Source organism: Drosophila navojoa, chromosome 3 (genome assembly GCF_054131105.1).
Source record: "Drosophila navojoa isolate 15081-1374.11 chromosome 3, UAZ_NAV_1.0, whole genome shotgun sequence".
NCBI lineage: Eukaryota > Metazoa > Arthropoda > Insecta > Diptera > Drosophilidae > Drosophila > Drosophila navojoa.
In genome coordinates, this window is record NC_142891.1 from 15,101,901 (window position 1) to 15,540,592 (window position 438,692).

Genomic DNA, 438,692 nt, shown 5'->3' on the forward strand with positions numbered 1-438,692 from the left:
ATGAATTTAAAATGATGTTTTGAAATATATATAGTAAAACAAAAAATAAAACAATCAAAGAATTCTGTATTGCAATGCTCCGTTAGACGACAATCAGAGCTCTGTTCAATTTTTGTTTAAGGAGAATATATGGTAAAGAAGCAGAAGAAGAATGTATATTAAACAAATTGATTTCATACATAAATATTAAATTAACTTTTTAGTGTAGTATATCATGTCAGAAAATTAGCAAAAATTTATAAAGATATATGTTGATCTCATATAGAAATATTAAATTTATAATTCGGATATGTATATATATCAAAAGTCAGTTCGATTTCAGCACATATTTCCCATATCAGACTCTAGCATCGCATTAGTAAGCCGTTCTGCTGGCCCCTAAAAAAATTGCCCACCTGGATAGCATACATATGTATATGTATGCCCACCTGGTGGGCCTTGCCCTTGTCTCTGTCGTGCTGCCCTATCAAATGTTCCATCTCTATATTTAGCTATTGCTTTGCCTGCGGCAATCACTCGATCTCGATGCGAGCCAAGTGAGATTATGACAACTTAATAGCTACAAAATCTCGAAAACAAATAGAGCAGGCACACGCACTCACACGCACACACACACATATATATATATATATATATATATAGAGATGCGCTGCAACAACATCAAGTGAACGCTTGGGCCGCCAAAAGTCAAACAGAGAAGAGCATAAATGATAGACGCGCTTGTAAGCACAACAACAACAACAACAACAGCACCACTAAGCTAAAAACAATTGAAGTTGGCTGGCGAACGATGATGATGATGATGATGTTGCTGATGCTGATGATGATGATGATGATGAGATCGCAATGATTTGGATCTCGAAGTCGATGCGCTGATGACTGGAGAGATCTAAAGAACTCAAACTCAAACACCTTTCAAGCGTGCAGAGCGCGTAACCACACAAGTTGCCAACAGACAACAACAGCAAACACCACCACCACTAACAACAACAAGAGCAGCAGCAGCAGCAACAACAATATTAAATACCAACAACAACAAACACGGGGAGTTTTGGTTAAGCGGAAAATAGCCGAGGCCGATATGACGATGATGCTGCCGATGTGGCCAACTCGTTCGACACTTTTTGGTTTTTGAAGTTGAAGTTTGCCTGCCAGCAACAACAGCAGCAGCAGCAGCAGCCCGAGCAGCAGCAGCAGTCTGAGCAGCCGTTGGCAGCATGCAGCAACGCCAGCAGCGCAGCTGTCGGCAACTTGAAACAACTAAACAACTTCAGTCTGCCTCAGTCCCAGATCCCAGTCCAGGCAACTCACAACTGGCAACTGGCAACAGGCAACACTTGGCCGCGACGTATCTTTATTTTGCTTTCACACAGCCAGAAGAAGCGACTCCAAGTGTGCCCCTATTGCAGTTTGTTCTTGTTGTTGTTGCTGTTGTTGCTGTTGCTGTTGCTTGTGCTGCTGTTGTTGGTGTCGTTATAGGCCTCAATGGATTTTCAGTGATTTTTTTCTTTGATCAAAGTGCCCGGTTTGATGGTAGCCACTGACAAGTGGTTGAAATTTCCCATACCCAACCCAGAGCCACGCCAATCTCAGCCATAGTCCAGTGCTCTCAGCTGTGCGATACACTAAAATTCGAGAATGCTAGACTATAGGATTCTGTTTGTTAGAAATGTTAGATATACATATAGAGATTTATAAATTAATTTTATTCCAATATGGGCAAGAGAACAAAGAACTATTTTAATCCTAATATTAATCATTATTTTTTGATATAAATTAAAATAAGATCATATAAATAACTATAAGCTATTATTTATATACATTTTTTTTATTATTATTTATATTTATATTTTTAAATTTTTTCTATTATTATTTTTTATTTGTATATGTATATATTTTTTCTTTCTATAATTATACTTTTAGAATATTTTTATTATTAATATTTATATTTATTTATTTTTTGAAGAGGGCAGTTGAATTCAATTGTTCAATTTCTATTTGTTAATTAAATATTTTCGTTCTATAAAGTTAATTATATTTTAAATAATTTTATAATTTAATTGAGAATATAAAAAAATATTTTAAATTTTTTATAAATGCTTATATAGTAATTTTAAAATATTTATAAATATTTTAATTAAATTACCAAAGCAGGTAAATTTCATTTATACAACTTTCATATAGATTTCTTTCTAATTGGATAGAGTATTTGAAATTCGTCAACTCTTCGATTGGAATACCTTTCCCTCTTGTTTTCTATGTAAATAGACATTCACAATGGATGCAACTGCGTTTGATTGACTCATTTTCGTGAGTCGCCGTCAGTTCCCAGTTGCCCCCCTGCAGCGGGCCGGGGGCCGTTGCGAGGTGCCACTGACTGCGCCGAGTGCGTTGCTGTGTAAACAAATCAACGACTTAAACCACTTGTCAACATGCGAGTGGCAAAGTATTTAAACAAAGCGTTGACAACTGAATGAATGGCCGTTCGCTCGCTCAGTTGGTCAACAGATCGCGTTTGGGCCGCGTCTTTCGGGCCGCGCTGGCCAGTCCCAGTGCCAGTGCCAGTGCCAGTGCCACTGCCAAGTCAAGTGCTGTTGTGGCTGGTCAGTTTTCAATTTACGCGCACAAATATTTGTCCACAGAATGCCTCAGCGCAAGTGCTGATCTCTTGTGCACACAGCCGGACAAAGGGGTAGCCGCTGCAGCAGCGGCTGGAGCTGCTGCGGCTGGGGTTGGCAGCGTTTGATGTGGGCGGCGGCGTTGACAATTGATTAGCCAGCCAGTCAGCCGGTCTAAGGCAGGCAGCCGGCGGCGGCAAATGCCACCAAAAAGGTGTTGGCATGAGCTAGAGCCAGCCCAGATCTGGTCTGGTCTGGTGGGTGCGGTTCGACTCGAGTTCGTGCTTGTGCCTGTGCTTGAGCTCAACGTGGGCGGGCGCCGCATGCTGCTTTTTGGCACCTTCTTTATATTTATTTTCCGTTTGTCATTTCACAATTAGCAAATTAACATGCACCACTGTGCGCAGGCGCCGCCTTTTAGCAAAAAAAAAAACACACACACACACACCCATAAAATATCATTTGAGCTCTTGGAATAATCATCTGCCGTTGGAATGCGCTGTTCGGCGTTCGTTCCCAGGCTCTGGGGCATGCGCATGTCCAATTGCCGGCAGGCTGGCTAATAATTCAGGCATATTTACTATTTGACAGCCATTTAACCAGCTAAAAGCCCTGGGAGCCACGACCTGCCGTCCACAAAGACAAAGGCGACATCAATCTCTTGGTGCTTGCGACAGCGTTTAACTTAATTACGGCTCAAATAGGCGTTGCCACTCGGACGCGCACATGACCATGTCCATGTCGAGGAGCAGGCTTCAGCTTTGCTAAATCACGTGCCCAGGCTGTGGCTAAAATGGACTCGACTGTGAAAAGTCCGAGTCTGCTTAGAGCTATGCCACAAATTTATGTGACATTAGATGAACATGTTTTGAAGCCAATTTAAGTGTGTGTGAGTGTGTGTAAATGTGGCCATAACTACAATTTAATAGGGTATGTGTTGTTGCCACCAGTCGGGAGCTTGTCAGCATGTAAATGCTCGAAAGTCTATAATTTTTGGTTAATTCGTCATAAATCCTTCTAATGCAGCAACGAAAAACATCTCGATGAGTATTAAATGTATGCCAGAAAGAAATCTAATATTAAATATTAATCTAATATTAAAATCCAACAATAAAATAGTCTAGTACTAGCTAGCATCTAAAGGGCATACAGCAGTCGACCAAAGTATCAGCTCAATCACTTTGTTTAGAATCTGAGCTGAGCTTTATTACATTTTACTCATAGAGCGTACTCAACGCAAAGGTTCCATGAACTCGCTTTGATTATCTCAGCTGACATCCCCATCAAATCACTCAAATCTGTGAGCTCTATTGGATGACAAGAACATTTGCTAGTTAACTTGGCCCAGGCACAGTGAGAGAGAGAGAGAGCCAGGGACGGTGCCCGGGACAGGGCCAGGGTCTAGGGCCTCTCTTGTCAGTCCTTCAACTTGACCCATGTCTGTTTTGTCGCATTTCGCTTTGTCTTTCGGTTCTTTTCTTTTGTCCGCGGTCATGCGTTTTAATTATGATGCAGCGTTCGAGGCACGCATCTGTCAACGTGACAGAGGCGCAAAGACAAATTAACAAAATAAACAAATTGCATGAGTTTTAATTAAAAAGCAAGCAGAAGAAGCGGCCCGCGCCCGTGCCAAATGCGACGAGCACTCGGCTCGGGTAACTAGCTCGAGTGATCCCAGCGTATCTCTCATCTCGATCGCATCTCACTTGGCAAGTGCCGAAAGCTGTGACCAGCCGCCCGCCCACTCTTCCCTCCCATCGGGATGCCAGAGTCTTTCATAATCAAGTCGTCTGCATTAAATTTTGGCAATTGGCCGAGTTGTACGCTCGTTAGCCAGCGGCTAACTTAATCACATATTGGGGCTGTTGTATGTGGGAGGCATATACTTATACTTAATCTAGTCTAAGTGCTCTGGCCATCTCAGCAAGTGTGCCAATTTTCGATGGCTTTGCTCCACTGACACGGAGCACGCGGCGTATGCGCAATGTTGTTGATGCCGCCTCCCAGAGCGACGATGTTGGAGCAACAAACGCAGCCAACACACAGCTTGAGACTAAGTGCCCACTGCCACACACTGAATGATCTGCATGCGTGTGTGTGTGTGCTGTTTAACCCATTAAAGCCCTGGCGGGTTTTAATAGCCATTTCGCATGCTGTGAGTGCCAAAAACCGACTATGAATGAACCCTCTGAATGAATGAGTATTCAATTCAAATCAAGTATGTACATGTGTATGCGTGTGTGTGTGTGTGTCTTATTGAATGAATGAATGAATAGCAGGAAACTAGCAACCAAAAATAGACCGAACCAATACCCGAATGCAAATGTCAAGCGAATCAAGTGAACGGAAATGAGCTCATTTTATTCGAAATCAAATTGTTATTCATAAATTATGAGATTTTCATCATTTTGCAGCTCTGTTTTTAATTAAATTCCAGACAGCATTCAGCTGCGAATTTGCTGTAAGTTCGCTGTAATTGGTTTCGGCTGCTGTGGCCAATGGAATTTCCATTCATTTAACGCCACATCGTGCTGCACGTCTGCCCCACTCATCGATTATCATCTGAATGATCGTTTGATTTAGTGCATTTGGCTGGAAAATAACGCATACAAAACATCTAAGCAGCCGAGTAGATCTTTCGGTCTATAAAACCAGACACAGAGAGAGAGAGAGAGAGAGAGGGAGGTAGAGGGAGAGAGAATAGGTGAAGAGAGAGAGAGAGAGAGAGAACGAATTGCAAAAATTGCAAAATTTACAGATTTCTATGGATCAATGTAAACAACGATAATTATCCTTATCGAAGACTGTGTTTTTATTGAATGTCAGGGTTATTTTATGAGAATTCCAAAGAAATTTCTTTATAAAGTACATGTACATAGTACACATTAATACAATATAATAGTGTTATACTAAATTAAACAAACCAAATGCGTATGTTAAAGACTTAAACCTACGCTTCATTTATATGTTAGTATTTCTTTGGAATCCATATAATCCAGAATTTAATATTCTCTTGATAGCCGACCAGCCTCTTATGCTCATAATCTTTCCTTTAAACTTATGGCTCGACAAATTCGCATTCGACATTTTTGTACGTTAACAGCAATGTCATTATGATCTTCGTCATAATCATCATCTTCATCATTATCAACATGAACGAGATCAAACGTCTGAGCTTGAGCTCTAATTATTTAATTAATTTATTGCGATAGCTCTCAATTGAATCGAATGGATCTATATAGGCACAGTTGTCCACCCGCCACGCCCACAGCCCCCGCCTCCAGCCCTAGCGTTAACGCTTTAATGTTGCAGGTGGCCTCTTTTGGCGGTGGCGGCTGCTGCGCCCAGTTGCACACAACTCAAATAAAATGAATGAGCGGACTCTCGCGATCGTCATGCAGTCTACGCCACGCGACGCCCACGCCGCCCAGCCCAGTGCCCCTGTCACGCCCCCCAACAGAGATCGCCCGACTGTGTACATGGCATGACAAATGCCTGCGCCAAAAGTCGAGGCATTGCGATCGTCGCTGCCGCTGACAGCGACAATTTTTCTACCCCTGCGGGCAGCAGATTTCGATTCATTGATGCCACTTTGCTGGCAAACACTTTTTGGCAAAGTGGCATAGCCTATGCACCGGCCTAGCCTTTCTGCCCCACCGCCCATCGTCCATCTGTGCTGGCTTTGCTGTGCGACACTTTTCATTCTATTTGATGTCTGCTCCCATCATGCTATTCATTTATTTTGTCTCATTTTATTTATCTTGGCCTGTAATTTCGCGCATAAATTCAAATGCTGCCCGGCTCGAGGTGTCACTCGGGGCGGGGGGGTGTTTCTTTTTTATTTATTTTGGCTGCACTTTTAGCTCTTTCACTACCCTCGGCACATAAAACGTTGTAAAAGGGGTATAATTGGATAACTGTGTCTTATTGGATTCCAATTGGATTCGAATGCATTTACATATATGATATATGAAATGACTATAATGTTAGTTCGTTTAAATAGTTATATGATTGTACTTAAGTATTTGAGTAGATTAACAATAAGAAAATATTGTCATATTCTAGTTTTTCTTCGTATTGCTATAGCTCTGCAATATTATATATCTATTATCTATCTATCAATTTCTGAAATATATCATATTGCACATCTATCTAGACAACTATATAATAATCTCTTTAAACTCTGCCTAATATATCTAATTCGAATGTAAATTCGAACTAACCGAATAATCAATAATAATATCGATTTAAATTGCTTCTACTAAATTAAAATATTGCCATCTGCTCAAAATAATTGATATCTCCTAGTGCATCACTCCCTTTAGGACAGTTTTACTTGTTTACGGTGAAAAAAAAAAATTGCCATGTAATTAAATCTAAATCAAACGTCACATTTTGAAGGTCCCTCGCTGGCAACATCGTTCGCTCGCTCGCTCGATTGGCTCTGGCCGAATTTTCGCTTTTGGCTTTGGCTTTGACTCACCTCAAAGCGCGTAGCGCTCATGTCGCATGCAATTTCTACCTATTTCGATTCACTTTTTGTTGTCGTCAGCAAACGGCGACAGCAGCAGCAGCAGCAGCAGCAGCAGCAGCATATGTACGCCAAATACCCCCGCCCTATGCCCCAATGGCCCGATAGCCCGATAGCTATACGGCCATACCCAATACCGGAAACGGTTACGCCAATCTCTCGAGCTTATGTATTGATGAGATCTGACACAGTGAAGATCAGCGTTTGTAATGGGGCTTTTGGCATTGAATTTGACGCAACTGAAACATATATTTTGCTTCAATGGGTTTGCCACTGGCAGTTGCTATATATATACATTTATAAATACGTACATAAATGCACATATGCATGTGTTTATATAATATTATATATATACAATACCATGTTGATCTCAGTTTGAACGATCAGCGATAGCAGTTTCAAGTAATTATAAAATAATAATAATAAAACTGTTTGTTTAGAGACCTATCCCTCCCATAAGTACAATAAAATAGCAATACATTGGTATATATTTCTATTATTATGGTTTCCATTATTATGAGTTAGTGGCGTTTGGAATAATTCAAGCTAAAAGTGCATCAAATCTCTTTTTTAGGCATATGATAAGATCAATAAAACCTTTTCATAGAGCCGGCTACTATATCTCAAGATTGCTTCTTAATCTCGCATTTACCGCCGAGATATAGCGTCTCGAGCTTGTGAAACAGCTGTTTCATATCAGCCCCTCAGCCCCGTACCCGCATTCCATTGCCAATCTCTCTTTTTCATTAGATAGAACTATTCTGGACTCAGATTCAGATTCTGTATTATAGTTACGATAGTTCATTATTTAAATTTAAAAAAATATAAAAAAAGCATTAGAAATAATACGAAAGTAAGAGCATAAAATAAAATAAAATAAAATAAAATAAAATAAAATAAAATAAAATAAAATAAAATAAAATAAAATAGAATAAAATAAAATAAAATAGAATAAAATAAAATAAAATAAATACATAAAAAAAATGCAATAAATTTATTTAATCAACAAATAACAAAATCAAACCATAAACAAAAATAAAAAACAAATTTGTTTGAATAAGACTTTTACTATAAAATGTGGATTTAATTGCACCAAGAAACTTTAAAATAAAGCCGCAAATCTGTTTTGTACTTTTTTTTGCTCTTAACGATATGTTAAGCACTTAATATAGGAAATTTAACTTGTTGTTGTTGTTGTTTTAGTAGATTCTAAGTGGAGAACTCACCAGCCGAATCCCGTCATTGGCATTGCAAATATTAAAATTGCAATTACCATGAATAACCGCATATCGCTCCGAAGCCGCAATAGCGGCAACAACAAATGTGGCCCAGTCTCGAGTGTTGTTGTTGGTTAATGTTGTTGCTGTTGTTGTTGTTGTTGTTGTTTCAGTGTTTGGGCAGGTAGTTAAAGGTATTTTTTATTGCGGCCGCGATGAATGCGAGTGCGAGTGCGAGTGCGAGTACGAATGCGAGTACGAGATGTGTTTTTATTTGAATATTTCGCAAAACGAGCCAGCACAACAAATGCAAAAACAAAACTAAATGAAATGAAGTTTCAGCTTTGCCGACGAGCGAATTAATCAAGCGTCAAGCGCTCAGATACTTTCAGTTCAGACGTGGCGCAAACTCAGGCCGGAGGCACTTGACGAACTCCAATGCCTGAGCACAGGCGACAAAAACGTGGCGGCGCGAAAATCGATCAGAGATCGGGCGATCCACGATCGACGATCCACGATCAACGATCGACGATCCGCAATCAGCGATCAGCGTTTGGGGATCACAAAGAGCTCAAGATCATCATTATGATGTTGCTGATGATGATCTGTTGAGTGTTACAACTTTTGGTTACTTCAGGTTTTATTTTGAACGCAGGCGCAGCTGCTGCGCTGTTTGGTACGCACACGGAGAAAGCTGCCGGCGTACTGAGCAGCGCCCAAGGAGCCAGCCAGCGCAGGAGTCGACGACGATGTTCTGCCTGTTGCTGTTGTTGTTGTTTTGTTGTTGTTGTTGTCGTGTCCAGGCCAGTTGGCTAGTTGGCCAGGGCCCCAAATGTGAACAGCGAATCAAAGCACAAAATGTTGAAAAATAGTTGGAAGGGTGGAGCCGCACCAAAAAAACAACAACAACAACAACCAAAACTCTTCTTCTTCTTCTCGTTGGAGTAGCGTAAAAAATGAAATTAAACGCGCGCTTTAATCAAAGCGCAGTGCCTCGGCTAAGAGAGCTGAAGCTCAGCTTCCAGTTTCAGTTTCAGTTTCAGTTTTTCGTTTTTCGTTTTTGGTTTCTGTATTTTTGTATGTTTGTTGTTATTCTGTTGGTTCTTCTTCTTCTTCTTCTCCTTCAGCTGGCTGTTCTGTTCCCGATGATTGCCTGTGCGTTGCCGTATCCTTAGCCAGTTTTTCCCATGCTCTTCGGCCCTGGGAACCCGATCGACAAAAAATGCACAAATAAAACACAAAAACTCGCGACGTTGAACGAACTCTCACAAGACACACTCGCGATATTGTTGTTGTTGTTATTGTTGTTGTATGTTTCGTTTGGTGTTGGTGCTGCGAATTTTGGGTGCGCTGACTTTTATCGGGACTCGCTGATTCTGTTCCGTTGCCGGCCACAGCTCGCGACGCTCTGCGGGATTTGAAAATAGTGGCGCACACTTTTCGTGTTTGTTTGGCGAAAAGCGCTTCGCGATCAACTACTACGGCATCGCCGTCATACGTCTCTTTGCGTCTACGTCCGGACACTGCGAATGCGACTGCGATCGACGCGGGCTCCGCTCTGACTCTTGACTGATCTGCGTCTGCGTTTGGCATCGGGAGCACAAATGCCGGCATATAGCCTATGAATGGTTCTTCTGCTGCTGCTGCTGCTGCTTCTTCTTCTTCTGATTGTTGTTGTTGTTGTTGTTGTCACAGTCAAAAAGTCTCTTCTGTTGCCGTTGCTCTGTTTAGAAGCGTGAAAATGTATTTCACTCATGCGCGTTCTGTACGCTCAACAACAACAACAACAGCAGCAGCAACATTCACAACAGCAACAACAACAACAACAGCAACGCTGACGCCGCTGCTCGCTGCTCGCTGTCTCCGTCGACGTCGCTGTTATTTTGTTGATTTTTTGAGATATTTTCTAATGTATCTGTAGATATGTGAATGTACTGCGCGTACGACTGTGTGCTTTGCCCACTGCCCCTACAGTTGCCGCCAATTGTGTGTGCACCAAGTGTGCACAGCTTTAGCTACAAGTAGTGCCTAGTTGTGGTTTCTAGTATCAGATCTATTAACTTTTTGCTTAGGCGAATTTAGAGTTCTATGAATTTCTTAAAGAAGAAGCTGAATTTGTAAACGAATTTGATTTTTTTTTCCGTTTTCTTTTAGTCAGAATAATATGAAATTATTTTTTTCTTCTATTTTATTTATATATATTAAGTAGTTCTATGATTCTTAAATATCTTAGAAGATTAAATTAATTATTTAAAGCCTCAATTGTAATTATAATTATATATTTCTATATTTTTTTTATGTATGACAAAGAAGAATAGATTTATGCCCCGAAATGTCTATGAAATGTAACCTCATCTATGTAAATTCCAAACTTTATATCAAATACAGGATTCCATATATAACTAGAAATTAATTAAAAATAATACAATTAATAAAAATAAAAAACAAAAAATTTAAATACACATAGAAGAGCATTTTATTCTCTCCTTAAATTCTCTTATGCCTACCTCAACATCTTGTGTGCATAGAATATTAGCGCCAACTGTTAACGCCTACACCGCCTACCAAGTAAAGGCATTATTTCTCTTGATATCCGTTTCTACTGATATCGCAATGCTCCACAACAGCCTCGCTCGCTCTCTATCTCTCCCTCTCTAGCGCTCTCTTTCTCTGTGTCTCTCACCACCCGCGCCGCCTTTTTTGGACAACCGCAAATTGTTTACACGCGACAAACTTGTCATCTGTGTGTTGTGTTCTTCTTCTTCTTATTTTGTTGTTTTTTATGTGTTTCTCTGGCCCAGCGATAAAACCCCAAAAAAGGTTAGCGACTTTGTCTCGCTGGCCATGCTCTGCTTGCTTGTTGGGCTAGGCCACAACGGGCCTCCGCGGGCCACACGGGCCACGGGCCACGGGCCACGGGCAGGGCAGGTAACAAACTGTCGACCCAAAAGTCGCAGGCTCGTAAAAACTGTGCCACTTTATATAGCGCAGAGTTTCACAGTGGCTCGGTTGCTCAGTTGATCGTGTCATCTGGCTTTGCATACTGAGTCCGTTCCGGGGGCTCACATCTTCAGCTCCATCTTCACGTTCGCGTAATAACGCCTCGTCTGCGTATCTAGCCGGCTAATCATTCTCAAATACAATAAAACAGATTTCATTTCACAGCGCTCTGTCGACTCGCAGCAGCAGCAGAAGCAGCAGAAGCAGTGGCAGCATTTGCTACCAAAAGCTTAGTCAGTCAACAGTCAGCAGAATTTAGAGCATGGCGTGTTAATCTCGTGCTGCTGGCGATCGCTCGGACGGCGCCTCGGCTGCCAAGCAAACGCCCTCACACACAACCCACAAACGTATCTCAGCATGTGACAAGGTTGAGCTTCTCTTCAGCCGATAACGAAGTTTGTATACCCTTTCAATTGCCCATAGGAGAATGAATCATGAAAAAATATTAATGCATTTTTGTTATTTCTTATGATTAAAGAAAATTACAAAATTCATTAAAATAAATTACAGGATGACAAAAAAAAAAAAAAAAAAAAATATTAAAAATGTATACAAAAAATATATTAAAATTACATGCTAAAAAATATATCTAAGTAAATCTAAATACTGTTTGAAATATACATTTAATGCCATTTAACATAAATAAAGTAGTAGTTCCTCAATACTGGTTGAGCTCATCAATCTTGAGTATTTATTTAAATTTCTTATCATATCTGCTATGTACTAAAATCTTTTTGAATAAATATTTAGTTATTTTTATTTATATTATTTAAATATTATATTAACAAACAGTAAATTAAAATAATTTATGAAGACATAAATAACAATATTTTTTTTTTTCAATATTAAAGGAAAATTAAAATTTCATAAAATATAATATGTATTCATTTATAATATAATTCTTAACTAATTATAAAACGGACTTGAACTCTTTCGGCTTCTACTGCTTAAAGCGAATATTTTAATAGACTTATCAAGAAATCATTTGAATATCCCACTGGCAGGCAGTTTAGCTTTTTAGCGCTCCAGTTCCTCTGCTCTCTGGTGTTACGTATGTGGACTAATCGCTGCTTGGCACTTTATTTATTTTTGTTTGTTTATAAAACATTTCAGAGTTATTTTGCGTTAAGTTCTCTGAGTGGCTGCAGAGATTTCGGCATAATTTTGTGAATGTGCTTGGATTGATTTTTATGGTTTATGCGGACCACTGTGCGAAGTTGTTTCTCTTTTCTGACTGGCGTCCTAAAGTTCACGAGTTGTCAAAATGTTTGCGCACCAGTCTCCGACTTATCTGCTCTGTTAACACATTACCAACACTGACGTGGACGTGGAAGTGGATGTGCATGTGAATGTGAATGTGGACGAGGAGAATACGTGGATGTGGCTGCGCGTATTGTTGTTATGGGTTTGACGGCGCTGATTCAACAAATAAACAAAGCGCAAAACTTTCCGAGGCAAGCAAATATGTCTATTAAATGAAAATAGAAGCTGACGGACTTAAAAACAGAACAAAAAGGGAGAGAGAGAGAGAGAGAGAAAGAGAGATGAGAAGAAAATGAAAATGAGAAAAGCTGAAAGTGCTGCCTCTCGTTGGGTTGCTTAAAAAACAATAAAAATCGGCTAGGCATCGGCGCAGTTTCCAGTCATGATTAATGGATGCCAAACGATGCTTGCGAAATGCCATAAACAATCTGCTCAGCCGAAGATCGTGGGGCCAGTCAGTCAGTTAGCCAGCCAGCCAGCCAATTGCACTTGGCTTCAATCAAATTCAAAATCAACTGTCAAACTTGCTTCACCTGATTCACCTGCTTCACCTGCGCCGCACGGCACAAGGTGGGCGGCCGCAAGGGCGGACATGCGAGCGGGCTGAAGGTGGGTGGGTTTTTTGTTATGCCTCTCCAGATTCGTTCGCACTATCAATGGGTCATAAAATTTTTATGGACCAGACATACGCGCAGCATACGCAGCAACAATTCATTTAAGTGCCTTCATCGTAATTCTTCATAAACTTAAAGTCAGCTAAAATAAGCCACAAGCAATCCACACAGATCCATGACGGAGATCTGTTCCTGTGTGTGCGTGTGTACTGTGTGTACTCTGGGGGTGTCTGTGTGGGCAATGCTGTTGTGTTGTGTATTCGGGGAAACGATTTCGTACCACACAGCTCCTCAAAAGAAGACAACAACAACAACAAACAAAAACGTCATGTTATGAACAATTAACGTAATTAGAAAATGGCATTGAGCCTAAGTGGAGCGCACTGAAGTTGCCCTACATCTGATTCTACTAATTCTTCTTCTTCTCTCCAACTGTCCGGGGCAGGGCACAGTAATAGAAACATAGAACATTAAGTGCTCACACAACAAACTAACAGCATATCTATACTTTAACTGATTCATATTTGACTTTTCCGCCTAAAGAACGAATATGATTCAGTTGAACTGCAGATATGATGTTAGCTCATTATTAAAATTAATTACAATGATAAGCTGAAAAAACAGTCAAGTCTATCGGAATTTTCTTATAGAGTTTCAATAATAAATATACTATTGCGATGAATTTCAAGCTGAAAGAGCAGATTCCCGTTAAATTGGCAATGAGCAAAGCAAATGCTAAGTTTTCGCAATTCTTAGATTTCCATGAATTTTGGAAATTTCGGAAGAATCAATTTTTCGCTCTTGAAATAAGGAAAACTAATATTTACTCCAAAAGAATCATAAAAAAAATTGTGAGAAAATTTTTAAATGGCTTTGATTCAAATCAGTTTGAAATTGAATAAAAGAAATTTCTATTTTAACTACCCAATTTATGGTAAACAAAAATTGTATATTAAAAGGCAGAATCATATATTTTTCTTAATAAAAGAAACTTGAAATAAAGAAAAAAGTGTGGCCTTTGAGATTTTAATATATTCATGGAAATCTTGCATAACATATTCTTCTAAAGATAATATACTAAAAAATACATATTTATGTATTTATAAATAAATTTATAAATATAAATTTCCTTTGGCAACTTAAACTAAACAGAAATTTTTAGATATATGTATTTTTCAATAAGAATACTGAGCCCCATAGTTGGGGATTAACTTTAACTATTACAGTACAACTTCTAGATGATATTTTGTAGTCGGGTATTGTAGATTTTTTGGATTGTATTGTTTGAGTTTTATCCTAGTTCTAGAGGTGGAGCTGCAGTTCCTAGGTATCTATCTTCAACAGTTCTATGATGCGATTTGCAATTTTTAAGCGCGCTCTCTCTCTCTCTCCCCCATGAGATCACCGGTGCCCCAAGACAGCCTAGAGATATGCAACAATTTTGAAGCTTGGCAATATCGGTGCATTGGATATAATTATACGATTACAATTTCACTCTTTATAAGCTCCCAAGATATTACAACGAAAGAAAGCCCAGTTTGTCAACTTTCATTTACTAATTAAAATTCGTTCTTGGGTGCAATTAAAGACGCATCAAATCGCAAGTCGAGAGATATTTTGGGAAATTTGTACATATTTTTGGCCACTTTTAATTGTGGTTCACGCAATGTTCTGTTCATAATTCAATTGTTTTTATGGCACAATAAAGTCTTATTAATTTAATTGGATTTTTACTCACCTGGTCTATTTGGTTTTGTGTGTGCGCGAGTAGAAAGTGCACAGGAAATTATATGGTAAAAATACAAAATAAAAACTTAGTTTATATATTATGCCGAGTTTATATTCTTATTTATTTAGCTTTTTTTAGCACCCATTGTTGTTTAAACAATTAAAAATAAAAAACAAAAACATAGTCAGCAGCAACCACAACTACAACAACAACAACAACAAGAGCAAGAGCCAACATTCAAGACAACTGCGCGACTTTTTACGAGCGATTGAGTTGATTTACTAGGCAGCCCCCGTCAGAGGCCACTTCGGCTGCCCCTCAAGATCACTGAGAGTGCGTAAGTGTGTGTGTGTGTGTGTGTGTGTGTGTGTGTTGACAGGCGTGTTGAAATGGACAGTCAACGGCGGCGTGCTAAAAGAGATTTATGCTCATTTTGTCAGCTGCGCGGCTGCTCACTCGCAGCTCAAATACAAATCGAAAGGCAGAGAGAGAGAGAGAGAGAATTATTGAAGCTCTCGCTGGGTCTCAGTCGCCACTCTATGAAATGGCATTTCGACATAATTCTCACTGGCCACAATAAATTAACGCAACTCTCTTGCGCAGGCTGCCGAAAACAGAACAGAAAACAAACCCAGCCATCGCGCGGCGGCTGACGAAAAGTGTTAAAGTTTAATTAAGCCGAGCCAATTCGTATATTCGCAAGTTCTGCGGCTCACAGCTCATCATAAATTGGCCTTAGTGCTCGGCTCGATGGCTGCTGGCGATCAAAAACAAAAGGCCGCTGCTCTCGCTCAGACTCTGTCTCTGGCTCTGACTCTGTCTCTTGCTCTTCCTCTGGCACGCTGGCAGGACCACCAGAGAATCCGGATTTCATTCGGCTCGGTTCGCTGGGGGGCTGCGTCTTTTAATTTGCCAAACAGGTTTGCCGCTGGCGGATTAAGCGATTAAACAAATTAAAACAAATTACTTTTTTGCACCCACCACAGCGTCGCTCAGCATAAAATTCATAAAAATTTGCCAGCCTTGGCGTCAGCCTTAAATATGTCACTGGCATTAAGTCCTCATTTAATTACTGCAACTTATCCCAGTGAAATCAAAGAGCAGGCAGTTCATTTTATTTACAACTTAATTTCATTGGAAATATTTTATTTTTGCTTTCTTGCTTGTGCGAACAATTGCAATCATTTGTTATTTGGGCAATTTTTGGTAAATCATTTTTAATTCGATTTAATTGTATTTTAATTCTTATATTGTGTAGGAAAATATGTCATTTATTTTATTTTGGTTTTGAATTGATTTTTGTTTTTAAATTTTTACTTTAACTATATAATAAAAAATAATAATATATATAAAAATTTATATATGCAAATTTATGAAGATTTTTTATATTTTTATTAAATGAATTTTAATGTAGATCAATTTCTAGTGCGCCTGTGAGTTGATTGTTATGCAAACATTTTCGTCGCTCATTGCCTCAGATGGAAGTCTACATATTTCCATACCGCCACCAATACCACTTCCCAATATTCTCTCCGGAAATACTGCAAACTCTAAGATCAATTGAAAATTCTCTCGAGCAACTCAATTATTGATTCTTTTTCTATGCGAAACTCAGTTCTATTAATTTTTAGCAAACATTTTGACCTATGATACAATCTTACATGTATAATATCCAATAATGGCCTTCCTTCCGCATTGAAAACTATTCTCATGACTGTCAATATCCATCAGTTTGAACTAACAGAAATGAATTTTTAAATATGCAAAAACTCTTTTGTTTGGCAAAAATTATGATATGATTTGATTAGAATGAAAGAAAAGAATATTATACAATGTTAACATAAAAAGCTGGAGTCGGCTAATGACCCTTTACATAAACGTGATCTAACCTGTTTTGAATCAATGAATTTAAGTTTAGTTAAGTATGTATTTTTTACATTTATTAAATTTATTAATATATATTTTTCATAACCATTTAAAGGTATTACCGTCTTCTACTCATAAATTCTGCCTGCAGTTGCGAAAAATTCAAATTGAAATGCTAATTCTAATGCTAATATCTATTTATGATCGTGTAAAAACTTCAGCTTTGTGGAAATTTCCAGGTTTTTCCAATTATTTCCATCCGTGTGTAGATATTTTCGAGAATTTCGATTAAATATGAATATATGATTCCATTAATTTTTTTCTCGACTCTTTGCTGCCGCCTTCTCCTCCCCAGACTTTCTTCTTCTTACGGTAGGGTGTTTCCAGCGGCACGTTGCTCTGTTTATGTTTTGTCAGCTCATAATTTGTTTTCCTACAATTTTGTATTTTTTTGGCTGCGGTTTTCCTGCCTGGCGCGCCCACAAATTATGATGCCCAAATGGTAATTATAATTATTGTTAACGATTTGTTTATCCAGTATTAGTTGGCTGTTTAGTTGGTATGGGCAATGCCGAGAATTTATTTTAATATTTATGCAGCGAAGTTCATTAAAACGCAAATTTACGGCCCGCCTCGAGGCTGAGGTTGCAATTCGATTCGGCATTTCAAAAGCAAAACTTACAAATTTATAGCAACTTTGCAACTTGGCAATTGTTAACAAATTTATGTGTACCTCAAGTTGATATTGCGTATGCGCCATGTCTCTGGGTGTGTGTGTGTGTGTGTGTGTGTGTGTAGTTTGTTCCCAAAAATATTACGCATACGCCGCGTGGTTAGCGAACTGTTGCCAGGTATGCGGATTTGCCTAATCACTGATACTAATTAGGAATTCACAAGGTTTCTTCTTATAAACTTTAAGGCGAAAGTTATGAGTTCTTTGAGTGTGTATGTGCTTGGATTCATTCAGGTGATTGGCGCTTTATGGCGCTGCTAATTAAGACACCAAAAACTTCAAAATCTTGTATGAATGGATTTGATTTTAGACTTTTCGTACGTTTATAACATTACTAATGAAAACATTCTTATAAAATGTGTCACGTGACTCCATTGGGCAGTCGGTGAGCAGTTCATTAATTTCGCTTGCTAATTAATTAACGACCTGAATGAGCCTAATCGATGGGACTGTTATTTGAGTTGCGAATTCAAATAAAATATCAAAACTTATGAGTTGATGAAGCCAACTTATGGGAACTTGAGCGAAGGTGAATTGTATTATATTTAGAAAATAATGAAAATAAAGAAATACAAACTTAGATTAGAAAGCGATTTATAGAGAGTATATATACATTTATATATATACTTTATATATACTTATGGGAAATATAGTTTATTGCAAAAACGATGCTATGGATCGGAGGAGAGCATAAATGTTCCTTTCCTTTTTTTTTTTAAATTTGTGAACACAGAATAAATGTGAACGAAATATAAAATATTCTACTCTAACAATTTGAAAAAGCTTAGCTTCTACATATAAAGGGTAGAAGAGACTGATCATTCCAAAATGATCAGTCCCATCTCTGAAGAGCCAAAATGAACTGTACTTCTTATGTCTTTTGTTTGGGAATGATTTCAATGATAATGACACAGATCAGAATAATGATCAAGATGATAGGTCAAGATAATGATTTAGATTATGATTAGAATGGTGATCAGAATGCTGATCAGGCTAATAAAATTCTGATAATAATGATGAACATGATGATAATGATCTCTATAAAGATAATCTAATTGATTAAAATGAAAATGACGTTGATCAGAGATTGTCATCAGCACAAGATCATTATCATCATACTGAACTAGCTCAACGTAGGCATCTTCTCAGTCTGGCAGTTTCTAGGCTGAAGCATTTTGTGCTGCTATGAGTCATACGGTTCAAAGACCCAGCGCCACCATCTCGAAAGCTAGGTATTACTTAACCAAATCATCGACTCTGAAGCCCCTTTTAAGCTGTAATTATTTGTTAATAAATGCGTAATTAATTAACAATTAAGTGACCTGATTTAACAGCAGAGTGACTAAAAACCAACCTCGGGTTGTTTGCGGCGGTTTCAGCTGGCCCATTTCGTTGATGTTGTTGTTGTTGTTCTTGTTGTTGTTACTTCTGCTCGCTGTCAATGGCACTCAGTCGCCGAATGCAGGGCATGTGCTGCATGCATTTAACTTTAACATGACAAACCGCAAACTCATAATACAACATTGGCGACATACACAACAGCAACAACAACAACCGGAGCAACAACAACGCGCAACAGGTTTCAAGTTAAGCAACCACAAAGTCACAAGCCACACGAAGGGAGTGGGGCTGTCCGTTGATGGGGAGAGAGCGGCGGTAGAGTTGAAGAGTTGAAGATGGAGCCGCCACAGGCCGCCAACCGCAGTTGGCGCAGTTCACGTGCTGTTGCTGTTGTTGTTGCTGTTGTTGTTGCTGTTGTTGTTGCTGTTGTTGTTGCGAGTACGCAACCCTCCCTCACGCTCATCTGGAAATCTGTCGCCAGCTGGCCAAGCGATTCATAATATCATATTTCACTTCCTTCAGGATATCATAAAACTTGGCGCATTGCATTTGCCGTAGCCGGTTGTCAACATTTATTGAAAAGTCGTGCCGATTTTATAGCCATTTTCACTGTGAAGCTTGTCGGCACAAATAGCTTGGCATTGCCCTGGCATGGGGAATGGAATGGAGCGCCAGTCCCTCTCTGCCACTCATCCACCTCTCTCTCTCTCTCTCTCTCTGCTAGTTGGCTTGGCTTAGTTTTTTATGGATTCTTATTTCGCAGCTATTTATCTCGCTTAGTTGGTATTTTGGCGTAGATTAAGTGCACTAAATACCCATTGCCAGCAGCAGCAGCAACAGTTGCAGCAGCAGCAGCAGCAGCAGCAGCAGCAGCAACAGCAACAGCAACAGCATCCACTAGAGCAAACTCTGCGCCACAGACAGGCCACAGACAGTTGACTCGGACTCGGAGCTGGAGTCGACTACGCAAATACTTGCTCCGAGCATAAGGAGTTGCATTCGTTTATTTATGAGTTAATATACATGAATTATGACATCAAAGGCCCCACAGCAGACTGAAATCGAAAACGAAATGGACTTGCGCCGCATACCTGAATCCCAACCAAATTCGCTGTAGTTCCAATTGGACATTCGCTGATTCGTATTGGATATTTTTGTATACTTTTTATTGTTTTTGTCTTTTTATTTATTATTTGTTGTTTTCATTTCTGTTGTTGGGGCCAATATTTGGCAAAACGTTTGTTTTGACACGCCGCGTGTCTAACGGAGCGACTTAATTGAGTTTCTGGCCGGGAGCCGTTAGCTGGGCAGCTCGTCTGTCCGGCTGCCGTGCTGCGGCCTGAGACCGGGCGTAGACCACACGCAAGCCGGAAACTCCAGCCAGCTCGCTGGCTCAGCTCAGCTCAGCTGGCGGTTGCCGAAGGTTGTGTGAAAAGCGTCGAGTTGAAGCGCAGTTGGAACCTGGCCTGCCGGCCATTTATTTTCAAATAAAATGGAATATTTTATGACTAAACGTCAGCGTGCGCAGGCAACAATAGCGAACACCAACAACACCAACAGCAACTACAACAAACTATTACCAAAAATATTTTCGAGCTTCTGTTGTGGCTTTGCGGTCGGTCCAGCTTGGCTTCCAGTGAAGATCTTTGCCAGCCTTTGCCTTTTTTAGCTTTAGCGACGCGTCTCGACTTGATCTTGAATTGGACTTGAATTCAAAGACGCACAGTTGTTGTTGTTGCTGCTGCTGCTGCTGCTGCTGTTGCTGGTGGTGCGTGTGGCATGTTGCCATTTGAGTTGTACATGTGTTAGCGGCTCTCTTCAAAGCTAGTCGCAGCTTTGTAGCTTCTTGTTTTTGTTTTACTTTCAGTTTTTTTTTTTTCTCTCTTTTATTTTGGAAGCTGCTCTACTTCGAGCCGCAATTAGTTACAGCTGCCGCAGCGGAAGGAAGTATTAGTCAGAAGTTCGATTTTCAGCTCAAGGGCAACGGCACGTGCAAGGCTCTTAGGAATTTCGTGAATTTTTGAAATCCAATTGGGAAATGTGTCATCGATTTCATCGATGATGACGTCGACATTCTTCACGCACTGTGACGCATGCGCTGAAAGGACAAAACTGTGAAGGGAAGCTATATAGATGGGTGCTCTGTTTTACCATTCTTAAAATAAATAAAAGGTGGGCGATTTTTAGCAATATTTTAGCAATATTTTTTAATTTTGATTTATTTTTCATATATAAATTTAAATATGTATGCAGAAAAGTCGTAAACAAATCAAGTGGGTAAATAAGTTGAAGTATATACTGTAGTCAATAAATATAAATAAACATCAAGTACAAATATTAAGTATTAATACACAATATATCTACAAAATATAAATATAATATCTTAATTTTAATTATAGTAACTTGCTAAAATCTTATATAGATCTTATGAAGACTGTTGCAATAAAAAACTTTTTAAATTGAGTTTTATTAAATGTATTATTCATTTCAACTCTTTTAATTTAAAATAAATAAGACAAATAAAATATATACAATAAATTAAAGAGGTAACGTATATAACGAAAAATAAAAACAAAACAAATAAAATAAACAAAATGAATAAAAAAAACTTTAAGTTTCATTTCAATTTAATGAAATGCGATTTTATTTATTATATTTATTTGCCTGCACATTTTATTCATTTTAAACTTTCGCGGCTTTCAAGCCTTCCGCTATATCTTTAGCACTTAGCCTATATAATTATTGATGCGTGTTTATGTTTGCTGGCACGACGATAATTTCAACATTCGATTTGTTGTCGTTTCAGCGATTGCATTTGTCAGTCCAGATTTGGGCTGAAATAACCGCAAAACCGTCAACGTTAGGACAAAATGCAATGAGAGGTTTCTGCGGTCTTCGCCCGCCAAGATTGGGTTACAATTTCCCCATAAAAATGTCGAAAAAATGCGCAGATGAACCCTCGAACTGAGACTTGGACAGAGATTAGATCTGCCATGCGCAAAAAAAATATTATGATGCGGCGACCGCAAACAAACAAAGCCAAAGTCCACATATCAAAAGGGCAACACACGCACACACACACACACACACGCATAAACCAAAACTGAAACTGGATGGATGGCTACCAAATCTGGCTGCTGAATCATAGAAACATAAGCGATTATAAGCGATCGTCGAGATAGCCCATAAACTCCACTGGAATATAATAAAAAAGCCAAAAACTTGAACCCAAGCGACAGTTGGGCAGTTGATTTCATACCCTCGACGTCGAAGAAAAGGGTATGCCAATATTTTCTGCAAATATCGACAGTCAATAAGAAGAAATAATAGATCGAAAATAATAGAATTAAATTCTTCAATTTTTACATTTTATATGCTCTCTATTAATTATTATATATAAATGTAATTAAATATAATCTTATTTTATATTATATTAGCTGCTCTGTAAGCAGCCTGGAAAAATAAATAGAAAATTAAGATTGGTTCAGGGTATCATCTAGCCTGGCATTCTATACTAGAGATGTATATTTTTTTCTGCTAATTTGTGCAGGGCGGCTGCCAGTAGGCATTAATGTCGCTCAACTGTCGTCAGGGGCTGGCGGACTACGCCGAGGCCCATGGGTCTAGGGCGATCCAGCGTTCGATCCCCTCGAACTACATGCGAAATCGGTTGACAAAGCGTTTTGCAACTGGAACTGGAATTGGAATTGGAACTGGAAGCTGATGTGTAGTAGGTAGGGGTTGGGGACCGGGACGGGGACGGGGGTTGCTGATCGTCTGGCAGATGACTTCATTCGCATTTTGTGTGCGTTTTGTATGCCGCCAGATCGCAGTGCCAATTTATCGATCAACACGCTTAAGCGCATTTCTCGGCCAGTCGACAACGATGACGATCACAAGCGATGCTGACATTGAGGGTTTTATATATACATACATACATATATATGGATATGTATATAGAGGTATATGTATAACCCTCGTCGGCGTAGCTGGGCTGCTGAGCTTGATAAGCTTTATTGATGCGATTAGCGAAATGAGCTTTGCCAGCCGCGCATCAACGCATCCCTGTTCGTCCTGTCTGCCCTCGACTCGCCCAGAGCTGAAATCCTAAAACTGACAACTGACATTTCTCATTAACAGATTTCTCTTCGGCTTTGCTCGACTATTGACTGTGTTGCATTTTGTCAATCGGCCGAATGAAGTCATCTATGGAATTACCTTGACATGGGCATCGGCCACTTGTGGTAGCCCAAATTGTGACCAGCCACTGAAGAGGAAGAGGCCCAGAGGAAGCTGCCTCTTGACAGTCTTTCATTAAGCGCATTACAAGCGAATTTACTCGAGGTCTGACCAAGAGCCAATCGACTTTAGTTAGTGTACAAATATCGCTGTGATATAATTACAATTCTTTCCATTATAACTACATAAAATTTTATATTTGGTTATTAAGGTAGGTTTTCCAGACAAAGGATAAGATAAGAACTATTGAAATATATATATGTATGCTATATGTCTTCGGCTATTTTAATAAATGTAGGTCAGTAAATAAAAGTAATAAGAACATTTCAGCTCTGAGAGACAATTAGCGGAACTCACCTAATATATATAAATCTACAATCTATTATTATATAAATTTTTTTCCAATTGAAAATATATAATAATAAAGTATATTATATAGTTTCTAATATTTGTTATTTAATTAAATTTAATTGGTTTTATTTTTATTTTTGTTATTTAAAATATAATATAACCTCTTTCAATAAACTTAGTTATAAATGATAACAGAAAACTTTTTTATTTAAATATTTATATTTTTTAGCCCGCAGTCTTTACTCAATTCACTCACTCAATTTTTCGAATTAAATGATCTTAATTGGCAGCTCAACAACAATTTATATTAGTAAGGAATTTATGGCCATTATATAAAATCCTCATTCCTCACTTTCCGTTCTTGCTGTGTTTCCAAAGCTTTTCGCTTATGCGTTGATCATAAATACCGGCATTAATTTCAATATTTGGCCGCAAATCGCAAAGTGTCACTAATAAACATTAGTGCTGCTGCGAATGCTGGATCCAGGAAGCAGGCGGGCAGAGCCAGATCGCAGGCCTGGCACAACAACAAAGGCCAGCGCCAGATTACTTAATTCCCAAATTGGGCCTAATTCACGCGCCAAACTGTGTTAAATTGAGCACTGCGATCGAGTGTGGAGCTGGAGCTGGTGGCGAAGCGGGGGCGGTGATGATGCCTGCGCTGCAGATGCCACCCGTGACTGGCCGTGAGTGCCCGTGACTACCTGGAGCCGGATGGCCAAACGCAGAGACTGCTTCTTTTGCATGGCCAATCAACGCCCAGGGCGTTCTATCTATATCTCTTGTTGTTCGTCTGTCTGGCACTCTCTCTGTATGTGTGTGTGTTGATGACTACTATCTGAACTGAGACTGGAACTGGACTGCACTTGGGCTGGCCTGGCCTGGCCCGGCCTAACTTAGCCTGGCCTGGACGCATCCGGAGGTCTGCAGGTCGCCAGCGAATGAAGACGTTTCGTGACTGTGTCGGCATTTGGTGTCCAGCCTCGGCTCTGCTCTTCATGCTTATTATTGAAACTCAATTTTGTCGGCGCGTGTAATTTGCCATTGCCTTGAATTTGGCATACGAATTTGTTGCGCCGCCGCCAAGCAAATATTTGCCAACTCCACAAAAGCTGCCCTAGATGACCATGATGATGCTACCGACGACGATGATGATGATGATGCTGACGATGCTGATGATGAGCAGTTTGATAATGATGTTGCTGCACACAGCCAGCTCGGGCACTTCCTTCCTTCAGCAACTTACAACTTGTAGCTTCATGTGCGTTCATCGAACGGGTATCGAATAACCCAACTGCAGGGCCGTGTCCGAGAGCGGGGCATACAACATAATTAATAAATACCATCAACATTGATTAACTCAACTAAGCTAATAAAATCATTTGTCATACGACAGAGCCTTCGACTAGTTAACCAGATACCAGTTGCCTTGGCCTGCCTCTGCCCGCCTCGGCTCCTGCAATACAGCGCTGGAGTACATAAAAATCGCGTGACTAATTTTGAAAATTAAAGCCTCAACCCAGTCCAGAGTAAAGCAGAGCAGAGCCAGAACCAGAGCAGAGCTAAGCAACTGAAGCTGCACCAGCTGCCCAACGAGCGTGTAAATAGCGCAAAAATTAATCAGTGCTGAGGTGGAGAGAGTTGGCTTGCGAGGGGGCAGGAGTGAGGCCTAAAGGAGTAGCTAGTCAGACAGGAGTCAGGAGTTTCGACTGCGCCGTAGCCATGGCTACAACAACTAGTTGCAAACACGACTTGAGAAGCAGAAAGTGTAACCAGATAGTATATACCCTATAAAATATGAAATGATAATGAGAAAATATAAAGTGCAATATATAAAACAAAAAATATTGAATAGTAAAAAATTACAACATAAAAAATATAAAATAAAAAATATAAAATTTAAAATATAAAGTCTCAAATATAAAATAAAAAATAAAAAATAAATAATATAAAATATAAAATATAAAATATAAAATATAAAATATAAAATATAAAATTTAAAATTTAAAATATAAAATACAATATAAATATGATAAGATATAAATATAAATATAAAATAAAATAAAAAAAATAGAAATATAAATATAAAAGATAAAATATAAATATAAAATATAAAATATAAAATATAAAATATAAAATATAAAATATAAAATATAAAATATAATATATAATATTTCTACGTCTATTCTAGTCTTTTTACATTCATTTGCCCAACTACTATACACTCTTCTCTTTCTAGTTTACATATTTGTATGTTACAGGGTATAATGAAAAATGAAAAATCTGAAAACACGCACTAACAAAGCAACAAATTGAAACTAAATACTTGCAACTTGCTGCTCAGTTCGAGTCACAGGCCGAGCTCGAGCTTGGCGGGGCAGGCGTTGCCTAGTCGGGCAGAGATAGCTGATCGTTTGGCTCTGTTCATTTAGCTTGAAATTGTTGCAATCAGTGCAGCGGCTGCTTTAATTGCCGCATGCGGCACAGGAGCGAGCGAGACGGGGCATGCGAGAGCGAAAGAGAGAGGGCACAGCTGCAACACAGCTGCGACACAAAAAGCTGCGACAGGCCAAATGCCAGAGATGCCGCTGCGCCGGAGACAACGCGACGACGACGACGACGGTGACTTTTGTCTCATGCGGAAATCGCGGCCTGGCCCCCAGTTGTGTCCCATTGTCCGGACTGGACTAGCGTTGCGGCAAAGGAAATGCCTTAAATCAATTAGTTGAGCACTAATTGCCCCAATACCTTGTGGCATAGTTTGCCATTTGCTCAGCACCTGTTCGAGCTCCACAAGCCCAGCCCAGTCCCGTCCAGTCCAATCCAGTGCCGGCCAAGCCAAACCTCTCAAGCTCGCCTCGTCCTCAGTTGCGTCTCGCGTTTCGCTCTGGCCATAACCGGGCTTAATCTCTGCGCGCAAATTCCTGCGGCCTTCTCATTGTTTGACGTTCTCGTTGCTGTTGTTGTTTTTGTTGTTGTTGTCTCCTCGCGTTGTTGTTATCTTTCTCACAATCAAGGTGCACCGAGCGGCAGAATATGTGGACACCACCGACACCACCAGCACCACCACCACCGCCGCCACCATCGAGTTACTTTTTTGTGTGCGCCCAACAAGTGCAAAAAACTGTCTCAAGTGCCTCGGAGCAGAGTGCCCCAAGCGAAAGGAAAGGAAGTCGTCGAATGGATCTGGCAAGTGCCCGATATGAGAGCTTTTTGTTTGAGATATGTAAAACTTCCTGTAGTCAAGTTGAAGTTTATCTTCGTTTTCTGTGTCTTTATTTTTTTTATTTTTTTCAGTTTTTGTTTTTGGGGCGTGTCTCCCAAAGAGATCGTTATCTGCTCCGTCAAGCCAAGTATGTGCACATACGTATGCATGCACATATTGTATGTCCGCTGAAAGCATTATAAACTCGATTTTATGGCAACCATAAAGACGCGTCGGTCTTAGGTAAATAAAAGTGCGCTATGCTTAAAGATGGGTTCGTGTTCAATTACACATATTACTTGACAGCAAACCTTCAAATCGGATTCCTCGTTTAGTAAAATCTGAATTGAATGCGTCTATAACTTACGTTTGATTAAAGCCCTTTTTGCAATACCTTATTTGCTTAAAGTTTACAATATGTATTTATTTTTTAAGAGCTACTTGGGCCCTGATAACGGGATCCTTCATGCTATATATGTATATATTATTATATTTTCATTTAAATGAAATATTTAATTATTTTGTGTTTTATATTTTTTTAAATATTACATAATATAACTTAATATAATTCTATTTAAAATCTCATACAAAATTTCTATATTATTCTTTTATTAGCTCAAGTTATATTAGGTATATATATTTTGTTAATTACAAAGTAATTAACATGGGCTATAGAAGTGATTTATAATGAGATTCATAATGTGCTCAGTCATCATCTAACACCCCAGATATTTTATTAATACTAATTATGATAATTACGCGTAGCCCACCCAACAGTCTCTTTAATATATTTCTATATTTATATATTGTTAATGCTAATTATGATTATTACGCTAAACATCTGTCTCACTCTGATATATTTTATATATATGATTAAATTTTATTTATAATGAGTGCAGGATAATTTTTTTTATTAATAAGAAGTATGTTTCATAAAGATTAATAATGATTTACAATTCATTAAATTAAAATTAATCAAGAGATTGTTAAATTATTTAAAAGTATTTGCCAAATGAAAATTAATTGCAAGTAATTTACAAACTTAGTGTCCTTTAAAGTAAAATATAAAAAATAAAAACCTTTAATTGACTATGACTAAGAATTTTTTTTTGCTCTAAATATTAACGACTTTACTTTAACCTCAGTACTTAATAGTAAATAAATATTTTCTAATTTTCAAGTATTTTATTTTAATTGAATTGTCTTTAATATATTCAAATATTTTATTCATTTATCATTTCCTTCAATTTGCATTCATTTTATTCATATTTAATTTCCTTTCATTTTCGACTATTTTATTCAAAGCGATTGCAGCACAAATGACATTGTGAAACCATAATTGACCTCTGGTCTTGAATATTCGCTGCTTGTCTTGCTCTGTCTTGTTGTCTGCTTTTATTATTTGTTTATTTTATTTGGCAAGGCCACGAAAACCCACAAAATGCTACAACAACAACAGCAGCAGCAACAGCAGCAGCAGACAATAAGGCAAAGTTAAACAAAGTTGGCGCACAGGCAACAGGCAACGGGCAACAGGCAGCAGCAACATCGTCCACAAAAACAACTAAAAATGTGAAGGGCCATGGGGAGGGGATCAGGGCAGCGCGGGGCAGGGCGCAACGGGTTCAGCTAAAGGGCCAGCCTAACAAAGGACGGCGTTGATGTCGTTGCGGCGGAGCTGAGGACGCGTCATGGATACAAAAGCGCCCCGATGAGATGATCGCTGCCCAGTCAGAGTCTCATCCTCAGTGGCTGCTCTCAAAAGTGCGCTGAATGAGCAGCAACAACAACAACAACAACAACTAAAGATATTCGCATCCGTTGCGCTGCGAATTTTCGTAGTCGGCACCCAGGCGCTGGCTACTCCCCGCACCGCACCCGCTCGCCTGAGCCAACGCAAACCTCTGGAATTCGGTGGCCGCGCAACGCTGCATAATGAAAGCCAAATGATGGGAAACCTTTTTATATGCAGCCACAAAAAAAAAAGCTTAAAAAAAGCTATATATATATACAGATAAAAAAGTAAAAGTAAGACAAAGAGCAAAACTAATTAGTCATAAGAGGCTAAATGAAAGCCGAGCAGGCACTTGCTACGATTTGACTTTGAACTCGATTGTAACTCAATTATGAGCTAGCTGGGTGGCCGCAGCCCCCCTCACTGCGGTGCCGGGGCCACCGACAGCTGTCGCGTCTTTAGCCAAAAATGGTAATGTTTACATGCGTGTCCATGGCTACGGGCCCCCCCTATTCGATGTGCCAATGTCCATGTATGTGTTGGCAACACTTTTTGCGTGCCGTTAATTACATGGCCAGGTCGGCTGGCCGGCTGGTCTAGTCTCTCGGTCTCTCTCTGTGGTCTCTGAGGGTCTTTGCGTCTCGCGCCTGGTGGTCTCTGCTTGGTCATTGCTTCCTGGTAGTTCAACTTGTCGCCAGTTGTAAACAGTTAACAGCAGCAGCAGCAGCAACAGCAGCGGCGGCGGCAGTCGGGCAAAGCTGCTGATGATTGATAGCCATAGCCACATCATGGCCAATGGGGTAGGGAGTGAGGCCAGCCTAAAGCTGTCTATTTGTCTAATCCATTAAATTCTCACGGTTCACGCCTGAAGCATAACAATTGCCACTTAATTAACACCAAACCGAACAAGCAGCGTCGTTTCGCCAATGTGTCGAAAATATTTCGGCCCTTTTGGCCGCTCGGGCCGCAGGTGAAGTGCAGGTGAAGGGAGCTGGCGCTGCTCTCGCTCTCGCTCTGACAGTTTTGTCATGCCAACTCTGGCGCGTGAGTCGCATGAGAAGTGATCGCTGAACAATCTTCAAGTTGGCTCGATATCCATGTCGAACCGTTGCATTTGCCAAATCAAACAGCGGCTGCAAACGTGTGGCGTCTGCAATTACAACACAAAGCGGCGAGGCGAGGCGAGTCGAGTCGAGTCGAGTGGAGTGAAGTGGAGTCGAGTCGAATGGAGCTACATGCTCCAAACATGACGAACAACAACTGTCATTGTCACATCCAGCAAGCAGCAAGCAGCAGCAGCAGCAGCAGCATCAGCCGCACCACAGATGAGCTGACTGCATTTTGATTTCGTTGCACGTTGCACGTTCCACGTTGCCCATTGCCAGTTGCCAGTTGCAATTCATTAGGCCGCCAGACCATTTTGGGATGCGCGTGCGCCGCTTTTGGCCGTCGCTGTGGGCCGTCTCTGTAGTGCAACATAATCTTAATCCGCTCGTTAGTTTTATTGATTAGGACGAATGTCTGCAGTGCGACTGCGCAGCGCGACTCTTCGGAGACAACAATTGTCGCCTCGCTGTGCCATATTTGCGACGGCCACTGAGACAATGCCAGAGAGCAGCCGCATCCAGCTACCGGGGCCCACAATATGCCCCCGTGGGGTTATAATGCCAATAGTAATGGCATTGCTATTGCCTAACGACAACACCTCACCTGTACCAGTGTCTGTCTGTCTGTGTATGTCTGTGTGTGTGTGCCATTGTTGTGGGCTTCAGGTGAATCATTTGCCAGGCACTTGAAGCTGTTCTCTAATCGTAAATGGCATAATGTGCGGAAAGCGTACCAAACGAACATTAGCAACGGGCTTTTCAAATTAATTGATTGGCTTACTTTTCATTATATTGTGCAAATGCCTTTGAAGTGAAGCTGGAATTCTATATACATTCAGTTTGGCATTGTGTGTATAAGTATGAGAATTTAGCTAAACTTTTATTCCAAATCATTAAGAGCTGAGTTGCTGTTCAAGTTTATTGATTTGATTTACATTGTATTACTGTTTTAAATCTATTTAACTGCAGCCGAAATTGAGTCAGCTTTAAGAAAATTCTATACTATATAGCGGCATAGTTTTGTAGACCCAAAGACTAGTAAAATTAGTTAGCTTAAATAACTTAAAGAAATTGACAAACACTTATAAACTTTGAATTGCTCATTTAAGTCATAAAACCAGCTTCTTAGGTAAATTAGAAAAGTTTTCAATTTATATTAAAACTAAATATATTTTAGAAAGAAACAGCAGTAAAAAAGGGCTTCCTCACAAAGATTTCATTTTCTCAAGAAACAAAATCAGTTTTGCATTATTTATTTATTATTCTATTTTTGATTTATTTATTTATTATTATTATTACAAGTTTTTTCTTTTTTTTTATAACAGACAGACAAAATAGAAAAAATATTTAGCAAAGTAACTATATAATTAATGAAATACTACAAACATTTATAAAAATAAATTGGAACAATATAAGTCGAGTCCCGATAATTTGAAATGGCAAGGAAATCCGATTTTTTCGATCTGCACATAAATTCAAATTGTTGAGAATTAGAAAACAGATAGCATTTTTTTTCGATATATCGAGATTCCACTGTATATATGTATATACATTACAAAAATTACTTAAAAAATAGCGCATACAAAAAAAAAAAATAATAATAATAATAATTTAAAATTAAATAAAGAAAAATAAATACACATAATAAAATAATTTTAAAACAAAATAAATAAATAAATAACTTTTTCATCTTCCAACTTGTCTATCACTGTATGTTTAAATTTGTTATAATTTGCCTGTACTTTTTCCAGCGTATTGCTGACAAAATAAAAACTATCACCAAAAATGTTAAATACTGTTTAGCAATCAATCAATATTTATTAAATAATTAATACGCTTTCAATAGTCATAGATTATTCTTATATATAGACTATATTCTTTCCCACATAATTAATTAATAATATTATATACTATATTACATATTCTTTAATTATTATTATATATATTATATAAAACACACCTTAAAAAATATTCCCTATAGTAAAATAAAATAAAACACAAAGAAAATCTTTTTTTAATTGCTTTATTTAGTTATCGCCTGAAACATTTTAATTGTTGCGCTATCGCCATGCATCGCCAGTCCCAGAAATAGACCATATATCAAGACATTTGAGTGGTTGCCGCTAATCAGAAATCTGTGACTGCGACTTCCTCAACAACAACAACAAGAGCAACAACAACAGCATCGAATTGCATTGTGGATGGGTTTTTGGAGTTCCCACCCGTTTAATGATTGGGAATTGCAGCAGCGTGGCCGAGAGCGAAACAAAACTGTCAACTGCGCTGGACACATGTAGCACGATCACTTTTTGCACACATACGACTGGCGGCCGGCAGATCAGTAGCTGGAATCAGGATCAATGTAAGCCGGGCCACATCAGCGGCGGCTAACCGGGCTAAGCAGCCCTGGCTGGGCATCTGGGCATCTGGACAGCTGGGTAGCTGGCCAGATTGTACCCCCGATGCCGATACCGATTCCAGCCGCCTCGTCTAGATCTGTCGCTGTCAGTTGCATAGTTGCCTCGGCAATTGCATGTCCAAGATCTGCTGCGCCAGTGCCTGTGACTCTGCCTGCTCCTCCTGCTCCTCCTGCTGATTGTCGCTGAAAGTTGAAAGCCGTTCGGCGCTGGACGCTGACAGCGCGGAATTGTCGTTCGCATTGTCAGGGGCCCAGCAGAGATCGAAGCAGAAGCTGAAGCAGAAGAGACGCCGACGATATACAAAAGATGCAACTGTCGTTGCTCGTTCGTTACTTGTTGTTGTTACTGTAGTTGCTGTTGCTGTTGTTGCTGTTGTTGCTGTTGTTGCTGTTGCTGTTGCTGTTGCTGCTGCCCAGGCTGACAGGCAGCAACACAAAAAATGCGCTTGGGAAACTGCCACCGAGCTGCTTAAATCAAATATTGAAATACCTCGCACAGACCATGACCCAAACGGCCTCCTGCTGCCCCGCCTCCTGCTCCCCATCCCCTGGCGGACCCTCTCGCCGACTGGCTGGCTAATTGCCGCACACTTGAACCAAATAATTGCTCAACAAAATAAATTCCACATTGTATTTGTTGAGTGTAGTTTTTTTCCATATAAATTTTCGTAGATTTTGATTTTGTTTGTTTTGTTGTTTTATTGATTTGTGCATTGCATTCGCAATTTTTTTGTTTTGTTTTTTTTTTTTTTTTTTCTCATTATGTTTTTAATACTTTACAATATTGAATGTTGTCTATGCTCTAATATAAATTAATTAAATATACTTGAATTAGGCGTCTAATTAATCATTAAGCTATCAATTAATTAATTATTAGTAATACCTAGAACGCACAACCGGAAAGGCAACATAATTTATGGATAAATTAAATTTTGCATGGGGGCGGATTAAAAAAAAAGACACATATTAAATGTTCCTTTGTTTTTTTTAGTTAAATAAAATATGGTTAGTAATAAAGGATTTCGTTACTTTTGTGCAAAATTTCATAAATTCCATAGCAGAAATAACCGAGTACAAAATTAATGGTTTATGTGGCGCCATCTAGCGTGCATTTGCTGTACTTACTTAGAGATAACGAACTTATAATGAAATTAAATTAGCTTAATTATGTACACAAAATGTATGAAAGACGCAGACATGGAGAGCTGCTGCAAATAGTGCGTAGTTTATATGAGCTGGTTCATATGTGGGAACTAGTTCCTTTCTGCTGCCAAACGTACACGCGTCGTATGCTTAACATGCGCTTTGCAACTGGGCAAAGCGGGAATGCAAGCAGCGCTGCCAGCGTCAACGTCAGCGTCGCTGTTAACTAGACAACAACAATGCTGTTACTGTTGCTGTTAGAGAGAGAGGGCGAGAGAACAGAGGAAGAGAGAGAGAGAAGAAGAAGAAGAGAGAGTTTCAGCTGCGCGCAATTGAATTTCAGTCTTGTTTTCAATAATTTCGTAAAATATTTTTCGTTGATTAAATGAATGGGGTCGAAGGAGATGCTTAAACGCGCTTTTGTTTTTGTTTTCCTTTTCTTTTTTCTCTTTTTCAATTATGAAATCTATAGCTAAATTAAGACTATAATTTAGAACATACTTTATACTTTTATGGGCCTTGCAGAACAGCAACGAAATTTACAAAAAAAAAAAAAAATGATTTGCTGCTAGGATCGCGTGTTGCTTATAAAACTAAAAACTGGGCAAAACGAAGTTGTATACTCTACTTTTGTCGTGTCTATGGACTGTCTATATAAATATATATATATATATGTGTGTGTGTTTATATATACGATTATATGTATATGTACGTAATACTGCTAAGAAGTCAGAGTGGGCTGTTATGTGCGCGTAAATTAGGGGCGGTTCATGGACTTTAACTAGGCTTTAGTCTAGGCTCTTAATGTCTAATAACAAAGGCTAAGCGTAGACAAATACATAACACATACACAAAGTGGGCATTAGGGGGCGGATGGGCTAGTGGGCAAGAGGGCGGGCCGAGGCTGGGCGCGGCCGGAGAGGGAGGCCTACGGGCTTACAGACACGTGTGTATGATCTTCTTGGTTCGACACAGCTTGCACTTGACCTCGCAGCACCAGTGGAAGGTGCAGGCGCAGCGCTCCACAACGACGACCTCCTGCGTGCGATAGCCACGCCCACAGCACATCAGGTCACAGCCGTCGACGCCCAGCGAGGTGTCGTTGCACTGCCGTCCGTGTGTGCCCAGAATGCCCTGCCTCAGGTTCTTCTCGCAGAAGCTGGGCGATGACTCCAGATAGACAATGTCCTTGGGACCTGGCGGCTTGTGCTCCGGATTGTGCGGATTCAGCTGGAAGTGATATCTGCAAAGAGGAGTAAGAAGAAGAAATGGGGATTGAGTAATGTATAGAATATATAGAATATAGAATATAGAATATAGAATATAGAATATAGAATATAGAATATAGAATATAGAATATAGAATATAGAATATAGAATATAGAATATAGAATATAGAATATAGAATATAGAATATAGAATATAGAATATATATATATATAATATATATGTCGCTTCTTACCTGTTGTGCTTGCGACCCAGGCGACCCCGTCCGTGTCCGCGTGACCTGGAGCCCGCCACGGGCAGACTGTTGGGCGAGGGCATGTTGGGATGGTGCTGTTTGCTATTGGGATGACTGTTCTCCAGCAGCAGATCGGGCATGTGGTCGTTGAGCATGCGCTCCTCGTCGTCGTAGCCGCTGACCGAGGGCGGCAGCCCGTTGCCGCCGACGCCAACGCCGGCCACCACGACGCTGTTGGGCCCGGCCGCATTGGGGTTGACGACGGGGACGGCGTTGCTGCTCTGGCGCAGACTGTTGCTGACCTGGACGCGGGTGGCGCCGTCGAAGCGGGCCTTCAGATTGTCGCCTATGACACGGAAGTTGGCCAGACGCATCCAGCAGGTTTTCACCGTACACGAGCCGGACATGCCGTGGCATTTGCACTCCTGCCGCATCTCCGCCTGAACGTGCTGCAATGAGAGTAAGCATGGGGTAGACGGGGGCTTCATTAGTATGACTTTATTAGGCTGTTGAGATGTTGGGATGTTGGGATGTTGAGATGATGCTGCAGCTCCTCCAATATCTTTTTCACTTAATTATTTTGCCGTTTTTTGCTCGATTCGATTGGCGGCCCGCCTGCCACGTTGTTGCAGTTATTAAAAATCAATAAATGTTGTTGCAACTTGCTGTGCGCATGTTGCATGTTATTGCTGCTGCTGCTGCTGCTGTTGCCCCTGCCTCAGTTGCTGCTGCTGCTGCTGTTGTTGTAATTGGCCTGACCAAAAGTAAGAAATCAACGCAGTTGGGGGGCCCTCGCAGCCAGCAAGGCGCACAGCAAACCACATGATCATGATCATCATCGATGGAGCCCATAACAAGTAATAAAATAATAACACAGATGGTGGCCCCAAAGCTCTGGCGCTCCATCGCTGCACAGCTCCAGCTTTGTTAGCGCTGAGCACCACTCGGCGGTGTGCCACTTTCTATGGCACCACCAAGAGCTAGGCAAGAGCTAGGCAACGGCAGGCAGGCCACACTGTACTGTCTGTACAGTGGTCGCTCGCAAATGAGCTAATTGCGAAAATTACTTTTGAAAATTTAAAGCTGATCAGAGCTGATAGATCTTTTTGAAAGTTATCAATATGTTGATCGATAAATTGATATTGATTTATTATGAATATCGTTGAAAATTTGCTTACGAAATTCGACTATAATTGATCAACTTCTTTTCATTTGTAATTTGTTATATTATATAAATCGATTACAAATAACAAAAATTTAATTTGAAGCGATAGCAAAGCAGCTTTTCATTTCTTTAATTGATTTGAAGTCGCAGTCAGCTCAGATCCATAAATCGATAGCAAATTGAAAAGCCTTTCTATTTGGCTAGAGCTGAGATCTGAGAGGCGAAATCTCATTTGCTTGATAAATGATCTGCTGATGAGATGAGCTGCATCCACTGTGCAATTGCATCCAGCTGCTGCGGACTACATTTGCGCTGTTTGTTGTTGTTGTTGCCTAGAGGACTCTAGGCTGTCAACGATTTTAAAATACGAGCTACATGCGCGCAAACGAGTGCACGAGAGACAGGGGGTAGTGGCTGTAGCCGCAGTCTGGCTAGCTGGCTCCACGAGTTGGCCAAGTCGCCAATTGGGGCGGAAATCGGCAAAGCACTCGCTGCATTTTATTAGGCAAGTCGTAAATTGTGGGCCAGTCGAGGCGACAGCCATTTGAATTGTAATGGAGGATCGACTAAATGGCTCGTTAGATCGAACTGGACTGGACTCAAGTGGATGCGATTGGTGGTTACTTACCGCTCGGCCCGCCTCATTGTTGTGCAGATTCATCTTCTCGCGCAGATTGCGTCCGCGCTCGCCGGTGTCCACGAATTCGCGCGAGAACTTGAAGCCGAACCCGATGTTGTCCGAGCAGCCGCCCCACTCCCAGTCACGGACGCCGGCAACGCTGCCCGCCTGATGATTGGCCTGCGGAGAGCGCGTCTGGTGGCTGTAGTCGCAGGTGCAGGACTCGATGGTGCCCTCGCTGCAGGCTCGCGCTATCGAATGGGTCACAGCGGCGCTGGTGATGGCATAGATGAAGCCCGTCTCACGGCAGCCTGCAAACAGAGATAGAGAGAGAGAGAGAAGGGGATATTTGAGCAACTGTTTTCGATTTCTGCACAACATTTTATAGAGTCGACTGTACGTTTGTGTTGTGCCTTCTGGGTGTTCCACTTGGACACGACCCCCCAAGACAAGACAAGATCTCAATCTTGCTCAAGTGCGATTGCGACGTGGGCAACAGTTAAATTCCTGCCCATGAATAATGGCACTTGTCTTCCAAAGTCTGGTCAATTATGACACTTCAAGCTATCTGCCGCCCCAGCTGCAAGCTGACGCACCAAACTGACACAGATTAAACGCTCAACTATAAATTCCAACTTAACACTTTGCCCCATCTACAGCAGACCAAAACGGCAGTCCTCCACTGAAGGGCCCTTGTAGAAAACTTTACAATATTTTCATATACCTATACATTGTATATACATAAATATATCGTTTCTGCTTCTGCTTCTTCTTCTCCTTCATCATCATCATCATCATTATTTGTTGTTTTTGTATTTTTAGTAACTGCCTCTGTTTTGGCCTGCTCTATGGCAGCGAGTGAGAGACCATCACAGATAAAGAACAATGAAAATTGAATTTACATGTTGCAGATAATTTTTCAAGTGCCTCTGCCACAGCTCAAGAGTCACAGATACATAAATTCCTCAAGCTATGTGTGTGTGTGTGTGCGTATGACACATGAGCGCATTCAGGTAGCCCTGTACACACTCATACATACATATATAATATATGTGTTTCGACTACAACTGTTTGGCATCTCAAACTAAATTACTTAACAGCTACTGAATTGCTGGAGAATAATTTCTATACCTTAAGGGGAGATGCTGGAGTTTTGGGGATTGAATTTAGAATTAAGATAAAATTTGCCTTGAGCGGATTTATAGCTGCATTTTATATATTAACCCTTTTTATTAAATTATTAAATATTTATATAATAAAGTTTGTTAGCTACAAAAATTTGTGAACTTTTTGTCAATAATTTCCATTAAAATAATTTTACTATTAAATATATACAAAATTGACATATTCGTATTTATATATATATTTTTTTATTTTAATTTTGTATTTATTTATTTATTTTTATTTTTATTTAAAGCTGATAATAAAATATATTTATAAAATATTTTTTAATGAATTATATTTTACGTCAATATTGAATATTGCACATTAAATTCAATGAAAATATTGCATAACTGTCACGCTCCTTATCTGGCCATAAATTTCCCATTAAATCTAGAGTCAAATAAAAGCTAGTTTTATCTTTCCCATAAACTACTCCGTGTATATTTCAGCGCTCTGCGGCTCAGTTCGACCGACTGCTGATTGATGCGGCTGTGATTGACTGTCGAGCGAGGTGTTGATTGAGAACGTCAGCTGGTGAGCAATGCGCTGTGACTCTATCAACTTCCGCCTTCAAAAATTGCCGCTTTGAATGCTACGATTTCCCGGAATTGTGCCACAACAATTTTTTTTATTTTATTTTTTTGTTCAATTCCCGGTTAATGTTTGTTTGTTTCTAGCCTGTGTGTGTGTGTGTGTGTGTGTGTTGCATGGTTTCATTTTCATCTTAGTTTTTTTTTTTTTGGTTTTGTTTTCTTTAAATAATTTCACGTAAAAGGTAAATATGTGCGATGTTTGATCTCTGATAAGCTGAAGGCGGCAGTTGGCGGCCGGCGCATGCGCAAACGTCGTCATCAACAACAACAGCAACAACAACGAGAGCAACAACAAATTGACTCTGACTTTTTGGTGATTAGCTTAGCAAGAATTCGCGTTACATTGCGTGGCAACTGAAGCATTGTGTGTGTGTGAGTGTGTGTGTGTGTGTGTGATGTTCTCTTTTGTGGATATTTCTCTTTTGACGCTGTGTAAATAGCTTGGCAAATGTTTCGCCGAACAAAAGACAATAAAACAGCGAACATTGAGCAATTAAGCGGCGAAAGAAATGAGTGGCTCATGAGTGGACTCATTCAGATTGCATGAGAATGGGTGTGGCGCAGGTACTCTTTAATTTGCCAAGGCAAACATTCAAATGTGAGTGAGTGTGTGTGTGTGTGTGTGTGTGTGTGTGTGGGGCAACAATAGCGAACAACGCCCACCAAATGTATTACGCATGTAATTTGAGTAGCTATAGGCCCCCGTCCCCTTCTCCCCTTTAACTGCTGCAGGACTTTTTTTTAACTATGCTTTTCCTCTTTCAATTCGTTCTCTTCTCTTTTTTTTTTTGGCTAATTGCTAAACGGATTTCCGCTGCTGCTGGGCGTGGCAAGCAGACTGATGAAATTGAGAGCATAAAAGTGGCGAGCTCAGGTAGCTCAGCAGCGCAGTTTAAGCAGCTTAGCAAGGATAGCCAGAGAGTGAGAGAGTGTGCGTATCTTTGGCTCTGGTCCTAACTATTCCAGGAATAGTTTAGACATTGATATAAAAGCCACAGGCAGCCACCGGCAGCCGCTTGGGGTGGCTGCCATTCGTCATCCTTCATGATTAGAATGCGCAAAAACCAAATCCAGAAGAAGAAGAGGAGAGAAAAAAGAAAAGGTAAGCGTAAGACTCTGAGCTCGAGAGCACATAATACCCTAGGCAACTAATCGAGTCAGCCGTGTTAAAGCGTGTGGCGTGCCAAATTGACAAGGTGTCACCAATTAGAAAACAAGTTAGTTGAGCTCCGTTCAGTTCAGTTGAGTTGAGTTGTCTCATTTGTGCCCCGCTGGCTGGATGACTGGATGACTGGATGACATGGCAGGAGGGTAAGGGCCTGCTGCTGTCTCCAGGGTATTAACGCACAGTTTGAGAGCCACTGTGCGGTGCAACCCCAAAGTGTTAATGGCCTAGGTGTTAATTAGGGCCAAGGGCACATAAAAAAAAAACAATATATATAGATATATGTATGTTGGGAAGGGAAATAGCAGTGCGATGAAAGTGCTGCGATAAAAAGCTGTCACCAGACCAATATAATCCACCATCGACAATCGAGAAATCCATAAAATGTCAAGAGAGTGCAACTCATAAAAAAAGGATGTGCTGGCCCCGTCCGTTGATAAGGTCAAGAGCCCGCGCTCTAATAAAACTCAGCTGCTGATGAGTGAAAGGCTGACGCCGCTAACGCAACGCACGCGACCCTCTGCGCACGCCCACGTTTAGCACGGCGAGGGCGTGGCGTTTATGGTGCATTGGCAGCACAGGTAGCCCAGGACAGTAGCTATAATAAAACGGCACGACACTTTTTGCAATTCATAAGAAACGGCGGGATCGCAGCGAGCTGCCTGTTTACATTTATATGAAAATGATTGTTGACAACGGGCCCAGACGAACGACAACGGGGAGCAACGGGCAAAAAGTGTTGGGCCGAGATGGCCGAGATGGCTCAGATGGTCGCCTGGGACAGCTCCTGGCCAACTGTCACAGCGGGCGAACAAACAAGCACATTTGATTGATTTGAATGCACAGCTCAGGCTCAGCTCAGACTCTGACTCTGACTCTGGCTATGACTCGGCAGGCTAATTCTGAGACAGCAGCATTTGGTGCTGCCAACCTGCGGCAATTAGCATAAACATGCTGAAACGCCAAATGGAGCAAGTGCAGCGGCGCGCAGACAAGCCCAGACAAGGCGATGCCATTGTTTCGACGCGGCGACAGCGACAGCGAAAGTGGCCCAACAACATGTGGCAAAGTCTCCAAGCGGCAAGTGCCAGATCGTATTACAGCAACAACAAACATGCAACCCACACACACACACACACACGCACACACTCGCGCACACAAAGTGACATTCAACAACATAAATAAGAACAACAAAACTGAAACCAAATCAATTTGTGTATTTGCTAGTAGCAGCGCCAAGAGGCGTTGACAACAAATACTCCAGAAACAGATCACGGATCGCAGATCGCACAGATCACGGATCATTCACATCACAATTCACAGATCATATTTCACAACGCTCACCCAAGGACTACACAAACTGATTCAGTTTTACAGTTAGCGTTGAGTAGAACTGAGCTAAATGAATAAGTTAAGGCGAAGCTGATGTTTAGCTAATAGAACTAAGGAAATATCGAATGCTTAACAAGTGTTTACATTTTGAAAGAGTATAAATGACTTGCATAGGTAATTAATTTAATGTTTTAATAATTAATAGATGGCCTTTACTTTAGCTTTATATATATGAACATATTTTTCAATTGCCTTAAACATTTTAAAATATTTTTTGGTATTTAAATATCAGCTCGAGCCAATGCAATTTTCTTATTTTCGTCATTATTTTCATTTTGATTTTATTATGTTTGTTTCACTTTTATTATTTTAAAATATTTTTGTCATTCTTTTTTTTTTTTTCATTTAGTAAGTATTTTATTTTTGTTTGTTTTTGTTTTTCATTATTTTTTACAAATATTTTTTATGCTTTTACTATCTGTAAAATATTTTTGATATTTGATAAATAGATGATAGCTCAATTAAAAATGTATAAAATTCATTTTTTTATTTGTATTAATATATTTTTAATATTTAATAATTATTTTTTAATAGTTAAGAAAGTTGGCTAGCCTATATTAAAAATATTTTTCATTTTGATTCCTACCTACAATTTTCACTTCTTTTTCTATTCACTATTCAGTTACTTTGCTAAGTTTTATTAAATTACAGATTAAACTTCAATTCTGCAAATTTTCCTATTTTTCCGTTCATCGATATAGTCAAACTCTTATTCCTTTTTTATTCAGTTATTTTCCCAAATTTGTTATATGAAATCGTGACATTCTCTACTCACCTCGATCGACGATCTTGCCAAAGAGATTCTTGCCGCGCAGAAAGTTGCGCGTGGAGCAGTTCCAGCGACGATTGCGGAACTGATGCTGGCACTCGCTGATGGCCAGATTGGCGCCCTTGACCAGGGCGCCCAGGACGCCAGGATTGTCGCGGACGAGCCGGCGCTGCTTGCGGCGCAGTGTCGAGTGAATGGCGGGATCCATGTACATGATGCTGGTGCTGATGGGTGAAATGTTGTTCGGTTCGCCGACCTTGGCAATGCCCCTAAAGCAGGTGAAAGAAAGTGAACATCAATATTAATACAGAACTCACACATAGAAAAATGAAGAGGGAGAGGGAGAGGGCAGTTTGGGGGCGTGTCACGCACTATTTAATGCTTCACTTGCTTTTTGCGCCTAATTACAAGCGGAAATCTCGAGCACCTGGACACGCAAGGCAGCCGAAAAAAGGCCGCAAAGACGACGGCTCAATATATTTTTCATTATGTTTCTATTTGTATGCGTATTTGTTTTTCTACCATATAAATGTGTGTTTGTATGTATGTGTGTCTGTGTGTGTTTTTTTTTTGGCATTATGTTTATTTCCACTTGACTTGAGTTAAGTTGTTGTTATTATTCTTGGTTTTTCACTTGCGGCTTTTCCTTTTTGTTAAGCACGTCAATTGCCGGCGTTACTCATGCATGCACCACACACACACACACACACACACATGCACACACAAAAACCCCATACACTGACAAATATTTGATGACACTTGTCGGCACTCGCTTCCATTTGCTGTCATCTTTATTTTGTATTTTGTATTTGGTATTTTTATTTATTTTTTATTATTTTGTATTTATTTTGTATTTTGCTATTCAAATGGCCTTGCCTACATTGGGCAACTGGCAGGCAGTTGCAGTATATACTTTAGTATATTTGCTGCTGCTCTCGTTACAAATGACGTGCTCAACAATAACAACAATAAATAAATATAAACAAATGTTTATTGACGGCGGCGCGTATGCAAATTAATTGCCAATTCAATTGCCCGTTGATTGCGGTGGGAAAGTTCATATATTGTTTCTTTTTTTTTTTTTGTATTTATATGTATATATTTTATTTGTTGGCAATTGCATAACAACAAAACGAAAGTGTAACAAAAAAATAAAATGAAAAAAAGAAAACAAAACAGAACTCGCTTTAAACAAAAGCGACGGCAAAGCGCAATCGCTGCGATTCCCAGGCGGATTAAAATCAATGGGCAAACGATTTATGCGTTCGCCGCAAAAAAAAAAAAAACAAGCAGCATTTCTTATACATTCATTTATTTTTTCTTCGATTTTTTGTTCTGTTTAGCAAAATTGATGCCGTTATAAAAAATGATTACCGCATGAAATGTTTTGAACTCGAATTGAACTCAAATCGAAAGACTTAGGCAGCGAACTTGATGTAGTGGCTGCAGCTGCAGTTGACCATTAATAAAATGTATTCTTAGCACACTTTGTTCAAGTCTTGGCATTAAGTGTGTCACCAATACACACACACTGACTAACACACACACTTACACACACACAATTCATGCCGCATCTGTTTTTCCCCCAGAGGTAAAAGTTGAATGCGCGCTTAGAATTTTTAATTGCTTTCATCAGACAAAAAAGCTGCGGTTGCTGCTGCTGCTGCTGCTGCATTTTGTGGCTTCCGCATTGTGCGTGCTGCTGCAGCACCACAAACAACAACAACAACAGTCGAGGTTGCCACGAGATTTGGTCATTTAAAGAGCAAGACCTTTTGGCATCTTTTGACTTAAGCTTGGGAAACTTTTGTTCGTTCAACTTTTGCGTTAATTTTCGTGGCTTTCTTAACGGTTGCTGCAACGGCTGCAACAGTTGCTGGCGCGTGCCTCAAAACTTTTGTTTGGCTTTGACATTTTTGGCTTTTGGCTCACGCAACAGTCGCTCTGTCCCGCTGCCTGTTTGCGCTTGTTCTTCTCGCCCGCTCGCTAATTGCCCGAACTGATGTTTGTCTCCCCCCGCTGCCGCCCGCAGACGAAATTTGTTTGTTGATCTATGCAAATGTTGCGTGGGCGTCAGTTTCAATGCCAGCGATGTGCACATCCCCCCCCTCTCTCTGTGTGTGTGTGTGTGTGTGTGTGTGTGTGTTTCCCTTGGATTTTCTAGCTACTTACCACCACATGGAGCCTCGGCCTCTGCCCGACTTCTGTTTGCTTGCGGCGTCGGCGCTGTAGAGCGCCAGCAGGCAGACGATAAATATGTAACTTAAATCCATGGCAATGTTTTTTTATTTCACAATTATTTAGATTTATATATATATAGAAATATATATATATACAATTCTGATTGTGGGTTCACTGTGACTGACCAGCCAGTAGTCAGTTTTGTATTTGCTTTCGATTTTTGTTGTTGTTGTTGTTATACTCTTAGATTCGCTTGTCTAAATAATTTCTTTTTTATGGCAATTTCACGTTCAATTAGCGCACTATAACTGAGGCATAATCATCATCAGCATGCGCACAGTTATTGATTTTGATATTTTGTGCATCGTATATTGATGATGTTGACTTATGTATTATGTAGCTTGATCACACGACTCGGCACTTGATTTGTTTTTAATTATTTCGTACTTTGATGTGTTTTGTTTCACTTGTAAAAAACTTGAAACAGTTTTTCTTTTTGGGATATTATTCTTTTTTATGAATGAAGACGATCTCTTAAACACTTTCCATTTGCTCTACATAGTAGGTGAATGGACGTCGCGTAAGTATTTTGTACGAATTGTCGGTGCCGGAGCGGAGGAGTGAAAGATTGTTACCCGGTTCAGTGCCAACGCTTAACTGAAACACACGGCGCGTTCTTTTACCTGGACCGATCGAGTCTCGACTCAGCTCGACTCGACAAATAGATTTTTGAAACCTGTTCAGCTGGCGTTGCCGTTGCCGTTGCCGTTGCGTGCGCGTGTGTTGACGACAGCGAATACGAGAGGCGAATGAGCGACTGACGGACGAGAGTCACAGCCAGCAAACAGATCGAAGACAGCCAACCAGAGACTCGAAATTATTGAGGATCGAGCCACCACATAACAGTCGCAGTCGTCGGCGTCGTCGTCGTCGCTGTCGTCGTCGTCGTGGCACGAATTGCCGAGCACTCGCTTCGTGTGCTCATGTAAAATGCTCTGTAACCCAACAGGAAATGTTCGCAATAGCTATTCCATTGGAATGGAATAGAATAAGAACTGCTTGACTGATAACTTAACTTAATCATATACTATTTATTGTATAAATAAGCAATAATTTTGTTTTATAGCATCAACATTATTGTAATTAATAATTTTAATGGTATGATAATATATCAATTTCTGAGTATGTAACAAGACTGCAAATGGCTGAAAATAATTTTCAAATATAAATTTTATATTTTATATATAATTATTTAAAATAATTATCTTATATATGACATTTAAAATAAAACCATTTTATTTCCTGCACCTCTACCAGTTATCTAGCAATAGCAGCGTTTTCACTAGGTTTTCACTATGTTTTTCATGCCTACATTTCCAGCTGGTGCTGCTGTTGCTGTTGCTCTGCCGTCCGTCTCACGATCGACGAACGTGTGGAGGAGGAGCAATTCGGTGATTGTAGAGCGCAGACCAGCCGCAGCGTGCGTGTGAAGAGTGCAGCTAGTGTTGCAGCACATATTACGAGAGACGAACGCTTGGAGCTATTGTCGTGCGTATGTGTGCGCCAGTGTGTGTATGCGCTGTGCATTGGTATTGTGTATGTGTTGTATATATACGGCCTGCGCCCAATAAGAAATGGCGGAAATATTGGAAATTATTGCCAGTGCATTTTTCGGTATCAGAGTCAGGCAATCGCCTTGGCCAGATTGATGGAATTATTTTTGTGGTTTAGTTGGCGATTTATGGGTGCGCTAACTGCATTTAATTACACTTATTTGCCACAATTTGATACAAATATCAATAACGGTAAATTAGCATATCAACAGCTTTGGGCAACACTTAGTTTTTATGGCATGCAAAGAGCCTGAGTGTGTGTGTGCATTTTGTAATATTTTTGAATGTTTATTGCTATTCAAATTGTTATTAATGACTTTTATTATCGGTTGTAGTTGGCTGAAATTATCTATAAAATTGGAAAATTCATGTGTGGGCAGTTTAGTACACTTTTTCATTAATGAAATAAAATAGCTATATGATTGTATGCCATTCACTTGGTATTTCTTAAATATTTACTATTTAAATATATATAATAAATTGTGTTCCCAATAATCATAAAACATATTGAAAGTTTTATAAATATTATCATATTAAATAATATTTAATCAATTATATTTTATTCACATTTGTTGCTCTAATACCATATTATTTTCTATACAAATTTTAATTTTGCTTTTCTATTTCATTCCATTTATATATTTCACACTAGAATTCTCTACGTGCATTGCTATTCGGAGTAAATATATTTTCGGAGTGAGCGCTGCTTATGTACGCACACAGCCGAGCACATACTCACGCTCTTCGCTCAAACTCACACACACACTATCTCTCTCTCGCTCTCTCTCTCTCCCTCTCCCACACACAGTCGTATTGCCGTTTACCTTTTGCTCTTGCGCTTGTCGAGCTTCTACTAGTTTGGCTGCGCCAACTAATTGGACAGTCAACTGCATTTTGGGCATGCGCGCGCCCGCTTGCACCTACAGCAGATGTGCAGATCCGCTTCGGCTTGTACATTTCCCATATAGCCATTGCATTCGCGCGCGCGCAATGAGTGTTGTTGCTGCTGCTGCTGTTGCTGCTGTTGTTGTCGTGCGCATCCGCAATGAATTAAATGTATTTTTAATGATTATGTCAAGCTATTAATGGGCTATTATTTGCGGGCTTAGCAACAACACAAACACACACACACATAGACACAGAGCAGCAGCAACTCGATCCTCGAGCGATCGTAAATGTCATTAAAGCGCACAAAATGGCGGACCGATGGCGACACAGCCTGCGCAAATATTGGCACAGACTGGCACTGGTTTAGGGGCAAAAGAGTTAGATGAGTGAGTGCGATCTATTTGCTTAGGCCACATCGTAGGCAGGCGGGCGGCTGGTGACGGGGCCGGAGCTGCAAAATTAGCGCGTTCTTATTAATTTTATTGCTGCGGAAAATCCAAATGATGAGAACAGAAACTGAGACGGAAACGAAGACAGAGACTGAGACTGAGACGGAGGAAGACACAGAGACTTGAAAAACACGCTGCAACACTCACTGCACAAACGCAGCCGTGTAAACAAATCATAAAATCCACTGTAGGTAGTCCGCTATACGGTATATGCTATATGCCTATATGCCTACATATATAGCATATATGGTGGTAACCTCTGCTCGCGAGGCTCATAAAGGCGCGCTATTTGGCTGGTGAGTAATGGCCGATGAGCTGTTTTAATTTGGCCATAATGAAGGCTATATAAATTGGTATTACCATGCGATATGGTTAGCCGCAGACGAGACGTAGCGAATGCGATTTCGCCCGTATTGGCCTTCAGCAGGCGGGCAGCAATCCATCAAATTTCTAAGGTCAGCAGCAGCAGCGGCAGCAGCAGCAGCAGCAGCAGCTGGTGTTGGTGTAACCAAAGCAACGCCACAACAAGCAAAACACACAACCACACAGCGCCCACAAACCCCCCGAGGCTCAGGTCAGCTCGGTGCGGCCCTGAAGGTCAACCAAACGGCAGCGTTGACCTTGAGCCGTATTTCTATTTCTATATATTCTTTTTTTCTCTTTTTGGGCAAGGTCAAGTCTTGGTTGCGGCCCAGTTAGAAGGTGTTTATGAAACAAGTCAGAAAGTCAACTGTCACAAGGCATTGGAAAATTCGTACCGCATGCCCATGGAGGTGGGCGTTGGGTGTTGGCGTGGGTGTGGGCGTGGCCCAGCATCAGTTGAGCTAAGCTGCAAAATTTCGGGCTCATAATTGCAAATAATCGCTGGGTAAGCGCAACTAAGACGCTGACTTTGACTTCGACTTGCTGCCACGCCTCTGTCCCGCTGGGGCGGGAGCGTTGCACGTAGCACGTAGCACGTTACACGTTACACGTTGCACATTTACCTGGCTGCCTAATCGTCGACAATCGAAATTTATATGGTCTGCAATCATTTGGCATCATTTGGCAGCTCTGGCTGACGAACGCTCCATGAAGTTGTCAACAGTTGGATTCGACACGCTGTGTCCTGTCAGCGCATGTCCTGCCGGGGTCAGTTGCCCGGCCCGCCTGTTGTCCTCTCGTGCAGCTCGCCGCGCCGTTTGCGCAGGGTGTGAAAATTGCTTCCAAATAAAAATTTGCAACACTTCGATACCCTGTTGGGCCATAATGTTTGTTATGCTTGACTCTATTTGTTGTTGTTGCTTGTGTTGCTGTTGTCGTTTCTGGCTGCTAATTCGCCGTGCAAAAATGCAGCTAGTTCCGCTACGCTTCGAGTCGAACCCAAAGCAGTATACGAATTCCGAGTCTCCTTCCCGCTGCTGCGCACAACCGCTGAGCGCTGCATTCAGCGCGATCATCGCAACGATCATGCGCAGCTCGCGTCCTCCTCGGCTGCAGTTCGCCCGGGTTCCTCCAGTCAGCCAGTTGGGCACTTGCTGAGCGCGCCGACTCTCTGCACATTTTATTGCACTCGATTTTACGCTCAGCTCAACTGTCAGCCAGATCTGCGTGCAGCAGTGGAGCGAGCTCGAGTTCGAGCTCGATCGCTGGCAGCTGATCGATCGGGCAGCATCAGCAACTGCGGCTTGCGGAGTGGGCGAATGCCAGCCCTAATGGGCATGACATGAGCCGATTATCCTGGCATATTGTTGATGCCTGTTCGATTATGCCCCGATCATGAATAGATCAGCACGTTCACTAGGCAGCTGAGCAGCAATTTTATGATGCTTAGCTGCTCTTGAATAATCGTGTTCGGCATGATTTGTCATTGCTCGATTATCCTATATCTAATTGATAAATATCTGATATTGTTTTGATAAGTATCTGCTTAAATAGTAACATTCGATAATTATGTGACTTGTGTGAATAATCTATTCAATATACATATTATTTTATTTCGATTATCAAATCGAAATTTTTATTTTCATCTATATGAACATAAAATGCCAGTGGAAAGTTAATAATTTTTTGCATTATACATGATATTTATGTATATTATATTATATATTATTTTTTATTATATTTAGGAACTACAAAAAATTATATTTCAATATTGCGATATATATTTTTGTTGGCTGAGCAATTTTTCTTACAGAATTAAATTGTAAACAAAATTGATTTCATAATTTTGTGAAATAATACTTATTATGCCAGTAAATATATGAATATATAAAAATAAAATTGTTTTATATGTGTTTATTATTAAGATACGCTACATTTAAAAAAATAAATATATTAATAATAATATTATATATATTTATTTATATATATTTTATATATGTTTATATCATTATATTATTATATATTATATATATATTTATATCAATCATTATTTCCAATATATATATTGTTATTAAATATATTTTTGTATTTTTATTTTCTATATGTATTTAATTTTCTTTCTTTCTTTCAAGGAAGTGAAATGTTAGAGCTTGTAATTGTCTTTTAAATACAGAACAAAGTAAAAGAGTAAATCTGAGTATTTGTTCGCTCAGTGCGCAGAGTATAATCAAGCAGAATCTAATAAATTTTTATGTATGCCACTTTACGTGGCTCAAAATGCCCGACATTAACTTCTCGCTGAAGCCATCTTCGATCTGCCGAGGCAGCAGGCGGCAGGCAGCGTAATCTGGAAAATCTTTGAAATTGCTGAGCTAGCAAGCTAAGATAGACACCCACTTGGCCCTGTTCGCTCCGTTCGCTCTGCTCTCATTCCGATTGCGAGATGCTTTTGCAGATGCTGAGGCTGTTCGCTGTTCGCTGTTCGCTGTTCGCTGCTCGCTGTTGGCTGCTGCCATTGATGACTCCACATAATTTGCTCTGGCCACTTCCAAGAAGTAGAAAGGAGGTATGAAAAGAGATTTGAAAATAAGCCATAATCAACGCCATCATCATCAGCAGCAGCAAAGGCAGAGGCAGAGGCAGCAGGGGCAGAGGCAGCAGCAGCGAAACCCTCTGTCGATGATGGTGGTCGACTTGGCCAATAAGGTAAGAGGTTTGGCTCTGCTTCTACCCAAAATAACAGTTACCACTGATCAACTGCTGTTGTTGTTGCTGTTGCTGTTGCTGCTGTTGTAGCTTGCTCGAGGCGTTAATATTTTGTGCCTGTGTCTGCCTCGCCGAATGTTGCGTGTCTCGAAACTGGGACTCATGGGGAGGTCCATTTTGTTGTTAACTTCGCTGCTCTAGACAATAAATTTTGTTGCTCGGCCACTTTTTCGACATGGTTCACGCACTTTAGGCCAAAATATGCCACTAATAACTACCGAAAATGGACGCGGCTCGACTTGGCTCGAACTCAAACTCAAACTCAACTTCGGATCGCAGCTGAGAAAAATGGGCGTTTAGTTACGCTTTGATGACAGTGTAGAATTTCTTTTTTTTTTTTTTTTGTTGGCTACCCCTAACCCCTCGCTCCCTAGCCCACCGCCGACAATTTATATTTCCTATACGTTCCAAAATTATGAGCGCGCATATTTTCTCTTTCTCTTTTTTCTGCTTTTTTGTTTTTGGCTAGTTTTTGTCTCTTTTGGAGCTGTTAAGTGCCTTTAAAATGTCTAAAATTATCTTCGCATGCTTGGCTACGTTTTGTGATCGGGGGTGAAACGCTGCGACGAGGCAGCCATAGCTGAGGTGAGGCTAGAGGTGTTAAAGTTCTCTTTATCTCTCGCTGCTGCTGCTGCTGCTGCGTACTTAAAGTGCTTTTCTTTTCGGCTTTTACATTTCTAATAACAATTAAAAAATGTAAAAAACCTGCCAGCCGGAATGCATAATGCATTATCATCAACGCTGGCGGTCGGCCGAGCCGAGATCTGGCTACCGGAAGTGCGAGCTCTCGGCCGGGCCAGCAGCAGGCCTGGCCAGGCTGAATGGAAACATGGCGAACGGAGCTGACGGGGCAGCGGAGCGTGTGTCGGTGGTGGTTGCTGGAGAAAGCCATTTTGTTGGTGGTGACACTTTTTTTGTTTTGTATAGTCTGGCGGAAGTTTCTAGTAAAAGAATAGAACAGCTGCTAAAGTGTCGAAATGGAAGTTATTATTAGTAACTAGTTCAAGATGCTGATGATAAGAACTACATTTTTTCTAAAGGATTTATATGACTTCGATAAGCCTTTGAATAATACGTATTTGCTAAGCACACTTCAAAAGATTTTTAAATTATTTTGTTAACAATTTCAGTTGAATATTTAAGATTTAAAAAAATGTATTTAAAACTTATGGCCTTAAGCATTTAAAAAAATATATTTTACTTTAGACACATGCAAAAATAAATATTATATTTGTTAACTATAATACAGGTAAAAATATTTGTTAAAAAATTATATATTATAAAGTTTTTAAAAATTAATAAAATTTAATAAATAATAATCTATAATAAATATATTTTAAAGCTTTACATTTTCATTCATTATATTATTTTTAAAATATAATTTATTTTCACTTTATAATAAAATTAGTTTTATTAAAGAACTAAAATTTCAATTTTTGTGTTTTATAAAATAAATTAAAATAAAGTCTTAAATAAAAATAAAATTGTATTTTGTACTGCATTGACAAATATCGTATAACCTTTCCTATACTACGAAATATAAATAATAATATACAACATACCTGAAGTGTTTAAATACATTTTATATAATTAATATTAATTTTTTAATTATAAATAAAATATATAAGTAAATAAATGTTATATATGTAGTTTATATATTATTTTAATTATATTTATTAGTATTTTATATAAATATATCTACATACATAAATATTTCTTTTAAATATTGTTTAGCCCATACTTAATGGTGACCTAAGTTTATTTATGCATATATTTTTTCGCCTCTGTAACCCGATGCCAGAGTCAACTACTTTCGCCTGCCATTGAGAGCCTTGCAGCACTTGGCCAGAGAGCAGAAAATCATTTTCAAACTCAAACTCCGGCTGGGATGCTGGGACTCCGATGCAAGTCGTCCGCCACACTTGGGCACTTGAGCTGCTGGCGAAGACGCAGCAAAGCTGCATGCGAACAGGGGCTTAGTGAAGAGCCCTACTTAAGAGACGAATGTTGTTTGGAATAACAGTGGCAGGCAAAAGTCAATGCAGCGCCGGAACCGGATCCTTGGCCAGGGGTTGAGGGCACGTGTGGTCTCAGTTATTTTCCGCGCTGCCGCCACTTAAGCGTGTAGAATTTCCAGATGCTCGAGCAGAGGAAAAGTAATGAAAACATATTCAACAAACACTTGCATAAAATGTGGAAACTTATTAACTGATCAACGAAATCTGTGGCCAGGTTGTCGCCGGTCGGAAAAAACGCGAACGTGTGAAAAACCTGTGCGGCAACAAATTGAAACAACAACAATAACAATAATAGTGCTATATACATATATAGGGACAAGTCTCTCGAGGATTTGGCGAGACCAAAAAGAAAAACAACCAAAAATAGTTGAGAAAAAGTCATCAATGAAGACAGAGTGTGCGCGCGTGTGTGTGTGTGTTTGTTTGTTGTATATACATATAGCTGATTGTTGCTCTTGTTGTTGTTGTTATTGTTATTGTTGTCCTCTAATAATTTAAATGACTTAATTATTGCGTCAGACTACAAACTACAAACGGCGGCGGCGGCCTCAACTTGGGCGCCACCTTTGGATCTCTGTTTGTGAGTGTGTGTGTGTGCGCGTGTGTGGCTGCATTTCCTGCACTCATTAATATTTTTTCGGGTGAGGGGGCTGATGGGCCAACCCACACATTAAATGCAACACTTTATGGAGTGCGAATCGCTGGCCTCTTTTCACCTTCTCTCTTCTTTTTGGCGCCAAGCATTCGACGCGACTCGTTGACGCCGAGCGTTTGTCCCATCAACATCAGCTGCCCGACCTTTGACCCGGGCCGCCAACACCGAACACAATGCCAGCCACGTACGAGGTCGCTCGATCAAAATTGTGAATCTGGGCAAACGCCACATTCGTTGCGCCTCTGAAGGATACGAAAATCGATTTCAAGTGGACAGCTGCTCCCTCTTCTAGTTCTAGTTCTCCCTCTCACGCTCTCTCTCCCTCTCCCTCTTGTTGTTGTTGTTGTTTGACTTGTGCCGACAAAAGCCGTGAAAAATAATGAGTCCGAAAACAACTTAATTATTTGTCTGTGTGTGCGTGTGAGTTTTGTTTTGTGATCTTCCTGGAAATGCTCGGTAGCGCAACAATTGTGCCAAAATGCGGCCACATATTAATTAGCCATGGCTGTATCTGGAGCGCATTGATCGTGGAATTCCTGGAAGTCAAAAGCCCCTTTGGGTGGTCTATTATCACTCACAGTCTTTTCCACTCACCCTCTCTCTCTCTCTCTCTCTGTTTCAATCTCTCTCCGTTTTGCTCTCTTTCGCTCGCCTGAATTTTTCTTTTGATTCATTAGAGTGTGTGATCGATTCGTATCTCGTGACGATCGTGAGGCGCGTCTAGCTTTGTTAGCTTTTCCCACACTTATTGACAGGCCGCACAGCTTAAGGCCATAAACAAATAGACAAACAGTCGCTGCCAACTCTGTCGACTCTGAGTGGCTTTTGGCCAACGCCAGCAAACTTGTCCCTGTTGTTGTTGCGTTGGCTCTTTTCATACGCCCAAAGAGTTGCTGGAATTTCACACGCAGTTTGCAAAGAAAAATCATTTTATTGGGCCTCTTTGAGTATGCGCGAAAAGCTTAGCTATATTTGGGATTCAAGTGGGAATAATTATAAAATTATGAATTAATGTTTTTATGATTATCCTTTTTTATAATTATTATTATATTATATTATATTATATTAATAAATATCAAATATTTAATAGTTGTAATTTTAGTTTATTATTGTATATTATATTTATAAATAGATTAGACAATATTAAAAATGTTTTTTTTTTTTTAATTTATTTTGCATTATTTCTTATATTGGAATTATTTAAACTTTATATTATATTATATTAAAATTATTAAATCATTGTGTCATATAAGATGAACTGTGTAATTATATAAATTATTTCAAATTGGATTTAATCTGCACTCAGCCTTATAATTTTACAGATCCAAGATCAACTGAATTCCATTAAATGTATGAAAAAGAAATGCTCTAAGAATTTATATATAAATATGCCCCACTTTCTTTATGTGAATAGAAAGAGTATATTGTTTTCGACTTTACAACATTCACATACAAATTTTGTTTTATTTGTGTATTTTTTTTTGGCTGATGCTACTGCTACTAAGTCGGTACTTGGCCGTGTCTATAAGCCTTTTGTGTGCTTTCGGCGTGCCAAGGCGTCAGCAGCAGCCGCAACTTGTCTTTAACTGTTGTTTAAGCAGCAAACAATAAAGATGAGGCGCTGACTAAGGAGGAGGCTGCCGTTGGCTACCGACCGACGACAGCTTTGTCATTGTGCAATTAACGCGCAGAAAAATTTAAATTAATTGCCCTCAAAATGGCGCCAATAACAACAAAAAAGGAAAAAAATTAAAAAAAAAAAAAATAAATAAATAAAAAAAAACAAAACGATGATGATGAGTGACACGCCCATGCTTGACGTTCGAGAGATGACAGACAACCAGAAGCTGGTGCCAAGCCCCAGAGCGAGATCTCTGTGGTCAGCAGATGACATACTACTGCTAGTATGGCAATCAAGTGGGCGTGGCACATGCTAAAGATTAAAAAAAAGACAGCAACTAGTCAGCGGTCAAAAGGGCTGAAACTGAATATTGAAAGTCGTAACATGTTGAGCAAGCCCACTTTTCGTTTTTTTTTTTTTTTTTTGCAAAAAGTTTGTTAAAACTGTGTCAAACTTGTAATTTTTTATTAAATTGAAATATCCAAGAATAATAAAAATTTATGATAATAATAATAATAATAATAAAGGGTTGTTTTAAAAAAATCATATAAAATAAATATATATAAAATAATTATGGTTTTGCGTTTGTTTAAAACAAAAAATTAATAAATATAGTTTACATTTTGAATATAATTTCTTTTTTAAAGTTAAGTGATTTGAAATAAATATATTAAATATAAACACTTTAGAACTGATACAGTTATATTATTATTATATTTTTATTAATTTTTAATGTTTATTTTTGTTCAACAGTAAAGTATAATTATATTTATATTTATTTTTAAAATTTAAATTTTTCTATTTTATTAATGTAAGGTATATTGTATTTATTATGCATATTGCTTTAAAACATAGTCCCAAAATATTCCCATAGTCCGAATAAACACCATTTAGAACCGCAGCCTTAAATGTGCCCAATCCCAGACCCTTAATTCCATGGGAGCAAACGCACATTTCTTTCCCATTTGCACAATCGCAAATCGAATCCCTTAAGATAGTTCCCCTGCCTGATTAGTTTCAGTTGTTGTTGTTGTGGCTGTTGCTGGTCTTTTCTCTTGAATGAAAGTAAGGCGACAGCACTTTCTCTGCGTTATCTGTGCCCCATTGGCTGTCGGCGCAACTTATGAAGATGCTCATCACTTTTGGGTGGCATTTCGTGGAAAGATAAGGAGAGGCAACCACTACTACCTATATATGAATATGTGCGGCTACACCTGGTCACATGGGCCGCTCTAGTCCGACCAACCCATTCGAGATGCACTAAACAAAAATTAAGACATAAAGCGTCACAAATTGAAAATTTCGACCGGCAGCAACGCCAACAGCGACGGCGACGGCGACGCCGACGCCGGCAGATGCGCAGCGTCGATAAGCGGCCTATCCAATATACACAGGTGATAATTATATAATTTGTGACGGATGGACAAGCGCGCACATAAAAATGTTTCATTTGGCTACAGAATTTTATAGTTTCTTTTCTCGATCTTTTGTCTCCGGCTCTTTGTTTTTGTTGTCTTCGCTGTGTGTTTGCCTCTTGAGAAAAGAGATGAGCAAGCAGAGGAAAACTATCAGGCAACGGCAACGGGGTGTGGCTGGGAAAGTGTTGGAAAGAGTGAAAATTGTAGCACTGGGTGGGCCCGTGGGAGTTTCTTCGCTCTCTCTCTCTCGCATTCCCTCCCTTTCTGTTGAATTCCTTTTTAGCCTTTGGCCAGGCTTCGTGCTTAATTGTCGTCTTGCAGAATTGTGAAACGTCGCGGATTCCGTAAATTTCCCATTCGTTCCGACGGCCAATGGGCTATTCGTCATTCGCTTGTCTTGCCTAACAGCGATCATCATCATCATTGTCGTCATCATCATCATCATCGGCAACGTGATCATAATCATGGCGATCGTCATTATCTGCGTTCTTTTTTCTGTTTTCAGCGAGATTTTAACAAAAATTGCTTTTTTGCTGTGGCCGTTGGGTTTGGGATTCGCTTTGCGTTCTTTTCACAGCATTTCACAGTTTTTGCTTCCAATATTAATTTCGAAAACGTTTTAAATGGCCGTGGCTAAGACGCAGTCCAAGTTCAAGACCAACTTCAACTCAAGCCCAAGTCCAACTCCAACTTCAACTCCAACTCAAGTCCAAGTCCAAGTCCAGGTCCGACTTTGTGGCTTCAGCTATGGCCGCGGCCATAATTTTAAATATGCGCTGGGCGCAAAAAGCGCACAAGGCCCAAACCAAATCCTTCTTCTTGTGACAGTTGGCAAAAAAGTTAAATAAAAAAAAATAAAATTTATATATGAAGGAAAAAATTGAGCGCAGACGGCGAAAAAAAATCATCACAGGAGGAGGAGCAGGAGGAAAAAAAATGTTGCTGCTGGCATTTTTGTGTACGCATTTCGTTAGTGGGCATAGTTTTTGTCGCCGCATCGTATCTGAAGGATCTGAAGCGTGCAATTCTCCGGAGACAGAGGCTACGAGGCAAAAAACTAGAACGCTTTCCGAGATTTATTTCTTTCGTTAAGGATTTCGCTTGGCATTTTCGGAGTTTTGCATTGCAGATCCTGCCAAAAATGCTGGCCTTACTCATGCCAGCTCGTCATTGTCATTGTCATTGTCATTATCAGCGGATCGCATTGACTGGCTGACTGATGGACAGATGGACGGACTGATGGACTGACGGACTAACTGTCAGCTCTGCTTTTGCAGTCAGCTCTCGTCATGGCATCGTGGCAAATGTTTAACATTTGTACGCCTGTTTTTTTGTGTTTCAGCTTCTTCCTCTTCTTTGTTTGCGTGGCTTTTTTTTTTGCGCTATAATAAAGAAATATTTTTAATAAGCTTTCATTCATTTTTAACGAGGGTTCCACATTCTACAGCGACATTCTCTTGTTGCGATTGTTGTGGCTATTATTTTGCTGAGAAATCACCGCATTGATTCATCTAATGGATTTGACCGGCTGATCGAAAAGCCACTCCTGGGAGCAACTACCATTTGGTGATGGGTAAATTGAATTAACTTCAATCAACACACAATATTCGCATAGATATACGAATATCAATTGTTGGCAATATTGCGTGTTATATTTATATGTAGTAAGAATTTTAGATTTGTTGAGTATAGTTAGATTTAGATTGTAGTTTTTCTATTCACAGATTTTTTTCTGTAATAAATTTCGTTGGATTCACGAACATCCAGACAAACATTACTGGATCATGCCCAATTCTGCCCGTTACTTACATTGACTATATCTAAAAAACCATCCACATTCCCTTTTCTATGGTTATAAGCAATAATGCTCTGTCTTATCATGTTCGGAAAGAAGCTTTTGACTGATTAATATTCAATTGCAAATTTCGGGAGCAAAATCCATTGGCTTCAGCTCCCATCTGCGCTGCTGAATAGCTACTCAACTCACAATGTATTCATATCTATTTGGAAAATTATCTTGTACTTCGATTCGCTTTGCGTTTGCGTTTGCCAATCGAATCGAGTGCTCACTTTTGCTCACTTCATTTCACCGCAGAGGCACATTTCATTTTGCAATTCAAAGTGGATATTAGCCGGTATCTGGTTTCTGGGCCATGGCAACAACCGACCCCCACATTTGATGATGTTGGGGGCACAGCGAACAACAACAAAATTGCAGACATTGCGGCAGACACACGCGCCATTAGCTGCCGTAATCAATTGCCAGACAACGGGCCCACTTTGCTCTACCAGCAGCCGAATGCGATTTATATGCCATATCCAGACATTTGCCAAGGCGCTTTCAATCCGAAATAAGAATTGACATTGAAATCGTGGGGCGTACGGAACGTGGGCCATGTGGTCCAGCCAACTCCAATTGTGGCATCTGCTAGGCTAATGGACATAGGGAATATGCAAAAGACATAGACTAGAATTGCTTCGGCAGGCAGAACTTGACCAAGAGATACCCTAACCAAAAATTGAAGACTATAATAATGTGCCACCATTAGCTTTAAGGCATACCAAGTCGCTTTTTAAGAGCTGCTATCCATAAATCAATTTAACAACTGATTCTAAGAACTTTCTTTAAGGCATATACAAGACGATTTGCTCGCCAGCTTTACCTGATCTCACCGAATCCTTCCATGAGAACTAATATACCCCTTATTCACATTCCCAATAAGTCAAGACTATCAAATGCGAGCTGAAAACATGCGCAGATAATGAAGTACTTTTTGATCTGGTATTGAATGAGGATATAGCTGCTAATAAGAGCGCAAATATGAATGTAAGAATATGAAAGACAAACAGGCAGCATGGGAAAATCTGGGCAAATCGAGTTGATTTGGCCACTTGTGGTGCAAGACGTAGTTATTGTTGGCATTTGGCAATTGGCATTTGGCAATTGAGCTGCTGGGCCACCCTCATTGCAGTAAGAGGCATATAAAGGATGTGCCGACACGAATCACCGACAAAGGAACTAACTGTGCATCGCACACGTTGCAGATGAAGACAGGACCGCAGGCAGAGGCTCAGCTGACAGCTAAAGAATGGCCACAGAAGCAGCTACAACAGCGTCTGTGTGTGTCCCTGTGTGTGTGTCTGTGTGTGTGAAAGTATCTAAAGGAAAGTAAAATGCCTGTCAGCTGCGACAGGAAACAGCAACAACAGAGGTAACAACGCAATGATAGGGCTCGGCTCACAGTTGAACCAAAATACAAGTTAATAATGTCTTCATTATTGTTCAAGCATAACTAACACGGTTTACACATATTAGCCCAGAGCCCAGAGCCCATAGCCGAGGGCAGAAGGCAGCGTTGAAAATTGCTGCCAAGCTGGGCCCACCAAAATCGTTTGAGGGTCCACAGCTCGAATCACGCTGATAAGACAACAACTGCTGCTGCTGCTGCCGTTGCTGCCGCTGCTGCTGCTGCGTTGACATGACACAATTTTTATTCAGAGAGCAGCGTTGAAAATTGCAGCCGAGCTGAGCGGACCAACAGCGACTGTCAGTCCGCAGCTCGAACCACAATTGTCTGGCAGCCGCTGATAAGGCAAGAGAGCGAGGCAGGCAGGCCACTGGACTGCCTCTGCCACCAACTCTGATGCTGCTGCTGCATTGACATGACACAATTTTTATTCAAATGCCGCAACATGAGGCTGCATATTAACATTATCGGAGGTCCACACGGTGGGAATGTCGCACAAGACGTTGTGATCGTTGGGATCCCCTGGCGTGCGCAGCTTTATCACTTCATTTGCTGCCGGTGCTGCTACCGCTGCCTCTGCCACTGCTTCTACCTCCGCCACCGCCTCTGCTGCTTCTGCTGCAATTTGACCAGCACTTCTTTGACGACCGCATGCCGCGTGTGGCAGTAGCTAAAGATTGAGAGCGAGAGCTCATCATCAACATATGCAGTGGGCTTCTCTCTCGTTCGCCCTGTCTCCCTCTCACTCGCTCTTGATATACACACATATATGTAGGACCAACCGCACAGCAGCGCAACAAACAGGCCGACAGGCCGACCACCCAGCACCGGCTGCAGAACCAGACCAGACCCAAGCGACTGCCCGTTGCGTATGGCATTCTTTGAGCTGTCGTCGCTTCGAGACTAGATAAATGGACCTGAACCCATCGGTCCCATCGCTCGATGGGTAATCGCAAATTGCCAGCTGCTCGTCAAGTGCCAGTGCTTCCGTTTGCATCCAAGTTCCGGCGCCGCATATGCCACATCAGAATGCCATCGACTTGGTAGAGTCAGTCGCCAGGCCGAAAGTGTTTGACTGTCACATACTTCGTATTCCATTAGTCTTATTCCATTTCACATATTAAAACAGCCAAATTTATTTAAAAGAACTGTTATGAACGGGACTGGTATACAAATTTCTGAGCTGAGACCTTACATCGAAATAATTTTCTTAAAATTTTTTAATTTTTGTATACATTCTATATTAAAAAGCAACATAATAAATAAAATGTAACTTATAAGCTTTTCATACAAAATAACAAAAACCAAAATCATTTTAAATGCATACAAAATTAATAAAATATTATTTTATTCAAAAATATATTAGACTTCGCTTAAGTGATTTTTTATTTATAAACAAATTAATATTTATATAGAAAAAAATCAAAAAATAAGTTTTGTCAACATTTATAGGTTAATATAAATAAATGTGAATTTATCTTTGCTTTTCTTGCATATGCATATTAAATAAAATAGAAAGTAAAAAAGAAAAATAACCATAAAAAATAATTTTTTTTAAATACAAGCATTTACTATTGTTTACTGTTCCATTACTATAATTATATTTGATTTAATTTATATTATTATAATTTTAGAAAGCTTTTAATTTCTATTGTTTTACTTTAAATAATAAATACTGATATAATAATTAAAGGCCTTATTACACCCAAGTGCAATAATTACATTTTGTCTTAAGCTAAAACTCCAATAATTTGATAGATTTGTCAATGTCAATAATGTCGGACAGCATAAATTGGTCTATCGGCTTTGTCGATCAGTCTGATCCCTGATCATACATATATACGCAGGCGAGCACTTTATAACTCCGAGAACAACTTTATTATACGCCAGTTAAACTCACATTTAATGGGTACAGGGTATTAAAAACTAAATGACTGCGACTTTAACTGATACGCGATATTCGGTACTATGTAGGCCTCTATATGAGTATGCAATGCGGAACAGTTGCGGCAGCTGCTGCTGCCAGAGAGAGAGCGAATAATGCGGCATAAGTCGGGCATATTTAGTGGGTTTTATGCTTTCGGGCAAAGATATGGGTTAGGAGAGCGTGAGTGTGAGTGTGAGAGAGGACTAAAAGGCTCTGGGTTGTCCACTTGGCCAGATAAGATTAAAAACAATTTTATTGCAGCTCTTTAGTTGCGAGCAGCTTGCCAGCCTGCGATCCTCGCTCCTCGCCCGCTGGCCCTTGCCCTTTAATTTAATTCATTTAATTTTTATTCAAAAAGAAAACAAAAAGGAAGGAAAATAACAACAACAACAAAAAATGGCTTTTGATAAACGCTGACGCCAACAACTAAGTAAGTTACGGGTTGGGGCTCCCACATTCCAATCGGGATTTGGGCGCTACGCTGGGCGAAAGAGAGGGATGGGGTAGGATGATTGTGGCTTAAATCGATTAATGCGCCTAATCAGCGCCTACCATCTACCAGCTACATTGTGCAGCGATCTTGGTTCGAGCCGGATCAGCATGGAGCTGGAGTCTGCTCTCCATTCAGACTTCATTGATTCATTAAAGATTTTTATTAAAAGGTTTTAATACTCGCATTAACTCCACACGATCTCACAACTGATCACACGATCATCGTTTCCCTCTCGCAGCTTACCTGTTCATTGGTCAGCTGAAAAGAACAGAGGAGAGCAGAGCAGAGCGGAGCAGAACAAAACCGAATTGTAGTGAACGATCTGAACTGACTGAGTTTTAATGCCTGATCTCTCTCGATCGCTTGATCGCTGATCTGGTGCTGCCCTGGCGCTTCTTTTTGCTTGTCATCGTGTCATGTTTTGTGTGCTGAATGCTTTTTCATGCCGCTTTTTTCCATCATTGTGCTTCATTTCGACTCTGCCTCTCTCTATCTCTCCCGCTGTCTCTCTCTCTCGTTTTCTCTTTCTCTGTCACTCTTCCATTTCGTTTTTTTTTTCTCTCCATCTCCATCTCCATCTTCTTCTTTTTCTTGTTTTTGTGGAAAGTGTGAGAAAGGAAATATCTTCATCGTGCGATCGACGATCAGCGATCAACGATCAGCGATCAACGAACAGCGACGAAGTGCAGCCCCGTATTAATAAATCTACAAATGCATTAATTGCACCGCTGAATGGACAAAAGATCAACAAGTCAGCGGGCGTTGATGTTGATTGGCTTCATTAGGCTGTGTCCAACATAACACATAGCAGACAACCACAAGGCGATCACGATCGACAGCAGATCCACATAATCCGGCCCGGCCTGGCCCGGTCGGTCCGGCCACAAGAATGCAACGGACGGACAGACAACATGAAATTTTGGGCTAATTTTTGTAACATTTCTTTAGCTTGAAATTTTTCTTAATTTGTTTGGCCGCACGCTCCTAAGAGGTTCTAATTGAGTCGATCTTCGCTGTCGGCTGCGTCTTCGTCTTCTGGTTTTTTTTTTTTCGAATCTCCTAGGCTTTAATTGAATTGACAACCCAAAAACTAAACGGCAGCTGCTGTTGGCGTCGGTGTAGCGCCAACAACAACAACAGCAACAACAACAGCAGCAGCAGCAATGAAGGAGTGGCCTTTTGCGGTCTTGAGCGCCTCGATCCATGGCTATTAAAAATCGAGGCCCATGCCCAAAACTCGAACCGAACCTGGGCGCTGCAACACGGAAAAAAGGTTAAAAGGTTCCAAATATCATTATTGCTGTGGTTGTTGTTGTTGCCAATGGCAGGGTGTCGTTGCTATTGAATTAATTTTTTATTGTTATTGTTTTTTGTTATTTTTGTTTCTGGGCTGTGAACTCAATTAAATGAAACGCCAGGCAGCAGGCGGCAGGCGGCAGGCGACGAGCAGCCAGTGCCAAAGATGTCATCAACACAGCGTTTACATGAAAAGGCAGCGGGTGCGTAGGGGTGCTGTAGCAGCTGGTGGCGCCTAAAGCGAAGCGGAATCCTCGTTGCTGGTGTGACATGTGGCGACAAATTGAGGTTATGTATATGAGAAGACCTGCGACACGAGCGGGGCCAGACGAAACGAGCCCATGCTGCGCCTTAGAGTGAAGAGTGGAGAGTCGAGAGTGTGGAGAGCAGCCAGATCGTTAATTAATCAGATTGCAAGAATTGTTGGGCAAGGTTGAAATGGATATGTTTTTAGTTTGGAGTCGATTCTCGCGTGGGGTCAACAACTTTGCCAAAAATAAAAAAAAAAAACATCATTTGCCTGCGTTGGCGTGCTTCAGGTCTCAAGCCTCCAGCTGTGGAGCTTGAAGAAATGTTTGAGTAAAGAAAAAAGTTGTTGAAAATAAGTTGATTGATATATGAAGGCGATAGAGAGAGAGAGAGAGAGAGGGAGAGCTGGGTATATAGAAAAAGAAAATAGTTGATTCGTATTTATATAATACTATCTAAAAATACTATCATTAATAATACTAAACATGTATTATTTTATAGAAATCAACTTTTATTTATAATTTGATTAATATTTAAATAATATTAATAAACTAACTACGTTAATTCAGTTAATCAATTTATATAGCAGACATTTGGGTAATTAATATTTTAAATTATGCAAACATAATGATAGTAATTAATAATACCAAATATGTATATATCTGAAATAGTTTTATTTCATTTTGCTACATTTTTACAAGTTTCATAATTTGCTTAATATTTATAAAATACTCCTATAATAATAATACTAAATTATTTATAATATTATACATTATAAAAGTAATAATAATAATTAATATTTACTGTAATTTACTATAAGTATTATTCCTGGCTATGCCAGCCCATATTGGCATCCTAATTGATGACTAGCTAAGTGCTCCAATCGCTCACAACTCAATTCATAGCCTGGGTCAACATCGACAGCAGCAGCAAGTGCAACAGCATCCATTGCAGCAGCAGCCAAGCAGCAAACCAAACCAAAGCAAACCAAGCTCAAGCAAATATCAAATCGATGCGAACCGAACCGAACCGAATCAATCAAGCGATAAAACATCCAAAACTATGCAAACAAAGAGAGAGAGAGAGAGAGTTTGTCGGGGACTATACCAAGGCACAGGTCGGATGCGCAAGATGTGACTAGAGGAGTGAGTGAGCAGGAGGCGGCAGAGGAAGAGGGAGCTGGAGGAACGGGTTGAGAGTCGGGTCGATCGGTAAATTTGAAAGAGAATTAAATCCGTAAATGAGGAAATCAAATATCGTAAAGTGTGTTGGTGGCAAGTGGATTGGGCTGCTCGAGGATCGAATGGGATGCTCAATGGGCCATGCGAACGCCGACGAAGACTCGTCGCTCGGGACGAGGGACTTGGGACTGTCGTCGGCACTTGCTGCCATATTCCCATGAATGTGGGCAAACAGAGCCAAAGATTTTTAGCGTTTTGCCGCCTTGAGCCGAAGTTCGAAGTTCGATTTGTTTGCCGAACACATTTCTCAATTCCAATTCGCTGATGCATTTTATGAACGCGTGCAGCGCAATGCAAACAAAGGCCCAAATGCATTCTTAACCTTTTTCCCTCTGTCCGTTCGCTGCCACCTGAGCGATTACCTGGCCCAGACCTAAGCCCTAAGCCCTAGAATAGGGTTAAGATCTGAGTTGGCGCGCGCGCTCGCTCGTGAGTTTCTCAAATTGACACCCAGCAAACATTGGGCCGTAGCTACAGCTACATAAGTAGGAAAATATTGGAAATCTTCCTCGATGCATATATGCATTTTGGTTGGGAATTCGTTAAAACAACAAATGCATTTTGGTTAAATGGCTTAATTAGGCATCCCTTAGGCTGCCCTTGGCTGGCTGGCCCCGCTGACAAAATATTTGCCTGCCCTATTGACAGCTGTCAAGTGGCCAACCGAAACGTAGCATTTCATTTGGCGGGGACTACTTAGACATTCCCGCTATATACATATACATGTATATATGAAATCTCTCCTTTCTTGCCCTATGCAAATTTGTCTAAGCATTTCACGTGTGGCAGGAAATACGTTTGTATATGTTGGGGAGAGGGAAGGGGCTGGCACATAGGGCTGCTCTCATTGCTCTTACTCTCTCTCTCTCTCACAAATTCCTATGTAAATGTATTCTGCTGGAATAAACACACACATACACACATACATAGATCTATATATATTTCAAATAATGCTTGAGAGCACTTGAAAGATGTTTTTGTACTTGAGCCGAGCCAAATGAAATTTGCACTAATCTCTGCGCATATGTGAGAGGCTGCCGTTAGAGAAGATGAGCAGGAAGTGATTTTCCAATGATTAACTTGGCTGAAAGAGATTTCCACAGTCGAGATTGATAGCCGAACACACACGCTGCCATTTAGCTCACTCTCTCACTCTCCTCCTCTCTCTCTTCCTCTCTCTCTCGCTCTCTCGTTGTCGATCTCCCTCGCAATTTTTGCGCTGCTTAAATCATGCCCTGGCTTATCTCTAAGCACCGATCGCCGCCGTTTCGATCTTCTTTATATTTTTATTTATATACACTTTTTCTTTTCGGGCCGCTGCTCATTCATAAAAATGGCCAGCGGCTGAGTTGACAATGTTGCTCAACTACAGATTGAGATGCATAAAGATAAGCAAGATATTAGATATAATGAGTTGGAGTGGCACTGGCGAGCTGCCTCCGTTTAGCCAATGACATACGTGGAACGAGTTCCAGCCTGTCTCCGTTGTTTCGTCTGCCTAGGCAAAAGTATCGATTGCACTTGGTAAGACTCAGAGTCGGCTCAGAAACTGGTACCGGAGCCCGGCTTGGCATCTTGCATTTTATTTATTTTTTTCACACGCGGCAGGTACAACAGCAAAAGAAGAAGATCATCAGAAGAAGAAGATGAAGCAGCAGCAGCGGCAGCGGCGGCAGCAACTTTGGCGGTCCTTTTCCAGGAAGTTGCGCCTGGCGTGCGCGCGCGAGCCGCAGCTGCCAGTCGCTCATTCACGCGACGAGCATTCGCAGCGAGCATCTGAAGTTTTATGCAAATTAAGCGAGCATCGAGCAACGGGCAACGGACAGCGGACAACGGACAGCGGACAGCGGCTAGCGGGCAACGGGCAGCATCCAAGTGGGTTTTAGCCTACTTTATGGTCATCGCTCAGACTCAGTTGAGACTCAGTTCAGTTGCACAGGCCGAGCACTTGTTGAGCTGTCCGGCAACTGTTGTAGGTACTTGTTCTGCGGCACTTAAGTAAGCGCTTCCCAGTTTGCAGCATCGAACTGTATCTGCATCTGTAGCTCTATCTGCAAATCTATCTATCTATATAGTGTACCTTTTTGTTGTCTATTAGCGGCACTCGCACACACACACACACGCTTGAGCGGCTTTAGCTTAATTTAAATCCAAATCTGTGTACGTTGCGCTCATTGTTGTAGCCCTCCTCTGCCTCTCGACCTCTGCTCGCATTGTGCCCTAAATCAGGTGCGCCCTATTTAGTTTTGTTTAGCACCAGTTCGGGCCGCTTCTTAAGGCTTGAGGCTCTCGAAATTGGACTATGCCGTAAGCATAAGCCGTAGGCGATCCTCGAAATGTTTGCAGGTTGCCAAACGCCAGAAACTTGACATTTTCCTAACTACTTTTTCGCCTTAAAAGTGTTGAATGGAAGAAAATACTCTGAAACTCTAAAGCAAATGCGAGCTGAAATGATTATTTTGCTTGGTATATACGCAATGCTAAAGCTGGATAGATTTCATTATAAAGAAGTCTCTAAACGTTTTGCTGTTAAGCTTTATATGCATATGTATGCACTTTAAATCAATTTTGGGTTCAGCTGAACATGCATATATATAGTTTTATAATTAATTCATTATGACATACAAAGAAAATTAATAATAAATTTTCATTGAAACTATATAAACTATATACATATATGCTAGATGGTTTAAAAGCCTAATTCATTTTAAAGCTTTTCATTAGCAGAGCTCAAATGGTCTAATAAATGCTGGCTAATTTACATAAATTATCATATGATGCCCTAGATTAGTTTGCCTACTTCATTAATTTCCCATCAATTTAATATTTGGAAACTCAACAAATTTGTTGTTCCAATAGACATAGAAAATTAATTTGGAAATGTTTATTTTTATAATAAATTGTACATTTTATATATTATTCAAATTAATATTGAAATATAATAATAATAAAATATTGAATTTATTTCGATTTATAATTGAATTTAAATGTAGCTATTTTTCTAATAAATTAGATAGCAAAGAATAATTAAAAATTCTGAATAAATTGATTAAGTATATTTTGTATGGAATCCCATCAATAAAAATTATATACTAGATACTAAAAAAGTTAATAAAATAAAAATATATTCAATTTAAAATTATTGAAATGACTACTGCAAAATTTGTATATATATATATGAATTTATTTAAAATATTTCCAATTGCTTAAAATAAAATAAATCAATGTAATTATTTAATAAAAAATAAATTTCTATAATAATAAAATGTTCAATTTACAAAATTAATACTAATTAATTGATAATAATAGGGAAGCTATATTTATCTACTATAAATTTACAATAAATAAATAAAAAGAAATTAAATTGAAAATAATTTAATATATTGCAAAACTTATGTATATGTACCTGATATTTACAAATATTTGTATCGCATTCATTAGCAATATAGATAGAGCTGTATGTAATCTTCTCTGTAAACTCACTTAGTAGTTCCCAGGCAGCAGCTATTTGGTTAAGTGGATTTTTACAATGTGACAACATGCAAATGATTGGCAAATCTAAATATTATCTTTTCCCACTGGCCTGTCGCAATCGCAGCGAGCAATTAGTCATTTATGGCACTAGCAGCTCAGTTGGCCTCTTACAACAACAGCCCGAAGAGACAAAAAAACAAAAACAAAAAGGAAAACAATCGGCAATAATGGTTATTAATAAAGACATGTGTACTCGCTCGTAAAACTCGTCGAAATGCAAGCATCTATAAAAGGCAGAGATAGCGCCCAGATACTGTGGATGTGTGTTCAGATAACTGGCGACGCACACAAGAGCCGTATGGGGCTGGGCTGTAAGCGGAATGCGCCATTGCGGAGAACACACCCACCTTCAAGACAAAGAAGAGCCACGCCGTGCCCGAACCGGGCCAAGAACATGTGCTCCCCACCTAAGTGCGAAAGCGGGATACCATTCGCTGCTATCAGTCAGCCAGCCAGCCAGTCTGTCAGTTTGTTCGGTTTGGTATCACAATTCAATTAAGATTTATATTTTGTTGTTAAACAATTTGTTGTTATTGTTTGCCAGCATATTTATGTATTTTCTCTATATTTATTTCCCATTGGGAACGAACTGCCGCGAAAGGAGACATTCTCTATTGACTTTTTCTCTTGCAAGCCACGAGCTGAATTCCTGGAAAGCGTTGCGGCAAACCCTCCAGTATCTTTTCAACTGCACAAATGTTTAATGACAATTACTCGGTATCTGTAGCTGTAGCCCTTGGCTATAGCTGCAGCTGTGGAGCGTGGGAGACTCCTTATCGCAGCGTGGGAGTTGAGGCATATGTATGTCTACTCTACTACTCGGCTGGTATTTATGACTGTGATTATTTAATTAGCGCATGCTAATTGCTTGCCAGACTCCAAATTGACAACTGCTTAATCGAAATGTGCAAAATAATTAATCGACGACTAATTTCGCAGCTCAATTGAACAAAGTTTTTACATTAAACAAAAGATAAGAGCAGCAGCAGCAACAGCAACAACGGCCATCGAAATGATGTTCGTTTCAGTTCGTTTTGTTGTTGCGCAATAAAAATTCATTTCAATTCGTTTACGCGTAATGAAATCGAAGTCGTATAAACGTAGCAGCTCCCCTCGGCTGACGGGACAGTTATTGAATGTATATGCGTACTATATACATACATACATATGTATGTATTGTATATCTGGCCAAGTTGTGTCCAGCTCGAAGCCAGACAAAGTTGTTCCTGTCCAGCTGCTGCTGCTGCTGCCGCTGCTGCCGTGCAAGGGCAGGGTGGAGGGCTGCCGCATCAAATCACATTATTACGAGCAGCAGCAGCAGCAGCTTCTTCTGCCTCGACATTGCCATCTTTGCATTTGATTGTTTTTGCTTCTGCGTTTCAATTTGCATGCTTTTTGTTTTGTTTTTCTTCTTTTCAGTTTTGCGCTTCTTTGTTGATTTTGGTTTTTGCCTGGTGAATTTGTTTTTAGCCACCCCTCGAGTCCCCATCCGAATTGTTTATCTGGCATTGTGCAGGCACTAAAGGCAAATATTGTATGCCCCCGCCAATACACACATAGCCCCCCCTCCACCAGACACCTCTCTGTATGAGATGAGTGTGGTAAAGAGAGAAGCTTTAATGGAATCTCGTCATAAATTCAAATTTTATTACTGCTCATATTACTGCCGTGCTCACAGAGTCAGACGCAGCAACTCCCTGACAACAAACTTATATGGCAATACAAAGCAAGTTCATGCAGGCATACATATACACATACATATATGTATGTATATATAGCGAGTGTATTGAGAAAGGGGGGTCAGGGAGCACAGTGGTTGCCGAATTGACCAAGTGAGAGAGAAAGTGCTTTAAAAATAGCGGAAAATGGAACGCTGATGCAACTGGGAAGTAAAAACAGAGATACAGCCTGATTAGTATTGAAATTGTTTGCTAAGTTCTCTAATTGGAATTTCTGGTTTGTGTTTGCTAATTAGATTTTATAACAAGTTTATTAGATTTCAGCTTGAAAGTGAGTTTGACAGTTAATTATGCTGGACCTGCATTTAGCTAATTGAAATTGACTTTTGTTTATTGTTATTATTATTATTATTCTGCTCTTGGGTAAAGCATTTTAAGATGTTTTGTGTAACAACTTGACTAAACAAGTTTTTATAGTTCAGCATGAACAGAATAGAAAGAAGTTGTGGAAGATCATAATCATCATCAACAGATCTTCACTTTCCAGCATTGAGCATTAAATTGGAATATCTTTGAAGTCATTATTATACAAACTGAAACATGTATGATCTTCTGTGAAATGCAAGAGTCTAAAAGCTGTAGTAAATACAGATAAATGGACTATACATTGAATGAAAAAGGATATTAAAATATATTTATTATTGTATTTATTTTAATAATATATTTTAAGGAAAGAATTCTATTAAAATCCATTTATTTTTTTATTTGACTGATAATAATCATTCATAAACCTTAACTAAAATTATTTTTAAAAATATATTTAATAACCCTCATAATAACTATATTAAAAAAGTCCCATAGCATTTAGCTTTTTGTTGCTGTTCCCCATATAAATAGCTTTGTGCCACTGTGCAACAAAACAAGCAGCGCGCTTCAATCACGCGCAATTAATTTGCTCAAAATCCTTTTATAGATAATCACACACAATCTGAGACACACACATACAATCACAGTCACACACACACACACACACGCATGGACACACCAACACTCACTGACTGAATATCCTGTGCAGTTTTACGACAATTGTTATTGTTATTGAGGCATTTTCGAAATGAACAATTTCAACGCTGACGATGACGCTGAATGACAACAACAGAGCGACAACAGCAACAGCAACAACAACAACAACAACAACAGTAACAACAGCGAAGAGGTTGGGGCACGAGCACAAGGTGCATGTCAATGGCTATGAGACGTCGAGGATGACGACGTCGCCGCCGCATGCATCATAATAATAAAACACACACAGACAGGCGGACAGACGGACGGATGGACGGACGGGCGGAGCGAGCGACAGATAGACAGGCAGACACTTGGACATGCCGAGGACAACATCGTGGAATGCAACGCGGAAGGATGAGCTGAGCAGTTCAGGGAGTGGATTGGAGTGGAAGAAGTGGAGTGGAGTGGAGAGGAGTGGAGAGGAGTGGAGAGGAGAGGAGGCTACTCAGCCTGAGCGATGATGAGCTGAAGTTGTGGAGCGCCCCGGGCGGTTCTAAAAGCGTCAACGCAAATTAGCAGCAAAGTGTAAATTGGAAATGCTTTTTTTGGTGCAAGCCACACAGACGCAGATGCAGGAATAGCCGGCGACTGGAGACGGAAGGCAGGAGCAGCAGTTGGACAGGGGCACACAGATAGAGCACCATCAGTTGGGGCAGGACAGACGCTGGCTTTTAGGGCTTTTAATTAAGTTGTTATTGGGCCGGCTGATTAGAGGCAACAGTTTTTCTGGCTTACGATACGCCGTTTTTATACCGAAACGGGGGGTTTCGGTTGAGGTATTCAAATAGAGAAGAAATGTTGAAGGACGAATGTGTTTCTTATAAAGGTATTTGAGTTAAGTCTTTTGAGTTAAGTCTGTTGTTCTGCATATACAAATATTTTATTTCTGCAGGCTTTAATTTTCATGCATGGCTTATCATTTCATTTCACCTAACTTGAGTTATTCATATTCTTAATATTCATTTATATTCCTATTAAAATATTTATAGCCATTTATATATTTCAAGCACCTTTTAGCCTCTACTTCAGCTCCATTGCAAGCGAGCATAGCGCAGTCGTTGACACCCGATTGCACCCGTTTCCGATTTGATTTTTTAGTGCAACGAAATTGTTAGCGGCTGATCAATGGGCCGCTATCCTTTCGCGCCCATAGCCCGATCGCAGCCACGCTCGGGGCAGCTCGTAACGCCAGGGCAGCTGTAAAAATGTCAAATTTGTATAAGTTACAGCTCCACGGCACCGAACGGAACGGAATGGAACGGCACGGCACGGCTCTAGTCGCGGCGGCAGTCAACCAATTTTATGATCTACAAATTGCTGCAGCGTTTTTTTCTGCTCCTCTGCTTGGTTTTCCAAGCAGCCACAGCTCGATAAATTTCCAAGTTGCCAATAATAAATTAATTGCCCAAAGCAAAAAGCAAAAAATAACGATAAATGTGAAGAAAAAACTCGATGTGTGTGCGTGTGGTCTCTGCTCGGTGGCAGAGGTCTATGCGGATTGCTCTATCATCTGGTTGGGCCTCTGTTTGTTTTTTTTTCTTCAGCATTTGCGTCGTCGTTGAAACTATGACAAATATATTTCAAGTCTGGTTGGAGATTCCGCTCTTTATTTATTTCTCTATCGTCCCCTCTGTCTGTCTGTCTGCCTGTCTGTTTGTGTTTCTATTTCTTCATTAAGTTTTCATCAGTGATATTAATTATTCATGTCTTAATATCTTCATATCGTATATATTTATTTGCTGTCGATTTGTTTCTTGTTTTTTTGTTTTTGTGTCTTTGAGCTTTGCTTCGTTTCGTTTCTATGTCATTTAATATTTATAATTTAATCTTTCGGGGTCTATGTGTTGATATCTCACGAGTTAATAACTTGATTAAACCAAACGTAGTATTTATATTGTTCCATGTCTTAGCTACTCCATCTCTCTCTATATCTCTCTCTTTCGTTTTGGCACAAACGCTGTGTGTGGGAACTGATGCGAATAGAAATGTAAAATTTCCATAAAATTCATTAAGCTCAAATGGCAATGCTATCAAATTGGATTCAAACAAACTATTGTGACGTAAATCTATATACAAAATCGAGTTAGCTTATTCTAAGCTCTTAACGAGACTACGCAAGCAGAACTTTTTCGACAATGTCTCATGCTCTTACTCAGTTCTTGGCAAACAAGGATTTCCCATTATCAAACATTAAATTTGTATATCTGAAATATGCATTTTATTGATGTAACTTAAGTTTCTTTTATATATTTTTGAGATTATTCTAATATTATTTTTTACAAATCATTTTTTGTTAATTTTTAAAATACTATTAAATAAATAAAAAAGAATACATTACTTGAACATTAAAATGCAATTGACAGCAAATTGATGCTCCAGAGCGAATTATAACTAAACCGTATAATAATTACTCTCTTATATTGTGGTAATCAAAATCACTCATCCGCACAGTTGGCCTTAAAATATTTTAAAAAGACCATTCTCACAAGTAAAATCTCTAATAATTAAGCCATAAAAACTATACAAATTGATTCATAAAATCACAAAGCGAAAAGAGAAAGAGTAAAAAATACCACAAATTCAATAGGTCGATGAGGGAGAGAGAGAGAGAAAGAGAGAGAGAGAGAGAGAGAGTAATGAAATGCATACAACTTAATAAGCTGAAATCAAATAAAATGCCAAATGTTTTTATTTCAACAGCTACGCTCATTTTGTGGCTACTTCTTGGCTTGGAGGCCCACAAAATATATGCAAACCATTTATATTAACGAGCCCACACAAATGCACGAACAGGCCAATGCGAGACTCCGATGAAGAGATACAAATTTAGCTTCATTTTTGCATATTCATTAGATGTAAATGCCAAAAACTCTTAGCCGCGTTTATCGTCTTTCGTTGGTGGCCCAAAGCATTTATTTCATATTAATAAGCAATCTTTTAGAGTCTGCTCGCAATGTTATGAAGCTGACGATTAACTGAAGACCATAATCGTTAGCATATCTTTGAAATGGGCTTAGGAAATCTGGCCTAAGCCACACACAACTGCCTAATGCCCTTTACTATAAATAACTCATGGTGCTGCATTTGTTTAGTTATAAATTGATGTTTAATAGGGGTAGCTAAAACAAACTTATATGATGAAATAGTAGATGATAAGGTGAATCAATGATGATGAATCAATATAGCTGATAATGAAGGCTGCAACGTATGGCTGCTGAGCTTCGCTCAATTTTAATTATTAAAATCTTTCCCAGTTTTCATTTAACAATTTTATTTAATAATTCTTAAGCCTAGTTTGATTTTGCTTTGTTCTTGAGTTTGGTTCAGGTTAAGCAAAATGTTTCACAATCTGCGGGAGATAACTTGCTTTTTGATATTAGCTGCTAGGATTTGAGTAATTTACGTTAGCAATAATACATATAGGAATGTAAATGTCAATTCTAAATTTAATTGTTTGAGTATATACTACTTTTCTTATATTACTTTCCAAGGCTTCGCGAATACAAAGAAAATAATGTAATGTAATATAATGTAAGTATTTTCTGTTTTTAATATTATACAAAAATGTCTAAAAATTATGAATTTTTAATTATGATATCCCATTTATGATATCCCTCCTCACTCAAAATCAAAGAATATATCTAAGTTTGTATAGAATTCCTTACTTTAAACATAAAATATTCTTCGCTATTCATTGCCGTGAAATCCGCCCAGCAGCAGGTGACCTTATTCTTATCAGTTTGGTATCAAATTAGTTCTATATATTGATAAGCTTTGCTGAAATATGTAGCAACCACCACAACGTCAGCAAGAAGAAGCAGAACAACCTTTGTGGGCACACCTTGAGGCGTCGTCGTCTGTGTCGTCTGTATCGTCTGAGTGGCCTCTCCCAGCGCCTCGACATCTTCAGTTTGCTTATTTATTTATTTGGTTGAATTGCATATTTTATTTCGATTATTTTTCATATGATAGCGAGCTCACTGGGCGCTTGGGCTGCTAATTAAAAAATGTTGCTTGACAGTTATTGTTATTTAGCCATATATCATGGCATTTCATTGGGAATTCCATGGCTCCGAGTGCCCACCAGTTGCGTTTTATGCTTAATTGAGTTATTTAAATATATTATTTGGCCAAAAGAAAAAAAAAAACGACAAAAAATACGGAGGCAATCTGAACAATCTGAGCAGCCATCGAGGGGCCCATTTCGAATTAATATCGCGTTGTCACACAAAAGTCAAACGTCATTTAACAAATGTTGATATGTTAATACAACTGCCACCCGAGAGAATGCAAATCTCGCTATGAGCGAGGGCAGCTACTACAGTAATGGAGATATTTGTTAACAAGTGAAAGACTGATAGGTAACTGCAGAGAGATAAAATATTCTCTGTCTAAACCAGCTATATAGTTATTAGGGTTATTCAATTAAAAATATTTGTTCTATTGCTGCCAAATCAATTGACATACTACAGAAAAATTAAAGAAAAAAATTATTAATAAAAAAATATATATATATATATTTTTTTTTCAAATTATATATATGTACAATTTTGTAAGATTTTCTTATTTTCTAAAATATTAATTGATGTAAATGAATTTTTTATAATATTATTATTATTTTCTTCACAACAAATCAAAGCCAAATGAAATTAATTGAAGGTCTAAAATCATCACAATTGCAATTTATTTAATTTATATAAAAATAGGCCTTTTAGACTTGGAAAGTTTTGATTTTGCTCAACTATTTAAACACACCCCATGCATATGTAGAGCTAGATGCTCGCACTGGGCTTTCAATTTTTGGATTTTGTGAAAAAAAAAAAAAGCAACAGCAACAAAAAGAAGATGAGAAAGAGACCTAAACAATGGTCCGCTATCGTTTAACAAATGTGTGCGATGTGTGTGTGCGCGTCATGTTGCTGTTCTTGTTGTTGTTGTTGCTGCTGCTGCTGTTGTTGCTGCTGCTGTTGTTGTTAACTGCATTTTAGTTTCAGTTTCAATTTTAAAGCGATTATGTTAATGCTGGAAACGAGTTTCCAATCAGCCATTACCATTAGCGCTGAGTTGCTGCGTTGCTCACAGAAAATTTATGGCGCTGCCTCCGGAATGGGCCCAGTTTTCAATTACCGCATCTCGACCCCGGCGCGTCGGTGCTGGCCTCGACCGCCTCCCCCTACCCCTACCGTCGACCCCCATTGGGTGGGGGCATTGCAGTTGAACTGAATTTGAATTGAGAATCGGCATCCGAATACCAAATTCTGAAACTGAAGCGAATCCAAATTAATTTTCCGCTTTTGCTCGAACAACATAATTGGCAATATGCGAGCCAATTAATGGGCCAAAAGGGAAGTGCACAAAACGCTTGAGGCGAACACTCAACAACGGCTTCGGACTGAGAACGAACTGGCAAAAGTTACACTTGCCTCTAGTTGGCAGAAATCAGCAAACAGCAAACAGCAAAAAAGGAAAAACAGAAAAGAAAAAAGACCAACTAGGCGTATGCGCAACGCAACTGGACCTGGACGCCAGTTTCTAATTTAGGCAAAACATCACGTAAACAATTGAGCAACAAACTGAGTGGGCTGCGGGGCCAAGGGTTGATTGTGCAAACAATGCGAGAGCAGGCATCGCCGACCTGGACAACTCATCAGCCACAGCGCGGCCTTGAGGGCAACGCACAAAATGCACTACAAGCAGCCGCAGCAGCAGCAGCACCCCCTCTCCTCACACTCTGAGCTGTGGCTGTGGCTGTGGCTGTGCCACGTAAGAAGGAGGAAAAAACGCAGCTAATTGTTTTGATATGTAAACCGAAAGCAGAACCAAAAATCAACACGCAGCGCTGCTGGTCGTGGCAAAAGGGGGAACGGGACAGCCGGTGGGGGCCGTTGCTCAAGTGCAGCAGATTGCTGGGCCTGCTGCGCCCGTTCCCGCCCCGTCCTCCGCCTCCCTCAAGCCCGACCCAACCCAATGCTGCACTCTCCCCTGGCAAGAGGCGCAGCTCGTTGAGCATACGACGCGTGTTGCACGCCCTCGCCGGGGCATTGTTTGTGTCGTCTCCCAGTTGCTGCCCTGCCTCATTGAGCATGGTTATTGCCAAGCTTTTTGTGCTAATTAGCCACGCTGCTTCATGGTTATTAAGATTGCGTCAAGTGTACCGGGGCACAGTCAGCGCTGCATTCGCCTACCCTACTGCCAGCCTACTCATTCACCCTCACTACCTCTGCCTCCATCTCTCTCTCTCTCTCTCTCTATCGCTGTGTCCGTATTGGCAGTGCTGGCTGCATTGGTAGGGCCTGCAGGCAGTTCGCATGTAGCATCCACAAGGACACACACACACACACACACACACACACGGAATCACATTGGATGTGACTGTGGCTTATTATGGCGCACGCATCCTTCAACTTCAGCTGCCATCCTCATCATCATTATCATCTTGATCATCATCAGCATCATCGTCATTGTTATGTGGCACCCAAGTACGCTTGAAATGGTTGCTGTTTCCACGAACAGATTGTCGGGCAACCACAGGTGCAGCTGCAACATTGCAGTTGCAATTTGCAAGTTGACTCAAGCAGCAAAAATCTTTTAAGCTCTGCTTTAAATGCCCAAAATAACTTAAATGAAAATGCAGTATAGAAAAATTGTTGCTTATGACAGTAATGTAAATCAAATAATATTGTACAATTGTGAAACACAATTATAGATAAATTTCAATATATTATACAAATAAATATATTACAAATTTATTAAATTTTATTATTATATTTTAATTAAAGCGCACATTCTCATTTTTTTATATTTACTATTTTATTAGAGTTTTAGGAATTTTTTTTTTGCTTTTCATTTCAGCACTTTCTATTTTATTTAACAAATTTTCATTATCCAAACGAATTTTTGTGAGCGCCATCTATTGTGGGCTATTTATTCAAGAATTCTATGCTAACAGTGTACTTCGCTCTGTTAAATGTACCATCATTCTGTCCGTTAAACTACAATAACATTTATTTTAGCAGAGACGCAAACCGATACTGTTAACGTTGCTCAATATTTGCTTTAGTTGCTGGCGCCATCTATAGAAACCCTGAGGTACCTAACAAGATTGATTATTCAGCCTAAATGTATGTTTTATATTTAAATGTCTAATTACGTTAGGGGCTCTTTATAAAAAAAACAAACCTTAGAGGCAGGCTGCCTTTTATTAAAACAGACAAATATTTAAACAAAACAAAATAAAAAATCCTAATGCAAAAGCGTAGAATACCCGAAAAATTAGGATAGTTTGAAAATTTTAATACAGAATAAGATTCGGCTTATGGCGACTAAGCTTTTACCTTTATTTTCCTCCTCCTGTCTCTCTCTCACATCTCTGTCCATTTTTGTGTATTCATCTTTCCTTATCCTCGTTTTTCATTCCGTCTTTTTTATGCCCCTCACATCTCATTTTCAGCATTCTCTCTCTCCCTTTTTTTTAAATAAAAATTAAGATTACAAAATCATAGTTATATGAATTTGTGTTTTCCAGCTTCAATCAATTCGATATACATTCTGCCAATGGGTTCGCAATTGAATTGAATGCAGGTCGCTTGTCTTTTGAGGAGCGACCATAATATAGCTTCCATTACGCCGTTAACCCTTCTTAATGGAGTGCTGCTCGCGCCAGCCCATTCCATCTGTAACCTGGGGCCTTTTGTTTCGGCCCGCTGATTCGACTCACTCTCAAATTTACTGTGCTTCTGGCTGTGCTAATTAAGCGTAGCCCTGGTACTTGAAATCCGCTTTAATTGAATCAAATTCCAACAACATTTAAACAATATTACGGCGGACGCATTACAAATTCCGTTGGCATCGGGCGGGCAATGAGGCAAAAGTAGCTGAGCAAATTTTTCGCTTGCGCCACATTAAGCACAAACTGATGAGTGGCTAGAGTGAGCAGGAGTGAGAAGGAGCGAGCAGGAGCGAGCAGGAGTGGGAGCAGGCAGGAGTATGGAGTCGGAGGGAAGCATAGAGGGCCAGCCATTTGACAACATCATTGGCAGCAGTCGCACTCTCTCTCTCTCTCTCTCTCTCCCTCCCGCCTTACCCCTCTCTAGCCCTCTCTCGCTCTCTGCTCAGGCTGATTAAATTGCCAACTGTATTCGCCTTTTGTGCTTGCCTTTGTTCCCGGCCAAGAGGCTGAGAGAGTTCTTCGTGAAACTTTTCGCCCAAATGTGTCTAGCTGCCTTCCTGCCACGTTCCGTTGTTACCTTAAGTGGACCTGCCTGTGCCGGGCCTTATCCTTATGTGTACCTGCACTTATCCGTGGCGACGCACTTACGACTCGACGAGCGTAAAACTATTTATGGATATTTGGCGCATAAACAAGCTGACCTTTGGGTATGAGCCGGGTAACGGTAACGGTAACAGCGAAGGTATCCGGCAACAGCAGCCACAGCGGCCGGAGTCAGCGGGGGCAGGGCAGCGCAAGGATTTAAGAAATGCCTGCGTTTATTGAAAAGCACTTTTTCGGCATTGCTGGAAAGTTCCCTAAGCATTTCGCACACGCAACTTGTAGATGGACTCGTGCCCAGAAATGTCTCCCGTGTCCTGTTCGATATCGAGGTTAACCTGGTGAACCAGGCTGTGAAACTGTCTCCCTTTTAAGTGCACAAATTAGTTCTAGACTTGTGTAAGACACGCTAAAAAATCCTTTTGGCTGTTTTGTATCAGGTTTTGCTCTTAGAATCGTAATTTGAGAAATATATATACATATATGGTATATGTTATTAGTATATGTTTTACTACTACTACGTCCCAAATTTCAACAGCTTCTCTAAAATGTAACTGGCAAACAGAAATAACTAGCAGAGTTAAAATGATAAAAAAATAGAGCAGGTCCGGCTAATTCACTCTTCGTTAACAGAGCGTTAACAGTGCACAAATTTTGTAGAGGCTTCACAACATTTCTGATGGTCGACGACCAAAGTTTCAGTTGAAGTAAAAATTGTTAGTTTTAGCAGGGCGTTAACATTTCACTGTTAAACTTTTGCTAGTTAGCACACTATGTTAAATCACACCCAAAAACATTTCTCACCAGCCAACTAGAATTTGTCACTCCACTGATAATTTTTGTTCACCTGGCCCCTTTTTATTTATTTTCTGTTAAGCTAAACCTGAAACGTAAATAAGACTCAAGAGACAGAATATAATAAAATAAATAAATTTGTATTAATAAAAAAAGATATATATATTATTTTCCATTAGAATGATTATCAATGCCATCGGAATGCCTCGTGCTTTAGCTGCCATCTCGAAAGGAAAGTGTTTGAGTAGGTGAAAATTCTGAGCATAACTTACAGGATGTTCTCTAAGCAGCTTAAAGCGCTTCACAGCTTATCGCCTGCTTAGCACATGCAAGCCCACTCACACACACAGGCACACACACTGAGAGAGAAACTTTCACGGTTTACTTGAGCCCCACAGCAAATGCTTCGCACTGGCGAGTGGCCTCTGCCTCGGCATTGTGGCACAATTAAGCCGCAGTTGGAGTAGAAGATCATTTTCAACTGTTCGAATGATGAGTGCGATTCAGGGCTTTATTTATGCTGCTGCCGCTCATAACTTGTCATAAATTTGACAGGCGTCGTCGGGCCTGTTGTATGCGGGTTCATTATATTGGAAAGGGAAGGAGACGTGGATGTGAATGTGGTTGGGTATGGGTATGGGTCTGGGTATGGTAATGGGAATTGGCGTTACGAACTGAGCTGAGCATATTCCCACATAGTTTTGGATTGCAAATATAAATGACGCACTAATTGCAGCGAATGCTTCGAAATTTTTTTATTTGATGCGTTTCCCAATTGAGTACGGAGTACGGGCCATAAAAACGAAAATATCTTCAAAATGGCTTGGGGCAGCCGCAGGGCAGGCGGAGGAGTCGGGGAAGCCATAAGAACCTGGCGGGCATTTAATGGCATTTTATGGCGCACAAAGCAATTGGCTATGAAATTAATTTCGAGAGCAAAAACCAAACTATAAGCAGCAGCAGTAGCAGCAGCAGGAACTGAAGTTAATGTCGCATGCAATGCGACGACCCGCAACAGCAACAACAGCAACAACAGCAGCACCAGCACCAGCACCAGCCTCAAACCTGTGTGTGGCATAGAAACTGAGCAAGTACTCACTATTTATTCACTAACTCATTAAAGTGAACTCCTCAGGCGATATGAGTGCACTCGAGTGCTGTCTACCTGTGCCTCCTTTGAAGTTGATCGCTGCGATTTAGGTGGCTTCTTCGCTTTTGATGTGACTGCGCCGCCAACGCAGACTGCTGCAGATGATCAAAATAAAAAGATGGCATCAGCAGCAGCGGCAGCAGCAGCAACTTGAGGAGCATCATAATGGGGCATCAGGAGGCGCCTAGTCGCCAATTAAGCGCTAAGAATAAACGTTGACCACTTCACATGATTGAGCGATTCAGGCCAACAACATCAACGTGCAACTAGCTGAAAGCAACCAAAGGGAGCAGGGGAAATATGTTTCCCGTTGATTAACTGAAAGATTTCCTTGGAATATCTATTGCAATCGTTTTTGAGTCGAAACTAATTTGTGAGTCGAGATTTTATAGACATTTGTGAATAAAGATTCAGGTTTATTTTATTTGTAATTTATTTTAAACATATTTTATACAATTATTTATTTAGTTATAAGTATGCATAAGTAAGCATTTATTCTTTATTTATTATATATATATATAATTTAAATAAAATTTGACATATCCATAAAGTTTCATTGTTAATTTTTTTTTATTAATTTAATATATTTTATTATTTTACATTTTATCAATTTATGAATTTGTAACGCAATATTAACTACATTTATTAATACACCCGTTCTTCTTAGTAGCTGAGCATACCTCATTCAAACTTCGCTTTACAGGTCATAATAAGAACCGACAGCCGACAGCCAACAGCAAAACAAGACGTCATTAGTGGCAGGTGTCTGTAAAAATGTTTAGACTTGGGCCGTGTTCGATTTGTGTTGCTTTTTCAGCATCTCAGGCTGAAAAAGAAAATTTTTTAACCGAAAATTGCTTTTTCATAAACAATGTGAAAACTTTGGATGTTTGCATTCCGCTTTAAGAGAGAGGCCAGAGCCAGAGCCGTTGGCAAACACAGGAAATGTGCTGCAACATTTCCATCGCTTCCATTGCAAGTGGACATATTTCCCAAAGGGGAACTCACTTCACCCAGGAGGAGGGGGACAACTGACTGACTTCAAAGCCTTACAAGCAGTTGGCGACAATTAGCCGAAAAGTTGACGGCTAATGGACTCTGGCATGCCATCGACGCATTAGATGTGGCTTTACTGGAATGGGGCCGAGCAATACCAGAGGCGTGATTTGAATGACAACGAATTTTGACATTGCAATTTCACGCTACATTTAACATTAACCACTTCCGAGTGGCAGTGACCCTCCGAAAAGGGCCAGGGCATTGACACGATTGCAGTTGCATTTGCATTGAGAGCTTAGCCAATAAGTATTTGACAAATGTTTTCTTTTACAGGGTTTATTTGATTAATGTCATAACAATTAAAGACTTGCGTCGAACAATAAAATTACTAAACTATTGTTTTATTTATTGAAAGAAATAGTGCTAGAGCGGAAAATGTTTTATTTTCATCCTTTCTACATAAGAAAAATAATGTACTTTTTTAAAAGGACAAAAATTTATTAAAATATCGTATGCCTATATAATTTTTAAAATTATATCTAAAACTTATCAATAGGTTTTTCATTGTGGTTGTAAGATATTTGAAATGTAATTTTTATGTAGCATACTTATTGACCGCTTAAATAATTTTTTTTATTTTTAAATAAGCCTAAATTAATAATAATTGTTAACAAAAGTAGGTAGAAAATATATCAAATTCGAAAAAAATATTTAAAAAATAAACTATTTTATGTATACTAAAAATGAATTTGTTAAGTTGATTCGTAATTAATTTAAATTTTATTATAAATGTATTTATTCTTATTTTTTTATTTTGTGTAATTTTTATTATTATAATTTTGTATCTTTATTTATTATTTGAAATGGAGAAGCTGTACTTAAATTTTGTTAAAATCGTCCAGCTTGAGTTCGTAAGTACTTAATAATGAAATGTTTGCAAAGATATAATAACAAGTAATAAATAATTTAATCAGAAAGATTTCTTCAAGCTGAGTATAAATATTCATTGATTTGAGATAAAGAAAGGTAACAACGACTGCTGCTGCTTCCAACGGCTTGAGGCGCTTAGAGAGCCAAGTTCTGGGTACTTATTGCCATTTATGACGAACTCAACTGAATGCGTCATTTGTCTATTAGCTGTGCAGACTTTCAGCTCATTGAAAATCATTATGGAGACTCATTGTATGCCCGCTGGGCACAGCTCAGCGACGGCGTCTCAAACTACTTGAAGAACATTCACAATTTACCTTTGCACTACACAGAGAACGAGAGAGAGAGAGAGAGCGCTATAAAAGAGGGCAAGACAAATAGATAGAGATAGAGACACGAGCCCATTGTCAAGCCAATAAAAGCAGAGCAAAGCCGTGTGGCATTAGCAGTTAGAGTCGCATTCCCATGCCCCCTGCCCATCTGCAGATATACATATATACATATATACGTGTGTCTTTTTTATCAGCTGGCAAGCGGGCGCCCAGCAGTCGTCATATCCGTGTAGTTGGCGCTGTAAGTAAAAGTAAATTAGATAAACGCCAAAGAACGCACAATCATGGCGTGTATTGTGCTGCATGTATCTGAGTGCCATATGATATCAACGTTAAAGTGAATCTAAATTGAGCCGAAACTGAAGCCAAAGTCGCCGTCGCCGTCGCCGTCACCGTCGCTGTCCATGTCGATGTCGATCAAAGCGTGTGCCGACTCTGCGCTCTGAGCTCTCGCTCTGGCGATCGCCCCCATGAGGAAATGTGCCTGGTCAGAGCTCAATGAAATTGACAAATGTTTGGACAAATAAACAAGCCGAATGATCGACAACGCCGACGACCAGCAATGTATATTATTTCTTGTTGTTTTTGTAATTACCTTGAGCAAATATTGAATGGAACTGCGGAGAGCGGGACAGCGAAACAGCGAGACAGCGAGACAGCATTTCGTGTCGTTTACGGTTTTGGGTCAAAAGTTGTAACTGCAATTTTTGCCTCATTTGCAGGCCCATAAAACGTCATGGAGATACCAGGCTAGCCGGCAATCGGTGTCTGGTGGCTCAGTGGTGCAGCGGTGCAGCGGTGCAGTGCGGTGCGGAGTGCCTTGCCCTTTTGGGAATGTGTTGACGCAGCAGACGGACAGGAGAAAGAAGGTAAACAGCAAACAGCTCAAGTTTTTAGACAACAACAAGTGGAAATGCAGTCGCTGAGTCGTCGGATGGATATGGGTTTGCCTAAGGAGAAAAGTGTGTAACCAACAGATTGGCTGACTGATGGATGGATGGACGCATGGATGAGCCAAGCAAACAACAACAATCAACACACACACACACACACACACATAAGCAGAAAACTATGCGTTTATCTATAGATAAACAGATGCATCCCAGTGCCACGCACAGGGGTTGTGCAGTAGCTCAGATGGAATCACACCAGCAGATACGAATTACAAATATTTTCGGTCAATTAGCTGCGCAATAAAATAAATAAATTAAAAATCAAAATCTTGTTTTTTGTTCCCTGAAGATTACCAATTGATAAGCAATGCGCCATAGATGATCGATCATAGTGTGAATTCTTTGGGAATGCACGAAAAGTTGAAGCAGCTCAAATACATATAATTAAGTAATCTGTATTGAGCAAAAAATATTATATATGTAAAAATTATATCAATTATAATTAATCAACAGAAATACACAATATAATTCGTATGATAGACGCTTAGGCAGCTCATGGATGTGAATTATATTTTAGATATTATTATATTATAATATACTTCAGCTTTAGAAATTACCTATTACATATATAAAATATATACATATGAATGAATATTATTTCATTTCATTAAATTACAATATATTACAATAATCAGCGTTATACATATTTATAATTACGCTAAAACTGTTAACTGCACAATTAACAGAATTTACTCTGTAAAATATGTAGAGTATTAATTTACTTTAATTTACAAACAATATTTTTAAAATATTTTATTTTGATCTTACAATTTAAAAATAAATCTCCTAGTCATACGCAATGTGTAAGCAAAGACACAAACCTTAAAAATATATACAAAAAATAAAAGATTCTAGATTTTGCATCAATAAAGACTAAGATAAGACAAAGACTAACTGCATATCAACAATGTAAATAAAAATATGAATATTCATAATAATATATTGTTCTTTTATTATCTAAGATGTTTACAGGCCCTTCCTTGTCTAATTTCTAATAACATTTCTAATATCATTCTGTAAATGATATAACACTTATTAACTGAAACAAAAATAATACAAACATATTATTTGGAGAAAAAAACCTGACAAATACGTAAAGTCAATAAATAAATATTAGTAATTTGATAAATCAACTCAAATGCCTGAAGTCTTTTAAAACGAACTAATCGAGTCTAATAAGAATTCATAATGAGAATGTAAATGAATGAATGATTTTAGAATTTATTTAAGTCTTTTATTTCCATATGAAAAACTCTGCCATAATAATATAAAATAAATATACCAACGCATTAAATTTTAAATTAAACGCCAATGTTTATATTGCATAAACTAAAACAATCTTCACTCGCACCCAAAGCTCAACGGCAAATGGCATGCAATTCGAGGCAGTTGCATTTGAGACTGCATTGCTCGGCGCTCAGTTTGCCATGGAATGCCGGACCACCCAGCCAGAGCCCAATATTGTTGTATCAACAAATTGCAATCAGTGGAGTGCGCACCTCTGGCTGGCTGGCGTTGAGCGTGTTATGTTAGCTGCAGAGAGTTAACAGCTTGGGCTTAACATGAGCGCTGATTAACAACGATTAGTTGGTTAGTCAAAGCGCAGCTGCATTGACAAGTTGTCGTGCGATTATTAACGAACGAGCCCACTGCCGGCAGATACAATTGTATCTCTTGCGGGGCACACACGGTGCTGACAGCTACCACTGGCTCTAGCTGCGCAGCAGCGAGTTTCCTCACCATGCGCAACAACAACGCCAGCAGCATCAGTCGCAGCAGCAGCAGCAGCAACAGCAGCAGCGACTGCGACAGCAACAACAAGCGCAGTTTATATGTGCCTATCAGAGGCGGGCAACGACGACGCTGGTGAATCCAAAAGATACACGAGACGAGAGCACACGAAGCAGCCGCCAGCCGTCAGCTAGTCGCAGTCGTCGCCAGTCGAGCCAGTCGTCAGTCGAGTGCCGAACGAGCTGTGGAACGCACGTGTGTGCCGCACACAGTCCAAGTCAGTTCAAGCAGGAAACCTAAGCGAATCCGTGCGTAAGCGTGAAGCGTGAGACGTGAAAGTGAGTCGAATACCGCTCGGCCAGAGGCAAGCGAGTCAATCATATCCGCTGCAATCTGACCACGGGACACTGAACTTCCGTGCGATCGAGTCCGGAACAAGAGCGCGCGCGTGTTTGATTTTTTTGGGAGACGTGGCCGGCCGGCCGGCCCCCAATCGCGCATTACATTGAAGACGCAGTCGGCGCCTTTTTATCTGGCTTCAGAAATATACGAAAACAAAAAAGCTGAAAACAAAATAAACGAGAGAGACCTTTAAGCCTGTTTAGATGGATGGATCGGCGTGAGGCATTGAGGCGGACGCGGCGCGTCGTCTGTTCAAACGGGTTTCGTTGCGCCCGATCGGTGGATCTGTCTGGAATTGTTGGTCTTTTGATGTTGCGCCCTCGGCAGCGCAGCTCTAAACGTTTCCAGGAAGCCAACTGGATCGGCCAGGAGGCGGCGGCTGCCGCTGCTCTAAACCAAATAAATCAACAATTGATAATGTGAAAATAAAGAAAACACGCATAAACGAAAACCGTTTGAAGTGCTCACGTGAAAATCGAAAATCGAAAAACCAGAAAAAAGTGTTTTTGATTTGAATCATGCAAATGGTGAACTGAAACAGAAAAAATGTTTGTAAAAAACAAAATGTAGCCAGCCAAGAAAAACAAAGCGCGCAAATCAAACGAAAAGTATTAAGAAGTCCAAAAACGAAAAAGAGTTCAGGAAAAACAAATCCAATCGGAAACCAGATCACATATGCCCATTTATATATAAATATATATTAACATACATATATATATCTATCAAAGTTACATAATCTCAATATAGGGACCCCCTGACGAAATCAAATATAATCCAACTAGAAATTTGAAATCAATTTTTTGATACATCACTCAAAGGAAACATTTTTTGCATTTAAAATATAATTAAAATAATTAATTCAATATAAACCACATTTTTTATTAAGTAGTAACTAGCATTTAGTAATTTATTAACTACAAAGTACTTAACTTACGACAACACGCATTCAAAAAACACGCCAAAAAGTAGACTTTAGACCGCAACCAAAACGATAAATAACAACAACAGCAACAACATCATCAATACATTATTGATATCAAGCAACAACAACAAGAACAACAACAACATCAATATGCATACAACATTTCTTAGCCTTCTGCTGTTGCTGCACCTACTCGGCCGGCTGGGACGCTGCCAGGAGCAGCAACTGTTGCTGCCAAGCATCGAGAGCAATGTCAACATGCAGCAGCAACATCAACATCAACAGCAACTGCAACATCAGCAGCAGCAGCAGCAACAACAACAGCTGCACAGCAGCAACATCAACAGCAACCAGCAGCAGCAGCAACAGCAACATCAGCAGCAGCAACAACTCTTAGGCAAGCCCAGCCCGAACAGCACGCTGCTCAACACGCTGCTCGGCGCGGGCGCTGGCCAATTGGGCGGCGCCGGTGGTGCTGCGATGCCGCTGCCCGCCGGTGGTGCGGCCATCAATCAGCTGGGCGGACTGGCCGGCCTGGGCAGCAGCACGGCGAGCGCGCCGGCAGCAGGCAATGGCATCGGGATGGGCATGGGCATGGGACATGGCATGGGACATGGCATGGGACATGGCATGGGTCACGGCATGGCGCACGGCATGGGACACGGCATGGGACATGGCGCCGGACAAGGACACGCACTTGGACATCAGCTGGCGGGTCTGGCTAATTTGGGCATCATTGTGGGCGCCAAAGGCATGCCGGGCATGCAGGGCAGCCTAGGCGGCTACGGAGGCACCATGCTCAACTCTGGCGCCGCAGGAGGCGCGGGCGCTGGCGGAGCAGGAGCTGCAGCAGGAGGCGCAGTCGCCAACGGCGGAGGCGGCGGCGGCGGCGGCATGGATATGCAGAACCAATAGTGAGTAATTTAACAGTTATTGCAGCACACGCTTAATTGGACGAGGCGAACACAAGTGAAATCTTATCATCAATTGATGAAGATGCTCAACTTGAGGCGCTGCTCGTCAAAATTCTTTGCTTTTGTCCTATTAATGTGGCCCGAGCAGCCGGGGGCATCCCATGCGTTATTACTCTTCTTCTCTTCTCTTTTTTTATGGCATTCTCTGGCCCGAGGCCAATTGCCATTGACATCGCCTGCCGATCTCCTCCCTGACCCCACAATCCACAGATTGAGCCATTTACAAATCAACGTTTACTTTCAACCCGCAATTATAGCGACTGGTTGTACATCTCTTTCCGGGCATTAAAATTGAGTCTTGAGCCTCGCTTAACCCTGAAATGAACTGCAAATCGTTAGTGACCCTCGCCCATCATAAAAAAAATCTAAACAAGACTTAGATTAGGTTGCATAGAAGTTGGGGACTTTATACAGGCACTTTGAAACTTGTTGACAACCCATGAAATGTCTATAAAAAATGTTCTTGATATGGAAAATATTTACTTCTTACATCAATGTTAATTGACAATTATTTTATCAGCCAAAAGACATACACACTTGTATATTATATATGTATACATTTTATTGAGCCACACATAACTGCATACAATTTTAGAGAACAGCTAGAGTTATATATGTACATACATACATATATGCATATATACAAGTACATCACATAACATTTTATTTTGAAATTTTATTTACTATTTTATATTGCTTATTATTGAGATTATTGAAACATTTTAACTTTTAATTCCAACATTTTATTGTATATTTCATACAAATATAGAAGTTTCACTGGTTTAACAATCGTATGAAATTTTATAATCAAAATTTCTTAGCTTTCATGTTTGTCATGAAATTATAATTAAATTATAATTTATACTTTAAAAATTTTGTTTAATATGAATTTATTAATTTTATTTTATTTTATTTTTTTCTATACAATTAAATTTCCCATGAATATAAATCCAGACAAAAACTTTAATATGATATTTTTCTATGGATTCCCCTATTCTTTGCTTATTTTTCTTAAAGTACAATTCGGAAAAAAATATATATATAAATAAAGTGTTTCTATGACTTCAGAAAGTGTTTACCCAAATAATTTGGATTCCTTTTAAAAAGCTTGCGCTTTGATGTCTGCCATGAAACTAATTGCTCAAAAATGGTCGCATTTATTTGTTTACATTTAAGCCAAGCTAAGTCAAGTCAAGCCCAGCCAAGCCAGGCAGCAGCTGCAGCAGTCAATCAGAAAGATCTCGAGCTCGCAAGCAGTTAAATAAATAAGTATGGGGAATTTGCAGTAGCCGGAGGACCACCCGAAGCTCTGCTGACAAATGCAACATAAATCTACCGAGACAGTAGTCGAGAAAGAGGCGTTTAGACAATAAAGTAAAATTATTTATATTTGCTTCGCTTTTTGCGCCTGTCAGCTAAAAAAAAAAACAAAACAAAACAAAACGAGGAAAGCAAAGTAAAAACATACAACAGTTTTAACTGCATTGCAAGGATTGGGCACTGGGGGCGTGGCTGCGTCGCGATCCAGGCAGCAGCCAGTTGTCAAAATGTGCGAGCCGAGCCGTTTTTTATGATTATTAGCAAACAGCGAAGTCCAGCGTAAATTTTACTTACACTTCACATTAATTTGCCCACTGACAACGGCAGCAACAGCGACAACAACAGCGACCATAAAGGGCTGAAGCGGCTGTGGCATGAGTTGGACAGGCTGTTGGGGAAGTTGGGGCCGTTGGCAGCTCCGGGCAACGGTTATTATTTGTCATTACAAAACCAAAGCAACAACAACAACAGCAACGACTGCAAGCCCAACTCGAACTCCAACGGCTGCTCGTCCTTCGTGTTGGCCAGCTGGGAAATTTTTATTACACAATAGCCAAACGGGCGCAATATCGTACTCGCCTGATGCCTGGCTAATTTGATTTCTTTACGCTCCTCGCAATGGGGTAGAAAGTGTTTTAGTTGCTCAAACGTTGACCCAGCCGTCAGGCCAGACTAATCGATAGCCAGCAACAAGCCATTAGACAGGCTGTCCGCTGTCCACTTTCCACTGTCCACAGTTGCACCCGCTTGATTACAATTAATCGGCTTATTTACCGGCGTCCATTTGCCCATTTGGCCATTTGCCATTTGATGAGCCACTCTGCTTAGCCGGCGCACTTTTTGCCTGCCGCAGCTAAGTCAGGTGCACTGCAACGAGCCATTTTATTGATTTTAAGCGCCGTCTTTAAAACTCGGAGAATTCTATAAAGACAACACGAGCTCAGTCTTAGCCTGAAGTCATTTGCATTAGCCATACAGCCATAAGTCAAGCTGAAGCACTCAATTGTGACTTATCAGCATAATGAATAAATCATGGATAAAGAATAAGTCATTAGGCAGAATAAATGCAAACGCCAAAATTATGCAGCAAATATGCTGATTATATAAAAATATATATAGCTATGCAAATTCGTTTTTATAATTTTTTTTTGTAGATATAAATACTTTTTCTAATAATAAATATTTAATTGTACATGAATATTTCCTTTAAAAGTATAAAATAAAAATTATAATAATCAAGCTGAAAGTCTCTACACTAAGCTTTTAATTAGGCTTTAATTTTATATTAGCTCAATTTAAAAAAAAATAAATTAATGAAAATAATAATTTATAGTAAAAATAAAAAACTAAAAATATATAATATATTTGATCCAAAAAAATATTCAAAAATATATATATTTGTTAAATTTAATTTATATATATATATATGTAAGTGTGGTTGGGCTTTTCGGCTTAAAGAGAAGTACAAATAGAATTTAAATTCATTATTTATTTTTATTTTTATCCAATATATTTGGACTGCCACGGCAGCCGTCTACTTGGATTTCATATAAGTAACATGTGCAGCAACTGAAGTATATTTTATATTCCAATATTACATTCATTCAGGCCACATCAATATTCTTAAGTATTCATATCAGCTCTATATACGCATATTCAATTGATAGATTGAATTCTACAAATTCTACAAGCACATCCGTCATATTTGCATGCTCCATAGGCCCGCTTGATGTTAAGTGCCCCGCCCAGCTGGGTGTGGACTACTTCAACACCTGCTTAAACAATTCACTACTCGAATCGCATTCCCGGCCGATGTCAGCGGCTGACCGGCATATGCAAATACAACTGCGGACAAGAGCCAGAGCCTGTTTACAGGAATCAATATGCAGAAAAGCTGATTAGGGGATGTAATGAAAATGTAATAATTGCCAGCCGGGCGGGCACTCGATGCGATGCGTCGCCAGTCGCCGCCTTTACCCTGTCGCCAGGCGCAATTAATCTTTGCAGGGTTGCGTATTGTTGGTAATTCAAGAAGAGCTAGAAGAGGAAGCAGCAGCAGCAGCAGTAGCAGGAGTAGCAGGAGTAGCTGCCAGTTATATAGCAACTCAGCAGCCAAGTCAAATAAAACCGAAAAACACAAAATAGCTGGAAGAAAAAAATCAAGCGTAAATTTGACTGGCAAGGGGCCCAGAGGCGGGGGGTCAGAGTTGGGCAGGGTTGGTTTCAATTTCACCCAAAAGCAAAAGGCAAATAATGTAATAATGTTTAACAGTCTCGCTCACCGTCTCGCTCCGAGTCTGGCGTCTCGCTCAGTGACGTCTGTTGTTTTGTTAACAGACATTTATGACATTATACGGCGCAAAATGATGTTGTTACAGGGTGTAACAAAGCCAACCGCCACCCCAGTTTCCGGGGCCCAACCCCAAAGGAACTCAACTCCTCAATCCTTTTTGCCTGCTGTGATTTCATTTGCTTTACAAGCGGCAAAAATCTGCTTAATTGTGCGTAAGCATGTCCCCGGCCTCTCTCCCCTGCCCTATGCGACTCTCATACCCCTGGTTAAATATTTGTCAAACAGTAATTAAAACTTACTTACTTTACCGTTGCCCTGGTTGCCTTTGCCTTTGCCTTTGCCTTTTCCTTTGGCTTTTCCTTTGGACTGGGTTTGCGAGAACAAAAGCACAACTTAATGTTAACTATGCGAGTTCTTTGAGTTTCAGAAAAGTTGAACTCTTTCTTGTTATATCTGGGGTACTTGTAGCGCTATGCTTCTTCCAATCTCTATAGTGTCTGGCATCCTGGCGGAAACATAAAAATGTTAATTTCCACGCAAAAGAAAAGCCAGAGAACGGCTTTTGTTGCTGCTGCAAGCACAGGCCGCAAATTACGAGTCTGGCTTTCTCCCTGGTACATGCCAGATGATATTTCTTCCAGGGCTGGGCCCAGCGCAATTTGACGATAACGATTATGTGCAAAACTTTTGGTTTTGTTTTCTGTTTTCATGTTCTATTTTTTTTTTTTTTTTTTTTGCCACCAAATTAAAAATATCCCCGCTAAAGAAGTGCGGCAATTCTTTGGCTGCCGCCGCCGCTGCTGCTGCTGCTGCTGCAGTCAATGCCATGTGGCACCACCGAAAATAAAACGAATTTATTTGTCTCAATATCCCAGCGACGACAATGAAGACGACTCTGGGGAGGAACAACTACTCCATTTCTAGACCACGGACTCTGCCGGCCCTTCTTGGTCTTCTGCTGAATATTATGGCCTTGCAGAATGTAATTGCAGGCATAAACTTTTTCCTTTTCCCTCTATTATTGTGGTCTTTTATTTAATTTGCTTTTGTCTTCGAATCTCACGATTAAGGGCATTTCGAGTTAGTCAATCGATTGGTGACGCATAAGCCAAAAATATGATAAGGAACTGTTGCACTGCTAAGTCACAAAAGTTAGTTAAAATAATAAAAAATAATGCAGAGTAGACAAATTAAATTGATCAAAAATTTATTTTTAACTGTCGTTGAAAATTCTTCATATAATTATTTAATATATATATTCTTTCACGAACTATTTAAAGTTTAATTTTAAAATATGAATTATTTTTTATATTTACGCTGAAGCTATAAAAACAAATATTTCATGAATACAATTTTATTTAATTTTATTTTATTAAATATATTTCCGAAATATTTATCTCTGCCAAAAAATATTAACTAATAAATATTATATATATATAAATATATATATATTTTTTTCACTTGAATATATTTTCATAAAAATATTCATTTCAAGGTTAAGCATTTGACTTAGTAATTTTCTTTTATTTAATTTCAATAATATTTCGGTCCCAAATTAATATTTATACACTAATTTTCTAGACAATTTAAAGTGGAAGATATATTTATTTTTACCAGCATTATCATATGAGTTGTTAAGCTTATATACACCTCTTATCATATGCCAAAAGTTCATTCAAATTTCGGTGCTTTCTTGCTTAGCAGAGATGATTTGCTTTTCTAGCCGTTTTGCGGCCAACAATTTGCCTGCCATTTGCCATTTGAACTTTTAATTTTGTCGTTTTGATGGCTGCGTTTTATGATGCCGTTGCCTTTATTTCCAACTGTCCTCTCCCTCTGGCCCCTCTCTCTCTCTCCTTCCCCACCATTGCCCTGCAGCTGCTGTTGCTCGTAGACGCAGACGTTTCCGTTCGCTCGTGGTTTTTGTCTTAATGATAAACTCGGAGGTTTTCAGTTTTTCCAGCTCGGTTTAAACTCCCAGCATCAGCAGCATCCTTTGTTGTGACTTGGCCAAAGCTGCGCCATAAAAAAATAAATAAAAGTAAAATCAGTGAATAGAAAATAGCAGCTGGATGCCCGAAAGAAATCGCCCCATAAATTGGCCATATAATGAATCTATCTAATAAAACTGAAAACTCAAACCGAGCTCGAGTCCGACTCCGCGTCCGAGGCTGAGGCTGAGTCTGCGACTGAGTCATACAGACGCTGCGAGGGTTGCAGGCAGCCTGCAGTCAATAACAATGGAAATGGAAAATCGTTGATTGTTCCCGTGACGTTAAATGCATTTTCATGTAATTAATGTGCCTAAAAACCTAAAAATGACTTAAGCAAATCAAACGAATTGAGTTGTGGCTGAGTCTGAGATTCAGGCGCTGCAGGCATCAGAAAAGTGAAATGGGAATTCCATTTTTTGTGTCTGATTGGGTATAGTGAAGATTTTAATACTCTAATAAACAATAGTTACTTTTTATTGTAGTCTATTTATTGATACTTTGTGGAATAGATAATTGAAAACTTTTTAATATGTGCGTAAATAAAAAATTAAATTTAAAATAATAACTAATAATATTATAATATAAAATAAATTATTTTATACATTTTTAATAATAGTTAGACCAAATAAATGGATAGATACTGACTGAAAACTTTATTAGGCCACATATAGTAATGCCTTAAAAATATGAATATAATTATTAAAAATATATGCATATGAAATAAATATTTAAAACTAAAATTTTTAATATTTATTTTATATGAAAATAAAAATATTATAAAATATGATTATATATATTTTCATATTTTTAAATACATATTTATTTCCTAAAGATTAAATTTTTTAGTTGTGGACAGATATTGAAAATAAGGACATACTAAACTATTTTTTTGATTCGAGCTAAAGATATTGAACCTGACTTGTGATTAGGATTTTGCTCGACTTAAGAGAATTATCAATATATATTTTTATTTGATAAGTTAAATGTTTTTCGATTATTATAAACACTTTATATGATGTAGATATCTGAAATAGTAAACTTGCATCAGCCAATTGAAGACAAAATCATGCGACTCTCAGGGAAGAGTATGAACACATCTCTAAAGGTGTCAAAATTAAAACAAATTAAATCCAATCAGGCAAGCAGCCTGTGTAGGAGTTAATGAATTTAGCTGATGTGCATGCTGATGCTCAAGCAATAACTGTTGCCGCTGCTGCTTTCATTGCTGATGCTGGCTGATGCTGCTGATGCTGCTGATGCTGATGGCTTTCTCGTAGTTGCCTTTGATCTTGTGCAATGTCTTAGCTGTGGCCAAAGTTGTGTCTGTTTGGCAGCGCATTGAGGAAGTTGCATCAAAGGCAAACAGTGCCACATACTCAAACACACACACACACACACATACAGAAGGGCACAGACACACGCACATGTGGCACATAGCAGTGGGACCTTGAAGTTCTAGCGGACCTTGAGGCGCTCTCCACGCACACATCAAAGAGATCAAAGCGGGCGAGTCTAGCGTGCAGCGGGCGGACGGTCGGGCGGGCGGGTTGGCTCTGCTGCGGGCCTGGGGCACGGAAGGAGTTTAGTGAGCCGCAAAGCATTTGCCACACGCAGTTAACAGTTAAATTGCAGTCACATCCTGTTAAACGGTTTAACCTATAAAGAACAAGAAAAAAGAGTAAGAAGAAGCAGCTGAAACCTCGGCTCTTGGCCAGGCAACTCTCTTTTGCCGTGGCAACTGTTGCTTTGTCGGCAGCAGCACTCGGCGCAGGCTCCGGCACCTAGCGTCGAGCTTTGATGTTGCGCCTGTTGCGGTTGCTGTTGACATAATTGGACTTTTGGCTGCCACGCTGTATAAGTGTGTGTGTTGTTGTTGTTGTTCTGTTGTTTTGTTGTTCTGCTGTCACGGCCCGACACTCACTTAGCGGTACTTTAAGAGGCTCGCACATAATTTGCGCAAATTGGCGACAAGAGTCAAGACGCGCCGCATTCGACAGATCTTTAAGCCTAATTGTTGCTTAAAGCGTTAGCCGTTAGTCGTTAGTCGCTCGACTAGATTTACTTGCATTTCTCCAGCTTTGAGTGTAGGTGTTTGAATTTCTCTCTGTCTGGGGCTGTGCGTGCTGCATGGGGGCGTGGCCAAAGTCTCGGCGGCCGATCAATATAAATTGGCAATTTGACCCTGAAAAGGCAGCCGGCGACAATGGAAATGATGACAACAACTGACGGCGGCGGCGGCGGCGACACAAAGCCAAGCAGCTCACAATCAGACAACAAAACAACAATTATGGAAATGAGCGACAACGAAAAGGGGGGAGCCACAGAGCTAAGATGAGAAAAACAGCTGCCGACACCACCGAAAAAAGCAAAATAAAATCAAGCCAGAGTAAAGAAATCAAGTATGTTTGGTATTTTAATTCAATTTGCTGTCGAGGCGGAGAAAGATGAAATGGATAACAGCAATTGATTACAAACGGATGCCGTGAGATAGTTTGCTTTATTCGATTGTCGACTGCGAGCATTGCATGAGCATTGAAATGATTCAGCTTAGTCAACATGCAATCGATGGGGAGTCGTCGGAAGTCTTCAAACAGTGCATCTTGTAAGTCAACTAAATGAAAGTCTTGCAAAATCCGCATAGTTGCTGTTGCTGCGGGCGGAGATCAAATGGGGAATAGATGCAGCGATTAGAAACTCGAGATCTATAAAAGCAAATTATGTGAGAATAGGGCTTATAAAGAATGAATCAATCGAAAAGTATTTCTATTTTTATTCATTTATTTTTTTAATATTAATGCATAAATATTAATGGTGTTAATTATATTGTTTGATTCTATTCTTCAATATTTGTTTTTCATTTTCCTTTACTGTTTTTCCTATTTTATCTTCATTCAAAGTTTTATGCCACAATTAAAGCATATATATTTGAATATGAATATGATCTACATATAGAGAATCTCTCATGTTGCCGAAGTGATCATCGCTGAAGCCACTTGAGTTTTATAATTATAAATGATGTGAAAATGGTGTTTATAAAAATTTAATCGTTACTTTGCATTGACCTTATTTCTAATGCATCAACTCAAACAATGCAGCTGAGCTAAGACTTGTAAATGATATATCGGGCAGACCTAAAATAACTCTTTTATTTATTTTAATATATTCGTATTATTATATAATGTGAATATTTTTTACAATTTTTATGTGGTTCTCTAAGAAGCGGAACTCTGCATAATTAGGCTGAAAATCTCCTATATAAATAGTTCCATTTGCATGCACTTCATATGTTGGCCTGAGTGAGTTTTAGAGTCCCACACACACACCCACACCCACTTCACTCCAGTGCTCAGGCCAAACAAGTGCCATTTTGTGTAGATCAGCCACAACACGAATATGCACTTGAAAAGACGATCTTCTTCGGCTGCCAGGCCTGTCACACTCTCTCTCTATGTCTGATCGGGCGAATTTCAAGAGCAAAACTTTGCTATGATTGGCGCCACATGATCAACGAGCAGAACCAGAAACAGAAACAGAACGAGTGCCAGACCAGAGTGAACAGAGCGATGGAAATGGACCTTGGGGCTGCTGCAGCACAAGCATGAAAATGCCACAGCGATAGCATGATACCCCCAGAGCGCCCCTTGCTAACCTCCTCCAGCTGCTGCTGATTGACAAATGCAGTGAAGCGTCCGCTGTCGGAGCAAGCGCGCGTGTTGATGGATGGACACGAGCACGGACGAGTTGCTTTTGCAGTTGTCTCTGCCACTGCTGCTGCCCCTGCTGCTGCCCCTGCTACTGCTGTTGTGCCGGGCACACAGACAAAGCGTATCCCTCCCCAAATTAACTGAAATTAACACGCGTTTAATGTCAGGCAAGCAGCTCACCTGCCACCCGCATGGCACCGACCACATCCCCGACAGCCGTCACCCAGTGCGGCTACCAGTACCGTCCCCATTCCCATGCCCATTCCGATTTCCAACTCCCAGCTGCGGATCGTGCCGAGTCTTGTGTTTACTTAATGACGTTTATGTGTCTTGTGTGTCATTTGTCGGCATATCTGAGCTGTCATAAAGCGATTTGATTAAAGTGAAAAAAGCCGCCAGCGAACTCACAAGCCAAGCAACTGCAACTGGCTCTCACTCCCTCTTGTTGTCTGTCTCTCTCTCTCTCTCTCTCTCTCTCTCTCTCTCTCTTCGCTCTCTCTCTGCTCTCTGGCTGCTGGCCTGGACAAACTCTTTTCCAATTAAACTGCAGTCAGAGTCGCAAACGCTGCTCCTCATCCTGCACCGCCCCACATTTATTTTCGGAAATCGAAATAAGAATCAAGAGGGGCCAGTCCACAACAGCAGCGCGAACACAAAAGTGAGAGTGAACCAGAGCACAGCAGAGAAAATAAATACGAGCTAACTACTCGACTAGCTTAATCTCAAAGTATTTAAATACTCTTAAAAGAGGAGAGAGATAGCTTAGAGTAGTGATATTAAATATATATTTTTAGCTAAGTTGGTTTATTTTTTCACGAATTTTGTCTCGCTATTAATTTGTCTCATTAATCATAAATTTTAATTTACTAGTTATATACTATATGTATTACATAATATTGAAGTATAAAGGGCTCAAATTAATCCACATTATTAACAGTAAATTGTAGCATTGAAAATAGTGGAACAAATATATATATTTTTCATATGTAAACTTTTATAGCCATATAAAATTGATGCGCATTAATTTAAGTATATTAAATATTATTTCCATTTTTTTGCTGTTCCAGCTCATAGCTCTCTCAATTAGATGAAAGTGTTAATTTTGAGCTCGTTAAAAATTTGCAAGTCATTCGTACAAGCTGATGTTGCCGCAGAGCAAGTGTATGCAGCCATACAGAGGAGTTGGAAAATAAAAGAAAAAGTGGCAAACGTCGGCGGCACAAATTCTTTGTAATTAGTATTAAAATGTTTTCCGCTACATTTTCACTTGATTTTGCTGCTGCCAGTCGACAAGGCGCGCATTCGAGTGCCAGTGCCAGTGCCATGCCCAGTCCCTGTCCTCTGACTGTGCCCCATCACGGTTCGAGTTTGCAGGCCTCAGTCAGTTAGTCAGTTAGTCAATTTGTCTATGTGGCACTGGCTCTGACTGATTCTGACTGTGGCTCCTGCCCCGCCTTCACTGTCTCTGGCTCTGCCTGCCCCCATGCAACATGCATCTCTGACCTGGGCCTGTGGCTGTAGCTGCGGCTGCTTCGCGCATGATTGAAGGCAACATGTGTTTCGGAAATTATGCAAAATTGCCTGCCGACTGTTCGACGGGGCAGCCCAGTCGCATGGATGTGCGGCGGCCGCCACATGCTGCTGCTGCCACGCCGTGGCATCCATCCACAGTCCACAGATCTCTCGCTAGTTCTGGCCGCAGCGTTGCTTAGCCAGCGTTTGCATATTTCGCTGCTCATTATCATTTGTTTAGTGGCCGGCGCAGTTCATTTCATAAACAATTAATAATGCTTAAGCGCATCTTGGCGTTGACAGGCGCAGCAAATATGCCGGCCGAGCCACCTACCAGAGTCGACCACACTCTGTGGCAGCTGTGGCAGCTCGCCATTCGTCTCGACAAATATCTACATGTGCTTGCCCCTAGGCAATGCTGCAACCAAATTGGATTGCATTTTTCGGTTGTTTGGCCATTTGTTTGGCTTAAATTGGTTGGAGTGTCGAAATGCGGCATACAACAAACGGAAGTTGCCAACGGTTTCGACTGCCAACACACACACACACATACACTCACACACACAGTCACTCAGCCATCTCCCAGCTGCGTCGAGCACTCAATGCTGAGTTATGAACTTATGATATTTGGCCAAGCGGATTGCGGAAGCCTCCAGCAGATCTCACTAATTGGCGTGACATTCTACAACTGCGGATTAGCCAAACAGAAACGCGCCAAGTCAAATAAACTATGGGAACTTGAGTAGATTAACAGTCGAGAGTCACATGAGATGGAAATGTGGCTAATTGAAAGGCAATAAATGTCCATTGAAAAAGTTTCCAAATCTTATAAATGAAGTTGACGATATTTTTTTGTATGCATATGTACGTAAAATATTATATATGTACATATTTATATATTATGTAAAAACTAGGTCATCAAAAAATGTTTTTAAATTACAAAAAAAAAATTAATATTCTATTATAAATTTTTTTTATAACAAAATATAGTTTAAAAAAAATTAAAAGCTTGGTAATGTAATTTTATGAGTGAAAAAAAAAAAATAAATAAAAAATATTTAATTACAAATTAATAATAAAAAAATAATTACAAAAATTTTTCATATAAAAAACATTTTAAATTTTAATAAAGTTACAAATGTTTTTGAGCATTTATGCATTTACTTACATTTTCAATTTTGTTTTTATGTAATTTTGTGATTATATTTTAAATTATCAAACTTTCTTTCTCAAAAAATATTTTTATAGTTGTAAAAATTAAAAAAGAAAATCAATAATAAAATGCCAAGATATGTTTATAAATATAATGTGTACATAAAAATTGACCACAAGCCCACAGCTCAGTGATAAAAACATTACACAACTTTATGCATGTATTTATAAGAGACGAGAACATTCTCCTTCAAAGATGCTACGTAGTAAATTTGTTTATGAAGCGCCAAACCCATAATTAATAAGCGCTAAAAGCAAAAGGAAAACATAAAAAAAGAGAACTCAAACAAAAGTTGATCCATTTGCCATTGAAGCTCTGCTTCGATGTTTACAAAGTTCTTAAAATTAATGATATAATCTAGTTAAGGTTTCAACAGAGAAAATGCTGGAAGTTGGGTCTTTAACTAATTAGCTAATAATTTGATTTGTAAACTCAACAAATAGCTAGGGCAGAGTGTGTTTTGTGTAATCTATGCAGCAGCCACACGAGCATATGAACTTGTTTTATCACCTCGGCAGCAGCAGCAACAGCAGCAACAACAGCAACAGCAACATCAACTTGTCTGATTGAATGCGCGCTTGGCAGCATTTGATTTGTTTAGAAAATAAAGCACTCAAACTCCCTCTCACACTCACACTCACTCTCTCCCTCTCCCTCTCCATCTGTCCCTCTCACTCTCTCGCTGACACTCTCACACGTAGCGTGTGCATGTGGCGCCAAGTTGGCCCCAATTTGTGAGGAGGCGGCACAGGCATTTGCCTAATTAGCACTCAATGAGCGCCTGAAGAGCTGTCGAGAAATATTTTCGCTCGTCCGTTAGCTGCTCAGCTTGCATCAGCTGCCTCAGCTGCCTCAGCTGACACACAAGTACCCGTGGGTACTCGCTGTGGCACTCATGCTCATATGCGAGTGTATTCATACTGCTATCTTCGAGTACTCGATGCCAGCTGACAAGGCCACCGCCTGCCGCCTTCCACCCGCCGCCCACTGCCCGCCTTTATGGCCTATTCGAAAGCATTTGCGAGGGTTGCTTTTAGAAATCTTATGTGCGGTACGTGACCGTCCATTAATACATCATTGCTTTTCCTTGGCCCACCCACCAAATGAGCTGCTGATGTATTGGCAATGGAGTGATGACTTTTCCCTCTCCCTCTTACCTATTGCCCCGCTGGCCCCTCCACGTCCTGTGGCCATGTCACGGCCTGGCTCTTGCGATATGCCGCTTAGCTGCTGGGTTCGCCTTTATTTTTGGGTGCGTTTCGCATTTTCGTCATGGTCATAAAAACGCATTTTATGCGAAACGCATTTTGGCCTTCTTATCGCTGGCCCATACAACGTAGTCGTACTTTTTATGAAAGCAAATAAAAGTGCGCTTAAAATACTTACATGCCACCGCCCGGCTCCCGGCTCCCGGCTCCCGCCTCCATAGAGCACACACATAAACCCAGCAGCAAAACTTTTAATGTTGATTGCGTTTTGCGTTAAAGTTAATGTTGATGCTGCTGCTGCCGCTGCTGCTGCTGCTGCTGCTACAGATGCTGCTGCCGATATTTAATTTTAATGCGTCTCTCAGCGCCTCAGCCCAGCAGAGAGGATCTAGCTTGAGCCGAGTGACCAAGCGCCCGCCGCCTTAGTCCACGGAAATTATTCATTAATCGCCACGACTCCTCCAAAAAAGAGAAATGCGTTAAGAAAATTAATTTAAATGTATGCGCTGTCAATTTTGATGAGTTCCGACGCACTGCTGCTGCTGGGTGGGTGGGTTTGTTGCCTGTTTGTTGGAAAATGAAGAAAATTCCAAATTCCAGCAGTTAAATTTAATTGCTTATGCTTGTAAAAGCAGAAGAGCGCCCAAGAAAATGTTATGACATTTCTATAAATACGCGAGGCTGAAAATGTCAAGTGGCCATAGCCGTGGAACTTCTCATAAATAACTGAAATGTTTCGACAATATTAAATCACAACAAAATGCAGAGGACGGAGAGTGAGAGAGAGAATGAGAAAGAGAGGAAGAAGTGGCAGCAGTCGCAACACCCCCCTGCTTATTAGAGATCTGACAGAAACTTCCTCATTCAGAAATTACCTGATAAATTTTACGTTGAAATGGCAGCGACTGCTGCTGCTGCCGGGCAGCAACAGCGCGCAGCATTAGCAGCGGGCATGGGGCGTGACAGGGCAACAGCAGGGCAATAGTTGTAAAATGCAGTGGCGAGCCATAGAATTATAAGAACGAATAGAATAGCAAACGAAATGCGCTAGCTGGAAAAGAAGAAATGCAGACAAATTGCCTGAATGCTGCTGAAGCAGAAACAAATACGAACGCGCACCAGCAACACCAACAGCAACACCAACAGCAACACCAATACCAACAGCAACAGCAACAGCTACACCGACAGTAACAACAATGGCTAATATTAGCTGAAAAATAGTTTGGCAATGTATTCAATGCAACACCAACAACAGCAGGCAACGCAGTCTAATGAATGCTGCTCATGCTGCCGCGGCGCAACTAGAAAGCGGAAGCATTGCAGCAACCAAAGGGCAAGCCCATTGTTAAGTGAGGAGTGAGCAGCAATACATAAGCAAACTAATTGCTGGCATTTTCAACAAGTTTAAGGCCGTCCATTCTCTGGACTGGGCGTGGCAGTGGCATAATGAAACCCTAACTATGATATCTTAAGTGTCAAATCAGGCATAATTGTTGCAGACAATCAGGCAATTGAAATTGCCAGCAAACTGTCAACAAAAGCAAAGAGCGGTTAGAAATATAATCAGCTAGAATTTGACCATAGCTAATGTTGCTGTTGTTTAAAGGCGTATTACTACTGTTAAAAGTAATGTTGCTGCTGTTAAACGGCATGTTGCTGCTGTTAGGAGTCATATTGCTGCTGGATATCATTGTAAAGAAGTTGATCAGCAGCAACATTTTCACTTAATATCAATTTATGTATACAAAAAAGTTGCAATTGCATAAGCTCGACCACATGTTGCTGCTGAGTACCAGCAACATGCTCAAAAATATATTGAAAACAAGCGAGGCTGTAACTTAATATACCAAAACAAAACAAACAATAAGGATGTGAATAAAAAAGTTGCCAAGTGTCAATGACAGCAATAGTTGCTGCTGTTACTGCTGCTGTTGGCAATTACAATTCAATTTTTATGCATCTCACAGGCAGCGCATAATCGAAATGAAGCTGTCAAATGCATGAAAATCCAATAAAAAGCCAAGTTATGCAGCACAAACAAAACGTTGCTGATGACACAAGCAGCGGGTGGCCAGAAACAGCAGCAACAGTAGCAACAGCAGCAACCGTAACTACAGCAGCAGCAGCTGCAGCTCCAATGCGGAGGCGTGGCAAATGAGCTACGATAATGGCGTTAAATACAAAGGCAGGCAGCAGCAACAGCAACAGCAACAGCAGCAACAGAAACAGCAACAGCAACAGCAGTGGTCGCATTAAACTTGCTCGCCAGATGCGACGCTGTTAGCAGCAACATCATCAGCAACTTGAGGGCAGAAAGGAAGCGCCCAAGATGCGCTGGCAAGGTGTGAAGTGTACAAATACCGTATGAGGGGCTGCAGGCTGAAATATGTCGTAAAGATTTTTATTGCATTTTTACGGCGCACACGCAGCAGCAACATGCCCAGCATCAACAGCAGCAGCAACAGCAGCAGGAGCAGCAATCATGGCATTTTTGGCTGTGCCAGCTAAATGATAAACTTTAACGTTGCTTGCATTTTGGATTTGTTTGCCACAAGTAGAGTTTCTAGTAAATAAACGTCCAGGTTGCAACCGCAGCAACAGCAACACCAACAGCAGCAGCAGCGGCAGCCGCAGCTGAGTAAGCCGTAAAAATGCTTAAAAATGAAAATATATCCACGCAAGAGCAAAAACAAAAGGCAACGAGACAATATACATATATATAGAGCATTAAGGAAAGTGTGCAAGTGCTGAAGCGACCCTCGTTGCCAGGCCGTCTGCCTGGGTGGGCATAAATTGATTGCCGTTGCTGATGCTAATGCTGTTGCTGTTGCTGTTGCTACTGCGCAGTCGATGTTGCTGGATTTTAATCATTTGCCGCAGCTTTTATTAAAAATTTTGAAAAAAAAATGAAGCAAGAAGAAGCAGCAACAGCAGCGACGTCATTTTATTGTCTACTTACTGTTCAACCAAATCCCATGCACAAATTTTATGAGCCAGCCCATAAAAATGCCTTAACGGAGACTCAACCCACCCTCCTCACCCCCACCGTCCCCTTGCCAACTCTCGAGGGGCACATTTGCTGTTGCTGCTGCTTCTACTGTTGTTGTTGCTGTTGTGACTGTGGGGGCAGCAGCAGCAGCAGCTGACAATGTTTACGGTTACAACTGTTTGTCGTCGTCGCTTGATGCCAAAATTGATGACCATAATCTTGAACGCAGCTACTCTCTGGACGCTGGCAAGGATGCGCTTTTTATGATGAAGCGCCGCTGCAGCAGCAGTCAAACAACCACCAGCGGTTGTTGCTGCTGCTACTCCTGCTGCTGCCCCCATGCCGCTGCAACATTATTCATGGGCTGAGGCTTGTGGGTGTTGCAGAGGGGCAGCAGAGTGTGCCAGCAACAAGGACTATGAGCGGCAGCATATTTTATGTTTTAACGCTGTCGAAATCGGGCAACAACAACAGCAACAACAACAACATCAGCGATAAATAAAAACAGCATCAGCTCATACATCAGCATTTAGCAGCAACAACCGCCCTCATAAACGTGGGGTTGCTGCTGCTGCTGCTGGCTGGCTGGCTGGAGAGGGGCGTAACAAAGGCGGACGTTTGTCTTGCGGTTTCGTGCTTGCAATTTTTGGCCTGTCAGCGACTGTTGCTGCTTTTGCTGCTGCTGCTGTTGCTGGCTTGTAATTTCACAGCTTAAGCGCATATTTACAGCGCATTTTGAAGTGTTTTGCTGTGTCGCAAAACTGGCCCATAAAATAACTGCAAGACCGAGGGGACAAACACCCTGCGACGGTTCTCAGACAAAGGTAGCCAAGGCAGCTAGGGGTACGCTGGGAGCTGCTCTTAAGCTGCTTGCTGGGGACTGCTGTGGGACTGACAGAACAGATGGCCAAGCCGTTGATATATTGGCAAATGCTTTCACAATGAGCCACAGCATTCGAACGGGCAATTAGCGAAACGGGAGCAGGCCGAATGACTCAAATTAAATCTACTTAAGTGCAACGAATCACAATTCCGGAAGAACGAATGCCAAAAACACATCCAACTGGTTTCTTAATTATACTCCAAATTTGGAGTAGCAAAGCAAAATTCGTGTTATCATTGAATGAGAAACGAAAGCAATGAAAGTAAATTATAAACTCACGCTATTTACAACAAAATAAGCTGCAAAATATTTTAGATAAACAAAATGATTCTAAAATAAATATGTTCTAGTTTTCTTAAAATAAACTCAACATATTTTCCGAAAATTTCTAATTTGAGGCTAATTTATTTTATGTACAAACATTTTTCATGGACTCACATAAAAATTAGAAAGCTATATTTCAAGGAATCAAGCTCCATAAACAATTAAGACTAATATAGTTTTATTTTTGGGAATATTTTGTGATACGATTATTTCCAGTCTATAAAATGCCAATCGACTGTCCTTAGTCATTGATGGCCATAGAAGTTGTAATTGGAAGAGCTATGACAGAAATTGCTCAAGCATCGGATGGCTCATTAGCCTCCATTCCCAATTAATGGATTCCGCATTGAGGGCCCAATGGCTGCAATAGACTGCCATCAATTAAAGCAAACCAAGCGAATCTGTGGGGCATACTTCGTACGGAGAGACGCTGTCAACTCGACCAAGTTGAATGTCTTGCTGGCTGTCTCAGGCTGTCTGGCTGTCTGGCGGTCTGTCCCATTGCCACTTAAAGTGGATGCGCCTCGCAGGCAGTTGCCTCATTTGCCGTTTGCCCATTTACAAAACAATGCGATTAAGTTTCAATTTGCAATTTGCCATTCGCAATTTTCAATTTCGCATTTGCAATTGGCCAATGCGTTTTAATTGAAGTTCTCAGTTGAAATTATGTGACAGGCCAATGGCCAAGGAAAACAAACAGAACGCCAAAGGCGCAGATGAGGAATCGAATCCAAATTCAACAACAATCGGTAGCTCGTGCAACGTTTTATAAATAAAGTGGGCACGACTCTGGCACGGGAGGGGGAGGCTGGTATCAGCTGCATTTATGTTTTGGCAATAAAATGCAAATGGTAAAAGTCCATAAAAAAAAATAAAGAAATAACGAAAGAGAGCCAGCGCCTCGGTCCACAGCCAACTCAGCTCATATGCATATGCTACTTAAAAAAGATTTTATGTTCCTGTGTCGATTTCAATTTCGAACTACTTTCAAATCGCTTTCTGATGCTGCAGCAGTTGCTGTTGTTGCTGCTGCTGCTGCCGCTGCTGCTGCTGCTGCAGTTGCTGCTGCTGCTGCTGCCGCTGCTGCAGTTGCTGTTGCACATTTGATATGCTCTTTGGCTGCTGCTGCTGCTGTTGCGGCGACTTAAACTGTAAGTCCATAAAATGCTTTTGCCACAGCACAAAGGGATTTCTTTCTCGTATGTGCGAGTGTGTGTGTCTGTCTGTGTGTGAGTGTGTGCGTGTGTGTGTTAAATATTTTACGTTTCTGAAAATTTGATAAATCTGTACAAATGCGTAGCACTCAAAGCAGCAGCAGCAACAACAACAACTAAGACTAAAATAAGTAATTTAATGCTCAGGGGGTGGACGGCGTGGTACCCTGTTTAATTTTTTTATCAGCGTGGGGGCTACTTTTTTACAAGCAGTGCTTTAAAGTTAGATATTTAGTATGTACAAAGATAACATTAAAATGCCTTAATTTATGATTTCAAATATAAATTAAATCTGCTAAAAGAACAAAGTTACACACTTAGTAAATTTAACATCATTTAAAGAAAAAAAAAATCAAAATTTAAATTGATACAAATAAATATTAATATAATAAATATAATAAAATGCATAAAATAAAAATAAAAATATTTCTGGAATGACAAAGACATATAATTAAATAATTAAAATATGCAATCTGTAAACAAACAAAGAGACAACATCAAAATGAAAATGTTTGATGAGTCCAACTCCTTCAGGCCTTGCATATACCCACTACAATAATCACGTTGAGTGCATGGTATATCATCAACAACAGCTAGGTACAACTTCAATGCCGTTGTCGTCAGTCAGTCAGCGCACGAGGAAAATATCCATCAACACTTTTGTTTTATAGTCGCCCCTTTCTCGCTCTCACTCACTCTTTTCTTTCGCTCTCTGTCTGCCTGTGGCCCTCTCTCTCTTTCTCTCTCTCTCTCTCTCTCACTTGTGTTTGCTGGCACACATCCGTATGTCCGTGCATACGTCTGTCTGCCTATCAATTTGTTGTTTGGCCTGCCAAGCAGCAACAACAACAACAACAACAATAGCTCTTTACAGTTTGTTTTGCTCTGTGGCCGTTTTAATAGCTTTCAACTACTTTGTATCTCAAAGATACAAATTGCTGGCAGCTAAATTTGTGAAATTAAAGTGCACACAAGTCCAGAGAGTAACCCGCTACTCCTGTCTATGTCTCTCTCTCTCTCTCTCTCTCTCTCTCTCTCTCTATCTCTCGCTTACAACCACGCCCACCTGCATAGCTAATTGTATATCATTTCGCATGTAAACGTTTTGTCAAAAGGATTAAGTGACACGCCCCCACACCCGCACACTCACACTCATACTCAGACTCGTACTCGCACTCAGACACAGTCAAACTGAGCTGGTAATTCCACATGTTCCATGCCATAAGACGACACACATTAACCAACTTGAAGTGGGTAACATGAGAATATGGGGTATGTGGGGTGTGTGGGGTGTGTGGGGTGTGTGGGGGCAGCTTCTCATATGTGGGCTTTGACTAATGCGCTTTGCACTGCACTTGCAACAACAACAACAACAACAACAATGAGAACAACAATGGTTAAGCTTACACAACGACTTACATGAGCTTTAAGCTGTAATTGAAGACTGTCTTTTGTTGTTGCGTCAAATCGTTGTTGATACAAATGGATAAATATACATAAGTACATTGATTGAGATATTGACAATAAGATCGATCGGCATTTGCTTGAATAGAAGTCGTAAATATTTCTAAGTGAGGCCGTGAGCTGAGAGAGATTTTAGCTGATACAGTTTTGGGATTTACATAAAAAATGAAAAATAATAATAATATATGTATACATATTTGATCACTATACAATATTATTTATTATTATTTTTTGTTTAATTTTTTTATTATTTTTTTTTTATTTTTTGAATCATGTAATTTGAATTTCAAGAGTAGCTAAATTATATATTTGTTCATTATTATTATATTATATGATATTTATTTTATATATACATATGTATATATAGTCAACTAAGCTCGATATCCACGTTCTCTGAAAGAATGTCCTAAATTGTATATATAAATAAATATGCATATATAAATCAGTCCTTAAACAATTTCTTAGTAATGTCAATTTTTCATCAGTGAACCTTTTGAGCGAAATATTAGATTACCACTGATATTATATAGCATACGCCTGTCTTTCATTCATATACAAATACAAATATGCTCCCTTACCAAATATCCGGCAATGCAAAGATTCCATATGATATCACTTCTGAATCGAAAATACTCTACATACAATCATTGACATGCTGATGAATTTGTTTAGGAATGTGCAGCCTTCGCATTGTTTGTATGAATGAAATTGTTTCCACTCAGGTAGAGCCACATAACTAACCCAGGTACACATCTCGCAGCTGAGGCAATCCATTTGCAAATGATAATTTAATCAAATCGAAAACTACGTCAAATATCGAAATAAAACAGCGGGAGATAAATAGATAAAAATTCGCTGAGGCGCAAGCGCCAAACAAACTACCGCGTGGAGCAAAGTCGAGCAACTTGTAAACAGTTGGAAGCACTTGATTAATTAATTAATTGCCAAAAATCTAAGCAAATTAATTTCGCATTAGAAACGCGCGCGATTTTTCCCACACGCAACAGCTAAATTACGTGCAACAGAAGAAGAAGAACAAGAAAACAAACGAAATTATGAAGAGGCAAAAATTAAATCAAAACGGACAGCTGGGCGGCTGGCGGTGGGCAGTGGGCTGTGGGCGGTGGGCGGAGCATAGCATAATTGTTATGGGTCGAGGCTAGAGGTAAACCGAGGCAATGAGCGGCGCGCGTTGTGTTTGCCCCGAGGCGGCGACGTAGACGGAAATAGACAAGAAATGCTGAGATCGTTACTCATACGCCAATTTACGGTGCACTTAAGTTTTATGAGAATTTAAGATTTCCTGCAAATCACAGAGAGCGTGAGACAGAGATAAAGAGAGCAAGAGAGAGAGAGGGCGAGTGTGTGTGTGTGGGTTTGAGCACGCGAGTGAGAAACGTTGCACGTTGCCCAAAGCTGGACAGGAAGTGAGGCGGAATTATGAAAACAGAGCAGATACACTTAAAAAGCAAGCCCCGAATAAATGGTGGTATATAATAAAAGTTTTTTATAAACTCTGCCGAAATGCTATGCAATTCTTGGAAGCTTCATAATGGGTCACAGCTGATAAGGAAAAAGAGGTTTTTCTTTATCAATTCTTACAGTAATTATGGGTGTGTCTTATCTGTCGAGAAATTTCTAGTAATACAAATACAATTAAATTCAATTACAATTAATATTTGTTTTCTGTGTAAATTGCACATTTTTTATAAATTTTTGATTGTTGATTTCCAGAATTGCATTTACTAGTTCCAGAAATTCGAAATAAAACCGTTTCACCTTGACAAAAAGCTTGTTGCTGCCGCACTTGATTTTGCAGCCACTGGTTTGTGTACATACTTAGCAAAGACATATGACAGGCCAAGGCAGCCTAACAGACTTAACGAAATTTCGTTGATTTCATTTTAGCAAAGACAAAAACCACCAATCTGCTGGAACGTTTTGATATCATTTGAAATTAAAATTTTATATATGAATATACATATATATTGTAAAATTAAAAAAATTTTTTTTTTGATATTACAGCGAACATTTCATCTCGGAGCACACAGTCATGGCCGTTTTCACATCGCAGGGCCAGGTGGGCGGCCCCTGTCGCTATATGCCCGCCACACGGCGCCAGAATCATCAGTGCCGCAAGGAGACGGGTCTGCCGGCCACTCTGAGCGAGGCACGACGCTTGGCCACCACCCACTGTGAGGATCAGTTCCGTTACGATCGCTGGAACTGTTCGATCGAGACGCGCGGCAAGCGCAACATATTCAAGAAACTCTACAAGGAAACGGCCTTTGTGCATGCGCTCACAGCGGCAGCCATGACCCACTCGGTGGCGCGCGCCTGCGCCGAGGGCCGGATGACCAAGTGCAGCTGCGGGCCGAGCAAACAGAACCGCATGGACCAGGACTTTCAGTGGGGCGGATGCAACGACAATCTGAAGCACGGCAAACGCGTCACGCGCAAGTTTCTCGACTTGCGCGGCGGCGATGGGGACGAGGTCACTGAGATATTGCGACATGACTCTGAGGCAAGTTTGGCTTAGATCAAAATATATATAAATATATAAACCACTAATAATAAGTCAACTTCAACCAAACAGGTTGGCATTGAGGCCGTCTCCACGCTAATGATGGACAAGTGCAAGTGCCACGGTGTCTCCGGCTCCTGTTCGATGAAGACCTGCTGGAAGAAAATGGCTGACTTCAATGCCACGGCCACGCTGCTGCGCCAGAAGTACAACCAGGCCATACGGAAGGCACCCAACCAGCGCACCATGCGTCAGGCCCCATCGAGTCGCATGAAAAAACCAAAACAGCGACGCAAGAAAGTAAGTTTCAGTTTCTAATGTATTCTCTATCTTTCTCCAATTACTATATATTTTTTAACTTTCCCTTATTTCATGTGGCGCAGCACGAGCAATCGCAGTACACAACGCTGTATTATTTGGATTCCTCGCCCACGTACTGCTCGGTAACCAAGGATCGCCAGTGTCTGCATCCCGATAACTGTGCGAATCTGTGCTGTGGGCGTGGCTATACCACACGCGTCTTTAAACAGGTGGAGAATTGTCGCTGCCGATTCAGCAATGGTCTGTGCTGTCAGCTGATCTGTGACTATTGTCAGCGCTTCGAGGACAAATACTTTTGTAAATAAGTAGGCAAGCCCCACCAATGATTTCCTTTCGAGCAGTGTATCTCTGTAACTCCATCTCGCTCAATCTGTCAATCTCTCTCTCCCTCCGTCTCTCTCTCTCTATCTATCTCTCACTAAGGATCTGTCTCTATCTAAGGATCACGCTCTCTTTGTACTTTTTAAATGTAATTTGTAAAGTTTTTTTCGATTTTTGCTTGTATTTTGTTCCATTCCTAACTTGAAATCAACTTTGATGAAAATGATAAGCAAAACACGAAAACGATATGAGAAAAGGATAGAAATGCCAACAACACAAAAAGAATCATCACACAAACACACAGACTCTCTCTCTCTCTCTTACACACACATGCACACATTTGCATTGACACACACACACACATAAATATACAAGCATAGACCTACATTTATATTATAGATATTAACATATATAGTAACAGTTAGCTGCCGTCGCATTCAGAACAACAACAACAAGAAAAAAAATCTACAAAAAAATGGCAAAAACTTCATTTAGCAAAAAAAGAAAAAAAAATATTATAAAAAAAACTCACATCACTCATATGAACAACAACAACACACAGCAGAAGCTAACAACAACAATTTTCATAAGTATTTAAACATAAAAAATATACACAAAAAACAAAAAAAAAAAAACAAAAACAAACCAAAAACAAACAAAAACAAAAAAAAAAAACAAATACATGAAAATGAAATGAAATAAAAAGTTTCACATAAGCCGCAAATGTGTTTAAATGGGATCAAATCGGGCAGCACTTGACGCTTTGATTAGCTTTAATTACATTTTACTTTCAGTTTGCCAAATCTTGGCGGTTCCCGAATCGCATTCGATATTACAATACGCGGCCAAGACGAGAATCACCAGGAATGAACCGCACCGAACTGGCGCGAGTGCAGCAATTGGAAAATATTTGTATTTTGTCAACAATACAGTAGTTCGCACAACTCTCAAACTCAAATTGCCCACTCACGATATCCACGCGCTGTTACTTAGCAGACAGAAACACTCGCACACACACACACATACACAGACAGCTACACAGCAACAGTTGTCTATGCCTGGGCTAGTCAGTGGAGAGCTCTTAACATCTGTAAACACAGACAAAACTGAGCTTTTAAGTCTGCCAAATTGCAAGCAAAGCCGACAAAATATTGAACTCAAATTCAGTTATATACATATACTTATATGTATAGCTATAGATATTTAGGTAGACGATGTCTGTGACACCATCAAATATAAATATAGTCAACAAGAAATTATTTTGTGCAAACTCATGAGTCAAGTGGATAAGAAAATATACTTATGTACATATATACATATAGAAATGAAACAAAATTAAATGGTAACAAAAATAAGTAAATTTTATGTTTATTTTCATAGATAAATACTTTTATATTAGCTATAATTATTTATTATAGATATTTGTTAAATTTGATTTAATATTTATATACTTAACATGTATATTGCATATTTCCCTTTATTTGTATTATTTATGTATAATTATTAAATGTATACAACAATTCCGTACTTCGTCCGTCAAACGCTCCAACTGCTTAATGGAAATATCGCCGTTGTTGGCCCTCTTCAAGTCGGCTTTATATAGTCAGTGGAGTTTAAATATTTAATATTAATAAAGTCTTAAATGTAATCAAAGTTCACAGTATACACTAAAAACCTAACGAATATATACATACATACATATACGTATCTCAGTTTGTTATCTGCTTTTACAGTTCAAAAATATTGAGAATAAATGCGTAAATTCAGGCACTGCAACAGCTTAATGAGTAAAGCTTCATAAATTTAAAATCATATTTAAAGTCAATTAAGGCATCCTCTTTACTAAGCGCAAGCTTAAACTTAATTGAAGCATAAATTAGTTTCACAATTTCGTTGCTTAATTTTTAAAAGTCACGTGACAGTCAATTAAAAAATATATTGACGCGTGCATTTAATTAAGTGAAGCAGTACAATCTTCTCCTGCATTAATTAAATATCTAAAAATTAATCTTTGTATATATGGATGAATGGAAAATATAATATTTACTTTACTTTACATTACACAATTCATTAAACTAGCAGAATAAATTTAAACCAAAATAAACTTAAGCCCAAGCAAAAATTATGTTCAAAATAAAATAAAATAATAAATACTTGAGTAAATAATTCATGTTAAATAAATATTAAAATAATGTTTACATTGAAATAATGACAAAATTCGTTAAAGCCCATAATACCATATGCTGCGGAATAGCTTAAATTTATCATATATCCAATATCTCATTTTTTCCATGTCAACGTGTACAAAATCGAAAAGTTGACATGGCCTGAAGACAACAAAGGATTTGGCTATAAACCCGTAGCGCATGGCAGTATGCAAATTTTGTGTAGACAGCCGTCGTTTGCCACGCATTTTTCAGTTGAGCCCTGTCAGGACTGCGTCACACCCACCGCCCCTGGACAGCCAGTGCCCACCTTGACACTGATACGAATACGCTCTGTCAACATTGTTGAACATGAAGCGTGTGTAGAGCTGTAAACATTTCCACGAACGCAACGACAACGAATTCTCGAACTAGGCACATAAAAAAAAACCCAAAAAAAACCCTAAAAAAAGAGACATTTCAACAGGACATGCTTTTCTCAGGCAGGGCCTTGGCAGCCTTCTTGTTGTCTGTCACTGGGTTGATTACATATTTAATATACGACGAGGATAGAGCTGTTGTATCTGCTGAACGGCATTCCTAGCAAAATCCCATTTGATGTTTTATAATTGTAAATTCGGGTTTTATATACTGGATATATTTATTTTCAAATATAATAATAGCAGAAAAATTTCAGTCAAGTTTTGTTAATTTTGATATTTGTTTATAAGGCATACACAGAAACAATATTTAAACTAACTGTTTACTTACTTGACCTGCCTCAATGTGACAAAATAATAATATTCCATGTCGAAAAGCACAAATATTTGCTTTGGCAATTTGAAGCCTTGTCTACCAACAATATTTAGGACACATATGTGGAATTCTCCCACTTCATATCGTATTTGTCTATGGTAATCTATAGGAAGCAGAAATTTTCTTTCAAGATTATTTAATATTTATTTATATGTCTCAGAGCCGCACATCTAAGTAATTTGAAATATATATGCATAGAAACGAGCCCAAATGAAAATATTTACTTTCACCCACTGCTCCTTGATTACACTCGAAAGTTATTTGAGCTGAAGTCTTCTTTACAGTTCAAACCACGTTGGGCGTACTTCGGGCATTTGTCTAGCGCATTTTTGCAGTGACACGTTGACAGCTCAGCATGTGGCAAAAGCAACATCTACATGAATTCCCCAATGGGGAGAAAGCAAGGGAAAGCTCAAGAATAACATACATACATAGTTGATGTGAGGAATGCTAAGAAAATCTCATGCAGAGGATAAAGAAATACTCAAGACAGTTTCACATTTAAGTGAATCACATTATGTTATTTGCTGTAAATTTAAAAATAATTTAAAAAGAAATAGCTAGACTAGCTATATTAACAATCAGCAGATTTTTGATAATGAATAACATATATATAGATATATATATTTATTTTACATATCACATTAATATCTAGTAATTCTCTTTCATTCTATTATTTTTGCTTTATATGACTTTTTGATGTGCCATAAAGAAATCACTTGATTCAAACATAAAATGATATCATATTCCCATTTCATTACGCTTATCATAATTGTAAACTTTTTGCATAGTTTCCATTCTGCCAGCTGAGCGCGTAGTCTGATTATTTATATCGACTATCTTTATGGCGTTCCGAAATTTAAATCTTTTAATACACAAATTGATTCCATAAAGTGTGCTATAATGATTCTGCAATAATGATTCCGCAATTTTTGAAAGCATTGCTTGCTCAGATAGATTAGATAATCTGGCTATTGTTAGGGTCTTTGTGGGTAGGGAAAGTTTTTGTTAATAATTATTATTTTATGTCGTCAATTAAAATTGAAATAGGTAACAAATATATCTTAGATTTTAATATAAATTATTAGCACAATTTACTTACACCTATTAATCATAATGCATTACAAAAAGGCGATAAGTAAAACATAGACTTGAGTGCTATTAACATTTTGCCTGTGTTTTTCCTCAAAAGCAACGCATTTATTAGCCTTTACAATGAGCTGCCTCAATTAAGACCCATTAACATTGGACCTGATCTAAGCTCATCTGCAAAGCTTAGATAATTGCACAGAGAGTTAGCTAAAACCTGCTGTCAGCATTTGTAAACGTTGTTGTTGCTGTTCTCTTCCATGCGGTGCAAAACCACAAACTGTCTGACGGCATTATTTACTCAAGCCAGACAGCGTAGCACCCACAAAACGAAAAGCACTTGCATGGATCCATAAAAAAAGCGAAACCCAGACACAACAATAAACCTCTTCGCCCCCTGGCCGAGCGAGTGTCCAAAAAGTGATTATCATGAAGCTGAAACAAGGCGAGAGACATGTAACATCAAATGCTAACAAGAACTACTTATAATGTTCGGCTCGTAATTGCTCGACGAACAGATGCTCTTCCAAATGTGCTCAGCTGCTCGCATCTTGATGGACAGCTGGGAAAAGTATAAGCAAAGCAGGCACAACTTGTTGAGTCGAACTTCGATGATTATCTGATAGATCAGTTGATTATATGTTATTATATAGATTCTATTGACTTAGGCAACCTGTGAATACTGAGAGGGAAATATAATATATATTATACTAAATATAAATAGATATATGAATTTATTTTTATTTTAAATAAAAAATATATAAATATTTAAATTTAAATAAAATATATTAATTGTAATTATTTCTAAGTTAAAAAATCACAGTAGTTAAAGCTGCATATTGGACAAACAAATGCTAACAAAAATATAATCATAATAAATAAAATATAATAATAATAAAAAATTAAAAAATAATAATAATAAATATGTATAGTAATAATATTAATAATAATTATAATAAAAAAAAAAATATTACACAAATGTATTGATTATATATTTATAAATATAAAAATCTAATGATAATAATAATTATAAAAAAAAAACTATTTTTAGAAAATAAATTACGCATACATTAAAATTTTAAAATGAATAAAAAATAAAATTAATTTTAATTACAAAAGAAATCCTATTAGTTTAATAAAATTTGACAACATTTTTGTCATTTGCAACTTTCTTCAAATTCTTAAAAATCTATGTAAGCCTATATATTAACCTATGACCTGCCTGAACTAACGCAAGTCTAGAATATGCCAATACTTACACAATAAATAAATAAATAATTTTGACCACATTATAGCCGTATACGCTAAATATATAGTGTAGCAAAAGAAATGAAAATAATAACAACATGTAAGTCGAGTAGAGCAGCAACAGCGAAAAGCGAATGGAAAAGTAAACACGAAAAAAATACAAACAATAAAAAATAAATGAAAACATTGAAAGAAAACAAAAATAATAAGAGAAAAAGAAGAAGAAAAATTGGCAAACTCTGCCCTGAGGTCACGTAGCGAACGAAAGCGAAGCCCGGCGATGGTCGATCAGCGACGTTCTAATGAGAAAGCAGACCAGAAGCTCTGATGATTTTTGGGCAACCGAAAATCGCCCAGAATCAACTGAGATGCTTGGCATGGGTGGCGGAAGGGGGCGTGGTGTGGCGGGGCCAGTGTGGGCAGTGCATCTCAATTGCCCGAAAGTGAGAGCGCAGCGTTCGAGCTGTGGCCCCAGCAGCAGACTTGGTATCGGCCAGCTACGTGTGCCGTCGATCATTTGAGACGCCGCCAACGTCGCCGTGAGACAAAACAAAAGCCAAACGCTGACCGAGCTGTGGCAACATTTCCATGGAAACTGCCAAGACGCCAACAACTATATCGATGCCGGCGCTGCTGCTGCTGCTGCTCTGGGCGCTACTCTGTGGGCCCAGCATCGGGTAAGTTGATAAATCAAAGATGTCCAAGCTCCAATCCAAAATAAATATCAACTGCAACGCGAAATCTAGCTCGGCGCTGCCCAAACGCGAACTGCAAATGCTGGAGATGATGCAGAACATATTGCGCATGGATAGCGTCGACGGGAGTGGGCGCAATCAACGATCGCCGCCCATAGCGTATGCCTCCTCAGTGCCGTGCGAGGACAGCCTGCCCATGGACAGCAGCCAGCTGTTCGAGGAGGACTTCGAGAGCGACGACAGTGAGGAGTGCGGCGACTTTGGGGGAGCGTGCCACGATGCCTCGGCACCGCACTCCACGCCGCCGCTCTGTCCACATCCGCTGGTGCCCATGGATCATCCCTGCTTCATACGGGTGGTGGTGCTGCGCACGCCGCTGATGCACCAAGATCCCTGCACAAACTTCACCCTGGCCATGCAGCAGCCCACGTCGACCACAACCAGCCGTCCCAGTGCCAAGAAGCCCAAGGACAAGAAGTGCAGAACGCCGAAGCAAAAGCAGCTGCCGAACAGCGCCGCTAATGCTCTGAACACCACCGACACCAACAACAGCACCACCAGCTCGCCAGCGAATGCCACCGAATCGGAGACAACTGAGGAGACCACGGTGCCCACAACGCTGAACACAACAGTGGAAACCACTGAGACCACTGAAATGAGCAGCACACCGTACAGCAGCACCACCTACATCACCTACACCACAACTGAAACCACCACAACCACTGAGCTAACCACCCCAATGATGGACATGCCCAAGAACGACAAAAACAGTCCCGTGCAAAAGAAGTCCGATAAAAGAGGACGACGCAAGAAGAGCTCAAAGAAAAAGGCAGGCGTACCGGATGCACCGCCGATCAAACACGATGGAGCCGTGCAGTCGAGTGACGTGTCTCCGGTAGTTGTAAAGAACATTCCAGCATCCAGCACATTGCGGCCGGAAGCAATGGCAATTCCAGCAGCAGCCAGTGAGTGCTCGGAAGATGAGGAAACGGCAGAGAGAAACTCCGAGAGCGAGGCGTATGAGGAAGCGGAAGACTGCGAGCCTGAAGGTAGGTGGAAGCTCATTAAGCACAAGGTCAACTTTATCGAGAAATGGGATTACCTAACTTATTTAACTCTAATTAGCCAGCGAAGAGTGCGAGGACAACGCGGACCAGAACACGAATCTCTGTCCACAGTTCTCACCGGGCGGCGGCATGGGTAAGCGTAGAGCTCAAGCTGAAATTGGCAGAAAGAGAACCAAAGTCCTTTTCAATCCCTCGCAGGCAACATGCGCCATCCACCTCGTTATCGCAAGCCCTTGGGCAACATTGTGGAGCCCATTCTCTATGAGGGTCAGTTTGCCAAGCCACGGCAGCGGATTGGCACGCTGCCGCAGCAGCCGCACCGACGCGACTTCTACGTGAGCAACAAACAGATTATGCCCAGGCCGAGGCCGAAGCAGCGCGAGCCGCTGCCCCACTCGATCTACATGAACAACATTGTGCGGGGCATCAAGTGCAGCGATGAGGCTGGACACGCTGGGCACGACCATCAGCTGCCGTCGAGGCACTACGCTGGCCGCAAGCCCGTGCCGGTGCCGGTGCCGGTGCCACGCAATTGGCCAGGTAGACGCACCATGCCCAATTACGGCCGCATGGGCACGCCGCCCTCGGCGCCCGCGAGTCATCAGCGCGGACATGGTAGTCCGTTATATGGCCTCAGCTCTGCTGAAGATTCGGATGCCTATGGGCACGACAGCGATCAGTACTATGATGACGATGCAGCCGATCACCATGGCTGGCCACGTGAGCATCCCGTGCACTCGTCATCAGCGGCCTCTGCCGCTGCCGATCCCTGCCAGGCTGAGCTGGAGAGGGGCCGACAGAGGCAGCGGGAGCACGACAGGGACAGAGACAACGACCACGTCATGGACTACCAGCAGCACTTCTTTACCTAGCCCCACACCTAATTAGCATAAGCACCCACCGGCATTAGCCCCCGCACCCAGTAAGATAATAAACAGCGATTGCACCCCAAACCCCAAACCCCAAACCCAAACCCCAAACTATTTCATGGCAGATAGCAACAGAGTGCTCACATTGGTGATGAGTGTCCGAGTGTGCTGGGCGAGAAACCCCTTTTAGCCAGTTTGCCTACGTCAGCAGCGCCAATTGAATTGCTTTATAAGTCCCCCATTGGGGGTGGCGGGAGTACACGCTTTGCCAGTCAATGACTCGCAGACACGCGCCCCAATGGGCGGTCACCTGATGATAGCGATATTCAAAGTGCTTCGCATTGCTCGCTAAGACGTGGACAAGTCTCTGATTGATAGCCAACTGGAAGTCGGGCTATCGCGACAAGCGTCCAGATTGATGTTGCTTTACATGCGCAGCTCACATGTCGCAGAACGGATGAACTGGACAAAGTTCTCTTGCTTACACTACATTCAGCACTCAAAAGGTATATAGGGTGTTCCACAGTCGTCCCATGACCGCATGGCTGAATTGGTGGGCGTGTCAAAGCAGATATGAATACATATTTATCAAGGCGATTAATGTTACGGCAATGGCATTCAAATTTACGACAATATGGTTCATGATACCTGCAGAAGAAAGCAAATTAATGATTCATTATTACGATAATTTTGGATATCATTTCAAGCATTCATAAGGATATTAAACAGTCGTGAGTGTAAACTGATGAGAGAAGTCAACTTGCTCAGATATATCAAAGGAGCTTAACTCGAATGAGTCATAACCAACGAAACCTTCAACAACATATCACTAAAAACTCTGCTCCAGCCCGACATTACTCAGACGGCGAAGCAATAGACTCAAGCGCTTACGCGTACCATACTCAATGAATAACTTATTTTCATTTTCAACTCAATATTTAAATGCCTAGCCTAGACCAACAAACATGTCTGCCTCTACTCCATTATAGTCTAAGAATCCTTTATATACATAGTATTATTATATATTATTTGCAAAAAAAAATAAAAATTATATAAATAAATAATAAATACCAATTCAAAATATAAACATTATTTTAACCAAAGTAAATAAATAAATAACAAGTAACATTCATGTTTGTAGGCCCCATCAGAACAGCTTCAAAGCCTCTTAAATTCCACAATTGGAAGCCTGGCTTTGCTCTTACTCAAAATAATCATATGTATGCCATGTATACAATAATAATAATAATATTAATTATAATAATCATACAATTTTCATCGTATTTTTTCCTTCCTTTGCTCACTCAATATTTTCTTCAATTACATTGTAAAATTTGTTATTTTGAATGCCCTATCATTGGGCTGTTGCTCATAATGCTTATCAGCAATTGGCCTTGACTGTGTCGCATACCCTGTACTTTATGGCACATCCCAGCAATTCATGGCAACACATGACGAGCATTTGTGCTTGGCACATCACTGATATATCATAAGAGCAGAACGCCCCACAGGAGTTGGCTCCCAGGCAAAGAACAAAATGAAAACAAATTGTAGGTGGTTGCCCAGCCACCCTTGGGGTAGGCTTCCCACCCACACACACACACACATGCACACACACTTGCTCTCGCGGCAAATCTTATGTGCTTGGCCGCCCGCTCTCTTGGCTTGGCTCTCTGTGACATTGTAAATGTCACAGGATGCCGCGTGGGAGCTGCGGCGACGCAAGAGAACATGTGGTATGAACACAGAGCCAAAAACGAAAGAGAGAGCGCACACACAAAGAGAGGGCGCGCCAGAGAGAGTGTGTGTGCGTGTGTGTGTGTGTGCGTGCGTTTGCCAAGCCGAGTCTAGGTCTATGGGGCAGTATGTGTACTGATTTTCAGGTTCTCCTGGCTCGTGGCACAGTGCGGACGTGTTTTTTCAGCTCGGGCGGAAACCTGCACGAAAGCTGCTGGTCAAGAAATTTGCAAGAAAAATCGTTTAGCAGCAACAAAAAAAAAAGTTTATCGAAAATAAATAAATAAACAAATAAATAAAAATAAACCAAAAATACAACCAAGCCAATTAAATACAAATATAACATTTCTAATTACCTTTTATCTATTGATGTGTATATATATATAAGTACACATATATATGTGTATGTGTTAATCAAATCCTCTGACCCGTACCCTTAACAAAGTGCATTTAAAGTTAACGTAGTTCAGCAAAGTAAATGTTTATTAGCCGAATTAATGTGTAGCCAAATCCAAATGCCAATATATTTATTCTTGTGAATGGCAACAAAAACAACAAAAGCCGAAAATCGATAATTTATAAAAATAAATGAATGCCAACATCTCGCACAGGCTAGCCCACACACACCTGACCTAACTGTAAGTGCTAGCAGAGCTTTGGCAACTAATTGAAAACGCAAACACTGCCAGCGCACGGGCAGAGCATTCAGCTCGACAACAATCAAGATAAACCACCGTTGCAAATCCAAAGACAAATACTACCAAATGAGCAGCATTTAAAGAGCCAACAGCAGCAGCAGCAGCAGCAGCCGTAGTAACTAACTGGGTCAGTAAGCTTCAGCCGCAGCAGCAGCAGCAGCAGCAGTTACTGTTACTGTTGCCAACTTTTTCGCCCTTAAAGCTGGACCAGAGCTTCCTGGTAAATACGGTAAGTTACTTCTAGCCCAACTGCTAAAAGGCCGGGTGCGGGTGGATGGTTGACAGCTGGCGCGTGGCGGATTGCGGGTAGCGGACTGCGGGTGGCAACAGGCCAACTTTTTTGTTAAGGTTGACAGTTTCACTCTTTGATTTACCCCTTTGCATTCTAAGCCATACAAATGGGGCGTGTTGGTTTTTGGCTGAATTCAGGCAATTAAGAAACTCGCACAGCTAAATCGTTGCGTGTGAACTATCTACTGGTTAGTTTAACTCATAACATAATATATGTATGTATGCTTGAGTATACTCTATACATAGCATGCTACAATTTGCTAATCTTGATGATATATCTACGTAGAAGGCAGCTGTGTATCTATGTATCTGAAAATAGAACAAAATATCGTAAATTGTCCATTAAATGAAATGAAATAAAAAATTTAAAAAAAAATGTATAAAAATGTATAATGTATTGTGGAAACGAACAAGAAAAATAATTAATATAAATCAATAAAACATTTAGTAACAAAAGCCTTTAATCACAATTTATTGTTAAATTAAATGGTATAATAATAATACAGTTGAGGCCGAATAGAAAAAAATATTAGGAATCAAGTTAGCGATTAAAATTTATAGAATATTTCTCAAGGTTGTTTAACAATTTATTAAGATTTTCGAGGTAAAAGGTAGCAATTCGAATGTAATATTATGAAGAAAATAAAAGAAAGTCTACCTTAATATATGTATGTTAGACAGTTAATGCAGTAAAAATCTTTAACAACGTTTTAATCCATATTCAGTCACTGAGAATCAATTGATTGATCAATTAATTGAATTATTGATTAATCAATCGAGTGATTGATTGATTGACTGATTCACTGATTGATCGACAACAAACTAAACTCAACTTTAAGTCTAAGCTCATACTAAAGATTAAATGAATGCTTAGGTAAACTATTCTCCATTATCTCGCAGTTTTTGTAGGATAGCTTCAAGTCTATCCGGCCTCTCATATATTTCACATTGCCTACTCGGTTATTGGTGGTGTCAAGCAGAGCAGACGCCTTTCGCATTTTGATTAATATGTAATTGTTTTCCTCGAACGCTATAATAATAATAACAAAAACACGAGAAATCAAAACAAATAAATCATATTTTGTTGCTTGTGCACCTTTTGTAAAACGAAACGGTCAGGGAAGTGACAAACGCTTTTGACATTGAGAGTGAAAGCGTTTGGGAAATCTGCTGCTGCCTCAGAGTCTGAATGCGCTTTGTTGATAAGAACGTGCTTGCAAGCGATATGCGAACGGAGGCGGTACAATGGGTATATCAAGCGTGAAATTACGTTGAATCGGAGCCACTTGCATTTACTGCTGCCAGAGATATCGATTTATAGCTGTGTCTCAGATTATATATGCTTGAAGGGGCGAAATAATAATTCAATAATATATTACTAAACAACTTGTATGGTTCATCAATATCAGCATTGGTGCATTGAACCAATCAACTCTGACTTAAATTCCCTACAGAGTATCTTAGCCTTTTACTCTCTTGTAACGAGTTCATATAAGGGTCTTCCACTCAGCATGTCGCCTTGTAAAGCGGGTCAGGAGGTCACTCAAGTGCTGCCTTTCTAGGCGACATTGCCAATTGCAGATGCTGGATTCTAATTTTCAGCTAAGCAAAGCCATGTCAGTGCCAAGCCTGCCTCAAACCTTTTTGATAATGTGCCAGCCCTGATTAGGTTGCGGCAGAGTACGTAAACGAGTTTCCAATCGAATTATATAACGAATCAATAAATTATATGCGAGAAAAATTCAGAGCCAGGCAACATGCAAAACACTTGGCAAGCAATCTAAGGTCGCTTGAGAAATTATGATAAAATTGAAATTGAATTTTCAATAGAAAAAGTTTGATGTTTCGCTAAAGCTGTTAAATGAAAATTTAATTAGAGAAAAGCGCTTGATAAGGGCTTTCATTAAATTAACTAATAATGATTGAAGAATAAAATGTTAAATGTGAAATATTGAAAATATTTTTAATTTATATATAAAATATTTTTAATATAAATTTAAAACTTAGCTCAAAAAAATTTAATCAAAGACAAGACTTTGATTTTTACTAAATTATTGTAAGCTTTAGAACTTTGACTTCATTTAGAGAAGGATAATTAAGTAAAGCAATGCACACTGCTAATAATTATACATCATCAGTTGAACTTATTCATAGACAACCAAACCATATACCAGTTAATGATCTTTGTCATGAGATGCCTTGTTCATGTCTGAAATTACGCATTTATATATAATTTACTTCCATTTTCCTCGAACCACATAGATGTAAATACTAAATGGCCAGCAAACTGTTCTGATTGCTTATTCAGCTTAATTATTCTTCAATTAGCATAATCCTCAAGCAGAGTTCCTCGAACGAGAGCATCAGAAAAAGCAAATCGATTGCTGTTTATTCAGTTACCAAAAATCATATTACGCAATTGTTTCACTTCGCCATCGAACGGAAGAAACACAGTAAGCTAATAGGATTCCCTCCACGCAGGGCAGCTCAAACAAGTCGAGGCAAATAGAACTTTTTGGGTTACGCAGAGTGGGTAGATGGGCATGGCAGGGCATAAGTGGCCATGCGTGTGCCACGATTCATATGACACTTGGCCATGCACAGAGCCACAAATTTGTCACATGTGTCGCATGGCAAAGCCTTGGGGACAAGGCCATGAGCCATCAACGCCAAACGTTGACTCCAATCAATGCGTATTTTTATGCTCACTCACAGCTGTGCCACCCACTCCTCACTTGCCCCTCAAGCCGGCTGTGTCTACGTTTTACCTATTCACGGCCAAATTTGGTATGAGCCGTTACTTTAGCCAAGAATTTCGATACCTGGAACTGCAAAATATATGCCAGTCAAGTCTAGAAAAGTTTCGCTATAATTAGAGCGAGGGTGTGCATGAGGACACCTATGTGCGTGCATGTGTGTGTGTGTGTAGGTGTGTAGTGTTATGTGTGTGTGTGTGTAGTCGTGTATGTATGTAATTACCCAGGCATGTCAAGTGACAGCGTATGCATGAGCAGAGCTACTTATTCCAGGCCAGCCTGCTCTCACCTCAGCGCCTCAGTTTCGATCCATTAACTATGCGACTTGCATGTACACTAACACGCACGCACATAGACATAACAACATTATATGTTTGTACATAAAAAGTAAAAGTAATCAAAACTTATATAATAATTATATATTATATACACGAAATGAATACAGCTAGAAATAGTTTTAGCCCTATGACTTATAGCAAATTTTTTATTTATTGTCTAATAAATAAATACAAATTATTATTATTTACAACAACTTCAGCTTTAAGCTTTTTAGCAATTTAAATTTAATTTTTGACAAGCCTTGTATGAAATAAAATATATGCTTAAATTCATTAAATGTGACACACCTTTTTTTTAAGCGGACCTAGGAGACAGACGAGCGCCATAAAAATTCTTGTTTATTTTTGTATATTTTTGTCCTTTGGCTGGCAGCATAAATAAATATTTAAATTTAGACACAACACGCGTTTTGTGGGTTAGCTTCAGCCGCTCGAAATGATTTTGTGATATCGCTTTTGTTGACATCTTATGTACGGCGACCCGCCAGCGGCCTTCGGCTTTGTTTAACGATAGCTGGTTAGAGGCGGAATAGGGAGGGGAAATGGAAAAATCAATAGAAACAAACAACGCTTTTTGCTTTCATTCGCTGATTTCTGCACACTCTGCGTATTTGAAAATTGCATTTACACTTGACACTGGAAAGAGCCAGCCCACATTCGGCGCTGAGGTGGCACAGCACGAACCACGAGCCAACACGGCCACACGCTGAGAGCTAACCACAGGGCCCTGCCAGCCATCTGCACCTTCTTCCGCTCAATCGCTTTGGCATTCGCACGTTCTATGGGCCCACTTTTAGCACATGGTTGGTTACAAAACGCTCGCCTACAATTCTCATATCCGCCATGTGTCGGGCCAGAGGGAAAGTGAAGCGAAGCGAACGTCAAATGAAATAACTAAATTGAATGCAATGGGAGAGGGAGAGGGAGAGGGAAAGGGGCCGGCGCTGGAACTGGGCGGGTTAGAAATAAAACACCAAGAACAAAATCTGTTAAAAGCATAATATATGCAATGCGACAGAGCATTCGCCACTCGCAAAAAGGACGACGATTCCCCATGATGATGGTCTGATGAAATGCACTTCAACTCACTCGAACCTACATAAATTCAATTTGGAAATTGTAAAAGCAGCTTTTATGGTTCACTGATTCAATAATCATAAAAAAAAATATAGATCGATTCTATTGGCATTTATATTTATTTATTTCTTTTTTACCTAAAGCTTGCTCTAGTTTTCTGCTTTTGACTTGTAAAATTTTTAAAGCCACAACCTTGATACCCATATTTGAACTTATTTTTAACATGTATCTATTTATGTTAATTTGAAGCTATTCGACGGAAACATAAAACGTGGGAATCACGCTTTCCGCCTATTTACCAAAGCTGGGCTGACCTTCAAATTTGTTAAAATGCTCTTTTTTGAATGAGCTGTGAAAATGAGCTGGGTCTTAGCTGTAAATCATACAAAATCGAGTTACAAATATGTAACGGATGGAATAGTAAATTGTAATATTAAATAATATTTACGTCAAGTGTTCTTCAAATATTTTTGGCGTTAGCCAAAGACAAGGCAATAATATACCGAAAATTGTAGATCGTAATTTGTATAGCTCTTTTTTCTTTTGAAGCAATATTTATATTATTAAACAATAATATTTATGATTTTAGATAGACAAATATATATGAGTGAGCAAATAAGAGCAGTGGGAAAAAAATTATAAAGTGGACAAAGCCGACTAGTTCTTGGATCTTTCTAGCTTTATTTTGAAGCTATAGTTGCCTTGAATACATCATGAAAAGATATATGTTTTATTATTATATCCATTCATGTATATCAACTGTTTTATTTCGCAAGTATACAAAAGCAGCTTACAATTTAAATTGTTTCTTCATTTAGTATCCATTATTCAACACGTTAACTATTGTCATAAACTGAAACTGTTGAAATAAAACTGTGTCCAAAAAAGAATACTTTTACAGCAATATGTTCTACATGCTAGCTTGCATTCATCATCAATAAATCAATCATTCAATTAGGCTTGTAATTATTTTATTTCCTGCACTTGCATTAAATGCAATTTTATTGCCCAGCAAGAAAAAAAAAAGCTGTTTGCTCTTTACTGAACAAGTTCTATTTAATTAAATTGCAATGCCATAACAGCAAAATCAACACGAAACCTCTAAGAACAAACACACACTCACACACACACACAGACACGCAAAACTCATAACCGCATTGGCATCCTTTGGCCGGTTTCCGTTAGCAGCAACACCCACACCAGCCATCCGCTTTCACTCGGGAAAATTTGCAACGTGTTTGTAACGAAATAATTATGTGCGAAGCCGCTAAAACGAAAACACGTTAATGCAACAGACGAAAGAGAAAAGCCGAAGAGAGTGCACCGAATGCAACTGCGCTCTATGCAACAGTTGCAGCTGCAGAGCGCGTGAGAGCTTGAGAGAGGAGCGAGAGTAAGGGAAAGAAAGAGAGAGAGAGAGAGAGCGAACGAGCGTTGACTGCACAAGAAACAGCTGAGCGCACTGTGACGAGAGGGAAACTTCGTTCGAAGCTGCTAACCCGGCCGGATTAGTCTGGCGCGCGACTCACTGCGATGCGGATACGGCTGCAGCGACCGTTAGACCGTTATAACGTTAGTTAGCTAGTGCACAAAGTAAAGTCCGGCCAAAAGAATTCACCAATTTACCAATAAGTGCAAGTGCTGAAAAGCTTCTAATTGATTTGTGATTAGAGCCAAATTCAGGAAACGTAGCCGAAGCATTGCGGAATCGGTCAACTCCTTGTTGCTGTGCGTCCTTTGTGTCTGCAGCGGTGCAGCCGCTGCCTCTGCCGCTGCTACTGCTGCAGAGTCAATAACCCGTCGAGTCTTTGTCTCTTTGTCGATGGCCTCAAAGCACACAACAGCAATTGTGGCCAACGACCAACGGGATACCAATATGCCGCAACAAGCCCAGCTCAGACATATCCATGGGAATGGGCAGTTGCCAAAAGTGATAACGACAATGGACAGCAGCAGGTAATCGAATCTAGATGGGAGCTAGGAATGTGTTTAGAGAGTGGATTAGGATTAAGGTCGGGTCAGGAGAAGAGATCTCTTTCGTCTTTTATATGCTTGGAGTTCTATACAGAGTGTAATCAATGTTAGTTTCTGCTTTCTCAAATGCAGCTATATTGAAGGATCACACCTAATGCTGAGCTCTTATAGGTATTGGTACCTCACCAACTTCAGCCTATACAATATATGGAGTTTACAAGGAAATCGAAAAGGCAATAGAAAAAGCCTTTCCTATAGCAAATAGAAAACTAAACACCCATTATACACTAAGTATACTTAGAATCTAATTCCAAATAAAAGTCAATTAATCGAAAGTCATTTGAAAAGCAGCTGCAGTAAATTGCAATTTCTTTTTATGGCTAAGCTGTTCTGCCTAGCTTATCTTTTTATACCCTGAACCCATTGAAAATGGGAAATCATTCGAGTTTAATTTCGTAGTTCTCATATATTCTGACTAACAATAGGTGTGTGTGTGCGTGTGTGTGTGTTCCTCAAAGGCTGTGCAGCCCAGACGAACGTAATAAACAAAGTGACGCATAAAAATCTATATACATACACATGTATGTTTGTATTTATTTACATATTTGAAATGACAACAACACACACTTGTATAGGGCATATCCAAGAAATCTGAACACAATAACTTTTCCATTATACGCAAATTGTGGGGGCATCGCCTACAGATGGTGTGCCCCCAATTAGGTCACAATGGAAGCTTCCGCGACACGCACAGAGCTAAAATAGATAGATAATAAGTACGTATAGCTCAAATGGAGTCGACAATTTATGAAGCGGCACGAGAAGCGCTTTGGCCTATGCTTGTCATCATTAAAATGCGATTAGGCCATAAATTAAAGTTGATAGCGTCTAATTGAAATCGCAAATAGCTAAATTGACTGGCCCAAAAGGCTTAAAGCTTATCAAACTGCCGGGAAAGAGACGAGGAAAATGTTGGAAAAGTGCGCAAACAATAGACTAACTGTCGCATTTCTAAAGAACTTTAGCTTACTTTCTGTTTTGTTTGGGATACTTCTAGGTGTCTAGATGTGTGTAAGCGCGTGTGTGTGTGTGTGTGTGTGTGTGTCCCGGCTGCACTGGGTCAATAACATGGCAAGTGCAGATGGTTTATTGTCTGGTGCCATTGTTGTTCTTATGATAAGGTGCACAGACAGACACACAGACAGACAGACAGTCAGACAGTCAGACAGACAGACAGCGCTCTGGGGTTAGTGGCAGGAAGCATTCGATAAGCAAACAGTGAGGCTGCTGGCTCGGTCGGCCGCCAAGCTCTTCTCTCTCTCTCTCTCTCTCTCAGCGACCACACATGCTCTCACCCAGTCTCTCGCTCTCACACACTCTTTCTCTCTCTCTCTGCACTCGGCTGCAGCTCCAGCCAGCCGCTCCATCGAATACCGTTAGTTGTCGTTTCTGTTTTGCTTGCCTTGTTCTCATCGCCGGGGACATTGATCCCATTTGCCACGCCCACCTATGTCGGCCGCCCCATCTTATGTATGTCATTTCCGCCAAGCCACATAAATTGTGCGCTTGCCCCAAGCGGCACACTTCTGGCCCCCCCTTTACCCTTTGCCACCTGCCGCGCCACTTGAACGAAAGTGTAAAATATTTATTAAATATCAATATTTTTCCTCTTTTCAATTTTCACATCTTAATTGTCGCCTCGATAATTGTAAGTTTCCATAAAAAAAAGTGAATCAACTCGTTAAAGTGCAAATCGATTTATCGGCTTAGCTGCGAAATTTGTTGTTTGCCCGCGAGAAGCATGAGAAATTTAACCATGAGCAGATTAACTCTTCTTCGTTATTTCATATCGTGAGCGAGTTAATAGCAATATCGACTCATTTTTATATTTCCGGCTCGTCCTTGTCATGTGCAAGACTTTGGTTGTCCTTGCAGCTGACATTTCATATTCAACGTCCCGAAAAGGCCAGCAGACGTCACAATGACATCAGCCAGAGAATAAAGATATATGTATATACATACACAACATTTTAGCACGATTTTATGTGGTTGTCGGGAATGCTTTCAAGGGTAGGGCCACATCAGCCATAAGAAAGCTAAATTACAGCCCTAACCTAAATATGAATTCAACTGGCAGATTTTCATTCTAACCAAAGTTTGTATCAAATTGTAAAGTAAAGACTTTGATTAGAAATTAAAAACTTTAATACATTTAATTTTACAATTGAATTTCACGTTATCAGTTGGCATTAAAGATTACGCCCGAATTTAGTTTTTCTTATCAACAATAAAAGAAATTATTTTTGGCTCTTTTTCATTCGCTGTTCGCAAACTTAATATTTAAGATTTTATATACGTAAAAAATATTTATTTCTTTAAATTATTTAAATATATATATTAGTAGGCGCTTATAATAATTTGTTTTTAATATTAAATTTTTATTATTATAATAAATATTTTATTTAAATAATTATTATTATTATTTCATTATTATTATTATTTATTAAATTTAGAAAATTATATATTTTTAAATATTATTCATATATTTTTTTTCTCTTTTTTTTTTCAAATTATTTCTTATTCTTGAATGGGCAAAAACCTTCATATTAAATATATAATAAAGTCCTCTTCCATAAAAACTAAATATCTTAATGAATTTTGTGCTCATTCAACTGTTTTCAAATATAATGTCCTATTAAATTATATTATTAATTTAATTATACAAACTTTATGACAAGTGGATTATCAGCTCTGCATACATTAAGCCTTCAGCTTAAGATTGTTCTGTTAATCTAATTATAATGCCTTGTCTGTCTTTCTGCCACGCTTTGTTTGCTGCTTGCTGCATCAACAACTTATAATTAATTAAAAGAAAAACATTTTAATTGCAAATTAATCCAAGTCGAGTGTAATGCAGATGCGCACATTGTGTGTACATATACTTGACAAAGGGTCGCAACCCAATTAACGCGTTAATATCAGGGCTTGGGTTGATGAATTCGCTTGGATTGTGAAATGTGCAAAGTTTGTTGTTGTCAGAAAATTAAAGGAAAGTTTTTAGCGGGTCATTTAGAATTAGCTGGCTAAGTGAATTAGACCTTAGACTTGAATAGAGATATAAATAGCAGTAGACAAAATCAGTAGTCAAAATCAATTATAAACTATAATTATATTAATTGCATAATTAGGCCAATTAAACTTTAAACCAAGGCATAGACAAGTTTTGATAATTTACAACCTAATCAATAGTTAGATGATGTATAAATTATAAGGATTTGAAAAGATGTATTGCTAATATAATATAAATTCAAGAATATTTTAGCAGCCATATAATATAAATATGCATATGTATATATAACAATTTTCTACCTTAAGTTATTCTTAATTGAAATATTTATCAGCTGTTCCCAGAACTCTAGACATATTTGTGTCAACGTTTTTCAGCTGAAAAATATGTATATATAATAAAAAAATATTTGCAGTTTTTATTACCTTTGCGCTGTTATATGATTTACTAATTTTCGCTTTCGAACTATAATACATCACACTTGCTTTTGCTTTGTGTCTATTTTTACCATTGATTGAACAATAAAATTTGCACTAGATACTGTTAAGCTATCTTAAGAGGTGCCGACACATTAAAGCAAACAGATTTGCCACAAGCAAGGGCCATAAACCAAATTAGAGCATAATTAAAACAATTTTACCCGTTTCAGCTGACTTTTAGATGGTGATTCGCAATCTTCATTAGAAACGGTTAAAAACCGATTAATAACTCTTGAGAATGTTTGTTTCCGAATTTGTGAAATTCGACAAAATCATAAATCGATCAAGGCAATATGCCATACACTATATGAGTTTAAAAATATATGTACTCGAGATGCCAGATAAGCGTGCCAATTGACGGAGTAACGGCAGCGTTATCGATACACGTTTCAAGTGCTAAGACCAATGACGCGCTCGTCAGCTGCGATAAGCATCTGCAGTTGAAGTTTGTCACGTTTATTAAACAATTTCGCTGGCAACTAGGCGATCTGAAGAGCCGTGTCGATAAGTCGCGAACAAACTAATTGAAAATTAAAGAAGGGACAAGTGGCTTTTATCGACAGCCCGAATAAAATATACCCTTGTAGACTCGGGGACTTATCATGAGATTATGAAGAGCAACAAATTTTCCAAGGAACATTTATTTGATTTATTTATTTATATTTTTAATCATATAAAGCTTAACGGAACAGTTCATTAAAGAAATCAATATATATTGATATTGACAAAAATCTTTAATAAATTGAGTTAATAACGGCAACCTATTAGATCATATTATAACAATACTCGCCACGGCTGACAAGCTGAAATGTGTCTTGCATGTGACGCAGTTGTAGCCCAAAGATATATTCTAGTATTTAGTGATAAGAGAAACATTTCTGACGTCAATGCGGCTTAACCTACAAATAATAATAACGCTAACAATGATACTAATAACCGGTAATCAAAAATATAGACGTTGATTCATTACATGACATGATACGTATCTCTAAGACTTTTGGCCAAGATGCAGACAGATAGAGGTTTCATAGCACTTGTTGAATATTGACTCGGCAAATAAATATCAATAAATTTATACGAAAGCTGTCAAGTGTTAATTGGCGATAATTAACTAAGCCAAGAAACTGAATTTATAAAACAATAAAAAGTATATTTTGCTTATGACCTGATACACCTGATCAATGACAAATCTGGCGTTCAGCGGAAATCAACGATTTGTTCTAATCAAACAAACAAATAAAACAATCAAAAATTTCGGCTTAAAATGTTCGTTTGGGAATTACTAAGTTCCCCGCACTTGAGATGAAATTTAAAAAAAATAACGAAAATATATTAAAATTTATTATAATGACTTCTGTCTGTCTCAGCGATTGACTATCAGTCAGTTTCGAGTCTGTGTGGAAGGTGGCTAAACTCGACGTAGTTGCCTATTTCCAGTTTAAGCCGGTCAATTGCTGTCAACGTCTACGTAGCGACGCGCCTCTGTTAGCCATTCTCGGCTGGCTTCGTTGCAAATGAAATTTAAATATATAAATACAAATATAGCCAGGCGTTTTAATGTCAACACTCAGCTCGCGGCACATATTTGCTTCTCCTAGCAGCTTTCAGCATTCATGTTCAGTTTTCCTTTAATTTAGCCGCGACGAACAGCTGTTTTCCAATTCGAAGCAGTAATACTCATTCGTATAAATATACATACATATGCATATGAGCTATAGCTGCGGGACGACGCGGGGCCATTAAGCTAGTGACTGATATTAAGCCTAAGCGGAAAGTATAGCGTCGAGACGAAGGGAGGGACACACGAGAAACCGCAGAGTACAATGTGCTATGGATCTCGACCATATGCAATACCTACATATGTGTCAATATAGATATATAAATTGTTTATAAAAATTTGCATGCAATCAAAGATTTAACACTCTGCAATTTAATTCAGTATTATATAGAATTGGGCCTCTAAAATGTCAACTAAGTTTGACCAAAAATCCAAACAATTCTACATTTTCAATAATATCATTTTAAAGCTTTTTTCATATTCAACAAGCATTTTTCATACACTCCTCAAACAAAACAAACCCCGAATTTCTTGACTTGTCATCAAAATTAATTATATTTTGCAAACAAACAAAATCTAATAGCGTTTTTCTAAAAACTCCTCTAGCGAACTGCTTAATTATGCACAATTTCCATTCAAATTGAAGTACATATTCATTAAAATACAAATAATTAAATGCTTCAAAACATGCAGGAAAAATTAATAAACACAAAATATATTTATTCTGTGAATAATAATAATACTATTACTATTATTTTTATCCAGTCAAAAATACATATTAATAGTCAGTATTTATGCATTTGCCAGGCGCCATAATTAAATACGTATAAATTAAAACAATTTGGCTATAATGAAATAGACGGATTCAACGAATCGCACACAAAACAAACAAATTTTTATTTATTATTAACTTTGTATTTACAAAAAATTGGTATGCGGCAGTTGTAAGCAGTTTTGTCTGTGCTCTTTGATATTGATTGCAATCACAGCTAAACAAAAAAAGTAGACAAAAAAATATCAACAAATCGTAAAAAACACTTCGAAGAATACTGCAATGAAAAAGGTAAAACAAAATCAAAGCAAAGCGAAAACAAAGTAATTGGCAGTTAGGTAAACAACTTGTAAAGAAGAGTAAGAACTGATAAGAGCCGCTCGCCGCGATGGTAGTGTGGACGGACCCTGGCGATAAGGGCTCAAACGGCGAATATCGATAAGGTCAAGAATGATAATCAGCGTTTAAAAACACATTTAGTCAGAAGCCTATGGGATTAAATAATATATTGTGTGTTACGCTCTGCCCAATGCTCTCGCGTTGTCACTCTCCGAACAGCGGCACAGTGTGACAAATGCTATTGAGAGTGGGTGCAAATTGAGTTACTGTGAATGGATTTTTAGCTATAAAATTGAAAAAAAAGAGTAGAGAGTAAAGTTAGCTTAACTCAACTTGCTGAAATACGAATATTAAAAGGAAATTAATTAATATATGTTATATTAATTTATAAACGTAGGTAATTGAACAAATAAAATAAAATAAAATAAAATAAAAAAGTTAAATGCAGACTAAATTTATAATAATAATAAAAATATATTGTAAGCAAATATATTTAACAAAAAAATAATTTAACAATATATATATAGAATACTAATAAAAATTAATAAAATGTCAAATATAAACCAATAATTATAATAAAAAATGAATTATATATTCCGATCTCAAAAAGCATTCGGTATCATACGAACCACTGTGCATTGCTGGCATCGCCGGCGTCGCTGCCGGCACTAATCGTTGCAGCAGCAGCAGAAGCAGGCCTAGCAGCGGGTTAAACGCCGACGCTGCTTCGCTTTGAAGATCGGCCAGTTAGTATTTAGTCTGCAATCGTCCGGGCTCGAGGCGAGTCGGTAGTATCGCGTGCTAAACACAGCATAAACACACGTACGGAGAACGTAATAAAAGACCCCCTAATCGAACCTTGGTGCTAATACACGCTCTGCGCCTATCGTCCCCGCCTATCGCCTAGTTGTGCTCGACGTGTGATAAATCGAAAGCGCAATTCGATCAGCGAATCGCGATTGTCCCAAGTGTTTTTTTAGTGGGCCCCAAAAAGTTATGGCTCACAATAATGATAATTCAACGTAAGTAAAAGTGTTACAGGCTATCCAGATCCGATGTGATCAAATTAAAAAATGCACTATCGATTCGAGTCCAAAGTTCTCCAAACAAAAAAAAGAATTGAATAAATGAAATCTCGTGCTAATGTTGCAATCGGGTGTGAATGACTGCGTAATATACAGTTACTTCCGGCTAAATCTATTAGGAGACATCAAGTTTTCGATTCGTGTGAATTGAACATATTTTTAGATCGACTTTTTGTATATACAACCTACATATATAAAATTTCATTAGTGATAAATTAGCGATAGATATGCACATGAATATGATGAATTGGTTACTTCAAAAAACGAGCATATATCTGATAACTCGTATCTTTAAGTTCCATGGAGTCATACAATATTACGCCGAATATTTAAGAGCCTTGTAATAAACCATTATACTTTTCATGAATCCGATACGTGTATCAAAATCAGTGCCTAATGGGCCACTCAATGTGTCTCATTGACACGCTTATCTCACAAGGACAAAGGCAGAACAAGTTCTTGGCGTTATTTATATAATATTATCTCTGTGTTCAAGAGTCATTTCATAAAGTTTAATTAAATACTTCTCTCAGATTTTCTCATAAACAGTCTAAAGACACATGTGCATATCTTTCATTATGATTCTTTCGAGCCGGCGCTATGTGAGTCACTTAACATTGATAAAGAGTTAGGCCTGAGACAGTGGAAAGTGGTTTCATGTTAGCTGAGATCGCGCCAACTGAAACAGCCAGACAGGGTGGGTCTGTCTATCAGTTGGTCTGGCTGTATTATACATACATATATATGTTGACTTATGTACACACATAGATTCGTATATACGACTATATTTATAAAAAGATAAGCTTTTTTGATGGTTGATAATGTTGACTCAAGATGTTAAAGTTTATAAAACGCTTATAGGCTATATATATATATATGTATATGCCTCTATGCATGAGACACACGCGCCAAAATAGGTGTATAGAAAAGTTAGAGCACGCATTAGCGCGTCTATGTATAGACAAAACAAATCAATCAAAGCTTAGAAATTATTTCTATTAGCATCAACTGTGAAATCCAACAATATGTAGTAAATAAAAAGTTGTCAATGAATACATAACATTAAAAATTAAAATTCCAACAGGGTATCTCTTAGTGCATATTTGTATTCCATCATAGAAACTTGTTGAATAATTCGTGATTAAATTTGTTATAGTTTCGAGGTGCTGACATTATTCTATAACAACTCAATGTATATAATGGCCAAAGCTGCAATTTGAAATATAATATTGATTTTGAAACAGAATAGCAAACTGAAACAGCTAAATATAAATATTTATTCAACAATTGCTTAATCGAAACACGAGACTGTGCATTAATTTAAAACATGTCATGAACACAGTTCCAATACTCTTCATAGTAGAGCCCGATCGAAAGTTGATTTGATTTGCACAGCTAAAAATAAGTTTGGTCATTAACACTTTTGTGTTAACTGCGCATGACCAAAATGCTAGCCGAGTAAAATTTATTAATTATCAATTACAATTAATTAATAACAAGCTTAAAGGCAAAAAAAGAAAAAAACACATTTTTAAGCAGAATTGTATATGCCTTTCAAAAAATTCTCCGAATAAATAATTAACGAATCGAATATCAAGAAAAATTTTCCAAGACGTCAGTGAAAGTTGTTTTGGTGTATTGCATTGACTAAAAAATATTTAATTAAATAAGTATTTAAAAAAATAAAAAAAAAATTAATTAATTAATTAAAATAAGAGTTTTTAAGTATTTTCGTCAATAACAGATTAATATTTAAATAGATCAAAATTATCTAAATATTATTCCATTATTTATAAAAATACTTAATACAAGATTTTTTATATATAATGAATATTATATTTTAAATAGATGTTTTTTAATTCTTGCAAGCTATAAACGAAATTCATGAAAATTTTCTTACAAAGCAGGATTGCATTGATTGATTGATATTAATGTTGAAATAGCATGTTAAGAGTGGACTGTGATATTATTTAGATATATATTAAGATGTCTTTAGTCAATCTCTAAATAATAACCAGCATATGCACTCTGACTAAAAAATGTTGTAATTCGTACTGCACATATTGAGCTGTCTATTTATTCTATTCACGAATATTTATAAACATTCCATGGAGGCGACAAAGTCATCTTCAATGTCTCACCTACATCGTGATGTTATGTTAAAGACCCATTTCAAGGGCCCATAGACTTGATGTAACATTTACAGAAGGCACTTGATTCATCTTGTTAATCACAATTATCTTGAGCAGCTGTTCCAATGTGTGAGCTTAAGGCGTTTTAATTTGAGTCAACTTGAGGCATTCAAATCAGGTTTTTCGTTGATTTTTGTTCGAGTTATTTCGAGGGGGTTTTTTGAGTGGGTGCTCAGGTTTTTGGCCTCAGTATAAAACAGTTTAATGCAATTATTGCAAATGACGCTCAACTTGTGCGTTCACAACTTAATGTTATGTATTTTCTTTTTTATAAAATAATTTTTGGAGTCATTTAAGGGCAAGAATTAATAATTTGATCAAATTGCTTTATGTGAAACGCAATCAAGATTTTAAATGCTAATTGCATTTGGTTTTTTGTTTTTTTAGGCCCTGGAACATGAACTCCTCGAGTGGTGACGATGAGGCGCCCAAGGATCCGCGCACTGGCGGCGAGGACTTCACTCAACAATTTACAGAAAACGATTTCGAAGGTGAGTGAACGATTCAAAGTGCACAACGCTGCGTATACGCAATGCATTGGAATGTTGTCAACACGACCTGTTGGCTGATTTTTCGCATGCCAAGTTTGCTCGCTAAACGATTCCAGACACGCCCGCGCACTTGGCGTCGTCGTCAGCCGAGGGTCTTCGTATTACGAAACCAATTCACAAACTTTGAGTAAAAAAATTTACAAACTCGTCAAACAAAAAAACAATTGCAAGCAAAGTAAACCAGGCAGGGTGAGGGCTAAATCGCGATGATGCGCATTTAAAGTGAGATTTATTTAATGGGAGACAGAAGACAATAAATACTATATCATTAAATATTTGTTTTATTTTTTTTCTAAATTTTTATTTATTTATATATTTTTTCATCTAATTCATGTAAAATAGTTTTTCCTAATGACACTATTAAAGTACACTTTGTGCTTAAACGTATAAATTACTCAATTTGAAACGTGATTCAGCTGATCTATAACGAAAGATGAATAATTGAGTATTCATGTGTGGACATGTTTCAAATACTAAACATATTTATTCCAGTTGAAATGATTTGACGACAAGCGATTTTGTAAGATTTAATTGATTTTAGTTATGTACTTAAAAAAATATAAATTCTTTATAAATTAAACAAATTATAAATAAAAAAAAGAAAAAGTACAATAGTGTATTTGCAAAAAATATGGGACTGAAAGAGAAAATTAAATTGGATGAAAACTATTGTATGAAATTATTTATATAGCTGGATGGGATTTGAGTTAGGAGTGAGGTATATAAATGGGAAATGATTAACGTATATGAATTTAAAAATTGTTAGATATAGAATTAAAATAAAATAGAGAGTTTTGTGTTGGGAATTTACTTTAGGTAACTATTCATAGCCAAAAAAAAAAACTTTGAATTTATTAAAAGTCCCAAGCCTGATATTATTATAGAATAAGTTTATAGAATAAGTTTTTAGATATTCTATGCTTTAGTTGACTAAGTTTCGAATGCTTTAACCAACTGCATACATAATTATTGTAATTTAGAATGCTCTTATTATTTGTTTATCTTAGAATTTCTTTATATATATACAATTAATTTATATATGCTTGGATATCTCATATATGATTTTTAACCCTCACTCATTATCCTCACATTCCACGCACACTTGCACTCTAATCTTTTACCTTCACACGCTTTCCACATTATTCTAGTTTGAACCGCTTCTTACACTCTGCTAGTGCCTAGTTGTTAATCTGTTTAGTTTGTCCAGCGTTTCCTCTAAGCAAGCTCCACTGTAAATGCATAAAAACGCCCACTAGACCTTGATATACATATGTATATGTTTGTATCGAATATATGCATATACGTATCTATCAGTGCGAAACATGCTTACATATAATTAATTGAAATTATGATCAAACCGAGATACAGCCGCACAGATGATCTCACAATTAGTCGAGCAAACGACAGACGAGCGACGTTTGCCGAAGTCGTAATGAAAATTGTCATAGGACTGAATTTATGACTGGCACGTAGTACTACTATGTATAAAGAACTGGAAACAAGCAATGTACATATATTATTTAGCTGCAATTAGGCAGAGCTGAAAAGCAGCTGAGTCAGCGCATCGTATATACTAACTAAGTACTCTCGTCAGAGCGACACAAATTATCAGCTTGTCATCAGTTGTTATCAGCCACGAAATCAACAGTTAGTTTAGTTTTATTTACTTTTATTTTTAAAGAACGTAAAATTTTACACATTTTCCAATAGATTTCCCTGGGCGATGCAAGCCAAATGGAATTATGCATGTTATTTGATTTCTCTCTTTTGTTGTTGCCGTTGCTGTTGTTGTTGTTGTTGTGGCCGTTGATGTTCTCGTGTTTGTTTAGCAATCAATTAAGCTCCGCATTGAATTTGTATCCATGCACCTGCAGGACACCGCGCGCACACCGTTTATGTGGGCGTCCACGTGCCGGGAGGACGACGCCACTCGCAGCGCCGTCGCAAGCATCACCATGGCGGCAGCGCCTCCGCTGGCAGCGTTGGCAGAGACAGCATTAGCGACAAGCAACTGGAAGTGGAGCGTCCAGGTGGGTGCCACACAGCCCCCCAAGTATCTCCCTCTCTCTCTCTCTCTCTCTCTCTGTGTGTGTGGTTGTCCCTCTGTCTGTATAAAATACGAGTTGGACATGCGAGGTGGGATGTGACCAATCAATGTGACAGCGTCCGAATTATAGCAAATTACAGAGAAGCCACCGATTCCGTCAGCAGGATGCACAATTACAGTCATCCAACAAATCAGAGCTGCTTGTGCAGCCACTGGGCCAGCAGACGAGCCTGATGAGCTGCATTAAAATGAATAAAGCTTGGCTAGAGCTGGTGAATGTAAACTCTATTAAATAATGTGCAAGATGACCAAATATAAAACTATTTCATATCTTATGACTCTATAAGTATACTAAAGTCACTCAAGTTATCGAGAATGTTGCAATATCTAATGGGATTTGCCGTGAATCATTTTGCGCCTGTGAAATCTTATCGAACGTCGGTTGGAGTTGATAATACGCCACGTGACTTTCGCTGTGCAGTCTAGAGTCATCAACTGTGACATGACAAATAGCATAAATATACTTAGTTTTCAACTAAAACAAGAAAGAAATCACTTGAGCCTAGTTTTCCTTTGGTCAGTTAGGCAATTTCTAGTTATAGGTATATAATTCTTTATCTATATAGATTTTATGTGGTGCGAATATGTTTCACTTAATATGCATATTTTCCTCTAAAACATATCTCCATTGCTAGTATGCAAAACTTTATTTTTATGAGCGGAAGCTTAGCTCACAGTTTATGATGAGTGTTTATGGTTCATTCTAAAGATACAAACTTGTTTATGAGCTTGTAACTATGTAGGTACGTGCTGCTCTCTAAACATGCTTCAAGAGTAAGCACGTAAACACTCCAAAGGGCACTCTGGGTGCTCAGCATGTAAGTCTAGCATGCGAAATTTATTGAGGCAGGCAATTCGATTAGAGCAGGTTGACAAAAAGTTGACAATCATTGAAATTTGTCAAGGAGATCAATTCAAAGTTTAAACAGCTCATATAACGCAATTGAAACTCGTTTCAGTTGAAACTTTCAATTACAATTCGATTATAACTTAATTAATAAGGGAAGCTTTTATAGTTTATTTTTATTATTGGATGTTAACGTACAGTTAACAAGAAGTTAAAGTCATCAAGCACTTCTATTCAAGGATTCACATAAAAAATTTCAGCTATAGCATATATAAGTTAGACCTAATTACGAATGAAAAAGTGTGAAGTCTAAAGAGCTAAGAGCTTTGGTTTCTTATTGCATTTAATGTATAGTCTATCATGACTAAATATGCCAAGTTGATATGCTTATTTATACTGAAAGTTAAGAAGCATTTAGTAAGAAGTTTAATTCAAGGTTGATCTATCATGGCTGAATAAGCCAACTTGAGCAGTTCATCAATCAACATTAAAGCCCCTCATTAAGAAGCACGCAAACCATCCCCAACTAACCCACAACTAACTGGCCAAAGGCCATCTGGTCGGGAACAATTCCCCAATGTTTGGCCCCTACATATGTAGGCCGATTGGACGGGTCGAGCTCAGCGCTCTGGCCTTCTCCTAGAGTGCCATAAACTGTTAAGCAAAGCTAATTACATTCTTCAATTCCACCTGCAGCGACGCCGCCCGCACAACGCGTACAATTCATACTGGGTGAGGATGTGGACGATGGCTCGCATGTGTCGCATCCGCTGTTCTCGGAGATGGGAATGCTGGTGAAGGAGGGCGATGAGATTGAGTGGAAGGAAACGGCGCGCTGGATCAAATTCGAAGAGGATGTCGAGGAGGGCGGCAATCGCTGGTCCAAGCCCCATGTGGCGACGCTCTCGCTGCACGCCCTGTTCGAGCTGCGCGGCCTGCTGACCAACGGCACCGTCATGCTGGACATGGAGGCCAGTAATCTGGAGCTGGTGGCCGATCTCGTTTGCGATCAGATGGTGAGCAGCGGCACACTGCCGGCCAACGTCAAGGACAAGGTCAAGGATGCCCTGCTGCGTCGACATCGCCATCAGCACGAGTATGCGAAGAAGACGCGGCTGCCCATCATTCGTTCCCTGGCGGACATGCGCAATCAGTCGTCCTCAAAAAGTGAGTATCTCTCTCTCTCTATTTCTCTTGCTCTCTCTGGGTACGCTCAAGTGCTCAAGATCAGGTTACTCTAAGCTCATCTCGTTCGTTTGTTGCGCATCATCATCATGAGTCATGAGTCGAGTTTCGCCTACTAAAAACCAACATTCACTTAAATAATGCCCGCCAATAACTGAATTGGGGTTGCTTAGCTCCGACTGGGCATGCCTCGTCGCCTGGTTTTGCCATGGACGTATGCCGTTCGCCCGTGACGCCCATCTATGTGTCCAGTAAGGATCAGCGCGGTTGTTATCTCGCTGTTCCCACAGGTATCTCACAATTAACCAAACCAAATTAAAAAAAAAGACAAGTTACAGTTGCTTTCAATGCACCGCCAAATGCTCCAGATCCACGACAGCTGTATAGAGAGCACGCACATAGCCGTCTTGTAACTCCGGTCCTGAATAGAAACTCTACTTCTCAGTAGGATCGTATCGATGCCAGCTTGACGCACTTTGACTACGATAAGCATTATCCTCAGCCATCAGCTAATGCATCTTGTATTACAATACATCCATCAATCAGCCAGTCAATCACTCACACGCACACTAGTTTAAGTAATCCGCCAAGCAGCGCTGTGTATTCGCCATTTGCTAAACACAACTTCTAACCATCGCTCGCTCTCGCTCTCGCTCTCTTGCTCTCTCGATTTTTACGCTCCTATCATACGTTAGCCGACATGGGCGCCATTGGCGTTACCACCTGGTTTCATGCGGGTGCCTCGCCCTCGCATGTCCCATCTAGCCAACAAGGACAATCAGCGCATCAGCCAGCGAACAGCCAATTGACAAGTAAAAGCCTAAAACGATCTATTCAAAACTCTTTGTATGGTTTTACTTCTTTGCGTAACGTGTACCTACCATAGCACGCTGTATTTAACAGATCTATACTGTAAACTAGTTGAAATAGTATGTCCAACTATCTCTCTCTGTCTCTTTTACACACTCTCTATTTCTCTATCACTCTTATATAAAATATTCCAACTCGTCTCGAGTTCAAAACCCTTTAACCAACTTCTCTCAAAGCCCGATAAAATACTTTTTGTGTTGTCTCACTCACACACTATATACTCGTAAAAATACTGGGTTCTAGTTAGATCAACACTATCTAGTAATACTGGGTTCCATTCAAACGATCAAAATATATTTCAATATGATGCAGTCGACCTAACGCGAGATTCTTAGAAATCTTTTTGATTTAACTTTGCGTTTTGCTTTTGTATTTTTTGTTCAATACATTGTTAAACCACATAAAAAACAAAAACAATTTACAGTTGAAGAACAGTCTGGGAGCAATTTAATGGCGACTACGCCGCTCTCGCTGACCGCCAGCGAGCCTGGACCACCTGGAAATACCAATGGCAGTACCGGTGCCCTGGGCATGGGCATGGGTCGGTTTTTAACGGTGCCCGGCAAGCCCAGCAACAGAACGCTCGGTAAAGAACCAAACAAAAAACCACTTCCACAACTCTACCCAACTAGCAAGAAACAAAAGTTATCGTTATTGTTATTGTTATCGTTATCGTTACCGTTACGTTCGTTTACGTGTCTGATTTTTTGTTGATCTTATAGAGAATTTAATTGCAACTCGAGTCCCAAATTCAGTTTCTTTATTTGGTAGTGACAGAAAAAAAATATAGCTCAAGAAAATCAAGAAACCGAAATGAAAGAAAATTTTGCATGCGCCTTGGCTGAGCCTACATTGGAACCTACAACAGTTTTCTAATAGCTCTTAAGTATGTGAGAACTTGATATATGTATGTACTCCATATATAGAAACAACACCACCTACACACACACACACATACATATGCACGCTTGTCACTCACACCAATACCGTTTTCTGCATGTTGCTTCATCATTTCTGTTTTTTATTCTAAATGAAAATTTATAAATTAAACTTTTTGCAATTCTATTTTTTTGTTTGTATGATTTTTCTGTTGTTGTTGTCGTTGCCGTTGCCGTTGTTGTAATGCCTAAATATTAAATAAACAAATTACACAACTCTACCAACAACTCGCACACACTCCAAACACCGAACCGAACCGAACCAACCAATACACACACACACACTCACGCACACACCCACGATTCGTGCGCTGCCGACTTTGACTAATGTAGAGAAAAAATCAAATTCCAAAAATCTGCGGCCCAAACAAAATCTGCCCATGATCACAGAGGACATGGTGAAGAGCCCCAGCAGCCACTCGATGGCCAGGCAGGCCAGCGGCACGGAGCTGGCCGAGCAGCAACACAAGGGCAACTCGCACTTCATGCGCAAGATACCGCCTGGAGCGGAGGCGAGCAACATTCTAGTGGGCGAGGTGGACTTCCTGGAGCGCACACTCTCCTGTTTCATCCGCCTCAGCCAAGCGGCTGTCATGGGTGATCTAACGGAGGTGCCAGTGCCAACCAGGTAGGTTGCTCAAGACAAACTCAATTTTTCGATTAGCTGATTCATTTGGACCTCTCCACCAATTCCTGCTCAGATTCATTTTCATACTGCTGGGCCCACCGGGCAGCCAGAGTAATTTCCATGAGATCGGACGTGCCATGGCCACCTTGATGTCCGACGAGATCTTCCATGAGGTGGCCTACAGGGCGAGGAAGCGCGATCATCTGCTCGCCGGAGTGGATGAGTTTTTGGATGCGGTCACAGTATTACCACCCGGTGAATGGGATCCCACCATACGCATTGAGCCACCAGCGGCAATACCCTCGCAGGAGATCCGCAAGCGGCCGCCCGAGCTGCCCAAGGAAGAGATCGATGAGGAGGAGGAGGAGCAACGTTTGCGCGAAGAGTCGGGCCTGTCGCGCTCGGGTCGTCTCTTCGGCGGTTTGATAAACGATATTAAGCGCAAGGCGCCTTGGTACTGGAGCGATTTTCGAGATGCCCTGTCGATGCAGTGCGTCGCCTCCTGGATCTTCTTGTATTTCGCATGCCTCTCCCCGATCATCACCTTCGGCGGCCTGCTGGCGGAGGCCACGGGCAAGAACATGGCTGCCATGGAGTCGCTGGTATCTGGATTCGTCTGCGGCATGGGCTATGGCTTCTTTTCCGGCCAGCCGTTGACAATATTGGGCTCGACCGGTCCAGTGCTGGTCTTCGAGTCCATTGTCTATGAGTTCTCGATGGCCCAGGGCTGGGACTACATGACATTCCGCTTCTGGATCGGCATGTGGGTCGCCGGCATTTGCATCGTGTTGGTCGCGATCGATGCCAGCGCGCTCGTCTGTTACATAACGCGCTTCACTGAGGAGAACTTCGCCACCCTTATCGCGGTCATCTTCATCTACAAGGCCATCGAGAACGTGGTGGTGATAGGTAAGACCTTCCCGGTAAATCAGGGCATATACGACTGCATCTGCACTGCGCCGGCGAAGAGCAATGCCAGCGACCTCGAGTTTGCCAAGTACAAATGGGACACATGTAAGGTAAGTGTGGGAATAGCTGATAGCTTATAATAATCTTCTAATACTCCCCCCTTCCCTCCCTCTCTCTTTTTATCTGGTAGCTCTACAATGGTACACTCATTGGCACCGACTGCGATACTCCACCCACCGAAAATGTCTTCCTCATGTCCGTTGTCCTGTGTGCTGGCACCTTTATCTTCTCGACCGTGCTCAAGGAATTCAAGAATGCCCTCTTCTTCCCCTCCATTGTGCGACAGTACATTAGCGACTTCTCTGTCCTGATTGCCATTTTCTCGATGACCTTGTTTGACTACTCGCTGGGTGTGCCCACACAGAAGCTGGAGGTGCCCCGCGAGCTGAAGCCGACACTGAGTACGCGTGGCTGGCTGATTCCCCCATTCTGCGAGAAGAATCCCTGGTGGTCAGCAATCATAGCCGTGTTCCCAGCGATGCTCGGCACCATTCTCATCTTCATGGATCAGCAAATCACGGCCGTGATTATCAATCGCAAGGAGAACAAATTAAAGAAGGGCTGCGGCTATCACTTGGATCTGTTTGTACTCTCCGGCCTGATAGCCATCTGCAGTGTGATGGGTCTGCCATGGTGAGTAATCAGAGATCGCTGACCCTGGCATACATAGGTCTAATCTCGACTCCGCTATTTATAGGTTCGTGGCGGCCACTGTGCTGAGCATTAATCATGTCAATTCACTGAAACTGGAATCGGAGTGCAGTGCCCCTGGCGAGAAGCCGCAGTTCTTGGGTGTGCGCGAGCAGCGTGTGACTCACATTATGATCTTCCTGACAATTGGCGGCTCGGTGCTGTTGACACCGCAGCTCAGACACATTCCCATGCCGGTGCTGTTTGGCGTCTTTCTCTACATGGGCGTGGCCTCGCTCAAGGGTCTGCAGTTCTTCGATCGCATTCTCATCATGTTCATGCCAGCCAAATATCAGCCGGACTACATGTTCCTGCGTCAGGTAAGAACTTAGACTTAACGATATCTCTGAATAACCCACTCTTAATCCTCCGCTTTGAACACTCCCGCAGGTGCCCATTAAGCGCGTACATTTGTTTACTGCCATACAGTTGGCCTGCCTGATCATCCTGTGGCTGATCAAGAGTTTCTCCCAGACCTCCATACTCTTCCCACTGATGTTGGTGGTGATGATTGGCATACGCAAGTCCTTAGATTTTGTCTTCACACGCCGTGAACTGAAAATCCTCGATGATATTATGCCGGAGATGACGAAGCGCGCTGCGGCGGACGATCTGCATCAACTGGACGCTGAGGTGGGCTTTTGTCAGAAATATTTACCCTGCTTCGGGGGTCGCGGCAAGCGCGAACCGAAGAGCAGCCTCGATGGTGGCATGGACGTCGGCGCCAATGCCGTCGCCCTGATTAAGTGCAATACCTCAAATGCAAATGAGAAGGAGTTTGAGGCACAAAGTAGTTTGCTCAAGAAGTAAACGGGGCACACCTTGATTTTGGCACACAAGCACACACACACACACACACAAGCATACAGCACACAACACATCACAAATTTAGGCCAGATCGGCCGATGTGAAACACTCGACACTCGACACTCAACAGTGCTGCCCATTTCGTTTGCGTTTGCAGTGCTGCACAGTCCACCACGGATCCCACTTGATTTGTATCTAATTTGTTGGTATTCTATAATGGACATTTTTTTTAGAGATTTTTGCATTTTGTTGTATAAAAATGCATTACTTTTTACTATTTATATATACATATATATACTTATATCTATATCTATTTTTACCATATTTTTATTCTAACCTTAATCATTCGTATCGATGTACGAGTGAAGACATTCTGTTGTGTTTGTTCTTTAACAGTATTTTGTAAATTTTTTCCCTAATTTTTGTCCCTAAATCGTAGCATGCAAATTTTTGCATTTTGTTATATATATTTTACAAATATCTGTTTTCTCTAACAAAGTACTTTCTATTGAGTTTGTTTATTTAATTTTTACTGTCTTTATTTTCTATATAATTGCTCAACTACTTTTATGATATTGCAAGGAAATCCGAACGTAATTATACCTAAGCCCTTAGCCCCATCTGTATATGCTTACTGAAATTCTATTATTTCCCAATGCATAACTATTCAATTATGAAATGTGTTATCTTTACTTACTCTATATATATACTACTACTCTTAACTATATTGTATTTATATCAATACCATCTATATATATTTGTATATGTTAATGAAACCTAAGCTTAAGTAGTCGGCGCTAAATGCGTTTACACGGTGTAAATGTATTCAATGTATATGTTAAATAATTTTATAGTCCACAAGATAGTACAAGTAACTAACAATAGCAAATTACCAAAAAAACAAAAAAACAAGAAAAAAATATACAAAAAATATACAAAATTGGCAACAACAAAAAAAAATTAAATAAATCATAGAGAAAAAAATAAAAGTATTTGGCAAAACAAAAAGAGAGAAAATTACAGTTAAATTTATAGCTTAACATCACAAAACACCGCATTGGCTCTTAGAAAGACACCACTCTCCTCACCACTCACTAAATATCTAAGACACGGAGGGATTGCTATCTCTTTTACTCTCTCTATCTCTCTCTCTGTCCACCTACACTTTTTCTCTCTTTCACTGTAATTCTTTTGTGAGCTGTGGAAAACAAAACCCAAAACAAACAAACAAACAAAAACCATGCCTATGAATGTCTTCTATTGAAGGACAATCATCATCAGCCGCCCGCCGGTTCAGCTGGAAGTGCTGCCTATAATATGAAGAGTGGCAACGCTGGCACGGGCTCTAGTTCTGGCTCGGCTGCCACAACCATCCACATACCGTTAACGGGCAACAGCGGCAACAACAAAATGGGCGGCACTGCTGCGAGCGGTGCGCCAACGGAGGTGAATCGCACCACAGTCTGGCAGCAGATCAACAAGGACGGCACCTCCGAGCAGCTGATCATACCCGTTACCGTTAAAGTGCGTCATATCAATGGCAACCAGTAAGTGTATCCGAGTAGTTAAAGAGCAGCCAATCAAGCAGGCGAGCCCAAGAACCCCAAATTAAATCGTTTTTGCGGCTAGTCGAGTCAGTTAGAGGCCAAGCTAAACACATTTACAACAAACTTATATACACACATATACATACATATATCTATATATATATACATATATATAAATATCATTCATTTGCATTCGACCATGCTCCTCAGTTCCTCAACCAATGCTGCCCTTTCGCCACGCCTATCGCCCATGCACGAGGCCGATGAGTATAATGAAAGCGCCGCTAACAAGATGACGAACAACCAAATGCTGCCAGCCAATCAGCAACAACAGCAACAACAACAACAACAGCAGCAGCCAAGCAATTGCAAGGAGGCGGCTGCCAAGCTTGAAGGTGCCGTTGTTACCAGCCAAAGTCCAGCGAACATAACACCCGTCTAAGTGAGCCCCACTTATGGGGCATTATCCAAATTATATACCAAACTACCTAAGCGAACTCTTTCGTTCGCAGCAAACTCACAATGCGTAGAACAAGTGCACAAAGTCGACCTAGATCGTCTGAGAGTGTGAATGTCGAATATCAGTATCATAAAAAAAAACATGAAAAAAATATATATATATTATATACATATATACAAATTAATCGTAGCGATTTTTGACAAAGTTTGTAGAATTTACTATCAGCCTAAAGAGACAAACAAATATTCACAGCATTCGTTTGGCATAGAATTCGAGCTGAGCTTAAACAGTTTTAGAAGTATTATTCAGAAAAATAAAAAAACAAAAAAAATCTGGCTCAGGAGTAAACAGCATATGCATTCTAAACATTCGTACACATGTATGTCATATGTATAACACTTTTATAACAGCAATTTTATAACAGATTTCATACCAAACCAGTGTCAATTCAATGCAACAAAAACTCTCCTCAAACAATTATCTACTCTATACAACAAAAATGGTTCCTTTTATGTTTGATCTTAATTTGACTCGCACACACACACACACACACACATAATATGGCGGGCTCGTTTAAAATTTGATAATTCATGGGTTAGATAAGCTGTGATCTTATTGTAGGGTGCGGATTTATTGGTGTACGTAATTAAACTAGCGCATGAGAAATTAGTGAAAAGCCGTCTTGGAAACATTTAGCCACAAAAAACAAAGTTAGAAAAATATAATAAAATCGAAAACATATACAACAACTGTATACAAATGTATTATAATTTATGCAGTTTATACTAAGTTCTGAAACACACATTAAATCTTTATCTATATATATACGTATAAATATTGAATAAAATTATAAATTATATATATTTGTATGTTTCATTTTGTGCGCCCTAGTCTCCTTTTGTTTCAGTGTATTTGGTGCATAGTTCTCAGTGTGGCACATTGTACATACATCAAGACATACTCTATAGAGCACTCAATAAGATTTCGTGTCTGCCTGCTCCCATCTAAATCGTATCAAAGCATCTATCAATCAGTCAATCAATCAATCAAGCATCAACCCATTTGCATCGTGTTGATGTCTAAACACTAACCCATTGTAATGCTCGTTAACAATCCTGTATTTTAATGTCTGTGTCCTAGGTATGCTGGCAGATCTTTGAAAAATCTTCGATATTGGCTTTGCTCGCGTTTATTAATTTCCACATTTCGTTTTTACAGAACCAAAAATTTGATACGACGAAGCCACTGTGGCATGGATATCATACATCAACAGAAACGTCCGTTTGAGTCGATGATTTAGTTGGCCAGAAAGCGGCATCAAAAATATTATATTTATTATAAAACATTAAGAAATTATTTATATGTATGTGTACTAATGGTATTATATATGTATGTATGTATTTATGTACAAGGCAGCGGCACCGTTACCGTCCCCTCTTCAATTCCCTGTGCGTTACAAGGCACAAAGATGCAACAAACCAAGAGACATCTCCACACTTAATTTAATTATTGTAATGTTAACATATCAACACACAAAGCAAAACAAACAAAATCAAAAAACATTTCGATCTCCTGGAATTGATCACGAATAAATATTTTAAATGTGTTTCAATGGACTTTTCAAGATGCGCAATATATTCATTAAAATGTATTTTAATAAAACCAACTTTTTCATTTACAGCGAATTTCAGGCAAGTTTCGATCGAAGCTGATTTTATAGCGAATCTAATCACCCTACCTTAGAGCGCATATTTCAGCTGATTAAGGAGCGAATCTTTCAGCTGCTGCAGCCTGAAGCCGACAGGTAATTGTACACATAAATTAATTTAAAGGAGAATATGTCAGCTGAGCTTGAGGCGAAATCCACAGCTGATTTTTGCAGCTGTATCAATTATCAAAACTAACATTTCCGCATGGACTAATTTTGAAGGGAGCCTCTCGTTGTTTTTTGGGCAAACTTTATTAATTTACAAGTCGTTAAAACTTGTCTTAACAGAACCCTGTTTTCATTTTTTGGCTACATTCATATATTACAAGATTCTGTGAATTTATTTTATTGAGTTAGTTTGTCTTAAGCTTAATGAATTTTAAAGCCTTAAGATTAAAATGACATTCTCAATGTTCTCACAGTTAAGAGATAATACTTTAATATTGCTCTAAAATATTTTCTTAAATCCGTTTGTGCCAACATTTAAATTTATCAACTGAATTTGAAAATAATAAATATGCGTAATCGATAACAGAGCTATCGATATGTGGCTACTTACTAGCACTGTTATCCACGCTGTTCGGCAGCACTCTTTACTCTTACCTCGACCAGCTGTTGTTGGTGCGGCACTGAGCGCGTGTTTTTAGTAAAAATATATAATTTATTAATTAAAACGCATTAAAAATGACGCTAATAACACGTGTGCTGACTGGCAACCTGCCACTGCGTCTTAGCGCACTAAAAGCCGCTCGTCAGGTACGTATTTAATTGATATTTATGCATTTCTCCAATTTGTTGAATCGGCTCATTATGTAATTTAAATTTGTAATGCATTTTCAGCTGCAATGCGGCTACAGCTCACACGCTAAGTACGCAGAGCACAAGCCCATCGAGCGCATCCGCAACATTGGCATCTCGGCGCACATAGACAGCGGAAAGACAACGCTCACTGAGCGGATTCTATTCTATACGGGCCGGATTGCTGAGATGCACGAGGTGCGAGGCAAGGACAATGTGGGTGCAACAATGGATAGCATGGAGCTGGAGCGACAGCGTGGCATTACCATTCAATCGGCGGCCACGTACACGGTGTGGAAGGATGTCAACATCAACATCATCGATACACCCGGTCACGTGGACTTCACGGTCGAGGTGGAGCGTGCGCTGCGCGTCCTCGATGGCGCTGTGCTCGTGCTTTGTGCCGTGGGTGGCGTCCAGAGTCAGACGTTGACGGTGAACAGGCAAATGAAGCGCTACAATGTACCATGTCTGGCCTTCATCAACAAACTGGATCGCATGGGCTCAAATCCCTACCGAGTGCTCTCGCAGATGCGTTCCAAGTTGAACCACAACGCAGCCTTTATTCAGCTGCCCATTGGTGTGGAGAACAACTGCAAAGGTATTGTGGATCTAGTGCAGGAGCGTGCCATATATTTCGAGGGCGAGCACGGCATTAATTTGCGCCTGGACGAGATACCGCAGGATATGCGCGTCGAGTGTCAGGAGCGGCGGCAGGAGCTTATCGAGCATCTGTCCAACGCAGACGAAACTCTGGGCGAGCTCTTTCTGGAGGAGAAACCCTTCACGGAGGCAGACATTAAAGCGGCTCTGCGACGCACCTGCATCAAGCGCACCTTTACGCCCGTCCTGGTCGGCACTGCGTTGAAGAACAAGGGCGTGCAGCCGCTCCTCGACGCAGTCGTTGACTATCTGCCCAATCCGGGCGAGGTTGAGAATCTCGCTTATATCGAACAGGAAGGACAGGAGAGGCAACAAATCGTCCTTAATCCGGCGCGAGATGGCAAGGATCCGTTCATGGGATTGGCCTTCAAGCTGGAGGCCGGTCGCTTTGGCCAGTTGACCTATTTGCGCTGCTACCAGGGCGCACTCCGCAAGGGTGACAACATCTACAATGCCCGCAACCACAAGAAGGTGCGAATCGCCCGTCTCGTCCGGCTGCACTCTAACCAAATGGAGGACGTCAACGAGGTCTTCGCTGGTGACATCTTCGCACTCTTTGGGGTCGATTGCGCCTCGGGCGATACCTTCACGACCAATCCCAAGAACAATATGTCCATGGAGTCGATATTTGTGCCCGAGCCGGTTGTGTCCATGGCCATCAAGCCCAACAATACCAAGGATCGAGATAATTTCTCCAAGGCCATTGCCCGCTTTACCAAGGAGGATCCTACCTTCCATTTCAAGTTCGACAATGATATCAAGGAAACGCTCGTCTCAGGCATGGGCGAGCTGCATTTGGAAATCTATGCCCAGCGCATGGAGCGCGAATATGGCTGCCCAGTGACGCTGGGTAAGCCGAAGGTGGCGTTCCGAGAAACGCTCGTCGGTCCATGTGAATTCGATTACCTGCACAAAAAGCAATCAGGCGGCTCGGGTCAGTACGCCCGCATTATTGGCGTCATGGAGCCACTGCCTCCCTCTCAGAACACATTGATTGAGTTCCTGGACGAAACGGTAGGCACCAATGTGCCCAAGCAGTTCGTGCCCGGCGTGGAGAAGGGCTTCCGAGAGATGTGCGAGCGCGGCATGTTGTCCGGCCACAAGTTGTCGGGCATTCGATTCCGTCTGCAGGATGGTGGCCATCACATTGTAGACTCCAGTGAGCTAGCATTTATGTTGGCTGCCCACGGGGCCGTCAAAGAAGTCTTCCAGAACGGCGCCTGGCAAATTCTGGAGCCCATCATGCTGGTCGAGGTGACGGCGCCCGAGGAGTTCCAGGGTGCCGTCATGGGCCATCTGAGCAAGCGCCACGGCATCATCACCGGCACAGAAGGCACCGAGGGCTGGTTCACCGTCTACGCCGAGGTGCCGCTCAACGACATGTTTGGCTATGCCAGCGAGCTGAGGTAACTAAGTGAAGCTTATCCTTTATAATGTCTCTAATGTGGTAAATATTGCTCTTTTCTTCTCAGATCAAGCACTCAGGGCAAGGGCGAGTTCACCATGGAGTACTCCCGCTACTCGCCATGCCTGCCCGATGTACAAGAGCAGATCGTGCGCCAATATCAGGAATCACAGGGCTTGGGTCAGGCCGAAAAGAAGAAAAAGAAAAACTAAAAATAGCTTAAATTCTAGTTGTAAAGTCGAATAATGTTTGCTTAATTTAATTTAAATTCATATACAAGTTTTTTGTTTTTACTGTGATAACCGTTGCATCTTCTAAAATCAATGACAATTTGTACAGTTTTTCTAATCAAATTAGCATCAGATAAATGTTAATAACTTGTCTAGCGAAAAAATAAACAATTAATAAGTTGAATACAAAGCAACTGCAATATTATTAAAATTTTAATAAACCCTTAAATATTCTTTTATATATATTTTAAATTATAAAAAAAAAATTAAATTTTGTCTGGTATATTATAAAGAGGCACAAGAGCTGCACTTGGTCACACTGTTCTAACAGTGTGCAAGCTTAACAGTGCCACTTTGAGCATAACATAGACCTTTATAATTTAATGTTATTTCGGTTGTTGTTGTTCTGACGTCGAACGAACGGGACGTGTGTCGCGCGTTAAATTAAAAAAGATATACATATATAATAATAATATAGATAAACCAGAGCTCCGATACGCACGCGAAAATTGATGCGAAAGAATCGAAATATAACAGAACGTCAGCTATGAAAAAGAAAAGCAACAACACAACTACACCTAATTAAGTTAACAAAATTGTTTTTCCGGACGCGAAATGAAAATGTAATCAAAGAGACGAAATGAAATTAACTGGCAGTCAAACGTAGAGCAGCAAAGTCAGTCAAACAAATTGCTCGACAACCTCAACAAACCAATGGGGAAATGGAAACAGACTACATCTCCTTCCTTCTCTTCGTGTGTGGCTGTAGAACCATAGGACATTGCTTGAAAATCGTACACGGAAAATTTGCGCACAGATCGTAAATGTGAAGCGCGCGCGGCGTGGCAGAAATTGTGGAAAATTCAATACAAAACGGCGCGACAATAACAAAAAAAAAAAAAAAGAAAATAAATAAAAGGCAAAGAGAAGAAAAGAAATTTTGCAAAGCAGCTGTGTCTATCTCAATGTGAGCGTGTGTGTGTACGTGTGTGCCACTGTAGCAAGAAAACAAACACAAAAGTGAAAATCAAAGGGAATTGCAAACAAAAACAATAGTGCGCATACAACAACACCAACTACAACAACGGTAATCAACAACAACAACTAGCCGCAACCGCTGACTTCCTCTTCGAGCATTTGCAAACGCATTTACACTCACACACACGCACTCACTGTTACCTGAGTGCCAACGGCAAAGACGGCGACGACGTCGCAGCATCTAAGCAGCTGACATACAGCTAATCTCTCTCCCTCTCTCTCTCTCTCTTTATAACTATCGCTCGCTTGCTCTCGGTCACTTGCTAGGTAAATTAATGCACGCCTACGCTGACGTCGCTGCTGCCGCACGATAATGCAAAAGACAACAAAAAGAACAGAATCCAAATCAACAACTTCCAGCACGCTGGCATTTCAACTAGTCAAATTATTTGCCTAAGGACACAACGCGAAGTCAGCAACAAGAGCAAACATATCCGTCAAATTAAGTAGAGATTAGAAAGTTCGATAACATAATTCGATAATATACTCGCGCACTCTCTCACACATACACAAACAACATGGATTGGATCATCAGCGATGAACTTGGTCTGACGGTCGGCCATGTCGTCGGTTGGGCGGCTGCCTCGGCAATGGTTATCGGTGGTGTGATACCCTATGTGCCGCAATATATTGAGATCAAGAAGACGCAGGACGCCGAGGGCTTCTCACTCTACGTCTGTCTGGCGCTGCTGGTAGCCAATTCATTAAGAATACTCTTCTGGTGAGTCTTTTATACCATACCTAAATATGGAAACTGTGTGTCATGTCTACATTGCTTTGGTCTTTCTGCTGTCAATTCGTAATTTAATTATAAATTGAGCTATTTAAGTATTCATTTTGGAAGAGCTATCGAATGTTCATATTGCTTCTAATAATTATTTATCATTATGAAAATTTTCACATTTGCCTCAAATTTTTCAACTGATATTGAAATATTTCTCAGAGTATTTTCTAAAATAAAAATTGATAATAAGGATATCTAAATCTTAAGTTCTATACACAATATAATTAAAGTAGAACTCAGAGTATTGTATAGAACTAAATCAACAATTGCTACGATGAGGTTTACTGGGAAATATTAGAAAGCATGCATTCATCGGTAGCACCACAGTGCAGATAAGCAGACAATAGATTTCTAGAAGATCCCGCCCTCTTGGCTCTATTGAAATATGCCCAATGACACATTCCACTTGCGTGCTAATAATATCTGTGCACATTGTTATCGGAGTGCGCTAGGTACTTGGGCGGGCGCTTATCAGCGGCTTATCGGGTAATTCGGGCAATGTTTATAGTGGCTCGTATGATCTCATGGCATACTATATGATGTATATGCATTCATGTCTAGCCATGTCATGATTTTAGTCCATTTCTGGCATGTTTATTACATTGTCCAAGGGCTACAGCGTGTTTTGGACCATCATATCTTTATTGGAATGCGAAGCTGATACGATTTCTCAAGACATCAGCATTTTGAACTGAAATTACGCCTGGTTTATCAATGAATGAGGTGAAATTTCTATAACTTTGATCAGGTCAGGCATATTAAGTAGACACTCGAAGTTTATTTTAGTTTCCCATTAAATGGATTTGTATAATATATATAACAATATTAGTAATTGTTGAGATTGTCAAGCTAGCTTTGGGAACTACGAAAACAATCAACGGAATTATTTAGTAGTTTAATTTAATTAATTTATTTACTTCGCACTCGTCACATTTATAACGATGACACACTTAATTCTCTGCTTGTCGTCGATTCATCATTCTGCGCAAATGAATCACATTCAAACCACAAATTTTAATTCAATTTGAATAACTGTGCAGACGGCGATCAATGTCAGGGTTCCTTCCAGCCGAACCAGTTGCAACTGCCTTTAGGTTTATCAACTCATTGTTGCGCCCAGAGAAAGCCAAGTGTGAAAGTCGAATATGTGTTTCAATTATTTAAAATTCAATTTACAGGTTTAAGCTTCAAGTCTTTGAAATTTGACAATGTTCAGAGAAATTTAGGCTTTGAATACTTTAATACCATATTCTAATATATAGCTTTAATTTCTATAAATCAGTTTTAAAGAACTATTTCTTAAAAAAAAAAGAAAAACAAATTGTTTACTCTGCCTCGTTTTTATGTGCATCATACCCTTTCCTCAATATAATATTAGTACTCAAGTGATCTATGAATTTCTTGGTATTAACTTAGCTTATCTGAACTTCTTTTGAAATAGCAATTTCAAATATATGTATATTTCAATGCATAAACAATTCTAATTTCATCTTATGCTAATTGCTCATCAAATACGTTTCATACACGATTCTTTCAATGACCTGTGAGCTATTTTAGTGAAATTAATCAGTATTGCCAAAACCGTAAACAATTCTCTTTGATCTCTGAGAACTCTGTGTGCCAAAAGCAATAAAAATAAGCCATTTCGCAGCGGGCTCAAACGTGTTAGCCACAGCTGATCGGAAACTGGAGGCCAGCCACTGTCTGAGACTTTCGTCACTGCAGCCAGGGTCAACCACTTCCACCTGCTGCTGCTGTTGCTGCTGCTGCTGCTGCGGCTGCTCAATGTGCTTCGTTATACATACATATAAAGTATGAAACTTAAATGCCACTTCCGAGCGTGAACAAGAAAACCGGCGGAATCCCTTATGAATAACTTATATATAAATTGCAGCAACAAACGGAAAACGAATCGCTATTTAGCTGTCGAGTTTTACTGACTAAATAATACTAATTTATAGTATCTTGGGCATTTATTTTAATTATATGAGAATGGGAATAAGACAGCGCTTGGGGTCTGGTAGACAATGAAAGTATTATTGAACCGTTTAAACAACAATTAAAACCTGGATTGTTTTTCTTTTTACTATTTTTTAGATGAGACTAAAAAAATGGGAAAAAATAAAGAAAAAGATTTTAATGATTTATATAATATATATTATATGGAAATAATTTCCATATATATAAAAAATTCATTTAAACTAATTTAAAGCCAGAAATGGCTACAAATAGATGAACTGAACTTGTTACCCTAGAAATGGGTAAAAATATATATGTAGATATCTCAAATGTAAACCCATGTTATAAGCAAAAATTGATTTCAGTTCTTAGACAAGAGAAAATTCGAGTTTTTAGCAATTTAATTGAAAGTATCAAATAATCATAGCACGTTGTATAAAAATCAGCTACTAAATGTCAAGAGAGGCATGATGCAACACTAATATGCCCCTTTGGCCTGTGCGAAGTAGTGCATCGAAATGAAGACAGCAAGCGAAGCGAAGCGGGCGCAACTGGTGGCCGTCGTCGATTTGTCTGTCATGTTGCCAGCCAGCGCAACAACAATCAATAATTAAACAGCTTAGCTAAAAGCTCGACTAGAAACTATTTGGTGTCTGCTCAAATGCCAAGTGAATCGGCTGTTTATGGAATTTTCTTGTATGAACACAAACACACACACATACATACATATAAAGCTTGATATAGATGTACATATATATGTATATTTAGATTTCCGAGTATGTATCTACGTTCAATGCCATGGGACTATTGGATGGGGCGTAGATAGACCTCCCGTTTCAAGTTGAAGTATTTATGGCGTGACTCTTGGCACTGCGGGTGGGAACTTGGGTCACGCCATTGCGTTGGCCACAGAGGCGCCAGCCATTAGCTGGCCCCACTTTAAATTGTGGGTGTCCCCCGTAATTTGGAGCATTTTCACATTTATGATAAGCATGCCGAACAAATGCACATAATTATTTGCATACCTTATGCTTGCACGTGTCGTCAGTAAATGCATTTGCATTTTATTGTTGCCCTTAGAAGATGTTTGTGCTCATTCATGAACTGAAGAAGAGTATATTGGTTTTGTGTAATGTTCAGTTGAGCGAGCATTATGCCATCAGTGATGCTCGACTACAGAATTTTTACTATATAAATAAATAAATATACTTTAATTATAAAATAGATTTTCGCTAGTATATTTTTAATTTACTAATAATTTTATTAAAATTGTTGTAGTCTTTATTCTTTAGAGTAAATTTGAATTACAATAAAATTAAAATATTTTCAACAATTATTAGGTGGCCCAATCCTAATAATAATCAATAGAAAAAAGTTTGTATTCATAATGAATAAGCACAGTTGCTTCTGAAGGCTTTATAGGTTTTTCGATTTTGTTTTGTTTGCTTTTCCTTTTCACATATCGCATGCTCCGGCAACTCTTGAGATTTACTGTTCCATTGTTGCTGACAAGTTAATTATCATTATTCTGTCTAATCGCTGCCGCATTGACTAAGCAATAACGCCCCCGCCCGCCAGCCCAGTGCCTCAAAGTGCATTGGTTAGCCCCAGCCGGAACAGACAGGCAATTTGTGGGGCACACACACACACACACACACACACTCATGCACACAGACAAGCAGTCAACACTTAAATGAGAACTCGTAAAAAAGTGCTGTAGCATTGCATTTCAGCAATTTTTACAACCAATTGCCAGACGTCGCATTACATTTTTTAATTACTTTTTTTTTTTTTGCAATAATTGAATCTTTGACGAATGTTAAGCAGGTCTGGTTTATTTTTTCGTATATCTTCCGGACAGTGTTGCCAGTGTAGCCTATTTAAGGCTAAAATGAACCAGAAATTGAGGCTATGCCGAAGTCGTAGTCTCTAAGAGAAATATAGAACTGAAGAAACTGCTATTTACCCCCATCTAAAAATCTCTCTTTAAATAAGAACCAGAGAAGATCGATTAACTTCTCTATATGCAGCAGAGAGTGTTCCCATTGGACACATAGAGAAGATTTGAGCGCGAGTTCGTCTTTGAGTGAAAGTCGTCCTATATAAAGGGCAGCAGTTGCAGCATTTCTTCAGTCGCCCAGACCTGGCGGAGGTCAATCGTGCAGTGCAGTAAAGTGTGGTGAAATGAAGTGTGTGACCGTTCAGCTGATTATTAAAGAATCAGAGGAAGCTGTTAACACTTAAAAATAATGCAGAGATCATAGTTTTAGTAAATAAACAATAAATTAATAAATACTTAGAGGAAAAACTCAGAGAAAAAGTTTAGGCGAAAGACTTAGAAGACATATTTAGAGGAAAAACTTAAATAAAATAAGTAGAGCAAGGACGTGAGAGCGAAGACTTAAGAGAAGTTCTGGGAGTAGATAATAATATATTGAGTGCCAAACTATTTTTTTTTTTTTGTATTTTATATTATTATTATTAAAATCGAAAAAGGCAATTTGCCTGCGTTCTCTGATAATATATTGTTTATATATATTTGATTATTTTGCCGCCTACGTATAGCATATACTCAACTGATATGTGGATACGTGTTATGGTCGCGACTTGAATGAGCTCATCGATTCACTCATATTAATCATATTCAGCGACCACAACAATAACAAAAACAAACACAAAGCGAAATAGAAACTGAGAGTAAATGTTCGTAAATTAAATAACTTTTTGAATTCATTACACTCATTGTTAGTCATTGTTTATAATTAAAATGTAACTTCTACAACAAAGAATTCTCATCGATTTCACTGTTAATTAGTTACTGTTTGTTCTATAATGGATTTACTAAAGAGGAAGTTAAACTGTATATTAAATATATTTTAAAAGGAAATAAAATTGACATGCAAAAAAATGTGTAAAATAAAACAGTAATATATGTAAATAGCTTTAAAGTTTTTTTTTTTGTTGTAAACTAATTTCACAAATCTTTCTTCTCCCTTTGCTTTCAAATATTTCCATTGTTTTATTTAAGCAATTATTTATGTAAACAAAAGCAGAATCGTATAATTTGTCCCATGCTAAAAGTCAGCTTTGTTTTCGACTCAACAAAGTCACTAATTTAAAGATTTACCCAACGTATTAGATGAAATTTTAAACTGGATTTGATAGTTGACACTCTCGTATTTGCGTATTTGTGTACAATTAATAAAGGGGCGTCAGATACTCAGAATTCGAAACGCAGACCGTGACGGGGTAACCTAATCAATGGCTCGAAAGAAAAAATTCACACTTCGTGTATGAGCCAATTTGCGATTGGCATGTATTCCTCATCAATAGCAATGAAATGAAATGAAATTCTAATTAACGAAGAAAGTTATATAAACAATATTGTATCTGTGTGTATAATATAATATACACACTCATCTAATTACACCTAAATAGAGGCTGAGCGTAATTGTCGCTCGTGCATTTGCGTAAATAAATTTAAATGAAAAAAAAAAAATTATAATGAGTCAAGTAATGAGCCAACAAAAGTTTTATTAAAGTGCACGTTGGTTGGTATGTAATTGTGATACCCTATAAAATTAATTGAATCAAGGGTATATATGAAAAAAAATATTAAATATTAAATAATAAATATTAAATATTAAATAGTTAATAGGAAAGATTAAAATTAAAGAGGAAATAGGAAAGAGGAAAGAGGAAAGAGGAAAGAGGAAAGAGGAAAGAGGAAAGAGAAAGAGGAAAGAGGAAAGAGGAAATAGGAAGAGGAAAGAGGAAAGAGGAAAGAGAAAGAGGAAAGAGGAAAGAGGAAGAGGAAAGAGAGGAAAGAGAAAAGGAAAGAGGAAAGAGGAAAGAGGAAAGAGGAAAGAGAAAGAGGAAAGAGGAAAGAGGAAAGAGGAAAGAGGAAAGAGGAAAGAGGAAAGAGGAAAGAGGAAAGAGGAAAGAGAAAGAGGAAAGAGGAAAGAGGAAAGAGGAAAGAGGAAAGAGGAAAGGAAATAGGAATAGGTAAAGAGGAAAAGGAAAGAGTTAAATAGGAAAGAGGAAGAGGAAATAGTGAAAGAGTAAAGAGAAAGGGAAAGATGAAAGAGGATAAGAAAAGAGGAAAAGAAATCATTAAAATATTAACATATTGAATATTAAAGGAGTAAAGAGGAAAGGAAATAGGGAAATAGGAAATATTCAATATTAAATATTATACATTAAAAAATATTATATTAAATATATATATAAAAAATATTAAAATATAAATATTAAATCATTAAATTTATGCTAAATATTACTCCCAATTAGAGGTTATCTATAAAAAATTCTACTAGTGATAGTCATACTTTGTTTATATATATGATACATATCTTTACATTATTTTCGCCATTTATTGCCCAACTCGTTGGTGTGTGTGTGCTCACACATATAAATATAATTTTTAAGTACATGAGCCCCCACTTAAATTTTGAGTGCAGTTGGCCATTGGCAGTTGGCGGCTCGCAGCTCGCAGTTGGCAGTTGGCAGTTGGCAGTGTGCAAAGTTAAAAGCCGCTTTAGTTACGAAAGGTCAAAAACGGCTCATACAATATTATATTACTGCTGGGAACAGTTAGGCGAGAGGAGTGTGGGCGGCCAGGCGGGGGTTCAATGAACGCAGCTGCGGCTTCTGGCAAATGCGACAATCAAGTTTTATGCGTGTGCTCCTCCAGTGCGGCAGCATCGAATAAATTTCCAAATGAGAGTAATAGCATACTAAAGAGAAGGAATAACAAAGTTAGATAAACAAATGTTCAGCAATGATAGCTGAAATGAAAGAATCACTGAGAATGTGAAAGCATTAAATGTAGCAGCTGAAGAAAATCAAGAAAAATATTGGAAATGTAATTATAATAAAAATATAATTTAGAGGCAAGCAGAAATTGCAAAAAAGGATTTTATTCTGTCTGAATTATTTTCTGCTTACTTCGTCTTATATGAATTATTAATATAAATTTTCATTTAAATTTAAGCGTTCTACAAACGTACATGTTTTATTTATACAAGCCCTGTTTATCTTTGATCCTTAGCTTAACTTTATATCGGCAACCTATAATTAGATAAATGGAATTGATAAATTGCAGCTGACTCTCACATACATATAGTATAGAAACTCTACTATATTGACTTCTGTTCGTAGAAATTACCCCCTCAAGTATAGCAAATATTTTACACAAGCAACTAGACTGAAAATAGCTAGATGCTGATTAAGTTAGACCTCTTAATCTCGGGTTATCGTTGTAGTACGTGCTATGTCAGCATTCTAGCAAATCAATATATTGTATATACATACATACGTACTATTGTAATGCTCAAACTCTATAATGAACGACTCGAGCTAAATGCCATGTCTGCCTGCTGTTCCTCAACAGATAAGCTTCCTCTCGGAAGGTCTCTCCGAGCGTACTCAACATTATCTGAGCACACTGATACGCGCCCATTCATTTTTATGATATTTATTCAAAGCAACAACAGCAACGAGAGCATTCCATTTTCAACTCAAGTCAGGCGGGCGCTTTCTTATCACGCCCTCATAGTTCACACTCACACCATTGCTAATTGTGCACACTGTATAATAGAACTCTCGAGACATTCATGGCAATTAAATTATTAGTGAAAAGCTGACATTTCCAATAATACGTACTAATAGTATAAATACCCAGTATTACTTGCTATGGTCACTAATAGTGTAGATATGCTTGGTATTTTTCCCTTGTGATAATTGTAAATTTATTATTATCAATTATTGTAAATGTTCAATGGGAAATAATTGTAAATGTCAAGATTGCCCGACTCGGAAATACCCTTAAAATCGTAGCTTTTATAGACATCTGAATGAGAATACATATCAATTCGACATGTCACCCTGATCCAGCGTATATATACACAGTTATGTGAACTGGCACGCCTCTTTCTATTTGCTACATACATTCCAGTAAAGCCATTATGCCCTGACACACGTTCCAGTAAAGCCTTTATGCCCTGAGTTCCCATTTTCAGTGAGTTCAGACTGTTATAAAAACATTTTTATATTTTGATAACCAATTTCATTAAAGCAGAACTAAACACCAATGATTAAATACAAACAAATGTAAGAATAGATTTTTAAACTCGTTATAAATATAAAATATATATGTATGTGTATCTCATGCGGTTTATCTATATGCTAAGCGCCATCAAAAATTGCCATATTTATCGGTCTGTTCAGCCAGCCCATTTGGACTTTCTAATTTTAGCGATTCCCATTGCGCAACTTGAGGCGCCACCAACTGTGACCATAAAAAAGTCTGTTTACAAAGCGTATAAGCAATGCTTAGTACTCAAAATTTTCAAAAGTTAAATATCGTAATCAAGCACGGGCACGGAGGTTGCTATTAAATGCATTGTATGTATTTTATAATAGATAGAATTGAAGAAACATGTTGTATACATAAACATTTTCTTAATATTTAATTTTTGTTATTTTACTGCTATCCAAAATGCTTTATTTATCTTTTTTTAATAAAAAAAATATTTAATTTTTTGTTATAGATGAAACTTTGAGCTGTAGTTGAACTAATTCTTTGTTTTATAATTGAACACACACAAACCAAATAATGCTTGATAATCCAATTATAACTACAATATATAACGAATTATTGCTGTTTATTTTGAGTAAAAACTATTTCTAGCAAAAGGTTTTTATTCATTCAACAAAGTAACCTTCTGTCGATTATAAAATAACAAGATTTTTCGTTTGACATTGCCCTTCACAGCTCGATTAGATTTTGCTTAGAATCTACATTCAAGATCAAGCGCTCTTTTCCTTATATTTATTTGTTAGACTCTCAAAATAAACACGTGCCTTTCGGCGACAAATTTGACAATTGGAACTATACCACACACTTTGCTTATCTCTTCAAGCAAACAAAGAAATAAATGAGAATCGAATTGCTTCAATAATGCCAGCCTATCTTATCTAGCTTATAAACAGCTCAGCAAGCGATCAGGCAGTGGAAATAAAACAACTTAGACATAATTTGTATAATATTTGACCCAGTTTTACATACATTTATTTTTCATATACATTCGAGTTTAGACTTCTTTGTTCAAAGGTAAACAAAGCGGCTAAAAGCGGCCTGCCCCAATGGGTCTTGGCATTGAGCGTGTGCTGGCGGATTGCAATGAAATTCGTTTCGCTCCATGTTGGCGGCCGGCAAGCGTGCTGCCAAATTCTTGCTTGGCAATAAATTTTGATGTTGTTGATACGCGTTCATAAGGTAATGAGGCCATATTAGTGGGGTAGCGTTAGGGCACTTGCCTTTACGAAAATATGTATGTACCCTTAAAGCTATCTACTTATATACATGCTCTATAGCCTAATGCAGTTAATAAGTGGATGATTGATACTACGAACTACAAAGACTTCATATATTAATGTTTAACTATGCCTGGTGCCAGTATTATCAAGTCGCATACATTCTCAATAAAATGTTCTTGGCTTCGTTTTTGCTTAGGATGTTGCCTTTTGCATGCAAATTAAAGCTAAACACATTTCGAACCGGTTGCTGGCTGAACAAAAATAATGGTAATGGCTTCTACTTTTGAGCAAGCGACTCTTGATATATATGTATACATATATATATAGTGTTTCTATATATAATGCATACATTCTTTTTTCGCTGGTAATTCGCTGATGTCGACACTTGACTCATTTTGTTGACTTCATTTTATATATTTCTTTATAGTAAGCCACATTATTCGGCTTATCAGTAATTTGTAATTTTCTTAACAACACGAAGCATTTTCAAATAATTTCGAATTGCTATCAAGCCTAAGCTAAGCTGATGCGCTCAGCCTTATCTGAGCACTGAGCACATCCAAAGTACAGCTAAAACGTAATGCCATTAAATCAGGCGAGTTGCTTTTAAGGCGACGCTTCTTGTCTTGATAGCCTGGGTGCGGTCAGCGTGGCCCAACCCCGGGCTCATGAGTTGGGGGCTATCGCAGCTATACCTCTCTCTTTCTCTCTCTCTCTCTCTCCCTTTGGCAACGTCAGCCGCTCATTGTAGCAAAGACTTTGGCGTAATTAAAAAGTCGCGGAAAGCGAAAGTCAACTGAAGGCGAGCGCGTCTCCAAAATGAAAACACGTCATGTTTCGTGCCTGGGTGCAATCCCTGCCAGTCAGAACTGGCAAGGGCACTGGGCGGCGGCAGGTGGGCTTGCAATTTGGTTCATTGTTGCTGGAGATGCTTTTCTAATTGAATTTTAATGCCTAGCTTTTGCTACGCTGAGCACCTGTGGTGCGGCTTCGGTGGGTCTTCCCGTGCAATCCGTTTTTGGCCGGATTCAATCCCGTTTTGTAACGACTTTAAGCCCTCAGCGGATTTGTGTATGTGGCATTTAATTTGCTTGCATTGGCAAGTGTGTCGGCGACCGCGCAACAACAACCCATAAAACAAATCGAAACAAGGGCAAAGTCAACAACAGCCAAGGGAGAGTAAGGAGAGATTTTAATCGGGCATATCCGACTGAAAGATATGCAGTAGAGTCGGTATAATGAGAATGGCAATGCAGAGATAATATAATAGATGATGATAGGTATAAAATCCTAATATAACTGAACTATATATGTATGTAAATGTTTCATAAATATATATAGTCATTATTATAAACCACGCTATGCAGAAAATGTTCAGCCTAATTTATCTAGCTCTTCCTTGCATAGAAACAACTTGTTTCAACTGGCTAATGGAATTGGGTTGAGATAAGCTACATATATGGCATGAGATAGCTCTCATATATACTTGTATATATGTATATAATCTTAATCTATATAAGCTAAGTAAATGCTGATAAACAGATAATGACATGAGACTTGCAATTTTATATATGATATATATATGATATTTAATTCCATTATAATTAAAATAACAGATTTGTCTCTGTATAATATAAAAAATGTTTATCGTGCATTTAATACCTGGTTAACATGTAAATTTCGTGAATTTGTAACTGGAAGCAGGGGGCGTGGTAGATTCCATAAAGGAATCTTATCTTAGTGATGATTTGCTCTTATTATGTTTGTCTGTATGATTAGATATGCATGTACTTAGGCGAAGACTAAAAACAGAATATAAATGTAGCATAATCCATAAAGAATAGACGAGAGGAGAGCAGCAGATCAAGAGCATGGACAGCAATACTCTGCTTAACCTCTTTGATCTTTGTACCGATAAATGAAAGAACAGTAGAAAATTCTCATTTTGGTCGCTCACTAATTGATCGAGTGTAAAAACCGAACTCGGAGCAAGACTCAAGGAGCGCACTTCGTCTTCGAGTGGGAGCGTGTGCAGCTATATAAATGCGGCCCAGCTGCGTCGTTTCTTCAGTTGCATTGCATTCCTGCTGGTGGTCAGACGTTCCCTGGAGTCTTGTGATCCTCTTCTTCTTCTGTTAGATATATTTAAGCAAGTGTTTAATATTAATAATAATATTAGACTACTAATTTTATATGTATGTTAATATCTGATGATCATTGTGTATATTATCACGTTGTAAACAGACTTTATGATAATAATTGTAATGATTATGCTTTAGTAATAAATCATGAGCAGTATTATAAAGCTAATGATCATTAAATTGTTATATGAATATCATATACTGTGATAAAGTATGAAATAGTGCTGATGCATGTAAAATGATATGCAATGTAATAATATATGTATGTAAATATATAATGATATATAATTATCATTATGCTTGTAAATGATATATGCATACATATATAGAAGTGAGCTGACATATTTAAATATTGCTTAAATATATTTATATATATGTATGTACATACATATACTTTGTTCACAATACGCAGAAATATTTAACGATTAATTTTTTGTATTATATGCAACTAAAGGCTGATAAATAAATAATTACGATAATTTACTTGTTTTTGGATTATTATAATAATTATTCAACTGATTAAACTAATATGCCCAGTTCTCCTCCTCTTTATAAAGGGTATTTTTCTAGTGTAGCCGAACTAACCTAACCAATTCTACGAGTAGGCCTAACCAATTGTAGAACAATACAGTTACGCCCACATCAACAATAGCCACAATTTCCGTCAATCTCTCTGTCTGTCTGTCAGTCGTCCTATTGAAATATATTTTCCAATGTTTACAGTTTCGGTCTGGTAAAAGCACACGCGCATAAGGAAATGCTGATACACCACATTAAAATTGTCTAGTTTTCTCTCTCTTTTCTCCTCTATCTTTTTCTTTGTTACCCTCAGCCCTCTCACCTTCAAATGCTCAGCGTCGCGAGCGATTGACGCAAATGTTTACTTAGCTTTAAGATTTGAATATGCCAATTGGAATAAATAGAACATATGTACATCTCTCTATTGTTGAAAGTGTGGCAAATATAAAAAAATATATAAATAGTTTTAAGCATTTTAATATATTAAAGTTGGCGGCAGGCATATGTGCATATAATATTTTGAGTACATTTACTGATTGTTGTTTTGAAAATGAATAATATGACTTTCGTAAGAGTCTCTATTAGAACTGTTACTGTATTACACTTTATTTAGTTATATAAAATTATGCATACTGTATACAGCGAATAAAAATACATTTATTACTCTATAGTGTTTATAATAGAGACTAAATAAACAGCATTGTGAAACTGTTAAATTTCCAACAAATTCAGTTTTACAAACTGCAACTGCTGTATATAGCAAGCAAAATACATTTATTTTACTAGTTTTCTTTTGGAGCCATTATCCGCTTAGAAATGTTGAAGTATAACAGTTTTTACAACTATTTCTGTTTATCTATATGTTTAAATGGATGAGGTATCATATAAAAAAATAGTTTTCTAATGTTAATTTGTGTGTAGATACCAATACATTAATATAACAAAAATGTTTAATGTTTTCAAGTCACGTGAAATTATAACAGTGCTAACTTCTTTACACGACTGTATGACAAACAACTGGTTTTAGCAACAGTTCTACTGCGCTGATTACCTTTGTTAGTCAAACTTGATTAAGCAACAATTCTACTTTCACTACTAAAAAAGTTATAAAAGTATGCTTGACTACTTTCACAAGTATAACACTTTAAAATATCGACTGCGACCCAATTTAATTGCTGACTTTTCTTAAATTTCTTTTCTATTATATTTTTTAATTATATTGTAAACAAATTCAAGCATATTTGCCTCTAGGCTTTAGTCTAGATTTAATTGTTGTCATTTGCGCATTGTTTATTTGGGTTTTGTTCTTTGATTTGACCGCGTTCTCTTCCTTATCGTGTGCGCATAATAATTCATGAGGCGCCTTGCTCTATAAATATGTATGCCTCCTTCCCTCCCACATGTGACTTCGACTTGCCAACAATTTGTACGCCCGTATGCAAATCTCAGATGCGCTATATGATTCTTCTCTCTCTCCCCCACACGCCCGCCGCAGCTTCCCATCGACAATCAGCAACAATTCGACTCTTATTTTGCGCATTTCTCTTTTGTGGTCTTGGTTTATTGTGTCTTTGTTTGCATGAAACTCTGCCCTTATCGCTTGTGGGCGCTGCTCATGCTCTGACTCCTGCGCCGGCTCCTGCTGAGCCATAAATTGGAATGGCTTTGCCACCCAGCATTGCCACAGCGCCGGGAACAAAAGCCTCGCTCTCTGCGGGAAACGCAGGTCAAATGGAAAACATATTCAATTTTATTCAACACATATACAGAAAGCAAATTAATGTAATGCGTATTGGGCTCCTTTATGAGTTAGCTTTTATTTTTATATCGTAGATCGCAAGGCAATAAAAGTATTTCCCGTTTTGGTATTTGTGTATAACAGCTTGATAAAATTGTGTGGTGCCTTTTGACGTAGCTAATCCGCATTGATTGGCACTTGAAGATAAGCTAGATAAGCTAAACTATAATACTGTATTGTATAACAGATTGTTCAGCTACTGGCTTTCCCCATCAGCTGTTATTTGTTTTGGGCAAGCAATCAAATGTATATATGCAAGTATTTCTTTGATAATAACAGTTTTTTTTTTCTTTTAAAACAGGTTCGTTATATTTTTGATTGTATTGTATTATATAGAAACTATGTTTACATAAAATTAGGAAAATGTATTGCCAAATATGGCATTGTATAACAGCTGTGTTTGCAGTTATACAATTTCTATTTGAAATTTATATTGTATAAAAAGTAATACCCACAAATGTTTCACATATATTAATTATCTTCAAGTGTATAACAGTTAACTTAATGCCTAAACATATATTAATGCTCAAATTAGGGGCGGATTCTATGAAAATAACAGTATAACAAACAATTTTTAGCCCATCAGCTAGTTTAAAACGTATAACAGTTTATAAGGGTCTTGTAAATTACGAGTTTGTGCTGTTCTGTATGCTGTTGGCTGTCCTCTAATATATTTCTTTTGACATATAACAGCTACCTCACACAATGCTTAAGAGTCCTCTGTGTAGCTGATATAACAGCTACCATAATATCACTTGCTTTAGCATTAACTGCTGTCCAAATCGCTGCAAGGTCATTTACATAGCTCAAGTAAAAACAAGCGAACGACCTAGATTCCCCCATTCAATGCTCTCATCTTGGCCCAGCCGTGGGCCCAGCTCGTCGAGCCTTTCGATTTCATTCAGCGGCGCTATTCAAGGATAATTACGATGCTTTTTCGATGCTAGCTCATCAGCAGCGCCTTATTTACACAAATCTTGGGCGCTTGCAACTACATACATATATATATATATTATATACATGCTGGCACATAATATAGCTGCTAAATGGGCGCATTCAATGCACCACATACCACTCGTGGTGGTAGTTGTAAATGTAGTTGTAATTGTAGTTGTGCTCATATATTTGGGCCGTAAGTGCCGTCTTGACGGTGCTGTGCAGCCAGTTCGTTAGGGCGCCTCTTCACACGGCGATGATGACATGTACTCAATTGGTTTGAGTGCCTACGCAGCTGGCCGGGCTGCCAAGTGTAGCCTACTTCCAGGCAAATTTAAGTGTTGTGCGTGTGTGTGTGTGTGTGTTTATGAACAAACAAAACGCCGCACACACTTGAGCAAACACTGCATTAAAGCCGGCACAGTTTTAATTATATACACACACATGCAGACGGACATCCTACAAAGACACAGGATATGCAGCTGAGCAAGAGAGAGAGAGAGAGAGAGAGATAGACAGAGAGAGCTAAGCTAAACAAAACAACAGGATGTGCTGCAGAGAGAGAGAAGAGATAGAGAGAGCACAGCTAACAAATAAGCAAATAAACAAATGCTTCAACTGAATGTGACTTCATTTGCCCCAAGTGAGTAGACAGACGGATAGACATTACAAACAAAAAGAAATTACTTACATTTCATCAATAAAAACTTCATCACTAAGTGATATACATGTGCTATATGATATACCCTATAAAATGCTAAAGCCGTGAGTTGCGTGAGCTGACACAGTCTGATGGGGAACTATTGTATAAGAGTATGAATATGAATATCGTTTAGACTATTCTCTATAATTCTGTTAATCATTTATCTATAGTTTATGGCATTGATATCTAAATATGACTGGCAAACTGTAAGAACTATGTCACAATATTAAAAAATCGTTTTTTGAATATCTTCTAAAGTATCTTTTATATAAATTCTGTAAATCATATTTTTGATTGGCAAAGTCTGAGGTGGAACTAAAAGAACTATGTGAAAAACATTTGCAATCTCGTTTTTTGTACATCTTCTAAACTATCCTCCATCTAGATTCTGTAAATCAAATCCATAAGTAATTTAATAATATTTAAATATACCTAATGAGTTTATTGCTTGATAAGACTACATATACATATATGCATATACATATGTATTTATTTTACAATCATTATAGCTATGAGGGCTATCGATAATTATTGAGCTAACAATTCATATACATACATATCCATATAGACTAATCTAATCTTTAAACATTCTGCCATAAGAATCTAATATGAAAGTAACTTTACAGGGCATCTAGTACCCAAAACACTCCAACTAGCCAATTTAGATTCAGTTATGCTGTTGGCCTAAAGGAGCTTTGGGCCAAGCGAGCGAACCGCCAATGCAGGGCATTCAGTCAAATCGTTACGGCTATTTACACAAATTGCCATTGAAAATGCGCCCACAAAATGTGGTGCGAGCGGTGCATGTGGCATGCGGCGCTTGGTATGTGTGGCTGGAGTCGGAAGTCCTGCAAATAGCGACTGCATAATTGAAATTATTTACATTATATTTGAGCCAAGCGCGAACATTCCATATCCACTTCCACCACCACCACCACCACCACATCCACTTCCCAATGTGTGGAACGCCTTCGCTTTCGCCTCGACCTCTCCGCGTCGGCTCTTGCATTTTTATCGATTTTTTACGAGTTTTTTTTTGCATACATATTTTACACGCTCGAGTGTGCAAATGGACTGAAATATCCAGCACGTTTAGCTTTAGATTTCGCTAAATATCTAATGGGCTTCTAAACAGATGCCCTGAAAAAAAAAGAATATTAAATAGATAGAATGTTGTTAGATTGATACAAATTTCATATTTGTTACATTTATCTCAAAAATTTCCAGCTATATGCTTGCCTGTCCTATCTCCGTTTTATACCTTTTTGCTCTCTACTTTACTTTTATCACTTCCATTTCTGTTGTTGCTTAACCCACTGCACTTTATAGCTGCTTGTGCAGCCCACATACAAACTAAGGTAAACATGGAGCATGGCTACGGTTGAGCTGAGGCTAAAGTCGAAGTCACATTTGAAATGTCAACAGTGCTGCAAATTACGGTTGCTTTTACGGTTCATGCTACGTGCAACACAGAAAAAAAGTGTTGGATTTTTGATTAGGACTAATAAAAAAGTTTGCCACAAAGTGTGTCCGCACTTGGACAGTTGTGCCACATCTAAGTGGAACTGTTATATGCGCTCTAATTAGAGTAGATTGGGGAAATTGTACTACGTTAGCCTCGTTCAATCGTCCAGAAGTGCACACTGTTATAAAGATAGGACTAAATTATTATTATATAGCTTTTGTACTGTTTATTAATTGTTATTATGCTGTTATACAAATATAAAAGAAGCAATCATTTACTGTTATACATAGAGCATATTATGAAAAAAGCGAATTAAATTAGTGTGAATCTATTAAAAATATAAAAAATAAATAGTTTAATATAATTTGCATACATAATTTACTGTTATACACTGTTCAAATGCAGTAAAGCCAATGATTACATATAATAAATAAATACTAAGACTTTTTTCAATGCACTTTGCTCTATAATAATCTACATATTATATGTATTATATTCTTGTTCTACTGATTTAACTAGTTGCTGTTGAATTAGGTTTAATAAATCTTATATTTTCTGTAACTTCAATTAAAGCAATGACCTACTTGAATTTCCTATTACAAACAATGTCTCCAATAAACTGTTTTACAAATATTTGCCTAAATTAACCAATGTCAGAAAACTATTTTCGCCTCATAAGCAATAACAGACACAATGTGTTATACACATAGATATAATATATACATATATATATACATATGTATGAGTATTTGCTCTATTGCCCATTTGACCATGTCACTTAATGGCCAACAAAGTTGCCCATTTCTCGTATGTGCGTGGGCTCGCCGCCCAAAATGAAACTTGTAATTCAATTTCGTTCTGCAAACATGCAAAAAGAGAAACATAGAGATAAGTTGTAGCTGGGTATACACGACAGAGCCATACTCTGTTTAAGCAATCAATTGAGCTCATGCTTTATACATCTTGATTTGGATATTGTTAGCGTTACCTTTCTTCTGTTCACCACATATTTCCTGATCAATTCTTTGCCCTTGGCTTGCCAAACTAATATCCCCCAACACAATTCGCTGACGGTGTACAAAACGCAAACCACCAAATCACAAACTGCTAACTTGTTATCGCGGCAATGAAAAACGTTGCCTGCTTTTGGGCGCGCTTCATTTGCCTGCCTCACCATATCTCTGACATTTCCGATGACGCGGAAATATCTACAATACATATAGATAGACATACATACATATATATATATATATATATGTAGATATAGATATGTCGCATCTGAGTGTCATATACTGTGACAGCGCCAGAGCTTTATCACAAATCAGCCCAAAAGCCAACTATTTAGAGCTTACGAATGATTCACAAACAAATCCCCCAAACGAATGCGTTGCCTATTAGGAATTATTAGGCATTATCATTTTGTCATACAGTGTGTAACCACTAACTACACTGTATTTGGCTTTGAGTAAGTAATTCTTTGTTAGACGTATAACAGTTAATGACTGCTTTTTGTTTGTATGATAGTGTAAGTGAACTAAAAAATCTGTGTGAAAATTATTAAAAGCTAAGATTTTATGTTGATATGTATATATATTTTTTAAGCGTGTATAACAATGTATAACAATTTACAATAATTCGAAAATACAATACAGAGTTATTTAATAATTTTTTAATTTAATACAACGTACTATGTATATAAGTAATGTATATAAAGCTTGTATATAAATGAAAATATATGTATATGTATATTTAAAATCTCAGGAAGTCGTACATGTTTACTAGCTATTATAACTGTTATATTGTGGCATATAAATGAACTGACACTTAAATTCTTGTTTAAGTCCAACTACAATGTATTAGTATATCATTGCAAAATATAATTAAACTATCTTCAATGATTTCATATCATTTAAAAAGTCTAATAGATACATATGTTTATACCGTAATCTAGTATACATATACATACGTATATATTAGAATATATTTCCATTATCGCACTTGGTTTATTGTAAACCTTTCTTTAACCAGCAATTCTCCATTGATTAAGGGTATTTAGTGTTCTGTGCAGCTGTTGCCTTCGGCCTAGTTTTTGGTGGTTTGCCAAATGTTCAACACGTTCCAGTTTCTTTGTGGTGCTGGCTTATTTCGCTCTCGTTGTTGTCGTGAGTCCTTGCCACAACGTGGCCGCCACTTGGCGTCTGTCAGATTTATGACAGTTTCGCTTGACACTGGGCACGATCTTCGCTTTGATGCTTAGTTAAAAGAAATATATATATACTGTTGTCTATACATAATTCTGCCTTTAAAGTATGCCATCGATTCTGTAGGCCAGGCATTTGGCCTGCATCAATCATCATTTCCCGAATGACTGTCCATTTGTATTTGGGCGTGCTGCTTAGCAGCCATAGAAATCATTAATCATATCAATATCCAAATATCCAAATACTTTTTGCTGTCCACAATTGACTCGATTCCATTATAAATCACTTCAAAGCAAAATTGCTTTAATTCCTTTAGGTGAAAACAAGGAAAAGTCTAATGCGTATTCCTTGGACAAATGAATAGGAGTCAAGAACATGAAATTAGTATTTATTTAACTTATTTCTGCCCTGCTTTATTTCTTTTTTGCACAGCTGGGAATATAAGTAAACTGTGTGAGCCCTAGAGGCTGGTATTTCATTTTTTTTTCTTTGACTTTCTATTTATTACAAGTCTGAGTGCTCTTGTCAGGGCGGCTCGCTCGACTAGAAAAAAACACTTGCATTACTTATATATCTTATTATTTTCATCTGTTCTCAACTCATTAAACACAAGTTGTATAAGTGTATAAGTATATACGCTTAACAAACCGTTTATCATTGGCTTTATAATTGAATTGCAATTCAAGAACATTTCACATTCTTTTTTAAATGAAATACTTGATTTATTACATTTCTAAAAATTAATTGAAGAACATTTCATTTTATTTTACTTGACTTAATTAATATGGCATTCCTTATTTAATGAAATATTTGATTTATAAAATTTCTCTTATTTAAAATCTTACTTCAATAATTTCTACACAATTTTCTCTTGAGCCTTGTCATCTGTTTGCACACAAAACCCTTGAACTTTTCTTGGGCTTCCTGTGCTCAAGCACAGATGGCTCATCATTCACCGAAATGGGGCAGTTAGTACTGTTCACAATTGTTGTTGGCTTGAGTACTGTAAAATGCTGCAAAATAATTGAAGGCGTTTACGTAATTGAAAAAAAAAAGTTATAAATTAGGTAAACATTTTTTTTTTTACTGCAATGGCGCATATATGTATATGTATATATATATTTTTTATTGTCAACCACTTGAAAAGAAGATTGAATAAGTTCTAGGAATACTTAGAGGTTTTGATGTATACATATATTAGCTAAAATTATTATTAGTTTTTAGACATTTTAAAATACCTCAAATATTGAATAGCTCTATTATAATGGGTCAATGCTTTTGATTGTTAGTGTTTACCAACACTGAGTTTAGATTATTCTGTATTTGCATACAAATATTTATACATTTTCCAATACTGATTCACAAAATTCGCCTTCCATCACTCCTCGTGCCCAATCAATGCCAATTATAATGCCATTTACTACACGTTTCTATGAAATTGTTAACAAATATTTGATTGATCCTTTGCAGGTTCTCCAGCCGCTATGAGCTTCCTTTGCTGGTGCAGAGTGTCGTCATGAATGTGACCATGTTCCTAATGATACACCTTTGCGTGAAGGTTAAGCGCATGAATGCCAATTCGCGGGGCGAGCATACGCTGCGTGGTAAGACGCCATCTGAACAGTTCATGATGAAGTTGTATAACAGCGGTTTCCCTTTCAGGCGACGAGCTGCACTTGCCGAAAGTGCTGACGGACACGGACACCGGCGCCTCCATATCCACGGATGTGGGCGTGCTGAAGCGTGCACGTTCCAGGCATTATCTGAATGGTAAGAAAATCAGTTCGAATTTCGGGGCGCAGTGTTTTCATTGAAAACTTTCTCTCGCTCGACAGTTGACGTCAATTTCCGTTCCGCCATCTTGTCAAATGCAATATGGTTATAGCACACCCAGTTTTTGCTTCAATTTCTATTCACGACTTTTACGGCGCTTGCCTAGCTCGCGTTATCTTTACGCGCCATTTGCAGTATTTAAGGCTATAGGCCTTATCAATCAGCCCTCGTGCACGGGCACTGGCTAAGAACACCAAATCAAACTGGGTTAGCAGGCGGAAACGTAGGGCCATAAATTGATCAATGAACTGGCAGGCAGGCAGGCTGGCACTACCAGACGTACGTGAGCTCAACATTGAGCTAATTATAGAGGCACGCCAGGGGCTTCTTCGTTATCTTGTTGTGTGTGTAGGTGGACGGTGCCCAAAAGCAGGCAACAATAATCGAGATTGATTTTCAAACAGCAGCAATTGCACAATCTTCTAGCGCTATAAAAGTTGAATTTATTTATTTATATATATATATATATATTTTTTTTTTTTGTTGTCAAAAGATTGAGTCACAATGATCTATTGTGAATAGAGTAGTATAATTAATTCATATAGAGCTGTTTAATTATCAAATACAAAGGCTTTACAAGCCCTAGCTTTACGTTGTAATATACTGTATAACAGTATTATATATTACAATTTTAGTCCAGCTTGAAAATGACTTTAGTTTTGCCATACGTTAAATTTGTAAAGAAGCCTAAGCTTCCTTAGTTATTAGTAATGTACTGTATAACAGTACACTATACAACTACATTATAACAGTTCTGCATCAGTCCAACTAATAACTCTAACTTAGAGCTTATAAACAAAATGTGTGTTCGATTTAACATACCTTGGAAAAGCCGTTCGTATAACAGATTGTAAAAACTTTCGAAGCAGCTTCATATGAAACATTTCACAGTGAAATATATATAACACTTGTACGATGTTATCTCTGCCCGGAAGCTGATATTCAATTTCGATTTGATATACTTTGGAGAAGAGTTTCGTATAACAGTTCAAAATATAATGCCGTTCAAATTTTCAGTCTGTTCGACTTTTAAATTCTTACATGATCTGAGATCAAACCGGCGTTAGCCAGGTTGGTTTCTATCTACTCTAAATGCTCCATATGCAGTTTTTGCAATGCGAAAACTATAATACTTGTATAACAGTTCTTTCCTGATTCCCCTTTCAGATCTGGACTTCAAGTACTTTTGGAACTGGACAGACTTTCAATCGTATTTGGACATGATGCTAGTCGTCTGGGCCGTTGGCGCTGCAATCACATATCTAATGCTCTCCGTGCACTGGTTCATGGAGTCCATGGGCTTCGTGGCCGTCTTCACAGAGGCCATGTTGGGTAGAGTGTTTAATCTAGTCCATTTCCATTTAAAGTGCTCCAAAACTAATTGAGATCTCATCTCTTGCAGGTGCGCCGCAATTCCTGCGCAACTTTAAGAATAAATCCACATATGGTATGAGCATTCACATGGTGATTATGTGGACGCTCGGTGATATGTTCAAGACTGGTTACTTTATCGCGAGGAACGCGCCATCGCAGTTCTGGATTTGTGGCACGCTGCAGGTGCGTATGCAATTGCTGAAGGGCCATCAATTAATGATGCATTGCTCAGTGCCTCAGCGCCAAGTAAACACTTGGTTTACAATTCTTTTATTGCATTACAAAAACAAAGCTCTTGCAATTGGCAAAAGTCTGCTACGTGTTCGCGTCACGTTCGATTGCCATTTCATGCTTGAAATACTTGAGGCACTCGCTGAAACCATTAAAAGAGCTTTGAATGCCATTAGGCTTGGAAGAATTTATTGTTTGCCTTTGATGAATATGTGAGACAAAGTATATAAAAGATTTCTATACAATTGATAGTTGTATAATGGAAAATGTGAAAATAATAGCAACAAATATTATACGAGCTTAACTGAGGAGGAGAAATGAATGTTAAAATCAGACAAGACAGATATTCAATATATGTATATAGATAGTGTATAGTAGATAGAAGTATAAAGTTTGAGCATTTCTATTTATAGATCTAATATTATTATAATATTTGATATTATTATATATCAAATTCTGGCATGCATAAATCTTATGTTTGTAGCAGAGGAGCTAATATGTCTTATAAATATATAATCACAATATTATTCAATAAATTTATGTTAGTTATATCGTTAAATCCATTGAAAATATTTGCTTTTGAGTCATAAAATAAAATTTGAGGGATAAAACTATGTTAGAATCTATTAAGTATTTAAAATTTCAACTGAATGGTAAGCTGAGTCTAGAAGAACAGTTAGGCAGACAGTTTATATATCATTTCTGCTTATAAGCTACTAAATTTATTCAGTAAAGTAAAGTGAAGCACAATCTAATTTGATTCTAACATCATCTGCTGCTAATAAACCCTAAAAATATATAAACCATAAAAGTTAACATTTCTGTATACCTGCCCTTAGCCTAATTCTCAATTCTTGTGTGATATATGCAGGTCAGCCTGGACATTGCCATCCTGCTGCAGGTGTGGATCTATCGGAACAACACGAAGCCGCGCGACTTGCGGCGCGGCGATTAGCAGTTTGCCCCCGAAGAACAACTACAGCAGCAGCAGCAGCAGCAGCAACACCACCAACAGCTACAAGAACAACAACAACAACAACATCAACAACACGATCTGTGCATATCGCATTCCGAGGAGCGACAACTATCGCTGCCCATAACGCTCAGCAGCAGCGGCGACGATCATCTGCTGACAGCACGCGCCGACGATGAGCACTTCAAGGCTCTGGACTATGGCCAGTGCCACGACAATCGCGCCTTCCAGTACCACAACAACAACAAGCTGCTGCCACGCCCCGGCGGCAGCGGCAAGAGCCAGAGCCGGCACGACAATGCCAGCAGCAGCAACAACAACAACAACGCGACGACAGCGAACGCCGTGGCCGTTGCCCTCGATGCCCTCGAGGTGGTCATCGTGCACACGCCGAGTGCGCGGCTCAGCAATGGGCCGGGCAGGCCGCGCATTTATGGCGGCCACGAGCACATGCATGGGCGTGGCAGCTGCTGTCAGCGGCGCAAGCGTCACAATGCCACACAGACGTCGGCGCAGCGCTGCTGCTGTTCGGTCGCTGCCGCCGCGGCAGCAGCAGCCGCCTCGGCCACTGTCTGTCATTGCCATGTGACGACGACGCATCATCACCATTGCCACCACCACTGCCACCATCATCACTATGGCACTGGGAAGCGCCGGCAGCGGCCGCAGCACCAGGAGCTGCCGTCGCATCACTCGCATCACTCGAAGCAGTCCAAGTTGCATTCCGCGCACAGTCCGCTTCCAGCCAGCAAGGGCCAGCACAACCACAACAACAACAACACCAAGTCTTCCCTGGACTCGAGCGAGGATGCAGCGCGAAGTCGGGCGCAGTTGCACTCGGCAGCGATTGCCATCGAGATCGATGCGGCCACCGTCACGGAGAACAACAGCAGCACGGCCACCTCCAATTTTCCGTACAAGGTGGCCAGCGAGGGCGGCGGTGCGCCCATGAATCTGCTGCCGCTCTCCGAGCAGCATCGCCAGCGGCGACGCGGCTCACTCAACTCCAACACCACCATTGAGACGGATGAGCTGTCGCGCGACGACGACGATGACGACGACGACGATGATGATGATGTGCGCATGGGCGTGCAGCCGGAGGATGAGGAGCATCTGACGCCGTCGACGGCCATACAGCCGAGCAGCAGCTCGAGCAGCACAGCACGCGCCCTTGCCGGCGCTGCGCCGCCACGGAACGAGTGCGTCCGGATCAAGCGCAAGCGCTTTGTGCCCGACGCCATGCAGGATTACTGCAGCAGCTGCTCGCGCTGCTCCAGCTGCAGCTGCGATCAGGCGCGCACCAGCTCGTGCAGCAGCCTGGACGACGATCAGGAGGCCCGAGAGCTGACTGTCGCCGTCGAGTGCCATCGCTGCATGGCCGAGCAGCAGCCGAACAGCCGACGCAGCAGCCTGAAGAGCTTCTGCTCCTGCCACACGAACAGCTGTTGCTGCGGCCAGTGCAGCGAGGGCGACGACGACGAGCACTTTGCCGGCGATGAGGATGAGGAAGAGGACGATGAGGACGAGACAACGGGACAGCGTGAATCGTTCTGCACAGCCGCCGATCACACCATCCTCAGCACGCCCACGCAGGAGGAGGGCCACAGCAGCACGCTGACGCCGCTCAGCACCCAGGAGCACACGATGCGCAGCGACCTGGCCGACAATGATGTGGATGGCATAACCGATGCGGACGCCTCGTCGCTTAGCCAATCAGCCGAATACTTTTCGCTATCTTCCGCTGTGGGCGGACCACTGCCAGCGACGGCGGCAGCGGCAGCGGCTGTAGGCAAGGTGGAGACGCCGCAGTGCAGCAGCAGCGGCAGCGCCAGCAGCCGTAACAATAGCAACAACAAGCACTGGAGCAAGCATATAAGACTCAAGCGCAGCTCATCGCCGCTGGACACGCACTTATGACGAAGCGTTTCGCTGGTCGCCTGGCCAGCGATCGATGTCAATGCGCTGCTGCAGCAAACGATACGCAAATCGGCGGTGCTGCAGGAGACGCCAGTGAAGCGGCGCACACCAGTCGCATCGCCGCAGCTGCCACGTCCAGCCGTTGCAGTCGCTGCCACCGGCAGCAACGACAGCTCCACGGCCACCCTTACGCCGGCGCCCAGCGTCATCAGCGCCAAGCAAACTTTGGCGGTGACCACGCGCAATGGCATCACCACCAACACGACCACATTGCCAGCGCTGAGGACGAAGCGCGGCGGCAAGTACTCGCCGGTGCTGTCCGGCGATGCCTACAGCTGTGATCCACTGCAGCGGCGCTCCACTGAGATCATACTCTAGATGTGGGTCCGTCCCACTGATACCTCTGCTTGGCTGTGTCTACAACAGAGTTGGAAGGAAGGAATGACGCTTCTTGGAATTTCATGTGCAACATTTTTCTACTCTCAGATCAACAAACCAACATCATTTAGCTGTTCATCATGTTGTTATTCGGGGGTTCCCCAATGTACATTATTTATATATATATATAATATTTTTATTTGTGCGCCAATAGCTAATTTGCTATACATATATATGTAGTTTATGTATGTATATACATATATATGTTACTTTTGTATATGTGTATATTTGTATATTTTTGATTTTAGTTGAAAAACGTGAATTTAATCGCCGTCGACTCAGAGCCAATTTGCCAACAGGCCTAATTTTAGTAACTAGCTAAACTAAACTAAAAAAAAAAAGAAAATAAAGATATAAAAACAAAAACAAATCACATACAGAGACAGACATATCCATTCTCCAAACCTAACCATTTACTGTTTGGCAATTTGGCTTTGATGTTTTGGCCAGAACCTTGTTTCAATCATTTCGTACAATTTGTTAGTCAAATCCTCTTAGTCAAGTAAGTCAAATAAATGCATGCGAAATAAATGTAAACAAATTTCTATATATATACGAAAATAAGAAATAATATTAAACGTTAATCTCGATCAATTTGCAAGTAGCAAAACGAAATACATTTTGTACATTTTATGATTTTTCTAGCAGAATTTATTAGCTAAGGCATAAATTGTAAATTAAAATAAAACCAAACGACAAACGAATTTATGATTTTCTTTTTATTTATTTTGATCACAAATTGGCACAAAATTTGATTATTATTATTATTTTGAATATAGAGCAGCGCACTCACACATACTATATTTGCTAGCTAAGTTTAAGCCAAGTATATATATAGAGTTAAGTAATTAATAGTTAATGAAAAGCATTATGCAAACGCAGCCAAATATCTTCCTTGCAATGTTGAGATTCCGTTGAAAACGCTACACACAATTAATTAATCAAAAATCTTGTTTATTTTTAAGCTACAACTATATACGTCAAGTGCTTGAAAATATTTGAAAAATATTAAAAAATTACAAATGAAAACTAAAAAACTAAAAAGTTTATCAACTCCACGAGTCAAAATATGTTTAAAAAAGATTTGCCTAAGAATTTGTTGATTAGTGCGTAGCCAAGGTCTTGTTTGCATATATATATCTTAGTATATATGTTAAATATATATATCTACATATTATATCTATATCGATTCTATGCTAAATATTTATGTATGTGTATCCAGAATTCGTGAATGAGTTGCCACCTGCTACGTCTAAATGTTTTTCCTTTCAAAATAACTCCAAATTGTAACGATTTACTTATAACCGATATTCATAACTATACCAATACATAACTGTTCAAACTATACGATCAATGTCTAAATTGTGCGCATTTCAATGTAGAACTATTTCGCTATCTTGAAAAGTTCTACCTATATTAATATACTCATTATATATATGTACTCGTATTCCTAAGTATACATAATACTAAAGCAATATTTGCATACAATTTAAATAAAATAAATTATTACCAATACAACTATAATACAAATACAATACGTGGCTATGCAATGAACTTTTTCTATTATTCAATTTGGCAAATAATTTATCCAGCTTTAGAATTGATAGAAAGTATTTGAACAAAAACCAATGCGGACAAAATTCATATTCTTTTTAGCGGCAGTTACTTAGTATTTTTGGTATTTTTCAGTTGACAGTTGCACTGCTTGCAACATTTAGTATTATTCATTTTCTAAGTATTTTATTACTGACTAAAGTTAAAATCAATCTGATTTCATTACGGTGACAACTATGCTCGACTCATAGTGCGTCGTCATTTGTGTTTATTTGTTTTTTAGTTTTTTTTTTTTTTAAATTAAAAGTGAATTTAGGTCTTCAACGTTTGGACATAAATTAGCCAGCCCGTCAGCATGCACTTCCAGTGTATTTTCCAACACGAAAGAGGCACGGCAACAGCTGTTCTACAGTGCTGATATCGATATTTCGATAGTTTATTTGCTTCTAACATTAAAGGAAAACACTGTGTCCGAAAGCGTTAACATTAATGTTTCGTGTGTTGCTCAAACTCAAAACTGAAAAAATTTCAAGCAGAACGTCTGGTGAGTTTTTTCGTGCGAGTTGCAGCAACGTTCTGCCAGCGATAACGTTCGATTAACTGTTAATTATAATAATTAAAAATTAATCGTGTCGCTTGTATAGTGAAAAGCAAATAGTTACACACTCAAATATTGCGCACAAATAGAATAACAAGACACAATAATACAGTTACAAGCTAACAAAGAGTAAATTTTGTTGATAAGAACGAGCTGACGGCAAAGAAAGAGAAGTGCAATTCCTCAACTGGTAAGTGTCACAACGCGAGCCCTAAAAAAAATAAGTGTGCGACTGCGAGTGTATAGTGTGTGTGTGTGTGTGTGTGTGTATGTACATACATACACATTTGTTAGATGTGCCTATTTGTATGTGTGAGAGAGAGTGCCGTTATCTATCCCTTTGTTGGCGCTGTGCTCTTTTGGCCCGCTACTGTAACAATTGTCAGCATCAATTTGCCAATTATGAGCTTTTAACCTCAGCCAGAAGTGAACACATCTTTCGTCGAGTATTTTTTGTTATTATTATTCAATAAATTGAATGGAAACACGACTCATTGCACTACCAGTGCCATTGTTGTCAATGCCAGGCAGCCTTCTCTTGAGTGTATGTGTATGTGTGTATATGCAGGTTGTGTAGCTATTGGTGTCTGTTTTTCCTATTGCATTGCACTTTTAGCTTCTGACATCGTTTTCTGCACCGCTATAAAAGCTGCTGTGGCTGCTACATATGATTGAAAGGGTGCGAGCAGGAGGGCGAATACAAAATGCTCGTCCATTCAATGTCAGCTTTTCATTGAACTTGATACTAAAAATTTGAGTGGTTTTTGTAGGCTGCGAAGGCTACCGACGAGGGCCAAGGCGCCAAGCTGTTGGACAGTTCTCTTAAATATTCTAGCTTTGAAACAACTAGGAAACAGGGCAAATATTCAACTATTTTTCAACGCTGGAAAAATATATGACATTGAACAAGTGACTCAACTCAAGCTTCAAATGCGCGTTCGTTTTGCTGCTAATGAGAAAGCTTTCATTTAGAATTAAAAGAAGCATTTGATGATACATAGTAAGAGATTGCCCTCGAAAAGATTGCGCACCTTATGTCTTAATTGCTCAAGCTGTGTTTGCACGACAAGCAACTTGTGCAAGGTCCAGCCTGCAGTAAGTAGCCTAGTTTCGCTCTTATCAACGCATACATACATGCATACATACATATGTATGTGCATATGTATATTTACTTATGTATCTATGTGCATATACATATACAGCTGCGCTCATAGAAATAGTAGTACAGTAGAATCCCGATAATTAGAAATGGCAAGCAGATGAGGTTTTTTTTTTATTTACACAGAAATTCAAGTCATCAAGAATTATTGAGAACGTATGTATGTATTTCTTTTAATGGGATAGAATTTTGTTCGATTTAGCGGGGTACAAACTATCGAGACTGGACTTTAGTAATATTTTGATATAGCTGATATTGTTCATATTTTGTTTATTTTGTTTTTGTTATCCAACATTTACTGCTCAGGCACACTACAATGTTTATAACCACAACTGTAAATAAATAACATTTGAATAAGATGTACCAGGCGGTAAAATAGAATTCCAGGAACAAAACTATAAACTACATAACCTAAATAACTCCTGTTGTAGCGAAATAAATAATCATTGCAGTTAATGCGATTTATTGCCTTAAGGTTTCCTTCCCGCTTAAAGGGTTCAAAAAAGAAAGGAATTAGTCAGCAAAAACTAGTTTTCTTCGCCCAAAAATGAAAGTGGAATGAATAACCAAGACTAAGGAGTTTATTGAAACATCTTCGAGTACCGCAAATACAGCAATAAATTGTGGAATACCAACTAATATCTTAGAATATATATTTTTTCATCAGAAAGATAAAATTCAAAAGTTTTTGTTTTTCAAACGAAGCTCTTAAATCAAGCCACACTGAATCAGTAAAACTTCGCAGTATTTGCAGTTCTGCTGTTGTCTTTTAAGTTCTTTTGTATTGTACTTGTTGTTGTGGTTGCTGTTGTTGCTGTTGGAGCTCTCAAGCCTGCAAATGACTTTCGAGAGGAAACAAAAATAAATAAAATAAACCGACTGAATATGCGCCAATTCTATTTACTGCTGACATCTCGACGCCCACACGCAACGCCAAGAAGGCAAAGTTCGTCCCAAATTGTGTGTTATTCATGAATGGAACCGAACGCGTTTCGAGTGGGGAATGCGGAAATGTCTGGGTGAGTGTGAATGAAACGGCTACAGCTGACAGCGGTTCGTCTATTCTGCTCTCACACACAGCCTGCGGCTTTTGCTGACTAACTGTTTATACTGCTTGATACGCAATGAAATGGGTTGCGGGAAAGAAGAAAGGGTATGATATTAGTTAGTAGATGTAACCAGACAGAGGACATATGTTTTAAGAGCCCATGGGGTGACATTTAATGTCGTATATAAATTGGTATAATGAAAGAAAGCAAATATATGGATGTACATATATACACACATATGTATACATGTATGCATGCAGATATAGAAGGTTAGATATAGAGATATAGATATGTACATATATGTGCCGAAATGAAGAGCTAAATGTATATACATATATGTACACACATACGTATTATAACTACAACTATAGTCGACATACTTTTACAGGGTATCTCTGCTGAGTACTTTCAACTAACTATTGTTTATCCGGGCAGCACATCATGCATAATCCAATCCCTAAAATGAGGGTTGACATTACGCGCTCTGAATTTAAATCGTCGTTGATCAGTTCCCGTTGAGCTTTTTGGTCTTTGGAGCTTTTTGGCCTAAGCATTTTATAATACTGCATCGCAGTCGAATTGACTTTCATAGGCAGCGCCTAAATGAATATCTCGATTCGCACAGTCGTAAATTGATTATGCATGCACATGATTGCCAGCCAGCCCAGACGGCCCCGCCCACGCTAGCGCATTTACCTGTCTGTGTATGTGTCTGTGTGTGCCAGGACTATAAATAGAGAAGGCTGCGCCGATTAGACGAGGTTCATTGCTTTGTGCAGTGAATTTATGAATATTACATGAGCATATCTACGACCCAGTCGAGGTGATAAACAATTTCCATCAACATGAGCCATATGTCAGTCGTACGTCTTCAAGTACCTGCAGTTCTGGGTATTGTTGCTCAACTTGCTGTCGTAGCTGCCTTTCGCACCTTCCTGTCCCCAATTGACGTCATTTTGTATAGCAACAGGATCATTGATAGAGGTTGAAATGAATCACAAGGTGCAGAGGTCGCATTAAAGAAAAAAATATATATACATATTTTTATTTCGAATTAAATTAAGTATATTTTGTAAACCTTGAAGTTGACCCAGATAATATTACATTAGATTACAGGTATTTTCTAAAATTAACCAAGTTCAACGGTATTAGGTGAAAATTGCTTTAAATTCTATGGCAAGAGGTTTAATAAGTGCCTCGTTCCGTTCCGGTGTTGAGAGTGCGTTCCCTGGCATTTCACAGCTTAGACCGTTAACAGCTCATCTCGGCCTTAATGGCCCTTCAGACAACACCCGATCCAATTGGACCGACAGGCCACTCCACCAATCCGCCAGCTGACAGGGGCCATAATCGAACCGCTAACCGACTAACCGAGCCAGCGAATGCGAGCCCAGACGCCCATTGCCGTCATCACATGACACACGCGTCAGCATGTCGCCCAGGTCCAAGCTTCCTGCATATTGTTGTTGCTGCTGCTGCTGTTGTGTGTGTTGGTGTTGCTGTCGTTCTGGTTGAAAGCAATTTCATAAATGGCTTCCGTTTGCACAGGACACGCGCAACGCTGTTATCGAGAGACCCATCCATAGCTTGCATCCTTTTCTCGCACCCAAAAAAAAACATGAAACAAAGCATGCTAAAAAAAAACATAAAAAGGCATATTGTGTTGCCTGCTTTCGGGCGCTGCGGCTGCCTCTACGTGCCGAAACGGATTTCAAATAATATAAACATAAATGAAATGCCAGCGTAGAAGCCGGCCCCAGCCATGATGTGATAAATAGAGGCACATCAAGGTCACTGTTAAGCGTAGAGTTAGCTTTTGCCATTTCAAAAATACCCAATTTAATATGTAGAATAAGCTTCTTAGCCGAAAAGAAATACACACAATGTGAGATCTTAATGCATTGCGATCGAGAGTCAACGAACTTGGGGAGCAGTCAGCTCTTCACCAAACGCTAACCAGGAAGCGCAAGTGCTTTGATTAATGTGAGTGCGTTTTGCACATTTTAAACCGTGCTTAATTCAATTAGCTTGCATTAACCGAGCCAGAATTTATAAATAAAGGCATACAGCAGCCGCAGGCCGAACGGGAATGGGCTGCCAATGGGCAAGTAGAACAATGGCAAAAGCACACTCGCACACACACACACACACACACAGAGACACAGCAAGTGCAGGCGTGCTCAATGTGTAAGAGGGGGTTAGAGAGAGACAGCACAACGGCTCGTGGCAGCAGCAGAACTGATTGCCATGACAGGCGCAAAGTGCAACGCAAAAAGAAAAAAAAATGCAGAAAAAAAAAATTTCACTGTCAAAGCCAAACAAAGAAACTGTTGAGCAAGCAAACAAATGCCTAGCTCGTGCTCACTCTTACTCTCACTCGCATTGTCTCGGTCTCTTGCAATTCTACTCCGTTGCGCTTTTAATAACGGTGCTTCAGTATTGGTAGAGCAGGCTGGCGGGCACCAGAGCTGATAAATAGTGCGTATACGATTGATTTGCATATCACTTAAATTGCAATTAAAAGTCGCCATAAACTGCAGTTAAAAATCAATATTATGCAAAATACTTGCGAATGCATAAGGAAGTTACAGCAGATATTTGGTTTATGGGTTAACGTATTTTTTTTTTCTGTTGTGTTTTTCATTTCGTGTTTCGCTCGCCAGCAGCTTTCATTATGACGTTGTTTCGTGTGCTTGCGCTTCTGATTTGCATGCGACAACAATAAGAACAACAACAGCAACGCATTTGCATGTCTGTGCAACAACAATGAACGCTGCCAGGCAAGTTGTTTATACCAGCCAAAAGGTGCATGCACAAACACACCGTATTTAAAAGAGAAAATAAAAGTAAATTGTTTTTGTTCATTTGATCGTTTTCCCACGCTTCAGGCAAGCAATAGCCAATTTAATAGTGTTGGTAGACGGAACAATTTGATCTACAGGGCTTTTTTTTAAATATTTGACGAACCGATATATTTTATAATCGATTACTATCGCTTAATGATGCACAATTAATGCATAAGACGACTTGAGACGTATTGTAAATGAGGCTAAAGACAAAAAAATTGTTTTTTTAATTACCCTTTTTCACAGTCAATGTAAAAGCAATAAAACTATCACCATTGCTCGGAACACCCTGTATGCGAGCTCAATGCCGTTGCCAATTGAGCAGTAAAATTAAAAGCCAATTTAACTACAGCATTGCTTTTAGCGCCGTCATTTTGTTATTAGCCTGGAATAGATTTTATGAGGGCCATTTGCCCACCCTCAGCTCTGTATGGATTTAATCTAAAATTATCATGAATATGACAAGGGTATTATTAGTTATATATGTATGTCTGTATGCCTCTCTTTTAGGGATAGGTCAGTGCGTGTAGAGCAGGGAGGCCCTATCGATTTTCGCCCAGACAGATTAGATTAGATACGCGCCTAGCTCAAATTTCGAATCGGCGAGTCAATTTGTCGCACATTATTTCAGAGCTGTCAAATAGCATCGATATAGTTCAATTTCCATTTACTTAACAGAATTGTTTATTTAATTTGTATCCAATGGCATGTCGCGCGCCGTTGCCCTCGCAGCTGGATGCCTGGAGACAATACCAAAATGTCTGGCCAGCCTTAGTCAGCAGTTCTCCATTCCCCATAGCCCCCATCCGCTTTCATGCTTGTGGCGAACTTGTTTCCTTGTCGCCTAGTCTGGTCTTGGCCTGGCGCCTCGATGCCTTTTAGCAGTTTTCTCCTTTGCCGACCAGTCGAAAGCAAAAGTGTAAAACTTGCAACAGTCTATAAATAGTTGCAGAACGGGAAATTTTCAATCAGCAGTGAATCGATATAGACCTTAACTGAACTCCTCTCTCTCTCTCTCTCGCCCATTGGCGCTCTTAATGAGTTTTGTGTGCTATTAATAATCGACTTTCAGCTTACACGTGTCCGTCGTCTTGCTAAGGGCATCTGTTGACCATAGCGAGAGCTTTGCCCTGTCCAGCGATGCATCAATCACTCATAATTTGTTTTACAGACAGCTACTGATTCAATTAGCTACAACTTGTTGGCAATTCCAAGGAATTAGAAGATGAGTTCTAACTTTGTCTAAGAAATTCCATGTATTATTCGTGCCTTCTAACAGATATCGAATACAATTTGAAATCCATTTTCGCAATATATTTAACTATCCTTCTTAATTTCCTCATACCTCTCTTTACTTTAATTATGGTAAATTGTGAGTTTGCTCTCCCTGGGTGATTCACTCTCTTAGTTAACCTCATGGTTGTCCCTTTTATAATAGCAATAATAATCATAAATACACATCATGCCAAACACCGCCCTTGGCCATTTGGCGCTGGCTCTTGGCTCTGCCTTGGCTTGGCTTGGTCGCTGCAATCTGAGCCCAAGTTTCCACCTGCTGCTCGTTTCCTTAGCAACGGCTAATTATGCGCAAGTGGAACAATTTAGGCTCATGGTCAACACCTTAGCTGGCAAACATCTACTGCAAATCCAAGCACAGCTTTCGCCCCCTCACCCACACAGCATCCACTTTGCCATGCGCGTGGCCCCAAAAAGTTTCAGCCATAAAAGTTAAAAGCCCCCATCCCCCGAGGTCCTACAACGTGGCCCACAAGCACCCGACTGCCTGGTAGCTGTTAGCTGTTGGCTGCGTCGCAATAAGTTTCTAATATCCATTGAAATGGTGAGCGAAAAAATAGAGTTTGATGCTTTGGGCATACGCAAAAGAATTTTCCTCCAAAGGAATAATCTATAGATATGCTTGAGAAGGTCCATGAGTTGGGTTGATCTAATCAAGTGTGAATGCGTGTTTGTTGGAAAACAAAGAAATGTAATATAAGATTTATGTGTTTTGTAAAAAATATATGTATATGGTTATGATGTTCTTTTTAATGTTTCCATCACATGTCAGAAAATACCTCGTAAGGCAAAGAAAGTTTAGTAAATATGAGACTCTGACATCAAGCTTCAAGCCTTGAACTATTTTAACTGCTTGTAATTGATACCTTAAGGTTCAATTTACCATAAATAAAAAATCCGGTTTTACCTGAAATGCTAATTTGTCATTTATTTCCTTAATAATTTTAATTAATACATTTAATATATATAATTAAAGCAGCGCGCAAAAATCTAAAATCGAGTCATTAAAATTTTCCAATAAATGCAGTAAACAGGAATTGTAAAAATATTTAAATTTCTCAAGTTAACTTACAAATTAAAATAAGAAAAGATATACAAATTTTTTAAGTGTTTGCAAGATCTATTAAATATACTCCTCATATATTACCAAAGGAAGTATGTATAAATGAAGATCAACTTTTGACTTATAGAGTATACTTCATACTCATATATGATTCGTCTCACATCAACTTTAAAAATAATATTGAAATGTTTCTGCAGCTGTACACCTAGAGGGTATATTCCTCATATAATATTAAAATATTATAAAAAGGAAAATAAATTTCTTGGGTATACTCTAGTCGTTACTTTTACTTATTCCATATTCCTTTGTTTTTTTATGAGCTTTTATTATTGTTGTGCTGCTGTTGCTCTTGCTTCGTTCTTAGTTGGCTGCGAGCATTGCATATATACTTATATGAATATATGTATGTATATATTTTGCTTTTTTTATTGCTGTTGTTTTTATAAGCGTGGCAAATGTTGTCAAGGATGTTGCTGGCGTTGGGCTTTGTATGTGTGGAGCAGGCAGTGTGAAGTGTCTCTTTGTTACCCGATGCCAGAGAGCTGGAGCAACGAGATAATCTTCAGAGGTCCGTAAATAAAACAAACCCCAACTACAACAAAATAGATTCAAGTGCTGAGCCTCCCACAACGATTACAGAGTATTCGCGCAGTCAGCCAGGCCAATATATGTAAATATGTATATATTTTGTATTATTATATCTTCCAAGGTCACAAAAAATGGGCGTAGGTCAGGGACGTTTTTATTTTCAATATGCTCTAATGTTTTAATATAGTTTAATTTGACTGCTAGCATTTGAAACTTTGAGTAAAAGTTTTCCACTTACAAACATGGGCGGATTTTAAAATTTTACAGAAACTTTTCCAGCACTGAAATTAATTTTTGTTTTCTCTGTTCTAATTGCAGCACAATTGTCTTTGCACAACCAACGTTTATATGAAAAAGACTGAACAAATACTACACTCATACCACAGACAAATATATACACATAAACACACACATACACCCACACTGCAAACACTTAGCTTGTAATTAGAAATAAATTCCACCGCTAGAGTGAAAGCAACAACAAACAAAGAACACCGCAAAGATGTCATCCCGTTCCAAAGAGAGAGTTGTTACGGCAATTCGTAAGATCTTCCACAAGTCCAGCAACAACAACAATAATAATAATAATAATAATAACAACAACAACAATAACAATAATAATAATAACAACCATAACAACAACAGCAACGACAAGAGCTGCGATAAAACCGATGGACCCGAGCACAGCAACAGTAGCAAGAACGTCAATAACAACAACAACAATAATAACAACATTGATGTCACCACCGCAGCCAACGGTGGCGCTGCAGCTGGAGCATCTAGCGAGGCTGCATCAGGAGCCGGCGCAGCTGCTCAGCTGAGTCCCAAGAATGCCATCGTGCGCGTTGCCGCCGAACAGGCTGTGTGCGAATCGCCGGGCAAGCGTCGTCGCCAGGATCACAAGTAATTGATGGCATTAGCTATATAAGTTAATATATGTGCATGTAAATATATGTATTTGAAACTCTGCACCTTTTACAGAGTGGCTCCCACGGCAGGACGCTCGGTCTTGATGCCGCCAGATGCCTCCATACGCTCGCGTCGCCTGATGAAGGAGTATCGCGAAATGGAACGCCTGCAGATCAAAAAGGATGCAGTCTTTACGGTAATGGCCAAAAAAGTGCTAAAGAGACTTATAATTTTATTACTTAAAATTCAAATTCAAGCAAGTCAATAATTATTCATATATTATAATATTGATATCTGCCAGTTACATTCATTCTACCAAAATGTTTATACCCTGATTTTCCTTTTTCAATGGGATCTCACGGTATACAAAATAAATGTACTCCACTAAAGCACAATTCTGATGTCCATTTATCAACTCTTTCAGGTGGAACTAGTCAATGACAGCCTATTTGAGTGGCACGTGCGACTGCATGTCATCGATCCGGATTCGCCGTTGGCCAGCGACATGGTTGAGATGAATGTGCCGGCGATTCTGTTGCATTTGAGCTTTCCCGACAATTTTCCATTTGCGCCGCCCTTCATGCGCGTCGTGGAGCCGCGCATCGAGAAGGGTTACGTGATGGAGGGTGGCGCCATTTGCATGGAGCTGCTCACGCCGAGGGGCTGGGCCAGCGCATACACCGTGGAGGCGGTCATCATGCAGTTTGCAGCCAGCGTGGTCAAGGGTCAGGGTCGCATTGCGCGCAAACCGAAAAGTACAAAGGAGTTCAGTCGGTGCGTTGTCCTTGATGCGCACAATTGAGTTGTGCCATTTAATAATGTGATTCAATTTGTTTCATATTATTATTTATATATTTTTTTTTCTTTTCTGTATTTTGAACTTTGGCAGTCGGCAGGCAGAGGAGTCATTTCGCTCACTGGTCAAAACACACGAGAAGTATGGCTGGGTAACGCCCGCTCTGGCCGATGGCTAAAGAGACAGTCTCAACTAAAGAACCCCGCCGCTCGCGACAGCAGCTCATGCGTTTGCCAACTTAGTCAACTAAAAGAATGCAAATCGATTTCCATTTACATATACACCGCTCATTATGATATTGCAAGCTAGTTGTAGGATGCTTATATATGAATATTGATTTGAACTCTAATTTGATTTCGACAAGTAAGATGTAAGCGATTTCAATTGTTGCAAATGAATACCATCCATGGAGACAAGAGATGAATCCACAAAAGTAACAGGCGTCAACTAACAAAGAAATTAACTTAAAATGTAATTTAGATGTAGAACACCCATGGAAATTGCGCAAAGCAAACACAAAAAAGAAAAACAAAAATTAAAAAAAAAAAAAAAACTACGACAAAAATGATGAAAGAAAGAAAAGTATTATAAATTCATTAAGTTGGAAGAAACTATATAAGTTCCGCATTACTAACACATACTATATATAAATATTATTTAAAGCATATACTAGTTTATGCAAACTTTATGAAGCATCTCTGAATGTGTTATTACAATTAGTTGTGATTTTTAAGTTTAAAACCAAATTACTGATCTAGCTTATATACACATATAAGCGCGACCATTTTCTTAAGTTTTGCATATAGTAAAAATAAATATATATTACATGTCTATCGGTTTTCTTAATTGCGTTTTCAATTATATGCGTATAATCATTAAATACACATTTCGTTGCGCTGTAGCGTATTTTAAAAATACGCGCTCGCTCAGTGTTGCACAACGTTATCATACACCGCGCTGCTGGTCAAGCATAGGCATGCGACTCGTCAGTCAGATTCGATCACAATGACGCTACGCATTTTACTCTCAATCGTTTGTCAGCTAAATTGATGACTCGTCACTTAAAAGAGTATATTTTTAAATATATTTGTAGGTTGATTGAATTAAATTATTGACAAGTTAGCCCAGGAAGCATTATTTTTCTCAATGCTATCGTTGATTTTACTCGAATGTCTGAACGTGCCTGGTTACCGCACTTATATCGTTATTCAACACTGAGAAAAAACTAAAACTGGCTGCAGAAAATTGTAATCACAGGACATAACTTTGTAAGTAAATTAGAGCATTTAGATAACTTATTAAGCAACCAAATGCAGAACAAAAGATGCCGCAAACTGTTGCCTATCTAATTTGTCCAACATTTGCATGCGTTGAGTCTAAATAATTGGTGTAAAAAGCCAGCAAAAACCTCGCCACTCGCAACGCACGCAGTTGCTGTAAAAAAAGATTGTCAAGCTGCGCGACGGTGACGCTGACGACGACGACGACGACGGCGCCGACGTCGACATCGACATCGACAGCATTGTCGAGCTGCACTGGCGTCCGTATAAGAATTTTAGGCAAATCCTAACTTAGATATGCTAGCAAACTGCGCCACATGCACCACATGAGCTGCCCAAGTGAACCGAACGACCCAAAACTGAACCAGCACCAGCTGAGTGCGAGTGAGCGAGCAAGAACAAAATATGTGTGTAGTTGTTTTTGTTGTTATTTTCTGTGTGTTGTATAGTAACTAAATAGGTGAATGTGTGTGTGTGTCTGTATGTGTGTTGACAAGCAATTTTGTAGCAACCGAAACCCACGAAACATAAAAATACCCACAGCCTAAGCGTCAGCAGCCCGCAGCACATAGCAAAAAATAGTAAATACATAGTTTTTGTTTGTTATTTATAGACTCGTTTCAATGGATACGAACGCTAGCAGCAATAGCAGCAGCAGCAACAGCAACGATGAGCAGCCCAGCAAGACGCCAGCCGAGACAGAAGCAAATGCAAATGCAGGTTCTGTCCCCATGGATACCCTCGAGGCCCCGGCCAGCGCCACGATCAGCTGCAGCTCCAAGACTTTAAAGCGCTGCGTCAGCGTGCCCATCATACGCACATTGCCGGGCAAGCCGACGCCCATGACGACACGCGCCGCCGCAGCAGCTGCCGCGGCTGCCAAGGAACAGACACCAAAGAAGAGGGATCAGCAGTCACAGTCGCAGCCACAGCAGCGCTCCGACAGCAACATTTGCTCCACTTTCAGCCTGAGCACCGGCGCAGGCATCGATTGCTTTGGCAAGAGCATACACATACGCTCACAGCCTAACTCCCGGGAAGTGTCGCCGGCGCCGGTGTTCAATCCATTCACACCACGTGCACGTCGCTACTCGGCCAGCTACAGTCCAGCGCTTAACGGCGCCGGGGGGAGCTTGGGCACAGCGCTTTGTCTGACGCCTCGCGTCTCGCAGCTGCGACAGGAGGAATGCGCCGATCTGAATAGCCGCGAGGTAAACCATGAGCGGGAGGTGCATCGCGAAATTCAAATCTCACAGAGCTGGGAGGATCTCACCCTGGTGACTGAGAACTGGTCCTGCAAATCGGATGAACTCTCGAATCCGCTGCAGACGCTGCCAACCGGCAGCAGCAATAGCACCAGCTGCTCCAGTCCCAGTCCCACCAGCAATCGGGCCGGCATGCGTTTGCCCTACTCGCCTTCGCCGACACGTCGCACCTTCGCCACGCGGCGTTCCATGTCGCCCATTCCGATGCGACCATCGTCTCTGGCGCCCGTCAAACGTAAATTCGAGCTGGACGACAACAATCCCAGCGTCAGCAACTGGAGCGTCTACTCCCCGCCGCCGCCAAAGAAAATCTTCACCGATAGGTAAGTTAAGATCAGATTTGACTTTTGATATAGTTATGAAACTCATCTCCAATTGCAGCCGCGGCTCATCACCTGTGTGCCAATCGCCCTCGTCTGTGTGCCCCAGTCCCGACTCGGGCACCTATGACGGACGCATTACTCCCAAGCTGTTCATATCGAAGCTGTGCACAAACAACAATGCCGCCGGCAACAACAACAACAGCAGCAGCAGCGGCTGCCCTTCTCCCGTGTCCGCCTCGCCCAGCAACGTTCTGCCTGTGAATGGACTGGATGGCATCTGCCTGGCGGGCGGCAGTCAGAGCCAGAGCATCGACGAGGGCATTTCCATACCGGAAAGTGAGACGAACACCTGCCGCAGTCGCACCTCGTCCATCTTGTCGACGGCCTCGTCGAGCAGTGCGCTAGGCGGTCCCCAGCTGCTGGTCAACGACATGGTGGACGATGCCACGCTCATGGATGATGCCAAGAGCGAGACGTCATCGATTGGTGGCTGCTCGACCATCAGCATTGAATCATCCTCGTGCGACAGTGGAGCCAAAACGGGGGCTACCTTTCTGAATCGCCTCGTTGTCGACGATGGCTGCTCGCCGGTTGCCCAGAAGAGTTTCTACATCAACAAGCAGGGCTTCTCAGGGGCCAAGAAGTTCATAGTTAACCACGAGAAGCTGGGCACGTCTCTGTCATTGGACAGCAACAAGGCCACCAAAATGGATGTACAGCAAAAGCTTTAAGCGATCCAATCACATCGCACTGTACCATAGATAACCTGCAGCCGTTTATACCCTGTCTAATTTGTATATGCCGCTGCCAGCACCTAGTTATAGACGTAGTTCTTATGATGGCACCAATCGAGCGTTATTTTAACCCAGCACCCACCCAATGTCCCGAGCTTTTCTCAGTTCGCGTCTTAGCCTTAAGTAATGTACATAATTAAGTTGTTTAATGCCAGATCCTTCGTAAATATTTGCATATCAAATCATCGCCTATATCCTCTATATCTCCATATACTGTTAGCAACATTTTTGTTTTTAATATGTTTATGGCGCACTCCGATTCACCTGATCCCTATCCCCCCAGCGCCATCCCATGTGTCGCATTCATTTCCAATGCCGTTTCGATACATGATACTAATATACTTATGACACAATTTTTTAAAAATATATATACATACATATATAGACACACCTAGTTATATTTAGCCCTATTTACGGTACACTTAGTTATTAGCCCGCTTAGATGGTAGTACCAATCCAATTTTGCCAAATATGTTTCTTATATATGTAAATGTGCGTATGTATATGCTGCGTTTCAAATTCGATCGATTTATAGCGGATAAACGATTATATCCGAAATTATATACAAATTTGTATTACGACTTAGCCGATCTTCGTATGCGAATTTTTAAATATTTAGCTTCAAAATGTTATTTTAAATGAAAACAAAAACAATAAACAATATTTTTTTCAATAGAACGAAAACAAAACTGTTTTATCTGCTTGTGAGGACACAAAATGAGAGGAGGAGTATGGGATAATCCAATTTGAGAATTTCAGTATAATTTATAATTTCAAAATGTTATTTTAAATGAAAACAAAAACAATAAACAATATTTTTTTCAATAGAACGAAAACAAAACTGTTTTATCTGCTTGTGAGGACACGAAATGAGAGGAGGAGTATGGGATAATCCAATTTGAGAATTTCAGTATAATTTAATCTAAAAAATAAGATTTTAAACAGATTTTTAGACAGATAGCAGCCATCAGCTCTTAACCACATATTTGTTATAGCTAACTTTAATTTTATTCCGATCAGATTTAATAGATATATTCCATAGCCTTCATAGCCCTGAATAATTAAAAAAAAAAAAGTATAAATAACTCAACCAATCTGATTATCTTGGGTTTATATTTTTTTTTTAATTGCTCTATCAACTATATAATTTTAGTTGTATGTGTATTTATTTTTAATAACCCAAGCCATTATGGGATAATATTTATTTTTAGTATACTGATTCTCAGATATAATTATTGCGGTGTGTGGGTATGTGCGTATGTGTGCGTTCACTTTTGCCCATGCAAACGTATGTATGTAGGTATGTGTGCGTCCGTCTGGCTCAGTAAAAGTTCGAACAAACTGGCCGAGCATCGCTCTGCACTCAGCAACTCTGGCAGGCACTGAACGAGTCTACTATTTGCGAACTGCCCAGGCTGGGGGCGAATGGGCGTACGCTGATTAAAAAACAAGTTTCACACTCGATTTGTACTTTCAGTCACGATCCGATCGCGCTCGGCAGTCAGGCAGCCAGGCAGTCATGCAAGAGGAGGTGGAAGCGAAAGAATGGCAGTAGACGTTGGTGTGACGTGCGATCGGGTTAGCAGAACCAACCACCCACGCTAAATACATACAAATGAGACCGATAGGCAAGCTACATTCATACGTACATACATACAGACATTCCTTTGCATAGGTTCGTGTATGTTTAAAAGGGCATCTCCTTCGTGACGTTGCACAACACTGCCCGAAGGCTGACACAGCAACAAGAAACATTCATACATACATATGTATGTATGTATATACGTGTATGCGTAGGTTTCTGACAACGTCGACAGCGATGCCGACGTCAACGCTGACGCCAGCAACCTAACAATAAAATGAACATACAACAATAAAAAACAAAAGCAAGACATCGCAAATAATTAAACTCTGTGGTTTTTGTTGTTGCTCCAAAAAGGAAAAAGAGCAGCAAGAAATGGCTGCGCACGGAGCTCGCGCTGCTCGGCAGCCACTTCTGCTGTGGTGGCTGCAGCTGTTCTTGTTGTTGTCTTCGTCGTTGAGATGCTTTTATTGTTGTTGCCACGATTCGCTTCGCTTCGGTCGTGCTTTAATGGAGCTCGCCTCCTTCTCTCTCCCCAACATTGTCGCCGTCTGCTAGACTGCTCGCCGTTTGCTGCTCGAAGTAATCTTGAAAATCGTGAGTTGAGTTTCGCGCGACGCTCGTTGGTTTCTTTTTGCTCTCACTGTACGCGATCGTTGGTTTTGTTGGTGTTTTTGTTGTTGTTGTTGTTGTCATTATTGTTGCGTTTCTATGGGGCCTTGCTTTTGGTTCGCCCTGCGCATTTTCTTTGTTTTTCGTATTCGTTTTGGTTTTGGTTTTGGTTTTGGAGCTGTGCGCGCCTGAAGAAAAATCAAGTTAACAGCCAACGCACGCAACGGCACCGCGTGTGGGTGGGGACAGGGGAAAAGCCAAAGAGGAGCAGCTTGCCGGGTCGAAAAAAGCTATTTGGTATTTATTGTTGTTGTTGTTGTTTTCAATATGCGCGTGCATTAAAAATAAAAAGCCTGCAGCGCGCGTCGACGCCGACGTCGATGTCGTCTTGCCTGTTGCGCTCGTTGTTTTGTTGCTGGCGCTGCTTTTGCTTGTTGTTGTTGCTTCGCTTCGCTGATTCACAGTGAGCAGCGAGCGAGGCAGAGGCGAGGCAGCGGGCCGACTGAAACTCGACTTTTGGCGTTTGTCGAGGTTGCTGAGCCCGGGCGAGCGAACTGCGAATCCAGTTTCTTCTTCACTCGGCCTCGGCTAACAACGCGAAACAGCCACGGCAAAAAAAAAACAGCGCCAGTCACAAATTACTTTTCCCCCTTTTGAATTTTTTGTTTGGTTCGTCTTTTTTACGCAATTTGTTTACGGATTTTTAATGTATTGCGGCAAGGTATGTTATTGTTATAGACGTTCGCGCAAGGATGTGAATGGCAATTAGCGTAATAAGCATAGCATATGCATAGGCGCAAAAGCTCTCTATCTCTCTCTCTCTCCCTCACTCTCCCTCTGTCTTCCTCTCGTTCTCTCTTATTTTGTTAAACTAACTATGCGCATATGTATTTTGTATGCTGTGTATTTTAATTTCCTTTGTTTGGCCATTTCAGGGCATGGAGCTTGCCTCGGCTGGCTGCGCTGACTGCTGCAGCGACTGCGCCAGCGCAGCGCCCACTTGCTGCGCAGCTACCGGCTGTTGCGATGCTGCTTGCTGCGACACCGACTGCCAGCTGCCACCAGATCCTGTGAACTACGAATACCACGAACCGGAGGAGAACTTTGTGTCCATCGACGATGCCAAGATTAAGAGTCTGCTCTTTGAAATCGGCCAGCAACAACAAGAGCTGCGACGCCAACAGCAAGAGCAAAAGCAGCAGACGGAGCAGCAGCCGCAGCCACAGCCGCAGCCACAGCCGCAGCAACAAATTATCGAGCTGCTAGACGATGATGAGGGGAGCGTAGGGCCGCCGCCGCTGATGTTGATTAGCACAGCCCGTAGCTTAAAATCTGAAAAACGCCCGATGACGGATAAGCAACGGCTGGCAAAGAAACTGAAGCAACGGCATCATCGCATCGTGGCCAGGATTGAGCTTAGCGACAGCGAAAGCGAAAATGGAGATGCGGAGCAGACGGCTAAGGAGAAAAATTCTGAAGATTTGCCTGCCGCGAATGTCAGCTGTGAGCTGGAGGAGCCAACAGACCAGGTCATTGAACTGCCATCGGATGACGAAGAGAAACAACCCATGAAATCAGCTACCCGCAAGCGCTCCCCGAGACCATACATAAAGCGACGCGGTCGACACTTTTACCAGTGCCAGGCGTGCGGCAAGAAGGTGCAGTCCAATTATAATCTGCGCCGTCACATGATGATACACACAGGTGAGAGCAGCGATTGTGCAACAGGCGTGGCCTGAAACGAGAAAATCTAGCAAAACTGAGATCTAATATATAATGTTGGTAATATTTGGTAATATGAATTTGATTTAATCTCTTAAAGAAATGTATTGAAGCTCAGATCTGATTCGAGTTGTCGAAAATTGCAAGGAATTTATATTAAATGTTTGATTTCATTGAAACTTGATTGAATACAAATTTGAGCGTTTTTCCATATTCTTCTATTTCTGTCCTTGATATACAAATATTTAAAAATATTTCCTTGTTATAAAGTGAAATATTCATTGTTTGATTAATATATCAAATGATAAATGATTTGTTAATGATTATTTCAATTTTGTAAACTAATATGCATATAGATATAGGTACATATTTAAAAACTTAATAGCTTTTTTGGTATGTATGGTATGCTATATGTACATATGTATATTTTTTCTCTATTCATTTTTATGAGATTATATAGGCATATAATAATCTTTTTTTAACATTGTGTATTGTTGATAACATCGTAAAGATCAGAATAATTTATTATTGTACATATTACACAATTCTTCAGGTATATATCATAAAACTAAATGAATCTTAATAAAATAAATTTTCTATGTGCATTTCCATCAATCAGGTGAGCGACCCTTTCCTTGTGATTTGTGCGAACGTCGCTTTCGGGAGTTTAGCGATTTGAAGAAGCATCGCAGACGACATATAAATGATCCGCGCTATATATGCATGATCTGCCGCATTCATACGCCCATGGAGCAGGACTCGACACGCTGTGTGGAGTGCGAGGGCAAGAATCTGTTGTTAGCTCCGCAGGACTGTGATGCTCTGGATGCTGATAAGGAGCCAATTGATGAGACTGAGCCAGCGTTGGACGAGCAAGACGAACAGGAGGAGCAAGAGGAGGAGCAGGACACGGATCAGGAGTTCCTGCCGGAGGACAATCAAGTCGAAAACGAAGTTGTGTCGTTGCCAATGCCAACTCTGCCTCCGACATTGCTCGTCACACTAGTTCCCGCACCACCCCCACTCACGCCAGCCCCACCTGCCCCGCCCGCAATCACTCTCACTGCCCTAACGCGTCCGCCCCTGCCACGCAGCTGCAGCAGCGCCAACTCCTCATCCTCGCTGAGCAACGATGTGGCACCAAAGCGTCCGGCCAGAGTAACGCGCAATCGACGCACTTACCCCTGCCCGCTCTGCCAGCGTCCCTTTGGCACACGCCACAACCTGAAGCGCCATTACATGATCCACACCGGCGAGAAGCCGTTCAGCTGCAGCAAGTGCCGCAAGCCCTTCCGCGAGTGCTCCACTCTCAAGAAGCATATGGTGACCCATATGCGCGATCGCTGGTACAAATGCCTGCGATGTCCCGCCAAGTATCAGGACTATCTGCACTACATGGAGCACAAGGCAACGCACGGGCTGGACGCGCAGTCGGAGACGGGCGCACGTGGCCGTAACAGACAGATATCCCCGGATAGCGGCGATGGCGATAGCTCTTTGGATGACTGGCTGGAGTGCTGCGAGTGTCAGTTGCGCTTCACCCAGCTGGATGCCTATACGGAGCATATGAAGCAACACGACCTGGAGCTGTATGGACTGAGTGTCGATGATCTGGATGAAGAGGACCAGGATGTCGATGTTGCCTAACAAAAATCAATTATCTATATACAGATATACACATTCCATTTGTTAAACGTGTTGCATTTCAACAAACATTGTACTGAGAAGGCGAGGCACCAGCTGCTGGAATAACTCCTTCAGTAATACTATTTATTCACTTACCGAATTTGTTATATTAGATGTAAGATTATACTATTAAATTGTAATTTATATTTCAAAAGAGATTCTGGAATCATTTAATGCTGAAAGATTTTCTCTTTATGCTTAAAGTAAACAATTTCAAATTCCAATGGATCAATATTTAATGATTTATTCATTCGTTTAACCATAAATTTGCAGCTCTAATAATAAATCAACTATTTATTTTTATCAAAAAACAAAGCTCAGCATATATATATATATTATAAATAAATATTTTTTATATTATAAATATTATTATATATTTAAAAACGTTTTAAGAGCACATATGTAAAAATGCGTTTGTATTATACAAGAAAAATGTATTATGAAATCAACTTTTGCGACAGTTAAACTGAAAATTGTTGAGTTGAAAATAACTTGGTCAATTATATGAAAAGTTTTATATTATGAATGCTCAAATTTCATTGCATTAAAATAGGAGTCGAGTGCATTATCTATATTAACTATCTAATTCTCGAATAAAATGCACAATTGACCAGCTCAACAATTGGTTAAAAGCTGCGTTTAAAGTAAAGTTTACTAAAAATAAATAGAAGCAAGCGTAGGTAAATTGACTAAGAAGTGCCTTTTGAGCACTGAACAAACGAGAATCCACATATAGGCAACAAAAGACAATTAGATATCCAAAAGAACGGGCTTTGTTTCCTTGGCACATTTGAACACCGAACGCACCATTTTCAGGAATCCCGTATCTTTGGGCTTTTCTAGACCGCGCTGTACGCGGTTCTTCATGACCGAGATAAATTCTTTGTTGCTCAGCTGGTTATCGTCTGGGAGGAATATGAAAATCAAGAATTAAAGAGATTTTAAATGGGACTACAGCTCCACGACTTACTATTCTCATCGAATATAGTGAAGACCACATCCACGACGTGATCGGTCAGGTTAACCATGGCCACCGTCTTGGCCACATGCTGCAGCGTTTGCTGATCGATCGAGGCGCCCGCAATGTGGTAGAAAGTCAGCGCCGTATCCACATCATTAATATTATTCAGGAAGTGGAAGAAGTCGAGATAATCCTGCTTGGATATGCCCCTGCCATGATCACGAAAGCGACGCTTCACGCGCTTCAGCTTCTTTTGCTTCTTTTTGGGCGGATAGCCCGCATAGGCCAACAGCAGCTCGGCAAAGTCCGCCTCTGTTATATTGCCGTCCGCATTGGGCTCCTTGCGTTCGAATTCGAGCGAGAGAATTTCACGTTGCAACTGCTCTTGAAAGTCCAAGAACTTTTCAATCGTCAGCTTCTGGTCCATGTTTGGACCAAAGAAGTACGTTATCAAGGCTGAGTTAACACCCTGAGGAGTGCAGAAAAGGCATTTAGTTCAAGTTCGATAAACGATTTTAAATGTTTCAACAAATATACAAGAAAACAGGTGTGGGCGTGTGCAGGTATTATTATAAAAAGTAGGTGCAATAATTAGTTGAGTTAAGTGTGGGTGTGGGATGTGGTTGCAAAACAGAAAGCTTAAAAGCGTTTTTTCTTTTTACATAAAGTACCTTCAGGGACTGTTAGTAGTCAAATAAAGGAGGAGAAGTATGTATATACACAGTTAGACACGCATTTAACGGACACGCGTTCATTCAAAAGGATTAAAGCCAAAAGACAGAGAATATACAATACAAAAATCTTTTAGTACAGCAATCTCAATACTCGCTCACTGCACGAAACTCTTCAGAGAGAGAGAGAGAGAGAGAGAGAGAGAGAGAAACAGAGCACACACACAGCTCATTCAAACCACAATTACCTTGAAAGTGTTTCCAGTATTCGCATGATCCCGATGCCGAGTGCCCATGCTGGTCTGCTGTCGCACGAGCGTGGCAACCATTTCGAACTCTTCACAGTCCACATCTCCGTCGCCGTTCAAATCGAACATCCGAAATGCGATCTCAAAGTGGCGGCGCGAAACTGCAAGAGACATAAACATTAACTTGATATAACAATTGTCGTCGTTGTGTCATCTTACTGGAGAGTACGGTGAGCAGAAAGATGTAATCGGAGAAAGTGATGAGGCCATAGGAACCCAGCTTATAGAATATGCTGTTCTTTTCCAATTGCAAGTTCAACTGCTCTCCCACGGACTGCAAGAAGAGTTAATCAAACAATATTTAGGTCATATGATCTATTTACATAATAGAAACTTGATTACCTTGGGATCATAGCGACGATACTGATCCAGACCCAGGCCTGTAAGAGTCAAATATTATTTAGTATTGGCATTAAAATAGTATACTAGGTTTGGGGTTAGTTTGCTGAGTGAAGTGGAAGTACGGTCAGGGATTTTGAAGACACATACCATCTGGTTGTTTCATGCCTGGCGTCATGCTAGTCAAAAAATCGGTTGGTGTCATGTAGACCTCATGGCGATCGTCGGCGACCGGCACTTGGATGGTGGCAAAGTAGCGAAATACTTTGTCTGGCGTCGAGAATTGCCTGATGCGATTCTCATACTCAATAATCTAAGCAATAAGCGTTCAGGAAAAATTAATTGTAGTCTTTAGTTTTTCTATTTAGCATTTAGTGCGATCGGGCACGCAGGCAGTGCAGGCAGAAGCAGAGAAAGAACAAGAAGAAGATTTGCAAAATTGAACAGAAATCGAAAGAACTAAGCTGACGCCAACATAAAACTGCGACGCTGAGGTGATCCGTTGTGATCGTGTTAGTATTTACAATCTAAATATACCTATATAACAGAATTACCATCTGGTTGCTTAATGCCCGGATAGATAGAGCGCAAAAAGTCCTCGGGTGTCATGCATACGATTGTCTGAGTGGCATCCTGTAGGCGCACCGTGGCAAAGTACCGAAAGATCTTATCTGGCGTTGAGAATTGTCTGATACGATTCTCGTATTCAATAATCTATGATTTGATGATGTTTGTTTGTTTTTTGTTTGATTGTTGATTCGTGTGGAGTGTGTGTGTGATGGCAACAGAAAATTTGACGGGCAAACATAAAGAGAAACAAAAGGCATAAGTCAACTTAAGTAAAGAAGTACAAATTTATAGATACAGCAGTTGCATAGTCACAAAAGATTTAGAAAGACTTCGGAAAGGCGTCCGCTTTATATATCGCATACCTTGCGCTCGCGAAACCCAACTTTTTCCTTAACCTTCTTGCCGTCGTGTGGGTTCAGGCGGGCGTCATCGTCGTCCGACTCGTCGCTATCAGAACTTTCGGAATTGCTCTCGCCATTGACTCCAGCCGCATCAGATGGGCGCTGACCCGCATCGGCGTCCACTTTCGGCACGATCAGACGTTTCACTCTATAAATAGACGCGATTTATTACATACATACATTAAACGATATTTATTGATTTAACTCGACGACTACATACTTGCCCCAGTCCAGCACCGAGATGATAAACAAAGTGATCACCATCAAATGGAAATATTTGGTTACCCGAGGTGTCTTCTCCTCGCCATGGCCAAAACGCTTGTGGCCGCGTGTTTGTTGTTGTTGCCATTGTTGTTGCGTTGGGGTCTCAATTGCCTTAGCTGCGAAAATCGCTTTGTAGCTGTGGTTGTTGCTGTTGGTCAAGGATGATATTGCGCGACTATTCTGGAGAGTCGGCACTAGTGAACGCTTTGTTAGCGTTGCCAGTGCCTCTCGCGTTACCAGAAAACGCAGCACAGACATCTTGCAAATGTTCTTTTATGTTTGATTTATTTCTGCTTTTCTTTTGCACTGTTATTTTATGCGCATATTTGCATTTCTTCGCAAACTGGTTATTAATAAATGGAACTAGTTGGTTCCAGTTCAGCATGCAAATTCACACACTTTACAGCACTGAATTAAAAAGACAGCTGTTAAAACATCTGTTGTGTAGGCAAGCCGCGCAGTGAACAAGTGTTGGAATCAAGCAAAATTCAAATATTTTTGTGATTTACGGACATAAGTTTATATGTTTATATAATTTATGAAAATAAAACAAATGGATATCCATATGTGGATTCCTTCGGCTATTTGTAAGTACAATATGATAATACGGCCAGCTATTTATTAGAGCAGAATACGTTTTATTTTTTTGTAATACATTAGAGGTAATTAAATTAATTAAAATTATATAAATTAATTATAACAACTGTTAAGTTAGCAGCTAATACACTTAAATATTTGTATACATACAAGATCAAAAAGTTTTCTATGTACATTATCTGAGATATACCCACAAGGCGTTCCTTACCTTAAAGCCTTATTCATATGTTTTTATTTTAATGTATTTGTTGTACTAACCATCCCATGCAGCTGCCACAGTCCAATAATCTGCTGCGGTGACATTTTGTGCCAGGAAACTAGATACTGTTCCGGTTCTAGGCGTCCCTTAAGCAGTAGCTTCAGTTTATTCGGATATAGCACATAAGATTTCAGATCTGTTAGGGTAATATTACAGCGCTTAGAGAGAATGCCAGTGACCAAGACATCATCCAGTCGAAAAAAGTTGCTGGCTTGAGCAGCAAAGTAGAGTCGCCTGACCACCTGCGAGGAGTAGAAGACTGCAAAGCCTGGGCAGAAGGGCGGATAGTAACGATGAGGGTATTCTTGGAAACCGACACGCCACTTGGAGGAATATGAACGTGCTACACGATCCCTCTTGTTGATGGCGCACAGCAGCAGCTGCCGCTGAGAATGAAGAGCGGAGAGTGGATTCCAAGGTGGGGATGGATGGCTCAAGTGATGCTGCAGCTGCGGCGTATTGAGGTAGATGTCATCATCGACTTTGACCAACAGGCGCGCCTGCTCGCAGTGAGTGTGAAACCACTTGAGAGCCATCACATGCTTGTAGGTTAGATTGTAGTAGCCATCCAAGAAATTGCCCTGCAGCAAGTCTTTGTGCTGCTCGTGTTCCGCCAGCAACGACGACTGCAGCTCGTCATCCGCAACAGTGCCGAAGAGAAAGACGAGACGAAGTGGAGATTGAGAGGTTGAATTGGTCGCCACATGACCCCAGGTTTGACGTATCACTGAGCGCCTCTCAGCGTTGCCTGGCGCCGAGTGCACCATGATAAGCGCCTGGGTATGGGGCGCACACGAGGGCTGCTCAATGATGTACTCAAAATTATGCAAATCGATCAACTGTTGCGGATCTTCACTGTACGGCATGCTCGGATCCACTGCGATCTCCGGTTGGGGCACAACTCGAGGCATATTCGGCAGGTAGGCATAGATCACCACACATAGAGTCATCCACAAGAGCAGGAAAACATTAGCGCTTGATTCCAGAAAGCTTATCAGGCATTTTATCTGCTTCATGTCGACGATACGGGGAAACCAATAATTGGTCTTTTATTTGAATTGGTTGTTATGTGTCAGTCCGAACGGAATGCGTATCAAATGGCGACTGCAGGAAAACGGCAAAAATCGAAGTTGCTTATCTCTCTATTTTCCTGCTTTCAGATAACAGAATATCAAGTCAATCCAGTATTTGATAACAGCTGACCCAGAACAAAAATATATTATATTAGGAAGTATTATTCTATCTACAATAAGTATTTTAAAGTCTGAATAGGTAGTTCGCTTGTCTAACTACACAAAAATAATAATTAAGTCATTATTTAATTAGGCTTTATCAACTCAATTCAATTATTCATTATAAGTGATTAACAGTATCGATTGTCAACATAAGTAGAATTAATTTAATATTATTGATTATAGAAGAAATAGAGTTGAAAAGAATTATAAGAGATTCCGATCAAATTAAATGAATTCAATTAATGGATTTCTCTTTTTTAAATAAATCATAACTATTATAATATACATATACATAGATACTATATCTGTATATAAATATTGAATGCATACTCTGATTTATGACCTATAATATTTTACCTATATCCACTGTATGTTTGAGGACGCTAAAACAAAAACAATTTGGGCCACACAACGTAAACTTTGAAGCATATGTATGTGATAGCTCGAGGGATTTGTCGAAGGTCTCGGCGGTAGTCAATCAAGTAATTACCTGCCAACGACAGGTGCTTCAAATGAGCCTCATCAATAACCAACTCGCAATAACCTTTGCCAGCAAAATAATTGCCAAAATAGTTCACAGTTCTAAATATAGTGTTTAGATGACGTTTAAGAATTACAAATGATTTGCTGAACACAGATTACAATTTTAAATGATAAATTTTAAAAGGCAACGATATGTTAAATATTTTTCATAGATTTAAAAGTGTAAATATTTTCATATAATATTACAAAAGTTTATAAGCCATTGTTTAATTTGAAATACTACTACCGAAAACAAATATTTGATGAGTCATTATAAATCAATATACATATAAGATCCTGATTTAATCATACATTCAGCTATTGCGTATATTTGGCTATAAATTTTGTAAAGCAAACAATTTGGCATACCTCTTCATGAAATGGGTGAAATGGGTATATTGGCTTTGTGCTAAGCAAGTTTATATTTTTAAGCAGCATGGGAAATATGAATTTTTTGTTCTGCCTCAGCAAATTGCTTAACTCAAGCTGAGTTTTATAGTAAATCCTATAATTGTATCAAATGTAAATTAAATTTTTATTTAAGCAGTTTTTTCCTTTAAAAAACAATTATTCACAATATTAATAAAAGCAATTGTTTAATGAGAGTCAACAAAATAAATCAGTTTACCTTTAGCTGAAACGAATCTCGTTTATATTTCCATTAAAATGGATAGCATGCACACTTGGCCTGAATATTTAAAGCTTTAGAGCGCTTTGGTATGCTTTGAGTTTACCGTTAATTTATCATAATCAAGATGGTTATCCTGTTGATGGATTATGTTATGAGCCTATTAGCTACTAAAGTGCTGATGCAGCATAAATTCTAGCATTTGGTAACACCTATTTCATTGCAGCTGCTCTAATTTGTTATTGTTGTTGGCGGCGTGGTTGTTGTTGTTTACTTGTTTGTTAGTTTGTCAACTTAACCATGTATATGTGTGGCCATTTACAATAACAACATGCTGGATCGACATGCAAGGCAACAAAAAGCAAACACAAGCTGTTGACACATACAAGCAAAACTGCCTGAACTACGCCTACCACCCACTCCCACACCCACTTCTTGTGGCTGACCCACCTGCGCCCTAATAAGCATTAATGGTTCAGCGTGAATGGGCAAATGAGGCACGCGGTATGTGGATGCGGGTGGTTGACTGGCTGTGCTTGTGGGTGTCCATTCGGTGTCCATTGAGCAAGTAACGCGAAAATGTTGTTTTCCCCCCCGTCATAAGTGGAGCAGGCGAACCGGACGAATGGGACCGCCACTGTCCGCGCATTCGGCATGTGGCTGGCGAGCGTTACGGACGTAACTATATATAATAAATTAACCGCACTTTCGAAAACGACATCGACTATATGGTATATTGCAAGGTCTGATGAAAATGCCATCATTTTGCGACTGAGTGATGGGCTGCGGTTCGTCCATGGAGACACAGTCGAGCGCTAGAGGACAATTGCCACCAAATGGTGCATTGCGTCTGCAAGAAAATGGCGGAGCCAAAGTAACGGTAAAATTTATGAATATTTCGAAATCAATACTTCTCGAATCCTGAGCTGTGTGTGTGTCCAGAATATTGTGCAGCAATACGTACGCCTCGATGAGCGGATCAGCAAGTTGGAGGGCACTTGTCCGGGTCCGCGCATGGCCACCGTCGAGGCATGGATCGAGCATCTACAGGCCAAGCGCGATGTTATGCTGGGCCTGGACGGCATGCAACACAGTGGGCGTCCAGCGACAGCGCAAAGCCACTCGAACCGGCAGAGGGGCGAGTCGGAGGCACATCAATTAAGTAGCTACCCCTTGACATTGGGCAACGAGCGGGCGGGCAATGAAATCGTTGCTAACACGCCCACCAAGGACCTGGCCCAGGTGAGTGCTCAATAATTAGCGCCTTGGCACGTGCTTAATGCCCTCAATTATTATATGGAATGTGTTTGCCATTAGAATTATAATAATAATGTCTCTGACCTTCGTCTCGAATTACCAAAAACAAAACTATAAAGCTGGCCCATAATTTAGGCGTGATTGGTGATCCACGCAAGGCTTCCATGCACGAGGACTTCTTTGCCAATTTGAGCGAATCGGCGCTCTACTTACTTAGCATACGATACTATGGTGAGCTCCTGGATCACACCAAGCAACGGCTCAAGGCTCTAACCGCCAGCTACGCGGAGCTCAATGACCTGAACGTGAATCAGGATGGTATTATTGCCTACATTAGTGGCGGCACCTACATGACCCGGCTCGAGGAGACCATCGATGAGCAGCTAGAGGTGGCGCGCGATACACGTGACAAGCTGGGCAGTGCGCTGGAACAGTGGCGCATCTGTGGGCTGCTGCTACGCGCTGCAGCCAACTCGTCCACGCAGGCGCTAAAGCAGTGGCGGCAGCTGAATAGGATAATGTGAGTGCATGCTTCAAATTGATTGATCAAATTTAAATTAAAACCGAAAATGATAACTCACTGAATACTAAAAGTTCCGATTAATCGATAAGGTAAGCTCGATATGTCGATTAATTGTATGCCGACAGCCATTTATATGTTAACATTTCTTTTAACGGAAAAGCACAAATTTAATATTTCATAAGGTTATGAAATCTAATAATCCTCTACAATTTGCAGCGACCCCAAGCAAAAATTGCAAGTAGCATTGGATTGTCGCAGTTTGCTGCATGCATCTCTAACCTCTCTGGAGGCAGCCCAATTGGCTCTGCCACATGTGGAGCTCAAGTACATGAGCAATCGCCAGGTGCTGGCTGTTAACCACTGCAATACGTATTTGATCACAGACATTGCGAATGCAGCGAGGTAAGTTTGCCATGGAATTAGCTTTTTCAAAATGCCCACTTATGTTATTTCTCCACCAGATATGAGCACACGACCCGCGTCTTTACGAGCTATGAAGTGAATATTTCCAAGACATGCACCTGGCTCTATGACACATTTAATAAAACTCTACGCAGTGATTTCGACAAGGCGGAAGAGACGGTGCGACGCTTGGCGCGAACTTTGCGAGAGCATCGGGAGGAGACTTTTAGCGCGGCGGGCAAATGAAATACCGCTTTCAAACATATTCAAGTATTTTTTCTAGCTTTTTATATTAAGAGAAATTCCTGTTTACTTATTAGCTTTATTAAACATATTGTCAAAAAATATAATTAAATATAAATACTTTTAAATTATTTATTATTTTTATTATAAACATTCATACCTAAATGATTGAAATACGTCAAATAATTAAATTTCGCGCGCTATTATAACAGATTTTTAAATGTTAAAATAACATTGTCCCTTAGTTATGTTAACAAACTGACTATCAATATAAGCGCTGACCAAAGAACAGTGATATAAGTCATATAAAAAACATTAACATTTATTTATTTATTTTTATTGAACAAAACAGAAGTAAACAATTGTCTAATACCAATAGCTCTTGGCCGGCGTACGTTCCTCCTTTATGCCCATTTCCTCCATTATGTCCATTTCAAAGGTCGCCAGTTTCGGCTGGAAGGTAATTTCGCTAACGACGGCAGCTGGAGTATCCTTTTCACGCTCGATATACGCATTGGGTGTTTTGTAATCATACGTTTGGTTATTCGTCTCTGGAATTGGTATGATGCGGCCCGAACGCGTGGACACTCGCACCTTTTCACCCTCTTCGGTGAAGCGCCATTCGAATTCGGTGCCCTGGAGATCGGATGGATCCACAAGACGTATGTCCTTGGTGACATGAAGCGGCGCCTCGGACTTGATAATAATGCCGGGGAACTCTTTTTCAGCGCCCACACGCCGGTAATGCCAATTGATACCCTCCACAATAACCCAATTGCGTTCGGGTATTACCTGAGTGACAATGCCCTGTTTACCCTTATCCTTGCCGACCAACACTTCAATGCGATCGCCTCGGAAGAAGCTCCAATCCTCTGAAAAGGCATAGCCGATATTTAAAAATCAACTATTTACCAAATTATAATACTATAATTACCAACGGGCTCTACAAATACTTTTCGTCGCATAGTGCCCGGCATATTCTGTTGACGGAAGTGGCCTGTCCATGAGCGGTTTGTGGTATAGCGAAAACGCTTCCGCTCAACAGTAGTTTGCAGATAGTTTTTCTCGGCAGGTGTTTTCCAATATACCTGTAGATATTGCAGACATTACAACAGGAATAGAAACACGCATTCATCAATGTTTCAGCTGTTACGTGAGCTTGTAGCTCAGCTTGTTAATTTAAAGAAACCAATTACTTGCCTGCTTTTTGCTCCGCTCAATATATTCTTTTGGCAGATTTGAGAAGTTCTTTAATTTACTAGTTAGATATTGTGTGATGCGCATTTTATAAACTTTTATTTATAATCGCAATTTATAGACGAAAAACCAACTATACAATGCGGCCCCAAACAGCTGTTTCTGGTATGACGTTCGCATTGACTCGGCGACATTTTAGAAGAAAGCGATAGTAGTCAACTATCGTTTATAAAATGAATATCGAATATTTAGTACCCGTAAAGTACGTAAAGAAGCAACTGTGCAACGATTTTTCTTGCTCAATTTACTTAAGAGCAATGCAACAAACCGGCTTATAATAAAAATAAGGTAATGCCTGGGTATTTAAATGCGTGCACGTGTCAGTGCACTGTCATTTAGTAGCACACCATTGCTGCGCCAGCATCTCTTATGAAAGCAGTGTGACGCTTAGTCATAGCCAAAACTCACTCACTCATACACACACAAGCGCTTTGATAAAGATAAACAAAAGCAAGAGGGAAGCAAAACAAATATATACAAAATGTCTTATCACATTGTAGATATGACAGATCCTGCCGAGCCAGAGCCTGTGGTGCTCGCCAAACACGCAAAATATCTGCTGCGCTTCCTGCACTTGTTGCCGGCGCGTATGTCCTCACATGACAACACCAGGTAAGAGAACGTCACATCCTTTCCAAAGTAACACTATTCGACCAGAGATATATTCACATAGGAGCACAATAGTCTTTTTTGCCGTCTGTGGCCTGGATGTGCTTAACTCTCTGCACTTGATATCGCCAGAGTTGCGCAAGGACATCATAGACTGGACATATGGCGGCCTCGTAACGCCACGTGACCATGAAAGGCAATGCGGAGGCTTTATGGTGAGCATAAATACCTGTCAGTCAGACAGTCAGCCTGTCAGATACGATAAACAAACAAATAAGCACGACGACTCATCAACCAACCAAACACAAATGTCTCTGACCTTATCTCATTTTACGTGGAGCTGCAGCAGCCACTGCGACAAACGCTCCACTTCCCATCTTGAATGCCATTGCTATAAATTACACGGATCTTAATAACATTAACAAACATGCACAGTAAACAGTCGCAGTTTGTCAGTAATTGCGACTTTCATAAACCAGTTATAGCTTTTAGAATCTGGAAATTCTTAGCTGAGAACTTTTCAGTTGAATTTGATTAATTATGTATATAAACAAAATAGCTTAGTTTATTTAGTTTTTGTTTAGCTTTGGTGTAACCTAAGAATACTCTCGTACCTGACTCAGATACCACCTTGCTGTTATTGTAAAACTTTAGAATGCTATATATATATATCAATTATAGATGAGTTCATTATTTATTACATTTCACATCACATTATCACATTTTGTGAGATATAAGCTGTAAATGAAATATATACAGGCTTTTACTCTAAATTATCTAATTTAAATTTAATGAATATGTCTGATTGATTTAACATTTTCATTGTTTACTTAGCCCGCCCAACAGTAAAATTTATCTCTTATCGCAATTTTTATCACCTCAAGTACGCCGTGACACGCATAAGCACTTTAGTGTACGACATCCAGCCCCATTTACATCATTAACAATTTCATTCGTTTGGTGTTTTGTCTTTTGCAGGGCTGCCGCGCCATGGTGCCCAAAACAGAGGACGCTGAGGTGCTGGAATGTATGCGCGCGTATCAGTGGGGCCACCTGGCCATGACGTACACCAGTATTGCGGTGCTAGTGACGCTGGGCGATGATTTGTCGCGCCTGAATCGGCAGAGCATTGTGCAGGGCGTGGCGGCAGTCCAGCATGCGGATGGCAGCTTTAGTGCATCCATTGACGGCAGCGAGAATGATATGCGTTTCGTCTATTGTGCCGCAACTATTTGCCACATGCTCGACTGCTGGGAGGGCGTGAACAAGGATGCCATGTTTGAGTTTATAATGCGCAGCCTGCGCTACGATTACGGTTTCAGTCAGGAGCTGGAGGGCGAGGCGCATGGTGGCACCACTTTCTGTGCGCTGGCCGCACTGGAGCTGAGCGGGCAGCTTGATCGGCTGGACGATGTGACGGTGGAGCGCATAAAGCGATGGCTTGTCTTTCGGCAAATGGATGGCTTCCAAGGTCGTCCGAACAAGCCAGTGGACACGTGCTATTCCTTCTGGATTGGCGCCGCTCTCTGCATTTTAAATGGTTTCGAGCTGACCGACTATGCCCAGAATCGCGAATCCGTATTGAGCACACAGAATAATCTGATTGGAGGCTTTGCCAAGTGGCCAAAATCCACGCCAGATCCCTTCCACACGTACCTGGGCCTGTGCGGCCTCGCTTTCATCCGTGAGCCAGGCCTGAACGCTGTTATGCCCAGCCTGAACATCTCCATGGCCGCCTATAAGCACCTCAATCAATTGCACGAGCGTTGGAAAGCCAATAACAACGGCCTTACCCACGACCTAACCCAGCTTAAGCTGACCGTGGGCAGCAGTGCAGAAGCGGGAACAAAAACTACCTCGAGCTCGTCTCTAATATCAGCACAATGATGGGAATGTTCCTGGGAAATATTAATGCACACAATTTGTATTTGTACGCTTATTGGTGGCAATTTTTTTTGCAAACGCTTTTTAAGCATTTTATAGTACCATTTGTAAGTAAAAAGTTGGAAACTTTTGTTCAATATACTGAGTCCAATTTTAAGGTAGGCAAATTGGCTGGGAAACAATAACAACAATAATAGCAGAGGCAGAAAGCTAGTAATTATTGACAATTAACAGAGCTATGTTATCGCTCTGTATGGCATTTGAACTGACTGTTATTAAAAACGCATCGTCTACAATTAGCAGAATTTCAATATTTTAATACAATATTAGAATTTTATTTAAATACATACATACACATATATATTACAGCATGAGTTGAAGAGTGTCCAGATGTTTGTAAAGCTTAAATTAATGTTAAGAAGTGTAAGCTTAAGCTAAACAACTGTATTAAACTACTCAATGACGTCCGTATTTACAAAGATGTTGTCAGCATGCCTCCCGTTTATCATTAGCCTCTAGATAAGTTGGATTATTATTTAGTAGATAATCTCTTAGACCTGCAGGTACAGGCGATGCTGCATGGCGGGCAGATTGTACCCCATGATCGGCCGATCGATGTGCAGACGTCCACGCAGTGGAGCCAGAACACGTTCCGTTACCAAAGGACAACGCTGCACCATCAAGGACTGCAGATGTGGGCAGCTCTTCGTCAGTGCACTAAAGAGAGAGACAGAGTGAGCAGGAGAGAAAAAGAGGGAGAGAGAGACTGTTGTGGAACTAGTAAACAAGAAAGTCGCTGGGATAGAAATCGTTTAAGTTGTAAGCATTGAGCGCATCCTGGCGTGGACGTGGTCGATCAATGTGCACCCGATGACGCAGTGGCGCCAACGAGCGCTCCGTGATCCGATGGCAGCGTTGAATACGCAGCGATTGCAAACTCTTGCACTTTACGCTGAGTGCACTGAAAATATAGATGCATATGTGTGTGCAGTTGCAGTCGCAGCCGAATGGACGACACACAGTAAACACACACACAGACATCCAAATACAAACACAGGATTGAGTGATAATTGGCTATGCAAAGCGCTCTGTTAGTTTAACAGCGTGACGTGACGCGCGTTGATCTTTGTATGAAAATGAAGCAATGTTGCGACTTTTAATATCTGTCTTAAGGCCAGTAGATAAAATAAAATGTGCAGGGAGCCTAAATAAGAGTTATATAGATGGATTCGGACAATACAAAGGGTTTATCAATTTTAGTTTGCTCTAAGTTGGTTTCTGTTATGTTGTTGCACTCGTGTTTGATCGGGTTTTAACAGTGACACATATCCAAACACACGCACACACACAACTTCATGTTGTACGCCTGTGTGTACAATTCACAACGTGAGGTATTGATACTTACTGAACTCCGTAGTCGGAGATGGCAGCACATCCAATCAGATTAATGTGTTCTAGCTCGCGGCAATAGTTGCCGATCTGTATGAGCACCTGATCCGTGACGCTGGGCGTGTTAGCCAACGATAAGATGGTCAGCTTGTTGAGCTTGCGAAAGAAGATGATAAGGCAGCGTTCGCCAATGGCGCCACAATGTGATATATCGAATTCGACCAGTTTGCTCTGGTGCAGGGTGAGGGCGTCCACAGCGCCCGTGGTCAGCCACTGGCATTTGGAGAGCTTCAAGATGCGCAGCTCCTTGCACTGCACGATTATGGGCTGCAGCGAAAGCGCCGTTATGTTGGTGCACTCATTCAGATTGACGGCGCTGAGGCGTTGTTTGTTATTATTGAGCAGCGGCAGGAGGAGCTCATCTGTCAACCATTTGCAGCTGGCCAAGTGCAGGTGCTCCAGACGACGACAGCAACGGGACAGGACCTTGAAGCCGAGCTCTATATTTCTGGAATTATTGCCAGACAAGTGGAGCTCCGTTCGCATCTCCAGGGCGGCTTCTGCCAAACGTAATGCTGTGCGCGAGCAGCTTCGTAAATTGAAGAGATCCTTGATCGAAAGGTAGGCAGTAATCTTTGGAATAAGCACATCATCCCAGTTAATGTCGAACAGTGTCAACTCGCCGTAATGTATCCTTCGTATTGGCATTGGACTGGGTGTTCGTGTGCGAGATTTGCTGCTCATGGCAGCTAAATGTGTTTCCTCTTCTATGTGTAGCGTGCACATTTCTCTCTGTGTTCGATTACGTGACTGAACCTGTCTTGGTAGCCTAAATAACAATTCTACGCACTAAGCACCAAAATCAATGAATATTGTTTACATGCGAACAGCTGATCAGCCAAGCTATACAAAAGCTGTTTCAGTGTGAAGGTCACGCACCAGCAACGAAGAAAACCTTGAATGTTAAATTTGATTTTCTGACGTCATTCAAAGTATCGATAAGTTTTTTCTCCGACTATTCTGCAAGTTTAACGGATCTAATCGAATTGAATATGCGAATTCGAAGTTGACTTCAATTTTAATAAATTTTGAGTAAAAAGCTTTTATAAATATTTGGTCTGAAATGTTTATAAATTAAGCTTGATTCAACTGCAATACGTATACGCAATGTGAACTTCAATCTTATGGTTAATATTAGAGTTAAGCGATGCAAAATTACTTTTTTTTCATTTTTAATATAAGAATTTATAAATAATAATAATTTTAAAGTTGCTAAATTGATTCACAGAAATCAAATATGAAATAATAGACCTATTAAGTAAAAATGCTTCCATTAAGTTGCAGCTCGCAGGCGTATACGCAATATGCACAAACCTTTCAGACAGCTGCAGCTTTACCTTAATTAGGCCCATAATTGAGCTTTCTATCTGCATTGTTAATGATAAATAGTCCGTTTAATTTTAGTTTAGGCCCTTAAGTCTCACAGGTGGTTAGGTAAAAAATAAGTTTTGCCAGCAATAAAAGTCGGTAACTGCAAAGTTTAAGTGAATTCTCAAAACAATGTCGAAGTGGCTAGCACAGTTAGTAAGCGACAAGCGGGCATTAAACAACATGAACGACTCACCGGCACATTCTATACAAAATCGCCGCAAATTCATTGACTTATACTCGGAGGTGCAGGCGTGGCTAAATGCGCCCAATCTGAACTCAAAGGAATCCAGATATCGTCGCGAGATGCTGCAGATTCGTCTGCTGATGCTGGATAAGATCGACGAGGAGTATTACATTAAACGCTACATCAAGCTGCGCACACGTTAAACAAAGCAAATTAAGCAAACAAATGAATGTATTATAATAGTTATATTATTATTCGATCAGCATTTGGATCCGATCAACTTTTTAATGGTTTACATAGTGAATGTGATTCGTATCGTTTGTTAATTTATATCATCATATATATAATTATAATAGTATAATAAACATAATACATAATAGTGATAGTGAATTCTGTTTGATTCGCCGTCAAACTGTGTTCCTCGTTCAACGCTCAATTTAGAGTTATATATAATATAGAATATTTATATGGTGTATGGTATATAAATAGCATTAAAACACTTTCCATTCTTCTTTTGCTTATTTAAAAACTTAGTTTTTGGCGCTTTTGCAAACATTTGCCCGATATTTACTTAGAGATTACACACATAATTCATCGAATAACAAAAAAATGATTAAAAGGAAAACAATCCAATTTAGGTTTTTTTTTTTTGGCAATACATTAGTTCTGATACCGTGATTAAAAGAAAAACAATCAAAATAAAATTAAATTCCAGTGGAAACTAATTTTCAATGGGCCTTTATATATTAAAACGAAATTTTGAAAAAAGACTTGTTGGCAATTGCTAAAGCAAAGTCGATTGCTGCTGCTGCTGGCGAGCAGATTGAACGGTTTTACCGCTGCTGCTGATAGATAGGAATGTTGTTCTTGACGGCATCGTTTTGCATATGATATGCGGGCGCCGCACCCGATGCGGCTGGCGGCATGCCACCAAGATGCGCCATCGACATGGCTGCCATCTGCTGATGTAGCTGACTAAAATTATCGTTGTGATTGTGTGGTTGTTGCTGTTGCTGCTGGGGTTGGGGTTGTGGTGGTTGCTGTTGTGGTTGTTGCTGTTGTGGTTGTTGCTGTTGCTGCTGCGGTGGCGCCATGTAGCTCTGTGTAACTGGTGGAGCTCCGTTTGGTGCATAAAACTGCGGCGGCTGAGCTGAATATGTCTGCGGCGGTAAAGCCTGTTGCTGCTGCTGCTGCTGCTGTTGGTGCTGGGGCGACATATAACCATGCGGCGGTGGCTGTTGCTGTTGAATTTGTGTAGCTGTTGGTGGTGCGCCGGCGAATTGCGGTGGCAGCGTGGAAGGCGGCATCTGTTGCTGTTGCGGCTGCTGCTGCTCAACGGGCAATGGCATGGGATAATTTGTAATCGACTGGGGTTGCTGCTGCTGAGTAGTGACTGGCGTAGGCTGGGCATTGTAGACAGGCTGAGGGTGGGTGGGATGTGACTGTGGTGGAACCGCTGGAGACTGGGATAAATGAGGCGGCAGCACTGCAAGCAAATTGAATTATATTAACAAATAATCAAACAATATGAAAATAAGATAATTTACTGTTCATTTGCGGGGCATGTCCGTTTTGGTATGGCATGGGTACTTGGCCAGGATAAGCTGCAACTGGCGCGGCCGTTGTGGCTGTGGCTGTTGCTGCATTGCTGCCCGGTGGCGGCGCATACGGCAGAGAGTGCATGCCCGGATAGCTTTGACCTGGCGGAAAGCCTGCTGCGCTGGGATAGCCAGGTGCGCCATACAGTGCTGCGCCTGGGAAGCCGGCGGGCATGAAGCCAGCTCCACCAAACTGAGCTGCAGCTGCACGATCATCACGCATGAGCGAATGGTATAGATTGATGGCATCCACCAGATCACTGGACAGCTGTGTCAGCTGGGCATGCTTGCGATCGACCCGTTCCAGCTCGGCATCGATCAGGGGGCCCATTTGGTGTACCTGCTGCTCCAAGCGCAGCATTTCGTCGCTGTCTTGCGAGGGATCCTCGGGATTGGCCTCGTGCAACAAGTGCAGCAAGCGGTCTATTTTGGCCTCATCGATTTCAACGGGCTGTGCGGCAGCCGCTTCAGTCTTTTGTTGCAACAGCGCCTCCTCCTCGGCTGCTGCCTGTTTCTGGGCATTGTTTTTGTGTTGTTGATTGATATCCAAGCGTTCGGGATCTACAGACAAATCGGCAGTGACGAAATTGGAAGGGAACAAACCCTCCCCACGGTCATTGTAGCCCTTCCACCAATTGGCATCGCTGTCGTCCAGCACGTGTATGATTTCGCCCGAAAAGAAGGTCAGCTCATTCTCCTCTGCTGCCTCGAAGTCGTACAAGGCGCGCACAGTGCGCGATGCAGCAGCAGAAGCATTGCCACTGCTGGCATTTCCATTTCCGTTGCTTTGCGTGCTCGCTGTGCTGCCGCCAAATGAGGGATACAGCGAGGGATAGGCACTGCTGGTCGTTGAAGCAGCTGCTGCGCCACCTGTCTGCTGCTGTTTGGGACTGCTCTTGGTTTCCTTGAGCGACAGCTCTATAGCTTTGGCTATATCATCCTCCTCCTGCTGACTGCTGACCACATTCGGATCTTTGGCCAACGTAGCAGCTGCCGCCTTAGCTGCTGCTGATTTGTCGCTGCCCTTGTCGTTTAAATTTCTAAAGTCGTGGCCATCAAGGCGCAGCTTCAGATACAGCGTGGGAATTAGATTTAGTTCCGGATCATTCTTGAAGTAAGTTTCAACCCAATTCTTGAACACCTGACGCATTTTCTGTAAAGCAAAATGGTTTTGATTTATAAAAGTTTTGAATATATATTTATATTGTTTTTTACCAAGGCAACTTTCGGCTGCGCTTTGTCCAACAGGCGTCTGAACTCAGTTTCAAAGTCGCGCGATGCCATCTCTAGATGGAACGGCTTGCCGCAGTTGTTGGCGCACGCATCCAGCAGTGTGATGGCCTGCATGACGACATGAGGATCAGGATGGCCCATGCGTCGCATCACTGCCTTCAGGCAGTCTTTGGCTAAACGCGGATTGGTCGTCACCTTGTCGCACACATCCATTATTAAAGACCAATTATCATTCGTATTCGTTTCGCTGGTGGCCTTTTCTGTGGATGAGCGAAAAACAACAATCGAGGGGTTTATAAGAAGTCTATGGATTAACTGCGTTATCTATTATAATGTGTAAAAAAAAAAAAAAGTCAGAACAGAATACAGTTCTGTTTACTTATCGGTGAATGACTCACAGTGCGCGTCTATGAAAGGCGATAAGCGAGGCAGAGAATCAAAGCAAAATCAATATAATATACAGCAAATTGCATTAAAAAGAGGCCAGACAAGAAAGCCAAAACAGCGAATAGTATAGGGTATGGTATATTTATATATACAACACCATGGATTATAGAATATTTAAATGGCCCACAATTTAGTTAGCATATCTTGAACTTTGAACCTGAGTTGTTTAACTAAATTGAAGTAGATAAATATGTAGTATAAACATATTTATAATATATATAAGTGTGATTTTCTTGAAAACATGTCTTATATATGTACATATACTTAAAACCGGATCTGCAGCAATCGAAAGACTATTTGGTTAACTTCCCATTTCACAAGCGTAATGCAGTATATATGCAAATATTTAAGATTGTCTAAATTTATAAACATTTATATTTTTTCTCTCAGCTCATGGCTTATTTACAGTCTGCCTAAACAATCAGGGAATCTAACAATAATTATTAATTAACCGGATGGTTTGGGCTTCAGTGAACTCAATTTCAGAGCTTTTTAATCATTTATAAATTTCAATATTGATTAAAAAACTTTGAGCTTTGTAGTCTGAATTCTTCATGACGGAATATCGCACAAAACACATGTAAGGAATGAAAGGGATGTGGGTGGTTGCTGGCGCCGACTTCAAGGTCAGCGACTGCAAACAAAACTTTAAAGAAGTTCAATGAACAGACGCAGCAGCAAAAGCTGCGCAGCTTCTGGACAAAGCGACGCATGTGACTCGGAATTAATTTAAGATGTTCTTTGTTTGTTTGCCGAGTGGATTTAGGGGGTGGTAAAATGTCAAATTAGATAAGGGAATATATAGCAGACAGCAATGCAAATTAATTTCAAGCGAAACAATGTTTTCATCAAAGGCGATTGTTATTGTTGTGCTTGGAGAAAGTGAGAAATTAGCAGAAAACTTACCCACATCGGCGTCGAAGGACGACGATTGCCCAAATATGCCCATCTCGTTGACCAAACTCAGCTGCTTGTTAATTATTTGTGTGATTGTTGTATTCTGTTTAATTACGTCGTCAATTGTCCGCTGGTGATATTGTTATTGTAGCTGCACTTGCACTTTTGTGTGGTGTTGTCGCCTGGTACGCAATCGATTTTCGTGCGTCACAATAACATACATAGAATCGCGTATTATTTTGTAGTTTTCCCGAATGGGCAGCTGCCAACGCTCTTTTATTCTTATAGTTAGATTAGAAACTTTTGTAATTTGCCTAAATTAAATCAAAATACTTAAATAAATTTGCTGAATAATCACTTGCACCGTTTTTCTTTTACTTTTGTGTAAAAAATGACTAATGAAAATATCGATGAGTAGTGGCAGGCAAATGTCGTCCGATATCATTTATTAAATATCGGCTTTTCGATATCAGCACGTCATTCCTGTCACACAACTATCCTATAAATTTTATGCATAATCAATTGTATTCATACATAAAATACAAAAAATAATATTGATTTGTATACTGATCTTCCAAAAATCTACACTTAAATGAGGTGTGAATGAACAAAGCAAAGCTTGTCATATGTCATCAAATCAACAAGATGTATCGTGTGTGGGCACCGATCACATCTGACTGGCAGAGAATTGTATCGTGTATGACCGCTACGGGGCTTAGGGTGAAAAATTTGGAATCGAAAAATAGCAACAAATAAATAAATGAAACTTACGAACAGATTTAAATGGGATACTAAGTAACATTTGTTATTACATAGCTAAGTGAAAATTATTGAGTGAAAAGTGCTAAGAGTTGCTGCCAGCAGCTGAGCTGCAGTGTAGCAACAAAAATATTACTCGGCTCGTTAAATGGAAAGAGGCAAGGGCTGAGGTAGCTTCGATTTGTAATTCAATTACGGACTCACACATACAAACAGACGAAAAAGGCCGATATTGGATATGGTTTTCATACGTGATCCCTGTGGCATTGTCTGCCTGATTTTTACCTATGGCGCGGTTATCTACGCAGATTATGTGGTTATGCGCTGGATAATACTGACAACAATGCCGCTAAGGTATTCACCCATTCATTCTATTAATGACTCCACTGTGTATACCTGTATCTATACAACATATATACTCCTTCACTTTTAGTATTTGGGCACCCTTCCATGTTGTGCTCTTCAATACGGTTGTCTTCCTGCTAGGCATGTCGCATTTGAAAGCAGTTTTCTCAGATCCAGGCATTGTACCGTTGCCCGCCAATCGCTTGGACTTCTCCGATTTGCACACCACCAACAACAGCACCAAACAGATATCTGGCAATGGTCACGGTAGCGAATGGACAGTGTGCACACGCTGCGAGACTTATAGGCCACCGCGAGCCCATCATTGTCGTATATGCAAGCGATGCATACGCCGCATGGATCATCACTGTCCATGGATTAATAATTGTGTGGGCGAACGCAATCAAAAGTACTTTCTGCAATTCCTCGTCTATGTGGGTATTCTCTCCCTATACTCCGTAGCGCTAATACTCGGCTCTTGGGTATCGCCGTGTACGGAATGCAGCCAAAATGTAATTGATACACAGCTGCGCATGTAAGTATGTCTCAAATCCAAAAGTTTGATAATATTAAAGAATGTTTTGTTTACTCAGGATTCACTCCATCGTTTTGCTGTTGGAATCGGCGCTGTTTGGACTGTTTGTGACTGCCATTATGGTAGATCAGTTGCACGCCATATTGTACGACGAGACGGCAGTCGAGGCGATACAGCAGAAGGGTGCTTATCGGCCAAATCGACGTAAATATCAATTGTTGGCAGATGTGTTTGGACGTGGACATCCGATGTTGTGGCTTCTGCCTTGCGCTAGTCTAAATCACGCCGCACGCTATCACGACACACCGCTGCTCAGCCACGATGTTTAAAAGCCGTGTGATAAATTATATTATCTTGTATGTATTATGTTTACGTTCTATATACGTGTGTGCGCGTGAGAGTCCCCCAAAATCCATTGTTTTATGTTTTATGTATCTATATTTGTGTTTATATTTTTTTTTTATCAAGAAAGCTATAAAATACCCACCCACCCGGCTATTCCCGTAACTCTTACCTTAACCCAAAGCTATGTATATGTATGTATATTTATATTTTGTTTATTTGTATATACTATATACAAACAAGATTCCAATGTTTAATTAACACTTTAGTTAATAATTGATTGCATCAGTCGAGCCAAAACATACTCAACAGAAACTCAATATTTTTTTAAACAAACCTAGTTTTTCCATAAGCATACGTAGCGATCAGATGTTTAGCTATATATAAATATATAAATGTGTGTAAAAAAAACAAACAATTAAGCAAATCAAAAAAAAAGTACGACCTTCAAGCATTTAAGAGAACAAGAAATTCATATACCAAATAAACATAAACATTAAATGCCAGGCAATTGAATGTGCGGTAATAGCTCGTATTATTTATAAGACCTAAACTAATTAGTTTGATTGTAAGCAAATGGCAGAGGAAGATAAACTTATTGACTGTAATTTTTGTTTATTTGCTTAAATTTATATTTATTATTGTTTAATTTGAACGTATTGCTTTAATTGCAATTCAATTTTTGCTGGAATGACACTTGCAATTTTCGAACTGCAGCAATAAAACGTGAACTAGTCTGTAACTAAAATGTATATTCTTTTAGCAAATTATTTACAATGTTTATACGGTTTTTTATTAATACCACATGAAAGTCGCGTTACAAAATATCAAGTTTTCCACTTTTATATTGTATTGTAAACTTTGAATTGCCCCAAAATGAAATGGCCTGCGTCATTCCAGCATAATCAAGTGAAACTGATCTAATGAACGCCTTAATATGCAATTATGTGTAACACAGAATCCAATTTGAGAATTAAGCGAATTGTTTCTATTGAACAGGCAACTCTCTCGATGGTCTCAAGAAGCCACAAAAACCAATACATATGCGTATCTTCAACTATTTGTGTATAGTTTTCAATAAATCTAATGATAAAGATATGAATAAGTACAAAAACCGAGTTGTTTCCGTCTCACTGCGTCGGGAGGAGGATTATCGATGATGTCCGCCTATGAATATGATATTCGTGCTGCAGGAGCCCCACACACTCCTGCAGCAGCTCAATGGCAATGTAGCTCATATAGATTCCAAGTCTACGTCGATCACAATCATTTGGCTCGATCAATGCTAAAGCAGCTTCGATTTGTTATTCAATTTCGATCATACACTGATAGACACAAAAATATTGGATATGGTTTTCATACTTGATCCTTCTGGTATTATCTGCCTGATTGCTACCTATGGCGCCGTTATCTACGCAGATTATGTGGTCATTCGATGGATAATAATAGTAGCAATGCCACTGAGGTATTTTCCTCTTCATTCTGGCCTATCTATGTTGGTATAGAACATATATTCTTCTTGTAGTATCTGGGCGCCCTTTCATGTTGTGGTCTTCCATGCGATTGTCCTCCTGGTATTCATGTCACATTCGAAAGCAGTCTTCACAGATCCGGGCATTGTACCGCTGCTATCCAATCGCCCGGATTTCTCCGATTTAGAGCCTGGTATGAGCCATCACAGCGAATGGACTGTGTGCTCACGCTGCGAGATGTATAGGCCACCACGAGTCCATCATTGTACCACATGCCAGCGCTGCATACGTCGCATGGATCATCACTGTCCATGGATTAATAACTGTGTGGGCGAAAACAATCAAAAGTACTTTCTGCAATTTCTCTTCTATGCGGCTATGCTCTCCTTCTACTCCGTAGCGCTAGTACTCGGCTCTTGGGTATCGCCGAGTACGGAATGCAATCAGATTGTGAAGGAGACACAATGGTAAACCGAAGGCTAAGCAATGTGTGTACATTATAATGCCTCGTTTACTTAGGATGCATACCCTGATATTAATGTTGGAATCGGCGTTCTTTGGGCTGTTAGCGAGCTTTATTTTGATGGATCAACTGTACGCCATATTGCACGACGAGACTACGGTGGAGGCGATACAGCACAAGGGCCCATATAGGCCACATCTAAGTAAATATCAGCTATTGACAGAAGTGTTTGGCCCCGAGCATCCGATGTTGTGGCTACTGCCCTGCTCTAAGCTAAATCACTCAGAAGATGTTTGATAAATTCTATTTTGTTTTATATATGACATCCGTGAATCTGTATATGTGCGAGAGCCCCAAAACATTTATTGTCTTTAACGTTTGTATCTACATGGTTTTGAAATAAATTAACCCAGCTGTCCATGCATCCCTCAACTAAATATGTGTCTATAGCTAGAATGATTTGATTGATACTTACTTTAGCCTTAAATCGGTCTGAGGCAGCTTCGATTTGTAATTCAATTACGGATTCTGTCGAACACACGCACACTCAGACGATAGAGGCCGATATTGGATATGGTTTTCGTACGTGATCCCTGTGGCATTATCTGCCTGATTGTTACCTACGGCGCCATTATCTATGCAGATTACGTGGTTATTTACTGGATAATACCGGCGACAATGCCACTGAGGTATTTCCCCATTCATTCAGCTTTATCCATTTAATCCCTAATCTATTTTACGTTCACTTCTAGCATTGGGGCCTTCAATGTTGCGCTCTATAATACGGTTATCTTCCTGCTAGGCATGTCGCATTGGAGAGCAGCCTTCTCAGATCCGGGCTTTGTACCACTGCCCACCAAGCGGCTTGACTTCTCCGATTTACACTCTGGCGCTGACCAAGGGGGCGAATGGACTTTGTGCACACTCTGCGAGATTTATAGGCCGCCACGGGCCCATCATTGTACCACATGCCAGCGATGCATATGTCGCGCTGATCATCATTGTCCGTGCATAAACAATTGTGTGGGCGAGTGCAATCAGAAGTACTTTCTACAGTTTCTCTTCTATGTGGGCATTCTCTGTCTCTACTCCGTGACGCTGGTACTCGTCTCTTGGATATTTCCGTGCGCGGGATGCAGTAAGAGTTTACTTGAGAGCCAATTGTAAATCCAAACCCTAACTAGGTCTGCAGATATTAATGCCTTGCTTACTTAGGATGCATACCATAGTTTTGCTGATGGAATCGACGCTGTTTGGTCTGTTTGTGACTCTCGTTATGCTGGATCAGCTGAGTGTCATACTGTACGATGAGACTGTGCTCGCGGCGAGGGAGCAAAACGGTGCATATTGGTCAAAACGTCGTAGATATCAATTGTTGGCGCAAGTATTTGGCCCAGGGCATCCGATGCTTTGGCTTCTGCCCCGCGCTAGCCTAAAAGACGCCACACGCTATCACGACGCGGCTCTGCTCAACCACGAAGTGTAGTGTTCTACAAATCCTTGATCTATTATGTTTCCTTCTGATGGTCCCAAGGGGCCGCCAAAATCAATACATGTGCGTATCTTCGACTATATGTGTATAGTTTTCAAAAAATCTAATGATAAACAATGATAAACATATGAATAAATACAAATCGCTTTGTTTCCACTCTAGTCCAGTTCGCTGCCCAGGCCCTCGACGCTGATTGTGAGCTGTTGGAGCGCCTGTCTGGCTACACTGCACAAGATGCCCTCCTGGGAGCTCTGATCCTCGTGCTGCAGGATCTCCACGCACTCCTTCAGCAGGTCAATGGCATCCACGAGCTGCCCACGCAACTCACCACCAGTCAGTTTATTGGCTATGAAGCCGCTTTTGGCCAGCAGCACTAGCGGCACATGCAGCTCATAGAGATTCATAGCCCGTGCACGACTCAGGCCCGGCTCAAAGACGTTCAGCACACGCAACACATCGCGACAGAGAATCGCCTTGCGTTCCAGCAGCTGGTCTGTGAGCTGGACCATCTCGTAGCCCTGCACACGGCCGTACATCTCGATGAGCAGCTGCTGCAAACTGGTGGCAATGTAGTGCGATGGATGCAACAGGGATTTGTATTTGCGCAGCAAACGTTCCGCTTCCTCCAGACGCTTCGGACCCATGTCCAGAGCCTGCACAGCATTCACCTCGGCCTGCAGTGCGCACACAATTTGCCGCACATCCTCGGCGCTGGTGCTGTAATCGCACGACCGGCAGCTCCAACTGCTTTCCACGACTGCAAAGAGATAAGGGGCCCCGCTTAGTCACAGTATATATCGGAAATGCGTGGAAGGCAAAAGAAATACCCGTTGGCTGCTTGGGCAGCAGCCAGCCCTCGGTGCACTGGCCACACTTCAGGCTGGAGAAATGTGTCTGCAGTTCGCTAGCGTCCAGGCAACGTTCACAGCTGCACACAAAGTATTTGCCCTCGCGCAGATGCGCCTGTCGCTGTGCAGTGCCGTCCAAGGTGTAAGTGTAGCTGTGCTGCAGCTGCTGGCCCTCTTCCAGATCGACCATGGCACGCAAGCGAATCCTACAGCAAATGCAATGGGGAAGTTAAAAACTGTGGACGAGCGCGAGCTCCAACTCACTTGTAGCCCTCGCTGGGATGAATGGTACGCGCCGTGTTCGGCACACAATTGTGGGCCAATATGCCCGTGTAGGGGAACAGGCAGCGCAAGGGGTAGCCCTGGCTGGTGCGTGACTCGAATGCATTCACCTCCAGCACGCCCACCACCTGCATGATGAGCTCCTCGCTGAAACGGTCCGCCAGCTTGCACGGACCGCGCAGATATTGGGCTATATTCACACGGTCCGCATGCCAGACGTCCGCATTCTCGCGCCGCTCCAGCTCATGATGCTCCATGGGCGCTACTTCATTTAGCCAACGCTCCGGCTGTGCCTCCTTAGCCAGCAGTACTCTACGACGGATATAAGTAAAAGAAAAGGAATTGAATAAAATAAAAAAATAATGTTGGCACTAGTCAAATGATAAATCAACTAAGATTAGCTATAAATAAATTAGCAAACCTAGTCCATTAAATATTTAAATATATAAAGAACAATAGAATCCACTAACAATTGTTTAACAGCACATGATCAGCAGCTAACAGCTACTTAACAGCTGTTAATGGCTGTGGCCAACAGAATCAAATTACATTCTCGTTCGATGAGGCCCCCCCGAGTATTCTATGGCTGATGGACTCCGAGCTGCCACAAATGCAGAACTTTTGCTGTAACACATAAATAAATCTAGATTTATGTGTGTCAAAAGTTGGCACTGCTTTTATGTCTATTTTTGTGCACCTCAGTGGCATGATGCAGTCCAGCTGTGGCCAATATTTGCTGCCGGCTGGCATCTCATAGAAACGCGCCCTGGCCGCCCTCAGCACGGAGCACTCTAATTGCAGATGATGGTTTTCTTCCTCTTCCTCTCCGTCGCTGCAAGGGCCGCATAGAGGCCAGCCGCAAAGGGCACAACGTTCCTGGACTTCAGGTCTGTAGCAGCTGAGGCACAGCACATATCCATTACATTTGGGACCCAGGGCAAAGGGTTGCTCCTCGATCAGCAGCTCGCCGCGCTGAACCGGCTCGCTGGCCGTAAGATAGCGTCCGTAGACGGGACTCCATTCGACCGCCGTGCGATTGACATCGAGTGCTGGTGTCGCTGTCATAGCGGCTACTGACATGGACCGCGCTATGATGAGGTGCGCATAGCATCTTTTTTGTAAATATTTGTATAATTTGGCACAGTCTCAAAGATGAACGGCCCCCGAGCAGCGAGCATTAGCCTGCCAGCTGCTCATGCTGTCGGTTGGCGTTGTCGTTCTATTGTGACGTTTGCAACTGTCAAGATTTTTGTTTGGTTTTGAGCGGCAGCGACTTGTGGTCCCCGCAGCCAACGCCCCTTTGGCATCCACAAACTAACCTCAATGGTGTTATGCAATCCAATTGTGGACAGACGCCATCCTCGCTGACGTTACCGGCAAATGTGACACGTGCCGCGGCAAAGACCTCGCACTCGCCACGATGATCGGCGGCGTCATCCACACAGTTGCCGCATATTGGCCAGTCGCAGAGTTCGCAGCGATCCAGCGAATCACCGTCTTCGCCAAACTGCAAATACCTGTAGCAGCCCAGGCAAACAATTCCACTATCACGCTTGGGCCCGTAGGCAAAGGGCAGTTCCTCCACAACAACTTCGCCACTTTCCACTGGCTCCGATGTGGCCAGGCAGCGGCCATAGACTGAGTCGTGTTCCAGGCGCGCTTTCAACATGACGTTGTCGCAGCTGTTTACGCTCCCAAATGCAAGACTTATACGAAATTTATTTCTACATACAGAGAACGAGAGCTCTTAGTTTTTTAGAGAGCCTGCACTGTGGCTAAAAATAATATAAATAGTGAGTAGTCTGCTCACTGTATTGGGGGTGCAGCTGCATGTCTTCCTTTCTATTGCTTTTGAAAAATTATAATTCTTATATTGGAACTTTATTTAAATTGCATTCATTAATTAAACTTATTGTATAGGTCGAGAGGGGTTTCTTTTTTAGCTTTCAATGGTAAAACGATCACTGATATGGCGCCAAAGATCAAATTCAAAAAGTATCGATACTATTTGCACAAGGCTGCCACTTCCCTGTTACGCGAACTACGCTAATCAGATTAAAATGCTTTTTAAAATAATCTAACTCTAGAGAAATAGGTCGAATTTAAAAACATTAAGTTTACATTTAATGTGCATGTAGAAAAAAATATGATTACAACAACCCAATAATCAAATTGCTCATCACATAGTTTGCTTTAGTATATTCTCGTACAAAGCACAATCGCGTTATTCTACATTTCTCTTTGGTCACACCGCTATTCAGTTGCAAATCAATTTTGTGGTGTACGTTGTGTGGTCGTGCTCGTCTTGTTCCTGCGTTTCGCATTACTTTAAAAACTAATTCAACTTATCAAAAGTAAGTAGAACTTACCCAAACCACCGTAATTGTAAGCTCTTGTTTTTAACAGTGAAGCAATATGCATGAACATTCCTGAACGTATCTCGTTTTTCGTTCTAAGTGATTTCATAACCTCGAAATGAACATTTTGCAAGTAGACACGAAGCCCTCATCCATATACAAGCACACACACATACACGACACGCGGAAAGGGTTTCCTATCGTGTTTATGCTGTTGTGTTAACTATTCCTAATATCTTTTAATTGATACTGTTGTTGTGACCATTCAAAAGAATAAAGCAACCGGTACACACATACAGAAAAACACTAATGGAAGAGAGTTTTACAGTTAGTTCGCAACGATGGCAGCTGCCGGCAACAGTGTATTTTCCTGTTACGCAACATATGTACATGTTGGCTGCACTGTGCTAAAATTTGTTTTGACAAAATGGGAATTAACCGTTTGGTCTCCATCTAGCTTTATCACATGCATCTGTCTCAAGAGCTTTATCAATTTCAGCTTGTTAAACTTTTTCTATTTGCTTTATTGTTTTGTTTGCTTTTTTTGGCCGCTGGTCATGTGAGCATCCGAGAAGCAATTTATATTTATTTGATTGCAGATGGGGGTGTGTAAGTGACGTCATGAAAAAAAATCGATTCGCCTATTTTGTGACACCTTTCAACTGGTGCAATTGGATATAAGATTAGTTTTGCTGGATAGTGTTGCGTAATAACTCACGCCCACAGGCCGCAGATAAAAACGCAGTCATGACACATATTGGCAACCGACTTAAGCAAACAATACTTTACTTTTCTAACTACATATGTAAATACGAGTTTTTTCGAGTGCATGTACTTTGGTGATTATTGGTATAATTATTGTGTCAAGGTCGTAGCGCAATTTTGATTGGGGCTCACGAAATACCTGACCTGCTTAGTCCATACATACCTGTATCTTATATATAAGCGTATACTGAAATGTTCTGATGCTCCATGCTGATGCCCTATTACATCACACATATACATATGTACATACATATTTCTTTGGCGTAAAATTTGTTCATAGTTTTTGCTAGAAGAATTCTTTGTCTTCTTTTAACCGGGAAAGCGCATGATTTCACACACCGTCTACTTCGCCTATGTTGTTGGTCATTTCCGCACCGTTTGGCCGCTGTCCAATCTAGCCAATAATATAAATCTTTCCCTGTTTGTCGGCCTTTCATATTTTGCCGCTGTTTTAGCCCATGCATTATTATTACGGCCACCACTGTGAGTTGCTTGCGTTTGCATGGGGCGTCAGGTAGTGATGAGACCAAAGCAAAGATGTAACGTGTAGTTATCGGTAACGTACATACATATGCATGTGTATGTATGTCTGTCAAGTGGTCATTGAACGATTTGCTGTGAGTAATTAACAACAACAAAACGTAAACAGAGACATGAAATATGGTGCACAGTAGGCCGTATGTTAAGAAACTAATTTCCAAGTAATTAAAAAAGTTAAAATTTGTATAAAATTATATTATTAAAAAATGGCTGATTATGGCAAGAATTATTGGACATACAATATTATAAGGGAGAATTTTAGACGAAAAGAGGTAGGCTGATATGATGGTAGTTGCTAACGGCGCTTTGTATATGTATGTACATATATTAATTTGTGGATATTGAAATTGTTTGCTATCTGTTTCAATCGACTACTGTGCGTCATCAATTGCACGATCGCTCGCAGCTGCTTCGCACGCTCGTGCTCTTACTCGTCCAATCACAGCAGACGTGCGTTGACCCCTCATTTACACAGACACAACACACGCACAAGTACTTAAACATAGCAAAGCGGAGAGCTGATAGTTCGCAGTTTCTTTGCCAAATTTGGGCACTCTTAACTTGTAGATGCACTTTTCATTTCCGCAGTCCACCTTGAAAACGAATTTAATTGGACTTTCCTTTGATTTTGTGAAAGAAAAAGTTGACATTTAGCCAGAGTACAACAACAATTTGTTTATTCACTTTGGGCGTTTATTTTTAAAAGCAGCAAGGGAGGCACGCTGCATTTACTTCTTTCCCTTCATTTGATTCGGAAATGGCAATAAAAACATATTCAAGCGATTTAAATAGGTATTAACTATGACAATATTTGCTTACATGAAATATTTGCTGCACAAGAGTGTGAGATAAGATAAAAGTTGCGAATCTAATCTTTACTTTCACGCAATCGTCGGCCGAGCATATGAAATTTGTGAATTAATAAACTCAATGCCCGGAATATTGAACTATATTTACTAATATTTCACTCTCAATAGATGGCTCCTCCATCATACAGCGATTTGGGCAAACAGGCTCGTGACATCTTCAGCAAAGGCTACAACTTTGGCCTGTGGAAGCTGGACCTGAAGACCAAGACATCGTCGGGCATTGAATTCAACACAGCTGGTCACTCGAACCAGGAGTCGGGCAAGGTGTTTGGCTCCCTGGAAACCAAGTACAAGGTTAAGGATTATGGCCTTACTCTGACGGAGAAATGGAACACAGACAACACTCTGTTCACTGAGGTCGCTGTGCAGGATCAGCTGTTGGAGGGCCTCAAGCTGTCGCTGGAGGGCAACTTTGCACCACAGTCGGGCAACAAGAACGGCAAGTTCAAGGTTTCATACGGTCATGAGAATGTCAAGGCCGATTCGGATGTCAACATTGACCTGAAGGGTCCCTTGATCAACGCATCTGCTGTGCTGGGCTACCAGGGCTGGTTGGCTGGCTATCAAACTGCCTTCGATACACAACAATCCAAGTTGACCACCAACAACTTTGCTCTCGGCTACGCCACCAAGGACTTTGTCCTGCACACAGCCGTGTAAGTAGAAATTAGTCGATTTCTTTTTTCAAACTATTTTATATTTGGATATATCGCCTCGGTTAATAGGAATGACGGCCAGGAGTTCAGCGGTTCAATCTTCCAACGGACTTCCGATAAGTTGGATGTGGGTGTTCAGCTGTCGTGGGCCACCGGCACCAGCAACACCAAGTTCTCTATTGGCGCCAAATATCAATTGGACGACGATGCAAGCGTGCGCGCCAAGGTCAACAATGCCAGCCAGGTGGGCTTGGGCTATCAACAGAAGTTGCGCGATGGCATCACCTTGACCCTGTCCACGCTTGTCGATGGCAAGAACTTCAATGCCGGTGGACACAAGATTGGCGTTGGCCTCGAATTGGAAGCCTAAGTTAGTTCAAGATGAAAAGCTGAATGCGCTGCCAGCACTTTGCATACAGTAATAATCACAACAACAATAGTAACATCAGTAACATTACAACAGCAACAAGAGAAACAAATTAAAAGTGTAACAACAATAAAACACAGAAAAAAAAAAACAACAAATTACACTACACGAATCTTCATGTTTAGCAAAGCATTTGCCAACATTTGCTGCGGCCCCGGATCAGATTGTAGTCCGTTCGATCGTTGGACATAGTCTCGTTTAGTGCATAGCTAAGTACATATATTTATTGTTGGCAAACAGTGAAATACATAATTTACCTATTAAAAAACAACAACAAAAAGTGTGAAAAAAGCTCGGCATTATTTCTGCACAGAGAGTGAGTAATGAACAGCACCAGATCGAATGAAAGCAACCTTTGTCAAATAAATACAATAACACTAGTAGTGTGCATTTAAAACTAAAATACTTTATTTTCTAATGCGATTATAGCTATAACCTGTCTGCCTATCGGCGATATCGAAAGCTGTTATCGATGCTTGCTGGCTTGCTCAGTCAGTACTCAATTCCGTTGTTTGTGGGCGGGAATAGAGACTCAGCCGTTTAAGGTTTGATTGTTTTCACTGAGCTTTCAAAGTTGTGAAAATTGTATTTCTTTAGATGGGTAAATATTAGTATAAACGTAGCCGTAGCATACGTTGCCTCACAATTCACTTGATTTTATTCTACAACGGCTAAAAATTCTGTGCTCAATCATTTTCGTATTCAAAGAAATTCTGGTGATACAACACAACTGTAAAAAAATTTTGAAACCGTATAATACGCTTGAATTATACAAATTATTTATTTGGCCAAAAATGGCGCCGCCTGTTTATGCTGATTTGGGCAAGCTAGCCCGCGATTTGTTCAAGCGTGGTTATCATCCTGGCCTATGGCAGCTCGACTGCAAAACTATGACTAGCTCCGGCATTGAATTCTTTACGACTGGCTTTGCCAGCCAGGATGCCAGCAAAGTGATGGGCTCTTTGCAAAGCAAATATAATATTGAGGATTATGGGATTACGCTCACCGAACGATGGAACACGGATAATCTACTCTATGGCGAAATTGCGCAAAAAGACAAATTGGTTGAGGGCCTTTTGCTCGCATTGGAGGGCCGTTTTCAACCATCATCAGGGTGGGTATTCTCATAATCCATTGAAAACGGGTTCTAATTACTATCACAAATGTATTGCTTATATAGCGATAAGAGTGGCAAATTTTTGGCAAGATATGCCCAAGACTATTTCAACATACTAGGGAAATGTGATATCAAGAGGGATCCCATAATTGGTCTGTCTTTGGTGGTGGGCCACGAAGGCTTCTTGGCCGGCGCTTCCACTGACGTCGATATAAACGCCGAAAATGTGAATTGGAGTGTTGCGCTGGGCTGGAGCAATGATAAGACGACCCTACATGGCGAACTGTAAGTGCAGAGCAAACAATTTGATTTCATGAATCAAATATATGTCTAATAAAACACTCCTCAACTCTGTTAAAGAATTAATGCTAAAGGCTGGCTGGTCTCGGTGTTCCACAAGGCAACTGATCAAATAGACGCCGCTATTGAGATCGGCCAGCCTGCCTCGCCATTGGAGGGCGATGACTTGCAATTTGGAGATGTGAATGCTGGTATAGGCATGATCTATCGTTTGGAAGGTGATGCGCTAATTCGTGCCAAAATTAACAGTAATGCCGAAGTAGGCCTGGGCTTTCAGCAGAAGTTGCGTGAAGGCATCACCATGTCCATATCGACGGTGCTCAATTGCAAGCAATTCAGCGATGGCGATCACAAATTCGGCGTTGGCCTCTCCTTGGAGTGCTAAGAGCAGTTGTCCATATCGCTATCAAATTTGTTGCTTTCATTGATTTTGTGATTCTGTTGTTAAACGTTCTACACCTGTTAGTATTTGTGTCCTGCCTAAAAAAAAATTGTATTCGTACATAAAGGTGTGAAATTTGAAATAAATAAATTCACATCTTAATATTTTGTGGATTACTACTAATATAGAAAATTGAACAATTAAAGAAATTATAAAATACACAAATCTATATTTAACTTAAAATATATTTGGTGACTCTAGCTTCAACTACATAGAGATAATGGACAGGGCTGAATAGACTGACCACGCCTTCTGCGTGTTTCATATATTTTAACAGATCCATTGTGCTCTGATTTCTCATTTTCAATGGGTTCAGGGTATTAACAAAGAAATTAATATGAAGTGAGTAAAAAGTTTACTAAAGGTTATGTAGCTGAAAAATAAATCTTTTAATTAGTCGAGTCGTCTTTGCTACATTTGTATATATTAATTTGCAATTTAAGCTTTGACAGCAATAATTAATGTCAATATTATTAAAATACTGTCCTATAACTAGAGGAACTAAAGAAGAATAGATGTGTTCTTTAGTAACTACAAGAAATAAAAATATATTTATATAAAGGACAAAAATTATGTGTAAACTTTATGTTCAATAAAATATTTGTTATGCTTTCTCTTTGTTGTAAAATGATTTGAAAAATATTTCAAAAATAAATGATTCTTTTAAATACACATAAAAATAAGTAAAATTTTAATTTGGCCCTTTTTAAATTTTTAGTGAATTGACGAATTAATTAACAAACATGTCTGTTTTTAACAAAAAGCGATTTATAATAAGAAGAAAAAGGAAAGAGCTTCCAGCACCACCGCCAGAAGAACAGACTCCCAAGGATAGAGCCAAAGATCTCTATGAGGAGATTATACCTGGGCCCGTTCTTCCAGACGAAATGCCAACATATTTTCACATCGGTGTCCTGGCGAAGGAGTGCTTAGTGAGCGGTTATAAGATCGGTGCTTGGCATTTCGATTGCACCACGGACCTTGGAGACAATCTAGCCCTGTATAGCTTTGGCACCGGCAAACCAGAGTTCAAAAACGTTTTCGGCGGCGTGGGAGCCCGCGAGCATCTGGGGAACCTCAGCCTGACACAGGTCTGGATGACTGATGGCCTCGTCGGCATGGCAGGTTTGGAGAATGAGCTGTTTGGTGGGACGATAAATACATTGCTACGAGCGGCATATGACCAGCACGATAGGTAAGCAGAGCGAGGTAGTCAAATATACATACAGATATACATGTTCCTCGTAATTTAAAAGAAAGGAATTATAGATCAAAAAGTTTAATTCATAATTCAACTAAAATTTCTTCCTTATGTTATTTTAATTTAGATCTGGTGTCAAAGTAGAGCTCCACTCCGGTTACGAGGTCGCCCCATTTAGGTTTCATATGATTATACCAATTCTGAGGGAACCTAAACTAATGGGCTACTTGCTTTTAAGGCCATTCAAACAATATTTATTGGCATATCGCGCGGTCTACGATATTGAAAATAAAGGCTTTGACAAACATGCTATCGGCCTGGGCTTCAACAATGGCAGCACCGAATGGAGTCTTAAGCTGTAAGTATTTCGTCTTTCCTGCATTCTACATTCAAATGCAACACAATACGTTTAATGCTATGCGCACCCAGGGAGAATTTCGAGGATCTACGCGGCTCCGTATTCCAACGTCTGGGCGATCGATTTGCCATTGCCGCCAAGGTGAATTGTTATAAATCGGAGGAGAAGCAGTATGCCATTGGTGCACAGGCTAGATTATTCGAGAATGTCATCATCAAGGCGAAATACCGGCATGATGGCTTCTTCAGTATGGTCTATCAACAGACTCTGAACGATAACATAGCGATCATGTACCACTTTGGCTTCGCTATCAATGATCCTTTTAAAGGCGATCATAAATTTGGTCTTTCGTGGAGTATGAGGGCGTAACTTTTAAAACATTTGTTAATAAAATACATTCTGGAAAAGATATTTTGCGTATTATCTTTTGGTTTTACTTAATTTCTTAGCGGATTTAATTGGGTTTTAATTTAATAGGGAATGCGCTCTTGATCTTGGACTTGAATAAGTTTTCTTTCTATAGCCTATCTTTGATTAAAACTTCATATTTATAATGTTAACTTAAAATGAAATAAAATTAATTAAATTATTTATCCAAATTTTATTTTTCATATTTATAATTTTTAAATTCGCGGTAAATTATTTTTTTAATATAAAATATGTCTGTCTTCAAAAAACGTAGATTGACTGCATGGCAAAAGAAAAAAAATCGACAAGCCCCTGCAGAATCAGCTCCAGCTCCAGCTCCAGAACCAGATTCAGCAGATGCTGCTCAAGAGCCCCATGAGGCGGAATATGAGATAATACCGCCAGTACCGCTGAAAGGCCAAGTGCCGACATTTTTCCATATCGGCCGATGGGCCAAGGATTGCTTAATCACGGGCTACAGGATTGGTGTGTGGCACATCGATTGCACTACCAGAGTTATGGATGAGTTGTACATGTACAGTTTTGGCACCGCTAAGCCTGATGTGAAAAGTATTTCCGGTGGCGTGGGATTCAAGGAGAAGCTTGGACTCCTCACCATGTCGCAGGCTTGGCTGACAAATGAACTTTTTTCTTCGATTGGTGTACAGAAAAAAACGGACAGCATCGGTGGAGAGGCCATATTGCGAGCCCTATACAATCGTGCAGAGTAAGTAGAAGGAGGAATATATTATATCTATATAAAAGAGATTCTATATGGAATCTTAAAATCGTATACATTTTTAGAACTGCCTATAAAATTGACCTCTTGGGTGGCATTGAGCGTTCGCCTGTCAGGTTAGAAGTGATCGCGCCCATTGTCCATGTAACGAAGATCATGGGCTACGCTCTCTGGCAGCCATCCGAGCCTTTGACTTTGAGGAAAAATCATTTGATAAACAGGCATTTGGTGTGGGGTACAACAATAGATCCACGGAACTCGCTCTTAAATTGTAAGCCTTGTGCTCTATTCACATATTGTATTTTAATTCTCAGTTTTAATGTCACTCGCACATAGTGAGGACTTTCAGGATTTGCGTGGCTCTATATTCCAGCGCTTGACCAATCAATGGGCCATTGCAGTAAAGGCCTCGCTCATGCAGTGGGAGAACGTGGAGTATTCGATTGGCTGCCAGTGCATGGTCAACGACAGCGCGCTGATTAAAGCCAAAATGACATCTCACGGGTATTTGGCCTTTGTTTACCAGCAATCCTTTACCGACAGTGTACGGATTATGTACCATTTCGGCTTAGCGCTCGACGATCCAATCAAAAGCAACCATAAATTTGGTATATCATGGAGCATTAATTGTTGATTTCAAGCAAGAAAACAATCAGATTTGATGTAGTTCCATTTCACATGTGGATAGAGTCTAGTGTTTACAGAATTTAACTACAAATTGTTGATTACAACACAACAGAGTTGAGTAGGAAAAACTTGTTGTAATTAAAAGAAAAATGTGGAAATTCGCAAAAGTGACAATAAATATTAATATATATGCATGTAAACTTTTTATAAATATATAGTATATATACTATATCGCTAATTATTATAATTTTTGTTATTTACCAAAAATTCATTCATTTGCTTCATTTACAGGTGATCTTGCGATCTTTGTCTGTGCTATTTTAGGCTATTTCTAAGATCAATTAGAGCTATTATACCACTACTAACTAAAAAAAAAAAACAATATTTCGTAGTATGTAGTTTTCGGAATCTTAAAAAAGTGTGCTTTGAATTTTTGATAAACAAAAACTTTTGGCTGTGTATGGGATAAAATCAAAAGTTTCTTTATTTTGGATATTTTTAATTAAAATTCACTGTTTTTAATTGATCAAAATGTCTAATTCCAAATGGCAAGCACGTCGGGATAAAATCAGAGAGTCATTTGGCTTGCCCAAATTTAGCAGAGACAGTGAAGAATCACAACAGCCAGAATCGAGATCAGAGAATCGGTCAGAGCACAGTACGACCGGCCCCACACAGTCTGATCCAGATATGGAGACGGAATTGGGACCGTATTATTTAGATGGAGACATGCCGAGTTATAACTTTATTGGTAAATTGGCCAGACAATGTTTGGTAAATGGTTATAAATTGGGCACTTGGCGTTTCGACTGCACTTCTGGGTTGGGCGACGATTACAAATTGTATAGTTTTGGGGCTGGAAAACCCGATTCTAAAGCTGTTGTGGGAGGTATTGAATTTAGCGAACAGTTTGGTATGTTCCATTTGTCGCAGGCGTTCAGAACCGACGGCTTATTTGGTACACTCGGTATGCGTAGTGAAATTTTTGGCGGTTTGGGGCTGTCTATGCTTCGGGCGATTTACAATCACGACGAGGAGAACAAGTAAGTAAATAAGTCAATGTAATCAATTAAAGAAATAATTACTATTTGTACTTCATATAATTATGGGTTAGAGACGATAGGCTGACGCTTGAGGTGCAGGCCGCTTTAGAGTTTGATCCATTCAAGATTGAACTGATCGCTCCACTTATAAATGGTTCGCTGGTGTCGGCCTATACCTATTATGAGCATCCGTCCGAAATATTTATATGTTCCGTGGGAGCGGTTGTCGATGTTCCCAAATTGGAGGTGAATTGGCATGAATTCGGTGTGGGGATTCGAAGTGAACAAGATTACACTGAAATCGGTCTAAAGCTGTAAGCCTTATTTCAGAGCTTTAATTTTATCCGTCTATAAAATGTGCTTACGCAGAGAGAACTTCAAGAATATTAAAGGATCTATATTGCAGCGCATAAGCGAGAACATTGTGCTTGCTGTGATGGCCAGAATGACTGAATGGGAGAATCTGAAAGTTACCATAGGCGGTCAGTACGAGATAGATGATGAAAGAATCATTAAAGCGAGAATATGCAGTACTGGTTATATGGGAATAGTTTACCAAGCCGAGCTTACCGAGAATATCCAATTCATGACTCACGTCGGATTTAACGTGAAGCACCCTGTTGATGGAAATCATACATTTGGTGTGGCATGTAATTTAAGTTGCTAATGGGAAACATTTTCAATTTTAATATTAATTTACAAACGGGTAAAATTGTAAACAAGAAGGTTGAGGTCTGGATTAATTTCTGGCTAGATTTTCCTTGCCCCGTTCGTTCTTCTGCTGCTGGAGTTGTGCATTCCGCATTGCCATTCCCTCCTTCACCCAAGGATTCGTCATAACTTCTACCAGGCTGATGCGGTTCTCACAACGTATGAGCTAATTTAAAAATATGTAAAATACATGTATGGCATTATTAGGGATTATTATAGTTACAACTGTTTGTAGAAGTTTATATGTTGGCATTGTTGTTGCCAAAAATGTAATATAGGTATTAAAAATGATTAAAATGTAAGCATTATCATATTAACCACCAACTAAATAAAGCACAAATCAACTTACTCCCGAAATAAATTCCTTTGCGCCGGGTGACATATGCGATGGATAATGCATGTCCAGGTGTTTTATTTTTTTGTATGTTATTTCCGAGTTGTTGGACTCAAAGGGTGGATTGCCCACCAAAAATTCGTAACACAATATTCCCAAGCACCACTGATCCACGCTTGCATCATAGTACTCCCCTTTGACCATTTCAGGCGGCAGATAGTCTAAGGTTCCACACAATGTTTTGCGCTTGTTATGGGGCGTGTGCGCAGACCAGCCAAAGTCCGCCAGCTTTAAATCATCTGAGCTTGTCAACAGAATGTTCTCTGGTTTTAGATCGCGATGTATAACATTATTGAGATGACAATAGTTGAGTGCATTGGCCACCTGATAAGTGTACTTGGCTGATCGTGGCTCATCGAAGCGATGATTCGGCGCGTTGCGCAAGTGCTTGAACAGTTCACCTTCAGAGGCGATTTCCAGTGCTAAATAAATGCGAGATTCGTCATGGAACCAGGTTAGCAGGCGCAATATATTGGGGTGTTTGAGGCGCGATTGTATTTCAATTTCGCGCAGCACCTGGCGCTGCACGTTGCCCTTGCGTAGTTCCTCCTTAAACATCACTTTCATGGCCACCATAAAGTGAGAATGCCTCTCGCGTGCTAAGTAGACGCGCCCGAATTTACCGCGGCCCAAGGGTGCGCCCATTTCGAAATCTCGCGAAGTCCATTGATATCTGTGGTAGTATTTCACATAACAAAACATATCATATTTGGCTTGTAAAAAACATACGGTTTGCCATAGGCATCATGCGACATCATTTTGAGGCACATTTGTTTGATGGGTTCTTGGTGCTCTTCTGGCACATTTTTTAATAAATGTGGCAAATGATCTCGAGTTGCGTGCTTTGTTCGTGTAAATGCCATCGTTTGAAAATTATTAATTTACAAATGCAAAATAAATATTTGTCTCTTTTGTGTTTTCAATCTAGCGTCACTGATATTTGCGCTTTTTTCGAATGCCAATTGCAATTACGATACTACTCGCTGCATATGCAAGTTTGTACTCGATATATTGTCGATCGAAACCGCAGTGTGCCACAAGCGATCATCGAAGACATTTTTCAGGGATTCATCGGTTGAGCGTTAAATTTAAATTAGAACCAAACAGAATTAGGCAATTTTCATAATATATTCTTACATATTAATAAATATAAAAAAGTGTTATTTCAATATTAATTTAAAGTTTGATTTTAATATAGTTACATTGAGACAGAAACATTTAATAATACATGTATTTCATTTTAAATTCTAATTTACATACAGGATTACAGCGCTTAGAATAAAATTTAAAATTACAATTTGTATATTGAATTAAAAAAATCATATCTAAAATGTGACCGATTGGAATGTAGGATATTACGGGCTACCTAATTTCTGGCTTGATTTTCCTTGCCCCGCTCGTTCCTTAGCTGTTGGAGCTGTGCAGCTCGGATTGCCATTCCCTCCTTCACCCAAGGATTTGTCATAACATCTACAAGACTAATGCGGCCCTCGCGACGGATAAGCTGATTTAAGAAGTAAAAAAACACCAATTATTGTATTTAAGGGGTAAGGAAAAATAAAATGCGGTTTCATATTCATCAAAGTATTGACTTACTCCTGAAATAAGTTCCTTTGCGCCCGGCGACAGATGCGATGGATAATGCATGTCCAAACGTTTGATTCTAGCCTGCGTGTTCTCAGAGGTGCTAGATTCAAAGGGTGGACTACCCACTAGGAACTCAAAGCACAGTATGCCCAAGCACCATTGATCGACGCTGTCATCATAGGAGTGTCCACTAACCATTTCGGGCGGCAAATAATCCAATGTGCCACACATCGTTTTTCGCTTGTTGTTTGGTGTATGAGCGGACCAGCCAAAGTCTGCTAACTTAAGATCATCGGTGCTTGTCAACAGAATGTTCTCTGGTTTTAGATCGCGATGTATAACATTATTGAGATGACAATAGTTGAGTGCATTGGCCACCTGATAGGTGTACTTGGCTGATCGTGGCTCATCGAAGCGATGATTCGGTGCGTTGCGCAAGTGCTTGAACAGTTCACCTTCAGAAGCGATTTCCAGTGCTAAATAAATGCGAGATTCGTCATGGAACCAGGTTAGCAGGCGCAATATATTGGGGTGTTTGAGGCGCGATTGTATTTCAATTTCGCGCAGCACCTGGCGCTGCACGTTGCCCTTGCGTAGCTCCTCCTTAAACATCACTTTCATAGCGACCATAAAGTGAGAATGCCGCTCGCGTGCTAAGTAGACGCGTCCGAATTTGCCGCGTCCCAAGGGTGCTCCTAAGTCGAAGTCTCGAGAAGTCCATTGGTAGCTGTGGTGGAACATCAACTTAACATAAACATCTATTTTGCCTTAAGGAATACTTACGGTTTGCCATAGGCATCATGGGACATCATTTTGAGGCACATTTGTTTGATGGGTTCTTGATGTTCCTCAGGTACATTTTTTAACAAATGTGGCAAATGGTCTCGTGTTGCGTGCTTTGTTCGTGTAAAGGCCATAATTAACAAATTGTTTACGCAAATACCACTATAAGTATTGTATACGGTTTCGGAAATTACAGCTATTTGCGCTTTTTTCGAAAATTAGTATTTTTTCGATACTACTAGCAGCAGGAACATTTCGATATATATTCGATCATTATTCTTGTCAACTTTGCAGCTGTGGTATCGTCATTAAACTTCATCGATGTTTTTGTCTGTCTTTGTCAGAAAAAAAAGAGCACACATTGTGTAGACGTGATTTAACAATTCTAATTTTTGTGTGTTCGACAGCTGAAAATATTTTTTTCTTCTATGTGTAGCAATCATTTAAGTTTTGCGCGTTAGTTTATGCAAGTGTAATTATAAATTCCATCATTTTTGAGGCAATTGTACAACTGCAATTATATAGGCCACTGGAAGATTCTTGGGTAAGCAAAAACAAAATGGCGTATACGCTCACACATGCCTTTACACATACACATTTGAACACATGCTCAGATGTTTTACAATACATATTCCTAAATTGGGTTTATCACATTCTCTTGAATTTTTGAATTTTTTATTTTGCTACGAAAAAGGGTGCGGCGCACAGTTTGATTTAAAGGTAAGTTCGAAAAGGTTAAAGTGCTCAAACATAATACGTAAATACCATACGTAACGGTACGAAAAAATGTCTGATGCGATGAGCGCACCGTCGCCGTTAATACCCCAGCTGCAAGAGATGCAGCAGCAGCAACAACAACAGCAACAACAACCAAACGCCACCTCTGCCAACGCGCAGCAATGGAACAACTACGCATGGTGGCATCATCATGGTGGCAATGCAGCCGCCTATCAACAACAATATCAACAATACTATCAATATTATATGCGTTATCAGCAGCAGCAGCAACAACAACAACAGCAGCAACAGGTAACATCGACCATTAGTTCGTCGAATGCGCCGCCTGGGTTTAGTAATGCTCTGGCGGCACCTCCGTTACCTACGGCACCACCACCGCCACCACCACCTCCTGCTCAGTCAGGTAATAAAAATCAGCAGCAGCAACAACAACAACAACAACAGCAGCAGCAGCAGAAAAATTTTGGTGGCATACGCTTCAACTTGAATTTGAATCAAAAACGTTTGGCAAATGCACCAAATCCACTGCAGCAGCAGCAACAACATCAGCAGCAGCAACAACAACAGCAACATCAACAACATGCAATGCAGCAGCTTAATCAATATAATAACATGAACAATAATTCCAACAAAAAGAAGCGCAAGCGCAATAATAAAAACAACAATAACAATAACATGAACAACAATATAAACATGAACAAACAACAACAACAACAGCAACAGCATAGTGGTTATGAAGCGTCCCATCCTGTCTTTCCGGGTATTTCTGTAAATCCATTCGCCACACCAATCGTGCCGCCGACGCCAGACTTAAGCAAGCCACCACCCCCTTTGCCCTTAATACCAACACCATTAGCAGCAGCAACACCAGTTGTTGCTCCACAACAACAACAGCAGCAGCAGCAGCAATCGCCGTTAGCGGCTATGGAGGCTCAACAACCAAAGAAGCAGCAGCAGCAGCAGCAACAGCCACAGCAGACACCAGCTGGAGCATCATTTAAACGTCCCAATAGTTGCTTTCAGATGGCTTCGAATGATTCGTGGCCAGATTCGTTGAATCAGTATGTGGCGCGTTGCTATTCGAAGTGCACCACCGACTTGGACAAGGATCAAATTGATATATGTCTGAAGGGTAAAATTATTGCCGCTGCCAATCGCAATGAACTCTGGACACGTGATTGGGATAATGAGCCCATGCCCACAGTGCATAGCGAGCGCGATGCCATCGATGTGGTGCTCAGTAATGTGACGCCTGCGCAGCCGCAGCGCAGTAATTACTTTAACAAAAAACACCTGCAGCAGCAGCAGCAGCCGCAGCAGCAATCACAGTCACAGTCACAATCGCACCAAACACCACAAAAGCCCGCTCAAAAGACACAAAATGTGAATCACTTTAAGCAGAAGGCGAATGCCTTTAATAAATTTGCAAATGGCAACCACGGACACAACCAACAGCAGACGACGCGCTATTCCAAGAGTCGCTCTCGGTAAGTAATATACATTTAAAACTTTCAATTCATGAATTTAATTTTAATTGGGTATTAATCATATATATTGCAGTTCGCCCACATCATCCACTTCTTCGACATCGAAATATAATAATCGGAAACGTTACTCGCGCTCTCCACGTTCTCGTTCTCGTTCTCGTTCCCGTTCTCGTTCCCGTTCCCGTTCCCGTTCTCATTCGCGTTCGCGTAGCAGCAGTGCCGGCAGTCCACCAGCACGCAAGGTGCTCCGCAAGACAGGCTCGAATGATTCGTTGAGCAGCGATTTTATACCCATCAATTCGAATATGTCCAGAAAACAGCAGAAAATGCTAATGAAGAGGAACAAGCGTGCCGCGGCAGCTGCCGCTGCCGCCGTTGCAGGGAAAAAGAAGACGCCGCATTTCTATGCAACGCATTCGTCGTCGGTTGGCGGTGCTGTTGATGATGACACAGCGCGCTTGCAACAGCGTGCGGCACGTTTCTCACAGTCGAGCGGTGGCTCGGCTAAGAAATCTGTCGTCGCAATTGCAAGCTCACCGTTTGGTCTCACCACGGCCAAGCACAAGAAGAAATTGCAGTCCTTGGCGGCAGCATCTCGCTCAACGTCGGCCATGTTCTACGAGGATGATGCTGGTGCGGGAGCTGCAGGCTTAGATTTACTCGATTTGCATATTGTAGGCACATGTAGGGATTTAGAGAAGTCTTTCTTGCGTTTGACCAAAGCGCCTTCAGCATTCGAAGTGCGCCCCGTTGAGGTGCTCACCCACTCGTTGGCCAATGTGAAGAGCAAATGGCGTGCCAACCAGGATTATCATTATGCGTGTGATCAGTTGAAATCCATACGCCAAGATCTCACTGTAAGACTGTAACAGTTAGTTCATAATTTGCTTCAATACTAATTTATTTGCTCTACAGGTCCAAGGTATTCGCGATAAATTCACCGTTGAGGTATATGAGACGCATGCGCGCATTGCCATGGAGAAGGGTGACCACGAAGAGTTTAATCAGTGTCAGACACAGTTAAAGATGCTCTACTTGGAATTGGGCAACAGCAGCAATTCGCTCGAGTTCACAGCCTATCGCATTATCTATTACATCTTCACGAAAAATACCTTGGGTAAAGCCTTATACTTTATACTTATACGTTTCGTTTGTCAATGAATCATCTTTTGAATGTTATGACGCATGACATACGACAGATGTTTCATCTTAGTGGTGTATGATTAATACTAATGTATCAATTAGATAATTACCCGTAATAATTATGTACATTCTTATATATTCTATTATTTCCTTTTTTATAGACATTACAACGGTGTTGCGTTCTATAACAGCTGATCAGCGCGAGAATCCGGCCATTGCACATGCTCTAGATTTTCGTTCCGCTTGGTCACTCGGAAACTACTGCAAACTCTTTGAGCTGTATAAAAAGGCACCGCTCATGTCTGGCCATATGATTGAATGGTTTTTGGAGCGCGAGCGCAAGGCAGCACTGCGCGTAATTATTAAATCGTAAGTGAAAGCATCATAATTAATATAATATTTTTGTCTAAAACTTATTTTTTCCATTGCTTGCAGCTATCGTCCCAACATTAGTGTCGAATATGTGTCAAATCTGTTGGCCTTTAATAGCACTGAGAAGTGCAAGGAATGGTTAGACACATTCAGTTTGCCATATGCCGCAGATGGTGCTCAAATTGATTGCAAAAATGCAGCTGCGATTGCCATTTGAAGCCTCTGAGATAGTCTATTAGGCCTTCTTCTGAGTTAAACTTCAATCAGTAGTGGAGTCGTGGAGCGCTGTGGCTAGGGCGCCACTCAGCGATCACTCCATTAAAAACAAGACACAACAAATCAAGCAGCCATCCGTTTGAAAACTGTTCGGCAGTTAATAAGCAGAATTCGTGTTTTTCGCGGAACTGATGCTGTTACATCTATCTCTTTCTCTACACTCTATCTCTCTTCAGCCTGTCCCCTTTCGCCCATTGTATATATTTGATTTCCAAACTGCGCGTGCCCCTACGTTCAATTTAGGAAGTGTTTAATTGTATATAGATTTTATGAAAGGAGTAGTTATCTAAAGGAATATTTTTATAAATATTCAGCTCGGTCCCTCCCCCATCCAAATGTATCTCAGTTCAGGTATCCCGCTTCTCTTTAGCTCTGTCTTTATCAAATTGTACACACCCAACACAGTGTCGATTCACATTCTAATGGATTTGCAATGAACTTATCATCTGCAAACGTCTCATCAAGGTTCTACAACGTCCAGTCACAATACCCAATTCGGCTGAACACTGTGGAGCACTTTGAATCATTTGGATTATCTACTGATCTGTGCGTGGCAGCATCATGGAACTCCGCGTCGGTTTTATTGCGCTTTAGGTGAATGCTGAACTACTTATGCTGGAAATGCTCAAAGTCAACGGGACTCGGCAATCAGCGCTACATGACAGCAGGAATCGAAAGGAATTTCTATGATCGTAGCCTAGATATCAATTCCCAATGCAGAGGATCGGAGATCGAAGCAATGGATGCTATTCGTCTTAAAATGGATTATTTTGACGATCGGCGTTGGACCATTTCAATTGACAGTCCACTGGAGGGCGTGCTCGGAAAACTCTGACTGTTATCCGGATTTCGTCATCTGTTGCAATGCTATGCATTGAGTTGGCGAGCTGCGCTGGACAGTCCAGTCAGAGGGACGACCATTTCGCGCCTGACTGCAAATCTCGTCAACATCCATTTTAAATTTCACTGTAGCAATGTGTTGGTTGCTATAAGTGGAAGGCATCTGCGGAACATCTTTTCAGGTTTTAGGAGTGCCACCTAGACAAGTAGAAACAACTAAACAAATTCATAATCAAATCAAAGTCATAAAAACCCATAATAACATCATGGAAACAAAGACTAAAATGAAATATTTCAAGAGACGGCCTAAAGTGAAAGTGCAAGCAAAATTTAAGTGTGAACTCCACTTATCTCGAAACTGAACTGAACTGAACAAATTGTATAATACACAACAAGCGATTAACCACAATATTAACAAAAAGATAAAACTCATAATTCACACAACAAACAAAACATTAAAATATAAATGGCCGCAAGGTTCGCCGATATTTTATTAATTTTTTTTCTTTTTGATTTTTTTTTTTTTAAATTTGGTTTTACAATTTTATCGTATTCTAAAGAAAATTAGTTTTAAGATCTAGTTTTAAGCCTGTTATTTGTTTAATTTATTGAACAGCTTATACTAATGTCTTGTCTCTCTATTGTATACCTGTATATATATATATGTATATATACAACAACATCGTCAACTTCAACATCGACATCATCCAAACTACAAAATCATCTTCATCAACAAAACAACAACAACCGCAACTGCACTGCAAGGGGTCAAGCCATACGAAACATCAAAGCCGAGCAAGCAATAGAGGAAAGTCCTTTCAACTGACAGTGGAAGATCCGTTCAACCTATGTCCAGCTATCTCACGGCGGAGCGCACAGTCTATCACCACGTCGAGCCTCAGTAATCATCGCAACTGTTCGGGACTTTTGTAAGCTCTTCCAATTTTAATCTGTCGATATAAGAACAAAATAGAAAAGATAACAAATTTAAAATATTTATATTATGTGAGAGTGGATATAACAAATTTATAAATAGCAATTAATTGGCTATATTAGATAATTTGTTTATGTGTGGGGGCATGTATAGGGTATATTTATATTTATTCATCTAGTTTAGGTTAGTTTTAAGCACAACTTTTTTGTTGTTCACTTATGCTAAGGTTAATTGTTGTAGTTCTTTTTAATTTTGATGAATTTTGAAAAAATCAAATTGAAATCAACTGAGAATTCGACGCATTTTTCAGCTGAGAATTTGCGAGAAATGCGTCTGCGTGGCATGCAAAAAGTGAAACATAAATCCCGCTTTTTAAATAATAATAATAATAATAATAATAATAATAATAAAACAAAAACAAAACAATTCAATTGCGTTTTATTGCAAAACAGATTACTTCTTAGGCACCTGTTGCAGCTCTTTCGAAATAACATGTTGAAGACTCTCCACCTGTTGCTTGCGCCGCCGTCAAAACAACTATTCCAGTGTAGAGCTTTAGCCGAGTCACTAACCATTGTTGATTTTCCCATTTGTGCGCTAAGCTTTCACCAACGGTGAACGGATGCTGCCTGGTTGTTGACTCTGAAGACGACCGTGTGACGGCTCGAAAGGAAGCGACTACTATTTAAGGATGCTGCGTTGCTGCCTTAGCTTCAGTTACCGCGCGGCGCTTGAGTTCGTTAGATCGAGCTGAGAACCTAGAAAATAAAATCAAATAAATATGTGGACCAAGCTGATAATCAAATGATGTAGATTAACACTTAATATTGTGAGTGCAGTGTATGAAAATTCAGACAAATAATTAACAACTAAAAAATGTTCTAAAATTATAATATAAAAATGTATAAATAAAAACCAATCAAAATACCCAGCATAAATATATTTACTAATATCAATAAACATGCAAAGAATTTAAGTAATTTTGTAACTTTAGCTGTGCGTGAAAATTAAGAGTTAAACGAGTATTCTTAATATAAATTAGGAAGGTAAATAGAAATGTATTTTCTAAATCATTGACGACACATAGTAACATCATTTTTGAAGTGAATATTTTCATTTATTTTTTTAGATTTTGTACAATTTTGCTTGTGCTCAAATTAAAAAAAAAAAATACATAAATAAATAAAAAATATAATAATAAACAAATTGAAAAATAAAACTTTCGTGTATTGTAAAGTATTTTTCTTTCATTTTACTACTTATTTATTTATTTTATGAATATTTATATTTTTGCAATAAAAAATTTGTCACTTAAACAAATTATCAATTCATACATTTATTTAAAAATAAAAAACCATAAAAATACAAAACAATGCTTAATGAAGTATACAAATTTTAAATAAATTGAAGTACATTAAAATAGTATTTTACTTTAGTTTAAGTAAATGAATGATCAGAAATAGATAAAAACAAATAATTATTTTGATAAGTAAACAATGAGTAAATTAAAAACAAAAGTGACAAAATATCTCAACAGACTGGTTACCAAATTACTATAAATAATTTTGAATTTTACTATAATAAAATTCAATAGCAATTTTATTGTATGATATTCAAGTGCTTCTACATGGCAATCAAGGCTATAAATTAATTAGTAATAATTGAGTACTTATTGTCGTAATAATTATTGCGCAATAATATTCAGTTGAATTCAGTGCAAATAATTCTGAAAGAGCCATTGATTAATGTGCCCACTGCCAATTAAATGAGTCCCAAATTGAAATCGAATTTGTCTAGACCTCATTCAAAAGGCCTACGCCTAAGCCGTACACAAATAATGGACAATTGATTTCATTTACTTTTTAATGCCATAATAATATTAATTGCGTTAGCTATAAATAAATCATTTATAATAATGTCGAGCAGCCACTTAACTGTTGGCAATGGCAAAATTATTGTCAACAAAAACACTTAGCAAAGAGTTGCAGCTTGAATTAATTATAAACACAATTAACTTTGAGTCGAGTGGCGTCGAGTCAACTTTTCGTAACTTAATTTTTCCCTCGCCCATTCAATGACATTGAATAAATTGAAAAACAATTAGCACATATTACATTACTTTTTTTTCTTAATGGAGAACTCAGCAAAGTTTGCTCCAGTTGCTGCCTTTTGCTTTCACATTGTTGGCTTTGTCTTCCCATGTGTGTGTGTGTGTGTGTGCGTGTGTGTGCACCTTTCTATGCCGCTCTCATGCTGTCGTTTATTATTAACATACGCTTGCGTCGCTTTCAAATTAAAAATGCTTTCCCTCAGTGCCACTTGCGCCTTAAACTTTAAATGAAAAATAGTTTTGAGCTCAGATTGCACTGGGAGCTGCTGACGACAGCTTCTTTAAATTAACTGTCAGAGCATTTCTTTTGCCTATTGCCTTCCGCAGACGAGCAAGCAAATCATGATAAGCATTACAGCCACAATTTCATTCATTATTGTCGGCCAACATAAATATTTGCCTATAGTTTATTTGGCAAATATTATTTTAGCATGTGTAAAACCAAAATGCGGTCGGCATTTGACTTTATTCAATTCGTGTGTCGCCTCAAATTGCCAATCAGCATAAACTGTGCTTAGAGTTGACTAGGTAAATATATGAGCAATTAAATTTAAATAATGTGAAGCCCGACTCCAAGATGTTTGCACAAGGTAAAGTATAGCAAATCTTGAAGGCAATTTAACCAATTATTAATTAATTGTAAAGTATTGGCAGGGATCGTTTAACTGGTTATACATACGTAAAATAAATATTTGTAAAAATTATTTTAAATTTATTTATTAATTATGTTTGAAATTGTATTTGTTTATATTTGAATTCATATCAAATTTTAACTTAAATGTGTTAATCTTACTATTATTTGCTATATTTAATTATTGTAAAATAAAATATAGCAAAGAATGAAATAAATTGAAAAATTTAAAATAAATTTAGTTCTATATAACTTAAATTATAAATTAAAACAAATTTTATTTTCTTAAAATTTATCAATGTATAAATTACATTTACTGAAAATTCGACTTATATTAATCTAATTAAAAATTATAAATTAATTTAATTAAAAATTCTATTAGCTCAGCTGTTTTCATAAGATATATATATATTTTTTTTTTTAAATAATTTATGTATATATTATTCATATGCTTCAAATATTTCCTGGAAATATTTAAGATTTTCCCTGTTAGATATTCATTGAATGTTTTATTTATTTGTATATATGCACGAATGTGCATACATATGCATATATTATATATACATACATATTTTTTAAAATTTAACATATAATTATATTCTAAAGTACAGTTTTATTTCAATATTATTTTAATTGAAATAAACAAACATGTTTTCTTCTCATACGCAAAGCTGAGCTCTGCTTTACTCAATTAATGAGACTCAAGTGTTTTCGCTTAATGTCGTTCCCAAATGGGTTATCCCTTTTATGATTAACTTTCATGCATTATTTAGCGCCCACTTTATAGATTACTACATGATACAAGTTGGGCATTGGCTTGTGTAAAGCTCCCATTTGATGTTCTCTCGTAATTTATGCCACATTCATGCCGTGGCCCGGCTCAAAGTCGAGTGCGCCCCATGCTTGGGGGGGGGGGGGGGGGGGGGGGGGGGGGGGGCATAATGAATGCTTTGAGTCAGCTTTTACATATCAATTTCAAATAACAATATATAAATATTGACAGGGGCCAGGCAGGCAAAACAGGCGCAGCTGCGACTGACATGATCCAAGAATGCGTAGCCCAAACAAAGTGTGAATATTTATTTTGTATAACATACTCCCACATTTCGTTTTTATTTTCCTTATGCTCTTTACCAGCAGCAAGTACGCATACTTAATGCTGTTTGTAAATAACAGGAGCTGCCTGCCTGCCCGCCTGCCTGGCTGGCTGACTGGCTGGCCGCCTTCAAAGGCTGAACCTTTTGCACGCCATATCCTTTCATATGCTAATCCCGCCGAGAGCAGCGCCAGCTGTGAAGCGGATTACTCAGTTAGTCAGTTTAGAGTCGCCCGGACTGCGTTTACCTTGCCGAACCACAGGCAAAGGCTAGACTATATATAATATATGCATATAGTAAGTAGTATAGAGAGAGAGAGAGAGCTAGTCCTACTCAACGTCCAAATTGTAATTTCATTATTTATTTTCAGACGTCCGTCGCACTTCATATGTGTAAATTTTATTATGCCTACTTTTTTTTTATGTTTACAATTTCTGTATTTGCATAAGAAGAAAAATGAGCTGAAAACGATCTGTGGACTGAGTTATACTTTTGACAGGCTTGCATTAAGATACATGTACATGGCTGTGTGTCTGTGTGTGTCTGTGTTATGGCTGACCCGCCCGCAAAAGTATGCTACAGTTTTTTTTAAACCAACTGCTTTCGCTGCTTGGCTCTGGCCCAAACATTTAAATGGGTTTTCTTAACAGATTTTGTACTTTTCTTTCTGCTTATTTGCATTGCTGGTGTTGAGAATATTTATTTTTTTATTTTTTGGTACATTTTTTTGTCAGCTTTGTCTTTGCTTTTGTGGTACTGCGATTTCTTCTTGTGTTTGTTCCCCTTTTATTTTTTGGTTCAGTGTTGTCATTTGAGATAATATGAAAAGCATTCAGGCTTTGGAGCCTTTGTCCTTTTGTTTTGCCGTCGCCTTTGATTGCACTTGAGTTTATTTTAAAGCAATTGATTGGATTCGAAACGATGATTGCGAAAATCTGGCGGTGTTAAGTGGTTTGGAATACGTGCTGAAGCGTAACTGGCTATATCTTCTGCTAGTTGGCTGCTTTGCTGAGCAAACAGTTTGTGCACGGAAGAGGAAGTGAATTATTGAGATGTTAGGTCGTGTCGCATTACTCACAATGAAACAAGGGAATTATATTGAATAGGTATAAAATGTGGCTGACTATTTGAGTTGTATTTTAAGGGAAATTCCCTATAGCTTTCTAAGAGAAACTGTTCCAATAGTATTCTTTAGCTTTAAACTGAATCTATTTTAGTTTAAGTTTGTTCTACTCACTCTTGAAGCAATCTCAGCTCCATTATTTGCTTCCATCATATTCCAAATCACAAACAGCATAATAATCCAAGTCTTTGCTTCTATTGATTTTCATATTGCTCTCATTTTGGCTGACCCTAAACAATGCTGACCATCGTCGACATATGCTTGTAAAACCTATTCGGCGGCTGTCTTTTATGGCCAACTAACTGGCTTGGCCACACTCAATCACTTTGACTAAGTGCCAAAATGGCCAACAGCTAAGAAAATAGCAGCAACTGTTGGCTATCAGCAATAAAAATACACTTAGAGGCGAGTCTATCGGGGCGGACAATTAATTGATTGATTGATTGATTGGCTCAGTCAGCAACTGCAGCAGCAGCAGCAACAACAACAGCAACAGCAACAAAACCAAAACAAATTAAACGAAATAAACCAAATTGTGGTTCATCATTTTCATTTGCTTGAGCATTTCGACAAAACCAACAATAATAAAAATCAAATTGAGCGGGAGAGAGGGAGGGAAAGAGAGAGTAAAACAAAATGAAAGAGACAGCTGTTGCTATTTATGCGTGTGTGTGTGTGTGTTTATTCCAAACAGACAAGGAAATCAAAGCGAATGTTTATGCGTGTGATTTGAATTTAAATGCGAGTCAAGCCTAAATACTAATGGCGCCATCTAACAGCTCTGTTTGGGCTCGCTTTGTTTTAATGCCAGCATGAAATGTTTATGGACCAGTTGCAGAGAAAAAGAAGTCAAATGGGTGCAACCAACTGCACAATACTCATTCACAAAAAGAGTAGAGCGTTTTTTCATTTGTTATTTATATTTTGTTTTATTTTTTGATATTGCTCATTAACAGCTCAAATTTAAAGAGTTACGAGTTATACATCTAAATAAAACTATTCCCATTCGAATTTCGCAAGTTGTCTCATAAATGCAGAAGTCTCTCTGCATAGGTCCATCTGTAAGTTATTTGCAGGCCTTCCATGGGTCCGAATTTATACGTCTTTAATATTTCTAAAGTACATTTCTAAAGTATGCCAACTCTCAGTCTCTGTTAATCTTATTCTTAAGTTTTGGACTCTGTTAGGGACGGATTTTTCTTATTTTTCATGACATAATCGAACATAACTATATGATACTCTATGTGTACGAAATTTTGGAATCATTAGCTTCTAAGCTGCCAGAGATTTAAATATGAATAAATACTGAAATGATATATCGATTTGCACCGCTTGTATCCCAAAAAAAATACGTAAGACTTGATGATAAATACTAAAATGATTTATCGATTTGCCACAAAATCTTAATACCTCACACAGAGAAGAGCAGATATAAGTTTTTATTCCATATATTACCACTCTGTAGCTTCTATAACACGAAAGTCAACCAAGGCTGAGATTACACAAAGCCAATATACTCTCTCACTGCCTGCACGCGCTTCAGCTGCAAATCAAAGGCCAACTGAGTTCTGTTCAATGGATGTCGATTCAGTCAACCGATTCTGTTGGCGGTCAACAATATGTCGTTCAATCATTATGTGTATTTGTGTGTGTGAGTGTGTTTGTCAGTTTTTATGCTATTTTTCATGTGCTATTTATCCCTAAACTGGGCTCAGCGCAGTTACGATTAGCTCACATAATGAGTGAACATTTGAATGAGTAATTCACAGGGAAAACTTTTATGGAATATCTAAAATTTATTTAAAATAAAAAGTTCTATAAAAAGTAAATACATTTTTTAAATTTATATATTTTTTTTATTTATATATATATATATTTTTTTTTAGTCTATTTTCTCTACTCTGCTACAAATTCCACATTAATATGGCTAAGGCCTTATGAAAATCAAGGGTATTTATTCTGAGATAGATGCAAAGCATTGCTTAAGCAGACTTGATGTAACGAAATTTAATGACGGCAGAGAGTAATGTGATCAGAGAATGCCAAGTTGGCAAATAGTTGGATTATTTACGGGTCATTTGCTTAGGTTGGTATAATTATAACACAAAACAGGAACCAAATGAAGGAGGGTTTGGTTAAAGTTCGCTTGAATAGAATTTCTGTGTATTCGTATTAAATTGTATTTAAATTTAAGTGGGCAAAAATATAAGAATAGTATATATAAATATATCATTTTTAAGAAATTAAAGCTCAGTTAAAGAGCTAACAACCCAGACATCATCAGAGTTCTGTATAAAATACTTTGCTTTAATTTAAATAAAATTATGCTAGACAATCACAAGAATCAGCTGCTTTTCGCTTAAGAACTTTATATATAAATATTTTTATTGGCCCGCTGCCCAGTCCGCTCACCTGGCCAACTGTTGAGAATGTATTGTATTTGCCTTTGGGTGGGCGGGGCAGGCAACAGCTGCAGGAAGCAGGCGCGAATGAGTTAACAAAATGAAAGGATTCTGATGATTCTGAAAATTTCGCATGTTGCCTCAAAAACTTCAGCAGCTGGCGCCGAGTAGGCGTGAAGAGCCCACTCGAATATATGTTGTTAATGCGAAGGTTAAGGTTCAAGTCTCTCAAATACAGCTTAGCGAAAACAAAGGCTCTGCGGCAGCTGTTGCCTGGACGAGTATACGGCGAATGGTGAGTTAATCAGTCCTCGACTAGCTTTAAGGTGTTCCAAATTGAAAAGTTCATGAGGCGCCAGAGTCGCAGTCAGTTGTTGATTAAGCGATTTACACACACACATAATTAAGCCGCAGCTGAAGAGCGGAAATTTCGTTTGTGGCTGGCGCTGCTCATCAGCCGGGAAATTGCCATAAAGATACTTTTAATTGCTACTAAGTGCCAACAGAGCCAGCGCAGCCAACGGCGCACTTATCTAGCCAAAGGCAAATGAAACGCTCTCCCAAGCCTCGGCAGCCGTCTCCTGCTAGTCTCCAAAGGAAAGGCGGCAAAGGACATTGCGCTCGCTGCTGAGTTATAGTTGCGGGAATTGTTGTTCTGGAAAAGTAAATGTACGTTGCTTGATTTCAAACTTAATGGGCTGCGCACTGACTTTCAGTTCCCCCCACGCCATGCCCCGCCCCGCCCCGCCTCTCTCTCTCTCTCATCGTACTCTGCCAGCGATTCAAAAGTGAAACAACTGCAAGTTAAGTAGACAGCGATCCAGCTGGCTCGGCAATAAAGCTGTACAACTTAGGTGTTCAATTGAGCGGTTTGCTAAGTGCGTAAAACCAATTGGAGCCGGTGCGATGAAAGTCGCTTCTCAGCAAATTGCCACAGACTGAAAGGCGAAAAGTCAAAAGTAGAACGTGAATTAAACAAGTCATTTAGGCTGAAGTTAGTATAAAGTGCTCTAATTTTTGGTAGTTTTAATTAAATATTTACTTTATAATAAATGTGCAATGAGTAAATGATATTTCGTAAGTAGTTACATTGAAATACAAATATGAAAATATTTAAGATATTATAAATGACTCAGTTTGTGTAAATTTAATTCGATTTTATTATTTATTTATTTGAATTGCAGACGCAAAATTGTAAAAAAAATATAATTTTTCTTATTAAAAATGTAATTTTCACAATTTTAATTTATTAAATGTTAATCTATTAAAGAAATGACTTTTTTTTTTAATTTTTTATCGTGTAAATTTTTTTTATAAATTTTTGTAATTCACTCACTGAATTTAAAACATTAAAAATACTTTTATGTTTTGAAAATGACCCAAAAATTTAAATAATTTAAAGAGAAATATAACATTAAAGACTATAAAAAATAGGTATACATTTTTTATTTATACTTTTAATAATGTTAAATAAAGAAACGAAGCAAATAAATAATAAATGAAAATAATATATAAAATATATAATAAATAAAATTAATACATAGTATACAATAAATAACAATTAACAAACAAAAATAATAATAAATAATAAAAAATATTTAATATATAATAAATAATATATACACACTTAAATTATTTATTATATATTAAATATTTTTTATTATTTATTATTTATTAAGCAAATTTACAGTTACAATTAAAGTGAAATCATATTTAAATTAGCTTTGCTTAATTTGAAGTATATCATATTATTTGCTTTATTTGCCTAAATTAAATGTAAACTTTTTATCAATGTCTCTCATTTCGCATTCTCATACTGGCCATTCGCTTGATTCGCTGATTGCTCAACTAATGTTCGCTTAAAGTTTTCCATCTGCAGAAAAAAACTCGACAAACAAACAACTGGGAACCAATTGGCTGTGGCTTGCTGTCCAGAGAGCAAAGCTGAACTTTGTCGTTTTTTTTTTGTTTTGATTTTTAAAGTTGGTTGATTTTCCTTCAGTTTTGTTGCTTTACTCTTCTCGTCATTCTTTAAGAGAATTTAATCAAAAGTTGTGCTGAGCTCGAGAGGGTTTCAAGTTCACCTGTGCTGCCTGCATTCTAAATAAACGAGGCCAACAATCAAAAGGAGAGGAGAGCAAAGAAAATAAGTGAAAAAAGTCTTGCACGAAATCAAGCCAAACCAAACCAAATACAACATGTCGCAGCACTTCACATCGATATTTGAGAACCTGCGCTTTGTGGCCATCAAGCGTACAACAAACACGCAGCCACAACAACAACAACAACAACAACAACAGCAGCAGCAGCAGCAATCGCCGCTGCCCACGCCAAAGGCAACTCCCGTCGAGCCAAACAAAATCAAAACCAAAGCTCAGGCAGCACTAAACGGCAATGGGCAGCTCTTGAGCACAAATCTTGGCGGCGTCGCTGCCACCACCAGCCATGAAGTGGACCACAGCAAAGGCGCGTCTGGCACGACCGCAGGCGCAGTAAGTGCTGTCGCCGGCGGCGGTGGCGTTAGCGGTGGCGGCACGCCACTGAAGCACCACAAGCGCACCAGCATTCCCACATCGTCGCCGCAGCCGGGACGCGAGAGACGCGGCACCAACACCAGCATCGTCGTGGAGTTGGATGATGGGGTTGGCAGTGGAAGTGCTGGTGGTACTGGAGGAGGAGGAGGAGGAGGTGGCGGTGGTAGTGGTGGTGGCGGTGGCGTTGGCCAGAGTGCGGCTTCAGGCAGTGGCACGGCATCCAGCAAAAGTTCACGCGAACTTTCACCAACGCCCAAAAACGCACAGCAGCCGCGAAAAATGTCACAGGATCATCGTTCGCGTGCCGGCAGGTGAGATGAACACACGTACACACACACACATATACACATATCATAAATCATATTTACAAATTATAGATAAAAAATGAATGAGGAACTAGAAAATGTTATGAATGACTTATGACTATGAAAGGGGAAGGGAGAAGAGAGAAAGTTTAAGTTTTTCTTATATTAAAGAAAGTTGAGAGTTTGTGAAAATAAATGAATACAAATTTCAAAGAGGATATATTAGAATTGATTTGAATATCTTTAAAACAAATCAAGGTGTAGGTTATTCATTCATTCATCATGTAAAAAGAGATTTACTTACGAGATGAAAGAAATATTTATAATTTATATTTATTTTATTTATATATTTATTTTATTATTTTTTATTTATTATTTATTTATTTATATTTATATATTAATATGTTTTTTATAATATGTATATTCATATTTAAATATTGAAGTTAAAAATACATCTGTTCTTATATACATAGTTTGATTAATTGATATATTTCTGTAATCAAACATTATTATAGATTTTTTTTTTTTAGACATATTCTTGTCTATTTATTTCCATTTTTATTTATTCTTGACTTTGTCTATAAATTTCCATTATTATTTAAAAAAAATTAAAATTATATATTATCAGAATGGTTAAATATTGTACAGGTATACGGTAATTCACAGTTTAGCAAGCAACGATTTGGCATTTATTTTATTTAATTATTTTTTAACTTACAAAAATAGAAATGTTTATGCAAGTTGATAGTACAATATCTTAAATTAAATAAGAAGTATGCTTATTTATTTTTTAATATTTTTCAAGTTGAAAGTACACTATCTTTAATAAATTAAAAAGCGAGCTCATTTATTTTTAAATATATTAAAAATTTATTTTTCTTTAATTTTCATATAAAATTAATGAAACACTAAAGTTTTATGAAAATCGATTAAATATATATAATGTGAACTTAATCATAAATGTTATATTTTTAATTTGTATTATAAATGCCATAAATTGTGAGCTAGTTAGTTGCGCTACATCTTTATAAAAAATACATACTAGAAACCTAATTAAATTTATTTGATTGTCATCTTCGTTAACGTTGACTTTCGATTGCACAGTTTCATGCACTTGGACGACGAGGGACGCAGCCTGCTGATGCGGAAGCCGATGCGCCTGAAGAACATCGAGGGCCGGCCGGAGGTGTACGACACGCTGCACAGCAAGGGACGCGAGGTAGGTCACGTTTCAATTTGAGTTTCTGCTACACACACAAGTCATAATTAGTTGTTGCACGTGAGCCTGGAGCTGGGGCATCTCTGCTGCTGGGGCTGGGTGTCTTTTGGGCTAGCACTAAGATGCTGCGCGTTTGGCTACGTCATGAATGGGAATGTGCAATAAAAATGGCAGTAAAACAATTCGCAGCATGTTTTCTCCTTCTTTCTCTCCCTCTCTTTGTGTGAGGCGTAAAAAAGTTTTTTTTTTGCTCGAATGCCAAGCGCAGAGAAGAAGAAAAAACCATTGCATACTTCCAGGAGTTATTTAATACTCGTGATGCTGCTAGTTGGCCATGTAATTGTGTGGGTGTGCGGCTGTGTGTGTGTGTGTGCGTGTGTGTGTGTGTGTGTTTGTTTGCGCGTGTTATTTTTGTTGCCTGCAATTTTAACGTTTACTGCAGCTTGTTATGTAAAAGTTGTGCGTGCTCGGTCCAGGATTAAAAGGACTTCGCATTTGTCGACCCCATTGACGCTTGGAGCCAAGTGTGCCCAACGTAATGAAGTAGCTGGAAAGTCCCTTAATGCACGCGTGTGTACATGTGTGCATGTGTGTGCGTCGTTTGTTGTTGTTTTTTTGTAATCTCTGTTGCGGTTAGCTGGGCAAAGCAGCGAAACATAGGTTTCACTCAACTTAAAGCTGTGGCCAACTTTACAACTAATGGCATCTGCGCTATTTGCGTTGCCTGCAAAGTTTGAGTTCATTTAAAAATTACCTAATTACTCGCATGCCATTGAATTAAATTAAGCAAAGCGCCCATTACATAATTCGCAAGCTTCACCTGATTAGGCAGGTAAAAAAAATGGAGAGGAACTGCTGCAACTGCAACTGCGATTGCGATTTGAAGCCCATTAGGCCGAAGGTCGAAGCACAGTTACTAAGTTTAGGTGCGGCGTAAAGGCGTCGCAACGTGTTGACACTAAAGTTGGCAACCAACCTCAATTAGCCAAGAGCCAAGTCAAGCCCGAGCGACAGTTGCCTGGCTAATTAAGTCAGCGGCGCTGCGACGGCGTCGACAGCAGGCGTCGGAAATGGCGTTACGAATTCGTTTCATTTTTTTTTTCTTCTTTGCAATCAAATTTCATTGCATAGCACTCGACCATCCCCGCTGCAGTTGAATTTTAATGCGCTAAGCGCATAAAATTATGCAATGCAAAATATTTGCGCTTGCCGCCATTTTGTTGAAGTAGCGCCCTCGACTTTAGTTGCCCTGGGAAAACACCCGACTTGCCACTTGCCACTTGCCACTTGCAATGCAAATTTCCATTGGCCCACCTGCCCAGCTGCTAATTACACCCAGTCGCTTACTGGATGGGAGAGTAGCTGAATCTGCTGCTTTCATAGATGTTAGCGTTCCCCGTCAAGGAAATTAAACTTTATGCCCTCCGACTGGAATTCGCAGCTCAAATGTCTTAACATGCCGTCAATTAAATGGCCCACAATGTTGCACGTACACCTGCACACACACACACATACACACAGATATGCTAAACGCTGCCAACTATATCCTGCACAACTTTTATGGCTGCCTTGGCCATTAAGCCATATGTGAGCCTTAAACTCTTAGTTATGCCCGAGTGCAAACAAAAAAGTCAACATAAAGCCGAGATTTTAGGTAATTAAAATTTATTTATGCGAAGCATCTTTTAGCTGGGCTAAATTTTACAAGCAGCTTTTAAGGCTTACTGCAGAAATTTGAATACAAAGAAATATGAAAATCTAATAAATATTTTAATGTATATAGAGGCTTCATCCTATAATTAAAAGTCAGCTTGAAAGTGCCATAGCTGAAAATATACAAAAAGAATTAGAATTAAGCTAACTAAACTAACATATGCTTTGAAATTGTTGAGCTAATATTTAGTCTCTTAGTTAGAATGTGCTTAACAGTCACAAGTAAACACTCACTTACGACACTTAAACCATTTACAGAGCATTTCCCATTCCCCTTCTCCTTCTCTCTCACCTGCACCATTTCTGGAAAACCTTCCTTTTTTTAAATGTACCTTGTTTGTCTTCATTGTTTTGTTTAAATTGTTCTTTAATATATAGAGTTTGTCTTGCTAATATTTTTGGTATTTCACTCGGAGAAAATATGAAAATAAGTTCAAATGGTAAACAGAAATTTCGCCAATTCAAGTTCAAAACAAAGTAGTAACTATAGTTTAATGATTCCAAAAGTTGTTCACAATTGGGAGTCGCAGTGTCGAAACACACAAAGTTTGGGCGTTTGCACTGAAAAGTTGCTTGAAAAGGTGTTAGAGTAATTATATTGTCAGAAAAAAACGGAGAAAAAAATGTACAAATTTTTTATTATTAATGAATGCTTAGAATTGTAAGGATTTGCAATAGAAATATTGAGACAATTGTAGTAAAATATGAGCGAATATAATAAATCAAATTGCCATTAAAATATTAACTTTTGTTTTTATGCCCAGGAGCCATTGGAAATGTGAATTAGAGTATAGTAGTTAGACATGTATATACTAAGAGTATAGAAATGCTCTTCCTCTTAGAGTTTCCTCTTTGTCTCTCGTTTAAGTTTTTCCTCTGTGTGAGTCTTTCAAGTATTTCTTTTAAGTATTTCCTCTAAGTATTTCCCCAAGTCTTTGCTCTTAGTGTTTGCTCTAATTCGTTAATGCTTATCTGAACGATCATTAAATATATTCACACACCCGCACTTCCACTTTACTGCACTGCCCCACATGCCCTGAGCGACTGAAGAAATGCTGCAGCTGCTACCCTTTATATAGGCCGACTATCACTCAAAGACGAAGTCGCTCTCAACTGTAGAGCCCTATGCCAGGTAGACAGAGATAACAGCAATAATTGAGAAGGCTAAATGTTGATATGCCTACAGTTTTCTCTCTCTCTCTGGTACTCGCTGGGCTACTCTTTAACCAATTACTTTTGCCTAGAGTCATTTATTTAGTAAGTAAATGCATACGCAGTTCGTTTTAACTCACACAGCAGCCCGCAGTTATTTGTTAAACTTTTTGCTTAAGCGGCGCATAAATTTTTAATGTGCAAAAAGCTTGAAAAATTTGCAGAAAAACAAGTGCAAATTTGGCGCACGCCAGCGCAAAGTAAATGCAGGCAACCACCATGCCACGCCCACCAGTGCTCAGCTGCTAAGGCGTAGAGCAAAACTTATACGCCAAACTTTAAGCGCACGCAAATATACTATGTGTGTGTGAGTGTGCGTGTGAGTGTATTTATTTGACGCGTTGCAGCTGCAACAATTTCCGTTTCCGGCGCACTTGCGACGAGTCGCGTTACTTCGTTGTTGTTGTTGTTGTTGCTGCTTTGTGTTTATATTTACATAAAACAATTTGGAAGAACTTTGTTTGTTGCTTTTTGTCAGCGGGTGGGTGTGTGTGTGTGTGGCTGTTAACCAGTTAATGGGCGTGGCAGCAGCAGCAGCAGCAGCAGGAGTAGCAGGAGTAGCAACAGCAGCAGCACTCTCGCAATTATTTGCCTTTGCGGGCACCCAAAAAATTCATTTTCTTCGGGTTTCTTCAAATCTGCGCTGCCAAAAGGTTTGTTTGACTTATGAGATTTCTCTCCAGATTTTTCTCTGCTTTGATATGGCAAAAGCTAATTTTTCAGCTTGGGAAAGCGGAACATATACTGCACTGCCAAAATGAGCTGTGCGTGTGGTTGCAGCTCGTGTGGGCGTGTGGGCGTGTCAATGGCTGCTTTTACTTATGAGAATTATGATTCTCAAGTTGTTGCAATTAAATTGCGTCATATATACCACATGTGTGTGTGTGTGTGTGTGTGTGTGTGTGTGTACATGTGTGTGGTGACTGAGTGTTTGTTTGTTTACATCTGGTGGTTGCTGCTGCTGTTTGCATTGTGCATAAATTTGTCCCGCGCAGTTGAGTGAAAATTGGCAAAGTTTATGCCACAGCCGTGTGGCAGGACTCGGCCACTTTTTCTCTCTGTGTGGGTGTGTGTGTGAGTGTGGGCGTGTGTGTGTGCGTGGTTGCTGCTTGCAGTTTATTGTGGTTGAGTTGCTTGAGGGGCTCATAAATTAACAACTTGAATTTACCGTGTGGCATTTTTAGCATGAGACTCTAACAGAAACGTGGAACAGCTGCAAAGAGTTGCAAAATGCGTGGCAATGTTTAGTAAATAAATGCATAAATTGGCCTCAAGAGACTAGTTATGGATATAGAGAATAAGAATAAGAATATGAAAGAGACAATATTTAAGTATGATACTACAACTTGATAATCAATATGATTAGATTTATGTCAAGTGAATTGTGTGTGGAAGTCTGTTTTAGAGAGCAAGTGATAAAATAGTTCTTGTAAATTCTTCTCTAGTTTCCTGCGACTTATGCTACAATAGTGGAGGATATTTGTATATTAATCTTCGATACTCTAGTACTATAGATGTTCATTCATTTAGCCATGCCTATGCTTATTTGAGATGAAAATTAAGAGCCTGAATGAGATTCTCTTGAGTTCTTTTGTGCTTTCTTCTGTGGGAAAGTCTTTCGAGAGTACGTGTGTTATGTGCGCATTATATTTCCAGCAAAGACTACATTATTACATATTCTCATTCAGGATTTCGTATATCCCACACAGCAGCAATTACACCTCTGAGGGCGAGCTCTACATATGTACATTGTTCCATATAATCAAATTGGGGCCAGTTTACTTTTGGGTACAAGTATTTTGGATTTAATTAAAAGTTTGGGCTTGAGTGACCATTCCCTTAATTGTATGAGCTATCTCTCCCGTAGATCATATTCGTTTAATTATATCACGCATAAATTGGCTAGCTAGCTGAAAATCTGGCTTCATTTCCTAGAGAGCTGTTCGCAGTTGTTGCATGACAACCCAGAAAATATCTTTAAAGCCTTTGGCTAACCATATAACAAATAACTCTCCTGTGCTGCCATCAGCTTTGTTGTGCAGGTGAGCTTAAGGAAAGCATTATTAAAAACAATTTTTTTAAAGTCAACTAGACTTAAGTAATGAAAAGTAAATTAAAAATATATATATGTAATTTATATATATATATATTTATATATATATTTATATATATATAAATCTTAAGTATAAGATAAAAAACGAGCTCTCAAAATCTTCAGCTGTCGCCCTAATTATATGAGTTGAACACGTTGTGCAACTGCCTCAGCGAATCTCACAAGTGCCCATGTGGCGTATGTGTAATGTGATTGTCACAGTCGCCGAGCCGCAGACAAAAGCTGGAGGTAAATTCTCTTGAGCACCTTTTATGAGAGTCTCAATTCACTTTTCTCCAGCCAATTCAAAAGCTCAACTGCCTGTGAAAACAAACTAATTATGACCGCGGGTGGCTTTGCCACTGCGCTTCCAGGCACTGGCGTTGGCGTTGGCACTGAGTAAATTAAGCCAAGGTAAAGACAGGTAAGAGCGAATAAAAAAAAGAAAAACAGCAGCAAGCAAGCAAGGCAGCTGTTAGTGGGTGGAGGATGAATTGAGGAGAGATTGCAAGAGTGGATTTATAGAGTAGAGGCAGGTAGATGCTGACTAGATGAGGTAAGACTTGAAAATACCCTCTAAATGTGATGGAGTGAGAGAGAGAATGTGAGGGTAAGAGTGAGAGAGGCATATATAGTGAGAGTAAGGTAGATAGTTAACCAGAGAGAGATAGATAGCGAAAGTGAGAGAGAAAGAGAAGGAGATATCTGCAGATAAAGTGATAGAGGCAGAAAGAGAGATGGATAGATATATATTAATAGTGAGTAAGATAGAGAGAGTGAATGTCTGTGTGAGGGAGGGAGAGAGAAAAAAGTGAGATATATATAAATAGAGAAAGAGAGAGATGTACGGATAGAGAGAGAGAGAGAGATACAGGGATAGTGTGAGCTATGTGACCGAGCTTAAATCATATTCAATATTGCAACCACGCAGAGCATTTCTCGCCTCAGCATATACCCCTCTCCGCTCACTTACAGGGTATAATTACAGTGACATGCGTCATAAACGAAGAGAAAGGGGGCAAAAACTGTGAGCTTGCTGAGAAGGAAAATGTGAGCGTAAGGCAAAAGCTAAGCAAAGGGAAAGCAACATCCGCAATTGACAGTGAAATGCTTTTTAAACGCAGCCAGAAGCAAAGCCAGGCTGAAGGAATGAAGGGCAGCAGCAGCAGCAACAGCAGCTAAATTGTTGCCCAAGAAACAGCTCAAGGCGAGAAGTTGTTAGTTGTTGTTGCTATTGCTCCATGTGATTCTCTGAGCCGTTTCTGTTTAATTTCATTTCCATTGCCATATTACCGGGCTGGAACTCCTGGGGGAGAGGGCTCGGGGCAGTGTTCTCCTTATATTTTTATAGCTCCACAGAGCGCCGTCCGCTCCGTCAGCTCTGTCATTCATCTTCATTTGTCGCTACAATTAGGGCGAATGAAATGAGCAATCAAAAATTTAATTACCCAGATAAGCAATTAAATTTTTAATTAAATTGCCCGCCCCCAGCCACAGCCACACCCACTGACGTATGTCATATTTGTAGCAAGTTTATGACTTATTTATTTAACATCTGCCGTTCCATTCTTCTCTGTTGTCCTGTCCCTCAGATATTGTCCTGTTCGAGGGCCACCTGTACGAGCAGCATCATGAACATCGGCAACGCGCCCGTCGAGGCACGCAAAGTGGATTTGGTGCTGGAGCACGCCAAGGACTTTCTGGATCAGTACTTCACCTCGATTAAGCGGTAAGCCCCGTCCACACTCAAACCGAAATATATCTGCTACCCACACCCGCCCCATTGACAGCTCCTCGTCGGCTGCCCACGAGACGCGCTGGAAACAGGTGCGACAGAGCATTGAGACAACGGGACATTATCAACTAACCGAAACGGAGCTAATTTATGGCGCCAAATTAGCTTGGCGCAATTCTTCACGCTGCATTGGCCGCATCCAGTGGTCAAAGCTGCAGGTGAGTCTCGCCTTTGATTTATAACCTCGCATTAGCCAGGTGAAATTTATGAACAATTTATTATTCCCAGCGAAGTGTATTTGTGGAGAGTTGAAATTGCTTAAAAATGTGGAAAGTTCTTAAAAATATTTTTTTGTTTGTTTATTTTTTTTTGTTTAAGGGCATCTTTGCATTTAATTTGAGAATATTTAATCAAATATGGGGAAAGTCAACTGCAAGTTATATTTGATCTGGGGTACTAAAACCAAGTCTGAAATTTGAATGTCCAAATGAATGTAGGAGGATGTCCTATAAGAGTAGCATGTAGGAGGTTGACCTATTCTTTGTATATTCCAGAACTCGTTAAGCACCATTTTGTTCTACTAAAAATTGTTTTATTTTTTTATTTTTTATTAATTTATTATTCATTGAGTGATTTCTAAAATAATTTTTTAATTTTAAAAATAAATATGACAATGCAAAAAATAAAATAAAAACAGTTTCTTTCCGAAAGTTGATGATAATTATTAAATTTAATTATCTACAAATTATTCAAAATAAATTTGGCAATACATAACAAATAAAATAATATTAAATATTAACATAATATATAATAAAATATAAATATAATTCGAATATTCACACGCCTACATATGCAAGTATAACCATGACATGGAGACAATTTATTTATTGACCTATTGCTCATGCTTGAGCATTTCAAATTGTTTTTATTTAATTATTTAATTTTTAATTTCTATTCGCAAGAGTCCTCGTTGTTAGTCATATATATTTATAATTCACATTGGCCATTCTCTACAACTGTTTACTTAAAAATTCAATTTACAGCAGCTCTTTGCACTTGAGTCTTATCTAAGCAACACATTAGACCGCCTCGTGCATTAAGCAGTGAATGCAATATTAGCCCAGAGCTAGCAACACAATTCATCAAGACACATTAGGCAAATGTGTGTAATTTAGAGAAATTTTAAAAGATATGTAGAATAGTCGAGCAAATTAGTCAGCGCACAAATCACAGAAGACAGCACACTGATTGTCTGTGTGTGTGTGTGAGAGAGAGGGAGAGACAGAGAAAGAGAGTCTATATGAAAGTCTGTGAAACATTATTCAAGATTTATGCGTGTTTCAACAAAATGACAAATGTAAAACGCGCACCCAAAGGCTATAAAAAAGCCAGCAAGTGACATCAGGCAGAGGACAAAGGCAAAGAGAGGGAAAGACAGAGAGAAAGAGATAGAGAACAAGGCACAGTAGAGCGCAAATTTGAAATGCAAATCATTGTAAATCTTAATTTACAAAAATTTCAGTGTCAGCCACACACAGACAGAGGGAGAGAGAGAGAGACTTATTCATAGACATAAAAAAAAAAGAAATATATATGTATATAAATAATATATTCATATAATGATCAGTAGTAGTTGACATTACGAATTGCCCGTGTGTGCGCAGCAATGTGTGAACAGATTTGCATTCACGCCTCAATAATTTACATATGTATATACGCGCACACACACACACACACACACACTCTCACACAGAAGCAGACATACACATGTGCTGTGCCTTAGAGCATGCACAGCTTTTCAATTTGGCGTCTCTGAAGTCACCTTGAAAATTCACTTAGCGTTAAAAATGTATTCACTCTATTCATATTTAATGCTGCTCGTCTTTTGGCCTCTTTGCTTACGCCCAGAGATATGGCACAGTCGGAGCTATAGTTTAAGCTAAACAAATATTGCAGCATAAACAGTTGAATACCCTGTAATCAAGAAGTTGTTGCAATAGTTTCGACTGAAGTGAATGTTGGACTATTTTTAATTATACCCTGAACCCATTGAAAATGGGAAATCAGGCTTTAATGGTTTTGTTAAAATGTATGTAACAGGCAGAAGGAGGCGTGGCAGACCCCACAAAGTATATGTATTCTTGATCAGGGCGACGGTTACTGCAATCCAGTTTATTTACATAGAAGAGTTTCAAGAGAAACTCTTTAGCTTACTAATCCAATGCCAAACTTTAATTGTCCAAATATTATACACAAACTATGCTACTTAAGCTAACAGCACTTTAAACAAACAGCATAGAAGAAAATATACCAGAATATCAGCACGTTGCTTGGCCAAATCCAACTAACATATTCTCTACTTTTGTCTGGGGAGTTGGCATCAAACTGGATGCTTGGCTGTTCAGAAAAATGATGCTGCATAAACATTTTTGAGTTTATACTCGGAGTTTTGTTTGCTATGATAAATTCATTTTACGCCATGACTTTTCGGAAAAGTTATCCAATAACACTTGAAAAACAAAAAGTTTGCTGTAAATTAAATGCACGCATCATGCATAACTGAATGGCCAATGGGCAAAACACTTGAAAAAGGGTTCCAAACTTAATTACAAAAAGCCAAAAACCCAAACTCAACACGGCAGAAAATCAAATGAAAATGAACCAAAAGCTGGAATGACAAAAAAAAAAGTAGGAGAGAAAGAGAAGCCAAATAATGAAATGAGAATGGGTGTTTAGATATTTGAGTGGGTTAGCAGAGATATCGCAAATAGAGCCAAGGGTAAGTACTCGCACCTGTCACTGATAAACCGGACAGCAGGTGTGAAAATTACCCCAACAACAGAGTTAATAGAGAGGTGTGTGTGTGTATGTGTGTGTGTGTTATGCTGCTAAAATTGGAATGAACAGAAAGTGCATTCAAGTGAATTCATTGTATAAAAGGGCGTTTGTTTTGCAAAAACAAACCCCAATACAAAAAGGCGACAATCGGAAAGAACCAAACTAAGCGTATTACGTCACATTTATCATACGCCCCATGATCCAGCAGCAAAAACGAACTGGAAATGAAAATGTAAATGAAAAAGAAAACAAAACACATAGTGAAACATGGCAAAACAGAGAGCTGAACCGAAACTGATTTCATTTAGGGTTTACTGTTTTAGGCGGCGGCGCTGCAAAACTTTGGCCGCACTTAAAATTCATGTAGTACAATTGTTTTAGCTGCTGTGTTCACTCCACTGCGATTTGTGCTGTGAATACCCTATAAAAGCCTGATTAAATTTTGGAGTGTGTGCGATGTAGTTGGCATTAAATTAATGTTTGCTTATTGTATAAAAATAATGGTAATAATAATTAATTGAAAATAACTAATAAAGAATTAAAGAACAGATATTAAAAAATATATTTCATTAAATATTCACATATTTATTTATTATTTTATTTTATTTTATTTTATTTTTTTTTGCATTGAAGTTCTAGAAGTTGAGGTTAGAAACATCTTGAGAGAGCTGAAATATTATAGAAGCATTTTATATTAATATTATAAATGAAAAAATATTACAAAAAAAAAAAAAAAAAAAAAAAAAAAACCTGAAACTAACAATGAATTGTAACTTTTACCCATTAAAGCTTAGCCATTACAGGGCATCATCAAGTCATGCCTCATTCTAAACATTTTTATACCCTGAACCCATTGAAAATGGGAAATCAGGGTATAATGTTTTTGTGTAAAAGTATGTAACAGGCAGAAGGAATCATCGCAGACCCCATAAAGTATATATATTCTTGATCAGCACGATGAGCTGAGTCGATATAGCCCTGTCCGTCTGTCCGTCCGTCCGTCCGTCCGTCCGTCCGTCCGTCCGTCCGTCCGTCCGTCCGTCCGTCCGTATGAACGCCGAGATCTCAGAAGATATAAGAGCTAGAGAGCTGAAATTTTTTGTGCATACTCGTGTATACCATACGCAGTACGAGTTTGCTTTATTTTTTCGATAACTCATCCGATAACTTTTTTATCGAGAATAATCGAAAAATTGATTTTGTTTTTTGAGCCTCATCGGAGTACTATTAGATGTGGAGACTTCAGATTTACTGTGTATATATATATGATGAATACAAACATTCTGTAATCAAAAGATTTTGGATACCACGCCCCCTTCGCCCCCAATTCGCAAAAAACGTATTTCAAGTACTAGAGACTTGTGCTTTGGAATGCACACACATTTTGACCATATAACTACGCCCTGAAAATTTCATTAAGATCGTATTTTTACAAGAGAAGTTATTCACCAAATAAATTCTCATACTATTGCCCACATTGCAGCGCAGCCCAAGCGCAGTCGCTGCTTACTGCGCAGTTAGCAGAGCACAGGCGCGTGAGGGTGGATGCATGTGTATATATGTGTGCGTGCATAAAAGAAGTGCAGAATGATAAGAATATCAGCTTGGAGGGTTCAGGGTATCTCCTAGTCGAGCAGCATCGACTAGAGTCTTCTTACTTGTTCTGTTTCTTTCTGTTGTTGTCTTTGGCATAAAACTCTATGAATATTTTAGTTAATTTGAACTTTTGCATTGGGCATCGCCTAGTTGCAGCTACAGCTCTGATTGCAGCAACTGCTGTGGCAAGGCTTTAGCGTAGTTAAATCCTTAAATATTTGCTTAAATCTATTCAATACATTTGCTGGATATTAATTTGCAGGTCTTTGACTGCCGTTATGTGACCACAACGAGCGGAATGTTTGAGGCCATTTGCAATCACATTAAATATGCAACCAACAAAGGAAATCTCAGGTAAGAGGTGCAAATATCATCAAATAATTATAGAATAATAAATCACAATAATGTGTCAATAAATTATTTGAACTATGCAATTTATTTTGATAGGTGTTTAGGCTAAAGTTTATAGTTGTGCAGGTCATTGAAGAGAACAAATAGTTTGACTATTTTTTTTTCATTTATGCTTAAGTTAAAATTGGTTTAAAATCGAATATTTTAAAATGTGTTAATTAATTAAATAAATTATATTTGAATACAAATAAATAGATCTAAAAAGTATATAAATATATTAAAAAAACATATATTAAATAATAATATTCATAAAATATAATAAGTTTAATTAAAAATATATTTGTAAATAATATAAAATGGGTTAATAAATAAAATAAATTAAATAAATAAATAAAATAATATAGAAAGAAGTCATATACAAATATTTTATATTTATAATTAAATATTATAATTTAAAAAATAAATAAATATACCATATAAATAAAATTATATAAATTAAAAATATTATCTATATTATATACATATATATTATATTATATATATATATTAAAAAGATCATCTTTATCATTTTAGATCTATAATATTTGTAGTCTATCAAATTGCATTTCTTTCGCTGGCTTTTTAGAGTTTCGCTTCAATTATTGGCAAATTTCGCAATAATTAACCTGTCCGCCGCTCCATTGCCAGCTTATACTAATTAGCGAGCACAAATTTCTGATCAGCCATATTCTGCGTAACGTGAAAATTGTTAAGCCTTAGATAATTTGCCATGTCTTTAAATATGCTGTTTATGCCGGCTGGAAAATGTATGCAAAATGCATAGAAATATACATTTATATATATTCATTGACACAAACACACACATGTACGCACGCACGCACGCACACTAATCCACTCAAATCGTTTTATTAGCATTTTGGCCAAAATGGCAGGCAAACATTTTTGGCCAGCGCTAATTGGCCATGAGCTGAACGAACGTTGAGGCTTGGCAAATATTTGCAAATTTTGGTAGTCCAAAACTAAGTGTTGCGACCGGACTATCAATTGCACTTTTGACTTTGTTGAACCTCGAAAGCCGCTTATGTGGCCAAAGTTGTTTAAGCTCGACTAACTTTGGCTCGAACTAAAGTATGGCCTTAGCTGAATATTTTGGCTCGAAATGAAATATTGAATAGGTGAATTTGTGTAAAGCTGGCTAGAAATTGTTTATATATTGAATAGTGTTTTATTTATTTATCTTTTGCAGATCTGCTATTACAATATTTCCACAGCGCACCGATGCCCGACACGATTATCGCATATGGAACAATCAGCTTATATCCTATGCGGGCTATAAGCAGAGCGACGGCAAAATCATAGGCGATCCCATGAACGTGGAATTCACAGAGGTAATTCGGGTTTTGAATATAGCTGGAATATACATACATATATTTAAGTAATATTACTTAGACTTCACCTGGAGCTAAAGTGTATGTCATTCAATGCAGAAATTAATTATATAGCATTTGGCATAAAGGGCCAAAGACTCCGACAGGTTGAGTCTTCCACGAGCTATCCGGGCTATGCCTATCAATGTTGCACAGCCGCCGGGCTATTCATGGAAATTGAAGCAATTTCCACAATCGTTTGCTGGCCTTTATTTATTGCCCATAATCTACCTATCAATATACATATATATGTATACATATATATATATATATATTTCAGCATGTGGTGTTGGCCCGCATGCTGTTGGTAAAACCAACAAGTTGAGAGATCCCTTGAATCCACAATAACACAACAAATTACAGTTGAATAAATGGGTGTGTCTGTCCGGGGGCGTGGCACAAAAGTTGTACAAACTTCATGTAATAAATCGTATTTTAAATACGCAAAAAACCGAACAAATAACAAAGCTGTCAATAAATACTGACACACGCACACACACACGCACACACACACATACAGTCACATGTGTTGTCAGGATATGATGTGCTGAGTCCTCGCATGTGTTGATGTATTTGCATGCAAAAACGACCCAAATGTATGCCATACATATATTTGTACACATGTCACTTTTTATGTTGGTCCCGATGCTCATGTTGTTGTTGTTGTTGTTGTATTTTTTATATACATGCCTAGGTCTGCACTAAACTGGGCTGGAAGGGCAAAGGCACCGAGTGGGACATATTGCCGCTGGTGGTGTCGGCCAATGGTCACGATCCGGACTACTTTGATTACCCGCCGGAGCTCATACTGGAAGTGCCGCTGAGCCATCCCAAGTAAGAGTGTGTGTGTGTGTGTGTGTGTGTCTGTTAACAGTTATGCAAACAAAGCAGCTGGCTGGCTAGTTATGACACAGTGTATTTAAAGGATTCGCATCCGCATGGCAAATAATAATTTTTACTCAACTCTTTCTGTCTCTCTCTCACTCTTTCACTCTTCGCTCTTCCACAGATTCGAGTGGTTTACTGAATTGAGCCTACGCTGGTACGCCCTGCCCGCCGTGTCCAGCATGCTGTTCGATGTGGGCGGCATTCAGTTTACGGCAACCACATTCAGCGGCTGGTACATGTCCACAGAGATTGGCTGCCGGAATTTATGCGACACAAATCGTCGCAATATGTTGGAGGTAAGTTGTCGACGCCTTAAAGCACTAAAGCTGCCGATTAAGGGGCTGCCTCCATATACACATATTGTAATTGCGATATTGATAGCGCGCGCGGATTGTCCTCGCCGCATGTCCTTGATGTGTTTGTCGCCGGCGCGCGCGCGCTCGCCATGTTCCGGCATTTATTTCATTTTACATACCATAATGGTCGCGTTTCCATAAGGATATTTTACTTTTTCCTCCACCCACCCCCAGCCAGCCATTAATATTGTTTAATAAAAAATGATACACCAAGAGGTGTGCAATTGTACGTAAAGCGGCAGCAAACGAGGCAACGGCTACTCTATAGATCATGTGCTTATACTCTGCCCTTGGTTGAGAGACACCTGACTAGGTCAAGTACCTTAAAGATGTTGGTGAAAACGAATCTTGAAAAAGCGAAAGAAAAAAAAAAATAATATATGTGTATTACATTAAATATATAAAATAAATAAATAATAATTTGAGAAAGAAAATGATGTTATACAAAAATTTAAAATTATTTTAGATTTAACAAGCATAGTTTGCAATAGGAAAGTGATTAATTTATATATTTTCTTAATCAATTTTTTATATTTTAAGCAGAAAAATAAAAAAATAGTAACTATGCAAGCTTACGGATTTGTTTTAGATTGATTAGATATTAAATTCCATAAAATATAAATAGCTTGAAGGTGTTTATATCACTTGTCATGTTTATATATACAAAATAAAAATTTATTACAATATTAAGCGCTAACAATATTTTGCATCATATGAACTGAACTAAGACAACTTTTATATTACATACAATGACAATCAATGCAAAAATTGAAGTTTTCGCATAAAATCACGTTGATGTCACATAAACCTCAGTGTATTTAATCCCCGGCGTGCGAAACACTTTCGCTGCTTCCCCGGGTTCTTTATCGCGTTTACTTAAACGGCATAAAGCGTTTTACTGGTAAATATTTCAGAGCCTGTGTGCATACATATATGAGTGCGTGTGTGTGCTTGTTGTTGTGCAGGCTCGAGACAGTTTATGTGTGGGTGTGTGTGTGTGTGTACAGGGTTGGGTGTGTTGGGTTGTCATGGCAGTTGAGAGCCAAGGAATGCGTGCGTTTAAAAGTCGGTCGAGCGCATTTAAAGTAAATCGGATTTATCTGCCCGAATTGGAAAATCATTGAATATTGCATGCAGCCGGCACTCAGCTACCAACACGAACACGAACACGAACAGGAACAGGAACATGGGCACTAATTGCTGCGAGGCAACAAATTCAAGTTATTCGAGCTGCATCGAATTTTGATGAATTCGCACTTTCAATTTGGCTGGCATAATTAGTTTTCAACACGCACTTGCCATTAGCATGATTCAATTTGATGACAACATAATGCGCTATATATGTATGTATATATACCTCAATATATGTGTATGTATATGTAGTTTTGCTAAGAGCTCTAAATGCACATTGGAATATATGTGATGAAAAGCTTGAGAGATTTCATAATTGAAATTAATACAGAATTCATTCTGAATATAGAACAAAATTATGAAAGTTTTATATACAAATCTTTGATAAGAACTATGTAGAAAGTATTAAATAATTTAGTAGAATTGCAACTAAAAACTTAGAAATTGTTTTTCGTTAGCATAGAAATTTAAATGCTTTGCCTTTCGCAGTTCTGCTGGCAAATTGAAAAGTTTTTCATTTCCTGAAATTTTAGCTGAATTATGGCCACTGTATAGCGCGGCCAGAGGCAATATCTATATAAGTTTCCAGACCAAAGCCCAGTGACCGCAATGGGTGTGTGAATAAATGTTAGCTGCAACTTGTTGCCGAGTGGGCGTGGCGACAGGCAGTGCAATTATCGGTTTTTGGTCACAAATAGCTAAAAACTGTAATTGAATATTAACAATGTCGCATCAGTTGAGGTGGGCGAAAGAGAGAGAGAGAGAGAAGGAGAGAAAGCTTGATAGAGATAGAGAGAGAAAGAGACATGGAGAGAGTGAGAAGGAGACGGGACCTCAATATATTTATTTTGCTTATACAAGCTGAGTATCCTCAGCTTACAATCCCTACCTACATTTAACTCTTGATAACCCCAATCTCCCTTTACAGACTGTGGCGCTGAAAATGAACTTGGACACGCGTACGCCGACCTCGCTGTGGAAGGACAAGGCCGTGGTGGAAATGAATATTGCCGTGCTGCACTCGTATCAGAGCCGGAATGTGACCATTGTGGATCATCACACGGCCAGCGAGAGTTTTATGAAGCACTTCGAGAACGAGTCCAAGCTGCGGTAAGCATAAATTCGCTTCAGCCAAAAACTGATCGAGTCTCGTGCACGGGGCGTATACTCAATATTGCATTGTTTATGCTCGACGAGCGTCCCTTATGGCATGTGTGAGGCACATGTTTATGGCCTAACGTGTTTTATTTGACTTCCGCCCTAGGCGTAGGGGAAACACCTTTCAGGTGCGAATTTTATTTATTGTTTTCAATTTGCTGTCGCCGTCGTTTTATGTAAAGTGCACGCGAGACACACGAATGCCGCACGAATATGTCAGAAACTTTACACGCTGCGGGCCACGTCGGAGAGTTGGCCTTATCAGTTGTTGTTGTTGTTGGAGTTTTTTTTTTTTATCATTTTACATAAATTATCGTGGCGCAACTGTTGTCACACTTATTGCTCCCGTGTGCCATAAATTAGCCAACAGCTTTCGGCACTCTGACAGGAGTTAAGCCGTTATAATTATTAATATTGTTTACAGCTGATTTTACGCCTTTATTCAATAAATCAGTTGAGATTTATGCTATTTATAAATATCAAATATATATATTTTTTTAATGTTTCAATAATTAATTGCTATGACTATTTTGGGTATAGAATTAAATATTTAAATTGTGAGCAAGTAATATATTTTAATAAAAAATGATATACAAATTACATAAAAGTGCTAGAGCATTTCAACTTTTTTTTCATTTTTTATTTTAATGTGTTCAATTGATATATTAAATTTAATGCAAATAGCATTTTTTTATGCTGTTCAGTGATAAATTAATTTAAATTTAATTTAATTAAATTTAAATTCTTTGTAAACTTTGTTAATGTTAAAGTATATAGATATTATATGCGAAATATTATTCATAAAAAAAAAATAATTATTATAAATAATTGATTAAAAATGTTATTAAGGAAAAACATATTTTTAAATTTTTATATAAAGTCACTTTAAAATTTAAATCCCTTAAATTAACCAACAAACTATAATAGCTTTAAATAAAATAATAATTTAAAGATTTATTATTGCCGATATTTATTTATTTTTATTTAAATGCTGCTTTATTTTTTTGCTAGGCGAGTTATACGTTGTTTAAATTTATTATATACATTTTTTTTAAATAGCCAACTACACTTGCTTGCTCTTTTGCTTCTCATAGCTAAATTCAGTAAAGTAATTTAATATACTAAGCTTTAAATTACATATTTATCTAAACCTTCCCAAGTAATCAAAGCAGTGAATCGAAAAGTCATTGACAAAGTTAATCACAGTGCGATTACATCGAGATTACTTTGCCTCAGGCAAGAGGCGAAGTCCGGTTTCCGTGTGTTTACACTTCTAAATCGGGTTATTAATCGTGTTCACTTAAAGTTAAATACAGTATTTAGCGGCAGTCAAAATTAGTTGAGCCAGTGCTGAGAATACGCTTTTGGTTTAAGCCAGTCAGTCGACTGGCTAAAAATATTTCAATTAATGCCAATTTGCATTTTCTAATGCTACACAAAGCGCTGCGTATCTCCATCTCTCTTTGGCTGCCATCAATTAGGCAATGCTTGGCGGGGGGTGGAAGGGAGGCGATGCCATTAGCCATTGACTGGGGCTCTGGAGCTGCTGCTCTGTGGCGTTATGTCAATTAGAGCCAATAAGCAAAAACAAAGCAGCGACCATAACAATTACTTGATATTCATCCGTTCCGTTTTGCGCTTTGTCTCGTTTGGTCGTTTAGCAATGGTTGCCCAGCGGACTGGATATGGATTGTGCCGCCGTTATCTGGTTCCATAACGCCCGTGTTTCATCAGGAGATGGCGCTGTACTATTTGAAGCCATCGTTTGAGTATCAGGATCCTGCCTGGCGCACACACATCTGGAAAAAGGGACGCGGCGAGAGCAAAGGCAAAAAGCCGAGACGTAAATTCAATTTTAAACAAATCGCTCGGTAAGTACGCTCACTTACCATTTACCTAAACAGCGCGACCTTTGACTTTCTCTCTGTGCCAATCATGTAATTGTGTGCGTGTGCGTGTATATCTGTGTGTGACGTGCCACACGACACAGCATCAGCAGGGATTAGCTCTTAAGTAGATTACATGGATTCTGGTTTATTGCTACCAGTTGCCAGTCTTCATTCTCTTGCCTCGGCTCAGCTTTGCCATTCGCTGTCAACTGTGCTGGAAAATTTGATGCATTTTCAGCTGGTTTTCCAGCTTGGGCCATTGTGTACCTTAACTGCATAACATAATGAAGATTATACAAATTTGCAGTGAAGGCTAGTCATTAGAGCAATAAACATTTCTGTATATGGTATATTCACTTTATAATTGTTTCTAATCTCGTATATACTAATAAAATAGTTGAATTATTATTACTCCAAGACTCAGTCACATGTTAACATATTGTTAATTAATTTCACAGCTGACATTTGTATATTGACTCTGGCTCAATTATTACATATAATTATTATCGAATTTTGCTACACATTTTGTGACAGCCTTCACATGTAACAGCTCAATTGGTTGTTTAGCTCAATCGAAGTTTAAGTATTTTCTGATAAGCTAAATATTTGATTTTACCTTCCATTATGCATGGTTGCTCATGTACTTAACCTCAAGAAATGAGCAAACTAAGTGCTTTAGAAATTAGCTGCAGACTGAGTGGTTAATAGCAATAGGAGATAAAATCTAAATAAAATGGAAATTATTTGAAGTAGGAAATATATTTTTGCTTTATTACTAAAATTTTCTTAAGCCTTAATAAAATAAATAAAATTCAAAAATTACATATTAAGATTAAAAAAATTGATAAAAATATATATATATAAATCTAAAAAAAAAAAAAAATAAATAAAAAAATTTGTGCTTTCTTATAAAATTATATTTCAGCTTTAAAAAAAATTATTAAAAAATTAGGATAATCAAATATCAAAATTTAAATTTAAAAAATAAATGAAATAATTGCCAGGTGTTCATTTCATTTCTATTATAAATTATGTATTACACATATTATATTACTTTGCTGCTGCTAATGGAAGCCTATTCAAACGCATTTACTCCCTGCCATATGTTAATTAGGCATTAAAAGGCTATGAGAGCCATAACTCAACTTCAGCTTTAGCTGCGTATATTATTTAATATCCTATTATACAGCTCACTAAATTGCGTCAAGATTCAAGTAAATCTGGCTCAAGCTATTAAATTTTCATTGTTTAATATTCGTAATATATCTCGAACGGGTAATTAACTGTAATTCAGGTGAAAGCCGAGCATTGCGATACCAATTGTTAACGCTTTGTTTAGTAGTCAATGCAGTTAACCAATCAGCCATTATAGCCAGCTGGAGCAGATATAAAAAATAAATTGCATTAATCAACAGCCACAGATTGTTGCTCAATGTATTGGAATGAACGAAATTAAATAAACAAAATAATAATTATTTAATGAGCGCACTTTAAATCGTTACGGTTTAATGAAGTTGTTGACGCAGTTGTGCGTTGTTCGTTTGCACATTTTCATAAGCTAATTATATTTTAATTTATATCAACCGTTCAGCAAGCGAATTGAGTTGTACTTCGCAAAATCTACTATACATGCATACATATATATAGATTGTCGATATTTACAGATTATTGCTCTGCTGTTAACTGTCAAAATGGTAAAAATGAATTACATTAAAAAGTTGTCAATTAACATGCTTAAATCTTTATTAATGCAAATGCGTGTACACTGACACACACACACATACACATACACATACATTCACTCTCTTACATACACTTTGCATTTAAAACGAGCTTGGCTGAACTTTTTATCAATGCTTAAATGAATTGCAAAATGCATAATACATACACAGACTCAAACACACATACTTACACACGTGTGTGTGTGTGTGTGTGTCGCTTTTATAATTAAGTTTAATTGTTTCAGCACGCACTCTGCTCGGCACGTCGACTGATGAAATGGAATTAAATCAGTGCTGACATCGACAACTTTATGAAAATCAAATTATGTTGCGCACAAAAGTATGCAACGAAATGTGCGCCAGGCAGCCATATTGAATTACAGTTAAACTGCCTATAAGCAGCAGCACACACAGACACACACACACACAGAGAGAGACCTTCACTTAGGCATAAGTAGTAGTTCGGCATACATTACGAACAGCAGTTGAGCAACAATGGCCCCATGAGCCATGAGGCTCTGCCCAAAAGACTCTGTAAATTGTATGAGCCAAGCCGAGGCACATCGAGCAGCTAAGCTGCTCTATATGGCCTGCTCCGCCCTTTCGTTTTGTTTCACATTCCTAGACGTTGCATTAAAGTTTCATGTGCTCAGCCAGAACAAATCATAAAAGCTGTTTTGATTCGAGCAACACGATGGCAGCAACGCCTGCTGCTGCTGCTGTGCGTGTGTGTGTGTGTGAGCCTTGGTGTGCATGTGCTCGACACAAGCTTTAAGAAATTTATGCCATATTTCTAGACTATTTTCCAATTATATGGCATGCCAATCAAAATAGATCCCCCAACGCTGTGAGCGTGTGTGTGAGTAAGCTGAGTCTGCTTAAAGAGCTATTTGGCTACAGCTAGTTAACTACACACACACACACACACGCACACTCAAACAGCCATTTAAGTCATCTTTCTCTATTGCTTGCAGTGCTGTGAAATTTACATCGAAACTATTTGGACGCGCTCTCTCGAAGCGCATCAAGGCAACAGTCTTATATGCCACCGAGACGGGCAAATCGGAGCAATATGCCAAGCAACTGTGCGAGCTGCTGGGACATGCGTTCAATGCGCAGGTGAGTTCAGGCCTAAACTATATACATAAACAGTTCAAACAGCAATGAAGTCTCTTTTCAAACTCAATCGAAAAACTCAGAATTTTTAGCCCTAAATTTGTACTGAAATGATTAAAATGCAAATATTAAGCATACGACATGTTCAACAAAATAGCAGCCCTAATTTGACATTAAAACAAAAACGAACACTCTGGACTATACAAAAATAAACAGCAGCCTGCGACCTATACCAAAATGCCATATTACACAAATTAGCATAAGCCCAGAATGTGGCAGGTAAATTTTTGGCAGCTTAGTGTCCACAGGCAGGTGTATGTATGTATATATATATGTGTGTGTGTGTGTGTTTGTGTGAAAGCGGATGCTGGTATAAAAAGCAGCTGTCTATCGTTTGTAAAACTAGATAGCACCTGTGACAAACTACACACACACACACACACACAGCCACACTCACCCATTCAGCTAGCTCATTTAGGCAGTTTGCGTGTTTTACCAGGTCAATGCTACTAATGACCAGAAAAGTGTTGGCTGAAGCAAGTTTCCCGGTTTGATTACGCCCACTGCTAGACTAAATTGTTTACTCATCTAGATATATTGCATGTCCGACTATGATATATCCTCCATTGAGCACGAGGCGTTGCTAATTGTTGTGGCCTCCACCTTTGGCAACGGAGATCCGCCGGAAAATGGCGAGGTGAGTTTCGGCATAAGTGCCTGTCCATTGATCATCGGCTAAATAGTTAATTAATGTCTGAGCTCAGCCAGCGCTAATGACATCAAATGTGAACTTTTGTGCTTACAGCTCTTCTCGCAGGAATTGTATGCCATGCGCATACAGGAGTCGGGCGAACACGGCCTACACGATTCCAGGTGAGTCTCTGGGCCAATAAATTTCCATGCCTTTAACTTTGACCTCGCCCGTTGTTGGCTATTGTGCTTTCGCTGTTTCCTCTCCTTTTTTTTTTCATTCTTTATTTGCCTTTTGCTAACTGCGCCGCTCTGCATAAATTTCATATAAATCAATTTGGCTGGCTGCTTGCTCAATATTGGCAACACGGCAACTGCGATGGCTCAAGTTTTATAAATGAGGGTGTCTAAAAGGTCCGCAGCTAAATTGCTTTTTAAGCAAGAATTGCATAATTTGTAAGCCATTTGCCTTTTATTATCTGCCCTACAATGTTTTTTATTTGCCTTTGTATTTCTTTTTTAATTCAACAGTTTATCTCAATTTGTTGTATTTTTTTTTTTGTTCATTTCATTTTATATTTTATGTTTGAGGCTAAGTTCAAAAAAATGTTCATAGAAATCTAAATTTTTTAGTAAATATTTATTTGTAAACTTATTCTTAATTGAATATAAATTTATTGTATGGACGATTTTATTTGAATGTAAATTTATTTGTATTTTATTTGTGACTTTATTTAGTTTTAATTTAGAATGCTATTTTTAACATATTTTTTGACTTGCATTTTGTTATACTTATTTTATTTATTGAAAAATTAATATATAAAAATGAAAAGCTAAATTTAAAAGTTAAACTCTGGTATAAGATATTGCTTAAATTTTAATTTAACATCTAAAGAAAATTATAAATAAATAGAAATTTTAAATCTTTAATTGCAGCAATGATCAGTTTTATATATTTTCATTATATATTTGTTCTTTAATTAATCATAAATTTTTTAGGCTATTAGTCAGAGAGCAAAAAAAAAAAAAAAAAAAAAAAAAAACCCCTAATAAAACTCATATGCTAATTCAATAAAAATTTCATTAGATAATTCTACTCCAATTAAATTCAACTTCTGAATTCAATTTGAATATAATTCCTTCATTAAATTTGTTCTACATAATTTTCTTTAATACTTTGTTTTTTAGCAATGTCACTCATATTTATTATTAAAAAATTAATTACATTTTGCCTTTGGCTTTGCCAAATTAATTTCTTCAATAAGTATTTTGGCTGAATTTGGGTCGCAATTTTGATGACACATATTTCATGGCCGTATTATTAATTGGCATTGCTGGCTCTAGCCGTAATTCGTTTTCATTTTCGTTTTTATTTTATATTTTTTGTTGTTGTTGAATTTCATATTTTGGTAACCATGCCACCAGATGCTTTAAAGCACAAACACACACATATACACACACACACACATGTATACACTCGCACACACGCGACCATTAAGAGTGTGCCGCTTGGGAGCGCCGCCAAATCCGCGCAATTTCCCTTGGCCCATCGCACCGCAGCCCAAACAATAACAATAATTTTGTTATTTCGATATTTCCGAGGAGTGTGTATGAGTGTGAGTGGGTGTGTAGGCATACATATGACATGAGTAAGCTATACTCTATGAAAATGTAAATGGAGCATGATGAATTGGGGGTTGAGCAAGCCAAACAGAGAGGGAGAGTGAGTGAGAGTGAGAGGGAGTAAGAGTGTGTGAGCTGCTTTTCATGTCTCTTAAGTGCTGAAGAAATTTTAATAGTTTCTGCTCACATTTTAGCTGTCCTTGGTCATATTAAAAATGTTGTCAACGAATTTTATACATTATTAAAAATTTCCTTTTCCTGGCCACTTTTTAGGGTATTTCTTTCGTTGTTCTGCCTTAAAAGCCGTTTTGTTTGCTTTTTTTTAAGGATGTAAAGGGGATTTCCGCTTGACAGCTTTGACAACTTACTGTGCAAACACGCATGCAGGCACACACATGCACACACACACATATACGCCATACATGTCTAAATTTATACATCGGTAGAGCTGCTGTTCTTGAAGATGAAATTGAAAATTCATATGAAAGATGTGCAGATTGTTAAAACATATTGACAGCAATATAAATACATACATGCACACATATGTGTGTGTGTGTGTTGGCATATTTGGCAATTCAATAAAGTCTGATAAGCATAAACAGTTAAGAAAATGTCCTGCGGCTGTTTTGAATAGACGCCTTTTGCGACTCCCGTGAATTCATTTTACTTTTGATATTTAATATTTAATTTATTATTCAATATTAGCAAAATAAAATTAATACACGCATAATTGGCTGCGTACTGAGCCGTAGTCTGTTCTTCTCGCTTGTTGATTCATTCATTTTATTTTTATTTTTATTTTTACTTTTTTATTTTTTATTGTATTTTCCCTTCAAGAATGGCCAAAAAGTTGCTTTGGATGGGCTTTCCATTGTGCCAAGGCACTCAGCATAAATCAATTAATATGATTTATTATTGCACTCTGAGATGAGCGTCGTATATTGTATTAGCCACGCGTCGGATTTTCCTTTTTGGCTAATGCATATATAAATCAGAGTGGCCGACGTTAATTAGCTGGCAATTTGTGATTTAATAACTGATAAGTGGCTGCTCATTAGCCAGCCAATTGAATCTATTTCGATATGTTGGCTAAGAGATGAGCCATCAGCCATGACTTGGCATCGAAGGGGACGCGGGGTGGGGGGGGCCAGCAACAGCTGAACGGAGCTTCCCTCAGGCTTCTTTCATTTTTGGGCGGGCGCTGCTCTTCCGGCTCATTGGTTGGAATCTGTGCTCGGCCTGTTAATTGTTTGCCTCAATTGATTTCGTGCTTAAAGTCAGGGAATGCGAAAAGTTTCGCCGGCAAGTTGCTGTTGCCGCTTGTTGTGCGCCATGTGGCAAGATGTTGAGTGGCATTAAAAGTTTACAAGCTAGTTGCCCAATAGTTTACAAATAGTTTAAAAGCAGCCAGCCAACAGCAGGCAGCTGCAAATGCAAATTGCATTTTGGGCCAACTTTAATTTAATGTTCGCTTCCGCATTCTCGCCTTTCGCCAGCTCGGCCCCGCCCTGCCACATTTCAGTTATAAATTGCATTACATTTGCAAGTGGCGCGCTGTTAATTTGATTGTGTGCGTAGCACATTAAATAAACATTTCACATCATCATTTCAGGCTGGTCTGGGCTGGGCTCAAAAGTGCACAGTCATCAATGTGGCCTTTGGCCCGTGTCGGCCTTGCCGTGTCTTGTCTTGTCTTGAGCCTTGCCGCTGTCGCAGCTCCTGTGTTTGTCAGCTCAAGTGACTCACTTAATTGCTGTCTATTATGCCATCAACGCTTGTAAGTGTCCTTTCAAGTGCCAAGCAGGACAGGTTGCTTATCTATTTGCGCTATGTGTGTGGGTGTGTGTGTGTGTGTGTGTGTGTCAGCGTGACACTGCCAAGCAGCATCCGCATCCTGCAAGCTGCAACTGCCGCTTCTTGAGCACACAAGTGCCACTTAGCCAGTTAGACATAATCATCATCATTATTAGCAGCATAATTGCTGCTGGGGGATCGCACAGTAGCACAGTAGCTGTCATCATAGTTTTTATTTTTATTTTATGATGATGCTACCTATCAACTCACAATTACTTTACTTTACATAATGCGCCACTAAAGTAACTCAAATTGCATTTTCTCCATCCTCATTGAGTTTGAAGCAGATGTCAAACAACATCAACTCAGGGAGATAATGTCATCAAGTTTATACTGAATTCAGGAATTAACTGAATCTATTCAAAGTGCATCAGAGTATAAGATGTTAAAGATAGAATTAATTATTATATTTGATTATGATTAGGTAATAGCTGAATACGTATTTGTCTTATCTACCGCCTTTATAAGTATTTTAATGTACTTTTTTTTTTTTTTTTAATATAGTTTTATTGCAGCTTTTGTCGTCAATATTTTAATGTACTATTTTCTCAAAATAAATAATTTTATGGAATGATTTTCGGATGTAGTCCAAAGAGCTTTGAGCTTAATGATTCTATATAATTAATAATATAGATAATTATATTATTTAATTAAATAATAATTTTCGAATATATAAAATGCATATTGACTTATTATTATATATTTTCAATATCTAAAGATGAACATAGTAGATTCACGAAGTCTTATAAATATCTTATCAATATTATAAATAAATCGCATAGACTTCGTCAAATTCTCTTTCAGCTACATTTCCATAGATCAGCTAAGTGCTAAGGCTTTACAGCGCGCATTTTTAATTCGAATAGTAAACGCTTCAGCACTTCTCAACAGCATTTCGAGTGCACAAAATAATTACAAACGCAATTCGTCTGGGGAGCCACTTGGCCCCAAGTGGGCCAGCAAAAGGCAAGGAGCGAAAAAATAGTGTTGCCCGCTTTTGGGCACTAGGCGAATTTATGATGGCGTGTCCGGAAAGAGAAACAGCCAATTTGGAGAACAGTTTGCCAGCGTTTTAATTATGCTGCAGTCTGTCTCGCTCGCTCGCTAGCTCCACCCGCTCTTTCTAACTCTGCTCGCAGTTAGCACTTAAATTTTCCGCTCTTGCCTTGTTTACCTTTTCGGCTGTTTTATTGTAGCTGCACTACCTGTGCCACCTGCCACCTGCCACTTGCCACCTGCCACCTGCCACCGGCTCTAGCTGTTGCATAGCTGTAAATTACGACACTCTTTTCACGCCAAGCTGCACTTTTGGGTTCTCGTAAGCACATGAAGCTTAAGCTTCATCCTGTGCTCCAGCGATATTCGAGATGTATCAAGGAAAACGCTGCGTTGTTTCTCTGTCAGTGTCTGTCTGCGTGTCTTTCTCTGTTTATTTGTCTGTCTGTGTGTTGATTCTATTGCTGTTATTGTTGTTGTTGTTGCTTTTGCTGTTGCAGTTGTTGCTGCTGCGATTCAGTTGATAGGCAGCACGCGGCTTGGCAACTCAACGCTTTGCTACCTTGATGAATTGCACATGCTTAGCTTTGGCACTGTGGAGCTGACAGCTGCAGCAGCAAATAAAAATATAAAAAATTCATCAAATATTGCTGATATAAAGAGAATTTATTTAGCAGTTTTCTGGCGGAAAATTCAAGCCGAGCCACATATTTCTAGCCTTTAGAAATTCCAATAAAGTAAATCACACACAAATTTATACTGAGCTTAACAAATAATAAAAAATAATGTAAAATTTTTTTTAAAAATAATTTTTTGTCGCAGGCAATTGTAAAATAATTGCAATATTAAATTAAGCCAGCTTTATTTAGGACATTGAAAAGTAATTGGAATATTAAGCATTTGTAATTCCAAGAAATTTTTCTTATTTATCTACATTAATGAATTATAAATGAAAAAAAAGAAACAGGAACAAATAAATGTCAATTGAAATTATTTATTTTTTTAAAATTATTTTTCTTATTTATGATTGAAAAATGAAAGCGAGCGCTAAGCTAATTTAAATATCAATGCCTGTGAAAACATAACTTAGACTTTTGGGTTCGTCAAAATGATTCTGAATATATTATTAATTTTGTTCAAATTATTAAGCTCACTTTTTCTCCGAATTGCGTATATATTTGAATTGAATTCAATCAATATATTTTTCAACAATTTATCTTGTCTTAACAACAATTTCTTAATTTTATAATTAATTTGTTTTTATTCATTTATGATGCTAAAATTGTTTTTTTTTTTTATTTTAAATATTATAGGTAATTTTAACTTGACTTTCAATTAACAATTTCAATTATTAGTTAAAAAAAATGTATATAAAAATTATAAAAATTTTTTTAATTTTTATTGTATTTTTATTTTTGCTTTTATTTTTATTTTATCTATAAAAATTGTAATTATTTAAGCTTTTTAATAAATATTTGGCTTCTTTTTTAAACATACTACTGTTTACATAATTTTAAAAATTTAATTTTAAAAAAATAATATAAGTTTATGGTCTAATGTTATGTAAGATAGGGTGGTTTATAATAATAAATTAAGTTCAAGTTGATGCTTAAAAATTTATATTCTTAAATGTTGATTGAAAATTGTTCATTGTTTTATATAGTATTTTTACGACTTGCAAATGTCTTCGTTTTATTAAAAACTATTGACACATTTCTCATCCACTGGCAAAGATCTTCATCTTCAGTCTGGCTTAAGGCCATCAGCCAGCTGTGTGCAGCATGCTGTTAACAAGTTCTTACAGCGTGTAAGCAGCAGCAGCAGCAGCAGCAGCAACGGCAGAGGGAGGGCCCAACACTTGGCAGCTGATTATGGGGTAGCCAACAGGTTTTTACGACGCGCCAAAGCCATAAACTTTTGACCCAAAGCCAAGCTGAGCAGCAGCTCAAATAGTTTTAAACGCATTTGCCAACAGACGAGGATGTGGATTGGCTGCTGCTCCGGCGAGGATAAGGCAAAGCCAGCTGCATCTGGCAGCGGCCTGCCCGGCTGCTCGCTGCGGATATTTGTCCATTTCTCTGTGCTGTCTTCTTTAAAAACTGCCACTGTTCATTGTTGAATCATCACTCAACGTGTGGAGGGACGCATTGTGCGGCGGCAGCGGGGCTCATCTTCAGTTAGCTGCAGGCAGACGCCACATGCTGTGTGTTATGTTGCGGCTGCTGTTGCTGTTGCTCCTGCTCCTGCTCCTATTACTACTCCTGCTGCTGTTGCTGCGGCTGCTTCTGACGAGCTGCTGACGAGCGGATGATTACGCTTTTTAGCAAATGCCTTGCCTTGCCTTGCCTTGCCTTGCCTTGTTTTCTGTCTAAATTCCAGCCCAATAACCCAGCTCCACATTTCGCAGCCCAGTCCAAGGCGAGGCCTCCTTCTTCTTGTGCTCATTTTGCTTGAGTTTTTTATTTTCGTATCTCTTTTTTTTTTTATTCCTGCCCACTTTGGCTACATCAAATGACAAGCGTAATAAATGTTGTGCTGTCAGTTATGTAGATGTGTGTGTATGTGTGTGTGTGTGTGTGTTTGTTGCTCTTATTGTTGCCATCTTTTTGCCGTGTCCTTTGCCTTTGTCATGGGATAACAAGAGGCGCTTGGCTCACGCCCACGCCTTTTGTTTGGCCGCCTTTTGTGAAATTTATTACGAGCTGAGCACGCAAGAAAACGCAACATTTCAATTTCTAACTAGCCTTGCCCCACTCTCTATCTCCCACTTCTCTGCGATTAGCATGGGTGTCAGCTCATCCAAGTCCTTCATGAAGGCCAACTCACGGCAGGACTTTATGAAATTGCCGCTGCAACAAGTCAAGAAGATCGACCGCTGGGACTCCCTGCGCGGCTCCACCTCGGACACCTTTACGGACGAGACCTTTGGGCCGCTCTCCAATGTCCGCTTCGCCGTCTTTGCGCTCGGCTCGTCGGCCTATCCGAACTTCTGCGCCTTCGGCCAGTACGTGGACAACATCCTCGGCGAGCTGGGCGGCGAGCGTCTGCTGAAGATTGCCTACGGCGACGAGATGTGCGGCCAGGAGCAGTCGTTCCGCAAGTGGGCACCGGAGGTGTTCAAGGTGAGTCTTGAAAATAAAATATGAATCAATTTTTTTACCAAATCTCAAATTTAATTGTAATTAATAACTTACAAAAATGCAGGTGAAATGCACTAATATAAATATTTAGTAAAAACAGTCAAATAAATAAAAAAATTATTGAATACAACAAAAATTGAAAAAAAAAAAAAATTGAATTAAAATACAAAATATATAAATAAAATACAAAAATATTTTAAGAAATAATATTTTTGAATAAAAATAAATTTTACATCAATATATAAAAATATCTATCTAAATAAAAATATAATATATGTGTACTATATAAAATAATAATTATTTAAATACAAAAATATATTAATTTATTTAAATATCTAAAAAATTGTATATGAATGAATGAATAATCTATCTATCTATGATAAATTCAAGCTGAAGTAAATTTCGAATATAATGATTAATATTTATTTTTATTATTAATACTATTACTATTAATATTTAAATGAAACCCACTAATTAAATGCCAATATTTAAAAATGTATCAAAATTAAAATGAATTAAAAAGTATAATAAAATAATTTTAATTTATTGTCCATTGCATTCACCTGCAGCTAGCCTGTGAGACCTTTTGCTTGGATCCGGATCAGAGTCTGTCGGATGCTTCGCTGGCGCTGCAAAACGAATCGCTGACCGTGAACAATGTGCGCCTGGTGCCGTCGGTCAGCAAGGTCTCGCTGGACGTGGCGCTGTCCAAGTACCACAACAAGAAGGTGCACTGCTGCAAGATCAAGGAGCAGCCGCACAATCTGACCAAGCTGAGCGAGGGCGCCAAGACAACGATGCTCTTGCAGATATGTGCGCCAGGGCTGGAGTACGAGCCGGGCGATCATGTGGGCATCTTTCCGGAAAATCGCTCAGAGCTGGTGGACGGACTGCTGCAGCGTCTGGTGGGCGTGGACAATCCGGACGAGGTGTTGCAGCTGCAGCTGCTCAAGGAGAAGCAGACCTCGAACGGCATCTTCAAGTGCTGGGAGCAGCACGACAAAATACCCGCCGATACGCTGCGCAATCTGCTGGCTCGCTTCTTCGATCTGACCACGCCGCCGTCGAGGCAGCTGCTCACGCTGCTCTCTGGCTTCTGCGACGACAATGCGGACACGGAGCGACTGCAGCTGCTGGTTACCGATTCGTCAGCCTACGAGGATTGGCGTCATTGGCGTCTGCCGCACCTGCTGGACGTGCTGGAGGAGTTCCCCTCGTGTCGGCCGCCTGCATCCCTGGTGCTGGCTCACCTGACGCCGCTGCAGCCGCGCTTCTACTCCATCTCCTCGTCGCCACGTCGCGTCACCGATGAGATCCATCTGACCGTGGCCATTGTCAGGTACCGCTGCGAGGATGGCCAAGGCGACGAGCGCTACGGCGTCTGCTCCAACTACTTGGCCGGCCTGAAAGCCAACGACGAGCTGTACATGTTCGTGCGCAGCGCCTTGGGCTTCCATTTGCCGGCGGATCGCAGTCGGCCAGTGGTGCTCATTGGACCTGGCACTGGCATCGCGCCCTTCCGCTCCTTCTGGCAGGAGTTCCAGGTGCTGCGCGAGGTGGATACCGCAACGTCGTTGCCCAAGCTCTGGCTCTTCTTTGGCTGTCGCAACCGTGACGTGGATCTCTATGCCGAAGAGAAGGCCCAATTGGTGCAGGATCAAATCATGGATCGTGTCTTTCTGGCACTCTCAAGAGAACCAAACATACCGAAGGTAAGTTTGGGATTGGGCTGAGCTGAGGAATAGAGTTTGTCATATATTTAACTTCTTTTCCATATTCCGGTTTTCTTCAAAATTATTTATTTTGATTGACATACTATTTATTAATAATATTTTTATTTTTAGCCTGAAGCCATTGAAAATGGGAAATCAGGGTATGAGGGTATTTAATATACAGACTGCACAAAGTCAGGGCGACGATTAACATCGAGTCTTGTAGCATTCAGCTTTTGTCATGTAGCAGCCTTCACTTAAATTTCAAGTTTTTTGGGTCACATTCACTGAAAGAATTGGCCTGCAGGTTCAGAGGCATTCATGGGGCTATGCTTTTTTCCTGTATAAGCAAATTATCATCAATATTTCCACAAGTTTTATTAGGCACCTTCCAGCGAGTCTCGTATCATTCAGCTTTTGTCATGTAGCTGCCTTAGCTCAAGTTTCAAGTTTTGTGGTAACATTCAGTGAAAGAGTTCCTTAATCATTCATAAAGCAATGCCTTTTATTTAGCGAGCGAATTCTGGTCAATATTTCCACAAGTTTCATAGATGTACCATCCATTGAGTGTCATATCATTCAGCTTCTGTCATGCAGTCTCCGAGCATTTCGCTTCTGCCATAAATTCGCTAGAAGACCTAAACTAAGAGCATTTATATATCTGTGAATCATGAATATGTTTTCTACTTCAGTTCAGCAAAGAATACATATTAATCAGTCTTAGGCATCGACCTCACATGGAGTCGTGTAGCATTCAGCTTTTGTCACGCATCTGTCCTAACTCAAGTTTAAAGTTTTGTTTTTGTCACATTCATCAGAAGAGTTGGCTTACCATTTCAGAGGCATTCATGGGGTTATGCTCTTTTCCTGAATGAGAAAATGATCAACAATTATCAACAATATTTATTTATTTATTTAGCGAGCAAATTCTGGTCAATATCCACAAGTTTCATAGATGTACCATCCATTGAGTGTCATATAATTCAGCTTCTGTCATGCAGTCTCAGAGCATTCCATAAATTCGCTAGAAGATCTAAACTATTTATATATGTGTGAATTATGAATATGTTTTCTACTTCATGAGCAAAGAATACATATTATTCAGTCTTAGGCATTGATGTACCTAACATCGAGTCTTGTAGCATTCAGCTTTTGTCATGTAGCAGCCTTAGCTCAAGTTTCAAGTTTTTTGGGTCACATTCACTAAAAGACTTGGCCTGCAGGCTCAGAGGCATTCATGGGACTATTCTTTTTTCCTGTATGAGGAAATTATCTATCATCAATATTTCCACAAGTTTCATTAGGAACTTTCAGGCGAGTCTCGTATCATCATAGATCCATTGAGTGCCATATCATTCAGCTTCTGTCATGCAGTCTCAGAGCATTTAGGTGCTGCCCTAAATTCGCTAGAAGACCTAAACTAAGAGCATTTATATATGTGTGAATCATGAATATGTTTTCTACTTCATGAGCAAAGAATACATATTAATCAGTCTTGGGCATCGATTTACCTCACATGGAGTCGTGTAGCATTCAGCTTTTGTCATGTAGCTGCCTTAGCTCAAGTTTCAAGTTTTGTGGTAACATTCAGTGAAAGAGTTCCTTAATCATTCATAAAGCAATGCCTTTTATTTAGCGAGCGAATTCTGGTCAATATTTCCACAAGTTTCATAGATGTACCATCCATTGAGTGTCATATCATTCAGCTTCTGTCATGCAGTCTCCGAGCATTTCGCTTCTGTCATAAATTCGCTAGAAGACCTAAACTAAGAGCATTTATATATGTGTGAATCATGAATATGTTTTCTACTTCATGAGCAAAGAATACATTTTATTCTGTCTTAGGCATTGATGTACTTCACATCGAGTCTTGTAGCATTCAGCTTTTGTCATGCAGCTGTCCTAGCTCAAGTTTCAAGTTTTGTTTTTGTCCCATTCACCAAAAGAGTTTGTTCACAATTTCATAGGCATTCATGGGGCTATGCTCTTTTCCTGAATAAGAAAATGATCAACAATTATCAACAATATTTCCACATGTTTTTATTAAGCACCTTCCAATACGTCTCGTAGCATTCAGCTTTTGTCACGCAGCTGCCGTAACTACCATAATCCAAAAGTTTCACGAAGTTAATCCATCAAAAAAAAGCGATTAACGTATTAAATTCCCGTAGTAAACACACCCCTTGTTTATGCGTTGAGATGCGAAAAATGATTGACCCCTCGTAGGGTTCAGAGCTTTCTTAATTGTTTTTAATTAATATTGAAAAATGATTAAAGTCGTAATTAATATGAAAATTAAAGGCAAATATCACTTCATATTTTCATATCTAGTTTAAAAAAAAGAAGTATTTACCTCAAATATATATTTATGTTTTTATACTACTTATTATTCATAAGATTTATTTATATATTGAAACATTTGTAAAAAATTTACAATTTATTTGAAAATTTACAATTTGTTTCTCAACTTGTCTAACTTAAATTGCATTAGAAAATATTCGCATTTCAGATTTTTTAGCCAAAGCAAACATTTGTTGCAGCAGCTCCCCAGTCAGTGGGAGGAGGAGGCGGGCGTGCGGTGTGCTCTTTACCTTTACCATTATTTGATGCTAGTTTTTCTCTGTTCGTCTCTTTGCTTGCAGACATATGTACAGGATCTGATTGAACAGGAATTTGATTCGCTGTACAAGCTGATTGTGCTGGAGCGGGGACATGTTTACGTTTGCGGCGATGTCACAATGGCCGAGCATGTTTATCAGACCATCAGGTGAGTTGCGAGAGCGAGACCGAGAGCCGACTTTAGTTCATACTAGTTTTCTGTTTAGCTTGATTGCCTTTGTGCTCCCGCCGGAGCGGCAATGGGGCGTTGCTCTGCTGGGAATTTATTTTCAAATGCTTTGCGGTCGTTTTGCCATCGTTTTTCTGTCTTCTTCTTCTATTATTTCGTGCGCTGTTTGACTGTTTTTCTGTTTTCTATGCGAGCTCTTGATTACGTGCATTATTGTGACATATGCTGCTACAGCTAGAGCAGCTGTGGTGGGTGTGGCAGATCCTACGACTACTACATTCACTATTGATAGATGGCATATGGTCATAGCAATTGGTGCTGCTCATATCAATTCATTCGCACTGAGCCACTTTGTTCGACGATGTCTCTTAATCCTAAGCGGTTTATGTTAATTGAAATTTCATGAGTAAATTATCTGCTGTACACTTAACAAAAAATGGAGAGAGCTCTATAGCTGATATAGTCAGAGAAGATTAATGAATATTTATTGGATACCTGATATTAATAGTTTATAAAATGTTTAAAAATTATATAAACAAGTTTTTAAATATTAATTTAAAAAAAAACTAAATAATCATGAAAAAATTATATATAAAATCTGGTAATATTTTGATATCATATATATATTTATATAATATATTTTTATTTATTAAAATATATAATTTTTTTTAGTAAATAAATGGATAAATATACAGAAATAATAATAAAAATATTAATATATATTTACTTTTCCTTTTATCTGAACTATACATATATTTATTTTTAAGGTTTTATAGTCAGAGTATTCAAATAATACAAAATATATTTACAAAAAAAGAAATAATATACAAACTCACAATTTGTGTTATTCTTTTTTCCAAGTGTTTGAGCTTCGTACCAATTGTTAACGACTTTTCCTTTATATGCAATTTAATTATTCTGTTATATAATTATGCTGTTCTATAATTATACCGTTAATTTTCTGAATTTGCGTCGCCCTCACTTTATTTGTTTACCAAACAAAACTTTAATTCAGCAAAGTTCATCGTTTTCAGGCACACACACACATATATACAGATTTATAGACTAAAATATTTATTTATTTTCTTGCTTTTGCTACAGAAAATGCATTGCCGGTAAGGAGCAAAAGACCGAGGCAGAAGTTGAGACATTTTTGCTCACATTGCGCGTAAGTATCCTTCAACTGGCGCAACTTAAACTGCACGTATAAATAACATAAAGCAACTGAGCCAGTGTGAGTGTGAGACAGTTCGCTTCCGTCGCCACAAGCGGGCCACGGGGCGTATGCGCATTTTATGCGACCTTAGCTGCTAAGAGCGGAAAAGCGGGCGAAACTTTGCTCGGTGTTTGCAGTTCCTTCAGCTGCATAAATACAATATTTGTGTGTAGTTGTAAAAAATGCAAACCGTTTGTTGACAGTTACAGCTGCTTTGCTGCTTCATACGCTGTTTGCACTGCGAGTGGGGTAGATGCGTTAGTTATTAAATTAAAAAAATAAAAATAAAGACAGAAAAAAATAATTTTATTTTTATTGTTATTTTAGTTACTTTTTTTTGTTACTATAAAAATTATTAATACATTAATTTTGGAGCTAAAAAAAAACCTTAATAAATTAAAAAATATATATACATATGTATATTGATTTATAAAATTATTTTGATTATAATTATATGAAAAATATTTTTAGCATATTTAGTTTGATAAACTTATATGAAAGAAAAATTGCAAGACAAAAATTGCATTCCAGGGTATCAGCTAGTGGTTCCTTGTTCTCGATAGTTTTTTCTTCGCACTTAGTTTGCTTTTGGCATTTTGTTTGCTTGGCTCTCTTGACAGCCACAAATATGATGAGCTTTACACTTCTATTGAGAGCCCTCTAACTCTATACTACATTTGATTTCTTTTGCAAACACACACACAGGACGAGAATCGCTATCACGAGGATATCTTTGGCATTACGCTGCGCACCGCCGAGATACACACAAAGTCACGTGCGACCGCAAGGATTCGCATGGCATCGCAGCCATAGTAAGGATAACTGACATAGCAGCTCAACTCTTAAGCGGCAAGGAATTCGTTTTACTTTTGCCCTTGCCCCGCACCCAAGACGAAGTCTTAAAGCGATTTAACAGTCCGAAGTGATCGAAATATTTATGATTACTCCAAAAGTTAATTAATGCAACCGATAATTATTTACATAAGAATAAAAAACTAAAACTTCGTATAGTTTATGTTGCACATCCACTGAAGCTTTTTATTTTTTGATAATACACTTTAAAAAAATATATATATTGACATACATTTTGATTTAAGTCCCATAAATTACCCACCGTTTGTCCGAATATCTGTTGAAGCTTCATCAATAAAATCTTATCAAAACTATAGCTAAACATAATGAAAATATGCATAATATTATTACATTACTATTGTTATTACCCTTAGTTAAATAATACAATTGCAAGTTTACGCTTTGTTCACTACAATACGACATACCAAAGTTTATTAAATCTCTCGACTTTATGTACAAACACAAATCAAAATTTAAAAATCTAAATGTTTAAATATATATATTTCAATAAATCAAATCAAATAATTCAATGCGCCCATTGGGGGTTTTCCATCGAATTTACAATTTCAACTGGAATTTAATTCAAACAGCAGTCAAAGCCGGCAAAAATACGCTGCAATGCGATAAAATGTTGCAGTTGACATTGGCTAAGAGGCTTATTTGAATTGGAATTGGCATCAGCATCAGCATCAGCATTGGCATTGGCATTGGCATTGACATTGGCCAGTTGATTGAACGGATTTCGCTCGATGAAGAAGCTAAATTGTGCATGAAATGCAATTTACCAAATGAAATGTAATGAAATATTTGCATTGAGAAAATGGGGAAAGCTCAGAGTCAAATCAGATGCTAAGTTATGGTAAGTAGAACAGGTTGATGCTTGAGCAAATTGTTTTTCCAGGGCTAGGAAGGTAAATTAGGTTTAACTTTACTTTAAAATAACATAATATATTTTGCAAAATTTGTTTCATCTATATTTTATTCACACTATCAAAAATATCGTTGCATAAGCTAGGGAGGGAGACTGTTGCTGGCGAACAGAAATGAGTGACTGAGTTAAATATGTTAGTTAGCATTGAGCCAACATAGTTATGTTAAGTTACTTTTAGTTAACATATTTTTATTAGTTAGGTATTATTATACTGTTAACTTACATAACTATGATAGCTTACTGTTGGTTAACAGAAGAAGTTAACATTTGTCAATAAGGCCTAGGTCTCAGAATTATGTGTTTGTACAATGGAATGGTGGAATATATATGAAATAAATACGTGACTGAATATATATAATACATTTCTATATAAAACAAATTTCTATAATATAATTTTACATTATTTCAATAATAATTTTTCTAATATTTATATTTATAATTTAATATACATAAGCCCCTCATTGACATACTACTCATAATTGTATTATGCAATGCATTGGCAAAAATGAAAAACCAAATCATATTATTTTACCCTAACTGTCTTCCGCCTTTTTGTTGACATTGAATTCACTTTTTTTCTATTCTGTAGCAAAATGTATGAAAAATACTCGACTTGCCGCTGCGCCAACATTCCATTGGCTGTTAGCGACAGTTAGTCAGTCTGTCTGTTGGCTCTGCGGTTAGGATTTGGGTTTCAAAGCAACAGCAACAGCTTTGTTAGCGGTTCTAGTTTGTCTCTATCGTCGCATCTCGCACTATGGCTACAACTACCTTAGTTTGGTTTCGAATTCGCCTCTAATCCATTGCTGGCCTCGGCATCTGATTTCAATATTGGAATTGAATTTTGTGCGCTTTGCTGGGCTTCCAATTGATTCTTGTTTTTGTTTGAAGAACTTGCTTCAATTTATTATCATTTTTCTCTCCCATCATTTTCTTTTCGCAAATCGGAAATTGGAGTTTTATTGAACAGTCGCGGTTTGACTGCTGATTGACATTTGGCTTGCTGCACTGCACATCTCTCAATGTCTACTCATATTTCACGTTCAGGCAGGCGCAGCCAGTCAGGTTGGCATATGTCACCGTCAGATGGGAGATGAGTAAATAATAGATATGAATGTAGACATGATATGACATGTAGACACAAATTTGTTGAAATCTATTCAAAGGGGTTTTCTCTTTGAAGAAAGGCGTAGCTGTATCTGGAAGGTATGTAAATTAAATTAGATATGGTATGTATGGAATAACATATTGAAGTAAAATTCCCCAAAAGACAATCACTATTAATTGGTCTATCTGAAATAAAATAAATTTCCCATATTATAATTTTATCTCATTATATTTTAAGCTTGGGTGCATAATTTATTGTAGCCAATTTACATGCCGTCGCTTTTTTGTAGTTCTGTCTGCGCCCTGCTCACATTTCATATGTAAAGCACTTTTTTAACTCAGTCAAAAATATGGTAACATAGGTATTGAGTGTCTTTAGCAAGCACTGACCTTTTGTTGAAAAAAAAAAAATTAATTAAGTTGCATTTTCTTGTTACAAATTTGTCAATTCCGCTGAAATTTACGAAGTCGCGTGGCTGAAAGATTGGACGAGCTCTGCTTTGGGACTGCAGCGAATAAAATATTACTGCTTTGGTTGACATATTGCTTAGCCTTCGATTCCGTGCTAATGACATGTTTAGTCAGTTAAAAAAAACAAGCACGCTGAGCTCGCAGAAACTCAATTAAAAAGTGCAGTTGAAACAGAAATGAACAGAAGAAAAGAAAAATGAATGCTTCAGGCAAATGTCAATGGCTTAAGAGACGGGAGTTCAAAAAACTCCAATCGCGTGATTTCTTTTTTCAGAATTCGAAATAAAAATGATAAAAATCGAACTTAGTTTCAATTAATCAAGGTGTTGCGTCCTCTTACGTAAATGCAATATTTAAAGTGCGCAGCTTATAGCTTGCAACAACAACCACAACAACAACAGCGGTAGCGGCAGCAATGAGAGAAGCAACAACAAAGAATTCGGCTTTGGCACGCGTCCGGGCAACCAAAAATAAGCTAACCGGCTTTTGCTCTCACAGAATTAAACACCGACTTTCAACGCAGCACAACAACAACAGCGACAACATCAGCAACAACAACAACAGCGTGAGACAACAGCCGTCGCCGCCTTCCAACATTCCTGACATAATTTCGTGTGTGAGTAAGCAAACGAGTTCGGTTAAAAATTAGACGTCATCAACAGCAACAGCAACAGCAGCAGAGGCCGCTAGGTAACAAAACAACAAAGTTGCAAGAGAGACACAGACACAACAACAACACGGCGCACACTTTAAATATGCATAATGGCAGACGCTTTGACAATGGCACAGGCACAGCAAAGGAAAATGGAATTTTTAATTCTCAAAAGCAACAGCGAAATATTTACGAAAATCCGCGAAACGCACCAGACTGAGAAAAAATGTAAATTGAACGAATATATGTATGTTGCGGACACAGAGCGGAAGCAACATGTTGCCAGCGCAGTCAGCAACATTGCCAATTCTGCTTTTGTTTTTAGTAACAACAACAAGTGGCACAGCACTCACCTAACAGCCGGCTTGACGTGAGCAGCGCTTGAAGTTCGCTTCGAACTTGTCGATCAACAGCGAAACACCGAACTGAACATGCTCTAACATAGTAAATACGCATATTACTACAATATGTATGAGTAAATTGTACACAGCATTTCGCAAGCAAACGCTCAAACATTAAGCAATGCACAGCAACTGTGCTTGGTGCCTGTCACCGAAGAGCACTCAGAATTCAAGTGCAGTAATTAACAATGAAATATATTTTCATAATAGCTAAAAGTCTGAAAACAAAACCATTTTTAAGCAAGAATTAATTTACATATGTTCCCAGTTGCCATTCTCATTCGATATTCACTGTTACAAACATTGCACAAAAATGCGAATACTCTCTTTGGCGTGCTCTCTTCATACACGCTCACTCTCTCTCTCTCTCTCTCTGTCTGACTCTGCAGTTGCTGGCATCGCAGCCGGCTCAAGCTAACATTGCGACTTGAACTTGCGCTCGAGCCAAAGTCGCGCTCTTGTGAAGTTATGCATGTGTATGTATGTGAGCGTGTGTGGCTGAGAGCGCGCTTACTAACTCTGCGTGTGTGTGTGTAAATGAGTGTGAGTAGTGTCTGTTTTAGTTACCGACAACATACACACACGCACACATAATCAAGCGCCTGACGCCGACGTCGCTGCGACAACGTTGATTTTATTTTAACTGTTGTTGTTGCTATTGTTGTTGCTGCTGCTGCTGTATTCAGTTTGGTTGCGCGCCTCGCGTCGTTTATTTTAGTTAGTAACGAGATTTCGAGCGCTCAACGTTGGCGGCGCGGTTGAAAAATCAAAATCAAAATCAAAAGCTTAGCCACAGTGCGTACTCGCTAAGTTGATACCACTGAGCGTGTGTATTAAATGTGTTTCTGTGCGTGTTTGAGTGTTGAAGCGCGTTGTGCAGACATGAAGTGAATAAGAAATTGGAAAAGCACTAAAAAAAAAAAAAAAAATACAAACAACAAAACGCTAAAGAAAACGCAAAGAAACGTGTTGAAGCCAATGAGCAAACCAACGACCAGTAGCAACAGCAGCAGCAACAACGAGCAGTAATAGTAATAACAACAACAACAACTAAGTACGTTAATCAGAAAATATTTTAGCCCATTGCGCGCCACATACGAAAAAGCGCGAAATATTTTGTTGCCCCCATAGGAGAGTGTATGTGTGTGTGTGTGTGTGTGAGCTCATGTTGTGTCTGTCTGTCCAAGTGTGTGTGTTAGTAACAACAAACAGCACGACTGATATTATGCATTGCAACAATAACAACAACAACAACAACGACGACAGCGACGACATGAACAGCTACAAAACTAATGCTAAGTTGTTTATTGTTGATTTCGGTTGCCAAGAGTGAAATTATTGAACAATAAATTTTTAGGGTGCTGCACAGATAAGGGCGATGGATAGAGGGCTAAATAATAAATAGTACATGCCATAAGTACAGGTGTGTGTAAAACATATATACACAACATATAAAATGCATAGACCAAAGGCTGCATTTTATATATTTAATTTAGATCATGCATAGAGAACTTGAACTTCAAATTAGCTTAAAGAAGAAATGATTTTCATACAGCACAAATTCAAAAAAAGTATAGCAAAACGGATTAGTTAAAATTTAACATTGAAAAAGTGGACTGACAAAAATAAAATAGTCTTTATTAAAAATCATTTTACTTTCATTCAGAAAATATGTAAATAAAATTTTACAAAATTAAAAAAATAGTAAAACAACAATTTCTAGAATATTGTAATTTCATTCAGTAAAATACATATTAAAGTAATATTTGAAAAATATGTTGATATATTTTTCTTAATAATTTTTGATCTGACTTCTAACTAAAAAAATAATTTATTTTTTTTTTTTATTTTAGTTTTTTTTTTTTATGAATTCAAATAAAAATGTATCATAATTATTACTATTTTATTTCTTATATTCTTGTCTTCCATATTTCTAACAATTCGCAATAAAAATGTAGCAATATTTACTAGCTAGAATTATAATAGAATACATGCATAGATTGATCGTGAAGTGATCGTGCTTTTAAATTAATTATGGAGATAATTTGCAATTAACTTAAAACTGACAGCAAGTCATAATTGAAGTATTTTGATATGAGATATTACTGGCAGTTAGTTGAATAAAATATTTAAATATTTAACAATTGCTTAAAAAATTATTTATGTATAATATTTTTATAATATAATATAATATTTAATGTAGCAATCGAAAATTTATGTTTGAGGGGTCACTGAACAAATAACAATTTCCATGATATACACTTCAAATTAATATTTTATTTATTTTTTTGATTTGTTTTCTTTTCTCGCATTTGACACACTTGAGAAGCACTTGAAACTTAACGAGTGTCTCTGCAATTATTATCTAAAATTTGAGAAATAAATTGATGGGTTTGTTGACTGCCGGCCTCTAATGGCAAACTGTCAGCAAGTCTATGAAATATATTAAAAATTTATGAGATCTATTATGTGCACCCAGATGTACGTACAGCAGCCGAGACCTTACAAGGTTCATTGCTACTTGTCACAAATCTCAGTTTGTTGCTTCTATTTTTTTTTTGTTTTTTTTTTTTTTTGTCATGTAGGCCGTTTGTACAGATAATAAAACTTTGAGCTTAATGGCATTGTTGGCATTGCAAGAACAGCAACAACATTAGCAACAGCAAATATCATGCCAAATTGACACACGAAGCCGCCAACGCCGCGCGTGTCTCCGTCGCTGTCTCCGCCTTTTAGCCATGGCTTGTATAGTTTTTGTTGCTACTTTTTTTTATTATTTGATAACAGGCGTGTTAATTTCAGCTTGTATTTGTATACAATAGCTGCCACATTACATTGATACATTGTGTTTGCACTCATAACATTAACTAGCCTAAATATAGAGGAGCTTAGAAACTTCAAATCCATTAAATCGATACATTTGAGTTTATATAGATGAAGTCGTCTAAGTTTAAAGTATTTTAGAAATTTTATACCTATGACATTGATATATTTGTGTTTGTATACCCTCTGCCCATAAAATGAGCTCTCCTATCTTAGAGACGTCTTATCCATGAGTTGGCCTACAGCTGCTGCAGGAAACTTTGAAAACTCACATAAAGTTTGTTAGTAAACAAGAAAGGAGTTTATTTAGTCATAAGTAAGTTATATATCGATTTCTTGAGTTTAAATTTAATTTAACTAATTAATACGCTAGGAACTAGTATACGCTATATTTTTTTAAATAATATGAAAATAGAAAAGAAATAAAAATTAAGAACGTAATGGACCGAATACTCATTCATGACCCTAGTGCTGTCAGATCAATTTATATATATAGTATTTTCTAGCAAATTTCATTATTTTTAAGTTTCAAGCCTTACAAGAGATTCAAGAGATTCAGTTTTTTTTTTCAGATTCCCAATGTAAGGAATGTAAAGTTAAAATAGATATATTCGCTATATTTTTTTTTGATACAAATAATAATAATTTACGAGGTATCTCATAGCCTCATAGCTCAATCGAAACTGTGTTTGATCAAAGAAATGTGCCAAGAATCGGATATGGGTTGAAGGTTCTCTGATTACTCAATTCCTCAATAGATTCGCAGCTTGAAAGCATTATGAAATTTCGCACCTTGTTATTGATAGGCAACTCGGTCAGCTGCTTTTTTTTTTTCTTTTCTGTTTTCTTTGTAAATTATGAAGTTGATTTTTCGCGCTAATGGTTAAGTTCAAGGTTAAGTGGGATGGAGTTTTAGATAATTCGCTGTGGCTGGTTTGGCTTCGTTTTTTTTTTTTTAGAACGATGTGGAACGATGTATTTATGTATGCGGCTCTTTATAATTATTTCTGTTACGTGAGATTAAACGAAATGCTTGGCCGAGTAACGGGCTGCGTTATATTTTATGTGATACTTATACAGAGTATTTAAATATCTTTCACGTGTTCCATGGAGAAAGAGATAGCGCGCAGAGCGAGAGCGTGTGATATGCTAGCTTATACTATATATAGGGCAGATATAAGTGGATAGAGAAGTGAAGTTGAAGAGTTCTATTGTTTGATACACATGTATAGGGAGAACTGCGCTTAAGCTGGGAATGTGATTAGAAGCGAGATAGAAATGCGAAAGAATTAAAGCGAAATTCTTTATATTAATTTCGGCTTAGAGTTAGTTGCCAACAAAAAAACTGCAGGGAACTGGATTAAAATGACGATATAACAAACATATATATATAACAATTATATTAGTCTAAAATTTCTGCAGCTGTTTTCTTCAGCTCTACAGTTTCTGTGGCTCTATCTGAATTATCTTCAATTATTTTTTATACATTTTATGCTTAATTTCATTATAATCAGAGCGTGATCAATTTAACTGAAGTATAATTAAATTTCGTTGAAATTAAAGCTTAAATGAAGCTTCAATCTCTGCCCAATCAACTGAAGCAAACAATTCCCAATGCCGGCCAAAAAGCCAAAAGTTTTCGTTCATAAGAACATTTTCTGGCTAAGCTCGATTCGCACTTTTGTTTTTAGCTCGAAAGCTACAAAGGTAGACACATTTTTCGTTAAGATGTTGACTGCTCTTGAGTGCTTTGATTGTAGCCGCTTTTCCGCCTCACTTGCCGTCAACACAGCAACAACAATTTGTTGGCCAGTGGCCAGAGTCAGAGCCAGAGCCAGAGTCGGAGCCAAAATTGGCTTGCAAATTTTTGTGACGTCTGCTGTGTGCCGGGTCATAAAACTTCCTGCGTACCAAAAAGCAAAAATGCGTTTCGACTTCGACACGAAGAAGAAGAAGACGGAGACGGAGACGAAGACGAAGACGAGGCGGCAGCAGTAAAGCAAGCGAAAAATCAAAGCAACACGAATGCCAAGCAAATAGCCGTTACCCACAATAAATAAACTTCATTCATAGGCAAATATGAAAGAAAAAAAAGAAAGAAAGACAAAAATTGGCGAGTAGCTGCAAAAATAGCAAAGCGAACCAAGCACAAAAGAAGCTAAAAAGGTGCAAAACAAAACAGAGGAAAAAAAAAAACGAAATGAAAAATATAAAAAGGCAAAGAAAAATCATTTAACGCATTTTAACGGCGCTCATTACCGCACACACACACAAACACACACATAGAGAGCTGGGAGCCAATCCCCACCTCAACAAAGCTGGCCCAAAAGTCCGGCACGTGGACCCATTTAAACTGGTGCAGAGTCGACATTAGTGAGGCGCACAGAAATGTTTTTTTTTTTTTTCTTTTTCTTTTTTTTTTAATTTTGTTTTTTGCACTTTATGAATGAAAACGCAAACGCAAATATTTCGCTTTGCGCTCGCATTGTGAATTCGCGTCAACTGTTGCCGCGTAGTACTTAGTTGTGAAAAGTATCTGTCAGATACACGGCCTGCATGCCCAATGGCCACCTAAATATTTGCAATACTTCCATACCCTATGGCCCATGGCATGGCCAATCGATTGGATTGCAAATTTATATGAGAGCTCAATTAATTTATGAATGACTGGCAATTAGAAAATGTATAAATATTAGTGTACATTAAATGATTGTATATATACGATGTTTGTAATATAATATAAACGATATACTATACTATCATTTCAATTTGATCTTAATTATTTACTGAACTCTCCTGCTCTCGCCTTTGCTTTGCCTTTCGAATTAAATTTTCCTCTCTTGATGGCATTTTAATTGAGTGTTGATAAATCTATAGTAAAATATCGATAATTAATTATAATACTAATCCATATTCCTATTGGGTTACTACAAAATTATATTTAACACATAATAATAGATAAACTATATACATACATATATAATTTTCTTTGAGCATTCCTGATTTAAAACAACAATTTTTTAACAAGGAATATTTTCTTTTGCATTAGAAATATTTTTTGGGCTAGCTTTAAAATATTTTAAGGCTTTCTGGTATTGAATGAAATCTAACTAGTTCAGCCAAAAATGGTTTAAGCATGTCAGAACTTATATGATATATCACTACCCAACCCACATCAAAGCTGACATCAAGTTCAACTTACAGGGTATTACCGCTTCACATACTCGCTTCTGTCGCATTCCGACTTGTTTTGCTTTAATTAAATTGAAGACGTTTGCTTATGTGCAACGCCCTCGCCACGCCTTGCTACCTCAGCTCGCATTGTTATCTCAGTCAGCAATTGCAAGAAAACAACAATACGCCCGCATATATATATATATAAACACACACACACACTCTCATAAAATTGTAGCAAAATTTTGCAAGATTTCAACTCAAAATTTGTTAAATTGCGCGTGCAAAAATATGTTTATAATTAAATGCATAATTAAGTAGATATACAAACACATATGCACACACATATATACAAAATATAATGTAACAGCATGTGAGCAGCAAGAAAACAAATACAATTTTCGTACAGCCTCAAACGTGAAAACATTAAATAATTAAATCGTTAAATGCATTAAATTCGATTATAAATAATAAATTGTTTAATTCACCGTATGTCGATTCACCAGGAAATCATTTGGGAAACGTCAAAAACAGTTTTGAGCAAAAATCAGCAAAAATAAATTTAATAAATTTTGCCACGCAACGATACATTAAAAAAAAAAATATTTTTTTTGACTACTCCCAGCTTGAGGTAAGTCTGAAAAATATTAAAAATAATATGTTGATATTTGTATTAAATATTGATATGGAATTTAAAAGGCATTAAGATACTCTGTACATTATTAATGACTGCAGCAAAACATGATGAAATTTCATTGGCAATTTAAAATTTAGATTTATAATGCTTATATATCACAAACAGAGGGAACTCCCAAGCCAAAGGCCTTAACACCTTCGCATCCAGCGCTTTCGTCTATTAATTAGCTTTAATAATACATATTATTTACAACTTCTAAATAAATTACAAAAAAATAAAATATACATATATATAAATATAGTTAAATATTTTACTTATTTTTCATTTATTTTGTTATGTTTTATTTTAATTAAAAAAATAAAAAAATTAGCTAAAAAGACTAACTAACCAAACTAAAACTCCATATCATCAAGCAAACGTCATCATAAGTTACCTTCCATCACGCCATCATTTATATAGCATATTTGGCTATGGGAGTACTTTATACAAATTTTCCCTCTGGGTGCAGCTTTTCAAAAATGCTTTCATATTTGTTCGCTGGGCAAAAGAATGAATAAAAATATATACATATATATGAAAAACTTGTTGACTGACTGACTGAACAGTGACAAACGTCACAACTGTCCACAAAAATGCAAAACTTTTAATGAAAACCAAATAAACAACTCGATGATGTTGCCAAAAGAACTAAAAAAAATATATATATTATATATAAATAAAAGATAAAAAGAAATAACTGAACTCTGTCCAGAATATGTGCCCAATGCACAATTTCATATCGAATTTCGTCTCCCGGTTTGCCGTGTGGCATTCAAATTTAGTAGAATATTGCCAAGCAGATTTGCTGATCATAAATTCTAGTTTTTTTTTTCGAATATAGTGAACCCTACTTGTGTTTACCATGTTTGCTTATGGCTTTTTGCTACGAAGTTTTCAGTGAATTATAATTATTTGTTATAAATTTATTTTCAATGCCATACAAATATTTATACATATTTTATTATTTTTACAACAGTCAATATTACTGAGTAATTTTAGTTAATTTTACAATGTGTTAAAAGTCAACTGGAACAAATTGCCTTTAACCTTTGGCGTATTTTTGTTAGTCACTGTTACAGAGAATTGTCGAAATTGGCGAGGTCTGGTTTGAAAAGTGATTTTTGTTTTTATGACTAAATGCTTAAGTAAATCTGCTCATTATTTGCTGGGCTCTCCAATCATTGACGCACCTTTTTCTCCGCTATCTTGGGAATTCGCTAGTGCTGTTGTTGCTTGGGGAACTTTGCCGCATTTCCGGTCACATATTGAATACTTGTGCTGACGCATCTTGGTGGCCCCATTGACGACAATGCAGAGAAAATCAACCTGAGCCCCTGATCAGCGCGTTCAAACATTGCGAATTTCAACAGAAATGCGACATTAACACAAATGGCCTTTCAGATGGGTATTTATATTGATTCTGTTTAAATACAGATTTCGAAAGATATTGGTGAAGGAGCTGATGTAGTTGAGCATGGAACTGATGCTTGTAGAGCCGAGAGAGAGAGAGAGTCTGAGTGTCTGTAGGCGTTTGAGTGGAATTAGTGAAAAGTTAAGATTATATTCCGATCAAGCTGGAAATGAACTCTATATTAACTTTTATATTCAGTCTTCAGAATCGATAATCGTACACAGATGGGTATTTATTTCTAAAGAGATGCAAAAATTGTATGGGTATTGATCGTTTATAAAGCAAAGAGAAAGAATCTGTAGGTGATTGAGTGGAATGAAAGAGAGCTTAGATTACATTAACGATATTAATATTCATATGGATTATGTTTAAGTACAGATTTAGCAGCAGGGAATAGACATGTGCGTGAAGGAGGAATAGAAGTATATATGGCCTAGGTCTGCTCTCAAAATCTTGAGCGAGCATTGCACAGTCGGTTGCATTTGCCTCTAAAGTTCTTTATTATTATGTTTTTCAAGAGTCAGTTGCAGTCAGGTGCGCTTCACTCTCTCTCTGTCTCTCTCTCACTGCTTTGTTTATCTTTTTGGGCAGAACGAGTTTTTGCAGCTGACCAGCTTATTATCAAAGTAAGAACAGGCGAAAAAATTAAAATGAACAAATTATACGAAAACATCAGCTTCAATAAACAAATGAATAAATGCATGAATGAATGGATGAGTGGATTTGTGGATGTGTGTTTGGCCATAGTCGAAAACAAATGATGTGTTTATTTTTGGCCAATGACTTGAAATTTGTCAATTCTGTCAGGCTAGGTCGGCTTAGATCACCTGTGCGCTAGAACAGCTAAATAGCTGTCTGTCTGTCTGACTGCCTGACTGACTGACTGATTGACCAAATGTGGGCAAATTGCGCAACTAACTAATTACGCGACTTAGCGGCGCCTCGCTTAGTTAGTCAGCATTGCCGGCGCACCTGAGCACAGACAGGCAAACAAAAGGCCAATAACAATTATGATAACGAAAAATAAAATATATATATATATATATATGGATATATGTATATGTAGGCAAAACAAAAAACCATGAAAATTCATTTCAGCCCTATTGGGCAGCCGCAGCAGCCTTCGACACGTACGTGTAATTTTAATTAAATTGTTTTTAGAAATTCGAAATGCGAAACTCTAAAATGCATACATGATTTTGCACGTTGCGGCCTCAATTATACATATATGAATGATATACATATATGTATATAGATCGATGCGAATTGAGCTGTTAGCCAGCCTCGGTTTTCATTTGCCTTTGACTCATCTGTGCGTATTTTGTTTCATTTGCTTTTGTTGTATTGGGTTTTTCGCATTTATTGCCAGCATTAATCACACACCAACAACAACAGCAACAACAACAACAGCAACGTTAATAATACCTTTAATTTTATGGTCAGTCCAAGTGTTTGGAGTAGCTCTGAGAACGATTCGCCTGTTTGGGCTCCATTTTATGGGCAATATTTGTTGTTTTTTTTTTCTCTTTTTTTCCACACACAATTTTGACAATTTATGCTTGGCCATTAAGCTAAACGTCAAATCGATGCTAAGGCGTGAGTTTTCGTTAATCGATGTTCAGGTTGAACTTGACGCCGACGTCGACGTCGACGCAGCCACTGGTGACTGTGCGAAATATCATGATAAAAGGCCAATGAACAGCTGTTAACTGATCGAGCGAAAGAGCCGAAAACATATTGTTAAGAGACACAGGCGAGGAGGCAAAGCAGTTGATCAACAAACAGAAAGGTTTATCAATGTATAACTAGTTTATGGAAACATATTTCTTAAGCTCTTAGTTTACATGAAAAGTTGATTTATAGGCATTGTGCAGGGCAGATAGAACTTGCCAACCGTTTGGTATTCCCCAGTCGAATTTGACCTCAATTGAATGCACAGGACAATCAGAAAGTGCAGCCAAAAACTTTCCAACAGTTGGGAAACATGAACATTTTGTGGCTTGTTTGATTTTGCCTAGAAATTGTTGCCATGACGGCGCCCCCAAAGCCAAGTGGCACAAACGTGCTGTAAGTATCTGCTGGAAACGAAATTCATAACAAGACAACCCGAGTACACACATACACACACACACACACACACACAGAAATATAAAAAGAGGAGAAGTTGTTATATCGTAAACAAAGACCTTTTCGCACCCCCAACTCCTAGAGTTTGGGCTGGCGCACAATTTGCATTTTACGGTGGGTGGGGGAGGAGAGCGGGGCAGTGGTTAAGGGTTGGGAGTGGGGGAACCGAGCTCACATCAGCCATTGTGTCAAATAAGCGCAAATTCTGAAAGGCGTTTGCCAACTGCCATAAACTGTCTACGAGATGTTGAGCGTCAAAATGCACAGCAAACAATTTCAGCAAATGTCAAGTGGAGGAGAACGTGCCAGCCCATGGAGACGAGAGGCGAGCAGTCGCTCGACTCCGCAGATACACAAAGAGAAAAACACAAGTCAGATAGACAATGATAAGACTGCAGTCGGACGGTTCAATGTTTGCCGAAATCTTGAGATATTTATGGCTACGCAGGGCTAAATAGAGCCGTAAATGGAATGCGTAACCAAAAATCTTTGACGTAAGACCTGAAAGAGATTTATTCGCTTGAGTCATTTGTACGATCTTTGACGTAAGCACTGGAAATAAATTCACTTTCCTGACTTTGCTCTGCTAGTAAATATTAATTTTAGTCCATTTAATTTCTTGTCTCTGCTCTGCAAGTAAATATTTATATTAGTTTAAGAATTTAAGAATTTCTTAATTTATTTATTTTATGCTCATTCCTTACAGTGTATTTGTTACCGCTTTTCAACTTATATTGACTTTTTAATAACTCACATTTTTTCTAGATTTTTTCTAATCTTCAAATAATCCTCTTATAAATTATAACAACTCATAATTTAAAGCTAATAATACGTAATGCAATTATAATTATTATTTTAGTGTCTAATCAGCATATGAATGGAATTTTTATTTTATTTTTTTGTTCATACTTAAATCAACAGCCGGATTTATGTTAAAATTAAACTCAAGTTCAGACTTGGAGTTTTGTGCTGCGTTTCAAGAGTGTTAAATATTATTTATTGTCGAAAAATGTAAATGGTTCTAAAAGTAAAAATTGTATCATATTAGAAATGAGGGAGATTTTGAAAAATATGAGATGACAAAGCCTGCTCAAAAGAGCGAGCAGTGCAGCCAAGCTGAAAGTAGAGTAAACTTAAGTAGAGAATAATTTTTAAAATATAAGCATAAAATGTCAGTTTTGAGAGGATTACAATAATAGACTATAGTTACACAGTTACAGTTACAGAAATTTATATATTTATAAAATATTAGTATATTTAATAGAATAAATTGCTTACATTTTTAAAGTATTTTTTTAAATGTGTGCATAAAATTGCTTTAAGTTTTCTAAATTATATACATATTTATTCAAGTGGAACGACTAAAATTGTTTAATTATTCGTAGAAAAAAAATTGTTGATGGGGTTTTATGGACTTTTAATTACAAAAAAAAAAAATTATTTTAATAATTTTAATTTATTAAAATTAAATTAAAATTATTAAAATATATTTCAAGTATTTTAAAATTGTATTACATGTTTATAGAATACTCCCATTCCATAAATTCTCTTAAAAGTAGGTATTTCACTAATGTTATGAAAGAGCAAAGTGTTCTTTCTGAGTCACAATATGTGCAATTTTCCATCTAGAGCAAACCACTTGCTCCATATTAACTTCAATATTTATGCAATGCAATTGGAATAATGGCTGTAAAAGCAAATTCACTGACTCATTCACTATGGCTATAAAATAAATGAGCTGGCCTATCGCAAATATTTCTACTCACGTGTCGAGCCGTTGCAGAGCAGGAGCAGCAGCTGTTGGCAGTATTAAAATGAATTCATATCGATCGGGAGCACCCTATATGTGCATTTGTTTGAATTATTTGGTTTGTCGCCTCTGTCACAGAGGCAACAAAACTGAACATTTTTGCATACGGAAATAACAGCAATTGTGTGGCTATAACATTGCAGTGACAGCTGCAGCAACAACAAAGTTGTCCAATTGGCATTGGTCGCATTTTGGGAAGTTTTTTTTTTTTAAGTCTCTTTTTTGGTTGATGACTCGGTTTTGGTGTTCGATTTACAACTTTACTTAAATTTTTGTGGCTTGGTCATCAACTCGTTTGGGCCACGATGCTTCGTAGCTGCTCTTCAAGTGAAATTCATATAATTTTATGGGTTCGCCTTGACTGCCAGCCGAACTCAAAGTAGGGTATGTTCTCTCTCTCTCCCTCTTCCTCTCCCTCTCTGTGTGTGTGGCCTACATATGCTTTATTCATCTTTGCATCTTCTGCAATTTAAGTGCAAAACTTTAACTTTCTTTGGCTTTAAGAAGGGCCAGCGCAGAAATCCGCACAAATTAGATAAACATGTAAATGTTTATTGACACAAAAAGGACACCGACTGAAGACTAACGACTCACGAGTGACGAGTGACGACAAACGACTGAGGCCAGGGGGCATTAAATCTGAATGTGTAATATGCGTATGAATAATAAGGTAGACAAACAGGCACACAAAAAGGGACACAACTGGCAATACAAATTGACATTTTGTTTGCCTTTCACCTGATGACAGACGCCAGACGACAGCCAGTCCAGAGAGAGAGAAAGAGAGAGAGAGAGAGAGAGCAGGCGAATGATAACCGCTGGGGTTTGCGGTTCAGACATTGGCATTACGGATCCGAGTCGGGGACCCCAAATCGCATAATGTTGTAATTGAGTGTTGAGGAAATTCTGTTGGCAGCACGTCTCTAAAGCGATGCGGAGCACATAAATATCTTCTTGGTGGGCTTAGCGTGTTACAGATACGATAACAGCTTTAAGCCGCGCAGCCAACGCAGATACGATTCGCATCTTTAAGGACTGGGCTGGCTTCAATTTTGGCCAAGACCCAGCATTGAGCAAAGCATTACAAGTTCGCTCGCTTTACTTTCAAAATGTGAATGCACTTTTATTACAGTTGTTGTTGCTGTTGTTGTTGCTGTTGCTGTTGTTGGTGTCTTATACGTGACGAGTTTTTTGTTTTTTTCGTCGGGCATTGCTCTACTTTTTCTTCAAGCAGCAGCAGCAGCAGGAAGATGAAATTATTTTTGGATTTGTTGCCTTTTTCGTATGCCCGTTAAATTTTTGTCTTTCGGTTGAAAGTTGAGAGTTTTCTCGTTTATTTATGAAGCTTACAGTTGGGCTGCCGCCTCGGCAGGTGAATGTGGGACGGAAACTGTAGCTGAAATGAGATTTGTTGGCTTAGGCTGATTTTACGCAAATGAAATATATGATACTAAACAAATTGGGTCACTTAAAGTACAATTTGTATTTAATTTAATGTGTCACAAAAAAAAAAAGGGAAGCACACTTATATGATACTCTGTTTAAATATAATTTTTATTTTGAGGGTTTTTTATGGTAAATTAAACGCGCAAATATTCGCAGTGGCAAATGAAATTTGTGCCTAAACTAGCTGAAAGCGAAATTTGCGGGTGTCGAAAAAAAAAGTGCGCATTATAAGTATTCGGGGCCAATCAGCGAGGCGAGTCACGTGCGCTGAGGGTCAGTCGGGGAGGCTAAGCTCAGCTAAGGAATTCGATTTACATGACAGCAGCAACTGAAACAGCAGCAGCAATGGCAGCAACAAATGTCACAGTCTATTAATAGTAAATAAGGCAGCTGTTTCCCATCCATAAGGTAATTACAAGCAACAACAAAAAATTAATTACGTGTGAGGTCGATGGGCATTGCGTGCCTTTGATTTGGGCTCTGTTATAACCCTTTTTGCTTCAATCAATCGCCAGCGGCTGTCAAATTAGCCGGCGAAAACATAAATAATATAAGCACTATATTTGAGGCTGTTTCATTGATTGTGGCCGCCCCTCCCCCAAGTCCATTTGATGAAGTTGATGTGTGGCATATTAAGTATACGCAGCGGGTGGACTAAGCCTGGCTGAGTCGAACTTTGGCCGCCATTTAAATATGCAATTAAATTCTATGCCACTTAACTATGCCCATTTACAATTACCCAACAACTCGAGCTCGATGCGCCCTTTGGGGCAATCGCAACATACAATTAACATGGCATAGAGATCATGTAATGCCAAGTCTGGCCGCAAGATCGTGCTAAAAATAACGAAGAACGCATTATAAATGCCATGTTAACTCTGACGATGGGCAGCAGCAGCAGCCGCAACAGCAACAGCAGCACTTAAAGGTAATTTGCCCCATTATGGCGCAAGGGCCAGCAAATTGCGCATCTAACAAGTTAAGAATAGAATAGGAAAGCGATATGCACTATAAATAGTTAAGAGCACATCCAAATGCAGCCAGAGACAGAGCAGGAGCAGGAGCCAGCATCCATGCACTGATGGCCCATAAACGATGAGGAGCAGAAATGCTGCTGCTGCTGCTGCTGCTGCTGCTGCTGCTGCTGATTGACATAAAGAGCAAGTGGAGTCATAAAAGAAGTTGCTGCCAGCAGATGAATCAACATTCCAAGCGGTCAACGTACCACGTACCAAAGCAGTCAGGATGATGATGATGTTGCCGCCGCAGCACCAACAGCAGCAGCAGCAGCAGCAGCAGCAGCAGCAGCCATAAAGACAAAGACAGTGGGCAATGAATGCATTGAAAGCGGCTGCTTAACCCAACCAAAAACTCAAACAGAACAGGCCAAGGCGCAAGGCACAAGATGCCAGAACGTAACATTAAAATAAACGCGCGCAGATAAATCTTCAGGTTCTTCTGCTTGGCTCGTCTCTCCTCTCCCACCGCTCGCCGCTCCTCACTCGGCCAGCAGCCTCTGCAGGAGGAAGCTGCCTGTCCAAGTTCAGCGAGAATGCAATCAAACGTGTGCACTGTAAAAAATTTATGTGTATAAACTTATTTGGCTCGAATTCGTTTTATCGAGGCTAAATTTAATGATATATAAATAGTTGACAAATTTTAAAATGAGAGTTGATTAGATTTATTTAACTTTTTTTTGTACAAAAAACGGTGCTATATATGCAGTTATCTGTTTACGTATATTTATAAATATTTTTGTATAATTATTTTATTTAATTATTGTTATTCTTGTATACATATTTAATTTTTTTATAATTATTTTAATTTACAAATACATATTTGGTATTTCATATTCATAAAGTCTCATTTATTATATCTAGACAATTTTTGTTCATTTTGATATGTGTAAATATATTTAAATAATTAATTGTTATTGAAATTTTATTATTTACACTGAATATATTTATTTAACAAACAGTCTTTATTTAATTTTTTTTTTTTCAGTTTTTAAAAATATCCTTTTTTAGGATTTTTAGGAGTATATATATTCAAACTTTTTATTAATTTTTTATTTATTTATTTTTATTTTTTTTTTTTTATTTTTTGTATTAAAATTTCATTTATCAATATACAGTTTTTTTTTATTCATCTGCAATTAAAAGATCTTTCATCCAATCATATTCAAACCTCAATTATTAATTGTTTTGGTATATAGTTTTATTTTTTCATGCAAATCTGGGTTTTACACAATTATCAAGCTTTGATTAGGAGGCTCTTGTCAAAATATTATTTCATAAGTCACAAACACATTTTTTTTTTTCTCAAATCAACTATTAAATTTTCGTCCAGTGCATGGATGTGTAAACATGTTAGTGTTTGCGTACGTGATGTCCAGCACTGGTCAGTTTTCAAACCCAATCCAATCCGCAGTGTCCAGGCGTCCAACGAGGCCATCTGCAAAATGCACGCACATCGCACATCGCACATCCGTGAAATTCTTGTGCAGCTCTCGTGCTATGCATTTACGTTGACGTTGCAATTACAACTTGCGGCGGCGGCGGCGGCTGCAGCGGCAGCAACAATGTGCGGCGTCGCCATGAGGCAGTTTGTCGAGGCCCTTTCTTTGCTTTCAGTTGCGTTCTCACGACCAAAGGCTGCTCCTGCTGCCCCTCCTGCCCCTAACACTGCCCCTGCCACTGCCACTAGCCGAGTCGGACCGTCTGCTCCTGCTGTCTGTTTACTGTGTGATTATTACAAGAAGCATGAAAATAACAGGCTTTTGCTTAGAACCACAGCACAGATCAGTCAGTCAGTCAGTCAGCCAGTCAGTCAGTCAGTCAGACATGGCCAAAGTAAGTTACTTAAGAGCTTGGCAACTTAATGCCGATGGCGGCTTCATTATGGCCCAGACACAAAGCCAAACAGCTCAAGTGCACTCTAAACCTTTTAAATTGCCAAGTGGCATTTCTATTCCTCGACACTACCGACTACCGACTGCTGACCAGGCCCGAAACGTTTGTCGCCTTAGCCATGGCCGCCATTTGAATTGCTAATGAATGAAATTGGTTGAATCTTCAATAAAGGGAAAGCACTATATAATCTACTTAATCCGAGAACTACCTATATATATGACTTATACCAGGGGCGACAAAATGATTGTTAAGAATAAGGTCTACGAGTGTCTCACGTGAAGAAACTATTTCATTCCCCCAGTAGTATATTCCATCTCGATTCGCGTCAAGCTAGTCGAAGCGCACCGAGTTGGGTTTGTTTAGCTGTCCCCGTTGAAGCATAGAGAACTCAAGACCCTTCGCATTCCCAAAACGCGTAATTTGACCGATTCGATATTCCGCCGGGCCGGGACCCGATCGATTGAATGCCGGCAAGGCTGGCTTGCGTCCAAACGAATATTGTGGACCGCGACGCATGCGCGCATCGCAATTCTCATAGCCAAAGGTGCTCGGCAATGTGTAAGCCGCTGGTCCGGGTCCTAGAAGTGAATAAAAAATAAATGAAATTAAAAAAAATAAAAAAGAATCTTAATTTATTGATTTCACTTCTTGATTTACCTGATGGTCTCGGCATTATTTACTCCAATTACTTTTAAATACAGGAATCCTTAAGGGATGAAAAATAATGTATGTATGTGTTTACTTTTTTTGTTTTTATAAATTTAGGGCCCTAGTTTCTAGTTGTTGTCGAAACAAATACCAATAGTACAATGAAGAACAATCGTCTCGATTCAAAGCCGTCTCTGCGAAACAAATGTCAAGGCTAAATTGTTTTCCGAAAGAATTTAACGAAAATATTTGTTTTTACGAATCCACGATGAAATTTCAGTCTCTGCGTCTAAATCTAGTTTTCGTTCTTCAAAGCGTCAATTTTCTACGTTTTTATAAAAATTTTACTTGTGTGTGTGTGTGTACTCTTACATAAAATTTGTTCGAAAGCAAATTAGTTTTGTGTGATTTTGTTGCATTCGAAAATCGAAGCATTTTCATGGCATGCTAGAATATTTATGTTCATATTGTACAATGAAATAATCGAATACTATAATTATATGGAGTTGAAGCTCTATTAAATATTATATTAACGCAATATTAATCTAGTCATATTATCGGACAATTAATAAAAGTAATGTTAATATTTAATTGAATACATATAAAGAATATATATGTGAAGAAATTACAAAATATTAATTAGAAAAAATTAAAAAAAAAATGCATTGTATATTTTATTATATTACACTATTCAATAAAGACCAAAATTAATATATAATGAAGACCAAAATTAATATATTTGATTACTTTGAAAAAGAAAAAAACCGCAACTTTATTTATATAATATTTAATAAAGTTTTCAATGTTTGATTAATAATTTTCGCTATTAATTTGCAAATAAGCTTATTCACAGAGCAAAGCGGCTTCTGTTGCTGACCGGGGGCAATCAACACTTGACTCTATAATAAAAGTATAAAAGCACATGCTCATTTATTATTAACGCCTAAGGCGTAAAGGAAAAACATTAATTACGTTTAATGCACACGCCATGCTAATTAATATTTAATTTGTTTCAAATTGTGCAATTTTTACATTGTTCTCGACATATGACATGAGATGCTCATCCCGTCACCCCCGCTCATTCCCTATTTTCAGTTCGCAGACAGTGGCACAGCCACTCCCTCACTCACTCACTCACTCACTCATTCATTCATTCATTCGGTCATTCAGTCAGTCAGTCATAGTAGAAACTTTTTTTCAAGCACTGTAAACGCATTTTGACAAGTGAATTTGCCAGAAAAATTGTGTTCTGTTCATTAATCTAAATAATGTCAGTTTTTGCCTCGCCTGCCGTTTGTGACACCCGGGGAAGTCCCTGGACACCTGCACAGCGGCTGAATTGAGCTGAATTGAAATAGGTGCCATTTATTTCTGACAACCAAATTACAGTCGCAAATTTATGCGTGCCTCCACGAAGCTATCTGCTTTTATCTTTCTACTTTTATTTTATTTGAATATATACATTTTTTCTTTTTTTTCAAATAACTTAAGGTTTGTCAATTTGTCAGCACATTTTCAAGTATTTTTTGGTGTCTTTTATATATTTTTCCTTATATTGCAAAAGTGATAAAAATTCATAAAAATGTGTAGTATTTGAATATGTATATTTGATATACAAATAAAATATATTTATTATATATTTTACAAATCCAAGTTGAATGCTTCTTCAATCAGTTGCTCAACTGCATATACCTTCTTCTTGTTATATTCACAGGGTATGCCAGATCACACTGTGTGCATTAATTTTTATCACTTTCATCCGAAAGGCGTCGCGTCTTCAATTTACGCAAATTATTTTAAGAACCAGTTAAAATTAGCATGCCAAAGTTGAAAATGTGCTAAAAATAACACCCAAAACTTGGTCTTCGCATTTGACTTACAAAGTTGCGGTTTTATTTCCACGAAAGCAATTTAATTTTAGCTCTGCTTTGGCATATATAAAAATATATAAAAATATGTACAAATTATAAATTTAAATAACACTAACGACGCCTGCCTCCAAACAATTCGTTTAGCATTAAAAAAGTGAAAAAAAAAAAAATAGCAATATATTATTCAAATAAACTTTTTAGCGCAAACACTAATCTTGTAAATAAAACGATTTATTCCATCGTAAAAAATGATTGGAATTTAATTAATTTATAGCCAACAGATAATAAACAAAACTTTGATTTGTGTGAAAAAATAGTGTTTTTTCTTCTAATATCACATATTAATTATGGAAAATGAGTTAATTGCATATTGAAATAGCTTGAATAGATATTGATTGAAACATTACGAGTTGTTCGTAGCACTTTTTTAATTAAACGTTTTAGCTGATCCCTTAGCACTTTGTCACATCAGCGTTGAGCGAAAAACTTTAATTCCTTTAGCTGTCAATTTATTTTTTATGCTCAAAGTTTGCCTGCATAAATTAAGAGTGGGAAAAAAGCGCAGAAAAGTTTTGAAAACTTGCTGCACTTGCATTAAAATGATGTCTGACCGCGTGGCAGGGCTCGGGCACTCAAGAACTGTCGCGCGTGCCATATGGCCAGAAGGGATTGAGATCAAGGCCTTAACTGAAAACTCTTTGCAGAAAACAAAAAATTGCAGCAAGAATTAATATGTTTTTTTTTTTTTTTTCTTGTTTTCTTTGCAATTGCAGCAACAAGATGCATACGGACGGGCATGTGGAGTCAACGGAGCTGAGGCTGAGCCTCGATTTGGGTATTGCCAATCAACAGCCAGCCGAGGGCATCGAGGTGGCAACAAATCTGCAAATGCCTGGCAAATATTGCCCAAAAAATAACCAACAGCATCGGGGACGACGACGACGCAGCGGAGCGGAGAGTGCCAAGTGGAAGGCATCTGCTGGATTCTCTGGCATTTTTTGCTGGTCCATCAATTTGGCCATTTTGATTTGGCTAGCACATTGCACGAATGCCGGTAAGTGTTCTCCTCCTGGAATACTAATAAAATTTCCGTTATGAGTTAAATGATTTGACATGCGACGAGACATGGCAACGTGTAACATGACTACGAGACATGTGCATACGCCCACACTCACACACACACACACAAACACACACACATATGCAACCCTCAATTAAAAGCACATCAATAACACTTGCCCCCGTCGACCCCATGACTTGCCCCAGTTGCTCCATTTCCTATTGCCTGGCAATGCAATTGGCACTTTGCTTGGCAGCTGGCTTGAGGGTCGGGTGATTGTGATTTTGATTTATTTTACAATTTAGCAGCAGCAGCAGCCAACAAGAAATATGCTAAGCTCTGACTGTGACTGAAGAGCTAAGCCATGGCTACCCCTGACGGCCCGCTCTCCCCTCTCAATTTATGTCTTGGTGTTTTTTCTTAGAATACTCTGTTTCTAGTTGAACTAAGGAGTATGTGCGTTTCTACTATTATTATTCTATTATTATTATTATGCGTTTTTATATATTATAGCATTTGTACAAATGTATGGACATTGATATATTTAAAAGAAGAAGAAGAATAGTAAAAGTGAAGAGCATGCCGCCAGTTTAGCCTATTTTAGGCTAGATCTAGAAAAACTCTTCGCTTTTCTGCCTAACAAGAGCAAGAGATGATGAGGAGTTAGAGAAGATCATTTAAGTCGTCTATGTGTATGCAGCAGCATTCATTTCGTATTTGTATTTGAGTAACACGAAGCCAGAATGCCCGAAGCTGCAGAGAGCGTTCCCATCGGTCACTTAGAGCTCAAGTCTACCGATGTCTACCTGGCGTAGGGCTCAACAGTTGAGAGCGACTTCGTCTTTGAGTGATAGTCGCCCTATATAAAGGGCAGCAGCTGCAGCATTTCTTCAGTCGCCCGGCCTGGTGGGCCAGTAAAGTGAAATGGGAAAGCTTAGAGGATCGACTTGATGGAAATACTTAGAGTAAGAGCTTGGAGGAACAATATGCAGGAAACTCTTATAAATAATACTTGTAATAAATAAGTAGAATAAATATATAGACAGCTTCACTTTAATATTGTGGAAAGAAAGAGAAATAACTTAGGGAGAAATACTAATTAATTAAAAGAAATTTATAAGCATTTTCACTCTCAAAAATAAGAGTGTTAGTGCATATACCCCATCTTTTAAGCCAACAAAAAATAGAGTATCACACAATCTGTTGCCCTGACTAGAAACGTTTTTGTGTTTATTTTAGTTTCTTTTTCTTTTTTTTAGAGGTCAAGAGTTCAATGTGGTTTTACTGACTGCAAAATGTTTTTACTCTAAATGCAGCTTTGTCACACTTAGATTATCTGCGTAATTTTGCAGCTCCAGATGCATTTGACGCATTCACGCAGAGTGAAGTATAGAAAATTTATGAGATTTCATTTATTGTAAATAAAATTGAAATATTTATAAACTGCATTTACTTTACTTAATCTAGTGTTAATTAAATTACTAAATGTCTGAGGTAAATGTGAAACTCTGAGTATTTATGAAGTAATTCATTGTAAGTAAAAGTTAAATATGAGGAAAATTTAAATATAGGAACTTTCAATTCTCATTCTAAAAGTTATTACGATTAAAGTTCACTTGAGCCCCCACTCGAATAGTTGCCTCTTCATTGGCCTGTCAAACCCATGCGCTCTTCTAGTTCATTAGAGCATTCCAGGATTACCTGGAGACATTCTGTTATCCCAGCCGCATCATGCGCCAAGCCCCTGGGCAAATAAATAAAATGGCAAAATGTAAACGAAAATGAACCTGTCGCCGTCTGCAGTTTAGTAGCCAAAATTAACACTAGATTTACATAGACTTTGGCAGCTCCCAAGTTGCGCCCACTCTCCACGTCAAGTGCACAATCGTTTTTCAGCTAAATGTGTGTGTGTGTGTGTGTCGATGTATATATCCAGGGCAACAGTTTTTGCAGCCAAAATAAATGCCAGGCAACGGCAGCCGCAACGAAGGCTTCCTCACCAAAATTTTAGCCGCCGAAAATTTCCCTGAGCGCAAATTTGAAAAGCGCTTTAAATGCTAAGCTGCATTTAGGCGTTTGTCCCGTTACACACAGCACACACACACACACACATGGAGAGAGAGAGAGTATCCCATGCTTCAGCTTGTTTCCTTTGTGTGTTTACCAGCTGTTTTTAAACATTTTTGCTAGCGTTGCTGCTGCTGCTGCTGCCGTTGGGGCTGATTTTTTTTTTTTCGCAACCGCCAAATGAGGCCACCCCCACAGAGTACAGGCTCTGGCAAGCAGCGGCGTTCGCGGAAGTGGCTGCTGTGGCTTAGTCCTGCACATGTGTTTGCCATGCAGCCCCGGCGTGGCGGCCACTGTAACGTTGCAATTTGGTCGCAGCACTCGGCAATTTGTGTGTTCAAGTTCAGCATTTTTCAAAGTTCTGCTCTGCCACAGGCCACAGGCCACAGCAGAATCCAGCCGCCCAGCGAACATAATTTTTAAACAGCAAAAAAGACTTGTCAAATCTCGTTAAATTACAGCAAGTCCTGTCTGGACTTTAAGCGTCTTCGGGCGCGGGCGGGGGTCTGTGACCCAATTGATTTAAGCAGGCTGAAACATTTGTATTGCTCTACTCTGAAAAAAAATGAAGAGTATATTGGGTTAAAGATTTGTCCATTTATGACAATATATGCATAATAATAAGTATATATTTGTAAAAATTCTAATCTAATTTATATTCATATGTATAAATATATATATAACATTTTTACATTAAACTAAAAACAGAGCATTGTTCAGTCGTTCCTTGACTTATTCTCCTCACGTGTTTTTTTTTTTCTCCTTCACTTTTCTGGTCAAACGTCACGAAATGAATTTTAATTTTTTATAGCGCAACCTTTTTAATTTTCTATTAAGCGGTTCGCAAACACAAAGGCTTCTTATATATATAAGGTCGAGCTGTAAAAATTAGAAATCTTGCCAGTTACCATTGAACAGGTTGGCTTCTAGTCAGAGAGCTGCCATTTACAGTAGCAATCGAAAAGCAAGGCCAAAGGACAAGCAGGCGTTGATACAAATTAAAATACTCTTAGAAGAAAAAATTACAAAAAAAAAAAAAAATTTTTTTTAGTACTTAAATGTAATTTAATATAAATCGGAAATATTCTAGAAAAAATTAAATTTGTTTTGTTTTTATATTCTTTTATTATTTTTAAAGCCAATTTAAGTTATCGTATATATATGTGATAATAAAATAATTTAATAATCAATATAAATAATGCCATAATAATATAAATAATAATAATCCTTTAGCATCTGTTCGTTAAATTCTCAACAAAAAAATTCATCCGTAAAAATAGAGTACTCCGGTTAAGTGCGTTGATTGTACTGTTAGAATTTTAACAGCAATTTGATGTACCTGACACGAATCTAAACAACAGCAAAAGGTGGGCGAAATTCCGCAAATACAATCAAAACAACGAAATGCAAAAGGGAGCAAAGAGAAAAAAAATAAAAGTCAAGCCATGAAAAGTGCATTTAAATTGATCACAAGGGAGAAAAGGCCGGGGGGAAAACGGAAGAGGGAAAGGGGAAAAAGTTGGGTAACTGTCGCAATGGGAGATAAAGTCAAATCAAATACACGTACCAGCATGCTGAAAATATGCAAAGTGCAATAACAAACCCAAGTAATCCCAAACACACACACACACACACACACACAACTGCACACAATACAATTGTCGAGGTGTGACAACAGAAAAGTGAAAGAAAATAAAATTTAAAAAAAAATAGAGAAAAAAGCTTTTTAGATTTATTTAGAATATTTGACACTCTAGTTGCTATAGAAATGGAATTGGAATGCAATCGATTGCAAATTTATATATATTGTTTACTTGATCGAAAAATCATGAAAGTATTTCTTCATATAAACTAAGGAAATATTCATTCATTTTGGCAACTAAAAATATAAAAAACAAATATATATATTTTATATATATATAGAATAAGTTATTAACTATCTAATATATATAACCTGATATATAATCTGATTTAATACAAGTTCATAGAGGATTGGAATAATAAATCTATATAGATCTTATGTATATGCATATATGTATATATATAAAATTAATATCTATTCTTCTCTTATAGTTTAGCCAAAAGTCAAACTTAAAACTTAAGACTTTGATTATTAAGATTAAATTGTCAGGCTAGATGAGAGCTTAACCCATTGCAAACATCGTAACATATGGCATATAGCAAGCAATCTACCCGATGTCACATGGCGCATGCGAAATATCGACAGCAGTTAAAAATGTAGAACAATCTTGCAAATTTTAAGCACATTTCAGCTGCTTGTGAAAAAGTCGTCAGCAGTGCAAAAGCGATTTGCATATTTTTGCACACCCACTCGCACACACACACACACACAGATAAGTATACTCATGTACAAGTAGTACAGTTGTGCAAACAATACAGCCACACACATAACTTGCATACAATAAATCTTGTGACGTCTCAAGAGAAAGACGTCACGTAGCACACAAAAATGGTGGAACTTACTTTTCCTGTTTCCTGCTTAAGTTCCTGGCCCACAAGTGCCTTGTTGTTCCTGTGTGCTGTTTGTGCTGTGTGTCTGGTGAAAATCTCTTCGCTCGCTGATAGTTGGCAGCCACAGCCAACCAGAAGGCAACCGAGTTCGTTGAGGTCCTGGCTGCTGCTGCTCCTGCTGCTGCAGCTATTGATGCTCCTGCTCCTGCTGCTGCATCCTTTGCAAGCGCCACAGATTGACGAAGAAAAATTGTAGCTAGTTCACATGAAAATTGTCAAGTAAACGAGTGCCACTATTACCAAAATGAAAACGAAAACGAGAACGAAAATGAAAAGAAAATCGAGCCCGTCGTGCATGGAGAATATTATCGCATGAGTCTGTCACATCGAGCGCTTATTCATAATGAGCCACAGAGAGACCTGGCTGGGAGTCGGGACTTGATATTCATGCGGTGTAACATAGAGCTTTGCCAGCGAACCTGAGAACGCCTCGGCTTGCCAAAGTTTAGCTGCAATTGTCGGCAGCAGCATTACGCGGATTACCTAAATCGAACCACGTGACATTTTTGGGAGGCCACAAAGTTGCTTAAAATAATATAAAGAGTGGGCTGAATTTAAATCATCTATAATCTATTTTTATATATGATTTTTTGTATTTAGTAATTTTTTAAATGATAGAGAAAATACTAAAAAAATATGAATATATAAAAATATGTGTAAAACATATATATATGTATATAAAAAGGTTTTATTTTTTATTTACTATTTAACTACATATTTTTGAATTTTTTTAAATTTAAATAATAAGTATAAATATTATTTGTTTTTTTTTAATAGACAAATTTAAATCAATTTATATCGCAAGCATTGCTGCTTCCATTTAGTAAAAAAATATATGATGTTTTTATTTATTTAAAGCACATTAAATAGAAATATTTAATTTTTATATGTTTATAATGAAAATAGTTAAATTAAAACGTTCATTTAACTTCATTTTGAGTTTTATATAAAATATTCTTGTATCATAGTTTTCAAATTTGCTTTATCTTTTTTTTTTTTTTTTTTTTTTATATAGTTTTATTGCAGCTTTTGTTGTTAACTCTATAGCGCATTTATGTACTTTATCTATTTATCAATATTTGTTCTAGAAATAAATATCGTAAATGTCAAATATTTATTTATAGCTGGTATATAAGCATTTGTTTATCTTTTCAATTTTTACTAAATACTGCAAATAATTCGTTTTATTATTTGCCAGGAAGCAACAGATAAAGCAAATATAAATTGTAAATGCTTTCTCGACAAATATTTTATAAAAGCTTGAGACACATTGAAATGACAAATTGAGTTTGAGATTTGATTTTAATATCAATTTAAATGTAGAGCTGTAATATAAATTGTATTTAAATGCCAGCCAACAGAGTATTTCCTAGTAGAGCACTCCCGTCTGGCACTTGCTTATTTACTCGATTGTAACACCTTCTCAATTATACGCGTCGCAGCTAGCTCTGCTCAGCACAGCCGCAACCGCAACCACATCATGTACTCCCATTAGAAGCGATCCCGAAGAGCCCCTGGACCCTGGGCTAGAAGTTGGCGCAAGCGAATGGGGTAAATGGGCAAATAACGATATGTTTACATATGGCGCTGCCAATGTGGCAGAAAGAAGGGCGCAGTCGAATGGAGCTGCGGCAAATGTGTCGCTGATTTATATGCGAATTTGTGCGCTGTTGACGAGTAGAGAGAGAGAGAGAGAGGAGCAGCTGGAGGAGAGACGGCGCCTGTTGCCGCTGCGGGCGCTGTGGGTGGGCAATGCTGCGATGTCTGAGTGTGCGGGCAAACAAAAGCGACTAAAACATAAAAACAGCAACAAACACAGAGACACAGCTGAAGACAAACATTGAGACAGCGAGACAAACAGCAACGGCAACAACAACAACAACAAGCTCTCTGAAAATATTTTTGTTTCAACAGCGTGAGAAAGACAAATGCCCCGAGCAGCTCGAACGTGCAACATTTTGTGGCTGGCTGGCGCTGCTTAAAGCTTTAAAATGTCTGCCGCATTTTGTCAATGTCGGAGTTCAGCATTCGCCTAGCTGGCTGTTCATTTTGAATGCATACTTCATAAATCCTTGTCATAACTTTGCTATCAAGTTGCCGCAAAATCGTTAAGAACTTCGCCAGCTTTGCAGCAGTGCAGTGCAGTGGTGCAGCAGGATCCGGAGGATGCTTCGGTTGTCTGCATGTTGCGTATACGCCACGTTGGCTCCCAATTGCAATTTTTATGGCACTTGCCACGCCCCCAAAACTATTTATTGTTCATTTATATGCAATGTCCTCAACTGCATGGCCACAAAATAGATGGCCTGGCGATAGCAGCGCTGCCATGATAAATATAACGACAAGATTAGAAGTCGTAAAGCATGGCCGCCAGCTGAAAGGCAATTGATATAGCCCCAACAGCAGCCTTAAAGAGTTTAACTATACAATAGTTGTGAGTGTGTAGTTACTTTTTTATACTAACTGTAAATGTCTGACATGAATGAGAGCTGAAAGAAGAGCTATTAATGTCTATATATATTTACATATATATAAGTATAGTTATATAAATATCTATGATTTTAGGCCTTTATTCTGATATATGTTATATATTTTCAATTAAATATTAAAATATATTTTTTATTTTAAATAAATTTTTGCACCTCCTCATATTCATTTTCTGTTGGCTGGCTGACCAATAAAAAAAATCCAGCTAATTCTCATTTTTTGCTACATATGACTTCATTTAAAAATTATTTAAGAACAAATCCCAGAAAAAAAAGAAAACATACTGCTATGGTCTCTCCACAGTTATTTCATGCTCATTTAGCTCTTGTATGCTCTCTCCACAATTATTTCATGTTCATTTAGCTCTGAGCGCATATTTGAGGGGAAAAATCCTCTTATTTGCATTTAATTTCTCGCTAAGTACATTACATTTTGCTCATAATTGTTGTACAATGAGCAGGACCAAAGGAACAAGGAGCAAGTTCTTCACTTTGCGCACTAACAACAATTTTTCAACTGTGACGCTTCAATTAGCATTAAAATCAAGTGCCGCACTTACATTGCCTAAGACTCGCACGCAAAGAAAAATCAACAACAACCAAAAATACACGCAGACGAAAAAAAAAATAAATATATTCTTCAGCAAACCGGAAATATTTTAATTTCCGTTTTCGGCTTCTTTTTTTTCTCTCAACATATTTTGTCCGGCCGTAGCTTGCTTTTAGGCCATGTTTCTGGCTCCTTAATTGTTGTTGTCCTTTTTTTTTTTGCTCACTGTTTTTATACATTAAATTAAATTAAATACTTTAAGCAGCAGAGGTCGGCAATAAGCAAATAAAATTAAAAGAACAAAATTTGCATAAAATGTTGTAACTACAGGCCAGAAGAGTGGGGCAAGGTTAGTTAACCCACAGGATCGACCTCGGCTCCGGCCCCGACCCCGACCCCGGCCTCCAGTTGCAACAGCTGCCCTCATCACGCTTGACATTTTAAAGATGTCTGACCGCTCTACGGTTCTTAATTGAATTGTTTAATGGAGTCTTGCGACGACGACAGCAAACACGGTCAGATAAAGAAAAAAAAAGGGGGCCAGTGGCGAACGGTGCGAAGCGAAATCAGAGCGGCGTAAAGTAAAGGCGAAATGCGGGTCGACAAACAGTTTTGCGCCCCCTTCACCCGGTCCCGCCCAGCTGTTGGCCAAGCTTTAATTTAACGCCGCTTTGCAGCCATAAAAAAAACAACGCCAACAAATTGTCGCCCTTGGTCAGTGCGTGGGCGGGTGGGTGTGGCAGGTCAAAGACAACTTTAGCAAACAGGTGAAAACTCACACATTATTATCGTTATCAGCTGCGTACAGTTGTTATCTTATCAGTGCCATCAAGAGAGATGCATTCACTTGGCCATTTTATTGACCTATCCGCTGATTTTATGCCCACAAAGTTTTACGCCAAATGACAAAAGTTAAATCTGGTCGCATTTGCGTGGCTTAAATCTGGGCCAAACACCCACCCGTGGGGGTGGGCCTCCCTTGGGGCTATTTTTCTATATTTTTCTTAGACTTTTTCTGTTTGTCCAATACCATTGGGGATTAGTAAAGTGGGATTTCGCAACGCTTCGCTGTGTTGCTCTGCCAGCTGTCAAAATATATACACAAATACACATATATATAAATGTATATATATTTTCCTTTCTTTTGTTATTTAAAGTTCAGTTTACTTTATCGAGTGCATACTGTTCGGAGCTTTGCCACATCGTTCGTCATAAAGTTTAGTGCATGTGAATAAAGTGAAGTTTGCTTGACAAAGATTTATTTTCTTTTTGAAATATTTCACTAAATTATAATAGATGCAAAATTTTAAACTTAAATATAAGGAACAACTTTTTGTACATTCTTAAATTTTAAATAATTTAATATAATTGCCCAAGTTGCTGCTTATATAATAAACCATAAATTCTTCAAGGTTATATAGGCTTATAATATAATATATATAAATTTATGAACATAATTTTTTTACACTGCTCATTCAATATATTATTTACTTCATTACATAAATATTTAATATACAAAACATACAGATTTTTTGATAAAATTTATATATTTATAAAAATGAATAAAAAATAAAATAAATAAATAAACAATTATTTATGTTAAAATATTTATTTATATAAAAAATAAGGTGGTTTTTATATAAAATATTTTCAAATATTAAATAAATAATTATCTGCATATTATAACAAAATTAATAAAGTAACATATATTTAGCCATCAATTATTTTTAGCAGCATAAAAATAAAATAAATGGTTATATTAATTTGTATTATATGCATAGAAAAAAATATTTTAAAGTATTTACTTAATATAATTTAATTTTAGATTTATGTTTCTTTTTAGCCATATGTTATATTTAGCCATCAATTATTTTCAGCAACGTAAAAATAAAATAAATTATTATATTAATTTATATTGTACGCATAGAAAAAAATATTCTAAAATATTTACTTGATATAATTTAATTTTAGATTATTTTTACACCAAATATTATTGGTATTTTACTTTTAAATTATTCGTAGACCTAAAGAAACTGTGATATATTTTTGTATTTTCTTTTATTTCCAATATCTGCATAATTTGTGACTCAAACTAAATTTCTGTTTATTATTAACGTTAATCAGCTACACCTTCCTTCTTATACCATTTCCACATTCGAAAGTTTGGCAAAACTTGGTTCTTAAATTTATAGCTTTTAATCGATAGAGTCGTGTTACACCAGTTTTGCGCACAGAATGCATGCAACTTTTCAGCTTTTGCTAACTTTTCGGTGTGCGTGTGTGTGTGTGGGCGTGTGTGGGTTTGTATGTGTGGTTTGGCTACGAAAACAGCAACAGTTTGCCATGCGATTGGCAATGCAGAGCAAAGCAAACAGTGCCAGGAATAGAGCCAGGAATAGACCAACAATTACACTAACTGGCAGCCTCATCAAACTCATATCTGCGACTATGCAGAGTCAGCCAGCTCGACCTGATGCAGGACACCTCTAGGTGAGAGAGAAAGAGGGGGAGAGGGAGAGAGACGGGCCAATATGGGGGTCAGTCATTCGGTTCAGTGGGGCGTGCTCATGGACAGTTAAAGCCGCTTTAAGCTGTCATTCAAGTCGACAACAATCGCCACATGCCAAAAGGCAACACTGGCCAACAACAGCAACAACAACAACAGCAACACTAATAGCAACAACATCGAAATGCGTGCCTTGGTTAGACCAACAGGAATTCGGTACATCAACAGAGTTCATAATTTTTGTTGTGTTTCTGTTTTGTTTTCGTGTGCAACTCCTTGGGGACACATTTGCCGTTCTCGCACACAATTTTACTTACTCGCTCGCTCGCTCGCCGTGCAACTTTATGTTTTGGGGCAAGTTTTGGTAAGTGGCGCTTGTAAGTTTTCAGATTTGTTGTTTGGCAAGCAATTCCCCCCCCCTTTTTCGCCAGCTCAGCCTGACCTACACCCTTTCTCTCCCTGCTGTCCGGCTGTCCGACTGCCCTTTTGTGGCTTTGTGTACGGATTTTGTTGGTTCTGTTCCTAGGCTTTATTATGCTTATTGGCGCATATGGAGCACGTATTATGATGTGTAGTTTAGACAACAGCCAGAGGCTGAAGTAGAACTTGCTACGAGTATCATTCGACTATTTTCCACATCTCTCTCTCTCTCTTTCTTTCTCTGCTGATGGCTAAGCTCTTATGTACGGCTTCTACGTGTGATTGTGTGTTTCGCATCCTTTGCCATGTTTCTCAATTTACGAACATAATGCTCTTTGTGTACAAAAGTCTATAGACATACGAGTATATTCAAATTTATGGAATCTTTAAAGTCTCGCAAATTTGCTCTTCGATTTTAAATGTGTCAATAAATTGCTAAGCTCTTCATATTTGACTTTAGAATTGGCACATGATACGAAATTATATGCAAATATTTTCAGCTGCATAGTGTGGGAAATTTATTGAAATTAAAGATGTTTTAAATTGTGTTTAATTTTAATATTATTTTAACTTTATTAAATTTTAAAGTTGATCTATTATTATTTTCCAATCTAATGAACAAGCTTCCAGAACTCTTTCGTAACGCTCTAAGTTGCATAACAAATCCTATTAATGGCATATTACCGAATATAAACACACTTATATACACATACAAACATTTATAAACCTTATCAAATAATTAAGTAGCTGAAAACGCGCAATTCACATGACAATTGTTATGACTCCATGACGAATGCTGCTTTATAGCCCAAAACAATTACAAAAGCAAATCCAACAAGTCAACTCATGCAAGAGCCAGAAGAAAAATTCACTTTCATTTGACAGTAGAGGCTTCATAATTTGTTTAACGTCTTCGAGCTTAATACGAAACACAAACACAGAGTTCCAAGACGAGAGAGGGAGAAACAGAGAGAGAGGGAGAAAGAGAGTGAGAGAGAGGTCTATAGGTAGATAGATAGATATACATATACAAGGTACATAGAGACACGTGCCGGGGGAGCAACTTCTAAAATGAAAAGTGTTAAAACTTTTACTTTCAACGCTTTTTGTGTAACTTTGGGCCAGGCTATGAGGCCAATCGGCGGGGCCCCGGCTAGCGGACCGGGCATGTAAATTAGCTTTTAAAGACCAACAAAAACTGGGCCCAGAGAGTCAACAAGTGGCGCATGTGGCTCGCTGCGGGTAATTATATTGTGGTCACGTTCAGCTCAGGCATCTGCTTAATGTTGTGTTACACTTAAACGCCGATCTGCAGCCAGACAAAGACAGCATTGGCAAGAGACAGAGATAGAGAGAGTGAGAGAGGTAGAGCTACTGCAAATACCGTATACAAGTCAAACGTTAAGCCTGAGGTCTGGGCTTGGTTTTCGGCTGCATTTCGGCTAATTGTGTGGCTGTGGCTGCTGTTACAGTGTCAGCCAGCAGTCAGTGCGCTTATGCAATTTGTCAATACAGTGTCGATGAAGAAATATGTATTATGATATGTAGCCAACGGACTGACTGACTGACTCGTTGGCTCGTTTGTCGCGTATGAGCAATGCCTGATTGTTTATTTAATAATATTTGCTGTAACTGAAGCTGGAGCTGAAGCTGAAGCTGTAATACTTTTTACGGCTCGTCTGTGAACTTGTGAAATCTCAAGTAGATGCTGCACACTAGATATTACTACAATATTATTATGATTATAGACAGCTGCGGCCCAGTGTACCTACGGATGCACATAACATGCCTGCTAATGCCGGCTAATGCGCCTAATGACTGAGGCTGCTCGCTGGCCGCCCTCTGTCAATGTAAACTGCGGCATTATTAATTTAAATAGCATGTCGAGCTGCTGCACAACAGACAGACAGACAGACAGACGGCCGCACACAATGCAAACTCACATATATTTCATACTCATACAAGCTATAGAGATACTAGGGTTCAATTAGTTGGGGACTCGGTGTGAGCACGAGCAAGAACAACATCATTTCACACATGGAATTGTTTGATTATTTGATAAGTTTCGCTGACAGCTGAGAAATGTAAAGCAATTTTCAGTAAATACCTTTGCGTGTCTGTGAGCTGGCTCGCTGCAGCGGAACCAGTGCCGGTTCATTTGAATGAGCGGCACTTTCAAAGACAAAACTATTTTCATATTATCGCTAAAAGATCTTGCCAATGTGTTGTTAGCCCCAGCGAGATTTATGCGATATTGTGCGAAGTGCCATAAACTATTTGCACACGAGTGTTGACAGGTGAATAAAAAAAAATAGTTAAAATAAAAAATATTATTATTCAACTTTTAGCTTTATACAAAAAAAAAAGTATAATTTGCAACTGCGAGTTTAAAATGTATATTACACATTTGCTTATAATATATATATAAAACAAAATTTGTAAATACGTATTTTTTACGATTTTCGTATCCTTTAACTTAGCTTTTTTAAACTAAAACTATTTATATATAACTAATTTATATAATATTGTTTGTATACTTATATTAAATTAATTTAATATGTATATAATCATTTTGTTATGTATATTTTTTTTTTTATTTTTTTATTTTTATTTTTTTTTCTATAGTTATATTATAGTTTATTTTTTTTTTTATTTTATTTACTTATATTTTTTAATTCTTTTTATTTATTTATTTTTTTTCTTCATAGCAAGCTGCTGCTTAACATAATGTAATTTACATATTTTAAGCACTGCCCTTATTCATGAATTAAAATCGCCTCCTTTGATATTTTTGACATTTAGAGCTTATAAATCAAAGTTGAATTGACTTCTGTTTCCCCAAAATAATTTTGTCATGCATAACAAAAATGAGGCTAATATTAATAAAAATATATAATTTAGTAACAATTTTTCACTCAACAGCCATAAGTCGCAATTTTAATACATTTACCCCATGCTGCAGCACGTAGTTTTTCGATTTAAAACCAAATAATTTGTCTAGTTTTTGTATTACAGCTGTAATGTGACTCCCGCACTGATTCCAGCCAACTTGACTATTGAGAGTAGTAAATTAATATTAGCTTTAAGCAACACACAAATATCTGTATTTCATGTCAGTTGAGTGCTTGTTAAAATTGATTATTATACACTCGGCTGCTGATGCATTTGTTGGCCACTTAATATTATAGTGTGTGCTGCCTGTATTAAAAGTGAAAAAAGCCCACTAAATATATCTTAAAGCGCACGAATATCACCTGCCATTAGGGCGTATAATTTGTTGGCTCTGTTTGTTTGCTTTTGTTGCCCGATGAGTTGGCATTTATTCTGGCCAAGTTTGTAGATACCCCTCCCGCTCCCTTTCCCCGCCAGCTACCGCATCAGCTTCTGCTTCGGCTCATTTATCATTTTTTAGTGTGACAAACAAATAAAACACAAAGTTGACAACACTCAAAACGCTCATTTGTTGTCATTTGTCTCAGACTCTGCCTCTGTCTCTGTCTCAAGCTGTGTGTCTCTGTCTGTTGCTTTTGTTTTAGGCATATTTGTTGTGTTATTTATTTGTTTTATATTATTTTATTTATTTATTTGCTGTTGTTTTTATTTCGTTTCGACTGGCATTTAAGCATCGATTTCAAATCGCATTTCAGCTGCCGTCTTACGCGTGGCTTGTTTTTGCGCCCACAATCGCTTTATACACATGCGTACACTGAAAGAAATTTGGGTTAAATTTAAGAGAATGAATGTCTATTTAATAGTAAAACAGAAATTTGTAGAACAAGTATAAGTTGATTTTAATAGCCATAGATAAAGCGCCTTTTATTGATATTTCACATTCATCACCAATTCGCAGTTGACTTGTCTTGTCTTTAGAACTCTTCTTCAATATTAATAACAAATTGTTTATATAAAATTCAATTTTGTTTTATATGAGAAATAATTTTACAAAATTTGTTTTTGTATTTTAATATTATACGTGTATTTTATTACTATTACTATTAAAATATTTTAATACTTTATTTACCAATCACATTTAAAATAATTTAATTTTTTTTTCGATAATTCTTTAATAAATTAATTTACTAGTTTTTTTACTGTTTATTAAATATTAATTTTATTGACAAATTATTTCTATTTATTGTTCTATTGCTTCATTTCTATTTATTTTGTATTTTTGAAAATTTAAGTTTCAATTTGTGAATAAATTTGTTTATATTTTTCTTAGTGATATTTAAAATTTTTCATAAATAAAAGACAATTTTCTCTTAAATAATATTAATAAAAAAAAACAACGCCTTTTACAAGTGAAAAATCTTAAATAATTTAAGAAAATATATATACCAGTTTTTTACAAATTCAATTTCATTTCTCTACTAACCCTATTTTATCAGGATTATTATCTCTTTATATCAAATCAGGGAACTCTTTAAAATCTCTTGCTTCGCCCTATTTCATTGCTCCTCGACTGTCTGTTCGTCTTCACTCACTTTATTTCACAGCACATAAATTTCATGTATTACAGTTGCATTCGGTGTGGCCAAGGCGGCGGCAATCACAATTACAATTTACGAACCAAATAATATATATTACAAGTAATAAGTATATAAGTCTATATATATAATTTGACTCTGGCAGTCTGACTGCACTTCATAAACAAAACAGTTTCTCGATCTAACTAACCGCAAAATGCTTAAGTGGCGAGCAGCCACTAGACAGGGTCATAACAGGAAATTTCTGACTGACTCTGCGGGCGGTTCAAGTAGCAGCCAGAGCGAAAGGTGGTGGCAGGCACTGTAGCCGGATGGCTCGAGTTGCTTGCTGAAAATCTAATAATGGCCTGCCAGCCAAGACGACGGCGTACTTCTGTCCGACTCAAGACAAACTTGAGCAGTTTATGAAGTAGGCGCATCAAGTGAGAAAGAGACAGGCCGAGAAAGAGAAAGAGAGAGTACGGCTTGACTTAACCATTGTGGACAGGCCTCAAATTGTTTGGTGATTTGTTGTAGTTGCGCATTTATGGCCTGGTTTTAACTGCTGCCATATTTATCAATGGTGCGCCGCTCACTAAGTATTATTAATAGTGCGGTTTAGTGTGTGCGTAGCTCAGAGGCCATTTCCATTTGTTGGCTCATAACAATTGCGCCAATTTACGCTTATCATTTATCACTAGCCGCAAATTAACACTGAAAAAAAAAAAACACACACACACACAAACTCGCAATCATATGACCATGAATTGCACGATTTGCATACGAAAAAAAAAAAAAACAAAACAAAACAAACAAAAAGAAAAAGCAGTCGAAACGGCAAAACAATCAAATGCTAATTTCCAATGTAATTTCCACGAGCCAACAATAAATTTCGAAAGACAAAGGCGACACATCTTAAATACAACTTACACGGAATCATAAAGAAGCGCCGGCCACATACAGCTTAAATCTGAAATAAGATCTTGCGGTGGCGTATACGTAATCTCAGCTGTTGCACGACTCAAATTACAGTTTGTGGTGAACAGCAAAAAAAAAAAAAAACCAAATGATTATTGTTGTTGTTGCTGCGACTGGTGCTGCTGCTGCTGCTGCTGTTCTACATAATGCTCATAATAATTTTGTTCATTTAAAACGTGTTGGCCAGACAGACGGGCAGACGGGCAGACAGACATCCAGAAAGACTCTCACAGTCACAGTAAAGCGCTTAAGTGTGACGCGTCATCATAAATAAAGAGAAGAAAGATAGAAAAAAAAAAAAAACAGACACAGAGACAGACAATGGGAAGTCGCGGAATCAACGTTGCGTTCTACAATGAAAACGGGAAGCTGTTTAGCTAATTGCAGCGTTTCAAATTTCGCGTGTTGCATAACAAAACGCTCCAAGTAACAGACAAAAAGCAACTACAACAACAACAACAACAACAATTGAAAACAACAACAACTAAATTTCAAGCTCATTTCATTTGAATTTTGTGACACAGAACGTATCAAAAATCAAAAGTGAATCACGTCTGAGAACTCTTTCATGTGGAGGAGCTCAAGCATGCCAAGGTTGTCTTCTTCTTGTTGTCGTTTTGCGGCCAACAGGAAATCATATTGGGCTAGGAAGTGATATGAAGCGAATAAATACAATATCTAATTAGCAATTGAAGCAAGCAGAATTTGTGACAATTAATTGACAACTATAGACTTAATATATATATTAAAATATGGATGGGAATGGATCAATCAATCAGTCTTTGTTCAAGTCCCTTAGCTTCAAGAGGGAATATCTAGATTAACCAAACTTGAATTTTGACTTTTCCACAACTGACTGCAATGGCTATTCTATAGATTAATTCTATAATATTCTATATACATTATTCCCCTCATACCCATCTGTATCTATGGATTAGCTTATGCTCATGCTCAAACTTGTCAACAGCGTTGTCTCTCTAATATTTCACAAATTTCGTGCGAAAACAATAAGATTCTCTTGGCATTGCAAAATATATTTCATCATTTATCTTCTATGCGCAAATTCCATTAAAAATTATTTAATTTATTATTTAGGCTCAAGCAAAGTATCATTAATTCATCAAATTGGACAATGTGAGATTGCTGAATGTTGACTTTGAATCTCAAAAGGCAGCAAAATCTCAACAGAGTCCAGTCACATTAAATATGTACAATATATAACAGTGTAACCATGGATACTTTATAATGCTTGCAAATGTTCGCTCTGGGTCTCATATTCAAAGTTGAGGCATTTTATTCATATGCATTTTGAATTCAAGCTGAGGCTTTGGTTTTAGGTTTATTTTAGGTAATTGCGTTATTGAATTAATATTTACATTCATTTTTCATTAATAATTAAAATAAATGCAGTGAGAAAAATCAGCTTAAATATATTTTTTTCTAGTTATTAAATTGAATTAACTTAATTTTTTTTTATTCAACACATTTATAGCATTTTTATTAAACTAAAATAAAATTGGTATTAAATTTAAATTCTACTTAATATTATTTTTATATTTTATGTAAGGTAAAATTTTATTTTTATTTTTTAACATTATTTTAAACATTTTAAAAAATAAAAAAATTATTAGAAAATTTTTTTTATTTAGTTTTTTTCATTACATTTTTTTTACCGAACAAAATGGTAAATAAATTTGTTTTAAATTCAACTTTTGTTTAACAGTTTAAATATGAAATATTATTATATATTATTATATTATATTATTATAAAATTAATGGGCTTTACTTGACATTTCCAATCAAAATAAAAACACAAATTACTTTAAGTATGGCAAACCTTTTTAGCTTACGCCAGAGCAGAGTAAATCATATTTTTATAGCTCAATTAGTTGTTGTCTATTGTTACAATTTATTAAGAAAATGAACAACACCCACTGGCCGCTGTGTATATGATATGTTTCTGGCTAGTTGTAAACAGATATACCCGGATATATATATATCTGTTTTTCCATTTTGCGTGAAAAACCACAGCCAAACAATGAAAACAAGCAGCATATGCAGTTGCCTAATGAGGCGACTGGCTGGGCAAACAACAATTTAGGGGACACAAGCGTGCCTGAAATTGTGAAGGAGTTGGTTGGGAAATAGAAATTATTCGGCACACAGTGCGTATGATTAATGCAGGCGCATATTTAATCATTTTTCATGGGTCCGAAATGACAGGCGAGCAGCGTAGATGATGTAACAACAAACGGAAAAACAAGGGACAACAATTTGAGGGTTTTTCTGCCAATGAAATTCAAGAGCTGGCCAACAGTTGACAGCCTAACAATTCGTATTAGATAAGGGGCGGGCTATAGATATGGAGCTAGGGCAAGGGGCGGACCAGTTGGGCACAATCGAGTGCAACTGACAAAAGCAACAACATCCTGGACAGCCACGCCCCCTGCCCTAGCCACCTTCAGGCTGTGAGCAAACAAAAAGAGGCAAACTAAAACTAAACTCATTTAACTTTTGCCGCATTTTTGTTAGCATTTCACCTTGCCCAACAACAACAACAACAACAACAACAATATACAACAGGCAAAAAAAGAAGAAGAAAACTGTTATCAAAATGTCATTCATTCAAATATGTACCTAGTCGCCAAGCATCGTTGGCTGCCTGGTCGCCTCCCACCTCCATTGTTGATTCTTATTATACAATTTGCCTCCTCTTGCCCTCTACTTGCAGTGCCCACCGACAGCCTCAGCAGCAGCCTCAGCAGCGCATCCTCTACAATTGTCATGGCCGCGGTCACGCCAAGCAGCATTAGCTCGAGTGGCAGCAGCACCACCGAATCGCTGCTGGAGCAGCAACAGCCGCAGGGTAAGTATCTGGACTTAGCTAACACCAAAATCTGTTCTCGAAAAAAAGGAAAATCCAAACAATTCCAACTCCTTCTCCTCTCCCGCTTTACAGGCCAATGCCTGCTGGATGGCATTTGGGTGCCGGAGACGACGGTGCACTGCGAGAAGCAGACGAGCTGCCGCGCCATTCAGCGCACCGGCCACTGCTGCCCCGATTATAAATGCGGTAAGTTGTTGCCACTCGTTGCATTTATGCAAACTGCTGCTGCTCCTGCTGCTTCTGCATCATTTTAGGGCTTACCTTTTATTTCTTTCGCCCACACAGATTGCCAAAAGGACGGCAAGACTTATGCGAACGGCTATAAATTGGTTGATCCGGACACACCCTGCACCGTGTGCTACTGCAAAGGTAAGGCCACAGCGAAAATATGCATTGTTCTCGATAAAAACAAAAAATAAATGAAATTTGAAACTGCCGAAAAAAAAAAAACAATCAAAGAGGGAACATTGAGTTGGGCTTTAACCAGGAAGGGAAATTTTTCAAATTTTCATTTCAATTTCGAACTGTAAGCCTTACTATGGCTTTATAAATTAACTTAGCTTCGCATCTGTATGCTCATGTAGTTGAGATTGCTTGACTATAAGATATCCTTGAATCCTGCAAGAATATTGCGTCAGGGTATACAAATATCTGAATATTTTACAGAAACAAACTTCTATAACTTTTCCTTTTCTCAGCTGCTAATTTGCCAGGCAGATTTCGCTTTTTCTTAAGCTTAACTTTTTCTGTACCATGGAAACCCGTTTCCCGTTTCCCGCTTCCCGTTTCTTAGTTTCGCTCAAGGCAACTGCAATTTATAGTCAATCGCATAATTATGGTAACATCTCATTACAGGTGGAGAAATTGTGTGCAGCCCTGTGACCTGTTTCCGGCGCGATGATTGCATGCCCAAATACGTGCCCGGCCGCTGCTGTCCGGAGTACGACAACTGTCCCAGTGAGTAGAGCACTCCGATAATAACTAATCTCGACCGTTTGCTCACAGCCGTTTCGACTTGTCTGTTCCGCAGTTCTTGACAACAATCCGCCGCTGTCCAGTGAGTCGAGCAGCGCGGCACCGTCGACCGCGAAGCCAGCGCCGGCTGCACCGCCCGCTGGTTTCAATTGGAATATAACCATCAAGGAGATTACCAAGCCGACAGAGATACGCATAACTGATGACAATCACAAGGTCAAACAGACAATACCGACGCGCAAGGTGCCCAATACCGAGGCACCGACAGCAGCAACAAGCGCAGCAACAACAACAACAACAACAGCAGCAGCACCAGCAACACCCACTGCAGCAGCAGCTGTTGCTGATGGCCCAACAGCAGCAACAGATATGCCGGCAAGTGAAGCAACAACAGCAGCAGCCGCTGCCGCAGCGGTGGTTAGCACCACAGCAGCAGCAATGCCAACGGCAGCAGCAACAGACTCGCCGGCAACACCAACGCCTAGCCAAGACACGAACCCGAAAGCACTTCCAGTCAACGGCAGCGAGAGCTTAAAGCTCATCGCCTCAGTCGGCTACATTGAACGGCCGCTCTCGCATAACAAGCCGCTGGTCACCTACAATTCCGACAGCTTGCAGCCGCTGGCCGAGAACGATCCCAGCAAGGTGAACATCAAGCGGGAGTATACCACAGAGGGCGTGGCTGGGCTGTTGGGCAGCAAAGCTGAGGCCGTGCCCATCGGGGCGAGCTCCATATTCCTGCAGAGTGGCTTCAGAGATGCGCTTGTGGAGAATGCAGCGGAGATAGAGCCGGACACGGCGGGCAGCGACAACATCTACCATATCATCTCCACCACAGAAGGACCCACCGGCAGCAGCACCAGCAGCATCGGCAGCAGCAGCAATCCCAGCAGCACGGAGCGCACATCAATCTCGAGCACAGAGGGGCCCATGCAGTCCACTGACTACAGCTCCACATTTATCTCAAATGTAACCTTCGAGCAGGAGTCGACAACGGAGGGATTAATGGCCATCAGCAGCAGCAGCAGCGAGCTGCCAGCCTCGAGCACTGCGCAGCCCGTGCATCACATGGAGGAGGAGGATGTGCCGCAGGTGGAGTCCAATCCCGCATATCCCTCGCTGCCCGAGGACGACTTCAGTCTGCGCGATGTCAACTTTCCTCTGGTCGAGCTGGAGGAGATCGTGGAGGCGGAGACCAAAGATGAGCAGCGCAGCATTGTCAGCCCCTTTGAGCTGGACAACAAGCGCACCAAGCTGGTCACGGAGAGCAGCTTGGATGCCAGCGGCAATGGCAGCGGCGCCGGCAGTGGCGGCGGCAGCGGCGACTCCGAGTTCTATCTCGGCTCCACAACGGAACGCATGCTGAGCGCAGCAACCAATTTGGAAAAGGCCACCATTCTGCAAGTGCCGCTGATGTACAGCGCTGAGGATAGCTCCGCCGAGACCCGCATACAGAACGTTAACGAGCTGGCCAAGATCAGTGCCAGGCAGACGGAGAACGAGACCAGCGGCGAGCTGGACACGGGCAGCGGCCAAGGGGAGCTGCGTGAGCCAACAACGCCACGCGCCCAGCGACTGCCCACCGTGGACATAGACGAGCTGGGCTCCGGCTCCGGCTCCGGCGCTGGCCAATCACAAGGCGCCCCGGATCCCAAAGCCGATGCTGAGAGTCTCAAGTTGAACGAGAGCCACGAGCAGGCGGACAATGTGGTCGAGACCAAGGCGACAGCGCGTGCCGAGAAGAGTTTCGTCGAGCAGCGAGCAGCGGGTGCGGCACATCACCTCGAGCGCCTCTTTCTGCAGCGAATATACTGAGAGGGAGTGAGTCGAGGTAGCACAACTAAGATTTTGGTGTATATAAATACTATATGAAACGTAGCAGAGCAGTAATTGAAGACAATTACTTCAGTAGAGGAGGGAAAAAGAAAACACAAGTGCTTGAGTAAGGCGAACAACTAGCTAAATGCCATGATAATTCCACTGTAATTATCAAGTAATTAAAGTATTACTCAAGTAAATGTTTCTTTTTTTATTATTATTATTATCTTTGTGTAATTCTCATACGTAAAGCATAAATTTAGTAATTATATGTAGCCCTAATACTTGTAAGAATTGTGTATCGATATCGATAGGCAGTTATCGATCATTAAGTGCGCCGTCTAAATGCAAAGTGAGCGAAAAGTCCTAAGTTTAAGTAGCAAGAGCAAAGAAAGAAAAGAAAATCTAATTTACACCGACTGCAAATTCAATTCTTAATGCAAATCAAACTTAAAATTTAACTAGAAATTAAGCATTATTTAGCAGCAACGACTACATCAATTGAACTAACGGTAAATATAAAGCTGGGCTCCCCAAATGCAATAAATATTTAAATACATAAAATACAAATATATTTTTAGCACTTTGCACTTTGTGAAATTTGCTTAGGTATAGAATTTATTTATTCATAAATAAATATACAAAAATAACTAATGAAATTTAAAAACATTTTTATGACTTAAGAACACATTTAACATTGCCACGCCCATACATACGCACATACAAAATTATTACACACTTTATTTAACTTGTTTTATTTACTATGAATTTATTTAATATTTAATTTATTGCATAAACTATAAAAAAAAGTACTATGGAACGCAAGGCAAATGCTCTAGTGATGTTTTTTTTAATGCAAATTATATAGTCCTCTTCGATTTGAAAAGCTTTTAAGTTTAGACTGAATATTGAAAGTTTTAATTTAAAGCAATTACTTTAGTTAATAATTAAATATATTAAAGAAACATATAACAAATAAATATATATTCAGAAAATTCATTTAAATATAAAAAAGTGTCAAAGTGCAGTCATTTTTTAGTACTTAGGCTAATTCAAAAATATACCATTTAAAAAGTAAAAAAAAAAAAAAATATATAAGTAAAAAATAATTTATTTAAGCTAAGTTGTGTTAAGCAAACATATAATCGCACAAATTGTCGGAAAATAGCAACATATAAAAATTAAATATATATTACAAATGTACTTTAACTAGCGTAAATTTAGTTTCAAGTTCATTTTCATATGTACGAATAATAATAAAGATTATATAAATATATAAATAGTAATAAAAACATGTGATAATTGGATGTATGAGAAGGGCATAGAAGAGTGCAGAAATCGAAAGAGAACACAAGGGAGAGTAAATAATTAATTATGACAAGAAGATGCATTTTACTAAATGAAAAACGTCTAGGAGAGCTAAGAGCAAGGATTAAGGGAATGAAGAGGCCGTTCCTAGGAATTGTCTTTCACTTTTCTCACTCACTACAATTCACTCTCTAGTGAGAGAAACGCACGCAGAAGACTCTAGAGTTGGAACTGATCGAATAGGTGGAAAAATATATGCATGCTAACTTGATTGGATTGAGCTGAGAACGTGAGAGGAATATAAAATATCGCCGTTCGCTTTTCAGTTTGATGTGGAATAGTTTAAGTATCAACGCCAACTTATTTATATGTATTGCCAGGCTGATGCATAAGCGTGTGAAGCTCTTAAGAGAGCATAAGATTGGAAGGAGAGACGTAGAGCAGAGAAACATACACTGTGAAGCGCGTAGGAGAGAGTAAAAGTGAGTGAAAGGCATTTTAGAAAATCGTAAAAGTGCAGTAGAGTATAGAGGATAAGTATGGCAAATCGGTTCGAAGATAAAAAGTTAAGAAAGTAAGCTAAGAGCATGAGTATCAAAGAGAGACGATGCGAAATAAGGAAACGTGACATGGCAACAACAACATATCAATGCATGTCAAGCCACTTTTAAGAGCATGAGAAGCGCATAGAAGAGCGCTGAGGCACAGCTGTTCGGATTGATGCAAGCAAAACTTGAACTGAAGAAGATTTGTGTACGCACACTTGTCCTACCAGCAATTGCGCAATTGAACACACCTACAGCAACAGCAACAATATCAACAAAATTCCACATGACTTTTCATTAAATATGCAAGTGCATGCGGCGGCAATTACCAAGAAATTAAATGAACAAAACGCAGACAACAAACATCACGACAACAGTCAACGACGACGACGGCAACAACGATTGTTGCATCACAACGGCAACAGGCAAAAGTTGCCGCAGCAGCAGCAGCAACGGAGACCGCAGAGCGGCGCTTCGGCTTACGCCGCAGGCAACAATAATGACAAACATTCAATATATTGAACTGTAATGAAAAATACACTTAAACAACAACAACAACAACAACAACAAAAGCAAGTCTTATGCAATAAGGTTGAGGAGCTGACAGCGAACTTTTAGTTAATTTCGTATGCGCCGCGGGATACCAATTGGAGAAAGTCTTCCACAGCGTCTTCGTGCCGTTTATTAGACCCAAAAAAGCACTTTCGATTAGAGGAGCAACAGGTTTGTAGGAGCTAGACTTTCGCTTTCGTTCAAGCTAGAGTCAAAGTTAATGGGAATGAAAGCCAGCCACATTTGTAATACTTAAATAAGATTTTTAGTTTTTATTTTTTAGTTTTGTTTTCGGGTTTGTAAACTTAACAAAATGCAAATATCCAAATCGCATGATTTATGGGATTGCCATTAATTGCGTCCAATTTGATCGACCTGCGTCTGCAGGTTGTTTATCACCTCCGATGGCACCGTATCGCCGAGAATGTCGAACAGATTGATGCGCTGGTTGCCGGGTATCTGCTCGTAGGCGCCCAGCTCGATGCCCTCCTGCACGTTCTGGATCTGGGCATCCTTGGGTATGAGCAGCGTCTGCTGCGCCTGTCGGATGGCCTCGTTCGAGTAGGCGGCGCCCTCACGGGTCTGTGGCAAGCAGCGCACGCTGCCAGCCAGCAGCAGCACGGACAGCACGGAGCACAGCGCGAAGAATTTCATTTTGGCTATTAACTGCAGGAGAGATGCGCGTTTCATTCAAGTTATTCAGTACGCCTTTCTTTTCTTTGGTTTCTTTTTGCTTTATGCTTTTGTTTCGCTATATTGTAAACAGCATTCGCTGTCTTACCTGGCGCGTTAGCTTTGTTGTAATGATTCGGCTGCGCAGGCGCCGCACGCTTTTTATAAGCTGAGCCCGCGCACTGGAAGCGGCGCTGCGGCTGGAAAGTCACTGGGCGCCCGCAAACATTTCGCTTGTTTATTTCTGGTTTTTAATTTAATTTTTTTTTTTATTTTTCTTGGATCAGTCAAATACAAGAAAAGTAAAAAATGAAAGAGCTTAAAGTAATTACCATGGTTTTGGTTTATTTACTTTTTGCCAAGCGACCCATAAAAGTTGATTATTTTTAGAGCAGCCAAATAATAAAATGGTTATTATTGAGCATTTGACCACTCTTGTTGCGAAGGTTAAAGCACAACAGAAATGTCAAGAGGCGCTTAACCTTCCAATGCGCAGACAAGTTGTTGTAGGCATTGCTATTTGGTTCATTAATGGCCGCAGCGAGGCAGCATTAATGAAGTTGAACAATTGCGCACGGCTTGAAGAGCCACCGAATTGTTAATTGCTAACCAGCTATGGTTTTTAATATTTTTGCGTAAGCCGTCAACAGCAACTGCAGCTATTTTTTTTTTTTAATTTTTTCTTGTTTCTTTGGCAACATAGCGCATCGCATATCAATATTAATTAATAAACGATTAAGTTTTTGGGTATATTACTATTTTTTGCACGTTTGAATTGCATAAGATATACATGATTAAGTAAGAGATGGTAACGACATCTGCATTTAATAGGTAATTTGTCAAATATATATGTTGTCTGCAAACGGTTGATTTTGGCGGTAATTTTTTAAATACCCGATAACATGTTAATAAAGTGATAAGAAGTATATTGATTGGCCCAAGTTGGCAGCTCGCCACCATTTGTTGCGCTGTGGTAGCGATACCTTAGCATTGTAGATCCTATGGTTTTCGTTTCGTATCATACTTAAAAATTCAAATAATATAATTATATTTAGTATTAATACTCTTTAGTCAGTGTATTTTGTAATCACAGCTTAGCCGGTAGTTTCATTGCAATTGCACTGCCTAAGCTAAAGTATCGATATATCGAGCATATTCACATCACTAATATCTTTGTGCACACCACAATTATTTAGCGATTTGTTTTATAAATAATTGTTTATTAATTAAAATAAACGATAATTATTTTAAAAATCACCGCTGTCTTGTATAGGGCCGAAAGAGTGCTCTGAGCAACACATCTGAACAGTTCAGCTGCTGGCCGCAAGTCCCACAACCGAAACAAAAACACCGCATTGAAACGCACGTGTGCGGGAAGATGGAAGTAGAAAACGGCGAGGGGCAGGTGCAGGTACACCTGAAAACCAAACAAGAACAGTGAGTATTTCAACCATAATAGCTTAATCTTACTATTAACAACTACTATTTCAGATATGCTGTTCCCGACGTCCCATATGCGATCGAAGGCAGCGTTTCAACCACGGAACTCAATATATTTCTGAATGCCTTACTGCAGAGTAAAGGAGCTGAAAGCGTAGATTTTGACTTTCTTGTGTTCGATGAGTATCTGCGCGGTCGACTGTGTGATCATCTGCGCGAGAAGGCAATCAGTTTTGAGGATTCCATTGAAATTGAATATGTGGAGCGATTTCCAGCCCCAGAGCCGCAGGATTGTCTACTGCACGACGATTGGGTGTCAACTGTGAAAGCATCCGGGAAATGGATACTCACTGGCTGCTACGACAACACCTTAAACATCTGGACCTACAAGGGCAAGCATAAGCTCACCATTCCCGGACACACGGCGCCCATCAAGGCTGTGGATTGGATATCACTCGACGACGAAAACGGCCGGTTTGTGTCCACCTCACAGGATCAGACAGCCATGATGTGGCAATGGAATATCGCCTCGAACGCCGTAGAATGTGTATCCGTGTGTAAGGGTCACGAGCGCGGCGTCGATAGTGTCTGTGTTAGTCCAGATGCACAGCGCTTTGCCACTGGTTCCTGGGATACGATGCTTAAGATATGGTCAGCTGAACTAGAAGATGTTGGCGAGAGCACTGCCAAGCGTGCCAAAGAGAGCGGCGTTAGAGTATGTCGGATTCAAACTAACATTAATACATAAACTGCATATCATTATAATTTTGTATTCATAGACGCCGCGAATGACACTGCAGGGTCATCGAGAAAGCATTTCAGCAGTGCAGTGGATGGACAACAATACATTGCTAACTGGCAGTTGGGATCACACGCTCAAAGTCTGGGATCTGAACCTGGAAGGTATAAAGACAGAAATATCGACCAACAAATCTATCTTCGATGCCAGTTACTCAAAATTGAATAACTTAATTGTTACCGCATCGGCGGATAAAAATCTGCGTCTATATGATGCGCGGACAAACCGTATGTCATACTCAAATTACGTCCGAATTTTTAAAAACTGAATTAATGAATCTTTTCTCCTTTTTCAGAGGGTTCTGTGGTACGCAGCACTTACCTGGGCCACAATGCTTGGGTGCAGACTGTGATGTGGTCCATTACGGAGGAGTTTCTATTTGTATCGGGTGCATATGATAACCAGAACAAACTGTGGGATTGCAGAAGTCCCAAGGCACCGCTCTACGATTTGCTTGGGCATGGCGAAAAGGTTCTGGACATTGACTGGTCGAATCCCAAATATATTGTTTCTGGTGGTGCGGATAACACAGTGCGTGTGTTTAAATCGAGCAAAGCCACTGTTGAGAATATGGAAACAAAGTAAAATTTGGACATATACAAATTATATATAGTAACTGCTAGACGGCGCTAAGTTTAAATAAAATTACACTTTTTTTGTCATAACAGCTATCGACTAATATTATTGCAATAGCTTAACTGCCGGCGATATATTGTACACGCTCTTAGCAGCTATCGATAACAACGCTGCATCGATATAAAATTAACAACAAAAGAAATATCAAGAGCGGTCGACCGCTTGTCTGCCTAACTGTTCGACAACTACCAGCCTAACAATTGTAGCAAATTTAATGAATTTACAATTTAAAAAGAGCAAACGAACCGGACAATTTAAGTGTGAAGTGCGACGCGTGAGGCAACGCTTGCCAAACAAAGAACAGCACAGCAAAAACAACGCGGCCAAGTGTGAGACAGCGAACAAGAAAGAGAGGCGAGAGAGTGAGCGCGACTACAGGGAGCAGAACAATTTTGCAGTGTTTTCGCGACGTAAGAATAATCAAATTTTAATTGCAAAAGGTGCGTATCGTACAATTAACCCCGTGCAGTTCTTTGTCCAAGTTCAACATAGTGCTAATGGTTCAAATTGTGCAATCATGCGAATGATAGCGAGGCGACAGCGACATTGTACCGAACGCGTTTTGCAAATGTCTGCATGAGATGATTGATTTTTTTTAACTGCATCCGCGTGCAAGCAAACAACCTCTGCATGTTTCTCAGCAAACGCTAAAATTAAACACAACAACTAGGCGCTTACAGCACGGCCTTTGTCATGGCCAATATCAAACTCCAAACGCTGCTGCTGTTACCGTCACCGCTTCTGCCCCTCTGCGTGCAGCAGTAGCAGCAGCGGCGGCAACGCTTGCCAAAATGGCCGCTCGTCTCTGCGCCTCTCTCTGCACGGGCACCGCGCTCCGGTGATTAAATTTAATCCGATGGGGCTTAAAATGAATAGATTGTGGCATGAGGCTTTCGGGTTCTCAATTTTGTTCAGTTTGTTTGCGTATTGTCGCCACACAGCGAAACGGGTCAAGGACCTGTCGCAGATGCACCAGTGCTGTGGCATCTAGTTCAATGGCAAATAATCTAGTTCAGTTCTGTGTTTAATTGTTGTCTCAAATGTTTTATGTCGTCACGGCATTTCCATTCAATTGAATTGATTTTTTTCTTTTCTTATTTGCTACGAAATTTCGCTTTTTATCGGGTGGCAACGCCAGATTATGAATGTCTGATAACTTGGAGTTTGATTCTTAATCTATGTTTTGTTCAGAGTGCTTCCTTTGTTTGATGACAAATATGTTTCTATTGAATCAGCATTAAAGCGGGCATATTTGATCGATTTTGATTTCCCATTGCAGCCCTCCTTAAAGCTAAGAGACACCATACAAAAAGACTGTAAGCAACATCATGTCCTCAACTCCAGCAGCAGCGTCTGGTGCCGGTAGCAGTACCACCAGCTCCAGCGTTGCGGCCACATCGAGCTCCGGCTCCTCTAGCAGCACTGCCTCCAACAACCAGACCACAGCCGCAAGCACACCCGCACGCGGGCGTGGCGCCGCCAATACGAATGGCGGTAGTGCTGGCGCCAATGCTGCTTCGGGCAGCAACAATTCAACGGCAACCGCCACCAGCGATGAGCCACGAAAGGATACGAAGTCAACGCCACGAATATCTAAAGCACTGGGCACGTCGGCCAAGCGCATACAGAAGGAACTGGCTGAAATCACACTGGATCCGCCGCCCAATTGCAGTGCCGGTCCCAAGGGTGATAATCTGTATGAATGGGTCTCGACCATATTGGGACCACCTGGATCCGTCTATGAGGGCGGCGTATTCTTCCTGGACATACATTTCTCGCCCGAGTATCCGTTTAAGCCGCCCAAAGTCACATTTAGAACTCGGATCTATCACTGCAATATCAATAGCCAGGGCGTCATTTGTCTGGACATCCTCAAGGACAATTGGTCGCCGGCGCTGACCATATCAAAAGTCTTACTCTCAATTTGTTCCCTGCTCACAGATTGTAATCCTGGTGAGTACATTGTTAATGCCTAATCCATTTTAATGGTAAATAACGTGTCATCTCTTTGCTTTTAGCTGATCCTCTGGTTGGCAGCATTGCCACGCAATATTTGCAGAATCGAGAGGAGCACGATCGAATTGCGCGTCTTTGGACAAAGCGGTAAGCGAGATCGTAGATACATTTATCGAGCAGCCCTTAATGTCGATCTGTTCCACAGGTACGCAACATGATGCGCAGATCCTAGCATTAAACACGTACCACAAGCTGCAGCAAGAAACGAAAATTCGCAAATTATAAATAAATATATTAATGTACGCTAACTATAAACTTAACATAACACACAAGGAGACAATGGCAACCAACCACAGCAAAAGCAACAGCAGCAACAACCAACCAACTAACAGTAGTAAATAGTTAGACCACACAAGTCATATAAAGAAGTCAACATGATTTTTCCTGGAACTGTCTGTAACTTAATCATTATTTAAATCCCACTCACACGCATTCTAGTTGGATATATGTATAATTAATTATGCATTCAAATGGATTGTAAAAATGAAAGCGAAACCATTTGCGGTTGCGTGTTCAAAATTCCGTCTGTTTGAGAAGCAACTCAGCAAATCAGCAAAAACAGAAACAGCAATAAGAACATATTGAACCATAAAAAACGCATCATTAAACTTCACATTGGCATATTTACTAATCAACTACATAAATAAATAATTATAAATACAATTAGTTTACATTACGAGTATCTGTACAGTGTTAAGTAAAAATGGAGCTAAACAATTAACAACAAACAAAGCCTATTTTAGTAAATATACTTATTAACACAGCAAACAAAACAAATAACAAATCGTCAGGGCAGCAAATTTCGTAGTTTTGTGGAAATTTTCAATTAACTGGCCGCAAAAAAAACAAAAAATTTTACAAAAAAAAAAAAAAGACTCAATGTAAAAACGATTTACAATATATTTATACAACAATATAAGACACAACTTTTTCCAAATTATAAAACAACTTTTTGTTAATTATATAAACAATTTGATTTAGTTTTTGTTTTAATGTGATATCCATAAGCGTCAAATTTGTTCTTTGGCTATTCTCGTGCTGTAAAAATTGTGTATTATTAATGGAAATGCGAGCATGAATAAATATTACAAAATATAAAATTCACGAAATTTGCGTGGTATTTTTAACAAAATGCAAAAATTTATAAAACGAAAGCTAAAAAAGAAAAAAGAAAATGAAAAACTTCCTATTATTTTGTAGTTATAATGACTCAAATAAAAGAAAAAACAAAAACATAAGTAAACAAGTTTACAAGCAAGAGAACTTAAATAATAATAAAAAACAAAAACAAAATAAAGGTAACTATTTAAAAAATGTAATTCAAATGCGTCTCCAAATGCCAATTATTTATTTGATTTGTTCTAAAAAAAAATAATATTAAAATTTACGATGGAGAATAATTAAATTTCTTTTGACTAGTTTTAGTTATGTTTATGGAATTGATTTTAGAATCCTGGTAAGTGTAAACAATTTATTTTAAAATAGGTTCGATAAGAGTGAATTATTAATTTATTCTAATTTCTAGAGCATGTGCCCAGTATATTCATTCCATGAAAAAAAGGATTTAGACACTGCCTTTTTTTTTAAAACACAATTTAGTTTTCAGCAAAATCGAATACTTTAAATTAAGTTTTATTTATTTTGTATATATATAATTGTTTATATAAAATATGTTTGACATTCAATTCTATTAACTAACTTTGGATCATATGGCATCAGACTGCTTGAGGCAAGCTGCGCATATGAGACCAAAAACCCCCAACCCTAACGAGACTGGCACAAAAATCGGTATATATATTTATATGTATGTATATTGATGTGGTAAACTACGACAGATTCCCCGCTTTATAGATACATCCCATTGACGAGGAAGTCAGCCTCCTGGGAGTAGGGCGTCTTGCCGCCCATGCGACGTGCTCGTCGCCCCACTGTGCGCATTCGACAGCCAATCAGAATGGAGAGCGCCGCAGTGACGAGCAGGCCCAGGGTTAGGGAGAGCACCGCACCGCCGGGACGCTCGGAGTGACCATCGTGATCTCGGAATTCCAGCGCCAGATTCTCGTGTATCAGCTTGTATTGCTCGTGCACGGGACCAACGGGCGCCGGCAACTGTTGCTGCTGCTGCTGCTTGTTCTGCTCCAGCGCCAGCTCGATGGGATCCTTGGCCGTCTTGCTCTTGGCTTTCTTGTGCTTGTGCTGCTTCTGCAAAAGAGATCTCTAGAGTAAGCGGGCAGAAGTACTTTGGGCACTTTGCAACTCACCTTCTTGGGCGGCTCTGTAGACTTATCCTCCTCGTAGTCATCGTAATCCTCGTCAGCTGCCTGATTCTTGTCATGAGTGGGCGCTGCATTCAACACTGGCAACATGGCTTGCTGTGGCGACTGTGCTGCCGCTGGCGCTGGCTGAGCTGGCTGGGCTGGTGGTGCTGGTGGAGCTGGTGGTGGTGCAGCTGCTGCTGCTGCCGCTGCTGCTGCTGGTGCTGGTATTGCTGCAGCGGTTATGTAGGCGTGGCTCTGCTGTTGCGGCTGCTGCACAGCAATTTGAGCTGGCGGCGCCACAACTTGTGGCCAGTTAACAACTTGCTGAGGCTGTTGCTGCTGCGGCATCGGCTGCTGCTGCTGCTGCTGTTGCTGCAGATAAATTCCTGAGCGTGGCAGCGACATGCCATACAAAGCGGCACCAGCGGGCGCTGCATTATTATTAGTATTATACGACGGCAACTGCAGCTGTGGTGGCGACTGTGGTGCCAGCGGTGCAGGTGGGGGCGGCTGGCCCTGAACCTGCCCCTGACTATTTGTCGACGGCTGCTGCTGCTGCTGCTGGAGTTGGAGGCCGCCTTTATGATTGAATATGTGACTGTTTAGCTGTTCATCTGTTGAGGAAGTGAATGGTTAAACGCACAGCTAATTGAATTAATTACAAGTAGACATGGAGACCAGAACAACACACACGACACACACGCACAGAGGCTACATTACACTCCTACTCACTAACACACTCGTAAATCAATTCGAAGTGACGGGCTCCCATTACAACAATGAAAACTGATGGGTAATTGCCATTTTCCCAGCAACTTCTCAAGTGCCCGCAGCCAATTGGCCAGAGTGGTCATCGTAACTGGAGCTGGAGCTGGAGCTGGAGCCATTGCGTGCACTTCGCCAGCAATTTATGTGCTAATGTCACACACGAGACAAGTATACTTCATAGTGTGTGTTTTTTTCAGCAACAACTTGAAGCAGTTATTATATAATGCTATAAATATTTATTGCATTTTTCACAGACTTGTTATATGTATTCATAACATAATTTTAGGATTTTCAGATGATGCAGGTAATAGTTATTAAATTCTTTGTATAGTAATTCATATGTGCATATACATATGTCACATACATTATAAAAGAGCCCAGACCTCATTTTTTCCCTGCGAAATTCCTATAAATTCATTTATACATAGATCATAGTTCATAATCTCTTTTCAAATCTCACACCAGTTTTATTGTCATATCTTTGATAATATCGTTTCTTGAGATGAAAACCTATTATACCGATAAAAGTTTTTCTATAATAATCATACATATATGTATATTCAGGAGAAACTTGAGCTTGCGTTATTCGACTTTGCATTACTTTAGAGTATATTTGATATATTCTATAAATAGCTCTTTTAGGTTTTCAGATGTATACAAATATAATCAATGCCAATTTCAACTTTCTTATGCCTATCTTCAGTTCTGCCAACTTTGCACAAAATAATTAAAGTATTCCTTCATTGTAACAGCTAACAGAGAACCTATGCCGCTCAGCGAAATCTCCAAGCGAATTGAATTGATTGGCTTTTCTCCTTATCATACTCTTTATGAAAGCCATCCTCAGACATATTCAATTTGCTTAAGGATTATAGCATTGCACACCTCTAAGTTAATTTCCAACAAATTAAATTGCTTAGATACGAGCGTCTGTCGTTAAGCAATTAGAGAGGGAATGAGGCTTACGCGTATGTTGGCCTCTGAAAGACTGAAATCTAAGCGAATTTAAGTTCGCATTTAATGCAGCAATAATAAAGCTCCTCCAATTCCCAATTGGCTTTAGTATAACTTTGATAAAGTTAAGTTAGTGTACACAGATATTCTCGCAATATGAACGACCGTCAACCTGTGTCCCCTGGGGTTGCACAACATTTTTGATGGCCTAAAGTTTACATAGTTTATGGCCACGTTTGTGGGCCAGAAAGAAAAAAAAAACAAAAGTTTCTTTGGAACTCACGTTGACCGCATCTTTCTGCTGTTTACTTAAATAAAGCCTAGCAGCTCCCTAGGGCGCAGCTACTAAATGCTCTGTCACAGTAAATGGGCAGCCGAATGTGCTGGGCGTTGGGGTGAACTAGAAAGTTGGGAATTTACTTAATTATGGTTGTGCTTTAACTTTGCTATTAAATTGATTAAAATGTTTACTGACTAGTAAACATCCCATAAATTTATTAAACATTTATCTAACTATGTAAACTTAAAGGTTAAGCTTGTGCAGAAGATGTTTTTAATTAATTTATTATCATTTATAGCTGTCTATAAAGTAGTACGCTTTAAGTAATATATGCCTAACTTTAAAAAAAATAGTTAATCATTATGCATACAACTTCTATATTGAAACAACATTGTACTATTTAATTGAAATATTAGTTCTATCCCAATTATACTCTAATGATGTATTCCTTAACACATTGTAATCAAAGCTTTTTTTTATGTGGAAATGTAATTTAGTTAAATATTGGTGAACCTTTTTTGAATTCGCCTTCCATACATAGTCATTAAGAAATTATAAAGTATTTATATATTAAAATCTTTTAATTATTTTTAGAGCTGTTATATATATTTATTATCAATATATATTAGTTTATAAATGACGCAAGATAAGGATATATTTGAAATTTCTATCAGGAGCATTTGAAATTCTACAATGAGATTCCACCTACAGAAGAATTAGCTACTATTACTATCCACCTGATTATTTATAATTCAAATATGCCCTACTCTTCAAAAATAATATCAGCTAATTATTGTTGTCATAGTCTATTTCCTTCGAAATAAGATATTTCTACTTTGGATTTGCCCATTCAGTCTTGACTCCTGTGAATTATTCAAAATTGTTATTCATATTTACCCATATTCAAAATCTCTTGTGGCTTCTGCTGTTGTTGTTGCTGCTGCGTCTCGGTAATTAGCTTGCGATTAGCCCAGGCGGAGGCATCCTCTCGATTGTTAACCATGGGCGGTGGAGGTGGTGGTGGCGGTGGGGGACCAAGCACTATAACGTGCTGCTGTTGTTGTTGCTGTTGCTGCTGTGCTGTCTGCAACTGTTGTTGTATGGGCGGCACTGGCTGATATTGCTCCATATTGTTGTTGCTGTTGCTGTTGCTGTTGCTACTGGGCTTTATGGCAACAGCATTGCACTGAAAAGTTGGTCAACAATTGTGAAAATCTGATAGAAGCTGAGCTTGTGTATTCATGTGTGTGTGTGTGTGTGTGTGTCGTGCTCTGTCTGTATGTCTCTGTGTGTGTGTGTGTTGGTTAACTCACTTCCGGTCCCTCGTCGCTGCCATCTTCGCACTGGGGAATGCCGTCGCAGGCATTGTAAACGGCAATGCACTCGCCCGAGTGGCAGCTGAACTGGAAGCGGCCGCAGTGAGGGGCGGGCACTGCAAAGGGGAAACGGAAAGTGGACAATTGGCATTTGCATAATGAATATGTGTCAGCGTGTTGGCTACGAACCGCTTTGAGGTGCAGCCGCTGCTGCTGCAGCCAGTGCGGTCTGCGCCACGCCCACTGACTGAGAGCTGCCCGCTGTGGGCATGATCGCAATGCTGGGCTTGTCGCGCTGCGCTTCCGGCTTGAGCTTCAGGTTGCTCAGCTCCCACTCCTGCTGCGAGATATTGTTGCTGGGTATGTGCGGCAGCTGGGGACGGGGCGTGCTGGCCAGCTCCATGGAGCTGCGCACCTGCGGTGTCAGCACGGCGCTCGTGTAGTTCGCATGTCGCGTGAACTTGCAGTGGAAATTCTCGGGCGGACCGCACTCGAAAAGGTAGCAATAGCCGCCCGACTTGCGCTCAAAGATGTACACATCGCAGGCATCCGTCTCGCAGCACAGACGCTCGCACTCCTCCAGCGTGTCCAGCTCCAGGCCCTGCAGATACTTGCCGCCAATCGCCTGGGACTCGCCCGTGCGGATGATTGTGTTCTTGTGCACATCGAAGTGGCCTGCATGGGCAGAAGATGGTCAGATAAGGGCGTCCCGCCAGTTAACGCGCCAATTCCTTACCTATGCAAACTTCCAGATCCATGCGCTTGGCCAGCCGATGCGTGGCGCTGGCCGCGTACTCCGGCTGCCCGGCAGCTGCCATGAGGAGCAGCGGCAGCTGGAGCAGATGGAGCAGCTGGAGCGGCAACAGCTTAAACAACATTTTGCAGCTGACTTGTGATTAGCCTCTTGGCTAATTGCCCGGACACAGCTCACTGACTCTCTGTTTGTGTGTTTGTGTGTTTGTGTGTGTGTGTGTGAGTGGGCGGGGGGCTCGACTGGAGCTGCGCGTTACGGGGGCTTGGCGTGTTTACAAATTTTACACGCTTATTGATTTTTTGGTAACAGCACAGAAACTGCGTAGTTTCTTTTATAATTTCCACTGATTTCTGATACTCGAGCTGCACTTGGCGTAGCACAATTTATTTTGTAAATGTTAGTCTCGATGTTTTAACGAAAGGTTTCATTGTATGCTGATAGTAAATATAATATCCAAGCAGCCCAACTCGCTGGCCCGAAATGTAAACCAATGGAAAATGCAAAAGAAAATTCAGCAGCAGCTCAAGCATGCAGCAACCCTTAACGACAAAGCTCAAGAGCTTTCCAAAACAGCTGTACAAACTGAGCTTTTGCACAAGATAATGTTAGCAATAGAGAAATACATGTAGTTTGATAAAAACTTATAATGATATATTCATAAATCATATATCATTATCTATTTAATATAATATATATCATATATATACTTATCGAAAAGTATAGCCTTATCAAAACCTGTTTTCCATGAAAGCTCCAAGCTTTCTCTCTCTCTCTCTCTCTCTCCTGCGCTTCCAGTGAACATATGTTTGGCTTATGCTTCATTTCCACCCTAACCTTGCAGCACCTTATAGCAGCAGGCCCAATAACAATGGCAGCATGTATTGGCGCATCCCTGCTGTTGTCCTTTGCCTTGCTCCTATTCCCATGGCCATCCCTAAACAGATTTTGAACTGCAAACATGTAGTCGGCATATTACAATAAAAATCAATAAAAGCTTTCGTATCTTCCCTCTATTATTCTCTTTTTTGTAGGCTTTAATAATTTAACTGCGCTTGAGGGTGGCTGAGGACTCTAATGTCTGTGTGGATGGGCCGATTAGGGGCAGGCAATCAGGTAGATTGTTGTTGGTAAATATTATGATGTGGTATGCGAAATACATACATACAACAAGAGAAGAATGTTATGAGGCCCACACATGCTTAGAGCTGTCATTGCAATTGTTTGTGATGTCAGTTGAAAGTTCTGTCAGGTGTACTCGAATGGGTAATATGAGGGTACATTTAAGTATTGTTAAGCATACTTGGGTATTTGCAGTCTGTGTAGGGCTCTTGATGATTGTCACTAAATTTATTTATAAACGTATTTCAGCTGATATGGTATGCCGAGTATATTATGAATTAAGAATAATATTCATTATTCTTATCAAATAAATAATACATTTCTGTTTTCGAAATTTGTTGGTAAGGAAATATTATATTTTTATTTAGGCATAATTAAAAATAAAATATATGTATGTATACAAAATTTAATATCTAGAATTTAACAATCTATAAAAAATATATATACTATAAATATTTATATTCAAACGGCTTTCATAAATATGCTTATACTACCCCTTGACATAACTGACTTTGTAATTATTCATACAATTTATATTGCAACTCTCTGAAACCTCAAGAATACATTCCAACTCAGCATAAACTTTTTCTTATCCCTGGTCATACACACATGCACACACACACACTTACACATACATATATACATACACGACACCCATTCCACTTGTGCGTAGCCGCAGCATAAGCCGAAAATGTCTATAAATAGCATCAGACGAGACGCCCAAAAATTGCACACAGCAACAACAGAACAGCTGTAACAGCATCGCTAACAGCGCTCTGTTAAGAGCTAACAGAGTGCGCTCTCACTGCTAATGGCTAACGGCGCATGCGTTGCATTGGGGTGACAACTTTAAGGCTGTTGAAGTTGAATCAACTTGAAAATGTTAATGAAAAATAAAAATAAAGCGATACATGGGTAAAGGCCCACTGACACCCACACCCCACACACGCACACATACACGCACACATACGCGCACACACATAAACATAGACTGACTGCGTTTATTAAAACACCCAGGCGCACATTGCACAAAGGCCAAGTCAGGCAACAACCATAATGACTACAACAACAATAGCAACCCCTTTGGCCGGGCCCCATACAAAAAAGGCAGAAAAATAAAAGAAGCATTTGGAGCCATAAAGTGGGCAAATGTGAGCAGAGGCGAAAAACCATTGCATATTTCAGGGGGCAGCTCCTGCTGCTAACCAAGTGGCAGCGTGTTAGACGCTGTTAACTGTGTGCGTGCGTGTGTGTGTGTGTATGTATGTGAGAGGTTGTTTGTGAGTGCACTCATAGCACCAACTGCCAACAGCAGCAGCAGCAGTTGCAACAACAACAACAACAACAGCTTTAAATTGCATGTTCAGTTTTTGGAGAGCGATTTTAATGCTTTTAATTTGAATGATGCAAAAGTGGAGGCAAAACTCTATGGCGCGACTGCTGTTGTTGTTGCCATGTCATTTAAGTTAATAGCAATAAAAAAAAACACCACAAAAATGAACAGAATAGTTTCTGCATTTACATATATCGAGGTTACACTTAATTGCAGCGAGCGTGCTTAAAGGTATTTTATTGATTTTTGTCGCTTTCAATTGTCGTGCTTGCAAATTGCATTAAGTTGAAAATTCCCCATGTCTGCAGACTATTCCACGTATCTGGGGAATACAAATTTTCTATTTATTTCATTTCTCTTCTGCTTTTTATATACTGTCTACGTCTATGCGAAATTCTGCGAATAGTTTATGAGCGCCAGGATTTTTGCGCGCTGTTGCTGTTGCCCCAGGCCTTGGGGTGAAGCCAAAAAATAAAAAAATAAAAGAAATTCCAAATTTCGAAATTGGTTTTTTGTTTCAAAGTCATTTGGCACAACGCCATCGCCGGGGTTCAATAACACGAAGAAATTTGTGAATACCCAGTGCTCGTAAAGCATGAAAAGGACATGTGCACGTCCAATGCACGCAAACAAATGGAAATCACATAAAAAGAGAGAGACAGAGAGGGAGAGAGCGAGAGAGAGCGACAAAGGGAGAGTGAGTCTGAAGTCTGGGGTTGCATTAATGCCACACAGCAGCCGAGGTTAGCACCAGAGTTGAGATCCTTCTTTGACCCGCAGACATGTCAGCTACCTAGCTACCCCACGTTGAGCAGGTGAGCTGTTGTCATCGCCAAACTGGTTTCAGCTCTTAACTAGAAAATATTATGTTCGGAACTTTGTTGCGGCTGCTGCTGCTGCTGCTGCCGTTGGCGTTGCCGAGTCACTTATTCAAAAGTTTCAGACTAAAAAGAACGCTGAACGAAGCTTGTCTCCGGCGAGGCAGCATGAGAAAACGCTGTGAAACAAATTGCCAAACGAGATGAGCGCGACTTCTTTGTGGTTGGCGCAGAGGCCGCGTGCCGAACTTCAAAGGGGGGGGGGCGGTGACCATATGAGCATAGTTCACATAGTTACTGTATCGCAGGTAGAGTAAAAACTCCAATAAAAAAACCCCACTTTAATTGAAGACTTTTATGAAACTGAACCCCCCTCTTGACGCACGTGAGCTACGGCTCTGTTACGCTTTTAGCTACCTCATAAATATGGCTTAACTCTTCGCTGCCTTCATAGAAATTATAGCGCGATTTAACTTTAATTAAACGCGGCAATAGAAATTTACATTCAGCCCACAACAATGGAGGCCCCAAGAATGTCTCCTCGGCTTAGTTACATCATAATAATATAAAATCAAAAGCTAAACAGTGTTATTCTCCAAAAGCCTATAGAAACCTGAGAAAATATGCATGAGCTGGAAAAACAGAGAGGGAAAAGTAATTCTCGTGCAAGTATCTAAAGTATTATTGAAATGTTGAGATCTATTTGATATATGTATATTCATAAGAAGTGTACATACAGTATATATGTATTCGTGTATATTACGATAAAGCCTCAGTTGTCTTATCTATTAGTAATGCTGATAATGGGGGATGAAAGATCACTAAGCAAAAATCAAGTCCAATTCTTGGTATGCCAGTTAATATCATATAATAACAAAAATGTTATTTATACATAACTCAAAACATAATAAATAAATGTCAACAAAAATATAATATTAAATTATTCATTTAAATAAAAATATTAGATTGTTATTAACATATTTATTTTAATCGAAATCGTGTTTTATACTTCACATATAAAATTCAGTTGAAATTTACAATCTGCATCGTTCATCTTAAGACTTCGATTGCGATGGAACAGATGCACGCAATGCTCCACATTATCTCTATTATCGGGCTGGAAGTGACCATTCCATTCGGTTGGATCCCAACTTATGTACGGAGCTCTACGGCCCGTAGTGTCCGAGAGAAAGAGACCTTCTTCGGCGAGATCATTGATGTCAATCCAATATTCATGATTCCTGTCCAATTTGCCAATTAGAGCGTTATACTCCGCCTCATTCTGAATGCTAGCCAAATGACCGCCAAGCTCTTGGCATCTGTATTTGGATGCAAACCAATTCATCTTATGCCGATCTTCAATATAGTATTGTTTATCTCCTATCTGAACGGAGCTCTTATCTGTTAAGTCTGCTATCTTCTGCTCTGTTGCCAATAACTTTTGTTCGAAGACGGCCTGCTTCGCCTCTAGTGACCTCAGCCTAGTCGTAACATCGAAGTACTTGGCTTCCATCTCCTCAGCATTCAGTCGCTCCTGGGAGCTACTGACTTGATTGTGCAATTTGTTGATGTGTCCCAATATCGGCTTGACTACCTTGTAACAGTAGCTGCCACAGCTATTGTCGAGCTCCATGGACGTCTGGCATGACTGAACATAAAATACATACTAAATAAATAACTAAAGAAAGTGAAAAAAATTGAACTTACGGAGCTACTCGTGCTTTCTATATAGCCAGGGGCTATGGCTAAAGCCGTCAACAATACAACGAAGATCATTCTTCTGACCGGAACGAATGCAGCCGTAAACTGAATAGGTCGACTAAGAATACTTACTTTATATACAGATTGCTCAATCCTATAGTCGGAACAGATTACTAAATATATGCCAATAATCGCCCAAGGGCTTATCAATTGCAAAAAAGTTTTCAAGTCAAATGTTATTCTGATAATAGACTGAAATCTATAAGCATTGTATTTTTATATTATTTATAACTAATTTTTATTGATTTATATGTATATATATATATTTTTTTTAATAAATTCTGTATACTTATATTTAAGCTGCAGTGGGTGAAGCAAGAGAAAAATTAACTAAAGGAAGATGAGAAGTTATTTCCACAAATTTTTAAATATATGTACATACATAAATAGACCAATTAGCATAAATTGCAACGACAGAATTAAATCAATAAAAATTATACATATGTACGCATTATTTATTATATAGCTGCCTCAGCTATTTGCAATTAATGAATAACCAAATACGTATTTAATAATTTTATATTTAATATATAAAATAAATTATTTTTTATTTATATACTTACAATTCATGCCATGTTATATTTAATGCAGAGGGATTATCAATTAGAAAGTCATTTATATATACATATGTATATAATATATACACACTCACCCAAGCAAGTACACGAACAAAAAAAAAAACCCTCTAAGAAAGACATTTATGGATCATGTACCTGACACATTGGCTGACCCTTGAACCTGGCAAATATTGTCTACTCTAGAGTAGATAATTATGCGTGAACGCCACGCCACGCCCCGTTGCGCCCACGCAGCCAAGCTGATGAGCTGACGAACTGACCATTAATTATGCCAAAATATTCGCTAAGCCAGTTAAGTTAAGGGGGGAGAGAGAGAGTGAGTGAGAGGGAGACAAGGAACACAACAAGAAAATCAGACTACGTCGCGACTAATTTATGCTGAGAGAGAGTGAGTGAGAGGGGCACTGGGGGGGAAGCCGAGTGAATGCCGGCCACTGATGGCATAAAGGAGCAGACGGCATTGGGTGGGCCAAATAGAATTAATGGCAGCGCCAACAGGCGAAAACATAAAGCGACTTTAGCCATTGTCCTTAAGCATTGGCGACGTCGCGTCAAGGAACCTTCAAGTGCCCAAAAGAACGAACAGACGACGCCGCGCGGGGAAGGGAACCAGCACGGAATGCGGCTATGGGCTAGAATGCTTCAACCGCACAAAAAAAGCGCAACGAGAGACTGAAAGCTAGCTACAAGAAAATATGCTAAATATGGAATAAGTAATGCAAATACTGAGCATGCAGATATCCTGGAAAAATGAGAGGAAAGGAAAATTCGAGTGAGGTTGGGAATGATTTGGGTGAGGGCTAAAAGAGAATCAGAGTTCGGTTTTACTAAAAATATAATACGTATTAAGAGCATTAAGTGAATATACCCCACAATAGATTGGCAATGCGAGGAGCTTTAGAAAACATTGACTCTGGGCTAAATACAACAACAGATGCTGCTGCTGCTTTTGCTGGCTGCGTTGAACTCTTGAACTTGGCAACACTAAGAAAAGTTCAATGATTCTTTAACAGATGCACGCAAATAAATAGACTGACAGACAGACAGACAGACAGAGGTTTTGGGACTTGGCTGAAGGGTCAACGAATTGGGCTCTTAGGTGTGCATTAAATATTTAAATATTCATCAAAATTGCGCATACGCTGCGTGGGCAGTGCATAAAAATGCTTTCTTTCGCTTATGCAATGCTTATGCCCGGAAAAAGCACAAAACAAAAAAAAAGTAAGTGAAAATGACAAGCTAGAGCTACTGCATTATTTAAATGCCGAGCTGGAAAAAGCCAAGGCATTAATATTTGATTAGTTGCGAGCCAAAAAGAGAATGCCAACAACAATGGGAGCTCGCCGGCTGCCAGTTAAACGCAATTATCTAGCGCCAGTGCCTCGAGACAATGGCAAATGCCAAATGCTTAATGGCAATGGCACACAGCTGAGAAACAACAACGGTTTAGGTATACTATATACTTACATAAGTAGATGCTAAGCATACAAAAAATGCCTCTCATAAGGAAAGAAAGAAATGTCAGTCAGAGCAGTCAGAGCAAAACGGCAGCTCATTAAAAGTTAAAGCTCTGAAGACAAGAGCGTTTAAGCTGCCAGAGCCTCTTTATATTTATTTATCGATTTTCTAAAACGCTTCCGCTGACAGTTCTGACTGACGTCTGTCACATTTGCGAAAACCGAGCCATCCATCTATCAGTTTAATCCGATAATATTATTGATATTGTCGCGTGCCCCGTACTCAACTACAGCTAAGAGCAATGAAACTAGCTTACTCTGCTGCTATTTAACAGTCGTTGCTCTCATGCTATTGAGCGCTTAACAGTTGTCTGCTAGAGATGCGGCTGCAGACATCCCGCTGTGCATAACAGCCCGCAGCACTCTACCTACTCCACTCTCCACACTTCACTATTCCCGTCACTCTAAGCTTCAACTGTAATTTTGACCCGTTTGCTTTGCATGTGATTTTGTTTTTGTTTTCCCTGCATAATCGCGGCCTCTTTTGTTGTTGGCATTCTAAGCGTGGCCATGGCCATTGCCAATGCTCAACAGCGTGACATTTAACGCTATGGGATGCCCGTCCAATGATTGGGACAGCGCGAATGGCGGCGTCAATACTTTAATAACTACAACTATATATATATTTCTTTTGAATTTTATTGCCCGTATTTATGTAAAGTATAAACTCAGAGAGACTGCGTTGACTTTGTATGAGTTTCTTTTTGATTTATCCATGGCTTGAATATGTGTATTTATTTTAAGTAAGACTAAAATAACTCTCATGAGATTATCATATAACTATTCTTACCTTCTCTAAAATTTTCTCAAAAGCTTTTGTTAATTTATTTACAAACTTAAGAGCCCAAATCCGAACTTAAGCTTCATTAATATTGATATAGATATACAACAAGGAACTATATGTTATTGATATGATAATAAATATATTTTACTAAAGCTGCTAGTCCAGGCCATAAATACTTATACCGGTTCGCGCTACACGAAACGGATTGAAAATTGAATTGTGTTTAGCTTTGATGCATAACTAAAAACTTAAGTGCCATCGCACAGTGAGAGTTCTGCGCGGTCTACAGCAACCACAAGAAGAGCAGCAACAACAATAACTAGTGATACAACTACTACAACAACATTAAGTCCAACTAAGTCGAGGCAGCCAAGCTCAACATATTGTGCGGCCATCCGCTGAGCTCTTGTCATTAATCGCACCACGGTGTAAGCCCACAAATCAACAGTCAATCAACGCGCACAGCCCACAGAGAAGAGAGTGCCAAATGTTAATGTTAATACTAACAGTGGCGCTGCGTTCGGTCTCTCCCTGAGCTTTTAACAGCGGGAGCGGGCTCTCGTGCTCTTTGTCGGTTAACAGCGATACCGGGCCGTTAACATTTCTTGTGTATCTCTCTGGCTGCCCGTTGGCTGCGTTTCAGCTCAGCTTTCAGTTCAGTTTCAGTCTTTACATGGTGCTCATCGACTGCGCGTTGGACTCGATTGAATTCATCTGACTTTGCCGCCTATGAAATTTTTAAATAAAAACAGTTAAATAAACACTTTGTCTCGTGTCGCGTACATTTGGTGCGCCCGGTTGTTTAACAGAGTGTGAGCTGCTCCCCGTGTGTAAGCGTGTTTGTGTGCCTGTGTGTATTGTGCTACTCCACACGGTCTCAGTGCGCCCTCATTGTGCTCTCGTGCAAATGAAAATTTCATTGAGCAGAAAGTAGCCGCAGAAAAGTGGAAAATCCTAAAACAGCTAAAAAGCAAAAATAAATAATTACAAAAATCGCTGCAAGTGAAATTATTAAACAACGACTAAATCAATTGTGGATGCACTGGAAAGCTGCCAAAGCATTAATAAGCAAACAAAGTAATATTATAAATAATAATAAATATTTTAAGGACTATACAATATATTATATTCATTGATGGTCATTTAATATTTATGCGACTCGCAATTGCCCAGAGGCGAACCGCACTTTCTTCATGTCTAGAACCGGAAAATATTCCAATATGTGTACAAGTTGTTGGCCAGTCAGTCGAGTCGAGTCGAGTCGAGTCGAGTCGGGTTGAGTTGGGTTGAGTTAAGTTGAGTCGCGGCCGGGCAGCATCAGCCGGTCAAGCGTTCCGGCCAGAGCAGACCAGGCCAGAAAGAAGCCTCCGCGCCCAGCTAGACAACCAGCCAGCCAGCCACCTGCCCGGTTTGAGTACCAGACATTGCGGCACAGAAGCTGCCACAAGCTGACTCTGTGCGTGCGTGTCGAGCTGTGGAATTTTATGCAGTGGCTGGCTCGTTTATTTTGCCAGCTCCTACATATTTACAACTTCATATATGAGGCCTCTTCTCTATACTTTTTTATCATTTGGCTTTTATTGGCAGGGAGGGTGGCCGTCTCTGGACTGCCTGCTGACTGCCCAGCCCTGCCCTACCCTGCCCTGCCCTGCCGTTGGCTATGCATTCAGCGAAACGTAACGAAAACGCAACTGCGCTTCACGCTTCAGGCTCAGCCGCCGTCGCAGTCGCTGTTGCTGTTGCTGTCGCAGTCCAAGAGGGGGGCACTTGGCTGCCAGCCGCATTAGATGAGCAGCAAATCAAACAGAGAATGTATAAAGCGGTACGAATTAGCCAGTGAGTACAGTAGAACTAGGCTATGACGGGCAAAAGCGTCAAATAAAGGCTTCGATAACAGTTTTTTACATACTAAAATAAAGTGAAAATTTTGAGGGGAAACAATTTTAAAAAAAAGTAAATTCGTTTTAATATTTTAAGTATAATATAAACATATTTGTTGTTACAGCTTTGATATAAAAAATACCATTTTTCAAATATTTATAGTTTTATATAATTATATTTTAAAGCAAGTTTTAACTATAATTAGTTATATAAATACTTGGCGTATTTCAATTTTCTGTTCAGCAGATCAACTAAATATTTGTAGTTTAAAGTTGTTTCGAACTTTTTATTCAGCTATTCAGCTTCATGCTTATCTATAAAATGCTGATGGATAAAGTCAACAATTGAGCCATTTTCAGCTCGAACTATTTAGCTTAACATAAAATGCACTTGGCTCTTAGTTAGAAACTATTAATTGGACCCAAAAAACATAAAAGATTGAAACTTTCAGTTTTTGCATATAAAAAGTCATCTCGCAGCTGTTTTATGCAGTTGCATAAATAACTCAGGTTGATCTTTTGTTCACAAAAAGTTCCAACAAATTCATTAAAAAGTTTAGGCTGCAATTTTTTATTGGTAAAAGGGCTAAAACAGTTCAGCAAGCGCACAGCTTTAGTTACGTATTAAGTAGTTGATGGTATTAGCGCCATTCTAAATGTTAAAGGCAGAGAAAAGTCTTGAATGGAATGGTCAACTAAATCGTAAATGGAGATGCTTAACGGTACGCTGGATTGCATTACGAGCACAACTCGATTTAATCGACTTTTTATCAATCGCAGACTCACTTTTTGTTCGCATTTATTTTGTTTTGTTGCACTCTTTGTGCGCTTCTGTGCTGATTTTTAAGTGTGCCGTTGGCGAGTTTAATGTTGTGTCTGGCTGCATTTTGTAACCTGGTTTTATTGCTGCCATAACATATGCCATTGCCTGTTGTGTCTAATCACACGTTGCAGAGCAAGCGAACAGAAAAACCGAGATAGAGACAGAGATAGAGAGAGAGAGAGAGAGGGAGAGTGAGAGGCAGATAGAGAAAGAGTAGAACCAAAGATACGAAGCACAAGATACATTAAGTATTGAACACACGCGTTTGATTCTGACATGTTTACATATTTTGCTTTGCTTTGCCGTGTGCTATGTCTTCTTAATCGATACATTTACAGGGTGCTGCGACTGCCGCGAATTGCGTTAGGCTGACGTTCTAGCAATGGTTAATTAAGAAACTTGGATATACAAGAAGATGCTAGAAGTAAAATATAATCGAGCATCTTAAAGATACAAGATGTTTTAAGCCTTAAAGTATCTGAAAGATACTTTAATATTCACCTTAAATAAGCAAAAGTGTATGAAAGATATAATAATATCTACAGCATTCACCTCAAATATACAAAAGAATCTTATAGATACTATTAACGAATGTATCTGAAAGATATAATAATATCTACAGCATTTACCTTAAATATACAGAAGTATTAGAAAGGAAGAAAAATTTCTACAGCATTCACCTTAAATATACAAACGTATCTGTAAGATAGAAAAATATCTACAGCATGTAACAGTACCTTAAGTGTGCTAAAGATGTTAAAGCTGTAAAAATATCTCAAAGTTACAACAGTATCTTAAAAATACAGCATTTTACTAAGAACAGATACACGCCTATCTCAGAGGTACAAAACTATCTCAAAGATACAAAGCTATCTGAAAGCCATTACACACGTATTGAGACATATCTCAATGCGAAAAAAAGCAAAGCAAAGTAAAGGCAAAACAAAGCACGTCTAGAAAGCCAGATGTATCCAAGTTGACCTCATCGTTAACCACAAGATGCCCAGACTCCGCAGCTCGCCCTCTATTGTTCGCAAAAAGTTATTTAAGACAAACGAAAAGAAAACAAAAAACCGAAAAAAAAAAATTGATTGAAAGATACGCGCGTCTATGTATTTATTTATTTTTTATATATTATTTGTGCAGTTTTTCAAAGATTGAAAGATAATCTCCTTTTGTGTAGTGGCTTTCAGAACAACAAGCAGCCGACCTTCGACAGAGTTTAAAGACATGACCCCCACAGTATAGTAGTGGTAGAGAGCAAACATTAATTATGACGCTTGTTGTACGCCGAATGGCAATAAATTAATTTGAAATTAAACAACATTTCGAGAGCAGCGCACATCATCAGGCAAAACCCGAAATAGAAAAAAAAATGAAACGAAAAACAAAAAACAAACAAAATAAATAAAACAAAATAAATAAACAAAAGCAAAAAACAACAAATTCAATCTGAGAAAAGTGCCAAACGAAACGTCTGAAAATGTGAGCATGTTCCGTGGGAGATTTCGTCAAAAAGATTAATAAGCAACGGCGACGTGTTCGGCATATTGTAAGGCCCCAAATGCTCAACTCCGACAACTATATGTATATATGCATGCGTATATGTATATATCGCTCTTTCGAAGCGGAAATGTAAGACACGGCGGCAGCTCGCTGAGATTGGGCCACGCAGAGTAAATGCCGCGCCAAATGTGTAGCAAATAGAAGGGCATATGGCCAAAAGCAGGCAAAGAGGAAGAAAAACCATAATAACAAAAATCACATACATACAATATAATGTGTAAACAAAATTGGGCTCTTTTGCTTATAATTAGAAACGCTGCGCGACATACAAATGAGCAGCGAACGGCAGTTGGATTCATTGAGAACGCGTTATGCATTCAATGGCATATTCTATTGAATTCAAATTTGAAATACGTTAAACGATTTATTATATGCGAAAGTCAATCAGTTTTTTGTTGTTGTTTTTAAATATATACATATACATTTATATACGGTTTCACAGGCGTCGCTCAAATTAAATTAACTAATTAATCAATAAAAGCAATTGAGCGCTTGGGCTTCTTTGTTAACACGAAAAGCAATTAAATGGAACTAAGATATTATTAACATTTGTATTCTTGTAAATACAGGCTAAGCCCAGATTTATCTTCATTTTGAATTGCGTATTATTAATAAAGAATTATAAAATCTTGTAAGTTTTTAATCACAAGATTTGGCACATCGCGCGAGGCTGTAAGGCTTAAATACGAACTTAAAATGTTTTACACATTTTTATTGATTATGGCAATTAATTTCATTACATTAATTAATAATATACATGTGTTTTCTGCACATAAAATATTTATTTATTCATTAAAGAGTAAGAAGAGTAAGAGAGTAAGAATTTAAAATATTTTCTGCTTTCTTATATTTATTTCGCTAGACAAATAATAATAAAAAGTAAAAAAAAAAAAGAAAATAAAATAAATAGTATATTTATTTTGATACATAAATTATTAATACTAGATTGATAATAATAATTAAAATGTAATAATATTAAATGATAATAAAAACAGCATAATTTTCGAATAATAAAATAAATAGTAACTAAAATAAATAGTATATTTATTTTGATACATAAATTATAAATACAAGATTAATAATAATATTTAAATATAATAATAATAAATGATAAAAATAAAAACAGCATAATTTTCTATTTATAATAATTACCTAAAAATTAAATAAACATGAAATACAAATCAAATATCAATTTAAAATAATTTAATAATGACAAATACAAAAGAATATTTAAACATTATAATAAATACAAAATAAATGAATACAAATATATATTAAAGTTACAAAAGTTAAGTAATAATCATAAATACAAAGATACGAACAATTCCCTCCTTTCTGTTACATCAAAAAACCTTTTAAATAATATAGAAATGGAGCACGAATATTTTAGCCAATTTTATCGCTTTGTAGGCAAATTCAGGGTACTATGCATATTTAATGCAGCCTCGCTGGCGAAATGTCAAATTGTCAACTCGATATAAATATTCGAGCAGCTGACAGAGGTCGGTCAACAGATGACGGTTGAGGAACAACTTGAACCGGATATTGGGGCAATTACATTTGGCCATTAGGCCAAATGGATATATTGACGGCTCGTTAAAGTTTAGCTTGAAATTGAAAACGGGCATACATACACGAGTAAAAGTGTAACACATGAAAAATTGTTTCTTTTTGAGTGTACGTAACATACATATAATATTTCCGATGCTGATTCATGCAGCCATTAGCTGCCAGGTGTTTCAATGTGAAACCAACTCGAGCTGCAGTCGAGTACAACAGCCAATAGATATGCACAGCAAATTCAGGAGAATCAAAGCTTATCAGCATTAAAATCCAACTAGAATGGTACACAATAATTACAGTTTGTCGAGCGTGCAGCGCAGCCGAGGGGAGTGTGCGGAGCTGAGAGTGCACAGCGCGTAGCTCACGTGCCATTGAACTCTAACCCAGTGGCAGGCGCTGCGCGAATGGGACGTATGAGTAATGTGAACATTTACAGCTTGGCGGAATTTACAGAGAGTATTATATGAACTTATCTAGCTAACTACATATAATACATAGATGTAAATTAAAACGTTATTGACATCTACAAACTAGGCTGACAATGAGACAGAGAATTTCTCTGTTATTTGACAAAATGTTCATCGTACTCAGCTAATTTGAGCAATATTATTAAAAATTGAAATACGATATATTATATGACATTTTTACAGTACTAAAATATATTAATATATATAAAAGTTCATTGCTTGTGTTGCTTTAATTCTTTTATTAGTAAAGTCCTGTGCTCAAAGAGACTATTTTCCAGCTACAATTATATGAATATATATAAGAAGAAGGAACATTTGTTAAGGCCATATTGAATAAGTTCTCTAAATAACTTTACCAAGAAAACTAATGTGTGAAATAAAGTAAATAAATGTTGCTCTTCTGTTAGAGTATTTCTTTTGGCGACTTAAGAAATCTCTTCGTTCTCTCATGTTGGAATTTTATTTTCATTTTTATTATAGACAATCACAAGGCGTTTATATACATATTGATAGAGTGTTGCTTCGAGCTCATTGCATCTTGTGCGCTAATCATTGCAGTCGTATACACACACACTCTGTTTCTGTCTCTCTCTCTCTCTTTCTATCTCTCTCTATCTCACTCCAATTCACACTCATTTAGTGTGTGGGGGCATATGGACATGTGTGCATGACGTCTTTATGGCCTCCATCATTGCCAGGCGACCGACAACAGCCGTTATATAGAACTTATGGCAACATCTACATGCATTTACACACTACATACATAACTTGCCCGCGTTCATAAATAAATAAATAATAAAGCAAGAGCCGCGTTCGCGTAACCGCACCGAGTCTAGGCCCAACCATAACCCCAGCCCCCAATCCCCACCGCTTTTATCGTCCCCGCTGCGTTGCTTTGTTCTTGTTGCGTGCATTTTGCGTGATTGTCGTGATTTGTGCTGGTCACAATTTGTGTTGATGATGAACAGCAACAGAGTACGTATGTATGTGTGTACGTATGTATGTGTGTGCATAGACAGAGCCACCTTCTCAGTTATTCATTTAAATGGCTACGCTCTACACAGCGCAGACCCGCACAATTTACAACTGCATTATTTATCACTAACTGGACTATTTATAGATATCGCTCATATTATATTGTACATTGTTCAAGTTCTTTGGCTGTCCTTGGTATGATTGCCATGTCGTGTAGAGTGTAACTTAGAGTATAGAAATTGGTATTTAATTTATAATTGAATATTAAACTAAATTGAAAATTACAGATTTTTTTAATGGAAGAGTTAGCCCGATGGAAGTTATTCTTAAATAAATTTATATAAAAACTGAAGTTTATTTTAATTTTATTTTTAAATATATATGTATAAATATATGGTCATACATTCTGTAAAAAGACATTAATATTCTTATAGCTTAATTCAATAAAACCAAAATCTAAAAAAAATATACATATGTGTATATATTTATATATATTTTTATCAAATTCAACTCGATTTAAATTGTTATACATTATTAGATTATATATTTATATACACAAACATTTTTACGTAAAGTTTGATTGCTGAATTATGATTATAAAATGTATAAAAATACTCGATTCGAAAAAGTCCATCCAAGCAAGGCAATCATTATTAAATCAGCATTCCGTTACGTAAAGAAAAACCTTTTGCCCTTGAAGGGTATTTCATGTTTCGACATGTGCCAGACAGTATTTTCATATATATTTCATTTTTTTTTTTGATTGGCATTCGATTCACACTCAGTGCATTTCATCTGTATACAACACGATTTGCTGCTATCGCATGCCTACCCCACCTTGCACGCCCCTCTCCCCCGATCTACACCTCCCACTTTTCGTTTTGTGCGACTTTGACTTTGAATTGCGTTTGGCTTCGCAGTTCTGTTTACATTATCGATTCGTAGCCATCGAGCTGAAGAACTTTGACTTTGATAAAATGCTGCTGCTGCTGCTGCTTGTGCTGCATAGTTCATGATAAGTCATGTAAATAAAGTACTATATCAGTGTCTGACATCGTCTGTTAGAAGGAAATGAAATGTAAGCGTTTCCTAGATAAGCATAGGCAGTTTCTTGGAATATGTCTCTGCTTGTTTGCAGAGCTTTGATCTATAGAAAAACATATGCATTTTCTCTGCTTGCGATTGCCAGTAAAATAAAGAGAGTTTCATGTTTATCTAATACTTAGAAAATCTCGGAAAATGGCAGGAATTGATTTTTATTTTTATTATTTTACTGTGTAACAATTATTATTTTCAATGTGTAATAATTTAGAAATATTTAAAGCTGAATTTAGTGATTAATAAATTTTAATATACATATATCGAGTTAATAATAAATGTTTATATCTCAACTTATATAGTTTATATATAGTTATATGTTCCCAAACTATTTATATTTTATATTAAGGGAAAAATAAAATAATAATAAATCATATGACATGAAATATAAAAACAAAATTCAAAAAATAATTATAAAAGAAAAAGAAACAAATAAAAAAAAAATGTTGACAAGAGTTTTTAAATACAAAAAATGAAATTAAAAATATGTGCATAAAATATAAAGAAATAATAATAATTCTCCAATAGATAAAAATATAATAATTTCAGAAAAATATTTTTTTATTTTATAAAAAAAAAAAAAATAATATATTTTTTAAAACATAAAACTTATATTATTAAATAAAATATTTCAATTGATGTGCCCCATTTCACTTCAGTTTGCTTAGAAATAATATTAAATATTCATCTCTTTAGACCAAAAATGAATTGAAATCCACTTTTAATTGATTTCCTGTTGAATATCTCATTCTCTTTGTCTTCCCATCCAATGCTATTTGTGGACTCTGCTGATTCCACTTGTAGAAATGTTTACATAATCCAAGTGGACAAACGTTGGCCGAATGTCGGCCAATCCGTCTATTTATAAATAATCTGGCCAATTGGCCCGTTCTCCCACTTAGTATATTGGAGAGCTCTCACCTCGCCTCGATTGTTTGTCCCCCATGACGCAATCTCGCACGGCACACAGAACGTTGCGCAAATAATAAATTAGACAACAAAATGCCGAAAAACAGCCTAGAAAAACAGTTTTGCTTATTGTTACTAATTTTCTTGAGTCGATGTCGAGTGGGCAGAGTTTTTTTTTTCTGAGAATCAATGGGCAAACCGTTTTATTTGGAAAAACTTTTTGGCCAACTATATTACAAACACATTGTACAACTTTTTTGGCATGACAATTCATTTTTGGCCATTTGAATATGACTCCATTAGTTCTAGCCACACACAAGCAAATAGACATACTTATGCATATGTATATATGTGTGTGTGTGTGTGTATGTGTGGCCAGGGTCAACAAACTTAGCTCTGTGTCGCAAGCACTTGTCTTGATGTGACTGACTGACTGAGTGAGTGAGTGAGTGAGTGAGTGAGTGAGTGAGTGAGTGAGTGACTGATGGACGGACGGACTGCCTGCCCATTGGGCCAGCCACTTGACACCACACACAGATCGTGTTTCTCGTAGGTGTTTTCACTTGTAATTATTTATCCATAAGCTGCGTTTTTATGTTCGTTTTTATTTATTTTTATTTTTATTTTTTTTTTTGCTGCTCGCAGCGTAACCTCAATTCAGTTTTGGGTTTTTAAGCAATCAAGAATGAAGAAGGGGTATATGGGCTCTGGAGAGAGCTTAGGTAAAGCGAAGATCTTGATCTGAGTTATCTGTCAGCCAATACCAGCCAGATCGAGTATTAATCAGTCAGCTATGCCCAATAATGTGCCCAAAATTGATTAAATCCCTGTTTGGGGTAGTGAATATGGCTTGGCAGGCCACAGACCGTTGCGAAATGAATAAACAATAAGGCAAATTAGCCTTTTGAATAACTGAGAATTGTGTATTCGTCTTACAGCGTTCTCCGAAGCCAAAAACCCAAAGAAACCAACTGAGCTCAGCTGACTCACAAGCACTGCGATTGCGAAACGTGCATCGAACTTAAAAGAGAACTTATATATACTCACATATACATACGTATATATATATTGATTTTCTATATGAACATATATTGAATGCCTTTGTTGATTGTGGAAATTTTCTGTTTACTTTTTATTTTTTTAATTAAGTTTATTGCGCTGAAGTTTTCTTGCTGTTGCTCTCTATTTTTCGTGTGGGTCGAATGAAATAACAAGCAGAAGCAGTCGGAAATGCGGGCTTGATTAAGCTGCCAGCGATCCTAACTGCCAAACGTGCCCCAAAAGCGTAAAGCACAAAATACAACAGACACAGAAAATTAATTATCACAATTGTCAATAGGGGCGGACCGTAATTCAGCTTTATAGGTACGCCTTTCTGGGTCTAGATGGGTATCTGCCTTATTTTATTTCCTGCCAACAAAACGCTCCTAATTTATATGAAATAATTAAATAAATTATTCTTGAGCATTATCTAAGGCAACTTCTATAAGTATATGTGTTCTATTGACTTCTTATATTCATGGAATTTTTGAGATCTTCATTAATTGAATAATTCAATTGAACTTACTTCTGTCGCACACTGATTGAACTTAACTTTTCATATTGGTTGAACACATTGAGGTAAATTATTGATCATTTCAATTGATTGAACTTGTGGCAATATATGAATTGATCGATATTGATATTGATAGCATATTAATTGAAATCTTACATTGTTTATACATTTTGATTGAATTTTGTATTTGAGCAGAATGCGGAATGATGTTAATGTTATGTTACATTGATTGAACAGAATGTTAACATATTCCGTGAACAGTTCCATTTAGCCTACAAGTACATATATTGTATTGAAATGATATTAATGTGCTCAGTTCCTCTACCAAATTGTATCTGAATTCGTGTATCCGTATCTGTCAGTCGTCCATTAACGCTTGATTTTGATTAATTGGTTCGTTTTCGCTTAATTTTCGTATTTCCCTCCTTTTTGTTTGTAGTCTTCTGATTAATTTAAATCTATTCAAGGAATCTGAAGAAATTCGCAAAAATGTGATGCTGCGCCCGAAAACCCATTAGCATATATCAAAGGGTAGGCGAGCACGCGCCTCCATCAATCATGATTGACGAGGTGTGATGAAATCAGAGAAACCCAATTGCCATTGAAAAGTGTTCGATGACTATTAAAAATAATAATAATACTATTACTATTATTATTATTATTAATATTGAGATTTATGAATGCTTATGGAAATTTTTCCAGTGCCTGAGACTGTGGCAGCTGCGGCTTATCAGCTGCCGCGCTGCAACTGTTGTTTATATAATGAGACGACGTGACGGCTGCTGTAATTCCAAATACATACTATATAATATATAATTTATTGTAATGTCCACCTGATAAGCTGACGTATGAGAAATAGTAAGTAATATTAATAGAGGCTAGTCTATGCCTATTTTCGAGTCTCTGTTCCCAGGCAGGGCAAGTGATATTAGTGAAAAGTATAAAAATATAAATGCTTGGTTTTTTTTTTTTTATAATATCTTTGTTAGTCAATCATAAACATTTGCATACACAAAGCTAGATATTTGTTTGCTTTCGTTTGTAGACCCCGCATTTGTTTATTTATATTTTTTTTAGCATAGCCGCGTCACATTTCACTTTTCTAGAAAGCAACAACAAATGCCCCTTATGGAAACTCGTATGAATGAATTTCAAATTTCCAAAAGCAGCTCATTCTCTCTCTGTCACTCTCTCTCTCTCTCGCTCTCTAAGATATCCGTCTCCATGTGAGTTGCAACTGGTTTTCAATATGGGTTAATGCCACGGCTTTGCCCCGTTTCGACTTAATGAACTCATTTTCAATGCCTTATCATATTTATGCCCCTACACCTCCGTATATACGATATACATCTTTATGGCTCTTTCTCTCTCACACTCTTTCTATTTGCATTTCTTTTGTTCGTATATTTGATTTCGTTTATGTAAATCTACGCTCAGTTATTTTCCTCTCCCCTGCTCGGCGGCTCAGTAAAAGTTTTAATTCAAATCTTTTGCGGCTGTATTTTCGGTATTTTCGGTATTTTCGGTTCTACAATACTATATTCTGAGTTCCATTTCAATCTGGTCTGAATGCCACAAGCCGCAGTCTGCAGTCATTAGCCCAATTTTAGACAGTCCGCAGCGGCATAAAAATAATACACACATAAAACCCATTAAACCGCACAAATGCTCAAATGATGCGAAAAGTTACGTCGCAACGCCCCGAAAACAATTTTTTATTATTATTTTTTTTTTTGGCAGACATTCAAATAACACTTGGAGCACAGAGGCAACAATCAGCGACGCTCGGCACCGAGTTGAGAATTAAAAGACAATTCTGAACTATTTATTGATCATATTTATAGCCAAAGTGGCGCATTAAATCAAATATAATTTTATTTGTATAAGAAATTCTTATGATAATTGGTAAAATAAATTTTAATAGCCTGTTTGCAAAATAAATTAACATTTGTTAGGATTCCCACTCAAACTCTAGTCAATCAATATGGAAATGGAAATGAAAATAAATGTTAATAATTTGCTGATTGTCCCAAATACATAGAAAATATTCCCAAACGGAAAAATTTTGTTTACAAACAAAACTTAGATCTATCTATTTATAGAATACTAAAATAAATTAAATAAACTTGAGTAAAATATTAGTTGTACTCTTAATATATTTACTCAAATGAATTCGTTACCCAAATATCAGAAATGTTTAATATGCATTATTTATTTATATGTATATTAGTATACATTAGTATTGTTAGCAACCATAAAACATGTCAAAAACAATACCATTCAATATTCATAGTTTCATGCATATTAATACAACTCTAAACAGGATATCTAATAGTCGTTCATTATTACATAACACATTCCCTTAATGAACTCTTGTTTGTGTTTATCTGAACAGCAACACCTTAAATGGTTACAGCTATTAATAAATAATTAAGCGTTTTGTGGCAATTTCATTGAAATTAGCATAGATTTTCAGCGTCAGACCTTGTTCATAAATCTCGAAATTGGGCACCTAAATAAAAGTGTATTTATACTCTATATATAGATATATGTACATATATACATACATATATACTGGTCACAGTGATGTCGTAAAAGGTCTTAACGGCAATTGCGCCACTTCTCGAATTTTGTGGCGTGTGATTTGCATCGTTGCCACAAATGGACAGCAGGAGGGCAAAACAAACACACAAACAGGCAGAATACAAACACACAATCATTGCATACACGCAATCGCACACACACACACACACACCACACACAGACACACACACACACACACACACACACACACACACACACACACACACACATTTACATACCTCAAAGAGTCTGCCATAAAAGCAGCCAGTCGCCATTTGGAGCGCCCCCTGTTGTTCATTTTTTTTTTGGCGATACTTAAAAATCAATTAGATGGGAGCTGTCGTTGGCGATTTGTTCCCTTTTTTCGGGCGCTGCTTGAGAGCGCTTCTTCCACTTTTGGCAGAGCATCGGTGCTCTGCTCTTTATTTTCCACTTATTGTTCTTGTGCATAGGATGGCTCATCAAATTTGCGTCTTTTTTTGACAAAATTTGATTAGCCTGAGTGGCGACAGACGAATGGCGTAAGGGGAACGACTTGTACTGCGCACAATTTAGAATAACAGCGACACTGAGGCATGATTGAGCTGAAGTATTATTGACAACTCTTTGAAGTGGCAGAGATTTATTTTATAAATATGTATATTACAATATTTTCCCAACAAGTTCAAGTATTTTATTGGAAAAAAACTGATTTAATTAACTCATTATAAATCGTTTGTTACATATTTTTCTATCATATAATATTTATAAACTTTGTATATTTATGCTTTAATATACATATTTAAAATCATTTGCCAACTGATTCGTAGATATACACACAAAGCTTTCGCTTTTTGCTTGTTTCATCAATATATATTGATACGTTTTGAGGTGTGCAGCTGATTAATACGGTTTATGGAGCTGATAGCTATGGGAAATTGATATTAGTTGGCAGCTGTAGAATTTTTTGGTTAATTTTAGAAGCATCATAAAATGACTAATAAACTTTACACAAAAATTTAATCAGTAAAGTTTGCAAAGTATATTAAAAGATTATAAACAAAAATATAAAAATTGTGCATTGTGTAAATTTTAAATATATATTATAAATATTTTATTTTCATATGCTACACTAATATAAAAAAAAAAAGACTTTTATATTTATAATTTTTATCTACACATAAATAATTTCTTAAATAAAAACATCAAAAGATTTCCTAAAGTTAGCCAAACCAAATACCAGTAAACCTTTCCGTTCTTCCGTTGACATTCTAAAAAGTTTCCCTGTTTAAGGCCTTCCATCAAAAAAATATAAATAAATAATGATATTAAAAAGGAAATAAAAATATTTTCCAATTTAGTAATATTTATTTTTACAACTTTTTTAAGAGCAACAAATATTTTTATTTTGGCTGTGACATTTTCCGCGTTGACATATGCCCGTGTCTATTCACCTATATTTTGGCCAAGTAAACAACAGCAAAAAAAAAGAGAAAAACGTCAATGGCAACAGGGACGACACGCAGCAGCTGGCGCTGATTGCCCTCGCTACAATCTATGATACGATGCCATGTGAACCCACGCACGAGCATTGCCCCAACACAACGGCTTTTATTTTATTTTTTATTTTTTTTTTTTATTTTTATTTTTGTTGTTGCACAAAGTTTCAAATGGAATCGCAAAGTGTTCAAAATAATAAATAGAAATAGTTTCGCCTGCATTGCGGGCCATGTGGCAAGCGTAGCATGTTCAGAGTGTGGCAAGAGAAACGTAAAAAGATTTCCGCATCTACAAAAAATACATAAATAATATTCCGACCATTAACTAAAAATAACAATCGTGCTGAGTTATGCGTTCACTTCTCTAGCTATTGCTATCTTTTTCACACCATTCAATTGGGTGGCCCATGTGTGTGTGTGTGAGTGTGTGTGTTGCGAAATCTGATACCAGATTTATTTAAGAGTCATAAGCAATTATGAAACTGACGTTTAACTTGTCACTCGCATGTCAAGCTAAGAAACAGAAAGAGACACAAACAACAATGAGAGAGAGAGAGAAAGGTGTATTGGGAACGGGTCCCAGAGTAGGTAATATGAGACTGAGCTAAGGGGGGAAACTTTGCTTAGCCAAATAGCTTGGCATTGCTTTCGGTTTGTTTGAGTGTTTGTATGTGTGTGTTTTTCTTTTCTGTTAAATACCGGAAATTGCCTTACATCGCGACTAATTGAGCAGATCCGTTGGCCTAGTGGGCCAGGCGACTTTTGATGGGCCCTTGTCATGATATTATGGCATTTATTTGGTTCTCAGGTTCAGGTGACGTGCCCGCTTAACTTTTTCGCCCCAAGTGTGGGATCTGTGTAATTGTTTTGCTTAGAAAAATTATGCGAGGAATTTCCTACCACTATTTCTCAAAGATAATGAAAACAACTTCAGCCAGAGAGCATTTGACCGTTGACTGCAGATCGACTGTAAGATTGCAGTCAGACCTGGGCCGAGTGGGTGGGTATGTGTGCTGCTACCTTTATTATTATTATTGCTTGCCACATCTAACGCTGTGGCAACAGCAGCAAGAGCTTTGCATAAATATGATGTTGAAATGGCCAACAACAACAACAAAGAGTCTTAGTAAAAACACATGCAACACGTTGCATGCAGCGCTGAGCAATTGCTGGGTAACTTCAAAAAATTGTAACAACATTGTAACTGTCGACAGACGCCACAGTTTTCCCACCCACCCACTCAGCCCCCTCGGCCGCCTGTGCAGCCTAGCGGAAACTTCCGGGATGGCTCCACATGCATATTTTCACATGAGCTCGCCCTCCCCCACTCGCCCTCTGCCAGCGCCGCTGATTTGATTCAATTTAGCCCGTGCTTTCGTTCTCCAACTGCCTGCCTGCCAGTTGGCTAATTCGTTGTGAAAGGAAATGTGACTAGCCTCAAATTATAGACAGCGAGAGGGTGGGGCAGGGGGAGGGGAAAAATCGAGAGAGAAGCCTTCAATCGTATGTTGCCAATTTGGGCAGCGAATTGCATTTGATATGCGCCACGAATCAATTAACTGCACCCAAACAACTTCCATCTCCGCTCCATCAGCTCGACTCAATGCCAAATCAGAATTGACATTTGCCATGGGCAAATATGATTGTAAATTGGCAATTGATTAGGGCTTCATCTGGAAGAATCTTTTCTGTAATTACAAATTTGTGTTTATTTAGTTTGACTGAACGGGGCTGTCAGAATTTTTTTACATTTGCTTAGATAAAATTAATAAAAATAATACAAATATATATACATAAGTACATATGCATATATGTATAAATGTTTTCATTACGATACAAATATAAAAAAAAATACATATATAAAAATACATATATAAAATACATATATAAAAAAAATGTTGTGCATGTATTCTTCTAAATGTTTTAAATATGTATATTTATATTAAAAAAGAAAACCATTATACCCAGATTTTCCATTTTCAATTAAATACACCATTTTATAATCAATCGAAATTCAATTCTGAATAATTTCATTTCTGTTTTGTAAACATTTCGTATTGGGTATTTGTTTTCACAGCTAAAGATAATATTGGAGAAAAACAAATGTATGCCCTTGAATATATGTATGTATGTATATGTATGTATATATTTCTCACGTACTTGTTCCGAAAAATAAATAGAGTGCGACTACGAGACTCAATTTCTTCCTGGAATTCTGTTAGTTTACACATTTAGTAGGAATTACTAGCATATAAACTTAACACTGAAAGTCATTGTAAATTATTTAGAAAAATCAATTTGCAAGATTTGTATGGTTTCTGAATATTATATGTGCTTATATTATTTTAAAAAATATATATATAAATAAATAAATAAAATAATAATAAAAATCTGAAAATCTGCACATTCCCCCTATTATTCCCTATTTTTGATAACCCAGCAGCATTTTTGAATAGTTTACAACAAGTAAAGAATCAAATTAAGGTTGAATTTTGAGCTATCATTTCTCAACAATAAAAATTTAATCGCAAATTCGTTTAGTTTCTTCATACATATTATTCCTCAGTATGCATATTTTTTCACTTAGATGTACATACATACATATATATATTTATCTATTTATAAGCACAAAATAAATGTATGATTTATTAGAGGAAAGTTTTTGTGATAAGCTGTCAAAGTGGGACACGAGTGTGTCTTGTCCTACCATCGGAGCACAAAAGTCCAAACATCGAGTCAAATGTCATGAGGGACAGAGCCGAATCAGAGGAGCATTCATTGCACGCATTACACATTAATTAAATTAACTGTGAGCGAGACGCGGGCAGTGGTATGTGGGGGTCATTATTCCTATTTGCTGTTCGCATGTCAAGTCTTGGCCATAGATAAAGCAGAACAGAGCTCTGGCGATATAACAGCAATAAACACACACTGAGCATAGCATGAATCAGAGACGGACTTTATGGGCAGCGACTCTCACTGCCGATGGGAAGAGTCTTTGGTGAGTCATAGGTGTGGGCATTTGCCAATGCCTTTGGGCCAAAGCGGGCATTAATAACTGGAATTCAGAGTTGGCTTTGGGGGCCAATGGGAATGAATGCGAATGCAAGGCCCAACAGTTTCAACAGTTGGCGAGCGCATGACGCATGAGGAAAGCAGCTCGCAGCATCACTTGCATAATATTAAGTTTAATTCAATTGACAACAAGATTATATGTATATGTGTGTGTGCAGTGTATTTATGTGGATTGCATTTCAATGGTCAATTTCTGTTTGCATTCAATTACAGCTACGCCAATTAATCGTGCTCGCAGTTGCAGGTTCAATAAACGCGGCACTGTTAATTAATCATAATACAAAGAGGAAGCGATTGCATTTAGCTCTTTGGAAAATGCAGTGCGGACTGGAACAGATGAACGACTGCGAGCGCTCGCCGAACCGAACAAATCTGCGCGTCAACTTCAATGAGAAGGGCTCCGAGGTCAAGGAGCGACGCGAAAAGTTTCTCACAGCCAAATATGGCTCACATCAGATGAGCCTGATCAGGAAGCGTCTGGCCGTCGAAATGTGGCTATACGATGAACTGCAGAAGCTCTTTGATCCACCGGTAAGTGACAGCGCGCCATGACTCAGACCCAGACAGATCTCTTATTTATTGTCTTCTTGTGCAGAGCGAGGCGATCGATGTGGATATTGATGAAATCTTAGACATGGACACAGACGACATAAGAAGATCTCATCTTATTGTGAGTATTATGACTCGACTCCTGGTCGATCTTTAATCTCTTATTTAAATGTATTGTTTTCTTTAATATGTACGCCTTGCTCTCTCTCTCTCTCTCTCTCTCTCTTTCTTTCTGCAGAGATTACTCGCAGTGTGCAAACGCCCGCAATCGGACATATCGAAGTTCATCAGCGATCTGCTGGATCGCGCAAAAACGCTGTAAACTGCGCTGTTTCTTCTATAAAGAATATAATAATAATTATACAAATAATAATAAATATTAAAAGAAATCATTGAATTACATACATATATATACTAACATATGAAATGCAAGCGAAATACAATTTAATTTTAAGTTTAGCCGCTTTAAGATCCAAGAACAAAGAATAAAACTTATGCAATTTAATTATAATTTTACAAGATTTTGCCCAATTCTATCTATAGTTTTCCTTTTCATAACTGTATTTTCAATGCTAATTTCAAAGTCTAGACTTAATTTAAAAACAAACACCGATAAAATGCATCGTTAGCCATAAGAATGTTTGAATCGTAAATTCATCAATTTTGTGATGATATTTCATAAAAACAAAATCAATACAAAAACAAAACAAAAAAACAAAAAATGAAAAGAAAAGAAAAACATATATTTATAATAAATGGCCTGAAAAATGATATAAAATTATTTAGTTATAATGCAAATGGAGTTTTTTTCTGAAAGCGTGTGTAGTTAAAACTATTTTCAGTGAAGAAAAACTTCAATAAAATATTTAAAAACAAAAACGAAATAAAAAATAAAACACTCTGGTTGTTGCAAATACATATTATTTTCTTTGCTAATGTGTGCTTAATTATATTTATTTAAATGAATCAATCAAACATCATAATACATATGTTCTCATCATGTGCTTAAATATTGTAGCTACCTTAAAGATGATTTGAATAAAGTTGTGTACAAGATATTTAATGGAAATGTTTGTGTAAAGTAAATTGAACAAGAAAACAAAGAAGTTAGCTCAGGTTCACTGCCAAAACGTGGAGTAAGAATGTCGCGAATGAAACCGTTACAAACTGAAAAATAAATACAAAATACAAACGATACAAATTTGATACATCTGATTGTTCAAGAAAATATATTTATACCCTACAAAAAAAAAGAAGGAAAAAATTTACATGTATATGTAAAATAAAAATAAATAGTTTTAGTTTTTGTTTTTATTTAATTTTGTTAATATTAAATGGAACTTCATTTGATGTTCCACTGAGCCGACAGTTGCAATATAAAAGTACATACACAATTATTCAAAGCACAAAGAATTTCATAATACATAACTTAAACAATGTAAATAAAAGGGTTAACCGCTAGACCCACACAAAACCCAATCATAAGATTACGACATGAATTTCGACACATCAAACACCCAATCAAATTAATTTGTAAATACCTTGATGAAGCATTCAAGTTCTTCACTCCACGATTCTCTTTGTAGTAGATACTAGTATTTCTAGCAATTGAAATCTAAACATACAAGTATTTTAAATGTGCTCAATATGGCAAAGGAGTAAACAAAATAATAAATGAAAACAAGAAAAACGAACATACATTTTATAAACCACTTTAGCACTTTAATAATTGATCGTAAGTCTTCTCGAATGAACGGATAAATGCACTCTCTTCTATGATTCTACTCTACTGTATGCTCTATTAATTATGGCCACACATAGTATTAGTAGACTCTCTCAACATGCTCTTTGCATAAATATGATAATATATAAAACACATACATCATTTTAGGTGCTCATTAAGCCAAACACGCATACCTAATTGAACATTATATAGCTCCAAATTAAAGCATTATACATTATACTTAATCATGCACATTAAATCTCATTTAACATTCATAATTGAAGCAAAAGTATGGAAAGAAATGAAAATACACACACGCTATGGCATACGGAAAGCTGTAAGGTATGCTAAACGTATTTATAAATGGCAAAAAGTTTACAATAAAATTTAATTGCTTTAGAGAAACAAAGAAATTGAGTTGTTTTACTTAAACGGGTGTAATTATATTTATTCAAAAAGCGATAGCTCTTGGTGCTGCTACCAAAATATATGAATCGATAGCTATTGGTGAGCGTGGCGATATTTGAGATACATCGATATATTTGCTGCCATCTCAGCTTGTTTATGTTTGCCTTGTTTTTGTTACCGCTGCATGCAGAATATGAGCTCCGACAATTTCTATACCTGGAAATATCCAGACATACCTGAAAATGTTGAGTAAGTGTTAAAAAATATAATAAGCAAAACTTGACCACGTACAATTCTACAGATCTATGCTAGCAGAGCTGAACAACTCGCTGGTGGTTGTCGGCGTTATTGGGCGCTCGAGAGGCTCGCAGGCGAACAAAATGAGCGCCTTCGACATGAGGCCGAATAAGTTGCATGAGCCGGCGGATGGACAGATACTGTGCTACTATAAGCCAGGCACCAATACGCTGATGCTGCACTTTGAGACCACCTACGATGAGGTGGTGCTGAGCCAGCAGCTGCTGAGTCAAACCTCTATTGACTTCGACATCTTTTACTACCAAATGCGTAGTCGATTTGTACGCAATTTGCTGTTGGCGTTGCACGTGTGCCACATTGTGGTTTATGCCGAGACCGCAGAGATATTTGACACAACGCTGGTGACCATCTGCCAGCTGCTAAAATATGTACGCGAGCAGCATGTGCTAGAATTCCTGCTCCAAATGCTGAACGAAACAAGTGTAGGCCCAATGCTCGGCGACCAAGCTCGCCTTTGCACGCCGCGTGTGCTCTTTCTGTTTGAAAACTACCCGCGGGATGAGGAGAAGACACGTGATCAAATATCCGGCTATGAGTTTAAAACGGAGGACCAGATCTACCAGCTGCTGCGCCAGTACAACATTTTGACCAATAACGTGAACACCTCCCTGGTGGCGCTGCCCAACAACAAGCAGTTTGTGTACTACAATGCTCACGAGGAGCTGCATCCGGATCAACTGTCGCACGCCATTGAGGCGCTCAACATGACCATGAACAAGCCAGATGCCAAAGAAGAGGAGGAAGACTTGGAAATTATATCTCTTGCGCCATTCGAGGGCTTTGTGAAGCCCTTTGCTGCGGATTTTCAAACTCGCGACTCCAAGGAGCATGACTACAAGAAAAACCATACCGCTTGGAATTTCCTGCAGCGTCATGTGCAAGATGCCCTGCAGGGTTACTTTGACGAAGGCTCCTTCAAGCTGTTAACGCAAACGCCACAATACCAGCTGCTGAGCGCGAGGGATTGGCACATCTGCATGGCTGAAATACACAGACTGCTGATTCAAAATGTGCACGATGCCAACTACGTAACAGATAACACAATCTATGTAAGAAAATATATATTATAAACCTTTATTTTCTGTAATTATTCATTATAAATCATTGCAGCAAGCCTATCTGCGGGACTTTAAAGAGATTCTTAACTATGAGGAAAAGTAAGTGAGGAGTTTATTAAAAATACGTTTGTTAACTAATTCTATTCCTATCAGATTCTGGGGTCATCTCTGCGAGCTGGGCCTAAAGAAGGGCGTGTCCGCCTATAGGCTTGCTGCGCCTGCCATTTACGGCAGCGCCACCCACAACCAGCTGCTGGCGGATGCCACGCTGGCCTTCGAGGAGGAAGGACGCGGTCCGTATGTGAAGATGGCGCTGGCCAAGCTCAGCGATGTCTGCCTGAAATACTGGCACGATGGCCGGCAGCAGTGCGAACAGCTCAGCCTGCGCGGCCATCCCTGCACCATGCCCAAGGATCTGGCGCACGACAAGCACAGCAGCGGCATTGTGCACATCTCCAGCTGCAACTGCGGACGCACGCAGGGCAGGCGCGAGGATCCGTTCACGCTGCGGCAGGCCAACTATGACTACTACGAGCAAATGGCGGTCATGTGCAACTTGTGCGTCAAGGTCAAAAAGTTTCAGTTTCCCCTGTTTACGCCTTCAATTAGTGATTATCGAGCGGCGGCATTTGAGGCCGCCTTCCCGCTGCTGTTGGCGAATAAAAACCGAATCGAGCCTGCCGTTCAGGGACACAGCGATCTGGACGCCGAGGCAGCTGACGAGCTTTACTCACAGCCGATCAAAGTGGCCGAGCCAGCGCCACAGAAGCAACACCAAACCTTGGGCGACTGCTGCTCACAGCCTCTTTCGGCAACCTACGGCTCCGACTTGAACATGTCCATAGCGGGCTTCGGCGATTCGCTCAACGAGGGCGAAGAAGCAGAGTCTCCCGAGATCAGCTCTCAGATATGCAGCAGCGGGCAGAGCAGTCGCAATCGCAGCCGCAGCAACAGCCCCAGCAGCGACACGTCCAGCGCCAACACGCAGAGCGAGTTAGTGCTGCACCTGAAGGAGCGCAGCGACCAGAAGACTGCCACCGAAGCACTCAGCGACAGCTGTCCCGAATCGCAGCCGGTTGCTTCGATGCCAGAGGTAGTCTCTACCACGGAATATCTGCCCGGGCTGGTGCACATGTGCAGTGGGTGTGAGCTGCTGCCGCTGTTCCCCAGTTGGTCGCTGGCTTGCGTGGGTCCCAGCTCCATTTATAGCCACAACACCGGGCTGCAGGAGCACTTCCAGAGCGGCTTCCTCTCGGGCGCCAATTTCTTGCTACCCTGGGACGTGCATGTGCGACTGCTGCAGCCGCATCACAAGCATCCGATGCAACAGATGGGCAAGAAGAATCAACGCTATCGCAAGCAAGGCGATCGCCTCGCCCTCAAGATCTTCGTGGGCCTCGAGTACGAGTGCTCGCGTGGCCATCGCTTCATGATGTGCAGTCCGGATCGAGTGCTGCGCGGCGCTGCGGACATCGAACGCGACACCTGCAGCAAGCTGATCAACAACAATATGCCACTATACTTCCCCTGCCCGTGTCGCGGCCAGGTCAACTTTCTGGCGCAGCTAATGCGCATTCATGTGGTCACCCCGAAGGCGCCCGTCAACATCATAGTCGATCCCAAGGTGCGTGTGGGCAAGTACACCTTCACCCTGGGCTGCACCGTGTTGCCGCGTCTCTCGCAGAGCGCCTACTGGATACTGCGCTTCCCCTATGTCTATCAGGGCGACAATGTGCTAATAGCGCCGCCGGCCAAATTCGAGCCAGACGATCCCTTCGCCAGTGGCTGTCTGCTGGCCGGCATGTTTGGCATTGCCGAAACCGACACCGCAGATGCGACTCTTTTAGCCGGCGCACCACTCAATTTTACAAGACTTTGAAGCATTTGCTTACCATCAATTACATAGATTCGTTAACAGAATGAAAACAATGTTATGTAAAAAATGTTAACTGGGCTGAGCTAGGTATAAAAACCTAGTATAGAATGTCATGATGATATAGAGGCTTGCGTGTTTTCTCTTCTCTACTCTACTATTATAACTTTTAGCGGGATTTCTAAAGTTAACATTACAACTCCTTCTAAAGGTACTTTTCTTAGTAGCGAAATTATACAGATTAATTACAATACATTCAAGAATCCCTTTCCTTCCAGTAAACGTCTCTTAAATTAAATAAACTACAAAGCTTTAATTTCTTTAAGGTAACGATTAATGTAATCTCTTCAGGTTTTTCTTGTTTGTAGTGTGGGGAATTTCTTGTTTTCTTTTGGATTGGGGGCAAAACTATGGCCCACAATACAGTGTGGGTCATTAGATAATGAGCAGCGTACAGTGGGTAGCTTAATACTAAAGTATAATACCATTTAAAGTGGTGCATTCGAATGGGCACGAGTACGTGGGCAGAGCTTCGACTGAGTTAATCTTATATATAGTGTAAGCTGATATGCGAGAGATGGTTAGCAACCGATGGAAGATGGGGGCTTCTGCAAGCTGCAAGCAACTATTACAAGTGGGTTAAAACTTAAACATAATAGTCTATAGAACGTTTAAATACGAGAGCTCTGCTAGGTACTACATTCTAATGTGGTTGTATGAGAGAGAGTGATAGTGATTTAAATACCATAAGCAATAATAATCAGAACTATGGTCAGGAAACAGTACTTAAACTAGTAAAATGTAAAGTTTGTTCGCTTTTGCTTAGCTGCAGTTACAACAAGGATTTGCATCCAGTTTACAATAATAATAATCATAGTGCTCTGAACTGATGCGTTATCCTCTAATTAACTCTGGTATATAGTTTAACGCTATTATAGATCCTCGGTGTAGACCTCCTCTTCGGCAGCATAGTCGTCATTCTCAATAAAATCGCCACACACCTCCTCCTCGCAGCCCACTTCCATGTCGGCAAAATCACCGGGCATATCGTAGTACATATCTGTATCCTCAATCAGCTGCTGCTCATCTCTATCATCAACATCATCATCGTCATCGTCGACTGCATCATCATCATCATCATCATCATCTTCATCATCACCATCATCGATGTCATCGTCGTCGTCTTCTTCCTCATCCTCGTCATCGTCGTCGATGCTGGCCATTTGCTGCGTCTCGTTCTGCTCGACAGCCTCATCCTCGTCCAGCTCGTCTTCATCGTCCAGCTCCTCCTCATCCTCGCCAGCCGAGTCCATGGCCGGCTGCTGCTGCTGCTGCTGGTTCATCTGCTGCAGCATCGACTGCATACGCACCATGTACGCCTGCTGCTGCGCCTGTCGCTCCACGGCGCTGCATTTGCCCGTCGCTATCGGCGCCTGGGGTATCGAGGCTTGCTTCATGTTGTCCAGCAACGCCGTGTGCTCTCGCGTCACATGCTGAGCCAGAGCCGTGGCATCCGCATGCAGCGCCCCGCATACGATGCAGACGAGCGTCTCCTTCGCTGGCGTCGGCGGCATCGCTGGCATTGTCTGGCGAGCAGGCGTCGCATCCATGGCATGCGCCTGGATGTGCTTATTGAGATAGGCCTGCTGGCTGTAGGCCTTGCCGCAGATGTGGCAAGGGAAGGGCTTCTCGCCGGCATGGATCTTCATGTGCACGCTCAGGCTGGAGGCCTGGGTGAAGCACTTGTCGCACAGCTTGCACTGGAAGGGCTTCTCGCCCGTGTGGATGCGCATGTGGATGTTGAGGCTGCCCGACTGTGTGAACGAGCGATCGCACAGGGAGCAGGTGAACGGCTTCTCGCCCATGTGGCACTTCATGTGCTGCACCAGCTCCGAGCTGGCGCGGAATGCTTGCCGGCAAATGGCGCACTGATAGACCAGCTCCTGGGTGTGCATCCGCATGTGCTCATCCAGCAGCGCCTCGGCCTTAAACTCCCGCTCGCACTCCGGACACACGAAGCTCTCCACCGGCGCCGAGTGCGACTTCTGGTGCAGCAACAGCGAGCTGTAGTTGATGAAGCCCTTGTCGCACTGGACGCACTGATGCGGCTTGCGCACCGCATGCGACCGCATGTGCACCATCAGGCTGCTCGACTGGGTGAATGCCTTGGGGCAGAGCTCGCACTTGTACGGCTTCTCGCCGCTGTGGATGCGTATGTGAGTGTTGAGGCTGCCGATGTGCGTGAAGGTCTTCTGGCAGATGGAGCACTGGAACGGCTTGTTCGAGATGTGGGAGCGCACGTGCTTGGACAGATCGCCGGCGTTGGGGAACGATGCCTCACAGTGGGTGCACTGAAAGCACTTCTGCCCGTTGGCGCCCAGCTGGGCCACAGCAGCGGCCGCAGCGCCTTGGCCATCGCTGCTGGCATTCGTCTTGCTCCTCCGTCCGCGACGTCGCTTGATGGGCGCCGGCTCCAGACTCAGCGCGGGTAGCGGCGGCAGCGGCGGCGCCGCCTGATGTTGCACCACGGGCAACGGCACCACCGGCACTGGTGTAATGCTCAGCGATGGCTGCAGCAGTATAATGGAGGTGGATTCATGCGGATCTGCTGTCTGCAGCTGGTACTCATTGGGCTGTAGGCCAGGCAGCAGGCCACGCATGGGCTGTGTGGAGGCCACCTCCATATAGGCGCCGTTCTCCAAGCTCGGCTGTGTGTTTGAGTTGCTGTTGGTGCCGCCCACCGCACCGCCACGGCCACCGCCGCTGCTGGTGGTGCTGCTGCTGGAGGAGCTGCCGCTGCTGCTGTTGTTGCTGCTGCTGCTGCTATCGCTATCGTTGTCGCTGTCCGCTTCACTGCCCTCCTCCGCCTCCTCGTCGCTGTTCGAGTCGCTGTCATCGTCGCTGCGCAACGGCGCTGCATCCGCGGCCACTTCCAGCTCACAGACCGGCTCAAAGATCCAGCTATAATCTTTGCTGTCCTCCTCTGCCCCCTGCTCCAGCTCGTGCTGTTGCTGCTGCTGCTGTTGCTGTGGCGTCGAGTCGTTTGGATGCTTGCTGTTCATGTGCTGGTAGAGCGCCAATGGATGCACAAAATACTCCGCACAGCACATGCAATGAAATGTCAAGTCTGGCGGCTCCGGCTTTGGCGGCGTCGGCGCCGGCGTCAGCAGCGGCTGGCAGAGTATCGGCGTTATGGTCAGCGGCAGATGATGATACGCATTCTTCAGCTGCACGGCCATTTCTGATGCGATTTTCTGGCTATCGAGTTAAGGCTTTAAGGAGAAAAATTAAAGGGAATTTTAGATTTTTTGGCAACTATATGAGAAATAATATACTATACATATAATATCTTCTACTGTTTTTTTTTTTTTTTTTTTTTTACTTTAAAGAAGTTAACACTTGAAGTTCCTTCCTATTGAGATGAGTTTTTATTATGATGTAGAAATGTCAGTTCGGTTTGAGCTGTTCCTAAAGACTAACACATCAAGACAAACATAAATGCTCAAGATCGCGCTGTGTCGTCAAATTTAACATATATGTAAGTAAAATCCTCAAATGGAGTTTTTCCTTTGTAAACTATTTTTGTGCTGGAGTTAAGGACTGCACATGCTGGTCCCACAGTCATAAACATAAGTGAATTTGCGCCTAGAGTAAACATAGAGAGCTGCTGCAGGCAAGCACAATGGATCGAATTCTTCTGCAGCTAAGTACTGTGCGTGTCATATGTCAAAGGACCGATTGGAGAGCAGCCACAATTTATTGGTTAATGCTGGGCGAAATCAATTCAAAGAATTTCGATATGATTTTATGTGTAATATTATTTTTTAATATTGAAAATCAATAAGTAATATAACAGAAATTAAGATATAGGAAAAAATATTTAAATAATTTAATTTATTTTTAATTTTAAGTACGAAATTTTCGATCAAATAATTATATTTCCATAAATAGATGTGAACATATGTATATAATAAAGTAAATAAATAGATGTGAATATATGTATGTATATAATAAAGTAAATAAATATATCTGAACATTTATTTTTATATAAGAAAATAAATTTATGGCCTTTTTAGTTTTACTTCTCTAGCTATAAAATAATTGTATCATATATTTTTACTATTGCATAGAAATTATAAAAATAAAGTAAACCAAGAAACATGCGTCTGCTTGCATACATTTCATATTAACATAGAATATGTAATAAACTCTATATGGCTTGCATACATTTCATATTTACATAGAATATGTAATAAACTCTATATGTCCATCAATCTGTCTCTGTATCTTATTGACTCGTCTATAAACCATGCAATACAATATAAGAAATGAATAAATATAATTTTCTAAAATGTTACCAATTTTACTTTCCATGCAGTTAGTTATGTTTGCTATGGGAAATTTCTTCCCCTTATAAAAAAGTACCAATAACATACCGCTAAGGGATTTATATATAGATATGTATGTGTATGTATGTATATATATGTAAATAAACACATTTGCCGATACACTGTTTATATACCAATGTGCCCAAAAGTAATATGCTCGAGTTATTCGATTTTTTATTTGCCTCTCTCTCTATTCACTGGCAAGCGAATATGTAGAGTTCATTTGTTATAAAACTGTATTTATTTTAGGTAGATACAAACATGAATTCGTATGTATGTATGTATGTAGATACTTTATGCATATTAATGCATGCATGTTAATTTATGCTGTGGTATGTATATATACATATGCATATGTATCTATACATAAATCTGTATGCATAAACATGAATATATGTATACTTAAATACATACATATTTATGTACGTATGTGGGAAAAAATCAATTTCCGGTTCTTACCTTTTGTTGTGTAGTTTTTTAACTTAATTATATTTTGTTGGTATAGAATTTATTTCTGTATTAACATTTGTAGTTGGTTGCCATTTGAAAATAATCTTTGCCGTTTGCTTGCTTCCATATAAACTATATATATGATTATTTAACTGCACTACAGTAAAATTCAGGTTTACAGTTGTAATACATTTATTTACACAATTAGCGTCCAACAATTTGGCCAATGTCTCGCCATATTTCTTTATGCAATTATACACAGTATTTTCAACAATGATGCGGCTCTGCACTGCCAGTGCCAGTATAAAATTAAAGCATCACATTACCGACAACAAAAAAACGTCCTTTTATTGTTACAACAAAATAATAAAAACGACGCTTACTTTTAATTTTCGGCGCACGCACGTTCCAACCTCGCCGAGAATTTAAAGTTGCATGGCCAAGCTTGACATTCACAATGGTTTGCTGAGTCGGGTATCGTGCTCGTTAAACATGTTTGACAACAATACCACAGAGTATATCATATGACATTTTGGAGCAAGTGTAAGAATGCATGTCTGACAAAAAATTATATATTAATGATTTAGTTGTGCGTTTAAATACGTATATGCATATAAAATTTGGTATTGTATATCGAGGATTCAAGCAATTGAAGTGAGCTGCGTACCACGCATGGCTAGTGCTGTAAAACATCCAAAATACAGTGTTGAAGTAACTTGCATAGCAAAGTCCCGGCATTTTTGTCGCGTGTGGATATCTAAGATTATTAATATAAATATTAGATTATTAATATAAAGTAAAATAAGAAGCAACAATGGACAGTCCGCTGCAGCCCCAGCGCAGTCTGCTCCGTCAGCCTCTGAACAGTACGCAAAATAATCACACACACAATCTCTCCATAACCATGTTGCCGGAAGAGCAGGATTTGTTCAGGAACACCAGCTCAGGAGCCATGGGACTTCTATCTCGCATGCAGAATCGCACAACGCTTGGATTCGATGTGACTAGCATGAGCGGCGAAAGCACTCTGTTGACGGACAACGTCGATGTTGTAGATAACGGAGGCAATAAAGTAGACATACTCTTTGCGCACTTCTATGAGGTGCTACACACGCACAACACCACGAATGATACACTAGATGTGGTGCAAATGCTGGCACAGGCCTGCGAGCAAGTTGTCGAGCAACTGGAGCTAGAAATCGACCGTGGCATGGGCGGCAACCATGGTACAAAGCAGCGCGAGGCCACCGTCAAGTGGCTGAAGCAAGAGATTAACACCTGGCGTCTGCTCCACGCTCTGTATTATGACCGACTGTTGCTCCAAACCGATGCTCATGCGGATGACGAAATGCAGGACGGCCCATTGTTGGGCGGTAGCGAAAAGGAGGTAAGTCTGATCTGTACTTCATGTGTTCAATATTTAATATGAATATCTGTCTAATAGGTCATCCAGCAGCTGTACTCCATAAATGCGCAGCTACGTGAGTACCAAATGGTAGTGGATTGGCTGGAGAAGTGCTACGAGGAGAAGGATCAGGCGAATGCCCTCCAGAGTCACGACCGTATGATGGCCTGGGAGAACACACTCTTCCAGCTGGAGAATCTACAGGGAGCCGCCTTTGGTCGTGGCCATGAGATATGCAAACACTTGGATCCGGATGCGCCGGTGCGTGAGGGCAAGCCCCTGCACGCCCTGGACATGGAAGACAACGCTCGTCTGGGTCGCGCCATTTTTGCAGCCATACGCAGCGGGAACATCGACGAGGCGCTCAAGTTGTGCAAGCACTTTGGCCAGACTTGGCGGGCGGCCATCTTAGAGGGCTGGCGTCTGCACGAGGATCCCAACTTTGAGCAGCATGTGCCGGGCCAGCTCAATGAGAAATTGCCAATCGAAGGCAATCCTCGTCGCGACATTTGGAAGCGTTGTGCGTGGATGCTGGCCGACTCCAAGAAATACGATGAGTACACGCGCGCCACGGCGGGCGTCTTCTGCGGTCACCTAGGCGCGCTGAAGACGCTGCTGCACAACAACTGGCAGGATCTGCTCTGGGCATACATGAAGGTGCAGATAGACATCCGAGTCGAAAGCGAGATTCGCGGTTGTTGCATGAAGCGATATCAGCCCATGCCGGACGAGTACTGGAATGGCAAAATGACCCTGGAACAGATCTTCGATGAGCTGAGCGTGGCCAAGGATGTGTCTGTGCGCGACTATGCGCAGAGCCAACTGGGCGTTATCCAACAGCACATCATACTGGACACCTGCGGCGAGCTGTTGCAGCACATGTGTCGCTGGTTGGACGCCGTGCCCAAGGACTCGCAACTGCCGCCGCATCAGCTGCGCTTCATGGCGCACATTGTGCTCTTCATGCGCCAGATTGGCCGAGTGGAGCAGCAAGGACAGCTGCAGCAGGCCGAACGCATAATTGCCGCTTATGTAGATACGTTGATCAAGCGTGGAGATTCTCAGGCCATTGCCTACTATACGACGGGCTTGCCCAACAAGTTGCAGGTGCAGCTTTACGCAAAGTTCCTCACCAAAATCGATCAGAAGCGACAGCGGGAACAGGCGTTGGATGCGGCTGTGCAGGCAGGTCTGGATGTTGAGCAAATCACCCGTCATACGGTCGAGATCATACGACAGGAGAATGCTCCGGCCAGCGCGCTAGGCGAACCCCCAACTGGGTCCATTTCAGCAGTAGACAAACGTAAGATTCACTCACTCGAGTATCTCCTGCATTTGCTGGAGCAACGAGGTGAGCTGCTCTGGCAGGCAAATGCCATGATCCGTCAGTATCTGGCCTGCAGCAAGATCGAGTGTGTGCGTGAGGTGTTTACTCTGGTGCCCGCGGACGTGACGAACCAGTTGATCACGGTTTATGGCTCCCTGGATAACTTGGGACCCCGCGAGGAGTGCAGCCTGAAGGAGTTCCTCTGCTACAAGGTTTACCTGGCCGGTGTGGATAGCTTCAATGACTGGACGCGCCTGCAGCAGTCCCGGCCCCAACCACCGCAAAAGGACACACAGACCTCCGGCCCCACGCAGGACAATTTCACGGAGCGCATGAATGCGCAGCACAAGGAACAGACTTACATGTTGGAGCTTGCTCGCTGGGAGCAAAAGCTCATCGAACAATCCAAGAGTAAGATCCGTGCCCAATCCTATCCCAATAATCCCTAATCTCTCTGTTCCCCTGTAGTGACCACCGATGCCCTGTTTAATGTGCTGGTGTTTCCTGAAAAGGGCTGGCTTTGCGATCCTTTCATCCCGAAGGAGCCGGAGAATGCAACACAGCTGCATTGGGAGAACCGACTCATGCAGCTGGAGAAACTGCGCTCCATTTGTTTGCCAGAGATTGTGCTGTTGCTTCACGATGTATTAGCCAAGTCATTTGATTATACGGCCTGCATACGACTGGCGGATGAGATTGCCGACGAGCGTCGGCAGTTGTACAAGGTATTCACGAAACAGAAACTGGCCGAGGTGCTAGCCAAGATTGCCGACACATCGCTACAGCTGCTCAACAGCAAACTGGATCCCTGGGGTTACCCGATCACTGCCTAAATGGAATATATTCTGTTGTTTAAGAGAATGGTGCGCGAATGCCATTTAATATTATTATATATTTGTATTTGTAATTTTAAACATTTATTAGGGACTTTCACTTACAAAGCTAGGGCAACGGGGAAACGTTGGGAACAAATACGAGACACTACATCTAAGTACTGGCTTCGGTGGCCACCGGCTCTTCGCAACCGTTGCTGTGCTTCAGCAAGTACGAGGCTAGAAATTGTATGGGATCAGTGGGCCGCTCGCGAGCCAACGCCTGCAGACCGTGAAGCAAGACGGGCGCGACTGTCTGATCGAGATATTGGCGTGTGGGCAGAGCGCTGGGATCGGCCCGCGTCGCTGTTGGCGCGCTTGGCTTTTTTGCTGGCGGCGGCTGCTGAGCGGTGCTGGCTGTCGTAGCCGATACTGGTGCAGCTGCTGACGCTGCTGTTCCTGTACTGGAACTGGAATTGTTGACTGAGGCTGGTGCCGGGGCTGTCGTTGCTGCTGTTGGCGCCGAAGTTGATGGCGTTTGTGCATTGCTATTGGCAGTAGCTGCACTTGCGGCACCGCTGGCCTCTTTAGTAGGCTCCGCCGTTGGCGGTGGATTTGTTGTTGTTGCTGCCGAATCTGCGTTGGCTTCCATCGTTCCAATCTCTTTGATATTTCAATAAATCGAATTCAGATTTGTTGGCGTCGCAGGAGGTGAGTATTTGACTTGGTCATATGTTGAACCAATGCTCTCGATTAGAATGGTCACACTTATTCGTATTCTGTAACAAATGCATTATGAACGTAAGGGTTGTGCGATAATCGACCACGGGTGTAAATATCGATAAGCTCAACTTGCATTGGTTATCCACATTGGTGTTTCAACAAAATATACAAAAATATATTAGAAAACATACTAGCAATGAGTGCTCGAAGCTTGCGACAGCGTCCACAACGTAAGGAAACCATAGATGATAACAGCAGTACGGAAGCAGAAAGATCCAAGAGGAAAGTCAAGAAGAAAACTTGCTATAATGGCAAAAACAGCGCATATGATGAATATGGAAACATAAGATCCAATGGCTTAGATGTTTGCGATTGTATGAACGAGCAATGTAGTGGCTGTTGGTACGAGTGCCGCAATTGTGGGTCAACCAGATGCGGTCCACAGTGTCGCGTCAATCGCAAGTTCTTCTATGAAAATATTGTGTATGACGGCAAAGACCTCACAATATCGAACAAATACTGTTCTGGAAAAATGTAATTGTAAACTAATGATTGAACTCATACCATAAGCTGATAATGTATAAGTTAAATGATTAAATTAAAAAGGTACTATTATATATTGTAATAAATAATAAATATATTCAATGAAAACTTTATTAATTTCGATTGGCGATAGCTGAATATTAGCGTCGGTTGCAAGCTAAATGTGGCTGAAAATAAGCAAGCTTTCTATATAATATATAAAAATATTTGTAAATTTCAAAGGAGGCTTTTCATTAGCCATTTATTTACCGGTCAGGCAAAGATTTAAATATATTTCCTTCTAATTTACTCCCAAATCGATTATTGTCAGTCATTGCTACTTGATAGATCCGATAGTTTTAATTTTCCATACACATCCATCTCTAGCACCAAATTCGACGGGTGCTGAAAATTTAGTTGAATATTAAGTCTAATTATTAATTAAATATGACGGAGCTTCTAATAGATCCCGATATACGCGTGTGGGTTTTCTTGCCCATCGTACTAATCACATTTTTAGTTGGTATTGTGCGCCATTACGTGTCCATTCTGATATCCACGCAGAAAAAAGCAGAGATGACCCAAATCATGGACAGGTGAACAAGGTTCATTTATAAAGTAGAATTTTTCTGTATGAAACCCCATTCTTACAGCCAAGCCATGATTCGCGCTCGGCTGCTGCGCGAGAATGGAAAATATCTGAGTGCCCAGTCGTTCTCCATGAGAAAGAACTTTTTCAACAACGAGGAGACGGGATATTTCAAGACACAGAAGCGCGCGCCGGTCGCACAAAACTCATCGGCGATGCTGACTGACATGGTGAAGGGCAACTTTATAAATGTGCTGCCCATGGTCGTTATAGGTGGCTGGATCAATTGGATGTTCTCAGGCTTTGTGACCACCAAAGTGCCATTCCCTCTCACACTGCGTTTCAAGCCTATGCTGCAGCGCGGCGTAGAGTTGGCCTCCCTGGATGCCGCCTGGGTGTCGTCCGCCTCATGGTATTTCCTGAACGTCTTTGGCTTGCGTTCCATTTACACGCTTGTGCTCGGCGAGAACAACCATGCGGATCAGACACAAGCCCAGGCCGATGCAATGACCGGTGCAGCAATGACCATGCCCCAGGACCCAAAGGCGGCCTTCAAAGCTGAATGGGAGGCACTGGAGATCACGGAGTATCACAACGCGCTTAAAAACATCGATACGGAAATGTTGAGCATCGCCAACGAAGCCATCGCATCCTAGCTGCGCCCAAAGAAACCGAAAGTTCCGTATAACAAGCGTGAGAGTTTTTTTTTTTTTAAGGTTTACCTATTAGTAAAATTTAGACGACGGATTCTAAACGAAGCAGTGAAGTTTGTTTTTGAGTCATGAGTCTTGCAATTAATAAACTATTATGTCTACGAATCGTACTTTAGTTGTTCCTCTTATGTGCCCAACAGTAGTTACCAAGTGTCCCATGCCACTCCTAAATCCATAGTGAATTCTTAATATATATAAATTACACAAAATAAAGTAAATTGAGAGACGATCGTGAAATCAGGTAATTTAATAATGAATTTCCCTTGATATCTCAGTACAACGGACAAGAGAGTGAACTGCGGTCTAAAGAGAGGATCTGAGCAGTTCGGAAAATTGGAGGTTTGTTTCTCCTCGGAGCTGAATTTGGGGTGTATTTGGAATTCCGATTGTCATTTGAACGAATTGGAAGATCGAAAGCTGAACTGTTTTGTAAGCAGATCTGAAATTGGGCTATATCTATATCAGAAGATCGGGGGTTGGATTATATGATCCCTGATGCTGTTGCCAGATAAAGCTTCATGTCATCTTTCCTTAAATCAACCTTAACGAAATAAAACAAAAACGGAATATATATTCTTAATCGATTCTTGTATTCCTACGACTAGCTAATTTAGCTGTTACTCGGCCTTGGCCTGGGCCTCTCTCCAGTTGCGTGCACAATCTAAACATATAACTGAACATTTGAACATTAACAGCAGAAATATCTTAATAATAGGCTTCCTCGGTGGCATCGGTCTGTGCCGGCGGCTCCTCTGTTGGAGCCGCATCAGATTCCGCAGTTTCTGCCGGGGCCGGTTTGCCACTGTCGGAAGCGCCCATCTCCATTTCGGTCTCTGTCTCCACTGGTGCCGCCGACTCCTCTGTTTTGGCTGTTGCCGCCTCGGCACGGGCCGTATTCAAAGGCGATGGTGGACGAGCGGTGGGCGGTGCCTTGAATTGTTTCTCCTTCTTTAGATCCTTGGGCTTGCCCATCAGCCGGTAGTCATTGGGCAGCTCGGCTTCAGTGTAAAGCTTGTCAGTGAAGTAGACGCGTCGGATGCGCACGTTGGCGTGCACCTGCAGCGAGACAGTCTCCAAGTAGTTCGAGCCATAGGCGCGACGTGTAAAATCGGCCAAGTTGAATTGTATTTGATTCCAGCCAGGCGACATGCCCATGGGCATGGCTGTGCAGAATGGCTTCACAGATGTTTTGCTCTGAAAGTTCGATACACGGAAGCGGCGCATAAAGCGCTGATCGTCCTGAATCTACAAACGGGTCTCCAATCAGATCTAACCTTACATTGAATATAGCTCTGTAGCCTCACCTTAACTTCAAAGCAAAAATATTTGTGCATATTTTTTATGAGCAGCACCAGAAATGGCAGCTTAATACCCAGTTCTGCCTTGCAATCGCTGGGGCAATGTACAAATGTAGTCGAGACGTTCGATCCCATTATTTCCAGTACCAAAGATTTGATATCCTCATCGTAAACGCGTTTGATATAACCATTTTTTGTCTGCATATAGGATTCTTATAGATGTCTATTCGACAGCGCTTGCCGTATACTCACATATGTGGACCATTTGTCCAGCGGGGAGCTGCCCACGCTGTAAAGAACCGTCAGAAATCCCTTTTGATAGGACGAGCGATACATATTGAAATCTCTCGTGTAAGAATCAGTTACATATACTAAACTGAAACAGTACCTACTGTTTCTGTTTTTACTTTAAGGATATTGTGATTGAAAGCGTACAGCAAACTGAACTCAGATCTTAAATCTATGTAGAAGTCTAAATTACAAACAAATTGTAGCTGATCCAGTGGGCGAGTTCTCCCTTGTCAAAACAGGTGTGAGACAACTCTAGGATTAATTGTAGAACGGATTGTAGGTGATCCAGTGAGCGCGCTCCTGTTCCTTATCAGTTTTGTGGCTGGTGAACAGAGACTTGTACACATCGGTAGCCTTTGGATCCTTGGCTACGCTAAAATCTGTTTTAAGACGCTTCAATTCTGGGTCTTGCATAGCATTGACGGCGCCCAAGCGTTTGGGATTGGCCACAATTTTAAGCTTGTGGCTGGTGCTGCTGCTGGTGGTAGTGGGTTTCTCTACTCCTTTGGAAGTGGAGGCTGGCTCTTCTTTTGCTTCTGTCTTGACGCTTGTTTCCGTTTCCGTTTTCTTGGAGTTTTTCTTCTCCTTTTTGGCAGACTTGCGTTTGGCTTCACGCATTTCACTCTTGACTTTCATCAGCTCCAGATCCTCATCGTTGCCATTCAGCACAATCACGTCTTCTACACTGTAGGGCACCTGGCAAAGTGGACAAGAACTGGCCATGCTGCCTTTGATTTGTTTCAGGGCCCGCTCCGACATGACACAGCCGCAGGTCCACAGCGCCACGAAACGAAACTTGCCCGACATCTCCAGGCCGATTAGCTTGCATATATAGGGCGCATGCCGTGTGTCCAGCAGACCCTCGGTCTTGTCTTCATCCGTGAATGCAGGATTCGGAGTCAATTGCAGCGTCTTGATGTCCTTCAGACTGCGTATATGCGCCGAGCCCTCGGGCATTTTCTCCTTCTCCAGCAGGCGTTCGATGACACTCTGTTTAGAGTAGAGGCGTCCCATAGAGCACATCGCAATGGGCTCCTCTAAACGCTGCTGGGTCAACGCACAGTGCAGCCACCGAAACTCACGCTCAGCATCTTTGTCTTTCTGTAAGAGTATTTACTATTAGAAAGCGAATGGCTGGTATGAGACCAATTTCCTTACCTGTTCTGGCTTTTGCTTAACTCGCACAAGCTCATCTCGTTTTGGTATGGTACCGCCATCGCATCCCATGTTATATGATTATCAGATAAAATCTACAAATTTATTAATTCCTTCTATTTATTTTTTTTTCTCCCACTTCTGTTGTTTTTATTATGACTGTATGGTAAATTAGTGATGTTCAATTATCGATAGACTAATATTTGTTCGATAAGTTATATCGGTATCGCTATTGGGCTCTTGGCACGATAATTTCCCTGAAATAACAATTTCCCTAAAATTGAAATATCCCCGACATTTGGCGCCAATGTAAAAATTGAAATTAGCGTGGTTTGATTTCCTCTACATTTTATTGTTAATAACTAACTTACAATAACTTAACTATAAAATATTAGTAATTTCTATGAATCCACAAAAGGACAATGCTTTGCAAATGGTACATCAATGCAAATGCAGCCGCGTGCTCTAAAATTAAATAAGATATATGTGTTATATTGAGTAATCATAAAAGTTAGAAATAATTTAGCTTACTCGTCTGGCGCATCATTTCCTATTTTATATTCCCGCAGCAATGATACGAACTCAAAGGGGTTAACCTTACCGTTAACTGGCAAACGTCTAGGCCCAGATATATTGACACAGCCATTCGGGCAGGGCACGCCCATAAATTTGGAATGCTTCATGGTGGCTGAGGCCAGGTAGCAAATGCTCAGAAAATGTGAGCAGCGAGAGCGTCCTAAGTTTCGAAATGAAATGAAATAAAATGAAAGTAGTTAAATTAGTATATATTTATATAAATGTTGTTCTCACTAATCGGATTTCCCTTGCAGTAGGGCTGCACCCGGCCTCCGTTCACACAATAGTTGAGATGTCCCGTATTGTCCTCCTGGCCAAGGTAGCCGGCATTTGTGTGGAGCACCTGTATAACACTGGCATCATCGTGCGACAGTCGGAATCGATTGCTCTTCTTGCGCTCAATGAGTGGACGTGCTGGATCCAGCCCAATGATCCGGTACTGCTTTATCGTCAAGTGATTGCTGATCATGCCGCAGATGTGGGCGCCCAGTGAATGGCCCACACAGGTGATTTTCTCACGCTCGGCGCCATAGTGGGTGAGAAACGAATAGACCTGGGCGGTGCACTGCGCCGTCAAACGGGTGTTAATCAGCGAGTGCAGGTAGCACGGATAACGTGTCAGCGGACGCCAATCGACAGTTATCACATTGAATTCCCGCGACAGGTATGCTAAAGCCAAAGACAATGAGGCGTTTTAAAGGTCTTCAGTCGTCGATCGGCGCAACTATTCCATACTCACTAACCATCCCGCAAAAATTGCAGATGCATGTCAACCGCCGTCCCATTGAAGCCGTGCACTATGAACACCGTCTCGCGCTGCTTGCTGAAGCCGCCCTTGTACAGGGTCAACGGATTGTGGATGTTCAGCGGCAGCCCCATGCGCGGCCCATTACTGCAACCGAGAAGCGAAAACTGATTAAAATTATGCAAACGTGCCCAACTGATATTCATATCTAGGAAATGACGCAGCTAATCGCTTAGCAAACTTGTGTTACTTGAGCTATTTATGCATCAGTGATTCTGTGTGAGGCTAGCGATCGAATATGCTGTGACATAATGCAGATCGGAAGGGTAGCTCAAAAGACAATTGTTACATAATGTAAACAGGAATTTCGATGTGATTGCTTATATTTCTATAAAAGTGGAAATTATTTACCAATACTATAATAATATAATACAATACAAAAATAAAACAAGTAAGAAGACTCTAGTCGAGACTGCTCGACTAGGAGATACCCTGAACCCTCCAAGCTGATATTCTTATCAATCTGCACTTCTTTTATGCATGCACACATACATTTACATGCATCCACCCTCACGCGCCCGCGCTCTGCTAACTGCGCAGTAAGCAGCGACTGCGCTTGGGCTGCGCTGCAGTGTGGGCAATAGTATGAGAATTTACTTGGTGAATAACTTCTTTTGTAAACATACGATCTTAATGAAACTTTCTGGGCGTAATTATATGGTCAAAATATGTGTACATTCCAAAGCACAAGTCTCTAGTACTTGAAATACGTTTTTTACAAATTGGGGGCGAAGGGGGCGTGGTATCAAAAATCTGTTGATTACAAAATGTTTGTATTCATCATATATATATACACAGTAAATCTGAAGTCTCTACATCTTATAGTACTCCGATGAGGCTCAAAAAACAAAATCAATTTTTCGATTATTCTCGATAAAAAAGTTATCGGATGAGTTATCGAAAAAATAAAGCAAACTCGTACTGCGTATGGTATACACGAGTATGCACACAAAATTTCAGCTCTCTAGCTTTTATATCTTCTGAGATCTCGGCGTTCATACGGACGGACGGACGGACGGACGGACGGACGGACGGACGGACGGACGGACGGACGGACGGACGGACGGACGGACAGACGGACAGGGCTATATCGACTCAGCTCATCGTGCTGATCAAGAATATATATACTTTGTGGGGTCTGCGATGATTCCTTCTGCCTGTTACATACTTTTACACAAAAACATTATACCCTGATTTCCCATTTTCAATGGGTTCAGGGTATAAAAAATATTTAAACCTATAGATGTAAAATTTTCGCTTCATAACTTTAAATTGACAATATTTTTGTTAAGAAAACAATTTTATTAATAAATTGTATATCTATAGCTAAATGGACATAGAAGTTATTAATATTAAATCATTTAAACAAGAATTCAGCTTCGGCAGAAATAGCAAAGTTGTATTTATTTTTTGATTTATAATTAAATTCCTTGCAGCTTGACTGGTTTCAGATTCAGCTAAATAAATCAATCATTTCTATCTTAAGCTTGTAAGTAGCCCACGCTAAGCTTCTTCAATGTACTTTAACCCGTGAAGAAAGTAAGTGTGTCATCGCTTGAAGCGCCTCTAAATGACACAATTTCAAGTGCCATAAGTTTAAATCTGACCCGATCAACGAAAGTTCGTATTTAGTATCTTATACTAAGAGTTCTTTATGGTAGTCATGGTTTAAGTTTTGTTGTATATGGCTAAGCATCTGTGACCTGACAATTTCCTCAGTTTCCTCTAGTCTGCTGGCTATATAATGGCAGCCAGCTTAGTAGAAAAGAGTCTATTAGCTATAAGAGATGATCGTTTTGACGAATGTCCGTCCCCCTGTCCGGCATGCTGTTCGTGTGGCTGCATGCATAACCGAAGCTCCATTAAGATTTCAAACATGCTCGTGCATTTTTTAAATTAATTAAGTAATATTAGCCACTAACTAGGGCCGTAACAATTGACAAAATAATCAAATATCAACAGCATTTTAGAGCTAGAAATTACAGTTATTAAATTATCTTTTAAAGGAAGTAAAATACCTAATCAATAAATAGAGAAAATATACAATTTATAAGATTTCATAAAGATTTTATAAAAATAATATAATAGTAAACATAATTAAATATTAAGCAAGTAGTATAACAGTTCCATAAACTGTTCTATAGACTGTTCTATATACACACAAAAATTCATGTCTGTTAACTGAACTCTTTTGACCGTTAAATACATTGAGATTGTGTTCCACTTGGCTTTGATCGTCCTCGTTCGTTCTTCAAGTGAAACTTTCCAGTTTCTTAGCTAAAAGTTGTCAACATCGATGTATCACGTAATCTGTGGCATTTATTACATTCACATTCACTGGCCAAAATAGGCAACTGCACTCTGCCTGGTCACAGACTCGGACTCGGACTTGGACTTGAAGTTGGAGTTGAACTGGGAGTGGGTCTTGGTCGCATTTCGTTTAGACTAGACGGCCAGACAGGTTGAACGACTCGCGAGGAGCCTAGTTTGTACAATATTTTGTTTTCAATTGCAATTGATGTCACAGCCTCGACCGCCTGCGGCCGGCATCTGCAACAGGTGGTTATTTATACTCGTGCAGGAAGTGAGTCGAGTATATTGGCTTTGATTAGTGATTGTCCAGGCAAGAGACATTTAATTTTAAAAATGTAAGCTGAAATTTAATGTATGTGTATATTATATACATATATGTTCCTATGTGACAATATTACTAAAAGGGGTTCAAAAGCCAATCCCAATTTGCTCATGAGGAATCGAAAGAAACAGGTTTATGACCTACTATACAGATATACCTATAAATACCGTGATCAGCCGAATGGAACAAAGCAAATTAAAAAACATCTCATTTTGCATAAATATAGCTTAAATTTACAACAGTGACGCGTATCACGCAGTCAGTTACGCCCGCATGTAATATTCTCCCTCGAATGTGGGTCAGATTGGAAAACAAGTTGAAACGCCTATAAATTGTAAATTTCTTCAACCCATATCCTTGTGGTGGTTGCACAAGTTTGCTTCGTCGCTCCTCCGAGCAGTGGCCTAATAATCGGTCTGAAGAGTTCCGCCCGGGCTAATTGTCACAGCTGCCGATTTCTCACACTTTCACCCAAAATGTTTGCGCGAACTTTAAACTTTTTTTGTTTTCGCATAAATTAGACGGATTGTGAAGATTATCGCACAAGGTCTTAATTGGCTGTCAAAGCAGAAGACATTGAGGTAGAGGCCGCCTTGCTGAACTTACGGCGCATAGAGACGGTGCTGTATATAGGGACTGGGGCAGAAGTTTTTGTCGCGCAGAAAACAGCGCAACACGTTCACATCCAGCGCTCCACTGTTTAGCAGATTTTTCCAATCCATTTGGTTCAGCAGCAGCGTTTGAGCATCTGCAAAAGTTGTTAGATCGTGAGCGAAACCTTTTTAGTCTCATTAAATTGCTGTTGTTGATTTTCGTTTACTTTACTTATTATTATTGTTATTATTTTTGCTGTTTGTTGTTGGTTTTGTACCTTTGGATATCAGCATTAAGAGGCAGATCGCAATTAAACATTTCATTGCAGTTGCACTTTTAATTGCCAGCTAAATATAGATGTGTGTGTAGGTGTTTGCTGTCTCTTTCTCTCTCCCTCCCTTGGTTATGTTTTTATACTCTTTTAGCAAACTTATTATTCGCGGTAAATTTTGTTCACATTAATTAGTGTTTTACATGCAATTGCAATTTTGTTTTGATTAATTGTTGAATTTTTACGTTTTATAAAAAACTCATTATGTTTTTGTTTACTTTAATTTTATAATTTACTACTAATACTAATTTAAATATTAATAACAAATTAAATTCACTGCTTCCAAATTTTTTGTTGATTTTTTTAAATTAATTTTTATTTGATTATAGAATTAAAATAATTATGTTTGTTATAATTATTTTTAAAGTAATTATTAGTTTTAGATTTTTTACTATTTATATATTTTTTAAAGCATTTTATTATGTATTTCATTTACAAATATTTTTAATTACTTTTTCTCATAATAATTAATTTAATAATATTTTTGTCAAGTTATTTAAATATTATTTATAAATATTGATGTTCTTTATAGTTTAGTATATATACAAAAAAATACAATTCTTCCTTCACAGTCGAATATTTGTCACTGTTAAATATTTGAGTTTTATTTATTTTTATTTATTTAAAACTTATTTATTGTTTAATTTAATTTTAATTAATTTAAATATTTAATTTTGTTTAAATTTTGTTCATATGGGCGTTAATTTCTTTGGATATTTTTTTTATAATCATACGTATTTGTATATATGTATTTTTGTTTTGTTTTAATAATTTAAATTTTCAGCTTTACAAAGATAATATAATCCTTTCTCTTCATAAATGTGACAAGTTTTGAACACGCTTTCGAATTTTTTGCTCCAACGGAAACTCGATATATAATCTATGTAATTTATTGCTTATTTTCGATTTCTGTTGTTCACATAACTCAAATAGTTAACACACAAAATTGTCCAATTGGAGTTTAAATCTGTTGGCTAATTGAACCGCGAATGCTTTTCACGTCTTGCCCATTCGTGCGATGCGCTTCGAATGCGAAGAGATAAAAAGGCCGCGCAAATGCAGTCGCTGCCAAAGAATTTCGCTGTCGCCGTCGCCGTCGAGTCGCTGCCTTGACTTTGGCCAGCCTTAGGCAGCCTCGAATGCTTTTCGCCGACTCTTTCTTTGCAAACTCACACGCAACGCTGCACTGATTTTGTATATTGTATTTCATGGAGCGGATATTACAGCCAAAGTCGTTTGCTTTGCTAACGATCTGCCATCGCCTTGGCCATATGTGTTGTTATCTTAGCTGCATCTATGTGTGTATTTAGAGACAAACCAAGTGTTTAAACAGAATAATAAGTGCAGATGAAAGTGTATCAAATGCGACTGCAAGTTGTGAATGAAATCGATTCGTGCTTAGAATTTCCGTTTTAGCTATTGTATACTATAGTTTCATATGAATCGAAATAATTGATTTGCCGCAATATGCCATGGATGTATAATGAATGATATAGTAATATAATACATATATAGATAAAAGATTTTTGCTGCAATTAGACTCGAACCAAAGTATATTCCAATATAAAGATATCAAGCCCATATAAAACAAATATTTTAGCCAATCTTTTACAAAATATTAATGAATACTTATCATGTACTAAATATTTTATAAAAAATAAAATATTTAAGCTTTTAATTATGAGCAGACACCTATCAAATGTGTACTGCCTTTACTGCCTTAATGAATATCACTTAAAATACATTAATATCTTATAAATTATAATCAAATGTTTTGGTTTATATGAGCTCTTAATGATTTCATATTATATATAAAATACCATTAAAAAGTTATTATATACTCAATTACAAACACATCTAAAATGAAGTTTAATAGGGTCTCAAGGGGTTAAAAGGAGGGTCTCAAAAAATTGGAATCTCTTATTTAATCCTATATCACAAAATTTTCCTTACTTAATTCATGATTAAAATTCTGTTAAATTTCACATCTACATTTACAGTGTATCTAGCATTCCAGCAGTTTGTTTTTCGGGCTTGCTTTGATTTTGCTTTTAGCTTTGCGTTTTGGCTTTTGGTTTTGTTTTCGCTTTTCGCGTTTTTCGCGTTTTTCGCAGTCAACGTCACTTGGCCCGCCGTGTGTTATCATCCGCGGTTTTCGGCGCTGTAATTTGTTTTTCTCCCGTGCTTTAGTTTTTCATTTAGCCCAAGCACGATATTATGTAAATTTCAAATTGTTATAGATACTACATATATTTTAATGCGTACACTCACTTTGCGGTCGATTTTGTTTGTCTTATTTATAATTAATTATTATGAAAGATTGAAACGAAAGTGTTGGACATTAAACGTAGAAGAGGCGTTCAAGTTTGTTGCCTAAGTCTTTCGGTTTGTTTTCGTTTCTCTGATAGGATAATTTCATATGATTTCAGGCAAATGTCTGCACTTCATGTCACTCCAAAATATTATCTAATAAATCTTTTTCTCCAGAGCCAATTTCATGCTGTGCACCGCATAAATGTTTTTCCAACTTTTCCAACATGTTTCACTTTTCCATTAGCCTCTTTGTAGGCAAGAGACGCAAAGTGGTTTTGTGACAAAATATCTGAAGCCCCCCCAACAAGGGCACATGAAAAGTGAAAGATTGCTTGAAGATTAAATGTGGTTCAAGTTATGTATGAGGTAAAAGTTGGACGACCGAAACTAGACGCAGCTTGGAACAATGCATACTTTAGGGGCATGGAAAAGGCTTGCAAGCAGGTTGCCGAAGGCATTTTCCTTGAATTTTCTATAGTTTAAAATAAATGGACAAGTGGACAGAAAAATTGGAAAGTGCTTTGGGAAAGGCGTAAAATAAGTAAATATGATTAATGTAAATAAATGTGCATAATATAAATAAAAATATATAAAAAGATATATGTATATCTGAAAGAGAAATAAATATGCGTAATATAAAAAAATACAAATAACTGATTAAAGTAATCTTAATATATATATATATCATAAATCTTTATAAAGATATACATAGATCTATCAACCATACAAGGCTTATTTCTATATTAGGCGTCTTACCTAGATGAAGACAATTTTTTAGGTATATTTTCAGCATCTTTGACCGTTAAAAAAGTTTTGAAACTTATAAATAAAATAATATGTTTCTTTATTTTATAATTTAATAATCTCATTGTACAAAATAAATAAAAGTAAACGGTTTAATCCCTAACCTTTAAATCTACCAATTAAAATCATTTAATAAACTAATTAATTAGGATTAAGTAAATACCAAATTTCTTTATATATGTTAAATACATATATCTTAATAAATTATCGTTTTATCTCACCTGGTATATAGCCGATATCCAATGTAGGCCATTGGGCACGTGCTCCACGACAATAAATGGCAATTAAACGGATTTAAGTCGAAATTTCCATTGCGCAACAGAAATTGCAATGCCTCCAAGCCGAATTTGGCTATTGAACCAAAAAAAGAAAACACGATTCACATATAGATCTTATCACACACGCACATAGAGCGAGAAATAAGAGAGAGAGAAAGAGAGAGAGAGAGAGAGAAGGAGATAGAGAAGAGATTTAGCTTTATCTAAAACCTTTTGCCGGTTGAATGGGGGAAAGTAAACACCAGAGCGGCAATAGCACTATGAAAACGCTGGACATATTGGCGAGAGTGCTAGGAATTCGCATATTTATCACGTACGGCCACTAAGCACTAGGCACTAAGCGCGATCGGAGGAGCCAGAGAGCAGCACCGAGCCACATGGAACGCGTCTGGTAAATTGAATGAGCTCGTTGTCACTGTGCAGCAGCCAGATAAATGCTAAAAAATATTTCCATACCAACAAAACCAACAACAAATACAAGAAAAACAACAACGTTTCAACTAAGACCCACAGCCCGGCCCCGGTTGACATTGCGGCAAGTGTTTTAGCTAAACTTTGGTCTTAGTCTTTGGCTTTGCTTCAGTTTGCCGCACGTTGATTGCGTGTCGGTGAAACCCCATTTCCATATGGCTGCCCAGGCTGCGATGTATTGTGAAATACCCAAAGATAGCCAAAAATGTTTTCGAATAGCTATAGACAGATATTTCATATTGCAAAATATCCATACAGGCTTGCATGGACCACCTGTTGGCTAGATAAAGAGCTGAATTCACAATTACACCTCCTTCTTAAAAGTCAAGTTGAGAAATATCTAATAAATGTCAACAAATCTAGACAGTTGCTGAATTGCCAATTAAAAATGCTCACATCGTATTTTATACAAGACGTCAGAATGCCTAAAGTTACTATCTAGTTAAATGTATTGTGTTGTCAAATTTGGCAATTGTATGTCAAGTTGAATACATAAAAATAAATATAAAGATTTCTATCTTTATGAAAACAATTATATGTGAATTGAACAAAAGGACAAACTTGAGTTTTCAAAAAAAGCGCGCGCACATTTCTTGTACTCATTACGAGCTGTTAATCCGCTGTTAACACGATTTTTCAGCAAATAAGTGTAACGCTACTCTTAATTTGTAGTTTCCCGAAAATATCCCAGGAAACTTTGTTCTAAGTAAATAAATCAGAAGAGAGACTTCAAAAATCGTGGTAATATAGCATTATTCCAGTAATCAGTCTAACAGTCTTATGCTAACGCATATTTTGCCGCATGTTAACGCGCGATCCAACTCAAATAGAAATGTAAACGCATTGCGAATGTTAACGCTAACAGACCATATTTGCTTGCTTTCCAACACCCAAACTATACACATGCACATACACAAACACAGGCGTACAGTCGCAACATCTTAAAAAAATTGAATGTTATATTTTGCAGCGTAAAAATTAAGTTGACTAGTTTGCAAACAACTAATTTAGAGTTAGTTTGTAATGAAACGCACCGCGGCATCCAAATCAATGTCGTAGAACCGCAATTAGCAAGTGTAACAAGACAAATCACAACATGATTGCATCCGAATCAGAGGCCATAAATTCGGCCACTTATGTGGATAATTATCTCGATTCCGTGGAGAATCTGCCCGACGATGTGCAGCGCCAGCTCTCTCGCATACGGGACATTGATGTCCAATACCGAGGTAAGCCGAAAAATAACCAAGTAAAAATTTCACTTAACCTCTCGGATTTCTGCCTCTATGAAGGATTAATACGGGACGTGGATCACTACTATGACCTCTACGTGCTACACCAGAACTCGCCCGACACCAATCGCCGCTGCCGCTCGATAGCGCGTATGCACCAGAGCCTGATACAGGCCCAGGAGCTGGGCGATGAGAAAATGCAGATTGTGAATCTGCTGCAGGAGATAATAGATGGTAAGGTTAGGCAATTGGACACAGATCAGCAGAATCTCGACCTGAAGGAGGAGCGTGAGCGTTACGCGCAGCTGGACGATGGGCCGCCATCGAAGCTGCAACGGCTCCAGAGTCCTATGTGTGATCAAGGCAACAGTGCGGGCAATAATGTGTTAAATAGCAGCGGATTGGGCGGCAATGCGGCCAACGTATCCAAGGATCATTATGGTTCACTGCCCTTTATTGGCGTGCCGGGCTCCGGTGGTAGCGGCATCAGTGGCAATGGCGGCAGCTCGACGCCCACCTATGATCGTTCCAATCATCTAAGCAGTGGTGGCAACGGCTACAATGGCTCCTATTGTGGCAGCAACAGTGACCTGCAGCGTTCGGGCAGCAAACGCTCGAGGCGACGCAACGAGAGCCTGCCCAATAACGGCAGCTCCACTGAGATGGGCGGCAATGAATCCAATTCGGCCAACGAGGCGGGCAGCAGTGGGAACGGGAATAGTGAACGTAAGTCTTCGATGGCCAGCGGCAGTGGCCTGGGGCAGCGCAAGAGTCAAGTTCAATTGGCGGGCGCCAGCGTAGCCAGTGGAGCAGGCGGTGGCGGTGGCAATGGCGGCGGCAGCAATTCCGGCAAGAAGAAGAAACGCAAAGTGCGCGGCGCGGGCGCTAATAATACGGCGGCAAATACTCGCGAAGAAACGCCACCGCCGGAGCCCATCGATCCGGATGAGCCCACGTATTGCGTGTGCAACCAGGTGAGATTAGAGCGAAAGAAAAAATGTATAAAAATATATATTAAATAATGTATCCTTCCTCTCAGATTTCGTTTGGCGAAATGATACTCTGTGACAACGATTTGTGTCCCATCGAGTGGTTCCACTTCTCGTGCGTTTCACTTGTGCTCAAGCCGAAGGGCAAATGGTTCTGTCCGAACTGCCGCGGCGAGCGACCCAACGTCATGAAGCCGAAGGCGCAATTTCTGAAGGAGCTAGAGCGCTACAACAAGGAAAAAGAGGAGAAAACTTAAACAATGTTTTGTGGAAACAGTTTTTTGTGTTAAACACTCTTAGCCATTACGATTAGACCAGGGCTCAGCACTATGTAAATTATTCGCTTCTTACAACTCTAGTTAATATGTAAACACACACACACTCACACCCACAAACCAACAGAAACACACATACTCACACACACACACACACACACACACACTAACTCCATTCGAAAATTTAACTTTGTATTATTACTTTCACAATGTAGGCCACATTTTGCTTTCCGTGGTTTAAAAGGTTCGTCAATATCTGTATAAACGTTCAAGCTAAATTTATAAATAAATATATGATGTATAAAATAAAATAAACATTCGATATTTTATACGGTTCAAAGCCAAAGCTCAGCTGGCATTTTGGATCGAATTTGTAGAATTCTAGATTCCATAATTTATATAGAATTTTAAGATTTGTAAAGTTGATAAGCAGAAAGAAAACAAACAAATTTACCTTTGTATAAATGTAAATGTATAATATTCTCTGTGTTGTGTATAGACATACATATGTGTAAATTGAATATGTATTTATGTATATGTATATAAGACACTTTCGGTAAATGGAATACAACGTTATTGATATGTAGACTATGGACGGAATGTTTGTGTAGTCATTGGTACTTATAAATAAAACTTAAAATGAAGATTTATTTAACTTTTTGCGTATTCGATTGGCAATTCGAATGCAAAGTCGTTCTTAAGGCATCAAGAGTTCGATATTAGGGTTCTGTATTTCCAGAAAGATTTGGTATTGCGAGAAAACAACGAGCCAGCAATATATCTAAATGAAAGGAAAGTTTAAATTTGCATTTAAATACTGCATTGGAATTGTTTATTTGACTCACATTATAGGCAACCCAAACGAAGTTTATCAGCGCTGAGAAGGTTTGCTCCAGCTATAAATTAAATTGTTATTTAGTAGCAATGCAATTATTATTTATAGTATATACTCACGTATATGTAGTAGCCGCCAATTAACCAAAGGCTCCAGCAGAATTGAAACAGAATCGCAAGTCCAATTAAAAATAGCCAGGGCAAGAGCCAGCCACGCGTGCTATAAAATAGATTAATTAATCAAGTCAACAACATTTTCCCCACACACTCACCTTATCTTAATGCCATAATACACAAGAAAGGATGATATTATAATCAGCAGAAAGTATATTATAAAGAAGCCTCCAGCGATGGGCATAGATGTCCTTATATCCGTTTCAAATAGGGGCGAATAAAGCTGTCCAGATTCTCCGCCAGCGAGCATGTAGCTGATGAGCGTGATGAAAACAACGCTTAGAGCTGCCGTGTAGGCGGCAACTGCATAGCTGCCTGTGCGCACGTTATTTGACCAAATGATTGGCGACCAGCAGGAGCTTAAGACAACCATTTTTCATAAATAAAATAGCTATTTACCAAATGTAAAATAACTTTATAAAATGACAACAACGCCTTGTCAACGCCCTGACAATGTGACCGTAATCAACTAAAATTAAAGATGCTAATAAACTATCGATTAATAAAAATTTTGAAAGATCCCGTAATTAACTAAATTTATGTAACACATCAATTTATATGTATTAATTAAAATGTAAATAAATTCAAAATTTCATTTATTGTTTGTATTGCTAAAATTTTTCAAGAAAGGTGGAATATTCTATCATGTAAAACTATCGATAAGTAATAGGAGAGGAATCCGACCATTGACAGCGGCAAAATTCGAATGTTAAATAAACATTATTGATATATTTACTTTTTTCTTGACACATTCTATATTTATAATTTATAGTTACGTATTGTACTAAGAAAATGCCAAAGTATAATATTTATACATTTTTAACATTACTTCATGTGATCTGAGCGGCATATTTCAATAAGAACTCAAAAGTAAAAGAAGCTACTTTTTTTGATGCTGGTAACATACGGGTCTACAAGTAATCCACAAAAACGGTAAGCGTCTTGGTTGTAAGTTTACATTTCACTTACTCTTTAGCGTTGCAAACAGTCGACAGATGGCGCGAGCTAAGAGAAAAATGTAATTAACATAAACTGTTTTTAACAGTAGTAGAGAAAGCAGAAAGCATTGTTAGATTGAATTTTTTTATAAAAGCTAAAAATGGATTGATATAGGACTAATTTCGATTAAATGATTAGGTCTAGACCAGCCTGTATGAATTTTAGAATAATTTTAAATGGACCATTTTTCAGCTAAATTGATTAGCATTATTGAATTTAACTACAAATTTAATTTATAATCAATATAATTTAAAAAAATATATATTTATTATGTATTTTAAGCAACATTTATTTGTTCGAGTGTGTCAAGAATTAATGGTTATGTATTTCGTGAATTGATTTTCAATGAAAATGGCGCATTTAATTTCCTTGTAGGCTCTGGCAATAGGCTTTCCACTTAAGCGCCCTGGAAAGCCAATTCAATTTAATTTTAGTTTGAACAATGGAGCTTTTGTAAAATACAAAGTGATATACGAAGTGATTGAATTGGTCCAATTGATTGGTCCACGAATCACTTTCATTACTTATGCAATTTCCAATCAATTTTCAATCTGACGCCAAGCAAAGACATACAAAATCGACTTCCACTTCCAGGCAGAATGGCCGTTAAGCTTAGCTGTTTAGTTGGGGGCCTAAGTGGGAGCGACGCGTCGCTCAACTTGCGGAACTAGCTTGAGTCTAATCAGAACGGGCCATAAATTTTAGGAGCGTTGAAAATTGCGATCCGCATTACTTTTGCTTTTGCTTGCGCTCAGTCGGCGTTGCCAACTTTACTAATTAATTGTGCACTTGAGAATTTTTGAGCGGCAGCGCACAAAGCAAACTGTAAAACTTGCCGCGCTAGGCGAAAAACTTACCAAAGGAATAGGCAAGAGGCTGCAGAGTAAAGGTAAAGCGAGTGACAGAGACCGACACATAGACAGAGGAGGACAGAGAGAGTGAAGTGAAGTGTGTGAAAGGAGAGTGTGTGTTAGGTATGGGCACTGGCAAAGTTGATGAGTAAATAAACTAACAATTTTTCCTACTTAATTAACAAAATTGTTTTAATGCGCTGCCGACGTCGGCATAGCAGCTGCTGCCACTGTTGCAGCGCACAATGATGGCAACTGAAGCGTTTAGAGTTGGCGACGGTAAAGTCGCTGCGTTGTCAACATTGACAGACTGACTAGCTGACTGCACGACTAAATGACTCAATGACTAAGCAAACAAATTGTAAAGTGAGGCGCAGCATCAAAATGGCGGCAGTGCTCAGCTCAATAATTATACTTGTCGCCAGTAGATGGCGTTAACTCATGCATGTGAGGTCGGCAGGAGTATTAGAAGGAGTTAGAGAGAGAGCGAGAGGGACTGGAGGAAGACTTTGCTTGTAGCTGAAAGTTTTATGACACCCGAAGGAGCTGAATCATGATTATGGCATGTTGAAACATGCTCGGCTATTTGCCTGTGACATCATTTTCTTTTGGCATAGTTCGAGAATGTCTCAGAATTATAAGGTATTTAAAGTTACAAAGGTATTATGGAAAAATGGAAGAGAGGTTGTTTATGTGAAGAGAGAGAGAGAGAGAGAGAGAGAGAGAGAGAGAGAGAGAGAGAGAGAGAGAGAGAGAGAGAGAGAGAGAGAGAGAGAGAGAGAGAGAGCAATAGAAAACAAAAAGTTCTTTAGAAATGTATTTTCTATATATATAATATATCCCAAGTTAAGTTAACAACTGAAATATTTCAGCTGCATTGAAAGCCATATCAAATATATTTTATTCATTGTAAACGACTTTCAGAATATTTTATTGCATTTGATTTCTATGGAGAGAAATGGCTGCTGATTAACATATAAAATCGTTTTCAGCAACCAGAAAGCTGCATTCAGCTGGAATGGCAAAGGGATGGGATAATATATTTGCCAGCATTGACAACTCTGCGCCACAATAAATTGCAACTCTGTAAACGTTGCATTCTGCAACGCTGCGGCTTATGAATTGCATTACAAATTCGCATAAATTCTGCGCCAAAGTATGCGCAACAAATCGTTTGTGTGGCACGCGGCATTTATCATCTCAAAAATGGCCAAAGGAGAAGAAGACGCATCCATTGCAGAAATTCAATCTAGAGCCAACCGCGAGAATTATGAGCGGTTCATTCGGATTCGCGGAGAGAGAGATAGAGAGAGAGAGAGGGGTTAGAGGATTTGCTGCTGCAGCTTTGACGCGCTTTGTGGATTGACTTTTAAATGGACCCGAGCTGCATTGTGCCGTTCATTGGCTAGGCGAATATTGGATTTATGATGGCCACTTAAAATGCTTTATGGAAATAGCTTACTTTGGGGACTACAGAAGACTCTGTGGAATAATGCTGACAATTATTGCAATACAATCGTCAAGTTAGATCTAAAATATTTCATGTAGATTTGATTGATTGATATATAAAAATATTTTGCATGACATTTTATTAAACAAAAATATTTTAAATATTTTAATAACAATACAAACAAATATTCTTTTAAGTTTTTAATATATGTATATGTACATATAAAATATATATAAAAGAACACCAATTAAATGCAAAATAAATAAGAAAAAATAAATAAATAAAATTACAGATAAATTTTGTAAAAATAATATAAATATAAATAAATTAATAATATTGACATAAATAAACAAATATAAATATGAAATACTTAAAATGGTTTTAAAAAATAAATTTCAAAAATGTAAAAAATAAATATTAAATTTGATAAAAAAAAATATAAAAATATGTATATGTTTTTTCAAATATAATAAAATATTCATATATATGTATGACTTTATTCTTTGATTTCGTAAATTAATAATTAAAAGTAAGTTCGCATAGTTGATTTATCAAAAGTATATCCCCGAGTCAACAACATATCTAAATCGGCTTTCAGCAGGTTTTGTGCCCTCGTATATTTAGTTCAGTTTCTCAGTTGATTATCGCTTGATTTATACAAGTTAATTAACACGTTCGTTGGCCAAAGAGCCAATGGTGAATGGAGCATCCGGGGCATTGGGGAAGAGAGACATATTGTCGGATGGCTCTACCTATGTCAACAGGCAGACAAAAAGCACAATTAAACCCTTTGAAAGGGCGCAGACAAGGCAGCAAATACAAACAATGCCAAATGCCAAAGGGTTGGCGTTGAAAGGCCTGCGAAGGTCAAGCCCAGCCCCGGCGCGCGGTGGTCTGGGTTAGGGGGGTCAGACTGAGAGGGCCTTGGGGCCAAGCGTAGATTTATTGGATATTGTCGCATAAAGTCACATGGATTTCGCACAACATTTTATCGCCAGACGCTGAAGATAAACGCCATGAACAATTGCCTGGCAGCCGGCTAGAAATTGCCGGCAATAAAGTTGCAGCCGTTGGGGAGAGGTGAGAGGTGAGAGCAGCGCTTGGCAAACATATTTAGACTTTTCTTAAGTAAATTATTGCAAAAATCGACAGAGCCAACGACGGAAGCTCAAATGGGCGCAAAAATGTCATTAAAAGGCAGCCAGAGACAGAGACAGAGACAGAGCGAGAGTCAGAGCGAGTGAGCAGGAATGAGCGCGTCCTCAGCTTGGAGAGCGGGCAAGTTGTTGTTTCCGTTTCCGTCATGTTGAGGTCCTTTTGAAATGTTGACGACAGCCACGACAGCAACACCAACAACACCAATAGCACCAGCAACAACAACAACCCCAACATTTTCCTGCCAATGCAAACTCATCCTGCGCCAGTCGCCTTCATCTCATTTGTGATTTGTGGAGCTGCAGCTGCAAATATTTGCTTAGTCCTTTCTGCAGCCAGGACGAACTCTCAGGTTACTATTTGTATGTTTATTTTCATTGGACTTTTATATATTTGTGCATGCTGCCTTAGCCATTTAAGCTCAGCGATAATCGGTGGTGACTTTAGCCCTTAATGTGCTTAAAATATTTTCGCTCAAATAACGTACCTAATCGATTTTATGGAAAGCAAATTATAAACTTAAGAGACAGAAATCGATCAGTGATTGATGAGGGAACGACAAACTCTAATAATACTCATGATAAGCTTCAACCCTTTTATATATGCTGAAGCTTATATGGGCTTCGAGATGGAAGGAAAATGGAATTTGAGCGAATAATCTAGTCAATACAGTAATAGATATTTTTACGTCAAATCATATACATATCATATAGTTTAGGAATTCGTTATACATTTGTTATGCGTTTGCAAGAATTCGGAACGTATCGACTCAGGCGCGACAAAATTCGAGTTTTATAATTGACAATTTTCGCTAGAGGCAAATTTTGATTATTTTCGACAAAATGCTGCCAATTTGGCTAATGCTGTTGCTCTCTCCCTCGCTCGTGCGGGCCGTGCAGCAGCAGAAGCCGCCTGCCGCTGACGATGCGCCATCAGCCACCACAGCAGCCACGCCCCTGCCAGCCAGGGCGAGCGTGCTGCAGATCACAGCGGCGAACTTTGAGAGCGCCCTTGCCACGCACGAGCTGCTCTTCATCAATTTCTATGCCGACTGGTGCCACTTCAGCGCTCGCCTGACGCCGATCTTCGAGACGGCGGCCGCGCGGCTGGCGGAGCTGCTGCCGGAGGCGGCGAGCGTGCGCTTGGCTCGAGTGGACTGCGTGCGCGAGGAGGAGCTGAGCGAGAAGTGCAGCATCACGAAATTCCCGACGTTGCGCCTCTACTATCGCGGCCATCCGTTGCGGCAGGAGTACCGCGGGCAGCGTTCCGTGGAGGCTTTGGTCGCCTACGTGGAGAAACAGTACAGATCTTCGATCAAGACATTCAACACTGCCGAGGAGCTGGACGCAATCAATAGGAAGAGGCGTTCGGTGATTGGATTCTTCGAGAGTCGCCAGCAGCCAGACGCAAACCATTTTGAGCTGCTGGCGGAGCGCTATAAGAACGATTGTGACTTCTACATACGAGTGGGAGCTAAGCTGGACAACGTCGCGTATACGCAACGCATGCCCACAGTTGTCTATCGGCCGGACAGCGAGCGCACCCATGCGGCGGACACGTTGTTCGATGGGAGCTGGACATCCCCCACCGAGCTGGAGGAGTGGCTCGTGAAGAAGTGTGTGCCGCTGGTGCGTGAGGTGGACTTCCACAATGTGGAGGAGATAATCGAGCAGCGACTGCCGCTCCTAGTCCTCTTCCATCTGCCCGACGACGTGCTGTCCGTGAAGGCTTACAAGGCGATTGTGGAGATGCAATTGTCGAACTGCACCGACTGCGGACACTTCAACTTTGTGACCGTCGACGGGCTCAAGTTTCAGCACTCGATAATCCACATGGGCCGCACCCTCCAGGATATGCCCATAATTGCCATCGACTCGCTCAGGTTTATGTATCCGTATGACAGGTTCGACGACATGTACATACCGGGCCATCTGAAGGCGTTCATTCGCAACTTTAGCAACCATCAAAGGCTGCACCACAAGGCCAACGAGCAGGACGGCGATGGTGGCGTGCCGCCCTTGTCCACCTTCAAGCAGCTGGGACCCTCGAAGCATCGCTACACTCTGGTCGGCCATGATGAGCTGTGAGCTGTGAGCTATGAGCTATAGCTGCCTGAATGCCCATATTGTTGTTGTTGTTAATAAAGTACATTTTGTTGCTGGGCAACTTAATCAGTTAGCAAGTCTGTTGGGGGCTCGAGCCTTGTTATTGGGTACACTAGTCAGCATGAAATTTGGTTTGATATGGGGCATTGATGTAAGTATTTCGGTTTTTGTTTTGTTTTATGTGTTCCATGTGCATACTTATTTACTAAAAACCAAGTACATTAATGTTCATATATTTTATATATTTCTCTGATTGTTTATATACTTAATAACTTCTTTTTTTGTATTTATTTTTTTGATCTAATATTCTATAATATATTTGTGTTTAAGTTAAATTTAATTATTTATTTAATCTAATGTTTAAAAAATAAATTTAAAAAAATGTATTCTACATTTTATATTTCTTTCTAATATTTATGCCTAAGTTAACTTTAACTTATTTACTCTAATGTTTAACAAATAAATTTAAGTTATTTATTCCACATTTCTCTTTCTTTTCATTCTTCCGATCTGCCCTCAATTCAATCGCTCTCAACTAAATATTTTAATATTTTTTTTGTAGTTCAGTGTAAGCCAGCAGAGGGATTGAAATCGTCTTCCTACATTTTGTAGCATCTTAAAAATGTTCGTTTCGCGTTGGGCCGTTGCAGGTTTTTTAGTTGCCTGTTGTCTGGGAGCATGGTAAAAACAAATTGCCTGCAACTAAACATAATGGTTAAACAGACACCTGCTCAAGGCGCACTCGGGGAAAATCACTTGAGAGCTGCGGTGCCAGAGCCTTATCGTGCATGGCACACACAGCAGAGCAGAGCAGAGTGCTGAAGGAGTCGAGCCGAGGCAGGAGCTGGGCTAAGCCATTTGCTTGCAACTTCACATTCGTGGCCTCCACATCCAACTCTCAACATAATTTGCTGTGGTTTTGCATTTACTTTGCATCTCAAGCATGCTTGAGGCTTTCGCCTGCTGCACCCGGCAGCATTAGCTCGGGTTGCCACTTGCCAGCTAACCAGCTATGCCAGCTTCCTGCTTCACTGAGCTCCAAGGCTTCCAGGGCTTGTCTTCTGCCTGGCACTTCCGTTTCCGGCTGCCGATCTGCCCTCCCTGCCCTCCACAAACGTAGCCGTGCCGCCCGTCTGTTGGTTTTAGTTTTATGCGCTGCATTTGCGCCCTGTTTGCAATCACTCCAGCGCCTTGGTCGTCCTTGCGGTAACTCAGACCCAAAGCTGCAGTTGAGCAGATGAGAAACAGAAGCTGCATCAGCAGTTGCAGCTGCAATCCGTGTTGCCGTGCAGTTTCTCTTCTTTTTTTTTTTGTGGCTGAGCTGCATTGAGTGTTGCCTGTTTTTTTAAGCTGTTTGGCATCTGCACTAACATATGCGCATATCTAATTTGCAATTGTTTTTCGTGGTTACAGATTTGCATGCTTTAAGTGCACTGCGCGCAAAGTCCGGAAGTGGATCATAATTATTTGAGTGGAATTACAAAGTGTTAAGCATGGCATGCAAAGAGCGAGAGAGAGAGAGAGAGAGAGAGAGAGAAAGAGAGAGAGAGAGAGAGAAAGAGAGAGAGAGAGAGTGAGAAACCGAGAGAGCGAGGGAGCGAGGGAGAGAGAGAGAGAGAAAGAGAGAGAGAGCGAGGGACAGATACAGACAGATAGAAGAGATGGGGGAACTTGTATAAAAACATAAACAATTAGGAATTGATAAAATAATTTTTAATACTACAAGGTACTTTAATTAATATATTAAAATAAAGCTCATATACAATACATTTTAATTTCTCTCAGTGTATATGAAGCATGCAAAATTGTCTACCCACTCACACACACACACACCCATTGCTAGCCTCTGTTTGTGCCTTTCCACTCTACTCAAGGCACGCGCTATTTGTACAGCAAATTTGAGCTCATTAACACGCAACGAAAACAAACAGAAACCAAAGAAACGAGCCAGGAAAAGTTGCTGCTGGATGCAGTTCCTCAGCTGCCTTTGGCGCTGACTTTTGAGCCAAGTGCAAAACTATTTTGCTTGTTTCTTAATTTAATTAGCACTCAATTTGTATGTGCGTTTCATTTGCCTGTGAGTGGGTGTGTGTGTGTGTGTGTATCTGAAATGGGTAAACAATTTTCAAACTCTTGAGCTCAACTCATTTTTGCTGCTACAACTTTTGTGTTGCTCCTTTTTAATTAAACGCATTAAATTATTTGCATTGCCAGCAAGATGAATGAAGCTTTTATTACATTAAGCAAGTAGTTGATGCAGAGATAACAGAGAAAGCAAGTATTTTCATTACCTAAAGTATTAATATTTTCAAAACCGACAATGAATAAAAGACGTTATTTAAATTAAAAATTAATAAACATTAGAAAGGTAGTATGAAAAAGCTAAAAATTTATTGTTATTTCTAAAATTAACTAAATATATTTATCTAATTATTTGATTTTATTATATTATTTATTTATTGCATATATTTTGCGTTCAATTCACTGTACATACATATATACATATGTACCTATGTATGTCTAACTGTCTTTTGCTCACTCAATGAGAAAGCTTAGAGAGCAGCTGCAGCTGCAGTCATGCCTGCATCGGTTCTCTCACGAGTTCGTTCGCGATTCGCGATCGGCTAGAAATCGTTTTCGTTTCGCTCTGGTTGTTCTTCGACCGCAGCAAAAGTCTTTTGTGTATGTATTGGTATGTGAGCGATTGTTGAGTGGGAACTTGAGGCGCTTAGCAGAAAACAGAAACGAAACGAAACACATAAAACGAAGTCGGCCGCATAACGAGAGTGAGCGAGATCGAATGAGTACGATCTTTTTCGGTTGCTTAGGCGAACAGGGCGTGAAGCATAAAACGGTCAGCTGTTATCTGCAAGCTATGGCTGTTTGTTTGTTTGCTTAGAAGTTAGAGTTGATATCAAATTTTAAGTAAAGCACGTTTTACTGGCCTTAATGGTTGTTTGTTAAGTCGAATGAAGTAAATAAAGTTAGAGTAATTACAATTGCAGCTCTTCAAATCATGTTGTAAAATAATAATATATTATGGGAAATCATTTGAGTATATGTATGTATGTATGTACATATACACATACACTCATATAAACATACATATGTATGTACATCCAGAGTAAGCTTATTTTATTAATATGTCGTAGCTAAATATTCATTTTCATTAATTCGGCGTACTTCATTAATTATTGTGCTGTCCCTATCTCTGTGTGTGTGTGTGTGAAGTCAATGCCCTTGACAGCCTAGTGATGCCACGACTCCTCGTAGATTTATTAAGGCTTCTCGCATGCATTTAGCATTTAGATTGAAATCGGGGGCCAAGCTGCATGATTGATTGTCCTATACCCACATCGCCACCGCATGTCCTTCGGCAACTCCCCAAGGGCGCTGCGCCCTCGGGGGCCTGGCGTGACACGTGAGTCTGTTTGCTCAGGTGTTGGCTGGCTTTTTAATTCTAATTGGTCAACGTTGGCAATTTCGCCAAATGAATTTTGCATTACGCTGACGAAAATACACAGAGGACACGGTAAATGAAGACAAAGCAAACGAAACGTTTTCATTTGATTGCATTCATGACTTTCAATTTGTGAAGCACAAGATATTGCCGACATTTTTTTTCTTACCTGGCCTTTAACACGGAAATTCAGAGAATATATATCTCAGTTTAATTTAGTCCTTTCATATGTGACTGGAAATACTCTAGCTTGTTCAGTCTGAGCCGCTTTTAGCCTTTTTAGCTAGCTGAAAAGCGAGTTTTTAATTTCCATCTAGCCAAGGGCAACTTTTTTCCGTCTTTTTCGCAAGGTTCGATAAATGCCATAAATTGCCCAACATGACTTATGCTATCTGTGTAGGCAGGGGGCGAACACGCCCTCTTCGGCAATGTCAACACATTTTTTATGGGCAATTCTGCAGAGTTTGAGCCGTAACTCCAAATCTAGCCAAAGAGCACAAAGTGAGCCAAGCAGATGAAACAAGCAAAAAATATATGACAAAGGTAGAAAACATATAAAAGACTATGAAATACCCAGTAAAATAATGTGTAGTGAACAAAAATATATTGCCAAAGTCTTCCTCTACTCCATATGTATATTATTATTTTTAGATCCAATATGACGCGCAGATGTCTAAGCAAATCATGACAAATAAGACAGACAATTAAACTGATTTATAAGCTCTCTTTTATCTTATCTTAAATGAAAGCAATTTGTTAATAATTTGTCTTATGTCAGTAGATGATATTTATTAGTTTTGGTCTTTCTCTTAATTAAAAACCTGTATCTTGGGGAATAATCTGTTGCAAAAAATAAAGAAAGTCAGGCAAACACCACATTTTGGTTTGTGGTGATATCCGTGAGGCAAGTCTTCCCTAAAGATGACCTAATTATTCAAATTATATGTAAATCAAAATAGCAAATGATATAACTACGGCTTTCGATTTCTGTTTTATTTGTGTGAGTGTGTGTGTGATTAAAAAAAAAATTTATTTTGGGAACAAATGATAAATAAACAATAATAGCTTGAGTTTAGTCATTTACTAGAAATACAAATTAAAAAAAAAAAAAACAAAAATAATAATAGTCTTAATATTCCCTTTGAATAGAACATGGATTAAGAAAAACCAATCTAAAATATATTGCTTCATACATTTTTAGGCAGGAATATATTAATAGAGAAAGACAACATTTTTTCAAAAGAATTTTTCTTTAGTTTTTAAGGAATAAAAAACTTTTTTTATATTAATAATATGTCTACATCTGTCTGCACATAAGCCTAATCCTGTAACAGAAATTCTATTCACCCTTAGTTCCAGTGCAATCAATTGTAATGGACGAACGAACGCAGAAAATACTATAAAACAAAGGCCAGTCGATGGAGCCGAACGAAAATAAACTATAATTGTGTTATTATACCAAACAACGTTCATTGACTTTTGTGGAGCTGGCAGAGTTGTAAAGTTGGCACAGTTCTTGAATGCGGCAGACCGCATTTGAGCTGTGCTGCGTGGAGTGCGGTCCTTGACGGCATCCTTCAATGGGCCAGTTGCAGCCAAATCAATAAAATCCCAATTAAAATGCTGTAGAGCAGCAAACTATGAGTTGGAAGTCAATGGGCTGGTCTCTGCCCGACGGCCAACGATTGCAGCTCATTAAATTGGCTTGTAATCGCAGTTAATCTGGCCAGAGCTCCAGCAGCCCGAAGAACATTCATCATGAAATATTCGAGTGCGTGCGGAGGCTTGGATCAGACACAGGAAACGGCCAAAAGACAAAAGACGTAATTCTTTAATTTATCTGCTAAATGAAAGAATGAGCTTATTAATTTTATGTATAAAATGTTATTTAATAACTATATGATAATTATTTAATTAGTAAATTCGATGTGTAAAAATACATTAGTCATTTAAGAATAATAATTGTTTAAGTTTCATAATATATTAATATATTAAAATTTTTTAAGATATATTTTCTTATGAAATATATTTGCTTCATTTTAATTTTTAGTTCTTGATTTTTAGCTGGATCTGTTTTCATAATATTTGAAATTGTTTTGATTTTCTGATATCTAAACCCTTTTATGTATGATCTATAAATATTATTTGAATATTATATTTAATACATATTCCATATTTTTGTGAAATTATTATTTTTGATATATGCTAATATATACGAATTGTTATAACATTTTTAAGCAAAAAGCTGAGAAAAAATAGTTTTTACAGGTAAATTGAAACAGAACCAGTTTATTTATTTATTTATTTTTTTTTTAGCAATTTCTTTTTGTTGTCAGCACCGATATTAGTTTTCCATAAAAATATTCTTATTATTATTCATATACGAAATACAAAAATGAAAAGCCCGTCCAACTTGAAGAGTGTAGTAGAATGTAGCGTGTTGAGGGCTCATAACTTTGCCGCATGCCGATGTCATTTCTTTGCCGTTTTAGCTCTCAATGCGAGTGCGGGCAAAAGCCCATCACTGCCAAGCACCACAACGAACACTAACGAGCCCAACAGGCTCTGTTTGCTGTATGCTGAATGATAACAGCAGGCACTGAAAAACATGCCACAAAGGCGGAGTGAGAGAGAGAGAGAGAGAGAGAGAGAGAGAGAGAGAGAGAGAGAGAGAAAGAGAGAGAGAGTGAGTGAAGCTCTGGCAATTAATCTTTACAATGCCATACATGCGAAATGGAGTTCATAAATTCCGAGTCACGCTACGAGAGGCACAAAAGACTAACTGAACCAGCTCATAGCTTTTCTGGTGGCTCAACAAAACTTTAAATTAGCACCGAGATGAGCGTCAAATTGTAGTCTAGCTATGCGCAGCATATTCACAAGTGAACAACAGGTAAACAGCTGCCGGCGTAAATGTCACAGGATTAGTGAAAGAAAAAGCTGCTTGTATTATATAAAATTCCAGTTACTCGAGTGTGTACAAATGTTTTTGTTTAACAATTACAATTGTCATTTAATTAAGTATATATGCAATTTTTATACCCTGAACCCATGAAAATGGGAAATCAGGGTATAATGGTTTTGTTAAAAGTATGTAACAGGCAGAAGGAGGCGTGGCACACCCCACAAAGTATATATATTCTTGATCAGGGCGACGAGCTGAGTCGATTTAGCCCTGTCCGTCTGTCTGTCCGTCCGTCCGTCCGTCCGTCCGTCCGTCCGTCCGTCCGTCTGTCCGTATGTTTGAACGCGTCGATTTCAGAAGATACAAGAGCTAGAGACTTCAACTTTTTTTTAAAATGTCCGTATATATCACGCGGATATCGAGTTTATCACTAAAAAACGATAACTCATTCCGATACTTTTTTATCGATAAAAAACCTTATCGAAGATCAGTTTAAAAATTATATCTCCTACATCTTTCAAGCTACAGTCTCCAAATTTAAATGTATATTAAGACGCATGTCATACAATTTCGGTTTTTGTTAAAATTTACCCCCCACCCCCAAATACACCCCCTCACCTTAATCTTTGTAAAAGTCGTATATCAAATACTAGAGACTTGTGCTTCGGTATACACATACATTTAAACAATATGAATACGTTCTGAAAGTTTCATTACGATCGTACGTCTAGAAATTAAATTATTCAACAAATAAGTTCTCCTAATATTGCCAACCAATGGCAGCGCAACCCAAGCGCAATAGCTGTATATGTGAGCGTGTGTGTGTGCGTTGTATTGTTGAAGCAGTGGTGTGTGGGTGCTAAATTATTATGAACTCTCAGTGCTTGTAGGGTTCAGGGGATCTCGTAGTCGAGCAGTCTCGACTAGAGCTTTCTTACTTGTTTTATTATATATGTATATATTTTTTTGAATTAGAATATCTTAAATTTGAGTTTAATTATTATTATTTTATAAATTTTGTATTTCTTAAATCAGATGATATTTTAAATTATTTATTTATTGTTTAGACTTTAAAATTAATATAAAAGAATTAGGTGTTAGCAAGCTTTGGTCTTGATATTTTAAAATAATAATCACATATTTACATCGATCCCTATGCAATTTGGACCGCGAGAACTTTGATGATGAAAGTGCCAAAGGTTAAGCACGATTGTGGCTTACGTAAAATAATATTCAAGCTTTTCATTTTCTTTTGCAAGTCTAGCCATAAACATGCTAAATTTACCCATAAGTTCATATTATATATTGATAAATGAAATTTGGCAGACAGTGAAATATGCATATGTATAAAACTGTAAGCTTGCGCACGGTGCGTATGCGTAATAATGCGCTCATAGATTTATGGTAAATGGCAGCGAGAGCTATGCTAAGCCCATGGCGATGCTTATGTCCTGTGCATAAAAATGCGCTGGAATTCCACATTTGTGCAATTTATTATGCGCGCCAAGACAGCGCTGTCAAGGAGCATATCCTTTTAGCCTGGAAATTAGCCCGTTTATCTTGGTTTCAGGCGGTCACACAAAGAATGCGACGGCGACGGCTTTAAAATGCTAACAAGCGCAGATCACAAAATAACTAACGTTATGTGGACCACAATCCCTTTGAATAAATCAACAGGAGCTCAAATTCATGTACGCCCACCCGCCCTCCGCTTTCAAATGGCCTGTTGAATTTATTGGGGTCAGACTGGCTGCTGTGCAGAGGTGCCAAAGCCGGGTTCACAAATGCTCTCGCACCCCTTGCTGGCCCATAAAAATTTCAGCCGATGCGGTGCGGACGCCTCTCAAAATCACAACTGATAATTGGCTGGCGCCCCAAATGGCAGCTGAGCTCCAGACATGAATGGAATTTAAATAACTGGATTAGTCAAAGCGATTCGAGCTAGAAATCCGGAGAGTTTGCTTGAGAAAGTGTTTCGGTTTCACATGCATACATATACATATGTATTCATATATATTTTATATATTCTTGTGGTATTTGTATTAATTCGACTTGAATTTCAAATAGAATCAAGCAAATATTGAAATATCTAAAATATTTTATAATAATTTCCGTTAGCTTTAAGATTTTTCGACCTGTATAAAATTAAAAAAAATTACAAATCTCATTTAGGTTTCAATAAAAATGATTAATGCAATAAAATTGATTTATTTATTAATAATAATTATTAATATTTTACTTCATATATTATAAATTGCCTATTATGAATATTAATACAAAATTTAATATAGAAATTGCAAGCACTCAACTCAAGAAGAATATAATTGCACGTTTGAAACTTTGCTCTTAAAAAAATTTAAATTATACATAATTGGATATTAATGTTAAAAACATTTTCCTTTATATGACCGCATAGAAAAAAAAAAAAAAATAAATAAATAAATGCGGAAGCACAGCAAACAACTCGAAGCAAGTTCCCAGCAGCAACTCCATTTCTGGCGTTCGTTTTCTACGGCGGGAATGTAATGTATATGAATATATATATGTACATATATTTATAAATGTATGTATATGTATTTTTATATATGTATTTGTTGCTGGCGTAAAAGGCATAAAAATGTCGCCCGATGTCTAGAAGTTTTTAAGTTTTGTTGCTGCCATATCCGGCTACAGCCTCGCCCACGCCCACATTCACGCCCACATCTAGCATAGCCGCTGCTGCCTTGTTGTATGCAGTTAGGGGCAGGATACTTTTTATACCCTGAACCCATTGAAAATGGGAAATCAGGGTATAATGGTTTTGTTAAAAGTATGTAACAGGCAGAAGGAGGCGTGGCAGACCCCACAAAGTATATATATTCTTGATCAGGACGACAAGCTGAGTCGATTTGGCCCTGTCCGTCTGTCTGTCCGTCCGTCCGTATGTATGAACGCGTCGATTTCAGAAGATACAAGAGCTAGAGACTTCAACTTTTTTTTAAAATGTCCGTATATATCACGCGCAGATCGAGTTTATCACTAAAAAACGATAACTCATTCCGATATTTTTTTATCGATAAAAACCCTTAACGAAGATCACTTAAATAATTATATCTCCTACATCTTTCAAGCTAGAGTCTCCAAATTTAAAATGTATATTAAGATGAATTTTATACAATTTCGGTTTTTGTTAAAATTTACCCCCCACACCTAAATCCACCCCCTCACCCTCAATTTTGTAAAAGTCGTATATCAAATACTAGAGACTTGAGCTTCGGTATACACATACATTTTAACATTATGATTACGTTCTGAAAGTTTCATTACGATCGTACGTCTAGAAATTAAATTATTAAATAAGTTTTCATTATATTGCCAACACTGCAGCGCAACCCAAGCGCAATCGCCTGTATATGTGAGTGTGTGTATGCGTGTGTTTGTTTGTATACGTGTGTGTGTGCGTGTATTTGTATGTATGCGTGTGTGTGTGTGTGTGCGTGTGTGTTTGCTAATTATTTTTGAAATATCAGTTGCTTGTAGGGTTCAGGGGATCTCGTAGTCGAGCAGTCTCGACTAGAGCTTTCTTACTTGTTTTCTTCCCGTTTTGCATAGTTTACGACTTCTTAACTCGATTTGCCCGTAGGATAAAGTTTTACATTTTTTTGCGCCGCATTTTACATTATTTTCCGGGTATTTTTTTTTTTTTTTTGGGCGGTAACTTGTTAATTTTCCGCTGCAAATCTGTCAACTTTGACAATTCAATAAAATGTGGCAAAGTTTGTGGCGGAAGTTTTTGCATATGGCACTGCATTGCTTACAAGTGCTGCGCCTATACTAATTAAAAGTCTAGACTCTGTCTGTGTGTGTGTGTGTGTGAGTGTGTGAGTGTGCTGCTTATTGTCGATTGCCGGCTCTGATCTGATCTGTCCTCCATTAACCGCAATTTCCAATTAATCAACTGGCGCGCATTACCCACAAGCTGTGGAATGGAAAGTCCAGCTGGAATAACAACAATGGCCGTGCATGTGGGCCCGGCCAATGTTATAAAGTTAATTGCCATCTGTTTTACGGTTCCCCCCGGGTCAATGGGCAGGCAGGCAGGCAAATGCTGTAAATACGCCATGCAAAAGCACATATGTATGCATGTGTGTATGTGTGTGTGTGTGTGTGCGAGTGTCGAAGGGTCAGAGCAATGTTTATATCATTTGAGATTTGCTGCTAGATACTAAAAGTTGAGCTCGGCTGCCAATTTAAATGGGAATCGGTTTAATGCTGTGCCGTGAAAACTTTACATTGAAGCTGTTTATTGGGAATGAAGTATAAAAAAGTGAATGAGTTGCTGAGTTGATGAGAAGGAAAATGTGATAAATATAATATAATAATAATTAATATAAATGATATATATTTTTTTATATATTTATGATAAATATAATATATTAATAAATAATATAAATTGTATGTACACATATTTTTTATATTTTCATTTTTCAACTTTAAACAAAAATAAAACGTGTAAAATTAATAAGAATTATTTTGTGGATGAGGTATTAATTGAAGAAGTATATTAAGCATAATTAACAAAAATTATACATAAATCGTAACTACGTAAGTATGCTGAATTTGATTTATTTATATATATATTTTTTTTCATTTTGTCAAATTGGCTTTTAGGCTAATTTAATCTTAATAGACGTGGGTCAAGAGTATTCTTATCATAGATATTATCCAGGGGATATTTGATTGACTTCAAGTCAAGAGTCCTTTGGGATGGGTTCATGAGAATGGTCTGTTTGAGTTTTCTGCTAATGATTCTGATCAAGAACAAATTAGGAAGCTATTAGCTCTTCACTATCTACTCATTAGTCATATTTTCATAGACTCGAGCTCTGACATAAATCGATTCTCCTTTAGACTTGCCTGAGTATAGCTGCTCGGCAACAAGAAAAAAGTTGAGTGAACAAAGTTGGCAAAGTGGAAACTTTGTAAACAAAAAATGCCCAAGCTGAAAAGTAGAAATAAGTAGAAGGAACGAGTCTGATGCATGAATGCTATCGTATGGCTAGCTTACCCCATTAGCAGCAATGCTTTCACTCACTTTTTATCCCTCTGACGACTTTACCTCATCACACACACACTCACATGGATAAGTATTTAACTACACACACACACTCACACTTTCATCCATTCAAATGGCCCTTTACCAGTGGCTGCAAAATAATATTGAAACTGTTAATGAAGTTAGTCCCAGCTTGGACACGAATGTGGCCAGCGGCAATGGGCAGCATTGTTCAATGAACAGCATGAAAAACGAGTTGCACAAGCAGAGAAAGAGTGTGAGAGAGATACAAGGACAGGCTATACAGGATGCGTCTACAGCTGCAGATGCAGATACAGATTTGCATCAACTTGAAAAATGCAACACAGCAGCAACAGAAGCAAAACACAAACTCGATTTGTGCACGGTAATTAAAATTTAATCATTGGACATTAGTATTCACACAAGCACACACACACACACACACACACACAGACAGGGACAGACACTCCTTTCGATAAGCATTCAGGTTGCTATGACTGATGCGTTTGGGGCAGCGATATCATTGCACAGCTTAGCCAAATGAATGGATGCCACGCCCCTTCCCGCTACTCCACCTAATCCACATTCAACCGGCCTCACTCGCAGCCAGCCGGGCTTTGCCGTCCTTTTTGTGTGCACTTTTTGGGGTCGATCCAGTTAGTTATCTGAGTGGCATGTAAATGCGGCTCATTCCATTGTTCGACACTCGTTTTTGCCGCTTGGCTAAACGCACATTTGCGGTTTTGTTTTTAGCATTTTCGCTTTCAATGCATCTGTGTTAATGACAAGCAATTAATTTGGGGTTTTTAATACAACATAGTGCTGCTGCAATAATCGCCCATAATAATAATAATAATAATAGCCGTTGGCGCAATCCATGGTAATGCGAGCTAAATGAATTGCTCTGCCATTCCCAAATTCAAATAAAATGTCATTTATATCAATATTAAGTAGAACATTTTATTCGCAGCATTCGTAGCTATGCAGCAAATATCAATTAGTAAATTTATAAATTGATGCCATTATTTATAAGTATTAACTAAAGTATATAAACTCAAATGCAGTCAGAATTTGATTCCCTTGCGGTATATAAAAACCCTCAAGCCATTTATATACACTTTTAGTTGCAAGTAAAACATTTCCAGTTATGAAGAACATAAGATAGATAGACTTCATAGTACTCGCAAGTAAAAAAAATAATAGTAATAATAATAATATATCGTATCTAAACATCCATAATGTAAATGACAAAAATTTCTAAAATTAATATAAAATGAATATAAGTTTAATATTTAAAGTAATTGAGTTAGGATTTTGATTTATATAATAAATTTTCTTTAATGCCTAAAACTAAAGTTTTATAAATAAAATTTAATCTTTGTAAGAATTTAAATACTATAAAAGCATTTATTAAATAATTTAAAAATATATAAATAATAATAAAAAAAAAATACTATGCAAGGAATTTCAATACGACTAACGATTTTTTACTTTATTTAAAAATTGATCATAAATTGAATTTTTTAAATACTTATATTTTTAATAAATAATAAATTAATATTTATTCAAATAAAATTAATATATATAGTTTTTAATATTTGTACTTTAAATTTACAACTTTTTAATATTATTTGTATTCAAAAATAGTTTTTAAATATTTTAAGATTTATTATTTAATTTAAATAAATCGAATAATTATTTTTTTTTTTTTTTTTTATTTGTATAGTATATAATGTTCATTATTCAATATGTATTTTTTACATCTTTATAAAAACTTTTAGCATTTATTTATATTTATATTTAAATTTATTTATATTTAAATTTAATAAGCTTGTTTAAAATACTTTTAAATATATAACATATATATTCACATACATATGTAGTTCTCTAGGCTGCCTGTACTTCTCTCAGCCTGTTATCGAGGCGGCTGCTCTTAGATACTTACGGTGTGGCAAAGCTATTTGCAGTAATGAATTGGCTTGAACTTAACAAGTATCTTCGTGTTTGCACTAAGTATTTGCCAATGCTATGTTTGGGCCAATATTTGTCTGTGCTTAGATTGAACAGCAGTTCGATTAGCTTTGCCTGCCATGTTTTACACAACATTAACTTGGCTTATTTATTAAACACGTGCGCCTCAGCTCTTCGACACACAGCTGTGCAAATTGCACACACACACACACACACAGGCTAACATAATATAGCTCGGACAGTCGTGTGTACGTGTGTGTGTGTGTATTACATGCCACATAAAAGCAGAAGCTCTACGTGTGCATACAAAATGGCGTCGAGGCGTCCTGAAGCCGATTGCTCCTTTTGGTTGGGGCTGAATGGTTCGCTAGCCCGGTTGTTTGTGGCCTCAATAAATCAACTGGAATTAAGTCATCAATAATGAAAAGACATAAACCAGGCAACAGAGTGCAACTTGGAACCAAATTGAACTCAAGCAACACACACACACATACACGCAAAAAATGCCCCTTTAAGTGCCATTCAGAGAGAGAGAGAGAGAGAGAGGGAGAGTGAGGAAGGCGAATGCTGTTGAAGGGTTCAATATGCTCTCCATAAAAGTAGTTGGCATATATCTGCCTTGGATAGATATTGCCAGCGATAAGTTATGTATGGCCGTAATATGTAAAGGCAAATTCATTCATATTTAAAATACATTATCTTTATTTAAGGTCGAAAATAAATATATATATTGTATGTATGCAGATCAATTTGGAAACAAGAATTAAAGTTAAATCACAGGGAAAGTATTTTCTACAAAACTTTTGAACTTAAATATTAAGATTTTTATTTTGATATTTATAAATAATATAATAATAATTAAGTTAGCTTTACAGCTTTAATTTTCATTATTATTATATGAATATATGATATATGAAAGTCTCAATGAAAATAAACAAAATTCTTGATATTCTTTCGAACAGAGCGAAGTTTTCCTTATAATTGTGTCTTACATTTTTAAGTTCATTTTATATTACGGATGTGCATTCCTCTGTTTAAATTGTCTCAAAAATATATTTTTTATATGTGTATAAAGATAATAATGGGTATTTTATATATATATATATATATTCTACGAATTCGTAAGTTAACACATGCTCAGAGGTAGTTTAATAATAATTTGTTTATTCAAATAGACAGTTGAATAGGAGTTTTGTTTTTTCTTTTTTTTTTACTGCTTGTTATGAAAGCCGGATTGACAACAATAGACGGCAATCAAGTGAGGCTGGAATTGATTGTTTAACTCGATTGCGAAATATGCAAATTAATGATGGAAATCTGAGTACCTTAATTAATTGTAAGCCTCTGCGAAACATGATTCTTCAATTGTTCAATGGATGCAGGGGGTTTATTTCTTGCCTTTTTTTTTAATTTTTGTACTTTGTAAAAAATCTGCAAAAAAGAATATAAGAAAACAAAATTGACTCGAGAGAATATTGAAATGAAATTTCTTCTCCGTTTGTCAAGTCATCACGTTTCAGATTCGCAGCTTCAATTATATGTTTCGCTATTAAAAATCAACTCACATCGCATCTGATAAAACCGAAATTCTCACCACAAATATATAATTAAAAGTGTTATTACGCTCGCTTACTTATTATTCTTGTGCCTTGCGTGCGGAACATTATGGGTTTTTAATGAGAACGCCAACTGAACAACAGAATACTTCCAGCCAGCTGTGATTTCTGATTGACGCAATCTCTGCCTTTATGCCCAGCAGCGCGATAATGACTCATCATTGTGGATGTACACATTGTCCTCGACTCTCGAGTCGAGTTTCGACTTTGATCAAGATAAATTCACAGAAGTCGGCCCGGATGAGCTGGCCATTGGTTGAATACACTTTAAATTGAAGAAGTGGGTGTGCAATATATTTATGTAATTATTTAGAAATTTTATATATGTAAATAAAAAAAAAAAAATAAATGTTCATTTATATACTCATCGACAATTCAATTCATAAACTGTTCAAGAAGTCTTCCTATTTATAATATTTCATTAACACCCTTTGTAGGGTATCTGTTAGTCAGCCCTACTCAACCATTCGCTTTCTAATTTTATTTCTTTTTTCTCTTTCTCGTGCTCAAAGACAAATTCATAAATATTTTAATTAAAATCGAGTGATTGTCGACAACATTGTTCTAAGTAAAAAGTTCTTTTTTCTTTCTTTTCAGTTTGGTTTTTTTTCTGCAAAAGTTGCAACTTCGCTGACATTAACGGGTCGCTGAGTAGCAGGATAACAGGCAGGATGAGTACCAGGACGTGTACAACGTCATCAGAAACGCATAACATTCAAAAAAGCATCGAAAGCCGGAGAGCTGCAAAAGTTTTTTGGCGCAAGTTCAGCGAAAGTTTTGCAGCATTGTGAAAAGCTGCAAAAGAGAAATTTAACTAATTCCATTATGCATACAAGAAGCACAAGAAGAAGCAGCCAGAAGAAGCAGACAGAAGAAGAAGTAATAGAATTTTGCAAATGTTAAACAAAAATGTGAAAACTTTGCCCTCGTTGCGGCCGGCAAGCGCAGAGAATCTCGTTCTTAAGTCTTTAAGTTCGCATCGAAAATGTAAAGCGCCTTGCGTTTATTTAAAATGCGACAGGACAACAACAACAACAACTCCTGCTAATGCCCATTAGTCGCGCCGTCAATATTTGTGACCGCTGTTTGCCATCAGCTCAAGTGATGAGTGTCAACTGAGTGCCTAAACGGCATCAACAGAGCTGAGTGCTGCCTGAAAGCCTGCCACAGGCTTAACAGTCAGCCAGCGCTCGAAGGTGCTGCGGGTCAGCCTGAGCTTGAATTTATTAACAGAAACGAAATGTGAGGCAACTAGACAGCTGACAGGCAGACAGCTGCAGCTCCAGCTTACTGCTAATGTGGATTTCAGATTCTTAACAGATTAACATAAGATAACATATTATTTCTGCTCCTGATTACTAACAGTATTTGCAAGTATTTTTCTTTATTTCAGATCGAGTGATAGTCGTAGATATAGACATATTTACATTTAACAGATTGCTTAACATATGCATCTATTTTTACTGTTAAATGACTTTATTGCTGATAATAGTATTTTGTTTAATATTTATCAACATTGTAAGTTACAATGCATTAACTTGACAGATTAATTAGCATAATAATCACTTTTCCCTCCCATACAATCCCTTCTCTTATAACTAATGCAACTTTTTTATTTAAAAAATAATCATTCAACTAACCCAATCTAAAGCCCTAATATTTCGCTAACAGAAACGTATTTACGCTATGCTAATTGAATCTCCTATATATTAAACAATAATTAACTATAATTATCTTATATAATTAACAGCATTTTATGCTAAGTTAATGCATGTCGTAAAGCTTTAGTAATTAAATATTTTCCTTGTACAATTCTACTTGATTCTATAAGCAGTTGTTTGTTTTTATGTGTAATAAATTTCTACATGGCCTCAACTTGTCATTCGCTTCAGCCGTTGGCATTTATTGTTGACTCTAGATATTTTATTTGCGACAGCTAAACAAGTTCTGCACAAGCGACCCTCAATTTTCAGACGAATTTCATGTTATTTGTACCTGGCGCATGTTAAACAGGGTAAACGGAAAAAAAATGAAATCCTATTGCTAACCGAAATGAAATCATTAAGCGGCGTTTACTGTCAACAAATGGCACGCAAACATTTCGAAAGCAATCACATCAAACCATAGGAAATAATAAAAAATCATATAGGCGGAAAACCAACTCCTTTGCTCCACCCTCCAGCCGCCTTCAGTTCAATCCTAGCTCCGGCCCTAAAAAAAC

General features: G+C 39.0%; 50 protein-coding genes and 2 long non-coding RNA genes across 90 annotated transcripts in view; 30 read left to right on the forward strand and 22 right to left on the reverse strand.

The window, feature by feature from the left end:
* The window catches only part of Wnt6 (Wnt oncogene analog 6), a 15,008-nt gene extending 5,077 nt beyond the window's left edge, over positions 1-9,931 (reverse strand). The window contains exon 1 of the mRNA XM_030383261.2: positions 8,376-9,931. Coding sequence (XP_030239121.1) covers positions 8,376-8,437 — 62 coding nt within the window. The 5' untranslated portion in view covers positions 8,438-9,931. The remainder of the gene's footprint in view (positions 1-8,375) is intronic.
* A 22,709-nt stretch (positions 9,932-32,640) lies between these two features.
* On the reverse strand, positions 32,641-44,475 carry wg (Wnt family member 1 wingless). Its single transcript, XM_030383260.2, has 5 exons — positions 43,611-44,475; positions 41,445-41,707; positions 36,365-36,666; positions 34,572-35,020; positions 32,641-34,353 (listed from the first exon to the last, which is right to left on the reverse strand). The coding sequence occupies exons 1-5, from the start codon at positions 43,709-43,711 to the stop codon at positions 34,047-34,049; spliced, it is 1,422 nt and encodes a 473-aa protein (XP_030239120.1). The 5' UTR covers positions 43,712-44,475; the 3' UTR covers positions 32,641-34,046.
* A 40,988-nt stretch (positions 44,476-85,463) lies between these two features.
* On the forward strand, positions 85,464-111,599 carry Wnt4 (Wnt oncogene analog 4). The gene is made up of 4 exons (XM_030383297.2): positions 85,464-87,539; positions 109,743-110,241; positions 110,314-110,541; positions 110,625-111,599. The coding sequence occupies exons 1-4, from the start codon at positions 86,776-86,778 to the stop codon at positions 110,865-110,867; spliced, it is 1,734 nt and encodes a 577-aa protein (XP_030239157.2). The 5' UTR covers positions 85,464-86,775; the 3' UTR covers positions 110,868-111,599.
* A 4,597-nt stretch (positions 111,600-116,196) lies between these two features.
* On the forward strand, positions 116,197-118,902 carry LOC108649438 (uncharacterized). Its single transcript, XM_030383237.2, has 4 exons — positions 116,197-116,857; positions 116,927-117,924; positions 118,001-118,075; positions 118,141-118,902. Exons 1-4 carry the CDS (start codon positions 116,769-116,771, stop codon positions 118,812-118,814), a joined length of 1,836 nt encoding a protein of 611 aa, XP_030239097.1. The 5' UTR covers positions 116,197-116,768; the 3' UTR covers positions 118,815-118,902.
* A 1,792-nt stretch (positions 118,903-120,694) lies between these two features.
* On the forward strand, positions 120,695-150,104 carry Ndae1 (Na[+]-driven anion exchanger 1). Of its 22 annotated transcripts, none has more exons than XM_089256902.1 (13): positions 120,695-121,475; positions 137,562-137,665; positions 139,600-139,755; positions 141,376-141,846; positions 142,560-142,676; positions 143,159-143,320; positions 144,006-144,300; positions 144,374-145,319; positions 145,400-145,902; positions 145,967-146,279; positions 146,350-146,592; positions 148,033-148,313; positions 148,524-149,632. In XM_089256902.1, the coding sequence occupies exons 2-13, from the start codon at positions 137,572-137,574 to the stop codon at positions 148,753-148,755; spliced, it is 3,813 nt and encodes a 1,270-aa protein (XP_089113028.1). In that variant the 5' UTR covers positions 120,695-121,475; positions 137,562-137,571; the 3' UTR covers positions 148,756-149,632. The 22 variants fall into 22 exon arrangements, with proteins under 22 accessions (XP_089113028.1, XP_089113033.1, XP_089113029.1 ...); XM_089256903.1 differs by lacking the exons at positions 120,695-121,475; positions 148,524-149,632 and adding exons at positions 127,211-127,664; positions 149,992-150,104; XM_089256899.1 differs by lacking the exon at positions 120,695-121,475 and adding an exon at positions 127,212-127,664.
* A 952-nt stretch (positions 150,105-151,056) lies between these two features.
* On the forward strand, positions 151,057-153,767 carry mEFG1 (mitochondrial translation elongation factor G 1). Its single transcript, XM_030383291.2, has 3 exons — positions 151,057-151,237; positions 151,322-153,348; positions 153,415-153,767. Exons 1-3 carry the CDS (start codon positions 151,166-151,168, stop codon positions 153,557-153,559), a joined length of 2,244 nt encoding a protein of 747 aa, XP_030239151.1. The 5' UTR covers positions 151,057-151,165; the 3' UTR covers positions 153,560-153,767.
* Positions 153,768-153,955: 188 nt separating this feature from the next.
* Positions 153,956-181,911, forward strand: LOC115562220 (uncharacterized). The gene is given in 6 exon segments (XM_030383290.2): positions 153,956-155,336; positions 175,912-176,045; positions 176,104-176,211; positions 177,442-177,606; positions 177,677-177,831; positions 178,751-181,911. Coding segments are annotated over 6 exon segments (3,162 nt in total). The 5' UTR covers positions 153,956-155,133; the 3' UTR covers positions 181,148-181,911.
* Positions 181,912-183,079: 1,168 nt separating this feature from the next.
* Positions 183,080-193,896, forward strand: LOC115562225 (ubiquitin-conjugating enzyme E2Q-like protein 1). The gene is made up of 5 exons (XM_030383299.2): positions 183,080-183,549; positions 191,679-192,263; positions 192,342-192,465; positions 192,694-193,043; positions 193,159-193,896. Exons 2-5 carry the CDS (start codon positions 191,863-191,865, stop codon positions 193,241-193,243), a joined length of 960 nt encoding a protein of 319 aa, XP_030239159.1. The 5' UTR covers positions 183,080-183,549; positions 191,679-191,862; the 3' UTR covers positions 193,244-193,896.
* A 218-nt stretch (positions 193,897-194,114) lies between these two features.
* Positions 194,115-197,416, forward strand: LOC115562223 (uncharacterized). 4 transcript variants are annotated; one of them, XM_089257155.1, is made up of 3 exons: positions 194,115-194,333; positions 194,939-195,933; positions 195,992-197,416. In XM_089257155.1, the coding sequence occupies exons 2-3, from the start codon at positions 194,969-194,971 to the stop codon at positions 196,662-196,664; spliced, it is 1,638 nt and encodes a 545-aa protein (XP_089113281.1). In that variant the 5' UTR covers positions 194,115-194,333; positions 194,939-194,968; the 3' UTR covers positions 196,665-197,416. The 4 variants fall into 4 exon arrangements, with proteins under 4 accessions (XP_089113281.1, XP_030239156.1, XP_089113280.1 ...); XM_030383296.2 differs by having other exon boundaries at positions 194,129-194,333; positions 194,959-195,933; XM_089257154.1 differs by lacking the exon at positions 194,115-194,333 and adding an exon at positions 194,442-194,752 and having other exon boundaries at positions 194,959-195,933.
* Positions 197,417-198,043: 627 nt separating this feature from the next.
* On the forward strand, positions 198,044-202,483 carry LOC115562222 (uncharacterized). 3 transcript variants are annotated; one of them, XM_030383293.2, is made up of 3 exons: positions 198,044-199,642; positions 199,857-200,625; positions 201,263-202,483. In XM_030383293.2, exons 1-3 carry the CDS (start codon positions 199,628-199,630, stop codon positions 202,288-202,290), a joined length of 1,812 nt encoding a protein of 603 aa, XP_030239153.1. In that variant the 5' UTR covers positions 198,044-199,627; the 3' UTR covers positions 202,291-202,483. The 3 variants fall into 3 exon arrangements, with proteins under 3 accessions (XP_030239153.1, XP_030239154.1, XP_089113260.1); XM_030383294.2 differs by having other exon boundaries at positions 198,044-198,954; XM_089257134.1 differs by having other exon boundaries at positions 198,044-198,906.
* Positions 202,484-202,963: 480 nt separating this feature from the next.
* On the reverse strand, positions 202,964-206,313 carry MICU1 (Mitochondrial calcium uptake 1). Of its 4 annotated transcripts, none has more exons than XM_089257135.1 (8): positions 205,800-206,313; positions 205,541-205,727; positions 204,759-204,921; positions 204,612-204,649; positions 204,429-204,543; positions 204,201-204,370; positions 203,300-203,759; positions 202,964-203,234 (listed from the first exon to the last, which is right to left on the reverse strand). In XM_089257135.1, exons 1-8 carry the CDS (start codon positions 206,099-206,101, stop codon positions 203,080-203,082), a joined length of 1,590 nt encoding a protein of 529 aa, XP_089113261.1. In that variant the 5' UTR covers positions 206,102-206,313; the 3' UTR covers positions 202,964-203,079. The 4 variants fall into 4 exon arrangements, with proteins under 4 accessions (XP_089113261.1, XP_017954461.2, XP_089113262.1 ...); XM_018098972.3 differs by having other exon boundaries at positions 204,210-204,370; positions 205,800-206,311; XM_089257136.1 differs by lacking the exon at positions 204,759-204,921 and adding an exon at positions 205,163-205,322 and having other exon boundaries at positions 205,800-206,311.
* Positions 206,314-206,538: 225 nt separating this feature from the next.
* Positions 206,539-207,914, reverse strand: LOC115562254 (beta-1,3-galactosyltransferase 5). Its single transcript, XM_030383362.2, has one exon. It carries the CDS (start codon positions 207,713-207,715, stop codon positions 206,672-206,674), a length of 1,044 nt encoding a protein of 347 aa, XP_030239222.1. The 5' UTR covers positions 207,716-207,914; the 3' UTR covers positions 206,539-206,671.
* A 1,406-nt stretch (positions 207,915-209,320) lies between these two features.
* Positions 209,321-210,819, reverse strand: LOC149091769 (uncharacterized). The gene is made up of 2 exons (XR_016196503.1): positions 210,692-210,819; positions 209,321-210,640 (listed from the first exon to the last, which is right to left on the reverse strand). It is a non-coding gene; the product is annotated as an uncharacterized LOC149091769 (long non-coding RNA).
* Positions 209,823-211,538, forward strand: synr (BH3-only protein sayonara). Its single transcript, XM_030383360.2, has 5 exons — positions 209,823-209,964; positions 210,027-210,326; positions 210,461-210,861; positions 211,081-211,266; positions 211,326-211,538. The coding sequence occupies exons 1-5, from the start codon at positions 209,863-209,865 to the stop codon at positions 211,510-211,512; spliced, it is 1,176 nt and encodes a 391-aa protein (XP_030239220.1). The 5' UTR covers positions 209,823-209,862; the 3' UTR covers positions 211,513-211,538.
* A 292-nt stretch (positions 211,539-211,830) lies between these two features.
* Positions 211,831-212,895, reverse strand: mRpL24 (mitochondrial ribosomal protein L24). Its single transcript, XM_018098407.3, has 3 exons — positions 212,710-212,895; positions 212,444-212,597; positions 211,831-212,381 (listed from the first exon to the last, which is right to left on the reverse strand). The coding sequence occupies exons 1-3, from the start codon at positions 212,791-212,793 to the stop codon at positions 211,876-211,878; spliced, it is 744 nt and encodes a 247-aa protein (XP_017953896.2). The 5' UTR covers positions 212,794-212,895; the 3' UTR covers positions 211,831-211,875.
* A 38-nt stretch (positions 212,896-212,933) lies between these two features.
* On the forward strand, positions 212,934-215,730 carry betaggt-I (geranylgeranyl transferase type-1 subunit beta). Of its 2 annotated transcripts, XM_030383359.2 has the most exons (4): positions 212,934-213,054; positions 213,267-213,378; positions 213,440-213,590; positions 214,354-215,730. In XM_030383359.2, exons 2-4 carry the CDS (start codon positions 213,269-213,271, stop codon positions 215,260-215,262), a joined length of 1,170 nt encoding a protein of 389 aa, XP_030239219.1. In that variant the 5' UTR covers positions 212,934-213,054; positions 213,267-213,268; the 3' UTR covers positions 215,263-215,730. The 2 variants fall into 2 exon arrangements, with proteins under 2 accessions (XP_030239219.1, XP_030239218.1); XM_030383358.2 differs by lacking the exon at positions 212,934-213,054 and having other exon boundaries at positions 213,077-213,378.
* Positions 215,725-217,710, reverse strand: jet (F-box and leucine rich repeat protein jetlag). 2 transcript variants are annotated; one of them, XM_089257456.1, is made up of 2 exons: positions 216,665-217,705; positions 215,725-215,976 (listed from the first exon to the last, which is right to left on the reverse strand). In XM_089257456.1, exons 1-2 carry the CDS (start codon positions 217,432-217,434, stop codon positions 215,811-215,813), a joined length of 936 nt encoding a protein of 311 aa, XP_089113582.1. In that variant the 5' UTR covers positions 217,435-217,705; the 3' UTR covers positions 215,725-215,810. The 2 variants fall into 2 exon arrangements, with proteins under 2 accessions (XP_089113582.1, XP_017966755.2); XM_018111266.3 differs by having other exon boundaries at positions 215,812-216,220; positions 216,665-217,710.
* A 783-nt stretch (positions 217,711-218,493) lies between these two features.
* Stam (signal transducing adaptor molecule) lies at positions 218,494-222,998 on the reverse strand. Its single transcript, XM_030383351.2, has 4 exons — positions 222,448-222,998; positions 221,077-221,354; positions 219,811-221,014; positions 218,494-219,749 (listed from the first exon to the last, which is right to left on the reverse strand). The coding sequence occupies exons 1-4, from the start codon at positions 222,488-222,490 to the stop codon at positions 219,097-219,099; spliced, it is 2,178 nt and encodes a 725-aa protein (XP_030239211.1). The 5' UTR covers positions 222,491-222,998; the 3' UTR covers positions 218,494-219,096.
* A 125-nt stretch (positions 222,999-223,123) lies between these two features.
* On the forward strand, positions 223,124-225,533 carry LOC108658420 (palmitoyltransferase ZDHHC3). 2 transcript variants are annotated; one of them, XM_089258650.1, is made up of 4 exons: positions 223,124-223,551; positions 223,631-224,077; positions 224,136-224,433; positions 225,419-225,533. In XM_089258650.1, the coding sequence occupies exons 1-3, from the start codon at positions 223,436-223,438 to the stop codon at positions 224,404-224,406; spliced, it is 834 nt and encodes a 277-aa protein (XP_089114776.1). In that variant the 5' UTR covers positions 223,124-223,435; the 3' UTR covers positions 224,407-224,433; positions 225,419-225,533. The 2 variants fall into 2 exon arrangements, with proteins under 2 accessions (XP_089114776.1, XP_017966581.1); XM_018111092.3 differs by lacking the exon at positions 225,419-225,533 and having other exon boundaries at positions 223,125-223,551; positions 224,136-224,515.
* A 146-nt stretch (positions 225,534-225,679) lies between these two features.
* On the forward strand, positions 225,680-226,666 carry LOC115562204 (palmitoyltransferase ZDHHC3). Its single transcript, XM_030383239.2, has 3 exons — positions 225,680-225,884; positions 225,945-226,358; positions 226,411-226,666. Exons 1-3 carry the CDS (start codon positions 225,769-225,771, stop codon positions 226,649-226,651), a joined length of 771 nt encoding a protein of 256 aa, XP_030239099.1. The 5' UTR covers positions 225,680-225,768; the 3' UTR covers positions 226,652-226,666.
* Positions 226,667-226,882: 216 nt separating this feature from the next.
* Positions 226,883-228,150, forward strand: LOC115562255 (palmitoyltransferase ZDHHC3). The gene is made up of 4 exons (XM_089258651.1): positions 226,883-227,043; positions 227,107-227,517; positions 227,570-227,909; positions 228,009-228,150. The coding sequence occupies exons 1-3, from the start codon at positions 226,928-226,930 to the stop codon at positions 227,838-227,840; spliced, it is 798 nt and encodes a 265-aa protein (XP_089114777.1). The 5' UTR covers positions 226,883-226,927; the 3' UTR covers positions 227,841-227,909; positions 228,009-228,150.
* On the reverse strand, positions 227,915-230,806 carry SmydA-3 (SET and MYND domain containing, arthropod-specific, member 3). 2 transcript variants are annotated; one of them, XM_030383357.2, is made up of 4 exons: positions 230,296-230,806; positions 228,959-229,288; positions 228,674-228,900; positions 227,915-228,603 (listed from the first exon to the last, which is right to left on the reverse strand). In XM_030383357.2, exons 1-4 carry the CDS (start codon positions 230,643-230,645, stop codon positions 228,005-228,007), a joined length of 1,506 nt encoding a protein of 501 aa, XP_030239217.1. In that variant the 5' UTR covers positions 230,646-230,806; the 3' UTR covers positions 227,915-228,004. The 2 variants fall into 2 exon arrangements, with proteins under 2 accessions (XP_030239217.1, XP_030239216.1); XM_030383356.2 differs by lacking the exon at positions 230,296-230,806 and adding an exon at positions 229,674-230,284.
* A 367-nt stretch (positions 230,807-231,173) lies between these two features.
* On the forward strand, positions 231,174-234,870 carry porin (voltage dependent anion channel porin). 2 transcript variants are annotated; one of them, XM_030383257.2, is made up of 3 exons: positions 231,174-231,330; positions 233,616-234,163; positions 234,233-234,870. In XM_030383257.2, the coding sequence occupies exons 2-3, from the start codon at positions 233,616-233,618 to the stop codon at positions 234,531-234,533; spliced, it is 849 nt and encodes a 282-aa protein (XP_030239117.1). In that variant the 5' UTR covers positions 231,174-231,330; the 3' UTR covers positions 234,534-234,870. The 2 variants fall into 2 exon arrangements, with proteins under 2 accessions (XP_030239117.1, XP_089113311.1); XM_089257185.1 differs by lacking the exon at positions 231,174-231,330 and adding an exon at positions 232,765-232,910.
* Positions 234,871-235,093: 223 nt separating this feature from the next.
* Positions 235,094-236,553, forward strand: Porin2 (voltage dependent anion channel 2). Its single transcript, XM_018098974.3, has 3 exons — positions 235,094-235,704; positions 235,771-235,992; positions 236,068-236,553. The coding sequence occupies exons 1-3, from the start codon at positions 235,385-235,387 to the stop codon at positions 236,390-236,392; spliced, it is 867 nt and encodes a 288-aa protein (XP_017954463.1). The 5' UTR covers positions 235,094-235,384; the 3' UTR covers positions 236,393-236,553.
* Positions 236,554-237,051: 498 nt separating this feature from the next.
* LOC115562213 (voltage-dependent anion-selective channel) lies at positions 237,052-238,417 on the forward strand. Its single transcript, XM_030383262.2, has 3 exons — positions 237,052-237,644; positions 237,778-238,008; positions 238,080-238,417. The coding sequence occupies exons 1-3, from the start codon at positions 237,193-237,195 to the stop codon at positions 238,375-238,377; spliced, it is 981 nt and encodes a 326-aa protein (XP_030239122.1). The 5' UTR covers positions 237,052-237,192; the 3' UTR covers positions 238,378-238,417.
* Positions 238,418-238,555: 138 nt separating this feature from the next.
* On the forward strand, positions 238,556-239,684 carry LOC115562217 (uncharacterized). Its single transcript, XM_089257492.1, has 3 exons — positions 238,556-239,143; positions 239,221-239,426; positions 239,492-239,684. Exons 1-3 carry the CDS (start codon positions 238,668-238,670, stop codon positions 239,533-239,535), a joined length of 726 nt encoding a protein of 241 aa, XP_089113618.1. The 5' UTR covers positions 238,556-238,667; the 3' UTR covers positions 239,536-239,684.
* A 510-nt stretch (positions 239,685-240,194) lies between these two features.
* On the forward strand, positions 240,195-241,853 carry LOC115562229 (voltage-dependent anion-selective channel). Its single transcript, XM_030383311.2, has 3 exons — positions 240,195-240,825; positions 240,897-241,139; positions 241,195-241,853. Exons 1-3 carry the CDS (start codon positions 240,314-240,316, stop codon positions 241,490-241,492), a joined length of 1,053 nt encoding a protein of 350 aa, XP_030239171.1. The 5' UTR covers positions 240,195-240,313; the 3' UTR covers positions 241,493-241,853.
* LOC115562230 (aurora kinase B) lies at positions 241,480-242,913 on the reverse strand. The gene is made up of 3 exons (XM_030383312.2): positions 242,660-242,913; positions 241,886-242,603; positions 241,480-241,702 (listed from the first exon to the last, which is right to left on the reverse strand). The coding sequence occupies exons 1-3, from the start codon at positions 242,791-242,793 to the stop codon at positions 241,565-241,567; spliced, it is 990 nt and encodes a 329-aa protein (XP_030239172.1). The 5' UTR covers positions 242,794-242,913; the 3' UTR covers positions 241,480-241,564.
* Positions 242,914-243,090: 177 nt separating this feature from the next.
* LOC115562231 (aurora kinase B) lies at positions 243,091-244,634 on the reverse strand. The gene is made up of 3 exons (XM_030383313.2): positions 244,301-244,634; positions 243,527-244,244; positions 243,091-243,434 (listed from the first exon to the last, which is right to left on the reverse strand). The coding sequence occupies exons 1-3, from the start codon at positions 244,432-244,434 to the stop codon at positions 243,297-243,299; spliced, it is 990 nt and encodes a 329-aa protein (XP_030239173.1). The 5' UTR covers positions 244,435-244,634; the 3' UTR covers positions 243,091-243,296.
* A 13-nt stretch (positions 244,635-244,647) lies between these two features.
* LOC149091770 (uncharacterized) lies at positions 244,648-250,479 on the forward strand. Its single transcript, XM_030383305.2, has 6 exons — positions 244,648-244,844; positions 244,995-246,525; positions 246,599-247,382; positions 247,441-247,642; positions 247,830-248,037; positions 248,104-250,479. Exons 2-6 carry the CDS (start codon positions 245,087-245,089, stop codon positions 248,255-248,257), a joined length of 2,787 nt encoding a protein of 928 aa, XP_030239165.1. The 5' UTR covers positions 244,648-244,844; positions 244,995-245,086; the 3' UTR covers positions 248,258-250,479.
* Positions 250,480-250,590: 111 nt separating this feature from the next.
* On the forward strand, positions 250,591-298,121 carry Nos (Nitric oxide synthase). 3 transcript variants are annotated; one of them, XM_030383303.2, is made up of 19 exons: positions 250,591-250,919; positions 259,319-260,298; positions 261,397-261,511; positions 268,121-268,257; positions 268,319-268,481; positions 272,960-273,051; positions 274,295-274,436; positions 275,170-275,309; positions 275,485-275,659; positions 277,779-277,960; positions 279,670-279,879; positions 282,593-282,737; positions 283,327-283,431; positions 283,540-283,607; positions 290,680-291,019; positions 291,607-292,749; positions 295,392-295,516; positions 296,639-296,705; positions 297,459-298,121. In XM_030383303.2, the coding sequence occupies exons 2-19, from the start codon at positions 259,652-259,654 to the stop codon at positions 297,564-297,566; spliced, it is 4,104 nt and encodes a 1,367-aa protein (XP_030239163.1). In that variant the 5' UTR covers positions 250,591-250,919; positions 259,319-259,651; the 3' UTR covers positions 297,567-298,121. The 3 variants fall into 3 exon arrangements, with proteins under 3 accessions (XP_030239163.1, XP_030239164.1, XP_030239162.1); XM_030383304.2 differs by having other exon boundaries at positions 259,490-260,298; XM_030383302.2 differs by lacking the exon at positions 250,591-250,919 and adding an exon at positions 251,003-251,136.
* A 3,736-nt stretch (positions 298,122-301,857) lies between these two features.
* LOC108649889 (uncharacterized) lies at positions 301,858-344,104 on the forward strand. 2 transcript variants are annotated; one of them, XM_030383306.2, is made up of 8 exons: positions 301,858-302,221; positions 307,671-307,795; positions 320,839-321,119; positions 339,862-339,996; positions 340,090-340,203; positions 340,303-340,386; positions 340,873-340,974; positions 341,048-344,104. In XM_030383306.2, the coding sequence occupies exons 3-8, from the start codon at positions 320,846-320,848 to the stop codon at positions 342,805-342,807; spliced, it is 2,469 nt and encodes an 822-aa protein (XP_030239166.1). In that variant the 5' UTR covers positions 301,858-302,221; positions 307,671-307,795; positions 320,839-320,845; the 3' UTR covers positions 342,808-344,104. The 2 variants fall into 2 exon arrangements, with proteins under 2 accessions (XP_030239166.1, XP_030239167.1); XM_030383307.2 differs by lacking the exon at positions 307,671-307,795.
* Positions 316,845-318,594, reverse strand: LOC115562234 (protein CIMAP1D). Its single transcript, XM_030383316.2, has 2 exons — positions 318,204-318,594; positions 316,845-318,124 (listed from the first exon to the last, which is right to left on the reverse strand). Exons 1-2 carry the CDS (start codon positions 318,217-318,219, stop codon positions 317,877-317,879), a joined length of 264 nt encoding a protein of 87 aa, XP_030239176.1. The 5' UTR covers positions 318,220-318,594; the 3' UTR covers positions 316,845-317,876.
* On the reverse strand, positions 322,898-326,256 carry LOC149091771 (uncharacterized). Its single transcript, XR_016196529.1, has 2 exons — positions 325,677-326,256; positions 322,898-323,747 (listed from the first exon to the last, which is right to left on the reverse strand). It is a non-coding gene; the product is annotated as an uncharacterized LOC149091771 (long non-coding RNA).
* Positions 344,105-345,457: 1,353 nt separating the features above from the next.
* LOC108649565 (uncharacterized) lies at positions 345,458-346,149 on the reverse strand. Its single transcript, XM_018098533.3, has 2 exons — positions 345,997-346,149; positions 345,458-345,881 (listed from the first exon to the last, which is right to left on the reverse strand). Exon 2 carries the CDS (start codon positions 345,867-345,869, stop codon positions 345,567-345,569), a length of 303 nt encoding a protein of 100 aa, XP_017954022.2. The 5' UTR covers positions 345,870-345,881; positions 345,997-346,149; the 3' UTR covers positions 345,458-345,566.
* An 872-nt stretch (positions 346,150-347,021) lies between these two features.
* Positions 347,022-348,793, forward strand: LOC108650004 (ribosome biogenesis protein WDR12 homolog). The gene is made up of 4 exons (XM_030383310.2): positions 347,022-347,324; positions 347,379-348,042; positions 348,107-348,353; positions 348,422-348,793. The coding sequence occupies exons 1-4, from the start codon at positions 347,266-347,268 to the stop codon at positions 348,709-348,711; spliced, it is 1,260 nt and encodes a 419-aa protein (XP_030239170.1). The 5' UTR covers positions 347,022-347,265; the 3' UTR covers positions 348,712-348,793.
* A 106-nt stretch (positions 348,794-348,899) lies between these two features.
* Ubc2 (ubiquitin conjugating enzyme 2) lies at positions 348,900-351,887 on the forward strand. Its single transcript, XM_030383314.2, has 4 exons — positions 348,900-349,202; positions 350,042-350,715; positions 350,781-350,865; positions 350,924-351,887. The coding sequence occupies exons 2-4, from the start codon at positions 350,091-350,093 to the stop codon at positions 350,934-350,936; spliced, it is 723 nt and encodes a 240-aa protein (XP_030239174.1). The 5' UTR covers positions 348,900-349,202; positions 350,042-350,090; the 3' UTR covers positions 350,937-351,887.
* A 504-nt stretch (positions 351,888-352,391) lies between these two features.
* On the reverse strand, positions 352,392-357,663 carry LOC115562228 (uncharacterized). 2 transcript variants are annotated; one of them, XM_089257794.1, is made up of 6 exons: positions 357,091-357,663; positions 356,544-357,029; positions 356,352-356,470; positions 355,936-356,224; positions 353,040-353,650; positions 352,392-352,974 (listed from the first exon to the last, which is right to left on the reverse strand). In XM_089257794.1, the coding sequence occupies exons 1-6, from the start codon at positions 357,230-357,232 to the stop codon at positions 352,624-352,626; spliced, it is 1,998 nt and encodes a 665-aa protein (XP_089113920.1). In that variant the 5' UTR covers positions 357,233-357,663; the 3' UTR covers positions 352,392-352,623. The 2 variants fall into 2 exon arrangements, with proteins under 2 accessions (XP_089113920.1, XP_089113919.1); XM_089257793.1 differs by having other exon boundaries at positions 352,392-352,980; positions 357,091-357,658.
* A 3,700-nt stretch (positions 357,664-361,363) lies between these two features.
* LOC149091772 (C-type lectin 37Db-like) lies at positions 361,364-362,183 on the reverse strand. The gene is made up of 2 exons (XM_089257838.1): positions 362,086-362,183; positions 361,364-362,026 (listed from the first exon to the last, which is right to left on the reverse strand). The coding sequence occupies exons 1-2, from the start codon at positions 362,152-362,154 to the stop codon at positions 361,382-361,384; spliced, it is 714 nt and encodes a 237-aa protein (XP_089113964.1). The 5' UTR covers positions 362,155-362,183; the 3' UTR covers positions 361,364-361,381.
* Positions 362,184-365,659: 3,476 nt separating this feature from the next.
* Positions 365,660-384,435, forward strand: LOC115562233 (protein phosphatase 1 regulatory subunit 14B). The gene is made up of 4 exons (XM_030383315.2): positions 365,660-366,095; positions 383,204-383,521; positions 383,586-383,660; positions 383,778-384,435. The coding sequence occupies exons 2-4, from the start codon at positions 383,306-383,308 to the stop codon at positions 383,859-383,861; spliced, it is 375 nt and encodes a 124-aa protein (XP_030239175.1). The 5' UTR covers positions 365,660-366,095; positions 383,204-383,305; the 3' UTR covers positions 383,862-384,435.
* A 1,354-nt stretch (positions 384,436-385,789) lies between these two features.
* On the forward strand, positions 385,790-389,261 carry LOC108649442 (nonsense-mediated mRNA decay factor SMG8). The gene is made up of 4 exons (XM_030383258.2): positions 385,790-385,919; positions 385,972-387,037; positions 387,099-387,145; positions 387,200-389,261. Exons 1-4 carry the CDS (start codon positions 385,855-385,857, stop codon positions 388,923-388,925), a joined length of 2,904 nt encoding a protein of 967 aa, XP_030239118.1. The 5' UTR covers positions 385,790-385,854; the 3' UTR covers positions 388,926-389,261.
* A 510-nt stretch (positions 389,262-389,771) lies between these two features.
* On the reverse strand, positions 389,772-394,183 carry LOC115562212 (uncharacterized). Its single transcript, XM_030383259.2, has 2 exons — positions 393,767-394,183; positions 389,772-392,191 (listed from the first exon to the last, which is right to left on the reverse strand). Exon 2 carries the CDS (start codon positions 392,156-392,158, stop codon positions 389,852-389,854), a length of 2,307 nt encoding a protein of 768 aa, XP_030239119.1. The 5' UTR covers positions 392,159-392,191; positions 393,767-394,183; the 3' UTR covers positions 389,772-389,851.
* Positions 394,184-394,434: 251 nt separating this feature from the next.
* Nup107 (nuclear pore complex protein Nup107) lies at positions 394,435-397,403 on the forward strand. Its single transcript, XM_030383383.2, has 3 exons — positions 394,435-395,144; positions 395,202-396,900; positions 396,958-397,403. The coding sequence occupies exons 1-3, from the start codon at positions 394,572-394,574 to the stop codon at positions 397,320-397,322; spliced, it is 2,637 nt and encodes an 878-aa protein (XP_030239243.1). The 5' UTR covers positions 394,435-394,571; the 3' UTR covers positions 397,323-397,403.
* On the reverse strand, positions 397,362-398,083 carry Dpy-30L1 (Dpy-30-like 1). Its single transcript, XM_030383387.2, has one exon. It carries the CDS (start codon positions 397,951-397,953, stop codon positions 397,477-397,479), a length of 477 nt encoding a protein of 158 aa, XP_030239247.1. The 5' UTR covers positions 397,954-398,083; the 3' UTR covers positions 397,362-397,476.
* Positions 398,084-398,097: 14 nt separating this feature from the next.
* LOC115562261 (ARL14 effector protein) lies at positions 398,098-398,608 on the forward strand. Its single transcript, XM_030383388.2, has one exon. It carries the CDS (start codon positions 398,221-398,223, stop codon positions 398,560-398,562), a length of 342 nt encoding a protein of 113 aa, XP_030239248.1. The 5' UTR covers positions 398,098-398,220; the 3' UTR covers positions 398,563-398,608.
* Positions 398,609-398,856: 248 nt separating this feature from the next.
* EMC3 (ER membrane protein complex subunit 3) lies at positions 398,857-399,958 on the forward strand. The gene is made up of 2 exons (XM_030383386.2): positions 398,857-399,142; positions 399,200-399,958. Exons 1-2 carry the CDS (start codon positions 398,994-398,996, stop codon positions 399,789-399,791), a joined length of 741 nt encoding a protein of 246 aa, XP_030239246.1. The 5' UTR covers positions 398,857-398,993; the 3' UTR covers positions 399,792-399,958.
* Positions 399,959-400,417: 459 nt separating this feature from the next.
* On the reverse strand, positions 400,418-401,569 carry LOC108649443 (uncharacterized). The gene is made up of 3 exons (XM_018098412.3): positions 401,399-401,569; positions 401,153-401,344; positions 400,418-401,093 (listed from the first exon to the last, which is right to left on the reverse strand). Exons 1-3 carry the CDS (start codon positions 401,480-401,482, stop codon positions 400,554-400,556), a joined length of 816 nt encoding a protein of 271 aa, XP_017953901.2. The 5' UTR covers positions 401,483-401,569; the 3' UTR covers positions 400,418-400,553.
* On the reverse strand, positions 401,399-402,782 carry LOC108649981 (replication termination factor 2). The gene is made up of 2 exons (XM_030383385.2): positions 402,596-402,782; positions 401,399-402,538 (listed from the first exon to the last, which is right to left on the reverse strand). The coding sequence occupies exons 1-2, from the start codon at positions 402,662-402,664 to the stop codon at positions 401,696-401,698; spliced, it is 912 nt and encodes a 303-aa protein (XP_030239245.1). The 5' UTR covers positions 402,665-402,782; the 3' UTR covers positions 401,399-401,695.
* Positions 402,783-402,912: 130 nt separating this feature from the next.
* Positions 402,913-407,730, reverse strand: LOC115562258 (phospholipase A1). Its single transcript, XM_030383384.2, has 6 exons — positions 407,480-407,730; positions 407,215-407,356; positions 403,912-404,060; positions 403,403-403,837; positions 403,124-403,328; positions 402,913-403,057 (listed from the first exon to the last, which is right to left on the reverse strand). The coding sequence occupies exons 1-6, from the start codon at positions 407,523-407,525 to the stop codon at positions 402,994-402,996; spliced, it is 1,041 nt and encodes a 346-aa protein (XP_030239244.1). The 5' UTR covers positions 407,526-407,730; the 3' UTR covers positions 402,913-402,993.
* Positions 407,731-412,280: 4,550 nt separating this feature from the next.
* Positions 412,281-414,007, forward strand: LOC115562218 (inhibitor of growth protein 1). The gene is made up of 3 exons (XM_030383269.2): positions 412,281-412,628; positions 412,692-413,605; positions 413,671-414,007. Exons 1-3 carry the CDS (start codon positions 412,496-412,498, stop codon positions 413,875-413,877), a joined length of 1,254 nt encoding a protein of 417 aa, XP_030239129.1. The 5' UTR covers positions 412,281-412,495; the 3' UTR covers positions 413,878-414,007.
* Positions 414,008-414,344: 337 nt separating this feature from the next.
* On the reverse strand, positions 414,345-415,383 carry pasi1 (septate junction component pasiflora 1). Its single transcript, XM_030383234.2, has 4 exons — positions 415,002-415,383; positions 414,850-414,949; positions 414,741-414,791; positions 414,345-414,676 (listed from the first exon to the last, which is right to left on the reverse strand). Exons 1-4 carry the CDS (start codon positions 415,274-415,276, stop codon positions 414,593-414,595), a joined length of 510 nt encoding a protein of 169 aa, XP_030239094.1. The 5' UTR covers positions 415,277-415,383; the 3' UTR covers positions 414,345-414,592.
* A 4,663-nt stretch (positions 415,384-420,046) lies between these two features.
* On the forward strand, positions 420,047-421,582 carry LOC108649978 (endoplasmic reticulum resident protein 44). Its single transcript, XM_018099093.3, has one exon. It carries the CDS (start codon positions 420,201-420,203, stop codon positions 421,443-421,445), a length of 1,245 nt encoding a protein of 414 aa, XP_017954582.2. The 5' UTR covers positions 420,047-420,200; the 3' UTR covers positions 421,446-421,582.
* The last annotated feature ends 17,110 nt before the right edge of the window (positions 421,583-438,692 follow it).

What these genes read in the sequence shown, in the direction of transcription:
- LOC108649443 (XM_018098412.3), bottom strand. Translation starts at nt 401,482, where the DNA reads ATGTATCGCTCGTCCTATCAAAAGGGATTTCTGACGGTTCTTTACAGC. An exon ending in TGGACAAATGGTCCACATAT is followed by an intron (nt 401,345 to 401,398) that starts GTGAGTATACGG and finishes TCCTATATGCAG; the next exon opens with ACAAAAAATGGTTATATCAA. An exon ending in ATTTTTGCTTTGAAGTTAAG is followed by an intron (nt 401,094 to 401,152) that starts GTGAGGCTACAG and finishes ACCCGTTTGTAG; the next exon opens with ATTCAGGACGATCAGCGCTT.
- LOC115562217 (XM_089257492.1), top strand. Translation starts at nt 238,668, where the DNA reads ATGTCTGTCTTCAAAAAACGTAGATTGACTGCATGGCAAAAGAAAAAA. An exon ending in GCCCTATACAATCGTGCAGA is followed by an intron (nt 239,144 to 239,220) that starts GTAAGTAGAAGG and finishes ATACATTTTTAG; the next exon opens with AACTGCCTATAAAATTGACC. An exon ending in ACGGAACTCGCTCTTAAATT is followed by an intron (nt 239,427 to 239,491) that starts GTAAGCCTTGTG and finishes ACTCGCACATAG; the next exon opens with TGAGGACTTTCAGGATTTGC.
- Porin2 (XM_018098974.3), top strand. Translation starts at nt 235,385, where the DNA reads ATGGCGCCGCCTGTTTATGCTGATTTGGGCAAGCTAGCCCGCGATTTG. An exon ending in CGTTTTCAACCATCATCAGG is followed by an intron (nt 235,705 to 235,770) that starts GTGGGTATTCTC and finishes TTGCTTATATAG; the next exon opens with CGATAAGAGTGGCAAATTTT. An exon ending in ACGACCCTACATGGCGAACT is followed by an intron (nt 235,993 to 236,067) that starts GTAAGTGCAGAG and finishes ACTCTGTTAAAG; the next exon opens with AATTAATGCTAAAGGCTGGC.
- LOC115562255 (XM_089258651.1), top strand. Translation starts at nt 226,928, where the DNA reads ATGGTTTTCGTACGTGATCCCTGTGGCATTATCTGCCTGATTGTTACC. An exon ending in CCGGCGACAATGCCACTGAG is followed by an intron (nt 227,044 to 227,106) that starts GTATTTCCCCAT and finishes GTTCACTTCTAG; the next exon opens with CATTGGGGCCTTCAATGTTG. An exon ending in AGTTTACTTGAGAGCCAATT is followed by an intron (nt 227,518 to 227,569) that starts GTAAATCCAAAC and finishes TTGCTTACTTAG; the next exon opens with GATGCATACCATAGTTTTGC.
- LOC108649978 (XM_018099093.3), top strand. Translation starts at nt 420,201, where the DNA reads ATGCTGCCAATTTGGCTAATGCTGTTGCTCTCTCCCTCGCTCGTGCGG.
- LOC115562258 (XM_030383384.2), bottom strand. Translation starts at nt 407,525, where the DNA reads ATGAAATGTTTAATTGCGATCTGCCTCTTAATGCTGATATCCAAAG. An exon ending in CTGCAAGGGAAATCCGATTA is followed by an intron (nt 403,329 to 403,402) that starts GTGAGAACAACA and finishes TTCGAAACTTAG; the next exon opens with GACGCTCTCGCTGCTCACAT. An exon ending in GGAAATGATGCGCCAGACGA is followed by an intron (nt 403,058 to 403,123) that starts GTAAGCTAAATT and finishes ATTTAATTTTAG; the next exon opens with AGCACGCGGCTGCATTTGCA.
- Wnt4 (XM_030383297.2), top strand. Translation starts at nt 86,776, where the DNA reads ATGCATACAACATTTCTTAGCCTTCTGCTGTTGCTGCACCTACTCGGC. An exon ending in ATGGATATGCAGAACCAATA is followed by an intron (nt 87,540 to 109,742) that starts GTGAGTAATTTA and finishes TTGATATTACAG; the next exon opens with CGAACATTTCATCTCGGAGC. An exon ending in CAAAACAGCGACGCAAGAAA is followed by an intron (nt 110,542 to 110,624) that starts GTAAGTTTCAGT and finishes CATGTGGCGCAG; the next exon opens with CACGAGCAATCGCAGTACAC.
- LOC108649438 (XM_030383237.2), top strand. Translation starts at nt 116,769, where the DNA reads ATGGAAACTGCCAAGACGCCAACAACTATATCGATGCCGGCGCTGCTG. An exon ending in CTCTGTGGGCCCAGCATCGG is followed by an intron (nt 116,858 to 116,926) that starts GTAAGTTGATAA and finishes CGCGAAATCTAG; the next exon opens with CTCGGCGCTGCCCAAACGCG. An exon ending in CTCACCGGGCGGCGGCATGG is followed by an intron (nt 118,076 to 118,140) that starts GTAAGCGTAGAG and finishes AATCCCTCGCAG; the next exon opens with GCAACATGCGCCATCCACCT.
- wg (XM_030383260.2), bottom strand. Translation starts at nt 43,711, where the DNA reads ATGGATTTAAGTTACATATTTATCGTCTGCCTGCTGGCGCTCTACAGC. An exon ending in GGCCGAGGCTCCATGTGGTG is followed by an intron (nt 41,708 to 43,610) that starts GTAAGTAGCTAG and finishes CACCTGCTTTAG; the next exon opens with GGGCATTGCCAAGGTCGGCG. An exon ending in CTGGGTCGCAAGCACAACAG is followed by an intron (nt 34,354 to 34,571) that starts GTAAGAAGCGAC and finishes TCCTCTTTGCAG; the next exon opens with ATATCACTTCCAGCTGAATC.
- Dpy-30L1 (XM_030383387.2), bottom strand. Translation starts at nt 397,953, where the DNA reads ATGGAAGCCAACGCAGATTCGGCAGCAACAACAACAAATCCACCGCCA.
- LOC115562223 (XM_089257155.1), top strand. Translation starts at nt 194,969, where the DNA reads ATGGATACGAACGCTAGCAGCAATAGCAGCAGCAGCAACAGCAACGAT. An exon ending in AAGAAAATCTTCACCGATAG is followed by an intron (nt 195,934 to 195,991) that starts GTAAGTTAAGAT and finishes CTCCAATTGCAG; the next exon opens with CCGCGGCTCATCACCTGTGT.
- LOC115562233 (XM_030383315.2), top strand. Translation starts at nt 383,306, where the DNA reads ATGCAGTGCGGACTGGAACAGATGAACGACTGCGAGCGCTCGCCGAAC. An exon ending in AGAAGCTCTTTGATCCACCG is followed by an intron (nt 383,522 to 383,585) that starts GTAAGTGACAGC and finishes CTTCTTGTGCAG; the next exon opens with AGCGAGGCGATCGATGTGGA. An exon ending in TAAGAAGATCTCATCTTATT is followed by an intron (nt 383,661 to 383,777) that starts GTGAGTATTATG and finishes TTCTTTCTGCAG; the next exon opens with AGATTACTCGCAGTGTGCAA.
- Nos (XM_030383303.2), top strand. Translation starts at nt 259,652, where the DNA reads ATGTCGCAGCACTTCACATCGATATTTGAGAACCTGCGCTTTGTGGCC. An exon ending in TACTTCACCTCGATTAAGCG is followed by an intron (nt 268,258 to 268,318) that starts GTAAGCCCCGTC and finishes CCCCATTGACAG; the next exon opens with CTCCTCGTCGGCTGCCCACG. An exon ending in CATTTTTGCTCACATTGCGC is followed by an intron (nt 296,706 to 297,458) that starts GTAAGTATCCTT and finishes ACACACACACAG; the next exon opens with GACGAGAATCGCTATCACGA.
- betaggt-I (XM_030383358.2), top strand. Translation starts at nt 213,248, where the DNA reads ATGTCTTATCACATTGTAGATATGACAGATCCTGCCGAGCCAGAGCCT. An exon ending in TCCTCACATGACAACACCAG is followed by an intron (nt 213,379 to 213,439) that starts GTAAGAGAACGT and finishes ATATTCACATAG; the next exon opens with GAGCACAATAGTCTTTTTTG. An exon ending in GGCAATGCGGAGGCTTTATG is followed by an intron (nt 213,591 to 214,353) that starts GTGAGCATAAAT and finishes TGTCTTTTGCAG; the next exon opens with GGCTGCCGCGCCATGGTGCC.
- pasi1 (XM_030383234.2), bottom strand. Translation starts at nt 415,276, where the DNA reads ATGGTTGTCTTAAGCTCCTGCTGGTCGCCAATCATTTGGTCAAATAAC. An exon ending in TATTATGGCATTAAGATAAG is followed by an intron (nt 414,950 to 415,001) that starts GTGAGTGTGTGG and finishes TCTATTTTATAG; the next exon opens with CACGCGTGGCTGGCTCTTGC. An exon ending in TTGGCGGCTACTACATATAC is followed by an intron (nt 414,792 to 414,849) that starts GTGAGTATATAC and finishes TTTAATTTATAG; the next exon opens with CTGGAGCAAACCTTCTCAGC.
- LOC115562230 (XM_030383312.2), bottom strand. Translation starts at nt 242,793, where the DNA reads ATGGCATTTACACGAACAAAGCACGCAACTCGAGATCATTTGCCACAT. An exon ending in CATGATGCCTATGGCAAACC is followed by an intron (nt 242,604 to 242,659) that starts GTATGTTTTTTA and finishes ATACTACCACAG; the next exon opens with ATATCAATGGACTTCGCGAG. An exon ending in CAAAGGAATTTATTTCGGGA is followed by an intron (nt 241,703 to 241,885) that starts GTAAGTTGATTT and finishes TTTTTAAATTAG; the next exon opens with CTCATACGTTGTGAGAACCG.
- LOC108658420 (XM_089258650.1), top strand. Translation starts at nt 223,436, where the DNA reads ATGGTTTTCATACGTGATCCCTGTGGCATTGTCTGCCTGATTTTTACC. An exon ending in CTGACAACAATGCCGCTAAG is followed by an intron (nt 223,552 to 223,630) that starts GTATTCACCCAT and finishes CTTCACTTTTAG; the next exon opens with TATTTGGGCACCCTTCCATG. An exon ending in ATTGATACACAGCTGCGCAT is followed by an intron (nt 224,078 to 224,135) that starts GTAAGTATGTCT and finishes TTGTTTACTCAG; the next exon opens with GATTCACTCCATCGTTTTGC.
- Ubc2 (XM_030383314.2), top strand. Translation starts at nt 350,091, where the DNA reads ATGTCCTCAACTCCAGCAGCAGCGTCTGGTGCCGGTAGCAGTACCACC. An exon ending in GCTCACAGATTGTAATCCTG is followed by an intron (nt 350,716 to 350,780) that starts GTGAGTACATTG and finishes CTTTGCTTTTAG; the next exon opens with CTGATCCTCTGGTTGGCAGC.
- LOC149091772 (XM_089257838.1), bottom strand. Translation starts at nt 362,154, where the DNA reads ATGATCTTCGTTGTATTGTTGACGGCTTTAGCCATAGCCCCTGGCTAT. An exon ending in TAGAAAGCACGAGTAGCTCC is followed by an intron (nt 362,027 to 362,085) that starts GTAAGTTCAATT and finishes TTTTATGTTCAG; the next exon opens with TCATGCCAGACGTCCATGGA.
- LOC108649442 (XM_030383258.2), top strand. Translation starts at nt 385,855, where the DNA reads ATGCAGAATATGAGCTCCGACAATTTCTATACCTGGAAATATCCAGAC. An exon ending in GACATACCTGAAAATGTTGA is followed by an intron (nt 385,920 to 385,971) that starts GTAAGTGTTAAA and finishes ACAATTCTACAG; the next exon opens with ATCTATGCTAGCAGAGCTGA. An exon ending in ATTCTTAACTATGAGGAAAA is followed by an intron (nt 387,146 to 387,199) that starts GTAAGTGAGGAG and finishes TATTCCTATCAG; the next exon opens with ATTCTGGGGTCATCTCTGCG.
- porin (XM_089257185.1), top strand. Translation starts at nt 232,845, where the DNA reads ATGGCTGATTATGGCAAGAATTATTGGACATACAATATTATAAGGGAG. An exon ending in AGAATTTTAGACGAAAAGAG is followed by an intron (nt 232,911 to 233,615) that starts GTAGGCTGATAT and finishes CACTCTCAATAG; the next exon opens with ATGGCTCCTCCATCATACAG. An exon ending in TTTGTCCTGCACACAGCCGT is followed by an intron (nt 234,164 to 234,232) that starts GTAAGTAGAAAT and finishes CTCGGTTAATAG; the next exon opens with GAATGACGGCCAGGAGTTCA.
- LOC115562225 (XM_030383299.2), top strand. Translation starts at nt 191,863, where the DNA reads ATGTCATCCCGTTCCAAAGAGAGAGTTGTTACGGCAATTCGTAAGATC. An exon ending in CGTCGTCGCCAGGATCACAA is followed by an intron (nt 192,264 to 192,341) that starts GTAATTGATGGC and finishes CACCTTTTACAG; the next exon opens with AGTGGCTCCCACGGCAGGAC. An exon ending in AGTACAAAGGAGTTCAGTCG is followed by an intron (nt 193,044 to 193,158) that starts GTGCGTTGTCCT and finishes GAACTTTGGCAG; the next exon opens with TCGGCAGGCAGAGGAGTCAT.
- LOC108649889 (XM_030383306.2), top strand. Translation starts at nt 320,846, where the DNA reads ATGCATACGGACGGGCATGTGGAGTCAACGGAGCTGAGGCTGAGCCTC. An exon ending in CTGCCCCGATTATAAATGCG is followed by an intron (nt 340,204 to 340,302) that starts GTAAGTTGTTGC and finishes TCGCCCACACAG; the next exon opens with ATTGCCAAAAGGACGGCAAG. An exon ending in GGAGTACGACAACTGTCCCA is followed by an intron (nt 340,975 to 341,047) that starts GTGAGTAGAGCA and finishes TCTGTTCCGCAG; the next exon opens with TTCTTGACAACAATCCGCCG.
- LOC115562204 (XM_030383239.2), top strand. Translation starts at nt 225,769, where the DNA reads ATGGTTTTCATACTTGATCCTTCTGGTATTATCTGCCTGATTGCTACC. An exon ending in ATAGTAGCAATGCCACTGAG is followed by an intron (nt 225,885 to 225,944) that starts GTATTTTCCTCT and finishes TTCTTCTTGTAG; the next exon opens with TATCTGGGCGCCCTTTCATG. An exon ending in ATTGTGAAGGAGACACAATG is followed by an intron (nt 226,359 to 226,410) that starts GTAAACCGAAGG and finishes TCGTTTACTTAG; the next exon opens with GATGCATACCCTGATATTAA.
- LOC115562218 (XM_030383269.2), top strand. Translation starts at nt 412,496, where the DNA reads ATGATTGCATCCGAATCAGAGGCCATAAATTCGGCCACTTATGTGGAT. An exon ending in CATTGATGTCCAATACCGAG is followed by an intron (nt 412,629 to 412,691) that starts GTAAGCCGAAAA and finishes GCCTCTATGAAG; the next exon opens with GATTAATACGGGACGTGGAT. An exon ending in CGTATTGCGTGTGCAACCAG is followed by an intron (nt 413,606 to 413,670) that starts GTGAGATTAGAG and finishes CCTTCCTCTCAG; the next exon opens with ATTTCGTTTGGCGAAATGAT.
- LOC115562222 (XM_030383293.2), top strand. An exon ending in TCACATGATGATACACACAG is followed by an intron (nt 200,626 to 201,262) that starts GTGAGAGCAGCG and finishes TCCATCAATCAG; the next exon opens with GTGAGCGACCCTTTCCTTGT.
- LOC115562212 (XM_030383259.2), bottom strand. Translation starts at nt 392,158, where the DNA reads ATGGCCGTGCAGCTGAAGAATGCGTATCATCATCTGCCGCTGACCATA.
- SmydA-3 (XM_030383356.2), bottom strand. Translation starts at nt 230,056, where the DNA reads ATGTCAGTAGCCGCTATGACAGCGACACCAGCACTCGATGTCAATCGC. An exon ending in GACTGCATCATGCCACTGAG is followed by an intron (nt 229,289 to 229,673) that starts GTGCACAAAAAT and finishes TATCCGTCGTAG; the next exon opens with AGTACTGCTGGCTAAGGAGG. An exon ending in GCTGCCCAAGCAGCCAACGG is followed by an intron (nt 228,604 to 228,673) that starts GTATTTCTTTTG and finishes ATCTCTTTGCAG; the next exon opens with TCGTGGAAAGCAGTTGGAGC.
- EMC3 (XM_030383386.2), top strand. Translation starts at nt 398,994, where the DNA reads ATGACGGAGCTTCTAATAGATCCCGATATACGCGTGTGGGTTTTCTTG. An exon ending in ATGACCCAAATCATGGACAG is followed by an intron (nt 399,143 to 399,199) that starts GTGAACAAGGTT and finishes CCATTCTTACAG; the next exon opens with CCAAGCCATGATTCGCGCTC.
- synr (XM_030383360.2), top strand. Translation starts at nt 209,863, where the DNA reads ATGGGCTGCGGTTCGTCCATGGAGACACAGTCGAGCGCTAGAGGACAA. An exon ending in ATGGCGGAGCCAAAGTAACG is followed by an intron (nt 209,965 to 210,026) that starts GTAAAATTTATG and finishes GTGTGTGTCCAG; the next exon opens with AATATTGTGCAGCAATACGT. An exon ending in CCACCAAGGACCTGGCCCAG is followed by an intron (nt 210,327 to 210,460) that starts GTGAGTGCTCAA and finishes AAAACTATAAAG; the next exon opens with CTGGCCCATAATTTAGGCGT.
- LOC115562261 (XM_030383388.2), top strand. Translation starts at nt 398,221, where the DNA reads ATGAGTGCTCGAAGCTTGCGACAGCGTCCACAACGTAAGGAAACCATA.
- LOC115562213 (XM_030383262.2), top strand. Translation starts at nt 237,193, where the DNA reads ATGTCTGTTTTTAACAAAAAGCGATTTATAATAAGAAGAAAAAGGAAA. An exon ending in GCATATGACCAGCACGATAG is followed by an intron (nt 237,645 to 237,777) that starts GTAAGCAGAGCG and finishes ATTTTAATTTAG; the next exon opens with ATCTGGTGTCAAAGTAGAGC. An exon ending in ACCGAATGGAGTCTTAAGCT is followed by an intron (nt 238,009 to 238,079) that starts GTAAGTATTTCG and finishes ATGCGCACCCAG; the next exon opens with GGAGAATTTCGAGGATCTAC.
- LOC115562228 (XM_089257793.1), bottom strand. Translation starts at nt 357,232, where the DNA reads ATGTTGTTTAAGCTGTTGCCGCTCCAGCTGCTCCATCTGCTCCAGCTG. An exon ending in GGATCTGGAAGTTTGCATAG is followed by an intron (nt 357,030 to 357,090) that starts GTAAGGAATTGG and finishes CTGCCCATGCAG; the next exon opens with GCCACTTCGATGTGCACAAG. An exon ending in ACAAGAGATTTTGAATATGG is followed by an intron (nt 353,651 to 355,935) that starts GTAAATATGAAT and finishes CTTCCTCAACAG; the next exon opens with ATGAACAGCTAAACAGTCAC.
- mRpL24 (XM_018098407.3), bottom strand. Translation starts at nt 212,793, where the DNA reads ATGCGCATCACACAATATCTAACTAGTAAATTAAAGAACTTCTCAAAT. An exon ending in TTGAGCGGAGCAAAAAGCAG is followed by an intron (nt 212,598 to 212,709) that starts GCAAGTAATTGG and finishes CAATATCTACAG; the next exon opens with GTATATTGGAAAACACCTGC. An exon ending in AGTATTTGTAGAGCCCGTTG is followed by an intron (nt 212,382 to 212,443) that starts GTAATTATAGTA and finishes ATGCCTTTTCAG; the next exon opens with AGGATTGGAGCTTCTTCCGA.
- Stam (XM_030383351.2), bottom strand. Translation starts at nt 222,490, where the DNA reads ATGGGCATATTTGGGCAATCGTCGTCCTTCGACGCCGATGTGG. An exon ending in CGCAGCCGAAAGTTGCCTTG is followed by an intron (nt 221,015 to 221,076) that starts GTAAAAAACAAT and finishes TTTGCTTTACAG; the next exon opens with AAAATGCGTCAGGTGTTCAA. An exon ending in ACATGCCCCGCAAATGAACA is followed by an intron (nt 219,750 to 219,810) that starts GTAAATTATCTT and finishes ATTTGCTTGCAG; the next exon opens with TGCTGCCGCCTCATTTATCC.
- LOC115562254 (XM_030383362.2), bottom strand. Translation starts at nt 207,715, where the DNA reads ATGAAGCAGATAAAATGCCTGATAAGCTTTCTGGAATCAAGCGCTAAT.
- LOC115562229 (XM_030383311.2), top strand. Translation starts at nt 240,314, where the DNA reads ATGTCTAATTCCAAATGGCAAGCACGTCGGGATAAAATCAGAGAGTCA. An exon ending in AATCACGACGAGGAGAACAA is followed by an intron (nt 240,826 to 240,896) that starts GTAAGTAAATAA and finishes ATTATGGGTTAG; the next exon opens with AGACGATAGGCTGACGCTTG. An exon ending in ACTGAAATCGGTCTAAAGCT is followed by an intron (nt 241,140 to 241,194) that starts GTAAGCCTTATT and finishes GTGCTTACGCAG; the next exon opens with AGAGAACTTCAAGAATATTA.
- Ndae1 (XM_089256899.1), top strand. Translation starts at nt 127,531, where the DNA reads ATGGCCTCAAAGCACACAACAGCAATTGTGGCCAACGACCAACGGGAT. An exon ending in ACTGGAAGTGGAGCGTCCAG is followed by an intron (nt 139,756 to 141,375) that starts GTGGGTGCCACA and finishes TTCCACCTGCAG; the next exon opens with CGACGCCGCCCGCACAACGC. An exon ending in ACAAATGGGACACATGTAAG is followed by an intron (nt 145,320 to 145,399) that starts GTAAGTGTGGGA and finishes TTTATCTGGTAG; the next exon opens with CTCTACAATGGTACACTCAT.
- Nup107 (XM_030383383.2), top strand. Translation starts at nt 394,572, where the DNA reads ATGGACAGTCCGCTGCAGCCCCAGCGCAGTCTGCTCCGTCAGCCTCTG. An exon ending in TGGGCGGTAGCGAAAAGGAG is followed by an intron (nt 395,145 to 395,201) that starts GTAAGTCTGATC and finishes TCTGTCTAATAG; the next exon opens with GTCATCCAGCAGCTGTACTC. An exon ending in GCTCATCGAACAATCCAAGA is followed by an intron (nt 396,901 to 396,957) that starts GTAAGATCCGTG and finishes GTTCCCCTGTAG; the next exon opens with TGACCACCGATGCCCTGTTT.
- mEFG1 (XM_030383291.2), top strand. Translation starts at nt 151,166, where the DNA reads ATGACGCTAATAACACGTGTGCTGACTGGCAACCTGCCACTGCGTCTT. An exon ending in CACTAAAAGCCGCTCGTCAG is followed by an intron (nt 151,238 to 151,321) that starts GTACGTATTTAA and finishes ATGCATTTTCAG; the next exon opens with CTGCAATGCGGCTACAGCTC. An exon ending in GGCTATGCCAGCGAGCTGAG is followed by an intron (nt 153,349 to 153,414) that starts GTAACTAAGTGA and finishes TTTTCTTCTCAG; the next exon opens with ATCAAGCACTCAGGGCAAGG.
- LOC108650004 (XM_030383310.2), top strand. Translation starts at nt 347,266, where the DNA reads ATGGAAGTAGAAAACGGCGAGGGGCAGGTGCAGGTACACCTGAAAACC. An exon ending in CTGAAAACCAAACAAGAACA is followed by an intron (nt 347,325 to 347,378) that starts GTGAGTATTTCA and finishes CTACTATTTCAG; the next exon opens with ATATGCTGTTCCCGACGTCC. An exon ending in CCAAAGAGAGCGGCGTTAGA is followed by an intron (nt 348,043 to 348,106) that starts GTATGTCGGATT and finishes TTGTATTCATAG; the next exon opens with ACGCCGCGAATGACACTGCA.
- LOC149091770 (XM_030383305.2), top strand. Translation starts at nt 245,087, where the DNA reads ATGTCTGATGCGATGAGCGCACCGTCGCCGTTAATACCCCAGCTGCAA. An exon ending in CTTCACGAAAAATACCTTGG is followed by an intron (nt 247,643 to 247,829) that starts GTAAAGCCTTAT and finishes CCTTTTTTATAG; the next exon opens with ACATTACAACGGTGTTGCGT. An exon ending in CTGCGCGTAATTATTAAATC is followed by an intron (nt 248,038 to 248,103) that starts GTAAGTGAAAGC and finishes CATTGCTTGCAG; the next exon opens with CTATCGTCCCAACATTAGTG.
- LOC115562231 (XM_030383313.2), bottom strand. Translation starts at nt 244,434, where the DNA reads ATGGCCTTTACACGAACAAAGCACGCAACACGAGACCATTTGCCACAT. An exon ending in CATGATGCCTATGGCAAACC is followed by an intron (nt 244,245 to 244,300) that starts GTAAGTATTCCT and finishes GTTCCACCACAG; the next exon opens with CTACCAATGGACTTCTCGAG. An exon ending in CAAAGGAACTTATTTCAGGA is followed by an intron (nt 243,435 to 243,526) that starts GTAAGTCAATAC and finishes TTCTTAAATCAG; the next exon opens with CTTATCCGTCGCGAGGGCCG.
- jet (XM_018111266.3), bottom strand. Translation starts at nt 217,434, where the DNA reads ATGTGCACGCTACACATAGAAGAGGAAACACATTTAGCTGCCATGAGC. An exon ending in ATCTCCGACTACGGAGTTCA is followed by an intron (nt 216,221 to 216,664) that starts GTAAGTATCAAT and finishes CTATATTTTCAG; the next exon opens with TGCACTCAGCGTAAAGTGCA.
- MICU1 (XM_089257135.1), bottom strand. Translation starts at nt 206,101, where the DNA reads ATGTCTGTGCTGCGTTTTCTGGTAACGCGAGAGGCACTGGCAACGCTA. An exon ending in TTGGGTTTCGCGAGCGCAAG is followed by an intron (nt 204,922 to 205,540) that starts GTATGCGATATA and finishes CTTATTGCTTAG; the next exon opens with ATTATTGAGTATGAGAATCG. An exon ending in ATCGTCGCTATGATCCCAAG is followed by an intron (nt 204,544 to 204,611) that starts GTAATCAAGTTT and finishes CTCTTCTTGCAG; the next exon opens with TCCGTGGGAGAGCAGTTGAA.
- LOC108649981 (XM_030383385.2), bottom strand. Translation starts at nt 402,664, where the DNA reads ATGGGATGCGATGGCGGTACCATACCAAAACGAGATGAGCTTGTGCGA. An exon ending in TTAAGCAAAAGCCAGAACAG is followed by an intron (nt 402,539 to 402,595) that starts GTAAGGAAATTG and finishes ATACTCTTACAG; the next exon opens with AAAGACAAAGATGCTGAGCG.
- LOC108649565 (XM_018098533.3), bottom strand. Translation starts at nt 345,869, where the DNA reads ATGAAATTCTTCGCGCTGTGCTCCGTGCTGTCCGTGCTGCTGCTGGCT.